General features: G+C 32.1%; 71 protein-coding genes, 15 long non-coding RNA genes, 3 other non-coding genes and 1 pseudogene across 114 annotated transcripts; 49 read left to right on the top strand and 41 right to left on the bottom strand.

Annotated features, from left to right (window-relative positions):
• Positions 1–53796: 53796 nt before the first annotated feature.
• On the bottom strand, positions 53797–65268 carry LOC107359239 (uncharacterized). The gene is made up of 4 exons (XM_015925715.2): positions 64179–65268; positions 63936–64105; positions 54885–55050; positions 53797–54643 (listed from the first exon to the last, which is right to left on the bottom strand). Exons 1-4 carry the CDS (start codon positions 65071–65073, stop codon positions 54432–54434), a joined length of 1443 nt encoding a protein of 480 aa, XP_015781201.1. The 5' UTR covers positions 65074–65268; the 3' UTR covers positions 53797–54431.
• Positions 65269–66500: 1232 nt separating this feature from the next.
• On the bottom strand, positions 66501–66789 carry LOC149094711 (uncharacterized). Its single transcript, XR_016199369.1, has 2 exons — positions 66746–66789; positions 66501–66684 (listed from the first exon to the last, which is right to left on the bottom strand). It is a non-coding gene; the product is annotated as an uncharacterized LOC149094711 (long non-coding RNA).
• A 6148-nt stretch (positions 66790–72937) lies between these two features.
• Positions 72938–74859, bottom strand: LOC107371993 (uncharacterized). The gene is made up of 2 exons (XM_015940139.3): positions 73729–74859; positions 72938–73654 (listed from the first exon to the last, which is right to left on the bottom strand). Exons 1-2 carry the CDS (start codon positions 74721–74723, stop codon positions 73135–73137), a joined length of 1515 nt encoding a protein of 504 aa, XP_015795625.2. The 5' UTR covers positions 74724–74859; the 3' UTR covers positions 72938–73134.
• Positions 74860–78899: 4040 nt separating this feature from the next.
• LOC107371997 (uncharacterized) lies at positions 78900–80658 on the bottom strand. The gene is made up of 2 exons (XM_015940143.3): positions 79634–80658; positions 78900–79552 (listed from the first exon to the last, which is right to left on the bottom strand). Exons 1-2 carry the CDS (start codon positions 80605–80607, stop codon positions 79033–79035), a joined length of 1494 nt encoding a protein of 497 aa, XP_015795629.2. The 5' UTR covers positions 80608–80658; the 3' UTR covers positions 78900–79032.
• Positions 80659–85445: 4787 nt separating this feature from the next.
• On the bottom strand, positions 85446–87075 carry LOC107359350 (uncharacterized). Its single transcript, XR_016199366.1, has 3 exons — positions 86999–87075; positions 86143–86951; positions 85446–86066 (listed from the first exon to the last, which is right to left on the bottom strand). It is a non-coding gene; the product is annotated as an uncharacterized LOC107359350 (transcript).
• A 10782-nt stretch (positions 87076–97857) lies between these two features.
• Positions 97858–99457, bottom strand: LOC107359294 (histone-arginine methyltransferase METTL23). 2 transcript variants are annotated; one of them, XM_015925780.3, is made up of 4 exons: positions 99368–99457; positions 99129–99277; positions 98911–99015; positions 97858–98746 (listed from the first exon to the last, which is right to left on the bottom strand). In XM_015925780.3, exons 2-4 carry the CDS (start codon positions 99261–99263, stop codon positions 98219–98221), a joined length of 768 nt encoding a protein of 255 aa, XP_015781266.1. In that variant the 5' UTR covers positions 99264–99277; positions 99368–99457; the 3' UTR covers positions 97858–98218. The 2 variants fall into 2 exon arrangements, with proteins under 2 accessions (XP_015781266.1, XP_089124633.1); XM_089268507.1 differs by lacking the exon at positions 99368–99457 and having other exon boundaries at positions 99129–99348.
• A 1052-nt stretch (positions 99458–100509) lies between these two features.
• Positions 100510–107281, bottom strand: LOC107359306 (tetratricopeptide repeat protein 21B-like). The gene is made up of 22 exons (XM_015925791.3): positions 107104–107281; positions 106823–106952; positions 106422–106532; positions 106076–106334; positions 105622–105991; positions 105180–105467; positions 104574–104681; positions 104122–104502; positions 103849–104046; positions 103465–103779; positions 103291–103401; positions 103075–103228; positions 102865–102991; positions 102730–102795; positions 102562–102667; positions 102383–102493; positions 102240–102321; positions 102014–102164; positions 101714–101936; positions 101517–101651; positions 101335–101448; positions 100510–101266 (listed from the first exon to the last, which is right to left on the bottom strand). The coding sequence occupies exons 1-22, from the start codon at positions 107131–107133 to the stop codon at positions 100889–100891; spliced, it is 3948 nt and encodes a 1315-aa protein (XP_015781277.2). The 5' UTR covers positions 107134–107281; the 3' UTR covers positions 100510–100888.
• Positions 107282–107807: 526 nt separating this feature from the next.
• On the bottom strand, positions 107808–109242 carry LOC107359266 (ADP-ribosylation factor 1). Its single transcript, XM_015925749.3, has 3 exons — positions 108922–109242; positions 108438–108673; positions 107808–108220 (listed from the first exon to the last, which is right to left on the bottom strand). Exons 1-3 carry the CDS (start codon positions 109067–109069, stop codon positions 108059–108061), a joined length of 546 nt encoding a protein of 181 aa, XP_015781235.1. The 5' UTR covers positions 109070–109242; the 3' UTR covers positions 107808–108058.
• A 379-nt stretch (positions 109243–109621) lies between these two features.
• LOC107359160 (uncharacterized) lies at positions 109622–111567 on the top strand. The gene is made up of 3 exons (XR_001568028.3): positions 109622–109787; positions 109854–110092; positions 110736–111567. It is a non-coding gene; the product is annotated as an uncharacterized LOC107359160 (long non-coding RNA).
• LOC107359159 (uncharacterized) lies at positions 110086–156849 on the bottom strand. Of its 2 annotated transcripts, XM_015925623.3 has the most exons (3): positions 155363–156849; positions 154130–154955; positions 110086–114278 (listed from the first exon to the last, which is right to left on the bottom strand). In XM_015925623.3, the coding sequence occupies exons 2-3, from the start codon at positions 154920–154922 to the stop codon at positions 111970–111972; spliced, it is 3102 nt and encodes a 1033-aa protein (XP_015781109.2). In that variant the 5' UTR covers positions 154923–154955; positions 155363–156849; the 3' UTR covers positions 110086–111969. The 2 variants fall into 2 exon arrangements, with proteins under 2 accessions (XP_015781109.2, XP_089124585.1); XM_089268459.1 differs by having other exon boundaries at positions 154130–155912.
• Positions 156850–158145: 1296 nt separating this feature from the next.
• On the bottom strand, positions 158146–160432 carry LOC149094710 (uncharacterized). Its single transcript, XR_016199367.1, has 4 exons — positions 160116–160432; positions 159789–160051; positions 159154–159518; positions 158146–159076 (listed from the first exon to the last, which is right to left on the bottom strand). It is a non-coding gene; the product is annotated as an uncharacterized LOC149094710 (long non-coding RNA).
• Positions 160433–160541: 109 nt separating this feature from the next.
• LOC107372290 (neuropeptide Y receptor type 2-like) lies at positions 160542–162847 on the top strand. The gene has a single exon (XM_089268487.1). The coding sequence runs from the start codon at positions 161201–161203 to the stop codon at positions 162554–162556; it is 1356 nt and encodes a 451-aa protein (XP_089124613.1). The 5' UTR covers positions 160542–161200; the 3' UTR covers positions 162557–162847.
• A 2975-nt stretch (positions 162848–165822) lies between these two features.
• Positions 165823–166680, bottom strand: LOC107372292 (eukaryotic translation initiation factor 4E). The gene is made up of 2 exons (XM_015940500.3): positions 166307–166680; positions 165823–166223 (listed from the first exon to the last, which is right to left on the bottom strand). Exons 1-2 carry the CDS (start codon positions 166613–166615, stop codon positions 165972–165974), a joined length of 561 nt encoding a protein of 186 aa, XP_015795986.2. The 5' UTR covers positions 166616–166680; the 3' UTR covers positions 165823–165971.
• A 996-nt stretch (positions 166681–167676) lies between these two features.
• On the top strand, positions 167677–175115 carry LOC107372289 (uncharacterized). The gene is made up of 6 exons (XM_015940497.3): positions 167677–167834; positions 167968–168047; positions 168582–168927; positions 172363–173181; positions 173413–174494; positions 174554–175115. The coding sequence occupies exons 1-6, from the start codon at positions 167810–167812 to the stop codon at positions 174896–174898; spliced, it is 2697 nt and encodes an 898-aa protein (XP_015795983.2). The 5' UTR covers positions 167677–167809; the 3' UTR covers positions 174899–175115.
• Positions 175116–175535: 420 nt separating this feature from the next.
• On the top strand, positions 175536–178721 carry Prp40 (pre-mRNA processing factor 40). 2 transcript variants are annotated; one of them, XM_015925572.3, is made up of 3 exons: positions 175536–175653; positions 175759–177419; positions 178173–178721. In XM_015925572.3, coding segments are annotated over exons 1-3 (1791 nt in total). In that variant the 5' UTR covers positions 175536–175652; the 3' UTR covers positions 178302–178721. The 2 variants fall into 2 exon arrangements, with proteins under 2 accessions (XP_015781058.2, XP_015781057.2); XM_015925571.3 differs by having other exon boundaries at positions 175759–177605.
• A 642-nt stretch (positions 178722–179363) lies between these two features.
• LOC107359120 (uncharacterized) lies at positions 179364–184940 on the top strand. Its single transcript, XM_015925570.2, has 4 exons — positions 179364–179481; positions 182727–183520; positions 183639–184428; positions 184505–184940. The coding sequence occupies exons 1-4, from the start codon at positions 179436–179438 to the stop codon at positions 184855–184857; spliced, it is 1983 nt and encodes a 660-aa protein (XP_015781056.2). The 5' UTR covers positions 179364–179435; the 3' UTR covers positions 184858–184940.
• On the bottom strand, positions 180328–181592 carry LOC149094709 (uncharacterized). Its single transcript, XR_016199368.1, has 2 exons — positions 181318–181592; positions 180328–181092 (listed from the first exon to the last, which is right to left on the bottom strand). It is a non-coding gene; the product is annotated as an uncharacterized LOC149094709 (long non-coding RNA).
• A 509-nt stretch (positions 184941–185449) lies between the features above and the next one.
• On the top strand, positions 185450–188499 carry LOC107359196 (proteoglycan Cow). The gene is made up of 4 exons (XM_015925670.3): positions 185450–185765; positions 186082–187096; positions 187199–187375; positions 187446–188499. Exons 1-4 carry the CDS (start codon positions 185577–185579, stop codon positions 187589–187591), a joined length of 1527 nt encoding a protein of 508 aa, XP_015781156.2. The 5' UTR covers positions 185450–185576; the 3' UTR covers positions 187592–188499.
• A 697-nt stretch (positions 188500–189196) lies between these two features.
• LOC107359197 (TATA box-binding protein-like 1) lies at positions 189197–190471 on the bottom strand. Its single transcript, XM_015925671.3, has 3 exons — positions 189944–190471; positions 189553–189803; positions 189197–189398 (listed from the first exon to the last, which is right to left on the bottom strand). The coding sequence occupies exons 1-3, from the start codon at positions 190112–190114 to the stop codon at positions 189221–189223; spliced, it is 600 nt and encodes a 199-aa protein (XP_015781157.1). The 5' UTR covers positions 190115–190471; the 3' UTR covers positions 189197–189220.
• Positions 190472–192295: 1824 nt separating this feature from the next.
• Positions 192296–195350, top strand: Vha55 (V-type proton ATPase subunit Vha55). Of its 2 annotated transcripts, none has more exons than XM_015925616.3 (5): positions 192296–192345; positions 192548–192900; positions 193415–193989; positions 194076–194543; positions 194610–195350. In XM_015925616.3, exons 2-5 carry the CDS (start codon positions 192600–192602, stop codon positions 194760–194762), a joined length of 1497 nt encoding a protein of 498 aa, XP_015781102.1. In that variant the 5' UTR covers positions 192296–192345; positions 192548–192599; the 3' UTR covers positions 194763–195350. The 2 variants fall into 2 exon arrangements, with proteins under 2 accessions (XP_015781102.1, XP_089124607.1); XM_089268481.1 differs by having other exon boundaries at positions 192326–192482.
• A 993-nt stretch (positions 195351–196343) lies between these two features.
• Bcat (Branched chain amino acid transaminase) lies at positions 196344–201991 on the top strand. Its single transcript, XM_089270446.1, has 7 exons — positions 196344–197344; positions 198132–198382; positions 198479–198872; positions 198934–199300; positions 200440–200649; positions 200711–201334; positions 201687–201991. Exons 1-7 carry the CDS (start codon positions 196488–196490, stop codon positions 201942–201944), a joined length of 2961 nt encoding a protein of 986 aa, XP_089126572.1. The 5' UTR covers positions 196344–196487; the 3' UTR covers positions 201945–201991.
• Positions 201945–203410, top strand: LOC107359234 (vacuolar protein sorting-associated protein 4B-like; annotated as a pseudogene). The gene is made up of 3 exons (XR_016199350.1): positions 201945–202611; positions 202705–202936; positions 203086–203410. The product of XR_016199350.1 is annotated as a vacuolar protein sorting-associated protein 4B-like (transcript).
• Positions 203411–204106: 696 nt separating this feature from the next.
• Positions 204107–206482, top strand: LOC107372082 (glycerol-3-phosphate dehydrogenase [NAD(+)], cytoplasmic). Its single transcript, XM_015940230.3, has 2 exons — positions 204107–204320; positions 204696–206482. Exons 1-2 carry the CDS (start codon positions 204216–204218, stop codon positions 205929–205931), a joined length of 1341 nt encoding a protein of 446 aa, XP_015795716.2. The 5' UTR covers positions 204107–204215; the 3' UTR covers positions 205932–206482.
• An 878-nt stretch (positions 206483–207360) lies between these two features.
• LOC149094708 (uncharacterized) lies at positions 207361–209338 on the top strand. The gene has a single exon (XM_089268503.1). The coding sequence runs from the start codon at positions 207830–207832 to the stop codon at positions 209051–209053; it is 1224 nt and encodes a 407-aa protein (XP_089124629.1). The 5' UTR covers positions 207361–207829; the 3' UTR covers positions 209054–209338.
• A 268-nt stretch (positions 209339–209606) lies between these two features.
• Vps4 (vacuolar protein sorting 4) lies at positions 209607–211782 on the bottom strand. Its single transcript, XM_015940231.3, has 5 exons — positions 211664–211782; positions 211415–211526; positions 210588–211226; positions 210190–210491; positions 209607–210040 (listed from the first exon to the last, which is right to left on the bottom strand). Exons 1-5 carry the CDS (start codon positions 211676–211678, stop codon positions 209798–209800), a joined length of 1311 nt encoding a protein of 436 aa, XP_015795717.1. The 5' UTR covers positions 211679–211782; the 3' UTR covers positions 209607–209797.
• A 214-nt stretch (positions 211783–211996) lies between these two features.
• On the bottom strand, positions 211997–213627 carry Poc1 (Proteome of centrioles 1). The gene has a single exon (XM_015940233.3). The coding sequence runs from the start codon at positions 213524–213526 to the stop codon at positions 212270–212272; it is 1257 nt and encodes a 418-aa protein (XP_015795719.1). The 5' UTR covers positions 213527–213627; the 3' UTR covers positions 211997–212269.
• A 751-nt stretch (positions 213628–214378) lies between these two features.
• Positions 214379–222381, bottom strand: Moca-cyp (nuclear cyclophilin protein Moca-cyp). The gene is made up of 15 exons (XM_089270445.1): positions 222149–222381; positions 221955–222029; positions 221783–221890; positions 221670–221714; positions 221519–221606; positions 221097–221126; positions 220857–221002; positions 220671–220794; positions 220355–220604; positions 220178–220293; positions 220033–220113; positions 217723–219971; positions 215140–216170; positions 215000–215076; positions 214379–214897 (listed from the first exon to the last, which is right to left on the bottom strand). Exons 1-15 carry the CDS (start codon positions 222210–222212, stop codon positions 214588–214590), a joined length of 4794 nt encoding a protein of 1597 aa, XP_089126571.1. The 5' UTR covers positions 222213–222381; the 3' UTR covers positions 214379–214587.
• Positions 222382–225021: 2640 nt separating this feature from the next.
• LOC107372079 (nose resistant to fluoxetine protein 6) lies at positions 225022–230607 on the top strand. Its single transcript, XM_015940228.3, has 12 exons — positions 225022–225432; positions 226253–226555; positions 226629–226731; positions 227270–227532; positions 227601–227694; positions 227794–227880; positions 227951–228116; positions 228958–229160; positions 229496–229613; positions 229691–229886; positions 229974–230176; positions 230255–230607. Exons 1-12 carry the CDS (start codon positions 225129–225131, stop codon positions 230372–230374), a joined length of 2160 nt encoding a protein of 719 aa, XP_015795714.2. The 5' UTR covers positions 225022–225128; the 3' UTR covers positions 230375–230607.
• LOC107372085 (uncharacterized) lies at positions 227227–228996 on the bottom strand. Its single transcript, XR_016198174.1, has 3 exons — positions 228856–228996; positions 228474–228709; positions 227227–228293 (listed from the first exon to the last, which is right to left on the bottom strand). It is a non-coding gene; the product is annotated as an uncharacterized LOC107372085 (long non-coding RNA).
• Positions 230608–239202: 8595 nt separating the features above from the next.
• Positions 239203–239916, bottom strand: LOC149094707 (ATP synthase mitochondrial F1 complex assembly factor 1-like). The gene is made up of 2 exons (XM_089270437.1): positions 239866–239916; positions 239203–239775 (listed from the first exon to the last, which is right to left on the bottom strand). Exons 1-2 carry the CDS (start codon positions 239914–239916, stop codon positions 239257–239259), a joined length of 570 nt encoding a protein of 189 aa, XP_089126563.1. The 3' UTR covers positions 239203–239256.
• Positions 239203–242871, bottom strand: LOC107372078 (junctophilin-4). The gene is made up of 2 exons (XM_015940227.3): positions 242432–242871; positions 239203–242344 (listed from the first exon to the last, which is right to left on the bottom strand). Exons 1-2 carry the CDS (start codon positions 242637–242639, stop codon positions 239925–239927), a joined length of 2628 nt encoding a protein of 875 aa, XP_015795713.2. The 5' UTR covers positions 242640–242871; the 3' UTR covers positions 239203–239924.
• Positions 242622–244304, top strand: LOC149094706 (uncharacterized). Its single transcript, XR_016197868.1, has 2 exons — positions 242622–242763; positions 243567–244304. It is a non-coding gene; the product is annotated as an uncharacterized LOC149094706 (long non-coding RNA).
• A 436-nt stretch (positions 244305–244740) lies between these two features.
• Positions 244741–246255, bottom strand: LOC107372086 (ATP synthase mitochondrial F1 complex assembly factor 1). Its single transcript, XM_015940234.3, has 3 exons — positions 246145–246255; positions 245583–245880; positions 244741–245484 (listed from the first exon to the last, which is right to left on the bottom strand). The coding sequence occupies exons 2-3, from the start codon at positions 245851–245853 to the stop codon at positions 244796–244798; spliced, it is 960 nt and encodes a 319-aa protein (XP_015795720.3). The 5' UTR covers positions 245854–245880; positions 246145–246255; the 3' UTR covers positions 244741–244795.
• A 386-nt stretch (positions 246256–246641) lies between these two features.
• LOC107372089 (prostatic acid phosphatase) lies at positions 246642–248461 on the bottom strand. Its single transcript, XM_015940239.3, has 2 exons — positions 247898–248461; positions 246642–247759 (listed from the first exon to the last, which is right to left on the bottom strand). Exons 1-2 carry the CDS (start codon positions 248345–248347, stop codon positions 246941–246943), a joined length of 1269 nt encoding a protein of 422 aa, XP_015795725.1. The 5' UTR covers positions 248348–248461; the 3' UTR covers positions 246642–246940.
• Positions 248462–248826: 365 nt separating this feature from the next.
• On the top strand, positions 248827–254080 carry LOC107372088 (uncharacterized). 2 transcript variants are annotated; one of them, XM_089266103.1, is made up of 2 exons: positions 248827–249288; positions 252489–254080. In XM_089266103.1, the coding sequence occupies exon 2, from the start codon at positions 252500–252502 to the stop codon at positions 253970–253972; it is 1473 nt and encodes a 490-aa protein (XP_089122229.1). In that variant the 5' UTR covers positions 248827–249288; positions 252489–252499; the 3' UTR covers positions 253973–254080. The 2 variants fall into 2 exon arrangements, with proteins under 2 accessions (XP_089122229.1, XP_015795723.1); XM_015940237.3 differs by lacking the exon at positions 248827–249288 and adding an exon at positions 251674–252085.
• Positions 250184–260801, bottom strand: LOC107372087 (uncharacterized). Of its 2 annotated transcripts, XM_015940236.3 has the most exons (10): positions 259632–260801; positions 257435–259244; positions 256567–256730; positions 255248–255421; positions 251307–251398; positions 251176–251238; positions 250963–251104; positions 250665–250853; positions 250460–250600; positions 250184–250383 (listed from the first exon to the last, which is right to left on the bottom strand). In XM_015940236.3, exons 1-10 carry the CDS (start codon positions 260799–260801, stop codon positions 250237–250239), a joined length of 4092 nt encoding a protein of 1363 aa, XP_015795722.2. In that variant the 3' UTR covers positions 250184–250236. The 2 variants fall into 2 exon arrangements, with proteins under 2 accessions (XP_015795722.2, XP_015795721.2); XM_015940235.3 differs by having other exon boundaries at positions 257435–260801.
• Positions 260802–262198: 1397 nt separating this feature from the next.
• Positions 262199–265409, top strand: Rpn1 (regulatory particle non-ATPase 1). Its single transcript, XM_015925523.3, has 2 exons — positions 262199–262684; positions 262755–265409. Exons 1-2 carry the CDS (start codon positions 262302–262304, stop codon positions 265102–265104), a joined length of 2733 nt encoding a protein of 910 aa, XP_015781009.1. The 5' UTR covers positions 262199–262301; the 3' UTR covers positions 265105–265409.
• A 256-nt stretch (positions 265410–265665) lies between these two features.
• Positions 265666–266428, top strand: vnc (GNAT family N-acetyltransferase vnc). The gene has a single exon (XM_015925758.3). It carries the CDS (start codon positions 265845–265847, stop codon positions 266334–266336), a length of 492 nt encoding a protein of 163 aa, XP_015781244.1. The 5' UTR covers positions 265666–265844; the 3' UTR covers positions 266337–266428.
• Positions 266429–270818: 4390 nt separating this feature from the next.
• LOC107359093 (equilibrative nucleobase transporter 1) lies at positions 270819–277916 on the top strand. 3 transcript variants are annotated; one of them, XM_025162904.2, is made up of 7 exons: positions 270819–271172; positions 271879–272192; positions 273745–273965; positions 274443–274489; positions 275238–276378; positions 277113–277233; positions 277308–277916. In XM_025162904.2, the coding sequence occupies exons 2-7, from the start codon at positions 271884–271886 to the stop codon at positions 277431–277433; spliced, it is 1965 nt and encodes a 654-aa protein (XP_025018672.2). In that variant the 5' UTR covers positions 270819–271172; positions 271879–271883; the 3' UTR covers positions 277434–277916. The 3 variants fall into 3 exon arrangements, with proteins under 3 accessions (XP_025018672.2, XP_015781028.2, XP_015781027.2); XM_015925542.3 differs by lacking the exon at positions 270819–271172 and having other exon boundaries at positions 271307–272192; positions 277308–277465; positions 277534–277916; XM_015925541.3 differs by lacking the exon at positions 270819–271172 and having other exon boundaries at positions 271307–272192.
• Positions 277917–277962: 46 nt separating this feature from the next.
• On the bottom strand, positions 277963–283163 carry LOC107359094 (chitin deacetylase 8). 2 transcript variants are annotated; one of them, XM_015925543.3, is made up of 6 exons: positions 282967–283163; positions 280103–280564; positions 279867–279996; positions 279618–279737; positions 279386–279558; positions 277963–279315 (listed from the first exon to the last, which is right to left on the bottom strand). In XM_015925543.3, the coding sequence occupies exons 1-6, from the start codon at positions 283007–283009 to the stop codon at positions 278339–278341; spliced, it is 1905 nt and encodes a 634-aa protein (XP_015781029.1). In that variant the 5' UTR covers positions 283010–283163; the 3' UTR covers positions 277963–278338. The 2 variants fall into 2 exon arrangements, with proteins under 2 accessions (XP_015781029.1, XP_089123243.1); XM_089267117.1 differs by lacking the exon at positions 282967–283163 and adding an exon at positions 282688–282874.
• LOC107359097 (uncharacterized) lies at positions 283041–284223 on the top strand. Its single transcript, XR_001568014.2, has 3 exons — positions 283041–283183; positions 283302–283611; positions 283709–284223. It is a non-coding gene; the product is annotated as an uncharacterized LOC107359097 (long non-coding RNA).
• A 768-nt stretch (positions 284224–284991) lies between these two features.
• frc (UDP-sugar transporter UST74c fringe connection) lies at positions 284992–287136 on the top strand. The gene is made up of 4 exons (XM_015925544.3): positions 284992–285142; positions 285269–286306; positions 286401–286611; positions 286716–287136. Exons 2-4 carry the CDS (start codon positions 285416–285418, stop codon positions 286736–286738), a joined length of 1125 nt encoding a protein of 374 aa, XP_015781030.1. The 5' UTR covers positions 284992–285142; positions 285269–285415; the 3' UTR covers positions 286739–287136.
• Positions 287137–287999: 863 nt separating this feature from the next.
• On the top strand, positions 288000–291513 carry LOC107359175 (uncharacterized). The gene is made up of 5 exons (XM_015925647.3): positions 288000–288110; positions 288543–290197; positions 290313–290397; positions 290487–290642; positions 290724–291513. Exons 2-5 carry the CDS (start codon positions 288776–288778, stop codon positions 290897–290899), a joined length of 1839 nt encoding a protein of 612 aa, XP_015781133.2. The 5' UTR covers positions 288000–288110; positions 288543–288775; the 3' UTR covers positions 290900–291513.
• Positions 291514–292198: 685 nt separating this feature from the next.
• TRNAH-GUG (transfer RNA histidin (anticodon GUG)) lies at positions 292199–292270 on the bottom strand. The gene has a single exon. It is a non-coding gene; the product is annotated as a tRNA-His (tRNA).
• A 1909-nt stretch (positions 292271–294179) lies between these two features.
• On the top strand, positions 294180–296572 carry LOC149094705 (E3 SUMO-protein ligase ZBED1-like). Of its 2 annotated transcripts, none has more exons than XM_089266675.1 (2): positions 294180–294518; positions 294577–296572. In XM_089266675.1, the coding sequence occupies exons 1-2, from the start codon at positions 294296–294298 to the stop codon at positions 296070–296072; spliced, it is 1719 nt and encodes a 572-aa protein (XP_089122801.1). In that variant the 5' UTR covers positions 294180–294295; the 3' UTR covers positions 296073–296572. The 2 variants fall into 2 exon arrangements, with proteins under 2 accessions (XP_089122801.1, XP_089122800.1); XM_089266674.1 differs by having other exon boundaries at positions 294574–296572.
• Positions 296573–296727: 155 nt separating this feature from the next.
• On the top strand, positions 296728–299467 carry LOC107359224 (uncharacterized). The gene is made up of 4 exons (XM_015925700.3): positions 296728–296846; positions 296963–297006; positions 297083–298964; positions 299083–299467. The coding sequence occupies exons 2-3, from the start codon at positions 296970–296972 to the stop codon at positions 298456–298458; spliced, it is 1413 nt and encodes a 470-aa protein (XP_015781186.1). The 5' UTR covers positions 296728–296846; positions 296963–296969; the 3' UTR covers positions 298459–298964; positions 299083–299467.
• Positions 299468–304302: 4835 nt separating this feature from the next.
• LOC107372058 (uncharacterized) lies at positions 304303–305163 on the top strand. The gene is made up of 2 exons (XM_015940197.3): positions 304303–304909; positions 304980–305163. Exons 1-2 carry the CDS (start codon positions 304439–304441, stop codon positions 305067–305069), a joined length of 561 nt encoding a protein of 186 aa, XP_015795683.2. The 5' UTR covers positions 304303–304438; the 3' UTR covers positions 305070–305163.
• Positions 305164–305958: 795 nt separating this feature from the next.
• Positions 305959–307725, top strand: LOC107371991 (uncharacterized). Its single transcript, XR_016200894.1, has 3 exons — positions 305959–306269; positions 306333–306991; positions 307104–307725. It is a non-coding gene; the product is annotated as an uncharacterized LOC107371991 (long non-coding RNA).
• Positions 307726–309594: 1869 nt separating this feature from the next.
• On the bottom strand, positions 309595–333502 carry LOC107359125 (cuticlin-1). Of its 2 annotated transcripts, none has more exons than XM_015925576.3 (7): positions 332775–333502; positions 328116–328252; positions 314098–314246; positions 313671–313752; positions 312926–313088; positions 312580–312748; positions 309595–310916 (listed from the first exon to the last, which is right to left on the bottom strand). In XM_015925576.3, exons 1-7 carry the CDS (start codon positions 333114–333116, stop codon positions 310693–310695), a joined length of 1266 nt encoding a protein of 421 aa, XP_015781062.2. In that variant the 5' UTR covers positions 333117–333502; the 3' UTR covers positions 309595–310692. The 2 variants fall into 2 exon arrangements, with proteins under 2 accessions (XP_015781062.2, XP_089123233.1); XM_089267107.1 differs by lacking the exon at positions 309595–310916 and adding an exon at positions 312251–312492 and having other exon boundaries at positions 332775–333266.
• On the top strand, positions 319495–321566 carry LOC107359126 (uncharacterized). The gene is made up of 4 exons (XR_001568016.3): positions 319495–319754; positions 319843–320131; positions 320219–320502; positions 320600–321566. It is a non-coding gene; the product is annotated as an uncharacterized LOC107359126 (long non-coding RNA).
• A 1352-nt stretch (positions 333503–334854) lies between the features above and the next one.
• On the bottom strand, positions 334855–337398 carry ND-39 (NADH:ubiquinone oxidoreductase subunit 39). Its single transcript, XM_015940148.3, has 6 exons — positions 337235–337398; positions 336857–337158; positions 336688–336779; positions 336208–336627; positions 335954–336131; positions 334855–335879 (listed from the first exon to the last, which is right to left on the bottom strand). The coding sequence occupies exons 1-6, from the start codon at positions 337272–337274 to the stop codon at positions 335694–335696; spliced, it is 1218 nt and encodes a 405-aa protein (XP_015795634.2). The 5' UTR covers positions 337275–337398; the 3' UTR covers positions 334855–335693.
• A 61-nt stretch (positions 337399–337459) lies between these two features.
• LOC149094704 (uncharacterized) lies at positions 337460–338166 on the top strand. The gene is made up of 2 exons (XR_016198439.1): positions 337460–337675; positions 337751–338166. It is a non-coding gene; the product is annotated as an uncharacterized LOC149094704 (long non-coding RNA).
• A 700-nt stretch (positions 338167–338866) lies between these two features.
• Positions 338867–339472, top strand: LOC107372007 (BET1 homolog). The gene is made up of 3 exons (XM_015940151.3): positions 338867–339034; positions 339105–339166; positions 339230–339472. The coding sequence occupies exons 1-3, from the start codon at positions 339004–339006 to the stop codon at positions 339434–339436; spliced, it is 300 nt and encodes a 99-aa protein (XP_015795637.1). The 5' UTR covers positions 338867–339003; the 3' UTR covers positions 339437–339472.
• A 37-nt stretch (positions 339473–339509) lies between these two features.
• On the bottom strand, positions 339510–341520 carry ArgRS (arginine--tRNA ligase-like protein). The gene is made up of 2 exons (XM_015940150.3): positions 340299–341520; positions 339510–340232 (listed from the first exon to the last, which is right to left on the bottom strand). The coding sequence occupies exons 1-2, from the start codon at positions 341413–341415 to the stop codon at positions 339589–339591; spliced, it is 1761 nt and encodes a 586-aa protein (XP_015795636.2). The 5' UTR covers positions 341416–341520; the 3' UTR covers positions 339510–339588.
• A 510-nt stretch (positions 341521–342030) lies between these two features.
• On the bottom strand, positions 342031–343176 carry LOC149094703 (uncharacterized). The gene is made up of 2 exons (XR_016198428.1): positions 343035–343176; positions 342031–342861 (listed from the first exon to the last, which is right to left on the bottom strand). It is a non-coding gene; the product is annotated as an uncharacterized LOC149094703 (long non-coding RNA).
• Positions 343146–349110, top strand: LOC107372009 (TWiK family of potassium channels protein 18). Its single transcript, XM_015940154.3, has 4 exons — positions 343146–343409; positions 346880–347108; positions 347211–347431; positions 347505–349110. The coding sequence occupies exons 1-4, from the start codon at positions 343146–343148 to the stop codon at positions 348492–348494; spliced, it is 1704 nt and encodes a 567-aa protein (XP_015795640.1). The 3' UTR covers positions 348495–349110.
• A 162-nt stretch (positions 349111–349272) lies between these two features.
• Positions 349273–364965, bottom strand: LOC107372008 (uncharacterized). Of its 3 annotated transcripts, XM_015940153.3 has the most exons (9): positions 364556–364965; positions 364352–364454; positions 364170–364259; positions 363891–364049; positions 360967–361332; positions 355731–355808; positions 355245–355403; positions 353967–354053; positions 349273–351429 (listed from the first exon to the last, which is right to left on the bottom strand). In XM_015940153.3, exons 4-9 carry the CDS (start codon positions 363987–363989, stop codon positions 349999–350001), a joined length of 2220 nt encoding a protein of 739 aa, XP_015795639.1. In that variant the 5' UTR covers positions 363990–364049; positions 364170–364259; positions 364352–364454; positions 364556–364965; the 3' UTR covers positions 349273–349998. The 3 variants fall into 3 exon arrangements, with proteins under 3 accessions (XP_015795639.1, XP_025018678.1, XP_015795638.1); XM_025162910.2 differs by lacking the exon at positions 364556–364965 and having other exon boundaries at positions 364352–364492; XM_015940152.3 differs by lacking the exons at positions 363891–364049; positions 364170–364259; positions 364352–364454; positions 364556–364965 and having other exon boundaries at positions 360967–361542.
• LOC107372010 (uncharacterized) lies at positions 360929–362279 on the top strand. The gene is made up of 3 exons (XR_001570938.3): positions 360929–361070; positions 361260–361836; positions 362115–362279. It is a non-coding gene; the product is annotated as an uncharacterized LOC107372010 (long non-coding RNA).
• Positions 364966–391189: 26224 nt separating the features above from the next.
• Positions 391190–393801, top strand: LOC107372011 (calcineurin subunit B type 2). The gene is made up of 6 exons (XM_015940155.3): positions 391190–391570; positions 391973–392012; positions 392241–392417; positions 392634–392693; positions 392757–392941; positions 393300–393801. Exons 1-6 carry the CDS (start codon positions 391568–391570, stop codon positions 393345–393347), a joined length of 513 nt encoding a protein of 170 aa, XP_015795641.1. The 5' UTR covers positions 391190–391567; the 3' UTR covers positions 393348–393801.
• Positions 393221–394764, bottom strand: LOC107372012 (cysteine-rich PDZ-binding protein). Its single transcript, XM_015940156.3, has 3 exons — positions 394512–394764; positions 394323–394454; positions 393221–394096 (listed from the first exon to the last, which is right to left on the bottom strand). Exons 1-3 carry the CDS (start codon positions 394591–394593, stop codon positions 394014–394016), a joined length of 297 nt encoding a protein of 98 aa, XP_015795642.1. The 5' UTR covers positions 394594–394764; the 3' UTR covers positions 393221–394013.
• Positions 394765–395661: 897 nt separating this feature from the next.
• LOC107372014 (uncharacterized) lies at positions 395662–403848 on the bottom strand. Of its 3 annotated transcripts, none has more exons than XM_089267045.1 (7): positions 403517–403848; positions 401401–402850; positions 399925–400126; positions 399368–399799; positions 398989–399269; positions 398703–398847; positions 395662–397270 (listed from the first exon to the last, which is right to left on the bottom strand). In XM_089267045.1, the coding sequence occupies exons 2-6, from the start codon at positions 402675–402677 to the stop codon at positions 398721–398723; spliced, it is 2319 nt and encodes a 772-aa protein (XP_089123171.1). In that variant the 5' UTR covers positions 402678–402850; positions 403517–403848; the 3' UTR covers positions 395662–397270; positions 398703–398720. The 3 variants fall into 3 exon arrangements, with proteins under 3 accessions (XP_089123171.1, XP_015795643.1, XP_089123176.1); XM_015940157.3 differs by having other exon boundaries at positions 395662–397127; XM_089267050.1 differs by lacking the exons at positions 395662–397270; positions 403517–403848 and adding an exon at positions 403030–403275 and having other exon boundaries at positions 398314–398847.
• A 2709-nt stretch (positions 403849–406557) lies between these two features.
• On the top strand, positions 406558–407652 carry LOC107372015 (lipid transport auxiliary protein 1). The gene is made up of 3 exons (XM_015940159.3): positions 406558–406690; positions 406773–406980; positions 407080–407652. Exons 1-3 carry the CDS (start codon positions 406628–406630, stop codon positions 407520–407522), a joined length of 714 nt encoding a protein of 237 aa, XP_015795645.1. The 5' UTR covers positions 406558–406627; the 3' UTR covers positions 407523–407652.
• Positions 407653–407716: 64 nt separating this feature from the next.
• On the bottom strand, positions 407717–411739 carry LOC107372017 (dihydroxyacetone phosphate acyltransferase). Of its 2 annotated transcripts, none has more exons than XM_015940161.3 (3): positions 411594–411739; positions 410037–410222; positions 407717–409808 (listed from the first exon to the last, which is right to left on the bottom strand). In XM_015940161.3, exons 2-3 carry the CDS (start codon positions 410199–410201, stop codon positions 408030–408032), a joined length of 1944 nt encoding a protein of 647 aa, XP_015795647.1. In that variant the 5' UTR covers positions 410202–410222; positions 411594–411739; the 3' UTR covers positions 407717–408029. The 2 variants fall into 2 exon arrangements, with proteins under 2 accessions (XP_015795647.1, XP_089123182.1); XM_089267056.1 differs by lacking the exon at positions 411594–411739 and adding an exon at positions 411261–411524.
• Positions 411740–412400: 661 nt separating this feature from the next.
• Positions 412401–412881, top strand: LOC107372020 (small ribosomal subunit protein uS8A). The gene has a single exon (XM_015940166.3). It carries the CDS (start codon positions 412401–412403, stop codon positions 412791–412793), a length of 393 nt encoding a protein of 130 aa, XP_015795652.1. The 3' UTR covers positions 412794–412881.
• Positions 412872–413897, bottom strand: Arpc3A (Actin-related protein 2/3 complex, subunit 3A). The gene is made up of 2 exons (XM_015940165.3): positions 413742–413897; positions 412872–413597 (listed from the first exon to the last, which is right to left on the bottom strand). The coding sequence occupies exons 1-2, from the start codon at positions 413745–413747 to the stop codon at positions 413052–413054; spliced, it is 552 nt and encodes a 183-aa protein (XP_015795651.1). The 5' UTR covers positions 413748–413897; the 3' UTR covers positions 412872–413051.
• Positions 413898–414017: 120 nt separating this feature from the next.
• On the top strand, positions 414018–416604 carry LOC149094702 (uncharacterized). Its single transcript, XR_016198418.1, has 2 exons — positions 414018–414140; positions 414984–416604. It is a non-coding gene; the product is annotated as an uncharacterized LOC149094702 (long non-coding RNA).
• On the bottom strand, positions 414718–417835 carry LOC107372018 (uncharacterized). Of its 3 annotated transcripts, none has more exons than XM_015940162.3 (6): positions 417586–417835; positions 417058–417292; positions 416614–416676; positions 415750–415851; positions 415592–415681; positions 414718–415518 (listed from the first exon to the last, which is right to left on the bottom strand). In XM_015940162.3, exons 2-6 carry the CDS (start codon positions 417161–417163, stop codon positions 415037–415039), a joined length of 843 nt encoding a protein of 280 aa, XP_015795648.1. In that variant the 5' UTR covers positions 417164–417292; positions 417586–417835; the 3' UTR covers positions 414718–415036. The 3 variants fall into 3 exon arrangements, with proteins under 3 accessions (XP_015795648.1, XP_089123189.1, XP_089123192.1); XM_089267063.1 differs by having other exon boundaries at positions 417058–417204; positions 417586–417802; XM_089267066.1 differs by having other exon boundaries at positions 417058–417204; positions 417293–417761.
• A 2036-nt stretch (positions 417836–419871) lies between these two features.
• On the top strand, positions 419872–422626 carry Usp30 (ubiquitin specific protease 30). Its single transcript, XM_015940167.3, has 4 exons — positions 419872–420421; positions 420493–420584; positions 420763–420861; positions 421279–422626. Exons 1-4 carry the CDS (start codon positions 420199–420201, stop codon positions 422107–422109), a joined length of 1245 nt encoding a protein of 414 aa, XP_015795653.1. The 5' UTR covers positions 419872–420198; the 3' UTR covers positions 422110–422626.
• A 1559-nt stretch (positions 422627–424185) lies between these two features.
• mRpL47 (mitochondrial ribosomal protein L47) lies at positions 424186–425341 on the top strand. The gene is made up of 3 exons (XM_015940169.3): positions 424186–424530; positions 424589–424883; positions 424963–425341. The coding sequence occupies exons 1-3, from the start codon at positions 424308–424310 to the stop codon at positions 425276–425278; spliced, it is 834 nt and encodes a 277-aa protein (XP_015795655.1). The 5' UTR covers positions 424186–424307; the 3' UTR covers positions 425279–425341.
• A 416-nt stretch (positions 425342–425757) lies between these two features.
• On the top strand, positions 425758–427840 carry LOC107372022 (interleukin-1 receptor-associated kinase 4). The gene is made up of 3 exons (XM_015940168.3): positions 425758–425984; positions 426077–426606; positions 426681–427840. Exons 2-3 carry the CDS (start codon positions 426109–426111, stop codon positions 427716–427718), a joined length of 1536 nt encoding a protein of 511 aa, XP_015795654.1. The 5' UTR covers positions 425758–425984; positions 426077–426108; the 3' UTR covers positions 427719–427840.
• Positions 427841–430523: 2683 nt separating this feature from the next.
• Positions 430524–432714, top strand: LOC149094701 (uncharacterized). The gene is made up of 2 exons (XR_016198417.1): positions 430524–430774; positions 430874–432714. It is a non-coding gene; the product is annotated as an uncharacterized LOC149094701 (long non-coding RNA).
• On the bottom strand, positions 431461–433129 carry LOC107372027 (uncharacterized). 2 transcript variants are annotated; one of them, XM_015940173.3, is made up of 3 exons: positions 432896–433129; positions 432263–432831; positions 431461–432057 (listed from the first exon to the last, which is right to left on the bottom strand). In XM_015940173.3, the coding sequence occupies exons 1-3, from the start codon at positions 433059–433061 to the stop codon at positions 431896–431898; spliced, it is 897 nt and encodes a 298-aa protein (XP_015795659.1). In that variant the 5' UTR covers positions 433062–433129; the 3' UTR covers positions 431461–431895. The 2 variants fall into 2 exon arrangements, with proteins under 2 accessions (XP_015795659.1, XP_015795660.1); XM_015940174.3 differs by having other exon boundaries at positions 432263–432828.
• Positions 433130–433699: 570 nt separating this feature from the next.
• On the top strand, positions 433700–437410 carry LOC107372026 (GTP-binding protein 2). The gene is made up of 4 exons (XM_015940171.3): positions 433700–434132; positions 434287–435035; positions 435644–435841; positions 436132–437410. Exons 1-4 carry the CDS (start codon positions 433880–433882, stop codon positions 436720–436722), a joined length of 1791 nt encoding a protein of 596 aa, XP_015795657.1. The 5' UTR covers positions 433700–433879; the 3' UTR covers positions 436723–437410.
• msk (importin-7 msk) lies at positions 437348–442116 on the bottom strand. Of its 2 annotated transcripts, XM_089267042.1 has the most exons (4): positions 441883–442116; positions 438778–441766; positions 437629–437695; positions 437348–437513 (listed from the first exon to the last, which is right to left on the bottom strand). In XM_089267042.1, the coding sequence occupies exons 1-4, from the start codon at positions 441967–441969 to the stop codon at positions 437492–437494; spliced, it is 3165 nt and encodes a 1054-aa protein (XP_089123168.1). In that variant the 5' UTR covers positions 441970–442116; the 3' UTR covers positions 437348–437491. The 2 variants fall into 2 exon arrangements, with proteins under 2 accessions (XP_089123168.1, XP_015795656.1); XM_015940170.3 differs by lacking the exons at positions 437348–437513; positions 437629–437695 and adding an exon at positions 437910–438630.
• Positions 442117–442841: 725 nt separating this feature from the next.
• TRNAM-CAU (transfer RNA methionine (anticodon CAU)) lies at positions 442842–442914 on the top strand. The gene has a single exon. It is a non-coding gene; the product is annotated as a tRNA-Met (tRNA).
• A 65-nt stretch (positions 442915–442979) lies between these two features.
• On the bottom strand, positions 442980–445178 carry Nup75 (nuclear pore complex protein Nup75). Its single transcript, XM_015925755.2, has 2 exons — positions 444955–445178; positions 442980–444851 (listed from the first exon to the last, which is right to left on the bottom strand). The coding sequence occupies exons 1-2, from the start codon at positions 445039–445041 to the stop codon at positions 443058–443060; spliced, it is 1881 nt and encodes a 626-aa protein (XP_015781241.1). The 5' UTR covers positions 445042–445178; the 3' UTR covers positions 442980–443057.
• A 5421-nt stretch (positions 445179–450599) lies between these two features.
• Positions 450600–452884, top strand: LOC107359343 (uncharacterized). Of its 2 annotated transcripts, none has more exons than XM_015925825.3 (2): positions 450600–451064; positions 451163–452884. In XM_015925825.3, the coding sequence occupies exon 2, from the start codon at positions 451195–451197 to the stop codon at positions 452332–452334; it is 1140 nt and encodes a 379-aa protein (XP_015781311.1). In that variant the 5' UTR covers positions 450600–451064; positions 451163–451194; the 3' UTR covers positions 452335–452884. The 2 variants fall into 2 exon arrangements, with proteins under 2 accessions (XP_015781311.1, XP_015781312.1); XM_015925826.3 differs by having other exon boundaries at positions 450696–451064; positions 451233–452884.
• A 27844-nt stretch (positions 452885–480728) lies between these two features.
• Positions 480729–481762, top strand: LOC149094700 (uncharacterized). Of its 3 annotated transcripts, none has more exons than XM_089270403.1 (3): positions 480729–480915; positions 481064–481170; positions 481332–481762. In XM_089270403.1, exons 2-3 carry the CDS (start codon positions 481075–481077, stop codon positions 481566–481568), a joined length of 333 nt encoding a protein of 110 aa, XP_089126529.1. In that variant the 5' UTR covers positions 480729–480915; positions 481064–481074; the 3' UTR covers positions 481569–481762. The 3 variants fall into 3 exon arrangements, with proteins under 3 accessions (XP_089126529.1, XP_089126530.1, XP_089126528.1); XM_089270404.1 differs by having other exon boundaries at positions 480733–480863; XM_089270402.1 differs by lacking the exon at positions 480729–480915 and having other exon boundaries at positions 480927–481170.
• LOC149094699 (uncharacterized) lies at positions 481695–483333 on the top strand. The gene is made up of 2 exons (XM_089270401.1): positions 481695–482563; positions 482633–483333. Exons 1-2 carry the CDS (start codon positions 482047–482049, stop codon positions 483055–483057), a joined length of 942 nt encoding a protein of 313 aa, XP_089126527.1. The 5' UTR covers positions 481695–482046; the 3' UTR covers positions 483058–483333.
• On the top strand, positions 483266–484904 carry LOC149094698 (uncharacterized). Its single transcript, XM_089270400.1, has 2 exons — positions 483266–484134; positions 484204–484904. The coding sequence occupies exons 1-2, from the start codon at positions 483618–483620 to the stop codon at positions 484626–484628; spliced, it is 942 nt and encodes a 313-aa protein (XP_089126526.1). The 5' UTR covers positions 483266–483617; the 3' UTR covers positions 484629–484904.
• A 170-nt stretch (positions 484905–485074) lies between these two features.
• On the top strand, positions 485075–487337 carry LOC107359169 (uncharacterized). Its single transcript, XM_015925638.3, has 3 exons — positions 485075–485705; positions 485775–486605; positions 486724–487337. The coding sequence occupies exons 1-3, from the start codon at positions 485189–485191 to the stop codon at positions 487308–487310; spliced, it is 1935 nt and encodes a 644-aa protein (XP_015781124.1). The 5' UTR covers positions 485075–485188; the 3' UTR covers positions 487311–487337.
• Polr3H (RNA polymerase III subunit H) lies at positions 486724–488497 on the bottom strand. Of its 2 annotated transcripts, XR_001568031.3 has the most exons (5): positions 488230–488497; positions 487897–488047; positions 487460–487685; positions 487216–487399; positions 486724–487166 (listed from the first exon to the last, which is right to left on the bottom strand). XR_001568031.3 is itself a non-coding variant. In XM_015925639.3 (4 exons), exons 1-4 carry the CDS (start codon positions 488435–488437, stop codon positions 487352–487354), a joined length of 633 nt encoding a protein of 210 aa, XP_015781125.1. In that variant the 5' UTR covers positions 488438–488497; the 3' UTR covers positions 486724–487351. The 2 variants fall into 2 exon arrangements, 1 of the variants encoding a protein (XP_015781125.1); XM_015925639.3 differs by having other exon boundaries at positions 486724–487399.
• Positions 488498–492038: 3541 nt separating this feature from the next.
• Positions 492039–492941, top strand: LOC107372040 (uncharacterized). The gene is made up of 2 exons (XM_015940182.3): positions 492039–492445; positions 492517–492941. Exons 1-2 carry the CDS (start codon positions 492202–492204, stop codon positions 492798–492800), a joined length of 528 nt encoding a protein of 175 aa, XP_015795668.1. The 5' UTR covers positions 492039–492201; the 3' UTR covers positions 492801–492941.
• A 1533-nt stretch (positions 492942–494474) lies between these two features.
• On the bottom strand, positions 494475–495172 carry LOC112538510 (uncharacterized). Its single transcript, XR_003081647.2, has 2 exons — positions 494898–495172; positions 494475–494826 (listed from the first exon to the last, which is right to left on the bottom strand). It is a non-coding gene; the product is annotated as an uncharacterized LOC112538510 (long non-coding RNA).
• A 642-nt stretch (positions 495173–495814) lies between these two features.
• Mms19 (MMS19 nucleotide excision repair protein) lies at positions 495815–499323 on the bottom strand. The gene is made up of 5 exons (XM_015925689.3): positions 498629–499323; positions 497746–498545; positions 497592–497686; positions 497367–497522; positions 495815–497302 (listed from the first exon to the last, which is right to left on the bottom strand). Exons 1-5 carry the CDS (start codon positions 499238–499240, stop codon positions 496059–496061), a joined length of 2907 nt encoding a protein of 968 aa, XP_015781175.2. The 5' UTR covers positions 499241–499323; the 3' UTR covers positions 495815–496058.
• Positions 499324–499701: 378 nt separating this feature from the next.
• On the top strand, positions 499702–501704 carry RpL3 (ribosomal protein L3). The gene is made up of 6 exons (XM_015940459.2): positions 499702–499941; positions 500016–500184; positions 500359–500944; positions 501120–501215; positions 501386–501505; positions 501586–501704. Exons 1-6 carry the CDS (start codon positions 499746–499748, stop codon positions 501628–501630), a joined length of 1212 nt encoding a protein of 403 aa, XP_015795945.1. The 5' UTR covers positions 499702–499745; the 3' UTR covers positions 501631–501704.
• On the bottom strand, positions 501692–503872 carry LOC107372255 (calcium release-activated calcium channel protein 1). The gene is made up of 2 exons (XM_015940461.3): positions 502502–503872; positions 501692–502368 (listed from the first exon to the last, which is right to left on the bottom strand). The coding sequence occupies exons 1-2, from the start codon at positions 502679–502681 to the stop codon at positions 501823–501825; spliced, it is 726 nt and encodes a 241-aa protein (XP_015795947.1). The 5' UTR covers positions 502682–503872; the 3' UTR covers positions 501692–501822.
• Positions 503873–505934: 2062 nt separating this feature from the next.
• Positions 505935–510998, top strand: Pkn (serine/threonine-protein kinase N). Its single transcript, XM_015940458.3, has 4 exons — positions 505935–508090; positions 509163–509494; positions 510069–510288; positions 510367–510998. Exons 1-4 carry the CDS (start codon positions 506021–506023, stop codon positions 510754–510756), a joined length of 3012 nt encoding a protein of 1003 aa, XP_015795944.1. The 5' UTR covers positions 505935–506020; the 3' UTR covers positions 510757–510998.
• A 1093-nt stretch (positions 510999–512091) lies between these two features.
• RpL5 (ribosomal protein L5) lies at positions 512092–513453 on the top strand. Its single transcript, XM_015940460.3, has 5 exons — positions 512092–512134; positions 512232–512301; positions 512414–512664; positions 512736–513116; positions 513206–513453. Exons 1-5 carry the CDS (start codon positions 512132–512134, stop codon positions 513398–513400), a joined length of 900 nt encoding a protein of 299 aa, XP_015795946.1. The 5' UTR covers positions 512092–512131; the 3' UTR covers positions 513401–513453.
• A 1079-nt stretch (positions 513454–514532) lies between these two features.
• LOC107359342 (nose resistant to fluoxetine protein 6-like) lies at positions 514533–522127 on the top strand. Its single transcript, XM_015925824.3, has 8 exons — positions 514533–514941; positions 515212–515311; positions 517273–518025; positions 518106–518364; positions 519002–519198; positions 519294–519426; positions 521367–521696; positions 521774–522127. The coding sequence occupies exons 1-8, from the start codon at positions 514839–514841 to the stop codon at positions 521885–521887; spliced, it is 1989 nt and encodes a 662-aa protein (XP_015781310.2). The 5' UTR covers positions 514533–514838; the 3' UTR covers positions 521888–522127.
• Positions 522128–530487: the final 8360 nt, after the last annotated feature.

The following is a 530487-nucleotide window of genomic DNA, read 5'->3' as shown; positions in this document are numbered from 1 at the left end:
TCCTGGATTGATTCAATTCATTTCTTGAAGAATGTTGACGAATGATGTCAAAGCTAGCATTATGTTGAACATGTGCTTACCTAACCCAAAAAAATGAAAGGTGTAATATTGCGTTTATCAACAGTTGTTTACGAGGGAAAAATAATTTAAATTACTATCCGTAAATAGAATAATTATCACGATTTTTTGATATTAGATGATTTTATAATAATTCGAATTTTCCATAGAATTTTAAACTAACAGTGAAATAATTAGGATCAGAAAGAATAAAGAAAAAAATCTTTAGTTTATTAACCACTGTTTACTAGGACACCGATACCAAAATTATTATCCGAAAACATAATAATTAGTCCGTTATTTACTGAATTTTTGTAGATAATGAATATTACAAAGAAATGTAAAATGATAGAGAATAGAATTCAAGTTAAACTAATATTGTTTATTCAATTTAAATTCAAAATTTTCATTTCAAAATTAATTTTCCAAAACATTGTGGAATGATCAAGCAAATTTCGATCAGTTGCTTTGCCTGAATCTCCAAGAATCGAAGCTCATTACATTGGTGTTGCTGGAGTGGTAACAGTTGGAGCGCCCATTGCGGGTAATGTTACCTTGGGAAGTTGAGCCGTAACAGAACCAAAGAGAGCCATGATTGCCATTAAAAAGACAGATGATACAATTTTAGTCAATTGCATTTTCACTTTTTTTATTTTGATGAGACTGAAAGAATGTATTGAAAAATCACTGAATATCTTTTCAAACTTGAATCTTCAACTGACGACTTTTATCTAAGAACATTCGCTTTTCCTACTTATATTGATACGCAGATGTTTAAATAGTTCGATTCTGCATTTTTGAGCAAACATCAGTGTTGGATATATGATTCATTGTCTCGTGAAAAACTTTCTTTTCAACTATATATTGGCTGCATTTATTATTATTGATATTGAGTCTAAAACGAATCAACCATGAATCATTTATCAAATAATGATGCTTGTTTAATATAAATTCAAGTACTAAAAAGATCGAACTATTTAAACATCTGCGTATCAATATAAGTATAAAAAGCGAATGTTCTTAGATAAAAGTCGTCAGTTGAAGATTCAAGTTTGAAAAGATATTCAGTGATTTTTCAATACATTCTTTCAGTCTCATCAAAATAAAAAAAGTGAAAATGCAATTGACTAAAATTGTATCATCTGTCTTTTTAATGTCAATCATGGCTCTCTTTGGTTCTGTTACGGCTCAACTTCCCAAGGTAACATTACCCGCAATGGGCGCTCCAACTGTTACCACTCCAGCAACACCAATGTAATGAGCTTCGATTCTTGGAGATTCAGGCAAAGCAACTGATCGAAATTTGCTTGATCATTCCACAATGTTTTGGAAAATTAATTTTGAAATGAAAATTTTGAATTTAAATTGAATAAACAATATTAGTTTAACTTGAATTCTATTCTCTATCATTTTTATTACATACATTCCATCTTAAACGGGATTGAAGAATTAAGATTTTTTCAAAATTACACGGTCAATAAAGTGCCTTTCATTTAATAACGCATTTAATAACAAAGCATAAGAAAATTTAAATTTATTTGTCCAAGATAAATTTCTTGGAATTTAAAAATTTTAAAATTCTAAAGCAAGAAAATTTCAGGTTACACATAAATAGGACATATGTGAATAATGAAAATTGACCTGATTGATAGAAAAGTGAGAAGCCAAATATGTAATACTTCAATAAATGTTGGTTAAAGTATGTAATTGCAGTACATATTCACGCGCGAGAAATCACTTACTAGCCAATCGATCCTGGATTGATTCAATTCATTTCTTGAAGAATGTTGACGAATGATGTCAAAGCTAGCATTATGTTGAACATGTGCTTACCTAACCCAAAAAAATGAAAGGTGTAATATTGCGTTTATCAACAGTTGTTTACGAGGGAAAAATAATTTAAATTACTATCCGTAAATAGAATAATTATCACGATTTTTTGATATTAGATGATTTTATAATAATTCGAATTTTCCATAGAATTTTAAACTAACAGTGAAATAATTAGGATCAGAAAGAATAAAGAAAAAAATCTTTAGTTTATTAACCACTGTTTACTAGGACACCGATACCAAAATTATTATCCGAAAACATAATAATTAGTCCGTTATTTACTGAATTTTTGTAGATAATGAATATTACAAAGAAATGTAAAATGATAGAGAATAGAATTCAAGTTAAACTAATATTGTTTATTCAATTTAAATTCAAAATTTTCATTTCAAAATTAATTTTCCAAAACATTGTGGAATGATCAAGCAAATTTCGATCAGTTGCTTTGCCTGAATCTCCAAGAATCGAAGCTCATTACATTGGTGTTGCTGGAGTGGTAACAGTTGTTCAACATAATGATAGCTTTGACATCATTCGTCAACATTCTTCAAGAAATGAATTGAATCAATCCAGGATCGATTGGCTAGTAAGTGATTTCTCGCGCGTGAATATGTACTGCAATTACATACTTCAACCAACATTTATTGAAGTATTACATATTTGGCTTCTCACTTTTCTATCAATCAGGTCAATTTTCATTATTCACATATGTCCTAATTATGTGTAACCTGAAATTTTCTTGCTTTAGAATTTTAAAATTTTTAAATTCCAAGAAATTTATCTTGGACAAATAAATTTAAATTTTCTTATGCTTTGTTATTAAATGCGTTATTAAATGAAAGACACTTTATTGACCGTGTAATTTTGAAAAAATCTTAATTCTTCAATCCCGTTTAAGATGGAATGTATGTAATAAAAATGATAGAGAATAGAATTCAAGTTAAACTAATATTGTTTATTCAATTTAAATTCAAAATTTTCATTTCAAAATTAATTTTTCAAAATATTGTGGAATGATCAAGCAAATTTCGATCAGTTGCTTTGCCTGAATCTCCAAGAATCGAAGCTCATTACATTGGTGTTGCTGGAGTGGTAACAGTTGGAGCGCCCATTACGGGTAATGTTACCTTGGGAAGTTGAGCCGTAACAGAACCAAAGAGAGCCATGATTGCCATTAAAAAGACAGATGATACAATTTTAGTCAATTGCATTTTCACTTTTTTTATTTTGATGAGACTGAAAGAATGTATTGAAAAATCACTGAATATCTTTTCAAACTTGAATCTTCAACTGACGACTTTTATCTAAGAACATTCGCTTTTCCTACTTATATTGATACGCAGATGTTTAAATAGTTCGATTCTGCATTTTTGAGCAAACATCAGTGTTGGATATATGATTCATTGTCTCGTGAAAAACTTTCTTTTCAACTATATATTGGCTGCATTTATTATTATTGATATTGAGTCTAAAACGAATCAACCATGAATCATTTATCAAATAATGATGCTTGTTTAATATAAATTCAAGTACTAAAAAGATCGAACTATTTAAACATCTGCGTATCAATATAAGTATAAAAAGCGAATGTTCTTAGATAAAAGTCGTCAGTTGAAGATTCAAGTTTGAAAAGATATTCAGTGATTTTTCAATACATTCTTTCAGTCTCATCAAAATAAAAAAAGTGAAAATGCAATTGACTAAAATTGTATCATCTGTCTTTTTAATGGCAATCATGGCTCTCTTTGGTTCTGTTACGGCTCAACTTCCCAAGGTAACATTACCCGCAATGGGCGCTCCAACTGTTACCACTCCAGCAACACCAATGTAATGAGCTTCGATTCTTGGAGATTCAGGCAAAGCAACTGATCGAAATTTGCTTGATCATTCCACAATGTTTTGGAAAATTAATTTTGAAATGAAAATTTTGAATTTAAATTGAATAAACAATATTAGTTTAACTTGAATTCTATTCTCTATCATTTTTATTACATACATTCCATCTTAAACGGGATTGAAGAATTAAGATTTTTTCAAAATTACACGGTCAATAAAGTGCCTTTCATTTAATAACGCATTTAATAACAAAGCATAAGAAAATTTAAATTTATTTGTCCAAGATAAATTTCTTGGAATTTAAAAATTTTAAAATTCTAAAGCAAGAAAATTTCAGGTTACACATAAATAGGACATATGTGAATAATGAAAATTGACCTGATTGATAGAAAAGTGAGAAGCCAAATATGTAATACTTCAATAAATGTTGGTTAAAGTATGTAATTGCAGTACATATTCACGCGCGAGAAATCACTTACTAGCCAATCGATCCTGGATTGATTCAATTCATTTCTTGAAGAATGTTGACGAATGATGTCAAAGCTATCATTATGTTGAACATGTGCTTACCTAACCCAAAAAAATGAAAGGTGTAATATTGCGTTTATCAACAGTTGTTTACGAGGGAAAAATAATTTAAATTACTATCCGTAAATAGAATAATTATCACGATTTTTTGATATTAGATGATTTTATAATAATTCGAATTTTCCATAGAATTTTAAACTAACAGTGAAATAATTAGGATCAGAAAGAATAAAGAAAAAAATCTTTAGTTTATTAACCACTGTTTACTAGGACACCGATACCAAAATTATTATCCGAAAACATAATAATTAGTCCGTTATTTACTGAATTTTTGTAGATAATGAATATTACAAAGAAATGTAAAATGATAGAGAATAGAATTCAAGTTAAACTAATATTGTTTATTCAATTTAAATTCAAAATTTTCATTTCAAAATTAATTTTCCAAAACATTGTGACATGATCAAGCAAATTTCGATCAGTTGCTTTGCCTGAATCTCCAAGAATCGAAGCTCATTACATTGGTGTTGCTGGAGTGGTAACAGTTGTTCAACATAATGATAGCTTTGACATCATTCGTCAACATTCTTCAAGAAATGAATTGAATCAATCCAGGATCGATTGGCTAGTAAGTGATTTCTCGCGCGTGAATATGTACTGCAATTACATACTTCAACCAACATTTATTGAAGTATTACATATTTGGCTTCTCACTTTTCTATCAATCAGGTCAATTTTCATTATTCACATATGTCCTAATTATGTGTAACCTGAAATTTTCTTGCTTTAGAATTTTAAAATTTTTAAATTCCAAGAAATTTATCTTGGACAAATAAATTTAAATTTTCTTATGCTTTGTTATTAAATGCGTTATTAAATGAAAGACACTTTATTGACCGTGTAATTTTGAAAAAATCTTAATTCTTCAATCCCGTTTAAGATGGAATGTATGTAATAAAAATGATAGAGAATAGAATTCAAGTTAAACTAATATTGTTTATTCAATTTAAATTCAAAATTTTCATTTCAAAATTCATTTTTCAAAATATTGTGGAATGATCAAGCAAATTTCGATCAGTTGCTTTGCCTGAATCTCCAAGAATCGAAGCTCATTACATTGGTGTTGCTGGAGTGGTAACAGTTGGAGCGCCCATTGCGGGTAATGTTACCTTGGGAAGTTGAGCCGTAACAGAACCAAAGAGAGCCATGATTGACATTAAAAAGACAGATGATACAATTTAAGTCAATTGCATTTTCACTTTTTTTATTTTGATGAGACTGAAAGAATGTATTGAAAAATCACTGAATATCTTTTCAAACTTGAATCTTCAACTGACGACTTTTATCTAAGAACATTCGCTTTTCCTACTTATATTGATACGCAGATGTTTAAATAGTTCGATTCTGCATTTTTGAGCAAACATCAGTGTTGGATATATGATTCATTGTCTCGTGAAAAACTTTCTTTTCAACTATATATTGGCTGCATTTATTATTATTGATATTGAGTCTAAAACGAATCAACCATGAATCATTTATCAAATAATGATGCTTGTTTAATATAAATTCAAGTACTAAAAAGATCGAACTATTTAAACATCTGCGTATCAATATAAGTATAAAAAGCGAATGTTCTTAGATAAAAGTCGTCAGTTGAAGATTCAAGTTTGAAAAGATATTCAGTGATTTTTCAATACATTCTTTCAGTCTCATCAAAATAAAAAAAGTGAAAATGCAATTGACTAAAATTGTATCATCTGTCTTTTTAATGGCAATCATGGCTCTCTTTGGTTCTGTTACGGCTCAACTTCCCAAGGTAACATTACCCGCAATGGGCGCTCCAACTGTTACCACTCCAGCAACACCAATGTAATGAGCTTCGATTCTTGGAGATTCAGGCAAAGCAACTGATCGAAATTTGCTTGATCATTCCACAATGTTTTGGAAAATTAATTTTGAAATGAAAATTTTGAATTTAAATTGAATAAACAATATTAGTTTAACTTGAATTCTATTCTCTATCATTTTACATTTCTTTGTAATATTCATTATCTACAAAAATTCAGTAAATAACGGACTAATTATTATGTTTTCGGATAATAATTTTGGTATCGGTGTCCTAGTAAACAGTGGTTAATAAACTAAAGATTTTTTTCTTTATTCTTTCTGATCCTAATTATTTCACTGTTAGTTTAAAATTCTATGGAAAATTCGAATTATTATAAAATCATCTAATATCAAAAAATCGTGATAATTATTCTATTTACGGATAGTAATTTAAATTATTTTTCCCTCGTAAACAACTGTTGATAAACGCAATATTACACCTTTCATTTTTTTGGGTTAGGTAAGCACATGTTCAACATAATGATAGCTTTGACATCATTCGTCAACATTCTTCAAGAAATGAATTGAATCAATCCAGGATCGATTGGCTAGTAAGTGATTTCTCGCGCGTGAATATGTACTGCAATTACATACTTTAACCAACATTTATTGAAGTATTACATATTTGGCTTCTCACATTTCTATCAATCAGGTCAATTTTCATTATTCACATATGTCCTATTTATGTGTAACCTGAAATTTTCTTGCTTTAGAATTTTAAAATTTTTAAATTCCAAGAAATTTATCTTGGACAAATAAATTTAAATTTTCTTATGCTTTGTTATTAAATGCGTTATTAAATGAAAGGCACTTTATTGACCGTGTAATTTTGAAAAAATCTTAATTCTTCAATCCCGTTTAAGATGGAATGTATGTAATAAAAATGATAGAGAATAGAATTCAAGTTAAACTAATATTGTTTATTCAATTTAAATTCAAAATTTTCATTTCAAAATTAATTTTCCAAAACATTGTGGAATGATCAAGCAAATTTCGATCAGTTGCTTTGCCTGAATCTCCAAGAATCGAAGCTCATTACATTGGTGTTGCTGGAGTGGTAACAGTTGGAGCGCCCATTGCGGGTAATGTTACCTTGGGAAGTTGAGCCGTAACAGAACCAAAGAGAGCCATGATTGACATTAAAAAGACAGATGATACAATTTTAGTCAATTGCATTTTCACTTTTTTTATTTTGATGAGACTGAAAGAATGTATTGAAAAATCACTGAATATCTTTTCAAACTTGAATCTTCAACTGACGACTTTTATCTAAGAACATTCGCTTTTTATACTTATATTGATACGCAGATGTTTAAATAGTTCGATCTTTTTAGTACTTGAATTTATATTAGTTGGTTAATATTGGAATAACTCGAGCAGTTGAACAAGTTTAAAGATAAATTTATTGAATGTTACTTAATGAATTAGCGAATACTGAATAGTGAGATATTATATCGAGAAAATGGTTAAATATTAAATTGTCTAACGTTGAATTAACTTAACTAATTGTTGCCTCCAAAACAGTATTGTTTAGCAACAATCAAAACCAAGATAATGTGAAATGTTCATTGTTACCAATTCTTCCTCTCAGATCACATTATCATCATTTTTGCTCTGAATTTTTCGAAAATTTCTCTTGGTAGTGCTTTCGTCATGATATCAGCAATCATCTCTTGTGTTGAAATATATTCAACATTCACAATTTTCTGTTGAACCTTTTCTCTTATGAAATGATATTTTATATCAATATGCTTTGTTTTGGATTGACAGACAGGGTCTTTACTCAATGCTATAGCACATTGGTTATCTTCATAGATTTTAGTTGGTTTATCTAAATGTATATTAAGTTCAGTTATTAGAGATCGAAACCACATTATTTCTTTAACACACTGTGTTAACGCAATATATTCAGCCTCAGCAGTTGAGAGTGCAACTGTTGTCTGTTTCTTGCTTGCCCAAGAAACTAAATTTCCATAACAATAAATCGTTAAACCACTGATACTTTTGCGATCGATTGTTGATGAAGCAAAGTCAGCATCAGAGTAACCAAATAAAACATCTGTGTTGTCAAATGAATTAAATTTCAAGCAATAATCAACAGTACCCTTAAGGTAGCGGTAAATTCGTTTCACTGCTTGCCAGTGAATGTTACTTGGATTTACCATGAACTGTCCAACAACTCCAACTGCAAATGAAATGTCAGGTCTAGTGCAAGTAGACAAATAAATTAAAGCTCCTACTGCACTTGAATAAGGAATGTTATTGATTTTGTTGGTTTCATCAATTTTGTGCAGTTTCAATGATAAGTCAGACGGAGTATTCACTGGTTTACAATTGTCCAAATTGTAACGTTTAAGAATAGTTTTGATGTATTTTGATTGATTTAGCTTAAAGTTCCAATTTTATCATCAACAACAAACTCAATACCCAAGAATATCTGACATGACCAAGATCTTTCATCATGAATTGTGAACACATTTGTTCTTTCAAGAATTTTATATGTTGGATTGATTTACCAAATATCAAAAGATCATCAACATATATAAGCAAATATATCTTTTTGTTCTCTTCACCTCGAAAATATAAACAGTTATCTGATTGGACTCGTTTAAATCCAATTTTCATCATGAAGTCATTGAATAAAAGATTCCAAGCTCTACCCGATTGTTTAAGTCCATAAAGACTTCTTTTCAATTTACAAACCAGATCTTCATTTTCAATAAACCCTTCAGGTTGCTCCATGTAAATATCTTCCTCTAGTTTACCATTAAGGTAAGCAGTCTTAACATCCATTTGATTTATAATATAACCATATTTTAAGCTAAACGCAATCAAAAAACGCAAAGTTGTAAATTTTGCTACTGGAGCAAATGTTTCTGAATAATCAGTTCCTCTTTTTTGTGTAAAACCTTCTCAACTAGACGTGCTTTGAACTGTTTTTCGTCGAAATTGTTCTTGAGCTTGAAAACCCATTTATTTTTGATAATATTGACATCAGTTGGTCGCTTCACTAATACCCAAGTGCCGGCATTGATCAATGATTGGTACTCTTCTTGTATAGCTTTTGACCATTGATCACCTTCAGTTGAATTAATAGCTTCCAAATATGTTTCTGGTTCATTGTTCATGGTTAACAATAAATGATCATCATATTTGGTACTAATTTCAGCTACTTCTTCATCATTCTCAATCAAATCTGATTTATCAACTTCATCAATAAGAGTGATATCATTTGGTGCTGAATCATTTTGCTTCAGTAAAATACTTTTCTCATCAAACTTAACATCACGTGCGTAAATAACCTTGTTATCAACTGGATTGATTAAACGATAACCCTTTTTGTTGACTCCATACCCAGTGAAGATTGCTTCAATCGTTTTTGGTGAAATTTTGGATCGTTTTTCTGGTGGTAATAAAACATAAGCCTTACAACCAAATATTTTTAAATGCTTTATTATTGGCTTTCTACCTTTCCAACGTTCGAATGGTGTAATATTATTGATCGACTTCGCTGGACAACGATTCCGTATATAACCAGATGTAACAATAGCTTCAGCCCAATATCTCAATGGAAGTTCAGCCTGATGCAACATTGAGCAAGCCATTTCGCGGAGAGTTCTGTTCATTCTTTCTGCTACTCCATTTTGTTCGTGAATATATGCAATTGAAGTTTCATGTTTTATTCCTTTCTCTTTCAAATAATCTTCAAACTCAGTTGAACAATATTCACGACCATTATCTGTTCTCAATATTTTAATTGGTTTACCATGTAAGTTCATAACTTCAGCTTCGTAAATCTTGAATTGGTCAAAAATTTGACTTCTGTCTTTAATTGGAATCACCTTAACCCAATTAGACCAATCATCAATGAATGTAACAAAGTATTTCAAGCCAGTAAATGAGTGAGTTCGTATTGGACCACAAATATCAGAATGAACAAGATCTAAAACACTCTCTGTTGATACAGAATTACGTGCTGCCTTATTTGATTTAGTCATTTTGCCTTTCAAGCAACCCTTGCAAATATCAGATTTTTGTCCGTTTAGATTAACTCCAATCACTACTTCATTGCGAATCATCTTCGATAGGGCATCATAATTGAGATGTCCATATCGTAAATGCCAAAGATTAATATCATCGTACTTTTGACTATCTTTTAATGTTAACAATTTGTCTATTTCTGCAGTACAACAATTGAGATAGTAAAGTCTTCCTTTTCGTTCACCGGTTACAAGTAATTCATTGTCAAGAAATACTTTACATTTACCACTCTTGAATATGATTTCTGCACCCGAATCTTCTGATTGTCCCAATGAAATCAAATTAAGATGCAATTTTGGTACGTAATAAACATTTTTCAAAGTAAACTTCATTCCTGAATCAGAGATCAGAGCAATATTACCAATACCTTGTACTTCAATTTTAGTTCCATCTCCTTGAGTTACTAGTTTACCTTCTGTGTCAGAATAATCAATGAACCAATTTCGGTTCGAACACATGTGATTACTTGCACCAGAATCGATAATCCAAAGCTCCTCTTCTTCTTTACCATCAATCATGGTTAGAGCTCTTTCTTTTTGACCGTTGACCTGTTTGACCTTCGTTTCACCAATTTTACTCGATGATTGAGCAAAATTTTTAGTGCCATCAATGTTCAACTTTGGACAGTCACGTTTGTAGTGACCTTTTTCTTGACAGTTATAACATTTCAAGCTTTTATTTTTCTTAAATTTCCCTTTAATTTTGACTACCAAAGCAGTTTCATCTGATTGTCTATTTTCACCTTTGATGTTAACCTCTTCTTGCAATAATCTAGCCAAAAGATCTTCATACTTAATATCATTCAATATTACTCTGATGGCTGAGACAAAATGTTTGTAATCTGAAGGCAATTTACTCAAGACTTCAATTACTTTATCTTCATCTGTAATTTTATCACCACAACTTGATAAATCAGACCATAAGTTTTCCAATTCAGAGATGAAATCAATAATAGCTTGTCCACTTTTAACCTTAAGATTACTTAATTTCTGTTTCAAAATAAGCTTCTTCGATAAATCTTTTCGTTCAAAAGTTGTCTCTAAAATTGACCAAACCTCCTTAGCACTCTTGGCATTTTTAATCAATACAATATATTTTGATGAAACACAGCAACATAATAACCCAAGAGCCTTTTCATCTTGTCGTTTGAATATAGCCAATTTACCTTCACCGACAATAGATTCAGATTTTTCATTAATAGCATCCCATAGACCTTCTCTTTTCAAATAATTCATCATTTTGAATTTCCATGATGAGAAGTCAGTACCATTGAATTTATCAATAAGATTCATTGAGCTCGAACCAATTTCTGACAGCGTAGCTGAACCCATAACCAGTTGGTTAATATTGGAATAACTCGAGCAGTTGAACAAGTTTAAAGATAAATTTATTGAATGTTACTTAATGAATTAGCGAATACTGAATAGTGAGATATTATATCGAGAAAATGGTTAAATATTAAATTGTCTAACGTTGAATTAACTTAACTAATTGTTGCCTTTAAAACAGTATTGTTTAGCAACAATCAAAACCAAGATAATGTGAAATGTTCATTGTTACCAATTATATTAAACAAGCATCATTATTTGATAAATGATTCATGGTTGATTCGTTTTAGACTCAATATCAATAATAATAAATGCAGCCAATATATAGTTGAAAAGAAAGTTTTTCACGAGACAATGAATCATATATCCAACACTGATGTTTGCTCAAAAATGCAGAATCGAACTATTTAAACATCTGCGTATCAATATAAGTAGGAAAAGCGAATGTTCTTAGATAAAAGTCGTCAGTTGAAGATTCAAGTTTGAAAAGATATTCAGTGATTTTTCAATACATTCTTTCAGTCTCATCAAAATAAAAAAAGTGAAAATGCAATTGACTAAAATTGTATCATCTGTCTTTTTAATGGCAATCATGGCTCTCTTTGGTTCTGTTACGGCTCAACTTCCCAAGGTAACATTACCCGTAATGGGCGCTCCAACTGTTACCACTCCAGCAACACCAATGTAATGAGCTTCGATTCTTGGAGATTCAGGCAAAGCAACTGATCGAAATTTGCTTGATCATTCCACAATATTTTGAAAAATTAATTTTGAAATGAAAATTTTGAATTTAAATTGAATAAACAATATTAGTTTAACTTGAATTCTATTCTCTATCATTTTACATTTCTTTGTAATATTCATTATCTACAAAAATTCAGTAAATAACGGACTAATTATTATGTTTTCGGATAATAATTTTGGTATCGGTGTCCTAGTAAACAGTGGTTAATAAACTAAAGATTTTTTTCTTTATTCTTTCTGATCCTAATTATTTCACTGTTAGTTTAAAATTCTATGGAAAATTCGAATTATTATAAAATCATCTAATATCAAAAAATCGTGATAATTATTCTATTTACGGATAGTAATTTAAATTATTTTTCCCTCGTAAACAACTGTTGATAAACGCAATATTACACCTTTCATTTTTTTGGGTTAGGTAAGCACATGTTCAACATAATGATAGCTTTGACATCATTCGTCAACATTCTTCAAGAAATGAATTGAATCAATCCAGGATCGATTGGCTAGTAAGTGATTTCTCGCGCCTGAATATGTACTGCAATTACATACTTTAACCAACATTTATTGAAGTATTACATATTTGGCTTCTCACTTTTCTATCAATCAGGTCAATTTTCATTATTCACATATGTCCTATTTATGTGTAACCTGAAATTTTCTTGCTTTAGAATTTTAAAATTTTTAAATTCCAAGAAATTTATCTTGGACAAATAAATTTAAATTTTCTTATGCTTTGTTATTAAATGCGTTATTAAATGAAAGGCACTTTATTGACCGTGTAATTTTGAAAAAATCTTAATTCTTCAATCCCGTTTAAGATGGAATGTATGTAATAAAAATGATAGAGAATAGAATTCAAGTTAAACTAATATTGTTTATTCAATTTAAATTCAAAATTTTCATTTCAAAATTAATTTTCCAAAACATTGTGGAATGATCAAGCAAATTTCGATCAGTTGCTTTGCCTGAATCTCCAAGAATCGAAGCTCATTACATTGGTGTTGCTGGAGTGGTAACAGTTGGAGCGCCCATTGCGGGTAATGTTACCTTGGGAAGTTGAGCCGTAACAGAACCAAAGAGAGCCATGATTGACATTAAAAAGACAGATGATACAATTTTAGTCAATTGCATTTTCACTTTTTTTATTTTGATGAGACTGAAAGAATGTATTGAAAAATCACTGAATATCTTTTCAAACTTGAATCTTCAACTGACGACTTTTATCTAAGAAGATTTGCTTTTTATACTTATATTGATACTCAGATGTTCAAATAGTTCGATCTTTTTAGTACTTGAATTTATATTAAACAAGCATCATTATTTGATAAATGATTCATGGTTGATTCGTTTTAGACTCAATTGTTTTATTATTCATAAGTTTTTGTATTTAGAAAGAAAAAGTTTCTAAATTATTCAGCTCATTCTTTATATCTTCTATATCTTTTCGAACTTGAATCTTCAACTGACGACTTTTATCTAAGAAGATTTGCTTTTTATACTTATATTTATATTTTTTGGCTTTCAATCTTTTCCAATCTTGTTCATCTCAAGCCAATGAAAAACTTTGCGATCCATCGTCTTCAGTTGGTCAAAAGACGAATACCTGCACTGAGTTTTATCACATTTAACTTTTGCTTGAAAATGGTCACCATGGACAGACCTTGCTGTACAAGTGGTCAAACGACATTGTTTGAATATGTTCATTTATGAAATGTTAAAAGTCGAGATGCAAAGCAATTTTGTGTAGGGAAACATTATTTTACCAAAATTGGTAAAATTTACAACAAAGAGAAAGAAGAAAGAGAAAAGAATATTGAATCAAGGTAAATATGACAAGCAAGATGATAATGAAATTGATGAAACACAAGAAGGCGAACACTTGGCTACCTGTATTAACGTTTTGCCCTCAAGTACTTATCCTTCACTGTAACCCGATTTATATTATTTTAGCTTTTTCCCGTTTCTCTTCCCTCTCTTGCTGCAACTTATTGTATCTCAGCCTTGCATCACTCTCGTCGCTACCCAGCTTTATCACATTTCTCAGTGTACAGCACATTAGCTCTTCTTTAATCATGTATTACTAGAGTTTGAGAAACTTTGTCTTATCATTTTCACTCAACTCTTTGCAATATCGGATATCATTGACTTTCTCGTCCAGTTAAACTTTACTAAAATAATGAGCATCAAGAATTGCTAATCCAAAAGTTGAATCTGCTTCTTCAAACACTTCATTTCTTCCGTTACGAATCAAAAATCATTAAAATTTTGATGCTACTTTTTTCATTTTTTGTCTCAACTTCTCAATCTCAATTAGTACATCAACATCAAGGTGTAAAATAATGTTTTCATCTCTTAAGGCTTGAGTCCGAAGAAAACGGTTATTTTTTGATTTGACATTTTACCTTTTTGGCTCGTCTTTTAATTTTGTTCAAATGAAATATCTGTAAATCAAAGAAAGCAAAAGCACAGCTTTGATCGTTTATAATTGAGATGAAATGATTAACTTGCAATGTTGTGTCAGTTGCCATTTAATTAATTGCAATTTCAACAATCTTGTTGTTGTAATATATGTTAGTCAATGTTTCATTAAAGATTAAGGCTGTTAAAGATCATCATCATGTTAATTGTATATGTTGTGTCATTTAATATCAGTTGAAATGGTAAAAATTTTATCAACTGGTTAGAATGGTTAATTTGCTTGTTCAAGTTAAAGAGAAGCCAGAATGGAAAGGAAAAAAAGTGATTCTAAATTGAAATGAAGAAAAAAAGAATCAGAATTGGCCTCATCTCTATCTCATCTTTGCCTCACCCTAATCTTTTTGTCATATATCTTTCTCACTCTCTTCCTCTTCATCAGCATCATCAACAGCACCAACAGTAACTACTTTTTACTGGCCTCAAACCGAATTAAGTTGTTCTTGTTTATCTCTTTCTCTAATCCATCAGTTTGAAAGTTACATTTGATTCGATTCGAAGATTAACCAAAAGTAATGAAAGAAGAAAAAGAAAGAAAGAAAAAAGAGAAAGATGATTTAATGATGCTCATGGTAAAGTTTTGTAAACTGATTTTCTGATGATGCTGTTGATGATGGGATTGGCAGTGAAGGGCTTGGTTAAGGACACACTTTGATATAATTTTGCGTTCTTCTTTTTGTAACTTGGTTTAAGTGTTGAATGTTTCTCTTCCTTTCCCTGTTTAGTGTTTTTCCCTAATTTTACCTCATTCAGTTCAATTCTCTTAATGAGCTGATAAATACCTTCATCATTGAATTGCAAAGCTGTACGATTTTTTTGCTCTCTTGCTCATCTTGTGGTGTTGAGTTGATGATCAGCATTAATCAGAATCAGTTGAAAAGGTGAAAATTTGCTTGTCAAAGTTGCTCTTGTTGTTTCATCATTCATCGGAATCGGAGGAGCATCTTTCGGTACCGTTAACATTCAATTAAAACTCTTGATTTATCGATTCGGTATTTAGCTTGTTTGATTGAGTTAACGAAGATTCAATTTTTTCAAAACAAATCTTTTAATGAAAGACAAAGCATCAAGTTTGAAAGGAAAAATTCAGAATAAATTATCAAATTATCAAACCAATGTCAAATGACTAAACACACAACAAAACTCGAAACTTGGGGTTATTATTTTGAACTTTTGAACTAGGGAAATGTAGATTTTTAGTCAACCTGTTCAATCATTAGTCACTGTTTACCAATTCATTAATTCAACCGTTTAAAACTTCATCAGACTGTTTAATTAGGTGAATGAAATTATTTGACTTTTAAACCCAAAGATGGATCATTTGTTTTCTAATCAAACCTAAAACTCAACTGAATGAATAATTGTGAATATACCACAAGATAAATGGTTTTACCAACAAAAACACGTGCGATTATTTCTTTCCATTATACAGTGAAGGAAAGTCAAGTTTGATCTGAACAAAAATATCTTTATCTTTGTGACAAATCGATGGATTCGGCAATATACTGAAATCGTAATTTTATCGGGCTAGTTAGGGTCAATTGTTAACAGTTTATCTTATTAGTCCTAAATGTATCGATTTGTCATATCACGAAAAAATGCATGATTTCTGTTTTTGTTTCGATCGAATTCATGACTGTTTAAATAACCAAGAAATTAACTGATGAGATGCACAATTTAAAGGTTAAAGAGCTGAAATTATTTGCACATAATCGCCTTTCAATGATTAATTGTTGAACAAATAGAAATATTCATGAATAATTAATAGTTTACTTTGACTAATTATACTAGTTTTTATTTCTTTAATTGATATTAGGTCTGATGATGGCGCGAGGAGAGGAAATACGTCAAAGAGACACTCAAGCTGCTTCCCAATAAGGTATCTCGTCGTCGTAAATGATAAGGTTAAACGTTTGTTTAATAACATTCACATCCCTCTGTACTGATAAACGGATTTTAATCAAACTACGAGGTGTTAACTAATGAACTTTAGGCGTTTAAATGACTGTATTTTTGGTTTCTTTTTGTTCAAGAAGAAGAACGAGAAAAAAGATCACAGAACATAAAAGTCAAGACTTTTTTCTTGCTTTAGGAGCTCAGACGAAAGTATAAAGTTACGAATGAGAATATATTAAATTATGAACACGCCTGAGTTGCTTTTCGCATAGAAGATTCTATAACTAATCTGAAAATATTCGAATGTCTTTGTCAACATTCTTGACTACTCAGTAGTGACACGCGATAAACCCTGGATGACCAGAGACAATCTGTTTGTCCGCGTTTCTTCACGTGCTTTTCAAAAACTGTCGATTCACCGAAAACGGAGAGAGCAATCAAACAAACTATTAAACTAATAGATTGCATCAAAAAGGGTGCAAAAAATTACTGTCTTTAAAGTATATAAAAACTGTCTTTAAACGCTACCTGGGTTACTATTATGACCAGGTAAGGGCCTAAATTTAGCCAATTTACACAATCAAGAGCTTGATAACGTTTTAGCCCTGATTGAGCTTAAATATTACCACTTTTTTTTAATTTTTACCAATAATTTATTGATCAAAAACTTGAAAAAAAGGTTAATGGGATTCGAACGCTCCAAAGCGTCAGACCATCCCTTTACCCACTATGTTAAGTTTTCTTCTGTTGAAAAATCAATTTAAAGTAAATGCGCATAAAAAATGGTCATTTAGCCAAAATATTGTCAAAAAAATTCACAGAAAATTTTGGTGAACTCACAGCTATTAGATGCGACCGAGAAATCAGCACAACAAGAAATGAACGAGAGTTTGCAAACCAAGTTACACTCACACTTTGCAAAAAAAGCAGAAAACTTTTGAAAATTGTTTTAGGCCCTAGAATGCTTATGTTTGATACAGAATCCAACCGTCTTGCAATAAATCAATCTACACCTAGGAATTAAAGAGTATATGGTTAAAAAGTTCGAGTCTAGCATCAGCCAGAAAAAAGATATCAAACGGCAAAAGTCAACATTTGAACCACACAGATCTAACATAATTTGCTTATCTATTAAAAGTTTGGTTCATCAATCAATTCACATTTGCAGATTTTATCAATTTGTCGGGGCGTAAATCGACATGCGAACAAATAGATGTAAAAACAGCATATTAAATGGTAAATAAGCAAAAGAAATTTGCATTTGTCAGAAGGGTTTATCGAAGACATCAGTTTAGATTGTGAACGAATCTGTTAGAGCTTAGAATCTAGTGTAGGTGAAAAGATCTGGATTCTTGATAGCCAAATAATCAGCATTGTTACACTATTTTGACTGGGAACAATCTAATTGTGGTTATATAATAATTATTTCTCTTAAAAATACATAATCGGCTTTTCTGTTGAAAATTACTCACGATAAATGAATTACGATTTCGTCAAATAAATAAATATTAATATTATGATAAATAAGTGACTTTTAAAATTTGCTAGATCAATAAAATCAATTGAAGCAAATGATAACTGTCGATTCATAATTATTGTCATAACAATGAACTGAACAAATTCATTCAGATCATTTCATATAGAAAGTTGAAAGTCTATGTGAGATTATGCTGAAATTTGAAAGAGGAGAAAAGTCGATTTGAAACATTGAAAAAATGTTTCAGTTTCATTAATGATAAATGATGAACAGGGGAAAATTGAGTTACTTTTCATGATGAAATGATTTTCAACACATTTTGATGGATGAACTATTTCATTTTAACAAAATGATTTTTCATTATTTTGCATCGACAAAAGATAGTCAATACACTGTAAAGCATCATGGTGAAGCCGATGAAGGTGAACTGAATTTCTTTTTGATAATGAACTAAATTTGAGGCTGTAAAGATGTATACACATGTACATGGTCTTCACACCTAAAAAAGTCATTAATCAAGCAAAGTGATTTTAATCTGGTCAAAGTCATATCAGAACGAAATTGCAGACAAAATTCATTTTTCTTCTTCCTTCTAAAATGTTTGCCAAAATTGAAAACTGTGATTACTTTTTTTAGCTTTTGAAAAATTGATTAAATGACTAGAGCATTACTTTGAAAATTGAGCTCATGATAACCACCCAGATGGTAACAATTTAAAATGAGTGAAATGTATGTTTCAAGGTGACTTATGATATTCATGAGAGAAGTTTTTTATTCAAGATTTTCCATAACTGTAATTGAAAATTGCCTCTGACTTAATATACACGCTAAAATATTCGAGTCATTCCTTTCATAGAAAGTCGTGTTTTGTGTCACATATAGTTGAGTTGTGATTTGAGAGCAGTTTTATCAACGGGTAATATGGAATAGTAATATTTGAATTGACTTCAGTAAAATTTTATATATTAGGTTGGCCGAAACAAACGAGTACGTTTTATTTGTTTAATCAAATTTGATTTAATTGTCTTATGGAGATGAATATTCGTGGTTAGCATCTCACACCATTCATGCATTTTTTGCAATTAACAAAAATTGATTATCTCAATTAATTGCTGAGATATTTAAATTAAATTGGAAAATGGGAAAAATTTTTAGCTCCCATTGACTAACATTGATTCTAAAAAAATACAGTTTATGCATAGGGTCCCTTTGACCATTTTTCAAAATACAGCTCGTTTTTGATTTTTGTCTTTTTCCATTTTTTAATTAAATTTAAATATCTCAGCAATTAATTGAGATAATCAATTTTTGTTAATTGCAAAAAATGCATGAATGGTGTGAGATGCTAACCACGAATATTCATCTCCATAAGACAATTAAATCAAATTTGATTAAACAAATAAAACGTACTCGTTTGTTTCGGCCACCCTAATAAAATGAAATGCAAATAAAAAAAATTTCTATCCTTGCTTGAATGCATAGAAACTCGCAAGCTCTTTTGCTAAGGCACTGATTCAATTGTAATTCATTAATTGGAATGATTATTTCATTTAATTGAATATTGAATTAAAATTAGGCCAAAAGTTTGGACATTACGGTTATTCAGTTTTTTATCATTTTCACATTAATGCCCATGAGATTTTTTAATTTGAAACTTTGAATGTAAACAATTCATTGAAATAAACAGTAAACTAACAATATGAAGTGAAATTCAAATTGATTTTCGATACTTTAAGCTTAATACATCACCTGTTTGTACACATAAATGTAGAAAAACTGACCCAATCACACCTCACCATGCTAATTTTTCATTTTATTAAAGTTTTTGTCATTTATTTACAGCATTTTATCGATAATTAACAGAATATGACTATTCAAATAAAATCGATATGATTATTTTCATCATATCGAATGCCTCTGACTGTACAAATAACCAAGCAAGTAACTGATGCACAATTTAAAGGTTAAAGAGCAAAAATTATTTGCACATCACCATCTTTGAATGATTAATTGTTAGACAAATAGAGATATTCAGGAATAACTAATAGTTTAACTAGACTAATTATGCTATTTTTTTATTTCCTCTATTGATATTAGGTCTGATGACGGCGCGAGGAGAGGAAATACGTCAAAGAGCCATTCAAGCTATTCAAGTTTACACTTCCCAAGAAGATGTCTCATCTAGAAATAATAAGGTCAAACGTTTGTTTATTCACATTCACTTCACTATTGAAATTTACTGTTTAATGAATTCATGATAAAAATTGAATCCAATAAAGTGAAAAACGATGACGTTTGCATTGGTCTTTGTCATTTCGATCAAAACACATCGTTACATACTGAATACATGCGAGTGGAAAGACTGTCCCTTCACAATCCATCCCGCAAACTGTAATTTCAGGTGATTTGCTGCTTCTTTAATCAAAATTCCTTGAGTTAGTCACATCCATCCTGTGACAAAAACTATCTGCTAACTATTATAAACAGACAAATCTGTACAAAATTTTTCTCAATCAACAACTTTCTTCAAGCAACAGACCAAACCTGAGTTTCATCCAAGCAGTTTGACACCCGTTTTAGCAAGCAAACAAAAAGTATTGGACTGCAAAAATGAAATGAAATTAGATTATCAGATTGCGCATCAGCCCATAATAAAGTGATTATGATGATACAGCGGTCAAAGTTTTGCTAATAAAAAGCTTATCATTTCTCAATTGAAAACTGTCAATCTGTTGTCATGTAAAGGGATTAATAAGATAAGAAGCATGATTATCGTTAGCATAAACGAAAATTAAATTTCCTGAATTTTGGTCATCATTAAGTGAAAAGGATAAAATGTTTAATCAGATGACTATTAGCAAGTTAACTTTTTATTTCTGCCATTTGTGACTAATGGTAATTCAATCAGGGTAATTATGAATTATCATTATTAACATTATCATCATCATTTAAAAACATCAACTTAATCGTGAATATCATTAAAATGATGATATGCAAATGAAATGAAATTGATGAAATATTGATAAATGCAAGAAAAGAGCAACAACAAGAAAAAAAAAGTTAAATGATGTTGAGTAAAAATAAAGAGACGTTCTGATGATGATGATAATTGTAAATTATAGCTTTTATTGCATTACGAGAATAACGAGAAGTATTAAAAAAAATGGTAAAGAAAAGGGTTAACCAGGTGAGCATAAAAATTTTAATGAGATTACAATTTAATGATATTCATAATGGTAATCGCCTTATTTCACCAGTTAATGTGAAACATGTTCAATAAGCAACATCATTTAGTGGTGATTATGATCATAGAAACATCATCTTTTCCAAACGATTATTGAATTATAAATTTGTATTCTGCCCAAGGAATCAAGAAAGTTGATGTTAATTATGGTAATGACGATTGTCACCCAAGTCATGCAAAACATTTACTACAAGACCAATGATTAACATCCAGTCTGGTTGCATGATACTCGATGAATATTTACACCAACACTGGTTACAGTTTTTTCTTCTTCTTTTCAGGTAAATTGAAATATTCTTGGGTGGTTAACAGGTTTAATTTTGTGCTATACATTAACAGGTTAATCACTTTTATTTCAATTACATTTAATCAATTAGCAATGAACACAATTAAAATGTTATCTTTCTCTCTCTCTCTTTAGTGTTGGGCTTCATGTTGATCTTCATGTTAACCTTCATGTTATTTATAATGCTTCAATTGAGGTTGATTCATTTCATATACAGTTTACTATTGTAATGTTTCTTTATTCATTAACTCTTATCTGAACCAATCTAAATGAACTTTTCAAACATTTTTCTTTTCTTATTATTCTTTCTTTAATGATTGTTTGTCAACTTTTTCAACCATTCCAATTGTGTTAAATTGTTGATAATGAAAACAATTAAATGTCAATTGTACATGCATGTTGTGTCAGTCAAACATTTGACATTACCTTAATTATCAAAAAATTAACAATTTTCCTTCTTCTTTCCTTTAATTGTAATGTAGGACACTTCAGCTAATGCTGAGCTTCCAGAGGTTTGCTGAATACTGCTTTTGGATCATCATTGTAACAAGATGTAACAGAAACTTTGTATGATCAGTAGTTGACTGGCCTTTAAGATAGTTTACTTTTTGAGACATTGATCACTGCTACACAATTTTTCCATACAGTGACAATTTTGACCATTTCCGTCATGTAATCTGATTCCTTGAAGTTTGAAAGCCTTCGACTGTTGTTTTATCCTAAAAAGTCGGCACAAAACAAGTGGCTAAGTGCACAACTCTAAAAATAAGATCAGATTACTAAGTGCTTGATGCGACAAATAATTCTGATGTTTTATTCAGGATTACTCCGGTCTACTCTATCTAAAGATTTTCAGTTCTACCTTCGTCAAATTTCTTCGTTAGTTACTTAAAATAAACATGAATTAAAAAGCAACAAGTCAACTGATAAATATCGGTGAATCAACAATGCCGAGTTTCGTGTCCAACATCAAAATGACGAGCAGCAATAGGATTTACAAATCCTATGATTTACAAAAACACAGGATTTGCCACTTGTCAGAGATGTAGAGAGATGATCCAAGAACAGAAGAAGCTAGCACCATATTTTTCGGTGTCCCTGTGCTAATACAAGATTTTTATCAAATATGTAAACCAAAAGGTTCAAAATTTTAGGTTTCGAGTTGTTTTATCTTTTAATATTGAGCCATTTTGTAACAGATACTTTGATGGATAGATTTGCTTCTGAGGGGCTTGTAGGTTTAAGGTTTTAAACCTTTGATTTTTCATCAGGAGATTTGCCTTTATTATTGTGACAAGAAATTGAAAATTCTTGAACTATATTGAGGTTGAACAAGATATTGGTTGATCAGATAATGAAGGAAACAATTGTTTTCATTTTTCTCATTCTTTCCTTGACACTCGCATTTGTCTCAATCGTTCACTAGATGGCGATCCTTAGACATTGAAAAAAGTCATTCATTCATTTACTTGTTCAACTAATTGTTTTCCTAATCACAACAATCAACTAAACCAGCAAAAAAAGCAATTATCTTTTAATAAGTAATATGCTTTACGGAAGCAAAGGGCTGCAAGATTAATGTTGCTTGATTCACCAAGAAAAACAATCATTAACCAAAAAAGTAAAGGCGCTTTCTTTACTCAACTTGATTAACATTATCACCTTAGCACTTATTATTATCATTATTTGTATTTAAGGGCATAGGTCACCATTAATTGTATACAATCAACTTGTTATTCAATTAAATCTAATCATGTTTAATGGTTACATAATTGCAAATAATGATGATAAAATGATAATTCAAGAAAGGATAAAAATCATTAGCAAAAGTGGAAGCAAAAATAGTTGAACAAAGATTACTCGGCTCACGTTATTCAGGATAAAAGAGACGCAATTTTGGGTTGAATACAATTTTGACAAAGCAATGGGCAAGAAATGAGTCAAAAAAACCAACTCTAATTATTATTGATGCCCAAAAATGTACAGCAAAAGAAACTTCAAAGTCAAGACTAAAACTAGAAAAAAAGTTGAATAATTACATTAATCAGAATGGAATCCATCTCAACACCATAAAAAGCGGTTAAAATGATGTTGAACCATTTTGAGATGAAATTATTGAGCAGAAAAAGTTTCAAGGTTTCAAGGTGCCGAAGCTAGAGAAAAGGTAAGAAAGCAAAATGTTGCCTTATAATTAGTCTGCTAATGATTCAGTTGAAAATTGATTCAAATGAAGTTGAACTGTTTTTTCAATAAATTAATAAATCCCGACAACAGTTCATCACTCAACCAGATTAGCTCGTTTAATAATGAATTTTTACTTGAAACATGAGCAAATAATGATAGCCCAAGAGATATAAAATGATAAGTAAACAGGCAAAGTAGCGCAATAAGACAGAAATGGATGGTCAGAAAAGCTGATCAATTGAAGTGGAACACAAAATGAGCCTAGTTTTTGGGCATTTTTCATTTCAATATTTTTCTTTATTCATTAAAAGAAATTTATCATTTTTCTCAATTCTTTTCAGACAAAAAATGAACCTTCTTGTTTGGGTGCTTCCAACATTACCTCAAACCTTTTTTGTTTATCAAGAGGCCGCAGTGTGCTGATTTGATTATAATTATACTGACCAAAAATGTATAATAATTGTTAATGGAAAAGGTTTACACAGGTAAAGTTGTTGGAAAAGCAACGAGAAAAGGTTCATCACTTGATGGCGTTTCACTGATTACCATTGACTTTATTTTCACGCAAAAATGAAATTCATCTGAAGAAGAATAATTTGTCTTTTTTTTCAAAGAAAAACTTTTTTGCTCTCTTTTCCATTTGAAAATAGTTTTTGCTTTTGCAACATTTGGTTACTTTGACTTTTCAATTGGCTCGTCTTTTCACCTCTTTTGGTCACTTTCCCATATTATAATATTATTATTTGTTCAATGGTTGATTCATGATTGGATGTTTACCTCTTTACAAACTCCACCTCAAGAAGGAGTAAAATAACATTTGAAAAGGTAATGTTCATACTGCTCATGTAGGTGCGCTGTTATTGTGCAAAAGCAACATGAAAAGTAATCAATTCTTGTATTCAAGTTTCCCTTATAGGTGGAATAGGTTTGTTTACAGGAAAAACTTTTTTTTCTTCATGTAAACAATTTTTTCGTTTATTTACATTTCAAGGTAAACTCATTACTATCCAGTTTGAGTATTTCAAGTATAATGAGGAAGTTCAAGTGTTTTTATACTTGTAGTGCTTTTCATTGTTTACCTGAGTAGTTGAAGTTTCCAAATGTGTGTGACATTGATTTTTCAATTCAACTTTTTTTCGCCTTTTTCGTTGCATTCATTTTTGTACAAACTTGTTGGTTTATCCAATGATTGACCAATTCAATGACTTACCTTGGTAAACCTGATTGAAGTCTGACAATAATGTTTAGTTTTGATCATTGGTTATGCTTGATATGCTTTGATGTTTTCAATTAATAAATCACTTTTCGGTTAACAATATGTTGAGACGGCAAATATTGGTGGATTTGATAATTAGACGGGGTTTGTGTTTGAACGGTAAAATGCTATCTCTTGGTGGTAAAACCTGAGGCTAATTTGTTAATTAGATGAAAAATTGAATTTGCACAGTTTCTTGTTCATATGCGCATAAATTGGTGAAACTAATAAATTGTAATCAGCTCTTTTGGGTGAAGTTTAGGGTGAATATCAAGATTGGAAAATTGATTCTTTTCAACTTTTGAATTTATTTGAATTTACTTTGAATCCATCCTCAAATTAGTGGGATTATCACAATTTTCGTGATTTCATTATTGAAAGGTAATTAAAATTGTTACATTTAAAGCAAAAAACAGCAAACAATATTTCCCTTTACAATCGTCTTTGGCCTTAAAACAGAGCTTAACAGAGTCGTTAACATTAGTTGAAGTCTTGCAAAACTTGCCTAATGAAGCCAACTGTTAGAACCTTTAAAATTGTCCATGTTGTCATGAATTTGCTGAATTTCCATTTTTCCTGTCAAAAAATTGATTTTTCTTGGAAAATAAATGAACAGTTTGATCCAAAAACGAGCATCAGAGCAAGTTGTAAAATCCAAAGAGAAGGACTTTTTTCTCTAAAGCTTTGGCTAAATTTCTCGCGGAAAATGCCTATGGACTTTAGAACTTTCAAGGTAAATTCGGACTGTTCAGAAGCCGATTATTTCAAGGGTTTTTAGCACAAATTTTCGCTGTAAAAAGTATTTGACGCTAAATCGAGTCTTCAAGATTCATTAAATTGTATTAAAAAGCTAGTTTTGTTTCAACTTTTGTCTGTGCCTGGGAAGTAATGGAAGCTCGTGAGAACAAAAATTAATTGTTTCAACCATTTGAAAACTAAGGTTCACCATGGATTTAATTTCTTGCTCATCACAGTTTCCATTACATCTCCTTTCAATTATCAGTCTTTTGTTTTATTGTGCATTGTTATACAAATATTTTCACTTTGCTAATAATATTTCATGAAACTTTAACAAAGACTGAAATAAAAGTTGATGCTGATGAAGTAACAAAACAATTATAAACTCATAACTGTCCAAGTAATATTGCAATATTCATTTCGTTCTCTCATTCATTAGATAACTTTACCTAATTGATCAAGTTTAATAGAAGCCCAAAAGTTTTGGTTCATTTTCAACGACAACGATCAACTTTACATTTGATAAAATCGTATATCAATTTACTTTTATCAATCTATTGTGATCTTCATCGAGTTACACTTGAACGTTATCCAGTTATTGGATTCACATTCTGAAACAATTAAATGAACAAAAATTTCTCATGATGAATGACTTTAATGGTGACAATGAAAAAGCAAAACAAAAAGGTAACTCAATCAATCAAATGTTATACACATTTGAGTCAATTGAATGTAACCGTAAATCAGAATGGAAATAAAACTTTTATTGACTGAGTTTGATTCAATTTGATGAGTTTATTAGAATCAATGAACATCATTTTATTGATTGCTTTTTAATTTTTTTTCTTGCTCTTCTCTTCTGTCCATTTCATCGTTTCATGTCTTTAAGGATGAGTTTTGGTACTTCTGTGGTTACGATTGTAATTAAGTTTTTTGTTGTTTTTCTTTTTCTGATCGACAAAACTAATTAAGCTGAAACACACACGCACAGTTTTAATGTTGTAACTCAACTAAGGTAAAGATTTCAAGGTGTGTACACTTTTGCCAAAATAACAACACATTTCCTTGGAGCACAATTTTCACTTTACATTCAGATTTCATTTAATGTTCTCCTTTTTGATTGAAACATAGTTAAGGATAATCTGATTGAATCACTTCACTTTATTGATATATTTCAATGTAAGGCTATTATAGAAAGAGTTTATTGTTCAAATTGAAATTAATGAGTTCATTTAAAATGAAAAGTCAAGTGATTAAATGATTTTTGGGTGTGAGCCATTTGACCAACAGAAGACAGTAAACAGTCAAGTATCAAGTTACCGAGAAAACAACGTTTCAAATGATTTTCTAATATCATTATGTGAAACATGATAACGAACGAACGAAAATCTCAAGCATGATATAGTTACTACAGTTTCAGACAAGAACGGTGCATTCAAGGTAGGAAATTAGTGAAATCATGAAATAATTCAATACTAATGAATCGATCAAACTTGCAAGACTAAAATTTTCACTAAAATTTTCAATTTTGCAGCGTTTTTCAAGAAGACTTTTCATTACAAAAATGAGCGAGAATTCCAAAGAGCTAAAAATTTTATGGAAAATCTTGAAGTCTTTGAAACCAAAATGGATCGATGTTGGAACTAGAATAAAGTGTTGCTGGATTATCCAACTGCTAATACTTCAACGAAAGACAAACTTATTTTGTCGCCAATTTTAGATATTTTAATGTAAATCTTTTCTTTCTAATTTTGGACTTCAATAAAAGACTGAATCTCAGATAAATTTGAAGAGATTTCACAATATTTTGTTCTAAATTAGAATAAATTTTGATTTTATTTGAATTTTATCAAGCTCAATCTTGAAAGCATTGAATTTGAATAAATAATTTTTGCAATAAAATGTCATTTCTGGCTGTAAAACGGGCAGAAAAATTGAGCATTCAAGATTTTCCAGTTTAAGTTGTCATAAATTTCTGAAGTGCTATTATGTTGAATACTTAAAAACGGCAAAACTTTGAAAATTGTCAACAATTTGATTATTCGAACATGAAAACAACTTTTTCAACTTGTTTACCCATTGAAGTCAAAAGTCGCTGAAAAAAGTTTGAAACTCATTTGCAGCTGTTGAAGAGCCACTAAGAGCATAATTATTAATTAGTTTTAAGGAGTGAAAGATGAAAATTCATTGGTAATTATGATGATATATTGATTCAACCTTGATTTTGCTGTTCGGCAATGTTGAGTTATTAAAGGTGATAAAATTGAGATTTGATGATGATTAAGATGAAGATGATGAACAAGCAAAAAGAAGAAAAAAGGTGTTTACATGATTTTTCACTGTAAAGTAATGAACAAACATTTTATATTGAGACATTTATTATCTTTCCATTCTTACGATCATCTTAAGAGCACAATTAAAAGACAATTAGTTCCGTTATCTGGTTAGAATACTTTATCACAATAAATTATTCTTATTGGCTTATCATGATAACATTATCGTTATTATTAATGTTCAGGGAGTGTTTATTGAGAACTTTATGGAGATAAACAACTACAGAGAACATGAAAGAAGAAGGAAGAAAATTCCATAATTTCAACTAATTACCTTTATCATTATTCAGAATTTTCACAATCTTTAAACTTCATTTGCATTCAATAGTCTTATTTATTGATTTCAGGTTTACTTCAATCAATGTACGCCCAGTAGTTTACATAAATTCAGTGTTCAATGTTTGACAATTTTTTCTCATATTTTGATATGAAATGTTTTTTGGAAAGGTTTACATTTTTTTTCCTAATCAATTTTTTGATTTAAGAGTGGATATAAGAGTTTGATAAGTTTGATAGAAGTTGAAATTTTATCGTTTGTAATTAAGTGGGCAGAGGTACACACACCCGATTTGATTACTATTTCAATGAGTTCTAATCATGTTGATAGTTTGGTAATAAGAAAGCTTGAACGGTGTCATGATCTGAAACTGATGCAGTATAAAAAGATTAAATATGAAATTGAAAAAAAAGTTTTGTTAGAGAAAGATGAGGAACTACTTGAGGTCAAGATTTTTTTCTCATATTCACTAGTCAACCAATTTCTAGACATTTTCACCTTTATCTTATTAATATCAGGGAAATGTCATCATTAAGTTTTTCCCAATTATTTTTGATTTGATCGCTAATAATGATGTAATTATTGGACTGATTATTAATATTTCCTATCTTGCAATGTAATTGAAATGTTGTTATCGATAGGAAATCAGATCAAGTCATTAGAGTCATCTTTGTAAGTCGATAAGGTTAAAGTTTTCAATCATTTTCATGTCTCAATAATACAAAGTAACCCGATGAAAATTATTGGACTCTTGAGTCAGTAGCTTTTGGCTAAGTTAGTTTAGGTTAGGTTGGGTTAGGTTAGATTGACATTGTGAGTCAAAGAGGTTGACTTTGAAAATGAAAATCTTAAAGTAGACTTGAGTCATCGCATTGACCGATGATTCAAGCTTTATCACTTCACAATGTGAAATTTTTTAACTTCAACTCAACTTGTAGTCTTTACAAATAGGTTACATTTTGTACATTAACTTGCTATCACCTTATTAAATGCAATGATGGTGATGAACTTTTAATATTAATGGCTTGAAGAATGACGGGATTTTGATTTCTTGTTACTGATTTGTCCTGTCTGTATCTTTTTCCTTTGATAATTGGCTGATTAGTGTGAGAATCATTGAAAATGGACAATCATTTAGATTGGAGAGCATGTGAAAACATGAGAACGCATTAATTAAAGGCTAAAAAACTAAAAATCAATCAGTTTTTACTCCTCTTCTTTTTTTGCTCATCAGATGTTTTTCCTTGGTTTAAAGGTTGATACTTTTTCAATAATGATGGGAATGATTAAATGTCTTTGTGATCAATGATGCTTTACAAGCCATTTAAATGGTTAAATAGTTTGATTGATAATTATCAAGAAGCATGTTTGTGAACACACAAAAAAGCGTAAAAAAGAAGCAACAATATAAAAAAAATGTTCGAGATGACATTTCATCTGTTCTTTTTTTGACTTTGTTTCCGTGTTAACCTTATTAAGAACACGAATTTAAATTGAATGATGATAATAAAAGAAGAGAGCAGAATAATAACAATAATGATGTTAATGATGAAGATGATAATGTAATTTCCATTATTTTTTACTGCCAACTGCTCAATACAGAAGCTGTACTTAATCAGATGAGGAGAGAGAGAGAGAAAAGCAAACTGTTTATAATTTACCTTAAAGGTAAATAAGGTTCGACAAGAAAGCCTGAAACAAAAAAAGTAACAGAAAGAAAAAGACAGAACAAAATGAAAATAAAAACCACATAAGAATTGTGCTGATGAGCTATGGTAAAACGTGACTAATTAACGGCCCGTAACTGGCTTACTATTCAGGTAACCATTGATATGGTCAAGCTGAGCTTGAGGTGATGTTTGTTGTGGAGGCTTGAAAATGATAAAAGATGAAAGAAAAAGAAGAAAAAAGATTTTGACTTTTGCATTTTACTTCTGCTGGTCAAAAGCTACTGGTATTCCAGGTAACATTTAGAGATGCAATTAACGCGATTAACGCGTGACAATGGCGCAGTGACAAATGTATTTGTCCAAAATGAAAATGCATACAAATGTATGGAGCAGTAGCAAGGCGAGTAGTAAAGGTTAACCCAAAGATGCTACCAAATAGGATCAGAAAACAGTGTCACGTTTGCGTCTAGTATTGGTCAATGTTTTTACCTTTATCTGCTTTTGTCCATTTTACTATTACTTTTAATGCTCAGTCTTAATTAACAGACGGATCATTATCATGCTATTATATGATGTTGGTGATGATTAAATAGTAAATTGCAATTGTTTAAAACAAAGGTGAAGATAGAAAAAAAGAATTGAGGTGAAATTAAGAAACGGAAATGGAATCAACTTTTGACCTGAGATAAAAGTTTAAACTATGAGGATTACATGAATGAAGAATGGCCAAAGATGAGACAAGGTAATTGGCTAGGTAAAGATGTTTAAGTGAGTGTACAGAGAGGCTGAGATTAGGATGATGATTATCAAGGGTTCATCGTTAATTGTCAATCAGATAAAGAAAAATGAATGAAAATGGATGAAGAAATGAAGAAAAAAAGGTAAAATTGGATTTTCCAGGCAAATGAATCAATAAGATAATTGTGATGAAAAGGAAAGAAGAGATGAAATTCATCTCTCATCCAATGATGATGATGATAATGATGATTAAATTTAAGATAATTTGCTTAATCTTTTGCATTGGTTTAGGTAATGACGAGCAAAGGAAAAGAGGCAAAGCAAGAAGTAGAGATTGACCGAGGAAGGTTAACCTTGTCGGTTGAGTGTGAGACTCAAGTTGGACCTCATTGAACCCAATCGGCCAAGGTTATTAAATTGATTAAAAGTGTATTAACGATGATGATTATTACGATCATCATTTCCATATCAATCAAAGTCTAGCATTTGGCTTCTTATTTATGCCAATTAGGGTAAAATAAAATTATGATTAAACAGATTATCATGTGATAGTTGACAGTTGATAGATAATTGAACAGATTGAACATGATAAAATTCATCTTGATTTACCTTTCAATATTCTTATTCAAGTGATAATTTGAATAGATTTAAAAGCTACTTTAAAAAGGTAAAAACTCATCACCAAAGACTATTAGTTAAATAACCCAAAAAAATGAGATAATCAATTGTAAATTAACCTTTTCTCCTTGTTCAATCATGTAATGACTTTAATCTGAAATGCTTTTCACTTTATTTACCATTCGACTACTCATCAACTATTAAGCAGATTGTTATCATATTTTCCCTTGAACAATTCTTCATAATCAGCGATTAAACATGATTGAAATTAAGGAAATTAACTTAATAACTGTTATCAAATTGATTGAAGCTTTTTGTGTCCACTTTTTGTTCATTATTTATTCATTAATCATGAACGATTTTAGCCAAAATCTATTTTTAGGGTAAAAAAGAAAATTGAATTTCAATGAATTTGTAGGTTGAAAAGTCAATAATTGATTGGAAACAATTCATTTTGCTGAATGAAAAAAGTTTTCCAATGAAACTGAAAAGGAGAAGAAAAATGAAGATTAAAAAAAGTTTGTGTGACTCTGTTCATTGAGATCAATTGAGCAAAGCAGAGATTAAACAGATTAATTAAATTGTTGGCAATTTAAAGCAATTGATTAAACCTATTTAAGAATCATCATTTATCTCTGAGTTTTCATTTGCTTCTCATTTCTCAAGCGCAAAGTAAATGATTTCAATTTTGTTCAATCAAATTGACATTCAAATTGATCAAGTTGAAGTTTGGATAAAAAGGTCAATCTGAAACAACTCAGAAGATGAAAGATTGATTAGACGATTAGACTAGGACCAAGATCAATGGATCATTCAATGATGAGAAAGTAAAATGTTGTTTAACCTTGTCACAAGTTTCAATTGATTAGTGTTAAGTTAAGTGTAAATCTCAAGGTACAACAATTTAATCCGTAGCTACAATTAAGAAGAAGAAGAAGAAAAAGTTAATCTTGCAAAAGTGAAACAAGTTAATTCCTTTGGCTATTTACTTCTCATTTCATCTTAATCAAACTCATCAAACGTTCCAAATGAATTTCCAATAAGTTTCCATTGCAAGAAAGAATCCAAACTTGATTCAATTTCAAAGTGTTCATTAATTGTTCATATCAGATTGAAAATTGTTGAACAGCACTTAAAGTTTGCTGAAAATGGCGAAAAGAAGAAGCAAAAAAGCTGAAAGTCAATTTGTCATCGAAAGAATCAATTAATCATTTCAACTGTTTATAATTAAAGAGTAAATCAAGTTTAAATTTGGTTGCTTATTGGGTCATGAATTTACAAATTGCTCATGTTTTCATGTTTCAAACTAATAATGCAAAAATGTGCCAATATTTTGACATTTTTTTTTTCGTTGCAAAGCATTTCTCTTATGAAACATTTCGCCATGCAACTTCACTTTTTTTCCAACTCTAAGTAGGTTCACTTTGATTGATTGATTAATTGTCAAATTGTTGGTTGTTAATCACACCAATACCTTTGAGCAGCACCTTTACATCACTTGCTTGAGATATTGTCAAGATTAAACTGCTTCTCTTTATTGCTTATCGATCAATTGAATCATTTGAATCACCAGATTATTGCATTTTCAATTACTTCAACTTTTTTTACTTGTTTTTCGCTTCTTCTCATGTTTATCGAGAAACGATTGCACGAACAGTTTATTATGATAAATATAAATTCCTTAATCAGATAAGAAGATCAACTGGATGAAGGAGTGACATTTACAAAAGCATTTGATAACTTGTTTACTTGTTGGTATAGCCGCAGCAAACAAGTGATCAAATCACGATTTACAATGACATTAATCATAACATTAGCAAATTAATCTTCACAATTGCAAAGTTAGCTAAACATTTTAGTCTCACATTAGCGTTTAAATGTGCTATCCAGTGCAATTACAACTCTCGTGATGTGCGTTTTGTCGTTAGTTGAACACACAACTTTGAGGTTGTATTTTTAGTCATCATAGCGGCAATTATGTTTCTTGTCTCAATGATAATGCAAGAATGGCCCAATGATGTTGGTTCAATTGAACTTTGAATTAATCAGATTAACTCGTTTGGAAACAATTTTTTCGTTGAGTTACTTGAATTTGTATGCGATCATGTAATGCAATTATTGGAACAAGTTTTTCCAACCAAATTCAGTTATCGTCATCAATCCATTCATTTGATTCAGGTAAGTTACTATTGCATTTGATTGTTCAATTGTCACGAATCAATTCAATTTCCCTTATCGATTTCACTTAATAAACCATTAAAATGCTATCAATATGAAAATCAAATTGTTTACTACAAAATGGAATAAAGAAGGACGATTAATAGTCGATTAGTTGACGAAATTGCTGCTAATCGAGTTTCCCGTTCATGACAATTTGTGGTAAACTTGAGTCCAAGAAAGAAGAGGAAAAGTTCATTTTTTGTATTTTCTGAACAATAAATGATTAACCAGTCAATTATTGGATGTTTTGCATCATTACTGGCTTTGGAATAGCTGTAATGTTTCGAATCCAAAATGACTGAATCTGTTTGATTCTCACAAGGTTTCTTTTTCAATCTTATTCGATTGTCATGAATGGAATGAATCTGATAAACAAGTGTTTTTTGCCGTTTTTCACTTTACCACATTACAAATGAAAGCATCGTTTCTGTCGGCTCATTTCATGATAATGATTGGAAGGTGGAAAAAAGAGAAAAGTTAAAGATGATTATCTCAATGACAATTTGGTTGACATTGTGATAGACAAGTAATAAGAGCAATGAAGAAAAAAAGTGGATAAATAAAGACGATAACCACAATGACCACAGTATTATTATCAACGGTTTACGGATCCTTGGCCTTAAAATGTCAGAAGACAAGTGTTTGTAAAAAAAAGGTAACAATGAAGCTGATTGTTTTTGCATCAACACTGAATGTGATTCAAAGCAAGACCACAAATCCTAGATAACCATCACACACACAAACAATAAATGAGTCTGTATAATGTAAGTAAATAACAATAACAATGATAATGATAAGCTCACAATCAACCGTATTAATACATAATACTATAAAATGGTGAAGAGAAGGAAAAAAAATTGAAAAAAAGAAGCAAAAAAATGGTCAACAAAAATTTTTCCCACAATGATAACAGGTTAAAATAGCGATCAACAGCAACTGATGAGCTGAACAGAGAGTAAAGTAGCCAAAAAAACTTTGAATCTGCGGTTATTTGGGCCTTTTCTGAGCATAAAAAGTGCACAGTGCCAAAGTAGAGAGAAAAGGTGAAATCAAACATTTCACCAAAAACCATCAAAAGAAGAGTCAGAAAAAAAACTGAGCAACATTGACAAGTGAGTTGAAAAAATGGTGGGAGGTGATAAGAATGGTAATGGTAATGATGATGATGATGGTGATTATGGTGATGGTGATGATAAATAGGCATAAGAATGGTAATCAAATGACAACAGTTTAAGACTTCGCTTGGTTACCTAACCATAAACCACGAAAACAACGAGCTTTAAGGGGATGACAAGAGAGTAGTTTTGTGTGTGTCTAGTGAAAGAAACCACTTGTTAAGAGGCTTTACTTTGTGGGTTGATGTTGACTGACAGTGTGTAGACAGTGGCACTTGGCTTTACTCAACATTGAAACACTGAATGTGGCTTGTTATTGCAAACCTCTACTTTAGTCGTTGATCTTTTTTTTGTCTTTGCCCGGGACATGAAATCAGAGTCCATAAGAAAGTTGATTGTAACTCGCTTGGTTGAACTCGTCAAGAAAGAGTCAAACAAACGGGACAAATGTCAATGTTGATCGTAACAAGACACAATGATGATGAGCCTTGTTAGACAATGTGATGTCCACTTGTCACCACAACATTGATCATAAACAATAGACACTCGTAAAAACACGCTTACAACTCTAATTGGTCTGTTTTTTATCATTAAAACCAATTTCATGTTCATGGTTTTTCTTTCTTTCACATTTTTTCGCTCAAAGTAGCATGAAAAAGTTCTGTCGTTTTACGTTTAAAATTTTGGTTAAATATTGTAGCCAACAAATTAAGTTTAATCAAAAAATGAAGTAACACTACTGTGACTGAATATTTGGTTTCAATGATTTCAGTCACAAGTCCAAGTCAGCTTTTGGTTCAAACAAACAGAAGACCAAAATAAATATTTTTTTTAGTCGAAGGTTAAATAAAAAGCTTTAAATTGTTCGAGATCGTTCGAAAATTCATAATTTTGGAAATTCGTAAGCACTTCGATTTTGAGCAAAATATAAATTCTTTTATTTGATTGATAGACTAGAACTACTCGAAAGAATGTCTTTTTGGATTTCATTGCAAATCGCATTTGGTGATGTTTTATTAATGATCATGAAATTATCCTCTATGAATAGATCGATTGTCTTTTATCAATTTTTGTCTCAATAATAATGCAAAATAATTCAATGATAACTTTTGAATGAGCAAGGTTAAGCATGTTTACTGACTAAACCTTTTGTTTAGTTTAGATACAGAATCAGAATGAAAAAAACTTCATCAAAGCAACCGGCATTGTCTTGATTTGTTCCAAGTCTTATCAATGTTTCCATCACAATAATCATGCAAAATAACGATTAAATAGGCTTTCACATTGAATTAAAGGTTGAGAATGTAAAGAAATTTCAATTTAATCTGATGATGAAATTTATCCTAATTTTTGTCTTTTATTTTCCTTTGAATGAAAAATGCAATTTTCTTGTTCCAATCAATCAATCAAAAGTAAAAGCCAACAGCCAAAAACAGCCTCAACAAGCAAATAAAACTGTAGGTTGACTCATATTATTTATAATCATAATTATCATAATAATCATAATATTGCTTATCATCATCATCAGATTATCTACTGATATCAACGCCTACATTCAAAGTGTCACTAATGTGCGTTAACAAGTTTTCATTCAAGTTTCCAATTTAAGGTTAGTCAATGATCAATAAAGTTACTAGAAGCGAAATGAAAAATTGATTAAACGCAATTTGAGAGGGAAAATGTGCAAAGTCAAGGATTGTATAATACGGCAAAAGATTTGCAAGAAACTGAAAAGTTGTGCAAAAAAGCAAATTCAATAATTCGATAATTTAAGCAAATTCATGGTCACTTTGATATTGTCCATTTATAAATGTAATTACATGTGATTAAAAGTGACCAAGGGAAAGGTAAGTAAAAATAAGAAGCGAGAAAATACAAGAGTAAAGAATGAAACTCATGAGACTTTTACCTGCGGGAAAAAGGCGGGTTACCGTTCAAAGTAAAGATAAATGTTGAGTTGATGGTTAATTTGTTAATTATTTACTACTCATTATGGGATTAAAACAGAGAGAAAAGGACAAAACAAGAAAAGTCCAAAAAACGAAAGGTACAAGCTACTAATTCGCCCTAATTATTACAGAATCTGCGTGAGTGAACAAATCGCACCGGATGCTGGTTATCAGTTAATCATTATTAAAACTAATAATGAATTGCCTTTGAATTCACAGAGAGAAATGAAGGTTAAATTATTATAATAAAGTGAGAAAAGTTTGAAAATAATTGAATAGCAAAGGCAAGAAAAGGTAGAAAAATCAATGAACCATACAAAACGTTGCAACGAAAGCAACGAAATTTTGTTTATCTTTAAATTAGTAAAGACAAAGATTTATATAATAGAGATGAAATTGCCTTTGGTTTTGGTTACCTTTTTTTAACGATAAAATGAGCAAACTGAATGATGATGCCCTCAAGGTACAAGTTCATTTCCTGATTAACCGGAAATGAGGTTTAATTTTGTTGTGTTAAGATGGCTAATAGCATGGTTTGCTCATAAATTTGAATCTCTTTATTCGTCCAAAGACAGTTTTGCTAACTTTGTTTTTTTGTGTGTCTCTTCTTCTTCTTTTTCATCCCATAGATGAACCTTTCTCACTTGATGAGAGCAATGATAATGATAAAGGTGAAATTAAGCACGAAAATGGATCAATGAAGGATACCCAGCACTGACCAGATAAGATGCAAGTCAAGAATTTGGCATTTTTATTTTTTCTCTTTTCTTGACTCTTCTTCGCCTTGCATTTCGTTGCTATTAGTTTTTTGTGCAAACTTAATATTATCATTATTATTATACAAACATGGGCAATGTTAAGTTTAGATAAAGTGAAATATAAAAAAAAAGTTGACGATACGCTTCGTCGATTTTAATGCCTAAGGTCATAAATGATTTTGTTTTCCCATGAATACGAGTCTTCTCAACTTCTTTATTTCACCTTCTTTTTTCTTCTGAATTTATTTTCTTCTTCTTATTTTACAAGATTGGATGATGATGATGATGTTAGTTAAGACTCTTTTTTTATCGTTATTTAAGCCAATCTTTCACACACAGGATGAGGAGTGACTGATGAAGGAACACACGATTCAGAGTTAAGTGAATATCAAGTTGACTTGATGAACGATGATGATAATGATAATGACGCGAATCAAGAAAATAACTGGCAAGAGAAAGTGTCTCTCTTTCGGTAGTTTAAGATGATGATGAGGATGAAAAAAAAGATTAAGATTCACTTGCTTTTACTTACCTTTTTTTCAAGGTAAAAATTGTTCAAAGAAAGTTAAGTGTATGTGACTAAATGTAGTAATAATAATGTTAATGATATTTTAATAATTATTTTAAAAGATAATAGTTAACTCAAGTTACCTGTTTTGTTCATTTTAATATTTTCTCTTGTTTGTGTTCCAAGCTGAATACATGTTAATCTGTATCAAGATGAAGATGATGGTTAAGAGGATTATCATCATCTTTTTTGTTGAACGAAAATTAAAAGTTTTTTTGCTTTCTCGAAACGAAAGTTTTCTTCTTTAAACATCTTTTTGCTTTATTAATGTAATTTAATATCAGATTAACTGTGATTTGATACAATTGATTATTGTTTTGTTGTTTATTATCTTTCAATGATGATCATATTATTATTCAACACTGTAATTCAATAGTTATTGTTGTTCAATAAAATAGAAGATAATACTTTGGTGAAAGGAAAAGAAAATGAGTTTATTCAGTTTTTTTATTCTCATGAATCTTTTTTTTCAATTCTTTCTTTTTCTCTCTCGTACCTTTCCAGGTATCATTATTATTAGCTCATGGTGAGTGTTAAATGGATATTCATGTGATATAATGTATCATGTCTGTATTATAGCATCAATCAATCAAGGTAAATGGATAAACTTGGGACAATTCAGTTAATCTCAGTTTTCACCTTTCCATTGTCACCGAATTGCTCTCTTGTTGGCTTCTCAATTTCACTCTTAGCACAGTTTATCATAGTAATGACTAGAGTATTTATCAGTCAATTTCAATTTAAATCAACCGTTTCAAATGTTTTGTTCAATTTACAGGTAAAGATTAAAAGAAGCAAATTGGCTTTATTTATGAATAGAGAAGTGCTAAAATTCAGGTGAAATGAATAATTGGAATTTACTCAATATCATATTTTATCCTTGATATGTTCAAATTAAGAACGAAACTTCTATACTTCAACTTGGTACAAGAAAGGTGATCAGCTTCAATCAAACTTGTTATGTAAGTTTGAAGATTTGATAAAGTTTGTCCAAAAGTTTTCATCGTTAACGATAGCAAAGGATGATCGTGAAAATCGTCCTTAAATTCAGTAAAAATAGCGAAGACTCAATATGATTTGTATTTGTAGAATCCAAATCTTTCTTGCTGAAATGGATTACAATTTAGTCCAGTAAAGTGATCTTCAGAGTGAACGTCAATAGCAATAGCTTTTGCATATTCGATGGGAATTTTACTGCAACTTCAATCGTCAACTGGCATAAAGCTCGTATCATGACATTCAACTCAACCCAAAATCTCATTGCAAAGTGTACTTGATCAATGGGGAAAAAGTCATTATTGCGCTTCGTTCAAATTCAGTTACTTGACACATTCCCAGCTACCAAAATTGGTATCAATTTTAAAAGAAAAAATGCAAATTCGAAAGTTGAATTGTTCGAGATTTGAAATCAATCATCAAGTGATTTGATTGTGGTATAATTGGAATTGATATTCAATTGCTTTAGATTCTTATTTGAACTTGCTTTTGAAAATTGTGACATAAACTGTTTGGTTTCCTTTACTTTTTTCAATAAAACGATTGAAATGATTCATTTGCGTAATAAGTTTCAATTTTGATTTCTTTATTATTGAATTATCCTTTAAATGAATCTGATACATTCCAATAGCGGGTGTAACTGACTCTTATCTTTTAGTTATCAGTTTGCCTTTTTGATGAAAGAGTAGAGGTCATCGAGATGATTATCAACTTTTGTTTCATTAAATGTACAATTCTGGCTCGTGGATGGGCTTTACATGTAAAATAATCAGGACAAAGCTACATAATCATCATTATCATGAAAAGTTTATTATTTTACCTTTCGGCTGATTAATATAAATATAAACCTTTTCTTATATAAATATATTTTTCAATATTTTTATTGATATTTGATGGCAAGAATAATTTTCCATTTGAACAAATTGGTCTGAAAACATTTTTAATTCAATAATGAGTTTCAATTTCATTGAATCACATGAGTTTGCAACTGTTGATTCATTTAGTTTAACATTTTCCATTCATTTTCCTATTCATTTTGCTACTATTGAACTAGATTGAATTAACGGCAAAAGCAGATTAATGTAATCAAAAATGTAATGAGATTTATTACATTTAATCGGTAAATAATTATTAGGCAAGTTGTTTGCACTCATGAACCTCTAAGTTTTTGCTTCAATAAATTTGATTGATTACATTTTAGAAAGAAAATTTATATTCTTTTTTTGTTAATGAAAAGTTCAGTTGATCAATTGATCAATTCGATAAATGTTGAATCAACTTTCAAATTTCCTTTTTCTTCAACATCCAAATTCGATTAAGGAAATATGGCATTAATTTGAGGATTGGTTCATTTGGAAAATGCATTAATGAAAAGCATTGATTTAAGTTTCAAAATTAATTCAAGTAAAATTTAAATATAATAAATCACTAAACCGATCTTGAAAATCACACTCAATGATATTTGCATGAAAGTGAAACTAAATAACTCTTAATATCAAATCAACTGAGACGAGCCTTGAGCAGAGTCGAGATATTCTGGTTTAAGGTCGAGCAACTTCTTGTCCCAATAATAATGCAAAATAACTCGATGAGTTTAGAGTTTGATTCAAAAAGGTAAATTTCGAGTTTCATAATGCTATTAATAATAACTTTGCAAACCAAATGATCGCCCAACTTGAAGTGTAAGGACTTCAGCTAAATGAATTAAAGAAAAGACTGACGAAAAAGGAAACTAGATGTTGTCCATTCAGGACCAAAACTTCTTTAAGCAGAGTTAAAATAACTTGGTTTAAGGTCGAGCAACTTCTTGTCCCAACAGAATAACTCGATGAATCTAGAGCTTGATTCAAAAAGATAGTTTCGCTTTGAATATTGCTATTAATAATAACTTTGCAAACCAAATGATGACCCAACAGTGTTATGGTAAACGAACTTGAGCTAAACTTTATGCAAACTGGTTAGAAATCAATTCTTAATGAATTACGGAAAAGACTCTTTTACTGGCGAAAAGCAGATTTGTCCAGAGTTGAAACTCTTGACCATTCAAGACCATAACTTAACATTTTATCAAGATTGTTTCATTTCCACCTCATATTCTTGGTAATTTCATCTTTTTTGCAGAGGCTAAATAGTGTCTGTGAGCCTAGGCTATCGATATCAGTTCAATGTTGAATAGCTAGCTCAAAACATCAGTAATGATACCTTACTAGACAAAAATCAGAGCAGAGCTCAGTTTGCTCTTGTTTTTATGAAGATTTGGACGTAATGGAGGCTACGAGAACTGCATCTCAAGCACCAAAACTCATTTGTTTTCATAATTGTAATGTTCCAATTCTTGCAATTGCTAATTTAGTTCATGTTTCGTCGAAACTCTTTAGTTTGTAACAGTGCCTTTAGATTGTTGAATAAAACAAACATTTATTTCATTTTTTGAGCCTTTATGCACAACTTTGATTGTTAAACAAAAGAGATGCTCTTTTGGCGCCCTTTTATGGCGCCTCGACAAATGTTGAACACGTTTCTGTTTGCCCATTTAATTGAGATTATCATTTTGTTATTCTACCGCTTCTTCACTTTTGATCATTTCCTCTTTTCCTCCCATTCCCAATGCAACTCCTCCCTCACCTTGCTTAAAGGCAAACTACAAGTATCTTTTTGTACTATTATGTACAATCGTTTTGCGTCTGCCCTTTAATCACACCTACAAGTAAGGGTACAATTCACGTTATGCACTCGTGCATGTTAACACCAGTCAAACAGTATCCATCAAAAGAATGTCATTTACTTACGATTCATCGGTTCCATTATAACAATGCCAAATGATAGTAATTATGAAGATGCAAACAACAAGGTAATAACATTTTTCATCTGCGACCCCAAAACACGGAGAGAAAACACACAAAAATAAAGAGCGAAGCAAAAGTTTGATTAAAAGTCCCAATAAAGCAACACAACAAACATTATTCATGCACAAAAACAAATCTGATAAACTTGCAATGATTTTTAATTTAGATTCTGAATAAAATTACATTACAAGACAATTGAACAATCCAATTTCAAACCCCAAGCCTTTGCTCATTAAAAGCACATAAACATCTTCTTTACCCAAAAGTCGTTCAAGACGCTCCTCTCAGTGTGTCCAGTTGAGAGACATTTTAAAAGGTAATGAGTCTGAATGAAGATGAGAGCAAAGATGAAGATAAAGAAGAGAATGATCTTTGAGTATAAAAATTTGGGCAGATGGAAGCTGTGGTTTGCTTCTTCTCCGATGAAACGAAATGATAATAAAAAAAGAAGACTCTTGACTCTTGACATTACTGCTACCTTAAAAGGTCTGGACAACTTTTATTATTGTCTCTGTTCATCGGTAAATTCATCATGTCCCATCATTTGGACAGTTTTACTCTCTCCGCTCCCAACGGTACTCAGCATCTTCATGAGGCACACCTTTTATCCTTCATAATTAACCCAACAAGAGACATAAATTTCATTCAAGACGTGCACATGCAAAATCAGTGAGGGTTGAAAAGATGATGATGATGATGTTAATATAATTCAAAGTACAAAAGTCATTGCATCTGTTTCATGTTGCTGCTCTTTTTGTCCTTTTTTATGTGAAAACAAAGAAATGGTGAAAAATGAATTAGACTGAGAGAGTCGGGAAAAAGAGCAGCTTTTATAGTTTTCGAAATGCTTCAGCTTCTCTTGAATACTTGGTGAATACTCAGATTTATGGTTGTACTTGTTTTAACTTTATAATCACTTTTAAGGTAAGAATTGTTAATTAACTTGGAAAGTACGCAAAAAGCTAGTTTGCAAAAGAAGATGGAAGTTGCAGATTTCAAATGATGACAGCGATAATTGTTTGTAGGAGCGTAAAAAAGGTTTGCACAAAGAGTTTCAACATTGTATTTAGATCGAAAAGGTTTGAATAAAAATGATCAATTATCCTGTAAATCGGATAAGAGTCAGAGATCATTAGATTTGTGCATAAATAAAGCAATAAAGTTGGCGAAATTAGAAACAAAAGTTGAATTTGCAATGCAAAAGTTTCGTTGATATACTTTTAGATCTAAATAATAGTTTAGAATCGGTAATTGGGTTCAATTCAAAAAGATTGATTTCTTTTCCAGATTATTCTCATTAGGCGATTGTATCATTTAGAATGCATTTTAAAGCAAGTTTCCCGAAATGAAGTAAAGTACTTGAATCTGGTTAATTGTCTGTATGATTTGATGAGCAATTTGGTAATTAAACAATCATTATGAAACTCTCATCAATTCCATCAGTAGCGATAATATCTTTGTTCAGTGGGCAACTTACAAGTTAATAGTCCTGAAGTTTAGTGGCTTGACCATTGTCCTAAAGAAAAGTCTGAAGTAAAAGATGTCGTTACACATTCATCAATTTAGTTATTGGGTTTAAAAATATTTATGGTATGTTGCATTTCGCATAGATTATTATTCACAGAAATGAACCGAATCAGATTTACTGCTGATCAATAGTCAATTATGGTTTTGTATTAATTTCATAGAGAAAATCTAATTGATCGACTTCTAAAATCGAGAGCTTTTTGATTGAGTTTATTGATTGATGATGAAAATGCAACAAGTTTGTCTAGCACAAGAAAATTACTCAAACTCAATATGACAAGTTTTGCCACCTTTAAAGTTAGAACCTCGATTGGCGTGAATAATTTCAACAGCGCCCAGCATTGGTAAGTTAAGCGTGACAAAATACATAAACATTGCCGACTATTGTATTTGCATCTTGAATCCAAGTTGAAAGGAATCAAAACTTGGACAAGTTTGGAGCTTAAAAACTTGATCATTAACCTGACTATTTTACTTGTATTTACGTGCATTTACTTGACAATACAACGAAAAGAAGATCAATTTTCGATTTTCTATCGCAACCATTGCAAGAGTGGTTTTTTAATAAACTTTTGCATACTGAAAATGGAAAGTTATTTGAATCGAAAAGCGTAAACTGACCAAAAGATGGCAGGCCAAAGTGGATATAAAGTTTTCTTTATTGTGTTTCGTTTGCTTGTTTTCATCAAGTTATCATGTTAATATTATTTATAATAAGGTATGTAATGAAAATTTACACATCACGAAGTGTTAATGCGCTAAAACAGTATAAACAGATAGAAATACAAATAAATGTTAGATTTAACTGAACGATTATCTCTTAATAATAAGGTTGATTATCACATTGAAAAGGCCTTTTTCATCTTCAATAACAATCTTAATAATAACAAGGTTCTCTCATCATTGCCAGGCTATTTAACAAATTATATTAAATTAGTGAACCCATAAAGGATGCAAGTGCATAAATGAAGTTGAGTTGATTAGTGAAGAGATCGTGTTCAAGTAGCTCAGCACTTTAAGAAAAAACAAAAGCAACCCAAATCGTGATTAAACAATTGTATGTAGAGCAAATGATATAATAAAAAACTGCCGAGAGATTCAATTATATTTTGTTTTTGCTTTTCAATTGAATTAATATTCATTCTGTGTAGCATTCAATTGGATTCAAGTTCAACTTAAACTACCGAATAATTGCTCAGATAAAATCTAAGCCCAAACATTGCGTCAAGTGCATTCTTTTGGTTAGCATATTTGACTAACAGCAAACTAATTAAAAAATAAACGATCGCCAGTTTTAAACTTCATGTCATTCGTTATTAAAGCATAGTTTAACCAAAAGAAGGTAAACTTCAACCTTCACTTTACAACTTTGAAAACTTGAAAACTCATCTTCATTCATCTGCAAATTTTATACAAAATTGTGTCGTAAAACAAGCTTTGGTTACCTTTTGGGAAAAGTATCGCTTTCAAATGGATCTCACAAACTCTCTGCAAAGGTAAACTAAAGTTTGGATAGTTTTCAATCTTTGCTAGACTTGTTTTTGTGAAGATTCTGGCTATGAATCCAAGCAAAGTCATTGTTTGATTGATTCTTAGACTGTTGGCTTTAGTTTTTGGTTGTAATTTGATGTTTCAAAGTAAAAAAAGATAGAAACCCAGGACAAAAATGGGATCATTTAGTTCTCTCTGATCAACTTTCTGTCACTCTGCTAGTCTATGCAATGTTTTTTGTTCCTCAATCGCTTTATTAGTTTGATTCTCATCTTTTTTGATATTGAGTAGAAAAGAGCCGAATGATTGTTACCCAAGTTTCTAGGAGCCACTAACGGAATGTGCATTTTAATACATCAACACTTACTGTTCAGGAAATGTTTTAAGGTTGGTTATTCAGGAAAATAGAGTGTTGATCATCATTCAAATATCATGCTGGTTCCTGAACATTATAACCAATTATACCATCAGACAGCCACAAAAAATGAACCAAATCAGAAGATGAGAGGTAAGAAAAACAAAAACATTGAAACTTTTTCCTTCTAACCATCGTGGTACTAATTATGGATAGCCAAGTATTGAAGGTAACAATTCAAAAGTAAACCAGAATAGATACAAAACCAAAGTTTCAACCTTAAAAGCCGTGATTAACAATGCTCAAGCAAGACTGGCAAGAATTGTGAATGAAAATTGTAAACTGAGAAAGTGATGATAATCAGCATGCTGTGTTGATTTAGCATCAATTTATGGTTGAGCTACGAGAGCGCAAAGAGCAAAAGATGAGGCTAATAAGGAGATGATGGGAGTGATATGATTAGTTATTGCCTTTCAGTGGGAGGTTGAAATTGATCAATGCGCTTCTTGACTTCAAGTGTTTATTACTTGTTCCCAATGTTGCCCAGCATTACAACAACAAAAAAACATGGAAACTTGAAAAAGAAGAAGAAACACATATTCCATTTTCCTCATTTCACTCATCTCTTAATTGCACATAAAAATATCATCATTACAATAATATGATTGTAAATCTCCAGGAAACTTTTCAAGTAAAAGTGGAAACAAAAAGAGAAAAGGTATTAATCTGATTAGAATGAAATGAAAACTCTTAAAATAATCGTGAAAAAAGTGATTATCGATAAATTTGAATTTCTTTTTGGCCTTTTCTTCATCCTCATCTTTTCCAACTTTTCAAAACTTTTTTTTTATTCCATTTTTTTCCACTATTCTGCTTCTTCATTTTGGATATTTATTTCAATAATGAAATCGATTGATCATAATGGTAACCAATTAATAGGAAATTAAATATCGATTAGATGTGCACTTTGAATGCGAAAAAGGAAAATTCAAATTATCTTTAATATACTTTTGATGAACGGCGAAACGAAGCAAAACCAAGTGATCAAGTAAATAATAGATGAGCTCTTTTCAGCTTAAACTTGATTCTCTCAGGCAATCAGGAGAAATGTGTTTTATCATTATTACGTTTAATATCATTTCGTTTTTTTCTTGCTTCAATATTATTAAATATTATTGATCCTATTATTTAAGGTAAAATATTATTCAATAGCTATTAATATTTAGCCTTAAACAAGAAGCATCAACAGCCTCATGTTTTCAGTGCAAACCTTTTTTTTTGACTTGACTTAACTTTTTCTTTACGCAAATTTTGGTTCACTCAAAGTCTTTTCGTCTAATCTTGTTGCTCAACTTTCTTCAGCTGATTAACCATTTCATGAAGCAAATCAACCTTTTTTCAATTGAATTTAAAATTAATTTCTTGTTTACTCCATTCATTATAATGAAATTTGATTGAGCTTTACTCGATGAAAACTTTGCCTTTAAGCTCATTTTCATGGTGAAACAAAATGCTGGCCTGATGAGCTTTCATTATTTACTCGTCAAAATTTTGTAAATGCTATTGAATTTGCAGATTAAATTTGATTGAGATGAAAATGATTGAGTATCGATAGACTTTAGTTGATTTAATGAGTTCTCAATTAGATGCTAACCTTGGAAAGAAACATTTATGCAATGTTTTGTCGTTGAACAGTATTCAATGACAAGTTCAAGCTCGAACTTGATTCGTTGGAAGATGAATTCTTAAAGTCCTTTCAGTTAGTTTCGTCTTCAAACGTCATATCCAAGAATGTCTTTGAGAAGCTTGCAATTATTCTAGTCTTTAAAGGAAAGAAAAGTATTCGATTTGCCAGGAAAAGACGGTAATCAATGCTTTTTAGGTTATGATTGCTGAACTTTGATGATAAATCAATGATTGTAAAGGTTATCAAGTTAATTTGCTCAGGAAAAGCGAAACAATGCTGAAGATTTGTTACCGAAAAATTGAAAGGAAACAATCAAAATCTACTTTTAATGTTAATAACAATTTAAATTGAATAACAGTGAATGAAATATTGGATTGAAATAATTAATTTGTGTAAATCAAAGAGCAACTTGTGTCGGTTGAAGTAAAAGTCAATTAACAATTTAGGGAAGGAAAGAGTTTAAAGGTAAAGAAAAGTATCTCAAAGTAAAGCAACAGGTGAGCTTTGAGGTGTTAAACCTTGTAAGTGAATAAAGCTGAATGATTGTAAGAAGAGGAAGAAGAAGAAGAAAAGCTGACCAAAGAGAGAACCAGCGTTATTATGAAGTTGATCTGAAAGTTAATGGAAATTGAATGAAGTCCATTGGAAGACAAATAGAGACAGTGAATGGGTCAATAAATCAAGCAACATTGAGCCAAGTGTTTGACAAGGTACAAGCTTAGCAAGAAGCAGAAGCAAAAGAAGAAGAAGAAGTGATCTTTAAATAGCATTAAGATGATGATAAAAGAAACCTTTGGTGGGCCAACGAACATTGCTCATCATTCTGATAAATGATTCTTCAATACTCTCACTAATAACCTGAAAATTTCATCTCATTTTTTACCTTCTTTTCGTTCATCATTTGTTAATCTCAAAGTCGCTTTTGACCTTTTTTTCGCCACTCTTTTGTACTTTACCTGTGAAAAGATTAGCCCACAACAAAAGAACCAACTATTGACCTTTATTGTCTTCGGCCCGTTTCTTTCGTCCCTAACCTTGTCTTTGATCTCCAACAGATCAACTTGTAAAACCTCAAACATCGAACCTAATAGACTCTTAATTTCTTGCCTTCCTAAACCCTCATCACTGTGAAAGAAGATGAATGTTTGTTCCAATCTTTTTCAGGATTCTTTGATAAATTGCAATTTAAATGATATTCTTATTCATTTTCATTCTTCCTTCCATGGCATATCATCATCATTATTTCATCTTCCAGTTATCTCATTGTACAATCTTATTGTTTGCTGCGATTTAGTTGTTACTTTATTGTTGTTGCAAATTGTTATTTAATTGCGATTCTCAATTTACCTTCATCAATGAACTTATCAGGGTAACCTGAATGAATTATCAGAGAAGTAGAAGAAAAAAGGTTCAATTCTTTCCTAACCTTTTCTTTTCTCATTCAATAACTTTGATTAAATCAGCTAATTGCCAATGCTCTATTGTAGTCAATTAAGAGGGAATCAACATGAAAAGTTTTTTACTTTACTTGAGCAACAATTTTAACCCTTTTCTGTATTTATAATTTAGTAATCAATTAAATTTCAATTGAAAATGCTGTTTCATCATTTATCAAAATTAAAGTCATTTTCCTTCGCTTTTGATCAATCATTTCCATTCATTGAATCTCAAGATATCTTACTTTGATTGTAAATTACAATTTAACCTTTTTTCCATCTTTGCCTTTGCCTGAATCAAATTAACGAGTTAATTGTGCAAATATTCAATCATGAATCAATTATATTAACAGAAAATTGTTTCCAAATGTTTACCGTTAAAGTTCATTAATCAAATAAGAGTCGATAAGAAAATGATAGTTTATTGTTTCTTGAAAGAAATGCTATAAATATATTTGTAAATGTTGAACCCTTCAATTTACTCGATAATGTCCATTGTAAACTTTAACCAAATTGTATTCAAATTATGGCTTTTCTCGAGGTTTTACCTGCCAATACTTGGACCTTTACACTGGTTACTAATGGTTAATTAACCAGTTTTGTTGCTCTTTTGCCGATAAAAAGCAAAGTTTTATTTTCTTCTTTTTTTCTGTGGTTCACCTTTTCTTAGAGGTCTTTTTGTGTGTGTTTGAGGTGCTCATCTTGCTGATTATCATCATTAGCATCATCATACTAACTATCAATGTAGATCGATCATTAAGCAACCAGGTGAAACAGTCAAAGGGAAAGTTTATTACAAAATAGTTACAGAAGGCAAGAAACGAGAACATCAATAACCACTTTACAGTCAATGCTTTTTTCGTGTGCCTTTCCACTTACGACGGGATGACTTGGGATGATGAGAGGTAAGAGGACTTGGAGAGTCTCTCATTGCGTCTACGAATGTCATTAGAGGTAAAAAAACATACAGCAAGAGTCAAGTTGCTGTCGTATCGATTGGATTCAGCTGCTGTCCAATTTTCATTGATTGCTTATTTTCCTTTTCATACTCATTAAATGATGAGTGTTAAAAGTGAGGCGACATGGGCACATGAGGCAAGACGAGGAGTGAGGACAAGCCGAGCATAATGTTTATTTCAACCTACAAGGTACATCGATTGGAGCATTGACCATTTCTCAGTCTCTTGTCTCTTGCGTTTTGCTGCCTCATATTAAAGTGTCGACTAAAAGCAAAGGACAGCAGTAACACAGAAACCAGTTGAACCTCACATTTAATCATGTCAATTGTGGCATCACTTGGCCTTTGCTGTTGTTGCCTTACATTGCATAGTACATCATTATCAATGAGTTACAGACGCCTGTGCAATGTCCATCGGGCTTGTTCAAGAAGTAGCAGAGAGAGAGAGAAAGAGACGCACGCTGAAGAAGTAAAAAAATTAATTGACTTTTTCTCTGCATCATCCTTTCCAAGTAAAATAAATGAGTCAAAAAAGGTAATCATTATCTTCTTACTTTCACCTCTTTACCATTTTCCCTCCTCTTTTGCTTCTTCACAAAAATGATTCAATTACAAAGCACGACTTTAAATTTATCAAACACAAAATTGATTCCAATCCAACATTTGCCAAACTTTTTGAGTTTACAAGAAAAATCGAAGAAAACTTTTCCAAAATCCTTTAAAAAGTTATTCAAAGTGTGAACGATCAAAGTTTGAACGTCTCATCATAAGCCAAGTCTCACCAACTTGAAGTTAAACTCCATAATTTACCGAGCATTTGAACATTTACCAAAATTCTGCAAAAGATTATTCAAAGTTTAGAAATTCAAATTTCTCAAAAATGAATACTTACCGATAATGACAACCAGCATTATTAGCAAAGCCAAATTATAGCCAAGAATGCATTTCGCTCTAAACTCAATATTTAGGGTTAAATTGGTTCAAAATCCTTGAGGAGTTTTTGCTCTTTTCTTGGTTTATCATCTAATCTTTACAATAAAGCGAATGCACTAAAAGTTGTGGCGAAAGGGTTCTAAAAGACGACCAAATGACGGACATGATTTGACTAAACAACAGGTTGAGCTTTCTTGGAATTCAGATTCCTGAGAGATTCCCGAAAATAGAGTCAAGAGTATCACTCATGATCGGGAGTCCACTTGTTTGATTAAATTGATTGAATTAATTCGCAAAATTATTGATGATAATGATAATGGTTAAGCAAAGTTGATTCTGTTGATGATGAAGATGGTGATGAGCAAAAATGTTTGAAAGTAAATATTAACACTTAATTTGTTTTTAATTAATCTTTTGGCTTTCCTTACACGCAACTTTACTTGTCAAAATCAAAGTAACCAGGATGTTTAAGCATCAATTAAATGAACCTTTTGCGTCTTCAACCATCTTGTGTGTGAACACTGAAACTTTTGTGTTATATCAATGTGTTTATCATGATGAAGATCAATTTACTCATAACAACGATAAGAATACAAATTAGCTCGTCTTTACAATTTGACAATCAAATGGCAACTTTCATCTTCATCTTCATCATCATCTTGCATATTCACATTGAAACCTCATCATCATCATCATCATCATCAGATAATTTAAAATCTAATATAGTTTTTAAACTACCGTAATAGCATCAAGATTTTTATCAAACAATTAAGTTTGAGTAAAAAATTGAAGAAAAAAACTGCCATTATAATGGTAATGATGGTGAATCTGGAAAAGCCATGAAAAGGGTTAACTTGTCAGAAGTGAATTGAAAATTGAATTAAACTACAATCAACCAGTTCGACTAACCCTTTTTACCTCATCTTTCACTTCAACTGATTATGATAATTTGAAATGAGAAAAGGCCTCAACATCATTTATCTAAATCAAAGTCATTCACAGTTTTTTTTCACTGCTTTTCTGTGTGTTGTCTTACAAGTTTCATTATAATCACAACCCAATCAATTTGAACAACTCAAGCAACTCTAACATTTTTGCGTTAATTTTGTGGTGTTATCATGAATTATCATGAAACCATCTTCATCTTTGAGGCTTGCAAATTTGAAATCAATTAACCTTTGAAAAAGTTGAACAAGAAGTAAAAAAAGAGTTGAAATTGCTCAAAAATTGGGATAACATTTTGGTGATTGAAACTGAAATTTCCAATGATTATTAATCAATGCAATCATTTTCCTTGAAACGGGTTAAATGTAAATATAAAGGAATGTTAAATTGGTGTTAACAATGAACTGAATCAGGTCAAAGTAAATGAAGTGAATAAAGTAGAGTTTGAATGCAAAAGTTTCTCATTATTTGGATAATTATTTTACTATTATCAGTTGTATCGATAACAATGCAAGGCAAAACAAAAGCAGCTAATATCAAATGTAAACAATTGTAATGAATGTATACGTTTCAGTTGAACAGCAAATTACATGAAATTATGATATTTGATAGTTCATTTGCCAGCCAATTTGCTCATCAAAAATTTTCTCCGATCAAAAGCGTTTAGTGTCAAAAGTCAATTGATATTATACTTTGATCAATAAGGTTAACTTACAAAAAATGATAACTTAAAGCTTCAGATTGCTTCTTTTGCTTGGCATCAGTAAATCAGTTGAAACAGATGATAACAGCAAATTACAGCAACCAAAAGATGATATACAATTGGACAGAACAAGGTAGCAGCTGAATTGGTTTCTGTGTATAATAATTGGGTAAAATCAACGGATAAAAGGAAAGTCTTTTTCCTCTTCTTCCTTTACCTGTGAAATGTTGGATTTTGAACAAATCTTTAATCAATAAATAATGTTGCCTCAACTTGCTCAGTAACTTCCCTGTAATTTACAAAGTATCATCATTCTGATCATCTGTCTTTAACAATAAAGTTTTCAATCCACTTTTTAAACTTGGTTAAACTGTGTGTGTTGGCCAAAATTTACCTCTTTTTTTGGATGCTACTAAAGTGAGTAGCAAAATGCAGTTGTTTGCAAGATGATGATGATGATGATGATGATGATGAAAGGGAAAAGAGAGAAAAAAACATTTTTACCTGTAATCACACCTTAGCTTGACAGATAACATCCAGGGTAACAACATTAATAACGGCAAGAGTAGCAGCAGTCAGGACTGAGCAGTGGTCTTACACATTGCTTTATCAATGAACCTTGGTTTTGGCCTTTGCTTTAGTGGAACGTAAAAAAGGCACAAAATGATCATTTCTCATTACAGGCTTCAACTGCTATTACCTTTTCCAGTAACAATGTAACTTGTACTTTTCAATTTCTTTGGACTTACCTTTAATAACTGGTAAGCTTCATCTTCCTTTACTTCTCACGAACCCTCAAAATTATGGCATATCATCATCATCATCATCATTTTCGTCAACTTCAAGAGTTATATAACATTTCTTTTCATCTCTTGCAATTGCAATTTACACAATTCTTATCATTATCCTCATCGTCAAACATCATCATCTTCATATTCAACTTTTTTCTTTCTTCAACTTGCACTTTTCTCTTTTGTTGATCTTGAAATTAGTTTAAATGACACTCACATTTCCTTTCAACTTTTTCACCATAATTTCATAACAATAATCATAATCAGAGGTTTGATTGTAGCCTCATCCTTGACTCATTTCACACCCAATGAAACAAGACTGAAAATGAGGCAAAAACTGTGCGAATTGGAAAATTGAGTAAAAACAAAAAGAAATGATTCATTACCTTGAAAAAAACCAAGCGTTTGGACAACACTTGTTCTGGTCAGCGTAAGAACAATTGTCCAAACAAGGAAAAGCGAGAAAAAAGTTTTCACTTGTTTAAAGTAAAAATAAAGTTAATCAAGCAATTTACCATTATAATTATAGTGACAATCAAAGTGAAAGTCCAGCTAATTGTGAATATGATGATAAAGAGCAAACAATCAGATAGCAAATGTACATTTGTTTACCTTTTTTTACCTTCTCATTAACATTGTCCAAATTAAAACAAAAGACTGACACATAAAACAATGTCCATCTGCTGCTTGTACAGTAAAATAATTGTAACCATTAAAAGGTAAATAAAAATGAATCCTTAATGATAACCTTTTCTGATTAATGTTTTCCATTGCTTACAATTGAATAGTAAAAGGACAAATTACAGTCCGAGTGTCAATTTAAATGAGCCAAAAGTGATTAACTGAGCAAACAAACAATCTGCTAATTTCATTGTTGAGACTCTTTATATTTGGTCAACTCCAAGAGTCACTTTACTGGACTTCACTTGAAACTTGTTTCAAGTTTAATTATACATTATATAATTGCTGAAAGCAGAGTAAACCTTTTTCAATGGGAAACTAATTATCAGTTTCAACCTTGTTTTCATCAAGACTTTATTGATTAAAATGAATAGTCGATTGACTGAAACTTTGTTTTTACCTTTTCTTTTTATTGTTTTTAAAAAAAGTTCATTTTTTTGCAACTTTTACATTAATTTTTGTTCATCATTTTTCACATACAATATTAAGGGACAAAAAAAGTTGAGTGCTGATTACAGGTGACAAAAGTGAATAAGGTGAGACATTCGAGTGTTAAAATTGAAATGATGAAGTGCTCAGGTAATGAAAGAGTATAAAAAAAGAGGTTAAAATGAGTGTGTTTTTTGTTCCAAAAAAAGCGTCTTTTTTGGTTTCTGTAAAAATATATTTTTTGTTTAATAAAAAATAATATCATTATTCTGATGACTCTTTGATAACTTTTCAGGTAATTTATCTCTTGATGTCCATCTCAAGATGACATTGACTTTGCCTTTAAGCTAATGGACAAGATGAAAACATTTGCTTCCCATTGATTCAACACAAGAGTTTCATTTTCACTCTTTAACCATTTGTTATCCTTGTCTTCTTCTTTGGTCATCATCTTGTGTCCATTTTGTTTTAATCAGTCAACAGGTAAAATCTGCTTGCTTTTTTTAACTTTAAATATGAGGTGATGATTAGAGCAGATTTGGTTTTTACTTGTTGAGTTTGAGAATAGTTTTGTTTAACCTTTTTTTATGTGATATTATTTTTGACTTAGTAAAGGTATTCCGTGGTTGCTTTGGTAACAATCCTGGCAAAAGCCTAATACAAGTAGACCTGAGTTGAGGGTAAATTCACGGTCACATTTGGCGCACTTTTCAGTCATGGATTCCTCATGGGTTTTCATGTGAGCTCGCAGGTTACAGGGAAGAGCAAACTTTTTCCGACAAATTTCACATTCATAAGGACGATTGCCTAAAAGGAAGATAAAAGTAAAGTTGAAAAAAATGGAAACATTGAAAGTGTTCAACTTTGCACCCAAGTTTGTCTCAAAAGTTTCAACTTGACAAAAATAGTTTAAAACGATTTTTGAAATTGAACTTTTCTTTGGCTGTTAATCAACTTTTGTCAATAAACTGACGACTCTTGGTGCTAATAATTTATCAATAAAAGTTGAACTTTTGTCGGATCTAGAAGATTGAGTTTGAATGCTTACCTGTATGAAGATACATGTGATTACGCATATTTGTCTGTTTACTGAAACCTCGACCACAAGTGTCACACTTGTAGGGCCAAGATCCGTTATGGACGTACATGTGACTCTTGAGATCACCTGGAGTTGGAAATGATTTTGAACACAAAGTACATTTGTGAGGTTTTTCCTGTTTCAATGAAAAGAAGAAAATTAAAAATTTGAGCAAAAAAGTTAATGATCGACCATCAATTATCATATTGTATTTAGCAGATAAAAAAGGCAAATTTTTCATTCCAAGTGAAGATCAAGTTTACAGATTTGATTATGCAAAGGGACAAGTAAAGTACAAGTTGTTTTCAGGTAAAAAAAAGAAATGCAAGTTTCACTTGTTTCATCGTTTATCAAAATGATCATGAATCAAAAAAGAAGAAGAAAAGTTGAGAAAATGAACGTCAGGATTAAGGTGACCAAGGTGAATAATGAATGCAAGAAAACATGAAAAAGGTAATGTTTGTAAAATGTATTTATCAGCTAATATATTATAACATTTGGTGGTTGCAAGTTTCACTTGAAACATTTGTGTATTTTGTGGCTCACATTATTGATGATTTGTTTATTTGATTAATGAACTATGAACAAATTTGGTGATTTTTCAAAAGATTAACAGTGTATAATAACCCTGATTTAGTCTAAAGATGAAAAATTACTTTAAAATTGAAAGAAGAGAGAGAGAGAAGAGAAGAAGATAAAAAAATGAAATGTGACATGAAGCTGACATGAAAGAAGAGAGAAAAGATGAGAGATAAAAATGATGCTTTTAATATCATCAGGAGGTAGAAAGAGGCTCATGTCTTAACAGGGTGAAATGAATTCAGTAGCATATGAACAGGCAACACATTAGCCAAAAAGGTAAACGCAAAAAGAGCATTTCAATATTTTCTGTTTCAATTTGTTTCTTCATCTTCTTTTACCATTTCATTTTTTACTTTAGTTTCTAAGTTTGACTCAAGGCTCAAAGGCTATGCGAAACGGATGCAACAAAAGGGCAACAACGCTCAGATAGTCTTGGGTATTGACACTTTTGAATGCACTAGAAGCCAGTGTGATGCTCTGGTTGCGTGTTAAGTTTGGGTGAAATTATGAACGGTCAAAGGAACCAAGAAAAAAGAGGAGAAAAGAGCCTTTGGTGAGAGACATGAAGATGAGAGAGAAAGAGAGAAGTAAAATCGGTAAGTGATAACCTTCAGAGTTGAGATCATCAATTTTCATCTTTACCTGGTATTAGTGGTGAAAAAATCATTACAGTAGTCACCTTTCTTTTTCTTATCGTTTCTCATCATGCAGCTTATTCTGTGCCAATTTTCATTTTTATCTTTGCTTTTCTGGCTTACCTTTTGTTAGATTATTTTGGCTAAACCATTAAGACGTAATTTAACTTGAAGCCAGTTCTAGCACCTAAAGTGACCCCAAGATGAAAGTATCTAGTTATGGTTCTTGTTGATCAACAAATAGCCCCACACATGCAATCCATATGAATGCATCTTCTTTTGTGAATGCACTTTGTAATTACACTTTATTTTGACTTCTTTTTTTCGCCAGCAAACAATCATGAGAGAGAGAAATGTTGATTCAAACCTTTTCTTTACCTTTCTCAGTTACCTTGAGGGAGGAAAAACTATGAGATCGATTGCTCTTGAAAACTCATTTTTACTCTGTGATTCATTTCTTCTTCAATGTATGTTTGATGGTGTTGATGACGGATTCATTTTTTTGTTTAAATCTCACCTCAACTTGAATGGTTATTGTTAGTAAAAGAAGAAACTGGGAAAATGAAAAAAAAGTCATAAAACTACTGAAAAAAAAAGTAAAATGGATGAGATTGAAAGATGAATAACAAAAAATTGCTTTGAAAATATCACTTGTTCAATTGGTTGATATACGAATCCAGTTTTTTTTGATTATATGATCAATAACAAAGTATTTTGAGGAACATTTACTGGTCAGAGAAATGGTTATCGTTTTAAAATTACTAATTATGGTTGATTTAATAACATCTATCTTCTTCTTCTTCTTCCTCAATAGTGAGTGAAGAGAAAATCTTCCAAGGTAATCTTGTTTCTTCCTTTTCTTTATAAACACCTCTCAACATATTACCTTTACCTTTACTTTTTACCTTTAATTCTGCTATTGACTAGTTTTTCCTTTCCTTCAACTGATACACTTCAATTTGCCTACTTTTTTGCTCCTGTGATCTGCTGTGATCTGTTTCAATAATTGCAACTCGAGCAAACATTTGTCAGTTATCAATCAGTTGAAAGGTTAGAGGTTGTTGGAGTAAAAATTTGATAAAACTTTGTTTTGAGTAATTATTTGAGTGGTGAATGATGAAAAAAGTAAAAAAATGTGTGACAACTTGCAAGTAAGAATAGCGAATGAAAAATGATGCAAAATAAGAGAGTTTCATTATCGTCATCCATCAATATAATTAAAGGTAAATTAGGTGCTCTCTACCTTGAAATGATGGACAAGGTATGGAAGAGAGAGAGAGAGAAGAGAGAGAAAGAGGAAGAAGAAAAAGAAGCCAAATAAAGAATCAGGCCAGAAGCAATGAAGCAGTGAATATTATGCGTGAGAGTAACGAGAAAAAAGATGAAGTTGAACGTTAGGTTTTCATGATAGTTGCATGTGATTAGCTGTTTCTCAGTTCAACATTCATCAATATATATCGATTGATTCAAGGACTATTCAAGTTTTCAGTTTTTTCTACTTTTATTGAGGTGTGATTGTTGTTGTTTTCATGTTTTTTTGCTTTGTTTTTTTTTCTAAACTTTAAACATTTAAGATTTAAATGTTATCAAGGAAATGAAGCAAATTCTGATTGATTGTTCAATGAATTTTTATAATATACATCTCATGATTACCAAAAAAAAGTTACTTTTCAAGTGAAAAATTAAATGTTTATTGGAATCAAATCAACTTAGCAATTACTGTTATCTCGCTATTCAATCAAAAAATTGTTGCTTTCATAGTTTGTTGATATTTGGTTATTAGGTTGAAAAAGTTTCAGCTCTGAGTTTTATGGTCAAGTCAACCAAGAGTCGTTATCAGTTGTGATTGTTGGGTCAACTTTTGTTACACAAATAATGCAAAATAGCGTTAACTGGACGATAAACTTGAGTCTTGTTTATCTGGTTAGATGTTAACCTTGTGAGTATGGAAACATTGAACCATGCAAAGTTAACCAATAATTAAACTAATTGTTTTGAAATTGGTTAATAGTCAACTCAGTTAACTCAAGACAATGTTAAACATTGTGATAGGATGTGACAAAAAATTCAATAGGAAAAGGATATTGAAAGCAATGAGAAAATTTTGTTTTGTATAAGTGTTGAGTTGAATTGAACTTGCACCAGCCTTGATTAGTTGGTGATGTTAACCTACGAGCAAACATTAACTTTATTCATTTGCAATGAATTTCAATATTGAAATAACATTTCATGAAAGCTTTTCTCAATCTAATGAGCTTATAATTTCCATCCCGCACCCATCAGATTACATTTTACGTCTCTGAATGAATGAGAACCAATCAAGGATGACCAATCTTTTGAACAACATTATCATCTTATCTTCTTCTTGTCATTTCTCTCGTTTAATCAACATTTTCATCATTTTGTTCATCTCTTCTTGTTGCCACAAAAATCAACTAACCATTCAGTTCCCAAACCATTATCACTTCACTATTCAGATAATTAGTTTTCTTTACTATCTTTTCAACCGATTCTCTCTCAGTGCAAAATGATAACTTTGACCATTGAATAATAATTTTTCTCAGTTATAGATATGTTTAAAGGAAAGCAAAAGGAAAATTACATTTTTTATCAATTTTCTTCATCTTTTTTTCCTCTCGCTACTCTGAGAAGTAAAATTGACTCAAACGGTGGCTTTTTACCTTCTCACTTGCTACCTGTTATCATATGCTCAATATTATGATTAAATGTTGAGAAAGAAAAAGAAGAAGAAAAATGCTGCCCTTTCATCAAAACTGATCAATTAACTCTTAATTGGACTGGCAACTCAACATTCAATTGGAATCGATTCCCTCAACATGACTCAATGTAGGCGACCATCAACAACACTCTGGAACCTTGGAACAGATTCAATTTTGTTCACTTCTAACTTTCCAATGAACATATCAATAAAGCGGATTGGCGATTAAACAAAAATCAACAGTTGAATCCTTCAGCAGGCAGTGAAGGCGAAGAAATGTTGTACAACTTCTCATGGCGAGTATTATTGATCAAAAGTAGCTACTCTTGATGTAGCAATTTACCAATAATAATGAACTAATCTATCAATATTAATCTTCTTCTTTCTCCTTCTTTCTGAATATTCAATGAAAACCTGGAAAAGCTTAAATAGACATGTAAAATGAACGCCCAAACTCACCCTTTTTGTTGACTACATATCAAGTTAAACATGAAACTTATGAAAGGGAAAAGAGCTGAAGGCAAAAATTAATAAAAAAATGTAACAATTAATGGCTAGAAAGGTCAAAGTGAAACAAGGTTAATCACTAATCAGTTACTTTGGTTGATTAGTGTTTTACTCGTTTTCCTAATGTTCATGATGGCTGAAAATGGTAAAGCCTTTTCAACGAATTATCACAAAATAATTAGAAAAAGAAGTGAGATTAAATTTATTCATTGAGATTATTCAAAATGTTATCGAAACTTTGATCTAATAATAGCTATAAAAGCTGGTGTGGCCAAACGTTGAAGGTTCAGTTTAAATTATAATAATGGCTACTTAAAGCATAATATTTGATAAAATTGAGATCAATTAGGCAAAGAGAAAGATTTGATTGTCTCAATGGTAATTTACTTGGTTGATCAGATGGGCAAGCATTTAGCTGGACTAGGAAGGCATTTGGATCTAAATTATTAATCATTTCAATAAAGTTAATAGTTGCTTTGGTTTTCATGAGGAATCACGTTTAAAACAGTGAGCACAATTGGATAAACATGAACAAGTTGAAACTCAATTGTTGAAAAACCTTGATTCTTACTATTAACCTTGGCATTTAGTTTTTTTTTAATTTTCCATTAAAATATCATTCAATTTACGTATTGACCATTCAATAATCGCTTACGAATGATACTTTGATTGCAACAGATTTACACTCATTATTTACATTTCCTCAGATTACTTGGACAGCGTCGAGTGTTTTTTCCCTTACTTTTCTCGCTGATTGTCATTACGAATCAAGATGCCTTTTGGATTGGCAAAGCTGGAAACAAAAGGAAAAAGCCTCGGGATTATCATGATACAAGGGGAACGGCTTTTTTCCACCACTTTATCCACAGCATTGTTCATCACTTTTTGGACATGATGAATGTGTTGGATCCGGGTGGAGGACAATCTTATGAAAAAATTGTTTGAAAATGTGGTGGACAATATGATGGAAAAAAGTCGATCCCGATACAAGTGGTTGTAGTGCACGTTGGTGAAGAGCAACCTTTCTACATATTCGTGGGGAAAGTTTTTTAGCGTTTTTCTCGTAATTCCTTGCAGCTAGAAGTTCAGATTTTCTTCTACATTGATTTTAAACTTGAAACAGTGAAATATGAAAATTTCAGAAAAGCTAATCAGAGCGGTTATTGAAAAAAACATCGCATTCAATTTTTCTAGATCCTAAAAATAAATCGAGATCTTGAATTAAATTATATCAGCACGTAACTTCAACCTTCCTTAATCTATTTAGGAAGAAAAAGTGAAAAATCTTTGAATAAATAATAATTTCCAAACTTTTTTCCCACAGGTTAGCAAATCCATTGAGTACTTAATGTTGAATTTAGTGAGAGAAGGAAAAATTAAAAAAAGATGAAAAAAGCGATTTTGATCGATTGGAAAATGGTGAAAATATGAAAGCAAAAAATTGCTCAAATGGGAGTGGGTATTGCTAATTATTATTACTATTATCATTATGAATTATAATTCATCAATATTGACCTTGAAATGCAAGTAGAGAAGGCAAAGAAAAGTAAAAAAAGATCGAGTTTAAGTCAAGGTAAGAAACAGGTAAACGAGATTGATATTTTTTGCATCAATGAAAGGAAAATAAAATGTTTGAAAAGTGAAAAGTTTTGATTTTCATGTTTGAACATGATGATGATTAGGAGTGGTATATGAATGGTAACTATATGGGTTTCTCAGGCAACATCATGAAGGTGATCGCTTTGCAAATGAAAGCAACAGAAAAACTTGTTCACGAAGGTCAATTAACATTTGTCTACTGCGAATTTTTCATCCCTCTTTTTTCTTCTACTTTTTTTTATGATTTACCAATTCTGATTCAACAATAATTATAATAGCAATGAAACTCGGACGATGCTATCTCGCCAAACCTTAGACTATCCCTTTAATTTAGTAGGAAAACTATCCAGTCCAGGAACTCCTCTTATTGTTATCGTTTCTTTCTCTCTCTTCACCATCATCATCATTTTCACCAAAATTTTCAAGCTTCTTATTTTTACCTTTTCTTGCCATCATTTTGCCAATAACTTTCAAGGTAAATAAAAATTTCTAGTTTTGCTTTCAAATGAAAATATCAATTGCAAGTATAAATAACTCTTATTACGATCTGATTTATCTTTATTTCTTGTTCGCCTTTTTGCTTACCTTTTTTTTAATTTGCTTTTAAGGTGTTTATCATAGATCATTGGACTGACGATGGGCAGTTGCTGATGACTGGTTAGCAAGTAGTGTGAAGTTGAATTTGATTATAAATTAAACTGGTCAATATTGCAAAATCTAGTTGAACCCATTCACACTTAAAAAGAGTAAACTTTTTCGATTTTTTTCTCGGCTTGATTATACAGTCCATTTGTGGGTTATCTTTGGTTTCCGGTCATTGCTAATACAAACAGAAGGCTTTCAATAGTGGACACGATACTCTTATCACTTTTTTATCCTTCATTCGGTTTCGTAGACTTTTTTGTTTCTCATCTTCATCATAATTATCTTCTTATTTTTTCGAGACTCTCTTGTCACAGTTGTCCCTTTTTTTGCAAGCTGCAGTTTCTGGACTAATTTTACATTATTATTACAAGAAGAAGATGAAAAAGGCAAGACAAAAAAGTACCAATAATAAACAGATATTATCAATTTGCTTGAGGTTGATGCAGCAAAGTAGGCAAAAGGCACAGTAAAAAAAAGAGACAAGTAATAATTATATGAATGAGCGCAAGTGATAAACAGTGCAAGGAGAAGGGCAAAGGAAGCAAACGCTTTTCAAGCCCATAACTTGCAATTTTTGCTCGTACACATTGACTGGAAATTAAACAGCAAAAATGAAGGAATGAGCAAAAGTTCCCGTTTCTGGTGTGTATTATTTGTACCACTCCTGTAGAGAGTTGAAGTGAAAACAGTAATAATAAACTTGACCCTTATGTTTATGTAAAAAAGGGAACAAAAAGCATTTGCAAAAATGTTTATGATTATGATGATTAGGATGATGGTGATCACCATAGCCTTGAGTCGGTATTCAAAGAGACAGACAGAGAGGATAAGAAATGAAAAGATACATTGAATTTCGAGGGTAAACATGGTGCACAAATGAAGAGACAGAAACAGAAACACAGACCACTCTAAGTGCAATCCTGTTATATAACAATTGATATGCTTTGTTGGTGAAACAGTGATTTTTGGCGTGAAAAGCCGCAGTGATAATAAATTGTGAGCGGTTAAACAAGATGCAAAAAGGTGTAACCATAATAATGATTTGTTGATGCAACTGTTGATGTTGATGTTTGCACAGTCAACATGAAAACTATATGAGAAGCTGAAAGACTCATAAAGCCTATAGGAGTTGGTATTATAGAGAGGAAGAGGAGTCAAGATTAAGCAGCGCATGTAACCACAACACACAACAAAAGAAGTAATTTATCGCTTCGTTGATGAACTTCACTTATACTGTTACTTGTTGAATTAACGAATCATAAAATTATAATTAGCAGCAAAATAGGAAAATAAAACAAAATGGATTCAGTGATTTGCTTTAGTTTTGGACACTTTTTTTGACGCTACTTCAACTCGTGTCAATTGAATACAATTGGTTGAGCCATGTCAACACCTTTTTATGTTTGCATTTGTGGCTTCAATTACAAAGGATTTAGTCTTTTTGTGTTCATCAAACCGTCAATCGATTAACTCATCCATGTAATTGATAGACTTTCGTGTTTCATTATTCATGTTAAATACAGAGTAAATGGATCTTTTGTCAGTAATAAAAAACATTGTACTGTCATTTCACTTGTTTTTTTCACACTTTGGTCAGTGCTTTTCAAAATGAAAATCAAAGTTCGCCATATTTTGGGTCAATTAGTGACACATCAAGTTTATAGCTTTAAACAATTTAAATTGTGATAATTGAATGAAATGATAAACAATGAACTATCGAAACCCGATCATTAGTTCAACTTTACTTCAATTTGCACATCATTAGTTGTTATCTCGACTGTTATCAACTCTACCAGTTTTAATAAGTTCATTTGTGCTAATGTTAAATAGAGTCGGGCAAAACTTGTTCAACTCAAAGTCATGGGTTGAAAAAGATTATGTTCAATGTTTCATCATCTTTTACTTGACTTTTTAACCGATGATCAAATTTTTACAATTTTCTCATCCTATTGAACATTTTCGCTGGTGATAACGGTCCACTAATGGATAACTTTGCAATTTTCATTGGTAAAGCCCAGAATTGACAATTAACAAAAGTCAAAGTGAAAAAAACAAATGAATTTACTTGCTTTCGTCGAATTGGAAAGAACTTGTTCGGTTCAAAGATGATGCACCGTTCAGAATAGTGTAGGTGGAAATGTGAAAGAAGATGAACATTTGCATGATTTAAAAATGTTGGATAAGATTTCCCTGATAATAAAAATTTGATCTTAGAGTCCCTAAATTTGATGTTATTTTCGCAAGTAAATCAATTTTCACATTTTCACAAGCTTTTTGAGACAATATGATAATTGATTGTAAATTGAAATGTTGCCAGTTAATAGATGGTCTTACCTTGTTGTGAGTCATTCGATGGTAATAAAGGTTTGAGCTTGCAGTAAAACGTTTACCGCAAACGTTACATTGATGAGGTTTTTCACCTGAATGGATTCGCCGATGAGTATTTAAAGATGATGAAGTGCTGAAACCTTTTCCACACACATCACAAACATGAGGTTTTTCACCTGTAAAATGAGAGAGAAAAAGCAATAATGAAAACATTGATTGAAACCAAATGATGGATCATTTTCAATTTACCTGTATGAGTACGAAGATGACGACGAAGTAAAGAGGGACGATCAAATGCTTTACCACAATATTCACAGGGTAACATTGTTCGTTCACGAGGTTTTTTGATTAAATTGTTTGCTACCGGAGCATTAATGTTAATCATTTTCTTGTCATTATTTGTATCAACAGTTAATTTGGTGTTTCCATTTGGTAAGTTTAATATTGTTAACGGTGTCGTCGTTTTCGTCAGAGTTGGTGTTGTTGATGGACTTGAACTTGACGTAAGTTTAACCTGAGGTTGAGTTGAAGGTGATGAGGTTGGTGTTGGTGTTTTGGTCAATGGTGAAGCATACAATTTATCATCATTGGTGTTGTTGCCCTTTGATGAATCCTTTTTAACTGACAATCCGTTTAATGGTTTACTTGAACATTGTTTAACATTTTTCAAATTGACTTGATGATGGTCATTGAAGTGGTTTACTTTCAATGGTTGAATCGGTGATGATGGAGATCGCAGTGAGCCTATTGAAGATGAACGTGAAAGCAGGGAAGATGAAGGTGAAGTTGATATTGTTTTGGATGATAAATCCAACGATAATAAATTCCAATCTTGATTGGCTGCTTTAGAGGCTAACGATGAGGCTAGAGTTGTTGACAAGAATTCAGCTTCTTTCAAACCCAATTGAAAGGATAACGGTATCGTTGGTAATAGAGTTGATGATGATGATAAATTAGATGACAATGAACTAGATGAGGATGAGGATGAGGAAGAAGATGATGTAGAAGAGGAAGAAGAAGAAGTTTTATCTGTTTTAATCAGAGGCGATGATAAGTCCAGTGGAGCTTCAAAATCGTTCAACAAAGAAGCCAAAGGTAACCTTGTTGAGGGAATTATAAACGGATAAGGATAAAGTTGAAACATTATTGGTCAATTGTTTGCTCTGTTTTGTTAATCACTTAATTGTTGGGTTAAATTGTGGTTAAAATTCATTCGCAACGAAACAACAACAAAAAACAAAAAAACAAAAGTTGAATAAATAAACAGTAAGGTAAGCGAGTCCAGTAAGAAACACAAATGCACAAAAAAACACGTTAACTTTAATGATTAGAAGTCAACTTGAAAACTAAAGCTAAAAGTTGTTGTTGATGAGAAACGTTGAGCTCAAAACGTTATCTAGTTTTAGGGTTGGACTTAACCTGCCTTTAGCTCCTTGAGTAGCTCCTTTAGTCCATCATCATTATCATCTTTACTCTCTTTCTCTCTCTTCTCTTCTTATCTCTTGCTTACTCTCCTTCGCCCTCCCACTCTCTTTCCCTCTCTTTTTCTTCTCTTTCTTTCTCTCTTATCTTCTTCTTCTTGAAATGGACCCGCTAAAAACTCGACATAAAATGTTTATAATAAAAACTCAGGCCATTGAATGGTGAAGAGTTAATGGTAAAATTGAAACAAAAGGTCCTCTAAATGTGTGCAGCTGATAAAGTTGTTGACGGTAAAAGTCCAAGTGTTTACCGTAAACTTTGGGAAAAGTCGCTATTTTTGGATTGAAAAAGGTTTTGAATGTTCATTTGAAAAATTGGTTAGTTTGTTGGCGATTAAGATGAGGTTAAAGGTAAAACAATTATCATTTTAGGTTAGATCCAATGGACTTGGATCAGATCCACTCAAAAATCAATCAGCCCATGAGAAGGCCATTTTAGTCAACATAAGCGGTCTTTCATCTTGATGATGTTGATTCATTTCATTGATCCCAATTTTGTTGTTGAACTGGTGATTCTTTCAAGTAAGCCCACGAGATGTTCGCCATGAAACTTGCATCTTGACCATGGAAGAAACATTTCCATTCTCTTGACCAAATCAATTCCACTTGATTCCACATCAACTATCACCAATCTTGATTTTAGTCCAAAGACAGGTTGCTGGGAAAAAAAGAAGCGAAATCAGAGAAATCTCCATTCTTTGATTCTTTCTCTTTGTAAATTGTGCTTGGTTTTGATCCTGTGAATGAATCAATTACAAACTGGACTTTTTCAATGAATTCAACCTCGCATGTAATTCAGATTTAAATCTGAGACAACATAGAGAAAAAATTGCATCATTTGACCGCATATTTGAGATGAAGACAGAGCTAAACACAATACCAATTTGTGGTGAACTCTGGCCTCCTCATGGTCGCTCTTTTTATACATTGGCTCTTATCTTGATCCAATGGGCTTGTCCCTTGTTAACCATGATCCTTTGCCATTACAAGGTTGACTCCTTTCTTCGTCATCATATGGAGACCCGGGTCCGTCTCATGTGTTTTAATGATATGGATTCAAAACAAAAGGGTAACCTTTTTTACTCCAAACTGGTTTCAACTATTTTGACCAAACGCGATATCAGGGATAAATTGAAACGAAACACAAAGGTGACTCGAGCCTTGTTCAAAAATACAGTCATCTTTGGTTTAATCTGGTTACCACTTAATCTGACAAATTTATATTTTGATTTCCTTCCCGATGACAATAGTTACCATTTGTCAACCACAACAATCTATTTAATACAAGCAATTAGTCAAACGATTGCTGTTCTCTCGCCAATAAGCAATGCTTACCTTTACTTTTGGTCCAATACCAATATAAGGAAGCAAGTTAAAAATATTGTTTATTTGATCGTTTTAACGGAATCAAGGCGTGATTATCCTTTTCAGCTGAATGACAATCAAAGACTTTTTAGAATCAAAATCCGAATCGAAAAAATGTTAAAACTTTACTAAAAGTTTCTCATTAGATTAAGCTCGAACGTTGCTCAAAAGTTTTTTCAGATTTTTCTTCGTCAATGTTACATTTATCCAAAACTTATTGTTTGCCAAAATTAGAATAGATATTAAACGCACATCATTCTCAATAATTGACAAGAAGATTCCAGCATCCCAGTCACTGAGAGCAACTGTGTCAGAGAAAAAAACAGTTAAAGTGAGTTTGACCAAAGCGAAACATGTAATGATCTCTTGAAAATGGCGAGTAAAAGTATTACATGAAAATTGAGACGAGTTTCAAATTTCATCATTGATGCAATATTACAGACTCTTTTCATGATCCAGACAAAATCAATCAATTAAATGATCGATAGAAAATTTTTGGTCATGTTTTAACCATAATATTGTTCCATTTACCTGTAACAACAACATAACGTTTAGATTTTTGTAGAGAAACAAAAAATATGCGAAAAAACGGTAAAAAATGTTGCTCTAATGATAATTGTTGGGTTGATGATGAAACGATTTATTACAACAAAATTCATGTTCAACACATATAGACACAAGAAAGACACGAGAAATCAATCATTCCATACCAATCAGACTATACCAGTTGAAATGAAGATAATGATGAATAGAGCGAATAAAAGTAAAGCAGCAAAAAAAAGAAACCAAAATATGTGGATTCACATGTGTGAGTGTATAAAGGTAAATGCTATAAATATTACATTATACTCTTAACGTTATCGTTGATAGCCTCAGGTAAATTCGTGTGTCTCGAGTTTCTCATTGCAAGTCCTGCATTTGATTTAATTGTTATGCTACCGACACGACTTTTTCAACGCTTATCCTCATTTAAATCCCAAGACTACTTTAATTTTATTATGATTACTACTATCATCACCATCACCACTACCATCATCAACATCAACAACATCAACATAATCATAATAATATAATCATTATCAATCTCATCATCAGAATCAGAAGATGAATAAAATAAAAGGTGAGCGTTATCCTTTTTCGTTATCTATCAATTCATCTCTACCAAATTACATATTGGCGTTATTTTCAGCTTCACCAGCCATCATTAACATTGAGAAACAGTGAAACAAAAAGCTCAACATTCATTTATTGAATTACGATACTTTTCAGTGTTTATCATTTTTCTTTCCTATTCTGTTCATCTCTTTTTTTTGCTCATAATTATTTTCCATCTTAATTCAATTCTGACCAAAACTAGTTATTATCACCAATTATCTCTAATTTGTTTCAAAACTCAACAAATTATCACTCATAATCGATTGTTTTTCGTGATTTACAAGCAGAAGTTTACTTTTCTTTTGGCTCATCTTTACATGAAACTTTTTTTATAACTTAACAGATTATCAATCAACAAGATTCGCATTTCATATTCATGTGAACAGCAACAAGGTTCAACATAAAACAACTGAATTTTCTTATGTGCTACTTGTTTATACATTTATACCTGTCATCATTATCATTAAAAATAGCATAATGAATTAGCTTCATGCTTCAACAATTCAAATGTTCACTTGAAACGGTAAAGGTGAACCAAAGTTTAGCTTTTGATTAACTGATAAAATTAGCTAATTCGTCATTTTCCATTGGAAACTCATGAATTGGAATGCAGAATAAAATGCAAATTCAGATCTAATGAGCGATATATTGTTTGAGTTGAGTAAAAATCTGATTTGTTATTTGCTCATTGAGATTTTTGGTACTTCATGCTTTGCTCGAGACTACTTCGGGTGCAATTTTGAGCTTCTCACGACATTCTTAATTCAACAGTTTTGCAGCAATTAACTAGATAACTTTAGACTTAAGAATCTTGTGGTTGAATTCAATTGAGCTGAGTGAATGATAAATCAATATTTTTCACCATCATTTGGTTCAATTTGTATCTCACTGATTTCTTGACACATGAAGACTAATGATATCATAAAAATGCAAAATAATTCAATGGCGCTTATTGGACTAATTGAACTTTTCATTATTATTCTGGAAGAGCAAATTGTATCATGTACTTACCCTAATGAATGACAAGTGCAATATCTGTAAGCATTTGTCAAGTTCATTAATTTCATTAGCCTTTGCATGGCTGATGTAAAAAGTGATCGTCAAGACTTTAACAAGTTTTATTGCTTATTAAACTGACATTTATTTGACCAAAGATTTAAAAGTTATTATGTAATTGAAATTAATCGGGACGATTTCAACCTTTTTTTAACTTTTCCTTTCCATTTTATCCAAATTCAAGTCTTTTTCATAATTCATTTGAATTTTTTATTGCTTTCATCATTTAGTAATATAATTATATTCAACAATTTTAAAAATCTCCATTCATTGGAACATCTTTCTTATGTTCCGATCATTACTTTTCACGGCTTTTTTTAATTGAATGTTGACTATTTTATTGCACTGACATTTTTCATTTAATCAAGTTTAAATTTATACCATTTAATCGCATTTTTTATTACTTTGAATCAGAATATATTTGACTCTTCAGATCAAGGTGCGCCTAAATTGATTAATCTAATGAAAGGATTAAAGTCTTTTTCCAATTAATCATATCGAACAGTATATTCAATTCGTGCACCATTAATAACGTATTATCATTACAATTGACAAAAAATAAGGTTCAATATCTAATGCCATCAATGGCTCATGTGGGATTACCAGAACAAGCGTATCAATTCAATGTATCTTGAGTTCCTTGGTTATTCATTATTCAAATTTTGATGCAATTGCAAGATTAATTACTAAAGTTTTCAATTCATTAACAAATTGGAAGTTTTAAACTCATTCAGTGAGTGAAATGACGTTGGTTGCACCATCTAACGATTAAACTGAATACTAATCAAGGGTCACGAAGTTACTATTGCAGTAACTTGCGCCATCTTTTGGTTCATTTTGTTACTGATAGAAAGGGTCTCTGGTTTAGCTGAAGTTTTTCAAAGTGCGATTGAATACGAGTGGAGCTACAGTATTAGTATCAGTGTTTTTGTTGCACAAATGATTTGTAAAACCAAAATTTACTTCATTGAACTGCTTAATTTTACTCTTTTACCTCTTTGAACCTTAAAATCAAATTAAGCGGAAGAAACCAACGTAATGTGATGATTTTTATAGCTATTGCATGAATCGACAAATTGCTAAAAGTTTGCTGGATGTCAACCAGTTGAAATTTAGAACAGATCTTGACTCTTAATTATTCAGATAATTCAGCGTGAAAATATCATTCAAATTATCTTATTCAATAAATGTTAAAATTTTAATTCTTTTTTTCTGTTCATTTACTTAATTAGTCATAATTAATAGCTGTGTTTACAGAGAATAATTATTTAAAGTCCGAGGGTTTGATCAATATTCAGATCCTTTCAACTGAAGGGCAAATTAGCTTTACAAATCAACTTCTTTGAATGCGACTCAAAAAGTGATGTATTAGATTAAATCGAGAGAAACATTGTGAATTTCGTCTTTAAAATGTGAATTCTTTAAAGATTTTGGAGTCAAATCATCTTATTACTGGATAGTTATTAAATAGACTACATAGAAAATGTAATAAAAAATTGGTAATGAAATCGGTCAATAAGGCACTGAATCCTACCCTATCCCGCATCGTTCTGATGCAACGGGTAGGTTTGACAGCCGTCCAACAGTTAATGGCCTAAGACTTTAACGTTAGCCAAAAGACTCAAAGTCTTTTTTTGCTAACAGCCCTAGGACCCTGTTAGACCTTTTTGACAGCACACTACCTCAGTTAATATTAAGTTTCAACTTGACTATCAATAATGATATAATAAGGTACTGATATTATTTCAGTTTTTTCCGTTATATTCATTATTACAGATAATTCAATTTAACAGGATCATTCCAATCGTATAATTCAATAAATGACAAAATTTAAATTATTTTTTCCTGTTTATTTACTTAATTCGATCATTATTAATAACTGTGTTTCCAAGTCGTAATTATTTAATGTCCATAGATGCAACAAATATACAGATTCTTTCAACTGAGGAACAAATTAGCTTTACAAATCAACTCCATTTTGCCTGATGATTGACTCAATTGACTTTGCTATGAGATTGACATGGCTTGAAGAAAGTTCCACAGATTCATGATTGACCTTTTTTGTTTATTAATTCGAGCCTTAACTCTCTAATTTTTCAACTACAAATCTCCACGCCCTATAACTAATTTAATATTGTCTATGACTCTGTTGGCGTACTTTCTTTTTCGTTTGAATAGGATCATTTGTATTGGAGATTTTAAAGCACTCCCATTAAGAATTATCTTCGAACAAACTAAACAATATATACTGTAATTAATACGATTCTTAGGTTTCGCTTAAAATCCTTCATAATAACTTCAAATTATTCTGTACATTATGGATTCTATTTTTAATATGCTTCCAATTTTTGTCAAAGTATTCATGAACAAATGAATTAGTGATCAAGCAGAGATTCTCATTAAATGTAAAACTTCTTCATGAATTCCGTGTGGTCGATTCAGTCTTTCAGCATTAGATATGGAGAAAAGTATCCAAAAATTCGAAAGTGGATTCGCTTAACATCCTCTGACCATATGAACATTCAGAGGCATGATAAACCTTTTTTGTTTAGTTTGTTGAGGTGCACTATTTTTGATAACGAAACATGATTATTATGATTCTTAACAAATTTACATTCCCTTTATTACCTTATTACATATCAGTAGACTCATTAAAAAACCGTTTTCCTGGTCTCTAGGTTTGCAACTACTATTATCGGATTGGGTTGATGGTGGTGTGATTCAGATGTCACGCTTTATGCTGATCGAGAGGGAGTACGAATTGATTGGACTCATCACAAGTTTCACTGATTAAACATGATTGAATAATCTTCAGACTATCATGGATGGATATATCCAGTGATCATTTCTCATGTGGAAATTTCTGTGTGTCAAATAATTCAGTGGTTGAAACTCCTAGAATCCAATAGATGGAATAAAGGTCGATGTCAGTATCAATGTCAAACTCTAGCGAATTTGTCAACTAAGCTTTGGTTTTATTCGGCACTGAAGTAATCTGTTAAACGCGAAAAGGAAATAATTTTGCATTTTAACTTTATGACTCTCTCTAGTTTGGATACGCCACAAGACTTTGGCTGACTGGGCAACTTTCGAACTAAAGAAATATCAAGCGATTAAAAAATGTGAAAAGTAAACTCAATTCTCTGCTAAAGGCTATTGAATATATTGATAATAACTTCACTTCATTAATCTACAGTTGTATCCCAATACAGAAAAATGTAATAAATTAATTCAATAAAAAATTGAGAGGTAATGAAATTGGTCAATAAGGTGCGAATTCCAGCTCAATTCCACCGTCTGGTAAAACAGGCTGGTTCGACAACAGTCCAACAGTTAATGGCCTAAGACTTTTCCGTTAGTAGATAGAGCTGCTCCTTCTTGTCTAACAGCCTTAAGACCCTGTCAAGACGCTGTCAGACCTTTTTGACTCCACACTACCTCACTTAATGAATAAGGTTTCAATTGGACTATTAATAATGATATAATAAGGATCTAATATTATATCAGTTTTTTCGTTTTTTCCGTTAATACAGATCATTCCATTCAACAAGATCATTCCAATCATATTATTCAATAAATGTCAAAATTTAAATTCTTTTTTTCTGTTCATTTGCTTAATTTAATCACAATGAATAACTGTGTTTTCAATGTCGTAATTATTTAATATCCGAAGATTCAACCAATATTCAGATCTTTTCACTGAAAAACAAATCAACTCCACTTTGCATGTGACACAAAAAATAGAAAATACAAGATTAGATCAAGATTCTTGAAATTATTTTGAAATTCATCTCCATGGTGTGGATGGTTCCATAAATTTTGAAATTCAATAGCCTTGACATGACATTGATATCAAAGGGATTTCAATTCTAAACTGAGGTTACAATTAAATAAAATGTCAGAAAATTAGCGAGATTCTTGATTCAAGGCAACGGGTTGTCAATTAACAGATATTCTGAAATTTAGTCGAAATTTATTCACATTTTCAAGAAAAAATCATATTAAAACAATTTAAAAAATAATTTCAGTTAAATATCGATTATCTCAAAGTTTTCAATACATTATTGTATTTTGAAACGGTATACAGTTTGATACAGAATAATGATTTAATGGTGCTAATAATACAACATGTAATGATAGATTCAATTTTACTTTACTCTGTTTTTTGAATACAACTTTTTAATCAACTGAAATGAAATATCAGTTGAAGTTATTGCAATCATTCTATTGCCAGAATATATCTGACCCATTAAGCTCCATGTCTTTTTGTAAGTGTCGAAAATCAGTATCTTTTGTTGCGATCTTATCAACAGTAACACATTTGACTTATGTTGATCCATTTGCAAGTCTTCAAATGTTAAGTTCATGCCTTCAAAGGGCTTAGTTTTCTCTACAGTTTTCTTGACCATGTCGAAAACGCGGAAAGTCAAAGACTTAGTAATGATGTAACATACATCTTTTAAAATGCATGCATGGATTCGATGTCCATCAAATGGGTTATTATACCAATGGACATGTTCAACGGGAAGGAAACAGAATAATTTTTGATCCTTTTGAGGGTAACAGATGATATTCATTTTTCCGTTGTATTCAATAAGTGTGTTTTTTTCCAGATCACACCATTTGTCAATTTTTTCAACTCCATCTTGAATGTAGGCTCTGTAGGAACTGGAACGGAAAAGAAAATAATACATAAATTAGAAATTAGATTGACAATAAAAGTTGAAATTGATAAAACTCACCTCTCTCTGTCAAATTTTGGTCTAAAACAATCGTAGAGTTGATTGTAATAAGCACTCGGAGATCCAGACATTTCTAGCCAACGATATTGCTTTTTAACAAAATCAAATCGCAGCCCAGCTCGTCCAGAATCAAAGATGACATCCACCACATGCTCCTTGTCGATAATCCCAGTAGGAATTTTAAAGTTGGCTTCGAATGAACCACAAGGTTCCCAACTATTGTCACTATTGAGATAACTCATCCCGATGCAATCAGTTTTCAAGAAATAAAGAGAAATTAAATGTTTCTCTTTAATTCGATTATTGAAACATAAATTACGACATACGTCAGGTTGACAAGTAAGTTCATCAAGTGACGGAAGATTTTGGACGACGAATTCGTCTTCTTTTATATTCAAATAGTCTCCAAATGTGTAGCACCATCTGATACATTTCATCAGATCTGGTAGGTGGACAACACGCGATTGGTTATGTTTAATCCATTTCTTGATGGCTTCCAACACTTGATGTTCATTTTCAATGGATAAATCCAACGATAGGATGTATTTAACTACTTCAAACGGAAATTCCAAGAAATATTCACCATTCATGATCCTCAGAAAATTTTTACTCAAAAAAGAATTCAACATTTTAAAGTTAAGCAATGAAGAATCATCTTTCACATGCTTAATTAAAATAGGGATCTGTTTGGCAGTAAAATTTTCGGCTAAAAATGATTGACACGCAGTTTTGATCGATTCAATCCTCAGATTGTCAGAAACATCATACATATGTAAAACGTTTTCCATATTGACTACAATCCAATCGGAATACACCCAATTAATTACTGATTCGAAACAAGATTCGCTTAGATCAAAATGAAATTTTGTCACAACTTGAGAAGAACACAATTCATGAAAAAATGGAATTTTTGAACAAATCAATGATTTAGAAACTGAATATCTTGATGATCGATTCATCAACTCGATTTCATCTTCACTTTTAATCTGCAACATAATGCAAACAACAACAGATTGAAAAGGTATAGATCAAGAAAAAGGATTTAAAACAACTTATAGTAAAGTTGAACTTGATTTGAATAGAAACAAAATTTAAAGACACAGTTAAGACAAACTTTGACTGACAAAGTCACAGTTAAAAATGGTGAATTTGAAAAGCCAACACTTTTTCAGACGATCACAAATGCATCACACATGCGTGTTCCACCCAATAAATTTTTGTTTTTGTTTATTTTGTTGATTAATCACCGCCAAAGATTCAAATTTTTAACCGTTTATTGTGCAAACGGTTTTTAGTTGAATATCTTTTGGATCAAGATAACAAAGTGTGAAATATCAACAATAAATACTGTTGAATATTTTGGTGCTTCCAATTTCATTACTTTAGTTGACTTTAAAGTGTTTAGACTGTTAATTGGATAAGATTTCATGCCATTACATGAAATGCGAGTGTCCAACACAATAATGATTTTTCTTTGTCTCGAGTTACAAATGACCATTTGTATTCATAATAATTTGTATTGTAATATCAATTGTAATAATTCAATTGATTCTATGAAAAAAGACAATTGTCGCGACCAGCTTTTTTCCACCACATCCACCACATTTTTCCACCACTTTTTTTTTACCGTTTTTTCACCCTATTGTCCACCATATTGTCCACCACCCAATCAACCAAATCAAACATTATCACTTTTTAAAGAGACTTTTCTCAATAAAATTGCCCACCTAACTGTCCACCACTTTCATCCACCACATTTGCAAACAATTTTTTATAAGATTATCCACCACCAAATCATACCGAGTTTTGCCGACTTTTACACCATCTAACACTTACACTATTAATCGCCATCATATCCCAAAAGTTCGGTATGATTTGGTTGATTGGGTGGTGGACAATATGGTGGACAATAGGGTGAAAAAACGGTAAAAAAAGTGGTGGATAAAGTGTTGGATGTGGTGGAAAAAAGCTGGTCCCCAATTGTCTTACCCTTTTTCGTCTCAAAGTTGGTGTAATTAGCTCAAGAATAGGCTTTCAACTTGAACCTTAAACATTTTTTGTTTTGCAGATTAGGAGCAAACCGTTCAACAGAATCATCAATCAAATTTTCAACTAAACCCTGATTTACCAAATGATGATTGACTCAATTGAGATGTACATGGCTTGGAGACAGTTTCTCAGATTCGTGATTAACCCTTTTTGTTTTGTTTATTAATTCTCTATAGCTCTATGTTCATAATTTTCCCCACTGCAAACTTTCTCCACACCCTGTAACGAATTTAATATTGTCAATGACTCTGTTGGTGTACTTTCTTTTTCGTTATTATTTAATCGTTTCGCATTGGGGTTTAATTGCTAAAATCGTTTTGTGCAGTGATACAATTGATACAATACATTGAGATACAAATACTTGAAACTGAATAATTATTACTTGGAACACATGGCGCATTAAGATTTATCTCCGCCCAAACTATAAAATTCTGTAACGACACTTATGTTTCGCTTAAAATCCTTCATAATAACTTCAAATTATTCTGTACATTATGGATTCTATTTTTATATGCTTTCAATTTTTGTCAAAGTATTCATGAACAAATGAATTGGCGACCAAGCAAAGATTCTCATTCAATATAAAACCTCTTCGTGGATTCCACGTGGTCCATGCAGTCTACTAGTTGAAGAGACTATCTCTGATTATATCATTTGTGATGGCGTGTATTGGCATTTGATATGGAGAAAAGTATCCAACAATAAAGTGGAAAGTGCATTCAATTTAAACCCAACATTTCTGCAAAATCCTCTGACCATATGAACATTCAGAGGCATGATAAGCCTTTTTTGTTTAGTTTGATGAAGTGCATTATTTTTGATAATGAAACATAATTATTATGAATCAAAACAATTTACATTCACTTGATTACCTTATTACATATCAGTAGACTCATTAAAAAACCGTTTTCCTGGTCTCTAGGTTTGCAACTACTAATATCGGATTGGGTTGATGGTGGTGTGATTCAGATGTCACGCTTTATGCTGATCGAGAGGGAGTACGAATTGATTGGACTCATCACAAGTTTCGCTGATTAAACATGATTGAATAATCTTCAGACTATCATGGATGGATATATCCAGTGATCATTTCTCATGTGGAAATTTCTGTGTGTCAAATAATTCAGTGGTTGAAACTCCTAGAATCCAATAGATGGAATAAAGGTCGCTGTCAATATCAATGTCAAGGTCTAGCGGAATTTGTCAACTAAGCTTTGGTTTTATTCGGTAATCTGTTTGTTCAAACCAATAGATTGAAACAGTATGATTATATGACACGGGATAAAATAATTGTCCAAACAAGTAACATGGAAGGGTATTCCGGGATTTTTTTGGTGCTGATTATCCAAAAATGAATAGGCTTAAACTCTTTGTTTTAGGGAAAGGTTTATTAGCTTTGGATCTTCTGCTCACCAGTTTTTTTCGGTAACTTTTTTGCAATTTATCTGCAGGATTTTTGTTTCTCGCCAATTTGAAAATTTGTTGTTCAAGAATGACTAACGTTGACCGACGTTGAACATTGAAAAAATAATCATTAAATATTAAAATTTTGGTCACTAAAAGTACTTTTCTAGAAGCCAATGATCCGCATTCTAGGCAACAATTTGTATCAGCTTATTTTAACTTCAACTGAATTTCGCTTGGATTTGTTCAAGTAACACATATTACATGCTTTATGTGTTTTTTGCAGGGTCAACACATTGGTAAAAATGTCACTACAACAATTATGCTTTAAATTTTGGTCAAAAATGGCTAGAATATGAAATAGGTCATGAAGCGTCCAGCAATCAAACCAGATGCTCGTTTATTACCATTCTGATGATCCTGTCCGATCTTTTCACTACTCACTACTTCACTTGGTCAACTACATACAACAAACAATTAATAATACTGAAACAATAAGACACTTAAATTATATCAGCTAATTTAATTTTATCTTTGAATCTGTTTTTCTGTTTATTTATTCAATAATCATCTTACATGTTAGATAGCTATCTTTACGAGGTTTTAATATTTCAATGTCTTAATGTGAGATTACTATTCAGGTTCTTTAAGCTGAAGAAGAACAAGTTGGCTTATAAAGAAACCTCAATTCGATGTAAAAGGAATTCTTCTAAAGAATCTCGAAAAACATTGTGCCTTTCATCTCAATTGTGTGTCAATGGTTTCATAGATTTTGAAATGAATTTATCTAATTACTGCATTGTTATGGAGCGGACTACAACTTCCAAACTAAAGAAATATCAAGCGAAGTAAAAATGAGAAAATTAGCTCAATTCTCGACTAAAGGCAAACTTATTATTGATATTAATAACTTTATTTTACTAATTTACAGTTGTATTCTCAATACATCAAAATGTTAGGAGTTGATTGGATAAAAAATTGAGAGGTAGTGAAATTGGCCAATGAGGCGTCGATGCCACGGGTAGGTTAAACAGCCGTCCAACAGTCAATGATCTAGGAGTTTAACGTTAGTGGAAAGAAACCTCTTCCTCAACTAACACCTAGACCCTGTCAGACCTTTTTGACTTCACACTACCTCACTTAATGGTCAAGGTCTCAACATACCTAATAATAATGATATAATAAGGTACTGAGATTATATCAGTTTTTTTCATTTTATTCATTACTACAAATAATTCAGCATGAAAAGACCATTCAAATTATCTTATTCAACAATTGTCAAAATTTAAATTCTTTTTTTCTGTTCATTTGCTTAATTAGTCATAATTAATAACTGTGGCTACAGAGTTGTGATTATTTAATGTCCGAAGATTCAACCAATAAGCAGATCTTTTCAACTGAAAAACAAATTAGCTTTAAAATCAAGTCCACTTTGTACATGACTAAAAGGAGAGTCTAGCAAATTAGATCATGAAAAACACAGTGAAATTCATCTTCATGGTGTGAATGATTCCTTAGATTTTGAAAGTCAATAGTTTCAACATCACTTTGATATTAAAGAGATTTCAATTCTAAACTGAAGAAGTTACAATTTATAATAATAAAAGAGCAGAAAAATAGCAAGATTCTTGATTCAAGGCAACGGGTTTAATTTTCCCGAGATATTCTGCAATTTAATCTAATTTTACATGACATTTTTCGCAATAATCACATTGAAATCCATTTAAAAATTTTATTAAGTTTATGAATTACAAATATCTCAAAATTTCAATATACCATGTTGAAATGGTATTGAGTTGAATACAAAAATCTCATTCATTGGTGGTGATAACATAATTGTAAAATATAATCTTACTTTACGCTCTTTTTTGAATACAACTTTTTTATAAACCGAACTGGAATATAAGTTGTTGTCAAAGTTATCATTTCACAACCAGAATATATTTGACCCATTAATGTCCACACCTTCTCGCGAGTATCGAACATCATTATTTTCTTTTGAGATTTTATAAAAAGTATCACATTCGACTTGTGCGAATCAAGCTGCAAATCTTCAAAAGTTAAATTCATTCCTTCAAACGGTTTACTCTTCTCGATAGTTTTCTTGACCATATCGAAGACGCGGAAAGTTAATGACTTGGTAATGATGTAACATACACCATTTAAGATGTATGCATGGATTCGATGTTCAGCAAATGGTTTGATAAACCAATCTATGTTTTCATCAGGCAAGAAACAGAATAATTTTTGATCCTTTTGTGTATAACAAATGATATTCATCTCACCGTTATACACAATCAATGTGTTCTTTTCAATATCAACCCAATCATCAATTTCCTCAACTTCATCTTGAATGTAGGCGCCGTAGGAACTGGAAAGGGAAAGAACGTGATGAAATAATTCAAAATTAGGTTCACAATACATGGTTCACATGTAATAATCGTAATAATACCTTTCTCTACCAAAATTTGGCTTGAAAAAATCGTAACATCTGTTGTAATGATCTAACCCAGACATCTTTAGCCAACGATATTTTTTTTCAACAAGATCAAATCTTAACCCAGTTCGGCCAGAATCAAAGATAACGTCAACAACATGTTCTTCGCTGATGACTCCAATAGGAATTTCATCATCTCTCTCGAATGAACCACAAGGTTCCCAATAATTTTCACCGGTGGAATAACTCATACCAATGATATTATCTTCCAAGAAATAAAGAGAAATTAAATGTTTCTCTTTGATTCGGCTATTCAAACATAAATTACGACATTCACCGGGTTCGCATGCTAACATATCAAGTTGTGGTAGATTTTGGACGATAAATTCATCTTCTTTTATATGCAAATAGCAGTCTTTAAAGGTATAACACCATCTGATACATTTCATCAGCTCCTGTAGATGAACACCACGCGATTGATCGTGTTTGATCCATTTCATGATTGCTTGAAATACTTGATATTCAGTTTCGATTGATAAATCCAACGATAGGACGGATTTAACTACCTCCAACGGAAATTCCAAAAAATATTCACCGTTTATGAGTCTCAGATAAGATTTCACGAAATTGTGCGAAATTGATGAGTCACTCAACATAATTTTAATAAAAGCAGCGATTTGTTTGGCTGAATAATTAGCTTTGATAAATGAACTACAGTAACTTGTAATAGGCTTAATGGCCAAATGATCAGAAACTATGAACATCAATAAATAGTTGCTATTATCGATAACAATCCAATCAGAATACACCCAATTAATTAATGTTTCGAAACAAGATTCGTTTAGATTAAACTGAATTTGCCTTTCAACTTGAGACGACCACAATTCATTAAAAAATGGAATTTTTGCACAAAACAAAGATTTAGAAACTGTATAACTTGATGAGCGATTAATCAACTCAATTTCATCTGCACTGTTGATCTGCATCATAATTTAAACAATAAATTGAAAAGTTAAAGATTAAGAAAGATGATGAAAACGACTTACAGGGTGGGGAGAAAGTTTCTAGGCATTTAAGCTCCCCCTTCTAAAACATTTTAATCCATTATTGTTACGTCACTGCCTAGAAACTTTCTCCCCACCCTGTACTTATCCAAGTTGAAGTTGGTTCGAACAGCAAAAAATTTTAAGTAACAGTTGAGACAAATTCGCAGTGCGAAATGGTGAATTTGAAAACTTAACAGTTTTATAAATCTTGAAATGTGGTTGTAATGTGCGCAATTGCGCATAGTTTATAATCACTGCTAATTGTTAAATTTTCAAATTTTTAGCCGTTAACTGTGAAAACGGTTTTTTGTGGGATATCTTTTGGATCAAGATAACAATATTTGAAATAGTAGTTGAACCTTTTGCTGTTTCCAATTTCATTTCTTTAGTTGACTTACAAATATTTTGAACCGTTGATTGGATAAGATTTCATGCCATTACATGAGATGTGAGTGTCCAACACAATGATAATGATTTTTCTTTAGTCTCGAGTTACAAATGACCATTAAATATGTCTCTTTTTCGTCATTTGATTAAATTAGTTGTTAACTGGCTTATGAACTGAATGATCAAATTTTCAACTAAACACTGATTTACCAAATGGTGATTGACTCAATTGACTTTGATGCAAGACAAACATGACTTACAAGATGTTAAAGAATGATTCTCACTTCTTGTCAGATTCATTATTCACTCTTTCCACTCTATTGGCGCGGAATAATTCGAGCCTTAGCTTTCTTTTGATCTCATTTTCCCTCACTAGAAACTTTCTCCACACCCGGTAACGAAGTTATTTTATATTTGTATTTATGTCTCAATAATTATGACTTGGAACACATGGCTCAGCAAGATTTAACTTCGCTCAAACTATATAATATCGCAACCTTTATTAATGTAAAGCTGTATTCGCAATACAGAAAGATGTAATAATTTAATTCAATGAAAAATTGAGAGGCAAAGAAATTAGCCAATGAGGTTTCGATTCCTTGCCTTTTCCACACCGTCTTGTAGCAACGGGAAGGTTAAACAACCATCCAAGAGCTAATGCCATCGGACCTTTAAGCTCTCAAAGCGTTACTTGCTTTCGAACTGACTCCTTTCTCACCTGTTTAATCAAAGCAGGGAATTTTTTTTCAGAAAATTTCGCCAAAAAATGATTGACACGAACTTTTGATTGATTCAATTTCCAAATGATCAGAAACTGCATGCATAGGTATAAAATTGTTCATATTGATTACAATCCAAACGGAATAAACCCAATTTATTATCGATTCGAAACAAGATGCGTTCAGATCAAATTGAATTTTCTCTCAGCTCGAGAAGAACACAATTCATTAAAAAATGGAATTTTTGCACAAATTAAATATTTTGTCACTGTATAACTTGACTATATTAAAACTTCATAAAACACCGTTTTTCAGGTCTTTAGGTTTCAATCACTATTACAAAGAAAATGCAAGAATCTGCCACATTGAAAATTATATTTAATGATAAAAACGTAAGAATTATTTCAATTCCTCCTTGTATTACAATTTAAATGTTACAATAGCTTCCAATTATTCTGCCGGTTAAGGATTCTAATTTCATAAAGTATTCTTCAACAAATGAATGAACAATTTACAAAACGATTAAATGTTTTACTAATTTAAGTGAATAAAATTTGACTTATATCATTGTGGTAGCTTCTTAATACAAGAAATGAAACCAAATGCCGATGATGGCGATTCCCTAACTATAATTAATCGTTCAGTAATTTATTGCGTCTCGAAGAAGCTGTTTTGTTCATCTATTCAGTATTTTGAGAAAATGTTTTGCTGTGATTTATTGGAATCAAGGGAAAACAAAGTAACTCTCGATTTAGATGAACACAGCTTTGAATTGATTGTAAACTGGGCTTACTCTGGTTGTGTTGAAATTAACATGAAAAATGTGATTCCTTTATATACCTGTGCTGACTATTTAATGATTGACACTTTAACAACTGAATGTAATATTTTTTTCTTTGCCAAATTCACTCTCATTGACCTTCCAATAATTTTAGATGCAGCCACCGAAGTGACTAAATTAGTGAATCGCAACATGATCGACTGCTTCATCAGCCGTCATTTCCTTAAGATCGTCAAATCAAAGCCATTCTTAACATTTCCATTCGAAGCAGTGAGACGAATACTGAAATTGAATTTATGGATAGATTCAGAGTTCCAAATATGTGAAGCCATCGTTAAGTGGATCGATTATAACCCCGATGAAAGGAAACACCATTTTATTGATTTAATTAAATTGATTCGATGGTGTTATGTTGACTTTGATATTGCTTATCAAATCAAAGGATATCGTAGATTCAACGAGTTGACACAATTTACTTCAATTATGTGTAAAATGGCAAATTGTTCAAATGGATGTTCATCAAATCGATCAATGCAAAGTAGTTTGATAAGCATTTTTGAGATCAACAAAGAAACGATTGAAATTCTCATTCATTGTAAAACTTGTTCATGGATTCCTTGTGGTCTATTCAGTCTAAATGAGACCATCTCTGATTATATCATTTGTGATGAACACTTTTCAGATGTTGTGTTTGATGCTGGTCGGAAAGGAGTACGAATTGATTGGGTTCATCGCAAGTTTCGCTGGTTAAACATGATTGGATCAGTTTCAGCCTATTATGGACAGATTTATTCAGTGATCATGTCACATGTGGAAATTCCTGAGTAAGTCAAATGATTTATAGAGTAGGTTTGCCATGTTGCAATCATCTTGATTTTTTTTGGAACCAAACTTAAAATTTACTTTGTATCCAAACCTGTATTGGCAAAGATTTATCAAAAGTAATTGAGTAAAATGTTAGTTCAATAATGAATATTATATTTTATTCTATCCTAAGAGCTAAAGTATTTTACTTGGATAATATTAACCAGGATTATTCATCTACAGATGAGGTATTTGGAGACTCATTTTTTGAATATGCTGGTTCATTTGTTACTGTTGGTTTTTCAAAGCTCAAGAAGCTTTTCTGTATTTTCCCGATTGACCGTAAAAGCTGGTATTTCGGTGATTTCACTGAGAAAACTGCCATCACTGGAACAATAATCAAGAGAACAATTTACATCATTAGTGAAGATTTGTCATTTAGAATAATCGATCCAGTTAGTCGAAGCTGTACTAAAACTGAACCATTCAAAGAATATCAGTTTTCTTTTGAAAATTTGCAATTAGCAAATCATGGATCTAATTTGCTTCTTATTGATAAAGCATCCAAAGATCTACTTACTTATGATATTGGGCATAAAAAATGGACTTATTCAGGTAAAATGATAAATCCTAACCTCTTGATAGCAATCAGTTCAGTTAATCTGCCAACGAAACACATAAAGAAACTTTACATGAAAAAAGATTTAACACTAAAGGATTATCAATATTATTCAAATGACTCAGTGGCTGGAACTTCAAGAAAATCCAATAAATGGGATCAATGTCGAGCGCAATGACAGCTCTAGCAACATTTATCAACTAAGCTTCGGTTCTATGCGACACTGAAGTAATCTGTTGGATGAATATTTGTTTGCATCAACAATTTGAAATAATATGATGATATGACACGAGATGAAAAAATTGTCCAAACAAGTAAGGTTGACTGGTGCTAAGCGGAAAGGAATGAGTGAATTTTGAATTGGGAAAGGACAATCTCGAACAACTTTCTACGGTGAACAACAACTTCCATCATAAATAACAGAAATGTACACGTTTTCCAATTCTAACAGATCACTTCACATGTTTGATTTGTTTACTAACAGTAAATCACATTGTATTTTATATGTTTGAGTAGTGAATATTCAAATTTTGAAATGAGATCATCTTATTACTGCATTGTTAGCAAATGGACTACAACTTTCCAACTAAAGAAATGTCAAGCGAGTTTGAAAATAAGAAAAGTAGCTCAATTTTCGGCTAAAGGCCAATATATTGAATATATTGCTAATACACTGTAACTTCACTTCATTAACCTACAGTTGTATCCCAATACAGAAAAATGTAATAAATTAACTCAATAAAAAATTGAAGGTAATGGAATTTGTCAATTTGGTGTCGATTCCTCCCCATTTCCACAACCAGTGACCTCAGATTGGTGTGGAAAGTGGCATAGGGAAGGTTGAACAACCGTCAAGGAGTCAGTCACAGGGGACCTTGAAGCCCGTTAGAGATAACGAAACCCTCATAGATCTTATTTGACTGCTCACTACCTTCAAAAGAGTTAGACTTCAACTTGACTGATAATAATGATATAATAAGGTACTAATATTATATCAGTTTTTTCATTTTATTCATCATTACAGATAATTCAACATGAAAAGATCATTCAAATTATCTTATTCAATAAATGTAAAAATTTAAATTATTTTTTTCTGTTCATTTACTTAATTAGTCATAATTAATAGCTGTGTTTACAAAGAGTAATTATTTAAAATCCAAGGGTTGATCAATATTCAGATCCTTTTTACTGAAGGGCAAATTAGCTTTACAAATCAAATTCACTTTGCATGTGACACAAAAGGAGAATCTAGCAAATTAGATCATGAAAAACATTGTGAAATTCCTCTCCATGGTTTGAATGGTACCATAGATTTTGAAATTCAATCATCGCACCATAAAATTTGATATTGAAGGGGTTTCAATCTTTAAGCGGAAGAAATCGTACTTGTATGCATCACAATATGAGAAAAATAGCGAAATTCTTGATGCAAGGCAACGAGTTCTCATTTTTTCAAACAATATGCAATTTAGTCAAAATTTATTTATATTTTCAAGCAAAAAATCATATTAAAACATTTATTAAATACATTAAAACTTAGAATTAGAATGATAATGACATAATGACAAAATTAAATCTTACTTAACTCTTTGCATACAGCTTTTTTATAAACTGAACTGGAATATAAGTTGAAGTCAATGCTATCATTTTATTTTCAAAATGAATTTGTCCCATTAATGTCCACACCTTCTTGCGAGTATCGAACATCATTATTTTCTTTAGTGACTTTATCAAGAGTATTATATTCGACTTATGTTGATCCATCTGCAAGTCATCAAAAGATAGATGCATATCTTCGAACGGTTTAGACTTCTCGATAGTTTTCTTTAACATATCGAAGACGCGAAAACTCAATGACTTCGTAATGATGTAACATACATTGTTTACGATGCATGCATGGATTCGATGTTCGGCAAATGGGCTATTGTACCAATGAACATGTTCCACAGGTAAAAAGACATATAATTTTTGCTCCTTTTGAGTGTAGCAAATTATATGCATCTCTCCTTTGTATTCAATTAGAGTGTTCTTTTGAAGATCCACCCAATGTGTAATTTTCTTGACGCCATCCTGAATGTAGGCTCTGTAAGAACTGGAAAGAGAAAGAACATAATATTACATTAATTTAAAAAATGTTCAGAATAATAATTGCAATTAAAAAAACTCACCTTTCTCTATCAAATTTTGGCTTAAAACAATCATGAAGTTGATTATAATAAGCGCTTGGAGATCCAGACATCTCTAAAAACCGATATTTTTTTCTAACAAGATCAAATCTAATCCCAGTTCGGCCAGAATCAAAGATAACGTCGACCACATGTTCATCGGTTGCGACTTCAAAAGTAATTTGTGCATCTTCGTCGAATGAAGCACAATATGACCAAAAATTGTCACCTCTGTAACAACTCATACCAATTTTGTTCTCGGCCAAAAAATAAAGAGAAATTAAATGTTTCTCTTTGATTCGGCAATTAAAACATGAATTGCGGCATTCATTTGGTTCACATGATAATGCATCAAGTTCATCTGGAAGATTTTTAATGATAAATTCATTTTCTTTTATATGCAAATAACAGGTTTTGAATGTATAGCACCAACGTATACATTTCAGGAGCTCCTGAAGATGAACGATACGACATTGATTATGCTGAATCCAATTCAAGATGGCTCGAAAAATGCTGAATTCAGTTTCAATACATAAATCCAACGACAGAATGTATTTGACAGCTTCCAACGGGAATTCCAAAAAATATTCACCATTAATGAGTCTTAAAAAATTTTTACTCAAAAAAGAATTGAGCATGTTATAGTTGAATGAAGTTTCATTTTTCAAATGGTTAATTAGCGCCGGAATATGTTGAACTGTAAAATTTTTCCCGAAAAATGATTCCGAACTTTCTAAAGATGGTATCCTCTGATGATTCGAAACTTCAATCGGTATTTGAACGTTGCCCATTTTGATTTAAATTCAATAAGACTGACAACAGATTAAAAGGTAACAGAGAACAAGATAAAACAACTTACTTTTTAAGTTGAACTTGATTCGAAAAAAAAGAAAACTATAATATAAGAAACAAAAGACACACTTTGTGTCTGACAAAGTCACAGGTTGAAATGATAATTTTGAAAAGCTAACAGCTCCACAGACAAAGATTAAAGGTTACTTTACTCCAAAGAGTAATTTACTCTTTGCTTTACTCTTTGTCCACAGACGATCACAAGTAGACCTGCGCATTCCATGCTTAATTTTTTTTGTTTATCTTGTTGATCAATCACCGCTAATTGTTAAATCTTCAAATTTTAACCGTTTATTGTGCAAACGGTTTTTGGTTGAATATCTTTTGGATCAAGATAACAATGTTTCAAATGTCAACAATAAATATAAGTTGAACCTTTTACTGTTTCCAATTTCATTTCTTTAGTTAATTGGATAAGATTTGATGCCATTACATGAAACCCGAGTATTTAACACAATGATGTTGATTTTTCTTTAGTCTCGAGTAACAAATGAACATTAAATATGTTTCTTTTTGGCCATTGGATTCAAATTAAATTAAGTGTTCAACAGAATCAACAATTTCATTTTCAACTAAACAGTGTTTAGTAAACACTGATTTATCAAATGGTGATTGACTCAATTGACTTTGCTATGAGATGTACATGGCTTGGAGACAGTTTCCCGTAATGAAGTTATCTAAAAATATTGTCAATGCATAATCAACAACCAGCAAAGTGGAAATAAATATAATTTTAATGAACTGTTAATTCAGCCATCAAAGATTAAAGCAATATCTCATCCGTCTGAGCAACTTGGCTATAAACATCTTGTTTTTTGATGCTGATTATCCAAAGATGAATAGGCTTTAACTCTTTGTTTTAGGAGAAGGTTTATTTGCTTTGGATCTTTTGCTCATCAATTATGGTCGGTAACTTTTTCGAAAATTATCTACAGTATCCACGTTTTTCGTCAATTTGAAAATTTGTTGTTCAAGAATAACTAACGCTGTCTCAATGAGATGCCTGATTTTGAAGATTCTTGACTTACAAATGTAAATGCAAAAAAACGCTAACAATGTAAGAGGAATTAATTCTGCGTGTTAACTTTATGCACTGGCCACACGCTTTCTCTAGTTTGTATGCACCACAAGACTTTGGTTTATTGGGCCACTTTCCAACTAAAGAAATGTCAAGCGAATTAAAAAATAACAAAAGCAACTCAATTTCGGCTAAAGGTCAATATATTAAACTATTGAATGATAACTTCACTTAATCAATTTACAGTTGTATCTCCAATACAGGAAAATGTAATAAAAAATTGGTAATGAAATTCGTCAATGAATCCTACCCTATCCCGCATCGTTCGGATGCAACGGGTAGGTTTGACAACCGCCCAACAGTTAATGGCCTAAGACTTTGACGTTAAACGAAAAGTCGACGACTTTTATTTCTAACAGCCCTAGACCCTGTCAGACGCTGCCAAACCTACTTGACAACACACTACCTCTATTATTGAAAAGGTTTCAACACGACTATTAATATTGATATAATAAAGTACTAATAATATATCAGTTTTTTCCGTTTTATTCATTATTACAGATAATTCAGTTCGGTAAGATCATTCCAAGCACATCATTCAATAAATATCAAAATTTAAATTATTTTTTCCTGTCTATTTACTTAATTCGATCATTATTAATAACTGTGTTTCCATATTCGTAATTATTTAATGTCCATAGATGCAACCAATATACAGATTCTTTCAACTGAGGAACAAATTAGCTTTACAAATCAACTCCACTTTGCACATGAATAGGAGAAGGAAGCTAAAAGAAGAAACTAGCAAATTTTGGCCTAAAAAATCGTAAAGTAGATTTTAATAAGTGTGCCGAGGTCCAGACATTTCTAAGGCTTAGAATCTAACAACAGATTGTAAGCAACGATGGATAGAACTCTTAGAATTCAATGGAATAAAGGTCGATGTCAGTAACAATGTCAAGCTCTAGCGACATTTGTCAATTACATTTGTAAGCTTTGCTTTCATGCGACATTGAAGTGATCTGTTTGATGAATATTTGTTCAGATCAATAAATTGAGATAATATGGTGATATGACGTATTTATACTTACAGTAAATTCACTGCATGCTGCACGTGGAGCCTCAGATCATGACTGATCGCAAATTTATTTTCACTGTGTACGATGAAGTCAATCCACATTCAAAGATTCAAATTCTGAATTAAAAATTTTATCTGATGGACAATCGTTGATGAAATTGACTTCAAATTTGTCATTTGGTCTCTTCTAATACAGTTGAGGCATCAGATTATTAACCAAATTCTTATCTCGAAAGACAATTTTGCATATATTCCTAGTCCAACAATAAACCATCAAACTAAATAACAAAAGGTTTTTCCGCAAACACAATTCTACAAAATACGGATTCTGCTTTTTTCCCCTACCCTGTTCAAACGGATATTTCTCAGACACCTGAATTCTGATTAACCTCTGACTATTTTTCGGACATGTAGTGTAATCGAGACTTTTTTCGTTTTATTCCTTGTTACAGATAATTCAGCATGAAAAGACCATTCAAATTATCTTATTCAATAAAGTCGAAATTTAAATTCTTTTTTTCTGTTCATTTACTTAATTTAATCATAATTAATAACTGTGGCTACAGAGTTGTGATTATTTAATGTCCGAAGATTCAACCAATATTCAGATCCTTTCAACTGAAAAACAAATTAGCTTTACCAAACAGCTCCACTGTGTACGCACATGGGAATGTAGCAAATTAGATCATGAATCACATTGTGAAATTCATCTTCATGGTGTAAATGATTCCTTAGATTTTGAAAGTCAATCGTTTCAACATCACTTTGATCTTAAAGAGATTTCAATTCTAAACTGAATAAGTTACAATTTAATAAAAGAGCAAAAAATAGCAAAATACTTAATCCAAGGCAACGAGTTCAATTTTCCCGAGATATTCTGCAATTTAATCTAATTTTACATGACATTTTGTAAAAAATCACATTAAAATTCATTTAAAAGTTTTATTAAGTTGATGAATTACAAATATCTCAAAGTTTTCGATACAACATTTTGAACTGGTATGAAGTTGAATACAAAAATCTGATGGTGATAATATTAACATACAACATGTAATGTTAAATTGGATCTTACTTTACGCTCTTTTTTGAATACAACTTTTTTATAAACTGAACTGGAATATAAGTTGAAGTCAAAGCTATCATTTTATATTCAGAATATATTTGCCCCATCAATGTCCACTCCTTGTTGTGAGTATCGAAAAGCATTATTTTCTTTTGTGATTTTATTAAAAGTATCACATTCGACTTGTGCGAATCAAGCTGCAAATCTCCAAACGTCAAATTCATTCCGTCAAACGGTTTACTCTTCTCGATAGTTTTCTTGGTCATATCGAAGACGCGGAAAGTCAATGATTTACTAATGATGTAACACACACCATTTAAGATGTATGCATGGACTCGATGTTTGGCAAATGGCTTATTAAACCAATCTTTGTGTTCAACAGGCAATATATAGAATAAATTTTGATCCTTTCGTGTATAACAGATGATATTAATTTCTCTGTTATACTCAATCAATGTGTTCTTTTCAAGATCAACCCAGTGATCAATTTTCTTAAGTTCATCTTGAATGTAAGCTCTAAAGGAACTTGAAAGGGAAAGAACAATATACATTAATTCAAAATTGTGGTCAACATAATAATCGTAATAATACCTCTCTTTATCAAATTTTGGCTTGAAAAAGTAAATCAAATCGTAAAGTCTATTATAATAATTGCGCGAAGATCCAGACATCTTTAACCAACGATATTTTTTTTCAACAAGATCAAATCTTAGCCCAGTTCGTCCAGAATCAAAGATAACATCAACCACATGCTCCTGACTCCAATTCAGACCAATCTGAATTTCACGGCTTGCTTCGAATGAACCACAAGGTTGCCAACTATTGTCACCAGTGTAATAACTCATACCAATGATATTATCTTCCATGTAATACAGAGAAATTAAATGTTTCTCTTTGATTCGGTCATTCAGACATGAATTTCGACATTCACCGGATTCACATGCTAATTCATCAAGTTGAGGAAGGTTCTTGACGATGAAATCATTTTCTTTCATCCGCAAATAGCAGTCTTCAGAGGTATAACACCATCTGATACATTTCATCAGCTCCTGTAGATGAACACCACGTGATTGATCATGTTTGATCCATTTCATGATTGCTTGAAACACTTGATATTCAGTTTCGATTGATAAATCCGACGATAAAATGTATTTAACTACATCCAACGGAAATTCCAAAAAATATTCACCATTTATGAGTCTCAAAAAAATTATGCTCAAGAAATAATTGAACTTGTTACTGTTTTGCAATAGTGAATCACTTATCATCTTCTTAATAGGAGCAGTGATTAGTTTGGCTGAATAATTAGCTTTTAAAAATGAGCTACAGTAACTTGTAATAGATTCAATGCCCAAATGATCAGAAACTTCGAACATCTCTAAAAAGTTGTCCATGTTGATTTCAATCCAATCGGAATGCACCCAATTAATTACTGCTTCGAAACAAGATTCTTCAAGATTAAACTGGAATTTTTTTCCACCTTGAGACGAACACAATTCATTCAATAATGGAATTTTTGCACAAATCAAAGATTTAGAAACTGTATAACTTGATGAGCGATTAATCAACTCGATTTCATCTTCACTTTCGATCTGAATCATATTTTAAACAATAAAGTAAAAAATGGAGATTGAGAAAGATGATGAAAATAACTCACTTATTCAAGTTGAGCTTGTTTCGAATAGCAAAAGTTTTAAGAAACAGTTGAGACAAAATCACAGTTTAAAATGGTGAATTTGAAAACTTCAGTTTTAAAAATCTTAATTGAAATGTGGTTGTAATGGGTGCAAGTGCGCATAGTTTATAATCACTGCTAATTGTTAAATCTTCACCAAAGAGTAAAACAACAAAGGTTATATTACTCTTTGATCTTCCCCGTTTATTGTGCAAACTGTTTTTGGTTGAATATCTTTTGGATCAAGATAACAATGTTTGAAATATCAACAATAAATATTAATTGAACCTTTTACTGTTTCCAATTTCATTTCTTTAGTTGACTTTCAAGTGTTTTAGACTGTTAATTGGATAAGATTTCATGGCATTACATGAAACCCGAGTATTTAACACAATGATAATTATTTTTCCTTGGTCTCGAGTTACAAATGACCATTGAATGTGTCTCTTTTTCGCCATTTGATTGCAATTAAATTTATAATAGTTGCTAACTGGCTTATGAACTGAATAATCAAATTTTCAACTAAACACTGATTTACCAAATGGTGATTGACTCAATTGAGTTTGTTATGAGATATACATGAATTACAAGATGTTAAAGAATGATTCTCAGATTCATTAATAATTCGTTTTACTCTTTTTATTAATTCGAGTCTTAGCTCTCTTTTGATCTTATTTTTCCTCACTAGAACTTTCTGCCCACCCGGTAACGAAATTATCTAAATTTTATATTGTCTATTTATGTCTCAATAATTATGATTTAGAACACATGGCTCAGCAAGATTTAGCTTCGCTCAAACTATACAACTCTGTAATCTTTATTTATGTAAAATTGTATTCGCAATACAGAAAGATGTAATAAATAAATTCAATGAAAAATTGATAGGCAATGAAATTGGTCAATGAGGTGTCGGTTCCTCCCCTTTTCAACACCGTCTTGGTGCAATGGCCAAAAAATGATTGACACGAACTTTTGATTGATTCAATTTACAGATGATCAGAAACTGCATGCATCGGTGTATCGTTGTCCATATTGACCTTAATCTAATTGGAATAAACCCAATTAATTATCGATTCGAAACAAGATTCGTTCAGATCAAACTGAATTTTCTTTCAGCTCGAGAAGAACACAATTCATTAAAAAATGCAATTTTTGCACAAATAAAATATTTTGAAATTGTATTACTTGACTTTATAAAAACTTTTTAAAACACCGTTTTTCTGGTCTCTAGGTTTTAATCACTATTACACAAAGACTCTGCCACATTGAGAAATATATTTAATGATGAAAATGTTGGAATATTTCATTCTTTATTGTATTGCAATTTAAATGTTTTAATAGCTTCCAATTATTCTGCTGGTTAAGGATTCTAATTTCACAAAGTATTCTTCAACAAATGGATGAACAATTTACAAATCGATTAAGAGTTTACTAAATGTGAAGAAAAGGACAGTGACAGATTCTGCCTGTTTTTGAGCCAGAGATTACAATTTGTATATCATTGTAGTAGCTTCTTAATACAAGCAATGAAACCAAATGCCGATGATGGCGATTCCCTGACCATATTTAACCGTTCAGTAGTTTATTGCGTCTCAAAGAGGCTGTTTTGTTCATGTATTCAATATTTTGAGAAAATGTTTTGCTGTGATTTATTGGAATCAAGGGAAAACAAAGTAACTCTCGATTTAGATGAACACAGCTTTGAATTGATTGTAAACTGGGTTTACTCTGGTTGTGTTGAAATTAACATGAAAAATGTGATTCCTTTATATACCTGTGCTGACTATTTAATGATTGACACTTTAACAACTGAATGTAATATTTTTTTCTTTGCCAAATTCACTCTCATTGACCTTCCAATAATTTTAAATGTTGCCACTGAAGTGACTAAACTAGTGAATCGCAACATGATCGACTCCTTCGTCAGTCGTCATTTCCTAAAGATCGTCAAATCAAAGCCATTCTTAACATTTGCATTCGATGCAGTGAGACGAATACTTAAATTGAATTTATGGATAGATTCAGAGTTCCAAATATGTGAAGCCATCGTTAAGTGGATCGATTATAATCCCGATCGATTAAAAATTGGAAGGTAATGAAATTGGTCAATTCGTTATTTGACTCTGCACCGCTGTATCGAGCGGGTTAAACAACTGTTCTACAGTCTAAGACATTAACGCTAGAAAAAGAGACGCATCTTTTTCTAGCTGCCGTAGAGCTTTTTAGACCTTTTTGACTCCACACTCTCTAACTTAATGCTAAGGTTTAAACTCGAGTTAAAATAATGATGTTGATAATGATGAGTTGAAACAATGAATTATGAATTTAATAACAATATAATGCTGTTGGGAATTGATTTCTATAGTTAATTCCCTTAGTTAGCCATCAAAAAGTAAGGAGGTCTACATTACTCTTTGAGTTTTACAGACGATCACAAGTAAAGACATGCGTGCTCTTTGCTTAATTTTTTGTTTTTGTTTATCTTTTTGATCAATCACCGCTAACTGTTAAATCTTCAAATTTTAACCGTTTATTGTGCAAACGGTTTTTGGTTGAATATCTTTTGGATCAAGATAACAATGTTTGAAATATCAACAATAAATATTAATTGAACCTTTTACTGTTTCCAATTTCATTTCTTTAGTTGACTTTGAAGTGTTTTACAGTGTAGACTGTTAATTGGGTAAGATTTCATGCCATTATATGAAATGCGAGTGTCCAACACAATAATGATTTTTCTCAAGCTATAAATGACCATTAAATATATTTCTTTTTCACCATTACATTCAAATTAAATTAAGCTGTCAACAGAATCAACAATTTCATTTTCAACTAAAAACTGATTTACCAAATGACGATTGACTCAATTAACTTTTCTATGAGACTTAAATGAAGAAAGTGTCTCAGAGAGGAATGCCTCTCTGATTCATCATTAACTCTTTTTATTTTGTTTGTTGACTCTAGCCTTTGCTCTCTGTCCTCAGCCTTCCCCACTAAAAACTTTCTCAACATCCTGTAATGATGTGATCTAAAAGTATTGTATTGTAAATATTGCATAATCAACAAAGTGTAAATAAATTAACTTTCAATGAATTGATCAGTTGTTATTTCAGCTACCAAAGATCAACTCAATATTTCATCTATCTGATCAACTTGGCCATTAACATCTTGTTATTATCATTGAACAAGTACCCAATTAAGCCAAATAAAGACGCTGTCAACACGAGCGTAAAACTTTATTCCCAGATTTGACGCCAGATTTGCGTTTGAAGAAATTTATGCGCGCTTCACGTATGTTTCAATTTCTAGTAACAAAAAGATTCCCCAAACTTAACTCGATCCTATCACCCTCTTAACTGTCAATTATATAGACCAACTCTTTAACCAACAAGCTATTGATTGATTTTAAAAAGTAAAATATAATTTATCAATTGTACAAACAGACATTGATACTGAGAATTATTGCGTTAAACGCAAAAACGCAAAGAGGCAATTCTGCGTGTTAACTTTATGCGCTGGCCTTGCGCTCTCTCTAGTTTGCTTTCGGCACAAGACTTGGATCAATTGGGTAGTCTCTGATTGACCATTGTCACTCTGTTGTATCTTTATTCGTCTAATAATTCATCGATTCCATTTAGTAGCCAGAGAGCAATTGATTGCATTCATCACACTTTTCGCTGGTTAGACATGATTGGATCATCTTCAGACTGTCATTGTTAGATATATCCAGTGATCATGGCATAGTGCCATTTGTCAACCAAGCTTTGGTTTTATTCTAGACTGAAGTAATCTGTTGGATGAATATTTGTTTGGATCAGTAAATTGAAATAATATGATGATATGACATGAGATGAAATACTGATTTAATTGTCTCAACAAGTAAAAGGAAAGATATTCCAGGATTTTTTGGTGTTGATTATCCTAAGATGAATAAACTTTAACTCTTTGTTTTAGGAACAGACATATTTGCTTTGGATCTTTTGCACAATTATAGTCGAGTAACTTTTTCGCAAATTATCTACAGTATTTACGTTTCTCGCCAATTTGAAAATCTGTTGTTCAAGAATGACTAACGGTGACTCAATGAGATGCCTGACTTTGAGGATTCTTGACTTAAGGCCAATATATTCAACATATTAATACGTATAATAACTTCACTTTTTTAATTTAAAGTTGTATTATCAATACATCAAAATGTAAGAGATTAAGTTAATAAATTTTGGTGAAAAATTGAGAGGTAATGAAATTGGTCAATGAGGCGTCGATACCTTCGTCTTTTTCACACAGCTCGGCTGCAAAGGGCAGGTTAAACAACCGTCCAACCGTTAATGGCCTAAGACATTAACTAATAGAGCAGAGAAATCTCCGCTACTCAAGTCAGACCTTTTTGACTCCACACTACCTCACCTAATGGGTTAAGTTTCAACTTGAGTAATAATAATGATATAACTTAGGTACTGACATTATATCAGTTTTTTTCATTTTATTCATTATTATGGATCGCACGATACAACAAGATCATTCCAGTAATATTATTCAATGAATGTCAAAATTTAAATTCTTATTCTCTGTTTTTTACTTAATCTGATCATAATTAATAGTCATAATTATTCAAAGTCTGGAGATTTAATAAATGTTCAGATCTTTTCAACTGAATAACAAATTAGTCAAACCTCGAGTTTTTTGTTTTTTTGGAGTGCTGACATCTATGTAAACTACAGGGGAAATAATTAAATTTTAAATTTTAAACAATTAATACATTCTAATGAATCCCCTTTACTAAAGGGCCTTTAGCCTCTCTACCCTTCGCTCTTCTGGGGGGAGTCATTAGAGTGGACTAATTGTTTAAACCACAAAATTTAATTTTCCCAAAATTTTAAGGGACAGTTGAGATAAAATCACAGTTTAAAATATTGAGTTTGAAAAATCCAGTTTTACAGACGATAAAAATAGCTTTTTTGCGCGGTTTTTGGTTGAATATCTTTTGGTTCAAGATAACAATGTTAGAAATGTCACCAATATTAATTGAACCTTTTACTGTTTCCAGTTACATTTCTTTAGTTGACTTTCAAATGTTTTAAACTGTTTTTTAGATAAGATTTCATTTTCATTTTTTTTCATTCCATTACATGAAATGCGAGTGTCAAACACAATGATAATGATTTTTCTTTAGTCTCGAGTTACAAATGACCATTAAATATGTTTCCTTTTCACCCTTAGATTCAAATTAAATTAAGTGTTCAACAGAATCAACAATTCTATTTTCAACCTAACACTGATTTACCAAATGATGATTGACTCAATTGACTTTGCTATGAGATTTATTACATGGCTTGGAGACAGTTTCTCAGATTCGTGATTAACCCTTTTTGTTTTGTTCATTAATTCGAGCCTTAGCTCTCTGTTCATAATTCGCCCCACTAAAAATTTTACAAGTCGTTATGTGCAGCGATACAATTGATACACTACATTGAAGTACAAATATTGTAAACCAAGAAGTTATGACTTGAACACATGGCGCATTAAGATTTAGCTACGCTGAAACCAATTAATACAACTCACAAGTTCCGCGCAAAACGTTCCATTCAAAATAGTTTTCGATTATTCTGCACATTATGGACTCTATTTGTAATAAGCTTTTAATTTCGCTTAAGTATTCTCAAATGAATGTGCGATTGAACAAAAATACAATCGAGATTCTTGGCTGATTTCGCTTGAGGAGTACGAATTGACTGCACTCATCGCAAAGTGGGCAGATATATTAACAGATCCTGTCACATGTGTAAGTTTCTAAGTCAGATAATTCAGTGGCTGAAACTCCTAGAAAATCCAATAAATGGAGCCAAGGTCGATTTCAATTTCAATGTCAAGCTCTAGCGACATTTATCAACTAAGCTTTGGTTTTATTCGACTCTGAAGTAATCTGAATGATGACCTGGACTGAAGTGTTGGATGAATATTTGTTTGGATCAACAAATTGAAATAATATGATGTTAAGGAACGAGATGAAAAAATTGACCATTCAAGTAAGGTTGACTGGTGATAAATAAGATTTGTATAAATGATTGAATAATAAATGTACACATTTCAACAAATATTGATATAGCGTTTAGATGTCACCTGTACAGCGAGGTATTTATGAGAATAATGAGAATAAAAATTAAGAAAATAGATAAGAAGTGTATAACTGGTAAATAGATTTGATAAAAATCACATTTCAACATGGAAGGATATTCCGGGATTTTTTGGTGCTGATTATCCAAGGATGAATAGGCTTTAACTCTTTGTTTTAGGAAAAGGTATATTTGCTTTGGATCTTTTGCTCATCATTTTTGATTTGATTATCTTTTAGTTAACTTGATCCAACTCGGCGCATATAACTCGAGCAACAATTTAATCAGTTCTCTGTTCCCTGGTAATTTTATAAATAATTATTGTACTTCTTGACCGATGTCCTTGAGAAGCGTCACATTCAGGTTCATCATCTTCATAATCTACATGTAAACATTCACAAATGAGATTCCACCTTTTGAGAGCACATTCAATATTCCAACTAGAATTGCGAACATGGTAAGTTGTATAAAATACGGTTTCTGGGTTGCGAGTCATAAAATAGGCTAAAGTCATCAGAATGTCTTCAAAGTCTTCTGGGTCGTAAAAACAATCGGAGGCTATGATAACATCAACAGTTGGGATCATGAAGAAGACGCCAGTGAACCGTCCCCATGTTAGAGGGCAAATGTGGAGAGACTTGGGGTCAGGATCCTCGATGGTGTCATCGAGAGCAATAATTATACCATTTAAACGAACATTTAAATCAAGTAGATCTGATTTTGCACGTACAGAGTGAGAATCGGTTAAAATCACTTTGGCTCCTATAAGAGCGGCGACAATACCACATAGGCCAGTTCCACTTCCCAGCTATAAAGAATGAAAATAGATCAGTTGAATGAAAAATTGTATAATAATGCAATTACTTGCTCAACACACGTCAAAACCAAGGTAAATCAGGTACCATGCTGAACTCATTGGCTGAGTAGAAGCGTGATTCACGCATGGTTAAAAGCAAAAGAAAGCATGTTTACCTCTAATACTCTTTTTCCAGTGAACAGGGGTTTGTTGTTAACAATAAACTGAGACAATACTGGTGCTGCAGGCCAAGTAATCATTGCATAGTCAGCATCACATTTCTGTTGAAATAAAAAGAAAAATTAGAAACTCTGAATACAGATGGAACGATTTATGTTTGGAAGTGTTTGTTTATGTTTTTGTTTCCCTTTCCTCACTCACTTCTTCAACCAACCTCTTTAATTTTGACCTCCAATACTGTTGATTCCCCTCTGACAGCAAAAGTAAACCTTCTATCTGTAATTAACGTATTATCAGACACATTGGAATGGCGATGAATTAATGGCAACACATGATTATTGGATGACATGATGGATAAATCAACTAAATTCAATAGCACCAAGAAAAACAAGAGTAAAAATCAAAATCAAACAAGAAAACAGAGTAGACCAACAAAGGGTCAATAAGGGTTACCTGGGTGATATTAAATCGGACGATGTACAATTAAATGATGTTAAATCCATAGAAACCTTTTTTAAATCTCAGGATCTTTTCCAATCGTTAGTGTTGAACTGTTTAAAAGTGAATAAATACCGCTTACTTGTACTCAAAGAGTAAGCAAAAGAAAGAGAAAGCATTTAACAGAAACTGACGTTAACAGCTTTGGACAACTGAATTGAGGGTCGCCACTGCACTTTTCAAAAAAATGTTAATAAAATGTCAAAGCAATCTTTAAAACTTCAAATTTTATTTTTTGATTTCATCTTAACTTGAGGTGAGCTTCAATAAAACCGTAAAAATATCTTTAAGCCAGTTTTTTCTTACTTTAATTAAGGGTTCAGATCAAGAAAACTAACTTGAATCATTTATTATTACATTTTTGCGTGGATTGTGCTTCTTAAAGTCTCGAGTTGGGCCAACAAACTATAAAAGTAAACATAATCAAATACAACAAAAGCATCATCTTTTGTAGAATCGATAGAAATTCATTTGAATTCTTTTGAATTCTATCTAAACCCATTTAGGTATATCTCTAGTGTTTAAACTGTCACAGAATTAATTTAAATTATTGAATGGACCGAATATATTTTGTAAAATTTGATCAAGTTTCTTACATTCAATTTCTTCAATTTATCAATCGTTTACCCATTGACTTCGTAAATATTTTTACATTTTTCAAGTGATTCTGAATCATTTTAAAAAACAAAGTTGTTTTGAATTGGTTTTGCAGAAAACATTGAGTCAACATGGGCCAGACAAAGTCTGTCCAAACTTTCCAAACTTAAGGAACCCGTTTGTGAATTTAGTTTATGTTAGATCAACATAGTGAATCATGCAAAGATTATCTTATCTGAGCAAAGGATCAAGTTACCTGATTAAATTCTGGGAAGGGAGTCAACGAAACCTCTGTTGTGATAACTGATGGCATTATGGTAACTGTTTACAGTGAAAAGTGACTGAATTTTTTGACGTTCACCTGTTTATTGAGAAGTGAAGGTAAAGAATCAAAAGCTGCGACTTTTTATTAAAAGATTTTACTCGCAATACTCAAAAATTAGCCGATCCATCTGTTTTGAATTGAAAGCTGCTAAGTGTAATAAAATACATTTACATCATTTAAAGGCGTCCTTTATGTCACATTTGAATTTAATATTAAGGATCTCAATTATTTTTCCAATTCATTTATTATAGATGTCCAATGAGTCGCTTAAGTTATTTAACTTTAAGTCTATGCTAAGGCTAAAACAAAGGCAGCATCTTTGACCAAGCTTATCACAAGGTTCTTGAACCGAATCTGAATCAACCTTAAAAGATAAACACTGAAATTAGTAAATTCTAGATTTACTTTGCATTTTAAATACAAATGATTAGTTCCAGTCATTTTTGCTGAATTATATCTGTTAAAGTTGTGAGGAAAAAATATTTGTTGAGATTCGTGAATTATATAAACTTTAATTTAGAGTTGCTGTTATTTTCGTGTCCTTTTGTGATGGTTCAATTCTTGAGATGAACTCTGGCCTTTTCAATAATATCTTTCCTTATTCTGGGATAATCTGGATAAACTTCAAGTATAGACTGCGCCACGTCAATAGCATCAGCATACCTTTTAACTTTCATATAATCATGAGCTAATTTAAAGCCAACTGAAGCATAATTGGCTCCGAAAATTTTCCAAGCCATTTCATAATTGTAAATTGCTTCTTTAAAGCTTTGACTTTTATCCATAATGAAACCATAGTATTCATAGGCTTTAACACATGATCGATTATATTGTAAGACACGTTTCAGTAATTCTTGAGCTGGTTCAAATTTTCCTGATTGAATATAAATATCAGCTAACAAAAGCCAACATCTTTCCAGATACTCTGCTTCCTAGAAAAATAAAGAAAAACATCGAAGAATTAATAAGCCGATTCAAATAGTAATCAGTATTAACTAACCGAATAGGACCAATCAATTTTGGTAACCTTTTTAAGATGAGTTCGAGCTTTTTGAGTTTGCTTCATTATTATATAGCTGCTAGCCACGCCAAGCAATGCTCCTGGATGATCTTTCTGTAAACAATGTCAACATTTAATTGTCAAAACCTTTAAAAATGATTAAACATAGAAATAAAACTAACATATCTTGGATCATTAAGAATCCGAGCAAATTCTGATAAGGCGATTTCTGCGTCCGTTTTTTGTTTACGAGCAAGTAACACGAAATTACACATCAATAAGTAATCAACATCATCTGAGGCAACATCACGAATCTCCTGTTTAATGAAGAAATTGGAAATAAGTTAATAGCTTTTCAGTTGGTTACTGAGTTACTCACTCCTAATAGCTTTGAGGCCGTTTTAATGGCAGCGTCTTGAGCATTCATTGTTTCTAAACTTGTTAAACTTGAGTTGACGGATTCAAATGTTTCACCACCAATTGTGCCTCGCTCTGGATTGATAAATATCTCAATCATATGAAAAGAAGCCATTAATCCAAATTCTGGATCTGATCGTGAACGATTAAAACATTTAATAGCTTGATTGATATCGCCAGAATACCTGTTAATGAGATGGAAATGAAGGGTTTAGCTTATTTTGAAATAAGAACACCGGTTCAAGTTTCACTATTAACCTACCAACTGGCAAGACCTTTACAATAATTGAATCCACTTTCTGATGAAGCTCTTGGAGTCGATTCAGCCACCTTATTAATATAATTGTGAGCAATGTCCAGTTTACCAACTCTACGAGCAGCTTCAATAAGTCGAGCTAAAGCTGGATAATAATCTGATGAAAGGTAAAATGAATTGATTATTAAGTGATATCAAATTGATAAGCAGCTTTGACTTCGTGAACAATTACTTTTCAAGTTATCCATCAATTGTTGAAAATGTGACAAGGCTCCTTCAAAATCATTGCGTCTGAACATTAAATCAGCCGTCATCTTGAAATACAAAAAATTATTGTTAACAAGATGCTAAACCACTAACATGAGATAGATTTACCAATAAGGAATCTTTATCATTTGGTGCGTTTTTCAAGATTAAAGTTGAATATTTTCGAGCCTCCTCAAGATTATCATCAGCAACATATAGCCTTTCCAAAGCAGTCAAGATCTATGAAGAATGAAATTAATGAAACAAATATATCGGTCAATCACGAAATAAACTTATGTGTTACTAACCGTGACATTATCTGAATGATAGCCGAGAGCTTCTTTGTAAATTTGTACAGCCCTTTTTGAGTCTCGAAGATGAGTCATTATTAAACCAGCCAATTGTAAACTAATCCTAATACCGAAAAAGATCATAACTTTAACAACTGGTGAAGGAATATTTGATGAAATATATACTCAATGGACGCTTTCTTGATTTCGATCTCTGAATCCGGCCTTTCAGCTGATATGCGCCTTAAAACTCTGTAATAGGAATGAGAAAGAAACACAAATTTAACAAATAAAATAATTTATAATCGAGCAAAAACTCACTTTAAATACATGTTGTGAGATTTTTGTAAAGTTTCAATTCCAACATCTTTTTTTGACGTTTGCAGTTGAATCTGAGCCAAGAGATTCAACATTTTAGCTTCCCATTCGAGATTCGTCAAATCTTGATCTATAGATCAACCAGCAAAAATTTAATTAAAACAATAAAATCAAAATTGTTGATTCAGGTGTTCGCAAATTTTGAGCATTTACTTGAACCAGATTCATTGTTTGATGCCTCCAGTGCAGACATAATCAAGTCTAATGCTTCAGGATAACGTTTCATTTTGTACAATAATGTGGCCAAATCAAATCTAAGATCATTTTCAGGACTCGATTTCAAAGCTGCTTTATAATATGTGATTGCCTTGTGGATAGATAAAGAGGAAAAAAATTAATATGCATTCAATCAAATTTCTCTAATCGTACCTTTTCAAATAAATGTGTTTTGATCAAAGCCTGGCCAACTCGTCTCGTAAGCAATCCATTTTTGGGATTCTTTTTTAACGCTTGTTCATAAATTTCCACAGCTTTCTCTGGCTACAGTAAAATAAACGATAACATTGTTAACAACCTATTAAATCAATGCTTTTCTTTACTCACCTCAAGAATGTTCATGTAAGCGTCTCCTAACATTAAATATGATTGTGGGTCGTTATACTTGTCGAGAATGTCTTTGTAACAGCTTATGTATAAACGACGATCACGACGATGTTTGAGATAAAGTGAAGCCATTATTTCTCGAGACCTAATGAAATCTCGTCCATAAATTGGAGAAACTTCTCTTAAAATGGATAAAGCTTCCTCAACATTGCCTCGACTTTGTGCTAAAGATGCTTTGATTATTAGTATTTTACTTTCTTCTGGAGTTCCGATGCAATTTTTTGATAATTTGTCCAACAAGTCCGATGCGATTCCCTACATATGAGATACAATTCATTAATATCTATTCATTTTGTGACAATCAAACATGCATTTTCTACGTACATTTTCGCCTTGCAGAATATAAATATTGACCATTTCCAATTCAATCGTGACTTTTGAATTCCAATCAAGACTCAATTTTGATGTTTTAGCAAGACTGCTGTCGATCAAGTTATGCAAAATTTTCAAGCATTCATCATATTCCTTTTGATGCTTCAAAATGCTTATTTTAACCATTATATAATCCAGTTTATCTCGAATCTAAGAGATCAATAAAATGAAAATTATCAAAGTTCTTATTTTGACGGAAATTTTTGTTCGAGTGTTTTGATCAACCTCAAAATTGTGACCCATTGCAATGTCCAATGTTTGACTAGCTTTTTGGTAATTTCCTTGGTAAGCCAATATTTTAGCTTTAAGCAAATGGCCATCAATGAATGTAGGCTCATGATCAACTGCTTTATCCAGATAACATAGAGCAGCTCTTAAATCACCAGTAAAATAATTAACACGAGCCATATTATACAAGGATCCAGTTAAACCTGGACAATTAGAGATTAACACACCAAGTAAATCCTTGGCTTTGGACAAATTTGCTGGTAAAGATTGACCCTTGACTCCTGGTTCGAATGGCAAGTCACCAAAACAAAGTTGGACAACATTCAAGCAAAACTGTGGATCCAATCGGAGGTAATATTTCAATCCTAATGAAAAAGACTAAAAGCAAAATATGTAATTAGATTCAAGAAAATCTTTTTAAGCAATAAACTCATGGATAATCAACTCACTTTAAGACTATACAACCGATCGTCAATAATTTGGATTAAATATTGGTTGGTTTGATCATGATTTCGTCCCATCTTTCGATTCCAAAGGCAACACAAATACATTAAATCCTAGCAAAAAAAGACTTCAATAATTAAATTATGTTAATTCGATTGATACCTAATTCAATCAGAATTGAACTGACAACTTGTGAGAGTTACCAAACTTATCATGTAACAAATTATTGACTAACAATATTACAATGTGTATGTTGTATAATATTTTTTTTGTATTGTTTTGTAAGTGTAACGAATTAAATGCTAGAGCTGAAGCAAATCACACAAATATTTCAACAGGTTTTTATTTCCTTTATTGTGTTCAGCATATTGATAACTAGTGATGGAAACAGCAAAAAATAAAACCAAGAAAAATTATTTTCCTAGAAATTCAGACTTATCAGTTGGTATCATGTAATGCAATAGCAATGAATCAACAGTCAGTGAACAAAAATACTGAAAATCAACCAAGGCTACTGAATTTTTAAATTTCTATCAAGAGCTAAGATTTATTGATAAATTGATTGTTTCGACGACTTTGAGGTCTACAAAAGGTGACTTCAAACAACTTACATGATTCATTCCAGTCGACTTATGAAGTTCTTCCATCGCCTCAACCTGATCAGCAGCTTTAACTGGATCCTCAATAATAGCACAATGAAGTACTCCTAGTGCTGCAGCTAAATTTGCCTCGTCAGCTCTAGTAACAGTCGTAAAATGTCGCTTAGCATCAACCAATCTATTTATGATTAGACATTGATGACCCAACTCTAGAACATATTCAATACGATTTGGTTCCAAAAAAGTAGCCTTTTCAACCATTGAATAAGTTTGCTCAATAATCCGTTTTTTGTTGAAAGCCTAGGAAAATCAAAGAATCAGTTGTCGGAAAATAGCGTGATTATGTTTGAATGTGATCGCTAAAAATGGCGCTAAAAAAACTCTATTATCCACAGAATTGAAATTTGTGCCATTTTTGTCGATGCCAACTCATTTATCACCGAGGAAATATTACCAATCTTGAAATTAATTTTCCAGTCTCATAGAGCAATGTACCATTTTTGGGTTCTCTTATTTCTAATGATGATATTAAATCATCAAACCTTGATGAAGCTGAAGCTTCATTGCCTTCCCAAACTAAATCATAAATGATTAGATACCGATGTGCTTCAATACAATGTCTATCAAGGGTCAATATTCGTCCTGCCGTATCAATAGCTTGTTCCCAATCTTTAAGAGCAACTTGTAATTTCATCTTTTCAATAAAAGCTGGGATAAAGGATGGCTGTAAAACAATCATTTGGTTTAGTTGTTCAATTGCTCTCCAATAGGAACCACTTCGTTCAAGACATTTAGATTTACCAAGAATAGCTTCTGGATCATTACTGGAAAGCCAAAAAAAAGCAATTAAAATGACGGTCAATAGACATTCAATAATAAGATTGGAGTCTCACAATACAAAAACATACAGTTTAACTCCTTTATCGAAAAACTGAGCTGCCTGAGAAGTTGATTTATCACCACCTGAAAGTAGTTCAAGCCAACCAAGAACATTTGAAGCTTCTCGTAAATTGTTATTCAATTTCAACATTCGATCCAAATATTCACGAGATTTATCAAATCTACCGACAAAAAGAAGGTAAAGTCCAGCAAAGTAAAGCGCCACTTCTTTTGCTTGTTTGCGTTGATCGCGCAATTTCCCTTCAAGTTTACTGATTTCCTCTCGATCTAAAGAACCCAAGAGAATCAATTTATTAACACAATTTGTCAATATTAGATTGGCTAATGGCTTTTGTTGGCAAACAAAACAATTACCCAGTGATTTACAAGCTTTATGTGCATGGATAAGAGCTAGTAAAGATGCCAACACCAAATTTTGATCTTCTTGAATATTATCGAGCTCTCTGATTGCTTCCTGGTAACGAGCTGTAATCAAGATAAGAGATAGCAATAATTAAAATGACTAGAAATTAATTGGAATTGTAATTTGCGAACAAAAAATCAATTTCTAGCGAAATAGTTGAGCAATTTAAAACAACCAGCCTTCAAATAAAATTGAAAATCAATCATAGAAACATTGAGAATGGCGCATAAACCAGCAAATGTAATAAAGCAAATACGGGTATTCAGAGTATTATGGATATTCAAACCATTTTGGTTCAATTGCTTTTTCTGATTAAAATACAAGTTCAATCAATGAATAGAAACTAATTCACCTTCCAAAAGCAATGAGATTCCATAATAAAGTCTAAATTTATGGTCAGACGGAAATACTCGAATCCCTTCTAAAGCAGTGTTGGCCATCATTCGGTTAAATCCATGAAGACAATAATAATGAATGGTACTCTATAATCATATGATATAAGAAGGCGAAGAAAAAATTAATGGTGAAAACAGATGAACAGGATAATTTACGGAAACAAAAATACCGAGAAAAATGATAAAATGGTCATCAAATTTAAAGTTAATAAAAGTGTCTATTTTATGGATTACTCACCCGAATCAGCACTTCTTTATCGGATAACATTGTAATGACAATTAGAATCAATTTTAATCATAAATAACGAACCATAAATTCCAAGTTATTTGTTTTGTTGACATCAACTTTTGGCAAAACCATGGTTACCGTTTGTCAGATTGTAAATGTTTTAACAATTTATATTCAGTCAGCTGTTGCTCAATTTTGAATTTTGCTCAAACCAATTTGATTGAGTCTGTGAATTGACTTTAAATGACCTTTTATGCTAAAGTTGGCAGTTGCTTTTCAAGGTTTATATGAGTGCATTTTAATCAATTTTATGCGGCAAATTTTCATTGCTTCAATTTAACAAGGAAATAGCCACAGAACGGAAAGATTATTAAATTGGTCATTATTGGTAATGAAATTAAAATTAAATATCAACTGTTTTGTACCATTTCTGATTGTATATCTTGATTGTTACAGTGATTAACCATAATTGGTGATAATTGGAAACGATTAAGGTTAGATAATTGATTAGGGAAAATCAATTCAGTGATAATTAATATGTAGATGCATTAACACGGTTATTAGAAAGATAATAATTTCAACGTATTTGACTAAAACAAGTTTTTTTTCAACCGATTCAAAAGATTTACAATTAATCTTTGAAGCAAATAGAACGAAATTATGATTAAACGAAAAAGCATTTGATTAAATTATTTAAAAGTTGAGCCAGTTAGTTTCTTTTTATAATCAAAATTGCTGACATTTAATCATGATAGATAATTGATACAAGTTACTTCTTTCCAGAAACAGTTTCGTGATGTGTAGATGTACATTAAATTAAAAACTCATAGAAAAGGTCTACACATGGAAAGAGATTAAGATGATTTAGTTAACTTGATAATTTGTTTAAGAAAACAAAGACTTTTATTAATCATAATTGTTCTTAATTTTGTAATTAACCATAATTGTTACCTGAACCTGATGTTCACTTTTGACTCTTCAATTGATTTGAAAGCCAATCGAGGCCTTCGTAAAGACCGTCACCGCTTGTCGCACAAGTTGCTTGAATGTACCAGTTACGACTACGAAGGGAATGTAGGCCAAGTTTATCGGTGATCTCAGCAGCATTCATTGCATTCGGAAGGTCCTAAGGTATCAAAGGGATGGATGGATGACAGAGAGAAAGAGAGGGAGAAAAGAGAGGCATAGATGAGAAATTAGTTAGCGATAAAAGAGGTAAAGATAAGAAATGACAAAAAGAATGTTGTGCCAAAGTCAAGGTACAACTAACTACCGGAGCAGCCTCTTTTTAACCGAGAACAATGCCTACCGGTAATCAATCATTTCTCTCAACCGTTACATACCTGTTTGTTGGCGAATATAAGGAGTACAGCATCCCTGAGCTCATCTTCAGCCAGCATACGGTTCAATTCTTCCCGAGCTTCGCCAATTCTTTCTCTGTCATTGGAGTCAACCACGAATATAAGGCCTTGTGTGTTTTGGAAATAATGCCTCCAAAGTGGTCTAATCTTGTCTTGTCCACCTACATCCCAAACAGTGAAGCTTATGTTTTTATATTCAACCGTCTCAACGTTGAATCCTGTAGAGTAAAAAGAGAAGAGAAAGAGAAAAAAGAGAGTGTGAATTGTAAAGAAGAATAGAGAAAAGAGAGAAGAGATAGAAAGAGAGAGAAAGAGAGAGGTGTCATGAAGAAAGGTGTCATGGGTGTGTTAACTCTCAAGCGAACAAATGGAAAAATTTCGTACAATATGCTCAAAAATTTAAAGAATAATCTTGAAAAGGGTTAAGGAATGTAAAAATTTTGTCACCATCAAAAAAGAGACTTACCTATGGTAGGAATGGTAGTGACGATTTCACCAAGTTTAAGCTTGTAAAGGATGGTAGTTTTACCAGCGGCATCTAAACCAACCATCAATATTCTCATCTCTTTTTTACCGAAGAGTCCTTTAAATAGATTGGCAAACACATTACCCATCTTGGTTAGTTGATATTCTATTCAATTTGAAGGTAAAGATAAACAAGAATCAATCTGACAATTAAATAAAAATTCAAGCTAAGATAAAAAAAATTGATGATGAGGAAAAAAGATGGATAGAGAAAGAAAGAGAAGGGAGCAAGAGAAGGTTAGGTTATATCAAGACGACTATAAAGCTTTAGTGAATTGAACAGCTCATCAACTCAACAACTAGAGGTGCGTTGGTTATGCTTAGTTTTGGTAAGAATAACCAGTATTCGCGGTTACTTTGAATTTAGGAAACAAGGATTCAAACACTTTAATGTCAAACATTTAAACCTTTATTTATAAATGCAACCATCGTTAAAACTATCAAAAGACTTGACCAATTCTAATAGCTCACTATGTGTCAATCGGAAGAAATTGAGAGAAAAATCAATCAAATTTAAGCAATTAATAATCGGTCAATTTAAACAATTATCAAATGGTTCTTGTTACAGCCAAGATGTGACGCTAGCAGTTCATAGTCTTCATAGTTACTGTAACCAGTAACCAAGGTTACCTTCCCCCGGTTAATTGCTGGTTTCATTTTCAAACAGTTTTCATTTTGATTAATTAATTCTTAACCAAATTTATTAAATTACATTTTCTTATCACTCTGAATTTTGTGCAAACTAAACTGTCTCAGATTCATCTTGATAACAATCATTAAATGACCAAATTAAAGGTAAACTTCAAGGTATGTTGTAACTTATTTCAAACTTGGATGTTAACTTGTCAAAAGGTCTAATTGATTCACCCATAGATGGAGATATAACTTCTGTTAAACGTTGGTTATTAAGGATTGATAAATCACTTTTAAATTATCATGCTCAATCCTCAGCTTTAATCTACCAATTTGCTGCATTTCTGTCTCCCAACTCAGCATTTATCCATCTTCACATGCTCGAACCTGTTAAACTTGAACCAGATTGGATGAATGAAAATCAAACGATGATATTGATGGTTAAATTACCAGTGAAAAATTTCACACAACGTTTCAGTGTTTGTCATTTTACTTTTTATTATTATCATTATTGTTATTAATTAATCTCAATGAGAAACTGGATTTTAAAATCAAGCTCTGGGTAACAAGTGAAAATGAAAGGAAATGAAACAAGTTCAAGAGGAATTTATATTATATATATATAAATGAACAGTTGGTATAAAAATTTCCTCTTATATATTGCAATTATATATTGTCAGTACAATTGAAATAACAAAAAAACGTGTATAGCTGCGGAAACTAGAAATCCATTCAAGTTTTCTTGCAAACAAATGAGTCGTCTGTCATATTGGTGTCCAATGTTTCCAGTTTTTATATTGCTTGATTGATCAAATTGCCACCATCCAATTGATAATCATGATCACTTGCAAGAACAATGTTTTTCATATAAGAATATAATTGTTATGAATAACATTAAAACAAAGAAGAGTGAAAGAGTCTTGCAAATGAGCTCCGATTAAAAAGTATAATTGCGCTTAAGGTAAAATCCTCGCCATTCTTATCCAAGAGTCCAATTTTTACAATTACAATTATCAAGGATAATGGGATTTGAAATAATAATATTATTAATAATAATAATGATAATAATAATATTTATACATTTTATAAATCTTTATAAATCGGTTTCCCTTTCGTTCACAGAAATAATCTCAAAGCAAAAATGTTGATTTTCCGGAGACATACAATTAGCCTCTACAAAGTGTCATGGTGAGGTATATATTCATTGGATTTTGGGATAATTTGCTTCCATTGGATTCAACATTGTGAATTTACGATGATGATGACGACAAAAAAACATGGTTAAAAGGATAAGGAAAGGATAACAATTAATATTGATGATTTGGTTGGGAAAATTGGGAATCGTAGGAGAGAAGAAAAAAAATGTCAAGAAATAAAATTGAAATGTTTGTCATGATTGCTGGTAATGTTTGTTGGATTGATTGAAATGGGATTATGTTTTGTTTTAATTAATTAATGGTTGTTCATGATGAGCAAGATGAGAAGCCATGTTTAGATGAATCAAAGTCTCCATTTCATTCCTTGGCTAATCAATTTACTTTGCCAATCCAGTCCATTGGTCACAATGATTTGATGATACAAAAGGCAATTTCGATGATCATTTAGTTGCTCATTTTTTTCTCAATGATGTCGATGGTTTGCTGGTGAATTTGGTTGATGAAAGTGTTTTTAATATGCTTTGTTTGGTCAATTAATTTGCAAAAATAATGAACAGGAATGTTTAAAGTTGCAAATCAATCAACTTTGGACAACAACTGGCACAGTCAATGGTGAGGAACTCGTCATCCAAATACGACAAATTAATATATATTTAATATAAAACTTTATAATATATTTGTATTTATATATTTATATATTTATATCTATTAGTTGATAAACTTTAAAAATGTGGTTCCAAAATCACCTTGATTGTCATGTTTTTTACTTGTAGCAATGCGTTCTATTTGTTTTAATATAAATGAAATTGAAATGAAAAACTGGTGAAAGATGAAAATGATGAATGTAAATCAAAATTTGTCTTTGATTTGAAATAAAAATTGACCCAAATTAAAGAAGAAGAAAAAAATGTTGAGCTTGGACATTGTTTTGTGCTCGGAATATTTGTATTTAAATTTGGTTTTTGGCACTAACTGTCCATAGCCATTACTTTCAACAGGCCCAGCATTTTGGTTCAATTTATGGTCAACATGGATAAATTTAACTCGTCTGGACATGTTTATGGCAAAAAAAGGTTGTAATCGCAATTGAACCCTCTCAAGGAACCAATTTGTCCATTACATTGTTTAAGTTTTATTTAGATATTTTTTGCTCCCTTTTATATCATTTAATATTTTTTTCTGGTTAAAGTGTTTAGGTTTTAAGAAATAATTTGTCGAGTTTCAGCCAAAGCGGCAATCAATTCTGATCCATTATCACATAAAGATGAGCTGCCGGTGATTGGACGGTTAAAATCAGTTAACTTTTGAATCAACTGTGAACTAAAATTGTGATCAGCCGATGACCCGCTTGGATTGACCTCTGAACCATGTTGTTGTTGCTGGTGTTGCTGTTGATGGGGATGCATGTGAGGTGGGTGTATATTGTGATGATGGTTAATTGCCTTAATGATGGTTTGGTGTTGCTGTTGGTGATGTGAGGTTGGAATTATTATTTGACGTTGATTATAATCATCTTGATGTCTATTGACTCCACCATTGTTACCCTGTCCACCATTAACATTAGAAGTCAAACATGAGCCTGAACCATTTTCAAATTCAGCCTCTCCATTGACCCTTAAATAATTTTCATTATAGCCAGTTGACTCGCTAGGATCACGATATATTGAATCAATGGATGGTTTAAGCTCGGATTTATAAGTGTAAATACAATTTTGCTGTTGCTGTTGGTGGTGTTGTTGGTGATCGTGGTGGTGGTGATGCTCATAGGACCACTGATTATCTCCTTGAATCATATCCATCTGATAATCATACCTTGCATCCTTTTGGGTTGATCCGGTTGAATAAATTGAATCAAAATGTTGCTCATCACCGCCAGTGGATGAAGAATTGATTACAGATGAATCGCCATGGTTGACAATCACTCGATTCTTGTAGGGTGGGCAAACGGGATTAACGTTTCTTAAAAACGATGAATCATCACTGAAACGTGACATCAATTGACTAACAGGATTCTCATTTGATTGATTAGTGTAACCATCATTTGTTGTTGTTGGTGTTGAAGATGTTGTTGTGACCAAACCGGGTGAATTTAAACCGGGTTCCTGTTTAATTTGAGTTATTGGCTGAGGTGAGTGTTGATTATTATTGGACTGTTCATTATTGCTTGATGATGAACCTGAGTTTGACGATGAGTGCTGTTGCTGTTGTTGTTGTTGTTGTTGTTGCTGTTGATCTTGAAGTGAATTGGACATTTGGTAAACTGATTGATCAACAGGTAATTTCAGTCCATTCTGGATTAAACGATAGAGATGACCAGTTGCGGGTTGCTGATGCGAACTACGATTCCTTGTTACTTGACCCTGGATTACACTCTGTTGATAGTAGGCTGGATTCATGGATGAATGATTACCACTGATAACATCCATATTATCATTATTTTCAACTGGTGACATTTCCGGTGTTGGCAATGAACCGACTGGATCATTAACGCCGCCACCTCCATTGCTGCTTCCCGAGTTTTCTAGATCAGACAGAGGACTTTCTTTTGAGAGCGATGAACCGTCAACGGAAAGATAGGTTTGGCCTGGTTGACCAAGGTTTGTTTGTTGGGATGAATGACTATGTTGACCTGGGCCGTGATTAATTAACAAAGGTCCACCATTACTGTTAAGGGTTACAACACTGTTGCCCAGTGAGTTTCCAGTCGTGGTTATTGTATTGATACCATCACCCAGACCTGACCCATTGCCACAGGTTGAACTGACAACCACCATGTTCACCATGTTACCAGAACGATATTGGTCCATCAAAGAGCTGCCCGATCGTATCATTGATTCACTTAGTGGGCCTGAACTAAAGGGGCTTCCATGAGGCGATGAATCTGGTGTTTGAACTCCACAATAGTCTAAGGGTGGTGACAGTGAGGAATGGTCCATTGTGTCGAGGGTCGATTGGTGTGGACGATGAGTGAGATGGGAAAGGTGGTGATGGTGTTGCTGGGGTTGATGATGGTGATGGGAGTGTGGGTTTTGCTGGTGGTGATGGTGAACTTGTCCGTGGTGGTGAGAGGAACCAGGTTGATGGTGATGGGATGAGGAGAGGTGAGAAAGGTGTCCATGGGTAGTGACATGATGGTCACCAGTTAGACCAGCAAGTGAACCAGAAGGACTGTACAACCTCATCACTCCACCCGGAGTGTTGTCATTGGACATTGGCATACAGTTTCCTGTTGAAGACGGAGATCGACCTCCGCTTACCAAAGGATTACTACTACTATTGCTACTGTGAGGACTGTTATTACCTCCAGTGACACTGTTATTTCCGCCACCATTTCCAGTGCCATTAAGGCCACCTGAGGAGCCACCTCGGGCATTACGTTTACCGTTCTTCCTGCGTCGCGGTCTGTACTTATAATTAGGATAATCTTGCATATGTTGAACCCTTAATCTTTCAGCTTCCTCAACAAATGGACGTCTCTCCTGTAATGTCAACGCTCTCCATCTTTTACCTATGAATATGAGGAAGATGAAGATAATGTTGATGATGGTCAAGAGTAATTTGGCAACAGCAGGGAATGGGAAAAAAGTGGAAGAAGAAGAGAAAGAGAGAAGAAAAAAAGAATCATTATTAGTTGAAGGAAAATTCAAGTAAATTGAGGCCGAGAATAAAAGCCTGAACGGATTAAACCCGCAGATAAACCTGTCTAAAATTGTGTTCATCATTGAATGCAAACAAGTTGAAAGATAAATCTTTTTTTTAACCAAAAAAAGGGCAACACAACGAGTAAAGACTCTACTCTAAACTCCTCCATTTTTGGACTTTTCATGAACTTTTCTTTTCTTTTCCTTTTTTTATTATTTATTAGATTCATTTGTATGAGATGGATGAATGGCTACTGATTTAAAAATTATTGGACTGTTAATGTTTATATGTAAACGGCTATTTACAGGCCATGTTGGTGGTCATATCAAATGAGTCTTGTTTGGCAGCCAGGAGTGAGTTAAAGAGTTGCTTTTGTTATTTAAAGCAAAAGATAAATGATCAACATTCAATTGGTACCGTTAAGTATTACTTGTTAAACTGGTCTCTTAACCTCTTCGCATTACATTTCAATTGGTTTATTCAAATTCAAAGTGCTTTGTAATATCATTTTAAATTCATTTTAATCAACATTGGCAATCAAAGTGCAAGTTAAAACAGAAAAATAAGTTAATCACTGAAATGGCCAACACAATTAGTAACCAATTTTGTTATGTAAATCGCATAAACACATAAAGTTGAAAGGGAAAAATAAACATTAAAAATTGGTGAAAAAACCCAATTTCCATATTTTTCTTCATTCATTTACTCTTTTCTGGTTACAACCAAAACCAGGTTTACCAGCAATTAAAAGTGATTAAATTGAAATGAAAAGCAAAAAATAATTTCAATTTCCAATCAAAAGCAAATAAACCTTGATTTGTTCAATAAACAGGTAAACATTGACGATGTCCCTTCCAATTTAACTCATTAATTTTTACCTTTACCTGTACAATTGGAGTGATAAAAAGAAGTAAAATTTTCAATTGTTTTCAATCGAAATTTTCATCAACGGAAATTAACAATTTCTACCTTTTCCCATGTTTTCATGATGTGAAGAACAAGAAAAAAGCAAAACAAAATAACAGCAAAAAGTATTATCAATGAATTTTAATAAACCAACGAAGGTCAAGTTGAGGTAAAGAAATAAAAAAAACTTATTAATCTTATCAAAAAAAGGTAAACTTTTTTTTCTCTTCATCATTCTGATTTCTGATTCAATAACGATATTCATGAATTAAGCATCGACACAAACATGAGATTTTGCTGAATAATCACAGAAAGAGATTGAGATTGAAGGGACTAAAGAAGTAAAGTAAAAGACGAATGGTTCAAAGTGATTAGAGTCTAGTTCGAGGGTGTCAAGAGTTGATCACTGGTGAACCATTGAAGGTAAGCAAGGTAAAGATAAAATTTCATGTAAATCGTTGAGCATCACCGTGAGTCTACTTCATGCTGACGCACAAATCAAGGTTATTATCGTATTGTCATGATAAACATTTTTTCACCAATTCAGCCCATTCTCACTCCCTTCTTGACTCACCCTCTATCAACCATCTGATTCCCGTCTGATGACATTGGCATAAACTTTTTTCTCTCTCTTCTCTCTTTCCTCTTGCAGTACATCACACATCATAATCAGATGAAATGCCAAGGTGAAATGTGGCAAAATATACCTTTGAATGAAACATTATTTTACTTTTGTTTATCTCATCATTTCTATTTTTTATCCTTCTTCTTCTGCATCTTCTTCTTAGTGGTTCACCTTTTATTTATTTATTTATTTCACCATTTCGTTGATTTCACCTATTTGTCCATTAATCCATTGGATCACTTCACTTGAATGATAAACAAACTGAGAGACAAACAAAAACTTATCATTTATCTGATATTCATTTCAATTCCTTTTGATTCACCTTTTCTCCTTTTCTCTCTTCTCGAACAACAATAAAATCCTTTTTTTTTCTCACTCGCATGTATTTATTGTTCCCGTTTCATAGCCTTTAAGCATTAGACCATTCCAAGAGGTTCAGTTAGGATAACATGGTAAAGTAACTATCTCATCTCAAGGATATTTCATTTTATCCCTTGTAAAGCACAGTAACACAACAGAGAAATTTGAAGAAAAGAAATTCTCTTTTTGTCATTCTTCAAGATGAATCAATTGAAAATGCACATTCACAGTTGTAAATATTGCATTTGCTTCACTGATAACCTCAGCTTTATTCAGCATCGGCAAACCTTCAAAAAATTACCATTTCCTTTGCTGAATAATCAAATGAAAAACGAGAAAAAAACGAAAATGAAAAATACATTGAAAAATAGTTACAAAGTTGTAAATCAACAGCAAAATAATGTTAATATCACTGACAAAGTGACAGTAAATATCAATAAAAAAGCAGTAAATGAAGTTAATCAAATGACGATCAGAGTAAAAGTGATTAACATGGATTCCAGCATGAGAATCAATACGGAAATCAAATTAATCTGTAAATGGAAACTAAATTCAAGGCTAATCTTTTTGCTCATTTTGTTTGGTCAGACAAAAAAAAAGAGCTCATGAAATGCAAGAAGAGTAAGAAATGTTGAAAGTTAATACATTGGGAAGGAAAACTGCATCATCATCAAGTTAAATGTTATGAGGCTGAAATCGATTCCTGAATTACTAGGCAAACGATGAATGAGAAATGAAACAAAATGTGTAAAAATGAAAACAAGAAGAAAAAGGCAAAAAATTTGAAAATCCAAATTGATTTAGAAAAGAAGAGAAAAAAAAGATTGAAAATTGATTCAGAAAAAGAAAGCCTGATGAACCGATTGACCAGCCCAGAAATACCTTTACACCATTCATTGAATCAGGCCTTTTGATGGTAGATCATTTTTATACCTTTTGACAGATTGACTTGTAATTTTCAAGTAACCTCTTCCTCTTCATCTTCATCTTTTTCATCTTTTCTCGTCTTTACTAAAATTACTAATTCACTATAATCTTTTACACACACTATAAGTGCCAACATCATCATCGGCATCTTAAAGGGTCTTCTTCATCTTCTCATCTCTTCTCATCTCATCTTCTTACCTTGAACCTGAGTGAGAAAAAAACACTTTATTAAATTAGTAGCAATTAAATTTGATGGAGAAGCGTATGACAAGATCATTTAATGGACTTGGATAAGCAACCAAATTAATTTGATATACCTGTAAGAGTTTAAATCTTTCAGATTCTTCTTCTTCTTCTTTTGAGAAATTTTTCATGTCTTGACCAAGGAATGAATAAACTTCCATAGAATGTTGAATTTTAAACTGAAGCCACCCGTTCATCACAATAATGATAGTTGGAGTAATAATGACCATGATAATGGTCATCTTGTAACCTTTAAACTTAATTGTAACCTCATAATCACAACTTTTTCTGCTCTTTCCTGGTCATGCCAAAAGATATTAGTTACACTCTTCATGTTTTTCACTAGCAACAATCATTATCATCTAACTGCCCTTTCAAATTATTCCCAGTTCAATGAAAGATTTGATATTATTTTTGATTATCAGGTGAAAGAAAGATGTTTACAAATGCAAAGTTGAACAAAATTCATTTTGCTTAACTTTTTTCATTCGAGAAGAGCTAAAATTATCATCTTTTCATCAGTTACAGTTATCATTAGCAATGTTTACCTTGAACAAAAATGTAAATATTTTTCATTCTTTCATCAGTTCTTCCATTGAATATGAATAATAACTCAATTTCAATTGCATTCCTATTTTGTATATGATTAACTTTATCAACTTTCAACTCTATTTCACATTTGCTTAACATTGCATTACCTTTGACAATATTTTTTCACTTTTCATTCCAATCTTATTTCCTACTCTTTACCGACACATTCAACAGAGAAAATTGGGAATCATGAAGATGATGAAAAAATGTCTCCAAATGATGGCTTCTTCTTCAATCTTGTTAGTTCTAATGGATTGTTGATTCACTTTTTGCCTGGAAACATTTCAACATATTCTTGACATGAAATCTGAAAATGAAATTTTCTCAACTTTGAGTTGAATATTTAAATAATTGATAATGATAGTCAGTAAATAAGGTAATAATCAAAGAGACATTTTACATTCTCGAGTCAACTTGATGATAGTTTTTAATGAAAATGCCATTCATTCATCCATTAATCGTGTTGATTAGTAAATAGGAAAATGTGCAAATAATGATTTGGAAAATTGATAGAACTGAACAATTTCTGCTTTTATTTTGTTCTTTTCTCGCCAACACTTTTAGTCCAAATTGAAGTTTCAAGTTTTGTCTCTTGTTTTTGTTTCTGTAAATACTTTTGCAAAAATTGCGTTTCAAGTCTAATGAGCTTCTGATCAAATGAATGGTGAAAAAAAATGATCAGTAATTAGCTTTTTACTCTACTAATTGCAAGGAAACTATAACTGAATGATCATGAAGATGAGCAGAGATGAAACAGAAACATTGACCATTAATGACAATCAGAGTATTGGCAGGAAAACAACGCCTTTAAGCTTTGTTTTTAGTCTCAACTTTTCACCATTTTCATGCTTTTTTCATCTTCTTGTCTTGATTATCCAACTTTTTTCCGTCTCATTTGGTATATTTACCTTTGAACGGATCCTTGATTAATGAAGAGAGAAGAAGAAGAGAAAGAAGGAAAAACTTGAGAAGACAAAAAAAGATGAAAAGACAGAGGAAGACAGGTCATCAAGATGTGATGATAAGAACGAGAAAAAGATTTGATGAAAAGGTAACATTTCTGTGTTCATTTTTTCTTCTCTTTCTTTTCTGTCTGCAGACATTTCGTTTCGTGTTACGCTTAAAGCGTAAAATGAAGGTAAAAAGTGGAAGAAGACGATGAAGATGATGAAGATTGTGAAGAGATGAGGATATCATCTATTATTTCAAGATGCTTTTTTCTTCTGTCTTCTTCTTCTTCTACCTTTTCTACCTTCTCTTGACTCGATAAAAATATCATTTAATCAACTGTCACATTGACTCTGGGTTCATCAAGTATCTTTAATGATGCTCATGATGATCATCGGGATCATCATCATTATAGCCATCATTATCAGCATCCTTAAAAAAGTATATTATTTAACCTGAAATGTCAAAATATGTAATCAACTTGATTTGTTGTTGCAACTGGAAACAGTTGATAACAGGTAAAAATGCAGTAAAAAGTTGAATAAAATGTCGTAACAATAACAACCAACAAAAAATGTATATAAATATATTGATTTAGGCAGTTAATTAATGACACTTTGCTGTCAACAGGCAATCAATTGCATTAACTTGCAATTAAAAGCATTTCAACAATTTATCTAAATTTTTATTCATTTCATATTTACATTGGCATTTGATTGTTCAACTCAAGTTTCAATATGGTTCAAGAGTCTTTTGCTCGAATTGCAAAACGTTTGGTGACACAATTAGTGGATATTCATGATTTGCTATTGAGTGAAGTAAAAGTGAGAAGGAACCTTAAAGGTGTAACACTTGATAAAAGGTGAAAAGGTAGGAGGGAATGAAAAGAGGTAAAAAAGTGTTGCTTTTTGATTGTCTTTTCGGTGCTTTAGATGACACCTTTTCAAGTGTTACAACCTTAAAGGCAACATTTTTCTGCTTGTTCCCTGTTCATGTTGGAAAAAGATTCATGAGTAAATCACGATTTTTGATCAAGAATAAAAAGATTGAGGCAACAAGAAATTGGAGTGATGTTGAATGATATAAATATATGTGTATTGAATGATGAGGATGATGAGAGAGAGAGCAAGAACGACGGGAAATCGGGAAAAGATGAACGCTATGATAAACTTGATGGTGGTTAAAGGATGATCAAGATGAAGATAACAAATGAAGATTGGTGGGTGCTTAGGCTATTCATATTACTGCGTGTGTGTTTGTCGGACTCACGATCTGTCAAAGTTAATAGACATTGATGAAGATCAACGTAAATAGACGGTGCCTTATAGGTTTACCTTTATGGTGGAAGGATGGAAAAGTTGGAAACATCGTTTCCTGAGACTTTTTATATTGAAGCAACAAAAATGGAAACCAAAAATGTGATTCAAGAAAACAAAACAAAAAACAAATTCATCAACGGAACTCAACATTTAATTGATACACAGTATCCAATAACTCGAGTTGACCTTATTATTTCTGAGCCATTTTTTGCTTCTTTTTGTTGTTGATGTTTTTTGTTTTGCTTTCAACTGTAAATATTTGATATTGCTATTTCAGTGATTGCAGGGGAAAAAATGGTCTTTTATTGGGTTGAATAGCAACGGTAAAGTAGATGTAAAAAGGACAAGGTTAGTTAAGGTTCAACGAGATATTAAGGTAAAGAGGGAGCAACATTAAGGTAAAACGACAATGAAATGTCTCAACAACTAATTCTGTTTGTGAAATGTTTCAATTTAAAAGAAAATATCATGAAACATCTTTTTTGGTGTAAAAACAGAACGAATAAGAAACTTCTCCAGATTTTCAGTCAACTTGATATCCATGATTTCCATGTTGACTTACTTTTTCTAGTTTTGAGTTTACTTTACAAATTCAAATTGAGAATGAAAAGTAAAAGATTTTGAAGTTGGATTTGAATCGTCAGAATGGCGCTTTTGTTCATTTGTAAAGATTATTTTTCTCGATAAATGAGCAACTTTTTGCGGCAATTCAGTGGAAACTTCAGGGTTATGCTCAAGGACTTTAGGTTTTGGAAAATGTTGCCGAACTAATCTTTCGATCGAATTGTTGCTCGAAGTTTTATTTGGCTTTAAATCAATAAAAGAAATAAATTCCCTTTGAATGTCGTCTTCGGGTTTTTTTGGATTAAATGGTTAAATTTTTCAAACTCAATTTCTGAGTGAAATCTGACAACTTTTAATCTTGAAATGTTTTGAAAGTCTTCATCTGTTGAGAAACAAATGATGAAACTGTGAAAAACTGATTAAAAAATCGTAATCATTTGGAAACTATTTTTTAGACAAAAATCATGGTCTTTATGCGCTTTTGTACATGAGACAACATGACTTGAGCATTAAGAATAAATGTTTCTCTTTATTTGAATACATCATTTGTAAAGATGAAACTGATGATGTAAACTGAAAACTAAACACTAATGCAGGTAGCTGCAAGTTGAATCTTGTTTTTGTTGTTGTTCATCTTTTTGAAAGCTCAAGAGTATCAAGATGCTTTTCAAAGCCAATTAAATGATCAAAGTTGAAAAGGAAAATGAAAAAAAGGAAAAAAATTGAATATGCAAATGAAAGCGGCTTACTTTCAACCGGAAACGAACCTGAAATTTGAGATTGATGGATTGAATAAGAAAGGGCAAATTGATGGATGTTCATTTGAATATGAAATTAAATATATTTGTCAGAACATCATCATTGATAACAACGATTATCATCAAGTTTAACCATTTCCAGAAAAAATCAAATCTTTACTGAAACAGTCACACAGAATTGTTCATTGAGCATTTCGTTGCGAACAAACTTGTTTAACAAAATTCAAGTTTCTCTCTGTTGGTTGATTTATGAGTTGAAACTTTGCATCGACTAATCGAGTAATCGAGTTGAAAATGCGTAAAAAATGACCAATATCATTGAACTTTTGACTCTAAAATTACCCAATTCGTGCCCATCAAGACACACAATTTAAATTAACCGGTTTAATAGCCATTGAATCACTTGATTGTTATCAAACCCTTTAACCAAAATGGTAAGTTTGTGTTAATTAAACCTTTTTTGTTAATCTGTGAGTTTCAAATTTCCAAATTATTCAAGTGAATAAGGCCAATTGACGAGAAACTTGATTAACATAATTTTCAACTTTTTTTGCTTCTCTTTACTCAAACTTGATCAACTTTCAATGGAAACGTTTAGTCAAGAGTTTCGAGTTTAATTTTTTCGCGATTATTCAAGATTCACTGAAAAATAGGAAAACATTACTTTTTTGCGTCCAAATTCAATTCTATAATATTAATTGTTTGGAAACAGTTAATTGGATCAAGTCTTGAATTGGTTCACTTGGATAATGGCTAGAGTTTATCATAATTAATGTGAAACCTCCACTTGAATCAAGATTAATCTTGTCTAAAATAATTATCATTCAACGGAAAAAATTTGAATTAAACAGTTTTAAATTGTACTTCATCTTGTTTTTTTAATGCATATTAACCTTCGTTGACACGTAGTAAAGTACGTGGTTAGCTTATCGTCGGGATTCACGTTTAAATCTAGTTTAATCAAGACTAGCTTTTTTTGTGAATCATTTTTTTGAGTTTCAACTCTTTTACCTTGCTTTAGCTCATTTCCTTCAAATGATAATGATAATGTACCTAATGATGATAATAATTATAGTGATGATGATAATAATCATAATGATGATGATCTTATTAAATTATCAGATTAAGGTGACCCGATCAAAAATGTAATCATAAATGTATTAAAAAAGGTTTAATTTCAATGTTTAACCTCAACTTGGAGTCACTGATTTTGCTTGCACAAAAGTATTAGCTTTATCAACCTGATGGTTAAGTTGCTTTGCAGTAAAATAATCATTGATTTGTCGCTTTCAAATGGTAATGAAAATAATTGCTAAGCTCATTTGGATTAGTGGAAAGCTTCTTGTCGCAGCAAAAAAAGAGGTTGAATTAACAAACTGATAATGATCATTGTGATTACACAGATTTGCAAGTATTAATTGTCAATGACATTAAACCTTGTTGCTAATTGGTTGAAAAACTAAAGTTAATCATCAGATTTTTGCATTATTATTGGGAAGTTTGACTCAAAGAGGTTCAGATGAGCTGAGTTTGGCTTTTAAGCTTATTTCAACTTTTGTCAAGAGTCAGTTGATATAAAAATTTCGAGCTTTTGATTCTAAACTCGACAACCTGTTGCTTCTGTCAAATTGCAAACTGGACTTAATTTAAGATGGACAATTCGATTGAGTTTTAGGTGCTTGTTAGGTGAAAATCGATGGAATGGAATTAAAAAGATTCGTTTATCATGAGATGAAAATTGAAGCAAAACAGTAAACATCAATAAACTAGAATCAAACCTGTTTTGTTCTTACAATGTTGTTAGTTTCTCAATTCATTTCTTATCTAATTGATTAGCAATCGTTTTAATCGTTGTTGAGCAACAATGTAATACTTTCCTTGGTTGCGTGCAGGGAAAAGAGCAAAACTTGAATTACTATTGAACTTTATTGATGACTAAAATTGATCCTAATAAACATTTACCAGTAACTTTAACAAAAATATTCAAAATGGGCAAATGTGAAATGAAGCAAAATGTTGCCCAATGGCACTTTTTGCTCATCTCTAATCTAAAAAGCAAGGCTGAATCAATGGAATTTTTCACCATCCAATTCAGAGTCTTTACACATTGAACCCTAATTAATCGACTGATTGGCATGTGTTGATATCGAAAGGTGTTTTACAAGTGTGCATTATGTATACATTTATTGTTACTCGTCGAGCAGTGAGACATACAACAGAGCAGCAATGAAAGGATGATATAGAAACTATTTCCGTAACCTTACTCATTCCAAAAGTTATTGATAAAAACCTGACGGAAGCTCATTGCGCCGCACCCTGTACTTTCCCACGCAGCTTCTTTTTTGCTTTCCTTGTTGATGAAACAAAAACAAGAAAAATGATTTTCTATAAGGATGATAAAGAATCTTCATTTGATGCTCTTCTCTCTCTCCTCTACTTTCTTCCTCTCTATCACTTGCTCTTCAGTGTGATGTACACGATCAGTATAAAGATTAAACACTGTATGAGATTCCAATGGGAGGTTGTTTATCTGTCTATCTGTTTGTGCTGGTTCAATTGGCCACGGATGCTGCGGATGAAAATGGATGCGGGTAACAAGAAAGGGTGGAGTTGAGCTTGATAAGAGTGAGTAACTAAAGAGAGAGAGAGAAAGAGCGAGTTCTAGTTGACCAGGTTCAACCTATTCATCTTTTTATATCCATTTAGACCGCTAAATGATCACAGGGGAGTTTTGAAAATTGCAAAAAAAAGCTGAATCCTTTTCAAGTTATTTGACCAACCGTGAAACTTATCGTGACCTACTGAGAATACATTACATCACACGTCACATGAGAATAAAAGACGAAGATTGTAATTGATAATAATTAAACTTGTTTCTTTTGTTTCTTTCGTTCACTCTTCTCTCTTTCGCTCAACACTGTCGTCTCTCTTCATGTTTCGTTACCTTTTTGCTCTTGCTTTCACAATTGCGAGACTTTTATTTTCAAGTCAATTATCAAGTCGCTTGTTATTGACAAAAAGTTAACCTAATGCGATCGACTCACTGCACTGTCTAACCACGTCTTGAGACAATCTTTACGTTCAACTTTGACTCGCAATGAAAATGTCAAAAAGTTAAAAACAGAAACTCGAAAAGCTCAGACAAAGAGTTAAAACAATTTTTCATTGAATCAAACCTAAAATCATTTTTTCACAAAGTTTTGATTAAACTAGACAATTATGCAAACAAGGACTTGGTCCAAGTTGATGTCCTTTTCAGCCAAGGTAAAGGTGAAAAGGTAAAAATTAGTTTAGAGAAACATTTTGTTAACTAAACTGGAAAAAAGTGAATCATTTTGAGTAATTTTATGAAAAGAAAAAATAAGAGCAAAATTGATCAAAATCATCTCTAATAGCGGTTAAATTATTTCAAGTAATCATCATTATTAGGAATCAAACTTTAACTGTTAAGCTTCAATTGTTTTGTTTTTTTTCATCATCCTTCTGCTTCTTCACTTTTCTTACCTTTTCTCTTGTTCAAGGTAAATTTTATATTCTTAAGGTCTACCGATTAGCCAATTTACGACAGGTTAAAGGAAGAAGAAGAAGAAGATGAAGAAGATGATGTTAAATGGTGGAGGATGAGGCCAGTTTACTTTGGTCAAATGTTGTGAGCTTTTAATGAGTGAAATGGCTTGTTCGGTATTAGTGTGAGTGGCCTGTTAAGACCATAAAATAAACAACAAGAAAACAAGAGCAACCTCATAATCATCCTCATCATGTTGATCATCTACTGAATCTGCTATCTTGTTTCTCTCATCATCCATCAATGGGAAAAGAGTGAGCAACAATAAGGAGTCGAAAACGATCATCATCAACGAAAAGATGATAATGATGATCAACAGAAGAGATGAGATTATAACAGGGATTTTTTGGTGTGATAAAGCTTAACCTAAAAGATAAGTTCCACCCAAACCTCCTACGTTACATTTTTCATCTTCATCTTCATCGTTGCATTGATCACGATAATCGATTTAAATACCTTTTTTGTTTTAAACAGAATCACGTTTACTGACCAATTTTTCAGGTTAACTTTGATATACTACAGCAACTTGTTTCATTTTTTTCTCATTCATTTGTTCTTTGCGCTTTTACTTTTTTTTTCATTTACTTTTTCTTCATCTTCATCGTCGTCATCGTCATCCTCTAACTTTATTTTTCCTTTGATCATTGAGATTAATGCATAATCATTAGCTTGTTGATTTACTTTTATTTTATGATAAATCGTTAATCTCATCACGCAATATGATCATTCACCAACAGCCTATTTTCAATTATCATCCATTTAACCGGAATTTCCCCCCTCAATTCATCATCATTCTCATCCTAATTATCGTTATTAAAAATTTTCTACCAAAGATGTTACCTATTAATGACAATCACCATCATGTAAGCTCCAGTGTTACCTTGTTTGAATAGTCTAATCAGCCTTTCATTATCAGGTTAACTGGCAACTGCAAGATTCTGTTTTTTAGTTGCAATTAAATTGTGACTTTTCCTTGTGATTTTATATCGTTATCAGTTGATGAAAAGGTTTATTCTTTTCACTTGAAATTCAGTCAATTAAGGCTGTTGTTTACAATTTTCAGTTGAAATGTAAAGTTAATTATTCAAGAGTAAATTGAAATCTAGATTCTTCTACATAAAGTTATTTTCAGGTAAAACTGAACAAAAGATAAAACAAAAAAACATAAAATTTACTCTCAATTAAGTTAAGCAAATTCAAAATTCAATATTCAGAAAATGTTCAAGAAACAACGAGTCAGAACAAGTCAGAGTCTGAAAGTTTCTTGGGTTCATTTCATTTTAATTTCAACTATAAAGTTATTTTGCATTATTATTGTAACAAGAAAAAGATGAAACATAAAAGACTAGATTTTCAGATGAATTGATTTCGCCGTCATAACAACGATTAGGAAGTTTACGATTTTCAGGTTTGATTCAAGGTTCAGTTAGATTAGACTATTGCACATATTTGATCACTAAGTTGATTATTTGATGACTGAAAATGCTTTTATCCTTAAAAGCCTGATAATCTTTTGGACATTTGGTCAAAAACTCAGAGTCTGAAGAGTCATCGACTTATTTTTCCATTATTGTAACAATTCTTGAAGAACTAAGACAATTGAAATAATGATAAACTTAACGGTTGTTTTACCAGAGACTTTTGTACTGAATTTTGACGATAATATTAGATTGCAATAGATATCTTGTTCAATAAAAGTGATAAAATGTTCAATTGATGAACGTTACCTGTTGAGGGATTAAAAGAAGAACAAGATTTTTCTCATAGAGATTAATATTGAATAGAAACTAAAATTCATCTAATCCAACTTGAACACTGAAGATGAAGAAAAAGCAGCAAAAAGTTTGGTAAAGAGAAAATTTGAAAATGAAAATTTGATTAAATTGACGTCAATGTTTTCATATGAGATTACGATGCATCAATTGGGTTTGGATGAGTGAAGACAAAAACAACAACAGAATTGGTTGAGAACGAGAAACAAATTGACTTCAACTTTGCTCTTTAAATGCAGAGCAAAACTAGGAAAATGATAAACTTGAACTAATTCATTGAGAATGAAGTTTCATTGATGAAAGGCTACAAAACTTTCAATTACAAATTAAACACAAAAAATTAGACAAACGAGAAAAAAGAAGAAAAAAGTTTTCCATTCAAATCAATAGTCATAACCAAAGTGACAGTTTACCAAAAAGGTTTACACAAAATTTCGCCCTTTTCTTTCTGGATATTGAAAGATGAAAAGAGAAGGCAAAAAACACCAAAAAACACAAAAAGACTAACCTTACAAAAAATATGATGTTGATGGGGCGATGCAGTTTCAATGCTATACTTTACTTTATCACTCTTCCATATCTTGCCATCTTCATCATTGTGATATAATCATAATAATCAACAGCAGTAACAAAATATCCTTAATCTAAGACTTAATTCACCCAAATTCACGTTTTTTTTCTTCTTCTTCTGTTCATTCTAATATTCCATGATATAAAGATTTCAGGTGATGTCTTACTTTACTGAATCTTTTTGCATTATTATTACATCTTTTCTTTCTTATCATTTCCATCACATGGTAAAACATCATCAAATGTTGATCTCATCTATGTGGGATGAAGAAGAAAAAGTCTAAATAAAAGTTGAATTCAATCAGATATTCAATTGAAAGTTGAAAGATTGGAAAAACTTTTTTGTTTTGTAAATATTGTTTCTATTGATTTGATAAAATGATACAAAAAAACTGAGACAATAAAGTCTTGGACTTTATGGTCTAATCAACAGTCAATTAGTTAACATTTTACTGTCAGGTGAAGCTGCATTTATCTTGTCGGTTCATCACAGTTTGGTTAATTACCTTTGCTTGTGCATAATAATTAAAATACACGATAATGTTGAACGTTTTTTACACAAAAAAAACATGTTTATTTATTAGCATAACAATAGTTTATTAAAACAATCAAACATTGTCTAATGAATTCAGGCTACAAAATGTTATCGTTAATCAATGTGATAATGAATGTACAACATCCATAAACCATACACAACCAGTGATTGTAATCACTGGAAATTCATCATTAGATCCAACCAACAGTGATATCGATCAAGGAAGGGTAAATTTAATATCGGAATCACCTTTGAAAGAGTTGACACCATTTAAATGAGATTCAAAGCAACATTAATAGTCTAACCTGGTTCTTTTGACAACAAAATTTATTAACATTTAATGATAGACAAGATTGCAGTTTAAAACATTATGTCATAACTAATTACTGGGAGTTTGTGTTCAATGAATTGCTCTTTTCCAGGATTCTTTTGGTTAAAAGGTGAGAATGATTTCAAAGACAACTTTCACAGAATGAACAAAATTAAACTTTGATGAAGCATGAAACCAGACATTTTGATAATCAGATTAGTTTGAGTCTAACATTGAAATTGATTAACATTTTTGTAACTGAATTTCCCGATATTAATTAATGTTTCAATTTTTTGTTTACTTTTCAACTTTACACTGACTTTGTGAGTTTTATTCAATTTTACATGCTTTTAATGCATTCGTTTTCGATTTTTTTCTTCGTTCTGAAACTTTAATGAACTTTTCCTGTTTCATCATTTTTAACATTCATTTCCTTTAATCTTGATTATAATTATTGTCAAACAATAATCCAATTGATTGACACTTTTCTCAAAATTTGCGAGTTTTCATGAAAAGTTGAAATTTATTTTTTTATCCATTCACTGGCACAACATGGGCTTGCAAATGACACCAATTTCAACCTGTTGAGCTTTACATTTCAAAATGGATTCTTTGTTTTCCTCATGAAATTCAAGTTATTTATAAATCTTTGACAGTCATTAAGAAGCTAAACTGAACAGCAAAAAGAGTTGATCAGAAGCTGGATAAAGCCAATACTCAACTGATATCAGAGTGAATGTCTTATTATGAAAAGAAAAGATTTGGAGAAGAAAAAGAATAAAATGGAAAAATTATTTGGTAAAATTTGGATACTTATTGTTGGTGTTATTTGATAATGTTGCATGAAAATGATGAGGACAACGAGAAGAGAAGAAGAAGAAGAAAAGAAGAAGCAAATTGATCAGGTATGTTGATATCATGGTAAGAAGAAGAGGGAAAAAGGTACAAGAATAAGGGTTCATTTTCAAAGCAATTGACTTCAATTATTCGGCAATTTTGGCTCAACTATTGAAACTAATTTTACTTTTGGGAAACATCAAATAGATTTAAAAGACCGGTAAATCAGTTGATTGTTGTTCACTTTGAGATTGTTATTTTATTCAATTCATGTTGTTTTACAAGAGAAGTGAGTGAGAGAGAAAAATCAATGTACCCAATCAATGATCAGGATGAGGATAAATTCAGGTTTACCTTTTTTCTCCTCTTCTTTTTTTCCATCCTTTACTTTATAATCACTCAATTTTCAACATAAAATCTGAAAATGTTGAATATTTACCTTTACTATTTATCCTTCATCTTCTTGGCTTCAGCTCTAATTTCAACTTTTCATTCAATGTAATCATTTCGTAATGACAAAGGTTACACAAATATTGAATTCTTGGTGTTGGATTCAGTTAAGGAAAACTTTTCAAGGGTTAATTAGTCGGTAATGAAACAAATTTCAATTGTTTTAATGTTTCATCAGAAGAGTCTAGTTTGATGGGAAAGAGTTTGTATTATACAATCTATTTATTGACAAGTGGATGAACAGGTAAATTAATTAGTCATTAAACTGCTATCCACTTAATGAATTATGTAAACAGCTTGACCTTTTGGAGTCTCTGGTGTTCAGTACAGTTGACCGCAACTTTTCACTTGCCCTTACATTCGATTAAATATTTGCGATTGCGAACTTTACTCTTGACTCTTTGGTGAATATGATAATGATGTTTCGTGCAAAAATCATGGTAATCTATCGTAACTAAATTAAAGAAGTTCGAGTTTTATCAGTTCATGTTTATCCACAGTTCATTCAATATGAATGTGATTTTATATTGAATGGCAATTTTGCAGTGAAAGAAACGTAAATTTTTGGCTCAAGAACTTTCACAGCAATTAAAGTTAGAATTGTGTTTGCAGAAGTTTTGATTGAAATGCAGTTTTCTTTGTACATTTGACATGTAAGACTTGGATTTATTAAGGAGGCGGACGGAATTCGCCTATGAAATAGATTTTTTTCAAACTAAATTTTTTAAATGTAAAATGGCATGAAAAATATCACAATGTTAACCATTTTTTTATATTCGAAGCCGTTTTCGAGATAATGGCCTTAAAAAATTTTTTCCTTAAAACAAATCATTTTTGATAGAGCTTGACATGCTTATCATGAATATAAAATCGGTTTTTTGATCCGACGTGCAGTTGCTGAATAAATTTGAAAAAAGTGACAAAAAGTAGCGAGAAAAGCTATTTTATTTCAAAGTACACTCGATATTCGTGAACCACGATCAAAACCCATTTTTCCTATGTAGTTTTTAATTCTGTATCTGATAGTGTTGATATGATTCCATTTCCATCCTGCTAAATACATTCAAAATGCATTCCAATGTTGTTCTATGGTGAAGTATTGCTGATGGTTTATGGAACACTCGATATTCGTGAACCACGATCAAAACCCTTTTTTCCTATGTAGTTTTTAATTCTGTATCTGATAGTGTTGATATGATTCCATTTCCATCCTGCTAAATACATTCAAAATGCATTCCAATGTTGTTCTATGGTGAAGTATTGCTGATGGTTTATGGAACACTCGATATTCGTGAACCACGATCAAAACCCATTTTTCCTATGAAGTTTTTAATTCTGTATCTGATAGTGTTGATATGATTCCATTTCCATCCTGCTAAATACATTCAAAATGCATTACAATGTTGTTCTATGGTGAAGTATTGCTGATGGTTTATGGAACACTCGATATTCGTGAACCACGATCAAAACCCATTTTTCCTCTGAATTGTTCAATTCTGTAACTGATGATGTTGATATGATTCCATTTTCATCCTGCTAAATACATTCAAAATGCATTTTTCCTGATAAGTTCATTTAAAGGGATTCAAATGATCTTCATGGGTAGACAAATTACGAATAGATCCACGATCTACCCGGTATTCTTCTAACATGATTAAAGATGCCTTAGATTTGTACAAGTTGGGCTAAATATTTCTCTATATCTCCATATCTCTAATATCTTTATAGCCAATTTTTGTTTTGTTGAATTAATTTATCTTTCAAACTCATTTAAACCTAGACGCCCATCTGATATCTAGATTGTTACGAACAACTGATTGCAGATGAAAAAGTACATGATACGAAGCACTTATGTGCGAAGGACAAGAATAATGAGTGTCTTGCTAATTGAGGGTTCCATAAACCATCAGCAATACTTCACCATAGAACAACATTGGAATGCATTTTGAATGTATTTAGCAGGATGGAAATGGAATCATATCAACACTATCAGATACAGAATTAAAAACTTCATAGGAAAAATGGGTTTTGATCGTGGTTCACGAATATCGAGTGTTCCATAAACCATCAGCAATACTTCACCATAGAACAACATTGGAATGCATTTTGAATGTATTTAGCAGGATGGAAATGGAATCATATCAACACTATCAGATACAGAATAAAAAACTACATAGGAAAAATGGGTTTTGATCGTGGTTCACGAATATCGAGTGTACTTTGAAATAAAATAGCTTTTCTCGCTACTTTTTGTCACTTTTTTCAAATTTATTCAGCAACTGCACGTCCGATCAAAAAACCGATTTTATATTCATGATAAGCATGTCAAGCTCTATCAAAAATGATTTGTTTTAAGGAAAAAATTTTTTAAGGCCATTATCTCGAAAACGGCTTCGAATATAAAAAAATGGTTAACACTGTGATATTTTTCATGCCATTTTACATTTAAAAAATTCAGTTTGAAAAAAATCTATTTCCAGGCATTTTCCCCTATTCTTTCTGTCCTCCTCCTTATGATTTTAATTTAAAGCAAATAAGTGCACAAATAATTTCGTTGGCAGTTTAGTTGGCTCTAAGCAAACAAACTGAGCTAAAGATAAACTTTGAGAATTGTTTGCAAATTTCATTTCCTTATAACGGGTTTTACCTTGCGACTTATTTTCTCATGGTTTTCATGAGTCTGTCTTTTATTATTAAATGCTAATTTTTCCAGAATTCATTTAATTCCCATCACATATTTGGTTCTCTCAAGATTCCCAGTTTTAAACGCATCTAATCCCACTAATAACAAATGAGCAAAAATCATGAAATTGATATCAACAATGAAAATAAATTCTGATGTTTTTCAAAGGAATTTTCTAGTAAAATTTTCCAGCATTTTCCCTCCAAGAACAGTTTAATGGTCTAGGATATTTCATGACTTGGTGATTTAATTGAATGATATATTTTATTCACAATGTTTACAACCTAAACCAATGTTTAATGATCATTTTCTATTCATAAAACCAGCATGAAAGAATTGAGAAAATAATGAGAAAAGCGAAAGGATAAATATTAATAACAGCATTGATCCATAAAAGTTGAACAAAATGAAAACAAAGCAAGTTGCAACAGGTTAGTTATAACCAGCTGGTCAGGTAACCTCACGTCAATTGCCGTTGTTGGCGGAAGATAAAGGCCTTTATCCAGCACTCTTGACTTGTCCGATTTCATGAGATAAATGAAGGTGGAAATGAAAAGTAAACTCGAAGCGAGTTCAAGTGCAAAAACAAGACTAGATCAAGAGCTGTATCACGGTTGATCTAAACTCGCAAACAATGTCTAAATGGCATTCACTTTTCACAGCAACTAATTAAACTTTCAACTTGAAATCAAAATTTCTCATTAAACTATGAGAAATTATTCAACAGTTAACTCAACAATTGAATCTCTTTTCAACTCAACTTTCAATGAATCGCTTTCAATTGCAATTTACAAATGTTCTGATCAAAAATTATTACCGTTCAATATGATGATAAAATGACTTTTAAATTGTACTCTGCAATTATTGGCAAAAATGCGTTTCTACACAAAATTGGCTGATCTTGAAAAATTTGTCCTTGAATTGATTTTTTTATTCACTTGATGTTATTAATTATTATTTAACCAACCATTGAAAATGTTGCCGCTTCAATCACCATCACCTTAACAGGTAAATTATACTAAAAAGAAAGGGAGAGTTGAAACGAAAGTCTCAAATGCTGGAAATCACAATATGTTTGTAATCAAATTAACAATCCCATTTAATAATTTAATCATCAAAATCAAACAAATGGAAACTTTCATTTCTTTTCCTTCCATGATAATAAAATACATTAACGATGTAGACTCTGAACAAGAGCCGTAAACGTTTCTAGGTTAACCTCAATATACTTTATTAAATATCGAACAACCAAAAATTGATATAAACTAATTGTGATTTACTTGCAAATGAACAAACTTTTAGTTGAATCAATAAAAGTTTTTTCATCAATTATTAAAGGAATACTGAACTTCACCATGTTACAACTTGTAAACTTTTCAAATTTCCTGTGAAACCTTGAAATATTGAAATTTCAATTTTTGCTTCTCATCAAATTGAATCTCGTCAAATCTCATCAGCAGCTTTTCAAGCAAAGGTTAAGCTTTAAGGGTGATTAAGTGAATTAAGATTAATGATCAACAATTGGTTTTGCGTGTTCCAAATCAATTGGAATCACAAAAGTAATAACAGAAGCAGTAACAAGAACAACAATAAAGGTAAAGGCAGGTAGAGAAGAAGAAAAAAATAATATGAACTTGGATAATAAAAAGTTATCAAAAGTTAAAGCCTAATATTGGCACAGCTCAGGTAAGTTGAAGGTAAAAACAGCAGCAAATGGCGGAATGTTGCGTGGGTTTGAGTTACAATGGTTGAAATTAGTGAGAAAAATGGTATAAATCAAGCAACTCATCATGTATTTATCATCATCATCACCATGTTTACCATACTCTCTCTCTCCTCATCAATTCCTGTGACTCTTCAATTGGTGAAAATTTGAATGATCAAGAAAAACACTTAACAGTGTGTATTATATCAATCAATAATGATTATAATAATTCAAAAAGTTGAAGGTAACCAAATTTACGCTGCTGTGTTACTATGAAAGCTTTCATTATGATGATTATGTTGAGGTTTGATCAAGTTTAAAGTCCGATTACCTGTTCACCTGAGTTTCTCTTTGCTTCACCTTTAATCAACCTTTTTTCAAGATGATCATTTGTTTTTATGAATGAACCGAAACAGATTACCTTTTGCTATTCCGAACAGACAAGCTTCTCAATTTTTTCTCAAACATTTCAACCTTTTCATCTTCTTCTTCTTCTTCATTTCTCATCTCTTCATGTTCACCTGGATCAAATGGCAATAATACTTTTACTGGTATTAAAACAAATAAAGTGAATCAAAATGATTGCTGAATATTTGCTGTTGCTTCATAAGGAACGGTAAGGAAAGCCTGAATGGTGAAATTGCCTTTAGGCTAATATAACATTAAATGAAAATAAAGGTAAATAAATATACAGATAAATCATTGAATAACTCAACAAGGTAATCAGCAAGTTTAATTGTAAGATTAATTGTTTTTCTTTCGTTTCTTTTTTCTCTCTCATTTTTTCATTCACTAATTCAATGATATTTAATATATTTGGATATAATTGCTATTTTACTTGGTATACTTTGTTGCTATTATTGCATTATTTGAAAAGTTTGACCTTAAATGTAATTTCCCTTTTGCATGTCTTTGCATTGGCTATCATTTAATTGATATATTTTATTTAATTTGATTTACATCTTTGCATAAACATCATGAAAAACCTTTTGATTCTTTGCTTCGATAATCTGTTCAAGGAAATTTCATCGATTAATAACGTTAATCTGTTCTAATTTACACCAGATGTTTAGTCAATTACAATGGTTAATTAGAATCATTTAGCATTTTTGGTATAACAGGGAGTTGCTCGAATGAACGAAACTGACGAAATGAAATCGTTGTTGAATAACGTTATGAAGTTTTTCACTTTCAACACTTGAATAAAAACCTTGTGTGGTTATAAAAGTTTTAAAAGCTTCATCGAGTTATTTTGCATTGAAATACTGATTTGTTCAAAATTAGTTTCTCACATATACATGAAACTTAATGAAACATTGATCTTTGGTTCTGATTGAGTTGAGCTCAAATTGTCTTTTGACATTTATTTGAGTTTCAGCCTTTTCAGACTCAAAGAGTTGACACAAAACATCGATTTATTTTGCATTGTAATAAGAAACTGATGCGAAATATTAGATCAGATTAAAAGTTAATGTCTAAAGTTGATTCCTTAGTAATGGATAACACTAACAAGAAACATTGACTTGGAGTTGAAGCAATTGCTATTAAAGTTTGTTACAAAACTATTAACAAAAGCATTTAATGACTAATGTTACTATTTTTAAACCTTTCCAATTTGACAATTTGAATCAAATTGGCATGACCTACAAATTTATCGAGTTATTTTGCATTGATGAAACCTCAAACAACGATATTAACTGAAAGGGCGATAAATTTAACGGTACAATTTCAATGTAATCAAACCTGAATCCAGAAAAGTAGTCAATTTTGCGATTTCCGTATTTTTCCTATTGCAAACACTTAACTAAACGTTGCTTTAATCCTAATAAATGGCATTTTATCGGCATCATTTTGACCAAACTGCAAATAACCGCAACAATAAGTTTAATTTGATTTTGAGAAACTTTTTTATTCTCTCCATTTGAATAGCACATAAAAAAAGACGGACATTATTAATGGTTCATCTGATAGAAAAATGTTGCCAATTGAAACACTTTTATAGCAATAATAGGAAAATTGATCAATTGAATGGCAATGGATTTAAACACAAATTACTCTACCTTTTCAGGTAGCATAAAAGAGTAATGATCAGGTTTGATTTCCTTCAATTGATATCAAACTGAATAACAGAGATTATTCTGAATGGAATAATAAAGTCATCCAAATGGTGAGAAAACAAAGTTATCAAAGTTAATTTGTTAACCCTTTTCATGTAAAATCAATCGTCTAGACTTGTCATAATAATGTTAATAAAAATTTGAGGTAAAAATAGCCGATCAAGAGGCAAGTCTTAATGCGCCAGAATCTTCATCTTTTTCATCATTGAACTCAAAATAGATCATGTTATATAATAATGATTTGGTTACCAGAAGATGTAAGAGCAATAACAACGTTAAATAATACATAATAAGGTAAAACTTTTCTAGAACTTTCACAGATTAATTCATGGAATGATTAAACATAATTAGATTTAATTAGAGTATCAAGAGGCTTTTATTTTGTCAGATGAAGCGAAGAAAAAAGGAAGAAAAAAAGTTTCGTAAATCGTAAGTTGATACGTCAAAGGAACACAAACTTTCATGATATAAGTTGGGTTCATCAAAGGATGATCAACATTATATTATCAATGACTCAACATGTTATCTAATTAGGTGGTTTTAGTGAAACAGAATTAAAGGATTTGAAATGTTGTTCAAAGAATTCAAGTTTTCTAGATTATTCTGTTAGATTTCAATTCTGATGGATTTCTTGGAAATCACATGGAATTGAAATATAAGTATCCATTTATGGATTTAATGGCAAAATTTTGTTTCAAATATACATTTAACTTGAACATATAAATGTTACATTAAAAGTGAAGCTTTCCACAACTTTTATGAATCATCAAAGATTCCATGAGATTTTCATAAATGAATTATTTATATAAAGAAGTTCTTGCTCAAAGTGATCTTTAAAGTATTTATCTCGAACCAGAATTTCCTTGAATTATCTAATGAGTGAAAGGAATTGAAACATTGTGAGATTCAGAGAGATTTTGTGTTTGAGTCGAAAGTCAATTTTGGGTAAATTGTGAATCAATTGGTATCCTTGAGGCTTTACCTGAGTATGGATGAAATGATAAATCATACAAGGTTGTCTTGGAAGCATTTACAGGTAAAACAAGACTAATTATAAATACATGTGAAATCAATATTTGGTGTTGGGTGGAGAAAGGGAAAGTTGGAAAGTTAAAACTGTTTCCAACTGATGATGATGCTGAGGATGTGATGATGAATGTGTATCAAAACAGGGAAACAATGCAAGTCATTGGATGATGGAAACGTCAAGGTCTAGGTCATGGTAAGATTATATTGCAAATCTATGGATTGGCTTGAAAGCAGTTAACCAGTTATTTACCAGATTATTAATTCATCACCATTGGCATTACTGTTTGTTTTTATTTTGTTTTTACAGGTAAAACATTGAAGATAAAATGAACTTTTATTGCATTCATTATGATAACATTGAACAGGTTGAGAGGAAAATTGTTTTTCGTTAGCAAATAAAGCAACAAATTCATTCAATTATTGCAACCTTTCAATTGACAAGTTGACATTTAAGTGTCGGAAATCAGTGGAAAATTGCATTCCAATGAAAAGTAAATTAAATGCTAAATCTGGCAAAAATTCAAACAAAGTTCCGAGATTTCTTGATTGAATCACAGACTAAACAGAAAATATGAAAATTGAAATCAGATTGAATTCGCCATCATTCATGTTTCATCAAAACTCAAAGTTATCAAAATGGAAAATGTTTTTTTTGGAAAATTTCTTTTTTGACAAATCTTTGACTGAAAACTTCTGACCAGTTGATTAACGTGAAATTATCATGTGAAAATGATTTGAAAGTTTAAATGAACAACATTATAAATGCACTTTACTATTGAAATTTACATTTGATGTAAAAGTGTTTATTGTGGCAAAATGTGGTTGTCACAAAATTTGATGTTTTTTTCATCTTTACCTTCAACGGTGAACAAGCAATTGAATACGTCAATGTAATATCACATAATATGTTTGCTGATGTAAATGTTAACGGAATGAAGAAGAAGAGAAAAGTTGAACAGATATTTTATTCCTTATTCAGGGTAGCAATCATTTGATACAACTGATTATTCTGGATTGGTGATAATATTACATTGATTAGAGTAAATAATTCTACTCTTTTCAAGTGAGGATAATTTTTCATCTGTAAATAACTATTTCAATTCAAGACAAGACTTTTCACTGTTGCAATTATTCTGAAATGAACTGAAAATACTTTTCAATATTCATCTAAATTCACCTTGAACAAGTTGATGATGAAAAAGTATCTAAAAAAAGTTTTAATGGAAAAATGGATTAAATGAATTAAATGGATCAAGATGAGTTCATGGATTTACCAAGCAGATTAAAGGTGAAGAAATTTGACAAAAAAAGTTGATCTCAAGTTGACAAGAGTTTTGTTTATTAATGTTATTCAAAGGTGTTCAGGGAAACTTGAATCGATTGAAAAGGGTTAATCAATTTGATCAACAAAGTTGAATTGATATCAGGGTTTAATGTTGAAATAATTGCAACTTCTGATCAAAGTGTTGACAAAATTCTGGTTCAATGGGTTAACAAGGATTGATTTATCGATGCTGTTTGCGAGGTAAACAATGTTTGAATCGACTTTGAATTAACCAGGGAAAGAAAATAAGAAATGATGATTATTCCAAAATTCATTGGAAACATTTTGTTCTGTCTCTTGACATCTTTCTACTTCATCATCATCAACAGGAAAACATATTCATCTTCATCATATTCAACTTCATCATAATCATCATAATCATCATCACACTTTGAGTGAAAGAAAAGATTACAGAAAAGGGAAAAAAAGTAAAAGTAAAAAGTTGAATGTTGGTGAATAAGTTTCTTCTTTATACCCTGAAGGCATCGTTACTATCAGAAAATCAGATTCTGTCAAAATGAGAAGTGATAAAATGAATGATTTGGTGAGTGAGGTTACAACGATAAAAATGATTTCCCGTTGATCAGGTTAAACACATGAATCACAAGATACTAATAGGTTTGAGTAGCAAAAATGAGCGCAAAAAGTGTTTCCCTTTTTTTGCTATTCAATAACATGAGTGACCAACGAAACGAGAAACATTTAAAAGTTAATTTCTCATGATTAATTGGTTTTAATGAACAGCAAAGTATCAGTTTACTTACACCTCAAAGTGTCATAATTAGATAAATATAAATCTAAATTAATCAATTCAATTGGATTGTTAAAATGATTATGAACATGAGATACAATTACAGATTCAGAAGTTTCCAAATGATTCCATCTTCAAACAAAGAAGCAAAAAGTTCAGATTTTTTCTCGCTCATTCCAGGATAGACAAGTTGAAATTCTTAAAATTTCATCAAATTATTCATCAAATATTCTGTCTTCAAAAGAACCTTTCAACAAGTTATTTTGCGATTCAACAATTATCTTTTTCATGTTCTCTTCTTCGTTCTTCGTCAGAATTTTAATTTACTCAGAATCAGAGATCCCTTTACAATGCATAATCTGGTTAGTTGGAGGCGCGTGGAGAAGTTCAAGAGAAAATGGAATTGATTGAGTTTCGATTTTCTTGACAAAATTCATTACTTATACAGAACTCTTTAGTCTAACTTTGGTTATCTGAACAAAATATTCACGGAATTTTCAAGTTTTGTGCTTTTTCATCAAATGATATTAATGTTTCTCCAGTTTCATATTCAGATTAGTTTTTTTGATGCAGTTTCTCATGTTAGTCACAATCATGAAGGCAAAAGGCTTTCTAGTGGAAAGCAAAGAATCACTTTTGATATATTCAATTTGTCAGTTGAAATGTTTCAGGACAATTCACAATCTTTTCAATCTTAATTGTCTCTCACTTGAAACTTGAATCAAAAACCGGATTTAAATTGTTGTTACTGATAATGAGGATGATAAAGGTCTCTGTTCATATAAATATATATTTATATTTTCAGGTCAAATATCAACAGGTTTCTTCGGATTCGCATTTTCATGTTGCGCACCTTTTACTAATTGTTTGACAATCAATTGAATTGACATGAAATAGCCTTGGAATGACCAGTTTTTTGTTATCTCAACACACCAGAAGCGGCCTGAAAAGTTCAAAATTTTATCTACTTTACTGTCAAGAGAAAAATTCATTTTCAATTCATTTTATCCACAGAACCAATCAGAATAATCAAACTTGGAAATCAGTAAAACTCGAAATTTTCAAACTTTTCCCTTTTCTGAGCAAAAAAAAGTATCATTTGAATTTTTCAACTTTAATTTCCTTCATACAAAATTGGACACTTTGATCAAGGTTAAGTAAATTAACCAACTCTAATTAATTGCAATTAAAACAATTTCAATCAATAAAAATTGCAACAATAAAGTGCTCAAGTTAAACCTTTAAACTGATCAACCTAACCATTTTTTTCAAAGTCAATTGTGACCTGAACCTGATTTAATTGAAAAAAAAAATTATTGTTAGACTAAGGTTAATTGTAGGTTTCAATGAGTCTAATAGGGAAATAAAAAAACGAGATTCAAGTTGAGCTTTCATTATTGATATCTTATTGTATTCAACTCCACTTAAACCTAATCAAAACTTATCGGCTCATTGATTAATTCAATTTCAACCTAATAATAATAAAAAGAAGCTCAAAGCTTTCCAAATGAAATAAAATGTTCTTATATTGACCAGTAAAATATATATATTTATACATGAAAAATATAAATATACATGAAAAGGTCGATAGAGGAAAAAACAAGTGTAACAATAAAAACCTGTAAAGATTCAAGATTTGTTGATTAACCTTATTTGATCAAGTGTTTGCCTGTTTAAACATATTATAATGACAACAATTAAATAGTAAAGTATCATGTTGAATTGCAATCAGTTTCAACCAAAGGGAAACGCGAACTTAATCAACTTCACTGTTTTGTCTCAACAGATCGCAATCTTATTTCATGATAACCTTGTTATTGCTAGTTTTTCCCTGTTCAAGTGTCTGTCTGAGGACAGATGGAAAAGTGAATCAAGAATTTTCACAATTTTTCAGTTTAATTAAATGCTTACTCAGTGTGATTTGAGCACATTCATATGGTCAAACAGGTAGAAAATTATTTTCAATGTAAATCTTTTTTTTTAGCTTTTTGTTTACGCTCATTGGTTGCTGACTTACCAACTTGAGTAAATATTTGTGCGTTACTTTAGTACCCATCCTTGGATTTTGGCTATTTAAGCTTCCACTTGTTTTAAATTGACTTTACTCGATGATGATTATCATCATCTTGACCTCGGATTTTGTTTGGATTTCAAGTTCAAACAATTGTTGGTAAACGCATCGGTTCAATATTTGAGATGGAAAATGTTATTGATAGAAATGGTAAAAGGTGCGTTTCGAGTTTCCTCGTAACTTCATAATTATTCATAATATTGATTATAAATAGGGAAAAGCCAATTCTCGGGTAAAAATATTGATCACTTGATCAATAGTGAAGACGAAAAATGCGTTTTGATTAAATGGTGAAATTACCGAAAGTAAAAGAAGAATGAGAAATGTTCATTTTGAATAACCTTTTTGAATGTTGATCATGAATTTGTTGGAAATGATTTTCAAAGATTATCAGCTTTCCGTTCATCAACTGACCAGTCAATCTGAGAAAATGAAACAACAAGATGACCATCATTTCCATCATCATCATCATCCTGTATCAACTTACTGTTTCTGCTCATTTCAAATTTCATCTTTTATCTTCTCTTTTTACTTTTTTTCCATCTTCTCTTTCTTTTCTTAAGATTCTCACGATTGCCGCCGATGACCTCGTCTATACCAAGTGTACTTATTTTACCTGTCGCTCTTGTTAACATAATCAACAGAAAAAATCATGTTACCATGATTATGCTGTTTCCCTTTTGTCTCTACCATTTAATATGTTTCGCGTTAATTGTAGGTAACAACGTGAACAAGGTAAATGATGATCATTCCTGTCATTTTACATGAAACATAATTTTACATCAAATTTTCACTTTTCCCTGGCAAAAGGTTTACAAGTTCAATCTCGATTAAAATGAACAAAAATGTAATCAAAGATTAAAATGTTGTACAATACTGATTATGGGTCAAACACACACATTGATTCATTGTATTTTTATCGACAAAATTCAACATTTCAACATTATTTTAACATTTATTTGCTCCTCAACAATCTGTAAACTTTAAGCAAGTTAATAAGAGCAACATTGATGCTAACAATTGGAAAACATAAAAAGCCAAATAAATCAGCGACTTGACCCAATTAACCAGCTCACCAGAAATGCTCAGAAAAACTGGCAAATCTTAATCTTTACCTAATTAGATTTAAAAGATAAAATAAATCAACTCATCTGGTTAAAGGTATTTTAATATCAAAGGTTAAGTCAATGAACAGGTAAAAGAAAGGTTGAAAATAATAAACTGGATTAGTGTACAGAAAATAACATTTTGCCTTCATAGAGATTTGTAGAGATGACTTGTTTATCTTGATCATCTTTTAAAGGTGATAATAATAACAGTGCTAATAATCATTTCCATCTTCATCATTTTGACCATCATTATCTTGAACATCATCATAATCATGAATTTTGAAACGCTTGAAACGCTTGAAACTAGCAACAGCAACGAAAAATAGTCAGGCCAAAGGGCGGGATAAGAATCAAATTTATTGACAACCACAGGTAGATAGTAAAAAAAGGAGAGAGAGAGAGAAGTTAAAGGTAGAGAGTAGAAAAAAAAGGAAAACTAATATTACAACAAATAATCCAAGAAAGGTAACTTGCTGTGTATTTATCACGCCCTTTACTTGAACATTGATGCATCCTTAAGATATGTGAGCGAATGTTCAATAATATTTCTTAAGGCCCACTACTGTTACTTATTAGGGCTATTATTTAAGTCTTTGAGCCTTAGGATTGAAGGAGATTGATTAGAAACAGTGAAAACTGAATACAAGAAAAAAATCTCTTCTGTTTCTGACTTACACGGTAACACATGTGAAATGGTTAAATTGGTGAGTTTCATGTTCTCTATTCCACTTACTGAGTAAAATTTTGTCTGAATAACCAGATAGGTTATTGGCTTGAGAGCGCTTCAAAGCCTATAGGAACCGATTATTAGAGTCAATCAGTATTGATATAAAAAAGGTTAACCAGTGAAACATGAAACGTTTTTGCTTGTTTTTGCGCTTCAAAAGTCTTAATACAATATTGCCTTTTGCTGAGGGAATCGCTTTAATCTGTTTCAATGTTCATTGGATATTGAAATTGCATTGGTTGGAATGATTGTTCAACTTTTACTTTTCATTTGATTCAGTTGCAACTTGTTATACTTTTTGTTGGACATTTTTGCGCATTTCAAGTTATCCATTGTTATCCATGGATTTAAGGTGAATATGTAGACTTGGGTTGAAGGAATGCGGAAAAATTTGGGAATTTCATCAATTCTCATGTCAACATTCAAAGGTTACCTTGAGGTTTAATAGACTGGAAACTGAAACGATAAATTCCGATGAATTTATCACAAAAGATTTAAACATTCTAAGTAAATTTATTGGTCAAAATGTTACAATTCGACTATTATCGATAGTCTATTGAAACAGAGGATCATGAAAGAGACAATCATCAGAACTCATCATTTCACTTGAACATTCCATTGCCACACTTAGGTTGTTAATCGAATTTCAATCATTCGATTGTTTTCAGACTCTTTTTTTCATAGCAACCATTTTAAAAGTAAATAAAGAAATTATGAAATACTGTTCAAGCTGAGATTTATCATGAAAGACAACAAACAAAACTCAACTTTTTTCTTCGTTTCAACAAACTTCATTTTTTCATCATCAACACTTTGCTTCTCTAAATTGTCGTTCATTTTGCACTTCAAAATTGAATAAAAGCTTATGAATTATACAATTTCCATGTTCTTTAATTCATCAAATTTCATTTCAATTTCATCTTGAATATGCTAGAATTGTCTCTCTACAGTTTAACCATTAAACTTGATCGTTACTGTAAAATGTCAATGAAAGTTGCCTTTTAGTGAATCTAAAATTATTGAACCAACAAACTGAACAATAATAAAACAAAACTTGATTTTGATCATTATTTTGTTGTTTTATTCAAGTCTTCAAGACTTGAGCCAATTGGATTATTTAGAGTCTCGTTTTTTTTTGGGTAAACTTAATATCATTAGTAATTTAAGTAATTGTTGGCTTATAGACATTTTCATGGGAATCAACTCACATGTTATTCCTTCACATGAATTCATTTAAGTTTGAGTAAAGAAAATGCGACAATTAATTACATGTTAAATTGTTGATTAATTATTTTCTGACTTTAAATGAAAAGAGAGTGCAAAGCGACAGTTAATCAATTAAAATTGTTCATTATTTTTCAAGCTTTCATCAATAATCAATTGTTATGAGAAACGAGTAAAAATCAGGCAAAAAATATTGAACTTGTTGGGTGAAATTTTGAAAAACGTAAGCAAAAATTGATTGGGTTTTCCAATAACTATGATTATTATTCAACAGTTAAATGCTATTAGATATTAAAATGAAGAAAATGTATAAAAAAGTAAAGAGAAAAGGGTTGAAAAATCCTGTGAACATTTCAAGTTGAACTGATAATGCTAAAGTAATGCTAAAAAGATGATGAAGTTTTTGGAAAGATTGCGATTAAAATGGTGAAAAGTGTAAAAAGTTGTTCTTCATGTGAGACTGTGATGGTGATTGTGGTAGGATGAAAAATGATTGAATTGATTTTCATGGCAAGTTTTCACACTATTTAAGAAGATGGAAAAGTCCTTCAGAAAAAAAATGCTCAGCTTATTGATATTCAAATGACCGTTGAAAGGCATGCTGATCCATTTTGGATGCAACTCAGAATTGAAAAGAAGAGAAGGAAAAAAAGTTTTGGTGTTGCCGATGTTCAAAGTGAATAAAGATGAAGAGAAAAAGGTAAGATGAAGAAAAGGTAAGTTGAAGTAAATAAGGCAAACTGGACAAGGTCATTTTACTCAATTTTCATGGTGCATTATGAGAGAGGATCTATGCTCTTGTGGGTTTCCATCGTTTTTACATCAACATTCAGATCAACAACTGAATCAAAAGGGAATCTTGAACATTTTTGCCCTCAAAATGAATCAACATCGAAATGCAATTTTCATCAAAAGTCAATTTCAATTGATTGACAATCTTGTTGTTCATGTTCAACTTTGCCATTTGAAAAATTTGAGAAAACCTTTTTTAATTGATTTTTTCGTAAACCTTTTTTTTTCGTCAAAAATTTGGATAATTTTCGATTCTTTTTTTCTTCTAATCTTGTTTTTGTTCATCTTCTTGGTTCATCATCTTTTAATAGTAGGCTGAGAGTGATGACTGAGTTGAAAGGCGTTAAGACAATCTGACCGAGTTGACCTGATAATGAATTGTATCATTTATCATTGAGTTGAAAAAAAAGTTCATTGTTAATCAGTCAGCTATGAAATTACCTTTGCTTGAAGAGAAAAAAAAGTAAACCATCGTTGGTTGAAACTTTTTTTTTCGCTTTACTCTCATATCCTTTACTTATTATCCTCATCACTATATTTTTACTTTAATCACCCAACATCATCTTTTACCTTCGTTTCAATTGGAAATTCAATTAATGTAATTGAAAGAAATCAATGAGCCTTTTGGAAGGAGAGAAAAAACAATTCTGTCACCATGCTCTAACACCATGATCATCGCATCATCTGTTAATCTGATCCTTTCATCTTGTAAAGGTAAGGATTAAAAGAAAAGGTTGAAAGGGTTTCAATTTGTACGGATAACATGTCAAGTGAATCAGAATTAGGAAATTGTAGAGAAGAAGAAAAGGCGATAACAATTTGGTCAATTTTTTGATCAACCAACAGTCTATTATCAAGGTTTGCTCAATTGAATGTGGTTAGTTAATGATAATGTTTAACTAGCTGTGAAAATACAAAATAAAAGGTGGCAAAGTTGGACAGCAAAGGAAAGAAGAAAAGAAAAAAAAAGTTGAAATTTTGTCTCAAAAAATTTCTCAAGAACTCAGACTTGAGACATTCCATGAAAGTTGAGTAAAAATTACTGTAAACAAGGAAAGAGGTTACAGAGAGACTCGAGGTTTGATTAGGTGTAATCTAGTTAATGACAGATTAACAGATGATGTAAAAATGATGATTAAGTCCAAATTAAGTTGCGGACAACATTAGAGGTAAGCATTAAGAGAGGCAATTATGAAGGGAGAGATTGGGTCAAATGAGGCCAAAAGGAGATGAAGGGCTAACCTTGGACGGATAAGGGTAACCTTTTTCCGGTCAGAATGATAATGATGATGATTCTGGCAAAAATGGTTAAATCTTTTTCCGATGAGAGTAAACTTGAAAAAGGTTAATCATAATGTGGCAAAGGGATGCAAAGATGAGGGTAAAGAGGAAGAAGAAGGTAAAAGGATGGTTAAGAGGGTGGAGGTGATGTTGAGCCCTTAAGGATGCTCAACTGCAAGTTCATGGGAAAAGGAAAAAGCGACTGTCCAGTTAACGAACTATTGAGGTAAAAGTAAATCGCACATCTAATAAACACATAAAAAAAGGCTTTAGATAAATATAAGTTTATATAAATAAATATAAGGTCAGAACGTAATTTCATCTCAATTATCTTGCAACGAAAAAAAGGGGATGAAAATGTCTCAACGAAACGCGTGTTTCGCTGATTATTTCATTTTTTTGTTGCTCTTCTTCATCTTCTTCTTGTCTTCTTGGTTGATAATCTTAAACTTTTTTCTTCTTCTTCTTCAACTTTTTCCTCTCACAATTTTCGTTAACCTCTATTATTACTGGCACTTGCTACTGCTATCATAATCATTATGATTATCATGTGAAACAGTTTGTCTGTAAAACGTTTTAAATGATCCTTTGCTTACTATTTACTCTGAGCTACGGCTTTTCGTCGTCTCATCGTAAACCGCAAACATTTGCCTGAGGTCATTTTATTTGCAAACACACGCGTCAACAAGCAAAAGCAAAGTTTAACTTGAGTTTTGTGTGTAATGCAGAAGTCACAATTAATTGCTGCAATTACAATTAATGATGTTTACATAAAACACCGACCAACGATTTCAAGATATGAATTAGCGAACAAAAATTTAACGTTTAAATTATCATTTAATTATCAACTTGGCCAAACCCAATCATCATCAACTGTAATTGTTTGATTTGTGTCTTGTATTCACTGTTAAATCAACACATTAATTGGCGCTACTTTTCATTTTCCTACTTTTTTTTCGGGATAATTAAATTTGTATTTAAATTTTAATTTGATTCATAATTTTGGTTGACGATGAAATCAACAAAAAAGTGAAATTGGTCAATGATTTAAAGGAAACGGCAAAATTGGATTATCAAGTGAAAAGGTTGAAAATTTGATCATCTTTGCGCTTGTAAGATTCAATTTTTGCATGTTTACTGGCAATTAATTTTAAGTAGTTTACATTAAAGTAATTAATTTGTTGCTTTGAGACGGGATAAAATGAAATTATCATGACAAATTTATTTGTCGGTATTTCATGGTAATCAAGGAAAGTCCACAAAGAGATAAATTTAGAAGTGCGTTGCGACAACTGACACCATTTCAAGTTTCCCGAGATGCTGAGCTTGTCCAGAACGGTTCATGATTTGTCAAAACTCAAGCCTCTGTTAAAGCTAAGAATCACTCAAACTTGTTTTCATCATTTTAATCGTTGAAACAAAAAACTCAGCCAACTTGAGTTGCAACGATTTTCAGGATGAATTTGATCAGAAAAATCTTTTGTCTGAATTGTCATCAAGTTTCATTTGTAAAATCCCTCAGAGAACATGATTGTCGGAATTATCACAAACTGTGTTGAAGTTTAATGAGCCAATGCATTGATAATTAGCATAAATTAACAATTCATTTTAAAAGTCTTTCCAAAAGTTAATGTTAAAGTTAAGAATGATTAGAATCAGATTAAAACAAATGAATCATTAAAACTAAATTTCATCAAATGTGAAATTACAATTAAAACTTGGATATTGCACATCAACTTTAGTCATCAGAATCAACTTTTAGTTTCAATCAATTATGCAAAATAGCCCGATGATATCGACTCACCATGAGTCAAACTGATTATCAAAATCATTTCAAATTAGTCATTATCATTATCGTATTACAGTTGTTTGGAATCGCTTTTAGATAAAAAATGATATTCTCTGAGTCAGTTTAATGCTTGACATAAGACAGAAAAATCACTGAAAACTAATGATTAAAAACTGAACTTATCAAAATGAAATGCTCGATTGTGAATTGAAAGAATCAGCTTCTTCAATTTCACCGATAATTGACTCAATCCGAGCCTTTTATCTTTACAGACAAAATGAATTTTGTTTTGTAAAAATTGAGTTGAAATGAAGAAGGTAGAAAATCTAATCAAAAAATGAATTTGCATTTCATGATAAACTTTTGCCAAATAAAAAGGCCAAGAAAAGTGAACCCAAAATAAACATTGAACCAAATGAAATTAGCAATGATTCAGTTATCATGTTTGATGAATCGAAAAGCATTGAAACAAAGGTTTTTTTACAATAAAAATTGAAAATCCTTTCTGCTTTTCATAAGTTTATTATTCTGTAAAGTACCATGAATAAATCAGATTTTTGGTGTTTTTGTCCTGCATTTCTCTTCAATGTTCAACTTGTTATTGAAGTATTGAAATTTCTTGTTCAACATTTACCTGTTGTGTGTGTGGTGTGTGTTGATATCAAGGTTGAATAAAAGGAAATGTTATTTTCCATTTTCTAGGATGAAAAATTTTCGTGCTTTTCATTTTCAAGTTAAACATCACGCTTTCTTCTGATTCACATCTGCTTCTCTCTTCATTATCATCTTTCATCTTTATCCTTCTACATGTACATGGTGAGTGAGTGAGAGAAAAGTTTACATTTTTTGTTCATTTTGTCTACAATCATCTGTTTATCCTGTTCAGGTTATCAGTGATTAATGATGACCTTGCCATAATTTTCAAGCCAAAACCAAAGAGCGCCGGATTAAAGGTGAAAATGAGAAAGCAAGAGTAAAATTTGCGATTTCATTGAGAAGGATTCGTTGACGAAAATCATTGAGTTTCTCTTGAAAGATGATTCTCATTTAGCAATTGAATGTTTCATTAAACACAAAACAAGTTAATTTGTTTTCATTAAATCTTACAAAAGCCAATGTCGCTATGGTTGGTATTTTTTTTGGTTAAAACGCAACTTTAACGTGCTCAAGGTAACGAAAGTTTTTCGCCAGGCATTTGTCTATCACCAACGAACCTTGCTATTAATGATATTATCTGTTTGCAATAATGAACACACAATGGTGACAAAACCACATGAAAACATGATCAAGTGTTGAACATCAACCAGTCACGTTAAACTGAAGATGATTATCATCATCATCATGTTGAAGTTGAAGGTAAAAATGTCATTTCCGGCGTAAAACTTGTTCAATGAAACGGCAGAATGGAATAGAAGAAAAAAAAGAGTAAAAAATTCTGGAAATGTTTAACTTGGCCAAGTAAAGTTAACTGAAGCCAGGCCAGATTATAAATTGTTTTGACCTAACCTGAAGGTAAATGTGCAAAGAGAGCGGATTGTTCAGGTTAAACCATGAACCAAGAGAATTGGGATTTAGAAAAAAAAGAGAAAATAAATTTCAAGTGAAAACTCAATTCATTGGCAAAGAATCAGAATTGAAAGACTAAATGATTCAATGATATTTCTTCGTTGAAATGGACAATCATTGACAGATCAATGAAGAGTTTAATGAGAGTCTTTCAAAGGATTTCACCGTAAAGTTCATTAAACATCGATAAATCTTACAACTCGATGTAAAAGTACGAGTGAGTGAAACAAGGCAAATCAAGGTAACTAAGGTAATGAGATACAGGTAAATGTTGTTTTTTTACCTTCTTTGCTGTTGTGGTGATAAAAATGCTCAACAAGAATGTTGAAGAAAAACGTGAACACGAAAATGAGATACTAATTGTTCGCTGAAAACTAAATCAACGGAAAAAAAGAGACGCTAATTGTAATTTAAATTGTAACTTGAAGAGAAAGTTAAATGAGATGATGATGTATGATTAATAGAGGTCAAGTTGTTGGTTTCTTCATCATCATCAACCTTATCATTTTCATCTTCTGTTGGTTTTTTTTTGTGCTTCTTCTTGATCAAAATTCTGAATCTGACTTGAAGTTACAGTTAAACCATCAAATGGTCATTTAGACTTTTGTTGCATTTTAACTGTTTAATGGTCAATAATAATGACTGGAGATCATTAAAAATTATTGCAAACCAAATATACTTGACGATACCTTTTCTTGGCTTCTCAAGTTTCCCCAGAAAATCAAGAATAAAGTTTGGAGACTAAACATGAAATTTTCATTTTCAGTTCTTGTTTTTTGATGTGAAATGAGATGAAAAGATGAGGAAATGTGTACACAAAGAAAGTCTCTTAACAAGAGCTACAAATATGGAACCATAAATATGGTTATTATCAGCAAACAAACATGAATTGTTATCACGTAAATATAGTAACACTTGATCTTATTTTTTACCCTCAGGCTGATGAAAATGATGATGATTATGATGATGAAAAAGGTGATCATTTGAAAAGGAAACAGAAGCAACCACAAAGAAGAAAAAGAAGAAGAAAGATGCAAAATTCAAGTTTTCCGATTAACTATTAAAAGTAAATTGAATTTTTATACATTGATTTGAGTGTGGTCTCAGTAAATTAAGGTATCATCATTACCAACATCATCATCGTCATTAACATAAATGTTGAGATGATTTTTACCTTTTATTAGTTATTACTTTCTCTCTTCATTTAAACCAATCAAAAGTTAAAGAGCTATTGCCACTTGAGCATCATGTTCCTCTCATCATGTTCATCTTTTTTCTCATCTTTTCTTTTCTTTGTTCTCTTCTTCAATTTGCATGAGCTTCAAATCATCGCCATTTCTTTCGCATTTGTTTTCTTTCATCAATAATCTCATTGATAAATATTGCATTTAATGGATGGAAAACATTTCAATTTCAATTTTTGCAAACTTTTTCTCATTCCAAATGGTTTCCAATTTACAATCACTCCATGAGTTTCCGGTCTTTATCGACATGATATTCCGGTCAAGATATAAGCTGATATTGATGATAAGGGGTTGGGGGTCATCATTATAAAGTGATATGAGACAAGATGGTAAAAAGATTATGGAATGAAATGAAATGAGATTATTAAAGTAAATGATATTCTTGGCTTTTTATCATTACTTTTTCACTTTATTCACATTCATCATTATCATTATGTTGAACAGGGTTGAATAAACCTCGGTCAAAATGCATTTTTTCAATTTCCATCAAAAAGTTCATTTTAACCTCAACACACACAGACATTGACAAGTATATGATTAAATGGTCAGAATTAACAGATACATTATTCTCGATAATCAAGTAAATCAAGAAACTTTCCTTTCAGTTCTAACCTTCAAATGGACATATTAAGGTCACAATTAAGTTGCTACTTTGCTATAAATATTGTTAACCAATACAATGCCATTGAAGGGTGATGAGAAAGATGATCACAAATGATGATGATGATGATGAAAGCAAATGTTTCTTTAATCGATTTTGTTAGGTGTTTGATTGAAGATGATTGTAATTGAATATAAAAAAAATGAAGTTTAAAAGCTGGGATGGGAAAGTGACCAACAAGATAAATTGAGAAAAGATGATAAACCATCAACTAAGAAAAGGGATTTTTTCTTCTCGCTCGATGACAACGAAACATGATAGAGATGAAGGAAAAGGTAACAGGTAAGGTACATATTGTCTGTCAGTGTAAAGAAAATTCATTGTAATTGCTGTAACCTTAATTTTGTTCCGGTAATACAATGATGATTGGTTCAATGCAAGGTAATGAAAGTATAAGATATAAAAAAAAGTCAAATCCATAAAATGAAAATGGGAAAATGATTTAACAGCAAGTTGATAGAGAGAGAAGAAATGGAAATAAAAAAATCTGATAATTTAATAATAGATGTGATTGAAGGTGCACTTGGACTTTTTAGGGAAAATCAATTATCGATAGTTTCAAATGGCCATTTCATGTTGACTTTGATTTTTCATTTCAACATTTTATTGCTCACTTTGATATTGTTTTCATAAATCAAGCAAATTTTAAATTGAAAACTTTTACTTTTACCGAAACTCGTGATTCTGGGAAAGCTTTAAAACCAAGAATCAGTTTTAATCAAAATGTTTGATTAAAATTAAATGCAAAAATCTCGAGATTATCTCGAATAGATTATTGAAATTCTGAGAAAAAAGTGAATTCAATAATTTATTCGATTGATAGCATTAATAGACGGACTTGACTTTGATACAGTTTGATGTTTCGTCTACGAATGGGAAAAGGTTTTATTCAAATTAACTTCAGATTTTAGGTTATATTTGATGTTTAATTGATTGGAATGAAAAATTTGGGTTTAATTAAAGCTTTTTGATTCTTACAAAGGTTTGTGAAGGTGAAAAATGTTGAAACTGTTGATCAAATCAAATAGACTGATGATCAACAGATGATAATTTTGTTCTTGCTTTTCATCCATTATAAGCTCATTTTTGCATCACCTTTGATTGTCATCATCATCTTTTTGTTTTCTTGCTGTTAATTGTTGATAGCCACTTGATAATAATTAAACTTGTGAAGTTGTTTACTCTCAGTTAGCATGTTAACCATAATAATAATAATAGTAATAATTATTATTATTATCATCATCATCATTTACTATTAATATTAAAATGAACAAGTACAATTGACTTTCAATATTTACATTGCAATTTGTTTCTTTTTAACTGCTCTTAACTGAGGAGAAGAAGATGAAGAGAAAAAAAAGAATCATTTGATGAAGAAAAAATGGAAAAATCTGAGAATGAGAAAGTTCTGAAAAGAAGAGGACGAAATTTTCCCAGGCAAAAAGTGAACGTTAGAAGGAGAAAGTTTTACTAACGAAATTGAACTACTCACGGTTAGATGAGCTTTAGATTCACGCAATCAACAAGAATTGAACAACAACAACAACAGGGAAGAGAAGGAAAGAAAGAGAATAAAGAAAGAGAAGGAAGATGATGATGATGAGATGATGAGAGATTATGAAAGAGGAGAAGAAAGTAAACTGAGAATTTACCTAAAAGATAAACATCGTTTTAACATAGTCGACGTCGTTTTTTTTGTCTTTTGAAAGCAACAAGTAAAAAATGAAACATGAAACAGAAAGGCAAGGTGATTCTGAGATTCACCTGTTTTCTCCTTCATCATCATCATCATCATGTTCCAGGTTCTGTTGAGTTCTGAGAAGTCGTCTTCTCTTTTTGCTGCTTTTCTGTTCAGGGGAGTTTTGGGAAGCTTCAACATATGTTGAAGGGAATTTCCCTTTCATTACAAGCTTCTCTTCATATTTTTTTTCATGTCTATCTTCATTTTTTTCTGCTATTCCATATTCTATTTCAAGTGGATTGTTCAGAGGTAATAATCACATGATTAGTTTTTCACAGTAGTTAATAGTGTTTAATGAATCTTTATAAATATATGAAACTTTTTTTTTCTCTTTCTCTCTTTCTCTCTGTTATGGTGTTAGTCTTTTGTTCAAATCACTATAAATGAATTGAAGAGATATGATTAGAAGAAATTGATAAATTGATTTGGCGATTTTCAGTTCATGATAACAAGAAAACATTGAGAATCGAGTGATAATGTTTTATCCAGTTTGGTGTGTTAAGTGTGTGTCTAAGTGTCGTTGTTGTTTTGTTTAAATGTTTTGTAATAAACTGTTTTTGCTCTCAATGATGGACACAATTTTTGGGTTTAATGAGAGATGAATGGGAAAATGTTTGACTTACCCAGCATTTTGCTTAGATCGGCATTGTGAAGGTCAGGGTTTTCATCGGCCAACCTTTTGCGCTCTGCTTTTGCCCAAACCATGAATGCATTCATTGGACGTCTTATCCTTTGCTCTATCATGCTGTTTCCAGAGTTTCCTCCAAGGGAACCTGAAATGCTGGAGGAAACTGAAGATCGTCCGAGTCGACTTGGTTGAGTTGTTGATGAACTTTGAATTACACCGATTCCAGTTTCGTTCATTTTACGAATCTCTTCATTGGTTACTTCCATGATGTGGTGATGGTGGTGATGTTGATCGGTTGGTTCACTTGAATGGTTGCTGGTTGGGTTACCATTTGAGGCTGGAGGGGTTGTTGGACTGTTTGACCCTTGACCTGATGATGAGGATCCGTATATTGTTGTTGTTACATGGTGAGAGGAGGTGTGATGATAGGTTAAGGTTTCATCTGAATTGGGATCACCTGAGGAGCCATTGTTGTAACTCCAATGGTCAATCATTTCACTTGGACTGGCTTCATCTACTTCAGTGTAAAGGTAGGCATTAGTTTCTGATCCAGAGTCGTTTACATGTTGATGGTGAGAATGATTGGAATGGTGTTCATTTGATTGTTGTTGGTTTTGCTGTTGTTGTTGCTGTTGCTGCTGCTGTTGTTGTTGATCAATGATTACACTAGTCTCACAGGGTACACTTGTCTGGTAAACCACAGTTTCACCCAAAGTTAAATTGTTTCTTGGGTCACTTTGATTAGAATCAATTGGTGAATGGTAAACACTGTTACTTGAATCCATCATTTATTCAATTGTTGAACAATTTCGCCGATTAATCTGCAAATGCACCGAAAAAAATACAGATTCAATTAACACCAAGTAAAGGTTGACGCAATTTTACACATTTCATGGTTCATAACTGGACTTGTTGCCTGTTCTGGTCTTGAGTTGGAAAATGAAGTTAAACAAAACAAAAAACGGTTTATTTTGTTGTATCCAAAGGGAAGCAAAATAATAAACAAATTTATAACTCAACAGTTACCATATTATTCAACAATTAACAATATAATTGCAGATATAATTGATGTAATATACTTGTAAATCCATAAAATTTCTGATCAACAAGAACGAGTAAATTATCCGATAATCCGAAAACAAACAACAATAAGATGAGGTTAACAAATATTGTAGAGGTTAGAAGAGAAAACAAAATTCAACAAAAATAAGCGTAAAAAAAAGAGTACCTCGAGTATCGCAACTGGATTCCGACAAGTTTCAATTGAGCTGAATTGATTTGAAATCGGTGAAGTTAATAATCCAAAATTGAAATGTAAATTCACAAAGCACCAGTTGGTCAAATGGTAAGGCAGGTTAAATTGGGTTAATTTTGAACCATTCAAAGATCATATTGAAACTTGGATTGGCAAGAAAAGTGTATCAAAGGTTAACAAGGTTTGTTTAATTATTTTTACAAAGGTCACTTTAAAAGGTTGATTTGAGTTGATTTAGGTTGACTTCGGGTTCACTTGGGTTAAGAATCAAGCAAAAGGCAAACAAAAATAAAGAGCAATGTCGATGAATTATGGTGAACAATTGATTTGAGAATAAAAATTAAAGGTGAAAATGTTAATTGGACAGAATTGACAATTAGTTAATTCACTAGAAATACCATAATTAAAAGGTTGTTAATCAACAATTTAAAAATTGGGTAACAAAAATGTAACTTGAAGTACGAAAAAGTGTTTTCTGTCTTAACTCTATTGTTGCCTTTAAAGTGTTTAGGCCGGCGATGTATTGAATTATGCTTACTCTGCCTGGTTCCATTTTCGCTCTCTTTTTTTCTCTCTTCATTAGTCTCTCTTTCTCTCTCTCTCTCTTTCTCACTAATTTCTCTTTCTTTTCCTCTTTCTCTACCTTTAGGTATTGTTTCGCTTTTGTCTCTTTCTCGCCTTTTGTTGGAAGGAAAAGAGCGAGGAAAGAGGAAAAGAAAGGCTTCCATTAGGTAACTTTAATACAACTTTTCTACTCTTTCTTTTTCCTTCTTTCTCCGCCCTTGTCTCTCTCTTTTTGGGACGATCATTTTTCTCTCTTTCTCTTCTCTTCTCTTACTTTTCCAGCCTTGAGCCTCCTTCGTCTTTCTTATTCCTCTTTCTTTCCCTCTTTCTAACCACTAAAACCATGTTAACGATGTTCATTTCAAGTGTTAACAGAGTCGCCATTTCATCAAAACTGTAACCCTCGATCGCCATTTTTGTCGTCACCTTTGGGTCAACTATGGATCTGTTTTACCTTTTGATTACTCTGGACATTACCTTCTTTAGTCCCACTAGCCGTTTCATTTGATTTGATTCAATCGTCGGATTCGTTTGAATCTTGGTCAACCTGTTACCGGTTTATTTGGCGGTTTGTGTTTCCCTTTGACTAATCCTTTGGTTTCCTCTGGTTTACCGTTTTTGCTATTGCCATTGCGCTTGTATTAGCAGTGGGAAAATGTTGATTAGCTTGATGATCAATTGACAATTAATCTTGATAATTTGGTTAAAGAACAAGTTTAATGGTGATTAAAAAGTAATTTGCTGATAATTGATAATAATTGTGATGATGATGATAGAAATGGTAAAATCTGTTGAATCAGGTCATTTTCATGATGGTTAACAATGTTATTTATTTACAAGACGAAACTCATCTCTCTTCATTGTCACATACACTCAACAGATTACCAAACAAAAGCAATGAAAGGGGTAAAAAAATAACATTTAAACCTTTTGTGTAATATCAAGATAAATTGTAACAACAGGTTAACCTTTTAACTGTAACAAAAACATTCAACAACTGAAAGTTTACCCCAACAGTTGAAGAAGCGCAATGTTTCAATTTTATGGTAACAATCAATATTATTAATTTAATTATAACAATAGCAATACAAAATACTGTCGAAACCAATATGGTTAATCTGAACCCAAATTTGGTCAAAGTTGAAACCAGAAAATGTAAATCAAAATCAAAGCGAAATTTTTTCAACTTTCAGCTTAAATTGTGACAAATTAGTCAAACATCAACAATTTAATCATCTTGTTTTAATTGCTCTCATTGCTTCCAATTTACAGGAAAAAATAAACCTAAAAGTGGCATCAAATTAAGTCAAGAGTGGATTGAAAAAGACAATAAATACAAAGCTATAGAGAGTTATTAACACACAGTTTTGTAGTAATCATCAATTGATAACAACAATAAAGAAATATGATTAATGATAATGAACGGGATAAACTACTATTTACTAGTGAGTGAGTTAATCATGATAATCATCTTCAATAGATACTTGATTTACTTGCAAACAACAAAATCTTGACTAAATGTCTCGAGTGAACAAATGTTTTGACTCTCTCATCATCATCATCATCATCGTCCTCTTCTTCACCAGAATTCATCTGTGTATGTGAACAAGTAATTGAAACAGTTTCAATCCTAATCACCACTTGAACAGCGTTTTAATTAGAAATCATATTTTTTAATATTTGTCTCTTAATTAAGTCAGAGGTTAATTGTGATCATTGTTATCATCTTATACGGAAAGTTGATGAAGATGATGTGATGATGAGAAAGATGGTAAATGATAGATACGATTATGTCTATTCAAGTGCAGTTTTTGTTCTCATTCAATAAGACACCTCTTGTTACCTCTTCATATTTATCTGCATCCTTATAATTAACTCTATCATCTTTCTATTTTCTCTCTCATTTCATTATCATCCTCTTACTTTCATCATCATCTCCAGTCACTATCACCTTCATTCTCGTCTCATTCTTATCTTCTTCTTTTCTTCATCTTCTTTTTACCTTTTCATTTTTTTTGTCCTCTTCTTGTTGTCTTGCTATTGTTTTCCAATTGTGATAAGCTTCCTTTCATCGTTTTATTTCACTATTATCATCATATTATTGATGATTACCTGTGAGTATCAGTTGAATAAATATCAATGTTTCACTTCACTCATCTTGAAATAGGAAAAAAAAGTAAATCACATTCATCTAGCTTGATTATTATAATAATTATTGATTAATTATAGAATTGTTGAAATCCAAACATCAAGAAACATGATGATCACCAACTTTAAAGATTACACCAATCAATTGTAACACACACTTTCATCATTAATAATAGAACTAATTGTCTCAAGTATTTTTTTTTCTTGTTATTGTTGATGATGATGACGATAACAATTAAGATGATATTGTGATGCACCAATCATAATTGACTGATTTCCCATCTCACCCAAATTGTGAGACACTTTGATTGAGAAAATTAAATGTCGCTTTAAGGTGTTTAATTGAAAAAAAAGTGTATGGAAAATGTTGAATCTGAATGGCTTGCCAATGATCAAGTTGAATTTGAAAGTTCAACACAATTTGGTTAATTACTGTTTGGTTAGTTAGTAATTTGTTGGCGATTAAGATCAGATTGAAGGTAAAACAATTATCATTTTAGGTTGAGCTCCTCTTGTTTCATCCCAATGGACTTAGATCAGATCCACTCAAAAATCAATCCAGATAACGACTTAAATCATCTCAAGGAGGAGGTTAAGTGAACAGAAAAATCGCCCATCAAAATTTAAGTGAAATCTTATTGTCAACTTTGTCTTCAGTCAGAGTTAGAGTTGAAACTTTTCTAGGAAATAATCCAGAAATGCATCACATAAATATCCTGTTTCAACGTCAATCAGTCCATGAGAAGGTCATTTCAGTCAACATAAGCGATCTTTCATCTTAATGATGTTGATTCATTTCATTGATCCCAATTTTGTTGTTGAACTGGTGATTCTTTCAAGTAAACCCATGAGATGTTCGCCATGAAACTTGCATCTTGACCATGGAAGAAACATTTTCATTCTCTTGACCAAATCAATTCCACTTGATTCCATATCAACTATCACCAATATTGATTTTAGTCCAAAGACAGGTTGCTGTGAAAAAAAGAGAAAAAATAAAAATACATTTTTCAACAGGTTTTAAAAATAGGTGGCAATATTTTCATATTTACCTCTAAATTAATGAAAAATTTCAATCTTCAATTACCACCTCATTTGAATTGCAAAGACAACAATCAATAATCAGGAAAAAATGTTTTCATTTCTCATGGCCAATGGTTATTTATTTAAAGGATTAAATCCCTTTTTAATTTACATCATCTCAGTGGACTGTAGGTTAAATCAATCTCCTCATTGACCATCATAGCCATCGTCACTGTCCTCAACAAATAAATTGTTAAATTGTTGTTTATTTAGTACTTTGGCCATTTTTTAAATTGTCCTGGTTGGATTGCATTAGATTTGGCTTTAACTTGAAATCATTCTTGTTTGGTATTTAGCTCCTTTTTTAATCGACAATTCAATCCATGAGATTTTCCTGTGATTAAAATTGTATATAAAAAAAGTGTTGATTAATGCTGTTTTATAAAAAAGAGATTTTATATTAATCATATGATTAACAGGAAAATAATTAATATAACATTAAGTTATGGAAGCAACTGTTATCAATGAGAAAAACAAAAGGTTCTCTATTGTTTCTCTTCTTGCTTCTCAATCAGATAATTTAATCGCATTTACACATTTAAATATGAAAGGTTAACATTGATCAGATAAATTTGATTTCATCTCAATTATCATTCACACTTACCCATAATTTTAACCAGCAACTTAGAATCAACTTATCATCTTTAAATTGGTTTCATCTGGTTATAACGCTCGACTTCTTGATATTTCATTGCAAAAATCAATGAAAGAACCACAATCTTTCATCTAAACATATTGTCAACCATGTGATAACTGAATTTTTTTCAAAAAAAAATTCAAATTCAACTGTAAACATTCATTAACTCCTAACAGCTCACTTCCAACAGTCAATCTCTAACACCAAGTAGCACTTTGTTCAACAGTAAACTGGTGAAATGATATTGATTAAAATTAATAATTACAGTGAGCTTAAACTATAATCTTTACTCACAATCAAATACAGTTTACAGCTCAATATCCCTTGATAATTAGCAAGGTAATGAGTTTTATATGTTGGGCTAATTGAAACCTATCATTCCTCAAAAAGCTTTAAAATGTCCTGCTTTTTCACCAAACGAACACTATTTACAAACCAATTGACCAAGATAAAGATGAAGGGTTTACATTGTATTAGATGAAAACTTAATTGAATCCAATCACGAAACACATTTAAAACAACTAGAATAATTAAAATTAACAAATTTAGCAAAATTAAAGCTCTTAAAGTCCGACATCGTTTGTAACCTTTAAAAAGACGGTTACTTTGAAACTTGAAAATTGGAATAAAAGAAAATTCTAGCTAGTTCCCTCTATTGATTATTTAATCAACTAACATCAAAAACAATAAAAAACATCAAAACATCAAAAGCAATTACTGTGGATATATTTTACTGGTTAAAAGGTAACAAATAAGCTTTCATTTTAATGGGTAAACAATGACAATTTAAATTATACAATCTTATTAATCAATGGCAAGCTTTTACCTAGCATGAGCAAGAATCTATACTGCTGTTAATTGTAATTATCTTGTTGGATTTTGGGTTGAAATTATCTTGATGAGAGCGCAAATTAGCTTTCAAATATAATGCTGTTTAACAATGCATGTTTAAATGAGACAGGGACAGGGAATGAAGAAATAAGATTAAATATAAACAAGTAAAAGAAATCAAGTTAAACCTTTAATAAATCAAATGAACTAAATAAACAAGAAGAAATCTATTGATGGTAAACTTAATCTGGTAATGATAATCTTTTCAACATTTTTTCTTCTCTCTTCATAACTTTTCCTACTCCAAGTCATTTCATGTCTCTATCTTCATCGACATTATTCTCATAATAATCATTCTGAAATAATCACAATGCGACGTCTCAATGCTCGTGGAAAATATAATATATTTTTACGAGACTTTATCTCGACTCCTCAGAGTCAGTCCACAAAACCTTACGAAAGTGTCAATCCATTGTTGAGATTTACATTTGAATCACCATTCTTTGGATCTTTCTCTTTGTAAATTGTGCTTCATTTTGATTCATTGAATGGATAGAATTACAAACTGGACTTTTTCAACTTATCTAACACCAAATGAAACCAACAATTCAAATTTCCACCTTGATTTGAGAGAAAACATTGCATCGTTTGATCGCATCTTTGAAATAAAGACAGAGTTAGCTCTGTTAATCGCTTATTTAACATTATTAATTTTCGGTTTCGTCTCTAATGCCATCATTATCCTATTGTTTTGTGCAACCAACTTTAATCAAAGGGAATCCAGAAGTTTATTGTTTACCAATTTAGCGCTTTCCGATGCCATTTACTGTCTCTTCTTTTGTCCTTTCACTTTGCATAATATTTTAAGAAAAAGTTGGCCTTTTCCGGAACTTCTGTGTAAAATTGTGCCCACCTTTCAGAGTATCTTGGTTTTTGTATCAAGTGGAACCATAACTTCAATAAGTATTCAGCGAGCCTTTATCATCACTGGTTTCCAGTCCAATCCTCCAGCATCAACTCATTGTTGCTCTACTCATCACCAGTCACAATTTCAATCATATAAACATTATTCCTTTTCACCTTCAGCCTCGTCGCCTTCGTCAACGCCCTCATCGTGTTATAAAAGTAAAATTTCATCGCCTCTTAATGCATCTTCATTGTTTTCAACTTCACCGTCTACTTCTTCATCCTCATCTTCGTCATCTTTAACGGCTTCACCATTAGTCAACTGGATTCGTTCAGATATTATTTTGTTGACCTTAATCTGGATTACGGCCATCACATTATCCTCGCCAATCTTTATTTATCAAACAGTCCGACATATCAATCTGATTGATACTCACACAATACCCATTTGTGGTGAACTCTGGCCTCCTCATGGTCGCTCTTTTTATACACTGGCTCTTATCTTGATCCAATGGGCTTGTCCCTTGTTAACCATGATCCTTTGCCATTACAAGGTTGACTCCTTTCTTCGTCATCATATGGAGACCCGGGTCCGTCTCATGTGTTTCAATGATATGGATTCAAAACAAAAGGGTAACCTTTTTTACTCCAAACTGGTTTCAACTATTTTGACCAAACGCGATATCAGGGATAAATTGAAACGAAATACAAAGGTGACTCGAGCCTTGTTCAAAAATACAGTCATCTTTGGGTTAATCTGGTTACCACTTAATCTGACAAATTTATATTTTGATTTCCTTCCCGATGACAATAGTTACCATTTGTCAACCACAACAATCTATTTAATACAAGCAATTAGTCAAACGATTGCTGTTCTCTCGCCAATAAGCAATGCTTACCTTTACTTTTGGTCCAATACCAATATAAGGAAGCAAGTTAAAAAATATTATTTATTTAATCGTTTTACAGGAATCAAGACCAAACCATTGATCAAATAATCCATGGTATACTCCAGAAGCCAAACACAGAAACAATTTCAACGAGCTAAAGCATAGTTAAAAAAATAATCTGACAATGAAGTGAAACAACGTGAAAAAAGCGGTTAAAAAGACCAATTAAAATTTTAATTAAAAAAATGGGGTAGAGAGGGCAACACTTTTAACAGCCTTTATTTTAAACAATTATCTTTCAATTTTGAACCATTGTTTGCTTGTTTAAAAATCATCGAAAGATGAAACTGAACCAACTTTATTCTATTAATGAAATTAAAATTGTTACTCGAATGGAAATGAATTAAAATATTTTACTGATTAAAACGAAGTGTCATCTTTAATACATTTTGACATTTAACCCAAATCTAGAAGCCTTTATGAGGATTGTGCCTTTCAACAAATGGATTGGAATGAAGTGAATACCAGTAATTAAACAACTATCAATAGATTACTATTAAACCGTCCAAGATTAGTGAGAAATAATAATCAAATATAAAGATCATCATGTCTCAACAGTAGACCCAAATCCTCTATCCAACTGTAGAGTTGAAATTAACAACTGGAAGACAAAATTGTGTCTTCTTTCCTACTAATACTACATACTGTATAGCTTGTCATTCCAACATTGTGCTCCAGACTCCTGATATTAAGCTTTCAATTAACTCTGTCATTTTTTTACGCAGCGATGATTAGTCTTGATTCTTGAACTAAAAGAGATTAATGATTGAATAAAGTATGTTTTAATGGTAAAAAAAATAACTGACAATTACGTATGTTTGTAAATATCAGTAAGGCGTTCAACATCTTTGGGTTGATTCAATTTTCCTGGCATTATGAGCAATCATTAAATTAATTATTAAAGCCTGCAACCTGAATCTAATATACAAGGTAAAGTTTACTAATAAACACAAAACAAATCATTAAAATCACAAAATAATTGTATTTGTTAACCATTTTTATCAAAAAGGTATCTCAATTGGGAAATGAAAAATATAAAAATGCACTGGGATTTGTTTAACCAAATGAAGCCAATTTATCAATCCATTATTCAACAATTGAATAATTTATTTGTATCATCGTTATAAAATGTGAACATAAAACATTTGATAATGAATTGAATTGAATATCAAAAGTATTAATAGTCAATGTAAGGTTAGTCGAGTTGAAACCTTTAAATAACTTTGAAGGTAAATCCAGCGCTGGTTATCAGTGATAATTAGCAAGTAAATTGCTTTAAATTTTTGCTGCCTATTAGTTACGAGGTGAGTTGATCAACAATTTTTTATGACATTTTTTGTTTCTTTTTGCTTCATCAATATTAAAAAGCATCATAATACAATCATTAAAATTATCTTGTCTGAGCAAGAATGATAATTTTGACCATTACGACCATCAGAAAGATGATAAAGTAGAGGAAAGAGGTTATTTGATGATATTTTACCTGTAAATTGCATCTTAGATTCAATTTATTCAGTCTGAATGTGAGTCGATTTCAATTTTTCATCACTTTTCCACTTCCCAAGTGTCATTTCAATCGTCAAATCGGATATTATTGACATTATCATAACCATTTTTAAACATTAATATCAATCTATATCAATGAAGAGCTTGAAAATTGGGTAAAAATGTTTACTAAATATTTTGAAAAAATATCAACATTCGATTGGCCAATTTCATTGAATCATTTTTCCCGGTCAATGCAATAATTTGCTGGTTAATCTTGCCCAATATTGACCTTTCAAAATGAAGCAACTAAAATTAGCTATTGATTGAACATTGACAATGAAGTAAAATAAAGGTAAACCTTATATTCAAAGCAAATGTTGGACCGGACAAAATGTGAAAAGATGTTTACTGTAGCTTTCAATGGTTTCATTAAGGTCAGTATAATAGATTACATTATCAACAATCGCAAGTCACAAAATACTGTCCAACATGAAATTCATGGTCAATGGAAAAAGAAATGAAGAAATGAGGCGAATAGCATTTTCAATTGAATAGCCATTAATATTAATATTATAATATCACTCTGTATCTAATCATTGAGAGTAAAGAGTTTGCTTTCAAATGAAACTTGAAATGTTAATCTAATCTAATGAAATTGAAATACATATTTATAAATTGTTGGGATAAAGAGTAAATATTTACAATTAAAAATATGCCATTGATAATGGTTATCATTTTGATTGTTAAAGACAGAAATCTTTGATTGTGTTTATTATGTTGTTTTTCATTATGTAAACTGGCTAATGGATCACGTTGACTGTTTTATCATTAATCAAAGAATTGATATGATGTACCTTTAATTAGATATCTGATTATTGTAACTACCTTTTGCAGATAAATGTGAGTTGAAAGGTTACTTAATGGGATAATTTAATTTACAGTCAACTCGGTTGGATATTTCAAAATGTAACATGTTTTGAGCGTCAAAACTCCCAGTTGAATCATCATTTAATTTGGTTCTGTTGTTTCTGATTGCTGACATTGTAAAGGTTGAAAAATTAAACACTGACAACAATTTGGCTAAATTATTTGAACCTTTGAATTTGTTTCCATCCTTTTGCTCGAGTTGTTGCTCTGTTTTACATGGAAATGATTCAACTGGATTTTGATTAAATTTGCTGGTCCATTGTCATTTTGCTTGTTTGTTTGTGTAGCTTTTTATTTACAGAGTTAATCATTGTCGTTATTGCTGGAGACAATGACATTTAATTGATTGAATAAGCAATAATTTGGTAAATATACAAAGCAATTGAAAGATTAAACAATATACTGGAATAGACTGAATAAAAAGCCAATAACAACGAACACGGAAAGTATTAATGGTTCAAGAATGGCTGATTATAATCAATAATATAAATAGAAACCATATATCACAATCATAATAATCATCTGAAAATATATAAATTAAATGTAATATAATTTGTCTTCAATTGTAGTAAACAGAAACATTAAAAGAGATGTATAATTAGTTTTCAAGAGTTGGTCTATTCATCAAGTTGTGATATTTTGTAAGGCTCAAGAGTGTTTAACAAATTAACGTTACAATGGAACAAGTTGATATTGAATTGATTAATTAGCTTGTACATTTTTTCACTTTTTTCTGCTCAGAATAGATTCCATTGAAAGAGTCATTATCATTCTTGTTTTTAAGAGTGTTGATTATGGTTAATCTGGACTTTATCTAAACTGATTTTAAAATTGGAAAAATTTAAACAGTGTTTATCTTGGACCAATAAGATGAAATTATTTAGAAATACGATGAAGTATGATGAAGGAAAAATGATCAAATTTATTGAGAATAAACCCACATTTAAAGGTAACCAAATTTAAGCATCAATAATGAGTTTATAATGTAGGCTTTTTTCAGGTTAAGTCTTTTGTTAACCATTTACACATATTTAACAATGGAAATCCACTATTCCAATTCATCCCATGGAGGTATACCTTTAGACCCTCGTTCAGCTGTGTCTCGGTGCCTTTCGAAGAACATTTTGTCAGGGTAGCCTGTTCTCATTTTGATTATTTTTCCTATTTTTCTATTGGCTGCTTTATCTTCACAAGTTGAGGTCCAAATTGATATTTTTGTCATACGGCTTCTAACGTTCACCACTGCTCCACAAACTTGTTCACTTTCATCATCAAAAGCTTCTCCTATGAGACACAAAAGCTGTAAAGAAAAAGAATAGAACAAATTTAGATTTATTTAACCATAAAAAAATAAAACACATTTTCTTATAAAAAATGACTTACCACTTCAAGCCAGGAGTCATCTAATTTTCCTCTAGCTTGTTTATCAAATGTCATTAGCCATCGGCCACCATTATAATTTCCTTTGTCCTCCCACATAGGCTTTATTTCCTCTCTGAAAAGACTGTAATCTGAACCTACTGCCAGATTACTTGGAAGTTCAATGTGATTAACTAGGGCCCAGAAGTCTTCAACAGTTCCAACTGTGGTTACCGGCACCAGGTTAGCTCCCCAATCACCACCTTTACTTGGCTTTAAATACCACAATTTCCATTTACGGTTTAACGGATTTTTGAAGTCGGTATCAGTCATATTAAGTGGAAAAATGTAACACAAATACTGAAAAAATGGGTAGAAAAATTACTAAATTACAATCAAAAAAGAACAAAATAATCAAAAATGTAACGGGTTTTATAAGCAGAATCTTTAAGGAAGGAAATCTTGACTAATGCCTTCTACTACAGGCTCCATCTGTTTTGAAGCTGAAGATAAGAGAAGATAGATGGAGCTACACGCATTGCAATTAGTAAATTGTTAAAATTAACTTTACAATAAAAAAAATTTGCGCTTATATTGCTGTTGAATTGTTTATTTAGCTGTTGTCTATTTCATAAGTAAACTTTGTATTAGAGTCTATTAATCTTTAACATTTTAGGAGAGTTGATTGTCTTGAAAATAAAATTTTGAAATCTACTAACCTTCAAGAAATAAAAACCATGTACTGGTATTGATAAAAGCGATTTCAATTGAATTTTACAATTTAGATGGCCCTTCATCTTTAAGAAATAATTAATTGCTGTATTGGAAATAATATTAAAGCACAAATTTGATAATTAAATTGTCTTAATGGACATTTGACTCTTTGATTTGCACTAGTCTCCATCTATTGTCTTTGTAACGTAATATCATTTTCCGAATTTCTTTTGATCAGATTTACTTAAAGTTGACAAAGGTTTAAAATTTCCAGTTTTTTTAATTATTAAGTGGATTAACCCAAGTGGGTTTACAGTAGAAAGTAAAATGGTCTTCGTATATTCAGCGTTTAATCGATGCTTTCAGGGACCAGTTTTTCAGGGTTTTCATCATCATCATCGTCGTTCTCTCCTTTACTCTCTTGTTTACGTTCGTTTTCTTGTTACTCTCACTTTCACTCTGAAAGATTGCCTGTATTTTTTAATTTATTATTATTTCATTTTTCTCGAGCAAATCATCATAAACTTAATTTTCCATCCTCTTCGAATCAATTCCTTCCTTTCAGTTCAACGTTAACCAATGTAAGCTTAATCCCTCCCCTGTTTTGGGAAATCTTGAAGACTCTCTGTTCTTGGAATCATGTTTTAAATTTTTTGTTTCAAACCACTTCATCTTTGGTTTCGGACATCGGCAAGACCATCGACTATATCAACTATACCAACATCTACATCACATTGACATCATCTTTTTACCAGTATCAGACGAAATTTACTCTTAAAGTCAATTTCCAAATTCAAATTTTTTACTCCAAAAATGAGCCGTTTACAGGCTCTTACTGGTAAGTTCATTTATCTAACCTGTTGTCCAGCTACTTTATATAAAATGTGATCTTATTTTTGTTTTTTGTTTTTTTTGCTGTTTCTTTCCATACCATTCCAATAATTGAACTTTCAATCAATGTGGTTAACCAGTTTTCTTGGTGATATACATCAGTCAGACGGCTTCAGTTGAATCGCAAATAACCCAACAATGTCTCGATTGTATCTGTCAGGTTAGTAATGTATACTTTTTTCTCGTCCAATTGATTCTAATTTGGTTTCATGTCGTTATTGTTGTTACTCTTGTTGTTACTAATTCATTTCGATTAACACTTGTGATACAAAATACTTCTTAGCCTTAAACCATTCGTCACTTCTTATCTAAACTGTTCCTCAATATATTTTCTCAAACTTATCAATCCACCTTTCCTTTTATCTTCCCTCCATTTTTCGCACTCTCATTATTTATTTTACTTCTCTAAATCCCTTTTATCAATGGTTTCAGGCCATATTTTAGTTTCGTATTACATTTGAGTCCTATCTGTCATTCAATGCAAGTGTTAGCCGAATTGCCTTATAAAAAGTAACAATTACACTGACAATCTATATCAATCATTAAGGATTGATGTGATTGGAAAAAAAGATCAAAAATAAATCCATGTCAACTCAATGTCCTGATAATTTTTGACTACAATATCATTGTTTTGTCTTGTTTAACTGTGTTTTCATTATTTACTTTTTTTGTTCCCTTTTTTGTGAATCTCTAGGCTAGCACAGGATGTGATCTATCTAAAAAGTGTCAAAACTCAGGGCCATCATCATACTTTTGTGGACCTTATCAAATATCATGGTCTTATTGGTCTGATGGAGGAAGACCTGGTGATCAAGGAGGTCCACATGATTTTGAAACTTGCCTTAATGATAAATCGTGTGCCGAGCAAGCTATCTATGGTTATATGAACAAATGGGCCCGAGATTGTAATGGTGATGGAGTCATTGATTGTACCGACTATGCTGCTATCCATAAAGCAGGTCCACACTCGTGCAATGCTCAATGGTTACTCGATTCAGAATACTGGAGAGTATTTCAGTCATCATCCTGTGCCTCTGGAAGTGAGTAAACTTCAAATCAGTATTAGATAGTAGATGTAGATATTGTCGTACCGATAGGTTAAAGTAGCAAAAGTAATAGTAACAGGTTGGGCGCGTTTATTTTTCTGAATTAAAACCATCATAAATTGATAATTTTTCACTATAAATCTATTTTGATTGCTGAATGTAGTCCTTTTAGTTCTTGTGTACTATTGACAGTTGCTTGCGCCATTAAAAACGCCTTCTTTTAACATATTAACTGAAATTTTGCACCATATCCGATCAGTAACGCTACTTACAAGAAGAGGGACAGAGTCATTTTTTGCCTTAAAAATACTGATTAGTATGATCAAGCAAATAAATTAAGTGATGAAGCATTCAGGGGTCCAATATCAGCTTTCCACATGAACATATAATTTCATACTTTGAGCTTGGACCTGAATTATAAAAAAAAAATTTCGACGAGATAAGCGCATTTAAGCTGATGTAGCCTATTGCTGAGAAAAGCCTTTCTGGAAAAGCAAATTTTGGTAGCTTTTTTAATCAAAATGCTCAAATCTTTGCTTATTGGTTATATTAAGTCTATTTAACAATACTAAATGTTCAAAATGAGGGTTTGAATTACAACTGGCAAAATAAACGTACCCAACCTGGTAGATTGTTGCTCCGCTTTAGCGTTTCGAGATAGCTTGCTGTTTGTAGAAACATCCTCAAAGAAGGAAACTCTTTAGTCAACCATCTATTAACTCAGACATTTTGAAACATTTAAATATCAGCTATGTCTTGATTCTCGATTTGGTTGAATAATTGTAAATGATACAAATTGTTGAAATCGGTTATTTATCATCGCAATCTCTTCATCCTTTACTTCATGAATGCTTCTCTCTAAAGTTAATTTAGGATTGAGTTTTATATTTTTAAACACTTACCATTCATAAGCTGACCAATCTCATGAAGCTAACAATTATCCGAGACAGATCCAGTAGCATCAATCATCACAATTCTGTGATAGCACAAAATTCAAGCTGATCATTGCAACTCTACAGTCAACAAGCAATATTAATCAAATTTTTTATAACCAATTTCAAAACTTTCTGTCAAAAAGCAATTTCAAAGATTCAATAAGATGACTTGATATTTTTTTTCTCGCTGACATGTAGCATTTCAACATTCAGTTTGAAGGTTCAATTTTCATCCTTGGTCATCTTTATAGTTTATCTGTTTTCATCTATTTGATCACCACTGAATATTTCTCTGAATAGTTGCAATTTTGTTACTTTTTTTCACCAAATTATGCTATTTTTTTTATTTCATTGAAAAAGGTGACCTCTAATGTTGGCAAGTTTGTTGATTAAAGGCCAATAAAATGATATCATGTTGACGTTGATCAACTTACAGAAAGGATCAGTTGAAGGTAATTGTTGATGGATCATTTGGCTACCATATTTTTTACCTTGAATTTTGTTCCTCCATTTGAAATGAGCTTTTATTTTCTCATCAATTATTACAATGTTTTTAATTGCAAGTTAAAAACACGAATTAAAATAATCTCATTTCTAGGTCACTTTGCAATAATGGAAACTACGAATCGCACTGAGTACCGTCAAACAATATATCATTTTGTTTTAATAAACACTTTGATGGCAAACTGTTTTAATTGCAAAAGCAAAAGAAAATTAATAGTTGATCATTATTGATTGGTAAACAGTTAAATCGCTGCTTTAATCACTTTTATAAACCATAAGAACGAACTTATGGGAAATACTTACCTGATTAACTATTAAAACCAGTTTTTCCGTTTTTACTATCAATATTGAAATGCAACCAAACATTTTGACCATCTTTTAGCAACCTTTTCAATCTCAAATAATTTCAATTAATATCATCAATTTTAGTCGTTTTCAACCTCACCAATTAATCAGCCTTTAGGTTACATTTTATCAACACTTTGTCCTCACTTATTAACAATATTAATTGTTAAAGTTAACTTTGAAATTTTTCAATTTACAAGGCTTTACTAAATGATATTTTATGACAAAAGTCATCTTCACAGTCTTAGTAGACTCATTAATGAGTCCAGGTAGTAATTTCAATCTCATCATGAACATTGAAGGACATTTTAAGTTGTGAAAAGACTACTTTTCAACAATTAGCCAGAAATTGAATCATCAGAACATTTTCCCATTAATTCCTTATTTGAAACAAAGAAACTAAATTTACGCATTCGTCAATCGTCATTACATAATTACAATTGAATATTCTTATTGTTTTAATAACTGTTACAAACCTTCGGCTTGTCTAATTTATTTCAAGCCATTTTGAAACATTCAAATTATTTAAATTGCTGACCATAATTTTGATTCAACAACAAATTTATTATTTTATTTGGACTTGGGTTAAGCTTGTTCAATGTTTAATCTCAACCAATTTTACGATCAGCTGAATTTGTTCACTTGTACTCGTGTGATTAGTCCAGAGATTTGAGGCTTCAGGATTAGTTGGTTGTTTTGATTGTTTGATCTTTTAATTGTGTTTGCTTCGTTTTAATCAAATTACATTTTAGCCTGCAACAAGTTTTAAAATTAGCAAAGGCGTTCTACAATTTGCCTTAGGACATTAAAGGTTGCTATTGACTGTGGTGAGTTACTGATGATGCAGAGACCTTTCCAAGGTTTGATTGCTTTACCTTGATAAATGGTGAATCTGACAAATTGTTGAACAATTATTTATTCCACTTATCAAACAATTCATATTCACATGAAACCCACAATCTTCCTGTTGTTTTTGACTAACTACAATCAAGGTTAATTTTGTGACAATGGTTTTTACCAAAGGTAACTTTCCACTTCTTTTTTTGCTACTCATTTTCAATTCAATGTCAAAATTTTTCTCAGAATTTCTTTAATAGTTTAACTTAATTTCTTAACCTCTCTTGATGTTTGCTTTTAATTAATTTTCTTAATCATCTGTAATCTAATCAGGTTCATTCTTTGGCGTCTTTTCAGTGTAACTTTGTAAATATTTATCCTTGTTACTAATCAAATTGTTTCACGAGAAACAACGATCATCAACCTTTTTTCACTGTTTTGTCGACCTTCGACAGTCTCATTCAATGTAAACTTTAATTATTTTGCACAATTTAGTCTTTCTTATAACACTTCAAGATTGACTTTTTCTGTCATGGCTTTCAATGAGTAATCGTAAAATTTCATGATAAGTAAATGAAAACATTGGTATTGATCTGTCAACTTCATTGACATTTCTGTTTATTCTTTTCATTGTATAATTCCGAGTCTCATATTTAACTCTTTATTTACCTTTGTCTATCTTATTCACCATGAACCTTCAAAGTTATTAACATATTGAGACAATAGTAATGACTTCTTAAATTTCTTTCACCAATCTTTACACAGTTAATTAATGAATTAATTAATCTCCTTTTTTCTAATTATTCAGCTTCCAACTATAATGGCAATTATAATCCACCTCGCGACTCTTCGTTTGGTGAAAGTGTAAATGTTGAACCTCAACCTCAGCCTCAACCTCAACCACATACCACTCATTGGACTTTCCCAAGCTCACGTAATAACAGTTATCAACCAGTTGCTGCCACTCAACCAGGTTATAGATCATATGGCGGTCAACCGGAACGAGGAAGATATAATAATTACAATGTACCATCAAACAACAATAACCCACTGCGACATGAAGTATTTGGTCCATCATCAGTGGGTCAACCACCAGCCTCCCCAGTTGTACCTGTTGCTAACAATGATGAAGGTGTCCTTCGTCCTTATCCTTCAAACCAACCTTCACCATCTTCAAACAATGGACCAGAATCTGGATCGTTTTCATCAGGATCGTCAGGACAACCTTCTACCGTTTACAATGAAGGATCCAATTTCGCCACAAATGGACCTGTTGATTCTAATTGTTTAGAGTGTCTTTGTCAGGCTAGCACGGGTTGTGATGCTAATAAGCAATGTTTTGGTAACGTTTGTGGTCCTTACCTTATATCATGGCCTTTCTGGGCTGATGCTGGTAAACCAGGAACTGACTATGTTTCATGTGCATTGCGTAAAAATTGTGCTGAAGCTGCAGTCCAAGGATATATGTCAAGATTTGCTCGTGATTGTAACAATGATGGTGTAATTAATTGTGATGATTACATCATGATTCATCAATATGGACCCAACTGTGGACCAGGAGTCTTTGGTACTGGCAAATTTTGGCAAGAATACAAAAATTGTCATCAACCACCAATTGATGCGCGAAGTGGGTTCCGTTAAATCTCTCATTCTTTACTTTATCCCGTTACTTAGCACTATTTTTGTAGTACATTTGTATTACTCTGTTCTCTTTAAGATTTCTTGTTTTCTTTTGTTTCTTCTAACAACTATGTTAATTGCTTTGCTAATGACTGTTTATTTTTCTTTTGATTATCTTTGCATAAGTAATGTGAATAATTTTTAAATAAAAAATATCATTACTCTACTTCATTATCAGGCAATCGTGTTCGAGAATCTAATGTAGAACGTTTCAGGCCAATTGAACGACCAGGTCAACCAGCTAACCTTAGACGAGATGAAACATCTAATTGGAATGGTGCTAACAATCGATTCAATGAGAATGAGATACCGGGCATTAGATCAGTTGATCGTAATATTAATCAACCAGAGGGACCAGATAATTTTCACCCTATTGATGACCATTTGAACTTTCACCCATTTCCTTTCACTCCTCCACCTTCATTAAATAACCTTAACTTGAATCCTAATCCAACCCGTCCAAATAGTACAGGCAATGTTTACTTCAACGATTTAAACTTTCCCAATCAACCATTTAATCCTCCCAATCCATCAGGAATTCCTGGTCAACCGCCAATCAATAATAATAATAATATCAATCCACCAAGAAATAATGGCGACAGATTCCAACCTGGACAACCAAGATTCAACCCTTTAGAGCAACCACCAGTCAATCGATTTAGGCCAGAACCCTCTATTAATAGCAACAATGATTTCAGACCAGTGCCACCAATAGATAGTAATGCACCTTCTGGTGATAGATCACCTCCAAGACCAATTGAAAATACAAGAACAAATCTTGATAATAATGGAAATGGGTTCCAACCTGGTGTACTGAGAACTGATGGTTTCCGTCCCATCTTGAATCCAAATCCAAACAATATCCCACCAAATAATTATCCAACCCAACCAAACAATCCACCAAGAGATTCAAATTTTGACGCCAATCCAACACCGCGAATTCCTAATGACAGATTTACACCTCGATATGATCGTCCAAATGGTTTCAACTTTCCATCTCAACCAACTAACAGGCCATTCTCTGCAAACAATGATTACTTTTCTCGAAGCCCAGTCACCATTGCACCACCAACGAGCCCACCTTTAACCCCATCTTCAGATTCGTTTTCACCAGTTTCACCACCAACCACAATCAGTCCAATCTCAGTAAATGACGATGATGAAAGCTCACTTTTACCGGGACCGCGTGATTCTCGTTTTCTTGCACCATCTAAGGGAAATGTTTCAATGACGGCAGAATGCTTGGAATGTATTTGCGAGGTATGTTTTTGAATCACAACATTTTTTCTGAAAATTAACGGGGTTTGTATTTTATTTAGGCTTCGAGCAAATGTGATTCCAATTTTCCTTGCAAGAATTACGGAGGATCTCAAGCATGTGGTCCTTATCAAATTAGTATTGCTTATTGGTTGGAATCTGGAAAACCTGGTTACAAAGGAGGCTCGAGTGATTTTATCAATTGTGTTACCAACATGGACTGTGCTCAAGAAACACTGAAAGGCTACGTTAAAAATTTGAAACGAGACTGCAATAATGACGGAGCCATTGATTGTCTTGATTATGCTCTTATTCATAAGCTTGGACCAAATGCTTGTCAAGATCAAAGTTTTCTTGACTCACCTTATTGGAATGATTTCCAGGCTTGTTATGGCTTTGAGAGATAATTATTGTCTTTTTTTCGGGCATCTAGGATGTCGAATGCCAGCCATTTTGAATTTAATTTCAGTGTTTTTAATGCCAATTTTTTAATCCAATGTGCCTATCTTATTAATTGAAAGATGATTTTTTCAATTAAAGCCATTTCTCAACATTTTATCAATGAAGATCATTTTTATTTTTCATTTGATTTGTTTCAAAATTAAAGAAAACAAGTTCAATAAATTATGCGTTTTTATGTTCATTTTCTGAATTATAATATTAAATATATTTGAATTTGTTTATCCTGATTTGCAGCAGACTTCAAGTTTTAAATAATTAAGTTACACTTAAACAATATTCCGATGCTTTGATTTGAAAATAATTTTTTGTTACAATTTTTAACTGTCAGTTTATCAAAAGTATTAATTAGGTGTTAAAGTCGCGCTACACTATCTCAAGTCAATCAAGAGAGCAATCATTTTTTTACACTAGTTAAATAATTAATATGAATGATGAATAGTATATTAAAAATTCGTTATTAATTATCGAGTTATTTGAAAAGTTTGATTCTCGTAATAAAATTCATAATTCCCACTTTATAGTAATGGGCGGTTCTTCAAGCCGGCTGCTTGCTGGCTTGGCTACAAAACTGTAGCTTGTTTCTAGTTTTATTATCAACATGATTTAACCTATCATTTCTTAATAATTGACTTTCTTAATGATTTAAATTTATTCTTAGATTATCTCTTCATAAAATTTGGTTTTTTCAAGACTAGCATCAGTAAGTAATATTTTTTTCTAATCTGAGCTCAAAGAGACTCAAATGTAAACATAAAATTGTTATTTTTCTATTTTTATTGGTGATTAATTTGTTTTCTTGTTTTAGTGAGTATTTCGATTCCAGATGAACATTCTGTGGCTGAACCTAAAGATATTGCCACTTTATTTCGTGAACTAATGAAAGAGAAAAATGTTGGATCTAATGCTTCGTGGGAATATGCTCTTAAACTCATTGGAAATGATGTTAGATTTGAAATTTTTAGACATCATCCTGAACGAAAACAAATGTTCAATGCGTACAAAGTTCAAAAGGCCAGGGAGGAAAAAGAAGAGCAACGTATGAAGGCTAAAAAAGCAAAAGAGAATTTAGAAAAATTCTTACAAACAAGTGACAAAATGAATTCCAATGTTAGGTATAAACAGGCTTGTGAATTTTTCCGTGACAATGAATTCTGGAAAGCTGTTCCTGAGATTGATCGACGAGAAATATTCATGGATGTTATTCGATATTTGACTGAAACTGAAAAGGAAGAGACGTTGAAACTCCAGAAAAGAAATACCAGAGTTTTAGCCGATATCCTCGACTCGATGACTAGTATTACTTATAAAACAACATGGCAAGAAGCTCAACAACAACTTCTTGACAATCCTGTATTTGCCAATGATGCTGACCTTTTAGGAATGGATAAAGAGGATGCTCTTATTGTTTTTGAAGATCATATTAGACAGTTGGAGCAAGAGGAAGAAGAAGAACGAAAAAGAGAGCATAAAAGAATGGTTCGTCAGGCTCGTAAGAGTCGAGAATATTTTATACAATTTTTAGATGAACTTCACGCTCAAGGCAAATTAACTTCTATGTCAAAATGGTGTAATTTATATCCAGAGATAAGTGCTGACCCACGATTTACTGCCATGTTATCTCAACCTTTTTCTGGATCAACTCCGTTAGATTTATTCAAATTTTATGTTGAGGATTTGAAAGCTCGCTATGAAGATGAAAAACAAATTATTCGTGACATTCTAAAAGTGAGCGGATTTATCGTTGAAGTCAATACAACTTATGAAGATTTTGCCACTGTGCTAAGTGAAGATGATAGAAGTGCCACTCTTGATGCCGGAAATGTTAAAATGGTCTTCGAAAGGCTTATGGAAAAGGCTTTGGAGAAAGAGAAAGAAAGGGTCAAAGAAGAAACTAAACAAAGACGCAAATTCGAAGTAGCCTTTATGAGTCTTTTAAATAAAATTGACCCACCAGTCGAGGATGAATCAGATTGGGAAAGGGTCAGGAAAATAATTTGCGAAGACGAAGTGTTTAGTCGAATTCCTACTGAACCGGAAAGAGTTCAGCTTTTCAAAACTTACATCCAGACCTTAGAGGAATCATGTAGTCATCACCATAGTAAATCGAAGAAGTCGAAAAAGGATAAAGATAAAGACAAGAAGAAGAAGGAAAGACGACGATCACGTTCATCTTCTCAATCCGATCATTCAAGATCTCATTCTCACTCTAGACATCATTCGCATTCACGGTCTCGACCCAGAAGTCCAGTGCGTAGTCGATCCATCTCGAAGTCAAAATCAAGGACACCATCACCATCTGTATCAAGATCAAGATCAAGGAGTCCGTCTCATCATCGACGTTCACCTGTAAGAAGTACTTCAAGATCACCATCACATTCAAGATCGAGATCAAGATCAAACTCAGGATCCCATCATTCAACTGACCAAGAATCAAGATCTAGATCTCATTCTAGAGTAAGATCACAAGTAGGTTCTAGATCACCATCTCGAAGTCCTGTCCATTCTCGATCACCATCACCTTCCCGGTCTCGATCATCATCACATTCTCGAAGTCCATCTCATGAAAGAAGTTATTCTCGTGAACGAGGATCATATTCTGGTTCTAAAAGAGTTTCTTCTCATGGAGATGGTAAACGAAAAAAACAACCATCAGTGAGTTAAACTCAACCCTAGTCCTCGCTTAAGTGTACCTGGGCTAATTCATGTAAATTCATCAATCAATCATTCATATATATACCATCTCAGGCGATGAGGGCAAAACGGAGAAAATAAACTTCGACCTTTTCTCATGGTAAACAATAATTGATTGTTGAACTCTCATAAATTCTGGTTTAGTTTGGTATCGAGATGTTTTCTCGATTTTCTTATGCATTTCTCTGTTACAGAGTAACCATTTAACATTTAATCATTAATGAACTCTCTTTTCGCATTGATTTGTGAATGTAACTTATTATATTCTATAAAAATAAGTCTATTTAATGGGTTAATTAATTTTTCTCAATTCTCTCATTTCTCATCATGCAACTGCTGAATAATTCCCTTTCGTGTGACATTTTAAACTTGTCTTTTTTTTCTTGTCAACAAAACACACCAGAATCAAAGTGGATTCAAGTTCAATTTAATCCCATCCTTCATCACTAATATTCCCATCATGATTTTTATTTCTCTTCTTCCTATTCCTTAAACTTTTCTTTTTGTTTCACTTTTGGTTTTTTTCAGGTCCCAATCCCTTCAGCATCAAAATCATTACCCAGCGACAGTTTAATTAATTCTGATGAATTGGAAGAGTTGGAAGCTCAACGACAAAAAATACTTAAACAATTGGAAGCTCAGACAATTGTTGATTAACTAAAAAATTGTTTCCCAATTATGGTATAAGTTTATTCAATTTGATAAATATCACTTGAAAAAAGACTCAACATTTACTCTGTTATTTTTTATTGAAATAATTCATTTTTAAAAACACATTTCTACTTTTTCTTCATATTCCTGAATCAATTCAATCAATGAACATCATTCAGATGACTGAATCAAATTTAGATTTTGGTTTATCTAATTTTAAATTGGCCAATAATTGGCAATTATAATGAAACAATTTAAAGGTTGTAGTTGATGAAACCAAACAATATACAGTGATTAATAGGAAAACAAACGGTCAAGAATGCAATTATAAATAACTGATTTAGATTTACATTTTAAAAACAATCTCAACCAATTGACCAAACCTTTAACATGTTTAATATGAATAAATATGCGTTGGCCGATGATACTAATATTAACAATTGATTTAAAGAAGGATAAGTTTGTTATGAATATGATTAGGATGATGATCAGAGATGAAGATAATCTTCAAAGGTAGGAGACAATTTAAAAGTACCAAAAAATAGTGAATGTATGAATGGTTGGAGCCCAAATAATGAACAATTTAATGGTGAAAACAGTTGAAGAAAAAGTGAAAGATAATGAAGAGAAGCAAATTAAGATGATGATGAAGAGGCAACAAGAAAAAGGTTCAACTTCATTTAAAGGCAATCAACGTGAACCATATTTATATGAATAATGTGCTCTTGGGCAAAGTAAGTTAAAAAGATGAAATTGAACCGTTCAACTGAAAATAACAACATGAATCAGGCCATTTTTATCAATCTATTTGACCAACATAATACAGTTTTAGAGTAACAAGATCGGTCGTCGATGTACCGGTCAAACCTCTCTCTCTTGATCCCACGATTTGTCTCTATCAACCTATCAACATCAACATCTTCAACTCCTCCTTTATCATCATTCTAGCTTTTCTTTCCTCTCTCTCCCTCTCTTACATCTTTCTCTCCTTCTTGCTTTTATCTTCTTCTCCCTCTATGTCAATCAATATTATGCCAAAAGTGGTTAAATTATAATTCAATGATCATCTTTCAATCAGGACGACAAAATACATCTTCAATTGGTTGTCTTCGTCTTTGCTTAACCAGTGCATAAACAACAATGTTACTTTACATTGTTTTCATAATTTCTTCATCTCTTTTATTTGGTAAGTTAATCATTTCATTTCAATTTACCCTTTCAATCTCATTTATTAATTATCCCTTAACCAAGTGATGCTAAATCACTATGTCAAAGTGATACAATCAACAAATTGTCATCAGTGTTCACCTTTTGAAAAAATCCAACCACAGCTTTTGCTTGACTTTCAGCTTTATTTTGACCGTTAACTTGCATGGTTGTATATTTAAATTTTGACCTTACAACTATCAACTGTAACCTGTTTAATTGTGTCCTTTTATTTGGTTTTATGTGTTGATAAATTACCGACTTTTGGATAAAGCAATTAACTGAGCAACAGTTTAAAGTTTTGCAACGATTTACTGTCAGTTGTTAATATTGCCATTACAGTTTCATTATGATGAACTAAGCAGCCGTTTAAGATGAATCCTTCAACTTTGATTCTCGTGATTACGTTAGTTGCCATCAATCCTTTAACAAATTGCTGATTATTGTGATTTGTTAGTTAATTGCTTTTCTTACCTTTTAGCTACAATTTTGTCCAGCAATACCTTTCAACAAAACAATTACAATTGACCTTGTCAACAGACTCGATTCCTGTTTAAATAATGTTTTATCCTTTCATTTGTTTCAATTTAAATGAAATTTAAGACCAACCGAATGACTGATATTGTTGAAGAATAGCCTTTAATAAAGCAATTCAAGTGTGCTTAGTCTGCATTTTTAGCATCATTGATCACTTAATAACCCCTTCATTTACAGATTAGTTAGCTTCTTGACAACAATTTAGCCCTTGATAACATGCTGTTAAAATGTGCCATCATTTGGATTCAAAAAATCTTGAGCATTGATTTTGATAATCTCACAAATCAACTTGTCTAAGGGAAATAATTTATTGCGTTTTGGTTTCTTCCAATGTTTACAGTCCGTGTAGATAGAGATCAGTTGAAATTTTATGGAATACATTTTTTGTTTTGTTTATGTTTCTGTAGCAGAACAGGTTGAAAATGGACAATAATGAGGATCATGAAGATGACCTGAAGCCATGTTAAATCAGTTCAGAGACAGTTGATTGTCTCAATCAGCACAATTTGTCAGTATCCAAGTTCACAAGCTGAAAGACTTGAAAGAATGAAAAAATCTCTTCAGTGAGTAAATCTTTACAGAAAATCTTCGATGATTTGAGGTTTTTAGAAATGCTCATTTCAAATATAGCCAGGCTTAATTGTGATAATTTAGGAATATTTTAGAAACATTTGTTTGAGATTTTGATTGTAATAAATCAAGATTGATCCGTTTTGGGTTGCTTCCAAACGATTTATGGTAATCGATGGACAAAAATATCTTTCTGATTGTTAGGTATTGCGTGTTTGGCAAACTTTTGATTTCTTGTTGATAAAGATTGCAGCTAATATTGCTGGTAATGATGATGAATGAAAAGATTTTTTAATCGAAACATGGCGAAATTGACCTTTATCTAATCTTGATTGTTCTCCGTCTTTTTTTCAGTTAACCTAAAACCATTTTTGTCTTTCATTTCTTCCGTTCATGATTGAAGTCCCTTTTCTTTTATATACGCCAATTATTTGCAATCTAATCAATGGTTGAATCATTTTTCATCCTTTTCCATCTTTGATTACTGTTAAAAAAAAGTAGAATCATTATCAACCAGAACTGATAACAAAGCAACAGATTCAAATCTAATTGAGATGTTACAAGAAAATGAAAGTAAAAGAGGCCTGAATGTGGCTCATTTTGTTAGTAAAATAAAGGTGGGAAAATGGCCTCACACCCAATTACGAGTATAAAACCTCGATTTACTTCCATATATTTATAATTTCTCTCATTGAATCATTTTACTTACTTTAAACTTTCTCCGGAAGAATCACCAATAATATACAGCTTCAGTTAGTTTCTGGTTTTCCTTCAATAGACCAGTCACGTTGAACCGTTTATCGGAGTTTTTAAATGTCCACCTTATTTCATCTTCCTTATTCCTTATTTTTGATTGTCGCCGAAATTCACACAAAAATTATACTTCAATCGATTTAAATATTTAAAGATGGCAGAGTTTAACATTTACACTAATTAATTTAGCCGAAGTTTATGGCTTTAGTTGCAATCAATGAAATAAAATCATAACATAATATTAGTTGCTTCTAGATACACCAGAGCTCGCCCAATCGTTTCAATTTTTAATTTTATATTTTTGCGCTTTCTGTCATTTCGGTAATAAGCTATCAAAAAGACTATCGTTTTGTGTAAATTAAAGTAATTTTGCTCAACAATTAATGTCTAGATCAACTGAATTTTGATACATTTACTAGGTTAGGATAACGTTTTCAGTTTTGCTTGAAAGTTATCTAATTGATTGAAAAATGTCAAAATTAATGTAACTGACAACTGACTAGTTTTGTCAAATAAGTTTCAAATCAAGTCTCTAATAAAAGCAGTGGTAGCAAGCAATCAAAATATATAATACTTGATTAAATAACAATTTGAAGGATAAATCTGGTTTAAATTGAATTTGAAGGTTAGGCTGCTAATAAATGATAATTCAAGTACTACTGGGATCATTATCAGTTTAAATCGCATTTCACCCAATAGATTATCCGAATCGGATAATCCGATATTTCGAGTGCATCTATTTTTCTATGCTGATCTATCCTGCCATGCTGTGATTTACTGATATTGTTTTGATTTAATTTTTGTGACCATTAGTTTAATGAGCTGTCAACAAATTTTTGAAAATGTTAAAAATTTATTAATAAAAAGTTCGAGTCTATTTTGGTAAGCAAAATAAACAGATAATTACAGTTATTTAGAAGTATTGCTTCAAACGGAATGAACGAATAAATTTATTTAACATTTCATGGTTATAGATTTATCGATATCAGTTCCTCTGATTGAATAAAATTTTAATCGTGAGTCATCTAAAACCTTATCTCAATCATTTTCATCTCACATCATCACAACTTATCTGAAAAATCCCTTACTAACATCATTCGTTGATCTATTCTCATTTTTAAAACACATTACAAAGTAATCAGATGAGTGCACAATTACAGTGTAATAAGTTTCCGTGAAAGATGAAAATGCTATTGTTTTGTGATAATAATAATACCCTAGTCTCTTGAACTTAACTTGTGTTGTTTGTCATATTTTAGATTTAATTATTTAGTATCTATTTAGTTTCGATTGAACTGGATTCTCAACTGATTATTAGCTCATTTTATTTCTATGAAAATTTAATTTTGGTTTTTATCATTACAGATTTTGGGCTAACTCAAACAAATTTCGGAAATGGAGCTTATCCATCTAGAGCTCCACCTCGGCCATCTCAGCCACTACCGCCACACCAGCCAGGCGATACATTCGTTCTAAATGAGCCTTATGTACCATTAAACACTAAACCTCGATATAATGAGGTTCGAACTCCAACTTTAAATCCATATCCACAGCCAGATAACGTAACAAATACTTTAGTTGCTCAAATCCAAGGCTTTGGTGTACTTGGTTATGCATCTTTCCGTGAAATCGCTGAAAATCAGTTAGAAGCTACGATTAGCATTACTGGTGGACCTGCAAATGAATCTTACATTGCTCGTGTTTTTGAACTTCCAATACAGAATGGTGCCTCCTGTACTCCAATTAATGTCGGTAAATTGATAGCCGAATTTAAAGATAGACAAATTGAGCCAAATCGAAAATTAGTCTTCCCCTTAACATTTAAGCCCAGCTCTATCCTAGGAAGAACCTTAATGTTACAAGCTAAATTCAGTGGGGTTTCTATTTGTTCCGTAATTATGCCGGGTAATGATAAGAAATTAATTCTTATTGGTAAATTCCATTCTCCTATTTCTGGTATGGCTTATTATATTCAAGGTGAGGATAGACAAGCAGCAGTTGGAACCGAATGGATGATGTTCTCTGATGGTAAAAGACGGGATGATAGATTCGTATGGACATTACTGAGAACTGATTCCGATACTGTTGATAGTAAAGTAATTAATGAGAAAAATCGTTGCCAGGATCTTATTGGTGATGTAATTCATTCTTCTAAACAGGTAAGCATAGTTTTAAAAAGACAATTCAATCAAAATGGTTTCTAAACTATTTCAAGATTATTTTAAAGAACCCAAAGATTGTCAATTTTCAATATTAACATATTTTGTTGTCTTTTAGTACCTTTTACCTGTTAGCACCGAAGCACCTATTTGGAGAGGTCGAATGCACTTAGGATTGTCTACTCGCATAGCTCCAACTGATTCAATCTACCTCATTCTCGAAACACCAAATGGAGCTCGTGTTGCTTGCACTTCCCTGAATCGAGTCGAACCAAAAGTTGGTGTAGCATCGTTTATGAGCCCTGATACACGAGGAGAAATAAAGTTCACACAGGACTCGCCTTTTGAACCTACACGAGTCGTTATTAATCTTGACCTTTTCACGCCAGCATTCAGTTATGGAATCGATGTATTACCAAGTCTCAGAAGAAAAAAGGAGGAATTCAAGAAATGTCCAAATGTGAAGGAAACAATTTATAATCCATTCCATGTTGATCCAGATAAGGTACCAGCTCAAGGTATGGGTACAACCGAGATGTACGCTGTTGGAGATTTATCTGGTAAATATGGAACATTGGAGTCTCGTCAGTCTATTAGATTGACAACATGGGATGTCAATTTACCATTATTTGGATATTATTCAGTTATCGGTCGTGCTATTGTTATTTATGGACCAAACGGACCTGCAGTAGCTTGTACAAACATTGAACTCGATGGTAAACCATTGCATGTTGTTTATGCTACATTTGATTACCCGATTCAGGGTCAATTTATTTTTAGACAACCCGAAGGTGAATGTTTTTCAGATACTTACCTTTATATCGAGGTATCAAAACACCCAAGTTTAGACACAGACAAGACGTTTAATCATCCTTGGCATGTTCACGAAAACAAACTTAACATCAAAGGTAATTCAGGCAAAAACTTTAAAATAATTTCTATTCCTATTTGCTAATTTCAATTTTATTTTATTTCATTTTTCAGACACTCAATTAAGTACAACCGATTGTGGTCCAGCTGGAGGTCACCATAACCCTTACAATGTTTCAGTTGCTTCTCAAAACCCAATTTATGTGCGCGATTGTAATATCTTTACTCCAACAAGGTGTGAAGTCGGAGATTTGGCTCATAAACTTGGTCACATTGATATACCAAAGTACCTGGGAGTCAACGGACAAGAGCCAGAAGTGGCTAAATATTATTTTATTGACAGTGATTCACCTTTATGTGGACCAGCAAAGATTGCTGACAAATCATTGGTCATTCATGAAGCTGATTTCCAAATGAAAAGATTAAGTTGTGCCAATTTGTTCGTTTATTCACCCAAAACTAAGTAAATGCAATGTAACAAATTTTATATTGATCATGAAATTTGGTTCATACTTTTATTAAAGTCAGCTCAAACTGATTTTTCCCAAAATTGAATTATTTCGCATTATTTTTACTAATCAAAATACAATGTATGGCCAGTATGTTTGATTGCAAAGAATCAATTAAGAGTATTTCAAATCGATACTTTAAAATGTTTCTTACAAAAGTCATCTTGGAGAGTAATTTTTTTATTGGTTCAGAATCGAAAATTGATTTTATTTTTCAATGATTAGTTAAAATTGACAAGTACCATTAACAGTTTAGGAAACAATCGAAAAGTTAATGTTTTTTAGAACAATTTTCCTTTTTAGTTAAATATCAACATGACAATCGGCGATAAAATTGGTCAAGCTTGCTTGTTCTGATCAAGTTATTCTCAAAGGTAATTTTCAAATGATTAACTTTGATCGATTTTGGCAAAACAAACAAAAATAGTATTTGACAGTTCGATCTCTGGCTATCCTAAAAGGAAAGTCAATCAAACGAAGTTCAAGATCGATAAATATGTAACTTTCAGTGGATAAAAATCATGCGCTTTCATCCTCATCTTTATCCTCATCATTTTCTCATCTTTACCTTTTCTTCGACTCTTCAAGTTCAAGAAAGCTCTACTCAAATATCAAGTAAAGTGAAAGTCAGAGATGTGTTTTTAAAAAAAGTGTAACTAAGGATTAATTTTAGCATCATGCGACAATTTACTATCTCACTGATTTTATTGTTAATTGCTACAACAGTCCAATTTGCAAATAGTGAGAATGAACCTAATTCAGAAGAGTTGAATACAGATGACTATGATGATGATTCAGATGATCTTGAAGATTCTCCTGATGATCAAGACTTCCACTTTGAAGACAAGAAACCCTTTTATAAACAGGTAAATATATTTTCTGTTTACATTTTGCTAATCTTGAATCACAAGTGAATTATAATGATTAATTTATAATTAGTTATTGATTAATCAACCAATTGATTTGTGTGTTTTTGTGACCAATAAAGCCCAAGTAAACATTGCCTAAATGACATGTTTGCCTATCAATCATATGACTCATTATTGTTATCTGGTGAAGCTTTTTTCAACTTAAACTGACCATTATTTTTCTCTTTTATCTTCTCGCTTTATTTTTAATTTTTCAATATAAAACTATCCATTGACCCAACAATTGAAAAATCCATGGAACCAAAAATTTCAGAAAAATCATGTCAAAGATAGAGTAAAGGAGATTTACTTGTCTTGGGATCTTGATCTATGCAAAGATGTACAATGTAAACCTAACCAGGTCTGTTTGATACAAAAGTCTCGTAAATCTGCAATTTGTGTCCTGAGAAAGTCAATTAACAGGAAAAAAGCTCAATCCAAGAAAGACGCTAAATGGTCCAATAATAGCAAAAGGTTGACACACAAAGTATCCGCCTCAATAAACAAGTCCAATAATCAGGTGAAATCCTGGGATTCGTCATACTTGCCATCTTCATTCCCATCAACACTTTCATCGTCATCTGTTACACCATTTGATAAAACAAAACCATGGAAAGATTGTAGGCCCTGCCCTGTAACCAAACCAGCATTTTATTGCGGAACGGACAATTCAACTTATTCATCCATGTGTCGCCTCCAATTTCACAATTGTGTCCACGAGACTGACGTTGAGGTTGCCTGTAAAGGTTTTTGTCCCTGTGGAAGTCCAGTGAATGTTCATACTCGGACCAAAGAGGTGAGGAACCATGAACGCTGGAATAAGTACATGGATACACTGAGTAAACTGAGAAGGAGCCATAAAGTCGAGAAATTTGTCAAAAATCGTGCCAAAGTTGCGCTAGAGTACACTGGCTTATACCATGATGGAGTTGATGGGAAAAAGTCTTTGAAAAAACAGATCGCTATTTGCACCAAAGAAGAGCTGAAAACAATGGGTGATAGACTATCTGATTGGTTTGCCGTTGTTTTACGCGATCAAAAGCGAAGTCAACTCAACAAGAAAGAAACCTTTTTGGATTACATAACCAGTCCAGATTGTCCAAAAGATATCGCGAATATGTTTCACCGTCTTGATACTGATGAAGATTTGAGGCTATCTCTCAAAGAACTTTATGATTTAGAACACGATAAACGAGAAAAATGCCTTAAACAGTATCTGGATGGTTGTGATGAAGACAGAGACACTTTTTTAAATCCTTATGAATGGTGTTCTTGTTTTGATCGCAAAAGTAAGCTTGTTTTTCCGACCTTTACAGAATTGTTGTATCCAAGTTTAATCCATCCAATTTATTCCTATTCATTCAATTGGCTCTTTTTTCATCCGATTGCAGGTAAACCATGTTTGATTGAAAAATCGCAGCGAAAAAAAGTGTATGATGAATTTGTTCCAAAATGTGACAAAGACGGTTTCTACCAGCCAATTCAGTGTCACTTGCATAAATGTTGGTGTGTTGATCGATATGGAATAGAAATTGAAAATACAAGGCAAACAGAAATTCCTGATTGTGGTAAGTATTCAGAAATTAATTTCATTTCAAATTAAACTATTAATTGTTTACTTTTTCTCATCCAATTTAGACCATAAGAGTATTGCTAAAAGAAAGGAGGAAAAGAGGAATATCTACTCTCCGGATAATGCTCGAATAACTGATGACGATCTTGATGATTCTGACGACTCTGACGATTCAGATGATTCTTTCGACGGTTCAGGAGATGATCCTTAGAATATTTTACTGATACAAAGAAAACTTTCATTCAATAATTAGCATACTAAATTATAATTACTACTTCTTCAAGGGCAGTTGATAAGTTACTTTATGTTTCCAAGCTCAATATTGCCGGCAAAAGAAGGATAAACTCGCACATTCACAAACAATTGCAATCCAAAGTCGAAGTCGTCGCTAGTCAATAATAACGTTTAAATTCATCATATATTGAAATTCATTTTCAAAATAAACCATTTTTAATGCTCATTCCAGTAAATTTTGAGACAGGCTCGTAGGATCCAAGGAGCACAAGCAAAGACAAATGTTTTTATACATTATCGATTCCTTAACCGGTTATCCTGAAATTATAAGCAACCAATTATTTCCTGATCATTTCTTAAAATTGGAAATGTTATTTCAATATCAACTCAATTTTTGTGGATTGTTAAAAGATTCACAGTCAATTAGCCATTTTATTTAAATTTGGAAGAAAAAAATCCAACCATTGTTATACATTTAACATTCGAAGATGCAAATTTTATTGCAACCGTGTTTTATTTAAACAAAAATCTTGTTCCTCGTAAATTAAGTTATGTTAATAACCTGTCCATAATCAGAAACTATTATCATTTAATTGTAAATTAATTTAGATCTTTTCCTTGACCATGATAAATTGAACAATAACAATTTGTCATAAAAATCTGTCGAAAAATTTTTAATGCCAAAAATTATTGTTAATTCTTTTCAAACTTACCAATTGACATGTAAATCAAATGTAATTCAATTGTAAAACCGTATTGATTGTAGACAGATCAACAGTTAGCTAATGTAATAACATCTCTTTGGTCTAAGTAATCCATCAATACAATCAAACAAGTTTCAAACTGTTTCTAAAACAAAACAAGAATCTCGTCTGAATTTGATAACCTGAGAAATCTCTCTTTTTTTTCTCTTTCTAAATCCTTTCACTGAACTCTTTGTTTTTCATTCAGGAATGGGGATCAGTTAAAGATTAAATTGAACTGGAGGAAGAAGGAAACAAAAAAAACTGAATTCATAAAACATTTAATCGAATAATCGTCTAAAAAGAAAAGGACGGAAAAGTGAGCCCGAAGCATGACATTTTTGTCTTAGGATTACCTGAATACTGATCTTCCAGCTTTTTAACTTAGGAACTTTAACCAAAAAAGTAATTGTAAAGAGAATAAGAAAAATAGAAGTAATTGTTCAACAATTAACACTTTTAAGGCTATTTACAGAATAAAAGAAAAGTCGATAAATACTTCACTTCTTATTTTCATGAGGCAAACTGATTGCAGTAATCAACCTTCATTATTTCTTGTTACTTTTTTTCTTTTGTTATTATAATATATCTTTGTTACTTTTCAACTTGCATCTTATTCATTTAGTTTTGAATTTCAATCAACCACCAGACTGATGAATCAGACCATCAGTAAATTGTTACTTTATAATTCTATATCTTGCATTTTCATCTATCGAGAATTTAAATCATTCAGTTAACTTTAACTCAGTTTACCCAATTTACAATGGAATCAGAAAATCTGACAGAAAATTTTTGTCTTACCTTTCATTTATTTTCCTGCTTCATTCATTTCATTTAGGTTTATATGATACAAAAAATTTCTTTTAATATTCATTGTCTTTCTTAAATTCGTACACTAAGGGGTATATATGCTCAACGGCGTGTTGAACAGACAAAATGCTGGGTGCGGTGATAGTTATTGCTCCTGTTTGAAATATTTTAAGGGTCGCCTTAGCTTCCTTAAATTTATAAGTAGCTCCTGGATGTAATTCTGGTTCATAACTGTGTAGGAAGAGGGTTAACAATAAAAAGGAACAAAAGTCATCAATAAGCTAACATATAAAATACAGAGACACTAAGTATTGCACACTAAGATTAGGTAAAATTGCCACTAATCTAATACAATAAGTTACAGAAGAGAAAACAATATATTTACCTGCAATGGGTTCTGTGATGCTCAGTAAATTGAGTTATTTTGATTCCAAAAGGAAGAATGACAGTACCAAGCACATTAACTACACGGTATGCAGAGAATTTAACTTTGAATCCTAAATTTTGTAAAACACGAGCGACTCTCCTGGCCCCCTTCTTTGCTTCTTCGTCGGAGGTTGCTCCTGTGACAGTTATTTTTCCTGATGACCATATACTGGCAGTTACTACTGGATCTCTCAATTTCATAGAGACCATCTAGAGTAGGAGTGAACAACAGAAAAATATATGCATTAGTTTCAAGTCATTATCATAGTGAATATTGGGAAATTTTTCAGGATATTGGGACTAAGAGGGACAGGTGGACAATAGACATTCTCAAGAAATTTCACACTTACCCCTTGTTCTCTTTTATAGACAACATTTGAACCTTTTGTGGCTATTTGCCTGAGATTAAGATGACAACGAGTACTAAAATTACATACAACATTACTAATATGAATATCTACTTCAGGTGTTTCTTCTTCCTCTTGACCATTATTCTTTTGAGCTTCTTCATCTTGTCCCATTGTTGTTATGATCCGTGAGTGACAAAGAAGATAAATAGAGAGAAAAAAAGGGAGAATTTGATGCACAAAATTTAAGACTAAGAAAGTAAAGAAAGACTGAGGAAAATTGAGAAAGAAAGAGTAAGGGAGAGAGAGAGGAAGAGAGATACAGAAATAAATAGAAAATAGTTAAACAAAATCACAATAATAAAATCACAATTGATTAAACGTCAAGATCAAAATTAAATTGTAAACTTAAAGACACATTAAGTCAAATAAATCAAAGGCTTATGAATCATCATAGAACAAGTGATTAAAATATGAGAAATCATGAGCTTTTTTTGAGTTTTCCATCATATTTGTAGTGTTTCTCAACCAAATTGTGTATAAAAAAATAGAGAAGGTTCTTCTTTTAAAAAGATCATCATTTGGATCCATGCAGTTAGCATGCCCACCGTTGGGGGGACTCCAATGGTCTGCGCAGAAACAGGTTCATTCCCAAAGAGCATAAAAACCAGACAGGTTAGAAGAGGGAATTACAAATAAACATAAATAAGTATATTTTTGATTAATTGTGAAGAGTAACTATATTGTTTGGATGATTTAAGTTTTTGATGGATATTAAAATGAGAAAAAATTCCTTGACAATTGTCCGAGACAAAAAGAAACCATTGAATCTATTGCCTGATATAACGGAAATTTCGATTCGAAATGCTTTGCTAACAGATGTACATAGGTTATTGGATTTCCAATGAGATTGTTTATAACATTACTTGAGTTTAGCATTGAATTTCTACCTCCTCATTTTTATGAAAATTGCATGGGATTCAATTGACAATCTATAAGAAAAAACAAATTAGAGCAATTCCTATTGTCATCTCATGAAATCACAATTGTAAGTTCATGTCATCATAAGTCTAAAGTCTAGTGAACCTGACTATTTTTTTAATCATTAGATATTATGCTCTATAAAATACTTAATAAATCGTCGATAATTGCCTTGATATATTAATTTTTTAAGCTCGTGTATAGAATGATATAGATTCACTAATTCAGAGAATTTATTTGGAGTTAAGACTATTAACTTAATAGCATTAATAGGTTTGAAATTTAAATCACTAAAGCTCTTCTTCAGTTAAAATTTTACTGACTGAGCGGCTTGACCGGCTAGCTTAAAAGCGGCAGATTTGACAATATTCAAAGATAATAACTTATAAATTGAATTTACTATTGTTTAATTTACTTTTAGCACATATTAGCATAATTCAATTTTTTCCTAGAACTATACATTGTATTCGAAAATATCTTTAGTTCATAAGTTCCTTTATTTTAGTTGCTTCAGTTTGCAAGTCTAAACGATTGACATTTAACATTTGGGTTAAGTCGCGAACCAGAAAATTTTCTGTGGAAAGAGTTGAAGGTTCACTTGAAAAGATAAATTTTTTAGTCGTAATTGCAAGAAAAATTTTCTTATTTTTAACTATTAGTATCATATCGATCAAATTTCAAATACATTTACTTATTAAAACAAGAAATAGACAAATCAGCCTTGAAATTTAAGTCTGGCTGTAAATTAATAAGAATCTATCGAATGATTTCGCAAAAAACTCGCATTCTTCAAAATTTGAGAAGATCAAAAAATGCCACAATTTGATTTGAATTCAATTTTAAGCGAGATGAGAGAATATGAAAAATTCTTGAATTGATTAATCAGAAGACTTTGTCAATTTCAAAGATTTTGAATGTGATCAAGTACATGTCTGTGAATCTTAAAAACTTACTTTGAAGGATTGGTGAATTTGAATGTCATCATGAAACAGTAAACAATAATTCATCCATCAGTCCATTACACCAGATTAAAACCTTCGAATCAAAACAAAAGTTGAACGGTTAGGTATTGAGTCTGTTAATTCACTGCCACTGATCAAAACTTGTATAGTTGTTTAACTAAATTTATAAATTACGATATTGCACAATTGTACAAAATTACAACTAAAAAATTAATGAGTTTACAAACTTGTCAGCTATTGATTGGAAATTTTCATTAACTTGTAATACAAAGTTGGAATCAGCCGTTGTTTCATTAATCTGAAACCCAAATTGATTCTGTTATTGGCTGACTGGCTTCAGCAATCTGTAGCTGTAATTCTGGTTTCGATAGTATCGATTGTCTTTTACTATCGATGCTTCATTAAAAAACTGTGACCTTCCAGATTTTTATTAACTCCCCACTTTACCCGAGTCTAATCAAGGTAATTATTATTGTTCTTCTTTTCTTTAATTAAATAATCTTTTAAATTATTGTTTTCATTCATTTATGCGACTATAAATTTACTGTCCAATTTGCTGTTGAAACGATCTCTACTTTTTTTATATCAAGTGCTAAATTGTAATCTAATTTTTATTTTGTTTCTCTCCTTCTCTTGTTATCATTTTCTATTTTTTTCATTTCAGATATCTTGAGTTAAGTTTAGAGGACAAACAAGTCACATAATTTTGCATCAAAATGACGGTTAATGAATGGGTTCCTCAAAATGTTGGTCTTACTCAACATAAATTAGCTGTGACTCGGGACTATATCAATCAACCTAGATTATCTTACAAGACTGTATGTGGTGTGAACGGTCCATTGGTTATTCTTGACGATGTCAAATTTCCTATGTATGCCGAGATCGTCAGATTGACCTTACCTGATGGAACAGTTCGTTCCGGTAAAGTTCTTGATGTTCGAGGATCAAAGGCTGTCGTCCAAGTCTTTGAGGGTACCTCTGGAATTGATGCCAAGTTCACAAATTGTGAATTTACTGGTATGAGCCTATTTATTTTATCCTCACCTAATATTTTCACCTCATTCGACTTCCTCAATTTTCTCAATCCTTCTACTTTACACAAGATGAAAACATGCATTTAGCTACCCTTTAATGCGTATTATATGCTTCAAAATACTCAAAATCTATTCTTGCTGTAATGTTCGTAGGGTTAGGTTTAGAACTGTAAAGGTTATCATGATATTTTATTCCTTTTCCTCATAGTTTCAAGTTAGATCCATAACATTAAGCTTTCATTGCTTCCAATTTTCTTATCATATCTTCTATTTGTTTGATGAGAATGCTTTATCTTGATTGTTTGCATTCTATGACGTTTTGAAGGTGGAAAGAGAAAATGAGAGATGAACAATAACGGTAGATTGAGAGGGATGAAAGAGAAGAAAGAGACGAAAGTAACTGAGATACTCAGCTACTATGAAACTGAGCATGATCATGAAACCACCATAATGAAATTTATTCTAATTGAATTCTAATTCTTTCTTTTAATTACCAGGCGATATTCTTCGACAACCCGTGTCTGAAGACATGTTAGGTCGTGTTTTCAATGGATCCGGTAAACCCATTGATAGAGGTCCACCAGTATTAGCTGAAGATTATCTTGACATCGAAGGACAAGCCATAAACCCAGAATCTAGAACTTACCCCGAAGAGATGATCCAAACTGGCATATCAGCCATAGATGTAATGAACTCAATTGCCCGAGGTCAAAAAATTCCAATTTTCTCAGCATCAGGTTTACCGCACAATGATATTGCTGCACAAATTTGTCGACAAGCAGGTCTTGTTAAATCACCCGACAAAGATGTACCTGATGATAATTTTGCCATTGTTTTCGCTGCAATGGGTGTAAATATGGAAACAGCTAGATTTTTCAAACAAGATTTCGAAGAAAATGGTTCTATGGAAAATGTCTGCTTGTTCCTTAACTTAGCTAACGATCCAACTATTGAACGTATCATTACTCCCCGTTTAGCTTTAACTACTGCCGAGTTTCTTGCTTACCAATGTGGTCGTCACGTTCTTGTCATTCTTACCGATATGTCATCTTATGCTGAAGCTTTGAGAGAAGTATGTTCATTTTTCGTTCATACATAGAATCTTTCACAAAAATTACCGCTAGATATTAATATTGTGTAAAAATTTTGAATCTTTAGGTATCTGCTGCACGTGAAGAAGTTCCCGGTCGTCGTGGTTTCCCCGGTTACATGTACACTGATTTGGCTCAAATTTATGAAAGAGCTGGTCGAGTAGAAGGTCGAACTGGTTCAATTACGCAGATTCCTATTCTTACCATGCCAAACGACGATATTACCCATCCAATTCCCGATCTCACAGGTTATATTACAGAGGGTCAAATTTACGTTGACCGTCAATTAAACAACAGACAAATTTATCCTCCAATCAACGTACTTCCTTCTTTAAGTCGTCTTATGAAATCTGCTATTGGTGAAAACATGACTCGAAAAGATCATGCTGATGTTTCCAACCAATTGTATGCTTGTTACGCTATTGGTAAGGACGTACAATCTATGAAAGCTGTCATTGGTGGTGAAGATTTGACCCCTGAAGATTTATTATATCTTGAATTCTTGAACAAATTCGAGAAAAACTTTATTTCTCAGGTAAATTTTGAAGTTAATTTTATCTATCAAAACATACAATTATATATTTACATCTTCTATTTTCAGGGTAATTACGAAAACCGAACAATTTTCGAGTCATTAGATATTGGTTGGCAATTGCTGAGAATATTCCCCCGTGACATGTTGAAACGAATTCCTCACAGTACCCTCAATGAGTTCTACCCACGTCAGTCAACTGGACCAGCCCAAGCAAAATGATTCCTCCATTGTTTCATTCCTTTATTTTTATCTTTTGCTTCGAATTCAATGCTGTTATGAATATTCCAGAATGGGACTAATAGTCTCCAGACTAAACTATAACTAAAAATTTACACAAGCAATCGATTTTATTGGTTATGCTTTAATGAAATTGAACTGTTTTTCACAGTAGAATGCAATCTTCAAGTTTGTTTCTTTTGGTTCAAAATCATGTTATCATATTTAAAGATTGAGTTTGGTTTTGCCATCACTGGAAGATAAACCAAAAAGTTTTTATCATCGGATCCCAAAAAGCAACAACCCCTACTCACACAATCGCTTGTTTCTTCGTCTCTCCAGAAACTTTAATTATTTTTTTTCACTCTCCTTTGTTTTCTAATAACTTAATATTTTTTTGTTGTCTGTTCTAGACTCAAATCATTTGTCAATATAATCAAGAATCAGCCAAAATGAAGAGTAAAGTTTGTTCAATCTGTTTAAGGTAAAGATGGGAAAAACTAAAGTTGTTGGCTCTGTGTGTAAACCATTTTAAACGGTGTGTATCCAATTGATCAGATATCATCAAACAAAAATGATACAAAAAAACAAGATTATTGATGCACTTCTTTTTTCACTCTTTAAATCGGTTTTATTCCTTTTATCTTATTCGGTCAACATAGTCAAGTTTATCAATATTTCGCTTTTCATTCTATTCTCTGAAAAGATTCCATTGCGATCCAACCTAACTTCTAACTTGGATTTCTTGCCATTGAAATCCTACAATTCAAGAGAATCACAATTCCCAATAGTTCAGACATTCTTGTGAATCATAATCTTATAAAAAGCTATGAAAAATGAGTCATTTTGCAATCTATCTTGACTATAGAAAAATAAATTCATCAATTCAACTTGACATCAACATCAATTAACTTTTCAAGCCAGTTGCGTTGCTTTTTCAATCGTTTTTCACACTTTCAGTCATCCATGACACCCTTACTGATTATCTTACTGTTAGAGTCAGGTTCATCTGCTTGATGCTTGTAATAACACCTGAACTAGTGGAAACCTTTCACCTATGTTTTTACATCTGAAAACTCAATGTAACCTTTTCACTAAATTAATTATCATCAAGAACTCCCCTTGAAACTAGAAAAATTTTATGTTGTTTTAAGAGCGCAATTTTTAATTCTTTATTTAAAATCAGCTTGAATTTTTTTCAGATTCAATCATGCACATTAGATCAGATCAAATCAGATCAACCAATTCTATGCACTTTCTTTTACAATCTGATAAGATAACATTATTGTTATTTCTGATTAGATGGTCAATTTATTAATAAAAGCTCAATTTATCTATTTCAACAAGTTATAGGTAATTGGCGAAATTGATTTAAGTTCAGCGTTTTCTCATAAAGACCAGTTCAATCTGAATTTTCTTTTTGGTCATTTGTCATATTTGAATAGACAATTTTCTATTTATTTATCAACCCTTGATTAATCAATTTCACGTGACCATTTGCTGCATTTCAATTTGAAATTTTCAAGTCAGGCGCTTTAAGAGCCCTCTTCTAAAGCCAGCCCAATCTTATGGGTTTTTTGTTTTGCTTCAATTTTGAATATTTTTTAGATGGATAGAAATGAAGATTATTTCTAACAATTCATATTGAGTGTTGTCCTATTTGGTTTGTGCTGCCATTTTTGTTTTTTCCTTCTTCACACAGTTTCTATTCCTTAATTAAGTGTAATCATGGAATCAAAAGAAGAAACTCTTTATCCAAATAATCAAATTGCTCGTAAACTAGATCCAGCTGATGTCTGCATCAACGAGGTTTTGTTTGAAAATATTCGATTCGCTCATCTGAACTTAGACCAAAGACTTCTCAAGGGTCTAGCCAGATCTGGATTCAAAAAATTATCGACTATTCAAAAAGAATCTGTTCCGCTTGGAAGAATCGGTGTTGACATGGTTCTTCACGCTCGCTCAGGTACCGGTAAAACTTGTGCATATACTTTGATCGCTTTGGACTCACTTCTGTCCAGTGATAACACTCAAGTTTTAATTGTTACCCCCACCCGAGAGATTGCCTTGCAAGTGTCAGAGGTAGTTAAAACTATTGGTACATACATAGAAAATTTAAAAATAGCTTTGGTAACCGGTGGATTTAAAGTTCAACGAGATAAGGACAACCTGCAAAATGCTCAAATTGTTATTGGCACACTTGGGAGATTGATTCAACTAATAGAGTTCAAATATCTTCCAACTAGTTCGATTCGTTTATTAATTCTCGACGAAGCTGATAAATTGTTCGAAGACCAGTTGCGAGAACAGCTTAGTGCGCTTCTTGCTCATATGCCAGAAGCAAGACAAACGATCGCTGTCAGTGCCACTTTTCCGCCAAATATGAAAGTATTCATAGAAAAATTCTTGAAAGATCCTCAAATTATAAAAACAAATGAAAACGTGCAATTTCCTGCCAAAAATGCGCAATTCTATGCCGTGGTTCCTGATCGAATGCATATTTCTCATAAGATAAAATTGATCAAAAAGTGGATTGACAACCTGACTTTTGATCAACTTATTATTTTTGTAAACACCAAAGAAAGGTATAATTTTCTTAACTTCTTAGCTTAAAAAAAAGTACAAAAGTGTATCATAAGTAGTGTAAAGGAGTGCTGATAAAAAAATTCAACATTTAAGCTAAGAGTTGAGATTTGGTGAATTTGTAGGAGCATAAAAACTGACATGCAACCACGAAACTCACTTTCCTGATTAAATCAAGAATCAAATCTGACAACATAAGCAATACAGTGATATCGTTTTTTGTATGATCTAATATTTCAACATGGTATGTTCCATAATGAAATTTAATATTGAGTCTCAAAACTTTAAGGTCAGAATCAAGAGAATTGTTGATAAATTGAAGAGTGTCAGATCAACCATGTTCACAAATATAATAAGTTTTATCGGCAAAAAAGTTTCAGCTCATTCTCTGTTATCCTCGTTGTTCTCGCTAAAAGCGAATAACTTGGGAGAATTGTTGTACAGAAACGAGATTTCGCCAAAATGAGTGCATTTTCTGGTTGACCATCAAAAGTTACATAGACTCAGTTTCTATGTTCCTACAAACCCACCAAGTCTCAGCTCTTAACTCAAATGCTCGCTTTCTACCAGTACTCCTTTCACTGAAAACTTTTAATAGCTAATTATTTCTGATTGCTTATTATTGGTTCACAATTAACAAATTTAAGATGCTACAAATAGCTAGTTATATTTAAATGGATAAGTCCATTTCTTTTCAGAGCAGTTTAAAGTTATGTGATCATTTTTTTCGGAACTAATTCAAAAATTATTTGATTAATATTTATTTTTCTTCCATTTATTTGCGAACAGCGGACAAAAAATTGCTGATGATTTTCGTGAAAAGAAAAAATATCGTTGTATGTATCTATTTGGTGACCTACCGCAAACAGAAAGATTTGATATCTTCAAAAAGTTTCATGGTTCAAAGTACAATATACTTGTAACTACTGACCTTTTTAGTCGAGGAATTGATTGCCATAATGTCAACATGGTTATCAATGTTGATTTACCCATTGACGAAGAGACTTTTTTACACAGAATTGGAAGAGCTGGACGTTTTGGTTAGTAAATATTTCCATTTTTATTATAATATTAATTTTCCAACCATCCAGGTCGTCCAATTTTCAATATTTCAATAATCTTTTCTACTTTTTTAGGTATGAGTTGTTTAACTCTCACTTTAGTGAAAAGTGGTCCCGAAGAATTGATTTACGATGAATTATCAAAATCTCTGAATTTTGAAAAACACAAAATGCCTGAGGATTTGAAAACCAATAATCCATGGGGAGTTTTAGATGAACGCTATCGAACTGTTGAGCTAACAGATTGGCAAAAGCTTGATAGAATGATAAACTCTCATAGATTCCGTCCGCCGTGTCGAAGAAGGCGAGCCTGTCCATCATTTCACGAAAAGGATATACATGCCCCTCTCCCTGAATGTCTAATTGTAGAGAAGACACCTGAAGAGATTGATAAAGCATTTGAAGAAGAAGAGATAAAGAAGATAGAATTCATTCGTAAACACGGTCGTCTACCTCGCGCTAATTTCATGTAAGTAATTGTTAATTTTAAATATGGTGCTTAAGTTAACGTCTTTTATTTTCATCTACAGGAAAAGACACGGCATACACTATAGGAAATACCCTGGTCTTATTATTACCGTTGAGAATATGAACAGACCCGAAGAATTCGAAGAAATAATAGAAAAGGCTAAGGGTAAACCTGTAGAGTTTTGGTCATCAACAGACGATTCTGATGAGGAAGAAGTGGAACAAATGCCTGCTGGAGGATGGCCAGGGTGCTGTGGAGGACATATAATGCCTGGAACACCGCGATGGTTCTCATTGGATGAGCATGGCCAGCCAATAAAACATCAAGTTAGGACACAGAAGCTGATTAATATTGAAGATAAAGAAGTGAAACTTAATGAAGTCGAAACTATTCTCGCTAGTTTCAATAAAAGTTCCCAAAGTCGAAAGTAACACAAATATTTCTACTTATAAGCATCTTCCTTTTTGTTAAATTAAGAGACTATTTATGAGAGATAATACAAATCTACTTTGCCATTTTAGAATACAATTTTAATGTCAATTGTGGATGCATCTTTGTGCAATTTGATCTTCTGTATGATCATTTATTACTCTATTATACATGTATATAGCATTGAAACTCAAATCTTACAATGCCGGGAAATAACTTATATTTTATGGTAAAATCACCCATAAAATTTCCAGACGAGGTAGGATTAGTTAAATTTTGATTAAGATGAGCTTTTGTGATAAATTTCATGATTAAAAGTCTATTTTTCTAAGAAAAATTGTACCTTATAAATATTTGAATTAAGTAATAAAAGACGAAGCTATGAATAATATATTTAACTTTCGTAAAGTGCTTCGATTTGAAAATTGCCTTTAAATGTTGACGCAATCAACTCATCCGACGTTTCATAAGGATGATGTTGATGGATGAGTTGTCGTTGTCTGATGTGAGTCTTACGCAGTCTCTTTACTAGTCTCTAGGAAAATGGAAATGTTTTCAATGGAAAAAACAAACTTGGTTTGGTTTGAAAAAAGTGTTAACTTGGTTAGTAAGTGTTTAATTTTCCTCTTGAAATGGTTTAAGTTTTATTTTTTTCTTATTTAATTCATTGTTTTTTTGTTATCAACCTTTGTTAATTGTTGCTTGGAAATACTATTCGCTTAAAAAGCGCTTTCGTCAGTGTTGAACCTACATTGAGCTTGGATTTTCTTTTCTTTCAATATAAACGGAACACTAAATTATGGTATCAAGTTTTATGAGAGTTTCTCGTCGACTTCTATCGACTGTCAACACAAGCACCTTCAAGGTAACTATTGTTTTAAATTTTTGAGTCCTACCTTTTTTGTGTTTATCCATTGATGATGGCTGTTACTGTGTATTTGTAAATTTTATTATCACCAGCTACTAAGAAATAGTGATTCCAATTTTACTTACCTTTAGAAAGAGGTTGAAAAGTCTTCATCATTTTCGATCCAACACAGAACTTGATTATTGTCAGCTGCTTTGTAATGATGTTTCGTTATACAAAATTTTATTTTATTTTAACTTACCAATTTTTTCTCTTTCCCTCCAAAAAAAGGCTGAAAATCTTCGTGTAACTTTGTGTCCACCTGATCAACGTAAACCTAAACCAACAGATCCGAACTCATTACAATTTGGAAAATTGTTTAGTGACCATTTACTTTCAATAAAGTGGACCCAGAAAAATGGTTGGAACGACCCTGAGATAATACCTTTTCAAAATTTCACCATACACCCTGCCTCTAAAGCAATTCATTATGCTCAAAGTGTGAGTTATTTTAATGCATTAGATTATTGATAATTTATTATATTTTCTTCACATTAATTAGATATTTGAAGGAATGAAAGCATTTCGTGGAATCGATGGCAAAATTAGATTGTTCAGACCAGAAGCAAATATGGCAAGGTTTCTTAGAAGCGCAGAAAGAGCCAGCCTAGCTTCATTTGATCCAGATGAGCTTCTTAAATGCTTGAAGAAATTAATTACTATTGAAGCTGATTGGGTCCCGAATTGGGAATTCACGTCACTATATATCAGACCTACTTTTATGGGGACAGAGCCCGCTCTTGGGGTCAACCCTTCGATTGAGTCCCACTTGTACGTGATTGTTAGTCCAGTAGGATGTTATTTCGGTACCAAAATTGAACCAGTTTCCCTTTACGCAGACCCACGTTGGGTTCGTGCTTGGCCAGGCGGAGCAGGATCTTCTAAGTTATCAGCCAATTATGCTCCTACTCTGTCCATTCAGAAGAAAGCCGAAGAGAAAGGCTGTCAACAAGTTTTGTGGTTGTATGGAGAAGATCATCAAATCACCGAAGTTGGTGCTATGAATGTTTTCGTTTACCTAATTAACGAACAAGGAGAAAAGGAATTGGTTACGCCTCCATTGAATCAAGGTGTTATTTTACCAGGAGTTACCAGAGACTCTGTCTTAGCCGTTACTAGAGAGTGGGTTAGTTAAGCAAGTTATATTTTTACAATCCATATGTTCCCCTTTGTTTGCGTCTTGTTTTTTCCAAATAACCATGAACAAATCCTGACGTAATGCTAAGGGGAATTTGTCCTTGATAAGCAATCATTTTAATGGATACTAGCCTCTTTAATATCTCTTTCTTCATGAATCATGATATTAACATCTTGTTAATCTTTCTTTATCGATCTAGATCTGTAAGATTGATTAGATCATTTCAATTATGGAGATAATTTTTCAGTCGTGTTTATCTCATATATGAGGATAAGATCATTGATACATTATAGCAAAAACTAATAGTTTGCCACTCATTAACTTACTTTTTTTCTTGCAGAATCAATTCAAAGTTAACGAAAGGATCATTACTATGAAGGAAGTGTGCAAGGCTCACGAGGAAAAACGTCTATTGGAAATGTTCGGAGCAGGAACTGCTGCAGTTGTTTGCCCAATAGGCCGAATCAATTTTAACAATAAAGATTATTTTATACCTTCCGAAAGTAAAGAAAATATAAGCAATCGTTTGCTAACAACCCTGACCGACATTCAATATGGTAAAACGGAGTACAAAAATTGGACACAAATAGTCTGTTGACGATAAATAGTTGTAACGCTTGCAAATAAAATTCCAGCATTCCAGAATTATTGTTTACATTTTCAATTAATGATTTGTGGTACATGTTGTTTTTTATCATTGAAACACAATATTTTTCTAATATTTCGATTTATTTGTTTACATTTCTGTTCACCCAAGATGAGGTCCAATCTGATAAAGCTAAAGAAACTATTAGACAAAATAGCACTGGTTATTTGGAGAGGGCAGAAAAATTGAATATATATTTAATCAATAGAAAAGAAGAAACCTGTTGAAGCAGGAGCCTCGAATGTTGGTAATTCCAAGGACAATAAAAGTGACGATAGCGACGAAGAAGATAAAGACATTTATTCACTTGTAAACGTCAACCATGGAGGGTATCTTATTGATCGGTCCACCTGGAACTGGTAAATCTTACAAATTGTTAGCTAAAGCTGTAGCCACAGAGGCCAATAATTCCACTTTCTTCTCGGTATCTTCATCCAATCTGGTTTCAAAATGGCTTGGTGAAAGTGAAAAACTGGTTAAAAGTCTCTTTACAATGGCTCGTAAAAAGAACCAAGCATAATCTTCATCGATGAAATCGATTCTTTATGTAGTTCTCGATCAGATAATGAATCGGAATCGGCTCGACGTATCAAGACTGAATTTCTAGTTCAAATGCAAGGTATTTAATGTTATTCTTTTTATGATGGTAGTAACATATGTAAGACTTAAAACATTAAATGTTTTCTTTATTTCCTTCTTCTGTTTCAATTAGGTCTTGGAAACGACAATGATGGTATTCTAGTGTAACGAGCTACAAATACCTTGGGTTTTAGACTGATATATTCCCTTTCCTGAAGAAAATGCCTCACAGCCTGACTGAAAATGATTTGAAGGAGCTTGCTCATAAAACAGAAGGTTTCTCTGGTGCTGATATTAGTGTTTTGGTTCGTGACGCACTCATGCAGCCTGTTAGGAAAGTCCAAACTGCTACTCACTTTAAAAAGGTAAACTATAATCATAAACAATTTATTTCTCTAGAAACTAGTTGACTATATTTTAATCAATTCCTAGTATTTTGTAGAAGTAAAATTCGCTAGAATACGATTGATTTTTTGATTATGTGATTAATTTTAATAATCTTTTATTCAATTAGGTACGAGGTCCTTCCCGATCAAATCCAAACGAAATTATCAATGATCTGCTAACTCCATGCTCTCCTGGTGATCGTGGGGCCATCGAAATGTCATGGGACGATGTTCCAGGCGATAAATTACTAGAACCAATAATTACAATGAGCGATATGTTGTTGTCATTAGCAAATGCTAAGCCCACTGTTAATGATGCTGATTTGGTTAAATTGAAAGAATTCATGGAAAGTTTCGGACAAGAAGGTTAATCATACAAATTTGTTAAATGTATAATATTTTAATCATAAATTTCTTTTTTGAAATAAACTACAAAATGATACAAAATTTCAATTTCACCCTGTCACCCAGAGAAAAATCTGATTTGCATCTTGCATCATGCATCCAGTTATTCAAATTAAATCAACAATATTTTTGGGATTCAAAACACTATAATCGCTGATTTCAGCTCAATACAAATCGATTGAACATAAATTTTCAACTGTTAGAATAATAGTGTAAAATTATCAATGGCAATTATCTGACACAAAGAGTAAGGTAACAAGAGAGAGCATGAAGATGTTAAATCTTTCAAGTACTTTACCAAAGAGTAAGGTTATCCTACTCTTTGTACTTTACTCTTTGATCTGACACAATTGTTTGCTTTAATTTGATTCGATGGCTGGTGTATTCAATTGTGGCGCTACTTACAAATGTTGTTTGGTTTTTTTTGGATAAATCATTCATGTATTCTGAGTATTAAGAGTTATTGAATAAAACTAGACAAATCTAGATGGCTGGACAAAAATCAATTCGCATTTAATAATTTATTTTAGTCCTAAAAATCATTCAAATCTAAGTAGCACATGTTAATCGATGTTATACTTGGAAGAGATAGTCTCACATGTGTAAGGTTGACTTAATTTTCATGCTGCTCTTGTGTTGAAACATTGGGAGAGGTTTGTTCAATCAATAGTTTTCCTCTGCCACTTCCTCAAATTAAATCTATTTATATTGTAATTTGATGAGCACTGTGCCTTAGTATGTAACATCGCCTTGAAAGCCAAACAATCGGCAATACACTTCAACTAATAACTTCTCATCTATTGCATCTTTATTTTAAATTTTACATTCTACATCAAATTTACTATTCAACACAATGTCTCGAAAGCTTCTCTCAAATCAGCAAGCTATCCGTTTCTATTCTTCAACTTATAATTCAATCTATGAATCAATAAAAACTAAACTGCAAAATCATTTGAAGGTGAGTTAATTACCGTTGTATTTCCATTCTGGTTGATTTATAAGCCTGTATGATTTACTGATGCCTGAGCTGCATTGACATCTTGTGGTGATTTTTTGTTCATCTGTTGATCAATCTATTCTTACCTTCGTTCTCTTTAGTCTGCTCTTCTCAAATTTATCAATTTAATGTGATCAAGTTGTGGTTAGCTAACCTTTTTCTGCTCAACTAAATTGACCTTCAAAAATCCTGTTACTTTTTGCAACAATTGTCTCGCACTCTATTGTTTATTATTTCTCGTTTTATACTAATTCACCTAATCTTTCCTTTTTCTCTGGATTATCAATGAATTCTAATCACTTGGACTACATACACCTGAACCACATCATCTAATAGAACCATGAATTCCAATTTAAAGCACATCATCATACTTATAGTGATATTAGCATTAGAAATCAACATAAAATCTCAGGTGATGGTCTTTGGTCACCAACATTACACTTCGAGAAAAACCAGCTTTCACCTTCATCATCCTCTTTATACTCATCATTATCATCAACCTCAGAACTAGATCAAACTAATTGTAATAACGATAAACCCCGTCGAGTGACCGTTATTGGTGGAGGAAGCTGGGGATCAGCTATATCAAAAGTCATTGCTGGAAATGTAACTAAATATCCTGATCTGTTTGATCCAGAAATTGTATTATACCTTCGTGATGAAAACTTAAGGCTGGTCATCGAGAAGACTCGTGTCAACATTAGATATTTACAGATTAAGCTTCCAACAAATATTAAACCAGTCTCGGATTTGAAAGAAGCAATAAGTCGAAGTGATGTTCTAATTTTCGCTATCCCGCATGAATACATTAAAGACGTCTGTTTCAAGATTCCCAAGAGAAGTATTCTAACGCCAAGGCCTGTTGGTGTTTCATTAATTAAAGGTCTTCACATTGATGGTAATGGAAATTTAGAACGCACCACTCAAATCATCAGTCGAATGCTAGACATACCCGTGGGGGCTCTCTCAGGTGCCAATGTTGCTCTCTCTGTAGCTAAGGAAGAGTTCAGTGAAGCAACCCTTTCTCCGCCATTGCCATCATCACCAAAAGTTGACGAGATGCTCAATAAATTGTTTGCAACTTCTTACTTCAAAATATCTACCTGTTATGATACCCCAACTGTCGAGATATGTGGTGCCCTGAAAAACGTTATTTCCTGTGGTGCAGGAATAATTGATGGTATTGGATATGGTGTAAATACCAAAGCAGCCGCAATTCGAGCTGGTATTAGAGAATCAATCCGTTTCGTATCAATTTTCCACCCTGAATATAAACTGAGCACTTTCTTTGAAAACTGTGGAATCGCTGATGCGATAGGAAGTAGCTTTGGTGGTCGAAATCGTAAAGTTATTGAACAATTCGTTAAAAGTACAAAATCATTGGCTGTTTTAGAACGTGAAATTTTAGGAGGACAAAAGCTTCAAGGTCCAAGCACTGGAGAAGTTGTTAACCGTTTGCTGGACAATAGAAATTTATGTGATCAATTTCCTTTTTTTACAACCATCCATCGCATTTGTAATCGCGAAGAAGAGCCCAGAGCAATTTTGAAAGCCTTGGAATTAAGCTGCTAACAGATTTCTAATTAGCATATGCATTTAGCAATTATGAAGTCTTGAATTGGTTGTTTGATTGTCACTTATGCTCTATTTTCACCAAAACTAGACTTCAAATTAGGCTATTCAACTTCTATCAAACATATCGATTATATCAAATCAGGATGGATTAGCTTGGTGAAAATCGATTCCCAATCAACCAATTTAATCTGCCAGCTATCAATTAGTTGAAATAATGTGATTTGCAATAGTATTATATTCCATATGTTTTACATAAAATCTTTAAGTCATTGGTGTCCTGATGATTCAAGCTAAATGAATTGGATCCAGGCTTAATAACTAATATTTGCTCAGTTATATCAGCTTTTTATAAACGATTAACCATCAGTTGTTTTTGATTAACTCTAGTCTTTGTTGCCATCTACCTACCAGAATCTAATTCCAAAACTCAATTTTACTGAATCTCAATTTATCTCTGTTGTATCTCAACCTTATCTTTCACAAATCTATTCTCTGTTAATAAAAATAATTATTTTACGAATGCTGACAATTGCAGCATCCTGGTGTGATATTGTAATGACTATTTTGAATTTAGCTATTTCACATCTTTTAATGTTAGCTAATGTTTATTAAAAATGTAGTTAAAATTCAACCTTTGAAATATCAATCAAATGTCTGCAGACAGATATAATGTACATTAAATTGTTATGATTTTGAGACGCGCCCATAATCAGAACTCTCGGTTAACATGTCTGATTAATTTTCATTTTACGTGACCAAATTGTAGCTATTATTACATGGTAATATGACTTTTCTGTTTCCTGTTAATTTATTTTCTGGTGCAATTGGAATTTGTCTCCCAATGATATCGATTGATGAACATTGTTTTAGTTATTGAGTGAATATTAGAGTTTTCATGTGGATTCTGACATAGTTTCCAGATTAATGCAGCTATTACTTTAATATATTACTTGCTGAATATTTTAATTGAATATTTCTATAATCCATAATCATTTTCTCCTTTGATTAATCTCTTATAGCCAATCCATTGCTTGGTTGTCAATGAAAGTAATCAACATAATGTGCCCCGAGGATCGGAGACTCATTTTAGAGTTTTAATTGTATCAAATAAATTTGATTCGACCAGTTTAATTGAAGTATGTAGATTTGTTTTTGTAGATCTTAATCAAGCAAATTTTATCTTCCTCTTATCTGCTCTTCTTCTGTTTTCAGAGGCATCGACATATTAATGAAATACTTAATGATGAATTGAAATCTGGTGTTCATGCCTTGGCAATTGAAGCTTTTACTCCAGTTGAGTGGGAAAAATCAAATCAACAAATCAATCAATCTCCCAAATGCCGCGGTGGATCAAATAGATAGCAATCAAATAATAAGATCAATTATCATGGGATATTTCTATGACTATATTGTATTGCCTTATTGTTAGTTCGTATTTCCTTAAAATCATGTCAATTTTATTTCCAAGGAGCTGCCACACTTGCCACTAAATTGTCATCATATGAGTTAGGAGTTAATATTGAGCAATGTTTCAGCTATAACAATAAATAAACTAGGTTTATAAGCATTTATTATCAAACATACTCGCTGGTGACATTTCTAATGAGAAAACATCTTCATTGTTTTTCCCTTTCTTGTGTTTACTTTGTCAGTATTTTATGTTAGTGCTATCTTGTAAAACGCTGTTGATTCCTGTTTAAACTTGTTTCAATCGGCTTCGTGATTAAATACGGTGTTACTTTAAATCGCTTACTAATTTACATAGCTACCAATGTCGCGCATTTCGAGATACCAATTACCAGTTATTGTGAATATCTTTAAATTACCATTTTATCTCTAGTTATTACTTTACACTTTTGCTATTGCATTATTTGAACGGTTGACTCATTGACATTATGTTTCTTTTTATCATTTTAATGTTCAAGTTAATTGTAACCTCTATCATCATAATCAATAATTTATTGCCTCCTGTGTCTCCCACCTGTCGTTATCCATTTGAGGGATTCGGCGTCCATTTGGGAAAGTTGGAATCCTTCAATGAGACATCAGCTGATGTGAGAGCATCAATTATTAACCTTGTTTACAATGATTTGCTGATACGAAATTTCAGAACTGAATATTTGCCGCAATTTTCAACGAAAGAGAATACTTATTCTATCAACTGTTCAGATGTGAAATCATGTACTTGGATCACCATGCATTCGCTCCTTTCAAAATTACCAGATAAATCGGTCATTGTCTCAATCTGGTCACCACCTTATTATATGAAAACTTTTTTCCGTCATCTAGCCACAGAATATGAAGAAGCATACTATTATTACATCACTAATGTTACTCAACTGATTAAAGACCAATTTAATTTGACAATTGATCGAATTTCAATGGCTAATGAACCTGAAAATCTGATTGCTTCTTGGGATGAGTGTACCATGCCTGCTAATCAATTGTGTCGGTTAGCACAAACTTATGACGATCCAATTATTTCTCTCTGTCCCGAAAATGCTTGGTTTTCAGTATCAAAAATTTATCTTAACTACTCCTATCATGGTATTAACTGTCGACGTGCTTGCCGTACTGTTGTTTCTCATGGCTATACATTAAGCTTGAATCCATTATTTTGGGGCTCAGTTTACTATGACACCAAAGAGTATCCAGAAGACGTCGAATCACCAACTTGGATCACCGAGATTTCAAGTACACGTATTTTAGCTCAATATAGCCAAATGACTGAAGCAATTGATTTTTCTACAAGCATAATAAACTTTGTTGGTATCACTTGTGTTCAAAGATTTTATTATTGGTTGGCCTTCACTACTTTTCCATCAGGAGAATCGCTTATTTGGTATGATGTGACCAGAAATAAAATTGTTTTACCCAAAAAGTATTATGCCTTGAGACATTTCACCATGGCAAGTTTTGATAACTCTGGACATCGATTCATTTGTTCAACTAATTCCTACTCATGTTTGCAATTTACCTCCAAAACAGTTTATGTGAATAAAGGCTACGACAAGGAGCAAATTAACAATCTTTGTGATCTCTGTTGTACAACTGATGATCATGATTACCGTTGTACAGCCTCTAATGTGTTACCCCCTCGATCAATCTGTAGCTGTTGACGCTTTCCTTACATCCGGTTTATTACTTGACAATAAATGTAAATAACCAACACAACATTCCCTACGAGTGTCAGTTTTGTATATAATGTTTGTTCCCACTTTATATTCAGTTTGCTTACATGATTCAATTCAAGTATTAATGCTTGTGGATTTATCTTTGGCAACATTAAGTCTCTTTTTACTCATCTCTTCACTTTTTTATCGTAAGGTCAATGAAATGTTACTCAATGATGGAAATGTACTCATATTTTGACAGCGAGAATAAAAAATTATTAAAATCCATTATTGATGCAAATCAAACATGTTACTACAATTAACTAATAACTTTTTAGGAATAAGTAACCGTTAGAAATTGTTACTGTGACTCGATGCAAGTTTATTTATCGAAAATCAGTTAAGATTGTGTAAACTGATTATTTAATATTCGGTCGTAACCATAATTAGATAATTTGTTTTTCCAGTTCCTTTTCAATGCTACAAGCAATTGTCATTTAAAGAGTGTCAAGGAGATTTCGAGTCAGAAAATTTGATCGAAATCAAATAAACGACGATATAAAAATAAAGATATTTTTAATGAGAAAACATATTGTTGATTTAATTCGAATAACTGGATGCATGATGCAAGATGCAAATCAGATTTTTCTCTGGGTGACAGGGTGAAATTGAAATTTTGTATCATTTTGTAGTTTATTTCAAAAAAGAAATTTATGATTAAAATATTATACATTTAACAAATTTGTATGATTAACCTTCTTGTCCGAAACTTTCCATGAATTCTTTCAGTTTAACCAAATCGGCGTCATTAACAGTGGGCTTAGCATTTGCTAATGACAACAACATATCGCTCATTGTAATTATTGGTTCTAGTAATTTATCGCCTGGAACATCGTCCCATGACATTTCGATGGCCCCTCGATCACCAGGAGAGCATGGAGTTAGCAGATCATTGATAATTTCGTTCGGATTTGATCGGGAAGGACCTCGTACCTAATTGAATAAAAGATTATTAAAATTAATCACATAATCAAAAAATCAATCGTATTCTAGCGAATTTTACTTCTACAAAATACTAGGAATTGATTAAAATATAGTCAACTAGTTTCTAGAGAAATAAATTGTTTATGATTATAGTTTACCTTTTTAAAGTGAGTAGCAGTTTGGACTTTCCTAACAGGCTGCATGAGTGCATCACGAACCAAAACACTAATGTCAGCACCAGAGAAACCTTCTGTTTTATGAGCTAGCTCCTTCAAATCATTTTCAGTCAGGCTGTGAGGTGTGTTACCAATGTGAATTTTGAAGATGGTAAGACGGGCATGTTCTTCAGGCAAGGGAATATAGATACGTTTTTCAAAACGTCGACGTATAGCAGAGTCTAATACCCAAGGTATATTTGTAGCTCCCAGCACTAGAATACCATCATTATCGTTTCCAAGACCTAATTGAAGCATAGAAGAAGAAATGAAGGATACATTTAATGTTTTTAAGCATAACATATGTTACTACCGTCATAAAAAAGAATAACAATAAATACCTTGCATTTGAACTAGAAATTCAGTCTTGATACGTCGAGCCGATTCCGATTCATTATCTGATCGAGAACTACACAAAGAATCAATTTCATCGATGAAGATTATGCTTGGTTTTTGTTTACGAGCCATTGTAAAAAGACTTTTAACCAGTTTTTCACTTTCACCAAGCCATTTTGAAACCAGATTGGATGAAGATACCGAGAAGAAAGTGGAATTATTGGCCTCCGTGGCTACAGCTTTAGCTAAGTAAGATTTACCAGTTCCAGGTGGACCAAACAATAAGATACCCCTCCATGGTTGACGTTTACCAGTGAATAAATGTGGAAATTTAATAGGTAAAATCACAGCTTCCTTCAGAGCCTCCTTTGCTCCTTCCAGGCCAGCAACATCCGACCATTTAATATTGGGCTTTTCAATCACAATAGCATCTTCCAATTGACTCATCATTTTTTTCTTGTCTTTATCTTCTTCATCGCTATCGTCACTTTTATTGTCCTTGGAGTTACCAACATTCGAGTCTCCTGCTTTAACAGGCTTCTTCTTTTTCTTGCTTAAATATTCCTTTAATTTTTCTGCCCTCTCCAAATAACCAGTGCAATTTTGTCTGATAGTTTCTTTAGCTTTATCAGATTGGACCTCATCTTGGGTGAACAAAATGTAAACAAATGTATCAATACAACAATGTAAATATTAGAAAAATATTGTAATTGAATGATAAAAAACAAGGTGTAGCACAAATCATTGATTGAAAATGTAAACAAAATCTCAGATCTAACGCAAAGAGATGGATATAGTTTCATTCATTCATGGTCATTTAATGAAAACTTACATTTTATAGCATGAAGAAAATATTCCACAGCACTTCCATACAATCGCTCGGCTTCTTCATAATTTTGGTTCTTATCCTCTTCTGTAGCCTTTTTAACCAAATCAATGGCTTTCTAGATTGCACAGGGGAGGATAGAAAAATAGAGAAAAATGCATAAAAATGAATATGAGAAAATGAAAGAAAAACAATTGAGCGATCATCGAAGGTAAGTGGGATGAAATAACTCAATTTTATAAAATGATCTTTTACCTGTAACGTAGACATGTTGATAACAGCGATTAAGATTGTTTTAATAAAAAAAATAGAAACTTAATTTGAGGTCAATCGTCTGAATTTAAAATGAAAATACCAAATTTCAACTAATCATTAAAATACAGTAGTTACCAGGCGACGAGCAACTCTTGACTCTTGATCAAGCGTAGTTCAGCTACTTAGTGCTAGATGCCGCTTAATGTTTCAGATTTCAAGTCTTGCCAATTTGGGCTAAAATCATTCAACAAAACTTATTGAACTTAATGGATTAATATTGCCGTTTCAAGAAAATTAGACGAAATTTGACTGAATTGAATTGACAGTTTAAAATAAGAAATGTAGAATTAAATATTTTAATTTGTTTTAAATCTAAGAAATAGATCGATCGGATCTAATAAACAAAACATGCTGAAGAATAATTACAACATTTGATACGGAATAGAAAAGTACAAAAATGAATCAAATCAAAATGTGCAATAATGCACGAAATCACCAAAACATTGTTTACTCACAGTTCAGAAGTAAAAATGACTGAGAAATTCAGAAAAAATACAGATGAAAATTGCAAAAAAATAGATAACTTAAATGACCAAAAAATGCTAATTAAAAATCTCCAAATTTTCTCTCAATTCGAGCAACCCGTTTCTCCAAGGAAGTAACGCTTTGAGCAAGTAAATCTAAGTGATTGAGAATTTGAATCAAAATTGATGGGTCTTTTGATGTCCTGCTGTCTACAGATAAAGAGTCAAGCTGATCAACATTTGACAATTTATCTGACTTTTTATCGGCAGTTGGTGAAAATTTGGCGTCGAAAGATGAATCCTTAATGGAACTGCTCGACAATCTCCTGGTGAGTCGCTCTACATCGATTGAACCTTGTTCATTTTCTAGCATGCTATCATCATTCTGTGCTAATAGATTGCTATTCCAAAGACTGACAATTGCATCTTTACCAACTGTAGCGAAAATTTTGCCATCTTTATTGAAAGATGAGCAAAAAACAGCACCTTGGTGCTCCTGTAGAGTGAAAAGAACTCGACCCTCGAGCACATCAAAAATCTTGGATGTTCCATCATCAGATGAGCTAATGAGATAATTTCCGGATGGGTGAAATTCGATATGATTAACTGGTCCAGAATGTGCATTGTAATATTGCAATGCCTTATCTGATCGCAAGTCAAATATTCTTATGCATGCATCATGGGATGAAATTGCGACCAAATTTTTATTATTGGGATACCAATCAATGCAGGTGAATTTGAGTCCTCTTTTGGTCACTTTCTTAGTTGGCTGGCTATCATATACTCTCAGATCATGAACAAATAAACAAGAATCATCACCACATGAAGCAACAAGCTGTTCATCATTTGGGCAATATTTACTGCAGCGAACCCAATTCATATGTCCTTTCAGGAGATTGATTTGCTTATTCTTGCTTACAGCAGACCAGATTTTAACACTTTTATCATCTGAAGCTGTACAAAAGAAGTCACCTTTAGGAGAAACATCAACATATCGGATTGTACTGCAATGACAGTTATAAATTAAAGGGTCTAGATTAGGTCGGCCATCCTGTCCTAGTCTCCAAAGACACGCAGTTTTATCCCTTGACACAGAGACAAAATAATCAGATCTAGAAGAGTAATCGACACAATGAACAATATCCTTATGGCCAGACAATCTATAACTTCGTCTGATCTCGAGATTATCCTTGAATTCCCAAAATATAACTTGTTGATCATTCGAGCAAGTAATCATATGACTGGAATCTGGGCTGAACTTGACATGATTAACTTCATTTTTATGAGCTCGATACGAGCAGCTCAGGTATGGCTCAACAATACAATCAGATGTATCCATTTTGGTTTATAATGAGTAGGAATTTAGATACAGAGATACATAAAAATACGAACAATAAACGATGAACTAAATTTAACTATGTGTCATAATCTAACCACATTTTAAAATTTCGAAAGACCGCTAAACTCTTTTTTTTGTTTTCACTTCTGATAAGGGGCCATCAACTAATAACGCTTTATTGACATTGTTCAACAGTTGGACTTCAACTTGAATCAAACGTAATTTAATCATGCTATTGTTTACTTTTCGTAGTCAGGAAAATTATGAAAAATATTTATCACATAAATTAATCATGATCCTAACCTTCATTTTCTGAAATTTCCAGATTACAAAAATATTTTTTATTCATTCAAACAATAAATATGTACTGTATGTACTAATAAACGAATAACATTGCCAAATTAAAGATGAATATTAATACAAATTACAAATAATTTAAATGATCTGAATTTTGTATCAATCTAGATAATTTCCTGGATTCAATAGGTCAATCAAAACTGATTTGAATAGCGCGCAATTAAATTGACGTTTTTAATGAAATGGGGAATATTCGTGAAACAGACATTGTTGCATCTGTTGCAGTTAATACAGAGATTTATAGATTTTAATGTTTATTGCAAAATAAATTGCAATGATCTTGATCTAGATCATTAAATATATCATCATGGTACTTTCATACGATAAGCTTTTATAGATGAAACTGAGCTACAAGTTTATAAGAATCAAAAGTTCATATAAATGTTGTTTGCTATTTTGTAGTTTTGTTTTACATTCGGAAGCTCCATATTTAAATATCGATCAAGTTTTATTGTCATGATGTGATTTAAATTAGCAAGGACAAAGATGTTTAAAAATGTACTTATCAGTTTATTTCATAAGTTAATAAATTACTAGTTAAAATCAAGAAATAAATAAATAGATAAATAAATAGAGTAGCAAATCTCAATGCTCATTTGAGCTCAATATGTAGCTTTCAATACTTTTGAGCTCAATTGCTTTGTATTCAGTCTACAAAATCTTCTCGGATCAAATTAAGCATCATTTTGAAATTCAAAATTTGATCACTGAAGTTGAGGAGCTGAACTTGATGCTGTTGGTGAAAATGTCAACCTCAATCGACTTATTAAAGTTCGAATTTCATCAGTAATGCGGTAAATTCGATCCCTAATTGCTTCCAAGTAACCATTAGTTATATTAGAAACAGAAGTTCCAGATGATGATGAGGAGGAGGTAGAAGAAGAAGATACGCTTGCTGAGTCACTGAGAGCACTTCCGACGGCAGCGGTTTCAGCGGAAAGGTTAGTTGCTGAAGATCCAACTCCGATTGTTTGCATACGATTTTGTAATCGCTCCAAGCTGATGCGAACTCGTCTAGTAATTGAAAGTAAAGAATTGATAATAGATTAAAAAGATGATCAGAAATAAGATGAAACCTCAATGCACTAATTATGCAATTCTAATAAAATTTCTCACCTCAAATAATTGAGTAAAGAACGGAAAACAGCAGCGGTAACATAACGACGACTTGAAACCAGTTCAGAAATGACACTCTGAAATGAAAAGTTATAGTTAGATCTTAAATCACAATTAACATTTATTTAATTAAAACTTACCTCTACATTTAGAGCAACTCGGTTTACTTCATCAATCATGGATTGAATTTGAGTGGCTCCTTGTTTGTTAACATTTTCATCTTCAGCAGGAGGTAAAGACTCGCCAACAAGATCACTAGAGATATCTTTAACACTGGGATTAGACAATGCAATTCCAGATGAACCAGCACCATAGACTAATGGGACGGAAGTTGATGATGAACCTGAGCTAGACTCATCCTCAGTATTAAGGTAAATTTTTACTTGCTCTTCAAGATCAATCAATAATTTGGTTGCTTGATCAACAGAATCTGCAATTAACTCCGATCCTTCTTGAGGCTTAACACCATTTCCATATTGAGCTGGGACAGATGTACTAGTCACAACAGTTACACCATTGGTGATGGAAGTAGAAGATACTACCGATTGACTTGGAGCAGCTACTTTCTGGACAATTGGACTGGCTTGTTCGGGTACTACTGGAGCTTTTTCTTTGACTAAATTTTTGACAACAACATTACTCTCGGGTGACTTTGAAATTGCGGTTACTTCTTGGGGTAATTCTGTATTGGTTGCTTGAGAAGCACCACTGGAGCTTGATGCATAGTGTAAAGGCTGGAGATTATTCTTTTCATCTTCACTTGAGACTTTGTCTTTGATTTCACCATCAGAATCAGTACGGATTTCCGATTTCTTTTCTTCAGCTGAGTTTACTCCGACTGATTGATCATCTGCTTCTTCTCTTGACTTTGCCTCTTCAGGTTGACTAGTAACTGATTCTTGAACAGAGGCTATTGGTACTGAAGCAACCTTATCCTTCTTTGGTTCATCGACAACAGGTGATGAGGGTACTTTTTCAGCACTAAGGTGTCCAATCGAATCAATCAAATCAACTGAGCTAGGAAGATGAATGCCTTCCAAGGGTACTTCTTCACTGAGTTTAAGGATAAAACTTGCTTCATCAGATTCACCATAACCGGGAGGTTTTTCTGTGCCATCAGGTTGAGCATTGATATTTGAATCACTCTTAACAGCAACTGGAGATGTTGAACCTATCAAGAATTAAAAATATGATATTGATATTGATACAAAAGTGTTAAATTGAAAAAGCATAAGAAGATAGAAAGAAACACTTTGTTGATTACACGTTTTGGTTCTAGTAAACATTGACATTTATAGATGTAAACTATCCAAGACTTCGAACTGACTTCTTATGTAATCAGCGAAAAGTAGAGTTTGAAAAAGTCTTTCTTGTTTAAATTGTACTGCAATCACAAAAATCGCAAAATTTCTTGACAATCTAAATTGAATGATGAAAATGAACAACTTACCTAAAGAGACCAATGCAAGTAACAAGGTGAATGGGATTAACAGGTCCATAGATGGATAATTGTTGTCAACTTTCCTAGTAAAGGCTTAGAAAGAGTAGAGGATGATGATTGCGGCTGAAACTAAGGAATCAAAATGAACGACTAAATGAGTTAACGGATAAATTCTGTCCTCTTTGGTTAAACCAGATTAATGAATAAAGTTTGGAATTTTGAAATGAAATGAAGCAGTACAACTTAATTGATTAAGAAAAAAGGAGCTGCCAATTTGATGATGAAGGTTAGATAGTGATCCATCTTTAAGTTGCGGTCAAAAATAACAGGAAAAACATGTATTTCCAATGACTTCTCAGGGCAGGATTAGATTAAAGCCGCTGATTATTTATGAAAAATAAGAGAAGAGGAAGAGAAGGATAAAGATGGTTAAAGATACTGAAAGATGACGGTTTTGATGGAAAGGCGACGAGAATGAAAAAACAAGAAGTCAAGGAAGAGGCCGTTGCCTGAAATATACTTGAGTCGTTGATTCCATCTTCTCAGGCTTTATTAATTTCAGTTAAGTGAACCGGACTTTGGTGGTTAACAAAATGATCTAGATTATGACCCTCATGTCATTCAGGGTGACTACTTCCGACATCCCGATAATCTGACAAGTTAGGTTGCAAGTAAAGATTGCAGCTGTTTGACTATAATATAATAATTAACCATTTCCTAATGATTAGCTGTATTTCTAGTCAGAAATTTGACTTTAATCAAAATTTAAGTTGGTAGCTAAATTAATAGCTAATACTTAATAAGTAACCATTAGAAGCTAAAATAACAGAATTGTTTCCAATTGAGAAACGAAAAAAGTTTACCATTCAATGATATTGACAGAATTACTACGAATTCTCATTTTATTTAGACGTTGAATATTTTACAGAATCAATCATCAATCCTCATGTTTTATCCAATACTACAATGTAGAAAAACAGTCAAGAAAAAAAGGAATAAAAGATTGATTGATGTTATAATTGATCATTGTAAAAGACTTATCAAAGATACATTTAAATTTACCAACTTTAATCTTATTCGAAGTCGATTGAATTAAAGATGGATCCGTTTTGATATATTTAACACAAAATGTTCAGATGCTCTTACCGATTCCTTGATTTTTATCGATGTAATCAAAGATGGAGTTGTGCGATGTTTACATGCTTCATGTTTGAACAAATCTAATCTCACATGGCTTCTCAAAATCAATACCAAACATCGACTTGAGGTTAATCGTTTATTTATTCAGATGAAGATGAACTTGAGTATGATGATTTGGAGCTGGAGCCGGAAGATGATGAACTAGAGTCAGATGAGGTTGATGAAGAGGAAGATGACGACGAAGATGGCGATGAGGATACTGAAGATGAAGAAGATGACGATGAAGCTGATCGTTGACGTCTCTTCTTATCACTCTCATCACGACTTTTATTACGAGCAGGTCGAGAATCACTGTGCTTAGTTGCACGCTCAACAGAACGTCTCTTTTCTCTTCTGTCAGAAACTTTAACTTTATCTCCATTGTCACTTCTTTCGGTCCTTCGTCGATTTGTGTCTATGTCTTCGTTACTTTTTACATTAACATTCTTTTCAAAAGATGCGTCTGAAACGGTACTAATTTCGTTTTCTTCTTTATTTTTTCTTCTACTATCAGATATTTTATCTAAATTGTCTCGTTCTCTACGCTTTTCTTCTCTGTGATCAAGATCACGCTTCTTTTCATTTTCATCTCTTTCTTTTCTTCTACGATCAGAATTTTTATCAATACTGTCTTTTTCTTTCTCACTTCTTCTCTCTTCTCGACTAGTGTTTTCATTGGCAGATTTTTCTCTTCGATCAGAAACTACAGCTTTATCTCTGTCATCTTTTCTTTCAGTTGTTTTACGATTTGAATCTATATCAAGAGTATCTCTATCTTTTCGTCTCTCTTCTCGACCGATTCTTTCATTAACAATTCTGTCTCTTCTATCTCCATCATCATTTCTATCAGTTCTACGTCGATATGAGTCGTCACTTTTTACATTAGTAAGCCTATCAGTTGTTTGTTCTGGGACGTTAGTAGTTCTGTTTTCTTCCTTTTGTTTTTTATTTCGATCATAACTCTTGTCTTCATCTTTTTCTTTACGCCTTTCCTCTCTATGACTAAGATCACGGTCAACCTTTTCCTTTTCATCTCTTTCATTTCGATTACGATCAGAAATTTTGTCCATACTGTCCTTTTCTTTCTCTTTGTCTTTTTCACTTCGTCTCTCTTCTCGGCTAGTATTTTCATTTCCAGATTTCTCTCTGTGTGCAGAAACTACAGTTCGATCTCCATCGTCATTTTTTTCGGCTGTTTTACGGCCAGAATCTACATCAGAACTTTCTTTGTCTTTTCGTCTTTCGTCTCGGGAGATATTCTCACGACCAGTTCTTTCTCGTCGATCTCTATCATCATATCTGTCAGTTCTTCGTCGATATGAATCCTTTTCACCATCTCCATCATCATTTCGTTCGGATTTTTTACGACTTGAGTCCATATCAATACTGTCTTTGTCCTTTCTTCTCTCTTCTCTACCAGTATTTTCGTATGTAGATTTTTCTCTTCGATCAGAAACTAAAACTTTATCTTCATCGTCTTTTCTTTCGCTTGTTTTACGACTTGAATCTATATCAAGAGTATCTCTATCTTTTCGTCTTTCTTCTCGACCAATTTTCTCATTAGCAGTTCTTTCTCTTCGATCTCCATCATCATTTCTGTCAGTTCTTCGTCGATATGAGTCTTCAGTATTTTTTATATTAATAAGGCTCTCCGGTGTTTGTTCTGGGACGATAGGAACTTTGTTGCCATCCTTCTGTTTTCTATAACGATCATGACTTTTATCTTCGTCTTTTTCTCTGCGTCTTTCCTCTCTATGACCAGAGTCTTCTGCATCTACATCAGCATTTTTATCGGTTCTTCTTCGATGTGATTCTTTGACTTCATCACTTTTTGAATTAACAAACCTCTCTGATGCTTTTTCTGAGACTATTGTACTATTGTCTTCTTTTAGTTCTTTTTTGCGATCGGGATTTTCATCTGGATCATCCATTTCTTTAGACTTTTCTTCGCTGTTGTCAAGATTGAGCTCAACCTTTTTTTCATCGCTTCTGTTTTTTCTTTTACGGTCAGAATTCCTATCAGTATTGTCTCTGTTTTTCTCACTGCGTCTTTCTTCACGACTAGAATTTTCATATACATTTTTGGCTCTTCTTCTATGACCAGATTCTTTGTCGCTATCTTCTTTGCCTTCTGATTTCTCCTCCTTGTGACCAGAATCTTTTTCATTGGTAGTTTTCGCTTTTTTCCTTCGGTCAAGATCTTTATCATCTTCATCTCTATCTAGTCTACGACGTTCTCGATGATCATCTCTATCATTTCTTGATCTTGAACCAAATTCGTCATATCGGCCACGGTTGTAATCATTTTCTCGTCTGAATCTGTCTCTACCTTGATAACTGTATCTATCGGATCTGTCGAAATTGTATATTTAGTTAGTTTTCCAGAGCATGATAATAAGCAAATTCATCTTACCTTCGATCAAATTTATCCCCATTTCTCTCATTACGATCACTTCTATTGTTGTTCCTATCATCCAAATTAGCATCATTATCTCTGTGAATAATAAGGAGCATTAAAATATTTAGTTTCATAACATAGTAAATTATAACTAACAAACCTTTTGTCTGATTTCAAAACTTCATCGAGACGCATAACTCGAGATTGTGCAAATTTCCAGTGAGGTGGTGTTTCACTTCCATTACGCATTGCTCCAGGAGATGGAGTGCGATAACGCTATTATTGAAAAAATTAAACAAATTATTTCTTGAAACATAGTTGTTGCAGTCATACTTACTCTAAACCCTCTTCCTTTAATTTTACGTCCAGATCTAGTGACTTGGACTCGAGGTTTGCTTAGACGATCTTTTACTGATGATTCATCTTGATTCTCGTTCTTTTTATCGTCATCTTTTTTAACTACAGTTCTCATTAGGAATTTGTTTTCAGGTATTTCAGGAATCTCATCGGGCTTTACACTACACTCATATTCATTATCGTCTACGGGTTTGACTGGTTCTACATTATTAGCAGTCTCAGCCTCATCACTGGAACGAAGATATTATCAACATTAGTTCAAATTTTACAATATAATTATGAAATCCATTCATTACTTTTTTGTTTCCTTTTCATCATTGGAGTTTTTACTATGTTTTTTGCTCTTTTTGCTTTTCTTCTTCTTTTTGCTTTTACTTTTTTCGCCATCCTCGGATTCGGAATGTCTTCTCTTTTTCTTTTCTGTTGAAATAAAATAATGTGGTAAGTAAAAACAGGGAATATATTCAAATTAAAAACTAAACCTTTCGATTTGATTTGAGGAACCAGTTCTCCACAGTTGCATATCATCACATTCGTCAGAGGCTTGGATGCCTTGTCAGTTGGCTGATTTTCAATTTCATCTACGATCTCATGTCCAGAAAAAACATGGCCAAACACAACATGAACTCTGTGAGGATAAAAAAATTTATTAGTTTATGAAAAATCACAAAAGAATGGGAAATGGTAAAGATTTCCACTAAAATATTGAGAAAGACACTTACCCATCTAGATGAGGAGCCGGCTTAGTAGTGCTGTACAGGAATCAGAAAAAACGTTATCCAGTAAGGTATAGTTGAACAGTTGAAGCGAATAAACATTCATTGGTAATTCCAATCATCCAATAGGACAATGGTTAACTTTGTGTTTGGTAAATTTGAAGGGGATCTTGTAAAGTTGTCAACTCTTTATCCAAACATTGAAAAGTTTGATCACCATTACGTTTAATTTCAAGTGCAGACTAGTGTTTCACTAGATCCAAAGTTTCCCTCTAAATGGAACCTATTGAATACCTCAATATTAGACTCACTTTCCACCAAACTAGTGATCCTGATCCCCATACAATAATTGTGATCAGCCAAGTTAACCGTCAGATTTAAAAAGACAACAGTAAAGAAAATAGAGAAAAAGTCATTCTCAAACTTACATGAAAAACTGCGATCCGTTAGTGTTTGGTCCTCGATTCGCCATAGAAAGTAGATAAGGTTTGTCATGCTTCATTTCAAAATTTTCGTCTAAACAAAATGAGTTGAAATTAGTACACAAACAAATAGTAGTGTATGGCATAAACTACAAACCTTTGAAAGTTCCTCCATAAATTGATTCTCCTCCTCTTCCATTTCCTAAAGTATAAAAAAAGTCTAAGAAACCATCTATGCAAAGACAATGTTGTTAAAAGAAAATGTGTTACCATTAGAGAAGTCTCCTCCTTGGATCATGAAGTTTTTAACAACACGGTGAAAAACAACATCTTTGTAGTGTAGAGGCTTATCTGTAGTTTTTCCGAGACCCATTTCCCCTGAAAATAACATGAAAATGATTAGAATATAAGAAATAAACAAAATCTAAGATCATACTCTTACCTGTACAGAGAGCCCGGAAATTTTCACAAGTTTTGGGACAAATATCATTGAACAACTCAAAGACAACCCGTCCAGCTAAGAAAATAAAGAAAATTTAAAATTGAGATGACATACTTTAAATAATTGCTGCATAACTGGGAAAATGGAATGTTTATAGCATGATTTTTAATAAATTAAAGCAGCAGAAATCTCACCTTGTCGGTCTCCTATCTTGATGTCAAAAAAACACCTTGTCCGGACCTTTTTGCTTGATGTCATAATTAGTTATTATACAATGGAAATCTCAACGCAATACAAGGACCCGTGGAAATTAGCAGACAAGAAAATCACAAAATATACCAAAAAGATTAAAAATCGAACAAAATAAATGAAACAATTTTCAAAATATGATTTAAACCAAGTTGTCCATTTGAAATACAAACAGCCGATGAAAAGACTCCTTTCAAAAGATTTTCAAACCTAACATAGGTTTAAGCGGTTTATGGAGGGATTTTCAAAATGGACTCTTTCCACATAAAATTAATTCGGGTTTCATCTTAACTAAACTTTACAATTTCTTTATAAAGAAGGTTAAGTAATTTTTACTTATATTTAATTGTGTGATTACAATTAAGATATTTTCTTGCAAGATATTATTTATAAATTGAAATCTTTTTTATACGAAAATTCCAGATAATGAGAATATCTTGAAATAGCTTATTTGCACTATTCGGGCAGCTTATTTTCAGGATTATCAATCTTCTTGAATGAATCAAATTCAAATTTAATTGTTTTTAAACTGATTTATTAAGTTTATTTATTGTTATTTTGAGAAAGAAAATAAGATCTATTTAATTGAAATCAAAGAAATTTAAATGCAATGCAAGTTTGATAGCTATTCCTTAGTTAAGGCCGTTGAAAAAATGCTTCTCATTTTCTGGTAGCTTACGGTACATTTTGACAATTTGGTCACTTATGTTGAGCGTTACCTAACCTGTACGACTGTTTACAGTCATGACTCATGAATGACTGATGCTACAAATTCGAACCATGCGTTTTCTTAGATTGAAGAACCATAAGTTTGAACGCTCAAGGTCTTACTGTTATTTGACCTCTAAATGATATTTGCAGATGATTTTTTAAGGTTGAAAATTTTTCAGATGGGCTGATGTTTGGCACAATTTGAAATCTTGCACCGTTGGCAAGATCTCTGAAAACCAATTATCCAAGTGTATGCAAACACTCATATCCTTTGACAAATATGATTCTATCTTAACTTCATCATCTTTGTAATGAATATTATTCAAATTCAACCATTCAAGAGCTGCATTAATAGAGTTAATTCTAACGAAATATTTTTTGTCAATTCTATCTTATTTAAAGAATCTTTCTCAATGAGAAAAGTTGCTTCAATAGGATGAGGCAATGAGTTCCTGATTTGATAGATATTTTGTGGAACAAGCATGAAATTAACTCTCCAATGTGTCTGATGCAGATGTGGTTTTCCTGAACCTACCTGACAAAAGGGGCTAACGCGTTTTATAGTTTGAAGCTCAAAATAAGTCAGATTGGACATGGTTAAAGGACATATTATATATTAACTGTGTAAAGCCTATTGAAAATTGCGCTTTAAGGCATTTGATTAATATGAAGTAACTAACACTAAACCATATGAAATAGTTTGTCTCTAAGAAAATGACCGGCAAATGTCATTTAGAGGTAAAATAATGGAGTGAATTACCTTGAAATTTCCACCTTGTGGTTTTTAAATCACCGCAAGCTCTTGGTTCAAGTCTAGAGTCTGAAGCACCAATCGTTCGTGAGTTGTGACTGCAAACAGGGTAAAAACATAATATTTTAAGTATAAGTATAAGTATATAACCTGTGTGGATAAATTATGGGACTTTAACCCATACAAGTACATTATAAAAAGTCCCATAATTAATCCACACAGGTTACATAATATTTTCGCGAGTTGATAACTTTCTTCCTGTTTTAAGCCAAATTTCAGGTTAATATCATTTTATGTCAAAGGTTGACCTCCCAAAAATGACCTTGGATGGTTTGAAATTTTGATTTGTTTCACCATTCCGTGGAATCAGATGAGAAACTTTCAATCATATTGATATAATCAAACTGGTTCTCTTGGGTTCAAGTAAATTTGATTATTTTTTGGTTGCCCAATGTTAATAAACCAGTTGCTTGTTTTCACCAAATGAAAAGGATTTATCAGTTTAATGAATCTCAATGATCATTTACCTGATCAATCACGATACTAGTGAAGGACAGAAAGAGTCGAACTGCCAATCAAGAGTTTTCCAATCATTCTTTATCAAATATACAATCGAAATGATAAAGTCTGGTAAACTAAACGATTTCTGAAGGAGAAAGCAATCGATGCATATGAAAATATTGAACCATAAAAACGGTTCAAGTTTGATCAGATATTAAAATCGCTAGATATCAAGAAAAACACAAGAAGGACAAAATTTGAGTCCAAAAATGAAAACAATTATTTACATCTCATAAAGCACACTGTAATTCCCCTTTAATGCAAATTACGATTAGATTAATCATTAGAAATGATCAACAAAAACGACTATTTGCTCATTTGGCCAGGACAACAACATTTGTAAAACTCAAAAAACTGGTTATTATGTTTTCATATTTATGTTATTTGTGTTGTCGATGAGACTTGCATCTCATTTTGAGTGAAATGACAATGTGATTAAATAATCATTTGGATCATTTTTGGGTAATTTTCTGGTTAACCCTAGAAGAGGTAAAGTGAAGGGTTAATTTTACTCCAAATTTCATCAACAGTCTGGGATTTCCTTTGCTTTAAACTTTCTCTTTTGCATTATTGATGGAAACGATTTTTCCTATCAAGATTGAGCAAGATCAGCAATACACATTTAGTACTTGCCCGAAGCGTTTCTCAAATCATGATGAAGATGAAAGCAATTAGATTGAACAACGTCAGACTGGCTTGTGTTATGAAACTTGTAAAGTGAGAAGCAAGGTATCAAGTGATGAAGGAGAAGATAAGATGAAAAGGTTCAATTTATAAATAAGATTCAGTTTGATCTTGTGAGTTAAACCATCCATTCAATTTCAATGTTTACAGTTAATCCAACTTTTCTATGTAATTATTTTCATTGCAATTGTTCAACTATTTAAGCCTTTTGCTTCAAAATGTTTCAAAATATTTATAGTTTTCTGCTTTTCTCAGTGATTTTTGTCAATTTTTGTGTTGCGCCTTTAATTAGTTTACAATTTAATAATACAAGTGAAGTGATTAACTCGTTGGACATTCATAAAGTGAGTGGATCAACATTAGATTTTGTGAATCTATTGAAGGATAAATCATTCTTTTGGTCAGCTTTGTTAAAATTGGATTCAATTGACAATGTTAACACGACAATCTCACCTTTATGTTACCAAAGTATTCAATTGATTATCAACAAATTTCAACAAGCAGATCCAATTGGTTTGAAAAGTAAGCTTTAAAATTGCTATAATATTATTTGTTTGCCATATTGCTTTGTAATTAGCTTTGATGATCACTTTGAATAAATTTTTCGGTTCACCTTTCATTTTCAATTTCATATATGTTAATGACCTGGAATTTAAAGGACCAAATTAGGAAGAAGGAAATGATTTCAGCAATTTACCGCCTTTTATACAAATGAGCTTTGACCAAGGCTAAATGAATCAAAAATTCAATTTTCGGTTCCTCATATTTAGTTATCAATTCAATCAGTTAGCCGATCAAACCTTATAATCTCAATGTCAAACCATTTTATTTCTTGTTACAGTTTCATCTCACGATTGATATTTGACCATCACTAACCACCCTGACTTGATTTCAATATCTAAAAACTTAACAAGTTGAAATAGCAAAGAAATGGGTTAACGATGTTAAAATTACAGTCCCAATGAGAAAGAGTCATCATTAAATATTTGAAAGTCTTTTACCGATAGCAATGGTTTTTTTGCTAAATATGACATAAAGTTCCGCATAAATGAGTTGCATAAAATGAATAGTTAACTAAATTGTCAAGTTGGACAAAAACAAATCCTAACTGCAAGCTGAAAATGATACGCAGAACTATTTTTTGTCTTCATTCTATTTTTAGATCAGAATTTGATTTTGATTTGATGCACTTAGACTGGATATTGATTGTGATTCTTGCCAAAAACATTTTGGTTCATCGGTTGTCTTTGTTATGAGTTATGTCATTTTGATGTCACTTTCTTTAAGTTAAACCAATTGTCATACAATAATTGCTAATTGCTTCCCTTCCTTTGATTAATAGTGATTGATTCATCAGCCAGTTTTCCAAATGGATTTCTTGATGGAACTTTAGTTGATTTCGGGGATTTCGATGAATGTCTTTCTCTTAAATTCCCTTTGCCCCTTCGAGTACCGGGCAATTCAACACATGAACATCAAATGACGGGTAAACATTGTATGGTTAAAGTCCACCCTATTCTCGATGTTAAACAGTACAAGGCATTGGAAAACTCGTGGATGGTTAAGAATGATTTTCCCTTGAACATCGGTATTTGCATTCCAAGCTCTTGTTCGACAAATGAAATTCAATTACTTCTCTCGAAAGGTATAAACTCGTCGTAATCGACTGTACTAATCACCATTTCCAATCGTCACTAATCACTTTCAATTCCTTGCAGCTTTGTATTCATCTTATCGTATAATTGAAAAGCCATACTGTGATGAACCATTTGAGAGCTCTAAATTTTTAAATAGCTTAACAACTGGACAATTGATATCCATGTAAGTTTACCACAAGCTGAGAATTTCCAAAATTAAAGTGAATGCTCGTATCTTGTTGACATTAATAGAATCGATTCATTATGGTGAGTTCATTGTACGCCAATGTATCAGTTAGATGTGTAGCACGATAATGAGTGAAGCAAAGTTTGAATAATGATGCTTCATGAAAATGAAAGTTTCTTTTCATGGCCTGAGGGAATTAATTAGGAGCAGGAAAACTGAGCCCATTTCAAGTTCTTGGTGCCATAACCCTTTCATGAGTCTGATAGTTTCTTAATCTCTGTAATTGACCATTCGGTCAACTTGAGTTCAGGCAAAGATTTACATGACAATGACCTTGAACGATAAACATTTCTTTGTAACTCGGTATCAGTGATTCTGTTGTCTTGTTGCTCTGTAAACGTGCATTCTGGAGTGTTCATTAGCATGAGGGTTCATTAGTTGTGAGGTAATAACTTATTGCCATAATAGATCGGGTCTTATGACGATTAACCATTCTGAATGGTGATTAAAGCCAATTTTTATTTATACTCAACAGATCTTATATTTTAGCAATGGTGATCATGGTTTTGGTTGCTTCACTCTATGATTTTTATTTGCGATTTTCAAAGCGAAAAGTGAATAAAATAGCTTCCAGTTTATCAGCAATTTCAGCGTTGTTGGATTTACTATCAGCTGACAATGAAAGGTTTAAAACTCGAAAAAAAAGTATTGATTTGATGAGATTTGTTTGGGTTGTAATCATTATAACAGCTCATGCAGCTTTCTGTGGAATCGAACCTCGAGTCATTTATAAAGTCGGTAAGTTTTCCAAGAGTTGATTAGAAAATAGAACGTCATCATAATAATGAGTTTTTTTTGTACAACAGCTAGATTAGATGTCGATTTACCACTTTTCTTCGAACGCTTCCATAACCAGCCTTTATTTAATGCTGCTGTTATTGAGGGCTTCTTTTACATCGGGTAAGATATTCAAGATTATTGTTAACATATATGTTGAAGTTGCACCAATGTTTTTTCAACTCTTTTACTTTCATCTTATCTCTTTCCTGGTGTTTCCAGAGGGTTCGTTACATATGTTTCATTGCATACGATGTTATTCAAGGGAACAGCTTCATTGGGCAGCTTCGCAATAAACCGATGGATGAGGTAAGCAGCAATTGTGTTATAATTTTGAGATTTGATTGAAAAATAATCTCTCACATCTTATTTACGTTAGATATATGCCTGGAATGATCAGTATAATGGCGGTGGAACAAGTTTGGCCTTTACTAACTAACGGACCAATGGCAGCTGAAGTCAGAGACAATATTTATAAAAACTGTGCCAAAAATTGGTGGAAAAATATTTTCTTCATCAACAACTTTGATGGTTTGGTAAACATGGTAAGTTTCTGTTTATATCCATTTAGCACACTTCAATGACCATGAACTTGCAGCTTTGCTGAATCAGAAGTTAATCCATTAAAGTATTATATTTCAGCATGGCTTATGAATAATCGTCGTACATAAGGCTTGCTCCTTTGATAGTCTTCTGAGTGATTATCCTTTGGTTACTTTCGCCTGAAAAATTCAGTTATAAGAAAACAATTTAGATTAGTAAATGTTGTTGAATCATACAAAGACAAGCTCTCGCCATTAAGCATAAATTTAAGTGCGTAAAAAAAGTTAATATCATGCTGCAGGGCATCCAATATTCATTGATAGTCATTAAAAAAAGTTGAAATTGAATTTGATCCATACATTGATAAATTTTCGCTAAGCTTTCTGGTCATGTTGCTAACTTTAGTCCCAACTCTATGATTGATTCACTACACTGGTACCAGAGTTGTTTCTTACGAAATGATCTGCATATTGAATCCAAGGTTGAGCGTAGAGTCATTGTCAATCCTGATTAATCCCGCAGGGTCATTAAATAAGATATTAGCAGTGATTTGTCTTTCAAATAAAAACACCGATAATCATTTTCTTTAAATAATCTAGAGACACAACAGAAAAATTTATTAGTATTCAATGAAGATTAACAGATTTACTTTAGCCTTGGCAACGTTGGGCGAATCTCACATAACTTGAATAGAACAGTAAAACAGGAATGAAATAAAAATTAACTAACGTTGAAACTTACCTTTAATCTATAATTTTCTTATTCAATTACGATGACATTAGATAAATATAAAACAATCCCAATGTCGATAATGACTGAGTTTCTTATCTATTTATTCAACAGTGCTTAACCCACACATGGTATGTTAGCGCAGACATTCAACTCTTCCTGATTGGATTAGCTGTTATGGCCATTTTAAGGTTCAACAGAACCATAGGTGTTTCACTGATGTATTTCTTGGTTATCCTAGGAATGATGTTAACAGGTTTAACAGCATATTTTGAGAATCATATCCCAGCAATCATCTTGGCCAACAAAGATTGGTGGTAAGTATGAGCACAACCTGAGCAGGAAATACAAATAAAGAAAACATGATTTATGTTTCGTCCACTAAATTGTAAACAAAGTCGTTAAAAATAGCTTTACGCACTTTAGGGATAAGTTGTTCTATTGAAATGAACATTGAAATTCAAGCAATTATTCAAACAGATTTTCAATTTACATTCAATATGAAGCAGAGTATTATAATTTTGAATAAACCGCTTAAAGAGCATGCTTGTACAACAAAGACTTTGTTTACATTTGATTCACATGGTTACATGTCGATAATGTTGTCGATTCAAAAGTTTCGATCATTTATTCATTTTTTTCTTAATTACAGGGGTTTTCTTGATTTTATTGACTATTCGTATCTCCCAACAACACCTCATCTTACTCCATATTTCATGGGAGTTCTGGTTGGTTATTACTTTAAAAATGATTCAAAGCTGCTCAATAAGGTAAGTTGTTTTGGCCCTAAATTTTCAATAACGGTTCAATAATGCTTTTCTAATCTTGTTGTTTCTTTATCATTTAGACAATTGAAAAGATACTTTGGCTTTTCTGTCCTATCATCTTTATCGTTATAACATTCATGCCAGCCTTATGGAACACATTCAAATGGGAACCTCAAAAGTATTACTCTGCAGCAATTTATTTGACTTTTTATCGCTTTTTGTGGACATTTGCTTTTGCATGGGGAATCTCCATTCTCACTAAATATGTAATTAAAGGTAAGAAAATTGTTTGATGTTTTTTCTCTGGTTGTTGTTTAATAGCATAATTCAGTAAATTAATTCCAATTTTCATCATTTTCACAGTTGTTAAATTTATGAAAGAAGCTTCCGGAATGTCTAAGTATCCGACTGGAAATCCTACTTCATCTCCAAGTTCATTCCATGTAACTTCATTAATTTTGGGAGTCGCTCGAATGTATTTCTCTATTTATTTGGTACATTCAATTTATGTTCGTTGGTATTGGACATCTTCAAGACAATTATTTGTTTATGATGCATTTAATATCGTTAGTATATCGATTAATCATCTTATCGAGAAAGTACATGTTCAATGTTATTTAACTTTCCTTTTTTTTATTTTACAGGGAGAAAGAACTGTTCTCATGGTTGGAATGTCGATTATAACAGCATTTTTCTTCTATGTATTGTTTGAATGTCCATTTGAGAATCTAAGGACCAGTATATTCAAGAAAACGATTGAATAATTATTTATAATTATTATTAGTAGTAACAAACTAGTAAATTTGTGATTATGCAAAGCTAATATGTGATAAACTATTACTAAAGAAGAGCGCAATTTTCTGAAAACTTACCACCAACCTCGCAATTATCACCATCTTTTCGAAATTTGATATAAATTTTTATTTATTTAATTTATGTAATTAGTAAATGTACCTTAATTAATTATGGAAGATCATTAAACAAGATTTAATCTTTATTGAATCAGCATTCTTTCTTTTATTATTTGCTTGTAAAATTTAGTCGGCTCACATTTTAACACATTTTACGTTTTTTCAACTGAAACAGCATATAATTTCGGTTGTTTTTACTAAAAAGACACAATTAACGCAATCGTCTTATTTATACACAACTTGATGTAATTTTGGACAAAAATGGGCAAAAATAGATAAAAATGAATCTCTTCCAAATTTAGATTCTGTCAGTTTGTAGGGAAATGTAACCTTCGTCGATTTGTGTGATTTAAAAGTTTCACTGTTCTTTAGTTTTCGAGAAAATCGACTTCGCAAAATAAAACTTCTTTTGCTTTTTGTATGATTATGGAAGAAGAATTTTTCATTAAACTCATTTTCCCGATGTAACTTTTTATGCCGAACAAGAAAATGCATTTTATTGCATGAAATAAAAGTTTAGTTTCTGTAAAACAGTTTAGTTCGATTTGCAATTAAATCGAAAGATGTCTATGATCGAAAGAGTTAGAGAGCTGAAACGCATTATTTTCACATAAATATTGTTTGTACACATCGTACATAGAAAACTTTTTTCAATTTATGGATTGATCGCTTGATTTCGGTAATTAACCTAAAAACATTCAGCCTCGATATTTCGAGAATAACATCGCCTAAAATCTTGATTCTTTGACCAATAATTAGATTTAATATAGGCTATGGTATATTGAAGTTTTTAGACAAGTCAAGAAACTACAAAAAAAGTTATAGCCTTGTATAACTTAGGTTACCAGATTTGATACCAGATTAATAAAGGTAAATGGTTAATTGTGAGATGTTAGATGATTACTCTTCATTTAATGTGTTAACTCTGATTTCTTCGACATTCAATCTTATTATGATATAGACCGTAGCTCAATCTTATGATTAGTCCAAGAATGATGATTTTATGGCATGTTAATCCTCGAAATATTCAGGTTCGTAGTTTTTAGGTAAATGGCTAAAATCAAGAGAACTATTGATGAATTGCAGAAATTGACTGACTCATGAGGTGTAAAAATAATTTTTATCTGTGGATAATAAGTTTCAGCTCTCTAAATTATTCGGTTACAGAGATCTTTCGATTTAATTGCAAATCGAACTTAACTGATTTACAGAAGAACAAAGTTTTATTTTATTCTATAAAGTACATTATCTTATTGCCCATTAAAATTCATACCTGAAAAATGAGTTTCATGAAAAAATCTGCTTCCAAAGTCGTACAAAACGGTATCGAAGTTGCAACTTTGACTTCGATTTTATCGAAAACTAAAGATTAGAGAAACTCCCCAATCGAGTCAGGATTTATTGTCCTACAGCGCAATATAATCTAAATGCGAAAGAGATTTATTTTTACCCGTTTTTACCCATTCTAGTTCCACTACCTTTCCAACTGAAATCAAAGGTTGTCAGCAAAAACACAACTATTAACACAATTGTTGCATTTATAAACAGCTTACAACTTTATGACACAAATACTGAAACAAAAATGGGCAAAAACGGGTAAAAAAGAAACTCTTTCGCATTTGGATTATATTGTGCTTTAGGGCGATAAATCCTGAGTGGATTTGTGTGATTGGGAAGTTTCTCTGATGTTTAGTTTTCGATAAAATCGAAGTCAAAGTTGCAACTTCGATATCGTTTTGTGCAATACTCGTACAAGATACGTTGCATACGATTCATTTTTTCGATGTAACTTTACATGACAAACCAGAAAATGTACTTTATTAAATGAAATAAAACTTTGTATTTCTGCAAAACAGTTAAGTTCGATTTGCAATTAAATCGGCAGCTCTCTGTGACCTAATACTTTAGAGAGCTGAAACTTATTATTAGCACATGAAAATCATCATTACATCGGAAAGTCAAACAGATTTTTTCAATTTATCAATAGTTCTCTTGATTTTTGCCCTTTACCCAAAAAACTTCGAACCCCAATATTTCGAGAATGGACATACATACAATCATCAATCTTGGTCTAATCATTAGACTTTTAATTGGTTATAATATATTGAGGTTTTTAGGAAATTCAAGATACTACAAAAAAGCTATAGCATTTTATTACTTATGTTACCAGATTTAAGAATTGGGTAACATAGGTAAATGTTTACTCATGAGGTGTTAGATGATTACACTTTATCAAATGAATTAAAACAGATTTATTCGTTATTCAATCCTATCATGTAATAGACCATAGTGAAATCTATTGATTAGTCAAAGAAGGATTAATGTAGGTACTTCTATTCTCGAAATACTGAAGTTCGAAGTTTTCCGGTAAATGACCAAAATCAAGAGAAATATCGATAAATTGAAAAAATTGATTGACTCATGCTACGAAGTGACGATTTTTGTGGGCTAATAATAAGTTTCAGCTCTTTAAATCATTCAGTCACAGAAATCTGTCGATTTAATTGCAAATCGAACTTTACTGTTTTACAGAAGAACAAAGTTTTATTTCATTTAATAAAGTACATTATCTTATTGCCCATTAAAATTCATACCTGAAAAATGAGTTGCATGAAAAAATCTGCTTCCAAAGTCGTACAAAACGGTATCGAAGTTGCAACTTTGACTTCGATTTTATCGAAAACTAAAGATTAGAGAAACTCCCCAAGCACACAAATCGAGTCAGGATTTATTGTCCTACAGCCCAATATAATCTAAATGCGAAAGAGATTTATTTTTACCCGTTTTTGCCCGTTTTTATTTCAGCATTTGTGTTATAAAGTTGTAAGTTGTTAAAAATGTAACAATTGTGTTATTAGTTGTTAATAGTTGTGTCTTTTTACTTACAACTGTTGATCTACTGAAGATGAATGTAAATTTTTTGGTTAATAATGTTTGAAACAATTGATTAAGGAATGAAAATGGCTTCATTAAATGTACATTAATCTAACGATTCAAATCTTGTGGTTAAATGATTTAGGTTAACAGATCTAACTGATCTGTTGTACAGAAACAAAACATTTTTATTTCGCAAAATAAGTGCGTTTTATTGTTAGACATTAGAAAACGATTTTGATGAACAAAACTATTATGTAGCATATTATGATATTAATACTTCATTCCTCTGATCACCTGCACGGTAATCATTGGAACTATCTTCTAACCCATTATAAGGCTCAGCATTTGAAGTTTCTTGACCATCAAAATGATCTGAGGAATGAGCTGATGTTTGAATCCATTTTGTTTCACCAGAAGACGAGCCGTTTCTAGAATCATTATCATTTACAGGTTCAGAATGACGTTGAGAACGATCATGATAATTGTGAAGATTTTCGTCATCTCCCCTTGGTGATCCTGAATCTCCAGAAGAACCAGTAGCAATTTTTATAGCTGGAGCATTGTCTATTGTTAAACTAGCTAAACTTTTTGATATTGATCCAAGTTCTGTCCTTATTGAGTGGGAAAAGGCTCGCTCGATCGAATGATCTTTTCTCTTGGACAATCCACCTGGTGATGAGTCCCTTTCAGTTTCATCTTCTCTCTCAATTTCATCCCAGTCACTCCCACGATTAACTCCATTAATAGCACCTAGAACTGACTGACTATTTCTATTAATTTCATCCTTACTTCGATATTCAATGCGTCTAGGTGTAGCTCCATAACTAACTGGGTATGAAACATAATGAGAGTTGGTTCGTTGTGGAGGATGACGAGCACGATGAAGACTTTTAGGATGAGAGTGATGACCGTGCAATGGTGTTAATGGTCTCATTGTTGGTATATAAATTGGCTCCTCTTCCGGACCAGTAAACATATGCGAATAGTCGCCGAACGCTGTTCCACTTTTTGTTGAATGATTTCGCTTTAATCGTGTTCTAACTGAATATGCAGCTGGTCCAAGAGGAGGGACACTTGTTCCTGGAAAAGGTCCATAAATGGTATTTCGAAGGTAATGCTGTTGGTGTGATGGTGGAGGTAGAGATTGATGCATAGAATAAAGACGACTAGAGTTGTGAGGTGACATTTGCGACATGTGAAAATAATTAACTGGGACTGGGAAAGGAAATGGACCAGACCGAACAAGTAAACTTGAATCCATTTTTGATTTCGACTTCTTTTTCTGCTTCTTCAAAGAATGTTTCAGAGTTTTATCGGCATTACGATCATTAGTAGTAATTGGTACACTGAGTGTCATTGGATGATTACCGAGCACTACTGGGTAAACAAGTGATCCACCTCCTCTTCCGCCTGGAGTTGGCGATTGAACCATATGAATTGAAGGTTGCCTCCGACTAGGTCTCATGGTATTGCTAGGACCTTCTCTCTCGTGTCGCCTTGATAAGGATGCATCATGAAGTGGCATCTTGTACATCTTGTAGTTACCTAAATCTGGTGTTTGACTGATCGTAAAACCGTCATCACTTTCAGAGGATATTTGATTAATATGGTCATTCGTCTTTAAAGCGTGGTGAGAGGGTGAAGGAAGAGGATCCGAAAGATGATGGGATAAAACCACTTGTTTGGAGTCATTCCAATTGTCATCCAATTTCTCAACTGAAACAGATCTTTTAGAGGCCAAAGAACTTCTATCTCCAACACAGCTTGCACCAGATCCAATGTGACAGTAAGGATTCTCCTCGATTTGCTTAGCGTACATTGCATCGGCATAAGCATGGAAACAACAGCGAACTAAAGCATTAGCTGCTGATTCGTGTCTACAAATAAATGCGTGACATTCAAGAACTTTAATGCCAGTTGTACGACTTAAAATTGCTGCAAATAAAGGTAGATGGCTATTATCGGCATATCGAAAAAATGGACTATCAAGAGGAAGAAACTTGACCACTTTATCATAATTTTTAGCATCATGACCATTATCCATGGTTGATAAGTTGACATTGATTTTATTCGGTGGCGTTATTGACCCGGTTGAATTATCTGAAGATGATGTGGTAATTGATTGTTGAGATGATGGTGAGTTAACTTTTGCTAATGTCCCTGATACTTTGGTGAGCGTCATTTCATTAGTATTATGGTCTGAAACTGAAGACATAACAACATATCGGACAGCGGAGCAGAAATTTAAACATTCAATTGGGAAAAACTTTTCAACTTCACATCTCGAAGCTTCAACACTTTCAATTAGAATCCCATTAGACCAAACACTTAACCATGAATCGATTCCTGCCGACGCATAGTCCACTCGACCACTTTCAGGATATAAATCACGTAGAGGCTCTTGGATACCTTGAAGGCCATCTTTGGTTCCGCGGGGAACAGATGAACCTAAATACATAACACGACATCGACAAATTGGAGTAGTAGCACCATTTAAGCTCGATTCTTTGCCCATATTTAACGTTTTTTCTCCTTGATGAATTTAATACGATAAATACTTTTAGATACCACGGAGACTCCAATTAACTTTGGACGAAAAGATCTGAAAAGATCAACAAAAAGGAGCATTAAAATAAATGTATATTAACCTACTAGTAGCTTGTTAGCAAAAAGACACAATAAACACATTTTTCACATTTATAAACATTTTGACACAAATGCTGAAACAAAAATGGTCAAAAACGGGTAAAAATGAGTCTCATTCGTGTTTAGATCATTTCAGTGTGTAGATACATAAAACCTGAATTCATTCGTTCGATTCGGGAGTCTCTCTGATAGTTGGTTTTCGATAAAATCGAAGTCAAAGTTGCAACTTCGATACCGTTTTGTCCGACTATGGACGCAGATTATTTCATGAAACTCATTTGTCAGGTATGAATTTTAATGGGCAATAAGATAATGTAGTTTATTAAATGAAATAAAACTTTGTTCTTCTGTAAAACAGTTAAGTTCGATTTGTAATTAAATCGAAAGATCTCTGTGACTGAATGATTTAGAGAGCTGAAACTTATTATTAGTCCACAAAAATCGTCACTACGTAGCATGAGTCAGTCAATTTTTTCAATTTATCGATAGTTCTCTTGATTTTGGTCATTTACCGGAAAACTTCGAACTTCAGTATTTCGAGAATAGAAGTACCTACATTAATCCTTCTTTGACTAACCAATAGATTTCACTATGGTCTATTACATGATAGGATTGAATAACGAATAAATCTGTTTTAATTCATTTGATAAAGGGTAATCATCTAACACCTCATGAGTAACCATTTACCTTTGTTACCCAATTCTTAAATCTGGTAACATAAGTAATAAAATGCTGTAGATTTTTTTGTATTATCTTGAATTTTCTAAAAACTTCAATATATTATAACCAATTAAAAGTCTAATGATTAGCCCACGAATGATTACTGTAGGTAAGTCCATTCTCGAAATATTGAGGTTCGAAGTTTTTTGGGTAAAGGGCTAAAATCAAGAGAACTATTGATAAATTGGAAAAATTGTTTGACTCGTGATACGTAATGAAGATTTTTATGCGCTAGTCATAAGTTTCAGCTCTCTAAAGTATTCGGTCAAAGAAATCTTTCGATTTTATTGCGAGTCGAACTTAACTGTTTTACCGAAACAAAAAGTTTTATTTCATTTAATAAAGTACACTCTCTGGTTCGCCAGTAAAAGTTACATCAGAGAAATGAGTTTCATGAAATAATCTTGTACCATAATTGTCCAAAACGCTATCGAAGTTTTAACTTTGGCCTCGATTTTCTCGAAAACTAAAGATCAGAGAAACTTGAAAAGAACACGAATGAATTCAGGCTCTAAATCTTCATAACCCGACATAATCTAAATTTGAAAGAGATTCATTTTTACCCGTTTTTGCCCATTTTTGTTTTAGTATTTGTGTCAAGTTGTTCATAAATGTTACAATTGTGTTTATTGTGGCTTTTTAGTAACAAATGTTGATGCACAGTAGATGAACGTAGATCTTTAATGTGGTTGGTAAATAATGCATTTTAACTACTTGAACCAAATGATTAAGGAATTAAAACTTCATGATCAACGAACATAACTATAACTCCAACAAATTAAATCGTTCGGTTAAATGATTTGAAGTGAAAACTAGCAATTTGGTTGTTTCACATGGAAAAACTTTGATTTAAGTAATAAAATAGAGTAATCAGTAACAATTCTGATGGTATCAATTAATTATACTAAAGTTACACTACATCACCATGATTATAAAGAGTAGAAGATCGTTTTAGTGCAGCCATATCAATCGATGAAACGAAATTCTAGAAAATTACTTCTCGCTACTTACATAATGATTGAACATAAGCATCAGAAAAAGCGGTTAACTTGCGAATCAGTCAATTTCCTTGATAATGTTGACCAGAATAATAAAAAAGTATCGTCATTTTTGCAAGGTACAGGAGATCAGTCAGTAAACACAATTGAGGGAAAACAGTGAAGAAACAAGTTAAAAATAAATTCAATATTCAATAACTGAACAAAAATAAGTTTTCTGGTAAAATGAGGCGAAGGTGGAAACCAAAGTGACAATTTGGACAACCAAAGAACTAATTGATACAAGTGTAAAACTGTAGTTAATTTGAAACTAATGTTATTAGATTCAATAACTTTTGTCAAGTCGGTTACTTTTCCTGTAAAATTCAGCAATCTTTCCTTTTCTCTCTCTTCTCTTCATCAGATTAAAATCCCTCCCTTCCATTTCTTCCTGCCTTAGTCCAGATTCCTTTTTCTTTACCATTCTCTTGTTATTCGGTTTCTTTTGCTTGTTTTACCTCTTCTAACCTTTCCAATTCCTTAAAAAAAGCAACAAGTTTCTGTCTCTTTCGCTCAGTCTAAATATCTTCCTTTAACTGTCTACTTTACTCTTTATTATTCACTCTAAAAGGTGGGAAATGGATGGCCTGAAGGCGGAGGAAGTCAAATTCTTGCGGATAGACACAAACTCATCTTCATGTACTTCCATCTTCATCTCAATCTCAATCTCCATCTTCATATTCCTTATTTTTTTCTCTCTCCTCTTCTTCACCCGACTTACCAATAACAACTCTTTCATCATCATCTATCGTATCTTCTTCCATTCAAATATATGATACACTCTTGCGGCCATTTAGAACCCGTTTGAACCCTTCGTTTGCATTCAAATCAATCGATGATTGCCTCCGGTTTATAACCTCCTGTTGTACTGATTCCTCCTCATTTTTCCTACTCAAACCGATTGACTCTTCATATCTGATATATTTTTTTTCAACTCAATCAATCGCAATTCATTACAACATTTATTCACTCACCTGATTCAATGAGAAGATATAAATTTTCTCAATGAAAATTGAAATAATTTGATCTAATTTTAACATAACTTTTTGTTTTACTCAATTCCAACTCATACTATTGACTGATTTTTCCCAACACAAATTGATTGTTCTGAGTTTATCGTTAATATTGAAAGAAAGTAAACCAAACGAGCAAATTGATTAATTAAGTGATCACAAATTAAAGAAACCCAAACTATAATAAAACCCCAATTTAAAGTCATAAAAATGCTTAAAATAAAATTCTGTATCCAATTGATAATCATTTCGCGTTCCAATATTTTTTTTGACTGAATCAGACTTTTTGAAACATCAATCGTAAAATTTATATTTTTTAAATCATACATGGAATAAATAACAACAATTAATAAGATTGAAATTATGAATAATACTTGATAAAAAGATATTTTCTTTCAAGATATTTAATTGAAATACTTTTTTATGTACAATGCAAAAAAGGTTACAATAAACCTTTTTCAAATTGATCAATAACTTCATTATAATCAAATGATTTTGGATCTTTGTTGAATTTATGAAGAAGTAAATTTTTCGTTAAATCATTGGCACCATAAAATATTTGCACTTGATTAGCTAAACATTGAGCCTCCATGGAATTAAGAATCTTATCATCATAATAACCTTCCATCAGAACAATTCCTTTCTCTTCACTTATCTCGGGATAATGTCGTAAGGTCATAGCAGCTGGAGCATTTTCTTGATGTGCATGGTACGATATTAAAGGAGTAAAATGAATTTGATGATAATTAAAGCTTCCTAAATATATTTGATAACCACTTTGATCATTATTTTTATCATCACCAGTACTGGATTCAGTTTTAGGAACGGGAAATATAAACAATGGATATTTTTTTCCAGTTTCGTAAATTGTTTTATATTTTTCACCAGGTATTACTGCATAAATACATTTTGACTTTAAACGATGATATTCACTCCAAACTTCACTTATACTATCAGCAATCTATTTATTACAATATTGTAATGAAAAGAGACTTGGTTGACATTGGATGTTGATGAATAGGTTAATGGATGGCAAAAAACAATAGACGACCAGAAAGATGAAGATATGAAAAAAACAAGGTTTCCTTTGCTTTCCTTTCATAGTGTAAATCAACCTAAAAGTTTAAAAAATATAATAGCTAAAGTGATATTGATGAAAAGTACGGTAATAATTATTTGTTGTCGACTTAGCCAATCCTTAAAACGAGGATTAACCAAATAAAGTAATGGATTTCGAGCAAGCCTTTCAGCCATTTCCGCTTCTTCACGGCGTTGTAAGCGAGTTGCATGAGATAAAACGGAAACTTCTTCTCGACTCATCACAGGTTCTTTAATTGATTTACTTGGAGGTTGAAGTGAGGGTTTTCTTTTAAGACCACTCACACCTAAACCTCCACCGGTTGCTCCACCGCCTTTTCCTCCACCACTTGATGTGTTCGGATTTCGATAGAGAGATGACGTTCGTTTTGGGGTTCGTGTTGCATCAGAATCGCTAGACATGTCGATAACTTGAGGAAGTTGAAGTCCAGCGTCACTTTTATTAGAACTTTCATGATCAGAATCAGCCGATGAACTTGCCCCATAGACTTTATCTAAGGAAGCCGCTACTTGGGATTCTGTTCGATTCGAGGGTAAAAAATTAGGTGAACGAAGACGATCAAAGGTTTTATCTGGTAGAGGAGGTTTGCCTTTTCTTGCATAGGTTCGAACTAATTTTTGATAATGATCAAGGTGGTCGTTCAACGGGTCGGGATCGTTTATTTGTTGTTGTTGTCTTAGTTGGTGATGTTGCTGGTATTGGTGTTGTTGGTGTTGTTGGTTTTGTTGGTTTTGTTGTGGTTGATGTTGTTGTTGTTGATGATGATGAGGATGGCTGTGAGGATGTTGCAGAGAATGTTGTTCGTGTTGTACTGAAGGATGAAATGATGAAGATGTTAGGTTAGATCCACTTGGCATTAAACGATTACTAGCTTCACTTTGATTAGGTCCGGTGGTAAACTGAATTGAATTTGAATGGTGGTGGTGTTGCTGTTGTTGTTGATTTGATGGATGATTATAATTATGTGAAGTGGAACCTTGTTCATGAGTGTTCATTGTTGAACCATGGCCAGTTCTAAATGAACCTCTACGTCCACTAAATGGTTCATTAGGATCGAGATACTGACGAGACCCACTTAAACCTCCCATAATACCTCCACCACTAATTGCACCCATACTTTGAGCAATAGTTCCTCGACGGACATGTGAAAATTCGGATAATCTTCGTCTTAATGGAGCTTCTGGTTGTAAATTTGTTACATCTGATCCTCCATATTGTTTAGCTATTTTATAAGCAATTCCTGAATCAATTCTCGATTGAGCAGCAACAGCATCTGATTGTTCAGATTTACCACGAGCAGTGGCTGTTCGACTTATGGCAATATCAGCTTTCTGTAAAGCTATCTGCTGAGCTTGTCGAGCTGCAGCAACTGCTGATTCAATGCGCTCTCTCAATTTACCTGATCTTAAAACAAATAAATGCTTCTTCTTTGCATTTGTAACCAAACAGTTGTTCTTGTATTTGCCCTCTTCTCGAGTACCATCTCGAAAAAAGGTTACACCGTAACCATATTTCTTGTTGTTGTACCATTCACCTTCATATCGTAGACCATCTGACCTTTCACATATACCGAAGCCACTTCTTTTATCGTTTTTCCATTCACCAATGTAAGTTTCGGTTGTCGATGGATCTGAAATGTCTCCATCTTGAGATAAGAAAGACGCATTAGAAACAGCATCAGCTTCAATATCACCTTTTCTTTTGATTCCTGGAGTTGATGGGGATGATTCAGTTGAACTAACAACAGATGATGATGAACGATTTGACCTAACATCAATATCACCAGTAGATTTTTGCTTCTTCAATACTAATCCTTTAAAAAATCCAGTCTTTAAACTGGATGCTTTATCTAATGAATTTTGCCGTTTTCTCGATCCTGGTGGAGCTGATCCTGGTCTTGATGTAACTGATGAATTATTTTTCACAACCAAAACAAAACCTCCTCGCATTGCAGAGTCTCGTTTGCCGGACACATGAGTATCAAATAAACTTGATTCACCTTCAGTATCAAGCGATTGCATCGATACATTTGTTGAGTTCTTGATAAGTGCTGCCTTTGTAACATTAGAATGACCATAAGGTGCTGATTGACGGACACCGTAACCATGGCGCATCCCACGAAGCCATTGCCCTTGATAGGTTCCACCATCAGCATATGTTTCAGATCCATAACCATCTTGTAATCCATTGGCCCAGGTTCCTTCATATTTGGCAGAAGATAAAAGTGAAGCTCGTACACCGTATCGACCTTTATAACCCTGTGTCCATTCCCCTTTATAAACCCATTTACCGCGAAACTCGACACCTAATCCATGCCTTTTACCATTTAACCATTGTCCTTCATAAATAGCTCCACTTGGCCACTTATAAACACCACAAACTTCAAAACCAAAATTAAAAGATCCACTGTATTCACCTTGTCCTTTGGGTCCTGATTTGATGGAACATGATAATTGATATATCAATTCAAAATTATTAAACTGTTTTTATTTCTTCTTAATCATTACCATGAAATTACCTGTACATATTCCGTGACCATGAGCTTTTCCTTCTTGCCAACCACCAACATAAACTCCTCCATCATCAAAATCAAACCTTCCTCCTCCAGTTGTCGATGGTACTGATGAAAGTGACAAACCAGCATTATCCACATTTAATTCACTATTTGGTTGTTGTGGTTGAAACTGTTGCTGCTGTTGGGGATAATTGATCGATTCTTTCTTCATTCTTCATTGTTTCACCTCATCCTCTACTAATTCATCTATAACATATAAAAAGGACAAGACTATGAAAAAGATTAATCTAAACTAGAGAAACTGACTCAACTTTTCAATCTAAGCTTTAAAATCTGTAAGTAAAACCTAAATTTAGAAAGAAAAGGCAACGAGAGAAAAGTAAGAGGTTGGAATAAGAAAGGCAAATGAAAGAGAGAAAGAGAAAGATAGGGAGAGGAAAGCAAAATCATGGTGGTTAGGTTAAATTTGGTTATGTTAACTAAAGTGAATTATATCTTTGTTGGCCCGATTTCTGCTCAAAATAATTCTCTTCTCAGTTCAACTATCAAACTATCTCTTCTTTATTTTTCTTTTCTTTACCTTCTCATGTTCTTTCCCAATCTTTTCTTGCTTACTCAGTCTCTCTGTCTCTCTCTGTGTCTCTTCTCATCATCATCCCTTTATCATCTCGAAACTCGCTTCTTATTAACGACTCTAAATACATTGGGCACACTACCGCCTATTCCGACGTGAGAGACGGAGAAAGATGATGGTGAAGATGATGATGAGGATGATGACGTGACGATAGGAAGAGAAGATGAAGAAGAAAAGAAAGATAAGCTCGAATTCAATTCAAACCGAGAATCCAATTGGAAACTAAATTTAGTTTCATGTTTTTCAGAGGAAAGATCAAGTACAATTATCACTTAACCTGCTCTTTCTTCATCTTTCATTAAGAGACAGAACACTGAGAAAGATGAAGATGCAGATGAGAAAAGGGATGATGATGATGATGAGGGGGCTTAAAGGTTGACTTGAAACTTAATCATCAAACAACAAACTAAATTTAGTTTCTAATATACACAAAGAAAAGACAATTACAAGAGTCTTTGCTTCACAGTGAACATTTTACCTGTTTAATTTTATCCACTAAAATAGAGGTCAATGTTGGATTTCATCTACGCACTGGACTCAGATTGGGCAAAAAAACTCTGGACAATTATTTTCCCAATCAACTACGATATCCAAACCACCGGCTGATTTAAGCGATAAAATATCAAGATGAATTTTTCACTGAAGGTTTATCCATTTCTCAATTACAAGTATTTTCAATCGCATGATTTGAATCAATTGTTAGACTCGATCCAGAATCCCAGCATGTTATTCAGTCAAAGTGGGATTAACAAATAGTGATGTCATGAACAGAAAATGCTAAATCTAATGAAAGTAAATAACAATCATACAAATGGATGAAACTAATCTGTTCAAGTCGACGCATAAACTTATCAATGCCAATGACAATTGAAGTAATCCTGAAATAATATTGAAGACCAGTTAATATTGAAAATGATGACCATTTTGACTAAACAACGATCCGTTTACTTGTCATTGCTTCAATCTTGATCATTCATTGTTTCTGGCAAAGTATCACTTTTGTTTTCAGCAAGGACTGAACATTTCACTCGGTTAATTAACTTGCAGTATCCATTATCATCTTATTCATCGCCAAGGATTTCACTTTAATTAAAATTCTCTTTTTAGCAAACTAATGATCCATTCATGTTTGTCCGCCAATCACCGATGGGAAAAGTCAACAACGGATCATTTAAAAATTTACAAATAAACACCAAACGGTCTAATAAGAATGCAATAAAGATAGAAATTAATTTCCACAAATCATTAGGTTTTGACAACCTAAAGAAAAAAAGATCGCTGTTAGTCGAGCATTTATTTTCAGTTTTAAGCTTTATCGTCAGATTTACGAGCCTTGATGGCGATAAATAATCAGTTGATTGAAATTGAAATGTTGATTAACAGCGCAAGAAAAACAAGACTCAATAGTACCTGTGTTTAGATATAATTTACACATTTTCAGATGAATCACTTTACAATTACAAAAATATTTATCACCAATCAACTGATAGCTCTGGGTGAAAATATATTTTTGAAATCCTTGCTTCAGTAGAGACTGTAGGATTGAATAATGTCCAGGACCAAATAATCTTGAAGGGGAAAATCGTCTGAGCATAATCTCATTATATTCGATTCGCATGTTGAAGCAAAATAAAACCATTATTATATCAAATCATGAATAATACTTGATAAAAAGATATTTTCTTGCAAGATATTTAATTGAAATACTTTTTTTATGTACAATACAAAAAAGGTTACAATAAACCTTTTTCAAATTGATCAATAACTTCATTATAATCAAATGATTTTGGATCTTTGTTGAATTTATGAAGAAGTAAATTTTTCGTTAAATCATTGGCACCATAAAATATTTGCACTTGATTAGCTAAACATTGAGCCTCCATGGAATTAAGAATCTTATCATCATAATAACCTTCCATCAGAACAATTCCTTTCTCTTCACTTATCTCGGGATAATGTCGTAAGGTCATAGCAGCTGGAGCATTTTCTTGATGTGCATGGTACGAAATTAGAGGAGTAAAATGAATTTGATGATAATTAAAGCTTCCTAAATATATTTGATAACCACTTTGATCATTATTTTTATCATCACCAGCACTGGATTCAGTTTTAGGAACGGGAAATATAAACAATGGATATTTTTTACCAGTCTCGTAAATTGTTTTATATTTTTCACCAGGTATTACTGCGTAAATACATTTTGACTTTAAACGATGATATTCACTCCAAACTTCACTTATACTATCAGCATCTAATTTCAATAACATCTCCAAATTAACTATGTCTTTAAGTGTCCGATTTCCAGGAAATCCTCCAATTTTAGGTCCAACTTCTTTTGGATCTTTACTTTTCTTTGTTTTCGTTGCTACTCTCTGAGACTCTGGTATCTTGTTTAGTGTTGCGATCTCTTCAAGATTTTTTTCTGCAAATAAAATTATAGCGCCAGTTATTACATAGATTCAAAAAATTAAGAATGAAGGAAATTTGAAAACACAAGATAATCAAATGTAGGTTATTTACCTATTTTTTCAGCTATTTTGATGCCTTCATTGTTAACTACTTTTTTAATTTTATCCGCATATTTGTTATAGAATGGGTTTGTTTCAATTCCTTCAGAATCCTTCAATATATTTGTGGATGAACTTGCTGTAGGTAAAGAAGATTTGGTAGTAGAAGCATCGTCTTTCAAACTTCGGCACAGATGATCCTGTAAACTCCATGAGTAAGGTAAAGAAAAGGTGTTTTTCCGTATCTCCTTCTTTATTAAATTAGGCAGCATCATTCTGAACATAATTTCAACAGCTGAAAATGGTTAGATCTAAAATGAAAATACAATATTTTTCATTAAACACTTCAAAGATTATTTAAAATAATTTGAATTTATTACTACTTCTAATCTTTTTTCAAACATATCGGTCTTTAATTTTTCGTTGTTGGTTAAGATATGGTAAATAATAAACTAATTAAAGCTCAAAAACAGATTCTTATTGAAATCAGCGAGTGTTTCAGAGTGATAAAAAGGATAAACATATGACCGATCTAAAATGTAACAACTATTTTACTGTGAAATGAGGATACAAACCTTTAATATTGTTTAATTTAAATGAAATGATGCATTACAAGCACAAAATTCTTCTCAAAAATAAATCACAATCAAATAGATTAATCTGAAAACAATTTAAATTCACTAATAAAAAATTTATTAAACTGAGCTGTTTATGATCGTTACCTAGGTAACAGTAATAACCTTCATAATCAGCTGGTTCTGGTTTACGAATTTCAAACTTTGCTAATCGCTTAAGCAAACTTATGATTAGTGAATAGGCTTGGATAGTATTGAAACTCAATGAAGGTTATTTAATCGCCTAAACAGAAGAGTTTATGTAACAAATGAAGTTTTGAGCTTTTGATCTGAGCTTTCAGTGTTTTAACAAATCCTAACTAATCTAACTCATCTTATACAGTTTGAGTTTTATTTAACACAGTGAATCAAGTCGTTATTAATGAGTTGAAAAAATGCTGGTCTTAAGCATTTTCTTGTGCAATATTTGTAATCAAGAATAAAATAACTTTAAGCAATTAGTTATGAATATTGATTTGTTTTAATCAGATGAATGTTAAATTTTGTAATATTTACAATAAAAAACAATAATTTTATGGATAACAGATATGAAAAAATCAAATAATTAGTGTTATTTTTGATCATTTCTGCTTATAAAGCAGTAAAATCATTAATTTCTTTAACATATGACATGACGACTTCATTTATGAATATATCATGCAACTTCTCAAAAAGAAAAGTTACTAAGGCACTGGAGCTTCATGGTTTTAATAGAGACATCAGATTTGACCAACTGATGTTGAATTTGAATGCAAAATTAAGACCTAATGACTTCATATTGGCGCCTTACTCCATACCATTGGATGGCCATGAACCACACTAAACCAATTACAATTATTAAAGCAAGGATAGCGACCAAGGCAACGAAAATGCCACTTGACCATAAACTTGGCTCGTGTTTAAGACCACATGCAGCCTGCCAGTCATCCACAATGTAAGTAGAAATGTATCTAGAAAAACGATCATATGAACAGATCATTTGATTATTACAGAAAGACAATGACATTAAATCAGCTTCTTTTTCAGTGTCTTTCCAGTAATAAATCTGCACGAAATGGCCTTTTGAAGGAACGTGAATCAATTCAAAAACTAATGTTGCTCCATATGGAGGAACTTTGTGGTCGAAAATATCCAGAGCAATTAAAATTGAAGCCAACAGATTATCATGAGTTGAGTATGAAAGAAATTTGAGCCCACCAAGCTTTGAATCACCACTTATTTTAGCATGCATACGATGTCTGAGGTCAGCGAAGAAATTTGATGTACGTAAGCGAAGTATCTCGAATGAACTCGAAGATATGTATAAGCCATTATCGCTCATAATACGCAACTCTTCTTTAACTTTGTCAGTGTACCAATCTGGCCTTTTGAAATCTTTTATATTCTCCTCCTCGATTGTAAGTGTAGTGTAAAAATCAGAAATATCATTCAGATTGCTCAAATCATTGCCAGTCTTTTCTCGGATTAAATTCAGCGTATCAGAATATTGATGGGTAACTTGCTTGGCTGTCTTACTGTTGAGTAACCGCAATTTTTCTTGAGAAGATTCTGGACAGTCACAATCAATTGTCAACATCTGAAATAGAAAAAATTTGATTAGTTTGAAAATAGTCAACAGCTTGAACCTTGGGGCCGAACAAGCAATCCCAATCGGCGTTGTCACAAATTACTTGACTTGAGATGTCTTGTTTGTTCACCTAAGTAAATCCCTTACCCCATCAAGAGCAGTTGGAACAGTGTGAATTGGAATGGGCAAATAGTCAGTGTCATTACTGTAAAACCAATGACCTTTAGACTTGAAGATGCCATGTAGAACCAATTCACTGCTTTCGATGCACCGGTCAGCATCAGAGCTTCGAGCATAAACTTGTCTGGGATTATCTTCCAAGAAATTACTGTAGTTTTCCCGGATAGACTTTCCTAATTGATACATGCGTTGACGACCAGGTTTAATTAACTGTATTTCACCGTCAGGCCAGTATTTAGGGTCACTATAAGGATCATTTTTGAAAAATTTATACGGAGTCCTCTCACCGTGTCGATGAACGATGGTAAGTAATTCCAATCTTTTAACTGCACTGTCCTTTTCAGCAGCTATACTGTCCTCAACAATGTGAGAAAATATTAGGTAATGGATAATCGTTGAATAAACCCAAGAAATCATAGCAAATGGTTTAGCTAACACAACCAGAAGATGATTATAGAGACTTTTATAAAATCAGAGAAATGAAATGACCGTAAGAAACTATAATCACTATTATGTACACTTTCCTTAAAAGTAAATCAGTTCAATGGTTACAGTTGAATTATAGATATTTATAAAACACATAAATTATCTCATCTTCCAATTGTTTCGCTGAAATAATAGGCAGATAAACGAAAACAGATAAGGAAAGCAAATTTTCAACAAAATGATGTTTATACAAAACCGTTGATAGTCATTTTGAAGTTTGACACATAGTTGATAAAGATGAAGTGACCAATCAGATAAAATAATAAAGGGCCAAAATGATACCAACTTATCAAAGTAATTACCATTGGTCACTGGAAAAAAGCATCAACACAAAAAAGCTTCGGTTTCATTGACACTGTTTTAAACTGTGTACTGTATTTCCATAGAAATGCACAGTAAATGGTTACATCAGTTATGAAGGAAAATTACGTTGATTTAAACGTAGCTTATCAGTTAATAAAGATTAATTGAATAAAACATCCGAAAACGCCAGGAATTTAACGTCAAATTATAGTTCAACAGATAAACAAATGAATACGAAAAAAAAGATGAAACTATTTTCAAATGAGAACTTACAATGAGCTACTCATTGCTTCACATTTCACACATGTTTGATTCTTATCTTTCTTTCTCCCTCTTTCTGATCAGGGATCACTTCTTTAGCCGTTAACATTAAAACCCGTTTTCTCTTCAATGTTTATGTTTTTCAAGTTCAAGTGAACTTGATTAGTGGCTACAATTACTATCATGCAAAAACACATTTCGAGTATTTTCATCTAGTCTATTCAACCAGAAAGCTGAAAAATGGTACAACAAACCCTCTAAGATTACGAGACAACCCGGTTCCGTCAATTACTCAATATTTTTAAGGGGCAAGTATTAAACACTTCAAGAAAGAAGAACTTTTAATTTTAAGTCCAGAGTTTACAGCAAGGTTAGATATCAAACCTAACCTAACCGAACCTAACCTAACCTGACCGACCAACCAACAGCCCCTTGATCTAACTTACCTAACCAAAAAATCATATGTTTTAGTGTTCACGCCTTTGTCCGTAAAAGTAAAGCCTTACCGATATTTCAATGGTACTCTCGATAAAAATGCAGATTTAACTATGAAAATATTTTACACTGCATTATTAAACATTCTGAGGAAACATTTAAAAATAATTGTTTTTTTTCTTAAATCATTACAATTCTATTCTAGAACCCTGATTACTTAGCCGGACAGATCGCTTCCCCATCTTGTCCACTACTTAAATCGTGACTTTTAATAATTGATATTATATTATATTAATAGTTCATATTGACCATATTGGTGGACAATTTGTTGTGAAAAATTGGCTGTAATGTGATGGGAAGTCGATCCTACATAGTCGCTTTTGATTTTGATTTGATACCTTCATTCCGGACTTGTTCATCTAATTTCATCACGTTCTGTCCAGTTATTAATATATCCATGCTCATGTAACATAATCTTTTCACATTCAATCAAAATCTCGGTCAGTTAATGTATATGGAAGAGGCTGTAAGTTCCACTACTGTTCTCTTTTTCATATTACTCTTATCCCCTTACAGCAGAAGTTATTAAGGTTTATTCATTGATAACCATCCATGAACGATCCATTAACCTTTTATTTAGTATTTTCATCGTTTATAGATGCTATTCATTTGTCAAGTATCCTTTCATAGTGTCTTTATGAACCATTAACAATTCCTTCAAAAACTCTATTGATTTTAGATTAAAGTAATAGCAATTTTCTAGCATACTTTAACGGTTTGGTTCAAAATTTTATTGACGAATTTAATGAATCAACAATATATTAATCAGTCATATTAGGATTGGTATAATCAAATCCAAAAAACAACTCATGGTCCACATTTTCAACAGTATAATCATCGATTGGTGTTAGAACAGGTCTCATCTCGGTGAATTCACGGTCAAAATAACAAGTATCAAATTGATTTTTCTGAAATCAAATGGAAAATTCAATGTTAGTGAGTAAACATGGTAAATTGTAGTTAAAATATAAGTGATTAACTTACAAGATTAGGTACAAAAGGAGGTTTAACTTTAGCTGCATTAATTGCATCCCAATTAATGGATTCAAAAAACTTGTGACTTCTTATATCACCTTTGGAACTGGTTGGCATTCCCAATCTCTCAGCAGGATCGTATTCTAATAGCTAAAGAAATAAAATTAACCAAATTAGTTATCCTCACTAGCATGAAAGTGTATTAAATACTTACACTTAAGATAATACTTTGAGCATTTTTGCTCACAAAATAAGGAATACGGACTTTCTCGTAGCAAACATTCCATAAAAGTTCGTCTTCATCAGTTGCTTTAAATGGTGAATCACCAACAATCATCTCATAGAGAAGGACACCAAATGACCACCAATCAACTGCCTGGTTATATTGGACACCTTTAATTATCTACAAATGATAAAACAAATAATAGATAAAAATCGGAAAAAAGTGAATCAAAGTTACATTGAAAAGAAACATCCTTCTATTCAATGAGTAGATTGATGGCTTGACTAACCTCAGGAGCCATATATTCTGGTGTACCACAGAAGTTTGAGGGAAGACATTCTTCTTTCCAAATGTGACACTGACACATTCCGAAATCAACAAGTCGAACATGTCCTTCAGCATCCAATAAAATATTGTCCAATTTGAGGTCTCTAAGGAAAGGATAAAGTAACAAAATCAGAGATTAATAACCAAATATCCAAAAATAATACAAAAAACTCACCTGTAAATAATGTATCGACTGTGCAAGAAGTTTAAGGCAGAAACAATTTCAGCCGCATAAAACCTAAAATAGACGATAAGGAATAGTTGATTCAGTATTTGATCAAATTATTAACCAAGCTATGATTTTACCTTGATCGGTCCTCAGTAAACCTTCCAGAGCTTTGCACATGAAACATTAAATCACCACCGGCAAGAAACTCCATAACAAAGCAAACCATGCCCTAAATAAATAAAATAATTTAACAATATTAACATCATTTCTTCATAATGATTAAGTTAGAGGCAACGAAGGCCGTTATTATTATCAAGAATTGGCTTTCAAAATTCAATTCCTAAGTGAACATCATGACAGACATTGTGAAAAATTTAATCTCAAATTTTTAAACACCAGTAAATATTTCAAGTTTGTCTTTTCTGAGTAAATGCAAAAGTATCTTGTTTATTTTATATTTTATGTAAATAAACGCTTAGAATAATTATCATACTTTAAAATGTCCGGTAAAGTCTTATACGAGAAATCAGCTGAAGTTGAGCGGTTTATTTTGCTCCCGGTTTTAGTTCTCACTGACAGCAAGTTCTCACTCATATTTGTTTTATTTTTCAAATGTGATTGCGATAAGAATGCCCAAGTTTTAAATCCTAGTATCTTAGGAACCACTAGGCTCGCAGATGAAAGCCATTAGGGTTTTTCACAACTCATCCTCTACCGAATGACAACTCTCTCATTCAAATCTGACTCAGGCTTTACTTCTCTTGTGACTTTTTGTTTTTGTTCAGTTCTCGAGGCTGTTAATTATTGTTCTCTATTTTTTAATCTAAATAATTTAAGTTATATTCCAATTTCACCATCTAATACAACTTAATAAAATTTAACCAATCGGCCATATACTTTAAGGAGGCAATCTTGGGTAAGTTTTGCGTCTTATTTTTTATACTTACAATATAACCGTTTGGCTTAGCAAAAAAAGCTACCAATTTCAATTTTGGTCACCATATATTTAATTTATTTAAATTTATGGTGTTACTTGGTTTTTAAGCTTTGTCAGTCATTTCAAATTCATATCAAGACTGTTCAAACGTAATTTTCGCTTAGATTATTGTATTTGTCTATTATTCTCACTGGTGGTTGGGTGTGAATGACTAGTATGTTTGCTTGAATGAATTACATTCATTACACTGTAGTTTTCCAGTCATAGGTATTACAAATAAAGACGTTATCATAATGTGACTAACAAAATTTTAGCATAACGACTTTGTTAAATTCACTTTATTCTCCCTACTAATCTATTTACGATACTTTTATATCAATAGACCTGACCAAAATGGAGCAATTGGAAGTGGATACAATCCTGGAAGTGATGAAGACCATGCGTTCATCAGGCTCTGGAGGTGAGTCCAGAGAAGTTAGCGTTAAAGAAAGGAAATTTGCTGAACATATTGTCGGTGTCATAAAAAGGATTGCTGCATCCTCAAAACATGAATGGATAGAAGAAGAAGAGTTGTACTCTGTCGAGCCGCCGGAAAATATTGATTTGAATGTCATCTATGATGCGCTGGAATCTTTCGACTATGACTACATCAGAAATGTAATTGATTGGAAAGAAAGAAACCCAAAAATAAATTTCAAAACTTTACAAAAACAGTTTCCCCGGGTTACAAATTCGAGCTACATTGCAAAGTTCCGAGCCTATCTTGAAAGAATGGCATTAAACCGAGAAAAATATACCGCAATTTCCGAATTTGTTTGGTCAAGATATCGAGAAGCTCAAGACTCCAAGTACCCTGTTCATGATGAGGATTTAAAAAGATGGGCCTTTGAGAAAGCAAGGGAAGTAGAATTGGATGGCTTCAAAGCTTGTGACGTTTGGGTGGAAAATTTCAAAAAGCGAAACTTTATAGGTGTTCGGAAAACGACAGAAGTAATAACTTACAACAATGAACATGATACAGCCGAGACTGAAGTTCTTGCAGCAGAATTTCTCATGAATTTCAAGTTAAATTCTCGGTTTGAGCCTTCAGAGATATTTAATGCTGCACAAACAAGCTGCGCTTATGAGATAACAATAGAAGACGAAACATCTGATGATCCAATTGGAAGCCAAAAAACTGAATTACGGACTTATAGCATTCAACTCATCATTAACATGGATGGTGAACTATGTAACAATTTTATGATTGTGTTTCAACAATGTTCAGACGAGCAAGAGGATTTAATTATACCTCCAAATATTTACATTACTTCATCGGACAATGGTAAAGTTGACAAAGATGCTCTCAAAAACTGGGCTACAATTTGTTTATCACCTAATCTTGAAAGAGAAGCTTGCCTATTAATAAGTCCTGTTGGAACCCAACGAGTTCAAAATTCTATCTTTTCTTTACCTGACAAAAAATTGACCATCAAACTATTACCAACTGGTTCTGCTGCGATTCTCCAACCACTCAGTGTCCTGATTTTCAAACAATGGAAATTATTTATTAAAAAGTTCATGCAACGCGTCTCGCTGGACCAAATTCCTCTAAAACTGAATGATAAAAATTCTATCATCAAGCTTAACTTTTTAATTCACAACCAATTAAGAGCACCTCTTTTCAAGCCACTCATACGGAATGCTTGGGCAAAGGCTGGCTTTGAAGTTGAGAAAGAACCTGATATTTCCATTGATAGTATACTCGATAAACCTGATTGTGGATGTCAAATGGGCGATTGTCATTCGGCTTCATTCATAAATTGTGCCCATTGTCGACATCATATTTGTGCTTTTCACTTCTTTTCAACTTTTCATCATCATTAATCTGGTTAATCAACAAAAACTCATTTCGATGCCAAATCATAAAAATCAAGCTTTTCAATTAAGTTCTGAGATATAAAAATTGATACAATAAATTTAAATTTTCAACAAGACAGTGTTTAACTTGTCAGTATCAAAAACAGTCATGAGATTTTTTCCGGGTTCAGAAGTCTCAATTTTATAACTGCACAGAAAAGTCAAAACAAAAGATGATTAGAGATCTGGTTAAATTGGTTTGAATTGCGATAATAATCAATTAGAAACACAGTTTATGATTTGAAATTTGCTTCTCTTTAAATTTGATTTTTTGCCAATTACAATGGATATTGAGTTGATAATATTTTGGCGTTCACTTTGTTTCATCCTGGATAGATTTTAATCAAAACTCCTTAACATAGATAAATAGACTTATATTATAGTGAACAGAATCGCTAATTATAAACATTGCGGTCGTTGATTTGTCTTTAATAAACCAGGAAACAAATCGATGATCAACTTGTTCAATGAAACTAACAGTTGGAAATGAAAGAAACGAACAATTCATTCTCACAATTTTCCATAATAATTCATCAACTTAAATACCTTACATACGCTTCTAAATTCATTGAATGTGAAAATGATTAATCAAGAGCCTCGATTAAAACATTAATCAATTTACTTGTTAACTGTTAGTTGATGAGAAATTTATTTTAAACCTGATTCTATTAAAGTCAAGGGTTTGTTTAATAACCCGTTGATTTCAGAAGGTCTATCCATTTGCAAGTATGACGAAAGATGAATTTTAATCTGTGAATGTTGAAATATCGTTTCAAGTGAAAGATTATCCAGGTTATATGCTGAATAACATGAAAATATGAAGAAAAAAATGTCCAAGTTGAATTAATCCAAGTAATCAGAATATTTGTCATAACTATTTTCACTTGTGTTGCCATAATTTCATTTAACCAGAAACGAAAATTTGGTAATTTCAACTTAAATTTTCCTTTTCTTGAAACTATTGGCAACCTATTCTCAATGATAATCATCATGGCAATAATTCAAATGATACACATTTACATATCAAATATAGTCGCAGTTAAATCAACAAAATTTCAAGGTGCATTTAAATTAAAAATATTTGAAGTTAAAAACTGTGAACACTGTTCTGTCGACTAAACGGGTTATAATTAACATTGACCAAAGTTGATCCAAGACAAACAAAAGCTAAATCCAGTGAGATAATTTGAACCATGAGCTAAACCATTTCCTGAAATGAATTTTGATATTACTCTAACTTACCCTTGTTTGGAAGGTGCAAAATAATTTACAGATGAATGGATGTCTAACACCTAAAGCCAGAACTTTCCTTTCAACCATAATGCTTTCCAAGTCATCATCTTCAATGACTACATGTTTCTTCAAAAATTTGATGGCAAAAAATACATCATGGCCTTTTAATTGTGCAAGGTAAACCTGAAATGAGAAAGAGCAATAATTATTGTATCAATATTGAGAGTTGCAAATTTTTAGTTCAATAAACTTGAATGTGACAAAATATTGTTACAAACTCTGGAGAAATATCAGAGTGAAGATGACGATGATGATCATATGATGATGATTGGCTTGAGACAAGAAACGAAAACAATGGAAGTAAAACAAATTGTTCAATTTCATCATCATTAAGATGAGGATGTATGAAGGGGATTGAGAAAGATCTGAGTCAACATGACGTACTAACAAGAAATAGAATTAGATGAACATTTGAATCAGGTAGATACAGAATCTAATGTGATGAAGGAGATGCAAATTAAGATAATGGTGATGATGATGAATGGAACCTTTGCCAAAAGATTCAAAAATTACTTGGTTTAGATGTGAAAGTAAACAAACTATGAAAATTAAGGGTTAGAGCTAATCACATATCTTTTTAACTAATGATTGATCAGGAAACAATGGATAGGAGTGAATGATTTGGAGGCATCAATGTTGATCTAACTTGAAAATATTATGGCACAGCTAGCAATTAAAAAACAAATATAAATACTAAAGACAATTTTTCAAACCATTTTGTTTTGCTTTGAACAACAAACAGGAGCAACGATTCCATTTAAAAAGGTTGATTGATCGATTGGTTGATAGCTAATTTTGTCAATCACAATTGCCTCAGTCATTTATCTTATTCAAAAGCAAAAACAAAATTTGCTCGAGAAGCCAATATTGATACTCTCAACAGGGAAAGCTCTATCTACACCAAATTTGAAAATATTTGAAACTCGAGTGAAGTTCAAAATAATTCATCAAGTTAAAGTTTAAGTTCATGAAAAAATCAACAAACTATGAGCAATACTTCAAACCATTACATCGTAACTTCAACCTCAATCCGAGTTTACGGGTAGAAAAGCAGTGCATGATTATTCATTGCTATTAGATTAACGATAATCCTAAAGCAGCTGGCTTACAAGACTGAAGCTTCTAGAAATTGGAATTGTGTTCCAAGATATTAAATCTGGTAATTTGGCTGATTATGATCATGAGATGATTAAAAGTACAGATTTCTGTCTACTAAGCAAATTGGGTAAATGTATTGGACAAGCCATTTTAATCTTAAATGTACTTACTTTACCAAAACTACCTCGACCAAGAACCTTTCTCAACTCAAAATCGTCCATTGTATAAGGCCTGAATCGGATCCTCTTCCGTTCCTTCTTGTTCTCGATGATACTTGGTTCCTCCAGATTACCATTAACCAAGAATTTGTTCAATCCATTGATTCTATCACCATCTAATTTATGTGCAAAAACAGAGAAGTTAGAGTTTCGTTAATACATTTTGAGATTTGAACGCATTGTTGAAGCGTTTCACATAAATCTTGAATAATCATTAAATCACTTTTTTGATTGTCATTTTACTGACGATGAGAAGTTCAAACCTTGACATTAAGTTGAAACAGTTAACCCTGCAGATATAAGCATTTTAAATACTTGCAACCTTTTGGCAGTTTTTACTTTGACTAAACATTTTCAACAAAGATATAGTTGAAACAGTGTGACTTAATAGTGTCAGTTGATTGCTTTTGCTTTGGTCTGCAAAAAACAAGAAAATGTCTTTCAACACTGTTTTCGAGATGATCAGATGAATCAGATTCAAGGAAATTTTAAAAGAGATAAGCAATAATTCGCCTTAAAAAAGCCAGTGAACTTTGTATTTCTTTTCCTTTGTTTATGTCTCCATTATGACTAAACGTCGACAATGCTATGCTGATTCAAAGGTTAAAGATATGAAGGGTAAAAAGGAATGGAAATGTAAAATACAGGAAAAAGTATGAAGTGACAAAATTAAACATTGAGATGAACTTGAGTTGATTAAAATAAACTAAGGACTTTTGATCAAAAAATAGTAACAAGCTAAAATTTCCTTCTTGCTCAACATTATTCTTACTCCTTTAATTAAATAAACGTTTTATTGTTTATAAAAATTCAAACTTACCTTTTGTATTATTTTGGTGTTTATTTGTCTGAGTTACCCCTTTTTCATCAGCTGCATTGATTTTCTCACTGGACTCTTTTCTTGTTACATTTTCATCAACCATCAGTGTTTCCGACTTTCCATCTTTGTGGTCTTTCTTGGTGTCCTCCTTTTCCACCTTAATTTCTTTCTCTGTGTTGACCTTATCCTCACCTTTTTTATTTATACCTTCTTTCGATTCCAGTTTATCTGTCTTAAGTTTTGATGACATTCTTTCTGTTTTGACTTGACTCGATTGAATTTGAGGGATTTCTGCGGTTTTCAAATCATTTGCGCCTTGGACCGTTTGCTTTGTAGATGAAGTTGGAGATGATTTCACGGATGGAGTCTTTGCAGATGAATTTCGCTTCGCATCGTTTTCATTCTTTTCTTTGACTGATGCCTGCTTATTAGCAGTGTTAAACTTACCATCCAATGGTTCAAAGGAATCTTTACCTTTGATGGTTTCAGAGTTTTGTTTATCGCTTGATGCTGACATTGCTTGGTTAATCGGCTCAACCACACTTGGTTGTTTAACCTCTTCCGATTCAACTGATTTTTCAGGCTTACCTTTTTTATCAGATGAACTGGACAATTTGGTTGATTGCTGTTTTTGCTGCTTTAGTGATTCACTAGACTTTGTCTTTGATTTTTTATTCAACTCTAACAAGATGGGACTCGTCGCAGGATTAGCACCTTGTAATACCTGGGGAGATGATGGTGTTGATGATGATTCTGGTGAACTTTTTGCTGGAGCTTTACTTTTACCCGAATTTTTGGAAATCAACTTTTCTTGCAATTGTTTTTCACTGGATTTTGCAGTCGATGAATTTTTTGTTTTAACCACGTATGATGGATAATTTTCAGTTGGTGTTGGTGGACAAGAGTTGGATTTAGATGTTAGTGTATTTTTGGTAACTTTATTTGAATTCGAATTGGCCGAAGGCTTTGGTGAGACACTTGAGCTTTTAGGAGCAGCAGGTAGATTAAGGGTTCCTTTAACTTTATCTACAGATGACTTTGGCATTGGAGAATGATTAGTTGGTACTGGTGGTGATGGATTTATTTTATCTGAAGAGTAAACCCTAGAAGACTCAGATCTCTCTGAATTAACCTGATTCGAGTTTGGTGGTGTCAATGGAGATGAGTTCGAAGTTAATGGTAAACTAGGGCTTGACGATCTATTGTTAGGTCGACTGGGTGTCAACGATCTTTTTTTAGTTTCCTCCATTTCCTTACTTAATTTGAGGCCTTTGCACTTGGCTTCAGTTACTGAGGGAGATGGAGATGATGAAGAGGAAGATAATGATGTTGTTTTTGTTGTTGTTCCTGGTACTCTAGATGATACTGATGATGGCGGTGATGAATGTGTAGATGACAAGTTTTCTGAAAATTTTATTCCAGATGAACTAGAATCATTCACAATTGACAATTTCAACTCTTGTCTTGGGTTGACAACACTTCGAGATGATACCGAAGATGATGGAGATGTTGACGCGCTATTGTTGCCTTTAATCGCTCCAGTTTCATTTGAATTTGCAGATAAAAGTTTATTTGAACTCATGGGAACCGGACTTGTTGAGCCTGATTTTGACAAAATTTTACGACTTTTCTCCTCAATGGACAAAATGAGGGAGGGTGAAGGTGAAGGTAGTCTAGATGATGTTGGCGATTCACCAGGAGTAGGTGAGATGCAGGATGGATCAGGTGATGATGGTTTTCGATGGTGGTAAATAGGTTTACCTGATGGACGATCCTTGTCACTTGAAGGTTTGGTTCGACCTTTGGGAAGCTTAAGAGCAGAGGAGGATAAGGCAGATGAGGTTGTTGATTCATTTCTAGGTGAGATTGACACACAAGGAGTAGGAGGTGAAGGAGGAGGAAGCAATCGAGATGTAGAGCTAGGGGTTGGTGGTGTTTGTGGTTTAGAAGTTATTTTAGGAATTGATCCTTCAGATTTATTGACAATAATCTCTTGTTGTTGTTTTGTTACATTTGATTTATTAGGATCATCTATTTGGGATTTTAGCATGGAAGGATCAGGAGACTTGGATTTAGCTTTTAAAGGAAGAACGACATTGACTTCAAATGAATTATTTTCTTGGTTAGTTTGATCAGGGATAGGAATGAACTCGAGTCGTGATATTGAAACCTCAAAATGAACTCTAAGTGGACTTACTGGTTTGGGTAATTCAATCACATCAGGGCTTGTTTGGTTCATCACAGAAACAGGAGTTATTTCTAACTTAGGAACCTTAATTTTTGGAGTTTGGTGACTGGATTTCTGACTGGATCTAGAACGGGATACAGAATTTTGTCGATGAATCGAGGATTGAGGAAAAGATGTTGATGTAAGTTCATTTTTCTCATTCTTTGCATCATTTGTATCTGGTTTTATCATTGTCTGCATTTTAGTTTCTTTTTCAGCAGATGATTGTCTCGAGGTAGATGAATGTGAACCTACAGAAGAATCATTCTGACTAGATTTTGAATTGTAACTTGAAGACGAGCTTATTGGTTCCAATGGAAGATCCCAGGAAATTGAAGCTTTACGCTTATTTATTGGCTCATCAATGTGAAACTCTCGAAATTTTATGACATGACGATAACGTGAAAGTCGTAAAGATGCATCACTCGAGACTGGTGCGGCCTTTGAATAACGAGATGACGAATCTGATGGTTTTATTCTAGATTTTATTGAACTCTTTATTGACGCAAGCGATGGTCTATCTCTAATTCGAGGCCTAAAAACGTCTAAACCAGCCGAGGGCCATGGCCGAGTAGCAGATGAATTGGTTAAATTGGTTAAATTATTTCGTGAAGCAGCAAAATTGCTCCTCGGGTGAAGGTTGTGATGAGGATGGTGACTGATTAAAGATGTCGGAGCCAATCCACTTGGAGGCAGGCTTCTATTAAAGTTGGAGATGATCATATTACGTCTTTCCATTATGGACGAGGTTTGTAAACTGTTTCCTGGCGATGCACTCAAATCAATTGAAGACAGTTCATCGCGAGAGATTGATCGATAACTTGGATGGTGATCTGTTCGTCGAAAGCGATCAACGGATGGATGACGAGGTCTTCTCATTGGAGATGAGCTTCGTAAATCCCAACTTGATCCACCACGGAAAGCAGGTGGTGGACTTTCTGATCGATTCAACCTTTCAACAGATGAAGAGGCCAAAAGACGACCCTTAGAGTATAAACTTGATGATGTTGATGGCCTTTGACCAACTCCAGTAAAGTAAAGTCTATTTGAAAAAGGTGAAGATGTTGAAGAGGACAAATAGTCATTGCTAAATTTATTGTCACTCAAAGGTGTCACAACTCTTGACTTGAGACTAATCATATTTTCAATTGTTGGTCAACACTTTGATGTCAATTTATTCAATTAATATATCTTCTTTGATCACTTGATTCTACCGCAGACACTAAGTATAAAATATCGATACTAATTTGTATTATCAAATGCTGGTGAACATGGAAACAAGCAAAGGAAAAACGGTTAACATGAAGTTGCTTCAATATCTTTAACTATGTTTACACACATATACATATGACTATTGCGAAGTTAATGCCAATGTTTGGCTTTTGTTGACTGTTGGAAGCAAAAAAACATGTTGATTATTGAAAGACAGAGAAGAAAGAGAATGATGATAAAGATGGTGAAAGAGGAAGACACAGGATAATCGTAAAGTCTCTTAATAAAAATAGTTGCTTTACCATGGCAAAAGCGCCATTCTTGGCTCATGTTAAATTTGTGGTTACAGTTATAAGTTGAGGAAAAAGAGATTCTGTCAAATTGAATCTGCCTTGATATTAATAACTCTTCTTACTCTTTCTTTTCATCATTCTCGCTCTTTTTTTATTTCATTTCTTCTTTCTAACAATCCTTTGATTCAATTTAATCATAAATTTCATTACCTTCATCTTATTTTATTCATCTGGAACCTTTCTTGCAATTTTATCACACTTGTCATAATTCATTACAATAAATCACCTCAACTCATCCCAATCTGATATCTGTAAGAAATATTATTTTCAGCTGATAATGCTAACTTTGGAGGTTATTCATATTGCTGCACGAGTTTTACAAATTGTTAAACTTATCTGTATTGTTAACGAATCAATGGCGTTTTTCATTATTTAAATGATGAGTTTTCCATTTCAAGGTTCCAATGGTAGAAACCGAAATTGTCTTTGTGATTTATTCACTCATTTTTACTATAATAAATCAATTTATGGGCAAAATTTAATTTTTAGCTTCCAAAATCAATATAAATAAACAATAAATCAAGTTCATGTTATCTAAACATTTTTGATGTAAATCATTTCAATATTTTGAGTCAAAAATTGATTGGTATTTGAATAGGAGAATAATTAGAATCAGGAACAATCCAATAAATTAATTTTTCCGTTAATATCGATCAATTATAACAATAACTTTACACTTGGTTAAATTAACACTAAATTCACTTATTGAAATACTCGATGGTTGATCATGAACCTTGCAGTTAAATGCTATTTAATTTAATAAAAAGCATTCCATATTAATATTATTTAAGGTTATTTAAACTTTTAGTTTTGTGATTAATAAATTATTTAATATTTAATATTAATATTGCCATCAAAATTTCAACTTTGTTTTGGTTATTATATGTTACTTTTTTTAGGATAGATGGCGTTACTTATCGAATTGAAACCGAATTACAAGATTTGTCAGCAGTTTTAAAAGCATTTTATTGTTATACTAAAACTGTTTAATCGATTGCAATTTAACGATTGTCAAAGTGTTTATTTTTGGCCTATTGTTTTACTTCCAATTTATTAATTAATCATTCACCCGAAAATGAAGGACACTCAACGTGACTTGCCGCCCAAAGATGCCAAAAAGGAGAAAGAAAAGGAAAAGGATGACAAGGAAAATGAAATGAGTGAAGAGGACAAGCAATTGCAAGAGGATTTAGAGATGTTGGTAAGCCGGCTAAAAGAAAGTGATACTAGTCTTTACTTGCCAGCTTTGGAACAATTAAGGTCGCAAATCAGAAGTGCAACAACCTCAATGACCTCAGTACCTAAGCCTCTGAAGTTTTTACGGGTTCATTACGATACTCTTAAGAATATTTATGAGTCCATGCCTAATGAGGAGACTCAACGATTTGTCGCTGATATCATTTCAATTTTGGCAATGACCATGCCATTAGATAAATACGATGTCGGAGAAGCTTTAAGGTAGTTTGTTTTTCTTTTAATAACAAAAAAAATGTTTGAATTTCTCTCATTGTTATTTATCCTTCAACAGGTATCGACTGAAAGGAAGTCGAGAAGAAATCGGTTCATGGGGTCATGAATATGTTCGTCACATTGCTGGTGAGATTTCAAGTGATTGGCAAAATGAATCTACTCCCGAACACAAGACCAAGCTTATTGAACTGGTTCATGATATTGTACCTTATCATATGAAGCATAACGCTGAAGCGGAGGCAGCTGATCTTCTCATGGAAATTGAGAAACTCGATTTGTTGGACAGTTACATTGACGATGAGGATGTTTGTCAAAGAGTCTGTCTTTACTTAACAAGTTGTGTTCCTTATGTGCCTGACCCAGAAAACAGTAATATTCTTAGAACGGCTCTTAGAATATTCTGCAAATTCAACAAATTACCTGAAGCCTTGCGTTGCGCAATGCAGCTAAATGATTTGGATCAAATTAAAGCCATTCTTAAGGCCTGTAAGGATCCTGTTTTGCAAAAACAATTAGCCTTCATGATAGGAAGACAACAGATTTTCCTCATGGATGACATTTCGGATAGCGAACTTACTGAAATTATGTCAAACGCTCATCTCAACAGTCATTTTCTTGCTTTAGCTCGTGAATTGGATATTCTTGAACCTAAAACTCCCGAAGACATTTACAAAAGTCATCTTGAAACCTCTACTCGTTCTTCTCATGGCGCAAGCAATGTTGATTCAGCTCGAGCCAATCTAGCTTCATCTTTCGTAAATGGTTTTGTCAATTGTGGGTTCGGAAAAGATAAACTACTTTTGATTGAAGATGGAAATAAATGGTTGTACAAGAACAAAGATCATGGTATGCTTAGTGCCACAGCTTCCCTTGGTTTAATTTTATTGTGGGATGTAGACAGTGGACTTACCCAGATAGATAAATTTTTGTACTCAGCCGAAGATAATATCAAAGCCGGTGCTCTTCTTGCCTGTGGTATCGTTAACTGTGGAGTAAGAAATGATTGTGATCCCGCTTTGGCTTTGCTTGGTGATTATGCTACTCACAGCTCACCTCAAATGCGAATCGGTGCTATCATTGGTTTAGGATTGGCTTATGCTGGATCTAATCGTGAGGATGTTATTAGTACTCTTCTTCCCGTTCTTTCAGACTCCAAACAAAGTATGGAAGTATTGGGTATCACCGCTGTTTCATGTGGTCTCATTGCTGTTGGCTCGGGAAACTCTGATGTGACAGCAAATTGTCTTCAAATTTTAATCGATAGAGACTCCCAAGCAAAATTCGATTTAAAGAATGAGCCTTTCGCTAAGTTTTTATCTTTAGCTATTGGTTTATGTTATTTGGGACGCCAAGAAGAAGCTGAAACAATTCAAGCAACTTTAGATGTTCTCACTAACGAACCTTTCAAAGCAATGTCCAAAACTTTACTGGACATTTGTGCATACGCAGCAACTGGAAATGTTTTAAAAATCCAACAATTACTTCATATTTGCTCCGAAAAGAGAGATTCTAAAGAAGAGGGTGGTGATTCTTCTTCAACTTCCTCCTCTTCATCATCATCCTCATCCTCATCTAAAAAGAAAGATTCTTCTAGCAGTAGCTCATCAACCTCCGATCTTTCAGCCCAACAAGCAATAGCTACTTTGGGGATAGCTCTAATAACAATGTCGGAAGAAATAGGTTCTGAAATGGCTTTTCGATCATTCGGCCATCTGTTACGTTATGGAGATGCAGCCATTAAAAGAACCGTTCCCTTGGCCTTGGCTCTCATTTCGGTTTCCAATCCTAAACTTAATATTTTGGAAACACTTAGCAAATTCAGTCACGATACTGATATGGAAGTTGCCTGTAATGCAATCTTCGCCATGGGAATCATTGGTGCAGGCACCAACAATGCAAGATTAGCTACAATGTTGCGCCAACTTGTACAATATCATGCTAAAGAACCCAATGGACTCTTCATGACCCGAATCGCCCAAGGTTTAACACATTTGGGTAAAGGTACACTCACATTATCACCTTTCCACTCGGATCGGCAACTTTCAGTTCCGACTGCATTAGCTGGTATATTAATCGTTTTGGTCAGTTTATTAGATGTTAAATCAACTATTCTCGGTAAATCCCACTATCTTCTATACTACCTGACTGCAGCCATTCAACCTCGAATGCTGGTTACTTTCAATGAAGATCTCTTGCCCTTACCAGTACCAGTTCGTGTTGGTCAAGCAGTTGATGTTGTAGGTCAAGCAGGTAAACCCAAAACAATCACTGGTTTCCAAACACACACTACTCCAGTTTTATTAGCTCTCGGGGAAAGAGCAGAGCTTGCAACAGAAGAGTACCAACCTTTAACACCTATTTTGGAAGGTTTCGTGATATTAAAGAAAAATCCAAACTATAGTGGATAGAACAAAATATTTATCTAATTTTGTCATTTAGCTACCATAAAAAAAACAAAGAAAAACGCAAAACCAATTAATAAATTAACCAAATTTGTATACTGGAGTGGGATTGAAGAATCCGATTGAAAAGGATACAAAAATTGCTAACTTGTTCATTGATATTTTTTTTCTCCTACAACTCTTTATTTCTATTCTGTCCTCTTTTTCTCCGATCTATCTTTTTTTGTAAGATGACCATCTACTTCTAATATTCTTAAATGGTTTAGCAATGTTTTGATGATTGATAATAAAGTTCACATTGGATTATAAAATTTCAAGTTTGATAAAGTATAAGAATAATTAATCAACTTATCGTATTTTTAATAAAAGTTTCAAAAATCACGCAGTTTATACAATAAATGACTTGTATGAAAAAATTTCTTAATGAAACTAAATCATTCTTTTATACCAGAATTAAAGAATAACATGAACAACACTGTTCATCTCGATAATGTGAATGCAATGAATGATTTGAATAATATGATAAATATGAAGTTCATAGATCATGTCACATGAGAAATTATAAAGATATGATTCGCTAGATGGCATTGTCTAATTTTGAGATTTTCACTGCTTTTACATTGTGTTTAAATTTAAGCAACTATTTTGACTCATCTTCAAGTCTTTTTTTAATTATCTTTAATTATAATATTCTAATTCCCAACTTACTCCCTTGAGCTTGTGCTTTGTAGTTAACTATAGTCAAAATGAATATCCGTTGTGCTAAGCCGGAAGATTTAATAAACATGCAGCATTGTAACCTGCTATGTTTACCTGAAAATTACCAGATGAAATATTATTTCTACCATGGTTTATCTTGGCCTCAACTATCATATGTAGCTGAAGATGAAAGTGGTAAAATTGTCGGATATGTCCTGGCGAAAATGGAAGAGGATTCAGAGGATGATCCTCATGGTCACATTACCTCATTGGCTGTCAAGAGATCTCATCGTCGTCTAGGATTAGCTCAGAAATTAATGAATCAATCATCTCGAGCTATGGTTGAATGTTTCAACGCCAAATATGTTTCACTTCATGTGCGAAAAAGCAATCGAGCTGCTTTACATTTATACGCCAATACATTAGGATTTGTAATTCACGAGACTGAACCCAAATACTATGCGGATGGTGAGGATGCCTATGCCATGAGAAGAGACCTTGCTTCTTTTGCTAAATCTGATACTAATAAATCCAGTTGAAACAAGTACATGTGTATTTTGTTTATCTTTATTAAATTCTCAGCTTCATCAGACATACATTTTTGTTACCACTACAGCTGATTTGGAATTAAGATGTGTTTCTTACTTTTTCTACTAATTTCCAAGAAATTTAAAATTTAGTCAACAGATCAATGTTATGTTTGGTTAACACTCTTAACAAAAGCAAATATTTGAAGACCACAATTTGAAGGATAAAGATTAATCGAGACGAAATGAACCTAGAGTAATAAATACGGGAAATAAGGTTTTTGGTACAATTTAAAGTTGGAAGTAAAAAATCAAGACCAAAGTGTTAACGATTAGAAAAGGCAGCAAAAGTGATTAAAAATGGATGGATTAAGTGAAGCATAATTTCTAAACTAGCTCGTTTAAACCTTAATTTATAAGCAACCTTCATTATATTAACCATTATTGAAATAGATTGACAACAATCAAAGGTTCAATGAACACTCACCTATGGGGGGCTTAAAATCGCTTCGATTGTCAAGGTTAATTATTCAACTTAAGGTTCAAAAGAGTAAACAACAATAGCTGTTGTGACTAAATTTGGTTATCAAAATTTAACGAAAGGTTAATTTTATCAAATGAAAAAAAATGAAACCAAAAATCTGTAATCTAATGCTGAAATCTAGTGAAAAGGATATTGAACGTCAATTTGGCCTCTCATAACTGATCAAAGCAAGTATTGTTAATCAAACTTCCTGCTAAAGTTACCTCGAGAAATTAACTTCTAATAACTTATTTGTTCAATCTCAAACTTAAATATTTAGTTAGTTTTACTTTTTAGTGAATACTGATTGCGGAAACTATATTTAGCATTAATTCAAGGTATATCCATCAATCTCACCTAAATTTGAAACAATTTTCTAAATCATTACACAAAAAAACTCACGATCAATGTTAAACAGTTATGCATTTATGATAAAATATTAAAAACATGATTTAAATACAAATGAGATTATTTCATTGTATTATGGCATGTAAAACCATGCATTTGGTTAATTATTCAACTGACAATTTTAAGGTTTAATAATGGTAAGAATTACGAATCAAATGATTAATATCTATTGTCAGATCATGAATAATAAGATTGAAGATGTATTACAATCAGATGCAGCTATAATTAAAGGGAGTAAAGATGGCAACAATTGAAATTGAATGTCAATTTGATTATAAGTTTCATAATGTGATGGCTAAATTGTTCATATGTCACATCTCATCCTGACCAGCAAACAATTAATGTGTCCAACTATATGATGATAGCACAAATTTGAAGGTGAACAATTAAATAGAGAAGTATTTAAGGTAATGTTTAATTTTATAACCTAAATTGACGGACAGAGTTACATCAGCAAAAGAACGACAATTTACTCGAAGATTTGACTTGCTTTTAATTGTATACTGATTTAATAATTTGCCATTATAATAAGGTAAAGGATATATCTTTAGATTATGTATTTGCTTTTGAAATTGATTAAATAATCAAAACAATGAATTGTTATATTAATCTACTGTGAATGTAACAGTTAATAGCGTAAATAAGAAACAGATGAAAGCTTATTTAATACTCCAAAACGAACTGCTACTGATACATTGTATAAGTTGTAAATTAAATTAAAAATTATTATCAATAACTGTTATCAAATAAAATGGACCACTTAATTTTCAGGTAAATTACAGGATAAATTAACAGAAAGTTGGATTAATCTGATTAAGTTGCACAGCAAAGAAAAGGTTAACTGACCATTGAAATAAAACAAGGATAAAAAGGTTAAAACATTCATTAAGAAAGATCAACAGATGATTAGTTGATACCTAAAATCTGACGATGAAATTTGAATTTGATGACGAGTATAGTTAATCCTGTTAATAAGTTCATTGTTTGACCATATTGGTTTGATAGTAATGACTTGTAAAAAATTGATGCAAACAAAAAAGCTGATGAGGGTTTACATCAACAGCTTGTCTATTCAAGTTTGACTTGCAAAAGTACTGGCGAAAAACTCGTCAATTTCAATCATTTAATTAAACAAAATTGATGTAAATGATTAAATAGATCGATTAACCTTGATTAAAACCCGTATTGTCAATAATAAAGATGATTCAATTTACACTCATTTTCATAGATGAAAACATCACCAGCAACCTGTAAACCTCCATGTCCGACAAATCACTTTCATTAAAGAAACTGTTAAATAATTCCGATGAAAGTCTTAAACTTATTTAGATAACAGTTCAACAATCAAATAACAATGTCATAATTAGCAAAATATTTAATAAAAATAAAACTGTAAAATTGATTTGAAATGAAGGATCAATTCGTAATTAACAAAATTTGTTTCGCTTCAGCCTTTACCCAAAGAGCTGAATAATGGGTCGATCTATCGATTCCCCAATCAATATATTGATAATGTGAAAGCCCAAGTGATTAAATTGTTTAATAGTTAACTCGAGTGAAAGTAATTATGGTCAACTGATTATCAAGCCCTATTACAATGGTCACACAATGATCAATTGGACAAGGTTTAAATCGCCATTTAATTTCAAGGTTTCAATCAAATACAATCGGAATGAACATTGAATGAGCAAAAAATTTATTTCATTAATAATTGGCCTAAATGACCTTCTAGGATGATGATTAAATTTTTATCTTTGATTATATAAGGTTCCCTTTTGTTGGTCAATTCAATTGTAATATTGTTACATCGGATTGGCCAGCAACAAAATGTTTTCAAATAATACCCAAGAAAAAAATATCAAATAATGAAACTACATACATAATAGTTGGTAATTCAATAACAAATGAAATGAAAAAAGGTAATAAGGATAATGATGATTAAGGACGATTTACTAATGTCAATTTTGATTGTTAACATAAATCGTAAGAATCCTTGTTAGTCCTTGAAGGAAACACTCAAACAAATCTCAATGTTTTCACATTTGTACAGTTAAAATCAATTGATTACAATTTGGTAAAATGTTGAATTGTAAAACTGAATTGAGCCGGAAGGCATTGCTCCTATGGTCAGCCTTGATATTTAACATTGACCATTAACAGACTGTGTTAATGAAAAAAATATGTAATAACATTACCAATCCTCACCTTTGTGGAGTTTGTATTACACAGAATACAATGATTTGAATAACCATTTGGTAATCATTTTATTTGATGATTTATTCAACACTCAACAATCAATCAAGTATAACAAAAAGCTAAGATTATTTATTTAATTCAATGTTTACAGTAATCAGTTGCAATATTAAATTGGCAGTTATTGGGTTAGATTGAAATATTGTAGGCTTTTTCATATTGATTTCAATGGGGTTTTAGTTTATTAACAATGTTTCTTGTCGAGCTTTTGTTTTTATTGTTAAATGTGGTTTTTGTATGACAGCTTAATTATATCAGTTCAACTGTTTGAGTTGATAATGATTTATTTGCGTATTTCAACTCTAATCGCAGCAATTATCCATTGCGTGTCACTTTAAATTGTCAATCGGCGTTTTTTGCTTCAAATTTGGTGAAATAAATTTGAAATGGCAATTTATTTGGGTGTTGGTTAAATTTCTTGTGTAATTTAAATGATATAACCAGGGAATGTAAACAAGGAAATGATAATAAACATTGGCAATGTCCAAGATTTGTACCCAAAAGGCTAGTCTTGAAGGACAAGGAGTTTGAAGACATTTTTTTGCTATGGTTAGAGTGGATTGGGTTCAACATGGGTTTATCATTGTTATTATCATTTCAACGCTAATTTACTGACAATAATGGCTCTAAATAATGATTATGGAGTTTCAATTCAATTATGGGAATCTCTTATCCAATGGCAATTACCTTTTCGTGTAAACCTTCAAGAAATCGTCATTCATACTACAATCAACTTTCCGATTTTTTCATCTCTATTGTCAATCATTAAAAAGCAGTATTTCCCTCTCCGCAAGGAAACCTTCATCTTCATCTTCTTCATGAACAACTGATTTCGGAGATTACCTTTATTACCTTCAATCCAGATAATCAAAGCAAACTGTTGACCACCAAATCCAGTCATTTCATTAAAGTCATTATCAAAACAATTACAATGACAACCAAAGATCTCTGACTGAAAATGGGTTTCTCTGGTTTAACTTTCCCATCAACATATCTTGAATCTAATTTTTACTTTTGTCACAGAAAACAATTACAATATAATTTGCATACCTACTAATTAAATCAAAATAAATGTTCACTGATTAATAATAAAGCTAGTTGGCTAAAAACCTATTGAACTACGGGAAAAATAAATTTGGATAACCAAGTAATTCAAGGTTTGATCAGTGAAAAAAAAGATGCAGTGAAATGGTTAATTAATTTACCAATAATAGCTTGCAAATGATTATGACAAGAGGCCGATGATTATACTGATGACAATAAGTTTCACACGATTTTAATGATTACTCGCTAATTATTAATCAAATCACAATGAGCGCGTCAACATAGAGTTTAAATTCAACTTGTTATTCCCAGTAAATCTGTTGATTAAGCTAGCAAAGAAACACGGGTAAACAACAATTGGTTTTTGTCAATTTGTATTGTTTTTTTTGTGATTAACTAACTTGTCTTGAATTGTTTGACTGTCACAGACACTGTTAACTGTATGTACATACACAAATCAAGTCCTTCATTAGGCTAGTTAATCATTATTACAATTTAAACTCAACAATTGACAGTCTCTCCATCCAGTCTTGCTTTGCCTACAAGGACAATCTCCACCTTAGCCACGATTAAACCTTGCCACCCACTTTCTTAATTGTGATACATTTAATTGTTATAATGTAAGTATATCCAAGTATCTTAGTCATTTCCCTCCTCTTGTCATCATCTCTCCTCCTTTTTTCCTCACTCTCTCTCTCTCTCTCTTTTCATCAACCTCTTCATTACCATAACATATCCACTTTTTTTCAAATGCAATACAGTTGACACTGTAATACACCTCGTGTATTCCCCGTCCTCATCTTCTCTCTCTTTCTCTCTCATCTTCCAAGATTAAGTTTCCTCTGATAGACATGGTTACCTGTGATTTCAATCCTCAACCTGTGGGCTTCAATTCCCTCCCTCTTCTCAAAAAACCACCTTCCTCTATTCAGCTGGTTAAAGCCTAGGTCAATGGGAAACCATTGAGTTGTGATACATAAAGTAATAACAAAAAAAAAATGATTGAAAAAAGTGAAATCACCAATTGTTATATTTTGTTATCAACTCCTTCTTTAATAAATAGCGATATTAATCATCCACCATATGATTTTGTAGTTGATAAAAAGGGTTTTGTGTGAACACAAAACTCATATTAATTTCAGTTTATCTTGTCATTTAGCTAATCACCAACCAACCATCAACTAACGATCAATTTAACATCAACCCAAACTCATCCAACTATTGACCAGTGCAAAGTGTCTTTACTATCAATTGTGATCTAATCAACCTCATCTTGTTTTTGTTTTTGTTTTGTTTTCACTAATCAATTGTTTTGGGTTCATCAAGTTATCATGAAGACTCCGAGTTGGAAAAAATGGTTAATACTAATTGTTGGATTAATGGAGAATCTAATTTTCACTGGAAGCATTCTCGGTTGGTCTGCATTGAATTACATGCTTAAAGAAGAAGGTGTTTTTGAAAACCTTTGTGATTTACCCGTAAATTCAGACATTCATATTCCAATGATTCCAAGCATTTTGCAAAACTATTCAACAATTGAATATCTTCCCTTTGAAACACACAACAATTTAATGCCACCATCAACCCAATCATCATTAATAACATCATCAAATGTTTCAAGCGTCTTTTACACCAACCAAGTATGTAAATTGATCAACTTTCACTTATTTTCACTCAATTTCCCAAAAATTCATTCTCACTCATTTCCACAAAATTCAATGAGACACTTTAATTTCACTATTTCCGGAATTCACACTAATTGTTATTCCAATCTCATTCTAAATTGTCCTCAAGTTGAACCTAACTGACGTTGGAAAACAGAATTCTATCAAATCAGATTCCATTGATCAAACCAGAGCAACTGTGTATTCATCAGTAATTAAGTATTCAAATCAAGTTGAACCAAACCTTGAAAATACCCAAAACTATGGAAGTAAACAATTCAAACAAATTGATAAAATTAGTCGACATTTGCAATCATTTGTAAAATCAACAAGATTTTGTCAATTTCATGATATAAATTGTAACGGAAAAAAGTGTAAATTTTGCATAATTAAGGAAGCAATTAACTTTTTTGTGTAACAACTTGTAAAATTGAAAATCCAATGAAGGCCTGACGATAATGAGACGAGTAAAGGAAATGACCTTTTCAATGTTTAACTATTTAAATCAACAGAATCAGATAAATGACCGATACCTGGAAGTGTTCACAATTCATCTAATTGTGAAGGTGATAATGATTGCAATATCAGTTGAAGTCAAGTCTTGCAAAAAAACACATTTCTCCGAAGATTTGAGTTTGTTTTTTTATTGTTCAAAATTGAACATTTTAAACCATTTGAAGGCAAACCCGGAACCTTTAAATATTAATTTGAAGGTTAATTGTCAAATTAACTAAATTTCATTCTCTCCTAAAACGGTTCAGCATTTATTAATAAATCACTGATTTCTGTACTCGGTTGATCACCTCAGCAGGTCCAACAGTTACAAGGACTAAACAGTCAACATTTGATTCAATTGTTCAATTAATAGTTGATGAGAGACAAAAGCTCATTTTGCTTGATTCATTGTCAACAATCAAATATCTCGATTTCTAATCAATTTACTGATTTAAAATAAACACTAATTGTTGACTTAGTTTTCAGGTTTTCTCAGTTTATCCTAAAGATTTTGCTGTTTTTCATTTTCCGATGATTTACTGATTGTTGGACGGAGATTGTTGATTTAGATTCACTGTTTCAGGTTTATTTGTTTGGTGAAAGTAAAAATGTTTGTTTTTCTGTTCTATTTTCATGGTCAATGTCGATTTAATCATTCAGAATCAGTACGAATCTTTTGTAACCTTAATTACTGTTAATGTTGTTTCCTGACAATTTTTGCAACAATTTGGTTACATTTAACTTGATCGACAATCAATTCTGGTTACCAATTGTTGCTAATATTAACATTGAATCGAGAAAATTAGTTGATTATTTACATGGAAAAGCAAATTTCTAGAACAATTTACATTCATATTTTGATCAGAATTGCTTGCAAATTACAATATAATTAGTGTGAATGGCTAATGGAGTGAAATTTTCTGCCAATGTTTTCATGGAAGCTTTACGTTTCTTGTTGATACATTTTATGGATTCATTTGTTGTTTTTCAGGCTCATTATTTATCAACAATTTATTGATTCTCATTTATTTAGGATCTGACTGATAATTCAACACGCTTATCATCAATAATATCTTCTCTGTCATCAACACCAACGCCATCAACATTAACAATTACAAGCAAAACCTGTGCAACTCAGGATCGTGTTTTAAATTTAGCTTTCACTGTTGGAACCTTTTTCAATGGCTTTACTGCCTTTGTTTGGGGCTTTTTGCTTGACAAATGGGGCTTGAGAAGGGTTCGTCTCTTGATCAAGTGAGTAATCAATTTAACTAATCACAATCTATTTTAAAATGATCATTTTAAGGTGATTTTAGACTTCCATCTTTACAATTAATGCATAGAGTTATTGGGTTTGTTTCATTGATGCTTACATTTTTAGGTGAAAATTTGGTTGAGTTGGTATCATAATGTTAAATTTACCCATTTCTTGATTGTTTGGGAATTCAAGGAATTCATTTTATTAAGTAAATAAATTGAATTTGATTTGCTAGGAAAGTGCAAAACTGTAAATTGCATTTATACCTTTAAACGGCTTCGTTTGGTTTGCTTATTGATAGTCAATGAAACAATTTTACTGCCAATTTAGTGATTTATTTGTTTTTAAAGTAACAATTTAGATTATACCTTTTATGTATTTCAGCTTATTTATGTAAATGGTTCGTGATAAATCATTATAATTGATTGTGGTTAATAATGTTAATAATAAAATTGTACTCTTCTCATTGACAGTGCGTTTTTAACACTTGGTAGTATTTTACTTTGTTTCACCTCAAGAGGTAAGTTGCTTTTCAATTTGTTTTCTTGATGATGTTTTTCGTCTTTGACTGTTGAAAGTCAACAATCACAATATTGTTAGTTTGATTGTTTGACTATAAAAATGACAGAATAAGAAAAAAATTGACAACATAAAGGCCGTTTTCTTGGCTTGTTGGTTACTCTTTTAGACAAAATATTGTCTTGATTAAAGGCTCAACATTTTTGGGTGTTGAAAGTATTGTCAAAGATTGTTGATCCAGATTGATGCACATGAAATGATAAATCCAGTCTTGTCTTAGATTATTCAAGATTTAATAATCTCGTACAAAGAAGCACGTTCATTATGTAACCAGATTTTATTTATAATCTTAGGCCTACAGCAACCACAATTTGAATAAGATGTTTTAGTAACAATATTTCAAACAATTAGATCATCAATATCTGGTTTCAGCTGAAAACCCGCTGTGTTTTAATAGCAACTAACTCCTTCCAGCCGATATTGTAACAATGTTACTCTGTGACAATGGCTTGTTGGTGAACCCTTTGTCTATAGTGATTATTATTAATTTATGCTTTATTTTTGTTTAATTATTAGTTAATTAATTGTGCTTTTTTGAGTTGAATAATTTATAACTTAAATTACCAAACAAACGTTACTTCTAAACAATTTCAATCAATCTGTTTAACCTTAATGCAATATTTCACTGTTGAGTGTTTCATCTTTTATCAACCTCATATGATATTAATCCTTTGTTGGCCTCTTCTTAGCTCGATCATACTTGATATTTCCATCAGTTATACTTCTATGCCTCGGTGGCGTTCCTCTTCGAATTGCCAATATGCAAATAGCCAATCTATTTCCAAAACAGCGATCATCTGTAATTACCTTCTATAGTGGAGCTTTCAGTGCGTCAGCGTTCACTTTTGTCATTCTTAAATTTATGTTTGACGCTGGATTATCTTTCTATTGGACCAGCTTTACCCTTGTACTATTAAGTCTTGCCATGTTACCAGCAACCTTTTTCTTATTACCTTCAACTGTTATCAAAGAGGATGATCTATCTGGTTCTAAGCTTGCCTTAACCTTTACCGGAAATCGTAAATATTATGAGAAAAATATTACCGGTCCAGTTACATTAGAAAAATTTCGTTCCCTGAAAAGTCCTTCAACGGGACGCAAAGTATTTTCATCATTTTCATCAACCACATCATCTCTATCTCCATCCATAGAGATTCCAAATAAACTTTCTTCAGGTCTACCCATTCCTCAAAGGACTACCTATGAAGCAGATAATTTAGCTTATGTTTCTCATGGATCTGACGATGATAGTTTAGGTAACCTTTCACACATTTCAACGACATCGACTGTTACAACAGGAGCAACGACGCCAACCTCATCAGTTGATGGTTCACCTTCATCATTATCTCCGTCAACAGTTACACCAAACCCTGGTGTTTCACCACCACCAGTTCCATTGAAAGTTTCACTCTTCTCTTTAGCCTTCCTTCTTCATCAATGGTGGTTCTCTTGGCTTATAACATACATGATTATGTATGTTGGATCCATGAATCTTTGGTTAAATCGTGTTACCCATGATGCAGTGGTTGCAGGCAACTTTACTAAAATTTATGGTCTCATTCAAATACTGTCTCTTGCCATAGCTCCTTTAGCTGGATTTTGGATGGACTATCAAGTTAACCAAGCAGATTTAGTCGCAGATCCACTAGAAAGGAAATTAAAACGTATTAATTCAGGCTTCTGGCCCATGATGTTCACGACAGCAACTTTAGCAGGAATTTTGGCTTGTCGATTCTTTAATACTCCACTTGCCATTTATATATCGATACTTTTCATAACCTTTCTACGTTCTTTCCTCGTCGCTGTTGCCTCAGCTTTCTTAAGAATAAGGTAACTACACAATTTTACTTATTTTAACGAAACAAACTTAATTTCATCAGAATAAGTCTACCAAATTCAATCTTTTGACAATGGTGCATTTGTTTCAATAGACCTATTCTTTAAATTATATTCTGTTTTGTTATTATTGTGTTCATTTCAAATACCTAATCCCATGTAAATTGAGCTCATATATATTTTTTCTGGCCAACCCTTAAAATTGTTTTAATGCTGAATGAAATTTCAGAAATCACATGGACATTACTCAATCATAAGGTCAATGTTTAATCAAAATTTTGATAGTCATTTAAATAAGGAAAAACTATGACCTTTTCTTTTCTATCATTTTCAACATTTTCCCTGTTGTCTGTAAAATTTATATTATACAAACACTATTAAACAGAATAATCAGAGCGTTAACAGGAGAATAGTAAAGATCAACAGTAAATGACTGCTTTTTGCGGCATTGAAATTAATTTTCTTATAGTCTTTAGTCTTGAATCTTGATTATCGTATTGCAATTCAGTTTTCCCAATTTCCAAAGCTTTTAGAAACATTTATATCTTAATTAACACATAGAACACATTGATTACTCGTATATTTGGTGTAACACAACATCAGTTCATAATTTTTTAATTTCAACCATTTACTAGAAATTTGAAAACAATTGAATGAATAAAAATCAAAAATGAATATGTAGTTGGTTTGTATGCTTGCTAACCGATTCCTCTAATGTCCATTAACAGGTTTCCTGGTGACCATTTCGCTCGATTACTTGGTATTATGAGCACCTTTGGAGCAATTATCTCATTATTACAGTTTCCTCTTTTCATTTGGGAGGCGAGTTCACCTGAATGTGCTTTATGGGTAAGTCAAATCTAATCGATAAAAAAAGTTAAAATTATTCGAAGTCTAATTTCGTTTATCAATCTTATTTTCAGGTCAACCTATTCAATTGTGTTTGCACTGTTTTGGCGTTTTTAAATCCCCTTCATCTTGCATCAAGAAGACTACAGAAACGGTTGCTGGAAAAGGAAGAAAGACAGTTGATTCTCGCTCAAAGTTAATTTTGAACGCTTATTAATCACTGGTGATCAGGGTAAAATAGCAAAATCAATTTTAGTGCTTTCAAGTCTCTAACCTTTCTCTCTTGCTATTCACCAATAGGTCCTAAACCATCAACTTTCAATAATCATTTGAATTTTCATTATTTCATCTTGTAATTTAACTAAAGCCAAAACAATTGTTGACCTCAACCTTTGTTGCTCCTTGTTAATATTTAACCCATTTTGTTTTTCACTAATCAAATGGCTAATAGTAATTAAACTTGACAATCTTAAAGGTTTTCAAGGGTTGCTACTTATTGCATTGTACTTCCAGTGGCGTGTACAAAGTACGATGTGTTTGTTTTTTATAAATATTTTGAAATTTTAACATTTATCTATTTATTAATTTCCAAATTTGATATAAATATTAATTGTTATTTGTATTGTGCTAATTAAAAACTTATTGCCAAAAAATTAAAATAAATCTTAAGGCTGAAATGTAAACTTGTTACGACTCTCTCATTATAATCAATAAACAATGAAACGTGTCTTCAGTTATAACTAATTATTGTTTTTATTTGTAATTAAATAGAAGGTGAATGAAAACTATAAAAAATAGTTTTTATAAAAAAAACAATGATCAATGAAGTGATCATGAAGTGTGTATAAGAATGAAAAATTACAAGAAAATATTGAGTTTGTTTTTTAAAATTCGTACCCAAAATGGTGATCCAATAACATTGATTGTTTATGATCAGCATCAGGTAATTATTTGAGAAAGTCAAGCATCTAATGCACTGAGTTTCAAGTATCGACGGAAAATTTAACAGTTTATAGCGAAGAACTTTTTTTACTAGTCAATCATCTTCATACATCAATTGTAATCGTGTGCTGTAGTTTTGTCTAAACAAAAAAATCAAATTTAATTAAGCTGATTGTGTTGAGTTATTATTTGAGCTATTGTTATTATTATCGTTTCCATCAGCTCCAAGTGCTTCATCGACTAAAGCCATAATTGTTTTGAAATTACGAGTAGAGCCAGCATGGTTACCATACCATGGATATTGAGATGGGCACGAGGTTGGATGGCAAATTGGCATATATCGAGTGTCTGATCGAACAGCTTCATCAGCTGTAGCTGCTTCACCATTCTTATCGAGATAGTGTTTAACGACACAAGTATGGGGACGATTACAGGCTCCAGACTTGGGCTCTTCACATTTAGGACTCCAAGTGCCCAAAGGTTGAGGATCTTTCATCCAGGAAATCAATTGTTGGAAGGTGACAAAGTAAACATCCTTGTGGTCCTTTAATGTTTGCTCGATAAATTTGTTCAAGGCTCGAACCTTGGTTTTAGAGGTGAACCAGGTAACATGGAAATTCAATTGGAATGGTGCACGATTAGTTGAATAATGGCGATTAAAGTTGTCTGTTAGGAAGTCGACTATGTCTGATCCATCATCTGTTTCATCAGCCGATGGGAAAACACATTGATCCAAGTGATGACATGTATTAAATTCATTGAAATATGGGTTGATTGGAATTTCCCAGAGTCCTGGATAAGCTTTGGTTGGACATTTAAGAGGCCGACCAAGATAAGGTGAGGAACGTTTGGATCTATCCAAAAGATGAGTTGATCGTTTCTGCCTTTGAGGAGTTCCTGGTGGTGGTCCTCGTCCATTTCGTCCATCAGAATTAAGAATGTCTGCTCTTCCTTCAGAAGATGAACTTCCAGATTGACCATTGCCTCCATTATTATTGTTGGCAGCATTGTTTGAACAGTCAAATGGTTGACGATGATCAAATGTGAAGGGCCAAATGGGTACAGGACTTCGAGGAGCAACAATCGTAGAGTCGTACATTAAACCAAAATCATGTAACATTTCAAACATTGCATCGCCACCTGATAAGAATAGAAATTAAATTTTAACCATTTTGCTTCACTAGTTTTTTTCAAGTTACTAGGTTATTACCAGGTTTAAAGTAAGGTCCACGATGGCCGACAATATTGTCCCTTGTAAGGACTCCGTTTGTGGTAACTCCTCCATTGGCAAATTTAAGAAGTATTTCTCTCATTCCAATAACTTCTTCAGCCCATTGAGAATAGTTGGCACGATCAGTCCACCATGTTTCGGGTGTTCTATGACTACAAAGAGATACAAATTTATTCAATACAAATTTGATCAATTACCTTTTATGGCTTACGTGATTGTATGAAGTCCAATTTCGTGTCCCTGTGCAGCGAGCCATTGAATTTCTGCATAATTGGCATATTCATGATTGATGAAAAAGGTTGATTTGATTCCACATCCATTTGGATTATTCCTAAAAGATAAATCATGTTTAATATTTTTGAACACACATAATTATTGCAATAAACGGAACAACAAAAGGATAACAGAACCATTGAGACTCTCAATTCAAGCTTTGAGTATGATTTTAAAATAAATTCACCTTGATTGGGCGGTTGAATATTTGCCACTGTAACCAAGAATCTTCTTGTAAGGATCAAAGACAAGTTCATTAACAGCTCCACTGAAACTGAGCAGAATAAATTGAGGAACTTGTGATACTGGCAATGATCCTAAAAGAAAAGAAAATGTATATTAGAAAATATTTGTCGCTCTAATCTGAAAGATCATTTCATAAAATACAATTAAAATGACAGCCGATGATAAAATGGTAAATACCTGGAATGGTTGTTCCTTCATCAGAGCAAAAACAATTTGGAAGCTGACAAGTTTGCTTATTACAAATGGTCAATTTTTCTTGATTTGTTGAAAATTTTTCTTCTGGATCTTCTTCAACTGGACCACAAATCAAGGAAGCAGTTTTAAAAGTACAAAATTTAAGCTTGTCATCAAAATAAAGTGAAGGTGGACAGGCTTGTGAGTATGCATGGTAAGCACCGCAAAGGTAAAATCTTTTACAATTACTGGGATCAGCGTAAAGTCCATCTGATCTTGGACAAGCAAATGGAGCTTGATCATCGCCATCTTCACTTTCCTCTGGTTCCTCGGGTTTATTACGTGAAACTCCTCGTGATGGAGGCGGTGCAGGGGTCGATGAAGGTGGTGATGGAACTTGAGATCGACGACTATTTGGTTGACTACCAGATTGTGGTGCTCGTCGACCTTGTCCCCATGTTTGACCTGTCGATAGAAATAAATAGAATACGGAAATTTAATACAATCATATGTAACAAAATGATCGGCATTTACGGAAGTTAATAGCGTTTACTGAACATTGTATTGTCGGGTGTATAATAATATAACAATGAAATTCAATTGATTGAAGGATTCTGCTAAATATAATAGCAATTTAGAAGCTAAAGATTCATTATTATCAAAAGGATCAAATGATAATAATCAAACTATTTGAAAACAAAAAACGTAAACAGGTTTAAATGAGAGAACAGAGAAAATTGAATTCACAATTTTCAATTTGATCATTTGATTATTATTATTATTATGACAAAAGAGGAAATTAATGACTTGACCAGGTAATTTTAATTATGGCAAATCAATAGCAAAGTTACAGCATTTTTGCGGAAGTTTGGATTAATCATTGAATATAACCTTAATTAAATCATTAGAATTAAAATTTTTGAGCTAATTTCTTAAAGATTTTAATTCAATTGATTAATGAAAAAATGGGTTTACTTGATGAAATTTTGCGACTTTTTCATTCTAAATAATTGATTTAAATTTATTCATGAACTAATATCAAGTGAGACTTTTGCAATTGAAAATCAAAATGAAAAGCTTCATCGATTTTACTAATTGTTGATATATCGCAATATTGTAAACAATTAAAGAATAGTTTAAACACAATTCGGGTTTAAATTGTCGAAGCAAATCCTTATAAAGATGATCAACTTGAAAATCATCGAACTTGATCTTTCAGAAAATTTCATCTCAACAAACTTGATCGTTTACTTGAATATTTAAGGATCAAATAAATTGTGTCATATTAAGAGTAATGTATATTTATGATATTAAAGTCATTAAAGGTTGAAAATTCATTGATGTTGAATGTTAAATTGTATGAAAATGTGTGTTGATTGGTACAATTAAGATGACCTTATAATTGTGGGTTTACTTGACTTGTTGGGAACAAGCAAAGTTTTCATCAAGAATAAAACAGTTGATTGTTTCTAATAGTTGAGCTGGCAATCTAAAAATAGTTAAGTTAAACAACTGAATTACCTGAAAAGAGATTGAAATTTCAATCAGTAGCAAAAATCAGTCTAATGATCAAGAGTTAAGAATGGAAAGAATGAGAAGAAAAAAGATGTTCCAAACCAAATTATTGTTTAATTTGTTTTCCGTGTAAAACAAAATTGTTAACACTAATTAACACATTTTAAACGGAAATTTGATCACATATAACGTAATTAAGACGATCAGATGAGGTAATACAGTTAAGTGGCCGGTATTACGCATCTGATGGACATCAGGGATAAGATTTGGCTATTAGTATCAAACGTTGCTTCCGTGTCATGCCAATTTGATTATTACAATTTTTGCTCAATTGATATTGTAAACAAGTTAATAAGGATAATGATATTGATACGTATCATGAAAAGTCAAAGTAGAGTGAGTTTGACCAAATATTGAACCAAGAAAAGTATGGAACGATTGTTGAATCTGATTTACTTTAAAGTTCATCATTGGTTAGATGCACAAATTTTAAGCTCATTAAAGCGTAATCTGCTCCACCAAATTATACAAGTAAATAACATGTTAAAATAAGCTTCTTGATTTATAAGCTTGACATGTGAACTTAATCGACAAATAAAAGGGTTTAACGGGTTTGTTACTTCTAATGCAATAATAGCGGTTTCATGTTGTACTAAAGCTGCTTGCTATTGGGACACGGGCACTTTACTTTTGAAATAAACCTGTCGCATTGGTTTGTCTATTTTTTATCAACAAAAACACTATTCAAAGAACGGGATAGATGATAAAAAAGGCTTGAAATTAAATCAGTGTCGTTTAACAGGAGATTTTTTGAAGCCAACATCAGAATTTTAGGTTTTTCCTCTTCTCATCTTCCTACTCAAATAAAATCACACATGATTGAGTTATCTGGTTCTTCCAACAAACGGTCTTTAGTCTTCACTGTTATCTACACTACTATTCCAAATAAATACATGATACAGATGACGAGAAGCACAAAATTTTAAGTTAATTAATCGGGCGTAATTAAATGATGTTAAGTGAAGAAATTGCACCAAAATTAATCAATTAGAAAAGAGTAAATTAACGTTCACCCAAACAAGATTTTTTGCCAAACCAAAAATTGAAAGCCGACGCAGGTAAAAACGTCTCAAACTGGTGGATCCATAAAAACATCAAATCAAATTTACACTATTAATTGATTTTATTGTTGGTACACATATAATAACAACACATTTAATTAACTGTTATTTGGTAGTCCGATAATTTAAAATGAGTGGTTAAAAAGGAGATCAATTGAAATCACAGTATAAACAATAGACGCCATTGTAAAAGTAAACAAATTGGGTAATGGAAAAAATGAGTCAACTTACCGATGAGTAATGTGACAAGAATAAGAAATATGGCAGTTTTCATTTCTTGGCAGTTGTTCACAGTCGAATGAAAAGATTGGATTTAGTTTAACTTAAATTATTGTCGTTTTTAAAATCAACTTTTAATTACAAATTAAATCCTTGTTTATCGTACAGCCATGGGACTGTGGTTGCTGCTGGCAAATTAGCTTGGAATAACTAGTTTTTTGTCCAAAAGGTATGTATAATTGTTTGTGTCTTTGTTTTACCACAAAAATAAAAAGGTTACATTCACAGCTTTTGTGAATATTTTGGTGATGGTTTTGATGATACAATGTTAACTTTATTCCCTCAAGTTTTTTGTTTAATATTGGGACAAAGAAAGCTGGCGATGATTATGATGGCGGTGATGATACAGGAAGAAACTGACAAGCAAATAAATTTGGAAAACCACTAAATTGAAATGAATTTAATGTTATTCCGTACTGGGCAGCAACTGGAAAGGACTAATAACATTTTGCTTGGGACATTATCGTTGTTGTTCCCAAGAAGAAGGAAAGGTAAGGAGACATCATGTTAAAGAAAGAAATTAAGGCGGTGAAGAGAGAAGAAAGATGTTATAAGATGCAGTAAGAAAGCTTCGAACGTGGCCTGTTACAGATACAGGTAAAGTTAATCTAGGTCATCAGATCACTAGTTAATGACGCCTTCTTTTTTCTCATTATTTATCTTCATCTTTGTCTTTATTCTTCTTTCATTTCAGCTTACTCCTCTTAAAGTTTTTTTCTTCATCTTCACTCCAAACAGATATATATCCACACCATATCAGGAGCAAACCCATCTTCACTGCCTTGATTGTTGATCCACAACTGCAATATCATCAATTTTATCACAATTTCTAAAGACGGGTTTAGTTGACGTTTTTCAAGCCAATCTCAGCCAACCCAAGTCAAGCCAAGCCAAGCTCACACTTTCCATTATTATTCAATTCATACCAACAACTGCGAAAGCTTCACATCATCAAAGCTTATTCCCATTCAAAGCTTTGGGATTTACTTTCGGACAAGAATGATGCTCCTATTGAATAACCTCATTCGTTGATGTAAATAGTTAAATTGGCCGATACCATCAATTCATCACTCAAGTTTCTCCAAATTCAGATATTACTTGGCCAAGGAATGTTTTCTCGACTGAAAAGCAATATGAAAATTCAATTGTAACTAATGAATCCCTCTTTTTGTCGTATTTATTGCTAAAATATAATGATATTTTCCTTGATTACCTTTTGTAATCTTTTTGGAATTGGAAATTAGTTCGCTTTTTGATTGGAATCGTAGCAATCGTAAATTTAATGTCATTATGGTGCTTAATTATTGATAAAAAGATAAAAATAAGGCTTTATTCAAGGTGAACAGGAATGTCACATAAAATGATGTATTACAACTCATGTCAAGACTTTATTTTACTTTCATATAAATTAATCTTTCTTCATGCACATGGCAAAGTGATGATAATCAAACAATTATCATTGAGCTACCAATAGCTTAATTACTCCTAATATCCACTAATGTCTTCACCGTTTCAAATTTTGATTTAGTACGTAACCAAATATTTCCTTGCTTAAGCAAACAATTGGTTTATTTAGATACACTGTGTTTAACAACATAGTTTAATGATAAATCGATCAATCAATTTAACAGTATCTAATAGATATCTACAAATAAAACAGATGCGATTGTCAATGACAATTAACTGATGAAGTAATGACAAGTATATTGATTATAATATTCTGATCTAATTAATCTTTTCTGGAACGAAAATTCATCACTTTAATTTCTTTTAGCTAAATTAAAATGATTATGATTTAATTTGAGGGTCAAATTGTTGCTATTTGATATGAAATCGGTAAGTTTATAAAGATTTAGTTTAGCAAGATTTAATAATTTGATGAAAAATTACTTGAACTCGCTGTTTGAATATAGCGCTTCACCTGTTAGTAGGTGGAGTCTATAAAGCAGCAGCTAGCAAAGTGTTGACATTTTGATGAGTTGAGTTGAAAACAAGACTCAAGTTTAAACTTAAAGTTAGTAAATGTCGCTTTGATGTCTTTTGTATTTTTGTTTGATTATTACATTTAATTATTGATAACACAATGCTAAGATTGTCTCCAGGAGAATTTATTTTCATCATTTCAAAGGTATATATTGAATTTAAGTTATTGACTTTTGAGTTTCTATTCCATCATTTTCAACACTTTCACTATTTGTTTCTTTATTAATTTTCACTTTTTTTCTTTTTATCACTATATTTTATATTAATTTAGATTATCAGGTCCAAAAATCAAATGACTTATTCTTATTCTTTGTGATATTTTGATGATTCCGAAATCCTGTCCCCTTTAATCCAAATTATTGATCTGTGTTATTAATTTTCATCTTGGTCACTCCGTGTCAACTTTTCAAAATCAAATATGTCATCGAAAAGTGATACTCTGTGTGATTTTAGTTACAATCAATTGACCACAACCACTCAATCTGTTGGTTTTTTTCATAAAATCAAATCTTATTTTGTTGATTCATCTTCAAACAAATCAAATGCCGTTTACATGAAAATACTCTCTGCTGTTTTTTATGGTTGCTCATCGTTCCTGATTATTGCTGTTAATAAAGTTGTTTTAACTTCTTATCGATTTCCATCAGCCAAATTTTTAGGTCTTGGACAAATGTTAGCTACGTTATTTATTCTTACCATTGGAAAATCAATGTCTATTATCAATTTTCCAGATTGCAGTTTGGAAATTCCTAGGAAAATATTTCCATTGCCTTTATTTTACATGGGAAACTTAATATGTGGTCTTGGAGGTACGCAAAGGCTAAGTTTACCTATGTTTACTGTTCTACGTCGATTTGCTATTTTAATGACTTTGATCGGTGAATATTTCGTGTTAAATGTGAAATCCACGCCTCCAATAATAATGACAGTTGTAGCAATGGTTGGAGGGGCAATTATTGCTGCAAGCAACGATCTCTCCTTTGATGCCCAGGGTTATATTCTGGTTCTGAGTAATGACCTCTTCACAGCTCTTAATGGTGTTTACATGAAAGAAAAATTGGATGCCAAAGACCTGGGAAAATATGGACTCCTATTTTATAATAGTCTTTTCATGTTGCCTCCAATGATCCTTTTTTCCTGGTCAACTGGTGAACTAGCCTTATCCCTCCAATTCGAGTATTGGTTAAATTTTGGTTTTTTAATCTCATTCTTATCATCTTGTATCATGGGCTTTCTCCTCATGTATTCAACTATTTTATGTACTTCATATAATTCAGCTTTAACTACAACAATCGTAGGGTGCCTTAAGGTAATATTAATGATCTCATTAGGAAATTAATTTGTAGTTTAATCGATTTTACGGACTATTTTTCTCATAACTTTTCTTTTCATCAAAATTGCAGAATATTCTCGTCACATACATTGGCATGTACATTGGTGGCGATTACATCTTTTCATACGTCAATTTTATTGGATTAAACATTAGTATGATTGGTAGCATTGTTTATTCATATTTTATTTTTATAAAATCCGAATCGAAACTACCAATCGCCAGTGGATACAAGCCTGTACCTGCAGAAGACAAAAATGAAGGAAATAACATTGAAACAAAAGGCTAGTCCCGCGTTTGATTATTTTATCTACAATTTACTTAATTATGAAATTATTTAGTGCCTTAATGACTCTGGGATTTATGGAGTTTCTATTCCGACTTTTAGGCTTGGAGCTTTCCAGCAAATGAATCATCTAAAACTTTAACTATTGCCGAATTTTTATCCAATCAACTTTCTGGATGGAAGAAGCCAACATTATTTTAATTAAATTACTGATTAATCAAATTCATCGCACTTCATCGGGTGTTTTTACATACTTGTTTTGTTATGTTTTTAAACCATTGGATAGTGGTTTACTTTTGCCATCATGGAAAGCTCAATATTATCTATTCTGTGGTTTTGTTGAATCCATATTGGATTTTTTTACCATTGAACAAAAGATTATTTCTAGATCCTGTTTTAATTTATTTATAAATTGATTTATACCTTATTCATCTTCATTCTACTAATATTTTAAATCTTTAGATTTATGATCTAAAGATTGTGTTTTATAAAAATTACGCACAGTAAACTTTCTTTTTGGAAATTGTTCATTCTCTATTCATTTCTGACTATTTTATGGTAAAATTTTACGGTTCAGATTGTCTTGAGGTTAGCTAACAAGATAATAGCTAACTGTAATAACTAGATGATGCTAGAGATACCAATAAAATCAATGCTCTTCTTTACAGCGTTTTTATCTTTATCTTTTGCTTTGTTATTTGATTTGATACATTTGATAAATGCGAATCACCTCATTCGGATCGTGTATGTTTGACGACAAATTCACTTTTTATGACCAGAATCAAGAATCACTTGCCCATTTCAAGCATGTGAAAGTTATTGTAAAAGTTCATGGTTCCAGCACCGATTTCATGAATCCCTTGAACTAACAAAATCTGTAAAAGCAATTAGCAGCCTTGGTTTAACAGTTTGAAAAAGCTGTGACAATGGTTTTCTTGAGAAGAAATTTTGTTTGTCATGATTTTTATTGTGGCTCATTTATTCTGAAAGCAAACTAATAAGCACAAATGAAACAAAGTTTTTAACAGATTAAATTAATTTTGACAATTCAAAGTGAAAAAGTCCAAATCTTTTATTAATTAACAAAAAAATCCCATTTTCATTTCAACAGATACTTACACCATCTAGTGAGCTCAACACACTTCATTTTTGTAATTATTAATATAATTTAACTAATATCTCCAACTAATTGATTGAAACATTTATTAGCTCTTAATCAGCAACAAATAAAAAAATTCAATGATTTTAATTCGTGATCTCAACAAATGTATTTTCAGCAATTATTCTCGATTTGTCAATTGCTAGTTCAAGTCAAACTCGGACTACAAACCAACACCATCTCCTATTGAAATAAACAACTAGAGATACTTGGCTTTCACTTTTCACTTTTACAAGCTCCTTTGTTTAACAATATATGATCGCAATATTACAAGGTATACTAAAATTTGATGATATTTTTGGCTTTAATTTAGAAATTTTTCATTGACACTTCGTTGGGTGAGTAAAAATTTTTAAACTTTCCGAACTGCTTCGATTTCTATCGGCTCCATCTCTTATAATAAATTCCCCATAAATAATAATAGATTCCCCATTTTTCAGTAGTCTTTTTTACATTGATTTTTAACTTCTATTAGCTCCTCCTTGGTTTATCGGAGATTCCTCTTCATTACAGTGACTTTATCTTTCTTTTTCCTGTGACTGGCTTCCCTTTACCTTTCATCCACCATCATTATTATTTTTTATCACAAAGCAGCTCGTTTAATTGTTATTTCATTACTTCGCTATCTCTCTTTCACTTTCTCTGTCTTATTGTCTCTATTACCTATTTTGCCCTCTTCTCCTTGTTTTTCATTCATACTTTCTCTTTTTCTCATTTTCTCTGACTCTTTCTCAATCTCTTTCTTTCTTTTTGTTTGTATCTCATTTTAGGGTTATGTGCCAGTGAAACAGGATTCTGGATCAATTTTTAATTATCCTTGATTAACTGAAACGCTGTGTTACCCATCTCGAGAATCAGTATAATAAACACCGATTAACTTTGACGAGACGTTGTACTGTATTGAACATTGAACTAAAGATTACTTGCCATGTTTACATGGCATTGCTGAAGTCGATATTTACACAAAACCGATTCAATTCCCGATAGTTTATGATAATGAATAATGTTTCATCCTAGTAAGCTTAACGAAGAGCATCCTGATTGTATGATGGCTCCACCGCCTGTGTCTCAACAATTTTGTTTGAAATGGAATGATCATTCATCCAATCTAGTGAAATCTTTTTCCTTAATGGCTTTTGATCAAAATTTTGTGGATGTCACTCTTGCATGTGAAGGTTCATTTATAAAAGCTCATCGAGTCGTCCTTTCTGCTTGTTCTAACTATTTTAAGGAACTATTCCTTTCCAATCCATTCAAACATCCAATAGTAATCCTCAAAGACATGAAAATGGATGATTTGAAGGCGATTGTCGATTTTATGTACAAAGGAGAAGTAAATGTTTATCAACACCAATTGGGAGCTCTCCTTAAAACTGCAGAGGTACTTAAAGTTAAAGGATTGACAGATGCAAAAGACGACGATGATGAAAATAAATTAAATCAGGATATGCGAGAAATGGATAAGGAAAACGAACCGGTTAACAATGAACTGCCTCGAACTGGTGTTGACCACTCATCTATTTTAAATGAAAATGACTGCCAAATTAATGGTGTTTCCTCACAACAACATTATCAGCAACATCAAATCCAACCTCCATTACCTTTATCAGCACACTTAGCACCTCAGCAACATCCAATCCAATTAACTCAACAACAGTCTCCTTTGCCTCAACAAATTACCGCTCAAACTGTAGCGCAAATACAAACTCAAATTTCAAATACTGTTCAACCTCACACGAGTTTGAGTCAACAACATCAACAACATCAACAACAACAGCAACCTCTAGCTCTATCGTTGTCATTACCACCAGCACAAACTCAACAGCCGCCTCCACAGCAGCTACACCAGTCACCTCAAACCCATCTTAAACATGATACTGAAATAGCTCAACAAATTCAAGCAGAACAGATCATTCAACAGCAGCAACAGCATCAGCAGCAGCAACATCAGCAGCATCAACAGCAGCAACAACAGCAACATCAACATCAGCAGCAACAGCAACATCAGCAGCAACAACATCAGCAGCATCAACAACATCAGCAACAACAGTCACATTTGCAGCAACCGTCACCACAACAACAAAAGCAGTCGATTCAACACCATAAAAGGCGTCGAAGAAGATCTAAAAGATCTGTTGATAGTTCCTCTGTAGACGAAGGCTCAGCAAGTGATGATGCTTCTGTATCTGCATCTGGTGATGATGACTCTGCTTCTGGTGATAATTCGATGTCCAAAAGATTGAAAGCCCCGATCCCCTTGTCTCAAGGCAATAGCTCCAGCTTAGATAACTCAAATCATTCCTTGACATCTCGTAGGCGACAACCATTAGCACTACCACCCCCACCACCTCCTCCCATTATGTCACAAGCTATTCAGTCTCACAGAGAAATAGGTAATAACAGTGATTATGGGCACTTGGATGATGTGAGTATTGTATTTAATTATAATAAACTCAAAACATATGTGCAAATGTACAGATAACAAGTATTGCAGCTGTATCAATAGTATTATTAATATTCACTTTTTGTTTTAATTTCAGAGCTCTGAAACATGGCAAGACAATGAGCAAATATCGATGAACAATCCAATTGGAGATGCTTCAGAAGAATCCAATGGAATGATTGGTAATCAAATCGACTAATTGAATTTTTATTCGTTCAAAATTATAGCACACATTTTTGTTAATATATTGGCTGATCTTTTCTTTTCATAGATATAAAACCTATCGTATCATTTGATGAAGGCTCTGTCGGTGCATCTATGAATAATATGTCTGTTTCATCAGAAAACATGATAGTGTCACATATGGACTATTCATCTTTATCGCCTGGGTCAACGGGATCAATGCCGTCTAATGCATCTAACACAGGTGAGATTTAAAATAGGAATTAGTAAATTATAATAATCTCTTTATGTAATACTAATTTTAATTTCTATTTCTTATCTTTAGGCAAAGTTTGTAGATGCCAACATTGTGGGTTAACTTTTACTGCATATAGTAGTCTTAGAAGACATATGCAGCGTCATTTTGCTGATCGAGAAAGATATGTTTGTGACATTTGTCTTAAATCTTATTCTCGTAAAGATTATCTGAAAGAGCATAAAAAGTTGAAACACCCTACTTGATGAATGGACTGCCTACGGATCCAATTCATTTTCAATAAGTTTCTGAAATCTGTCAGAATGCATATAACAGAAATTGGAACTACGAAGAAAGCATATTTTCTTTAACACTATTTACAACATATGGAGAGAAGAACATGCTTTCATTTTTAAATTAATTTGAAACATTTGCAACCTGGTTTTCATTTATCTTGTGTTCTTTTACTTTGTTTGCTTCATTGTTAAATCAACTTTTTTGAACAATGTTGAGCGAATTCAACAAAATTTTTACCTGTGAACTCATCAATCGTTATCATTTCATCCACATTTTGATCTGGTTTTTTTCTGTCCACATCAATGCTTCTTCATCTAAAAAGAAAAGTGCGATAATTGGAAGACAACGAATAAGTGAACAGCAAAATTTTCGGAAATAACATTATAACTATCATCTGGCCGATTAACATTGCACCATATAAACACCTACACACTCATCTCACATTAAATATTATACATATTCACATACAACATATATTTCCAAAAGGATCCACCAACTTTATTGCTTTAAATCTAGAAAATGATTTGTTTTTCGTAATGAACTGTAACAAAATTTAATATAAAGACTCAGCTTTAATTGATCATTTCTAAATCATTTCATTGAAAATTTTATTGAGATCACAATTTGAATGAATTATAATGAAATCGCAAACATTTTCGTAAATATTCTAACTCGTTCTCAGGATATTGATTTTGATGAAAACACGTATTTTGTTGCATTTGGCAAAATTTGCAAAGGGTTTTTAGATTTTTGCAAAATGAAAAAAGATTTCTAAGATTCATATTTAGTTTTTATTGGTATAAATAGCATTTTAAGATCTAAGAAGAAACAAGAGCTATAAACTTTTCTATTAGTCTCATGAAAAATGGAAAGAATGATATTAATATGAATATGAGTAAATTGCGCTAAGTTGAAAAATTGACAAAACATTGGAAAGATTCGCATACAAATTTCTTAAGCTAAAAAAGTGATAAAACCAAAAGTTCGGGTATAATTAGGAATTAGGAAAAATATCAAACGGTAACATTGACCATTTATCTTATGGAACTTCATGTTTATCACCCTGAAATGTAACCTGTAGTAAATCGAGTAGACGATTGTTTCTTATAACATTTCACTTTTCTCATCGCTTTAATAGACGATTCTAGATGTTACTTTTTAAATGATAAAAAGTTGATGGTGAAAAATCATACATTGCGTACATTGCGTTTCTGTATTCATTCTCAGTTCGATTTGAAATTAATGCCGAAGTTGAGGCCAAAAGTAATTGCTGTCACCAGGATTCGAGCCTGGGTTGTCGCGGCCACAACGCGAAGTACTAACCACTATACTATGACAGCTTGTATGAAGGGTCTGAAGGAATTGAATAGTATCATTCATGAACAAAGATAAGGGATGAAACTGGTAAACTATTTTCACGCATAACTTGCTTGAATAAGCGCCATCTCTCTTTATACTATGCAATGCTTCATTTGTTTTCAGTCTTTTCAAGTTTATCATTATAAAGTATTTGGACTGGCCGCAGTCTTTTTAGCTTAAGCGATGGTTGATGGTACTGTCCTCAAGAATAGTTTGTTACTTTTTTTTAATCATCATGTTGGAATTTATACTTTTCTTCAACTTCTCTTCTGAAGTATTAAAAAGTTTTCTGTATAAAACAGATCAGTTTGATTTTTAGTTAAACCTTCCGCATTCTGTGACCATAAGAGTTGTCGATAAACTTATTATTCTTACGATTAGACAGAAATTGTTGGTACGCATCAACAATTGAACTCCTTTTTCAATTTATCAACAGTATTCTTGATTTTGATGATTGGTGTTAAAACTTTGAAATCAATATTTCGAAAATGGTAATCCAAAATCATCATTCTTCGACCAATCATTGATTTCATCATGGGCCATGTATAGTGAGATATAAATCTCCAAATATAAAATATGAATTTATAAAAGTAAATGCTTCTTATTAACACAAATCTTATGATGCGTTGGAAGAGTATTGATAATTAATTGAATTAAATCAATTTTTCTTCAGGATTCAGTCATATTATGTAACAGCCAAAATGAAATCTAATGATTGGTCGAAGAATGATGATTTTGGTTTTACCATTCTCGAAATATTGATGTTCAAAGTTTTACGCCAAAATCAAGACTGTTGATAAATCGACAAATGTGTTCGATTGTTGATGTATACCAACAACTTTTATCAACGCTTAATGAGTTCCAACTCAACAGGTCACAGAAAAGAAAGGGGTTAACTTATCAATTGTACAGAAATGTGCTTTTCTGGTTTAACATCAAAAGTTACACTTGGTCGGTTACACTGGCCGAAATCGAAGCGTTGGTGAATTATTTCGAAGCTGTATATTGATTAATGCGTGTATTGTAAAGATTTGATTGGTACACTCGTAGCCAGGGTTAAGTTAACAACAACCGAGATTTTTTCATAATCGCCAACAAGAATACTTTTACGATAATTTCGAATAATTTCTTTCACTGATAATCGAGAAGTTTTTCCTTGTTAAGTGTCTATGAAAATAAAATGGTGGCTTAAGATGGTGACACCTAAAAATTAACTTAAGTCGGTAATATTAGCCATCTATCAGTTATTGCATTTATAGATCCATTAACCAGTTTTAATAAACAAACTTGAGAGACGATTTAAGGTTGATTCAAGATTTTCAATCATTTTTTGTAAAGCTCCTAAAAGTTCTAAGCAGTACTGGTAAAAAATCGAATATTGAGTTAAAAGTTGAGACTTGTTGGATTTGTGTGAGCATAAAAACTCAGTCCATTAGTGATTCTTCTCCGATTGTCTGTTTTCGAGAAAATCGAAGGCAAAGTTGAAACTTCAAAACTTTTTCAATTATGAAAGCAGATTTGTTCATGAAACTCATTTATTTATTATCGTCGCGTAGTAAAACGAAAGTGAAGATTTTAGCTCAGATATGTCTATTCGAAAATCCACTTTTTGTTTCGTGTTTATCGAAAAAAAAGGTTTACAAAACTCCTGAAAATAATAGACAATTTATCAATTTAATACAATGAGATGATCGCTCAAAAAGAGATTGCGTATTGAAAATTACCTATTGCATTAGCAATGGAAAGACGACAAACTCAAGAATTGTTACCCTATGGTAGAGTTGGGCGATATTATCGAAATCGATGATATATATCGATATTTTAGTTGAAAATATCATCGATAAATTGAAAAAAATATCGATATTTCTCATACTTTCTTGGCATACTGGAGTAACTTATGGCATACCGAAATACCTTTTGCCATACTGGAGTATCTTTTGCTTATGTTTTTTTTGGTGTTTTTTTGAGTTTTTTTTGAGTTTTTTTTCACACATTCAACAACAACTATGCCACCTGCTATAGTATGGGACTATTTTAATAAAATTGATACTTCCTCGGCGAGATGTAAACAGTGTAATACCATTGTAAAAACCTCTGGAAATACTTCCAACTTGAGAGCTCATATAAACAACAAACATCCAGCTCTTGCGGAAATCTTATTCGGTGCAGGTATAAAGCCAAACCAACCTCAAATTGATAAACAATTATCAGAAATTACATCTGTACAAGGTAAGTAGTGTTAGTGAAAAAAAATAATATTTCCTAATATGATTTTTTTATACAGCAGGCCCTAGGAAGGAGATGTTTCAACAGTCTTTGGTATGGTTTTTGGCTAAAAATTTTCACCCATTCAACATGATAGAATCTCCACAATTTATCTCAATGGCCAAAACATTGAATCCTCATGCAAGTGTACCATCCAGAAAAACTTTAATGAAGTATGCCAGTGAAATGTTTGCAAACAAAAAGGATTTATTGAAGGTACATTTTAGAAGTGTTAAATGGTTTTCATTCACATGTGATGTTTGGACAGATACTTCCAATGCAAGATCTTATTTAGGATTAACATGCCATTTCATCGATGATTACACACCACAAAGTGTATGTTTAAGTGTCAAGCATATAACTGAGGCACATACAGCAGACAACTTGGCCAGGTCAATACGTGAAATCATGGAAGATTATGAACTTTCAAGTGAAAATTTGATGTCAATAGTAACCGATGGAGCTGCTAATATTACCAGTGCAGCTAGACAGATTACTGATAAAACTTTATGGTGTGTAGCCCATAGATTGAACCTTGTAGTGTGTGATGCAATAAAAGCATATTCTGAAATCGAAGAATTGATTTGCAAGGTTCGATCTATAGTTACATTATCGAAACAAAGTAACAATTTTTCTGACATGATTGCAAGAGCACAGATAGATGAAGGCGCACCTGTTCTGAAACTACTACAGGATGTTTCAACTCGTTGGAATAGCACTTTTATCATGTTGGAACGCTTCATCAAAATGCGTGATTATGTTAAAATGGCTCTGATAAAAGCAAAAAAGGAATCTATGGAAATTTCCTTTGATAAATTAACAATACTCAAAGATATTCAAAAATTACTCCAACCCTTTTATGAAGTAACCAAAGATATTTCAGGGGAAAAATATGTCACTATCTCTCGTGTCATTCCAATAATTAATAACCTTAATCACCTTCTAACAACAACAGAGGTACAATCAACACTAGGTGAATTATTCAAGAGAGCTTTAACCAAGGAAATGAAATCTCGATTTGAAAAGGTGGAAACCACAAAAATATTCGCTTACTCAACCATTGTGGATCCACGATTCAAAAAAATAGACTTTGTCTCAACAAGTGCCTGCTCCAAAGCCATTTGTGATTTAAATAACATGATCCACACTGTGCCTTTGACCCAAACAAATGATATGCCAGTATCATATGAAGGTTTATGGTCTTTTCACGAAAAAAGAGCGCAAATTTTGGTTGATGAAACTGGCGCATTGGATCAAGGATTTAAGCACTATTTAGCTAGTCAAACACTTCCTCTGAATGCAGATCCACTTCAGTATTGGAAAAAGAATAAGGAATGTTACCATTCATTGCATAATGTTGCACTTCAATATCTATGTTCTCCTGCTACCTCCGTTCCTTGTGAACGACTTTTTTCTAAGTCTGGCAATATTATTAGCGAGAAAAGAACTCGTCTAAAGCCTAAAAATGTTGAAATGCTATGCTTTTTAGCTTCATTACCTGATTGTTTTATTTATTAATTGTAATTTGTTTTCATTTCAAATAAATATCGATAATATCGATATTATCGATATCGTAAATTTTCATATCGATATTTTCGATGATATTTTATTTTAATATCGCCCATCTCTACCCTATGGGGCTCAGCCGCGACACTAGATGGCTCTTAGCAAAAATTAAGTTTAGTACCTTCGTCTTACTATTAATAATGTAATAGACGGCGCTGTTTCTTTTGTCAAAATAAGTGTTGGAAGAATGTCGACCTGTTTTTAAGATCGATTCAAGGATCGGGTCGTCAAACAAAACTTTGATCATGGGATCGATCTTTATTCGATTAAAAACGATTTTTTTTCAATTTTTTGGATCCTTGCAATCTCATCAAAACTTTTACATTAAAGAGTTTTAAATGAGCTTGTTACTACTTCTATGATATTATTTCACTTTTTAAAAATTAAGGGTCAGAGACGACCTTTTTTTGTTTATTTCTGTGTCCAAGCTGAGTATTTAGATACTTGTCAGGTAGTTGTTCATTTTAAGTAGGAAAAATGATGCTAAAAATGACATAAGAAAAGGATCGATCCGGGCATTGATTAATCGAGATGCGATCGGTAGAATCGATCATGGCCGATCTTTAATTGGATCTCTCTCAGGTCTATATTATGGTTATTGTTAAAGAGTAGAGGTCAAACCTCGCCATCCTCGCCAACCTCGCTTGCCATTGTTTCCTATGGAGAGTTATCTCTTCATTATTACTCTTTGGTTATTTTGGTTTTTGTGGTGTTTTATTACTACCCGTAGGTTTGACATCCTTTCATTTGACAACTCATTTCCAATCTGAACACCAGTTCATTGAAAACTATTTCTTTGTTCACACTGAGTTTAATAATTTTCCCATTTCTTTTCTATTCAGATCTCAAATGAGTTTAGAGGAAATGCACTATGGTTTGAAAAAAGGTAAGTTTTTCGTTTTTTCTTCATCTGGAAATTTAAATTATTTATTATAATTTGTATTTCTTTTTTATTCTTTCAGTGATTACATCAGTCATGACCAATAGAGACTCATGGCCTTTCAGGGAACCTATTAAAGAAGCCATCGCGCCAATGTACTATGAAATCATTCAAAATCCAATAGATCTTTCTGCTATTGAGAAGAAAATTGATGATCAAGTTTACAGTGATTTTCGTGAAGTGGAGGAAGATTTCAAATTATTGGTCAATAATTGTGAAACTTACAATGGCCCAAAGAATGGTTACACTCTACTATCCTATGCTGTTTGGCGTGTTTTTAAACGAGCAACTAAACGATTTCTCGACCTCGATCTCAGTTTTGATGAACAAGTTGCTTTTATTTACCCTCCAAAGCCAAGAAATTTAGCCACACAGGCAGCTATTAAGGCTCGTCGTAAGCGCCGTAAACATCGTAAACTTCGAGCTCTCGATATTCTTGCCAAAGCAGCAGAAGAAGCTGTCAAGTGTACAACACTGAGAGGTACAAGATCTGATGGATCGGGTGATAGTTCATCTTCATCATCATCATCATCATCACCATATCAAGGTTCAAGAAGTGAAGGAGAGGGAAAATTTGACGGTAAAAAAATCTGCATTTCCGTTGAAGCTCTTTCAGATTGTGATTCTAATTCAAATTTTCCATGCCATCTGACTCTTAATTTAAACATTGGGATTGATGAGGGAAATTTAACTTTCAAGTCTCTCTCTGAATGGAGTGATTACATTAGATTACGCGGTGATCCCGTCAAGTTACCTCAAGAATCAGTTATCTTACCTCAAACACCTTTATCCAGGACAAGTGGTCATCTCCATTCTAATGAAATTAGACTTTTTAGATCCCTTTGTTTATCGGAGTTGAAGGAAAAAGAAACTCAATCATCATCAATAAATCTCGACGATCGTTTAAGCTGGCCATTTAACTCTGAAAGTTCATCCTCTAGTTCCAATTGTTCTCCGCCTCAGAATCAAGTGCACAAACCAATTGTAATTAAATTAAGCCGATGTAATAGTGATAATGGAACAATATGGAAACCCGTCCAAGTCGATAATAATCATCTAAATTCACCCGGTACCGATAGTAATATGAAAAATGTGAACGAACAATCACCCTGTTCATTGCCAATGAAAAAGATTCACCCAAGAAACTCAATTGGTGAAGAAGGGTTAAACTGTTTACCCAAAAAACGTTTAGCCTTGGATAATGATGTATTTTGTCACAATTACTTAAATGGTTATAATACTCAGACATCATCCTCTGATGAGTCCAACTCATTACATACAGACAAATTGCTCAACTTTACATCAACTCAATTTAGCCAGTCCAATAAAATTAATCACAATCATCGTCATCATCCCTGCCTATCCGAAGATTCCTCAATGGATTCATCATCAGATTAATTTTTTATACTGAATGTAAATATGGTCCTGACAAATAGCACAGCCAATTTAATTAACTCAATTGTGATCAAGTCCTTTATTTGCTCACCATTATTATCCTGACTCAAAAGATGCCACTTTTTCCCTTCAACTTGCTCTGGAAGTGGTCAACTCATTTAATGACCTCACTTAACTTACTGATCTTAAGTCACCCAAGTCTGTGATGTATCTCGATCATTAAGTGTGTTTAATTTTACAACCAGATTTGAATTCAGGAACAAAAGTAGATATACTTTTATATTTATTGATAGTGAATCTTTCCTAAACTCTAATTTTGTATTTAAAGCATGCTTAGCATGCATCTCAAAGTATCAACCAATATCTTTAACAATCAAATATGAAACCCAAATCAATATATTTTAGCAGCTATCTATTTAAGATTTTTCATTATTCCGTCGAAACAATTCATGACTCACACTCTTTGATGGATAATAATCAGCTCTCACCAGCATCAACAACAATAACAGGTAAGAACAAAGTTACCGAACTCATTTGCAACACTTGTATTTCAATACAATTGAATAATATCCTCCTGATTCTTTATAAATTATCTGATTCTAATCTTTTAATTTTCTTTTTCCACAGTTTTCAACCAATTGCTGAATCTGAGTCATTGATCTGACAAGAAATTGAAATGAGAGACAAATATTGTTTTGGTTAAGGTTTCTTATATTTACAAATCATGGAAAGCTATCATGGACAAGAATCAAGATTGATATTGAATCAAGCTCAGCCAACCTTTTGTTTTGTTTATCAACGACTGCCTGGAATATAGTAAAACATAATCAACTTTATCAATCCAGTTTATTACATCAAGTTTTTTAATTTTATTTTGTAAAACCTGTTACAAAACGAACCAGCTCACCCCCTGCCATTTAATGTAATCAAATTTATTTTATACACTATTTTTGTATGATCCATTACATGTAATTTTAGTATTGATTTATATAAAATATCATTGAAAATGTGAGACATAATGTTTGCTTTCAATTTAATAAGACTGCTATTTACTAATATCAGTAAAGTTTGTCAGTAAATAGCGACCAGGAAACGATTCCGCAAAAAATTAACCTTTTGATGATAATAATTTTTTCAAGAATCGTTAAGATTCTTAATTATTATCTCGCTCTTGAGATCACATTATTGTTTGATTGTTAATCAAGAAATCAATTGACAAGCTCTCTGATTCATTTGGCCTATTTTGATACAATATGTGATACAATACTTTACTCAATTATGTAATGTCAAGACTCTGTTAAGTTTCATTATTACTCATGAACAATTTACGCGTAGGAATGATTAAATACTCGATTGTTTGTTAAACTAACAGATTAGTAGATGATGGTAATAATTACTCATAATGAGTTGATTGAAATCAATTGGAATCAATTGTAGCAGTGAAATACTTGAAAGAAACAGTCAGATGACACTTAATCTGAATGTCTTGAATTGTATTGATTGTAACCAATTGCTTGGTTCTTCAATTTCTGAAATATATTAATATTAATACAACAATTTCCTGAGATATTGCTTATAAATTAATATTGTTTCCTCTTCATAATTATTTGAATATTTTCAAGAACATAATGAAATACAAAAACCTGAATTTCAATTTCAAGTTAAATGGTGTTACATGAAACAAAAAATGATCAACAATTTAATTCAACCAAGCTCTTTTGACTGAAACACTTATGGTGATAGCCGAAATGAAATATTGCTCTCACAAATGCCATAAAACTTTAATTACGAGCCGAATGAAGGAACCAATTTAGTCACTTTGAGTAAAATAAGATACTCGTTTCTTGATTCCGATGGTTCAAAGCAATCAGGTGGTCCATCATAAAATACATCACATCTTTAAACGAAGCATATTCAACAATTAAGTTGGCTGTCAATTTTATAAAATTGAAACATGAAATAATACATAAAAAACTTACGGACTTTTCAAGCTTTCAGTAAATCATTAGCCATAGAGCCTTCACTGAAGCATAAGTTGTCATAGGATTTAGATTTAATCCTTCTTTAAGTGTACACTTTAACCAATAAATGATTAGGCCTCGATTAAAGAGTTGTTCATTGTATTGTTTCTGCGATTTCTGCAGTAGTTTAACTTTACCATTTGATATGATATGACAAGTTGATCAAACATGTTGAACACTGCTAAAAATCATGGGTCACTGGGTGCTCGAATCATCAAAAATATTGGTTTCTCTAAATACAATTATTAATGTTTAGTCAAAAAGATAAATTTTCAAATTTCCAGCACTTCTATGATACTGGTTTGTTGCTAAGATATTAATTAACAACTCGAATAGCAAAAATTTAAAATCTATTAACTGTTGTCTAAAATGTCAGCAATAGTTGAAAATTAATTGCAGTCACAATTTACAGAATTAGTGAAATTTGAACCTTTTCTTTCCTTTGTTTTTCGATTTACAAATGTATTGGATTGGACTTTTGATAAGTCTCAGAATCGAACCTAAATCTGATAAAATTTTATTTATCATTTGAGCTGATATTTGTGTGAGTTTATTGTTTGGTGATTTGGCACGATAAGACGTTAAAAGTCTATTGATATTTCAGGAGGAAATTCACGATTAACAGAATCTACTTCTAAATCTTTTTCTCACCCATATCCTTGATCAAATCTCTATCCAACTCTGGCCATTCACTGATTATCAATGATTAATATTTACCTCAATATACTCCATGTTATCAAATACACACACGCTGTCGAATCCAATACACCCTCAGTAAAGTTGTATCTCATATTAGTACCTTTGACTTTCGTGTTGGTCTTAATAGGGAGTGACAACCTTCATCGCCATCTCAACCTTAATCGTTACAATATTAATAGCAATATCATGAATCATGATAATCAACAATCCTAAAAACTTAATATTCTAGTCAATAGATGGCGCTATTAAACTCAAAATTTCTACTTTTGACTTTCAGTTTGATTTGACTAAACAATTTAAAATTGCTTGCCCTTAAATCATGCCAAGCTTTAAGATGTAAAATCCTTTTACGATAAACTAATTAGACGGAGATTTTCACTCGTGTTTGCCTTCTCGACCACAGCTGAAGTACCCATTGGATCCTTTTAATGATTTGTCTTGATGATTTGATTCCAGCATTGTCCTGAAATGATTTCAATATCAATAAGTCAACTCCAGCCCATTTGAAAGTAAAAATAGGAAGCAATTTTAACCATAAAGAAAAGTCTAAATTGAGAGTTACAATCATCTAACAACAATAAAAAGCTTAATTACTGTTGCTTCCTAGCAATTTTAGAAGATCAAGAGTTGAACAGACAAAAATTGACAAAAAGATCTACTGAATAGACATTAATTAACCTTGAATTTTAATTACAAATTATCCTTGAAGAAGAGCCTTTTATCAATAGAAAAGGTTTACCCCAAAGACAAAATAACTCACCCAAGAATGGAAAGAAAAGGATAAAAATAAAAGAAATAATTTACTGATTATTATTATCTAAATTCACTGTACCATGGTCAATCAATTTATTGCCACAATCAACCTTTCCATTTTACAATCACCTGTCTATGAAGAGAAGCTGGTTAAAAGGTAAAACCAGAAAACAAAACAATCGCCAAATAATAATCTTAATCAACTTTCACGAGTTTCCTTTTATTGTACATAAAATGGTAATAATAAAAGGTAAAAAAATTTAAATCCTTGAGCTTTCCATCTTAATTATTGAATGGTCAACACAAGCTAATCAATTTACAATACAAATTGGCCAACAATCAAGGCAATTTACTGCCTTAATCATTCTACTAATTGTCACCAGATTCCAAGTTAAGAACCCAAACAATTTAAACCGATGTTGATTGAATAGTGTCAATGGCTAATGAAAAAGGCCTGAAAATAGATTCACTTGATCATGATTTATTGATTAAAATAACTCGACCAACAGTTTTCAAATCAAATATTTGTCTAATTCAACGTAATGATCGACTAATTTCACCGTCTAATTGAATGATGATTATGATGTTAACTATTTAAATGTTATGATACAAGTTGACTTTTGTTAACCTTTCAAACTCATCTTAAATTTTTGTTTTGCTCATTGAGTTACATTTAATCAGGTTGCTAATGATTGTGATGAACATGAGAAACAAAAAAACTGGTTCAACCGCTTTCAATTTCAATCTAATTACACTGATTATAACAATCATTTTCTCATTATTATTCAATTTTGTCTGGACAATCATCATTCAAATCAACTGTAAAAGCTCATCAATTTCAAAATTAATAACCTTTATATTCATATAACAATAAGCCAACAATAAAACATTCAATCCTTTGATTAAAGCCAATAAAGATGGTTATTACCGATTTAAGAGTTAACCCAAACTTGAAGGAAATTTTGTAAATAATAAGAAAACAAATCTTCCAATAATCAAGAGCAAATTGTAATAACGATTAACATTGAGATCAAATTACAATCTCAATTTGTTAATCAAACAAACTGTAAATTTTAAACACGATTAAAGTCAATAGAGATTGAAAGTCGCTTGATTTTTCAAGTTTAATTTCAGGTTTTGTTTCAAGTTTTGGGTTTTTAGTTTCATTTTAAGGAAAAGCTTAATTTGCTTATAAATTGTTGTCGATTGACCGTAAATTGTAAATTAGTTTTATCGATAAATAATTTCTTCCAAATTAACCCAATTTTTCTGACCGCTCATTCCATAGACTCAGCAATTTAATAACTTGAAATCACTTGACTTTCATGTGAGATTATTTTCACTTAATCAACAATCAAAGCTGTTTGATAATAATGTTAATAATGGCTTTGAGCGGTTCAATTGTGAATTAAATTATCGCCAATTTTGGGAGGAACTTTTCATTTTTAGTTTGATAATAATAGTTTTGGTTAAACTAGATGATTAACTATTAATATTTCTGTGTAATTATCTTGAATTATTTTTTGATTGTTTCACTTTTCAGCTCTGTTATTAAATTGTGGCTTCAAAGACTAATTTCAAATAATTACCAAACTTGATCATTTGGTTTGTTGAACTGAATAATCTGTAACCGATTAAACTCTTTGATCAATCCTTTTCACCAAATCCTTTGACAATATAATTATCATTTTAATAGCTTTAGGTAATCAGAAATGTTTCACTACACAATTTAGTTCAAATATTAACTCAACTCATCATCTGACTTGGTTAATTGTTGTAAAACCTTTCCGAGGCTTTTGGTTAAACAAAATTCAATTTAAGGATGTAGCTTCAATGAAAGACAATTTGATCAACTCAAAGTGTAAATGATTAATAATTCATTGTTTTACGTTTACCAATGATTATCATTTTAATTGGAAAATCGTGAAAATAAATTGCCAAATTATAAGTCAATTACCCTTTTATCCAAGCAAAAACTGGATTCTAGTTTAGCCTAAAACATCTAACCAAATGTTTACCAAAATTACTTAAATATGAGATATCGAAATGTTGTTAAATTTATTGATGAACAAAATTGTTTTACCATTTCCAGGGCCTTTCATTTCCGAAATCAGTTGCAGGGTAGAGTTTGATATGCAATTGCATTCTGTAACCAGATGAGGTTCAGTCCATATTGTTTAATATCATGAAAATACAAAAATGCACCTAAATTCAAGGTTTTTGCCTTCGCTTTAATTTTGTCGATTGCACTGATTTACTTTCATCAAAACCTTACCTGCATTGATATTGGATGATTGAAGGGGCGATGGAAACCAACTGATGAATTACTCATATCTATCATAGATCACATAGAGTTTAATTAGTATTTAAAGAGCGTCTTTAATGAACAAAGTCACATTCATCATTCAGTGTTTCAATTTTTGAATTATAACACTAAAATTATTCCCGTGTTTACACTTGAATCAGAACCGATTTCATCAAATTTTCAAACCGCTCATTGAAGCTTCATCATGATTCTTAATTTAATTGTTTACTGTTTATTTCCAGCATTCATCTCTTGTACTGTCAACTGGGAAGATTGCGGTCAAGCTGATAGGTCGCTAGTCTTTCACAAGATAAACTTTAAAAGTGACAAAATCATCATCGATGGTGATGAGCCGATCCAAGCTGAAGTTGATTTTTCTGTGCTTGACCCGTTCGACTATGAGGTTACAATGAGCGCTGAACTGAGACGTTACTTTAAGCTTCTGTTTATCGAAAAAAGCTTCAAGGTACCTTGTATCAATGACGCTGGAAGTTGTTCTGGTTCATTTTGCTATTTCGTACAATCCTATGCAAACCTAGCTCGTTCCTTTGCTGATCAACTTCATGCACCATTCAACTGTGCGATGGAGAAAGGCCGTTATGCAGGCAACATCACTTACCCAATACCGACTAACGTATTCAACAAAATTCCGTCGGTGATTACAAAAAATCTCTCAGTAAGTCTTTCATTAGCATTTATCAACCATTTCATCTGATCGTATTAAATTCTTGTTCTTTATTCTATAGGGTAAATACGAACTCGTAATTCGCTGGTACTTTGGCGATCAAGAAGCAGGTTGTCTCGCAATTGGATCAGCATTACAAATTAATCCTTAGATTCTTCTTTTGCCTAGGCTTTACTTTAGTTGAATTCATCACAAAATATACTTTAATTTGCAATAAAATGTAAAAGTAATTTTTATCAGCAAAACTTTGATTCTAAGTTTATTTGCATCATTACGGGTTTCTTCGAATTGATTCTTATTAAGTGTCCAATATTTTTAAATTTACCATCAAATAATAAGATCATTCAAAGAATAACATTGATCGGCATGAAGCAATGAGATGAAGAATTCTGGTCTGATAGTGCATAAAGCTAATAAGAGTTACTATTGAACTCTCATCCAAGCCCAATTCATTATATAGCTAAATCAACTTTGCAATAAATTGGCAATTAAACTCGTGAAAATTTCTAGCTAAAAATATTTTCAAGATTAAATTTTAAATACATAGTTCTGTTGGATCGGCAGTCTAACAGATGTAGGATCATGTCAATTTGAAACTTCATTGCATTTGGATAGACAGTGACTCATTGCCTTATCATGACATCGAGCTGGAAATTTTATTTGTCAGAATAAAAGTTTTGTACCAAACATGATATAAATATTTTCCTAGAACTCAATCTATACATCATTTCAATTTTCGCAGCAACCATTGAGAACTAATAACTAAACAATTCAAATTGAACATTGGTGTCATGCAAATTACAACATACATGTTATCATTATATTTATCAATTGCTTTCAAATCTGAGAAACTGAAACAGGCGATTATTCAATGATTGATTGAAACGCATCAATTGTGATTTTTCTGTTAAATATGATAAAAAATCCAGTGAATGTTATTTAAAACAAATAAGAGTTGCTATTTAACCTTCATTTGAGTTAGTGCACTGAAATATTAAAATTCAATTGAATTTTGTAGGGAGAAAATTCTATATAATGCTTCAGTTAGTCATCTACTGATTTCTCAATTAATCATCATGCACGGTCAACCGCCGTGGAAACGCCGATAGATATTTAACTTTCCGAAAGTTGAACTTCAAAGATCAGTCTTTACTCATCGACAACATCAACCCAATCCAAGTTGAAATTCATTTTACTCGATCGAATCAAGTTGATCCTGTTGACAATGTGGTCACATTGAGTGCTGAACTCAGAAGATACTTTACGAACCCGCACATCCCTGTATCAAATTTTGTTATATAGTTAAATCCTACGAAACCTTGGCTCGCTCTTTAGTTACAGAGCTGCTTGGGTAAGATTTACTTTTTCAATCATTTTCCCTCTTACCAATTTTCAATTGATCTGTTTCTTTCAGCTGATTACGATAAATTAAATTCCCAATTAAAAGCCTCAAATTTTGGTGAAAAAACTTTTGTTTGAAAAAAAACCAAAATTGTAATCTTCAGATTCTTAACATTGGTAATATTCATTTTGTGGTGAAAAAAGCCTTTCTTCGAGCATAGGTAAGCATTTAGTTGAGCGTTGAACTCATGAATTTAATAAAAATATCTTACCATAAATCAGTGAAAATTATAAAATATGGTAAATTAAATTAAATTTGAAAAAACCGGTTCATAAAAGTGAAACGGTTTTGCCATATGTTTGACCGGTAACCGGATTCAAGTGGAAAACCGGTTAACGTCGTTGACTAATATTGATATTGATTTAATACTTTTTATTGATAAAATATAAAATCCAAATGATTTGAGGATTCACTTAATGATTAATATTACCTTCAAGGTAAATGTCAGCTCAAGGGTCAGCTCAGGTCATTCCTGGTTTTTTCATATCGACTTGATATTGAAGCTTATGTGAATATTTTAACTCATAACATCACTTTTTTCATCTTATTATCATCTTTAACTTCCTCATCTTTGGATCAAACATCATCACCATCACCATAATCATCGTTGTCATCAAGTAACTGAACCGTGTTCATTAAATTGACCCTCAACAAGTGCTTCCGTCTTGAAGGTATTTTTATTTAAAACCAGAAAAACCTAAGTCTTCCTTAACCTCTCTCCTCATTACCATTTGTTAACTTTTTGCCTCTTTTTGATCCAATTTTTTTTCTCTTCACTTACAGTTTTCATATTATTGCTTTGACGGTTGGGTCAAAATTCAATACATTTACCTTATTGTTCAATTGATGAGAAAAACGGCGTTAAACGTTGACCCTCATGTTAATCACGGTGAATTTAACCGATTTGGTGAATCAAAAAGCGCTTCAACATTTCTTTTCGCATCATCCTTTTCACTTTTCACTTATTATCGACTTGATGGTGATGACCATCATTACAGTGTTTTCAGATTGATTTTTACGTTGAACCAGAAACAAAACCCAAATCCACAAAATGAAAACCCTATCCGATTTACCCTCACTTGAGTTAATCTTCGCTCCACAAAAACAAAACACGATTCCATAGAAAGAGAAAACGCTTTTAGCAAATGAAAATACAAAATCTTTGAAAACCTTAAATAGTCCATATTGAGCTTTGCTCAAACAAAAAGGTCACAAAGACGAGAATAACAAGTTTAAAAGTGACCAAGTGTTAAGGTATCTTCATTTACTAAAAGCGTTTTCTCTTTCTATGGAATCGTGTTTTGTTTTTGTGGAGCGAAGATTAACTCAAGTGAGGGTAAATCGGATCGGGTTTTCATTTTCAAGATTCGGGTTCTGTTTCTGGTTTAACGTAAAAATCAATTTGAAAACACTGTATCATCTTTTTTTCTCTCCCTTTCAATTTCTTTTCACTCTTTGTTTCATAAATTACATTTGATTCATTTGAAGCTCGACCTGCTAAAAATGCATTTGAATCAACATAACATTTCTCCATCATGATTCAGGTCAATCAAAAGGAAACTACAATGAACAAAATTGTATTCTCATTAATTTTATGCTTCTCTTTACCAAACATGACTCTCAATCTTTGATTACTTCAACACACATTTACTTTTACCCTCTTCATTGTTGTACATTTCATTGCAAAACTGTTGCGATTGTTTGATTAAGAAGGTAAAATATTGATCTATCACCGGTTTAGTGACCGTTAATCGGTATTATCAAGACACCATTTAGTTGTTAAACATTAAACATATTGAACTATTTTACAATCAACTCACAATTAAAAGTATTAATATTTGCTTTTGATTAGCAGGCAACATTAAACAACCAGCAAAAATCATAAATAACGTCCATTGAATATAACCTTTGAAGGTGAACCTGAATATACGTAAATATTACCTACTTTTACCTACAACTATCAAAGCAAACAAGTCATGATTAACCCAACAATAAGAAAATTGAAAGCGGTGATATTTTTTGTTCAATCTCAAGCCATTGTTTCCATCTTTTACCTTTTAATTAGCATATTGTATTTCAAGCTTCTTGATTACAATTACGATCATCACTTTCACTTAAACCAATCTTAATAGCTGCTGTTAAATGCTACCTTTTTTCCTGTTAACCATCCTCAACTGTCAACTTAAATAAAATTTAAGGTGTAGCTTGATTACATTCAACTAACTCTTACATTGTGTTAATAATTGTCACAACAATTATGCTTTTTCCTTGTGGCTAACTGCAAATGCTTGATTAACAGGGTCAAAGCAAATTGTTGAATAAAAATGGTTGATGATCAAGATGATGAAGATCGTCAGCTGAGAAACATTTTAAAAGTGAAACTTAATTGCTCAAACGGGAAACATTTAACCAAATAATTAAATGTATAAATGTTCATTTTCCTCTTAAATTAAGTATTGGACAACTCAACAATTAACATTTATCACGTAAAATAACTAAATTTATCTTGTGGTTTATTTAAAAGTACAAAGGAGGATCTCAGCTGTTGTCCATTTAGTGATTTGGAGGATTCAGAGTTTTCAAGAAAACCTTCAATGATTCAATTGTCTGACCATTTGTTATAACAAATCAATTTAGCTATTGACTGGAATAATATTAATCATTGATTTGACTTGTTGAACAATCAAGGCACAAATTACTAAATTAAGAATGGAAAGTGAATTTTGATGAACCTAATTTGGTCAATTTGTTGTTGTTAACTATCTTTTTCACTTTCAATTGATTGGAAATAAATTGGATTGGTCAAAGATTTTGCTTATTAATACAATGTTTCAATTGTGATAAATGTCTGGCCTGATTTAGTAACGAAACAAATTGAAGATGAAATTGAATTTCAAACAATACAATTGTTACCTTGATTGTTGCTGATCACCAGCTTATATTTTTTTCATATCAAACTTGTAACTTTCCTGTAAATTGTAAGAAGATTAAGAAAGATGGAGATGAAGAGGGAAAGAAAAGCAAAACGATAAATCTTAAGAGGTTTGTTGACCCTGCAAGTGACCGCTAATTGTAAATGTAGATGAATAAATGAAAGGAATGAGAAAGACTTTAAATGATGATGATGATGATGATGAAGGAATAAAAAGAAAGCAAAAAAAGTGAAAATCTTAAAGGATGTTCTGATGTAAACAAGGAAGACATTATTTTATGGTTTTGTGAATGCAACAGATTAATATGCATTATGATGATGAATGAAGAGGACCATTTTAAATTTTGTTTTTCTTTGATTTTAATTGTTTTGGTAATAATAAATAATTGTGAATTTGTTAATGAGAAAGGCACTAGAAAAGCGGTCAATCTAGACTTGCACAGCAAGAATAGACCACCTTTTTCAATGACCCGGCCATGGTTTTGGTAAAAAAAATGTATGTATAAAATTAGATTTTGTTTTCACATAGTCAATGACAATAATCATTACATATGAAGGGTTCATTTTTTGTGTTATCAGTTCATGATTTCACGTTCATTGTTTGATAGGTTAAAAAAGGATAGAGAAGGGTTAGTGAGAGGAAGATTAGAAAAGATAGAAAAAGGGTTTTCGTTGGATTAAAATCACTCAACGTGATCATACTGGTTACCTTAAAAACAATCTGTTTCTTTCTTTCAATCTTTCAATTGTAATTGAATTAATATTGACTCATTCAATAGGAGAAACTAATAATCATCAACAAATAACGATGAGAGTCGTGAGGATGGAGATAAAACAGAAAGAGGAAAGGAAAGGAAATATGGTGAGTTAAAGGTGAGGAAAACAGGAAGGGAGGATGAAGTTAAAGATGGTGATGATAATGATGAATGCAGGTTTTGATGAATGAGAGTCAATATTGGCGGCAAGAGAAAGAAGGAAAGAAAGGAAAAAGGTAAAGGTAGATCAGATGACCGGGATGAGCGATGTACGTGTATTAAGATTCAGTGGTTGAGGTTCAGTTTCATTTACAAGGCAAGAGTATTTCAATAGAAGAGGAAAAAGAAAGAAAACAATTTCCTGATTGATTCCTCCAATATTGAATATACTATTATATTGATAATATATATAATATTGGGATGAGTTAATAGCAGTAATAATAATTTACATTGGTAGATAATTGTTGTTGGATGTGGTTGGATCGTAAAAAGATGGAAGGAGAAAAAAAAATGTAAGTGAACTTGAAAGATTGCAAGTAAAGTGAATGTGACGATGTGAACGGAAACGAGAACCTCAAAGCCACGTAAACAATACACGCCCGAACGAATACAGCAATTAGGTGGGAGAATAAGAAGAGAAGTGGAAAGGTTAGGAGAGAAGGGAAAAGTGAAGAGAAAAACGGAGTTAATCTCGACCGTAGGCACGATTAGAGTATGGCCCAGAGTAGATTGAGCTTGCACTGGTTGATGCATCCTTTCGACGGCGTCTTCGTTGAAGTATACAGGCGACTAAAAGGATAACTGCTAACATTAGAAGTAAACTGGCAATGGCGACACCAACTGCAAATTTTCTCATTGATATACAAAATTCTTGTTCGGTGGCAACTCGACGTGGTGAGATGATATCCACTGTTTTATAGATCAATCCAGGTTCGGAACATAAGAGGAAAAAAAGAGAGAAAGAAAAGAGTCGGTTAGTCTTATTTTTTTTATCTATGCATTGTTCAGGTAAAAGTAGTGATAATGATGATAAATCAAAACGAAAGGGAAGAAGAAAAGAATCAAAGAAGTGAAGCAAAAAAAGAGTCATGAGAAAAGAAATGAATGAAAGGAAAAGCTTAAAAGTAATCAGACAAGGTTTCAGAATCAAGTGAATGCTTCTTCACTGGATGATAAAAACTTAACTTTGATCCATTCATTATTTTCATCCTTTTTTTTTCATCTCTCTCTAGCTACTGTTGATTGTGACAAAATATTATTAGTTTTATTTGATGGGAAAAAATGTATTGAAAGTAAAGGTGAGAGAGATTGGATAAGATTTGACCCTTTATCATAAAAGTATTCAAAAATTTCCATTTTTGAAAGCAAAAGCTAAACAAATGTTCATTGAAGAAAAATGTTTTTTTTTCTTAAATTTTTTCTCTCACATTTTCAGTCAGAATAAATTATCAATAAACTGGACAAGTAACTCTAATATTTTGATGGGTTCATTGTCTGGGTAAATTAAATTAACGGTAAGCATGAGAAAGTAGAAAGTGATGAGAAATCATTGAATAAGCAAATTTAGGCAAATAATTTGACTATCCTTAAAAATACACAACTTCACGTTAATCGTAATAATACAACTTTACGTTTCTTTTAAATTCAATTGAGACTTGGTTAGATTCATGCGACTATTCAAGTGTCATTCACATTGGTCTAATCTTTTTTTATACGCTTTCTGTTTAAAGATATGTAATTTTTTTTCCTGAGATTTAACATCAATTATGTTTGTCCGGTTAACCAAACCCATTCAATTTGGACTAACCTTTTCCTATTATTGTATTATACCATCTTATTTGATGTTTCAACAGTATATTACTAAAAAGATTTACATGGTTTTCTGTGGGAATGGAATGTTTAAACCTGATCATTTTTAAATTGTAATGAAATAAAATAAAATTCAATAAAGACTGTTTATCAATAGGTAACCCTTATTGTAAAGGTTTCACGTTGTCGTGACAACTACCTGTGGAATGAAAGAGCTAGGTAAAAGTACATCCTTTTAATAGTAGATGGATTTGGTCACTTTAAACAGCCCATTCAGCTCAAATTGAGTCTAGGTCTGTCTCTGTTTTTTGTCTACTATTAATGGTGCTTTTGGCTTCTTTTAATAATTGTATTTCAAATGGATTATCCTAGTAGCTGGATTTTTAAAAGCTATTGTCATAAAATATGAGAAGGAATCTATTGGAGTCAAAAAGTGAAACCAACTGCAGGACTTTCATTGATGATCAATAAAACAGCCAAGACCATTTTATAGTAATCAAAGGTTGTCCATTGTCCACCTAAATAACAGTCTCATTTTTTCTTTTCCAAGTTTTTTTGGCCTTTTCTTCTCAAGATCTTTTTCTTTGTTGCTTTCTTCTTCTTCTTCTTTTTCTTCTTCATCTCCTTTCTTTTTTGCTTGTTTTCTTATCCTGTATGTTTTGGGTTGTATGTTTGTCTGAATGAGTGTCCAACAAAAAACAACCAGAGAGGAGCAGCAAATTTAAACTCTTAAAATAAGGTAAACTTGAAGACGCTTTTTTACCTTCTTCTTCTTCCTCGGCTTCATTTACATATAAACCAGAGTACACCTCTACACTTAAATCTCTTATGTCATCTTGGCGAACCAGAGCAATATTAGCATCACCCTCAACATCAGTATCACGTCGCCTTCTTCGTCTGTAGTTAAGGCCATTTCGGTCACAATCTGGAGGCTAGAGAGTGAAAGGAAAACAAAAAGAAAAGTTGTATTAAAGTTATTATCATTCATCATAATTATAACCATCATTATGATTATTATCATCATTATTGTCATTCCTCAAACTATTCAACTAAATTCAAAAGTAATTTGATAATTGGGGGATTCAAAGATAGTATAATGGCCAACTTACAATATCATCACATCCGCCCGACTCTTTAAGACACAGCCGTACATTACATTGATAATAGACAGATGCAGTGTAAGGAAATTTGTGAGCTTGAAATGAGACTACAGCACGAGTTAAATTATTGGTATATTCAAATGGACCCATGATTTCATCATCAACTGGACATCTACAAAATTAGAAAGAGAAAAGGTGAGTAAATAAAATAGAAATACAGAAACAATTTAATGTCAAGATTGGATCAATCCAAAACAGTATGTGTGCTACAAGAATAGAAGGTGTAGTGAAAAAAAACAGTCAATTGCATGGCTTAACGATCAACAGTGGATGAGAACTGTGTAAACCCAGGTCAAGAATCGTTAATCTTTAAGAAAGGTAGGTGGGAGGAAAGATCGGGTGGATCACAGAGCCTATTTCACCAAAACCCAGATCAACAAAAATAGATTGATAAAATGAAAGCGAGAAAAAAAACAGTTGGCCCATGAACATGATGCCCTTGAGGGTTTTCGCTCAAGCGTTTCATTGACACAATGAGAGACGAAGAGCAAGGAAGATAGTGAGAAAGAAAGTGAAGAGGGAAAGAGAGGAAAACGTAAAAAACATTACATTGGAAGAGGAAAAAGGTTGAAGCTAAACATGTCCAGAGTTACAAATGGTAAGAAAAAGGACGATCTCGAGGTTTTGTTGGTATTTATATGAGCACACATGTTATTGGTATATAATATAAATGTTAATTAGTTAATTAACTTACCCTTCATCGTTAAGTAATGGCTGTTCTCCCCAATTGAGGCCGTCCCGAACCAAACAATTAGTTACTTTCATGCCATAAACGGCTACATATGATAGGAGAATAAGCAGAAAAGAGATTTATACAATGTTGACAATATTCATTGTAATATTTTTTTCTAATCAAAGTAAATCACAATTAGCCTAGCTATTAGTCTAGATAAATTAGACTAGATATATGGATAAATAAGCAACAATTAGTTAATAATTAACCAGAAAAAACTATGGTCTATGGTAAAAATTGGAGGCAAAATTAAGTGAAAAAAGCGGTTGAATAATGTTGTTCAATATTTTAAGGGTGCGTCTCCATAGTTCATTCTTGCTTCGCAATATTTGTCATTAATTTTTTAGAGGCTATAATCCAAGTTAATTTAGTAATTGCTATTACTCACGTTGATTGTCAATGGCAATAGTTAACGTTAAACGATCACCAATTTTAACATTTTCCGCAACAATTTCATTAGAAGTATCGGCCATAAAGATTTTCATTGAACAGCTTGGCATTGGAGCTGTAGCCATGACTGGAGTAGTTCCCAAAGTACTGTAAGAATGAAGTGAAAATAAATATATTAAACAACAATTTAACCAACAAATTGTTAATCTGATTAACTTTTCAGCTAAATTTTCAACTCTTCTTAATGTTTCTTGATCATGAATTAAACATGTATGAATCAAGTTAAATCCATTGCTACAAATAATCCACTTTTACTTTTTGAACAAGGCTCAAAGCAATACAGAACAACAATTTTAATGATAATCTTTTGATTCAATTTCTTTTGTTAGGCCAATACTGAATATCATATACCATACAATTATTGCTAGTTTATCCTTTTCAGTATTTAAAGTCATTACGAGTTATCATCAGTTTACAATCAGTTATATAATTCAAGATTCAAGGTTCACAGTTGATTTCAAGTTTGGGTAAGTCATTGCCATACAACTCACCTTATTATGCATTATCATTTGACTTTCTCGTTCAGTAAACTGTACTTCTTATCATCATGTAACTCAACCTTTCTGTTTTTTAAATAACAATCATAATGATAACTTTTTTGTCTCTCTTCATTGTTCATTCCTTTTATAACACTTAGACAAAAAACACCAAAAATTCAAGGCTGCTCAAGTTTATCCTCAGTTTATGGATTGGAAGGATTCAAGTGGAAGGGATAAACACAAATCCCCACGCTTTATTATTGAGCTGTATTCCAACCTACACTTTTCAACCTACCAGCGATATTGAAAAAATAGCGCAAAAACAAGATCGACTCTCCATTTCCTTGGGCAGTCAATGAGTAAACAGTTTTACGGGATGGATCAAGTGTTTTGTAAAGCTTTAACCATTCAAATTAAGTGTGTGTGTGATGTTAATGATTGAGTGGCATACAGAGTACAAATCATGATATTAATGCTGTTAATCAGTTAATAACAAGCATTTTGTCCCAAAAAGGCTGAAAGGTTAACCATAAAAATTAGTCAATCAACCTTCAGTCCAATTCATCAACTTCAACAAGTTGTCTTCATTTTCAATTTGTCATCAATTCATCGTGACGATAAATTATCAACAAAAGACAAAATGATTTAAATTCCAGTTCAAATCACTTGAAATCAGAGTTTGAATTTGATTGAAAGGCTGCACAAAATGTACAAAATCAAGTCACTTTTGATTTACTTTCACTTCGAGAGAATCATCAAGTTAGACATTTTCAGCTCAAACTCAATGAGCAAGCTTTACTAAATTTTCATAATCATCGGCTTGTTGCTGATGACCTTTAATTTAATTAAATACAGATAGAGTGAAAGTTATCATAAGATTCATTAACTTGCATGTTGATAAATATTAAATATTATGGGAAACTATTATCATCATTATTAATATTATAATATAATTATTTTGTTTTCTCAGTTTTGACAGAGGGATGGATAATTAATGACCAAATAAGCGAGTATTTTGTTAATCAGGTTCACAACAACAGATCAACAATTAATCAAACTCATGGTAATACTATGATTCTGATCCAAGAAAAATGTGAAACTTTAATCAATTAACCTCAAGGCAGTGAATTTCATAAGCAAGATCAACTATTATAATTGCAATTAACATTTTACCTTTCTTTACGTTCATTTTTCACCATCTCGATGAAAGTATTAAATCTAAATTGACTGACAATCTATTCGCAGCTTTAATCAATCAGCATCCAATTAATCAAACGATGGTGACAATAACAAAATTTTGTCAACCTTTCATAATTAGCCCTCGTCTATGAATTTACAGGTCTTTTCAATTGAATGTGAGTCTACACCATTTCAAAACACAATCAATTAGGATTAAGGTTGGGTTGTATTGAAAATTGATGGAAAAGGAAAGGTTAAATGTGATAGTTGATCATTTAAGTTAATCATGTTTAACTTTCAATGCCATTTTCAAGTTTAACATTTCATTTTTCATTTACAACAATTTTTCTTATTATCATTATTATATTAGCATTTCACTGGCTTTCTTATACAATTTATTAATCACGTTTACTAATTATTTCAAGTTGCTTGAAACGTTTCTCTCCCTGATTTTGCTATTCATAACTTATTTCCCATTTATCATCTCAATTCACGTTCACCATTATCTGAATACACTTGGAAATCCATTTACAGATACTGTGAAATTATCACCATTATTTCGGAACGCTAATCACCATTGAAGATGAAAATCAAGGATAATCCAATGGATACACTTTGTTTCCCGATAGCGGCTTTCCATTGGTCATTAGAGAAGTCAGCATTCAATCATTATCAGTTATCCTTGTAAAATATCGTGATATTGATAATTAACTATGGAAATTCCGTTAATATTACTGTTGATTGTCAATTGTTGACCAACATATGCTTTTTTACATCAAACTTGGCAGCTTCCAGGTTGAATCCTTCAAGATTCCCAATCTTTTTTTCTTGTCCGCCATTGATTGTAAATGCATTAACTTTAAAATGTTTTATCCGACATGAAGAGGTAAAATGTTCCATTGTGTTGAATTCAATTTATCTGATTGTAACTAGAAATAATGTGTGAAGGAAATAATCGGATAACTATTGAACAGAAGCACAATATTGTGGATAAAGTTGATTTTTCCAGGAAGTGAACAGGTATTTTAAGTGAACAAGTAAAACCAAATGATTGTGATTTTAGATTGTAGACTTTTTAGTAAACAATAAATATATGTTTACATAATTGACAGCGGAAGCTTGTAACGGTCATTACTTCAATTAAAGATGATACAATAATTAACCTTTTCACCTTCCAACAGGGTAGATATAACAATTACTTTTTTTCATTCTCAGGAGAAAAAATGAATCGCTTGATTGAATGTTTCAAATCAATAGGAATCAATATTTAAGAATAGCTTTGGTGGCATAAAAATATCTGAATGATTGGTTGGATGAAATTTCAATGGCAAGAATCCCAGTAATTATCAAGGAAAAAAACTCCTGGCCCATTCGTGGATGAACTTTATCAATGGATCAAAGCAAAATATTAAGCTTTCGATGAAATGTTGACTAAATTATCGGGTTTTTGTGTTTTCCAATTTCTGACCATTGTCATGGTGAAGTATTATCAAGTTGAATCAACTACTTTTTTTAACATACGGTTTTTTTTTGTATTTTGATTTAGGTGGCTCTTGTGATACGATAAATAGATGCAGATTCAGGGTGGCCAGAACTGATTGTGATTTGTAAGCCAGCATTTCTTAAACCATTTCTCTTTCAACAATTTACCAACAGATTAAAAGAAGAGATAAATTCAAAGGATGTCAATCAAAAATTGCCTTAATAATTGTATGGTTTGTAGGATAATTTTTTGCCTTCCATGGAATTTGATTTGAAAGCTATTTATCAAGGTTGCAAATCAGGTAAAAGTATAATACTTTAAATATGTTTCAATGTCAGTTTACAATTTTCTACTTTTTATAACTTTCCATTGTAATTTGTATGCTTATTATTTACCAATTATTGCATATTTCTTGAACAAATTACACGAGATACTTTGAATTTCACCATTTACACAATAGAGTTTCTCGAGTTGAATCAAAATAGCGCTGATTTATATAAAAAAAAAGTTGATCTCCGTAATAATACATGAAATTCAGAAGTCACCATGAGATCCGGATTCGATCATTAAGAGAGTGTTAAAAGATGGCAACAAAATTGCTGGTACCTCATTAATCCAAGTGAGAAAGAACTCAAAGAACCGTGCAGTCAATGTAATTGTAAAGGTAGAGAGACATTTCTGGAAGAGAGACAGATTTGGCTAATTGAATTGAATAGTTGAGAGTCCTCTAAAGTTCACCAGTGTAAGTTCACCTCTTCATTTCAAAGTTGAACAGGAATTAATTTCAGTGATGGTTGTCTGTTTAAAAGTTAGATGAAATGGTTTGCCCAGCTTCTCCATGTTAACAGAATGATGTAATGTAAACTCTTCCTTTAATGGCTTCTCTCTTTCTCGCTCTTTCCATATAATACTCCTTTTGAAAGTGATGCTTACCATGATAGGCCAATAAGCAGGTTCCATTGACAAGGTAATTAACGTGATATACCTTTCACTTGGATTCGTTAGATTTACGTTGAAAAAACAATAAATCAAAGACACACTTATAAACAAGAATAATCAGACACACACACAGGTCTAACATGTTACAAAGAACCATCATTTTGGAGCCTCTCAACAGCATAATTTTGTGTTCCCCTTGTTAAATCAATCTCACAAAATGCTGTTGCTGGTGAACTGGTAAAGTGAATAACTTTAAGTAATCGTCTGAGTTCCCGCTTAGCCATTACTCCTTTTTATTTTCTTAATCTTTTTGCTTTTTTCTCTCCTCTTGCCCGGAGTTCCATGTCAGAATCAGTATTAACCCTTTAACTCCATTCATTTTCCAACAAGATGAGAATGATCATTTTCCTATGTAATTGAAATATTATGTGATTATCAGATTCTATAGATGCTGATGTGGAAAAGAGATCATGACTTTTGGCTCATGCTGGTTAAATATCACTATGTTTTCATATGAATGCGTGATTCATGGATAAACAGGTCTCGTGTTTTTCCAGTCAGTCTTCATAATCAATTGTCGTTGTTGAATAATAATTTTAGTTTGAAGCTTCTTATTTGTTGAATTACACTTTTTGTCTCTCCACGACTGTTTGTAAGCAATCCAACCAACCAAAAAAAAGAGTTTAATCGAGTATTTATCCAGTCGATGACCACTGACTGTCTTAATTGAGCTTCCACTTGTTATTGTAGCACCTCTTCCTTCCTTCAGATGGTTGAAAAAATCATGATGGCAATAAAGTTGATGATAGAAACAGACAAACCGTTTACTACGCAGTTTGACAACACATTGACCTTTCCAAGAAAGCAGCAAGATGAAAAGGTCATATCATTCAAGAGAGTTGTTAAATTTAACTGCTTCGGTTCATGTTAATATACTGAAAAAAGCATCGTTCAACGGCTTAAACAGTTAAATTTATTCACATAATAACAGTTAAATATTTGGGAAAATGAGAAAACGTTATCCTTGGTTGAGTAAAAAAACATTGTCAACTTTCGTGTCATCTTACAAAAGCTAAACCCTTTCTTCAAGCAACTTGCTTATCTTTAATCACATGACGAATCCATTTTTCACTCTCAACTCCATTAAATTTTTTGGCGCTCTTTTCAACAACATTAATAATTAAATGAAACATTTTTTTTATAACCAGAAATTTAAATTATATCAAATTTTTCAGTGTTAATAGTTTATTTCATTTCCTACGATGTCATTCGCCTACTTGTAATAATATCATTATTGATGGTTACGCTACTTTGATCGCTTTACAACTCTTTCGTTTTTCCCTCCTTAAGTCTTTTCAAATTTCTCTTTCCTCTACTTCTTTGTCAATCAACTCTCATATCAGATTTTTTTTCTTCTCATCTTAAATTCATTGAAATTTTCCGTTTTAAATATTTCAATTAGTTTTTGACCAGCTTTATCTAACATTCTGGATTTCACTTTCACAAGATTCACAGGTAAGTTGAGTTTAGATTGATTGTTTACTTGAACCGGATTTATGTCAACTTGTCAACCATTTTGATCCAGTCAATCTTTCCCTTACAGCCAATTTCATCGAGTTTTATAATGAAAGCTTTCAACCGTAAGCCGATTAAATAGTGAAAATTATGGATAAAGTTGATCGCTTTGGATAACCTGTGGTGACTAAAATTATGAATTATTGTAATGGTTTTTCATGATTGAATCTATAAACATCAGCTGGACACAAAGTGTGATATAAAAGAGCAAAAATAACAAAGAAAAGGATAATTTCCAACTGAAGTATTCTGGCCATTCAAGCCATTGGATAAACATTACAATCAACCCAGGGCAGTGTGTAAACCTGTCAAGAAATGTAAGTTGACTTTTGAATCAATTAAATTTTAAAATTGATAAAAAATATTTCTAATTATTTCAACCTTTCAACTTTGTATCTATTCAGGTTATGACATGAAATAAACCTCCTGCCGGAAGATATATTACCCTTGAGATGATTTTGGTACATAATCCAGGATGGGAGAGACAAAAAACTATGATGATGATAATAATCTTGTACAAGATGAAGTTGATCAGAATAGGCTGATGTGTTCAGTGAGGCAAAGCAATGAGTGCAAGGGAAAAAAAGATCCACTTTAAAAGATACATCAAGACTGTGAAAATAATGAAGCTACCAGGAATAAGGTTATCATCCATCAAGATTATTTCAAATTTGAGTAAGAAAATCAGGTAAACTATCAACAGGTAACACTGAGAGCATAAATATCTTTCTTGATTCCTCTGTAAATGATTAAATTTTTTTTCTTCTTTTCTTTTTCTTTTCCAGATTTCTTCTTGGTGAAAAAGCTCAAAAAGAGATAAATAAAGCCATCAACAGGAGCGAGAAAAAGGGTTATTCATTCCTTTATTACAAGTGGGCCTAACAATGTTAACAATTGCACCATTGACATACACACATCCTTTTTTGATGAATACACAAACACACTCATTTTTAAAATACAAACAAACCACAAATGCAAAGAGTTTCAAGTTTCAACTTTACTTAAAAGTGTTCATAGAGTTAACTGTTTTAATGTTACACACACTCACGAATCGCCCGAGGTGATACATGAAAACCCTTTGAGAACCACTCAATCTTTACTACAATATTTTCTACATTCAAATTCATTGGACTATTATCTTCATCAACAAGATCTTAATCGTTCATTCAAACAGTTTGACTGTTATATAAACTGTAATTCAACAAAATATGATGGATCCAAAGCGATTGCTAATAATTTGACTATCAAAAGTGATTTGATATGATCAAAGTGATATTACTAACGCTTTGTTATACATTATTTTAATGTAAACGATAGATTTTGATTGAATATCTCAGTATAATCAGTAAATTGCGTTTGAATAAAAACGAGGCGAAACGCTGATTATGATAATCGTGGTAAATGGCGCAGATTGGTGTAATTGATGAGGATGATCAAAGGATAACAATTAATTTGGAGGAGAGATGAATAAAGAAAAAAATAAATCCAATTTTTGGGGAAAAATTCAACAATTTTGATCGGTGATAAATTTCAATAGTTTAATAACCTTTTCCGATCAACAATAACTTAACTCAACCTCTTTCATAAATCAAATCACGTTGATATAAATCATGTTAATAGCAATGATAGTTGCGATAAAATTAACATGTTATTAAAAATGACGCTGATGAATATAAAGGTTATTAAACAAAAAATCAAGAAAAATTCAAATTAATAACAATAAATTACATTGTTTGCCTGAAAATTCCCAAATATGAATGTTTCCACGGTTGTTACATTAACGTTGAATCACTGATCAACATAATTATTAATTAAGGCTATTCACTTGTTTAGGTCACAAATTTGCCTTTATTCAGGCTTGAGTTCAGGAATGAAATGATAACATTTCAATAAATTTATGGTTTTAGATGAAAGTTGAAGATGAAAATTACGAAGAAATGCTGAAGATAACATTGAACTTTAAAGCAACCTTTACATTTCCACCTAAAAGTTAGATGATATAAAAATGATTTAATCTTGAATAATGTTGAATTGGAGGAAAATAAGTCAAGATTAAATAAAGTCTAACTACTTGGAAGGGAAAAGATTTAAGGTGAAACAAAATGATTAGATTAAGCTAATTACATGAAACTAAAACATTGAATAACATCTTTATGCATCCATTTAACATGACAAAACATGTTAATTTATTTCCACTTTTATCCATGAAATGAACATAATTAAATTTACACTTTGATTCAATACAATATGGCTTCTATTGACAATCTATGATGATGATCATTGAATACATTTCATGGTTATAAATGGTTTGCAGAGTTTTCTTTATCAATCATCTTAATTATCAAGTTGAACCCTTTAAAATTATTTACAATCAATTAATCATTGCTTGTCAGGTTAATCAAAATGTTTCACCTTTATCTTACAAATCAAATTTTCTGTGAACCACTTTTCAGGGTAAAAATATTTCTGGTTAAAAAAGCATTAACATTTGAGTGTAAACGTCATCACTGGCTCATAACTTGATCAATGATAACGATAATCAAGGAAAGCACGAGTAAACTGTTGATAGCAATTTACAAATCAACATCAAAATACATTTACAAATTGTCAACACGAAGAAACCATTTCAACAAACATTTCATTTGTCAATTTGGTGTGAAAAAGTGTTTCAATAAACTGCTCAAAATTTCATCTTTTCACCAGGAAGAACATTTAATTGTCCAACAAAAATGTGATTCAATTCTAGTCATTATCATGTGCATCTTGAATGTTATTTTTAACATGAAATTACATGTAATCATTAAACCTGGTTAAGGGATGGTTGAATAGTTGAAACGCTGAGTGAAACAATCAAAATGTAAAGTAAAAAAAGATTGATATCAATATTAAAATACAAATTGTTTTATTGTTTCCATAAAAAACTGGTCAAAATGAGAAACAGTTATGAAGATGAAACAATTTGATTGTTGAATAATGTTAACTCAACAAAATCAACTAGCATTGATCAACCAATTTTGGTAAACAATTAGAAAATGTTTATCGATTGAAACAATTGAAGCCTGGAAATGGCCAAAAAAGGTTAACCTGACAGGTTGTCAGTGAATTTGACAATTTAAGGATCCAACTTTAATCTCTGGTTTGGATCAAATTGTAGATTAAAAGTTTTAAATTGTAATTTCTTGTAAGTTAACTGCTTATCCTTGAATGGAGTTGGTGCAAAAAAAAGTTGTCCCAACTCAGGTGTAACCAAAGATGATGGAAAGGTAAGTTTTGATCATTTTGACAACATGCAATATCGAGACAAAATGGACTTGGGAAAATGAAGGGCAACAGTTGAATCAAGTCTATTTTCAAGAATACAAATGAAACCAACTGATTAATGATCAACCAATTCAGTTGCTATTTTGTAAGTGATTTATTGAGATAAGTTGAAGGGAAAGTAATGGACTAAAAATAAGACAAGTTTAATAGGCAATGTTTTTCAAATGACGATTGGTAATGATGAAGATAACTTTTAATATTACTTCTGAATTTATTAGCAATTTCACCATTTTCAAGATTAATCATGATACAAGGAAATAGTTGCGTGTTTGCCAGTTTTAACTTGAAAATGTTGACATTGACAAGATTTTTTGGCTTATTATTGTGTTTATATTTTTGCTGCTTTTCAAATTATCATTATTATTATGATAAATTGTCATTCTATTAGCTTTAAGCTGAAAATTTGAAGATAGTTTCAGGTAAAAGCAACAAGAACATGAAAAATGGTTACCAATGAAAAGGCAAGAGAAAAGGTGAAATTTTAAACATTGACAAAGTGTTAGTGTTTCAATCCAATTGAATCATTTTAATTATTTAATCTCATTTCTTTTATTTGGGCAATCATGAACATAATTTCATTGTATTGTATCACAATGAAGTCAGGTTGACAATAAATGTAAAGATTAGCTTAAAGTATCAACAGAAGCATAGAGTTGAAGGTAACAATGAAGCTTGTTTATTATGCCTACAATAACAATATAAGTGTAAGGATAATGTTTAAAATGATTTTAATGATAATAATAATTGTAATAGTCAACTGGGAAAGTGTCAATTTAATTATATAAACTAAACCAGAATAAATTGACAGGTAAAATGTACATAGAAACACCTTTGGATGTTTTTTGCCTCTTTTGGGTTCAAAGAAGCGTAAGATTTATTGTCTGTTTCAGAGGCTTCAAAATTACACCTTGATAGGTCAGAGCAACTATTTTAATGATGATAATGATGGTGATGATGATGAGGCTGACCTTGAACCTTTAACTATCCTACAGATGATAAAGGTAAAGGTAAAGATGAACAAAAAACAAGGGAAATCAAAGTGGCCTCAACTTGAAAGGTGAATCTTTATCAAAAAAAGATTTAAGGTAAAATTGAAAGGTAAAAGGGCAAAATGATTTGGTACAATACATTTGAGAAAAAAGAGGAAAAATAATAACAGGTAAACTCTTGATGATGATGGAGATGATAATGATTAAACAAAGTTTAATAAAGGCTTCAACATTTCCAGCATTTTTCATCTTGCAAGCCTGGTTAGACTTGAATAGCCAACCCAGCAAAGTGACTCTTGTCCCATCAAAATGAAGCTTAAAGGCTCTCTTTGTCAGTTTCACTTTCATTCATCTTCGTCTTCATTTTCATTTTACCATTTCAATAGATTCTTATTAATCTTATGAAATTTACATGCAATTGAAATGGAAGGAAAAATGTTATTTTCAAAAGTAATTTTGTTATCATTACTTCTAGACTTGTTATTACCTTTATTATTACCATTATTGATATTATTATTATCATTATTTCAATTTATCTTTCTTACCTTGTTAATCTCCATCATCATCATTTTCATACATCTTCTTGTACATCTCTAATTACATTTTTTTTGTAAAGGTAAGAAACTGTCTCGTCTTCATCAATCCATGATAATATTTATCACTATAACACTAAATTAACCTAAGGTCAAACTAAGGCCTCATCTCACCTCTAAACTTACAAGTTGCCAAAAAGTTATTACTTTTTACTTTCACTTTTTTTCCAAGTCTAATCAGTATTTTTATGTAAATTTGTTGCACTCAAACTGTAATGATAATATGAATTTTGCTTTCTTTAGTCTACTTTGAAAGTGTAATTTTATTTGAATCACGTAAAAATAGTTACCTGAGACTGACGCTCAAGGAAACACCAGGATAATGGTTAATTATAATCATGAAAATCAAATAAAAAAAAGTAAATCCTTTCTTCTTGGGAACAACAATCATCTTTTGTAAACGTTAATGATATCAAGTCAATAGTTTAAAACTTGGGTGTTCAAATGAAGTAAACATTAAAAAGTATATTTTGTCCATTTTTCTGGACATTCGCATCTTCAAGAATTAAAAATTAAAGCAGATCTTTGGAATCGTCCAATTGCTTCAGATATTGATCAAGTAGTACTTTGAGATTTGATTTTACACTTGAAAGTCTCTGAAAATTGCAGCCAATGACCAAAAAATTTGATTAAAATCACGAAAAAATGTGACCTTTTGATCAACAACAATTGGGAAGGTTTCAACAAAAAAAGACCATTATTTTAATATGAAAAAAGAGCAACGAGAGCCACCTCAGAACCATATAATTTACAATACAAACCTCCATGTAGGCCTTAAGGTACAATGAAAAAAAGAGGTTGAATTAGGTGTTGTTAATGTAATAACTTCTGAAGATTGTTAAAGATATATTGTCTGAGATTCTCATCATTATCATGATAAAAGTTTTTATCTGTTTCTTTTTTTCCTCTTTTCTTTTATTTGCCAACTTGGAGGAAGGTATAAAACATTTCAACTAATTCATTGATATTTAATGTTAATAAGGGTAGATGAAACAAGGCTGATCAAATTATCATGAAACATGGGTAATAATCAGCTATTATTCAATGATAATTGACATTCCAAGTTAACCTGTAGTTACACCATAGAGATTGCATGAGAGAAGGAAAAAGATTGAAATTTGACAAAATTGGATAATCATTAAAATTTCATGAAAAAGGTTCAACTTGAGTGAAATTATTACCAAATGTTAAGTGCAATTTCAGGTAACAAAGAGTTGAATTGGTCAATAAAAAAAGCAATAGATTGGGTTAAACAAAAAGCTCGGAGTAAAACAAAAAAAAGGAAAAAATAAAATCACAAGAAATTTCATTTTTCACAAAATGCCCTTTTCATGAGGTTCAGGTGTTTAATAGGTTTTAAAATTTGAAAATCATTAAATGATTCACTTTTCAACATTAATTTCAGTCAATAACTTTTCCATGTAAGTCACAGTCCAACAAAAATGTCCAATAAATAGATGAAACAATCTTGGGAAAAGCAACATTTCTGGTTAAAATCTTTCACTATTAGGTTTTTGGTAAAAAATTGGGTTTCAAAGGTTTCTGATCTGGTAATTGAATCAGTCTTAAAAATGAAAAGTCCAGCTTTGATCTAATCCTTGCTCGATCACCAGCAAATTTACTTCCAAGACTGAACAACAATCTAAATGAACAATTAATCAATATTTGAAATTGATAGGTGGTTCCACATTTGAGCTTTGGCAAGTTGAAAGTCAAGTATGAAAAAAAATCATCTTCTTGTGATGCATTAAATTGACTTACCTGGAGATGTTTGCATAGAAAGGAAAGGAAAAAAAAGGAAAAACTAACATTTTTCTTCTTCTCTTTGCCTTTCATCATTTTCATGTTGTTGACTTTTTTGGCTGATAAATAAACATCATGATAACATCCTCTTTTCAATGTTCATTTCTAGATATTTTGACAGTTTCACACCAAGATACCTTTAGACCGTAACATTGGTATAGCTTTGAAAGATGTTATTATCATCATCATCATTATTATTGGTATTATTAATATTAGTTATAAAGCTTTACACGGTTGTCTTGATGAACCAGAAATTGGGTTTACCTGGTCTATTCTGGTTGCTAGTCTTTTTTGTGTCTAATAACAATCAAACCTGACTTTCTTAAGATTTGGTAAGAAGAAGAAGAGGAAAAAAACTCAAATTGAATAATAGATCAAAACTAATATTAGATTAGCTGGCAATCAAAAAATTTCAATCCACAGGAATCTGTAATCATTTGATTGTTTACCATGTAATGGCAATTGAAAGTTTTACCAAAATCAGAATTCACTTTGTTGGTTCAACTTTCACTTGCTGGTTTAACTGTACGATTAGGTGTGTCCAATGGATTTAAATTGTTCATCTTGATCATTGAAAATTCAATTTCAATAAACATCAACAATCAATCAACATCTCAGTGTGAATCGATGTTTAACCAAACAATCATCTCTCCATTCATAAGCTGGTTAAACTAAACTAATCAAAGGTTTAATTTTTCATTGCCAGTGCTCAAGTCGCAAAGTTGATCAATAAATCGACTCTAATTAACCTTGATTTAACTTGGTGTTAGCCTTCAATTATCAATGAGATTACAATTGATTGTCATCAGTTAATTTTTCATATAAAATGGTTTAAAACAATTGTCTTAACGTTGAAAACAATTTAACAATTGAATGTTTAATGTTTTCCTTTGCAACTGTTGACTCTAAATTGTGATTAAAAAGTGAAACAAAACCAATTCAATTGTAATGAAATCTTTCATTTTAATCACTTTTCTAATACAAACATTGTGCTAATTATCATTTAATAATTACTCATTGATCCTTGATTGTGTGTTCATCATAAAGGCATACAATTAACAGATAATAACTAACATTAAAGATCAACCTTTTTTCCAGAAACTTTTGTTTCTTCAAATGCCACTAAAAGATGAAGAAGGAAATTTGCAAAACAGTTTTAATTGTTATTAAACTCGTTATGCTAATCAACAATTCCGTAATAACTGGTTCGTAATAATTGTTAATCAAAAGGAATCAAGTGAACACCCAAAAAGAAACTAATTGTTGACCAAATTGCATTCAAATTTGATGATCTTTGTTGAAGGAATACATTTACACTTGAAATTTTGACACAACTTAAAAGCAAAATTGATTGTAAAAGTGTATCAAGTGAATCAAGATTAGTAAATATTTTTAGCTTCAATTGAAAGTGGAATCGCGTGTTTTATGACGATAAAAACAAACCATTTTCATGACAGTGAAACCATTACTCAGATAATCATTGCGTGATTTTTGATTTCAATCAAAGTAAATATGAAGATGCTTTGAGTATTCAATGAAAAAGTGGTTTAGATGAGCAATTTAACTACAATTTAACAATGAAAAGTTGAACTTACCTAACATTGAAGGAGTTTGCGATTGTTTTTTCCTTCGTTTGATAGCGACAACGAATGTGATAACCTTTACCTTGATTGGTGACCAGTTTACGGTGAGGTTGAACTACAACTGTATTGAAATATTCAACTCCATCATCCTGTAAAGAAATAAATTAATCAGAGAAATGAAAATATTCATGTTTTTTCTTACAGACTTTAGTATTAGGAAAAGAAGGTAAATGTGTTTAGTGTTCATTAAAAACCACGAACATCGTGATTCAGTTGATGGACCGTTTTGTTGGTGTTGATTGTTATTGCCGTTGTTATTCCTGTTGACAACCTTTCTCAATGTCAATCATCAACCTTGCAATCAATATTAATGTTAGATTCACATAATCATAATTATGTATTGAGCGAGACATAAAAAGTAATATTTTCTTTCTTCTCTTCCTCCAAGAAGACAATTGTGATTCTCAGATTTGCAAAGCTTCCGGTTGATACAATTATGATGATGATGATGATGATGTTGATGAAGATTCTGTTAACTTTCTTTCCTCATCTTGCGAAGAGTAAAAAAGTGCGGAAGTAATTGCCGCTCATCAAGCTGAAACTTTCATCAAAACCGGTTAACAGAATCATCTTTTTGATTTGACTCTTTTTTTTACACAACTTCTTGGCCATCATCATGAGAGATTAATTCAACTTAGATTACATTACAATCTGTTTTTACCGTTACCAGAATAACACAGAAAAAAAATGAAACGATAAACTCATGGCACTGAGTAACCATTTTTTCATCAACTCATTAAGACAGACCAATCCATTATGTTGACCAGTACACACTAATACAGAGATGAACTTGAAAAAAAATCACAAAAAATAGTCATTACATTTGACCGACACTAAAATTAGAAATAGATTAGAAGTGACCAATGATTCAGTGGAAAGGCAATTTTCCAAACTGACCTTTCATTGAAACAAGATAGAGATATAAGATAGAGACATTGAAGTGTCAATTGTTAGAAATGGCATTCAATTAAATTTTTGGGTTTTCTGGATAATTGAGCTAAAGCAAACTCTATGATAAACATGTTCATTCACACCATGCAGATGAAGTTGAACATTGACTACATATTGTTACCTTTAGTCAACCCGCTGCTTATTCACAGTCAATGAGCTCTGTTGAAACATTTACCCAAAAATGTCAATGAGTAAACCCGTTAGCATCACAGGTTGTGTTACCAGAAGATTGGGTAAATTGAGTCTAAAATATGATGAATTATCATGAAGATGTTTGGCTGAAGCAATTAAACAATTAGCTATCTGTGATACTGATTGTGTCTTTCGGTTTCAGTGAGACGTGATTTAAGAGTAACAAACTGAAGATTCATCTTGGTTTGCACAACTTGGCTTCACTTGGACGATTGTGATTCCCCTTTTCAGGTTCACTGAGATAAAATCGGGCAAAATCTTTGTCACAAAAAAAGGAAAGTCTCAGTTTGATTGTCATTTGCTAGTAATTGCTTTCAAATATTATTCAACTACTAATTTCTGTTTCAAAGACTGTCTCAAAATTTAATCAAAACAAATTAAATAGTTTCAATCTGGTCAGGTAATTATGATGAAAATCTGGTTAAATTATGTGCACTTCAATCAACTCTCAATACCAACCATCTATTCAAATTTAGATTCAAGAATAAAAATTAATACAAAAAGCTTTACCTTCCCCAATCAATATAATAACTTAATTTTTATGTTACATTTAAAGTTAAAATTGTTACTAGAATCAATTTTTCAAGTTCAACCTTTCCTGTTGCTAGTAAATGAAGATTAATTCTGGTTTCAATTCATGATAATTGACTTTATTTAAACAGTATGAGTTGATGTTAATTTTGATCTGTTCACGATTTTAACCTGAACCTGATGTTGGTCAGCCTTGCTTTTTGTTTAACAGTATTTATAATAACCTCAATTGACTCACCTTTGTTTGGGTATCAAATAACAAACCTAACCTTGTAACCCTATCAATTGGCCTTTCCTCTTCCCACTGTTTAACCATCAAAATCACCAATACAATCAATTGAATCAATTAAATGAGTTGAAACAATTGAAACAATTAAAAAGGCAAAACATGAACAACTTGAAAGTGTCTCTAACATAAAACAGTAAACAAAACAACCGGTAAAACCTAATAATCAGATTAAACTGTTAATAAACTGAAACATGAAACATGACCTTTTATTGAAATTCAAGTTGATTGTATTTCATGTGAAACAGTTTAATAAAAAGTCAAATTTTTAGACAAAAAATGATGAATCAATGAAAATGATATGAAAACCTTATAAAGTGGCAAACTTGTTAATCAACAAAAGAGCCTTTTTCTTGTTCAACTTTTCTCTTCCTTCATGATAAAACATTCTTGAAACTCTAACCAAAATATCAATACTTCCGTCTAGCCCTTCATCTTGAATCATCCATTTCATCATGAAATTTGACCTTCTAACCAAACGTTATACATTAATATAAGTTATTATTTCATGTGGATCAAAATATTTTTTTGTTTTCATTTGGAAACAAACAAAACCTGAAAAAATGTAATATTTTTGTGGTTCAATTCTGCTTCCGACTGCGCTTCATTGCGGCCTTCAGGTCACTTGATTGTATTACTTTGATCAGTGCAAATCATCGCAATCTAAACCTTCCGTGATGCATTTAATAGCCTTGATTTGAGAGAAGAGAAAAAAATCAATTCTTTTCTTGTTTTTTCTCTCTTTTTATTCAACAATCTCAACAATTGACATTCAAACTGACATTGTAATTGACAGTAAAATTGCTAGTAAATTGTTTAACAAATTACTTTTAAATTTTCAGGGAAAAATTCTGTTCTCCTGCAATTCATTTGTTTCTATGTGAGTTTAACTGTTTTCAGGTTTGCCGTTTAGTTTTTGATTGTTGCTTGGGAATTTCATTCAATCATTTTTAATGCTTCTAATGTCTATAATTAACTGGATATTGTCACTGGGAATTGTTGGTCTAATTGTTATTAAGAGCTATTAGGAGGTTTTAAGGTTGCTTTTAATTAATACTTGGACTAATATGCATTAACTGAATCATCTTTTTTTTGTATGAATCTTCATTTTCTGGTTTATGTTTTCATCTGGTAAAGGCAAAGGTAAAGATTGGTTGTAATTAAATTGCTGTTTAAATGGTAAGGTGGGAAATGGCTACTCGATTTGCTATAAGGTTGAAGATTGAAGTTGAACTCAGATTATTGTTATTATGGTGATGATGGTTAAATTGTTTGGTGTGAAAATTGAATCTGTGAATGTGACAAAAAGTAATGAGAAAAAAAACTTGAAAGCTTCATGTCAATGTAAATTGCCGTAATATTGTTTTCAACTGAATGCGGAAATCAAGTGGCTGAATAAATGACCTTAAATATAGCACAATGTAAATATGATGAAGGTCATTTAAGATATTTAATTTAATATACAACACAGATAAATAAGATAACGGACATTGTAGGTAAGACAGGTAAGATGTAAGATGATAAGGGAAAGAAAAATGAATGAATAATGAGATGTTGCCTTCATCATTATCATCTGTTGCTGGTGTTCAGCTTGGAGATTCATTGTTGGTAAAAGGTAATCTCACAGCTGAGTAAACTCATTTTCATGGTGTAAAAGAGAGAGAGACAGGGAAAGAGAAAAGGATGAGTTAAGAATAAGTTGAGAATACAATGAAGACAAGAGAGAGAGAGAAGAGAAAGATGATTGGAAAGGAAAAGAAAGAGAGAGTAAGAGATGAAAAGTGGTCTAAACTTAGGTCATTCTGGTAGCTCATTTGATAAACCAGAATTGGACATGAGATTAGAAGGTAAGAAGGGAAAAGGAAGATGTCAGAAGATGAAGAAAGAGAAAGAAAGAGATGAGGATAGGAAGAGATGAGAGGGTCCATGAGAGGGCCGGAAATGCGGAAGAAGTTGAAGGAAGATGGAAAAGGCTGAAAAGATGAAAGGAATGATCACAATAGATGATCAGGAGAGACATGAATTGAGACATTGAAAGAGATTGTAATCAAAATTTAAGGTGATATTGATATTGGAAATTACGATATCGATGTTTGTCAAGGGCTTGTCAACCTTATTTTCAATGAATATGGTTATGGTCAAACTTATGAAGCTGTTTGTACGAAATTGTCACATATTTCTGATTTAAGAATAATTTTAAATGATTTCTGCATCAATTTTTTAGTCCTAAGCGATACGAACTCAAAGACTGGGTTCGATACTTCAATGACTGGTTAGAAACCAACGGAAAATTAAAATATGTTTGCGATTTGAAATACAGTCCACTGATGCGAGTTACAATCCATTTCCAAAGCTTAAGAACTGTTTGTTAATTTTTTAACTTGAAAGTTAAAGACTGGCTTTTTTAAAACAGGAATAACAATGGTAAGTCCAACCAACATTGGCTATCAAACACCTGGTTTGGTAAAATTTTGTGACATTTACCTTGTTGAACATTTACAATTTTTTTCTGGTTAAACTGTGATATTAATTGACTATTAGTTGGCTTGTACGCGCCAATTTATCGGCTAATTTTGTCTGTTAGTTTGGTTGTAAAGTTAACCGGTAAAGTCTGTAATTTTATGTTTTACTGAAAATGAAGTGATACTTACCACATCGGTTGACATTGTATTACATGATCGTAAGGGTAAAACGTATGTAACATTGTCTTGACTGTTGAACTCAACCATACACGATGAGTTTGTTGAAAGTCCTTTTGGGTAAATCATTCCGTTAAATGTTGAAGCCGTGTTAATTGTAACCTGTATATTATTACTGTTACACTCAATGTGAACATCTGATCCTGGTCCAGTCTCCATAGAGACAGTGGACATCACATGGGAACACAATAATAACAGTAGAGTTGAACAAAAGAAATTTAATAAACTAACATAATTATAATTCAATTGGTGATTATAATGGTGATGATCCATTTTGGTTAATTTTCTGGTCATTTTCCGATGTCAAGGCAAACCAAACCCAAAAGTAAGTTTTACCTCTAGAACCTCTCTTCCTTGTCTTCTTCCTCTCTCTCTCTCCCTCTCTCTCTCACACACACAGCCACTCTCTCTCTCACTCTGTCTCTTCAACGATTTTAAGGCCAAAATATTGATCGATAATTTTGGCCAGACTGGAGAGATCGATGATGGTGATGGTGAAGAGAGTGGGCTTTGCTAGATGTTGAATGTTGGTTAACTTGGTTTGGTTGGTGACTTTTCTTGGTCTTGTTGATTTGGTTGACAATCACAATTAACTTTACAATATAAAGGTAACATAAAACAATGTTGAAAAGTGTATAAAAATGAAAAGGTAAAGTTTATATGAGCTGTTACAGAGCAGAGAAACAAATGATACTCTATTAGGAAAATAAATTTACTGCTCACTCAATAGTCTTACCTGAAAAAAAACTCCTCAAAACCTGTTCTGTATTTGGACTCACTCAACGTTACTCCAAACACTTGCACATCAGAGCAGGAATCTTGGCTTTTTTTTTCCGTATAAGTTGAGGGTGAGATGATGAAGGATAAAGCTTCACATAAGGATGATATTATCATTATTATTATTATTTTTATTGCTATTATGATCAACATCTAGACAAGGTACTATTTTTCATTTTTAACTTGATTATCGCTATCAGTTTAGCTGAAAATGAGCTTCTGTTTTTGGCTTTGCTTGAAGATTGACTTTCATGTAGGTTGATCGTTTATTTAGTCCTTATTTGGTTTTGACAATTGCCTTGGAATTAGCTCTTTTAATTTTCATTATTTAATCATTTACAGCTATTAAGTTATTTTACAAGTTCATTTTCAAGGTATTATTTAGTCGCGAGGTGAACCCAAACCACAGTTAATTGAAATTATGATGGATAAATTTGTGACAGACTGTGGGATAAATTCAACTTTAATTATTAGCAAATTTCTGGATCATCAATTTTCCCTTATACACTTTGACAACTTATTGAAAGCAAGTTATAATGTTTAACTGTTTGTTTGAATCTTTATTTAAGAGCTAAAATCAGAAATCATTGTTTCCTTACAATCGTGGAATTTCATGCAACAAACACCTGAATTAAGATTGATTTATAAGGCCAATCCGAAGAAATTTCAGATTTAGATTTGTGTTGAACAGGGTTATGAGTCAATGAGACCTTCTGTCCGAGGCACATGGAAATTGGGTTTCAATGGTGTATCTTCAGTGTCCAGCAAGAACGACAAAATGATTCTCGAAGAGGATAAAATTGTTCAAGAGAGCAGCTCAATTCCAAGAACTGATATTAACCTGATCTACCATTAAAGCCGAGGATCTGGTTATCTTTCAACAAATGATTTAACTTACCCAATAATCGACCCTTCGTCTATTCCATTTTAAAATATCACTAGAAGGAAACCTTTTCGAGCAAATCTTTGAAGCTGTTCCTCACATTTACACTTACTTATGGAATCGTCGAATTTTTCATCAACAAAGATATACAAAGATGTATCTGATATCGTTTAGATTATTTAGTTGTAGTTGAAGTTGTCGATTAGAGTGTAATATAGATTTGTAATAATCTTTCTTTTTCATTTTTATGATGATTGATGAAAATGATGTCGATGGTGTTACTGGTGTTGCTGGTGAAAGTGCGATGACAATGAGAGAAGCAGGATGATGATGATACAATGATTGGCTAAATACACAAAACATTAATACGAATCAAAATAACCCAAGTTTCATTACTTTATTTTAAAGATGAAAAGGATAGGTAAAGAGATAGGACAAAACGAGGTTTTTTAATGTGATAAAGCGAGAATGTGATTCGACTGGATTAAAGATGAAAAATCATAATTGGAACAAATTGATTTCATTGATGCAGTACTTGTTGTTGAACTGTATCCTTCTTCTTTTTTCCCTTCTTTTTAGGTTCCAGGCCATCATCACCCTTGTACTTTTTCTTGTGGTGTTTGTATTTGTTTCTCTTGCGACAATAATCCTCATAAATATATCTTTCTTCGGGAGTCAAGGTCTAAAGTTGATAGGTAAGAGAAAAGTGTCGAATACAAAATAGAAACATCAAAGCAGTTAACCTGATGGGCATATCGTATGCGATATTTTTAAACTGTTGATAAATTGAGAAAAGTGTTCGACCATTTCCGACGAATAATAAGCTTTAGCTTTCTAACTCTGACGGTCGGTTTTATTGAAATTGAACTGATCTGTTGAACAGAAATAGAGAATTTTATTTCTCAAAATAAGTGGATTTTCTGGTTTGCCATCGTAGTTACATCGGAAAATAAATTTCATGAAAAAGGCATAATTGAAATTATGCGATCGAATTTTCCTCTTCACCCTCGCTTTTCTCGAAAACTGTCAATCGGAGAAATTATTTAATAGCTATGGACTATGTATGGCAAAACAGCTATTTGACTTTATATTACAATAATATTGTCAATAAATCGATTTGATACTAAAATTTATAATTTCAAAGTTACTTTATCGAAGCTTTTATAATTTGAATTACATTAAACTTTCCACAGAATATCTCGAAAGATAATTTAACTATAAGTTGGTTGATAACGAGGTGGTGTAGGTTCAATAACATCTTCTACTGGAGCATCGACCCAGGCTGATATTCTGTTTGGATAGAGAACATATTTAGCCTTCGATTCTAAGGTTGTTAAATCAACTCCTAGGTCAACCAATGTCCGTGCGCCAGGAGTTAGTTTGTCAGTAGTGTGTTCCTAGTCGGAGAAAAATAGATAATTTGTTAATAAATAATAAAATACAATAATAAAACGGCCAATCTTTTACTTACAAGTTCAATCAAACCCCAACAAACAGTTGGCTTCTTCAGCGTTAAGCTTTGGAAATGGATTGTAGCTTGCATCAGTGGACTGTATTTCAAATCGCAAACATATTTATAATGTTTTTCGTTGGTTTCTAACCAGTCATTGAAGTATCGAACCAAATCCTTGAGCTCGTATCGCCTAGGACTAGAAGATTTATGCATAAAAAATTAGATAAAATGTTTATAATTATTCTGAAATTAGAAATGTGATAATTTCCTACCCAACAGCCTCATAAGTTTGACCATAACCATATTCATTGAAAATAACGTTGACAAGCCCTTGACAGACATCGATGAAATATACAGGTTCTTTGAAAATACCATCGCCCATATTCCAGACAGCAATATTTTTCCAAAATGTTCGTCTACCAGGCGCTGTATAATAGTTTAAAAGACGGTCAGAAGCGCCAAACATCCAACTTGGTCTGAAAATGATTGCATCGGGGAATTCGTTTCGCACTGCAATTTCTCCTTCATATTTTGTTTTGAAAAATTGAACTCCTATTTTAGAAGTAACTGGGACCGGGTCGGGCCTAGCATTAAGAGCTGACATATGAATAAGCTTCTTCACACCCGCAAGACGACTGACTTTAGCAATTTTTGCCGCACCATCAACATGAGTTTCTTTAAGGGTAAAACTCCTAAAATAAAAATTCGAGTTAACAATTTGATTTTTGGGCAACTTTAAATTCAAAACTTACGCAGTATCGCTGTAGGCCCCAATTAAATTTACAACCACATTAGAATATTTAACAGCTCGAAACAACGACTCTTCATCTCTTAAATAATATGGCTAGAGTAATAGGTTAGATTTCATGTTGAGGATAAGAGTTAATAAAAAAACATGACAAATACTTATGTTGATCTTACCACAAACATAACTTGGCCTAAATCTCCAGAAACTTTCAAGTCTCTTACATCCATAGGATCTCCACGATAAGGGACGATAACTTGAGTTCCTCTTCTGGTTAAATTGCTGACCAAAACTCGGCCTAATGGACATCTTGCTCCGAAAACAGTAACAACATTACCATTAAACGATGATCTTCCTCCAGTACCACGTTTAAGAGCTGAACTCAAAGGATTGGGAGTGGAAAATTGAACTTCGATATCATTGCTATAGCTTCGTCTAGAAGTAGTTGCAACAGGCAATGAATTGACCCACACGTTCCCTGAATTAATCAACAATAAAATTAAACGTTAGAATTGTGTTTACAATGTTTACTATGAACGAATGAAAACAGTTACCTTTGAGAGCTATCGATGAAAATCTTGCAATTGGATTCATAGCTGACCTTAGACCGGAACACAGGGGATAATATGAGAATCAATCGCAAAATCCGGTAATTAATATCTAATAAACCAGCTGAAAATTAAATAAAAATGAAAACAAATCCGATTTTGTTGACATTGAAGCACTTTGTCTGCAAACTCCTCCTGCAATCACAAGCCCGGGCAGTTTGAAACTTGAGCTACATCTGTTCACCATTCAATTTTCATTCTTGTGGATTTCATACAATTTGTTAAATTAATTTTAATTACTGTGCTTTCCAGTGAGACTTTATTTTTTAGTACCAATCACATATTTTTGTTGTTATTATCAAGAATTGTTCCAAGAGTAGATTATTGACTTCAATTGACGTTTAATTTAAAATCATCAATTTATGAAAATTATAGCGTTTTCATTACGTTAGTATACTGTTTTGGTCCATCTGTGATTAATTTTATTGTTTTCATTAATATTAATCTCTTTTTATTTTTTAGATTGTGTTCGTAAATTAACCTTGAAATTTAATGGAGCCATCAGCATCAACGGAGGTTCAAGAAAAGATGCCACTAATTGTGGAAGAAGCTTATAAAGTTAATTCTAAGCCGGTCAATTTCTTATTAATCAAACCTTACGGGTCGTCATTTCTCCTTTGGATAGGTGATTCCAACATGCCGAAATTCAGTGATTTAAGCCTGTCTGTGGCAAAAAACTCAACATCAATCATTGGCGATGATACTCATCTACTATCAAACAAATTATCCCTCAAATTAAGCAACAGGTTCAATGAAAACAAGCCTGTTTATGTTTCATTTAATTTGCCTTTATCGATTCAAACCGGTGATTTCTTGAAACAGTTGGATGATAAGATTATTTTCTTTTTGAATAAACACCTCAAAAAATGAACATTTAATCTGTTGAAAGTCTTGTTTAATTAATCGTGAACGGTTTTGAAGGGTTTAGGGAACCAGCTTTTTTCCACCACATCCACCACTTTTCAAAGGAGTTTTTCAATCACATTTTCAATATCTTTTTCAATTCATTTTTCAAGATATTGTCCACAATGGTCCATTACTGACGGAAAAAAGCTGGCCCCGGATTCAGTGTGAAATTATTAATTTTTCTAGTTTTGGGTTAAGGACAGCATTCAAACAATTTCTTACTCAATTTCAAATGCTTTTCAATTTTTCTAGCTCAAGTATTTTCAGTTGTTGAATAAGTTTCCATTGGGATAATTGGCATGATCTTAGATAATTTTTGATACATTTGTACATTCAATCAATTCAAATGATATTTACACGGTTGTATTGGACTTTTTTCAATACTTTCTTACATTAGACAAGTTATTCAGATTTATTAAAATTGGTGGGATTTATTCATGGTCAGAATTTTAGGCCGTTATAAACCAAAATTTCCAGAGTACATTTAAGTCATTTACTTACTAACCGAAACAATTGTTAAATTGATTTAAATACCGTTTTTATAAAATATTTTACTCATAAAAATCCTCACGAAATACACTCTGTTGTTGATACGACCTCTATCGATATATTATTAAACTAAAATGAGTTTTACAAAAAGTGAAGGTTTAAAAAATATGTCATCATTATGTACATGTCAACAAATTGTTTAACGGACTGTTTCATCTAACTGTTTTATAATTAAACCTTAATTAAGATCTAGAGTAACTTTTAGTTTTGTTTTTGTATACATAGTCTTTAATTTTACTGTTTACTGTGATTTTAACTCAATGGCTAGGAGACCAAATGCACATTCCTTCGGTAAGTAATAAAACTGAATTGTAATTGTGGCAATGTAGGCTTATCTTTCTTTGAACAATTTGTTTTTTAGGTGAAACTGAAAACGACCAACTCATATATGGACTCAAAAGTAAAGTAACGACATTAAAATCGGTAAGATTTGAATGATCCAGCTCATCCTCAGTCGATATAACCTTTCTTATTATCTTTATTTAGCTTACTTTGGATATGGGTGACGAAATTAAATATCAAAATGCATTTCTCAATGATCTAGACAAAGATACCGACTCTACATTTGGAATGTTATCATCCAACATAAATCGTATTAAAAGGCTTTCCCGATCTGGCGGCTGTAAATTTTATTTCATGTTGATAGCCTTCTCTTTCTTTGTTTTCTTCTTCATTTGGATGATGTTTTATTAATAAAATGACAAGCTAAATATTTTACACTACAAATAATGGATGTTTTAGTCAATGAACAAACAACGCAAAGATATTATAAATGAAGGTAGTTTATTAATAAGTTCATTATATCGTTATTAAATTAGTTTTATCATCGAAACAAAATAAGCAAATCAGAGCTTCTCAACCAATTTGATTCCAAGAAGCTTGAGTCCAAGACTGAGAATGTATGCTGTTGCCTCGCAAAGCAAGACTCTTTCCATGTTGATTTTGACTTGATCACTTTCTCCAATTTTCTCGATAACATAACATTGTTCATAAAATTCAGAGAAAATAACTGACAACTCGAAAAGGAACGAGCATAATCCATGAGGTGCTAGTGACTCACTTATCTGTAAAATCACATCTGGAAATTTAAGAAGGAACTTAGCTAATCTAAGTTCTCTTGGATGATTGAGAACCAACTCCTTGGTTTCGGAGGCTATTTCCTTGATTGGCTTAGTTATACCAGTTTTACGAATTATAGACCTAATTCGGGCCAGTGAATATAGAAGGTATACAGCCGTGTTGCCACGATCATCTAACATTCTATCAAAACTGAACTGATAGTCCTTGATTCTATCTTGAGCTAAATCAGAGTATTTGATACATCCATAAGCAACAGCTTTTTTAGCAACTTCCAGTTCTTCTGGAGATAAAACTTTATCGCGTTCCTTTTCCTTCAATTTTTGCTCAGCTCTTTGGATACCTTCTTCTAGTAGTTCTCTCAATTTTACGGATTCGCCAGATCGAGTTTTGAATTTTTTGCCTTTATCATCTGTCAGAGAAAAAAGTGGATAAAAATTATTAATATGCAAAAGAAAGAGGTGAATGGATCATTTACCTAGAACAACACCGAACCCAACGAATTCAGTTTTAACTTTGTCTGGATCATAGTAACCGGCCATTTTAGCAGCTGCGAAGATGGTTCGGAGATGAGTTTCCTGGCCAGCATCAACCACATAAATAACACGATCAGCCTTTTGTACATTCACTCTGTATCTGATACAAGCCATATCTGATGTATCATAAGTGAATCCACCATCTGATTTAACAATTGTTAAAGGAACTTCTTTTGGTTTGCCAGTGAAAAACATCCATCGTCCTTCCTCTTCTACCAATAGATTCCGAGACTTCAAATCCTCTACAACTTCTATCATCATATCTTGGTAGAAAGATTCACCATACTCCACAAGTCCATGAATATCAAGAGCTTCGTAAATTTTTGAAAATTCTTCTCGAGAAATATCACAGATTAGCTTCCATGCTTTGATTAATGATGGTTCTTTGGATTGAAGTTTTACTACACTATCTTTGGCTCTTTTCTGAAACTCTTTGTCCTCATCAAAGCGTTTCTTGGATTCTTGGTAAAATTTTTGTAAATCACCAATCGCCGGTGGATTTTCTAGATAGTCTGGAAACTTTTCTGTCAAATGGGCTAGCAGCATTCCAAATTGAGTTCCCCAGTCACCAAGATGGTTGACTCTTGCTACATCGTGTCCTAAAAACTCCAAGATATTAGCAAGACAATCTCCGATGATTGTGGATCGAAGATGACCAACATGCATCTCTTTTGCTATATTAGGTGAACTATAGTCAATAACAACCTTTTCTTTTTTATCTAACTTCATAGAAACTCCGTCCTTCAAGATGGACAATACTTTTTGTCCAACATATTCATTATTAATGTGTATATTAATAAATCCTTTGTCAACGCTATTGGAGCCAATCAGATTGTTTTCTGGTAAATTGGAAACGAGCTTTTCTGCCAGCATCTTTGGGTCAACTTTACCTTCTATACCAAGTTCCTTTGCTTTTTTCATTAATCCCATCGCAGAATTACATTGATAATCAGCATGAACACTTGGTCTTATTGTTGCGTGAGTATCCTTCAAATTAGGAAAACTTATGTTGATAGCTTCATCAAAAAGCGTTTGAAGCTGCTTGGTGATAGCCTCCATGATGTGTTGAACTGACACACAATTATAAAATGACAAAAGGGAATTAAATTAAATAAATAAAAGATCTTTAACAATATGGAGTTGATATCTTTGGAATCTTAAACACGTGTAAGTTAAAGAGAGTCTCTTTAAGGGACGGTCACTCAATAAAAAAGAGCACAAATCTCACTCGTTGTCAAAATATGGTAACCAAAGAGTAGAGGAGTCTTCCTTTACTCTTTGGTGGTAACAATCCAATCTACTAATGATAAAACAAAACGAGGAAGATGAATTATAATTTAAATATACAGGGTGTTAACTAAGACAGGCATTATTTTCTCGGAACACTTTTCAATACTATTCACACTCTTTTCGTATTCACTCTAAACGCTGTCTATATCATTCATTCCCATAATCTATCATAATTGTTTTAAAGGATTAACTTCATCGGTATTTCAACTTTCATGTTCACTTGCTCATTCAATTGTAATTAATCTTAAACAAGTTTCTTGTACATTTAAGAATTCAACGAATTTTGAAATTACAAAAAATTGTTGACTGCCCATGTTCATGGATAAGTTATTTGCTGTGAAACTAAATGTCACAAAATTGATACAGAATCAACAAGTAAACAAATTTCGTATTGAACATGACAACAGAAAACATGAAAATTTATTAATCATAAATCTTGAGAGATCAGAAGAAAAAGGAAGAAATGGAATAATTTACATTCTATCAACCAATTCCGAAAGTAACCAGCACTCAAGTTACATATCGAGAGTCTATTAACCCAAATCTTTGTAACGTACAAAGTTTTTTATCCAATATATTAGTACTTCATGTAATATTACTTTCGGTTAATCATGGTGATTATTGTTATTATTCAATAAATATAGAATTACAATTTCTATTTTAATTCTTGATTAAGGCTTTAAGCAAACCAAAACCTATTGAAGTTCAAATGATGCCTCAATCTTCCGCTTTTACACTTTCTTATTTCACTGCTTTTCACTTTCACTCAGTTCACATCTTATTTAAAATAAACGTGAACAAGATTCGAGGTAAACCCCTCTAATAATTTTGGCCCTCATCCGAAATATATTAGGAACACTTTTACTTAGGAGGAGTAAAAGGCTTTAGGATCCATCCTTTAGCCATCATAGAGCAAGAAAGGAAGATAAAGATGAAAATGAAGATGAGTACAAAATTTTTGCAAACTACAGTTAACAAACAAACATATTTTTTTTGTGGGTCTGGCAGAGCTAAATGAAGAGTCTGGTCGGGAATTTAGCATATATCAGTTGCTAGTAAGTTAAATAGGAAGACGAAGAGACAGAGTGAGTCGAAGAGAAAAATATAAGACAAAATCAAGTTATCATCATCAACAAGAAGCGGTAACATCGCCTTCTCCTTTGCCTTTTTATCATCTCTATCATCATCTACATCATTCCTTTGAATGTTTCAAGCCTAAAAAATCAAAACAAAAACAAAGAAAAATTAGTTTCCGAAATTATTAATAAAAAAGTGTTTGTTTCTCTAGTTATAAACGAGCAATCATAAAAAATGAGAGAACAAAGTTGATCAAAGAGATGACCAATTGATCTTTTGATCAACTAATTTATTTAGTTGCTACAATTTACCTCATCATCAAAATATTTCCATTGCCAAAGTTTACTTGTTCCATATATTGCTGTTGTCCAACATTTTCAGTCCATCTTTACTTTGTGACTTGTGATTATTGTGCCTAAACCATGGCGGCTACAGAACCCCAGGGTGATCCATATGATATTTGGAGAGCCCTTCAACCTCAAGTTGTTATTGTTAATAATCCAATGTATTTTGTTAAATTAAAACGTGACACCAAATCCAAATTAGTAAAATTCTTTGAAATCTTCAAGACATTCACAGAGCGCTGGTTTTCCCATATTTTACTTCTTTTTGTCCTTTTTTTGTATGGCTGTCTTGGAGCTTGGATATTTATGATGATTGAGGGTAAAGCAGAGATTAAATACAAAGTAAGTAGTTCTTAAATTAATTAAAACACCATATAAATAAACTAAATCAAAACAAAATGTTAACAAACGACAATTAACACAAAGTCAAACACAAAATGCTTAAACAAAGGAATCACCTCTTAATCATTCAATGGAAGCAACCAATTTTAATCAATCCTATCGATATCACAGATATCCGATCTAAGAATGGATTTTGATACATCTATTGAAAAAATGGGTTATAATTAAGCAAATTTCTCGTTGTAAATGTGATTAATTAACATAGACCTTGACCTGGAAAACAAGTGTATGTCAAAAAACAGAACCATGAGGCTACCTTTTAATATATGTAACAATTCAAAGCATATAATTTGAAAATATTTCCTGCGAATCAGATTCCAGAAAAAAACAAGGATGTTTGAGGTTACTTTTATTCATTAATCACTTGTAGTTATTCACTCAGCAAATGGATAAACAAATGTCTATTTTCACACTGAAAGAGCAAGTTGTCAACAGTTGAGTTGTAATCAACCCACCAAAACTAAATCACAACCCAATGATTTGTACCAATGAATTTAAGAATGAATGACTAACCATTGCTCTTGATACCAATTTGATAGCATTCAAAATTACATCTAAGCTTGAAACAAGATTGTATTAATTGTAGGTAATAAGGCTTGCTAAATATATTTCAAATAATAATTTAATTTGAAGACAATTTTGATTCCTTGCCAAGTCATAACAGTAACATATAACCTCAAAAACAAACCATTTTTAATAACCAATTTTACCTTAATCACATCAGATATTAATGAAGTGTTTCACTAATAACTCATTCCAGGGATTCTCATTTTCACAGTAAATTCAGTTTCATTGTTTCAATTTTTTACAAAAGGCAAAAATTCAATTCTTTTCCTGATCATTATATTAATAGATTGTCTCGATATTGATTAATGCAACAATTGTCATCACAAGTCTGGCAATTTGTTTAATCATGCAAAATTTTTCACACTTCAATTGTTCGCATATTTTGTTGATTCTGCAAATTCATTTTAGCTTTTCATTTGAATCGATATCAATGCAAAATGATTGCTAATTGTAACTCTTTTCTGGTTAAATCATACTTAACTGTAATTCAATCCAATTTTAACCTACAATCAGTTTAATAACCGATTAACCTTTAAACACCAACACCAACAATAAAACCTTAAGACGAGTGCACAAATTAATGAAGCTCAATACATAAATAGACATCTTTTAAGTATTACAATTGGCAATCTTGTTAATTCTTGTTAACCATTAAAATAAAACAATTTAATAATCAAATGTTGAGATCACGAAATAAAAACAATGAACCAATTTAGATGTAAACTGACTTTAAAAATTTCATTTCTTCTCATCCTTGAATCTCTTGAATCTCATGGAAAGGCATTCAAATTGAAATTAAGAAAGCTAAATAAATTTTTGTAATCAAAGTATTTCGCTTGATTAATATTCAGTGATTTATTGATGTTAATTAAGCTGAACCATTCAAGTTTACAAATAATTGTTAATCTACTAAATGTAAACAATTGAATGTAAACTTGCCTTCATTGATGGATCGAGTTATTTATCAAATTTTAAGTCGATGACAGTTAGATGTAACCAGAAAGCAAAGCCTAAACATTTACTAGGTAAAGTCAATCAATTAATCACAATTAATAACAAAATGATTGACTGTTTAAACACATAATTTAAAAAACAAACAAAAGTCTAGTTCAATATTAAATTTTCAGCCAAATTGGATACTTTTAGGTTGCCTTTAAAATTTTGCAAATTCAATGTAAATTTGGGTTCTAACCCATAATAACTCTAGATTAACTGATAATCAAACATCTCTGGTTATAATTGTTAAGGTTTTCCCTGTAAAAGGCTGGTTAAAATTTAATTGAGCTTTAATTTCACAAATCTATGTACTTAATTGACATTAGAATTATTATCATCTTGTTGGCAATTTATCAACTATGTTTACCCTGACATCCAAATACACTTTTGACTTTACCTTAACCATAAAACAGCCTTTGACTTGAAAAAGCCTTTACTTTCAGTTATCAATGATTCCTAAAATATTTTTCATTCAGCTATACAATCAACTTGTTGATCAATCAGTCACTGAAATTAGATTCAATTTACTCCATTATATCTGATTTGTCTATGAATTACATCTATGAATTGGGTTCCATTTGATTATGTTATACCAATAGTTCAAACTGGATTTAAATTTTCAAAATTGGCAATTGATTTACTCTTAGGATTAGCTATTTTCAGTGTATCAACAGACCAAAAACCAATCTTGATTGGTTGATTGATTTTTTTCAATCATCAATTTTACTGCTGCCAAAATTGCGACCAATTCATCAACTATCTTTTAATTAATCAACAGAGTATTGCATCTCTGATAAAACAATAATTGGTATTGAAATTGAATCAATTTATCCAATCATTTCACATTTTCATGATCATAGGCCTGCAAAAACAACACTTCTGATTTAATCACAGCTACCAACTGCATTGGTTTTATAAGATCTCTTATTGATATGGAAATGGTTGAAATTTGTTACAACCTAATTACAAATTCACTCGTTGATTGCTTTAACTGTCAAGACAGCATAAATAATCAACATTTGTACTGATTTGGGGTACAACATGGGATAAACACAAAGAAATCAGAACGATGTTCCCAATATTAACAGTAAAAAGTAAACAAGATTTGACTCGAAATTTGTAGCTTCTAGTTTTACCATCGAGAATTTGTTAGTTACTGTATTTAATTTATTTATTATTGTGTTCACTGAGAGATTTGAAAGATTCTTACAATTAGCGGTTTACAATATCAACTGTTGCACTGTATGATGAACTGTTCAACAGCCTAGTTTATCATCTTGATCAGTCGGAAACATTTTTCAACTTACCATTACTTGATCCGTAAATCATTTGGGAAAAAAAGTGAACATCGATTGAAGCTGTTGTTCATCTTGCAGAGTAAATGAACCTCGTTTTTCTAGTTTTGCGTACTTCTAAATCACAATTTAACTTGATTATCTTGGTACAGTTCATTTGTAACATTTATCCTCTTTTTTGTGTTGCTTGTTTATTTTGGCTCCAAAAAATTGGTATATTTGTATCTTTCAATCTTAATAACTAAGCTTTCCCTCTATGCCTCAGTTTTACTCAAATGGTAAAGGGTGAAAACTCTTTGGCCTAAATTATGTTTAATATTTATTTATTTAATTATTTGATTATTTTTTTTTAATTCTGTTATTACAATTCAGCTGAAATCAAGTTCTATACATTTTAATCATAACGTTATGTTTAAGTTTAATATATTAGCTACTACAGCTTTCCATTGTCATAAGGCTTGTGTTTATTACGCAGTTTGTGTTACCCAAATGTTACCCTTTGTGTAATAGTTTAACCTATTGTGTCATGACTTTCTTTTGTTTCTTTCTTAGGAACCAGTTTCTTATATGGTTCAAGATTTCAAACGTGAATTCTGGTATCAAGCGAGAGTCATTAAACGAGATGAAAAGGCCATTTATCGATTAATTGAATTAAGAATGAATGAATTCGAACGGCAGCTATTGGAAAATTTTAAAGCTGGAATTGAGGTTGAAGTGGAAGAGGTTGCTTGGACCTTTTGGGATGCTTTGTTTTTCTGTGTAACTATTTTCACTACAATCGGTAAGTGTGAAACTTTTACCATTTTAATATGTTACCTTTATCGAGCAACTATGACACCAATCTGTGCTAAATGTACATTTTATTTTACCTTTCATCTTACAGGCTATGGGCATGTAACATTGAAAACTGATCTTGGTCGTGGGTTCACAATGATTTACGCTTTTATTGGTATTCCATTGGTTTTAATGGTTTTAACTGATCTTGGTAAACTGTTTACTCGAGGTATTAAAGTGAGCTTCCTTAAAATCCGTCGTTTCTGCTATGCACATGGATTCCGTCGGGTTAGACAAGCTAGTCGGACTGTATCTGCCTACCAAACACAGGTGAAAAATTACATTCTCTCTGTAAACATTTTATTCCAATAATTGAAATTTTTGTTTTATATTTTCTTAACAGTACGTTTCAGGCGCTTATAATGCAATTAGGAAGTTATCTTCAGTTTCAAGTAAAACTAAAAGGGAAAGCTCAAAGGAACCAAGTGTTGTTAAAGAAAAATTTGACACTAGTTTAAAAGTTCCTGGTGACGACCTAGAATCAGGTAATCCTGTGGATTCAACGCGTGTATTCAAAACCCCGATCATTTATCCTGGAGACATGCCAAGTTTATTAAGTCCATCAGGAGGTGGTATCTCATCTTTACAGCCTCTTCCGTCAGTAATAATATCACCTAATCCAACTCCACCAGTGATGATATCATCAAATCCGACACCACCGATGACAGCTTATGTTGAATCACGTCCAGGTAGTCCAATTTCTCCTGAAACACCGGCTCCATTTCAGGTTGACGATGAATTTAATCTACCTGTTAGTTTAGCATTGTTTATTCTGGTACTTTATATCCTTCTGGGATCATTTATATTTACTTACACCGATGAATGGCGTCTCTTTGAATCATTCTACTTTGTTTACATCTCAATGAGTACCATTGGATTTGGAGATTATGTTCCAGAAGATTCAATATCAATGATAGCTTCGTCTATTTACATGCTTTTTGGGTTAGCATTAACATCAATGTGCATCAATGTGATTCAAGAGAGGCTAGCTGAATCATTTGAGAGTGCCAAAGTCAGAATTGGTGCTCAATTGGGTCTTGATGTCAATACTATTACTGGAAGTGGAGTTGGTGGAGCAGGTGGAGGTGATTTCCACAATGGCAAGGAATCGAAAAAAGAATCTGGCAAAGAAGTTGGATTTGAATTGAAAACAGCCGACATTGGTAGATCATTGAGAGAAAGACGTGAACGGCGACGATCATCTGAACGGTCAACTTCCGACAAATCTTCAGATATAACATCAATTAAAACACCAAATGATCAATTGGATAAAACTAGTTCAGATGATGAAGCTTCAAAGTCAGATTTTTCTGTGAGAACTTCTGATCTGTGAACAGCTAAAATGAGGTGAAAAAAGTTTAAGAAATAACAATTACCACGAAAAATGTACTTTAAATCAATCAAATTGCTCAAAATAATCATTCAGAGGATAAATCTCATGAAACAATCACCAATCATCCTATCATTTATAACGTCAACGAGAGCCAACAGCCTTTCTGAAAGTTGTTATTTTGTGATGATCGCTGGAAGAATTTTTTCCCTGAGAAATCCAATTGATTGATTAAGTGGATCTGGTATTTCATCTTATCCACGGAACCAAGCTGATCTTGTTTATGATGATGATAAAATCATAAATGCAACACGCAATTGTATTTCTTTAGTTGCTGAAAATCAACAGCTATAAAGCTTTTTTATTTTACTCAATTGGTGATACTATCGTCACATATGATTTGAAAGTTAAATCACCATTGTAAGCATAAATATCAACATTATACAATGTTTTAGTGATTGCTTGGAAGTAAAGCTCATTCATTTTTTTGCTACGAATTACCTGACTTTGTTTGTGACACAACATTGTATCTTCATTATTTTCATTCAAATCGCCTTAAATCATTTTCTGTGATATCAAAAATAAACATTAGTAATTATGATTACTATTATCATCGTTACTTGAAAATTTATCGTCGTACAATATTAATCCTACCGGATCTATCGTACAACATCTTTCCCCTATTCGTTCAATTATACACATGTAATAAACAGTGAAAATCATATTTTACGAATTTCTGAGGTCGGTTCAGTTTTAAATTTTTAGACATCTAAATCAAGAATTTTAATCGCAGAATATTTTTAATAGAGCTTTAATATTTACAAAAGATTAGCATAATTATGTTAAAAAGAGTTCAGTTAAAGAATAAACGTGTTAAAATTGACTGAATTTCTATTAGGTATAATTACAAAGAAAAGAGAATTAGCACAAAACAAAACAATTATTTCAGTCTACATGAGATTTCGTTTCTTACTGGGAAAAAGGATAAGTAAATTGATAGTAATTAGTATAAACTTATAATTATTTACATTTTTTTTATAAAGAAGTAAATAGGTCTTTGAATGATTTAATCTGAAGAGCAGATTAATAATTGTCAAGCATAGGAGATATATTAAGGCCATTTTCGCTTGGATTTACAATTTTTTGTTAACATGATCAGAGCTCAACATTGTCGAACAACTTTTTACTTAAACCATAAAAAGTGAAAATATTGGCTCGAGATTTTCTTAATCGCTGATTGACCCATTGATTTGACTTTTTCAATGGAACAAACTGTCTCGTAAATCAGCTTTCGATGGTTAAGAAAGACAGAACTAAACTCAGGTTTTTTTGAAGTCAAGTTTTTAGATCTAAACCCATCATTTTAAAGTTGACTTGTATTCCAAAAATCAACATAAATTGAATTGAATCTCGTGAATAAAAAGAGAAAAGGCTCTCGACGTTGAAAAAAGTCTGCCGTTTTTTAAGTCAATTGTATTAACTTAAAGAAATAACATTTAAAATTAGATTAATTGGACTGGTTGACTTGATTTTGTGTTGATATTGATGTTAGCATTGCTGTCGACAGTAAAGGCGGTGAAGAAGGTGATGATGATAAAGGTGATGGCGGCGATAAATTGGAAGACGATGATGAAGATGCTGGTGATACTAAAGGTGATGAAGATGCAGATAATGAAGGAGAAATTGATGAGTATGAGGGAGAAGATGAAAGTAATAAATCGATCTTTTTCGGTTTAACTGATTCGCATAACGGTAAAGGAGGTCGAGAAGTTGTTGATGATGATGATGTTTGAGGGATTGATGGACGGCGATTATTGAATCGAGACGAGTTCAACATTTGAACATGAAAAGAAGAGCCAGGGTCCGGCGGTAAACTATCTTCAGGCACAAATATCTCACAATCATCGGGACCGTCATTAAAAGATAACTGTAAGCAAGGTTGATGAGTTTGCTGGCTAAATGATTGGATTCTTGATTGGTTTCCTTGTGAAGGTTGATACTGTTGATGCTGTTGATGATAGATTGCTTGTTTAAAGTTATGGCGGTTGGATGATCCATTTGAATCGTATGATCTATCGTCAAAAGTGTTCAGTGATGAAAAAACCATTGGACCCATGGCAGCCAATTCATTTTTCTTTTCCCTCAATTTAGTTTTCAGTTCATCCAACAATTTGCTCGGTGAATCCTCTGATTTAGCAATTAAGGCCATCATGAAGTCAACTTTAAGCTTAAGCTCACATTCTCTTAATGATCTGATGGTATCATTACATTGGTCAATCTGCTGGTTTGCTTTAACCAAGCTAATCTGCAAACAATCAACCTGATTTACCAGATTTTCAACTTGCCGTTGAAGTCGCTGACTAACCAATCGAGCATCATTCTCAGCCTCTTCCAATTCTAACACTTGTTCCTGGAGGGCATCTCTTTCCTCCACCAGCAGAGCAAACTTTGCTTCCAAATTACTTGATTCTTTACAATATTGACACGGCACGCTGGTGGTTATTAAATCAACTTGTGATGCTTGAATTCCAATCTCAGAGTATTTAGCCTTTGGTCCAGAATTTGCGGAACTTTCTTCATCTGACAGTTGTAAATCTGAAAGGCTTGAAGGACCAGAAAATTGATCACGACGCCCATCATCACCTAAACCTTCATCTTCACTGGTCAGTGAAAGCGTCAATGCATACGATTCCAAACTGGAGCAGCTTTTGTTTGATTTTGTGGGCAGACCATCTAAACTAGCATTTGATCGTTTACCAGTTAAATCATAATGAAATAGTTCGTTTGAATTTCCATTAGATGATAAAGGTTCGCTTTTTATCTTTACAAGATTATCATTATTATTCGTTGTAATGATATTATTTCCTTGGTCACATTTCAGAGGCTCCAATTGAATAGCTTTATCACATTTAACCAGATTTGATTCACCAAGTGTTGCCTGTAGCAGAGAAATGAAAGAAAAACAAAAAACCAACCATTAATTAACACGAATCGAACAAGCTGTTGCTTTTGATATAAAAGAAATTAACATAATTAATAAACACGATTAAGAAAAACAAAAAATATTTCTCAACTAAAACAAAACCAGCTGACGTCGCTCCCTCACACAATAACAAAATGACCGGGAAAAATAATGAACGCGCTGAATCCAAAACAAATCATTCAGCCTCATAATTAAGAGAAAGAAAACAAAAATGCTATTAACCAACAATTAACCATTAAACCATAGATTTTTTTTGCTATATTAAGACAAATGATCATCATCTAATACTGCGTATTTAAAAAAACAGAAAAAAAAGTGAAACAATCAGTAAAACAAGTCTTTTACACTGGGCCAATTGAAATAAATACAGTACAATAGGATCCAAGAGGTTAAAGGCTATCAAAAGAAAGTGATTGATCAAAGTGGAGGTCAAATCGTGCTGACCTTTAACAAGTTACTCTTTTTGAGACAAAGTGCTATCCTAGCCACTCCTTAAGTGAAGACGAAGACAGAATGAGATGATTATAATGATGATTTTATTCACCCTGAGGTCAAGTAAATGGTCTACGATTACCCTGGTTTATCTGATATATTTGGTTTAAACAGATGAAATTGACTAAATGAGAAAAGTCAGTAAAGTTAAGATCAAGACCCCTGAGGGTAACCCTGATGTCTTTTCCTGTAAAATTTTGGTCAAAAATGTAGAATCCCATACAAACTTCAATATCTTTCAATATTATTAGTTTCCCAGAAATGAGGTAAACAGGTAAATAACAAATGATCTCCAAGTGTTTTAAATGTCTATACAATTGCCTGTAATTGGACAGTGAAAAAAAACTGGATTCAACCATTGAAACTATCAATTTTGTAATCTTTCATTGTTACCTGTTGATGAGGGATAAAAAAAAGGAAGGAAGGAAACAAAGATATTTGAAAAGGTATTTTCCTAAACATATTATTACCAGTTTTACAGATTTTCATTTACCATCAAATATCAAGTATTTCCGATGTTAATCTTGATCTTATCCTAGCCCACAAAATTTTGATCAAACCCATGAAATACACAGAGATGAATAATGAAAAGGCTGAGATTCATTTCAAACACTGCTTTCCAATCAATCCTCTATAATGTAGCCTGAAACTAAAACCTTTTTGTGTTAAACATTCAACTCATCAAGATTAAAGATACTAATTATTAAGACAGTTTAACGCAACTTGGTACTGGACTTGAACGTGATTTGAATGATTATGATGAGCTGCTAAAAAACGATTGAGTATAATCACTTTTAATTGTATAATAGCGTTGATTGTTGTCAACTTGTATAACAAGGCAAAAAAAATGATTGAAGATTTGTTTCGATTGATCAACTTTAAAGTCGTTTTTTTCAATTTTGTACTTCCATTCAACCAATTAATAGATCAACTGACAGTTTAAACAGTTAACGATATGTAACACTCCTATTATTATCACCATAAAAAACTGATCAAATTAAATTGTTTCAAGAGTTACTCTGAAATTTTAATGCACCTTACATCTTAATAATAATCTAAAGGTAATAACAATTTGACCAAATTTGTAAGTTTTGCGTTTCAATCAATCAACATAATCATACTATCAAATATTACATTTGATTGGCATGTAAATGTGTGTTGTTAAATTGTTAACTTGTTAACAAATGTTTCTCGTTAAACATTCAATTGGTCAACGTTTGCCTTTAATCATATTTCTGGTAATAATGTTATTCAAATGTTATACAAATCAATTCAATAATTAATGCAAATATTACAAAGGTAATGAAGGAGTTAAGGAGTGGTTTTATCTTAAACAATGAATACTCATTTGATCATCAATAGCAATCAAAACATGAATCAAAACATAAATCATAATATGAATCAAAATATGATACAATAGATAACCCAGATTGAACAATTAAGTAACCACAAAATTGGATTAATGTTAAGATTACTGGTTTTCTGGTTCTGAAAGATACCCGAAGTTGGTTAACCTAAAGTGAATGAAACTGAATGTTTTCAATATTTTGTAAAATTGTTTCAAAAGGTGACTTGAAATACATGATAATAACAATCTAATAATAATCTATTGATTGTATCGATGGTAAATCGGATTGAAATCATCTTCACTATTGGATTGAAAAAAAGGTAACAATCATTTAAACTGATTTGAAAAGGCATTTAAAAATGCACTTTTATTGAAAATAAGATGTAAAGAAACAGTTGATTTTAATGTTAATACTAAACAAATGAGTTGTAATTTTAAACCTCAATTTCATTACGATTGCTATCAAACATGTTCAAAGTAAATTAATATTTAATGGTAAAAAATAAAGGGTTTCAAGTCTTGCGGTTCAAAGATGATTAATATCATTTGAAAATGTAAATTTAGTTATGAACATGAAATATCATTGAAAATTGCAATGAACTTTAATTTACTTTTTTTAAGGTTTGGATTATTATTATTATTGATAACTTACTTTAGATTGTTCTGATTCAAGAATTCGGAATTCCATTAATTCATTTTGATCACGAGCTTCCTGCAATTCCATTGCCAATAAATCAACCTGTAAAATGGTTTAAATATTGAAAAATTAGTTTAATTGAAACAGTTATTGGAAATGAGAAGAAAGCTGATGAAGGAAAAAGTGATTTTTTACACCCAAAGTGAACCTTCCTTGACCTGGAATGGTCAAGGATCGTCCAGTTTGTTCAATTGAAATACGAAAAGGGTGTAAAAAGGAGAACAGAAATTAAAGATTGAATAATTTTTCCTCTGTTTGTATTCAATAAATCACAACAAATGAGCATCGGATGAACCTCGCTATTGTTAATCAATCATTTGGATTTCACTTTTAACCGTCTAAACATTCATTAATTAGACTAAATGGACGCAAAATTAATTAACTTTTAACTTCTTCTCACAATTTATGTAAAAACGCCAGCCTAACCCTTATAAAGGGAAGTTGGTTTTTCGCTGCGTTTTTGCTTGCTTTAGTCAAATGGTGCATTTGAAACCGGAATGTAACCATAGAGATTACAAGGTGTGTGTGTGTTTAGTTAATCTAATGAGGATAGAAATTGATTAAAGTGAAATTAATTGTGTTTATTCAAGATTAACTTTTCCCTCTTTAGATTGTTCCAAATGTAAAAAGGTATGAAAAGGATCAAATGTGAATCATTGAAATTACTGTAACTCGACGTTCACTTGATCAACCAGTAAACTTATGCTGAGAAATTGGATTTTCATAAGATTTATAATTTCTTTTTCAGATTTCCTGATAATGGATTGAATTTCCTCAACAGATTACAGTTGATTTATAATATTAAAATAAAGCCAATCTTTGATTCAAGGTTTTACTTTAAGTTGAGCAAAAGTGAAAAAATGTCAACAATTTTGGTCTTTTCTGGTTGTTGACTTTAACGTTGATATTTTGAGATAAACTGTTTGAAATGACAAAGTTAATAGGAATCGAATGAAGTCATGTTGAAGAAAAGTTCAGAGTGTTACTGAAAATAGCGATTCTTTCATCCAAAGACGAAGAACATGAAACTTAAAATAAATCTTTCACCCAATGAATATTGGAAAATAAATTATCTTCAAATAACTGGTTTAAATAATTGTATCAATTATGTGGATGTCTGGTGAAGAGTAAAATGTTGAAAAATTAACCAGAAATTGGAATGCAATTAAGTGTCCAAAAATGTTACCTTTTAAGGTTACATTGATGGTGAAAAATAGTCAATGTGAATCTTACCTTTCCCATAAGATTGTGAATCTCATCTTTAAGCGATTGTTTCTCCTTTGATTCGGTAACTGACCTTTCCCTTTCCTCTTCCAATCGTTGGCACAGAACTTTGAATGAATTTTGAAGCTGAAGATTTTCTTTAACCAGTTTCTTGTAAATTTCTTGACTCTACAAGTTCAATAAAGAAGAAGAAGAAGAAGAGAAGAAAAAAAGATGAGAAGTTGAAAGAGGATGAAAAGATGGTGAGAACAATGGACAATTGTGGTCAAAGGTTCATTAGGATTGACCATTTCTTATAAATAATATAAGATATAAAAAAAGCTTCACTTGATCATCATCATTGCAATCACTTTCAATGGACTTTATTATGTTTCTTTTTTTTACTGTTGGCCTTTTGCTGGTTCAATGATTGAAAATGATTTAGAAATGGCAGAATCAAAGAAATCAAAGGAATCAATTTAATCCAATGTTAAAATGGTAATCATGATTACTTACGGGTAAATAGCGTTCCACTTGAATCGAGTCTTCATCATCTTTCAATGAATTCAGATTCTTCCGGGAATCATCCAATTTCTTGAATAACAATTAAAAGAGAAGAAGAAAAAAAATGTCAAAATTTAAATTTACTTTCATCTACACATTACACTTTCAACTAATGATTAGTTGATTGTTTTTTCAAAAAATAAAAAATTTGCTTCAAAAAAAGGATTTTAAAACAATCTCAATATTGCCTATTGATTGAACTGGAAAAATGTTGAATCCAAAGAGTAAATTAGTTTGAATCAGTGACAGTTATATAACTGTGAGTCTGAACTATCAACAATTTAATGTTAATGATGCTAATTTTACTTAATATATCATAATGATGTTGCCATGATTGGGTTAAATTGGCAGTTTCATTGATAAAACAGTCTCAATTAGATTGCATGTTGACTTTAGATGACCAAAGATCATGAAAAGTCATTTGGCTTTTTTTTATTTTTACTGGTTTCTATTTGGGTTTGTAAAGTTTATTCAAACCAATTGGTAGGAAAAGATTAACTTTAATTTCATCGTTTTTAATGATAATTTGATTGAAGCAATTTTCAATTCAAATGAGATGCTCATCATCATCAAGATAATTTGTTTCCGTGTCGAGGTCAACTTTTAGGTAACAAATCTGGTTACATGAAGATAACAAAACTCACCTTAGTCTAATGTCGATGGTTAATTAATTAGTCAATGGTTGGTATTATCACCCATTTTACTGGTAATCATCATTTGGGTTCACAATTTTACATCTTTTTACCAACATTTACCTTTCAGTGTTAATCATGATCAACTTGCCCAATTAGAAACACTTCATTCATCAACCAATACATAATCATCTTCATCAACAACATAATCATCGCTATAATCATCATAATCAGCAACAAACTCGTTCAACTTGAATTATAAACTAAATTAAAATCAATTATCACTCAATTAAGATGTTTTTTTGTTAACATCTTTAAAGCGATCCAATTTTTTGTCAAAAGCCTTTTCTGCTTTTCCAGTTATCATTGTGATCAAGCATCAATTGGAAGCTTTTCCTATCCTTTCAAGCTCAGCAAAATCACCTTAAATAACATGGGAATCAACTAGAATTAAGGTGAGAACAAAATGTTAATCATTATTTAAAGTTTCTTTTGTAAATGGCGTTCAATTTGATTGCTCAAAGGTTCGGTAACCTGGAAATTTGATTGTCATTCAGCAAACAAAGAAATTGAGAAACCATAAATTGGCAGCAACCAAAAATATACTTCACAACAAAGATTTTTGTTGGTTCCTAAATTTGCTTTTTTTGGTCTCAAAAAAACCAAAAGGAGTAACTTTTTTTCTTGTAATATTTCTTTGCCTTTTTTTTATGCTTCAAGATTTGGTTAAAAGTGAAAGTTGGAAAGATAAAAGATCTAAATGATCAACAAGAATCTCGTGTGATTCAGACAAGTTAATGATGGTGTTTTACGCTGATTTTCATGATAACCATTAATTTAAATAGCAAGGTTAAATATGGTTGAAAGATGTAACAAAGAGTTGTAATGATCAGTTGAAAATCATGATCAATGTTAACTTGTTAACAATCAAAAGTCAAAAATGCTTTACAAGTCACAAGAATCACAAAAAACTAGAAAATCATTTTTAAGATTTTCACAAATCTAATCTTGAAGCTTAAGGTAAGACTTGTCATTGGATTTCATTTTTCATCAAATTCAGTTCATGTTACAGTTAGTTACCTGAATCTGAGATAAACTACGATCATTATCAGGCAATTGTGACAATAGCTGATCACAATTAGACTCTAAGGTTTAAAATGATTAAAAGAATCACAATTTGTTTCTTTGTTTAGATTCATGAATTGAACGGTTATTTCAATCGATATTTTTGACTGGAAACTGGTTAAGTAAATGATCGATCAGTCGATTTGCTGAGCTTCTCATTGACTGATTTAAATGGTAAAATTAGTGGAAACCCAATTAAATTGTAATTCATAGAAGAAATAATTTTAATATCAATTATTGAATTAAATTAAATGATGAGTTTAAAGAGGATGTAAAAAGGTTGTCAATGAAAAAACTGGTAAAACTGTAATTCAAATTGAAGTTTGTGTAAATTGTAAGTGTTATGATATCAATACAAATAACTAAATATAATGAAGCTAAATGAAGGTAAAATTTGATCATTTAGTTAATCAAAGGGATGATATTTTGATTGATGTTAAGGAAAACCTTTTATCCGGATGAAAAGGTAAAGATGGATGAAGATTAATCAAAAGTAAGTAGGATGTTGATTGAGATATTATAATTATTGTTTCAACCTAATCAAAGTTATTTGAATGGGTGAAGATGATGAAAGTGATCATTGCGTGTTTATCAATGAAACAAACACAACAGCGTTAGACTATTATTGGAGTTAATATTTTGCTTAATCTCAATCCTTTCCAACCCTTAATTTAGTGTTAAAAAAGTCAAAAAATATTAACTTTTCTCCATCAAAAATAACCGTTTTTAAATGTTACCTTTTTAATGGGAAAAAATGAATATTATTTCAAATACTAAATGATATTAAAAGATACAAAAAGGTTCAAGCTTTTCTGGTTCTAGATTTCTTGTTCTTCTTCCAATCTTATGAAAATTGTTTAAATTGTTAAATATTGGATTGTCATTGATTAAAGATGAAAAACGATTAAGGTGATTAAGGGATAGATTAATGGTTACTTTAAAGGGTTCAATTTATGTTAACTGTTGTTGCTGTTGTTTTTCAAATCAATTTCAATCAGTCAATCAATGATCACAATTTTTGATAATCTGTTTAGGGTTAAACGTTGAAATGGCTAATAATGATAATCAAAAGAATAATCAAAATGAGATTGAACTAATCAATTTTTATTCCAATCGCAATAATCATTTTAATCTGAAAAATGTTTTTTTTCATTTCTTCTCGTTGTTTTTTCCCATCAATAATGGACATTGTTTAAATCAGTTTAAATTGTGTTCAACAATCGATAATCTTTTTCATTGATTCATTCAACTTATAATTAAAGGATTCAATTGCTATTAAGATTGAATCTTCCCACGAAAAAATAAGCTTCATTATTGGGATAATTTACTCTCTGTATTTTAATCAACCATTAATCTGCTTTTAATCGTCATTATCAATTTGTCTTCACAAAGTGGATCTAATCAATTCTAATCAACTTTCTGGTTAAATAGTAAACATTTGTTCACCTTTTAGTGTTTCGTGATTAATGCATCAATGGATTGTAACATGATGACCAGGTCAGCTTCAGGTCAACTATCAATATTCACAATTAAAGGTGTTGGTTGTGATTGTGAGTAAAAACAAATAATTTTAATTAGTTCAATATTATCTGATTTTTTACAATTGAATTATTTGCTTCAGCTAAAGGGTGTTCAATGTAGAAACTTCCAAACTGGTGGAGCTTAAATTATGATAATCACAATCAAAAACATGATAAGAAAGATAACATTGGATGACCATATGGAAGAAATGGATAACATTGGAAGAAAGATAACACCATCCTTTACCTTTGTTATTGTGATGTTTCTAATGTTATCTTTCTTATCATGTTTTTGATTGTGATTATCATAACTTAAGCTCCACCAGTTTGGAAGTTTCTACATTGAACACCCTTTATTTGTTTTCACTTTCATCTTGTTCAACCTTTTATCATAAAGGGTGTTACGGATAAAAAATTACTTTTATCTCAAAAATGATATCTATGAAGATGAAGATGACAAAGATAAGAATGCGAAGAAAGAGAAAAGAAACGACGAAAAGTCTTTGACTATGGTCAAACCACATTTTTATCTTTGTCATCTTCATCTTCATAGATATCATTTTTGAGATAAAAGTAATTTTTTATCCGTAACACCCTTTATTTTGGACAAATCTTGAAATTGGATTAGATCATCAATTGACTGCATTTAAACTCAATCTTAATTTGCAATGTTAATCTGAGAAACTGTTAACTCATAATATAATCAGACAACAATCAAGAGACTGTTTAATATGCAAGTAGAGTTAAAATTAATTACAATTGTTATATTAAAACAAAGGTTTTTGTTGTTATGAAAAAAGGTTAATCAGGTTTTGATTTAAACATGAATTGGAATGACGATTAATTTTGTAAACGGATGAAGCAAAAATAATTAACTTTTCTAATGAAATTAGGAGAGAAGTTGCTGTTTTTATTTTACTGTAAGTTGATGATGATGATGAACAAAAGGCTGAAATGAAACTTCATTGAACTTGGTAATAGTTATGATAATAATGATATTTGTGTGTATTAAATATATAAGCAGAGTTAATAATGAATGAAATAAGGTAAACAAGACAACATGTTCATGATATTAGACTTTATTCTGGTGAGCAGAAATTCTGGTTTCTAATTCTGCTATTCATCTTTTTTACTCAACTTATTATCCCTTTAAGATGTGTTTTTCTTGCTGATGAATGAAAAAGATGCTGATCAAGGTAAAGGAGCAGAAAGAAAAGGGGGCAAACTAAGGTGATACGGAAGTAGCCCTGTTCTTGATTCTGGTCTCACCATGAATCGGCTTGAAATTTATTGGAAACCTTGGTTATTTAACTAATATTAAGCAAACAGTTAAGCTTCTTGAAATGATGGACAAACTTGCACAGTAAGATGAGAAGAATGAGAAGGATGAAGATTCAGATGGATTCAAGAATCGCCCAGTCGCTGGATGTTACCTGACTAATGGCCTTAAGTACCGAAGTGTTTTTTCAAGTTATTAACCGTCAAAATACAGTATTTATGTTACCTTAATGTACAGCCGGTTAAGCCGGTTGAGGGATGAATGGTAATAGTATAACTATTATACTATTATCATTTATTAACATCAATATTTTTTTTGTTCATCAATATTATTCATTAAGGATTTTATCGATAGTTTTCATCATTAGTATCATTTTAGATTCGCATTAGTTGATGTTAATTTTTTGGGTTGCAATATTTACATTTTAATAATTAGATTTTAACATAGATGGCACAAGAAACAATCCTTTATTTTCCCGGCTTCTAATTGTGTGGTAAAGATAAAATCATGTGGTCAAATATGGAAGATAATTAACATTGAGATTGGTTTTGAATCTTTTTTTTGTTTGTTTGTGTTTCTTAATTTAGGTTAAATTACTGTGTTAACAATAGAGTCAAGTCTTAATCTTTTACCTGATTGTTACATCTATTGGTACGATGGAGTCGTAAGTTACTTGTTGAATTGTTTCTGGTTAATTTGGTCCTTGGTGTACAACAAAGGCAACATGGTTCCAAGGGTAATCCTCGTTTGTTTGTTACTTCACTATTGTTATTGTTTACATTATTGTGCACTGTCAGTGTTAGGGTTGACGCTGATGTTGCCTGATTTAACGTGTTTAAATTGTTGACAGATAAACTGTTGTGTCGATTAATTTCATTTAGATTATCGCATGATAATAAACGCTTTCGATTTATCCCTTTTCCAGTGGTGGAAGACGCTAGACGACCAATCGAGGAACTATTACTGTTGTTATTGGTGGCATTCACTTTTCTTTTGGCCTGTGATGTCGATAAAGTGGAATGAGATGAGTGTTGGTGCTGTTTGTTAATTGATTGTATTGATCCATGGGTATGGGAATGATAATTGTTGTTAACTAGGGATGACAGTGAAGGTGAAGAGGGAGAAGAAACTTGCTGGTGGTGTTGATGGTTGGATTGGCTTCTTAAATCACACAATGAACGATATCTATTCAACGGATTATTTAACATGGCCAATCAAACAAATTTTCAATGGGTTGTTGTATTAACATGAACGATGGACACAAGCAACATGCAAGCTGAACAAACGTAGGATAAAAAAACGCTGAAGTTGAACTAGTCGTTGATCGTTTTGTATTACATTCAATCAAATTATAATCAAACTGACAGATGGTGGCACCAATTGGTTCAACAACACAATGTTGATGTAAACACATACACTCTCGTGGACTGGCGTAGATAACAATAAAAGCTAACCAATCTCCTGCATTTCTTGAAATAATGTTATACCAACAACTAACCCAGGTAAACTGAAAAGCAACCTACTTGTCGACTTTTCATTCTCCCTCGACTCACTTCAACTCACCTTTATTTTCCATCTTTCAACTCCCTTTCCATCATCTTCTTTCTTCCTTCATCTGCTTTTTATTTTCATCATTTTACCTTCTTTCATCTCTCGTTTCCTTCAACTTTTATCTTCCTTTTTTCATATCTATTACCGTCAATCTGTTTCTCTCTTCCTTCCATAGACCCGAAACTCATTGTAATTTCTTAATTCCTTCCGATTTTCAACCTTTATTCAGGTAAATCTCCAATTGATGGCAATATTTCCATTCCAATATGCACCCGCCAGTTGACAATCAAGGTTTCACCGTCACTTTAAAGACAATCAACTTGCCGTGATTTTTTTCATCAATCGTAATTTAATTTAACTCGCTGCTATTAATAAATATATATACTGTCTTTTATTGTTTTTATTGATTCAATAAGCAAGTAAAACTCAAACCAACAGGTAGTTTACTAGCTTTTAATTAATCGATGAAAGCATAATTGATCAACGAAAATAGAGATTAACTTGAGCAATAATTCGGTTAAAAAGTGAAATGCTATTTCGGTAATAATTTGATAATAACCTTAGCTCAATTTTATATTCATAAACTTGTCGATAGTTCATGTAACGTCTGAAGCTGTGTATCACTTGATCTGTCCTGATGATTATTTTAATTATACCTATGATTATCGTCTTCTTCCTACCATTTTAGTTTTCCTGTTGAATACATTTTCAAGGTTCCTTAAAGCTTTTCAAGCGACTTGTCACCTTTTCACCAGAATTACTATTATATTTTCATTAACCTAACAACAATTGTTAACATTTTAAGGTGAACAAAGAATTGAATTGATTCAGTAAACTGATCTTCCAGCTAATCGCTCATAATAGCTATAATTTATTTGGAAATGAATCTCTACTCTAATTTGAATTCAAAAATGTAAATAATTCTTGTTGAACTTTACTTTACTAATTGTCAGTCAACCATTTCAGACACAATTGGTTGATGCTAGTCATAATCATCGTAAAAGTTAAATTGCTAAAGCACATTATACCTGTATAATAATAACAAAGAAAGTAACCTTAAATTTTACAAGAAACATTGAACTGACAAGAAAAAAATGAAATTTTGTTGAATCTGTTTAGTCTTTCTTATGCTAATATCAAGCAACAATTCAATGAGTCGAATAAAAATTTGGTAACAATCAGAATTGTCATTTCTGGCTTAACCGGACAACCTTTCTCAATCAATTTGTAGTATTTTGAAATAACAATAACCTAAAAGATTTAATTGTTGAGCTATTTTTATAATGAAGCAAAACAAAACAAAGTAAAAAAAACAATTGAACGCCTTAATAAACAAATATTAACAATATTTAAAATTAGAATGTGGGACAATTTGATGATTGAATCAAAAAAGCAGTGTCATCCATTGATAACTGTTAACAAGGTTAACAAAACAATTAGCGACAAACAGAGGCAATTTGTCAATATCAACAGTTTATGCATTCATCTATTACCTAGATTTTTACTGCAAATAATAAAGCAATAATAGACGTAAAATTGTCCTCAAATGTTTTATGAGTGCGTGAATCAGGCACAGATTGAACAAACTGATAATTCATTGATTGATTGACTGATATGTCAGCTTTTTAACCAGTAAATTGAAATGAGTTGGCTTGGCCAGCGGTTTTACAAATCTAAGTCAAACCACTGTAGAGTCAGTGTCTTTGGTCAGGTGTAGAGTTGGCGTATCTTGAGATTTACTGACAAACTCTGGACTGATTGTGGTACATTGAGTCGAGAGTGTCCAGTTTGCAGTGCAGGGTTGAAAGTTTAGTTGGGATCAATTCAGTCACCATGCACAATGTATTAGTAAACGCTTTTCATGCATCATGTCCAGCAAATTCAATGATATTGGCCTATTATATTTTGTTAGAAGGAGAAAATGATTAGAAGCCTGTTGTTCAATTGTTGGTGAAAATTATCAATCAAAGTGAAAACAGCAAACAAAGGATAAACACAATATTACCTGATTTTTTAAACCAACTCGCTCATCATTCGGATAGGGATCAAATCGAAATGCATTGTAACCTTTTTTTCGTTGATTTTTAACTTTTTGATGATTCATCGTGATCCGTTACGACTAGATGGCCAATTTTACCAATTAACTGACCATTCATCAAATAATCTAAACATTAGAAAGACAGAAAAAGTGTAAACAGATTAAAGAAATCAACAACCCAAGGGTCAACAATAAGGACAAGTAAGATAAGGATAGAGAGAGAGGAAAGAAAACAAAGCCTTTTACCTTTACCCGTTTTGGGTTAACAATTGTTGCTGCAGTTTTAACTCTTTAACCCAATCTATTTAACTTCTTCCTCTTCCGTTAATCATCATCCTGTCAGGTTAAAATCAAGATAACAGCAATTAACAAAACACAATCCGTGATTATTCAAAATAAAACGAATAACAATTAAAAAAAATACTTACGATTTTATACGACAAAGGGTAAATAGAGAGGCAAATCGTCTGGCTTGGTATAGGAAAAATATTTTAATGGCAGATCTGTTGGTTGATTAGCTGATTAATTATACTGAGTTAATCAAAGATTAAAGACAAATAATAAACAATTAATTGATGAATAAGAAGAAGAAGACACCATGAATTAAATACTATAATCAAATTCAATCATACTTGTTCATCTTATGTGTTATTGCGTTGTTTCTTTTGCTGTTGCTCTTGTTGAGGGGTTATTGTTAAACAACGAACTGTTTTGCTTAATTGCTTAATAATAATAAGGGAATTGTGTTTAACAGTGGAAACGTGATAAATGTCTGTATAATCAAGCTCAACAAAAATATAAATTGTAATCAAATAATTTGACTGGTTGTTGTTTAACTATTGCTTTTGTTGATGTTTCTCTTGTTGATTCACAGTTATTTCATGTTAGATCGTGAAGAGTGTAAACAAAAAGAAATTGAATTCACAATTGAATTTGTTTTTTTCGTTGATAAATAGATAGGGATTTCTCGTTGATTGTCGCACTCGTTAAATTTTTACCACACAATCAAGTGGTTCGTAAGTTTGTTCATTGTTCAATGTCTCGGTAATTTGTAAACTAACAAGCTTTTACTTTTCCTCATCCCTAAACATCCTCATCATAGTCTCTCATCATCCTTTTCAGACATAACCGAGTTAAGTACATGTTAATGTTAACCTAAAAATGTTGATCTGAGCCAAGTAATTAAAATAATTTTGTGATTTATTTTTAGATTTAGGCGAAGTTAACTTTCCTGGTTAAAGTCAATACTCAAGTCCTTCATTAGCATCTTTAAAAGCGATATTAAATGACATCAAAGAAGGTTTGATTGTCAATTGATTTTCATAATCATTTGGGTTCAACAGTTGGGTTGAGTCGGAAAAATCCTTGAATATTAACAACCAGAATGTCTGCTTTTCATGATCATTTCCTTTCTTAACTATGCATACACTTTGCATGGTAAACGATTAAAATTGTTCCAGTTATTAGCATTGAAATGAACTTGAGACAAATAGATGATTGATTTAGATAGCAATTTAGAAACAATCCGATTGATGAGAGATGAAAAACAAATCCAAAGCTAAATAGACAAAAGAATGGGATTTTTGAAAACAATCAAACTAATGATCTAAAAATTGTATTTCATTTCTTGCAATTAAAAGTGCATTTTAATTTCCTTTTCATATATAATTGTTGATATCATTAAATCATAAAATCAGAGCAAATGTTTGATTTCTTACATAATTGTGACATTTGTTGTAATCCAGTAAAAATAAAATTAAGCCTAAAAGACCAAAAATCGTTCAACTTATTCCATATCTAATAATAATCTGATTTAAGCTGATTATCCAAGTTGATCAGTTGATTGTTATAACATGAAATACAAAGCGATTTAATAATACATGATACTAAATTAAGAAAATAGGAATATTTTGAAACATTTTACATTCTATTATTAATTTTCATTCTCAAACTTTTACTCCAATTGAACAAAACTGAGTCAAAAGTGATCTTTCAAAGTTTACGATTAAGTTAATCAACAAGATTGATCTACATTTCATCAAAGTCCAAAGTTACTTTGAAAATTGAAAAAACAAATGAAAAAGTTAATTTCTCAATTATGAACGTTCATTAGAGTCAACCAAGCCTGTTTAATTAATGGTTAATAGTTTTATTGATAGAAACGAGATTAAATCTGATTCTAGCTTTAAATTTAAACCTAAATGCACAATATTTAATGACAATTAACCAGTTATTTGAGTTATTTAAACTCATCAAATGATTCTATTCATAAAACTGATTACATCATTAGGACTGAAGTCATAAACCTTTGTTTTTCAACTGATCGCTTATCATTAAACTTTTGGCAAAGCATTGCGACTTTCAAAGTCTCATGAATGACATGGACAATGAGAAATGCTCATTCAACTTTCTTTAAAGTTGCTTTAGAAGCTTTAATTGCTCAAATTTAACTCACATTTTGCTTCAATCTGGGTTTTTCAATGTTAACCCATTAGATAATCACAATTAATTGCCCATTCCAGTTGGGTTGTGCATAAAAAGCTGTACAGAAACCTTTCGAATGAGCATTGAAACTTGCTGGGAATGAAAATGCAAACTTTTTTCGCGAAGAGCTTTGGACAAAAACTTTTATTTTCGTGTTAAGAATTGAAGCTTGATTTAGGTGCAGGAGCATAAAAACTGTGCATCAGTGCTATTGAAATATTTCTTTGAAGGACAGTTTTAGAGAAAATGGATGTCAAAATTGAAACTTCGATGGCTTTTTGTTCAACTATGGAAGTGGATATTTACATAAAACACGTTTTCATGATGTAAATTTTGATAACAAACCAGAAAATGCCCTTTATTGCATTAAATAAAATTTTGTGTTACTCTACACATCATGGGTAGAGTACTTTTACTGTTAATAGACAGTTCTCTTGATTTTGGCCATTGGATTATGATCATCCTTGTTGGGTATAATTCTGGTCCCTTTGAAACTGTTCCCTCAACTGTCTCTATTTAATTATTTCATTCAATTTTAACTTCATTTAAACTTTTAAACTTTTCAATTTTAACTTTTCTCAATTTCAAACTTTGTTAAGATTATCTTTCAACTGTCCAATTGAATCTAAATAAGCTTTGCCTTCTCAATTGTGCTTAGCCTAAAATTCTGACCACAATTCCTAAGGTAATCTCGTCTTAAAATTAAGATGCTAAAATTTGGTGCCATTTAGAAAGAGAAGTAAAATTGTCTTTCTTTTTAATAACCATTCACAGGTTAAAACTAACCTCATAGTTAATCCTTTTACAAGAGAAAAGGCTACCCTTATCTTGATGACAAGATAAGACAAGGTTAAAACAATGATTCAACTTTTACTGGTACTGTCACCAGATCGACAAAAGTAGACAGAGAAAGATTTTCACTTTCATTTATTTCCCTCCAAAATTTTGTTCTTTGTTTTAGAGCCACATAAAAGCTCATCTTCTGCCTTCTTCTCTTCACTCTCAGATTTGTCTTCTCAAATTCAATTTCATCCAAATTCCTTGTACTCATAACGTACAGTAAATTCAATTAAACCTTAAATAAAGTTATTCTTAAATCTACAATTCTGTGCTGTCTTTAAGTCACAATGCTTTCTATTTTGAAACAAGTATTCCTAGTCTCTTCGAGATCTTTTTACCATTGTGCTTTTATTACTAAATCCTAAATTCATCTCTATCGAGATCCTCTACTGTGAAGTGCTGAACTTAGAAAGTTATTGGTTGAATGTTCTGGTGATCCTTGAAACGAATCTAAACTTGTTGTGAAAGCGAGTGTTGCAGTCTTCTCAAGCCTACCATCATCATAACCTTTCACATGGCGACCACGGCAGGATTGCCATCAATTCCCTGTGCTTTCTAACGTTCTGTGCTTTATCAGTCCTAAGTCAATTTGAAACTCTGTTTCCGTGTCCTTGCATGCCAAGTTCATTCTTCAAATTTGACCTTCAAAATTCGAAGTATTCCTTCACCAAAAACTCTTACCATTTCACTTCAAAATTCAACTCCATTTCAAAATTCAATTATTCATACTGCTGTTCTTAAAAGACATTCAAAATTCAATTCCAAAAGATATTCCGTCAATTTAACTTCATTCAAAACATTCGCCACATCATGTCTCGTCCTAATCTAAGATCTGGTTCACGTCTAATCAATGCTCGTACTGATGAAGACCCTAATGCTCCTGTTACTACTGTTAACGACATTAACCAGGCTCAAGCTATTGATCTATTAGCCTCATGGGCTGTTCCAATTCCAATTCGTTCAATGGCCATTAGAAGAGTCTATGATTGCATTCGAACTCATATTATGCTTACTGGTGATGCTCTTACCGATGAAGATATTTCAGACCTTCCTCAATCTGACGTTCGTGAAGTCGAGATTCCAGAGTGGGTTAAAAAATGTAGACAAAAGGGTATGTCAGAAAATGAAATCCAAATCATTATCAGTCAAATTGGTCGAGAACCTGAAACTCTATTCAAAGTCACTGCTGCTGAACTTCAAAGCCTAAGCTTACCACTTGGTATTGTTAAAAAATTTATCACAGTTTTGAACTCTTTAGGTGCTCGAATCGCTCCACTTCAAACTACTCCTACTGTCTCTCAACCCGTTCCTATCAATATCAATCCTAACCCCACTGATACTGCTGCTTTAACTGCTGCATTTTCTTCCCTAAGACCTGACCCTAATGTCCCTGAATTTGTCAAAGGTGAAGATATGCCCGACTGGATTGCTAAAACCAAATCCAGGTTAGCTCAAGAAAAATGTGACGATGAAACTCGTTATCGTTGCTTCCGAAAAGCTTTAGCTCATGAAATCTTAGCCGTAGCAGAAACGTTAGATCCAGTTCCTACAACTTACCATGAATATCTTCAAGCTTTACAAGACAAAATTCAAAGTCCCGCAACTCAGTATGCTGCCTCATTTCAATTGAGATCCATAAAATACCAATTATCCGAACATCCTTCAACCTTCTTGCTTAAACTCAGAACCTCACTTAAAAAAGCAGTTGGTCCCTTTTCCGAACAATTATTCCTACATGAACTTACTCATCACCTTCCTTATTATATTGTTAACGAAATTAATACATTAGGAATTAATGCTAGTCTTTCTGATATTACCAATTTACTAGTCCGAAAACATTTCGATTATGAACAGAATAAAAATCAACCAAAACCTTCCACTTCAAATCAGTCAAGAGTTTCAACAGTTCAACAATTACTTAAAAAGCCTGAATTCAAACCAAATTTCAAAAGAAAAAGTAACCCTCCGATTCATTCCAATAATCCCAATATCTCTTGTGCTTATTGTAAAAAGCCAGGACATAATATTAAAGATTGTCGAAAGCGACTTTATAATCAAAATTCCCCTCAACCATCAGCTACTCAACCTTCTTCAACTACTCCAAATCCTTCCACTTCCAATTCTGCTAATTTAGCAACCTTACCTCCAGAACCTCGAACATCTGCAATAAGAGATTCAAATGTTATGTGGACTTTATCCTCACAAGTCCCTTTACTAACTAATCTTGGAGATTCAGACCTGATTCATATGCCTCATGCTGTATTCAAACTATTCAAGCCAAATCGAGAATATGTTAGAGAAGGACGTGTTCTTCTCGACACTGGTTCTACAATTTCAGCGTTAGATGCTGCTGTCGCTGATGAATTAGGCGTACATATCGTACCCTACACTCGTTCCTTGAAAGGAATCGCAGCTCAACATTCTGTCCCTTCGCATGGTTTCGCCTACGCTGTGGTCAAACATCAAGGCATGACTAAGTCTAGAGTCTTCCGACTTCAAATTGTCAAAAATTTCGAGCCTATCTGTCTAATTGGAAATGCTTTTATTCACCTGTTTTACATGCAAATGAAATCTGATGGTCTTGAGTACGTAACTACTTGCTCAGAAACTGCTACTTCAAAGCCGCTTGATCCTACCTTCTTTTTCCGCTTCTGTTCAAAAGAAGAAACACAACAAATCTTTCAAGCAACAATCCTTCCTACTGGTAAACCTGATGATTATTATATTCTTGATCAAAGTTCAAAACAAAATCCAGCTCAAGTTCAACTTGGTAATTCTAGCGCACTCATAGCAAAGTGTGACTTCCACACTGAACGAGATGTTCAAGAAATCAAAATCGCTCCATTCCGAGAGAAAGTTGCATCCCGAGTCAACCCTGATCTTCCTCAACCCTTGCAAGAGCAACTCATTCGTCTCATTGACAAGTTTCAAAGTACCCTTTCACAATCTAAAAATGATTTAGGTTTTGTTTCATCTTCGGTCTGTCCAATTTCGATAGATCTTGATAGCAAAGAGATTCCTTATGCTAACCCTTATGCTTGCCCGATAAATCGTCGAAATGAGTTTAAGAAAATTATTTCTGAACTATTAGAAAACGATATAATTGAAAGAAGTAATTCACCTGGTGGTGCTCCAGCTATTCTTGTACCTAAACCTGATGGTTCTTACAGAATGGTGATAGATTACCGTAAACTTAATCGTATCACTAAGGTACCAAGACATCCTATGCCTCGCATAGACGATTGCCTTGAAGTTGTTCGTGGTGGACAATTCTTCAACATCTTTGACCTTGCACAAGGTTATCACCAAATCGAGCTCCCTCTTAGCGAACGCGAAAAAACTGCATTTGTTACGCCCGACGCTAAGTATCACTACAAACGTCTACCTATGGGTCTTGCCGCTGCTCCTTTCATATTTCAAAAGCTAATGAATAAAGTTCTTGATGGACTTATTTACCAAAAGTGTATTGGATATTTTGATGATGTCCCTGTTATCGGAAAAGATTTCCCTGATCTCTTAGCTAATACTGAATTAGTTTTAAATCGCCTAAGTCAATTCAACTTAAAAGTCAAATTGGAAAAATGCCATTTCGGTTATAAAGAAATTCTCCTTTTAGGACACTTGGTTTCCGGCCAAGGAATTCGCCCTGATCCGAAAAAGGTCGAAGCATTAAAACAGCTTCCCTATCCTCGCAATGTTCGAGAGCTACAATCAATATTAGGCTGTTATAACTATTTCTCCCGGTACATCAAAAACTTCTCAACTCTTGCTGCTCCGCTCTACAGACTCGTATCAAAAGAAAAGCGATTCAGAATTTTACCAGAAGACAAAAAAGCCCTCGATACTTTAAAAGAATCTTTAATTGCCACTACATTACTTGTCCATTATGACCCAAAATTAAGAAGAAAAATCTCAGCAGACGCATCTGATCATGCAGTAGGTGGAATACTGCTTCAAGAAGATTCAACTTCTTCCTCCTTCGATCCTCAAACTCCAATAGAAGATGTTAAAGATTGGTTACCTTTAAGCTTCTACTCTCAAAAGCTCCAGAAACATCAAAAACATTATTCAATTTCTGAAAAAGAGCTTCTTGCCATATTTGTAGGCATTTCAAAATTTAATCATTTCTTAGAAGGAGAAGAGTTTCTCATAGAAACTGATCATCACGCGCTGTGCCAGCTTACTAAAGTTAATTTTAAAAATTCACGACTCCAGAGATGGTCGATTATGCTGTCAACTTACAATTTTAAAGTCATTTATCGGAAAGGTTCAACTCACCCTCCAGATTGCTTCTCAAGGTATCAAAACTCATGGACTCATAGAAAAACAATAGATCCTGAAGAAGAGTTCCTTGACAAAATTTATCTCATTGATTACACTACTGATCCCTCCGATGATTATTACTATGACTTAGGTCTAAATTCATTACTTTTAACTCATCCTTACAACTTCAACCATTCCAACTTTTACCCAGCAATCTGCTATTCCACTATTACCGAAATTAATCACATCAAACCTTCATCTAAACCTTCATCCGCTGAATTCAATGTCTGGAAAGAAAAAGTCCGCCTCACCCAAGCTGAAAATCCTAATATTCAACAACTCATTACTTTATATAAGAATAATGATCCAATTGTCCTGAAAAGATATGTTCTTAAAGATGGTCTAATTTACCGAAAAGATTTAACAACTCCATTTGGTTCACGTTTAGTCATTGACTTCAAACTCCTCAAAGATATATTCTCGTATGAACACGAGTCACCTTTAGGAGGTCACTTTGGACCTGAAAAGACATATTTACAAATTTCCCGTAGATTCTGGTGCTCGTATCTTTATGATTATGTCAAAAAGTTGTGCGATAGTTGTGTCGTATGCCAGATTGCAAAGCCCTCAAACATAATTTATGTTGACCCTTCTTTTAAACCTATCCCAAAGGAAATCTTTGAAAGGTTTGAACTTGACGTTCAGGGTCCAATTACCATCAATCAGGTAAAGAAGTATATTATTGTCTTAGTAGATATATTATCACGCTATGTTATTGCTCAGCTCACTACTAACCAAACTGCTCAAACAGTTATTAGCATGCTTAAATCTTGTTTTCAAACTTACGGTTTCCCTAAAGTCATTCAGACTGATAGGGGAACTAATTTTACCTCCGAAGCAGTGCATCAATTTCTCAAAGAAAATGGTGTAAAACATGAGCTTTCCAATCCTTATCATCCTCAATCTCAAGGCGTTGTGGAACGAGCAAATCGTACCATAGCTGAAAGATTGCGATCATATGTTATAGCTAATGATACTAAGAACTTAAAAAATACTCTTGAATCCTCTTTATTTGCAATCAATTCCTCAATTCATAAAATTACCAGATTCTCACCATATTTTCTTGTGTATGGTCGACATCCAAGAAAACCTTTGGACAATCTATTAGATTTTCCTGATTCTTACTCATTCAATGTCAATCAAGCGAGAAAACTTGCTTTTGCTAGATTACATGCACAACAGCTCTATCAGATCAATCGAACCAAATCACTTCATCCAACTTCTCCTTACAGAGAAGGAGATTTCGTTTACATCAAAAATGAATCAATTGATTCTTCAACTTCAAAGAAACTTCGTGAAAAGTATCATGGACCTTACTTGGTCTGTGGACTTCAAAAAGGTTCTTTACTTCTCTTAGAACTAGATGACCTAGGACTATTCAGCTGTAATGTCTCTAACACAAAATTATATCGAGGTGAGATAACTAAAGAAATGCAAATTTTACGAGATAATTACTTTAATCCAGAAACTTATTTAGAAACAGAAAACTTTTCAATTCCTGATCCAAACAATTCAATTCCAAATCAAACTATTCTTTCAGATTTAGACTTAACTAATTCAGACTTAAATAACAATTCTTCATCGTCAATTCCTTCCATTTCAAATGAATCTTCCATTACTGATTCCCCTGAAAAAACCCCCTTAATAATAACAAAAAAGCCAAATAATCTCAATGATTATTTATCCTCAGAAAATTCAACTAACAATTCCGTAAACCAAAATATTCACGCTTCTAATGATGATATATCTAATGATGATAATAATGACTTAAATCAAAATCAAAATTCAATTCAAAAAGAAGCCTCAAATTCAGTTCCTAAAAATAAGCCAAATCTAAATGAAAACCTGAACAATGAAAATTCAATGCCTGTAAAGATTCCCTTTGAAAATGCTCATTACATTGAAAAAGCCTTACCAAATTTAAATCAAAAAGCCGTTAAAATTAAACCTAAAAGAAAGTATGTAAGTGCTGACAAATCAATTGTCAATCAAAGCCCAGATTTGATTAATCATAATTTAACCAGACCCTTGACTAGAGCTCAAGCTAAAATTCAAAACCAAAATTTTACTTATGTTTTATATTTGCTTTATGCTTCAAACTCTGACGAGATGTTAACCTTTGATAAGGTAATAGATTACCGCTCTTTCTCACAGTCTAACAGTATTAACTTTGTTAATTTTTCGTCCAATCAAAATCAATGCTTCCCCCGAGTGAGACGAAAAATTAACCCCTTTGTGATCGAGCGAAAACCTAAGACAAAGAAAGTGTCTTTAAACTTAACACTTTACCTTTCACTCTCGTCTAAGTCGTTTCAAAGCTTAAGCTTTAATCTCAAACTTTCCTTATTTCAACTTTCAACTTTCTCAAATTCAAATCTTCCTCTGGTTAAACTTTCAAAATTTCTAAGTTTTCTTAATTCAATTCAACTTCAAACTTCTATTCAATTTCATTTGAATTCAAACATTTCAGTTTCTTATTTGCCAATTATTCAAACATTCATATTTTATTCAAATCTTTCATTTCAAAGTTCCCTTTCAAATTCCGATTTTAAACAGTTTCTTAATTTCATTTCAAACCTTATTCCTTTGAAATTTCCTTACATTCATTCCTTTAAAATCATTATGTCTTCGACACCAACTTCTGCTAATTTAAACACTTCTCAACGAGTTATGACTCCATTGAAATCAACATTAATTGAACGAATTACACCCAGTGGTGAAGCTGTTGTTGTGCCAACTCCTCCGCCGAGATCAACAAGTATTAGATCTCCGTCTCCTAACAATAATCAACCGATTGTAAGTGATGAACACTCTATTCCGGTGATTCCTGAACATGATTTGTTGAATCCAAATCAAGTGCCTTCAACTGATACCCAAGATGTTCAATCTTCTGTTGCTCAAGCCTCGCCTGTTAACACTAAATACAATGCTGATAACTTCAACTTTCAATCTTTAATCGAAGATGATTCAAGTGACGAGATAAAAGCTGTTCGTATTCCTCGTCCTAACTCTGGTCCTGGAAATCATTCTAAAGATGATAAACAAGGCGATGGTCCCTCTGTTTTCAAGGTCCCCTTTCCTAGCGCTAAACGATCTACCAATTCCAGTCATCCTAACAAGAGATCAAACAATGAAACGGTTCCAACCGCAGATGAACAAAATAAATCAGAGATAAGTAATTCCATTCCTATTTCAAGCCATTCTCAGAATCAATCTCCTAATTCCTCTCCTTCCTCTAATGCTTCAGTTGTTACCGTCCAACAAGTTTATCCTGAAAGGTACCTAAAACCTTCTCAGTATAACTTTGAACCTGGTACTTACCCTGCTCCTCTCCCAACCGCTCCTCTACCTGATTATCTTACTGACGAACGATTCAAAGAAATCAAAAAGTTGGTAATTCAAGAAGCCAAGGTATTTAATGATCTTCGAGAGAAGTTTAATATTATGATTAGAGAGAAGCTCTACATGAATCTTTATCATGATGAGAGTATTAAAACAATTGAGTTAGAATTCATTCCTCATGGCTTGACAAAAGCTCAAATCATTAATCCTGAGATTGATCGAATTGAAAAAACAATTCGCTGTCAACTATGTGAACAAATATCTGTTGATCCAAGGGAATGCAGATCATGTAGAAACTGGTACTGTCTCCTTTGTGTCAGATGGCTTCGAGAACTTGTCCCTACTTTAGGCTTATCTCCTCTCTTCCATAATCAACAATTTATTTGTATCATTCCTCAATGTGTACAATATTTTGCTTTTAAGGATGGTTATCCCTTTTACCAAGAAGTTTCTAACACTGAAAACCTTGAAATTTATAATAAATCTATGTTTAAATGCCGCAGAACCCTTTGTCCCGAATTTATTGAACATTTCTTATTCATTGAACATGAAGCTAAGTGCAGACTAGGTCTAGTATTAGAAGAGTTTGATTTTTATGTCAAATTACCTTTTCAATCTAACCATTTCCGAAGAGAGCTCAATGAATCTCCTAAACGATTAGCTAACTTTCTCCCAGACCATTTAAAAACAGGAAGTCTAGCCATTCCACCAAATCACAATACTCATGAGAACCGATGGTATGAAATCATGAAATTGTGGGCATGTTTATCTTATCTTAAAGATGTACATCCGGAAGATCCTCTCCTAAGACCTTGCGCTATCCGCTCAATTGCAAATGTAAACCTCCACTTTTGGGAAAATCTCAAAAGATCAAAAGATCCTACTTATCCCATTTACGAAGGTGAAGAGTTCCTTCAAAAAGTAGTTGGTTTTGAACCAACTGTTGGTGAACGACCTGATCCCTCAGTCATTCCTCGACCTCATACAATTCAATGGTCATCCGTTCCCTTTTACCTCATTCATGATTCTGAAGAGTGGCTTAACGTAGCAATTGGAATTCCTCCAAGATTTACTCAGAGATTCAAAAAGCCTGTTTCAGCTGATTCTCCTTGGGATTCCCCTCATCCTTATATCCGAATTAATCCTATCAGACGACTTCCTCAAGAAGAAAGAGAAAGATTTATTCAATCTCTTCAAAGTCGATTCCCTTCACTCAAACGCCTCCCTAATGCTGACCCCTTACCTTCTCCATCTATCAAAGCTCCATATCGTCAAAACAAAATAACATATCCAGCTAGTGAATTCAATAGATTAACTATCATTAACATGCCTCCTCTTCGAGCGAGAACTGAAAATCTAATTAGAGAAGCTATGGAAATGTTTCCTACGCCTCATCTTACCTTCGCTATTCATATGGCTTACTGCCGTATCGAAGGATTGTCTCATGATAAATCTAAAATAGGGCCAATACCTCGTCCAATATGGATAGTAATAGTAGATGGATATCGTTCTGTTGTTTTTGAAAGTTTTATTGGTTATGACAATATAACTTATATGGATTCTCATTTTCATGGTATTACCAGAAAAGATTTAAAGAATGCAAGATCCTTCATAAATGTTCGTGATCAAGTTATCACATATCTAGCTACTGCTCACGTTATTATTGGATCTGGCCTGATAAATGCTATGCGCTCCTTAGATCTTACTGATTTCGAGATTGATCAGTTGAAACCAAAGTTTAGAGATGTCACACAATTCTTCTCGCCCTATCGAGAACATCCTGCTTCCTTAGCGCTCATTTCATTTTTGCTGTTCCCTGGATTCACAATTCAAGAAGAACCTCATTCTCCTGCTATTGAGGCTTTTACTTCAATGAACTTGTACCTAGCTTTTTGGCAACAAATAGAAGCTAAAGCTAAAGAGCACAACGGAATCCATCATTCCAATATGTCAAGAACATGTGGAAATGCTAATGTTTCTAAATTACTTCAACTTTACACTAAACGAGTTGAACGAAATGAAGCTCGTTGGCCGAGTGAATGGTCTTACAATTTAAGACATCATGCTCCTGGTTTTGACAAACGTTGTGTTACTCCAGCCTCACAACCAACTTCTTCACAATATGAGAATGCAGCTCCCGAAGATAATCATTCAGTACATTCAGTTGACACTGAAACTTCAACTATCCTCGCTAATGACGATTATTCTTTATCAATTCCTGTCATTGATTTAGAGAAAGAAGAAGCAGATCAAATTGAAAGACCTGAAAGACCTGAACCTGGACAAAAGACTCCAGAATTAACCACAAATGAGTCTTCTCAAGTCATTGGAAATGACAATCAAACTGAACAACCCTCAACAATATCACAACCTCCTTCTCCTCCTTCAATTATTAATCAACCTGAAATTCCTACCGTTCCTACAGTTTCTCAAACAATCAACCCTAACCCTCCTGAAGTTCCTCCTCATCAGTCAGAAAATTCAGAAAATAGAAGTCCTTCTACCACATTTCAGCCGAGAGTCTTAACTATTAAAAATCCTGCTCATAAACCTGTAGCTAGAGAGCCTTTAACTGAAAAGAATCCATCTCAGGAAGAGATAGCTGCATTGATTGAATCATTAAACCGAGGAGATATTCCCTTAGTTGCTCATGTATTAGAAACTCCTGAAAAACCTATCAATAAGACTCCTCCACCTGAAACTTCACAGCCTCAGCCTATCTCCATTCAAACTCAAACTTCTCCTGAAAAGCCTCCTGAACCTGAACCTCTTACAGCTCAACCGACCTCACAAGCCAATCAAACAGATCCTTGCTTTCCTCCACCAGCAATAGATTTACCCAGAGTTTCCGATTCAATTTATTCTGACATTTCATCAACCACCTTAACCGCCTATGAAACCCTTCCAAGAACTTCCTCTTCTTCATCATCTTCATATTTCACAGACAATGCCTCAGTATTCCTAGGAGCTACTCCTTCAAACTCACGATCATCTTCAGTTTCATCTATTGCTTCTAACAGATCAGAAAAGGTTAGAGCCGCTGCCCGTATTACCCATTTTTATCGCCGAATTGCTGAACCAATTCAAATACGTAGTGGATCTGATACTTCATTCCTGACTCAAGCTACATCTCCTGGATATACTTCAACTGGATCGTCAGCTTCATCAAGTCAAGAAAGAAACATTCCTCCATCACAAATAAGAACCGACGTCTTCTATCCACTAAAGCCTTACTCTCCTCCAACACCCTCACATCTCCGGAGAAATCGCCACAGTCGATGAACCCAGTCTCAAAGAGACATCATGGTCTTCATTCCAGGGAAGTGTTGGGTATAATTCTGGTCCCTTTGAAACTGTTCCCTCAACTGTCTCTATTTAATTATTTCATTCAATTTTAACTTCATTTAAACTTTTAAACTTTTCAATTTTAACTTTTCTCAATTTCAAACTTTGTTAAGATTATCTTTCAACTGTCCAATTGAATCTAAATAAGCTTTGCCTTCTCAATTGTGCTTAGCCTAAAATTCTGACCACAATTCCTAAGGTAATCTCGTCTTAAAATTAAGATGCTAAAATTTGGTGCCATTTAGAAAGAGAAGTAAAATTGTCTTTCTTTTTAATAACCATTCACAGGTTAAAACTAACCTCATAGTTAATCCTTTTACAAGAGAAAAGGCTACCCTTATCTTGATGACAAGATAAGACAAGGTTAAAACAATGATTCAACTTTTACTGGTACTGTCACCAGATCGACAAAAGTAGACAGAGAAAGATTTTCACTTTCATTTATTTCCCTCCAAAATTTTGTTCTTTGTTTTAGAGCCACATAAAAGCTCATCTTCTGCCTTCTTCTCTTCACTCTCAGATTTGTCTTCTCAAATTCAATTTCATCCAAATTCCTTGTACTCATAACGTACAGTAAATTCAATTAAACCTTAAATAAAGTTATTCTTAAATCTACAATTCTGTGCTGTCTTTAAGTCACAATGCTTTCTATTTTGAAACAAGTATTCCTAGTCTCTTCGAGATCTTTTTACCATTGTGCTTTTATTACTAAATCCTAAATTCATCTCTATCGAGATCCTCTACTGTGAAGTGCTGAACTTAGAAAGTTATTGGTTGAATGTTCTGGTGATCCTTGAAACGAATCTAAACTTGTTGTGAAAGCGAGTGTTGCAGTCTTCTCAAGCCTACCATCATCATAACCTTTCATCCTAAAACTTTGCGGCATTCGTTTTGAAAAAAGCTTTGAACTAGAACTATAATAACTTGCTTGTTTTAATCCCTCAAAAGCGAGTAAATAAACAATTCTGAGTTTCGGTTAAGAGTTGATTTGATGAGTTATTCGTGAAAATGGAAGCCATTCATAAAATCAAGTAACGGTCAACTGATGGTCAACAGTTTCTAATGTTATCCTTAATAGCTTTGGTTAACAGTTATGGTTCAGGTTTATAAACAAAAGATTTTCTCAATGTTACTTTCACTAGTTCATCAGGCAATTTCAACTTTTAATGATTAACAGTTAGAAATTAATTTCCTTGGAATTCAAAAACTATTGGTTTGTAGGGAAATAAAACTTCAGTTGAATTGTGCGATTTAAAATTTTCTCTGCTCGCTAGTTTGGGAGAAAATGCGATTTCGAAGTTGTGACTTCGATCGCTTTTGTTCAACTATATGGAAGCTAATTTCTTAATGAAAACCATTTACTGATTTAAATTTCGATTGCCAACCAGAAAATGCCATTGTTTTGACAAGAAAAAGTTTGGGTTTCTGTAAGACAGATCAAGTTCGATTTTGAGTTAAACGGACAGATCTCGGTGACCGTGAGAGTTAGAGATTTTAAACTTACTATTGATCGAAAGAAAATGTAAGCAAACTTCAGGGATCAAAAACTCTTCTAAAAACATCGATTTTTCACTTTATTTTGGCCTTTTAACCAAAAAACTTTGAATCCCAATATTTCGAAAATAGAAGTACCTGAATTCCTCATTCTTTGACCAGTCATTAGATCTCATTTTAGGCTATGATAATGTGAGATATAAACTGAATCAATAGCCCACAAAGAAAGTTATAGCATTTTATTACTCATGTTACCAGGTTTTAGACTTGGTTTATAAAGTTAAATGCTTTTCAAACAAACATCTTGTGATGTGTTAGAAGAATATTCATAATTAAAGTAATTGACTCAGTTGCGCTTAGGTACTGGATCAGATCATGTTTTAGTCTAATCTTATGTTATGTAATCTATTGATTCACCAAAGAATGATGATTCTAGGCACAGTCTTTTTCGAAATATTGAGGCTTAAAGTTTTTGGGTTAATGGCCAAAATTGAGAAAACTGTTCACTTATAGAGAAAAATAGTTGATCCATGAGATTTGCAAACAGTTTTTATCTATCAATAGTAAGTTTCAAATCTCTAACTCTTTTGGTACCCGAGATCGGTCCTTGTAAGGGAAAGTCGAACTTGATCGGTTCTACAGAAATCAAAACTTTTTCTTGTCAGAATAAGTGGTTGTTTTGGTGTTCTATAGTTCGTTACATCAGCAAAATGAGTTTCATGACGAGGTCTGCTTCCAAAGGGGAGTAATAGGCGCTCGAAGTTTCAACTTTAATCAATTGCAAATAGAAATAACGTTAATTGAACTCATTAGAGTCATTTTCAACAAATGGAAATTGATCTGAAATATTCTTTTTTTCGCTATAACAATTAAACGATGTAAATTGAGTTTGTATTAGGCAAAGATTGGGTTTCTTGGTTAGAGTAAATGCTATATGAGATCAATCCTTTTCTTCATTTCATCTCAACAAGCTTTTTATGTATCAAAATAAGTTAAACAGTGATTTGATGCCTGATACTGAAACCTGGAAAACCGAGAAAATGTACCAAGGACCGATTCGGACGACCGTTTTAGAGAAAATCCAGTTTAAAGTTTAAACTTCGATCGCCTATTCTTGAACTATGGAAGCTGATCGCTTCATGGAACTCATTTTGCTGATGTAACGGGCTATGGAGAACCAGAACATCCACTTATTTGAACAAGAAAAAGTTTGGGTTTCTGTAAAACCAATCAAGTTGAGTTTTCCGTTAAACGGCCCGATCTAGGTGACTGTGAAAGTCATAGATTCGAAACTTAATATTGATCGACAAAAACTGTTTGCAAATCTCATGGAGCAACTATTTTTCTCCATAAGTGTATAGTTTTCTCAATTTTGGCCATTAACCCAAAAACTTTAAACATAAATATTTCGTAAAGGATAGTATTTAGATTCACCATTCTTCGGTCAATCACTAGATTACATAACATAAGATTGGACTAAAACATGATCTGATCCAATACCTAAGCGCAACTGAGTCAATTACTTTAATTATGAATATTCTTCTAACACATCACAAGATGTTTGTTTGAAAAGCATTCAACTTCATAAACCAAGTCTAAAATCGGGTAAGTATATGTTAGATCACTACATTGAAAGATATTCATGCATAAGACGCGAGGCCCCTTGGGGCCGAGAGTCTTATCAATGAATATCTTTCAATGTAGTTATCTAACAAACTTATACCAGTTTTGTTGTATTAATGTGCTGCACTGTTATTAGTGCAATATACTTTTTACAAAACAATGGCTTTCCTAAAAAAAAGTGGTATAACATAAGTAATAAAATGCTATAAGTTTTTTCTTGGTCTATCGATTGCGTTGATATTTCATTATATCATAGCCTAAAATGAGATCTAATGACTGGTCAAAGAATGAGGAATTCAGGTGCTACCATTCTCGAAATATGGCTACTCAAAGTTTCTAGGTTAAAGGGCCAAAAGCAAGAGAATTATCGATGTTTTTAGAAAAGTTTTTGATCCCTGCGATTTGCTTACAACTCTTATCGATCAATAGTAAGTTTAAAATCTCTAACTCCTACGGTCACCGAGATCTGTCGGTTTAACTTAAAATCGAACTTGATCTGTTTTACAAGAACCTAAACTTTTTCTTGTCAAAATAAGTGCATTCATTGGTTGGCAATCAAAATTTACATGAGTTAAAATAATTTTTATTAAGAAACTTGCTTCCACAATTGCACAAAAGCCGATCAAAGTTTCAACTTTGAACTCGATTTCCTCGAAAACAGTCGGTCAGAGAAATCTTACAAAAGTACTTAGGAACTTTGATTTTATGTCCCTATAGGCCAAAAGAATCCATATGCTAGAGAAGTGATTTTTACCTGTTTTTACCCATTTGTTTACTCAATTATAAATATTCTTAAACACATCACAAGATGTTTGCTTGAAAAGCATTCAACTTCATAAACCAAGTCTAAAATCGGGTAACATAAGTAATAAAATGCTATAACTTTCTTTGTGGACTATTGATTAAGTTAATATTTCATTATATCATAGCCTAGAATAAAATCTAATGATTAGCTAGAAAATGATGAATCTAGGTACTATACTTTTCGAAATATTTAGGCTTAAAGTTTACGGAAAAATGGTCAAAAATCAACCGATCTATCGAGGCTTTCAAAAAAGTCTTTGATTCCTTGAGTTTGCCAACAATTTTATCTATCATTAGCAAGTTTCGAATCCATAACTTTTACAGTCACTGAGATCGGTCCGTTTAACGGAAAATCGAACTTGATCTGTTTTACAGAAACCCAAGCTTTTTTTGCCAAAGTGAGTGCGTGTTCTGGTTCTCCATAGCCCGTTACATCAGCAAGACGAGTTTGATGCAGAGATCAGCTTCCATAGTTGAACAAAAAGCGATCGAAATTTCAACTTTGAACTCGATTTTCTCGAAAACGGTCGGTCAGAGAAATATATCAAAAGCATTAATGGACAGTTTTTCTCCTTCTAAAACCAATTTGGTGTCAGTAACAGGCATCAAATCACTGTTTAACTTATTTTGATACATAAAGAGCATGTTGACATGTAAATGAAGAAAAGTATTGAACTATACATTTACTCTAACCAAGTAACCAAATCTTTCGGCTAATACAAACTCAATTTACATCCTTTCATAGTTATATCGAAGGAAAATGAGAATATTTAATCAATTTCGGTTAATTTTTTGTTAAAAATGACTCTAATGAGTTCAATTAACATTAATTTCTACTTTGTAATTGATTAGTTTAGACTGAAGTAAAAGTTATTAAAGGCATTATAATCACAGTTAATATTCACTTCTTGTGTGGTTCCATTAATAAACCATGAAGCTATCACATTCAAAGCAGCCTTGAAGTATTAACAGTTTAGTGTTTAAATGATTTACAATTATGAAAATTAACCCATTAAAGCAAAAGTCAAGTCCAAAGAAATTAATTTCAATGTAAAAAGGAACCAGAAAAAGTTACCAACAAATTGTTAGACAAACAAACTAAATCAAAATGAATGATCAAAGTGATTAGGAAAATGTCTTCGAAATCAAATCAATGCTAATTGAACAATTAGGTTTACTCTTTTCACATCAAACTAATCATCATTCAATTGTGATTATTTTTACTCTGAGAATCAATTTTCCAGGTCATTTACAAGTTTCTCATCTCAATCATTTTCATTAAAACCATTAAAACAATTAACCATTTCAAGTGAAAAGCAAAGACAAAAATATTGATCAAAGTCTCTCATTAAATATCATCATTTATAATTCAATTATTGTTTCAGTAAACCTTTCAATTGCCACTAATCATGAAGATAGAATTAATTTGATTAAAATGTTCGCACAATTGTAATTTCAGTTTCTTCTAATTAGCTTAATCAATTGATCACAACTCAATTAGCTAAAAGGTTTGATCAAAAATTGAAACAATTCTCACAATTAAACATTTCCCAATGACCATCACTTGAATCAATGTTGAACCAAAATCTTTATTTAGATTGATTTCAATCAACTCACGACCAATTTGGACATGATTACCTTTAGTATTACCTTTCATATCTAACCTGAGGTTAAACAAGTGAAACAATTGGACAATTGAGAGTCAAATTTCGCATTCACATCACTATTTATAACAAAATTACAATATTTAAAGTCCGATCAAATAATATTGGGATAAATAAACGTTTTGAATTGAAACCTTGATTACCATAATCAACATGAAAATGGCATAAATAATACATTATTGAATTACATTGTTGGTAAATCAATAGTACAATGGAGTTTAATGCTGGCTATAATTAAAGTTAAATCATTATTACGAATCAAGGATATCAATAATAATACAGTTTGGACAACACTAACCTTGGTTTAAATTGTATCATTGTGCCAATTCAACTAATTATCATAACTTTCAATGGCTAACCATTTGCAATCAATAATTTGGAGTTTTAGACGAATATAAGTTTCAATTTTAATGCGATGTTTAGTGTTATTTGCAGTGAAATTTTAACAAAACTGATTATTTGATAAATATGATGAATGAGAAACTTTTAGGGAAAATTTAATTTCCTAATTTACACCTTTTTAATGGGTTTATAACGTTTTTGGGTAATTTTGATGCGTTTTTTGATGTTTGTGCTTTATAAATAGTTTGAGGTTTTTAGCTTGCTAATCGAAATTTCTGGTTTGAAATAAAGTTCATTTTCGGTGATTTTGCTTTTATTTATTCGCTTCATTGAAGATTTGAAAGTTTATTAAATCAGTTTCAATAAAAGTAATTATAATTTGAAGAGACAATTTATGAAATCTTTTGAAAAAGAATGTATTTCGTGTATTTTTAGGCGAAGAATATGAAAACATGATATTCATATCAATGGTCAATGCGGTCAAAGATCGAATTGCGTTTTGTTCTTTGATCTTTGTCTAAGCTCCTTTCTCTTGAACAAATGGAGCAACTTATGCTTGTATTTTACACAATTGTCACATTTATGCACAAATTGAAGCAATAAGGTAAAAACGGGTAAAAATAAATTCTCAAGCACTTTTGGACTCTCTTGGCTTATAGAGACATGAAATCTGAGTTCATTAGTACTTTTGTAAGATTTCTCTGACCGACCGTTTTTGCGAAAATCGTCTTCAAAGTTGAAACTTTGATCGACTTTTGTGCAACGGTGGAAGCGAGTTTCTTAATGAAATTTACCTTAACTAATGTAAATTTTGATTGCCAACCAGAGAATGCACTTATTTTGGCAAGAAAAAGCTTGGGTTTCGGTAAAACAGATCAAGTTCGATTTTCCGTTAAACGGACCGATCTCAGTGACTGTAAAAGTTATGGATTCGAAACTTGCTATTGATAGATAAAATTGTTGGCAAACTCCAGGGATCAAAGACTTTTTTGAAAGCCTCGATAGATCGGTTGATTTTTGACCATTTATCCGAAAACTTCAAGCCTAAATATTTCGAAACGTATAGTACCTAGATTCATCATTCTTCAGCCAATCATTAGATTTTATCCTAGTCTATGATACAATAAAACATGAACAGGATCAATAGCCCACGAAAAAAGTTTAAAGCATTTTATTACTTATGTTACCAGATTTTAGACTTGGTTTATTAAGTTGAATGCTTTTCAAACTCACATCTTGTGATGTGTTAGAAGAATATCCATAATTAAAGGAATTTACTCAGTTTTGCTTAGGTATTGGATCAGATTATGTTATGTAATCTAGTGATTGACTGAAGAATGATGAGTCTAGGTACTGTCCTTTTCGAAATATTTATGCTTAAAGTTTTTGGGTTAATGGTCAAAATTGAGAAAACTATCCACTTATGGAGAAAAATAGTTGATCCATGAGGTTTGCAAACAGTTTTTATCGATTAATAATGAGTTTGAGATCTCTAACTCTTACGGCCATAGAGATCGGTGCGTTTAACTTAACCTGAACTTGATCTGTTTTACAGAAGCCCAAACTTTTTCTTGCCAAAATAAGTGCAGGTTCTGGTTCTCCATCGCCAGTTACATCATTAAAATGAGTTTGATGAAGAGATCTGCTTCCATAGTCGAACAAAAGGTAATCGAAATTTCAACTTTAAACTCGATTTTCTCGAAAACTGTCTGTCTTAAGAATATTTCAAAAGCATTAATGGACAGTATTTACGCTCCTAATCATGAATAGGTTCCAAAATTAAGCATGAAATCACTATTTAACTCATTTTTATACATAAAAAGCTTGTTGACATGTAAATGACGAAAAGATTGAGCTTAGCGTTTACTCTAACCAAGAAACCCAATCTTTTGACTAATAATTGATCTTGCGATCGTAGGCATTTAACCAAGAAACCCATTCTAATTGGATTGATCATAAAAAACAGCACTGAAACTTTTTGAACATGGAAATGCTGGCTTTTAGCGACAGACAAAAAACTTTCGTGTTAAGGATTGATTGTGGTATATTTTTTATAAAATCGCGCTCAAAGTTATTAGATCGCTGTTTGTTCAGCTATGAAAAGGATAATACCTGAGGATAATATTTGAGTGTGATAGCTTTGTGGTTTATTAATGGAACCACGCAAGAAGTGAATATTAACTTTGATTATAATACCTTCAATAACTTTTACTTCAGTCTAAACTAATCATTTGAAGCCATTTTTAGCTAAATATTAAACGAAATTGATTAAACGTTCTCATTGGCCAGAAATTCCTCTGAAATATGGCGGTGAAGCGATGAAAATTGAGGTTGTAAGGGATTAGGTTTGTTGGTTAGAATAAATGCTGAAATCAATCCTTTCTTCATTTACGTGTTAACAAGCTTTTTATGCATCGTAATGAAGGTAAACAGTGATTTCATGCTTGATACTGACACCAAATTGGTTTAAGAAGAAAAAACACTTTCCATTAGTGCTTTTGAAATATTTCTCTGACCAACCGTTTTCGAGAAAATCGAGTTTAAAAGTTTAAAATTCGATGGCCTATTGTTCAACTATGGAAGCGGATATCTTCATCAAACTCATTTAGCTGATGTAACTGGCAATGGAGAACCAGAACCTGCAATCATTTTGACAAGAAAAGGTTTGGGTTTCTGCAAAACAGATCAAGTTCGATTTCAGGTTATACACACCGATCTCTGTGGCCGTAAGAGTTAGAGATCTCAAACTCATTATTAATCGATAAAAACTGTTTTCGAACCTCATGGATTAAGTATTTTTCTCAATTAGCGCATAGTTTTCTTAATTTTGACCATTAACCCAAAAACTTTAAGCCTCAATATTTCGAAAAGGACTGTACCTAGACTCATCATTCATTAGTCAATCACTAGATTACATAACATAATATTGGACTATAACATAATCTGATCCAATACCAAAGCACAACTGAGTAAATTCCTTTAATTATGGATATTCTTCTAACACATCACAAGATGTGAGTTTGAAAAGCATTCAACTTGTAAACCAAGTCTAAAATCTGGTAAAATAAGTAATAGAATGTTATATCTTTTTTTGTGGGCTATTGATTCAGTTTATATTTCATTTTATCATAGCGCGAAATAAAATCTAATGATCGGCTGAAGAATGAAGAATTCACTTGCTACCATTCTCGAAATATGGCTGCTCAAAGTTTTTAGGTTAAAGGGCCAAAAGCAAGAGAACTATCAATGTTTTACAAAAGTTTTTGATCCTTGAAATTCGCTTACATCTTCTTTCGATCAATAGTAAGTTTGAAATCTCTAACTCTTACGGTCACCGAGATCTGTCCGTTTAACTCAAAATCGAAGTTGATCTGTTTTACAAGAACCTAAACTTTTTCTTGTCAAAATTAGTGCATTTTTAGTTGTTGATCAAAATTTACATTAGTTAAAATAAATTTCATTAAGAAACTTGCTTCCACAATTGCACAAAAGTCGATCAAAGGTTCAACTTTGAAGACGATTTTCGCAAAAACAGTCGGTCGGGGAAATCTTAAAAAATCACTAATGAACTCTGATTTTATGTCCCTATTAGCCAAAACAGTCCAAAAGTGCTAGAAAGCTTATTTTCTCCCTTTAATTCTTAGAAGTGGACATTCTCTGATGAACTAGCGAAAGTAACATTGAGAAAATCGTTTTGCTAATAAACCTGAAACTATGACTGAACAAAAAGCTATTAAGGATTACATGAGAAACCTTTGACCATCAGATGTTTCTCGATTGCATAAACGGCTTCCATTTTCATGAAAAACTCATCAAATCAACTCTTACCGAAACTCAGAGTTATTTATTTACTTATTTTTTGAAGGATCAAAACAAAAGCAAGTTAGTCCTAGTTTAAAGCCTTTCACAATTTAGGCCGCAAATGTTTCTAACAACTAACGTTAATGAGTGTGAATTTGATTTTAATTTTCTGTCTCATTGTAAATCAGCTTGGAAATGCAATATACTCATTTAAATATTTTCAAAGCCGATATATTTGTTCATCATGTAATGACTATTGATGCCATAAAATTATGATGAAAAGCTTTGATTTACTGTTTGTATATTTTAATGAACTCATCTGAACTCAAAAATGCTGGAAATTTGATTAAAAAATAGTTCTATTTTAATTTATATGCAGATTTAAGCGTGATGTTCAAATGTTACCATTTTTTGAAATATTCAGTTCCAAGCTCTTCCCTTTCATTTGTCAAATGAACAGAAATCTGAATTAGACTAACATCGACTAACAAGAATGGACTAAATTTCATTATTAATCAAATGAAGCAAAAAACGAAACAATTTTCTCCAAAATCCAAGTTACTTTATTTTCTGTACATTCAATGATAGCCATTTGAATATTTAAATTTTTCATGTTCAATTGTTTGTAACATTAATTTTTGTTTCTCATGTTATTACGGTTTAAGGAACGATCAATGTAATAAAGTCTGTAATCAATTTGATTTGGTAAATGAATGATTCGTGATTGATCAACACACCTTATTGTTTTTAATTTCATTTTGGCTCAATAAAGTTTGTCTTTACAGCTTAACTGATTAAACAATTATAAGATTATTCAAGGGTGGCAATAACACGATTAGTTAATTGACCAAAAACAAAGTTACCCATTAATAAACAATCTTAGTTTCTTTGGGTTATTAAATTAGCAAAAGACAATCCCAGATAAATTTACCGTTTAACTTGATTTATTGATTGAAAGGAATCAATTTTTATATCAATATTTTCAATACAAGTTTATTTTATCATTTTTACTAGGACTTGATATATTTTCAACTAATCACGTTTTATATTGTATCTTATAATATCTATTATTTGATTATTTAAGGAGTCAAATTGAGTGATGATTCTTAATCAATGTATAAATAGTTGGGTTTATTTGGGAAACCAGGTTGATCCATCACGATCAGATGAACAATACATTTAATTTAATAGCTCATCATTTATAGTGATATAATAATCATTGGATTATTGGATTATTACTTCCAGGCCATTTGGTCATTTTCAGGCTTTAAATCGACTCAACAATAAAAACAATAATCAAGGTAATTTTAATTAAACCTTGAAGGTTGATTAGTTTTTGCGTTTTTGGTAACAATAAACCTTTTTTCGTGGTTTTATGTAATCAATGTTTTATAATGGATCCATTAGTTATGCATAGGATTACCATTTGTTGATTTTTTCAGTGTTTTCAAAATTTTCTTCTTCGCCTTGCTTTTTATTCATTTGATTCAGGGATTTTTCAAGTTTATTTACATTATTTGATGAATTTATTATTATTAATATTAATAATTTAATATAATTTTTTATATTTGGGTACATCGTCAGGCGCCATCTGTTAATGTAATTAGAAACTTTTTGGGTTGCTTATTTTTTGATAAGTGAAGCAACTATGATTGCTATTGTTACTCCTTCTATTGAATGTTTTTAATTATTATGTGAGTACTTTACTGAGTGATGTGATGTAAAGCAACGCAATTGATGTGATTTAGTATAAAATATATCAATAAATTAATTATTCAGAGTTTTTGATGACAACATTTCACTTTAATTAAATTTCAAGTACAACTATTAGAGGCTCAAAATTTGGGACTACGTTCATCATCACACCGAACAATTGTTACAAGTGAACAATCGACTTCTTTTCAACAAACATTTCTCGAATTTAAAGACAACTTTTTTGACAAATTGGTGTGATTATCCATTGTTTATTAACGTCTGATTTGCCTCTTTGAGCTGAAATTTTATTGCTGGATGAAACTTTGGTTGAACTCTCTTCTCAATGCGTGATTTTATAGCATAAACGCAACGTATCCATCTCAATTTAATTTTGTGCTCTGATGCTAAGTTACTATTCTTTCCTGATTGAATGTTGATTACTGACTGAACAGGATGATAAAGCTGGGAACCCCTGCTGGAGTTACTCATCGGACTTGTACCGGTATCAATTTCTGTGAAACTTTGCAGCTAAAGCCAGAAGATGGAATCAGATTATCGGAATGGGCTCCAACATTAAAGACTATTTCAAGAAATGTTGAGCATTTTCCAAAATTGACTATCGTCATGATGATATCGTTTTGATACAATGGAAAATAAAAAGGTCCCAAGTGAAAGTAAATGATGAGTAACAAAAAGTGGAGTTGAGGAAAGGAGTTACAGATGAACTTTCAAGAGATACGCTGCCTACCAGGGAAAAAGATATCCAATTTGAGCATGAATTTAAATTGCAAGCCATTTTCAATTGCACCATCTACATTTGTTATCAAGTAACAGCAAGTTGGAGAGTATACCTAATCAGAAGTTGAAAGGCTATGCCAGGAGAAGATAAAGTGAATAACTTGAACTGGGGAGACACCAGGCATTACCATGAAGTTTCCTTGCTGATCAACAGGAAAAATGAAGCTTTCCAAATGGTTTTCACTAGCTATTGTTGGGAAATCTCTGTCGAATCTCAAATGAAAAGAATAATTTAAATTGTGGTACGAAGCATGAGTAAAAAGAACTGAACTAAACTAAACAAGAGAAAAGACAGGGAAAAATACAAGGGATCCGGAGAGTGTGTAAGTGAGAAAGAAAAGAGTGAGGGGAAAAAAGAAGAGATAGATAGAGTAACTCAAGGTTCTCAGCCTGAAGGATTTAGCGAAGTAAAACTGGTAAATGGTTAATCAGCTGAATTCAATACATTTTTAACCTTACCGTCAAAATTTTTTAAAATTAATATCATCACAAGATTAAATATCTACCGAGTTTTAGCCTATTTCTTTTAAGCCTAATACAATATTAGTTATACAACCTTTTTATCAACCAGTATTTTGTATTTTTATTTTCACTCTGTTCCCTACTATTGCTTGTCTTTTTCTCTCTCTCTCTCTTTCTCTCTTTTTCTCGTTCTCTATCTGTCTTCTTCTTTCTACACCATAGTGTAGTGTGATTGTTCCTCCAATCATCCCTTTTGAATCTCTGGTATTCACCTTTAATCATCTGCGATCTTCATTTTCATCTTCAGTTTGTCTTTTTTCTGTTTGTTAATTGATTTTTGCTTCATCCAGCGAATAAACCAGCTTTACTCACTTTCTCTGAGTGTGTTCATCTTCTCCACACATTGTACACTCTTTCATTTGTATTTCACTCTCTTCTTCTTCTCATTCTTCCTTATCATCATCATCATCAACAACAACAGCTACAAAAAAATCAACATCAACATTAATATCTATCAGTATATCTTCCACTCTTGATATATAATTCACATTTAACTCTCTGTCTCTTTATACTCATCGTTTATTTTTTGCTCGGTTTGTGTACTTTTAATCAAAAACAGCAATCAAAATGGTTCGTATATCCTGTTTTATTGTAATATTTACTCCATCCAATTGTTTACCTGATTATTCCTTTTCCAACCAAAGAACTTAACGTTTTCTTTCTCAACATTCTTGATAATTCTAATCAATAATCAATTGATAATATGCGGTATCTTTAACTAACTCTTTTATGTACCCTTTTTGAATTGTATTTCTTTCTATGTGATTATCTCCACCTTTTTTGGAACATCAAATACTGTTCTTTGCTCCTTTTGGACCCACTACTCCAACTAATTCCTTTTGGACCCGATCCAATGATGTTTCTGCTGTATTAAACCATACCATTGTGTGTACTCGCTCCTATCCGCGTGTGGTTTTATCAATCTTATGTGATTATCGACGGTCACCTCAACATGGACAATAATTTATACAGGGAAATGAAGCGTCTTTACCAATGGAAATGTGCTCTACATGTAAGTTGACTGTATAACCTTGATAAATGTACATTTTATATGTAGTTACCTGTTTTAATCGATTGGTTTTATGATGAAGCTCACTTGGTTTTATATTGCTTTTCTGCTTAGCCAGGCTTCATTTCGCCTCATTTTATTATATCCTTACCCTTCGCTCATATTTTTTTCCAATCAAAGTCGTTAATTCTTGTAATTGATATCATGCTAATAATTTTAATTTCATTACAGTTGACGCCGATGAAATCAAGAGGCTCGGTAAACGATTTAAAAAACTCGATTTGGATAATTCTGGATCTCTTAGTGTAGAGGAGTTTATGATCCTGCCTGAATTACAACAAAATCCGTTGGTTCAGCGGGTTATTGATATATTTGATACAGACGGGAATGGAGAAGTAGACTTCAAAGGTGACTATTGCGATATTTGTTGCTTTTAAATCACATTGCAATAGCTTGAATAATAACCTGGGAACTTACCTTTCAACCTTACTATAACTCATCCATAAAACGCTAGTTACTGGAAAGATAGCATTTCTCAAGCTATGCAATATTGTCAGGCGAATCTGAATTTCTTTTATTGTTACACTGATTTAACATTAATCTTCAAATCTAATTACCTTACAGAATTCATTCAAGGAGTCTCACAATTTAGCGTTAAAGGTGATAAAGAATCGAAATTAAGATGTAAGTATAAAATTATAAAAATATTAGCCTTTTCTGATGGACTTTTATTTTTCCCTTTCTTAGTTGCATTCCGAATTTATGATATGGATAATGATGGTTTCATTTCTAACGGTGAATTATTTCAAGTACTTAAAATGATGGTTGGAAATAATCTGAAGGATACCCAATTACAACAAATTGTGGACAAGACAATTGTTTTTGCGGATAAAGATGAAGATGGAAAAATTTCATTCGAAGAGTTCTGTGCGGTAAGTATTATGTGATTGTTTCCGGTGTAAATACCATAATTCTGTAACATCTTGAGAATTCTGTAACGATTTAGAAGACTTTTCTCTCATTTCTTTCCGGTGTGAAGCAACACGAATTATTTCATGTAATTTAATCTCGAATTACAGCTCCGTCTCAAATTTCTAGTTGATGTTAATGTTTATGGTATTGTCACTTAACTTTAAAGCTTGAGAAACATATTGAATAATTAAAAGAAAGATGTTAAAGATGTCAAACATCGCGTTTTCAAACAAACACAGTTTTGGGTGAAACAACAGAATTTTTATTTACTCTGAATTCTAATGATACAAACGTTTTTCATCTATTTTTGCTCTTCAGGTTGTAGGAAACACCGATATCCACAAAAAGATGATCGTGGAAGTTTGATTTTCATACTAAACAAGAAGCGGTACGGAATCATGCTCATGCTTATTTTGGACCTTGGTTTTATTTCAACTCTCAATTACAACCAACCAAAAACACAAACAAACATTTAATGATCTGGATGATGTTACTTGCTCCTCTTGTTTTCTTTTCATCCTTAAATTCTCTTTCTTCGTTCTGTTTTTTCTGTTCTTCTCCGTCAAAGATTGGAAAAGCTAAAACAAACACAAAATCCAAATAAACATAAGCTATGTATTATTTCGTGAGATCGACAGTATTCTTGCTTTGCTGCATCTTTTATGCCTCTCTGATGCAACTGCCGATAATGAAGCCTTCGTTGGTTCCTATGGACATTTAAATGTATATATTTATCAGCGAAGAAAAAAATAAAAGAGTATCATTTTCTTGTGGCCTTTGTGGCTTTCATCTCAAATTGATGCTGATGTTCATCGTATTATTTAATCTTGTTTCGATCTCTTTGTTCAATTGTCTTTAAAATTTTGTTGTTCTTTTCATTTGATAGATAGAAAACTGGAAACTCTTGCTATTTTCCATCCTTTTTATATGAATATGTTGAATAACCTCAAGTGTGTATTTGTTTGTGTTTTGTTCTACCAATTCCAGTTACCGCTTCCATTGGCATCAACATGAGGTGATACGAATATTCAATCAAACTGCAGATTGGACATAATTTTTGGTATCCAACATCTTTTTACCGCATCCCGAACATATACCTTTCTTGTAAGCACAAGCTGCAAAGAAAACAAACAAGATAAAACATTATTAATCATTATCAAATATATATATAAATGAAAATTTGTTGACATAAACTGCTTTCATTCGTCATTAAAAATATTGTCAATCAAATAAAGCATTGACTTGATGTTTGTATTGATATATTTACAGACACATTTCTTTCCATCTAAACGTGTAGCAGAAAGAGGTTAATTAAAGGTAATAAAATATTAAGAGTCTTACATTGGCAATAGACTGATCCCGCAACATGTATCCGTTGTCTACAAATTTGACATTTGGAAAACTGAGCCACTGGGTTATATCGTCCTCTAGATGTTAAAGCTTTATTCTCGTTGATTTTACGGCCACCACTTTCTGAAAAGGTAAGAAACTCGCTTAGAATGATTCATTAGCATGTTTAGGTAAACTTACCATTCGTATTACGGGCACCGGCCTTCCATTTATCAGGGACAATAACTTTGCTTGATTTCTTTTCGCAATTTTCACAGACCATGATGAAAACGTACGTAGATAAGATCAATATTATTTAAATTAACACAGCTTAGCTCGAACCGCTCAAAAGGAAGTATAATTCACTAGAAAAACAGATTGATGGTGCCAGGAGTTAATCAGATTAATTTATAAAGAGATTCAATTGATTTTTGATGGAAGGCTCAAGACTATTATTTTAGGTTAAAAGGTTTTGTTTTTGTTTTGAATCTTTGGAAAGCTAAAAAAGGCGCCTTATTCAAAGATCCGATTTCACAAAATGTTTCTGAAATAACCGAATAAAACTCATCCAATCAAGAATTTTTAACAGAATTGTTTTTTATTTATTTATTTCTACAGGTAAACAGTTTAAACGCGTTTCTAGATTTATTCTGCTAATGAAATAAAGGAATCGCGATAAATTACTATATTTTGGCTTTCATTACTTAATCCAGTCAATTCGGGCAGAATCGCCAGAAACATGAGCGCGGTAGGAAAGCTTAGATTTCGCGATCAATAAATTTTATGCTCACACACGCAGACAGCTTATCCAAAACGCTCATTTGAGAAAAATTTAGCGAGCAAAAACGCTAATCTACATTTCAAGTACATAGACCTAATCCTTTATTGATGATTACCATTTTAAGACTGTCGTGTTTTGTATAGCTTAGTAAATTTTTTATTTCAACTATAATATAAATTCACTCAGTCTTCATAATTTATCAAAGAATAAAATACTATTGAATTAATTCTCTCGATTGTTATCAGCCACTGATCAATTTCATACAGAAACAGGTATTCCTAACCTTATTTAAGTAATAAAACATAAAATGATGAAATTTTAAACTATTATATATGAATACTAATATAGATTACTAATAATATATGAAACTATTGAGTTTTAAATGTTGTTAATAAAGAAAAATTCAGCAAAATGTATCTAAATTTGAGCACTAAACAGAATAGCCTTTAGCTGTAATGATATTTTTTTGAAGCAGTTATTCAGACTCGAGTCTCAATCAGAGTAAAAAAACTGAAACAAATTCAGACCAAATATCAAAAAACGCGCGATATGTAAAATAATGGACAGAAATTTGAGTTTGGCAAAGTTAAGCAACTTTAATTTCATTTAAGGTTTGCTTTTTGTTTATTATCTTGATTGAAGTTATGCTTGCCTTTGCTTAGTAATTAAAGGGATTGAAATTTTTTCATTTTTTATATTAACCATAAGTTTGATGATTAAAATTACCCAAAGTACAATTTAAATCGAGAGGGCAACCATGTCTAACATTTAAAAAAAATATGTGAACAATTAAAAACATTTAAAGCAGTGGTTCATATTTTCATCTGTTTTCAATTAGTTTTCCTTGTAATTAATTTGCTTTTTGTAGTTAAAAAATTGTGAGTTATATCTTGTATTTTTTTGTGTTTTCAATAAAACATTTGTTGTTTCCTTAATTGTTAGATTAGGTGAGTTTTTTTTGATGAAATCGTAGCTGTTAGCGTTTTTGTGTGTGTTTCAGTTTGTTAGTTCATATTGTTTTTCAAATAGCTATCAAAAATTGACGGAACAACCAGAATGAAAACCAAATGAAGTTGAATTTCGTGATTCCGTTTGAGCCTAAAGGATGAAATCATTTCTTTTATGGTTGACGTGAAGATTGGTTGAAGCCCTATTTTTATCCACTCTATTCCTCTGTAATCGTTTTAAGTATATTTAACTCCAAATAAATGAATAATCTGCTAGTTGTCTCAATTACGAATGATAATCATGACTAAAAAACAGGCAGAAGAAGAAATTGTTGTCCAAAAATTGAATAAACCAAAACAACGGTAATCTTTTTAGCTCATCTTTTGGCAGAATCAAAAATCAAAGATAACCAATAAGCAAGATTTCAGGCCAAAATATCTAACAGGGAATTGAGTTCAGAAAATGTTCAACAGCTTCTATCATTTGCCTGCTTCCCATGGTAATGGTACAAAAAAAGTGACGTTTTCATGATGAGTGTGGTAATGGTGGCGTAGACAACGACAATTGAATTCCCATTGAAATTTTGCAATTATTATCAAATATTGTAATGAACAGGGGAAAATTAACAACAGCATCACAATTTCTCGATGAAAATTGTTTCCCTAAGAATATAAACATGATAATGATAATCCAATTGTGTGTTTCTTTATCCTTTCCTATTTGTAACTCTTGCAGATAAATGATGATTAAAGTGCAATTCTGGTTTAATTAGTAACCGATTTATTTCCAATCTTTATTGTATTCTTCCTGGCTTTAATTAATAATGAATCACCAACCAAATTGTTACGTTAAAAGACAGAAGTGTTGAGATAGTCCAAAAGTCAAAGCAGGTTCAAAAATGGTCCCACAAAGCAATGAAATACACACTATTTCGGTTTTGCTGAACAGAAGAAAAAATGTTTGTAATCTTTTTGATGATGGCTTGATTAACGTGCGTGATTAAATCCCAATTAGCTATTGTTGTATGTTAATTGACGATCGTTTCCTTGGTTTCTTTTTCTGCGTATTTTACATCATAACTTGTTTGTCTGTAATCAATGGGTTCAACATTGGGAAAAATAATTGTGTAATTCATCTTTCACATGTTTCTTTGATTGTTTACAGTTTAAAGTGTTTAAGCTAATTATAAATAAATAATTTTGGGTTTGCTTTTGGTTCAATCAAAGGTAATCTTTCAATGTGAGTACAAAAGAAAACAGAAAAATGGTTTTACTGAAAGGTTACCTTTGCTGTTAAAAAATGGATAAGGTTCAGGTTAAAAGGTATAAAGGTTTGACAGAGAAAGAGTTAAGAGGATAAGTGAGAAAAAGGTTAACAATTAATGGTAAAGGATGGAAGAAATTAGAGTTTGTAAATTATACACAATTAGTTTTGTATATTCAACTAATTTAACTATGATACAATGAATACTTGTTATATAATACAATTTAAACTTTCACAATGTGCTTTTTTTGCTAATTGTTTGTTTCTTTTTCCTGATAATCATGTTTTACATCATCATGTTGATTCAATGTGCTGTTTTGCAGCAAAAAAAGACGTTTACGACCGATAATCAATCAATTTTCACAAAAAAATCACTAGATTATGGTTGTTATTATTACTATTATAATTACATGATAAAATTACAGTAAAACGATGATTATTGAGAAAAAGAAACGTTGAAGAGACAAAAAAGTGAAATCAATTTGCTTATAAAAAGATGTTACTCCTCAGTCTTTTTGTTGTTTGTTGGACAGAAAGAGGTAGATGGAAAGCTGCTAACAATCAGCTAATTTTGTTTCATTTTGAGATGTTTTTTGAGGAGTTGCTGAATGACACTCAAAAAAGGGACAAGAAATATAAGCTTTTGTTTCAATTGAGATTGGACATGTAATATATAATCAATATAATATTTATAATCATTGTATCAACAGTTAGTTACATTTTACATCAAATTTTTCTTTTTTCTTGTTTCATTAGGTGATTGTAATCTAAAATATTCATTAATTATTTTTGTTTTCTCATTGGTTTTTCATTTAGGAATTGAATCTCTTTTTCTTTCTCCATTTTTCCATCACTGTCAATCTAAACTAACACTTCTTGTTTTACAATTAAAATTGACTCGCACAGAGTCTTGAACAATACATTCATTCACTCCTAAAGACAAGGCTAAAATGGTAGTTGATCAAGCAAAAAAAAATGTTTTTTGTTTCATAAGGTGAAAGCAAAAATTGGTTTTCAAATCAAAATTATTTTAATGTTTCTAGTTTGAAAAATTATGCTGATTTTTCAGGTAGGAAAAGAGGTATCTTTTTGAGCTTTAAAAAACTGCTCTCTCACATAAAACACAACACAAGAAAAAAGAAAGATTTTTTTTCATGATAAAAGGATTTTGGATTATAATTATTATTTTAGCAATATATATATATGGAAGTGGGACAATTTTGGTTTAAAATTCGAAGGGATGGATAGAGAAAGAGTGTGTGAAAGAAAGATAAAAGAGACGGAAGTTAGTCTTGGTGGATGAGGATTTTGAGCACACATTAGAAGAGTTTATGATTAGTGGTTCCCCATCAATGAAGGTATATATATTTATATATTTATAATATATAATAGACATTTACAGTATACAACTCCTGAGGTCATGAGGCCAAGCCAAAGTCTTTAAGATGCTCTTCGATATCAACACGACATATTGGACACCGTTTATTGGTTGCTAGCCATTGGTCAACACATTCAACATGGAATAAGTGCATGCATGGTAAACGCCTGTAGAAAAAAAACAAGATAATTTAATATTAAAATCAATAATAAATTTATGAACATGAAGTACTAGAAAAACAAGGAAAGTAATGAAAGTTGTTGTAGAAAGTTAATGATATAATAAATAAACAATAAAACGATATTTACCTGACATCTTCGGTGTCTTCAAACTCACATAAACATATAGTACATTTTTCGATGGTATCCTCGATTTCGGCGCTTCTTTGAATTTTCTTGTACTTGTGAGGGAAGGTATTACGTTCGATAACAGCTTGTGAAGCTCCTCTATTAACAGTTGCGGTGTGACGATGTTGCTGTATACTTCTCATGTACCCAGTAATGTATGGAGATTGATATGGATGGTGGAAAGGAGGGGAAAAGCTGGGTGCGATTTCAGAAAAGATCACATCCTGTCTCGGAGCAACAATCTATTGAAAACAAAAAGAGAGAAAAGGCATTAGTATTGAATGTTATTGAATTATTAATATACGTATTTCCGTTGTTCAGTGAGGGTATTGGTACTTACCATTTGTGGGGAAATAGTGATTTGGAGATGAGGATTTCCGAAATGTACTCTATTTGTTGGGTGAGAGTGGTGATAATGGTGTTGATGCACATGATGGTGAATGTGAGAATGCGGGGCATCTGTTGGTGTGTTGACAATATCGTTTTGAACATTTTCGTTAAGTTCACCCATCTCGTTAGGGTTGTTTGGAACTTGTGGCGAGTTTGAGTTTGGCCGAGCAGCTGGGTTAAGATTAGGAACGCGGGTAGATGGTAACGTTAAAGATGAAATATCAAATCTATTGCAGGAATCACCAGTACTAGAAACAAGTGTTCCATCACTATTAGAGGCTAAAATTGGATTCATTGGCACCGGTAAAGAAATGGAAGGAATTGTAGGAGGTCCAGGTAATGTGTGTAAAGCGATACTAGTCATAGCAGCACTAGCTTGATTCTGTTGAGAAGTAAAAGAGAAAAAAATGAAACATTGTTAGTTAAATTGTAAATAAAGTAGAAACATATTTTACTTGTATGAGGAAAATCAAATGCAAATAATTACTAGAAAGTAAATTAACATACCTGATCTATAAATTGCGGTGTAACTCCTAAATTCCAACTAAAAGAATTATCATTGTTTGGACAATCGTAAAGGTTCACATGAGAGTTTGTGTTTGTGGCAAGAGCTCCATGCATATTATGAGCTCCGTGATTTGCTGCATTAATATTACTAGCGTTTTCTACAAAACGTTGATACACTTGATTCCGTGATTCCAGCAATCGCCTGAAAAGATAATCAAAAAAAGAGTATTAGTCAAATTCTTGTTGTGTTGTTTAAATGATAAAATTTTGAGATAAAATGTCAGAAGACAGAATTGTAATAAAATCTGAGTGCACGAGTAATGTTAATCAAAACAAAGCAACTTTGAACGAAAGCAAAAGAGGGAGCTTGAAAATAGCTTACATTGCTTAAGTGAAAATAAAGAATGGAATCATATGAGGCAAGATATGTCATTCAACCGAAGATCGTTCTTGAGCATGAAGTGTATATTTATATCAATTCATTATAATTATTGTGATGTTGAATGACAACGATAATCAAGATGAGGGAGGGAGAAGGTCAGTATCATTAGTTTTCTATCTGAACTATCTGTTGCTAATTTATCATCTCATTGAACTGGTTTTAGTCTACATTTGCTTACTAACAATATCGATAAAATGAATTCAATAATCTAGCATAAATTATAATGGAAACTTGAAAGTAAAAATTTTAACTTGTAATACAAATAAGCTCTAAATTGGAAATTTCAATTTTAAATTACTATATTAGACATATCTGATGGGAGGTAGCATAATTGAAGCAGATATTTGAGAAATGACAATTAGATTAACATCAACAGGCACTAAACTCAGCTAACTATAGATAATTAACAGAAATAATTAAGTCAAACACTGTGGATTATTGAGAATCATAATTAAAATTGAAATATAATAAAGTCAATTCCGATTATACAGAAAATTGCCTCGTTTTTCCGGCTACCTAGTAAAACTAGTTTGTTTATCATTGGCTAATGACAAGCATAAACTCTGTTCATTAAGTTTCATAATAGTTCAGGAGAAGTGAAATATGGATAAAGTTAACATTGAAATCCAAGGTTCTGGTTTTGTTGCATGTGAAAAGTCACCAATAAATGAAAGCAAGAACGAGTGATCAAAATTAACATTTTATCTAATGGGAGCAAAAAACAACCTTCAAGTAAACAAAATATTAACCAAGAGCGTTAGACTGGAGAAAACAAAATACTCTTGAAAATTGTTTTCAAGTAAGAGTCGTCAGATAAAACATCTGAAGCCAAAAACAAAGGCTTGGCTCTGATTTGACTGCTATACTCATCAGCTTTTCAATCTACATTTATCATCAATTTAGTCTTGTTATTCTCTTGCAACATCACATACATGGTAACAACCTCAATATGAACTCTTATTGCTTAGCTATTGGTATAGTCATGATTCAATTGAACAAAGTTAGAAATAGAAAAATAGAAATTATAAACATACCTTTGCATGACCGCATGTCTGAGATAGCTTCTTCGGTGATTTTCACCGATTCTTTGGTGAGAAAGAAGGATCCTCTGATGATTTGGATGCATCCCAGGAGGCAGTTGATATGTTGCATAGTTGTGGCTGTGATGAGGAGGTGGTTGGCCTGAGTAATATGGATAATATATTGAGGGATCCTGTCTAGGCCTAGGCGAAGGAAGAGGTGCAGCTAAATTTGGACCGAATAGACGACTTAGGTCAGATGGTTGCCCTTGATAAGTAGGCATTGTGTGTGGACTGCCGACGGGACAATAACCATGATTATGTGGACAAGGTCCTGTAACTGGAGCAGGATTAACACCATTAGATGAGCTTGCAACGAAACAATTGCTGTATGATGAACAGGCCTCTCCATTATTGCTCAGTTCTGGGCATATATTTCGATTCGTATTCGCGGGATCACTTGGGTGAAGGTAGCCATATCTACAGTTGGGGTTATAGTAAGGATTTGTTGATGTCATAACTTGAGGTTGATCGATATTAAGCGGTACTGGTAATGGTGAACCAACGGAACTATGACCGGGCATGCTTTGGGAACAGTTGTTGTCGTGATTACTGCTGGTACTACTGCTGCTGCTACTACTACTTCCACTGTTACCACTGTTTAGACTTTGGTTATGGTTTGGATAATGATTCACATGATTAGAACTTAAGGTACCATTTATCTGGCTATTGGTGCTGTTGTTATTACTATTAGTATCACCAGGCGAATGCACACAGTTAGTGTTTATCTTGTCCCGTCTTGTACACTTCTTACTTCTCTCCACGACTTCACGTCCAGGATTATGATGCAGGTGATGATGAAAATGGTGCGAGTGAGGTTGATGATGATTGTAGAGTTGTAAAGGATGTTGAGAGTGTTGAGGAAGATATAAAGCTCCGTGTTGCTGTTGTTGTTGATGCTGATGTTGCACAGGCTGTTGAAGATGATGATGATTCATCGATTGAACAGGATCACTGGTACTCATGTTACTTCTGCTATTATTATTCACAGTACAATTGCTATTTGTATTTGTTACTGGTGCTGAACCACCAACAGCTATGCTGCCACCACCCCCTGTACGTTGATTATCCTCTTCATCTGAGTTGGTTAAATCGATAACGAGTAAATTAGAGTGATTTTTCGTTTGAGGAATTGCTGCAGAACTCGGTGGATTTGATGAACAAGATGATGCAGCAACAGCAGCGGACGCATTACCAGCGGTGGCTGTCGCAGTGTTCCCTCTATCTGACATATTGAGAGATCCTCCGTTTACATAGGAGGAAACAAACCAGGGCAAGATGGTAACTTCTCCTCCCCTATTCAATGAGCCATTAGGTGAGAGGTAGAAGGATAAACACACACAGGCTGTTGAGTTAAACACGGTTGCTGATTTGAAGAGCCTTCCAACACAGAAAAATATTTAAACTAAAAAGAGAAATTAGAAAAATAGATGTCAAATGTACACAAAATGCAGATAAAATAGTACAAGAAAGGGAATGTTGTGATACGTTTAGAGTAGAGTTGCAGTATGAGTGATAATATTGAAAAGAGAGTGAGAAAAAAGGGGAGGGAGCTAAAAAGAAAGAGATTTAAGTGAAAATTACATTATAGCAAGCAATTGGAAGAATTAAGAAGCTTAATGAATAAAAAAGACGAGGATTAATTAAAAGAGACAAAAACTCTTAGACAAAACCAGATTATAAAAGAAAGCTGATTGAAATTGCTGGTGATGAAAAATGCGAAAAGCAGAGACCTAAAGGAAGATAGAAAGAGAAAGAGAAAGAAGAAAGGGAATCAAAGAAAGGAAAATGAGAAAGACTGGCTGACTGGTTTTTTAAGAAAATATTTTAGATGGTAATAACAACTGGATATACAGCTCAACAATAAATTGGCTTAAGCCTAAGAAACGATTCTATCGAAATTTCGTCTTTTTAAACAATTCAATTCCTAAATATGACATTTGACAAGTAAGATTAGTAAACAAGGGGGAAAAAGAAAGGCAGAGAAAGACAGAGAAAGAATTATGAAAGAGAAAAAAAATAAATTGAGAAAAATGTAAAGATGTTTAAATAAAAAAAACCTTATACGTACATGAAATAAGAATATTTCAAGCTCTTGAAAATGCAGAGTAAATTCACAGAATTAAAATCATAATTAAACTGATAGGGCTACTAAATTATTTCACAGAAATATTTAAATAATGTTGTTAATGTTGATGGTTGTTGCTGTTGTTGATATAGTGGTTGATGATGAGAATGAAGATGATAATGATGAAGATGACGATGAAGATGCAGATGACGATGATGGTGATGGTGATGGTGCGTATTTACGTTTGCCAGCTTCGATGAAGTAAACCATCAAAGAAGAAAAAAATAAATCGAGTGTTTGATACAAAATAATACACACACACACACACCTTCAGTAAGAGCAAAAATGGTCGTTTCAGTGTCTCACAGCTTTACAGGTGAACACGTGATGGAACGCCATTGACAGACATGCACTAAACAAAAGTGAGAGAAAAGAAAGAAAGAATGGAATAAACAAGATTTCAGTTCAACAATTAACTCTAGGCTTTATTTGACAATTAAATGTTAATGTTCATTTTGATTTGATTTGTTGACTGAACAAATAAACAAACAGAAAATTGAATTTACATTTCAACTGATTAAATGCATTCTATTTGTTTCTCATCTAATAAAGTGTCTGCATCTATTGTCGATTTTTTAATCTATTTTTTATGCAATCTATCAACCTGATAACATCAGCAGTTGTTTTCATTTCTTTCTCATGTTTAACAATCACCAAATTCACCATCCAATTGCTGCTGAATCTTGAATTTTATGTAAATCTTTCAAAAGTTACACTTTGGTCTCATTGTGTGAAATAAATACAATATAAGGAATGGTAATTCTGATATAATTTCAAATCATTAACTGTAGCCAAATATTATAATTGCTATACTTATGTTGGAAAGTTTACTTGACAAAATACATTTGCTTTTGGCATGAATTGAACAAATTGTAAGTTCAAAATGACCAAATGATTAAAGGAGACGGAAAATGAACTAAAATCAGGGTTACCAAATTGTTAGCCAGTTGATTGTGATCAGTTTGTATGGTAATGGTGTTGTCAATGTTGGTCGATTGATTGACTTGTCAGTTGAAATATTAAAAAGGACAAAAGTTGATTCTTGGATGGACACACTTTTTTTTGATAATTACAGGTTATAACAATTTGTTTTTTTGGGTAATACTGTAAATAATCAACTAAACATTCTCATCTTTGATCTAGTAATCTAAATGAGTACCAACAACCATGAGAATCATGCAAATCTAACGAAAATTGTAATGAATAAACACTTCAACCTCGGGCAATGTTTAAACATGTGTCGATACATTTTGTTCAATGTAACTGTATTAACTGGAGATAATGGTTGATTTGTTTGAATTTTGTAATGGTTAGAAGTAAAGAATCAACCGATTACCATGATTACCACCACTAACATGATCATCATGTTTATTGTGATTATTTTCATCATAATAATCAACATTTCTTCCAATTTCTTTTACCTTCACCAGCTTTAACCAACAACAGTATCTAAATTGATTTTTGTGATAATTCAAAGTGAACAAGTTCATTGTATGACATGATTAGCTATCAGTTCAATTAAACTCTTCACAATGTTTACTCTTCTGATGATGATGATTGTAAGAAGACAGCAAAAGTAAAAAAAATATATAATCAAACCAATAATAATAATAAAATAGTTGAATCATAATTACTTCTAACCCAAGCCCATTAAATCCAATCAACCCAAACTCTTGTTATTGTGTTAATATTTATTGTAATTTTCATTGACTCATGATAAAGAGACAATTGATTTATATCTAAATGTGCAATAATGATTGATAATCATTTCAATAATATTGAACACATACACATTGAAATAAGAATCAAAAATTAATTTCTATGTTCAATGTTTACCATGAAAATGGTACATTTTGTGACTGTTAATGCAGCTTTTACATTCATTGTTAACGTTTTCCTGATGATTCCTCTAAAAATTGTCATTTTTTGTAACCAATTTATCCTGTTGATGTAACAGTTCAATGTTTAATTTTGATTGTTAATTTACTTTTCCTTTTTTCCCCTTTGAATCAGTTTAATCAAAAATGTGCGTAAATAGTCAAAAAAGTGTTTAAATTACTCAAGTGATGATCGAAACTATTGCTTTACAATTTACTATTAATAACCTGGTAATGCAGCTTCATCTCTCAAGATTGAATAAATGATAGTTGACATTAAATATAACAATCAGCCAAATATAAAGTTTAAATCATTAAAGAAGGTAAATCATCATTAAAGTAATTGATTGTAGATGATATTTTTTGTATCCATTTTATTCTGATACGTAAGGAGAGTTTGAATTTGAATCGATTGACGATTGTAATAACCAATATTTACAATTAGAATGATTTAATCTAATCCAAATTACTAGACAAGCAAAAACTAGGATTTATTTTAATAGGTTCACTTGACCAGAGTTGTTTAAACTCGGTTTTAAGCGTATGTTTGTCATAAGTCACTCCGATTAAAGCTTGAGGCATTTTCCCCCCAAACTTGGTCAGTTATTCGTCATCACCAGCTCAGACTTGTAATCTTTTTAAATCTACTTTCAGATAATTAGATTAATTTTACTGGTTTAAATCGTAGAGGTTAGGAATTTACATTTCTTAGTCAGACCGGATAATTTCAAAATAAGCTTGAAAGGTTTTTGCATCCAGATTTTATGGGCTTTTCAAAATGCTGGCCAATCCATTTAGGCTCAACCAGGTCTTAACTCAAAGACAATGATTCCAGCAAGACAGAACTCTTTGAAAACGTTTTGGTGATTGTGATAGTTTCCAAAAAGTAAATGTGTTCTCATCAATTATCATTTCTCTCCTGTTGGAATTTGTTTTTTCTATTCAGTGCTCTTTGATATTACACTATTAAATCAAAGGAGTGAAAACTGGTTGAACCTAAATGGATTTACTGTAAAAGCAAAATTTGGTTTAAATGTACCGGTTTCTGGTTTGCTGGTTACTTTGGTTACCACATGATACAAAATTTGGTACATGTAAACACATAAGAATTGTCAAATGTTTCCGATTTAATTGGTTATTTTGATTAGATCACTTTATTTATTCATTAGTTTCAAGTATGGCTGATAGCAATGAGCTTTCAGGATTTACCATTATCATGGTTGTCGCTGTTGGTATTATGGTAAGTATAAATAATTGTGAATAGCTTGTTATTGTTTATCTTTAATGTGGTTTCATTATTTATTTTTGCACCTCTTATTCAGGCTTTCATACTTCTCTTCTTATTTGCTAAAAGGCAAATCATGAGATTTACTTTGAAAAATCGCCGAGGACCTCATTGTCCGATTGGACTGGATGCTCATAGGAATCTTAAAAAAGAGATTGATAGAAGATTAGAAGCTGTTAAACATATCAAATTTGAACCCAAACTGATAAATCCATCACCTAATCAAGTCAATGTTTCTAATGAAGGTTGTAAATTAATTTCACATCTTTGATTTACTATTTGCATGCATCTTGAATATTATCACACTAGTCTATAATAAAATCTATTGCCTCTCTTTTGTACAGATAGTTCAAAATACGATCATTTTTGGCGAATGAAAGCTCTGGATTCTCTAACGATTCTTGAAGAATGTATTATTCAAACCTGTAATGATACAAGCAAGAGACGTCCACCAGGACAAGATTTAAGATATTATTTAATAAAAATGTCCAAGGATGGTCCACTGCTAAATTGTGAATCTAGATTGATTCACCAATTCGTGGATGCTTATATTCACGCAAGACATGAACCTGTGCCACCATTTACCAAAGAAGATTTCGATAACTACATGGTATTATTAAATCAACTTAAGAATTATATTATTGACGAACATAAAAAGAGCTTGGGCGATTCGTCCAAAATTCACTCAGCCAAAGATACTCAAGTTGCCATTAATGGTAAAACCAGGATAAGATTGATTAAACAGGACCAAGATGGTAATGAAATTGAGAGTGAAACTTCTGTTTGATCGTTGATTTTTCTTTCATTGTATTTTTTCATAATTTATGTTAACATATCTATTTTACTGTAAATTGTTTTTAACTACTGACAAATTTTACGTATTGTTTTTAACGTAAAATAAAGGCGCTAAAAAGTTATCTCATTTTAACTTTGTTCAATTAGACACATCAAATCAAGTGAATGCAAAATTGCCAAGAATGATTATGAATGCACAATTGTGATTAGGTTTATTGAGAAATAGTCCACCAAAATTCAATTATATTATGTTAAGTAATCAAGTTGCATGACCATAAACAAAATTTAAGTTAACTATGAAAGAATGAAAAAGATTCGATTAAGATCATTTTAGCAAAAAAGCTAATTTCAGGCTCTTTTATAAATTACAATTTTTAAATTATTGACAAGTGTAATTTCATATTGAGTGAAATAGGCAAAAGTATACAATGATAAAAATCAGTTGGAAGATTATTGGGTGACCTAAAACAGATAATCTACCCGAAAGATGAATTTTGCTTTACAATTTAGGTTTGATTGGAGATTCAATTGGATGAAAATCCGTACTATGTGAAGTTGATACAATTAGATCAAGTAAACCTCTAATTGAGCTACGATTAATAACAAGCTGATTTTCAGAATAGACCAATGAACCATATTTCAACGAGAATTGGACGAAATTCTGAACCATATCCATTGGGACTTTAATTTCAATTTGAACTTTACGAATAAAAGATTTTGTTTCCAGAGGTTCAAATGGATCAACTGATAATAGCCATTGACATATTCTGTGATAGTTAATTAGGAAGTAATTGATGTGGGTTGTGAGTAAATCTATTACTCTTGGAGATAATTTATCAAGAGAGATCTTTTCAGCATCAAAATCGCTAGATGATTTAGGTGATAGAACAAATTCTTGCGAAAGAAGCCTCTCTAGGTTGGTATAAACTTTATAAGATGGTGAATAGACGACCATGGCAATTCCAATGACCAGTTGAAGAAATTGGTTTGAATAATTACGAAATCGAGCAAGAGTTAAATGATTTTCAAACGATATTCGTATACTTTCATGTAAATCGGTTGATTCTAAATTGACTAGATTAGAATGAATAGGTAAGGAGGATAAAAATTCATCCTTTAAACTACGAGAGAGCAATTTGTGAGATAAATTGTTATCCGAAACTAAATCACAGAGCTGTTCCATTGTTTCTAAGATCAGGTCAACTGAATAGTCAATATAAGAAAAGTTATCATCTTCAAGAATGATGGGTTCGTATTCCAAGTAATTGCATTTGGAGATTAGATCAGAAAAGATGGTACAAGAGAAGAGTGAAAAGGGTGAAATAATGGAAGCCCGATGATGCTCTTGAATTACTGATCTGCACAACTGGGACGCAAATGATAACTCTTCAGCACATTGTGGACCATCAGCTGATTTACAAGTTGTCTGATACTGAAGGCGAATCTCATGATTTCCTGGGAACTCTCGTAAACTTATAGGAGAGCCAAATCTAATATAAACAGAACCAAAATCTTGAGCAAGGATTGCTCTAGCACCATTGAGGAGATGTTGAGGCGTTTCTTTGGGTTTAGAACCGCTTGAAGTGTCAATTTGCGGAGGACTTAACTCTTTGGCATACAAATCTTCTTCCAATATACGATCATAGCAGATGGAAACCGGGATCAGAATTAGATCCGGAATCTGAGCAGTCCAGAAAAGTTGCAGAGCGGTTCCGATCAGACCAAGACGGGGTTGTAAAGATTTTCCTGTTCTAGATCGAGTCCCTTCGATGAAGCACTCCATAGGCATCTCTCCTCCCTTTACCAAGTCTTGGACATAACTACGGAACACAGATCGGTAAAGGGAATTTTCAGAGCCTTTGAAAGACCGACGGATGAAAAAGGCACCACAAGATCGGAGAAGAGATGCAATTTGTTTAAGTGATAAAAAGTCGATACCAGCTGCTATGGCAGGAAGAGGTAGTTTCATTTGGAAGCAAATGTAGGAAAAGAGTAAAAAATCGGCATAACTTCGATGGGTCGGCAGGTAAATGACCGGAGCTTCATTGACGAGACGGTTGATAGTTGATGGAATAGATTGATCAACTGGATCGTAATAAAATGATGACGGACTTATGGTGATTTTATTTTCAATCCAGGCATGGCGGTAGATCGATTTCATGATTTTGACAACGAAATAACCAATAAATCGGATGGATCGCAAAGTAAATGTATGTGACATTTCATCCATAATTTTATCAATCTTTTCTTTAGTTCCGGGATCATTTTCAATGAGTTCCTATAAATATTAATAAGAAAAATTAATAATTAAAATAAAATAAAATTCAATTGATTCAGATTGTGAATACACATTTTAATATCGTTTATTTTGTAATATCAATCAAAGACTATCAGGCGGCACAAAATTATGATGAACGTTTTCAATTTTGAATAGATTAAAAATGTTAACCATAATTTTGTACCAACTGGTAGACTGGAATTTGTGGAAATTAAAATTATTAACAACCTGAATGTGAGGTTCGTTGAAAACATTTGCTCTTATCTGTCCCGGACTACGTTTCAATGATCTCTTGAATTGATTGCACTTGTAGTCATGAAAAGTTAACCAAATGAAATCATATTGGTTTCGTAAAAATTCCAAAAGATCAACCAAAGTATTCTCTGTGGGCATTTTCAAAAGTCACAACTGGACCTGAAATAAAAAGACGAAACACCGGTTAATAATGATGATGTATTGGTTTGAGCAAATTAGAGTAGCAACTTGAGAATAATCGATAAAAATTTCTATGATTTGCTCTACTGATGTTAAAATGGTAGGAATTGTTTAAGTAAGAAATAACATGATGAGGAAAATAAAAGCACGACTAAGCAATTGTCATTATTTTGTGCTCGTTCATTGTCTCCTAAAAACACTCAAACCTCGTTCAATGAATATTGAATAAGTTGATTTACCTTGACTTTATCACAAAAATATGATCTATAGATTTGTAGACAAGAAAAGAAGGAAATAAATCTAATTTGCTTCAAAAGATTTCCTTATTTCACAAATTTAAATTTTAATGAAAGTTAATAAGAGTTATTGAATAGGACAAACACCAATAATTGATGTAACATAGTAACACAGTGAAATTGCTTACAATAGATTACTGGAAAGAAAAAAGTATTTCAGGGAAATATTGGAAATGAAAGGATAAATTTAAGTTTGTCATTATTCAGATAAAACTTTTATAATCAAAACTTAACGGCAAATAATGGTTAGTTATTGCATGCAAAGTGGTTCGATGAGCAGAATTAGTGTCAAAAGTAGAAGGAGATGAAGAATGATTAAGAATCGGAACAAGGTTAGATGGTCCAATAAAACCTGCAACTAATGAGTTGATTTTACGATAGAGAATGTAAACTAAATTAAATGAAGCCAGGTTTAAAGTGGAGCCTCATTTGAGCTAAACCAGTGAAGCTACATTCCAACATGGCAATGACAACTAAGATGCTGAATCAACTCCAGAAAAATTTGACTGAATTTAAGAAATCTATGATAACAAAAGGAATGGCTGCAACTAATAAATTCAGAAGAACTCGCCCAAATGAAATCTTTCAAGCTTATGTTTACTCGAACCTTGAAGCCTTTTAACATAACAGTGTTGGATTGTAAACATAACAAAAGCAAATGAAAAATTAGGTGATAAAAAAATGGGAAAATATCATAAATGGTGTGATTTGAAATGATTACCATATAAGTTTTAGTGGGAAAACTGTCACTGATTTATCAAGTGTGCCACATTGATTTGATCAACTCATAGACTGAAAATATCCATAGAAGTAGAAAATTTTACAATCATGGAATCACAACTACAAATAATAATTCAACGGTTAACAGTTTATTCATTGAACATGGGCTCAATATCATTTTAGGAACAAGATAATTAGGTATACTAGTGGTTGTGCCACAATTAAAAGCATTGGCATCAATGGAGAAAGCATGATTCAAGTGACGAGAACCAATCAATAAAATATTGTTGGTGACAAGCAAAAAGAGCAAAATGATCATTCGTTATTAACTTACCTTCACGATGGTTGTGGAAGACTGGGATGCCTGATAAAAAGATCCAGGATTGCTTAAATAATAAATAATAAATTGAATAAAAAATGAAATTAATTAAATTTATACAATTAAACAAATCATAACCAATGAAATGATATTGAAGACCTTAAGAGATTTGAAAACGCTCCCTCATTACACATTTTGCTAATTTAAAGGTCCCCTTCGAAATCATCGCCAATTTTAATTAAAAAAATTATTAATTAATGCAGCTTTAAATCCAATCAATTGCAAGATATTACGCAAATATATAATTAGCAAAGATATTTACTTGATAAACATTTAAGATTTCTTAAAACATCAAAAATGGCTGCTGATTTCAAATCTTAAACTCGATCAGCTCGCTAACTTAAGTTCAATTTAATTACGACAAACTGGATCTAATTGTGAGGCTTGGATTTTTTTAAATTATTTGAATTTTAAAAGTTATAATTTACTGAAAACCATTCTAAATATGAATCATTAGTAAAGATAAAATCCATAATTAATTTCATCTTGAGGAATCATTTTCAAAGTGAGCGGCATTTTTGTTTATGGTTTCTCCACGTTACCTTGACAACACCCGGAAACGGAAAAAACCATCAAGTCGGCACAGCAGCTAAGAAAATGAATTGTGTGAGATTTTATGCCCAATAGGCAAGCAAAGCTGTAATAGAAACACATGAACAGTTAAAAGTTAATTTACTTCGTGTAATTTAGAATTTAATTTAATTAAATCATTTTCTACTTGTGTATTTTGTGTACGACCACCATTAACTCTTACAATTCAACATGGTTCGAATGAATGTTTTAGCTGATGCACTCAAGTCCATCAACAATGCTGAGAAACGAGGTAAACGCCAAGTCTTGATCAGACCCTCTTCTAAGGTAATAATCAAATTCCTTAAAGTAATGATGAAACATGGCTACATTGGAGAATTCGAGATTGTCGACGACCACAGAGCTGGTAAAATAGTTGTTAACCTTACTGGAAGGTTAAATAAATGTGGTGTTATAGCTCCAAGATTTGATGTCGAATTAAGGAATATAGAAACTTACATGAGGAACCTTTTACCTTCTCGTCAGTTTGGTTATTTCGTACTAACAACATCAGGAGGAATCATGGATCACGAAGAAGCCCGTCGTAAACATCTTGGAGGCAAGATATTAGGATTCTTCTTCTAAAATTAACTAATATAAACACTGAAAACACCTTTGCTACCACTAATAAGGTCCATGTGGATAAAATAAATATCTGTTACATAAAGTTAAATGGTTTTTTATTGGTTTATTTCATCGGATTTTTCGTGTTATATCATCATTTTAATATTTAAGATAAATTTGAAAATTGGTTTTTCTTATTGCGAAAAACATTTTGAGCGGTTTTAGAAAAAAACAACCGAAACAACGGTAAACAGACTAAGATGATTCGATATAAAAAAATTATTGGCCTCTTCCCGAAAGGCTGATGTCCATGAACTTTCTTTTCGCAAAACAGATCCACCATTTGGAAGGTTTATTAGTTTCTTTATCGAAAACTCTTTCTACCAGCCTTTGACCAGTTTCCTGTCTTATTTGATTTAGATAACCTCTCATTGTATTAGCTTCTTCAAGTGTTGATGGTCTTGAATAAACAGAATTCAATGGAAAAGCGGCATCGCCAGGAATGTCAAACTTAGAAACAGCTAAGGAATAAACTTCTTGTAAAGCTTGATCTTTGCTAGTACACTTTTGCAATTTTTTCAAACACTCTGTTATGAAGAGAGTTAAGTATATAAGAACTCGATCGGAATCACTTTGAATTTCAAATTGCTTGAAGAAAACGTTTGCCTTGAAATAGAGCAAAGCTTCATCAATAATGTCCATCTCATTATCAACCAAATCTTCCGGATTCAATGTGGTAATAGGTCCACGAACTTTGGTCTTAAAGGTGAGAAAGGCAATATTACCAATCTTCCGAGCTGGACTAACTAACTTAGAATGATAACCCTGTTGAAAAAGAAAGACAAATAAGGTAATAAATACTGTATTAAAACTAAATGGGTGTGAAAGGATGTAATGAACATTTCAAAACAAAAGATAGATCATAGGTTTTCTTAAATAAAGAGCACAAGAGAGAATAGATATACTTACAGGCATTATGACAATGTCCAAATTTTATGTTAGATAAACAACAAAACAAGTAAAGGTGTGAATGAACGGACACTAAAATTGAACTTATCATAAAATAATGATTAAAAACTGTACAAACGAGGGACAAATTGAATTGAATTCCAGATGAACTGTCAGCTTCAGCAACACTAGCATATGAGATAGCATTTCCAAAGGCTGATCAGCCACCAGGTGACACCACATTCTCTTATCTCTCATTCACACATTTTCTTGTAAAATCAAATTTTAAAATTGTTAATTCATTTTCATCTTCAATTCAAGAAAACTGGACTCTAAAATGGCTTCAAACGTGATTTGTTTTCGTTAGATTTCATTTTACATCTTATGTAAGGATTGCCACTGAATAACATTTCACTTTTCGTAAGTAATTATCATGATATTACCTTTTTAAGATAAAATATCGATAAAATCTGAAATTTATTAATCATCATATCAAAGGTCTAATTTCAAAAGTAGCAAAAAATTGAAATCGAAATAAGAGTCGTGTTTACAGTTGTGATCTGTATCTTTATTGTTAACATTTGCTGTTCGAATAATTTTTTTATAACAATTCAAATGGTAATAATTTAGTTTAGTTTAATTGTTTCAAAAAAACTGAAGTTTCATCCTTCATAATCAATATATATTTTTAGGGTTATATCTTTTATGCTGAATCTTATATTTTTGATGAGCTTTTTTTCGTTATTTTGCCACATTTTAAGTGTTTATATTTTCAGTTTTCAGTTTTAATTTTAGATTTTGTTATATTTTCTTCCGATTTATAACCATTAAGTTTGATTTTTAAATTTAGGATTACATGAAAAGCAAATTTTGATAACCGATAGACTCGTGAATTGGTTTCCAAAAAAAAATACAAAAATCAACTAACTCATGCACTGACTTTTTCCTCCTGAATCAAAACGTTATTAGTGAACCCTTTAAAATAATGAAATCAAAATTTTCATGATAAGAATCATAGGATATTTAGTTTTCTTGTTTGAATCCATTAACATGGCATTACCATGAAGCTTAAACAAATCTTGTGATTAATGGAACTTTAGTAGTGTGAATCAATAAATGGACAAAATGAAAGAAAATAAAATTAAATAAGATCTTGATAAAAAATAATCGGACCAACAGCAGGTGAGTTAAGTCATAGCTTTGTTCCAGGTATAACCAGATCTCTTGAACCAGATTAAAGTTGACCTGTTTTTATTTCAATAGGTATCTGTGACGTCGATTTGACGATGATTGGTACCAGCAAAAGCCTGAAATAATCAACCTTTAACGGACTGTGTAGAAGGTGTTAAACTATTTGGACGTGAAGTGGGCTTAGCATTATTGTTATTTTCGTCTGCTTTAACGCTACCAGATTTTGAATCAAGGCTTGAGTCCGTAGCTTTGGTTTCCTTGGAATTGTCGTTGCTGTTACTCTTAATATCGATTTTGGCATTTGTTGGTTTTTCACTTGATCCACTTTGTTTGTTTTCTTTGCCATCTTTCGAGGATGACGATGGTAAAGGAGATCTGCCACCAGTTGGAGTGTTACAAGTTGATTTAATTGAATTAGCTGTTGAGCTTGGACTTATAGAGCGACCATCACTTGGCGATCGACCTCCAGTTGAAGACCTAGCATATTTTTCATCAAATATGTTAACCTGACCACCTCCTGGCTTATGCTTGACATTGTCTAAGGAGCCAATTTTAGACTTTGCTTTCCATTCCAATTTTTTATTCTCTATCTTCACCTCACCACCAGCTAAAAAAGATACCACAACATCATTTATAGCAATACCAATAGAAGAGGTTACAATTTAATTCTGTATTCTTACCTGGTTTATGCTTGACGTAATCGAGTGATCCAATTCTAGGTTTGGCCTGCCATTCCAATTTCTGTGTGATTACCTTTTTCTCACCTTGAGCTAATCAAAACAAAAGACATCAACGTCAGTTAATGAGTCCTTAATGACAACATAAGCTAAAATCTTACATGGTCTGTGTTTAACATTTTGTAGGGATCCAATTTTTGATCGCACATTTTTCAGATCAGGTCCCTTTGCTAGGCCAACAGGAGCTTTGATTGGAGGCAATTCTGTAAATACACAATTATAAAGAGTTAAACTAATATGTAATATTTTCAATGCAGATCGATAGTCTTAACATTGAAAGTTACCATTATGTCACTAGAGAGCAAGTCAACTGTTTTTTTGTTTAGGTAGCAACAATTGAGAATCAAATATTTTTTCGTCGATAATGATAGGTCTATTAAATGGGTTTAGGTATGTTATTGGATATTGAATTTATACATATGTATGGTTAAAGTTGACCTGTTGAATGATTATTTATTCAATATACACGAAATCAAACAGAACAGTAATATTGATGATTGGGTTCAATGTTTACTTTAAGGGGTCGTATTTAATTGACATTGAACAAGTTGAAGCTCAATATGCTTATTAATAACCGACATCTAATTAATCGGTTTTTTAAAACATCTGTTAAAAATTAAACAAACTCCACTAGAATCAAAAAATGGATCAAAATGTAAATAAAAACTAGGTTGATGAACTAGAGTTTTGGCAATGTTTCTAGTCCAATAACATGTTCAGTTAATGACTTGCTAATGAATCTAAGCACCAGAACCTTAAAAATTTGATATCGCAGTCAATTCAATAGTAACAGCAAAAGTAACTAAGATAACGAATATATTTCAATAACCAATTCAAGAAGCATTGGACAAATCAATTCAATTTTGAGGCTTAAAAGTTACAATTATAAGATAAAACTGTATCATTCATCCGAGTACTCACATTATTTAAAAATAAATCACATTCATGATGAATAATTTACTTACTTCTTGACAAATCTTTTGTAGGTGAAGTACAAGTTGATGGATCTCGACTTTTGGCCGTTGAATCTGTTGGACAAAAGAGGACACAAATGAATAAACAGTCATCATTATTATACACAATTTTATATGATAATTGAAGATTCATAAAGAATCTTTTCATCCTCAAATGATGAAAGGAAAAGAAATGAAAAAGGGTAAAAAAATAGACTCGATTTGGGTGTCAAAGGGTAATTACGGTGACTAATAATAGCACTCAGATTGTAAATGAAATAATAACAAAAGGAAAGTGAATTAACCTGAAAGAATGATTGTTGATTTCAAAAGTTAATGATGAAGGTGAAAAGCAGATTGAAATAATTGCTATTATAATATGTATCACTGAATGTATGGGATTGTAAAAAATGATGTAAATAGTGCTGTAAACATTGAAAAGATTGAAATACTAACCTCGACTTATTGAACGTTGAACACCTCTAGATGATCTTTCAATGGAGGAACCATTTTTAGGTTTATCCGTTGGTTGTTTTACTGGTTCCTTTGGTTTATCTGACATTAGATATGATTGTTAAATATGTTATTTAACAATTAAGATGACTAGAATGACAAAAGGAGAGAGAGAGAAGAAAATTTTTTACCAAACAATCAAAAATGAGATCAGTTTCAGCTTTAGCACTTGCCAAACCTAAATTTTATTGATCCAGAATTAAGTCCATGCGTTGTATCAAAAACCACAGAAAGAGAGATTCGAGATGATGATGAAGATGAGAAGTGATGATGATGGGGAAAAATGAGAGAAAAAAGAGAGAAAAGAAAGGGAAGAGAAAGAATGAAGATGAGTATAAGAAATAAGGACAGAGATTTGAGAATGAGTTTGCAGCAAAATTGAAGCAACAATCAATTTTAGATGATTTAGCAAATTGTTGAAGCTTTTTTTATGTCGTCTCAGTTCAGGTCAAAACGGAAGTATCTGATTACCTAAAAACACTGAAGAGATCACTGAATAATCAAGATGATTGAGGGAAAACTCAGAGACACTGATTCAAGTTGGATGCAGGTTAACCCAAAACACTTGAGTAAGAGACTCAACAACAAAACAAAACCCAATTTAACCAGAAATTGATTGAACAAATTAACCAACAATTCTGAGCAATGATTTGACTACAAATACTGATCAAGATACAATTATGAACATTGTGATGTTTATTTTGTTCAACGTTAAACTCACCTTTTTGTTGTTTCATTGAACACTTTTCAAACTCTCTGACCAATGGACAGGTGAATCTTTATCATTGATATTAACTTTACTTTTACTCGTAACAATGAACATTGATCACGTTTATCATGATGTCCATGGAAACAAAATGTATTTAACTTTATTAATGTTAATTATTTCTACCTCTTTTCATCTTACCTTTACATTTATTTCAAGGAATTTTTACTTCTACCTTTTTTGTCTCTTAATCTAACAATACAATTATTGTGAAGCTTTAATTAAATCATCCACTATTATTATTATTCTAATTGTTCACTAATCTTACCATGATCATCATCATCACCAATACTCATTGATAATTCTGGTTAAACTATTCAATCTTGATGATGATCATCAGTAAGGTGTGTTTATAAATACAATTTAATGTAATTGTTAATTGATTGAAAGGAAACAGGTGAATCTTAATCCTATGTTAATAAGCTAACCTTCATTGAATTTTAACCATTGATTAAATTAATGATTCAATTGATTTTCAATATTTATATTTCCAATCAAGAATTTTGAGAATCCAATTTGTCTCAACATTTAGATATTCTTGACGGTTTATTTTGATCCAGTTATGAATTTAAAGCTTAATCTATTTCTTGTCACTTAATTTTCTGGTTGTTAACCTAATTGTGAACTAATATTGCTTCTTCTCGGACTTTTTATACACTTATTTTTTGCTGGTTTTTTACCTTTATAACTCATAACATAACTGATAATCTTTGAGCTTTAATCTGGTTTTTTAGGTTATCTGAATGAATTATGAAATGTTCAGTTGAAACTTGTTGTTGAAATGTCGTTGAATTGTTCATTGATATGTGATTGACAATTGAAAGGTTGAAATTGCTTCAATTTTTGTTGACCGATTAAAATGGCTTAAAAAATTGTTAGCTTTTTGCGTCCAAATTTTTCTTCAACTGATTGCTTGGAAACAATTGATCAGCTTTAATTTTGTGATTTACCTTGAAAATGTTAATCTGTTTTTGATAACAATTTGCCGTTTCAAAAGCTAAGCTAAATATAAAACCTTAATTACTATGAAACTGAGTAACTAAAATTTGTAAATTTCAGGTGTTTTTCAATAGTATTTACGGGAAAATCTTGTTCAATTTGATTCAACGTTTTTCTTCATCCAATAATTTACCAGTTATCAACTCAAATGCTTTGTTTTCATTAAATCATCGTCTAAATTATGTTAATCAAAGATTGGTTCATTAATCAACTTTACTTGAGTCTACATTTGAACAAACAATTTAATGATAGCTTATAATTTTAGACAGTAATTGTAATTTCTTTTGATTGTCAATTTTCAACATTAATATTCGTGTTATTTAAATTATAGCCTTTTTAATGGTCAAATTGGATTGTTCAATTGGTTGCTTTAAATTGAATTTTAACGTTCAAGTTTAGTGATTATTAATAAAGGGTAATTGTGATGATGGCTATGATGATGGAAGTATTAACAATAAAGCATTTGAGATCAGTCAACTGAACAGTTAAGGACAGTTAACTAATTCACTGAATGAAGAGCTTTTTTTGTTCACTGTTTAATTTGGGTTAACATTTGACTTTAAAATATTTTTTAATAATTTCTTGTAGGTAATTGAATAGAGACAAAGATATTCAACTTCCGTAAGTTTATTCTTATAATACATTGTAATGAATCGTTGAACTCCCAATTGTATGAGTTAATAAAATAATCTGATTGTAATACTTTTATCAAACAATTATCCAATATCTGTCTTGTCATGGAGTTTAGCTAATACCTTAGATTTTCATTAAATTGTGAGTAAGATGAAGCAATCTTAAGATTGTGATTACCATATGATGTTTATGTTTTGAAAGAGAAATGAAAATAGCATGAGAATGATGAGATAAACATGTTGACTCGCATGATGTTTATAGTGATGATGTGAGACTGCCTTGGATACAGCATTTCCCTTCATCTTGATTGACTGCAATTTTCATCACCAGTTTCAACAACAACACTTTACTCTTTAAGCTTCCAGACAACCAGAAAGCAGGCTTACTCTTGTTTAGTGAACATTACTTTTAACTTTTTGTTGTGAATTTATGGATTTAATTACAATATTGTTCTACTCAATTCCACATTTATATTATTCAATTGAATGTGAATTTAATCCATTTGTTTAAGGAGATAACTGGAGACTCTTTCTGACTGTTTTAGTGTAAACCAAAGCCTTTGGTGACCCCTGAGACTCTCACTCTCTGTTTCTTCCTTTTTCTAGGTTCATCTGGGTTTCTCCATTTGTTTGAGTGTCACCTTCCTTTGTTTTTATATTCAACTGTGTTCAATTTGCTTTTTTTAAATGATGCTTGATCAAGGTATCACTGGATTAATCAACTTCGGAAGCCAATGTTTTGTTAATGCTGTGTTACAATCACTCGCTGGTTGCAAATCAATTGTAAACTGGCTTCAATACTCATCAAAATTGAATGATCAATGGTTGACTCGGTTACACGCTATTCATAGTACAAATGGTTACACCAAAGAAAACAAATTAACTTCATCATTACTCTCAACCATCCAAAGTAAGATTACTTCCTTTATTGACGAATATTCGGTGCCATAAATCTTTTTACTCATTGTCTTCTGTTTACAGGTATTAATCAACAAAATAGTCAAAACGCTTCACCTATTGATGTTTTAAATGCGTTGAGGTATCACCGATGGAGAATACCTAATGAAGAACAGGTAAATTGCCAGTAATTTTAACATTTTAACCTCAATTGTTTTGATCACATGATCAACCATTCTAGAGCTCTCAGCTTGAGTTATCACGAAAAACCTGTACTCATGGTATTGAGAAGCTTTGTAAACGTTTTTTATCTATTGATTTCTAACCATAATTATGCTTTTATTTATTGTTTAGGATGCTCATGAATTGTTCAACGCTCTTACTACTACTTTGGAAAGTGAGCTTTACTCATCCATGCCTGTTTACTCTTTAAGAGACGCAATTATAGTTGAGGTAGGTTACAACTATTGTCTGTTTACCATGAGTGTGTTCATTTTCTTTGCTTAAAGCAATATCCGGTAAGGTTGTACCAGAGTCCTAAACAATTACTATGAGAAGCCAAACACTTGAATCCGTAATGCACAATTTGACATAAGTAAAGATAAAAAATAATAGGTTTGTTCATTTGCCAATGTTTATAATGCCAAGATTTAGTTCACAAAACAAGTAATAGATCGGATGATGTTGACTCGAAGTCTTACCATGAGGTGATTCTCGGATAATGTGATACTAAACTATGAGCAGTCGTCGTTGTGTAAATAATAGTTTTGAGATGAATTTATTTAAATAATTTATAATTTGAATATACCATTGTTTATTGTTATTGTCACCTTGTTAATAGATTATTTTCCTTCACGCTTCACTTTATAGGAACTGGTCACTAATGGCTTTACAAACAAATCAACGCCTCGGATAACTACTCGTGGATCTCAAGATGCATTTACATTGAATAATAGATTTATTCCTCGTCCTCTACCTACTAAAGGATTGCTTGCTAGTCAGTTACAATGTACTCAATGTGGCTACAAGTATCCAGTTCACTTGGAAGGTTTCTATTCAGTTTCTTTGGCAATGCCAAACTCTTTAATGACAGGCATATCAAGTCTCAAGGAGTGCCTCAACAAATTTGTCAGCAATGAGATCATTCAAAATGTCAGATGTGAAGAGTGTAGTAAAATTGGTGAAAATCCTAATTTCGTGAAACGATTAACCTTTGCCAAACTGCCACAGATACTATGTATCCATTTTCATCGATTAATGTGGCATCCCAATGGCATAACAATCAAAAAATCAGACCATGTGACATTTCCTGAATATCTTACAATGGATGACTACGTTTACCAAAGACGAACACTAAAAAGTCCTAAAAAGAATAATCTCGACCACATTGGAGGTGCATTTTTAGGTTCTTACGTGACTCCTTATCCACAAACATCGTCACCACTTTGTCAAAATATTTTACTGGGACAAAATGCCAAAAGGCCACTCGGATCGAATCATTCTAAATACCGTTATCGTTTAGTTGCTACCATTGTCCATATTGGCGATTCTCAATCAGGCCATTTTGTTACGTATAGACGCAGTACAGGAAGAGAAGGGCAATGGTATCTCACATCAGACACTGTTGTTCGACCTGCACACTTGACGGAGGTTCTTTCCAAACCAGCTTACATGCTTTTTTATGAAAGATTAAAGGAATGATTATTCATTCAAAACAATCAGTTTAGTCAAAAAAATCCTGACTCTAGAGTTCAATTGAAAAAAGGATTACAGAAGTAGAAGACGAGAGTTTAGTTCACAATTAGATCTCAAAAATTTTTCATCATTGTAATGGGTCATACGTTTTTGCACCATTTATATCAACTTTTCACATTTTTGCTATCGTGGATTGTTACAATGATTTTTCATCGTTTTTCTAGTCTCTTTAATTCCCTTCTACTCTTCATATCATCAACCTGCTTTTCTTAAAGAAGCTTCAGCTGAATTTTCCATCTTTTATTTAATATTATCTGTGATAAGTTTGTCACAGACTTTGTATTACCAAATACGTTCCTCTGTAACTTTCTGTAATCTGTTCTTCATCTGTGTACAATCACAATGATCATCTTTCCGGGTGATTTTACTGCAATTAAAATCTGTTATGGATGGTTTATCATCAAAGAAAGTTACAATTCAAGTTGTATTCTTCTTTTTACCCCATAAACAAACTTTCATCATACTTATAATTCAATTTCTGATCATTTCGTACGGCCAATGATCCTAACCCACTAAACCTAATGATAATTTAATTTGTTTTTATGCTCTCCCAATTTTTTATTGATGTAAATGTAAATTTAACCTTTTATTATATTGTCTTTGATTTCATATTTTATAGCTATCAACATTTTTAAACAATTCCCTAATCTTATATTAATTCAATTTGAAGCTATTGCTAAAAATTGCTATAAATTGTTTTTAAATCGTTTAGCGATTGTTGTTGGAAATTGCCAATATTGATTAAAGTTTATCCATACTCGCAGTTTGTACCTCAATCACTAAACTCATTCACCAGCTAAATAAATTGATACCCAAGGTCTAAAAATTACGCATTAAAAAACAAAAACATTTGCAGCCAACTTATATTGCGATGCGTTGATTCTTTATATAAAATATACACAAAATACTCAATGCTCTTACAAGTTAATTAATAAACAATCCGTTTGTTCGTAGTTTAATGGAGTTATCCTAAAATATTGAATATATATTGAACACGAGGAACGCGAAAAATTGGTCGAAAGCAAATAAATTGATAAACACAAGAATGAAAAGGAATGATCAATTCATACAATAAATTTATTAGTTTTGCGTAATCAAAAGAAACGATTGATCCGACATAAGTGGGATTGCTCCATCATCTGAAAACGTTAGTTTTATGGTAAACCAACGACTTGCTTAACTAGTAATTGATCATAATATTAATTAACTATGGTATATTAAAATAAGAATTGGTCCCTTATTATCTTTTTTATCAGCTCCAAAATTATTTTGATAGAAACGTTTGCATCATATTAAACATATAAAATGTGACAACACTTTCCATCCCGTATATACCCACAGCTTAACTTTTGACCCATCTGTTTTGGTATTGAATCCAATCGTCATATGTTTGATTTCGGTAAAGTCGAAGATGGTAAAGAACCCAAGCAGGTACAGAGGTGACAGAGATAAAAAGTAAAGAAAACCAAGCACATCTTTCTGCCACAGATATTGGTGTCCTCGGTGGAGTTACCAAAAATTTGTTTTCATAAGGGTAGGAATAAGCTCTTTTTTGAATCACTTGGAGGCCTTTGACAGTCCTTGGATTAATGAATTGTCTCACTATTGAATTCATGATTAACTGTTGTAAATATACAATAATCAAACAATTTAGATGAATAAATCTGGTTAAAGTTAATCGGTTGGTAAATATGTCTCTTTTAAAAACACAAATAGAGGTCGTTTTAATGCGCCATCTATGAAACTATAATCAAACATTCTGGTTAAAATCTAGAGTTCGCGCAGTTTTTAAATCTTAGCTACATGAACTTTTGGGTAAGAGTAAGGTTTTACGGACTAAAGTGGGACTTAACATTGGACGTTTAGATTTACATCCAATCAGTTTAATCTATTAAAATTGAATCTAAAGCTTAAAATGATGATTATATGACGGCCGGTTTTAATCGTTCTCCAAATCTGCTTGGATCAAATCCAATGGATTTGTGTCTTGTATCGAGTATTTTCTGTTTAGATATTGGTATCTTGAAACATCATGGAGTGAAATGAATTAAAGTAAACAATTTACTATCATTCTCATGCTGTTTTAATCATATCACATCATATGCTGCCAAATTTGATTAATTGTTCGTAAACTTCTGCCAGTTATGAATTCGTTAGTTCGCCAATTCCTAAATTTAAGGACCATCAATTGTCTGCAAGTGGTTCATAAAAGAGCTTACTCTGTTACTCACGAGGAAAAACCTCTAGCAACAACATCAACAACTCCAGTCTCTGAACCAGCAACTCGCACGTCTGAACCAGATACAACTGGACTATATGAATTTTTTGATTCACCTGACAACTGGGGGGAACAAATTGTAAGAGTTGGTAAGTCTTATTTGTCTGATTTGGAAACTTTATAGTAATATCTATTTACTCTATTCAGGTCGGGCATGGCGTGTTGAAGAGTTACGAGTAAAAAGTAATAGTGATCTACATAAACTTTGGTTCGTTTTGTACAAGGAGAAAAACATGCTTTTGACTATGCAAGAAGCCCACAAATCTGAATGTCGTGCTTTTCCGAATGAAGAGAGAATAGATAAAGTAGAAGAGTCAATGGAAAACTTGGAGAAAATAGTTCGCGAAAGAAATGCAGCTTATTTTAAATTAGAGGTTTCAGAGGATGCAACAGCTGAGCGATCTATGGCCTTTAGAATGGATCAATTCGGTCGATGGCGATGGTATGCTTATTTTTTAAACACAATGTTCAATTTGCCATTCACAACTAAATTACGTTTATCATTTATCTTTTTTTCACAGGCAACCAATTTATGAACATTTCTTGCCATACAAAGTTAGCAAAAACTGGAGGACTGTTTTTGGACCTGGACATGGAAAAGATGTTAATGAATTTATACGTGCTTGGAAAGAAAGAAGAAGAAATGCAGAATATTCTAAACTAAAAAGACAACATTATACTGTGAGAAATCTCCTGAGAAGGTTTCCGAGTATCGATCTTGATTATCTTCAGAGAAAATATCCTCAAGTTCCAGTTCAACATTATAAAGATAACCTCAACTTTGAGCCTGAATATAAAAATCTAGTTAGTAGAGGAGCTTATGAAGAGCTACATTAAACGGCAAAAAAAATTTGTAATTAGTGATTTTCGTGAAATTAAATAAATTTAATCCCAGTCAAAGTTCTGCTCTTCATCCGAGACGTTTATTGTTAATACATTGTAACTTATTTGTCTTTCAATCTGAATTTAAATTCACATTGACTCTTTTTTAATCCACGATCTTTGCTAATCCACCACAAATCCTGTAAAATTATTTTCTTAAAACCTGTGTATTGGTTTTGGATTGAAATTTCTGACATCATCTCGCTTAGTTTTCTCAGTGTTGGATGAAAATTTAATAATGATCTGATATTCCTAATCATCTGACTTGACCGATCCAAGTATTCAATTTCAAACACAGATTATTCTTTACCTTTAATGTGCATCTCTTCCAAAATTTGTTGATTCGAGAAGACTTTCCTCTCTTTTAATTGCATTAATCTAAACTTAACTGCTGAGTTCTAAGAACAAATTAACCGCGTTTCATATTGATTGGCTGTTGATAAATAATAAACCAGTTTATTTTGTTTTGTTTTTGTTTTCCTCATTTTTCAGGAATTTTTTTATTTGTTTTTATTTTAGTGAATTCAGATGTGAATTAGTGTTGTCAAATTTAACTCAGTTTATTGAAATTCAAGAAAGTTTGTATTGTGATGTTTAAATCATGGAAATGATTATTTTACGAATTGATTTTTAACACAACGTTTTACTTTGATTATCTTCCGTAAGTATGACAATAACTCATTTCCTAACCGTAATATTGTCAAAAAATTACTTCTGAATTGATTAATCTTGTTTCTCTTTGCTTATTTTTAGCTCACCGTTTATATTGCAAATTAAGATTTATAATGATGAACGTAAATACAGAAATCAGGCATCTTCGACCTTGTGATCGTCGATGTTTAATTGAAATGTTGGACTCCGGTGATCATTGGAGACAATTGGCATCTATTTTACCGAAACCTGATCTAGAAGATGGTTACTTGCTGACAAGTAAAATGATACAGTTATTGGAGAATCATAAGAATCAAATTAATGGATCACCTACTCGGGCTCTTCTTGATTACTGGGGAACGTATGGCAGGAAAAGACCGACAATCAAGGATTTATTGAAATATTTGATTGCCTGTAAATTATACCAAGCAGCAGACTTTGTGTCAGTACGGTTATTAAATGGTGGACCTGTTATCAGAGAAGATACATGCGACATGGACGCAATTTTCAGTTCAAAATCAAATGTCAACTGTGACGAGTTGAATGAGAGAGTGACAACATTAAACCTAGAAGCCGAAACAAACAACCTAAAAATAAATAATCACAATGATTACCAGAGTACACCAGAAAAGGTTATTAATACTTGAAAAATTATTAGTTGTTTATTATGTAAATTGTATTTCAATGATTTTCTTTTTATTTACAGGAATCGGCTGATTTACAGGCAGACAGAAAGGAAATAAATCATGTACCGAATGCTCCGGATGTTACCTCTCTCAGTTTGGATGACAATTCGCTAAATACACAAGTAAAATTAATGTTAGAACGTGATTTGGGAATCAAACGATATTCATTTAACCAATTAGCCTCAAGTACCAATAACTTTTCATCCAAACCATTGAACGAAGGTGGATTTAAATTAGGTGAAGGTGGCTATGGAGTTGTTTATCTCGCTCGAGACACTAATGGTAAACAAATTGCTGTCAAATATGTTAAAGATGAATATGGCAAACAATTTATTAGTGAACTTGACGTATTAACCCGATTTAACCATAAAAATCTATTATGTCTTCTTGGAATTGCTTGCGAAGGTATTAATTTATGTCTTGTTTATGAATTTATGGCAAATGGTTCACTGGCTGATAGGATAATTTGTTTACAAGGTAGTCAACCGATCCCTTGGTATGTGCGTAAACAAATAGCAATCGGTTCAGCTCGTGGTTTAAGTCATCTTCATGCTAATTCCTGTATTCATAGAGACATAAAAAGTGCAAACATCTTGTTAGATTATGATTGGACTCCTAAAATAGGAGATTTCGGCCTCACAAGAATCAACTATTCAAATAAGACATCTTCATCACCAACATCTGTTAATTTTACATCAACAATCATTGGAACTTCAATTTACATGGCACCAGAATCATTTAGAGGACAACTAACACCGAAAATGGATATTTATTCATTTGGTATTGTTTTATTGGAATTATTGACTGGACTATCTCCATTTGACGAGAATCGTGAAGGTGGTGATATACTTTCATGGAGTCAATCAGTAATGGATATTGATTCTAATGATGATATTACGGAAGAAATGATAAAATCATTTGTTGATCCAAAAGCTGGCAATTGGGATTTGAAATTTGCTGTGGAAATGATGAAATTGTCTCGACAATCAACTGAATATGATAAAAAGGATAGACCAAATATTGATGATATTGTAAAATGTCTAGAGAAATTTTTATAAGACTTTCAGTTATAATTTATTTTTATACTTACATGTATGAATCTCATCTTACAAAACAGTCCTAATAGTTGTTATCATGTACGAATCAAGTTTCATCTCATCATAAATCTTATTTTCTTTACAGCATTGATTTTGATACTCAACTAATCCATCAGTTCTTATAATATTGATACAATACCTGATAGCTTTTAATTTGGCACATTCAAATGGTGATGTCCAATTCAATGTTACAGAATCTCTCACGAGAGGACATTCCTCCATTTTGTTTCATGATATGAGGAAGTTCAATATTTCAATTAAAACTCACATATTCATCACTGTTATGTTATAAATTATGAAATGACTTGAGACAACCTTTTACCGTATAAAAGATCGCTGAGCTTTTACCTTAGATATTACCAGTAAATGCTGATCAACTGTAGAATTAGATTTTTCAATGAATCTCTATTTAACCACCTGCATTGGCATCAATATTTTTAAAATCCTATTAGCAGGTCTTAATAATACATCACTAAAGAAGCTTATCGTTTGAGATTAAATGAATAGTCAGACTCAAAGTTAGACGTTTCTAGGCAATAGTCCAGCTTGTCCAGTATCGAAGCTATGCATTAGGTAAACCAGAAAATTTTGGCCTCTGACCGTAATTATATTTGTAATGATAAATTAAAATGGTAAAATTTATTTTATGTTAATAATTAATCAATATTTGCTCTTTTTGCACCTAATCAAAAAGCATAATTATTGAACCGCTTTTTTAGCCAATCGATAAAATCAGTGTTAGTCATTTCAAACTGCATATCCGACTAATTATCAATGATTGTTTGTATACCAAATCATACGACGATTAGCTGATAATTAACGATTCAGTAACAGTTGGCAAAGATTATAAATGCAAAATTGAGTGATTGAGTGAAACAAGTCAAAGTAAAATGATACGTTTTGTGGTTTTATCAACCATTCAATGTTGAATCCATCATTTGAATCATTTGAAACATGTTTAATATTCTCCTTTTTCCTGTTAATTGTAATCATCATTATTATTAGAATCATATTTTAGTAGTGTAACAATCGCATGGCCTTCACTGATATCATGATTAGATGAGAGCAAGTAACCATTGAATACCAGACAGTCTTGAAAATGTTTACAAATTGAAATAGAGTATCAGATTGAGGCCTGAGATTGTTCCACATTTATTTCATTCATTTATTAATCTCAATAGAGATCTTAAAATGTTTCCTATTCAGGTGATTCATTGAATATTTTCATTACAGCTGACCATTTTATCAATATTAATATTAAATCGGGTATTGGATGAAACAGCATTGCATAAGGTAAACAAGATATCAACAACCTCATGTAATAGCTGAAGGCTTAATAGGTTTTAGATTGATTGTAATGATTGAATTATCAATAACCAGGGATTCAAGATCGCATTGAGATCGTCTCATAGTCTAGTAGCACTGTTTTACCCAACATAAGTCTGAGCCCATTTCATTAGCTATCTGTCTGGTTCACTTAAGCTTTCCTTTGGCTTGGCCTGTTTTGCTTTTTTTCTGGTTCTTTGTGTTGCTGCTGCTTCTCTTTTTGGTTTCTCTCTACTTTCTCTAGTTCAATCCATGGTTTAATAGTATAGTGATTTAACAATTAACTGCATTAATTACTGTCATAGTGAATTGAATTAATAGTAATTTAAAATTATCCAATTACCAGCAGGATCAACACTCTAACACAGTAACTCATGTTACAAACCATTTTTCCTGCTGTATATTGGAATAACAGTGAGACTGTTGAGAGCCTAAAATACATAAAATACTTTACAATCTAAATAAATAATGATTGTCACCAATCCATTTAATGTTGTTCAATCATTCACCAATCATTACCATTATGAAAAGATGATAATTACAATGATGTAAATCATGGTAATCTAATTAAAAAGAGAGAGACTTGAAACCAGAAACATAAGGTAAACCAGGAAAGCATACGGATCAATGGTGATTTTTGGTTTACAAATGTAAAACAAAATGATCAAATTGAAATAAAATTGGGGATCAAGTAAATCCAATTGTTTTAATGATCCAGACTTTACTTGAAATATTATTCTGATGGATTGTTTTATTGATTGTCAATTATAAATGCTGTTTATGTGTGTTAACAATTCACCATCCAGTATTGTTATTCATTTAATGGTCTCATAGATACATTGTTATGAAGGTCAACAGGATTGTCAATTGGACCCAAAGGCTGACAAAATATTAACTTCATTACGTTTACTCTACTAATAGGCTTTTGTCATTTTTAATCATCATTTTATACTGTTAAATAAATGTATTATTGGTAAGGATTTAAGTTGAGCATTATGGATTTTGTTGAACTGGTGATTAACAGAGTTGTCAATCGTATCAATGGATTATTGTTTGTAAGACTCTTGAAATCAAATTGAGAAGCAAAATTGATTATCAAGACTGGTTATTTTCATTTTTAATGGTATGGACAGTAACTGGTTTTTACCTTCATTAGACATAAACTTGTTCAATACTAAACATTTTCAGTAAAAGCACAAAAAATAATGACAAAAAAAAACGGAATTTGATTCAAATTTTTATTCGTCAAAATGTTATAAAAGAAAGAGCAAATCAAAAGAGAAACCCATTTCCTTTCTCTCAACAATTTTCTAGCAAAAATGATTCACTCTTGTAGCTCTTCCCCATTATAGTTGACTAATATCCCCCTTGTTCTTTCCCCTCCGTTCCCCTCTTTTTTCTTCCCTTTCTTCCTCTGCTTCTTTTGAGTCTTATTTTTGTTTTTTTCTTGATCAGAATTTCAGTTTTTTCTTTTCCTTCCTTTCTTATTTCATTGAATCTTTTTTTCAGGGAATCTTTCTAATGTCTTCTTCCTTCACTCTTCTTCTTGCTCGCTAGAGGGATTTAATGACGGACGGAATGAATTGAATGAATGCATCTATGAGTTATCTATGTGTTTACAGAAAGACATTGAATAAATGCAAAAATGAAAATTATGTAATTTTTTTTCTCATAAATTAAAGTCTTTAAAGGTGAGTTTGCTTCAAATTGTTGATTTATTAATGACTAATGTCATTGTCTATTACCATTCATTTGATTTTGCTTGTTAAAATTTTTGTTTCTCCCATTAGAGGGATTTTTATTTAATCTATACAAAGTGCGAACGTTTCTTGGATCTTGATTGATCTTTCGTTAACTCTTTTCTTCATCACCACTATCATCTCTGCTGTGGATTCGTTTACCTAACTGTGGATCGATATTTCAACTGAGCAAAGCAAACTCACATCAGAATCAAAATTTGGCCGTCATCATCATTCACTTCAAATATAGCTTTTTCCCCCTTTTCCCTTTTCCCCTTCTCTCCTCTCTCCTCTCTCCTCTCTCCTCTATCATCTCTCTCTCTCTCTCTCTCTCTCTCTCTCTTTCTCATCATCCTTCCATTTTTTCCATTTTTCCTCTCTTCTCTTTCTCTACTTACTTACTTTACTTACGCTTCGTCTACTGACTTGTTTCTTGTTTGTCTTCTTTCCTTGGGAAATGAAAGAAGAAAAGGAAAGAAGAGGGAAAGAAAGATGGGAAAAACAGCAAACCTTGTTCTATTCTTTCTTTTGCTGCTCTTCTCCATTTCTCTGCTTTCCAAATTATCTTTCTTTTTTCTCTCTTTTTTCAACGTTCATCTTTCTGTTTTCAGCCAAAGAATTTTCATGACAAAAATTGATTCGACAAAATCAGAGAAATCATTGTTTAGTTAAAATTATTTTTTAGATTCACAAAAGAAAAAGAAAGGTCAATATTGTTTTTTTTTGTTGTTGGTTGTGTAGTTGAAGTTGTCGATTAGAGTGTAATATAGATTTGTAATAATCTTTCTTTTTCATTTTTATGATGATTGATGAAAATGATGTCGATGGTGTTACTGGTGTTGCTGGTGAAAGTGCGATGACAATGAGAGAAGCAGGATGATGATGATACAATGATTGGCTAAATACACAAAACATTAATACGAATCAAAATAACCCAAGTTTCATTACTTTATTTTAAAGATGAAAAGGATAGGTAAAGAGATAGGACAAAACGAGGTTTTTTTAATGTGATAAAGCGAGAATGTGATTCGACTGGATTAAAGATGAAAAATCATAATTGGAACAAATTGATTTCATTGGTGCAGTACTTGTTGTTGAACTGTATCCTTCTTCTTTTTTCCCTTCTTTTTAGGTTCCAGGCCATCATCACCCTTGTACTTTTTCTTGTGGTGTTTGTATTTGTTTCTCTTGCGACAATAATCCTCATAAATATATCTTTCTTCGGGAGTCAAGGTCTAAAGTTGATAGGTAAGAGAAAAGTGTGGAATACAAAATAAAAACAAAAAAAGCAGTTAACCTGATGGCCTAACATGAAAATAGGGTAAGCAAGCAATTGTCTTCAAATCAAAACAACCTTCACTTGAATTGGATGAAATCAGAAGGGAATGAAAAAAAATTGAGATAACAATATGTTATCATTCAATTTTAAGGATTACTTACATCAATGAAATTTCCCAATTGTCTCTGATATTGTGCTAAAAGAACTTTGTTCCTGGCGTCATATTGTTCTTTTTCTTCTTGAGAGATGTTCTCCCTCCAAATCCGAGCGACTTCAGCCAGACGTTTTTGGGGTTCAACGTTTACGTATTTGGCTAGTTGTTCTGACGTGAATAATGAATAACCATTTTTGGGAGGTTTTTTGGGTTCTCTTTTCAACATCTCTTCTAAACACATAGGACCAGCACCATAAGGTGGTGGAGGCCCTGAGTTGACATATGATGACATTGACAACAGATTTCCTTGTCCATGGGTCCCAGGAGGTGCTCTACATACGCTTGTAAGGCCCATACGTTCGGCTATCCTGAGATATTTCGCTTTTTGACTGGTCGTTAGTTTGCTATGCCATTCATGAATTGCCATCGTGACCAACTCTTGTTGACTTTTATTTGGATTTTGGGTTTCCAAAATAACCATTCGGTCAGCTTGATAGAAACATAAGGCCGCTGAAGAGAAAGCAGGATCAGCAGCTAGTTCCTCAATCGTATAGGGGCTTTCCTGTAGCTCTGCTACTAAAGTAATTGCAATAAAATTAAATAAAAATTCAAAATTATAACTAATTACCTTGGACATTACCTTCTAACTGAGGAATTGCAGTTTGATTAGGTGCAGCCTGGGGCGGTGGGTTAACCATGACCATCCCTTGAGGTGCATTGTTTGGCTGCAAAGGTTTTTGTTGAGCTACCACAGAAGTAAAATTGTCATCAATAACTTGAAAACTCGTTGATGGCAGAAAGTACATAACGAAAGGGAGAGAGAAAGATAATTTTTCTATCTCTTTCCAAAATAAAGAAACTGGGCAAGAGATAGGGTAACTGAAGTGACTGAAAAAGAAACCAAACCAAGTTTCTCTCTTTTTTCTCTCTCCCAGCATCTTCTCTCTCTCACCAACATTTCATGTTTTGCTTATAGATGGCAATACTTACCGTTCTACCGCAGTTTTCAATTTTTCAATCAACAGTTGAAATAAATTGATGATTAGTTAACCATTTATGTAATGGAGTTAATTTTTGTCAAATCTAATTAAAGTTTAAACATTATGATGGTAAGAGGAGGATTTGATAAAGATGATGAAATTATTTTTTCCATGTCATCATTGAAAATAGTCATAAATATGAATTTAGTTTGTTTCTTTGTTAATGGTTGGAAAGAAAGGAATGAAAAGTACTGCAAATAAACCTGTCCAGTTTAGTTATCGAACGAAGATACTTATCATGCCATCATGTTGCTATCAACCTTTATTTCAAGAGATTTCATTCAATTGAACAATCAAATTGCATTAATCAATTGATTACTGAGTTACCTGACCTCTATAGGGATTATTATGAACTGCTGATATCAGAGATAATATCAAGTTATACAGCTGAAGTCAGCTTTGTAAACAAGCAACAAGAAAAGGTTGTTGGTGACAGTTGTTGAGATAATTTTTCCTTCATTCTTTAGTTGTTTGTGTTGACTTTTTCCTAATTCTGACTTGTGTTACCATTTCAAGTTTCTATGTAATTAGTGGGGATAAAAGATTTTTGTCTTTCCATTTTAAATAAACATTGGAAATCGAAAATGGATCCGTTGATCGGCTTATTTGGCCATAAAAGTTCTAACTGTTCTAGTGGACACTTGGAGGGTAACTGTGAATTTGACGATGATACAGGAGGATTAATGGTTGACAACAGCAGCGATTCTTCTAATAGCATTAACTATCTACCTCCTGAATGTGCAGAAGGTAATATTGAGTACAAATTAAAATTAATTAATCCGTCGCAAAGTAGATTTGAACATTTGGTCACACAGATGAAATGGAGACTCAGAGAAGGTTAGTAAAAGATTTTTCATTTTAAGACTTAAAAATATCATTTGTTAATTTCTGTTACAAGTGCTTCTCGCTCTTCGAAATTAGTTAATATCTTAATTAACGATTTAATAATATTACATAATTTCCTGTACTAACTATATAATTAAATTCCTAGGTCATGGAGAAGCTATCTATGAAATTGGTGTTGAAGATAAAGGTTTATTGGTTGGTTTAACTGAGGAAGAAGCAGATTCTTCCCTCCGAACCTTATATTTGATGGCTGAGAAACTTGGAGCAACTGTTACAATCTTAAGGGAAAAGATTGTCAGCCCAGCAACGAGTTCAACCAAGAGAAAAGTGATGGAAGTTTTAATCAGACGAGTTCCTGATGATCAAGGATCGATTGAACTTCGAGTTGCTGTTTTAGGAAACGTCGAAGCTGGAAAAAGTACCTTACTTGGTGTACTGACTCAAGGTGAGCTTGATAATGGTCGTGGAAGTGCTCGACTTAATCTTTTCCGACATCGCCATGAAATTCAAAGTGGCCATACATCATCCATTAGTCGAGAAATTTTGGGTTTCGATAGTCGAGGATGCCCTGTAACGTATAATGTTTGCCGAACCCCTGAAGAAATTTATGAATCATCTTCTAAGTTAATAACATTTATAGACCTTGCTGGTCACCAGAAATATCTAAGAACTACTATATTTGGATTGATGGGACATTCTCCCCATATTGCAATGCTAGTAGTTAGCGCAGTTGCCGGTCTTGCCGGGACAACACTAGAACACCTTGGGTTAGCGTTGGCCTTGGATGTGCCAATAGTCATTGTTGTTAATAAAGTTGATCTCTCTACCAGTGAAACTACCAAGGACACTCTCAACAAACTTGAATCTTTACTTAAATCACCGGCCTGTAAAAAGGTAAATCTAAATTTTCATACTTCTATACACTTATTCGCATTTCAGAGAAAGCAGAAAAAAATCATTAACAAACCAGAAAAACAAAAAAGTAGAAAGTTTAAACGATCTGACAAGTAAAGCAAAAATCAGCCTTGCATTGGCATCATTTTTTTTCGCTGAAATCTTGAAACCATTAAATAGTCAAGTTGACAGATACATACTCAATACTAAGCCTGAGGCTAGAGGAAACAGTAATTTTAAGTTTGACTGGAAACTGTCGACGTGTTTAAAACGCTTCATTTGTTTTTACCTAACTAAACATCAGATAATAAACCTGCTAATAGTTAAACACATTGTTAAACATCATTAGATGTTACAAAAAAGTTACATCATTCCAATCATGATCAAATCATAATTGGAAAGAACAGGCTCATAAAAAATGAGGGAAAGTAAAAAACAGAGAAACTGAATAGTATTTAATGGTGCAAAATATTTTTTATGCTGGTTTTGCTTGTTATACTCACCCATTTGAACAAACTTTAGTTGCTCAGTGATCTAATCACACGCACACACTTACCTGTATACACACAAACCAATTATCTAACCATTTCCTTTCATTCATTCAACAGCTTCCAATCATAATTAACTGTAAAGATGATGCAATTACTGCTGCCAGTTCGATGGCATCCAATATCACACCGATATTTAAAGTGTCTTGTTTAAATGGCACTGGACTTGACCTCTTATATACTTTTCTCAATGTGTTCTCTCCATGCCTAAGCAATAAGGATGTAGATAAACTGATTCAAAAGGATGCGGAATTTCAGGTGAATTTTTAGTTGAAATTTAATGCAACCATTTTCAACAAGCGAGAACGGGATAAGAGTCATTTTTTGCCCGCGTAAAACGAGTTCCCGCTTAAAAAGAATTATCAATACCAGTTTCTTCGGTTTATTTTTTATCTTATCTCAACTTTCCATCTTGCTGCCAAATCTTTCTTTCCGGACTCTCTCGTATCTCTTACTTCAACCAATTTACTTCGTCAATAAGATAATCCATTTTAATCTGATTTCTTTTTCTCTTCTATTATTTTTTGCATATTTATTTATTTCCACAGGTTGATGAAACGTTTCATGTAACTGAGGTTGGAACTGTTGTTGGTGGATTGTTAACTTCAGGTATTCTAAAGGAAGGCAATTGGATTCAAATTGGACCTAATATCGAAGGAAATTTTGTTAAAGCTCAAATACAATCAATCCATCGGTATAAAGTTCCATGTCGAGTTGTCCGAGCCGGAGAAAGTGCTACATTAGCTTTAGCTAATAAAGAACCTGAATCTTTAGAGCAATTGAGAAAGGGAATGGTGATTGTATCGTTGACTCGCGAACCTCATCTAGAAAACTCAATTTGTCTATATTTTCAAGCTCGTATGCATGTACTTTATCATGCAACTATGATCTCATCAGGTTACCAAGCAACTGTTCATATTGGTAATATTTGTCAAACAGCAGTTGTTATTGCAATTATGGGGAAAAGAGGAATCACAACAAATGAAACAGCATCAATAATGCTCAAATTCCTTCGACAACCAGAATATGTCCATCCAGGATGCCGAGTACTCTTCCGTGAAGGACAATCTAAATGCATTGGACAAGTTATCCAGATATTTCCTATCTCTGAACCTCAGAATTGGCTTGAGGCAATGTGAAAGACATATTTTTTGTATCGCAATTATTTTCTGTTTTTCTGTTTTGTTTTTAGGGAAAAGAAAATGAAAATGATTAAGCGATAGAAGAACGAGATTAGTTCACTCGTTGTTCATCTGATATCCTCGTCTTATGGTTATCAAAAAAGGCAAAGACTTGACTATGCGATGTCGTTCAAATCTTAAATTATATGAGAAACAAAATGACCAAATTGAATCATAATTAGATCGATCAATATCGCTCTAAATGATATCATTTAGCTTCGTTTGACTACTGACAGGTTGAATAATGGCTAAAACTGTCTATTTCAATATTTAACGGAACAATCTTTGTTTCATTCGATAACTATTTCTTTAACCACCTCAATATTTATTGAGCATAATAATTATGAAAACTTGACCTCACTCATTAAGATCTATTCCCATACCTCTGACCATATATTTAACTCTGTGTTTTAAAATTAAGACAACCATTTCTAAATAATTCTCGTTATAACTTTAAAATGACAGATTACTAAATCCATATTTTTTCTCTTGATTGTTTTGAATTCTCAGCAAAGTACTAATGTTTATTAATCATAAATGTAAAAATGAAATTAATTACTGAATCGGTTAAATGTATCTTCCATTTGTTTTGAAAATTATGTTTATTTGTCGCGAATAAATATTTACTTGTTTCAATTTTTCAGAATTTCATATTTCATGCTTGACTTTCTTTGCATCAGGATTAATACAGCTAAGATCATTTTACAGATCATGTTACATCTATAAATTAGTTACGACCGAAACAGGAGCTAACAAGAAACCAATCATTAAAGCTCTTACAATTAAATTGGCTTTACAAAAAATTGAGTCTTGAATAAAAGTGGGAAAGCAACGTTAAGCTTAATTGTAGTAATTTACACTCACCTTTTCATATTATACGGCGAAATGTATTCATCCCTATTAAAATTGGAAATTGTTGAATTGAGCAGAACTGCAGGAAAAATAAAAATAAAAAATACTCCAATTAAGATTTAGTTCGCAAAAACATGTCAATTAAAGAGCATAACTGATGAAATTATTATTGGAGATAAAACTATTTATGCGATTAAACTATCAGCTTTAATCATAAAGATTATGCTGTGTAAACATGATTTTTATGGAGAAATCGCAATATTGATATTGAATTTCGTCTATGGAAATAACCATTGATTAAAAATTTCAGACTTTATTACCAAACTGAAAGACCTTTTATAAAGTAATATTTAAGTTAATTTAGCAATCAAAATGAATTTTGACTCACATCTTGAATGAACGGTTGATACATAAATATTGAAGTTGAGTTTTTTGCCCTTTTAGCTTTTACAAGTTCTTGTTCTAATGATTAAAGTAGATGTAAAGACTCGGAAATTTTATAGTATCTCTATCAACTATCAAATTTTAATGGCAAATAATTTTAAGGAAAGTCTCAAACGTTTAACAAACCAAGTGGCAACGAAGAAAAATCTTCAACTGTGCCTTGTATTGATTTAATTAAAGATTGTGAATATTATTTTGCAAGCAAATTAAGCCTTTCAATTAAAATGTAAACTCGTCTTTGAATGGCTGTAAGAACCAAAATTAAAGTTAGCCAACACATACTTAAATTATCTCCATAAAGTGATGATGAGAGAAAAAGAGAGATAGGGTGTGGAAAAAGGAACGTGGTAACAAGATGACAAAAAAGGAAATTAGTATGAAAGAAAAAAGGAGAATGATTTTTTTCAGAAAAGGCCAGAATGGCTGATTATTGAGGCGAGGAAGATTTTCAAAGAAATTGTCAATGGATACATTAAAGCTATACAATAGGTGTTCCTCCGAAATTGAAAGAGCTAGGCACGGTTTGAGTGTGGAACATGTAACCTCCGAGTTTCTCGATCTTACGTGATTCTGTAGGATGAGAAAAAGGTTTACAATTAATACCATGATAGGAAATTGAGTAAAGATGAACACTATTGGATAATTGGAAAGCAAAACTGATAAAAAAATAAGACGAAACAACTGAATGTAATAATTGAACAACCAACTAAAACAAACCTGCTGCGGCTTTTCGTTGACTGGCCAAAATGAAAACGGATTGTAAAGCCTCTTGTTGTTCTTGTTTTAAAGGTGACATCAAAACATTGTACCAATTGGGATCTTTCTTTTGTAACATTTCGAGAACTTCTCTAAAAATAACATATTCATCTACGTCTGTATCATCAGCATCCAATGGTGTGGTATAGCTTTCCAAGGCAGTTTGAACGAAATCAGCCTCTTCATCATCACTATATTCATCCTCATCGTCTTCACTGATATCCTCATCATCTCGTAAGTAAGATGATGTAACTGGGAAAGGACAGGCGGGGGAATTTATTTTTCCTAATATTCTACTATGGTAATCGGCAGCAGCAACATGGTCTTCTTCATCCTCCAAAGCTTCCACGTCACTGTCTTCATCCAGTTCTTCTTCAGAATCTTCCTCATCAGCATTTTCCGCATTCGCTTTTGATTGATAGGCTAACTTCAAACCGTCAAACAGTTTTAAGATCGAGGGCATTAATTGAGGTGACGCTTCATTGATAATGGCAACTCTTTTCTCCGGTGGTAAACTGATTAAAGTTATCAGACCTAAAACACAGATTTTCCTATCATGTAATCCTTTGAAACATTCTATATCACTTAACCAGCGGTTGATAAAATGTGTAAACAGCGATTGATTTGAATCGATTGGCTGCATATCGTTCAAAATATTCAATAAAAGGATAGGGTTATAGTAGAAAGCGGCAATAATGACCTGTAGACAAATTTGTTGTAGACTGGTATTTTTGACTTCACGAGTAAGTCGAGTCAGAACAAGTTCTACAAATGGTCTGATACATTCATCAATTTGACCTTTAAACTGAAGAATCATACATTCCAATAGTTTAGCTGCATAACTTTCAGCTTCTTCTTCGGCATCATTGTTTAAAACTGTCTTGCACATATCATACATAGCAAGAACATGATTACGATTGTTGACGAAAGTTTGAGGATCCACGGTAATGAAATTGTGCAAAGCTGGCATCATATCCCCAAAATATTCGAAAGCATCTTTTTTGAAAACCTGGTACATAAGTTCGTAAATTTTCCAAAGATCAGGTGATATACTGTTGGTGGTGGCAGTACATACAAGAGTTAGAGCTTCCTCATACAGCTCCATTAACTCTTCTTGATAAATTTTAACGACCAATCGAACAACAACTGGTTGTAATTGTGCCATTATCTCTTTCTGATCTTCCATAACTGTACAGATGGTGTCAATAGTTGTTAGCAATCCCATTGCGGTCATTGCTTTGTCTTCATTATCTTCGTCAGCACTCGAATCCAAAATTTGATAGAAAGTTTGTTCTAAATGTTGTGTAATTTCAAAAGCTATGGGCATCATTTGTTCTGGATACAAGCAAACCAATTTCTGCATAGCTGAAGTTAAATCTTCGTTTCCAGTTTCTCGAAGGAGGTTTAGTATCTCAAATGAAATAGGAGTTATATTGGGCTCCATTAGTTTCTGAGCTTTGTCTTGGGATGTCAAGATACCTTGGATACATATTGCCGCTTGGACTTTAACAGGTAATTCTTTATCGTGCATTAGACACATTTCAACACTACGGACAACGCTTGCTAAATTAGAATCTCTTTGGAATCTAGTTCCTGAGAAATAATTTAGGACCCAGCAAGCTCGAGCTCGGAGATAACCGTGTTGATTTGAAAAATAGGGAAATACGTAAGTGACCAAAAGCTCTTCAATTTGATCTTTGTACATCTCTTTTTTTAATAAAATATCCGCTACCGACCCAACTATGTGAAGAGCTCCGTCAATCATGCGAGCATCTGAATTCGAGTCGTTTAAAATTTGGAAAACAAAGGCCAAAATTTTTTGTAGCATTTCTTTTCTTTTAAGAGAGAACATGTGAAGCAAATTTTGTGCTGCAGTAACAGGTGAAACGTAATCTTCGAAAACATCAAATTTCATTCTGATGTATTCATGAGGATCAGTTGTCCATAATTCATCATCTTCGTCGGTGTAACACATCAACGGGAACAAAATATTCTGAACTATAAGCATGGTATGCGGTTTAATCAGTTTCCATGTGACGGCGTGGTTAACAGCTGTACTTAGGTAAACCAAGGTCAACTGAAGAACTCTAGAGTCAACGTAATGCTTGTTACCCTGCTGTTCTAATATTTTCAACAGAAGCCCGATAACACACCCGGAAAATGTTTTGATATAAAAATTAGCAAATCCATTGTATTCTTTCGACACTGCTCCAGGTGAACCATATCTTTCGAAAACTCTTGACAGTATATGTAGTACCCATTTTTTACACTTCCACCAGTTTGATTCTTCTCTTTCTTGTTCGAAATTACGAAACTTGGGTCTCTCGAGAATAACTCGAAATAACTCCATCCATTGGGCAAATATTTCATTACTAATCAATTTTAAAGGGAATGAATACTGAGTAAAGGCGTGAAATATTTTCAACACCTGTTTCTGAAGGCAAATAGATAGGTCCGAATGATCACCTAAAAGTTGTCCGCAACGTTGATAAATTAGAGGCAAAAGGAGGTTCATTGCTTCATCTAATGGTGCTCGATCATCGCCAGTTTTGTATTCATAAATTTTAACCAATTGATATAAAGCTAACAATGCACCCATCCAGCACTTGGTGTCTGGATGCCGAAGGTAGATACAAATCTTGTCAACAAGCCCGAGCCATCTTCCAGGGAAATCTGCTTTGATAATGTGGCTAACACAAACAGCGAGATGAACACTGATAAGTTCAGGAGCCATAACAATAGCGTCAATTATTGAGTCACGGATGATTTGTCTGTCAGCTTCGTGGATATTAAAATCATTGTCCAGACCAGGTCCATTAGATTTGTCACTCCAATAAGCAATAACATTATTTTTCAAATAGATAACGGCAGCTTGCCGAATAGACATTTCAACTCCATCAGCCATCACCAGACGCAAGATCGAAGGTGTAAAGCCAATTATTTTGTAAATCTAAACCATTTATGAATAATGAAAAGAAAAAGATGGACAAGGTCACAATCATGTTTTTTTAAATAAAGAGAGGATAAAAGCGAAAATATTATGGAAAAAAATTCAAAGTATTTTACCATTTCCAATTGCTTTTCTGCACTTTCCCTTTCATTGGGATCAATAGTCCCCCTGAAAATGTCGGCAAGTTTATTTAAATCTGACATTGTTAATAATCAATTTACCAACTTAAGGATGCCAATCACTGTAAAAAAATACAAAAAAAGAGAGAAATGGGATATGGAAAATCGAAGGAAAATACACAAAAACACGAAATAAATTAGCCAAAAAAACGAGTTACCAATGTTGCCAATAAAACGTTACACACACACTTTTCTTCTGTGTGAAAAAACCAATGTAAGCGGTGTCTCCATCTTGCTATCTAGCAACTAAATGACTAGACATGGAGGGAAAGTTGTTTTATTTATCTTCATGCAATTGGATTATTATTTGGTTATTTGGTTATTTGGTTTTGATTGTGTTTATAACCTTTAATTTATAAGCTTATAAGCTAATAGCCAAGCTACTTATATTATCCTTGGTTTAAGCCTGTATTTCAACAAAGCTCAGATTGATTTTAAAATGTCCTTAACAATAGATTTCACGACTGATTCGTCTGATAGTGTAAAAATGTGATGGCAATTTTTTCAATATCAATCCAAATGCATCTGCATATTTACAAACTGATAATCTTCAATTGATTGAGTTTTCTATCATTTATCAGAAAATCATTTATCTTTTATTCCAACAAGAGTTAAGAAACTAGAAACAAATCTTCAACTTGAGATTTCCAGAAATTGGTTTGCTTGTATCAGAACAACTAATGCCCATGGCTTTTGAATGGCATAACATTTAGAACAATTTTTTTATAGGATTTCCATCTAACTTTGTATTCGAGAGCTGACGAAGACAATGAAGAAAAAGCAATAATTTCAAAGCATCGTTAGCTGATAATAATGGTCTCTGATAACAGCAACAAGTGCAAAATTTACGAATTATTTTTTGTTAAGAAATACCTAGTATCCACATCTAACAGCTCGCCTGGATAGCGCAGTCGGTAGCGCGTCAGTCTCATAATCTGAAGGTCGTGAGTTCGAGCCTCACTTCGGGCATACTTTTTGACTAATTTTATAAAATTGTTTAATTTCATGGGAAATAATTTTAATGAATAACTGGATAACATGAAACAGCGATGATTGTTTTATTAAATGAAAATAATGAGGCTTTCTGTTAAGATGAGTTTGTACAGTCTTTATTAGGCAAAGATCATAGCTCGAGCCATATTTCGGGCAATAGCGAGACGAAGGTAGTTTTCTTTATTTTTAACATCTTCGTCTTTTGTTTGCTCATTCATCATGTTTGCGAAATTTTCTAAGGCCACCAGAACTTGGTATGTTTGCTCAAAATTAAGAATAAGCATTTCAGCTTCTAGCAGTGAAACAGCATCCATTAATAAAGTGAAGATGAAAAAATTTGGAGCAATTTTGGATGAAATTAAATTTTCCAATTGAACACCGGCTTCGAGAAGAGATCCACGTTTCTTGCATTCAAGAAATTCATTATATTTCGCAAGAAAAGTTAGTTTATCACATGTTAACATGAGTGGTCCAAGAGAATCGAGAGCTTTTTGATCGGGGAACTTCTTTTTTTCGACAAAATGTTTTAAATAAATGTCAGCTATGTGAGAAGCAAGCACTGGACTTTTACTTCGAGCAGCCATGAGTAAGGCTTGGCCTAAATTATTTTCGGTGAGAGCTTTTCTTGCTATAACTATATAAACGACACGAATGACATCATCAAGGTTATGTTTTTCACAAATTTGAATAATTTTTGATCTGGTTTCTTCTGTATCTAAAGGTTTACTTTCTAAATGCAGCCTTAGTGATTCCAACCCGAATTCAGAGCATGAAGCATAATAATTAACTGCATCTGACCAAAGTTTATCATCGCCCATCAATACATCAGCATAGTCAAGAATAAAAAACTCTCTTAATTTTCTTGGCTCTTCTATTCCTTCTAAAATTCCTCCGTGGTAAAGAAGATCAATGAAATGTGTACAAAACCACCAACCATCTTTAAACGCTGAGCAAGATTCTTGCACAACAGCCATCAGATCGTAAGCAAATGCTTTGAGAATTGCCCGATCATATGGTTTCGCTTGTTCCTCTGATCGGATGTCCAAATATGTTGTTAAACTTTGGAATGCTAGAGATGGAATATCTATTTCTGCCACTAATGGATCGGCAAAGTGCAGAAAAGCTACCATGAGATGATACCATGACTCAAAAAGATGTTTATTTGATGAAAAAGTTCCAAAATCTCCACACAGCAAACCTAATATAGTTCTTTCTTCTGGTGATGTAAAAACACTCTTTCTAAAATGAGTTTTAACCTGCATATTCCAAGCTTGCCATTTAGCAAAAAACTCGTATTTCATACAGTTTCGAGTGAATTGTGGCATCTTTTCCATGAGGATATGGATAAAACTCAAATTTTCATTAGTTTCACAGTCTGGATGAAGTTTAAGTAATTTTGAAGCCATTTTTATTTCTCCTCTGACAACAAACTTGAGTATAATAGTCCAATAGCTGGGATGCTCGTGCACTTCGTTGTTTTTTAACATGGCATCAGCTTCTAAGTTTGTATTAGGATAATGATACCTGATCCAAATTAACAGCTGTTCAACGAGGTTACCGGCAGGTAAAACATCAATATAAAGGATCTCGACTAGGTTCCACAAAATATTGATTTGATGAAGCATATTCTTGGTTTCCATACAGTCGGTTGTGTTCATGTTAGATTCAATAACCGCTCGATAGCAGCGGCTATTTTTTAAAACAATATCTCTAGTTAAAGGTTCATTTCCAGCCATACAGCATTCATCCAGTATCAAACTTTGGATGTTTGCAAAAAGGCTGCTGGCTTCTTTCACCAAATTTCTTAAATTTTTTTTCAAACTTATAACGGCAGCTTGCCGAATAGGCATAACACAGCCGTCAGCCATAACCAATGGCAAGATTGAAGGAGTGTAGTCATTTCCGTTGTAAATCTAAAGATGGACAGCAATTTATAGAAATAGATGGGCAAGATTTTAATCATATTATATAAAAAGAGGATAAAACAACAATAATACAACCAATATAACTACTTACCATTTCCATTTGCTTTTCTACATCTTCTCTTCCATTGGGATCAATGCTTCTTCTGGAAATGTCAGCAAACTTGTTTGAATCTGACATTGTTAATAATCAATTTATCAACTTGAGAATGACAATAACCGTTAAAAAACAAAAAAAATAGAGAAATAGGAAATGAAAAATCGAAGGAAAATAAGCAAAAATACACAAAAATACACCAAATAAATTAGCCAAAACAACGAGTTACCAATGTGAGCGGTGTCTCCATCTTGCTATCTAGCAACAAAATGACTAGATATGGAGGGAAAGTTGTTTTATTTATTATATTTTCATGCAATTGGATTATTATTTGGTTATTTGGTTTTGATTGTGTTTATAATATAATCAAAACTGGCCATAATTGTCTCTGGTAACAGCAACAAAAAGCGCAAAATTTGTTCGAATTTTTGTTCACAAAAACTCAACCAAGTTAGTACCAATGAACATTAGGGACTTTGAGGGTCTGTAGGGGTACAAAAAACTGAGTCCAATAGTGCTAATAAAAATTTCTCTGATCGACAGTTTTCGACAAAAACGAGGCCAGAGTTGAAACTTCGATAACCTTTTTTACAGTTGTCTGACTAGATTTTTTATCAAAATAGTTTTCTTAATTTAACTTTTGATAGTGAAACAGAAAATGTACTTATTTCGTGAAATAAAATTTTTGTTTTCTGTACAACTTCAATTTTAGTTAAATCAGGCGCATTCTGTGACCTTAAAGGCTAGAGATCTGAAACTTATTTTTCGTCGATAAAAATTTTTGGTGCATATAATTGATCGAACACTTTTTTCAATTTATCGACCTTTCTCTTGCTTTTGACCATTGGCCTGAAAATTTTAATCTCAATTTTTCTAGAGTAATAGCGCTTACGACCATCATTCTTTGTCCAGTGAATTTTTCTTCTCGTGACTAAGTGCAACAAGCAGAGTTACATGAAACATAAAATGCCTCGGATGCAAAAAATAACGCACCATCTCGCGTCTGATGAAAATACTTAATTTCTGGACGAATTTGTATTACGTGCTTCTTGACCAATAGCAATGTTTTCGCTTACAGTCAAACCATTGCTAGCTATCCTCATGTTATCTATATCAATGACTCTTTATTCACGAAAGTTAATTACAGTATTACAATCGTAATATCACGAATTTTTGCGTTTAATTATCATTCTTGATAACTTGATGATTTTTTAGTCATCTTTTTCCAACATACATGTAAACATATCATTGTGTCATCTATTTTAATAAATGATGATTTACCTAGCCAATGGTTAACCTTTTTCTTTTTTCTTACACTTAGAATCTTGCATCGATCATAAAGAGGACATGTTTTTCATGCGAATTGGAATAGATTTCATTTTGTTGATAGTTGTTCGGTTTGACAAACACTACTTTGTAATAAAACATTATCTCAATAGTCCTTCAAATACTGACGATTGTTGATATTTCACAGCATGTTCGCAAGATGAGCTGTAATTTGCTAGTTTAACTGGTTTTAGTTCAACTGGGTTAAAAGTATTTTGTGAGCTGAAATTGCAAACAATTTAGTTTGTAAGATGAATGCAGGCTGAACCAAAAGTGATAGTCTTTATAAGCTTTAGTTTTGTCTAAAATATGGTTTCGTTCACAGTCAAAAGCGCGTTTCACCAATGATGGAAATCGATTGATTGATTGAATCAAAGTGAAAATTTAATTTTACTATAGTTTTTCAATGAATCCGAATGAATTTAAAATTTTTTGCCCCTACTTTTAGGGCACCCTTTACAACACACTGTGTTAAGCTAAACAAAAGTTTACTGTCATCTAAATCGTAAAAGGCAAATTTATATCGACAAGACTAGATCAAACAACAATAAAATATCATGTTTTCATCATTACGCACCAAATAAGATAAGTTTTTGATTCAATCTAATATACAAATCATTTTATCTCAGACCAATTGAGCTTAAAAAACCATGAAAACATTTTTTGAATAGAGTCATTACTAAATTATTACAGATTCTGTATTACCTTTTGAAAAAAGTTCATGAGCATAAATTTTGAAAGACTACAAAAAACATGAAAGAAAAAGTTCATCTTGTCCCCCAGGTTATATGAAAAGACTGAATGAAAACACTTATTTTCAGCTTTTGAATGATGTTTAAAATGTTTAGTAATTGCTATCGCTCAACAGTCGAATTTCATCTGAAAAGCTTTCATCTAAATCGTAAAAGGCAAATTTATATCGACAAGACTAGATCAAACAACAATAAAATATCATGTTTTCATCATTACGCACCAAATAAGATAAGTTTTTGATTCAATCTAATATACAAATCATTTTATCTCAGACCAATTGAGCTTAAAAAACCATGAAAACATTTTTTGAATAGAGTCATTACTAAATTATTACAGATTCTGTATTACCTTTTGAAAAAAGTTCATGAGCATAAATTTTGAAAGACTACAAAAAACATGAAAGAAAAAGTTCATCTTGTCCCCCAGGTTATATGAAAAGACTGAATGAAAACACTTATTTTCAGCTTTTGAATGATGTTTAAAATGTTTAGTAATTGCTATCGCTCAACAGTCGAATTTCATCTGAAAAGCTTTCATCTAAATCGTAAAAGGCAAATTTATATCGACAAGACTAGATCAAACAACAATAAAATATCATGTTTTCATCATTACGCACCAAATAAGATAAGTTTTTGATTCAATCTAATATACAAATCATTTTATCTCAGACCAATTGAGCTTAAAAAACCATGAAAACATTTTTTGAATAGAGTCATTACTAAATTATTACAGATTCTGTATTACCTTTTGAAAAAAGTTCATGAGCATAAATTTTGAAAGACTACGAAAAACATGAAAGAAAAAGTTCATCTTGTCCCCCAGGTTATATGAAAAGACTGAATGAAAACACTTATTTTCAGCTTTTGAATGATGTTTAAAATGTTTAGTAATTGCTATCGCTCAACAGTCGAATTTCATCTGAAAAGCTTTCATCTAAATCGTAAAAGGCAAATTTATATCGACAAGACTAGATCAAACAACATTATGAAACCATTTTAACGTTAATTCATAGGTTGAGTAAAGTGTGAATTAAATTGGTCCAATTAATCGTTGAAATGATGAATTTTATCCAAATCGAGCATAAAATAATGAGAGTCATAACGGCCATTTAAACTATTATTGTTATAAGCTTAGCTTAGCTTAGCTAAAATAATTGTTTATTTGAAATTCATCTCGAGTGATTCAAGAAGTGATAAATATCTCTTGGTAATTCCTACGGCTAAGATGAATGTGGTTTCATCGGTTTTGCATTTTTTGTTAAAACAAAAGTGATTCTTTCAACTGATCCAATTATAAAAACGTGAAAGACAAATCCTCCAACAATCGCTAAAATAATGCAAGAAAATAAACGTTCACAATTAGTTGACGAAGAATAACAATGTACTATCATTTGCAAATTGATAAAGTCAACTGTCCGAGTAAAATCAAATTTCAGTACTATTTTTGGACCAAAATTGGTTTTCAGGACAATTGGATAGTAAAATTCAAGAAAAAATTCGATCCTCTTCAGTTAGCTTTCGTTAAGTGATTTAAAAAGCTGTAATGTAGGCAAGCGATGAAGTTGGCGATCATTGATTAATCAATTGTTCACTAATTTACCAACATTAATCATTGAAATTTTTAAATTTTTCAGTAGCCTTTAGAAGTATTACGATAAAAAATTTTGATTTACAGCCTGGAAGTGCACTTGAATCCGGTTTGATTGCTTGATTGTTTGATTGTTGGCTTTAAGCTTTTCAGTATGACTTTATAATGAGAAACTCCAAGACATTCAAGAAAAAATTCTATCGATTTCATCTTTGCAGTTTGTATTTGCAGTTGGTTCAAATAGGCTAGGGATACCGACTACCAGTTTATCGATCTACCCTTAGATCCAGTTCTGAACAAATCGTTTTTAAATTTAAAATTGCCCTCATTTTGCGTCAATCGCTGCTTCAAAGTCAAAAGTTGAGCGCTTTTAAAAATGAAAGGACCGGAAGGAAAGAATGACGAGAATGGCCGGCATTGTGATTCATCCCAAAAGTGTATGCCTCAAACTCCCAATAGCTCCAGAAAAGCCACATCCAAAGACCAAAAGCCAAGTCAAGAATTGAATCTTATTATAATATTCAATCTTTTCAATCAATGAATAGTCTGAAATACTTTTGCATAATTTGCTTATTTCACTGTCAACCTTTCTCTGAACATTAATAAAGAATTGATTTTTTCAATTATAAAGATTCAGTTTTACTCCTAACCAACCTATTTATAAGTCAATTAGTATGAGCTGATAATAATACCAGATATCATTATAATTATTGTGTTTACATGCTCCAAGCAAAATGTTTTATTAAAAAATTCAATTTGATTTATCAACATAATAATAAAAATATTTACTAAACTTATTATGTCTTTGAAAAGATGATGATTTCAGCGTGAAATGTTTAAAACAGAAGTAAATATTAATATCTAAATTTGAATAAATCTCATGATATTCATAACAACAAATTAGCAAATAAAATTCTGAAGAAATGAATGAAGGTAAATATTGAAACAGAGTAATAACAAAAGTCCGACTCAATGATTATTGAGTCGGACTTTATAACTCCCAAGCTAAAACAAAAACAAAATGTCTCAAAATTTCCATTCAATATTACAATTTTTGATGAAACACAATTTCACTTCCGAGAATTTTATTCATTTTTCTATTTAATCAGAATATCGACCATTAGACTTGATGTGAGTTTCAAGTCGAGAGGTGAACTGCTGGATACTTCAAGAATGACTTTTAAGTCCTACAGAAAATAGCAAATTGACTAATCAACTTTCATAATCTTGAAACTTGTTCTTTAATCATGATGAATCTGAAATATGGATGAATTAACATTGAAAAAAATGAGTTATCTCGAAGGATCTACAAAAAATAACATGAACGATATCCAACGAATGTTACAAAATTTGAAGCTTAAATTGTTATTGAAAGTGTCAACAGGAATCAGTGCAAATGAACAATTGAAACATTTGATTTGACAATTGAAAACATAAATCTGATTATTTCTGAACAAAACCTTTAATCTCAAGAAAATAAACTCAATTTTAAATGTTACTAAACCATAAAAAAAGTAACTTACAACATGACAACTGTAATGATGAAATGTTGTGATAAAATAGACGAGAAAAAGTTATGAAATTATTTATATAATGATTAAAGTTTTACAATAATAATCTGAGTAAATCTCAAAATAGTCTCGAGTAAAATTAAAATATTGATAAATGATTAAGTGAAAAAATAGGTTAAAATGAAGAAAACAATAAACTCGGGGAAAAGCGAGCAACTTGAAACAACGAAATTAATTGAAATTCAATGTTTTTCTTTCTTCCCATTTCAATCCTTTTGTTGACTAATGATAAAATTTTACCTGACAATGAATCAATTTAATCATGATTGCAAGTGAAAAACATGTTTACATGCTCATGAGCAACCATTGGACAAACAAAACTGAGCTTCAATTTTGTATATTTTGTTTTGTTTTTTACATCTTTCGTTACAGAGCTTCAGAGTCGATTCTCAATTGTGCATTTCACCTGAATTGAGTTTACTAAATCAGATTCAGAAGTGAGTAAGTGAGAGATAAAAACCTATAAAAAGGTAAAGAATCCTGTAACTTGGAATGAAATGGAACTTTGAAGGCAGTTAATAAGAGTTAAGAGTAGAGTGTTGATCAGAGTAAATTAACAGATTGTTCATTTTTTCGTCACCTTGAAATTTCCAACATTCATCTTGTCCAAAATGATTACAATTTGAGTGAAATATTTGAAATTTGCTTCTCTTCTTTCAACAAGTTTTTTCGCCTTTTTTTACACCTTCTTTCAACGGATTTATTCAGCGACAAGGATTTATCAATCTTTTGTATTTGACTGAACAATGGCTGAATATAGACAGTTATACAGAATGAAATCAGTCAAATGTTGATGATTAAAGTGAAAATCAAAAGTTTACTTTGATTAATCAATTGTGAAACTGTCAACATTGACATTGTTGAAACAAGGTGAGTATTCACTTACGATTCAAGTCAACCTGAAGTGATTATATTGAAATTGAAATGAAGATTCAATTGAACAATTTTTTTTTCATCTCTTTTTACAGTTGAAAGTGAGAATAACAAATTAAGCAAAAAAATGTCTTTTCTCAATTCAATCAATTTAAACTTTTCCAGTGTCCATAAAGTGTTGATCATCATGTTGGTGCAACTATTTTTATTATCATCTTTACTATTATTCATGTGCGACTCTCATGCACCACTTCACCGCATCTACTATGGACCTCATCGGTATCATCCTTCCCTGTCCACTTTACCCTCATCACCTTCCAACATGGACATTTCCCTGTTTGGTAATCGCTACAGAAACTCTGAGGTAAACTCGGAGAAGCATCGTAATGGGTTAAACTCAATGCCAACCTGTAGTCAATTAAAGTACCTTTGGAGTGAAGCTAATCGTTTGGCTGTTAACATTTACGGTCCTGAAATGGCCTTTACTCACCCTAAATTACATGCAAATCCTTTTTATCTTTCAAGTTTACTTCTGAGGAAGCAACACTTGTTTGGTTCAAGTGTGGCCAGTGGAAGCGGTGAAAGTGACACTGGCAGTGACAGTGGCAGTGATAGTACCAGTGATAAGGGATTGTTTGTTCAACCTGAAACAGTCGCTCGTTTACCGTCAACAATAGTTAATCCAAGCTTGGCAGATGACTCTGTTAATAAGGTTAATAATGATGTTTACTCTGACTTCAATGGATTTGGTGAGATTCAGGATCGACTAGCAACTCTTGGTGAGCTTCCTTTAACCAGATTAGATCAACAACCCTCTGTTCCTGGTTCATTTTCAGATTATTCAATTCCCAAGACTGATCTTGGACCCATTTATGGTACATTAGTTTACGATCCAGATCAATCAAACCATCATGATCCATCATCACCTTCATCACCATTAACCTCTTTTTCATCTCATTTACAATCTTCATCTCAACCTTCATCTACTTCATCAACCTCTTCCTCATCAGTGTCACCTTCATCATCTTTACAGACTCCATCGTCCCCATCGACCTCTTCAACCTCACCTTTTAGCTCTTCGCTGCGTAAAGATGCTAAACATTCATCGCCTAAACTGGGATTTGGTGCAATAATATCAAACAACAAAGATTCATTTGGCTCAGGTCATGAGGAAGCTTCCCATCGAACCTCTGAATCTTCCAAAAAAGTGGACAATCTTTTTGCTGGTCATTGGCACGATCGTCCAATTGACTTTTCCTTTGAATAAAAACATTAGTTTAGCTTCTAATTGAGAGACAAATCAGAACAAAGAACAAGAACAAACGTAAAAAAGTCAAAAGTCATTCATCATGATTTATAAATGAGGAATTTTTTTCTCTTTTTTTTCTTTTCTTCTTTTCCTCTTCAAAAGACAGAGAATCGCTTCAAAGCATTTCAAGAGTTTTACCTGCAAGCTATTCTCGTAAAATCACTCCCAAGATACGCTTTAATCGTTATGCTAAATGCACTTACCTTAATATTATCTCAATCAAATAGACTCTTGAATAGTACTGAAAAAAACAACAAAAATAATCAACTTCATCAAGTAAATCAAAAAAAGACAAATCATCTTTTATCCTTTCCATTTCATCAACTCCCAGTTGATTTATCACTCTCATAATCATCTCATCACATTTATGATAACATTGCCTGTCTTTCAGAATCGTTTTCACGCTTAATCATCAGTATTGTTCAATCCTGTTTAAGGTAAAATCTACAATGTAATGACAATCAACAATCAAAACAAACATAAATAAACATCAATAAACAATCAACAATCAATAAAACATCAATACTTTACTCAAGTTATAACCAAAAATAAAATTCGCGATTGCTTTTCACTTCCTAAAGTTTAACACTCTTTAATCAATTGCAGATCAATAAATAACGTTTCAATTAATATTAAGAGAGCAACATTTTCTTGCTTAAAAAAAGTACAATTCCAAGTGTAGGAATCATTTAATGCGAAGGAAGTAAATGCAAAAACTGATTTTCGAGTTGAGAACAAGATTTAGATGAGATTATAAGGGATTTACATTTAAGCAATCAGTTTCTGATGAAATCGCGTTCAATGTTCGAACTCTAATCGCTCTTTGAACAGCTAAAGCTAACGAATTTGAACAAACTGATTCACTGATTTTCAATCGACTTCCTTTGATATTCGTTAACTTGATGTGAACTGTATGAACATAACATACTGATTAACAGATCTTCTACAGTCCTTTCTATCACTAGACTATAATTAGTTAAAGATTAGCGATTGCAAGTGATGATAGTCCTCGAAATACGAGGTGAAAAGTTTTTAGACTATTCGTGATAATCAGGAGAACAGTCGGTAAATCGAAAAAAGTGTATACAGATCATTTCTGCGAAAAATAACTTTCCTCTCTTTAGCTATTAACATCAATCAAACCATAACCGAAAACGGTTGTCCAACAGCAGAAAACTCAAGTAAGTAAATTTTCTGGAGAATCGCCGAAAGTAACGCCAATAAAAACGATCTGAAGAAACCTGTAACAATAACTAAAAGCGATTCGAGTTTCAGCTTTTGACAGAAACTGGATAATTTATAATCATGAGTTATGTGTAAATGCTGGTATAAACTCACCAAGTCTTGGAAGTTAAAGCTTTTGACCAAAGAGTCTATTGTTTATCCATCGAATGCTGTTGACCAAAGACTGGACATGAAATGATTGAATTGCTGGACATTGACTAACTGACTTGAAGAGTTTCTCCTTTATTTTTATGTCTCATTATTAGCACCTGCAATTGAATGCCAAGCATTGTAACGATATAATAATCTAGTTAAGTTATAAAATTGAATTCTAAAATAAGCACAAAACTAATTGTTATAAAATGGTTAAAGGGATTGAATCACTGAATAAATAAAATGCATTGTTCACTATTAAAAGAATTGCTATTATTAATAAATTTTAATTTTCTTGTTTTTCTTTTAAACGCAACATAATTGATTAAATTGACAATGGAAATTGAAATCGCTAAGTGAATGCAAACACAATTAACAAGTTTAACAAATGGTTCATCACGCTAACCTGTAATAATTTAAATGAACTTTCATTTGATTGATCATTGAATAATAATGATGAATAATAGTAATCATCAACTAAAACCATTAAGTCTCTCAATAGATTCATTCATTTTCTTGTTAATAACAAACTCATCATGCATCAATTAAGGCAAACACTCAATATTATTGAATCGATTGATCAATAATCAATACGAGAATCAATCTTGACTTCCAAAGTCGATCACATTTAATAAGAAATAATTTCAATACAAAAAGTAAATTATTATGCTTTTCACTCAATAACTGACCTTTTGGCCAACAAACAACTATAAGTTATACAGTATTAAGTCCTAAAAGTCAAAAGTCTACTGAAAGGTGAATGATTGAACGATGAACGATTTTCTGAAACGAATTGAACATTTTATGCAAATATAATGATAAATTGATCAATTATTGGAAAGAAAATGTTTGCCATTGCATGAAATAACTTTTGGAAACTAAGTTTGTAGGAAAAATTTTACTTACAAATGTTCAATCAGAATATTGAATTTCAATCCATAAATAAGGTGTAATATCTTAGAAGCTATATTCAAAGTTAACCCAGCATTAGAATGAAGGGTAGAAATTTGGTCTTCTTCAAACTGTTCCATGTATTGGTTTCAATTCAAAGATTTAGCTTTTAGAAGCTCTCAATTATTACATTTCATTCAGTTTTAACTTAGCTTTCAAATGCTTTCTAAATTTCATTTCATTGTTTTACCTTAATTATGTTTAACCATTGCTTTAGCAATATACTGTTTCTAATTGTTTTTGACTTTCTTCATTTGTTTACTTAGAGACACACTTCATGTGCTGAAAAGGTGTTAGCTTTCATAAGCTCTGTAAAACCTGAAAATCTGACCACAATATGGTAATAATCCTGGTCAAGAAAGAGTAAAACTTAAAGCTCAAAATTAGTGCACCAAAAGAAAGAGTAACCAAATTCCCTTTCTTTTTCAATCTTATCTTTAACTGGTGACTGCTAATCCCTTTGCCTTAGCAAAGGCTGCCATTACCAATAAGGGTAAAAAAGTTGTCTCGAGACAATACTAAAAAAGGTATCATTGTCACCCCTAAGTTGGCGTCATAGCCTTTCTAACACTAATTGTTATCTTAACTGAAATAGACAAATGAAGACAGGCAATTTAATTTACTTTCTTTAATTTCCCTCCTTTTTGATTTCTTTGTTTAATTTTCCCATAAATAAGATATCTTAAGATATTTTCATTAACTGTTTAATCTTGCTTAAAGCAGACCAGTTCAAACTGAGTTAAAACCTTAACCATTGTCCAAGCTCTTTGAAGCTCTCTTTTTAACTCTTAATAAAGTTTCAGTTCACATTCATAGATAAGTTTAACCTTCAATTCCTTACTTAAAACAAGTTCAATTCAGCTCTCAAGAAGAGTCCAAGTTTTCCTTATTCTGTGAATCTCTTACAAGATCTTAAACCTTCGCGGTACAAGGGTGAAGCCCCGAATAATCTTGCATTCATAGCTGAAGCTATCCCCATCATCTCTCTGAGATCTCTAACTTCAGTAGTGCAATTGTTAAGCAATTGGTTCATAGTGATTCGGTGTGAGTCCATGATGCGAGCCAAAAATTTGTAGTGAAAGCAAGTTGTGTAATCTTCTGGAAGTTTAGAACCTTTCCCGAGCATAACCCTCACACTTGGCGACTCTGGCAGGATTCCCATCGTGTCGCTTTTCCTGTTGTTTCTCATTTGCATGATCCTTCTATACCTTATGGTATCTCCAGTGCTTGAACACTCTTCCATTACGATAAGTAAAAACCATACAACTCCACTTCATCCTCTTTTAATCTTCAAATTACCTTTAAAGTTATATGCTTTAAAAAGCTAACTCAAAGTTGAACTCATTTCCTTTTATCACTCTGTGATCTCGACCATTGGTATTCTCGACTATAAGTCAACTCCGTTCAACTCGATACTTCGTATCATCTTTATTCAACTTTATTCAAGTTATTTCAAGCCGTTGAGCTTATTTCCCGTTGAACTCTTAATTCATTATCACTTAGGTGATATAACCGTTTACCATTGTGCCTCTCCGACTAAAATTAAAGTCAATTCGTTCAACTCCTTTTCATATTTCAATTCCATTTCAAATTCAATTTCAATTTCAATTTAAACCTTAATTCAATTCAAATTCAATTCTCCATCACTTATGTGATCTTTTCCAAATTCAATTCAACATTAAAATTCAACTTAATTACAATTCCATATTCAACTTTAAAACAATTCAAAAACAATTCAACTTATCACTTTGTGATTTTAATTCAACTTAATTCAATTCAACTTAATTCATTTTAATTCAACTTTAACTCCATCACTTTGTGATCTTCAAAGCATTTTACTCTCGAACTAGAAACTCTTCATCTCTAAATGACAATGCGTCTTCGCTCTGGTTTACACTTCAATGCACCTGAAGGTGTTGTTACAATTCGTATGTTGACCCCTAATCAAGCTGTTGAACACCTCGCTGTTTGGCAAGTTGGTATTCCCTCAGCTCCTTTTGCGCTCAAGCGACTTTATGAATGTCTCCGTACTCATCTGATGATCTATGGTGATACTCTCGAAGACAACGAGATTGGTGAGTTACCCGTCGATGCTGTTCTAAATCTCGAAATTCCTGAATGGATTATCGAATGCAGACAACAAGGCTTAACTGAACCCGAAATTCAGACCATAATTAACACTCTAGGTAGGGATACTGAAACAATTTTCAGATCTGCCCCTAATGAAATCTATGCGTTACCCATTGCGCTTGGTTCGATTCGAAGGTTCATTGCTGTACTTAATCAGCATGGAATTCAAATTCCTGTAGCTCCCCCTCCTCCTCCTTCCATCGCTTCATCTCCTCCTGTCCCTCCTGTCAACATTCACACTCAAGGTATTGATACGCAATCTCTTGCTGCATCCTTATCTGTCCTTAAACCAGATCCTCAAGTTATTGAATTTGTAAAAGGCGAAGATATGATTGAGTTTATCAACAAAACTAAAAGTAGATTAGCTCAAGAAAATGTCGATGATGCTACTCGTTATCGATGTTTCCGTAAGTCTCTAGCTCACGAAGTTCTTGCAATCGCAGAATCAGAAATCGGTGAAACAATTACTGATTATCATGAATACGTAAATGCTCTAATTAATGCTATCAAAACTCCAGTTCATCAATATTCAGCTTCATTCCAATTAAAACAATTAAGATACAATCTATCTGAACACCCTTCTACATTCATTCAAAAACTTAAAAAAGCCTTCACAAAAGCTGTTGGTACTCATACTCCTGAAATATTCCTCCATGAGCTAATGTCTCATATTCCTCAATTTCTTACTTCAGAAATCTTTACTCTTGGCTATAATGGCAACCTCGAACAAATTACTACCTACCTTATCCGAAAACATTTTGAATATACCCAACAACAAGCAAATAAATCCCGTTCAGATAAAACTCATTCCCAACCAAAAGTTTCCACAGTTTCCTCATTGTTAAAGAAACCAGATCCCCGATATAATTCAAAACCTTATCAAACAAAACCCCATATGAATACTTCCCAGCAAAGCTCCACTATTACTTGCAACTACTGCAAAAAACCAGGACACACAATTAACCAATGTAGAACCAGACCACAAAACAATCGTCCTTATAACCGAAATGCTTCCACTTCCAATTCCAATTCCGCTTCTAATTCAAATGCAAATCAAAATCAAGCATCCTCTTCCTCACAACCCCTTGCTATTACCAATACTCCTGCAAATTCATCCAATTTAACCATTGGATCAAATCCAAACCAATTACCTCCTGAACCAACTCAAGATGGTATTAGAGATTCTCGATTCTCGTATACTTTACACACTGCTCAAAGTCCTCCGATTCCCATGTTAACTCATCTTGGTGAATCTCAACTGTCACATATGCCTACTGCTGTTTTTAAACTCTGCCGACCTAATAAAGAAATTGTTAGAGAAGGAAAAGTTTTACTGGATACTGGATCCGCTATTTCAGCTCTTGATTCCTCTATCGCTGAAGAGTTAGGTGCTCATATAGTTCCATATTCCCGCTCACTTAAAGGTATTGCTGCTCAAACTGTAGTTCCATCTCATGGTTTTGCATATGCAGTGGTCAAACATCCAAAGATGGCAGAGTCCCGAGTTTTCAGACTCCAAATTGTTAAAGACTTTGAACCAGTTTGTTTAATTGGTAATGCATTCTTGCATTTATATTATATGCAGTTAAAGTCTGATGGTAATGACTACATAACAACTTGTTCCGAGTATCTCGATTCAACTCCGCTTGATCCCAACTTCTACTTTCGATTTTGTACTTCCGAGGAAACTCAACAAATCTTTGCAACTACTTCATGTCCTACTGGCAACGAATCTGATTCTTATATTCTTGATAACCGTACTAAACGCTCAGCAAATCCTGTTTCCCTTCAAGTTGGTAACACTCCCGCTGTTATCGCTAAATGTGATCTCCATTCCCCTCAAGAACTCATCGAAATTCAAAGAAACGAACGCCCTTTCAAAACCAAGATTTATGATAAAATAGATGAAAATCTTCCTGATCACCTTAAACACCAATTAGCAGATTTAATTGATTCCTTCCAAGATACTTTTGCCAAATCAAAGAATGATTTAGGTCTTGTTCCTTCTTCTGTTTGCCCTATCTCAATTGATCTTGATGGTCAAGTCCCTGAAACTCTTCCTTATAATTGTCCAATTCATCGTCGCAATGAATTCAAGAAAATCATTGATGAAATGATCGCCAATGATATTATTGAAGAAAGCAATGCTCCTGGTGGTTCTCCAGCCATACTTGTTCCTAAACCTGATAAAAGTTATCGAATGGTCATTGACTACCGTAAACTTAATCGATTGACCCGAGTTCCAAGACATCCAATGCCTCGCATTGATGATTGCCTCGAAGTCGTTCGAAATGGCAAATATTTTAATATCTTTGATCTCGCTCAAGGATATCATCAAATTGAACTTCCTCCCGAGGAACGAATCAAAACTGTTTTTGTCACTCCTGATGGCAAATATCATTACAAAAGATTGCCTATGGGTTTAGCCTCAGCTCCGTTCATTTTCCAAAAACTAATGAACAAAGTCCTCGAAGGACTCATCTACCAGAAATGCATAGGATATTTTGACGACGTCCCGATTGTTGGTAAAGATTTTCCTGATCTGTTATCCAACACTGAAATGGTCTTGCAACGCCTACGACAATACAACTTAAAAGTAAAACTTGAGAAGTGTCAACTAGGATACACTGAAATTTTACTTCTTGGTCATCTTGTTTCAGGACAAGGAATCCGTCCAGACCCCAAAAAGGTCGAAGCTCTTAAAAACCTTCCTTACCCTCGCAATGTACGCGAACTTCAATCCATACTTGGTTGTTATAATTACTTTAGCCGATATATTCCCAATTACTCTACACTTGCTGCTCCTTTATACCGTTTGATTTCAAAAGAAAAAAGATTTCGCATTATGCCAGAAGATAAAAAAGCTCTTGATACCCTGAAAAATTCCCTCATCTCTACAACCCTATTAGTTCATTATGATCCTAAACTCCGTCACAAAATTGCTGCTGATGCTTCCGATCACGCAGTTGGTGGTATACTTCAACAAGAAGATGCTAATTCCTCATCATTTAATCCCAATACACCAATCGAAGAAGTTAAAGATTGGCTCCCACTTTCATTTTATTCACAAAAATTACAAAAACACCAAAAACATTATTCCGTCTCCGAAAAAGAATTATTAGCCATATTTGTTGGTATCAATAAGTTTAATCACTTCCTAGAAGGTGAACAATTCCTGATAGAAACCGATCATCATGCCTTATGTCAACTTACCAAAGTTAACTTCAAAAATTCACGCCTTCAAAGATGGTCAATTATGCTTTCAACTTATGATTTCAAAGTCGTCTACAAACAAGGTTCAACTCATCCTCCTGATTGTTTTTCCCGATATCAATCTGCATGGTCCCATAGAAAAATCATAGACCCCGAAGAAGAATTCCTAGATAGACTTTATCTCATTGATTATGTATTTGATCCATTTGAAAATCGTTTATACGATATTGGTTTCAATCAACTCTGTGCATCTGAGTCTGATCATTTAGATGATTTTACTCTTCCTCCAACTTTGTGCTATTCAACTTCAACTGAAGTTGATCAAATCAAAAACTCTGTTAAACCTTCAAAATCTGAATTTTCCCTCTGGAAAGAAAAAGTTAGAGAAATTCAAACTAACAATCCCAACATTCAAAACATCATCAAACTTTATAAGAACAATGATTATGTAACGCTTAAACGTTATGTGATAAAAGATGGTTTACTCTATCGAAAGGATGTCAACACTCCTTTTGGTTCCAGATTGGTGATTGACTCTAAACTCCTAAAAGATCTCTTTTCCTACGAGCATGAATCTCCTCTTGGTGGACATTTTGGTCCCGAAAAAACTTACTTTCAAATCGCTCGACGATTCTGGTGTCAATACTTGTATGATCTCGTTAAACAGTTATGTGATAGCTGCACTATCTGTCAAATTTCCAAACCCACTAATGTCATTTATGTCGATCCTTCAACAAAACCTATCCCTAATGAAATCTTTGAAAGATTAGAATTAGATGTTCAAGGTCCGATAGTTATAAATCAGGTAAAAAAGTACATCATTGTTTTAGTAGATATATTGTCCCGCTATGTCTTTGCAAAATTAACTACTAACCAAACCGCTAGCACTGTCATTTCCCTATTAACCTCGTTATTCCAAACTTTTGGATTCCCGAAAGTTATTCAGACTGACCAAGGTACAAACTTCACTTCTGAAGCTGTACATCAGTTTTTAAAGGAAAATGGCATAAAGCATGAAAAATCCAATCCATACCATCCTCAGTCCCAAGGTATTGTGGAACGGTGTAACCGAACCATCGCTGAAAGACTTAGATCGTATGTTTTACAACATGGTACTAAGAATCTGAAAAATGCATTAGAAGCCTCTGTTTTTGCGATAAATACTTCCATACTTAAGATTACTCGATTTACACCATACTTTTTAGTATTTGGTAGACACCCAAGAAAGCCTATTGATAATTTGCTCGAATTCCCTGATTCATTTTCATTTGACGTTAACCAGGCTAGAAAACTTGCTTACGCTCGTTTACACTCTCAACAAATTTACCAAATTAATAGGACTAAAGCCCTCCATCAATCTTCTCCTTATCGAGAAGGTGATTTTGTATTCGTTAAAAACGAATCGATAGATCCTAAAATTAGTAAAAAGCTCCGCGAAAAATATCATGGCCCATACTTGGTTTGTGGTATACAAAAAGGTTCATTACTTTTATTAGAGTTAGAAGACTTAGGTCTTTTTAGTTGTAATGTTAGTAACACGAAACTCTATCGTGGAGAGTTAACTGAGAAAATGAAAAAGTTAAAAGATCAATTTTTCAACCCAGATACATTCTTAGAAAATGAAGATTTCAATATTCCAGATACCCCTTCCTTTATTGATTCATTTAATGAAAATTCAGATGATCACTCAAGTGATATTCAAGATTTACCCTCAATCAGCACAGAAACTGATCAAAATGATCAACTTGATTCAAGTCAAAATCAAACTTTAAATGCAAAAAATTCAAATTCAAATGGATCCATTCTTCCTCCGCTTCTTTCTGATTCCTTAAAACCTAATTCAACTACCAATTCATCCCCTAATCCGCCATTAATTATTACCAAAAACCCTTACAATTTAAACCAATTCCTTAATTTTAATTTTGAAAAACCCATTACTAATCATTCCTTTAAGAATATCATTAACAATGAAAACAATGATGGCTTTAACCATATACAAAAAGAGTCACAAATTGAAAATGAAAATTCAAGCCAAACTGAATCAACTAATTCAGTTCCAGATTCAATTCAAACTAATTCTATTCCTTATGGAATCTCGAATCAAACCTTAAACAATCTTAATTCAAATGCTTCTTTGATTCCTAATAGCTTAGACTATATTAACAAACAATTCAATGATAAAAATAATAAGAAACCTCGAAAGAAGTATATTACTGCTGATAGAGCTATTTCAAGCCAAAATCCTAATTCAATTTCAGAAAAAAGGTTAACTCGAAACCAAGCTAAATTAACTAAAAACTTAACAACTAACACTTATGTGCTCTTCTTATGTTACTTTAGTAAGGATTTTAAAACAGAGATAAGAGATCTTGAAATTAACAAAAGTTCAACACTTGTCAAAGCTTATGCTTTCTCGACCAATAGTGTTAATCCTTTTCAACAAGGGGAAAGAAAAGTTAAGAGTGAAAGGTATAGTGAGCTTAACCCCTATTCTCCCTCATTAGAGACAAAGGAAAAATTTTCCCTCCAAAACCGTTTCTTAACAGTTAACCACAGAGCGCTAATTGCTCCCTCACTTGACTTACTTTTCACGCCACTTAATTTTTCTCACTTTACATTGTCCACCCTTTGTGAACAGTTTCTCTTTGAATTAATTTCAAATCTTTTCAACTCTCAAGAGTTCTCCTTAAATTATTCCATTTCAATTTATCATTTTTCTGATTTTCATCTAAAGTTTAATTATTCATTACTCAATTGTTTCAATTCCAAATTCTTTAAATTCAGTTTTATCCAATTTCATTTCACCAAAAATTTCCACTTCAACTCTTTAGAGTTATCTCCGTCAATTTCATTCTCAAATTACTTTCAAATTGTGATTTCAAACCGTTTCTTTTTAAGCTTTTATAAGCTATTTCATATTCAGAATTCAATTTCCCTCAGTTTATCTTTGTCTAAGTTTACTTCAATTTCATTATCACTTCCACTTTCATCCGAAATGCACCCTAATAAGCAAATCGTCAAGAGTCGAATTCTTAAATCTACTCTAATTGAGCGAATTTTACCAACTGGTGAAACTGAAAAAGTTCCTACTCCACCTCTTCCAATTCGTTCTCCATCACCATCATATACATCATCACCCAGTGATACTCATCTTGTTCCTTCATTGGAAACAGACGATCCAACCGTCGTTATAATGGTCCCTCGACCAAGTGAACCTCAAAATGAAACACAACGTGAAGTTGTTCAACCTCGAAATGAAGCTACTGAACTCAAACTGTCTGGTAAAGGTGCTATTCGTACTGTTCGTGAAAGTTTCGGTGTTCCTCATCCAACTCCATCTTCATCATCTTTTGCTGCTCACATGCTTCCTCCTCCACCACCGAAGAACAAGAAGTTCAATAAAGATAACTTTAAATTCGATGCTCTCGTTGAGTCTGACTCCGAGACTGATGATGAACTCAAAGCAATTAGAGTTGCTCAACGAATTTCCACTAATGTTAAAAGTGATGCTGAATCTTCGAACTCTGGTATTTCCAACAATCAAGTTGCTCTTCGCAATCAACCTCAACAATCTCAACAAGCTGGTAAACGCCCATCCAACAATTCCTATCCAGATTACAAGCGAATGTATTTGGCCCCTCCGATGCAAGCTAGGAATACTCAACGTCAATATGTCATGGCAATGTTACCAGAACTGATAAGTAAAATTAGAGTACCCGTCCGACCTAAATACAGTATTCCTCCAATTCCCTCAAACCTCTCTGAAAATAATAACTCTAAACCTTCTGTTAAATGGGGAAACCCAATCCAAGAAATAAAGCAATACACTTTCTCTGAATCCTCGAATTCAGAAACTTCCAATTCAAATATTCCCAATCAGAAACCTCAACAAAATTCTCATATCAATCTCCATCCTAAACTTTTTATAAGTCCAAACAAAAAGTTTCCTGAAAAATACCTAAAACCAAGTGAATACAATTTCAAACCTCGAGAATATCCAGCTCCTCTCCCCACTGCTCCACTTCCTCATTATTTATCTAATGAAAGATTTTTCGAAGTAAAAGAAATCGTTCAAGCTAAAGCTAAAACTTTTTCTGATTTGAAAATTAAGTTTGAATCTATGATTCGTGAAAAAATCTTCCTAAATCTTTTTGATGATGAGAAAATAAAAACTATGCCTCTCAACCCAATCCCTCATGGCATTACAAAAGCCCAAGTTAAAAGTTCAGAATTAGATTCAATTGAGAAAAGCATTCGATGCTATCTCTGCGAACAGATTTCAATAGAACCAAAAGAATGCCGTTCATGTAAGAAATGGTATTGTTCATTATGCATTGATTGGCTTAGAGACTTAGTTTCTGCACTCAACCTTTTCCCTCTCTTCCATCCTCATCAATTCCTTTGCCTTCTTCCTGAATGCGTTCAACATTTTGCATTTAAGGATGATTATCCCTTCATTCAACCTATTTCCTCTAATGAATTAAAAGAAAAATATAATAAACTTCAATTTCTCTGTCGCCGCAATTGTTGCGATAAAACCTTCCCTCCACATCAGATCCTCGAACACGAAAAGAAATGTCGATTAGGTTTATTCCTTGAGGAATTTGACTTCAATATTGAGTTACCATTTGTTTCAACTCAAGCTCGAGAAGAATTAGTCAACGCTCCTAAGCGTTTAGCAAACTTTTTGCCCACACATCTCAAAACTGGTCAGGCTAATCCTCCACCAAATCAAAATAATCATGAAAACAAATGGTACGACAAGTTCAATCTTTGGGCTTGTTTATCAAACTTGAAAGATTCAAATCCCTCTGATCCTCTCCTCCAACCCAGTGCTATTCGTTCCATAGCCAATTTCAGTCTTAATTTCTGGAACAATTACAAAAGAATCAAAGACCCTTCTGAACCTTTAGATGAAGACGAAGACTTCATTCAGAATGTCGTTGGTTTTGAACCCACAATAGGAAATAGAATCCCTTCCTCAGTCCCTCAACGTCCTCATACTGTCTTTTGGTCTCGTGTACCTTTTTACTTAATCAATGATTCTGAGGAATGGTTGAAAATTGCAGTTGGTCTTGCACCAAAATATGTCCCTCGCTACAATAAAGACTTTGCACCTGAGACTTCTCATCAACCACTTGGTCCCTTTGTTAGAATTGATCCTCTTGAAAGAATCCCTCAAGAAAGACGAGAAGAAATCATTAATTCTGCAAAATATTTGTTTCCAACATCCTTTAAAGGATTTACTGCATTGAAAGAATCAAATAAAGCCACCACTAACATCCAACATTTGCAGAACAGGCATAATAAAGCCCAAGTTCAATTTCATGAATTCAATCGCTTAACCGTAATCAATATGCCAAGGCTTAGGCCTTCTACTGAAAACTTAATCCAGGAAGCAATTAATTTGCATCCATCTCCTGCAACTACCTACAGCATTCATATGGCATATTGCCGAATTCAAGAAATGGCAGAACCTCTTCAAGTTTTGATGCGACCTCGTCCAGTTTGGGTAGTCATAGTTGATGGTTATCGAAACATCGTCTTTGAAAGCTTCGTTTCATATCCATATCACATCCATCACATGGACACTCATTTCCATGGTCTCACTCAGCGAGATATTAAAAATGCAAAGAACTTTGAATCCGTTAGGAATCAAATACTTGAATTTTTCCTAACAGCTACTTCAATCATTGGCTCTGGACTCATCAATCTTCTCAGATCTCTCGATCTTACTTACACTGAGATTGAAAACTTAAAACCAAAACTTCGAGAGATGACCCAATACTTCTCTCCATACCGAGAAGTTCCAGCTTCCCTTTCTCTCACTTCATTCCTCTTATTCCCTAAATTTGTTATTCGCCCTGATCCTCATTCTCCTGCTTTAGAAGCCATTACGGCTATGAACATGTATCTAGCCTTTTGGGAACCAATCGAGGAAATGGCAAGAATTCATAATGGCATACATTTTGGAAACATTCCTCAAACTTGTGGAAATGCACACATGGCCCGATTGTTTCAAATTTATGACGAACGAGTTAGAAATAGACTAGCTGAATGGCCCACTGACTGGACCTATCACATTCGTAAAGGTGAACCTCGTTACAATCAAAGAGTTGTTAGTCCAGCTCAACAACCCAGTCCAAACTATTATGATAGTGATGGACAATCACCAAGTCAATCAACAAGCTCTCAAGCTTCTTCACCAACTCCAGAATCATGGAATGCTCAACCCGGCAGACATTGTGAACAACAACATTCACAACAATTAGCAATCCAAGCTGCTCCTGAAATTCCCTTGATTGATTTAGAACCCGAGGAGCCTAATCAAATGCCTCCTCCACTCGTTCCTAGCCCTCCGAATTCAACTTCACCGCATTACACTCCACCTACACCATTATCCCGATCAAATTCTGCTGCCTCTGTCAATTCTAATCGCTCAAATCATTCAAATAACTCAAACAATTCAAACCGCTCTCAACATTCAAATAATTCTCAACGCTCCAATAATTCAAATCATTCTAATCGATCTGCTCATTCAACTCATTCACAACATTCAAACCGATCCCTTCCAGCACAACTTCAACCTTCCTACTTTAATCAACAAGCTCGACCTCGAGCTAATTCAGCTTCATCACAACCAGTTAATTTCCCTCCGCCTCGAATTGATTTTCCTGAATCGGATTCATCTTCAACTATCTATTCATTCCTTAAGGAATCTGATAGATCAGTTGATTCAGGAAGTTTATCATCAAGTACTTCATCACTCTCACAGCACTCTCATTCTCATTCATCTGCATCTTCAACTTCATCTAATGCATCTGCTAATCGACAACGAGAATTACAAATTCAACGAATTCGACAAATGATTGCAGAATTGCCTCCACCATTCGCTGATCCTCAAGACCCTGAACAGAATGTTCCTTCACCTCCAGGAAGCGAAAGATACTCAACCTCCTCATCCAATTCCTATCATCTCTATTCCGATTATCAAGATTAGCCAGGACCCAGGAATTTCAACCAAGCCATAAACCCAGTTTAAAAAAGACTTCATGGTCTTACTTCTTGGGTAGTGAAGGGTAGAAATTTGGTCTTCTTCAAACTGTTCCATGTATTGGTTTCAATTCAAAGATTTAGCTTTTAGAAGCTCTCAATTATTACATTTCATTCAGTTTTAACTTAGCTTTCAAATGCTTTCTAAATTTCATTTCATTGTTTTACCTTAATTATGTTTAACCATTGCTTTAGCAATATACTGTTTCTAATTGTTTTTGACTTTCTTCATTTGTTTACTTAGAGACACACTTCATGTGCTGAAAAGGTGTTAGCTTTCATAAGCTCTGTAAAACCTGAAAATCTGACCACAATATGGTAATAATCCTGGTCAAGAAAGAGTAAAACTTAAAGCTCAAAATTAGTGCACCAAAAGAAAGAGTAACCAAATTCCCTTTCTTTTTCAATCTTATCTTTAACTGGTGACTGCTAATCCCTTTGCCTTAGCAAAGGCTGCCATTACCAATAAGGGTAAAAAAGTTGTCTCGAGACAATACTAAAAAAGGTATCATTGTCACCCCTAAGTTGGCGTCATAGCCTTTCTAACACTAATTGTTATCTTAACTGAAATAGACAAATGAAGACAGGCAATTTAATTTACTTTCTTTAATTTCCCTCCTTTTTGATTTCTTTGTTTAATTTTCCCATAAATAAGATATCTTAAGATATTTTCATTAACTGTTTAATCTTGCTTAAAGCAGACCAGTTCAAACTGAGTTAAAACCTTAACCATTGTCCAAGCTCTTTGAAGCTCTCTTTTTAACTCTTAATAAAGTTTCAGTTCACATTCATAGATAAGTTTAACCTTCAATTCCTTACTTAAAACAAGTTCAATTCAGCTCTCAAGAAGAGTCCAAGTTTTCCTTATTCTGTGAATCTCTTACAAGATCTTAAACCTTCGCGGTACAAGGGTGAAGCCCCGAATAATCTTGCATTCATAGCTGAAGCTATCCCCATCATCTCTCTGAGATCTCTAACTTCAGTAGTGCAATTGTTAAGCAATTGGTTCATAGTGATTCGGTGTGAGTCCATGATGCGAGCCAAAAATTTGTAGTGAAAGCAAGTTGTGTAATCTTCTGGAAGTTTAGAACCTTTCCCGAGCATAACCCTCACAAGAAGTAACGTGCAACTCATTCAGATTAGGTTAAATCAGTGAAAATGCTCGAGGGTTTCCTCCGAATCTCCAAAATTAACTGAAAACGAGTTAACTCAACAGTTTGAAGTGAAATCAAATCCAAGCAAAAAGTTTATACAAAAATCTTATTTTATTAAAAAACATGAGTTTGAAGTTTAGTAGCTTTTGGTGAGATTTGATTTTGTACCCAGAACTGTTGAGTTATAATGCCTCAAGATTCATGTTAATTCTGAGGTTTTAAATTCATGAGAATGGCCCTGTTTCTGCCCACTCTAAATGAAGTTTAAGTTTACTTCTGTTGAATCCACATTCTCTTAGCTATTATATCGATCAAACATTTTCACTTGTAAGCTTTAAACTATTTTTCAATATTCAGTTCAACTCATTAATAATGTAAAATGTAAGCCTTTTCCCGATTCCGTTATAAATTGAGATTATTTTGAAATTTATTTCTTCAAAAGTTTCTTTTAGCCAATTCTGCAAATTAAAAGGTTTACCTCAGCTAATTTTAGAAAGGATTGATGATCAATTCAAACTACCAAAACAATATATCAAGATGCATCATTATGATATCATCGACACTTGACTAAATTAAATCAATAAAACGTTGAGTCAAAAAAGTAAAAGCAAAAACTCGCATTAACTGGATAAATATTGAATTTTATATCATGTCAACTCATTTAAGTGACGAAGATTTACATTTGAGCTAAAAGTTTTTCCAAGTTTTGTCACCTTTTATTTTCCTCCAACAAATCGATTTACTAAAAGCATAGTTTAACAGGTTAATGAATGATTGATATTTCCTTAAGTCTTTAAGTTTTGTTTCCATTGAAAGAAACAGAAATGTTATAAATAATATGTTTTACCAAAGAGTTTTGTCTCAATGTTTGACATAACATTGCATTATTTAACCAAGAAATGACATTGATTCAGTTTGGATTACCGAATTGACTTGCAAGATTACCTAAAAATTTTAGCTCATTTTTGAGACTTATGAAAGTTAATAATAGACTAAATTTTCATGAATGGCAAAACAAAAAAACTAAAGTCTATTATTAACTCATCCAAATACATTAATCATTATACAATTATTGATGATCAAGTCTATTATTAAACTGACAGAGTGATTTTTGAAACCCGAAACTTGAAATATAATAACGTTGCACAAGTTGCTTCTGTTTTGACAGGTTACAAATGTTACAACAGCAATTTTGATGGTTCATCAGAAGCACAAAGAGCTGTTCATTTCTCAAGCCAGCGATCATATTTTCATCATTCCTTGCATTACATGGAGTGCAAAAAATGATGAAAGAAATGATGGGAAGAAGAAGAAGAAAAATGAAGCCAAAATAGACACAGGCAAAGATTGATAATATTATTATCCGGATCAATGGAACCGGAAACATGCTCAGGTAGCTGCATGATAATCATTTTTGCTTCAGATTCAGATTTTCCTTTCATTCATCATTTAGTTTCCATGTTTAATCTCACAGAACAATGAACCAGTTTCTCTGTTTATTTCACATTTTCACAGTTTTCATTATTAATTACAAGTTAATTAATTTAAAAATAGAAGAAGAAAAATTTGAACATTTTCTTGTTTCAAAATGTTTTTAAACTCAATGATTAATTTGGCGAAGAAGAACGAAAAAATGGATTTAAATTTTGACAATTTTACAGAAACATTTCATTTCCATTGAAAGCTTCCAAAAATAACTTTTATAAACTTTATTAACAGTCAAATGAGTTGATTAATAACACAACATTAGTCTTGATCATAAAAGTTAAGAAAAACCGGAAACAACTAAATTCTGAAAGTCATTAATCGTCTGAAGAACAAATCTTGAAACTTTTGAATTCTAATAATTTTCACTCCCAGTCGTGATAACTTTCTTTTGCTCTTAAACCGGTTCTTTGTAAGTTCATGGAATTGATTAAAAAGAGTAAAAAATAAACAAATAATTTCATGAGAAAGGTTGAAGTGAGTGAAGATCATGATACGAAGTTGATGATAAAGTGTTTACATGTGTTTATTAAAATGATAACCTTTATGATGCTCTTCGAGAGGATTCAAGATTTTGTTGGTTCCTTTCAATTGAAATGCAAAAATAAACAGAAGAAGTTGTGATGATGATAACGTCCTTTAATAACCTTTCATGGAGTAAAACTTGGCACTTGACAGTGATCCGAGTTTGGGTCTTTTGTACTTTAAAGGTTGAAGTGAATGTAAAAATAGTGTCGATAATTAATCAAACTGATTCTCTTCTTTCATTGACACTCTTCAATCAACCTTTCAAGTTATTCTGATTAAAACAAAAGGTTAATCATTAATGGTTACGGACATCATGTAATAATCATTTCTTTTTATTCCGTCTTGTTGATTGTGTGACTGGACAGGAAAGGATGAGTTAACAATGCAATGATATCATGTCCAAATGATGTATTAATGAACCATCTAATGATGATGGTGATTATGATTTATCATTTTTTACTTGACATTTAGTCCAGTTCATGATGAAATTCATTAACCATAACAATTGAATTAATTTGGGTTTGCTAGACGAGAATAACTTGTGTCTCTTTCAATACTTTGTTTCATGTAAACTGGATTTGGTTAATCTTTTTCGCTAAATTGTAATCGATTTGTAATCCGTAAAATATTCATGTCGACAAGAAAAGAGTTATTTCTCGTCTGGAATATATTGGGTTCTTGTAATCCTTCACCATGATTAACTGCAACTGAATAGGTGTGCAATGCTTTGCAATTTAATTTGATTTCAGATGATAAGTTATGATCTGCAGGATGATAAGCACCTTTTGAGTTCAATAATCTGCTTATTACGAATGAGAAATTTAAGTTTTTTAGAAAATTTTCTTTTATTCTCAACAAATCCAGGTACATCTTGAAGTAAACTTGATGTTGATACCTGAATTGCTTACGTTTGTGCGTATTTAGATGATATTTGGTGAAAAAACCTTTTCCATTTTTCATTGCATGGCAAATAAAGAAGATTACAAGTGGTTCGAATACTAAGCCGACCGTTTGGATCAGAAATCTTTTATCTGAAAGAGAGTTCTGTAAAAAAGTTGTAAAACTGGAAAGTATCCTCAGATGCTTCTCTTTAAATGATATTTGTATTTAGAAGATAATAATATGATATAATGTGAACAGAACGAATCAGGAACTTCTTCCAGAGCTTGGCATTTGGTTAACAGCAGACAGTTCCAATTGTTTTTCATAACCAATAGTCTAATAGTTAAGAACCAAAAGAGCTTCTTTAATTAAAACAAACTTCATATTGTAGCTATTCTTTGAGCTGCTAACAGTTGCTTTTCTATTCAATAAATGCTGTTTACAGCAAATGCAAATACATCCTATTCGATCCGCCTTGCAGAAATTTTAGTTTAGATCTTGTGTTCTAGTTTATTGGTTTCTTCTCGATCCAGAAGGTTTTTCTAGTTTTCTAACGAATCAAAATGCAAAGTTTTAGGTATCCAAAGTGCTTTTATTTCCGCAAACAACTTTAAAATTTGTTATTTGAAGGCTAAAAGAGCCGCTAATTCATATTGATCATTACTTGGTTCCTTTTATTGCATTTATCGCTGCAAAATCAAGATATGTATTATTCAATCCATCCATCTCCGTTGATCCCAAGCAGCTTTTTTCTAACTGCAATTCAAGGAAGATTAATTCCTAAGATCATTGCTCTTATAACAGAAACTGGACTAATGTTGCAAATTGTATCGATTTTAACTTCATTCGCAGTCAGTTCAACTCTTGCGTATTATTTATCCGTTACAACGAATTGAAAATGCTAGACTATCCAAAGTTTAACTTAGAAACTGAAGTCAATTTAGACTTGGCGTGCTTATTCTAACTTTTAATACTATAATGCTAGCTATTTCAATTCAAGTCAATATTTTAAAAGACTTCTTGGTCATAATGCATTGTAAAGCGTTGATGTTTTAAACAATTACAAGCAACTCATAAATGGCAAAGATTTTTGACTTGTTGAACCAAGAATTGAGACTTAATGTTATTAGAAGAACAAAATTCTATCAAACTCAGTGAATTTGTACAATTTAAAAGTCTTTTGATTGACAGTCATTCTATTGTACTCCGAGTTTTATCCAGTTTTGGTTGTTATTATTTCTTTAGACTGATTCTACTTTCGATTGCTCAGTTGAATTATTTGCTCGATTGAAATTGATTTAGTACAATAGCGCTTAGAAGCCTTTCACTTATAATGAATGAAAAGCGCTTCAACTTTTGTGAATGAAGTGTTTGATAAACACCTTTTCGGTTTATTAATAGTTGTATTACAATATTTTAATGTTTTATAATAAGATTATATGAAAACACAAGATGACTCAAGAGTTTACAAGAAAGGTTATTGCTATAACATAATAACGTTATTACATTACATATGCTGTCAGGTAATGCTTTATATATTAAAGTAAATGGTTATATTATATTAAATTATAGCACAAAATATTACAATCGGAGGTTGAATGTTGTTGTAAATGTTTTCATTCAACAAATATTAAGTATTAAAGACTTTCATTCATAACTAAAAATGCATAACAATACAAAAAACTATGCAGTTTTAAACGCTATTGCATGGAAAGTTGGATTACCGAACAAATGAACTTTAATAAACAAATATTTACTAAATACTTTTCTCAACTTGTTGATAGTTCTCTTAATTTTGACAATTAACCCAAAAACTTTAAGCCTCAATATTTCGAAAAGAATTGTATTTAGACTCATCATTCTTCGATCAATCACTAGATTACATAACATAATATCGGACTATAATATAATCTGATCAAATACAAAAAATCTGAGTTAATTCCTTTAATTAAAGATATCTTCTAACACATCACAAGTTATGTGTTGTAAAAGCATTTAACTTTATAAACCAAGTCTAAAACCTGGTAACATAAGTAATACATAAGTGTAAAATGCTAACACTTTTTTCTTGGTCTATTGATTAAGTTAATATTTCATTATACATAGTATTATAGCCTAGAAGGAAATCTAATGATTAGTCAAAGAATGATGAATGCAGGTGCTACCATTCCCGAAATAATGTGACTCAAAGTTTTTGAGCTAAAAGCCCAAAATCAAGAGACCTATCGATGCTTCAAAAAAGTGTTTGATCCGTTAGGTTTGCCAACAAATTTCTATCGATTGTGATTAAGTTTCAAATCTCTAACTTTTACGATCACAGAGAAAGGTCAGTTTAGCTAAAATCCAATTTGATCTGTTTCAAAGAAATCCAAACTTTTTCTTGTCAAAATAAGTGAATTTTCTGGTTTGCCATTGCAAGTTACATCGGCAAAATGAGTTTGATGAAGAAATTCGCGATCATAATTGAACAAAAGGTCAGCGAAGTTAAGACTTCGAACTCGAATTTCTCAAAAACGATCGGTACGAGAAATATTATAATAGCACTTATGGACAGGATTTATGCTCCATACATCAAGTTGACTTCAACAGAAAGCATAAAATCACTTTTTAACTCATTTTGATACAATAAAAGCTTGTTGACATGTAAATGAAGAAAAGACAGTTCTTAGCATTAACTCTAACCAAGAAACCCAATCTTTTGACTAATAATTGAGCTTAGCATTTACCAAGAAACTTATTCTAGTTGGATTGACCATAAAAAGCTGTACAAAAGCCTGCGAATGAGCATTGAAACTTGTTAAACACGGAAATGATAGCTTTTCTCGCGCGAAGAGCCACAGACAAAAACTTTGTTAAGAGCTTCGGTTTGGGTTAATTTTTGAGAAAATCGAGTTACAAGTTTGCATTTCAATCGCCGTTTGTTCAATAATGAAAGGCTAATACTTTGAATGGGATAACTTCATGGTTTATCAAGAAGTGAATATTAAATGGATTATAATGCCTTTAATAACTTTTACTTCAGTCTAAACTAATCAATTATTACAAAGTAGAAATGCTTTGATGAACCCTTTTCTACATTTACATGTCAACAAGCTTTTATTGTATCAAAATGAGTTGAACAGTGATCTGATGGTGGATGCTGTTGATGTGAAGAGACTAAATACTGTCCATTAGTGCTATTATAATATATCTCCGACCGATCGTTTTCGAGAAAATCGAGTACAAAGTTAAAACTTCAATCTCCCTTTGTACAATTATGGAAGCAGATCTCGTCATCAAACTCATTTTCCTGATGTAATCATTGATGGTCAATCATAAGATATGCTTATTTTGAGAAATAAAACTTTCCTTTTTCTGCAAAACAGATCAAGTTCGATTTTAGTTAAATGGTCCGTTTTCTGTCACCGTAAGAATTAGAGTGCTTAAACTTGTTATTCGTCCATAAAAGTTATTGGTACACATCAAGTATTGAACATTTTTCTCAATGAATCAATAGTTCTCTTGATTTTGGCCATTGACCTAAAAACTTTGAACCTCAATAATTCGAGAAAAGCAGCACCTACAATCATCATTGTTTGACCATTTACCAGATTTTGTAATGGGCTATAACATGATGTGACTGAATATCGAAGAAAATCTGAGCGTATCCATTTAACAATTAAAATCCTTGTAACGCATCTTAAGATTCTTGTTTGATTAAACATTTATTTATAAATCAAGTAGCATTTGGCAACATAAGAAATACAGAAATATTATAAGTACATTTTTTGTAGGATTCTGCATGACCTAATATTCAATATTAGCCCTTAATAAATCTAATGATTCTGTTTTTGATTACAGTATTTGCAGAGCAATTTGACGGTCCAAATTCAATTCAGCTTAAGCTGAAAATTTTACTGGTAAATCTTGTGGTTTACGATTGCGAATTTACTAAGAAATGAAAATGTTAAAAGTTTCGATAAAGTATCTCAGATCAGAACATTTGAGTTCTGACAGGTTTGATTTCAACTCCTACTGAATATAAAGCAACAATTAGAGTAAATATTGACAAAACTTCTCATTTTACAAGCTTTATGCATCAATAATATTGAACATTTTGAAACTTAAAGCACAACTTTGCAATGTTGAGAGGATCAAATTGACAATGATTTTGCTGTTTTAAAATTTCAGTTCATCATGAGCTATCAGAAGCATATGAGGCAGAAAATATAATAATTTGTTTTTTCAATTACGTTCAATACTATTTAATGATTTCATCATTAAATGTCTTACAGTAAAACTAATTAGAATTTATAAAGGCTAAATGGTGAAAACAATCAAAATATTATTCTGGTTGTTGCTGAATGAGCAAGATTAATGAATCTTAAAAATGAGCGCAATTAACTATTCATTTTGACTTTTTATTCATCAAAACATGAAAACAACATTCGTCTTTAGTCACTTGATCTGCTTAAATTGCATCTGCATATTAACTGATTATTAATAGATTTTCCATAATATTTAATCATTATCGTTGATTAAGTAGCTAGAAAAGATGTACAACATCATTTAATTACGAATCTTAAAGGTTATTTCATTTAAAAGACAATCAATCAACTAACAAATTATCATAATATTAAAAACAGCAATTAATTACCAGAAAATACGTCAACCCAAACCAGAAACAACTCCTTACCAAACACAGTAAACCAGAGTTGCAACCAGAAAATGTTTAAATAACAAAACATAATTGTCAACAGAATCTTTTGAACACCTTCAAGATCACCTCTTTGACGTTAAAGGTCAAGTATTCGATGGATTTGACTTGACATTTCCTTAATAAGGTAAGTCAAGGAACTTACAGAATCGACATTCATTGTCATTGAGAAGAGCATTATGGCCAAAGAGTAAAGAAGCTTCTTTACTCTGGCTTATGGTTCATTTACAAGAGAGTTTGATCTGGATTCAGGAAGATTCATCCAAGTTTCATCAGTTAAACGATTACGATCTATTTAATGATTTGGATTACAAGCCATCATCAACATTGGGTTACAGTCGATTTCATTCAGAATCTCAGTCAATAGAAATACTTCTCATCCATTCAGTTTCAGTACTGAATGAGTGAAAACTTCTGAGTAACAAGTTTAACCTTTCTAAAAGCTTATTCCTTCAATATCAAGTTATTAAGTTATTAAAATGAAAGATGAACAGAATGCTATTTGCTTTCCTAATTAATACTATCTTTACTTTTATATTAATGATGAAAAATATAAGAATTACAGAGTTTCTCCAATTAGTTTAGCATCGAGATATTAATCTGGGAGGGAAATCAATAGTTTGGAGTTTTGATTAAAAATTAAAAAGTGAAAAATATCTGAGCGCATTTACGCTCTTTAGCTAATACACTTGAGTTACAAAAAGATCTGAAAAGCTTTCTTGTGTAAAGGTTGAAAAATAATGAGTTTTCGTAATTGTACAACGAAATTAGAAGAAGACTATTCCGAATTAAGTCTGAAAGTTTATCGGAAATAATTAATCTCTAAATACACGGATTCTCATTAAATACATGATACACTCAGGCAATGGAAATAGTCTGAAAGTTTATCTCGTTAATTCGCCTTCTTTTTCCTGTAGCATTTTCAGAGAAACAAATCAGATGAACCAGATTGATTAGAATTGAAATCTTTGCCGAATCAGGTTTACATGGATTCCTAAATCAAATAAACATGCTGTTTAAAGGGCATTAACAAGTCAATAATTCAAGTTAACTTCCGGATTCTCTGGTTAAATTGAACCTTTCAGTCCACCTTTTTGTGGTCAATTCAATTGCCAGCAAAGTATAACTGTAAAACAGTCTCAATATAACTGAATGTTTTTGTATCATTCATTTGATTCGGAAAATAATCTCGTCTCTCTTCTTGACACATTTTTCATTATAACTTGTCATTTCAGATTCATTTCCTATCATCTAATTGAATTCCTGTGAATTTATTCATTGAAAGGTAAGAAGAAGAAAAAAAGTGTTCAAAGAAGGGAACAAAGAAAAGATTGAAACAAATGAAGTTCTTATTCAGTTTCACCTTTGAAGATTGAAGGATTCACAATTGTTAAGAGTTAATTTCCCTTTTCAACTATTAACGGTCCATTAAGACCATTAACATTGAAAGATATTGCAATTATATTGATAACAGCCTTATCAACCAGTGTAACCTTTGATATCTTCAGTCTTCCCTGTTATTCACTCCCAGAGATTGAGATTTGCCTTTTTGTTGTGAGAAGGTGAAAAGGCTGGAAACTCATTGATAATCTTTCTCCAGTTTTCTTGTTATTCAACCCACTTCCGTTTACTTTTAATGTAATAGTGTTTCAAAGGGAAATTCTGTTGATACAGCATTTTGTCAGGTCAAACATGTTAACATGTTGAGCTGACTGAGCAAACAGTTTCAAAATGATTACATTTCCAAATGTTAATTTATATTCTTAATATTGGAGCAACTTCTTCACTCCCAGTCTTCAGCAAATAAACCACTTTCATTCTCAATCAGGTTGAATCTTTCAACTGTGAAGATAACCCTGAATTAACATGGAAACAATAATCACAATAAAAGAGTGAAAACGTTTCTTTCATTAATATTACAACTTGTTCAAACCTTCACTTCAATTGCAGTAAACATTGTATTCAGAAGTTGAACATTTCACTGACAGAATGGCGAACAATCACTGGATTTTTAAAAGAAAATGTAATTAGTTGATGTTAATTATCGAATTTAGTTTTCGTTTGTGTTTTTTTATGTTCATTTTTCGATTCAATTTTGTTTCTTAACCTTTTCTGGTCATTTTTAGGCTTCCGACAACTTGTTAACCTGCTTTTTGGGTTATCAATTTTCAGATGAATAGAAGGTTTCAATGAGAACCTCATGAGAGTTCTAATCTCCATTCAATCTTAATCAGTTAAATTGCTCTCTTATTCTGATGGTTATATGGCAACTCTCTTGTTGTTGATGATGTTGATGAAGATGAAGATTAAAGAGTTTACTCAATTTCACTCTTGCTCACATCTAATGACACATTAAACACACAGTTATTAGCCACAAAAAGAGTATCTGATTCTTGTTCATTTATCATTGACTATTCATCATTGACCACTTAACTCTAATTGTATCCAACATGGCAAATTAACACGAAACATCAAGCCCACAAGTCTTATTATTAATACTTTATAATGAAAATAATCTTAAACTCGTGGATTCAATGGAAACATAAAAAAGGCCAAAAAGAGTCAAAAAAATGAACTCTTTTCTCTACATGAAAAACATTAGGATAACTTTCAGATAATGTAATATGAAGATTACCTAAAAACTAATCAAGTTAATTAAGAATGTAAGCAATTTTATTGTAAATCATCTTGAAAAGGACCGAAAATAATACAAAAAGAGGAAGTATTTGAAACCCAAAAATAGAAGTGAAAAGACAATCCCAGAAACTTTTGGGTTGAATTGGGTCATTTTATTAGTTTATTATTTTATTTTCAGGGAAATTTTCAAAATCTTTTTTCATGTAAAATCGGTTTTAATTTCCATTCCACCATTTTGATAAAAATAAGTTGAACTTTTGTCAAATTTGCTTTTTCTCGACTTCAAAGGTCAATCTAAATTATCGTTATTTTCAAGTAAAACTCATCATTTTACATTAATTTGTAATTACAAAAAATGATATCCTATACTGATGACTTTACCATCTCTTTGGAAGACATTGTTACTCATTAAGTTAAGATCCACTCTCTGGGTTTGGGTTAATCTAATGCCTTCACCATGCAAGTGAGGATGGATTCATTCTGGGAATTTCAAGTCATTTTTCGAAAATTACTTCCTATTTCATGTGAATTAACCTTCAAGAACAACAAGATCTTGAGCTTTAAGGCTTAATCTTTTCACAATTGAAAGTTATGGGTTAGAAGTTCAAGATTTAAGGCTGAAAAATATTATGATAATATTTTAGGTTGAAGTTGTTTTGGGAAAATGTTTTTTCAAAATGATATTTAAATGTGTTAAATATTTTATTTACACTTTATTGAATTTAATTATGAATCAAATAATCTAACTTGTAAGTCAATCAAGGATAATTGTTGAGGATAAATATAAGTAACTTGACTAATTGTAACTGTAAAACAATGGTGTTAATTGTTATCAGTTGACTTGAACAAAATGAAATTATGGAGTTTAATTTATGCCAGAAAAGTGTAACTGTTTCTTGTTGAATTATTTCATGAAATGCTTATGAATTTTAACCATTTTTGTTCAAGTTTCACAGTCAAATGGATAGCAATTTGTTGCAGGCAAAAACAAATCTTTTACAAGTTTCATTGATTGAAGAGTGAATTTGCTTGTAACCTTTTCATTGATGTGGCGTTGATGAGCTTTTATTTTTATCCTTTCATCATCATCATCTTCTTGTAATAAGATATTGTTCCTATTCCACCTACCTGTACTCATGAATATCATGATAAAATGAAATAAAATGAAATACAAGAAGATGAACAAGAAGGAAAAAGAATCAATCTGTTGTGCTCTGTTAAGTTTGAAATGCTATTAAAAATTGAGATGAACATCTAATAAACCATTTAATATAACAAATGTTTTTTTACATTGGTTGACAGCCATAGATATTATATAATAGATATAAAATATCTGTGAAATGATGTTTTACTTTGTTTGATTTTCAATCCAGGAATTGGAATGAGATTCTGTTAAATTACAGGGAACAATAATGTTATTAATCTTTATGGGTTGGTCGTAAAAAATTTAATCTTCAATGGTTTGATTAATGTAATTGTCGTAAAAGCTTTTTAAAGGTGAACTAAATCAATGAAAGCTTTCATCTAAATATTCAAGTGATGAGTGAAAATTACTTGGAAACATAATGCTCATTAAAAGCTGCAACAGAGATGTAACAATTAACTTACTTAGGTTAAGTATAATCTAATTTTTCCACACTGTTAACCATTACCATGTCCACTGATGCTAATGTTACCTTTAGAGATTCAATTTACTGTTGTAATCACATTGGAAATCATTGATTGTGAAAATTTGAAAAATATTATAATTTGTATAATAGGCTTTGCTTTGGGCTAAATTGTTGTAATAAGCAAATGAATTGAGTGAAAAAAGGTTTCAACAATTTGAAGGTAAAAAAAGAGTAAAAAATTGATATTTCACTTTCACTGAACAAACTAATTTGATTGTTCAATTAAACTGACTTTTTTCAATGGGAATCGGTATTTTTTATTTCTACTCAATTCGCTTGTTTTTAAACATTAATTATGTTTTCTCAATGAATCGTATGATATATTTAAGGCCAAAACAATTGTATTTAAAGGTGTTTACGGTTTTAACTGGTAATCTAAGGCTTAATCGAAGGTAACAGGTTAAAAGGTTAATATTGTTAATGTTTTAAGACAACTAGCCATCACTTTTTTGGGTTACTTTTTTATCTTTAAATGACATTCAATTGGCCTGATCATTGGTGTATATTTAAGGGGTTTTTTGCTCATTAAAAAATGATTTCAGGTCAGCTATTGGCAATGTTGAAATACTGGTTACTTTGAGTTACTCATACATTGCATTTCGTTGTTTACTAAATGTGTTTTTGTTTTTGTTGGTGAAAAAATTACTTTTTTTCCTCATCTTAAATAGCCACTGTTTACTTGGACTTTTAAGGTGTTGACAATCAATTTAGGTTATTATCAATTATCGTTTTAATTTTTCATATAAAAGTGAAAGCACTGGAGGTAAGAGTAAAATACATTGCGAGCTATTGTCAGGTTTCATTTGTCCAGTTTTATCCATTGTTTTCATTCGTTTCTTCTGCTCTTTTCAATTTAACTCAATTGTCAACTTGAATCATGAAGCTTCTTCTTATTTTATTAATTGTTTTAGTTGCTGTTACTATGATAGAGAGTCATAGGCGTCATCATAAATGCTGCCATCATCATAAACATCACCGTAAACATCATTGTGCAAAGGCTGTTCATCATCATCATTTGGTAAGTTAGATAACATTTTCAATCATTTAATATAAATAAATATCTTTCTGCCATTCTTGGTTGATTTTTATAATATTTAATATTAGTTGATACAGAATCTAATTTGAAGATGAGTTTCAGTTTAACCGATTGTTTTATGATATTATTTCCCACTTATATAGCATGACGGTAAATCTCATTGGCATGACCATGGACATCATCACGGTCATCGTCATGGTCATCATCATCATGGCCATCACCATCACGGTCATCACTATCATGGCCATCACGAACAAAAACATAATCAACACGGTTGGGGACATGTTATGGGTATTGAAATGGGCAAACAAGCCAAAGGTTCGGCAAGTTTTAGGACAACAAGATTTGAACCGATTCCTTGGTATGTAACCTCCTCATGATCAGAATGACTGTTGATTTCAAACCAGAAATTAATTTGTTATCAAATACCAAACCATAATGGCCCCGAGTAAAGACTGTTAATTTAAACTGTAAATACAATATTATAACGACGAAGAAAATTTATTTTTACATATTCTATTTATTTACTTGTATATTGTAAATATTTAATAAATTTTTATCTTTAATTGCGCAATTAGAATTTTGTTTTCGTAATTTTTGTATGTTACTTTTCATGTTTTTATACTTTAATTGAATAATTTCAATTTACAGTTGAGCTGGCTGTCTTACGTGATTTCCAGACGATCCCTTAAAGTTGGGAACGCGCCTTACAGCTGATTATCCACATGTCTTGACACAACTTTTAGTGATGGATTTAAATTAACTTTACCAAAGCTTTATTTAATCAAAATACAACCAATTATCCATTCTTCTTTATAAATGTAGTTATTTTTTCCTGTTATTTCAATTTTCAGTGTCATGTGGCTGCAATCACTAATTTTTAATCGAAGTATATCAGAGTTTGGGCCATCGGCCTTCAGATTACTTTCGACACCATTGTTCATCAATGTCAAATTTTTTCAGAGATGCTCACAATCTTCCAAATCGGCTAATTATGTTTGGACACATATAAGACCACCAACAGAGAACCAGAAATTATTCGAGATTTTAGTTGGCAGTGAATATTCAACCAAGCCTGTTAATCCACATGTTTCTGATAATAGTGAACTTCAAATAATAAACCCATTTTTAGCTGACTCTAACTGCAGGGATCTTCTCAATAATTCTAATAGAACTGAGAATACACGTGAAGTTTATGCCAAATTCTTTGAAACAATTAAGAAAAAAGAACCTGATTGTCTCAGTAAAGTCTCAATTTTATTAAGAAAACATTTCTGTGATTTGATTCCTACCAAAGCTCCTTTTGATTCTTACTGGGATTTCGTCAAAAAGCTTGACTTGTGTCTAGTCAAATACTGTACAGGACTCAAAAAAGGTAACAAAAATTTTAGTCATGCCTGTCAACGTTTCTTATTAACATGATACTCTTATTTTCTCATTCCAGATGTTTGGTTGAAACCTAATTTCATAGACGAATGTTTACAATTAACTATCGAATTGTACAAAATTTCTCCACCTACCTCAATGGTTTACTCTGATTGTCTGGTTAAACATATTCTTGGAAAAGCACCCAATCTTACACTGGAGCAGTTCTTGAGATTAATGTTTTGTTCAATAATATCTCGTAGAAAAATGGAAACTTCTCAAGTTGACTGGTGTCAAAAATTTATCAATCAACGTTTAGACTCTTTAAGCCTGGCTCAACTTTCTTTGATATTGGTTGCCTTTCATAAAACTAAAACTCACCTGACTGATGACCGCCTACTTAAGAGAATTTTAGAAAAGGCTGGAACAGAAGCGGAATCTGAACCTGATGCAACTATTCGATCAAGTCTACTTAAAGACATGGGGACATGTTATGGGTCTTGAAATGGGCAAACAAGCCAAAGGTTCGGCAAGTTTTAGGACAACAAGATTTGAACCGATTCCTTGGTATGTAACCTCCTCATGATCAGAATGACTGTTGATTTCAAACCAGAAATTAATTTGTTATCAAATACCAAACCATAATGGCCCCGAGTAAAGACTGTTAATTTAAACTGTAAATACAATATTATAACGACGAAGAAAATTTATTTTTACATATTCTATTTATTTACTTGTATATTGTAAATATTTAATAAATTTTTATCTTTAATTGCGCAATTAGAATTTTGTTTTCGTAATTTTTGTATGTTACTTTTCATGTTTTTATACTTTAATTGAATAATTTCAATTTACAGTTGAGCTGGCTGTCTTACGTGATTTCCAGACGATCCCTTAAAGTTGGGAACGCGCCTTACAGCTGATTATCCACATGTCTTGACACAACTTTTAGTGATGGATTTAAATTAACTTTACCAAAGCTTTATTTAATCAAAATACAACCAATTATCCATTCTTCTTTATAAATGTAGTTATTTTTTCCTGTTATTTCAATTTTCAGTGTCATGTGGCTGCAATCACTAATTTTTAATCGAAGTATATCAGAGTTTGGGCCATCGGCCTTCAGATTACTTTCGACACCATTGTTCATCAATGTCAAATTTTTTCAGAGATGCTCACAATCTTCCAAATCGGCTAATTATGTTTGGACACATATAAGACCACCAACAGAGAACCAGAAATTATTCGAGATTTTAGTTGGCAGTGAATATTCAACCAAGCCTGTTAATCCACATGTTTCTGATAATAGTGAACTTCAAATAATAAACCCATTTTTAGCTGACTCTAACTGCAGGGATCTTCTCAATAATTCTAATAGAACTGAGAATACACGTGAAGTTTATGCCAAATTCTTTGAAACAATTAAGAAAAAAGAACCTGATTGTCTCAGTAAAGTCTCAATTTTATTAAGAAAACATTTCTGTGATTTGATTCCTACCAAAGCTCCTTTTGATTCTTACTGGGATTTCGTCAAAAAGCTTGACTTGTGTCTAGTCAAATACTGTACAGGACTCAAAAAAGGTAACAAAAATTTTAGTCATGCCTGTCAACGTTTCTTATTAACATGATACTCTTATTTTCTCATTCCAGATGTTTGGTTGAAACCTAATTTCATAGACGAATGTTTACAATTAACTATCGAATTGTACAAAATTTCTCCACCTACCTCAATGGTTTACTCTGATTGTCTGGTTAAACATATTCTTGGAAAAGCACCCAATCTTACACTGGAGCAGTTCTTGAGATTAATGTTTTGTTCAATAATATCTCGTAGAAAAATGGAAACTTCTCAAGTTGACTGGTGTCAAAAATTTATCAATCAACGTTTAGACTCTTTAAGCCTGGCTCAACTTTCTTTGATATTGGTTGCCTTTCATAAAACTAAAACTCACCTGACTGATGACCGCCTACTTAAGAGAATTTTAGAAAAGGCTGGAACAGAAGCGGAATCTGAACCTGATGCAACTATTCGATCAAGTCTACTTAAAGACATGGGGACATGTTATGGGTCTTGAAATGGGCAAACAAGCCAAAGGTTCGGCAAGTTTTAGGACAACAAGATTTGAACCGATTCCTTGGTATGTAACCTCCTCATGATCAGAATGACTGTTGATTTCAAACCAGAAATTAATTTGTTATCAAATACCAAACCATAATGGCCCCGAGTAAAGACTGTTAATTTAAACTGTAAATACAATATTATAACGACGAAGAAAATTTATTTTTACATATTCTATTTATTTACTTGTATATTGTAAATATTTAATAAATTTTTATCTTTAATTGCGCAATTAGAATTTTGTTTTCGTAATTTTTGTATGTTACTTTTCATGTTTTTATACTTTAATTGAATAATTTCAATTTACAGTTGAGCTGGCTGTCTTACGTGATTTCCAGACGATCCCTTAAAGTTGGGAACGCGCCTTACAGCTGATTATCCACATGTCTTGACACAACTTTTAGTGATGGATTTAAATTAACTTTACCAAAGCTTTATTTAATCAAAATACAACCAATTATCCATTCTTCTTTATAAATGTAGTTATTTTTTCCTGTTATTTCAATTTTCAGTGTCATGTGGCTGCAATCACTAATTTTTAATCGAAGTATATCAGAGTTTGGGCCATCGGCCTTCAGATTACTTTCGACACCATTGTTCATCAATGTCAAATTTTTTCAGAGATGCTCACAATCTTCCAAATCGGCTAATTATGTTTGGACACATATAAGACCACCAACAGAGAACCAGAAATTATTCGAGATTTTAGTTGGCAGTGAATATTCAACCAAGCCTGTTAATCCACATGTTTCTGATAATAGTGAACTTCAAATAATAAACCCATTTTTAGCTGACTCTAACTGCAGGGATCTTCTCAATAATTCTAATAGAACTGAGAATACACGTGAAGTTTATGCCAAATTCTTTGAAACAATTAAGAAAAAAGAACCTGATTGTCTCAGTAAAGTCTCAATTTTATTAAGAAAACATTTCTGTGATTTGATTCCTACCAAAGCTCCTTTTGATTCTTACTGGGATTTCGTCAAAAAGCTTGACTTGTGTCTAGTCAAATACTGTACAGGACTCAAAAAAGGTAACAAAAATTTTAGTCATGCCTGTCAACGTTTCTTATTAACATGATACTCTTATTTTCTCATTCCAGATGTTTGGTTGAAACCTAATTTCATAGACGAATGTTTACAATTAACTATCGAATTGTACAAAATTTCTCCACCTACCTCAATGGTTTACTCTGATTGTCTGGTTAAACATATTCTTGGAAAAGCACCCAATCTTACACTGGAGCAGTTCTTGAGATTAATGTTTTGTTCAATAATATCTCGTAGAAAAATGGAAACTTCTCAAGTTGACTGGTGTCAAAAATTTATCAATCAACGTTTAGACTCTTTAAGCCTGGCTCAACTTTCTTTGATATTGGTTGCCTTTCATAAAACTAAAACTCACCTGACTGATGACCGCCTACTTAAGAGAATTTTAGAAAAGGCTGGAACAGAAGCGGAATCTGAACCTGATGCAACTATTCGATCAAGTCTACTTAAAGGAATTAATTATTCTCTGGTCATGCCCGATAACAATTTATCCAGTCGATTTGTCAATTCATTTCTTCGTTTACGCAATCTTACTGTGTATAATTATATGCATTTGTGTGAGTTCTGTGTAAACAAAAAGTTTTACTGTCCTGAACTGATTGACTCATCCTTAACTGTTATGGGAAAAGCGATAGAACATTTGAGAGAAAAGGACGTAGAAAGGATTTTAAAATGTGCCACCGCATTCGATCATCTCCAGCCTCCTTGTCCTGATCTTGACAAATTGATTCATCAAGTAGACTCATCGTGTATTCATTCTGACCCAGCTGAGCTGGAAAAAACTATCCCTTCATTATTGCGCAGCACTTTCCTTCTTGATATCTACCCACCAAATATGATTGATTTTATTTTATCGACAAATTGGAGTGCGAAATTGAATTTTTGTAAGATTCGTTTAATTTTTATTGCTTCATATTTAAATATTCTAGCATCCAGATTCCTAATAATGACTGGCTTAACTTTGTCTAAAATGATTTTTTTACATTTCTCTCAAATTGTTAGATGGACATGATATTCATTTGTTTTATTGGTTATTGATGACAATCAGGGACTGCCTTATGATCGACAAATATCCAGAGTATGTTGGAAGATTAAACAACTTGGATACAGTCTACTTAAAAGGGAGTAGAAACCCTCATTTAAGAACATCAGCCAACCAAATAATTAACCAAAATTCAGGAAAAAGCAGCATGAATAATAGGAACTTCGGTCTTTTGTACAGAGCAGCGATGGACGCTTTTCCTAATCAAATCGTTCGTCTAGGTTATTTATTGTCAACATCTTTAATACCTGATTTAATAGTAACACCAGTCCAGAAGCATTTACGTCTATTAGAAGGTCCAATCAGAACTCCGAACTGCTTTATCAAAGCACATGTTCTGGTTTATCAAACCAAACAGATGTATATTGATCGAAATTATACTCAAATTTCCGGACATTACAGGCTAAGAGAAAGATTGTTACAAAAATTAGGAGTATCTGTGATAAATATACCTTTTTATGAAATGTATCACAAAACTGATGACGATGGTGGTAATAGTGATCTGGTAGATTACATTAGAAGACGTATACAAGAAGTTGAATCATAAATTAAATATGACTCTTATGGAATTTAATTCATTTTTGTTCGTTATTTCCACCAAGATACAAGTCCTAAACCTGATTCTTCAAATGAACCCTGTAAAAGAGATGGTATAATTAGAAGCCAGCTAATTTAATTTAAATATTTTTAGATTACTTTAATTAAATAGGGTATCCGACGCTGTCGCTCCGTTGCAGGTTTATCTACTGATCCTGAAGGTTGGTAGATATCTTGGTTAGTGGATGTTGGACCTGGTGGTGATGTGTCGGTGAAAACTTCTTCTTTCACTTTGAACCGTACAGTTTCCCCAATGTCCATAAATAAATTGCTCTTTTCTCCGCAATTATCATATTCCCAGATCCAAACTTGTTCTTTCTCATCGCTATAAAAATGGCAAAAAGAGAGGAAGAGATGGGAAAATCAATCTAATGACGAAAAAGTCGAATAAATTAAAGCTTGTGAAGAGAAAGATTGATAAAATCAATTTCACGCAACACATCTCACATTCTCGAAGTGATTAATTGAACAATTAAAAAACAGGTGTATGCAATGAAAGGAAACTCATTTATATTGGATAAATCGAAGTTACTTACAATCGAGAGGGTTCAGGTAAACAATATGGAGGAATAATTATATCGTCAAAAAAACCTAATGAAACATGAACACCTTCACGTGAACAACTTCTCAATTTTCCAACAAGAACTTCACCAATAAACGGACGGAACACAAGAAACCTGAAATGAACTAAAACAATACAATGAAAGAGATATTAAAAATATTAAATATCTCAGAGTAATCATAAAATATTAAAACTTAATCATCAAGAAAGTTTTGCAGGAAATTGCAGCACATGTATAATTATGGACTCTTGTCAGAAACAGAGAAATTAATCACAATTAACTGAAAGAGTGAGTTAAATTACAAACCTTTCGTGTGTGTTCCAGAATCTCCTTGGTAGATGAATGATTCATTAACACTCAAAATATCAAATAATGTGATACCCAGGCCGACATCAATAATTACTCGATTGGCCATTTTTCTATTGAGTTGATCAGCAATTGCTTGATCCAATGGAATGTTGAAGAAACTTGCAGGTACTCTGATAGTGTCTTTTAACTCAATTAATTGAAACATTTTACTCTAATAAACTGAACCGAAAATTCTTTAAACCGTGTGGTACTAAACACTTACATGTGGTAATTTGGCCAATGTTTGTAAACACAACTTTTAAACCATGATTATTACTGAGAGCATCAAAGCGCCATCTTGCGTTGCCGCCATATTTGATTCATAGATTGCAATATTCAACATTTGATCAATAAAACCATAAGAATATTTTAAATATTTTAATGTAAATATCAATTATATCTGTGATTGTGTTTGACTTTTTTTATTTAATAATGGTTCATAGTGGTCGCCCAATCTACAGATGAATATTTGCATACATTTTTGTGCAGCAAAGAGGTATGTCTCGTCAAAATTGATTCAAATCACTTGAACCAAATGTTATTTTTTTGAAAGAGCACAATAGGTGCAACTTAAAAATGGGCTCTGAAAACGTTTACTTTTGAACACAATCTTGCTCGAAAGTAGAACTTCTTTCGTCAAAGTATTTTTGTTATGAATAGTTAGCAACTCACTCTATTTGAAAACGCTACTAACGCAATGAAATCTATTTCAATGACTCTCCTTTTGATAACTTTCATTTTCGTAAGTATCAGTATGATGAATAAAAAGTCTATTTGAAATTATTTTAAAGATACTAAATAACTTTATGCATCCATTTAACCATGGCATTATACAAGCTTGAGAACAACCATTTTATCAAAACAATCAAGTCTTTCACGTTACACCAAAGCCAGACCCAAAATTACTAGACAACCAAGAAAGTAATTTGAGTAATAAAAGCATTGAAATATACGATATAATTATTGTACCAAAAACTTTATTCACTCATCGAAGCCACATTACAATTAATAAACATTGATCAACTGTTCATCGACTCTGGTTACCATCCGAAATCGAATTGGTCAGCCGTATCCTCGGTTATCTTCAATGGAAATATCACCACTTTTGAATCTTGAAAAACAATTGATCACTGCTTTTAGTGTTAACACTTCATGTCCAAAGACGCTGGTCACTTTTTCAAAAGTTTCGAGTGGACTTGTCTCTAATTGAAATTCATAAATCAAAACACTTCTGACAACTCTTGAATCGATTGACATTTTAAACACAATGAGAAGAGGTTAAGCAAGAAGCTTAACGAGACTGTATTGATCAGAAAAAAAAAGATTTCATACTCATCAGTGAAGTTGAGTCAGTTCATGATAATTAATCGACTCCCACCAAAGAGTAATAAACTTGTTTATTCTTTCAATCCCACGCTTATCCCATTTCTAATTGCTTTCATTTAATTGTTATCTAATCGTATGCTAACTCCTCAAATTACTTCCTTTCGTTACCTAGTACTGATTGTAAGCAATACTCTTTGATTGCAAGTGTAATCAATTTGATGGATTTGTTTAAACATTTACTAGAAATAATTTGGTTGAACTGTTGTGCTTTTGTTTGGTTCAACATTTATTTGATAGTCCAAATGATACTAAAAACAACTTTATTACTTTCAGTTTAGCATGGAATTAACAGTTTCCAGTTATCAATATTGAAATTCAAACATTGAAAACGGCTATAAATATGGATTTGATTACAAAGATGATTATATTCAGAATCATGTTTCCTCACCATAACAATCAGTATACAAGAACTCTTTACTCTATTGAATCAAACTAATTGGGATTCAAAAACGCTCATTTAACAAGATTCGTCGCCGTCAAGGTGCGCTTCAGCCACTGTCTTCTCCTCTTCAATTGCCGTTGACCTTTTATCCAAATCTCACAAAAAAAACTTGCGTCGAAAATCTTTTTTTTACATTAGACCTGTATTTTCCGTTCTGGTTAACATGATTTTGGACAAGAGCAGCTTTATAATTTATACAGTAATTCAATAGCTAAGGACACTGAATTTCAATGAAAGCCAAAAAGTTAGCGATCATCAAATGGAATCAAGTTGAATGTACTCTTGAATACAATAACACAACATTTAACCAAGATCATGGTTGAATCTTTTGTTATGTTTTCAGTTCGAGACAATTCAAGTTGAGCTACTTGGTTACAAGGAAAATTGAAATCTATTAAAGTCTAATCGATGGTTGCATCTTTAGCATCATGTAACAAAACATCTTGACCTTATTGTCTTGGAGCAAAAACCATTGGTCAAATGTTCTAAAATGCCACAGAAATTAATTTTTTGTTGTTGAATTTATTCAGATTTAACTGACTGCTCAAAATCTAAATTCAACATTAATAGCATTTAAATTTAAACTTGCAAATTTTTGATCTTATATTGTTATGTATTGACATCAGCAATGTAATACAAAAATGCATCCTGACGACCCTAGTATTTAAAGAGAGCTAAAAAAGTCCGAGCCATCATTTAGTGTCTTTAGAGAGAGCATATAAAGAGCTTTCAATTTGAGCATTTTCGTCTTAATAACTTCACTCATTGTCGAAATAAAACTTGACAAAAGTTTACTTTCATCACTCTTGTTGTAGCTAGAGTGTCCTCTATCGAGGCTTACTCTGCTCCTGCGACTAAATGCTATGGAACAATTGTTTTGTTTTGTTCATCCAATACAAATTGTTCCTTAATTAAGCTAAAAAAGTTTGTTCCTTGTTCTTGTGACATGAACAAGTACAATTAATTTCACCTTCGAACGGAACAATACAAAGCTGATAAAGTATGCGACAACTTCCCATTCATTCATTAACTTGGAAACCTTCATACCATCGAGTCCATTCACATACACCTTTTTACAGTTTTTGTTGGCTTTTAGTTTTTTTTCATTCGTCATTCCACCTCGAATTGAACAAAGCTTAAACATTAGAAGCGAACCTTAAACCTGCAATCATATCAATTTATCAATTTAATAGCCTTTATAATTTGTCACTCAACTTTTTTCGCATCTGTTCGCAACTGGACTGGTCAACTTTTTCAAAGTCAAGTACAGATTGAAATTCAAAATTATTATGAACCTTGGTACTTAATCGCCAAATATAAGTGATTTTAAGATTTCCACATGTGGAGTGTTACAGTTAAAATTTTCAAGCTATCAATTAAACCAATATTTAATAGGTAAAATGATGGATATTTTTGGGTAGGAATTATCTTTAATCAAATCTGATATAAAAAAATTATGTGTTAAAAAAGATGTTGTTCATTCTGATTGTGTTTTGTTTTTACATTGAATTTCCTTCCCATTGCTAAATATTAAGTCAATCTTCAATTAGGTTGAATGTACAATGAGAAGCATTTTTAATTACAATGAAAAACAAGTAAAAAATTGACTTCTTAATTATAGTCCAAGCTGATCTATTTAATCATTAAAGGAAAATTTTTTCAAATTAATCAGTTTTTTCGTGGATTTGTAAAATTGTATGTTTATTGTTGCTTGCTTAGCAGTTCACAATTAAATTGGTTTTGCCTGATTTTTTTCTGGTGCTCTTAAAATCAATTCATGGAAATGGTTAACCATTTCTTGTAGCTGATTGAGTCTGTAATGTCTGGATATTAATTAGATAGTTGAGATTTAAAGTGATTCAATAGGCGGTGTTTTTTAATCAAATATCCACCTTCTACTTGTAATACTAACAATCAAATTGAAATCAATTTTAGTGGCAAAACATTGAATTGTTTATAAGTTGTGATTGATCGTCCATTTGCTTCAGTGTAACTGATTAAGTGTAAAGTGTAAACATAAACAATTGAACCCAAGCCATAAGCCATTGGATTACTTAAGTTGCTATTTGATTTGTGGTGAATAAACCAAAATCCGTGACAAAATGAAAATTGCCATTCCATTGGTGCTGATAGTGCTTCAATATTGTCATTTAAGTTTAACAACTGGTGTGTCAAACAAAGATGATAAAAATACCTTAACTGCCTCCGAATCTCATAAAGATGAATCTTATGTTGAATTAATGAAGATGGATATCATTCCTCAGTTTGTGCATGGATGGGGACATCATGGTTGGGGTCATGAAAAGAAATGCAAAGAAGATCATGGATGGGGTCATGGAGGACACGGTAAGTTTAAATAAATAAATAACCTTTCGATATTAAGCTATCATAAACTAACGGTTTGTTGTTATTCACAGGTCATGGATGGGGTGGCCACGGAGGCCACGGGCATGGTCATGATTGGGGCTGGGGTGGCTGGGGTCACGGTGGAGGCCATGGAGGTGGACATGGTAAAAAGTGTGGACATGATCACGGTTGGGGCTGGGGTGGTCATGGAAGTGGTCACGGAGGTGATCATGGCTGGGGTTGGGGTGGACATGGACATGGACATGATAAGAAATGCGGACACGATCATGGTTGGGGATGGGGTCATGGAGGAGGTCACGGCGGTGGTCATGGCTGGGGCTGGGGCTGGGCTTGATCCAAGTCGATGTGATTCCTTGTACTCTATGTAAAAAACCTTGTATGTGAAAATTGTAAAAAGTATTCATTCCATATTTATTGAAGTTAATAATGAAATCAATAAAATTGACTCTCTAACACAGAGACTAAAATATTGAAATTGACAAACTTTTCTAACTTATCAACTTTTATTGTGTTCATGAAATGACGTTGACACTGTTATTTTTAGACCTTTTCACTGAAATTTCAGTAAATATTCAGTATCATTTCTCAACATTTACTAATGTCACAATCCATTTTCAGCTACTTCTTTGTGAAATCATAGCTATAAAAATGTTAATCATATTAGAAGTAATTTCAACAGTTTTCAGTTCTACTTTTGTAAATCTTAATTTATCATATTTTGAGCTATTTATTTTCAAATGAAGCCTCATAAATTACATAATTTTATTCTAGCCTTGTATTAAATCAATCGCAACTCAAACTTCTCTGATACACTTTTGTTAAAACTTTGAAAATTGTTTATTTATGATTTTCAGCTACTAAACCTAAAAATAATGTATATAATGAGCAATAAATTATTACTAATAATTTAGGAGAACAGTTAAAGTTGCTTCACATTTGAAGGATTATCATTTGAAAGGATAAATGTATTGACAGTTAAACGTAACACTGATTAAATGTGATTTTCTATTGCCTTTCATCTGCTTTTTAAATTATAATTCTGTAAAAATTTTAATTTCGGAGAAATTAGATTTGAGTAGAAATCGCAAATTGGACTACTCAATAGGCTATATACCTAGTTTTGATATACTGTGTTTTCACACTTATTTTTCATATTTGTGTATCGGCTAGCAAAAGGTTTTCTTTACTGTCTATCCCTTGCTACCTAAGTGTTTTACCTGTCCTGGCAAGCCTATCAAGGAATCCAACGGGGAAGGAAGGATGAAATAGTCCAGAGCTCTGGGTAAGTGAAACTGTGTTCACCCAAAAATCAGGACTTGTCTAGACACTGAAGTTAGTGGATGAAATTTCGACTAAGTCGACTCAATAAAACAGTGTCAAAAAACAACTCATTTTGTCTCTGACAAGGATGTGAGAGGCTGAGCAAAATCATAAATTCGTTGAATTTTTGTATTTTTTAAAAGAAAGACTGAAAACAGTGAAAGTTAGTTTACGCAGTCGACTTATAGTCAGTCAGTCGATGCAAGTATCGGCTAACTTCGGTGTCTAGACTTGTCAAATTGAAACGCTAACCCCAAGATACAGAATACGGCATATGAAGATTAGCAGTATTATCGTAAGTGCTAAGCATCAGGATACACTTATTTTGACAAAAAATCAGATTTATTTATTGATATCAAAGTTATAGCCCGAGCATAATTTAAATAATACTACTGTCGAGTACCCGGTTAAAGCAATCTTTTTTTCTCAGTCTCCATCTAGTGATAATGCCTTTCAGAAAGTGGCAGCGCTTAAGATTTAGGTAATGAAAGGATTCTATAAATTATAAAAGCAATGTAAATTTTCAAAAAATCCTAGATGGCGACTGTGAAAATTGCTTTAAATGGGTCTCAAAAAAATTGCTTTAACCGGGTACTCGACAGTATTTGCAATGTAATAACGTTTTTTTGTCAAAACAAGTGTGAAAATTTGCTGTAGCAAAGAGTAACTTGATATGAAAGGTACAGACATTTCACTATTAAGTTATGTACAAATAATTTAATGAACTGATCTTTATAATTGAATTACAGAAAAATAATCATTTATCTACAATATTAGTCTAATAAATAGCAAATAGAATCAGCTTAACCAGCAATAAATACATTAGGTTGTAGGAAGTTGTCGATAGATGAGAGGAATTGAATCAACGCCAGCCACCTTCATGATGATGATCGTGTCCGTGGTGATGATCGTGCCCATGATCATGGCCGTGATTATGACCGTGATCATGTTTATGATGGTGGTCCTTGTATTTGTGGTGATGGTAATGATGTTCCTCTTCACATTTGCAATGATGATGATGAAGTGGTTTTATCTCAAAGCTAAATTGGGAAGAAAATAATCAAATGGATTAAGACAATTGCATTGTTAAATTTGTGGTGATTAATCTTACTTGAATGGTAAAGGCTTGGATGAACTGAGCATTGAGTCAAGAGCCGAAGAAAAGAGGAAGGAAGATTGGAAGGTAAAGAAGCAAACAAGAAATAGAAAAGTTAATTTCATGTTGAAGTTTATCTCGGATTACAGTTCCAAATGCTGTTGATGTTTGATATTACTAGTTTGAATGTTATCTGACTTCTGATCTTTTAATCGCGAGTTCAACTGCTTTTATATAGATGAAGATTGAATAAGATTACTTGATTAGAGAATAAAGATCAAATTATTGGCCTTCAATGAATAAAAAAAGAGACTGAATAAATAATCCAAAAATCAAGATCAAATTGTCGATGAATTTAGTTTACACAAAAGGCAGAGTTTAATTATGACACATTAAATGGTGAGCCCTAAGTTCAATACTTGATAGATAACAATTAAGATCGACAAATTGTTTAAGTTTAACCATTTAAGGAATCAAAGAATTATCAAAGAGGATCAAAGTGTTTAGGCAAGTTTAAACAATTGGCTAAAGTGACAAGGTTGAAAAAGCCTGACTAAATTGTTGTACCGTTAAATTGGAGTGAAAAAGAGGATTAAATAAGTGATAGGTTAGGTGAATGAAAGTAAATAATTACTGTAAATTACAGTTGTTCACAAATTTCATCTGCTTAACAACTATTTACGAGAAAAAAAGAAAATCATGGACATATACTTGAAAGAATTTGAAAGAAAAACTCTTTTTTCTATCGACTTTCTTCTCACTTCTGATTTTTTCATTCCCTTCGACTCTTACATTACAAGCCTGAATTTTGTTTTTTAAAGCTTCCCTGACATTCATTTTTTACCTGTTAGTAGCATTGGAATGAGTTTTTTGAAAATTCAAGTTGAATTTTGAAATGGTGAGAGGTCAGGTTATCAAAGTATGAAACGATATTTACAAAAACTCTTTTTTTATTTCAAATATAAGCGAAAAAAGTAAATTTATCACTTTTATCCAGACAAATTAAAAATTGAAGACTAGTCTATTAATGATTAATAATTAATAATAACAAACCAAAATTAGAGCTTTAATAGTTGTAATTCAATTCTTGAGGATTAAAGAATTTATTAGGTGTTTAGAAGTTAGCAGTTAATTTTGGGATTCCGCTGATGATTTAAGGCTTGAGGTTCGAATTGATTAGACTGGTTGTCCAATCAAAGTCCAATGATGTTTAGCCACAGTACAAGCATATCGAACAATCCTTTTGCGATCATCTAGGACGCTCTTAAGGGAATGTAGAACCAAAGGTCGATAAGGAAGCAGTGTAATTTCATTAATTGTTTTGGCAATAGTGGTAAGACAATCAAGGGATTTACGTCTTATCTCAAGGTAGGGTGAAGCTTTTGAAAGCTCTAGAAGACGATTTATGATTCCAGAAATATTTCGAATCAGTGTTACTGAATGAGCTTCTACCATATGATTCAGGCAATCTAAGGCAGTCATCTGATTCGCTGGAGCATTGCTTTCTTCCAGATTGAAGATGGTCAATGATTGAAATTTGTTGATTTCATCTCGGATAACTGTTTTGGGTAGATTTTTCAGATGATTGAGAAGACAAAGAGCATAAGATCGTTTTCTCCACTCTGTTGATTCGTTGTAACCTTTCAACAAGGGCTGACAAGTTTCGTAGAAATATTTTTGCGTATAGAAAGGTGATATATTGAAGCCATTTTTATGGTTGTAATAATTAAAATCTTGGTGAAAAGGCACGAAGTTTTTAGCAATAGTTGAAACTATCAATTCATCATTTTGATTTTGCATTAGGTTTAAAAGTTGGTTGGTGAAAAAATTTGAAAATTCACCTCCTCTGATGACTAGACCACGGTTGCATGAAATTATAATTCGGATGGATGGAGTAAGCGTTGCAGTGTCTTGAAGAAATTGATTCAATTGAGTGTCTAGAAAATCAGTCAGATTAACCAATCCTTGGTCAGTTGATTTATTGAGGATCACTTCGATAATAACAGCTAGAGAGTCTATAAGTTGATTTGCGTCAGGTGAGAGGATATGCCTCAGTATACTTTGTATGAGATCAATCCAGGAAAATGAAAAATCTATCGATGAATTACAGATTATACATTCAATTACTTTAGACAGATTAGTTGGTGGAGTTGATGATGCAAATGAAGATGGCGATGAATCTTGACTCGGTTGCATAGTCCTCAATGAGTTGAGAAAATTTTCAAAGATACAGATTTTACAAGATGACGATGTTAATTGAAGAATTTTGCTGACTATTTCATTAAGATTTTCATCAAGCAATTCATGATCCAATTTTAGGATTGGACTCAAAATAGATTTGGAAAAAATCTCAAGGTTTGATGAGTTAATTATTTGACAGATGCATTCCGCGAAAGATTTCTTAACCTTTTTTACCAAAGCTGCAAGAAAAAATAAATAAATTTAAGTATATTATTGTTTACTTTTCAAAAATATTCAAAATACCTGTATCAGCCTGCGATTGATAAAACAATTGAACGGCAAGATTAGCTATCTTTTTAGAGCTATCTTCCGCAAGTTGGTTTCCTTGTAAGCAGCATTTCAATGCTTCAGATAATCTTAAAAGCCTTTCCAGATCATCATTTGTCAAATCACATGAGTCTAAATAAATAAAAATAAATAAATAGAATGAAAACATGATATAAATTAAATAAAAGTAAAAAACTTTACCAGGTAATTTTCCAAGCAAATTTTGAGTTATTTCCTTCTGGCATGAATCCGGATATTTAACACTAAATTCTGATAGTAAATCTCTAATTTTATTCCTGAAAAGAACAAATTGATTAGAAATTAAGCTGATAGATGAATACTTTATCAAACAAACCTTAATCTATCATCCGAAGAGGAAGGCTCACTGAGTGTTAAAAATAAAAGACCATGAGCTAGGGCTTGCTTTTCATGTGATTCCCATTTGAAAGGACACTGAACGAAATTGTAGAGACATTCAACCGCAATAAGTCGTATGTGATTTTCATGGGAGTCAAAAAGTGAAAGTAGGTGGGTAAGAAGTATCTCTTGATCTGGAATCCGTGGAAAAAGGTCATTGGACTGAACAGTTTTCCATGAACGAAAAAGATGGTTGAATCCTTCCAAAAATTCTTTGGGTTCACTAGAATGATCAAATATGACATTTTTCATCAAAATCGGCAAAACATGTGAACCAATTTTTTTCATATAATAATCACAACAGGCACTAATGGTTGCAAGAAACTGGATAGCTGTTCCAAAAAGTTTGAGAGAAAGCTTATTTAGTGCCCCATCCAGGTCACCTAGCACCTCTTTGAGAAATTTATCTGATAACTCAGGTGAATTTTTGATTGAAAGAAGAACGGTAATCATAGCTTGGGTAGCCTTTTCAGAAATTTTGTTTACATTTATTCTCAAAATGTCGAAACGTATGGCTGACCAAATTGAGCCAAGAAACGATGAAACTGCTTTTCCATAAACAGGAGTACAACTAATGATCATGTCATATGCATCGAGTTTAGCACTTTCCACATCTGATTCGAGTTTTTCAACAAAAAGTAGATATGCAAACGGAGCAAAAGATGAACTGGCCATAAAGCACTTTTTCAAAGCCTCGTGAAGATCATCTCTGGTGATTTGAATCCCTTTTTCTTTAGTCTGCAAAGAAGAAAATATTCTGAGATAAGATTGTATCAAGAGTAAGAGTTCGAAACATATAATAAACTAAAATAAAACCTTACAGGATTGTAAACAATCGGAAAATAACAGCTGACGATAGCAAATATCTCTTCTTCTAAATGTCCTAGAGATAAGTTACTGACTACTTTGTTGAATAAATCAAAACACAAAAGAAGACATCGAGGGTCGCGTTCTCCTTCCATAATTTGAATGAAACCATATAAAAAATCATTGTTGATAGACTTAAATGCTTCCACATGTGATGAGAATAGACTACCGATTAATTGGTAAATTATAAATCTCTCTTGAATAGGTAACTGTTGATTGGCAACTTCTCTATGGATTGCTGTAAAAATGCTTATCGCTTGCTTATTCGAGATCGGAAAGAATCTCGAAAGATGAAGCAATGATTTAGCAATGATCGGAATAAACGAATGGTGATCACTTAACCGAGAGATCAAATATTCAGTTAGATATTCGGTTTCTATTTCTCCCAAACTTCCAGGACTGAGCAATTCAATGTAACCTGCAAGAGTTTCGATTCCTTTGGTTCTTTCATCTAGATTGGGTGATGTTAAAGCTGTTCCATGGCTAAGAATAAAATTTTCCAAGCTTGATTCATTTAAAAGACTCTCATTAAGTGCCCTTACTAACTCTGAACGAGTATCCGTCATCCTAACAGAATTAAATCAAATTCAACTGGTTTAAAGAAAGTGCACACAAAAACAACAAAACATAACATTTGTTCAAAACATTTGAAAACATCTGAAAAAATAGTGAGCCTAGCAATCTGTTTCCGGAAAAATGCCAAGGAGACACTCCTTCCATCTTAAGAATTACCGCGTATTTCAAAGAAACAGTTTTTACTATCTCTTAATTAGTTTCATAATTATATTCAATCAAAACAACTGTAATTATTGCATGAGCTGTTGAGCAAGACTACAATTAACAATCAATGATTGCTAAAATATCTTGATAAAAATAAAATATCTTTTTTGAAATATGCGGTACTCTCTAAATTAGAGGGCGCTTTTAAATCTCCTTGGTTTTTGCTGGGGAAACGGAAATGAGAAAAAACTAACTTTAGTGTTGAGCATTTTCTTATAAACGTGCACTCTTTAACATCCTTTTGGATAGTTAGTTACTTTAAGTAATTTAATTTAATTTAATTTTGTTAGGATGAGTCATCGTAAGTTTTCGGCTCCCCGTCATGGGCACATGGGATTCGCTCCTAAAAAGCGAAGTCGAAGACACCGAGGTCGAATTGGTGCTTTTCCTAAAGATGACCCATCTAAACCTATTCATCTTACGGCCTTTATTGGTTATAAAGCCGGTATGACCCACATTGTTCGTGAAGTCGACAAACCTGGTTCAAGTAAGTACTTACAGTTTTATCTATTTTTGTTCCGATTACTCAAATACCATTTTTACTCGTTTGCTGATCAACAGAGGTTAACAAGAAAGAGGTAGTCGAAGCAGTTACCATCTTGGAGGCCCCACCAATGGTTATTGTTGGTTTGGTGGGTTACATTGATACTCCACGTGGCCTGAGAACTTTCAAGACTATCTTCTCTGAACATTTAAGTGAAGATTGTAGGCGAAGATTCTACAAGAATTGGTTGGTATTGGTGAATAATTTCAAGAGATGGGGGCATTACTTGTTCGCTTAAAGACTCCGCTTGGTATTAGTTTATCTGATTACCAATGAGTCCATTTGACATGAGTTATGTCTCCTCTCTTGAGCTTTATAGCTTCAAGATGAGACATACTAATGATGATTTTTACTCTACAGGCACAAGTGTAAGAAAAAGGCTTTCACTAAATATGCCAAAAAATGGCAAGACGAAGACGGTAAAAAAGCTCTTGATAAAGACTTTGCTCGAATCAAGAAATACTGTACCGTTATTAGAGTAATCGCTCACACTCAGATGAAGCTCATGAAGAAACGACAGAAGAAAGCTCACATCATGGAGATTCAAATCAATGGTGGAACTGTACCTGAGAAAGTTGAATGGGCTAGACAACACTTTGAAAAACCAATTCCCATTAGTCAAGTTTTCGCTCAAAGTGAAATGATTGATGTTATTGGTGTTACCAAGGGTAAGGGTACTGCAGGTGTCACCAGTCGATGGCATACCAAGAAACTTCCAAGGAAAACACACAAAGGTCTTAGGAAGGTTGCCTGTATCGGTGCTTGGCATCCAAGTCGTGTCCAATACACGGTTGCTCGTGCTGGACAGAAAGGTTATCATCATAGAACTGAAATCAATAAGAAGATCTATCGAATGGGTAAAGGTGTTCATGTTAAAGATGGTGAAACAATCAAAAACAATGCCGCAACTGAATACGACACTACCAACAAGACCATCACTCCAATGGTATGTATTATTCATTATATGAACTTTTCATTCTTATTCTATGATGATTCTATATGTGTATAATTTTGTACATCTGATTAATGACGATATCATTAGGGCGGTCTGAAAGATTTTTGTTCTTAAAATTTTATTTTTCTTTGAAAATATACTAATCGGCCATTTCTTATTTCTTTAGGGCGGTTTCCCCCATTATGGTGAAGTAAACTGTGACTACATCATGATTAAGGGTTGTGTAATGGGTCCTAAAAAGCGAGTTATTACACTTAGAAAGGTAAGCCATGCTGGTTTTTTATTTTTCTTTATTTTTCCCAATGATGATAAACTTAGAGCCAATCCAATGAATGTGATCATGATATTTCAATGATAGGACTGATCATGGCCTATTCTAAACATTGGTCATTTTTATTTTCATCTATTAATCATAATTCTTTTCTATTTTAGTCTCTCCTGGTACACACCAAGCGAGCTGCTCTTGAGGAAATCAAACTCAAGTTTATCGATACATCATCTAAATTCGGTCATGGTAGATTCCAAACTCATGCTGAGAAGAAGGCTTTCATGGTTAGTTTCATTTACATTTTTTTCTCTAAAGCTTATCAACTGAATTCTTTATTAATCTCAACCTTTTATTTACTCTTTAGGGTCCATTGAAAAAAGATCGACTCCGGGAAGTTGAAGGAAAGTAAAAACCACGATGTATCTTTGATTAGAATTTTGCATTCTAAAATAAATGAATTAAAACACAAATTTTATTTTCTTACATCCTTTCATTTTTAATTAATTAAAATTCAATCAATTTTATTACTTCAACTCAATCCTTAAATTGGTTTATTGTAAAACCAAATTGTGAGTAAGTTGACAATGAGATTTCTTAGAGATCAGACCTGAAAATTGGCTTGTTCGTTATAACTGTCCATTGGTAATACAGGATCATTTTTTAATTGAGAAGCCATAGATTCAATCTCTTGCAGGTTTTTAGCTGATGTTTCAAATTTATGACTTATCAATCGGCGATAGAAATGCACAGCGAAACCAATGAAGATAATAAAAATTGGTATCAAAAGAAGAGTCGCGGCAAGAGCTGCTTTGTGTCCAGTGTTTCCCTGGTTTACACCGAAGTCCCAGAACTTAACCCAACACAAGATAGCTATTTCAATAAGAAACAAAAAGATCCCAAGAACTGTTGAACATGTCCACGCAATTTCAATATAATGATTGAGCTTTTCATGTGGAGATTCACTAACTTTGCCAATTCCATTTATCGTACAGACCACTTCTAGGTGAGGTAAAATGCAAGTCGATATCATTAACGCAAGCATATGCATAGAAACAAGTAAGACAGTACAAATAGCAAATGATATAAGTAGTCCAAAAGGAATTGGATTCTTTGAATCAGGATTCAATTGCACTTCCACCATAGCTATCTGAAGATTTCGAAGATATTTCATGAGAGAGAAGAGAGGAAGAATGAGAATATTTTGTATTATTTTTTTGATTGTACTTCCTCATAAAGAATTCAAGGTTTCATATGAAAAAACAGATTTCTAGAAAAATTACCATAGCAAATCCAGATAATAATGCCGATGTCCTTTGAGAAGCCTTTAATTTAGCTCGACTGAGATGTAATCGTCGCCATGAAAGGGAATTCACATGGTCTTGTCGTGACATTTCCTTAGCGTTATATTTGGTACAGAGATCACTGAGAAAGTTGGCTGTTAGAGAGTCCAAATTTTCCATTACTATTTGAGCTACTTTGATCACTTTTTAGCTCTTCGTTAGATCCAAATTTTGTTCAGTCACCGAGCAGAACAGGTTCCCAGCACGTTCAATATTGTTGATTGTACACATTAAAAACAAATTAACTTAATAAAATCACAGTTTATTAATCTAAATGAAATAAATTGTGATAAATGAATTTTTAAAGATGTTGAAGAAATAAATTAGAACAAGTAGAACACAATTTGTTACAGTGAAATGAATAAACGGTTGCACAAAAATGCTCAAGATGAGATTTACATTATGAGATAACAATAAAAATAAGAATTGATAAAATTGACTAAATGGTATAATTGGTCAAACAATTTCCATTGGAGATTCAAATCTTCAAAGAGTAAGGTTGATGGTGGGAACTTTTGTGAAGAAAATGATTAACTAGACAATGAATTAAAAACAAAAGATTTCCGTAAAAATGCAGCAAAAAAATTGTACACCAAGATGAAAACTTGAGCTCAACATTTGTAGACAATCAGATGTTTCAATAAATAGTATAAAATCAGCATGTAAAAGTTCTTAAAATCTTAAGACACAATGATTTATAAATATAAATAAGTAGGAAAATAAATTGATTAGATAATGTATCACTGGTCAAAAAAGATGAATGCTGAAAATTGGTTGAGCAAAGCCTTACAGAATTGCCTTCTGAATTAAATGATTAGACGGCCCCTTAACCAGATGTAATATTTGCTGTGATGTATTTCATGAAAATTATTGAATAATCAATTTATTGACTATAAAAATGGAATAATGTTCCAATAAAATATTTTAATCGACACTTTGTGCTTAATCAGTGTACTTAAGCATAATATGATATCAAATAAGTCATCATTTTCACTTGACATTGTTGGTTTATTGGGTTAACCATACGTTTATTTCACCTCAAACCAATTGGTTCAGTTAATCTTTGATAAAAAATGGAGCTCAGTTTCATCTATTAATATTATCTATTATTTGCATTAATTTATTAATTTTTATACTTTGTTTGCTTGTTAATGATATTTCTTTTCTATCATAAAAAACTTGTGCCACTACAAAACTTATCAAATTTACAAACATCAGTGTGTATTTATGTGAATTACCTGTCAATTTTTATCATAATTTGTCCCTTCTTATATCAAACTGTTGATTTTCATTTCTATTATTTGCGTAGATTTATCTGAAGAGACCATCTACTGAGCTGATGAACATTGATTCCCCTCAATCAGGCAATGATGTTGAGCCTGTCAAGCTTGTCAGCGCAATGACGATTAAATTTAGTGAAGTCAAATTCAATCTATCAAATCCATTCATCACCATAATGATTCTTCCCGAGAGATCTAGTAATCATCAAAATAATTAAAAATGACCAAAATCCTGTGTTGATGTTGGATATTGCAACAGAACTTTACCTCTATTCTTCTATCGATTCTTAATCGTTACCAGCAACAAGTTAAACATTATACTCAAGCTAAAGAACTCTTTAATTTGTCAATTATACCATAAACTTCCGCTATCTAGATTTAAAGGATATATTTCTGAATTTATCTGTAATGATTTACAAGTCATGCCATGAACTGGAATTTAATTACATCAAATCTGGCAAAGAGACGTCTCTATAAGTTCTTGGAATATCACTATTCTGTAGACAGATTAGATGCTGATTGATTGGATTTCAATCTAAATACTGTGACTCGCCAAAATGGATGAATGGTTAAGGAGGTAGAGATTTTTCGCAGCGAAAAACAACGGTGCTCAAGACTCTAACAATCATTTGTCAGCTAGGAAAGTGTTTAAGATGGCTTTCGAGTCCAGGCTCTTCAAACAGATTCTTACATTGGTAGACTCACTGCTAAAGATGTCTATCTGATGGTCTCCGATGGGTCAAAATTCATAATATCTTACACTGTGTCACAGATTTAAGTATGAGAACTTGATATACGATTTATGGACTGAAAAAAATTTTTTTTATATGTTGTATCATTTTAATTGCGAAAAATCGATTTTAAGGAAATTTTAGTTCAAAGTGATACTCCATAATGGTTTATAACAATGATCATGTACAGTTAATCAATTCGCTGACTTTTGCTTGAAGGATAAGGAATTGAATCATTGATTAAGGAAACAGTTGATTAGTCTAGAGAATTTCTCGTGATTTAGTAACTATTAACACTATGATAATGATTATGCAAAGAACAATTGGTTGCTATAGAGAAGAGGAAAATGTTTCAAGGAGAGTGAATAATACGTGGGAAAATGAGGTTTATTTAACACCATAAATTTATATCTGATGAGTTATTAAATATTGATTAAACACAAGACTTAATAAACACATTGCTATGATATAACCTGTTTTTACTTGCGCTTGTCCCAAATAATAATGATTAGAGTGTTTGAATTTACCGGTTAATTCAAGAGCCGGTTACAAGGCGGGTCAGTCGATAACAAAATAAAAATTACATCATATAATTGTCCTCATAAACTGGAAGCAATGAGGTGAATCATTGAAACTATTTATAACACTTTAATGGTACTACAATAAAGCACCAAAACAAAAATATCAATAGAGAGAAACACTTGTAACCAGAGAATATTCGTAACACATGAAAAAGATAGTTCAGAGGCAGAGAGAAAACAAAATTACATTGCTCCAAGTTTTCCATGATTCTGGTGGAATTGGAGAAATTTAAAAGCTGAAAGTCAGCTCGGTTCAATAGTAAATCATGAGTGATCTTATTAAATTCAATCATTTGTTGACATCTTAATAGAAAAGTGAAATGCAAGTGATGAGAGGATAAACTGTTGTTTCCTATTGACAATGCTCATTGCAATTGGCAGTGTGTTATGGCAACATATTGGAAAAAAGACTTAGATTTATTAAAGTGAAGGAGATGATAATAAAAATCTAATTTAACTGTTGAACGCGAATTTAATCATTTTAAATTGGTCAAATTAATGTTACTTTAGATAGAATAGGAAAAAAAATTCTATCATTAAGACTGACTGTTACATGTCAGCGGCCCCCAAGCAAAAAGGAAGGGGAGTGGTAAATGTTTTTGGGCAACCCACAAGTTGAGATGAAATTTTTTGTAGCTGTATTCATTTTTTCATGAATACCAAAATTTGATAACACAATTTTGTTTGTTTCTAATCATCCAGTTTCTTCTATTTATTCTGTTTTTTTCTTTTCCTTTTCTTTTTTCTTTTTTCTTTTTCTTCTTTTTCTTAGTCTTCTTTCTGCTCTTCAGTTCTTTCTCTTCACATCTAACAGCAACATACTTTTGATAATTTTGATCCTATTCTATAAGGTGGTGGTGGACAACGATGGCTTCCTCAATTTGCATCAATAGTGATAATAATGGTGGTCCTTTACCTGGTGATGTTGATATGGGATCCAGTGAAACACCTATTGGACAGAGGTTAGCCATATTGGAGAAACAGTTGGTGATTGAGCTTAAGGTTAAAGAGGGTGCAGAAAAGTTATTGCAAATGTACACCAGTGGATCTTCGAAAGATAAAAAATTACTAGCTGAAGCTCAGTTAATGTTAAGTGATGCCAAAGAGAAAATTGAATATATCAAAATGATGGTGAATCGAGTAAAACATAAACAAGACTTGGAAAATATTGCTAAAGGTGAAAATAATGGCTCTTCTGGGGTTGTTGGATCCAAAAACTATGGAAGTTCACGAAGTGGAAGTTTAAGTCTACTCGACTCTCTGTCACCTTTAGAAATACGCATTGAAGAATTAAGGCACCGACTGAAGGTTGAATGTGCCATCGTTGACGGAGCTCGAAATGTGATCAAATTATATCAAAGCTCCAAATTAACAGACCGTAAAGCTTTACAAGAAGCTCAATCTAACCTACTGGAATCAAGTCAAAAAATTGATCTTCTACGGAAAGCCTTAGAAGTATGTCGATCACAATTACCTCCTGGGTCACCTAAATCAGCTTTACTCAAAGCTGACTTAGAGAATAGTCAATCTGTTACACCATCAGTATATTCTCCAACCATCCAAACCTTTAAATGTACAGATGATCTCGTTAATTCAACATCACCAGCCATCATATCTAAGCCTGCTGCTGTTACCGGTACCTTAGAAGTCCGGTTAATTGGGTGCCAAGGCCTTTTGGAAGATATACCAGGTCGATCACCCAAGAATAACTCCACTCCCGGTGATTTGAGAAGTTTAGTTCGTGCAACAAGTAAAGGCCTTAGCTTAAGTTCATCAAGATCCTATAGTGTTAAAGATGAAACCTGCAACGAAGTCATGGCTATACTTAAATTAGATAATGTCACCGTGGGTCAGACAAGTTGGAAAGCTTGCAGCCAGATGGCTTGGGACATGAGATTCTCTTTTAATTTGGATCGATCTCGAGAGTTAGAAATACAAATTTATTGGCGCGATTGGCGCTCTTTGTGTGCTGTTAAATTTGTTCGTTTGGAAGACTTTGTAGAAGAAGTTCGCCATGGAATGGCCTTACCCTTGGAACCTCAAGGAATCCTTTTTGTTGAAATTAAATTTATTGATCCTATGATTTCACGAAAACCTAAATTACAACGTCAAAAATTGTTCCGTCACAAAGATAAGAACATACTCCGTCCAAATCAAATGAATATCAATGTGGCCACATGGGGTCGATTGATTAAACGAGCTTTACCACAAGCATCATCTGAAACTAACTTAGCATCGAGTTCATTTTCATCTTCATCTAGAGTAACAGCATCAACCGCAGCTATTGATAAAGCAGCTAACTTACCTAGCTCACAAGGAATAATCTCTCCTACAAATGAAACTTCAGCATCAATATCGTCATTCAATGTACCATCAATATTACCAACACAGGCAACTATTATATCATCATCTTCATCATCAGCATCATCCTCATCTACTACTACACCAATTACACCTTCCGCTACATCTCACGCTACAACAATTATGACACCACCCCCCATTCAACCCATTAATGAGTCTCGTTATAAACAAGAATCAGCTGACCATAATAAGGCCCGTAGTCAGATTAAACCAAGCCTATCCAATGATTCACAAATTAACTCAACCCTGGAAAGTTTTGACTTCCTCAATGAGTGTAATGTCAATGATACCCTTCGACAATCCAAGCAAATAGTCACTACACCAGGATCAAATGAGGCTACACCGTCACCTCCTGCTTTCAGTGATTTACAACGAGCCAGCATTCATAGTATAGATGAGAATGAAATTGCTCGACTTAAATTAAGATACTCTCCTGGACCTGAGCCTATTATTGATTTAGCTGGAGAAGAAAGTCCTCCAAAAACAGTTACATCTGAATCTTATAAAACAGGAAAGCGGATGACAATAAATGACTTTGAATTCATTAGTGTTTTAGGAAGAGGTCATTTTGGAAAGGTAAGGATGTACACTTGCTGTTTCAATATCAGAATATTTACTTTTTAATCAATGGCTATGCTGCAGAAATGATTTAATTATTTTTCACGTTAATTTTGTTGTTTCATAAAAGTTGTTGAATTATTGAAATTTGAAGACAGACAAATGATTTCGACCATTGTTTTCAATAAATTTCAATCCCTTCTATCAAAATATTGCAAACTCAAAGATAAATCACAATTAGTTGAAGAAACCTTGAAGACTATCAAATGCCAATGTCTGATCGACCTGCTTAAAAATAAGTTAGTTAGGCTTCCATCATTATCTTTTCCCTTATTCTAGTCTTGTTCATGTCTTTCAAACTTTTTCATTCTCTTGTTATTCATTTTGTTTCACCCTATTATTATTATTCTTTTATCCTTTAAAATTATGTGATTACGTTTGATTATTTAATACATTAAATGGATTAAGGAAATCTATTCCAATGCTTTACAATCGATTAGATTTATTAAAAGCTACTAGTCACATATGAGAAATATTGCAAACTCAGCCTAAAAATTTTAAAGTAAAAACGCAATCCTTGAAATTATCTTTATTGACATTATATTTTGATAATTTACTATTAAAAAACGGAACAAGAAGATGAAGTTATTATAATAGAATAGCAATAATAACGGAAACATTTACAATCTTAAATTAAGGATTTTTCAACCTTTTTGTTACTCAAGTTTTCTCATTTTGATCTTATGAACTTTACCATGCTGATGTTGTGACTTTGCTCATAAAACATATCTGAATCCATCTAAATGTTAAAAGCGTGAGACTTGAAAAAATTGCTAGATATCAAGGTTATACTGATTTATCTTTCTCTTCCTGCATCTTCTTTGCATACTAACCGGCAAAGAAATGCAAAATTGACCGAAGGTTACTCAGGTTCTTACCTTTTTAAGAGTAACCATGCAATCTAAATTATTGCAATTATTATACAGACTATGATCTGATTTTGTGTTTTACCTTTCTTTCACCTGCGTCTCTCAACATTACCTCTTATCATGTTTTTAATATATTTTTGTTTTCTTTTTCTCCTTTTCAGGTTATTTTAAGCAGGTACAAACCTACTAGAGAATATTATGCCTTAAAAGCCCTTAAAAAGGGTGATGTGATAGCTCGAGATGAAATTGAAAGTCTTATGGCCGAGAAAAGGATACTCGAAGTAGCCACAAAAACTCGCCATCCCTTTCTTATTAATCTATTTGCATGTTTCCAGACCAGTCTTCATGTTTGTTTTGTTATGGAATACGCTTGTGGAGGCGATCTCATGCTTCATATTCATCAAGACATTTTTTCGGAGCCTCGGGCAACATTTTATGCTGCTTGTATTGTACTTGGCCTTCAATTTTTACACGAAAACAAGATTATCTACAGGTTAGAAGGAATATTATTAGTTATCTTTTAATAACAATAATAATGAACGTAAAAAATATACAAAATGAAACTAGTTAAAAGTTAAAATTACTGGTAACACTTTATTTTCATTATTATTATTACTGTTATTATTAAGGTAAAAAGCAACTGTCTAAGTTGGTTGCAGTAATTATGTGCAAAGCAAAGTTTGTTGACCGGGTTTCCATTCCCCTTCATTCAAACTATTTCCTTTCTTATATTTTTATAGTCACAAAGCAATCCGTTACAAACTAAATGTTTACAACTGTATGCAATGAGCAAATGTTTCAACGACAATTTTTAGAGTGCAACCTTGTTAGTTCATCAGCTGATGTATTTATACAAATAGACATACAAATTGAATTTAGGATAACTAACAGTCAAATGATGCAGATGATAAAAATGCTAATTGAAAGCATGACAAAGTCTAATTATATACAATGACAGATTAGTGATAATTATTAGCTTTGCGACTCAACAAACTTTGCTTTCTTCGATTGATTATGTTTCCTAATTGATTTTTTTAACATTTTTCTTTTTATTTCATCCCTTACAGAGATCTCAAATTGGATAATCTTTTACTCGATGCACAAGGTTATGTTAAAATTGCTGATTTTGGCCTTTGTAAGGAAGGAATCGGCTTTGGAGACAGAACCGGGACATTCTGTGGTACACCCGAATTTCTCGCTCCTGAAGTTTTGACTGATAATTCCTACACTAGAGCAGTAGATTGGTGGGGATTAGGAGTTCTTATATTTGAAATGTTGATCGGAGAGGTAAATTTGCCAATCTAAAGGTTTAATATCAATCTTTTGAATTTCTTTATTTAATTTCCATTTTTTATCTTTTTTCAGTCTCCGTTTCCAGGCGATGATGAGGAGGAAGTTTTCGATAGCATAGTCAATGAAGAAGTTCGATATCCACGATGTTTATCAACTGAATCAGTAGCCATTATGAAAAGACTTTTAAGAAAAAATCCAGACAGAAGACTTGGATCGAGTGAACGAGACGCTGAAGATGTTAAAAAACAATCTTTCTTCCGGCATATCAACTGGGAGGACCTTCTCGCTCGTAAAGTTAAACCTCCATTTGTGCCCACTATCAAATCACTAGATGACGTTAGCAATTTTGACAACGAATTTACTTCTGAAAAACCCGTCTTAAGTCCACCAAAAGATCTTCGATTCATACCAAGGCTTGATGACCAATTATTCAAAGATTTTGATTACAGTACGATAAGTTAGGCTGTACAATTTTTGTTAAAAAAAAGTTTTTTACTGCATCTAAAAGCTTTTTATTACATTTCACTTTAAATTCAAAAATGCACAATGTATAAAAAATTTTCGTTCCAAACCCTTGCAAACTAATTGTCGTTAATCAAAAAAAACCAAGCTCTATATCTTTCAACGTTTTAAATTACGAAGAGTAAATACGAAAACAATTTAAAGATGAATTCGGCTATAAATTAACACTCCTTTTCATATTACATTATAAGCGACTTAATTTTTTTTACCTTAATGCTTATTTTGATTTTGTGATCTGATTTTGATGGACTACTTAAAAAATTTGTAGTCAAGCTAAATGATGTAAAGGTTTTCGAGATTAGCAATTATTTCTCACAATTTCCTAGTTAATAGTCATTTTCATATTAAATTTTGATCAATATTTGTTAACGAAAATTAATCATTCGATTCATCAACCAATTTTTGAAACAATCATGATCAATCCTTTGAATGAATGTGATTTATTCCAAGAGAATGATCAAGCTAACGAGGGAACCGTCAGAAGTGTCCGATCGATATTGAAGTTTTTTTGATCGCTATCGGTACATTAGACCGTGCTGAAAACTTATATAAAGAATTAGCTGCCACCTTTTCGATTTCGGTATTTTATCGTCATTTTTCTAATAAAATTTGTATGCTTTTCTATGGGGATATGTATTTGTTTTATAAAAACCATCTTAAAAATGTTTGGTTGTGCAATAAAAAGTACATGTTTTTGTTTCAATATTTCAAAAATTAAAAAATGAAGTTTATCAATCCCCATAGAAAAGCATACAAATTTTATTAGAAAAATGACGATAAAATACCGAAATCGAAAAGGTGGCAGCTAATTCTTTATATTAGTTTTCAGCACGGTCTAATGTACCGATAGCGATCAAAAAAACTTCAATATCGATCGGACACTTCTGACGGTTCCCTTGTAAGATGAAGAAACCTTTATCAATAAATGCTTTTTGCCTGTTATGCCTTAAATTATTCAGATATCTATCAACATTGACACTTAAACGTAAAGTTCTCGTTCTTAAGTGTTTTTAAACATAAGTTCGTTCATTATGCAAGTAATATGCTGCATTATTTTGTCAATAAACATAAAAAAATTAAAATAATTTTAATTAAAAAAAATGTGTTTCTTATTTCATAAATGGCTCAATAGTTTGCACAACGTTTCACTAGTAAATTCAAAAAAAGCGCTTTTAGTTTGTAAAGGCTCTTAGGCTCCACCTACTCAGTTCATATGCTTTCAGTTTAGTTTCCGTTTCCTTACATACTTGTTTAGTGTAATTCTATTTTTCTTGAGGTTTTGATTTTTAATTTAATTTAATTATCTACGTTTAAAATGGTACGTAACTGTTATTTAATTGTGTCTTCATCTAATTACCTACTCGATTGCCATGTCTTAATCTTTCTTTTATCTAATCATTCATTCTTTCTTCCAGGGTTTTGTTAAAATTGTTAAAAACAAGGCTTACTTCAAGAGGTACCAAGTCAAATTCCGAAGGAGACGAGGTTAGTTGATTTCTCAGTGAATTTCATTCATTCTGTTCAATTTGTCCCTATTCATACCTTAGAAATCCTTTCTCCACATTGCTTTAACCAATCATTTGCCTTTTAATTTCAGAGGGTAAAACCGACTACTATGCACGAAAACGGTTGATTTGGCAAGACAAAAATAAATACAACACTCCTAAATATCGAATGATTGTTAGAATAACCAACAAAGATATTATTTGTCAAATAGCTTATTCTAAAATTGAAGGAGATTATGTTGTATGTTCAGCTTATTCTCATGAATTACCCAAATTTGGAGTTAAAGTTGGTTTGACCAATTATGCTGCTGCATACTGTACCGGTCTCCTTCTCGCTCGTAGGGTAAGTTGTAAATTTATTTCCACTTTTCACAGCTCCTTCCTTACAATAATCTGACTTCCTTTCTTTTTCAGATGCTTAAAAAGTTCAGACTGGACTCAATTTATGCCGGTAGCGAAGAAGTAACTGGAGAAATGTTCAATGTTGAAGACATTGATGGCAAACCTGGAGCCTTCAGAGCATTCTTAGATGTAGGACTTGCTCGAACATCTACTGGGTCAAGAATCTTTGGTGCTATGAAAGGAGCAGTTGATGGTGGAATTGATATCCCACACAGTGAGAAACGATTCCCAGGTTACAATGCTGAATCAAAAGAGTTAGACGCTGAGGTTCACCGTAAACACATTATGGGTACACACGTTGCTGATTATATGCGTAGTCTTATGGAAGAAGATGAAGAAGCATTCAAGAAACAATTTTCTCGATATTCTAAGCTCGGAATCACTGCTGATGAGGTGAATGTCCTTTTATATCTTCATTTTCCCTTTGTTTATAGCTTTTATTTCATTCTAAACTTGTTTCTTCTTTTTTTACTCAATTCTAGATCGAAGAAATGTACACTAAAGCACATGCATCTATCCGTGCTAACCCAGACCCTGAACCACCTAAAGCTAAGACTACAGAAGGTAAAAAGAAGAGATGGAACAAGCCCAAGCAAACTCTTGCTGCTCGCAGAAATAAGATTGCCCAAAAGAAGAAAGCTGTTGTTGCAAAATTGGAGGCTGAAGCAGCCGCTTGATTTAATTAGTTTCCAATTTATAACCTGGTTTAAATAAAGATATGTCTAAACAATCAGATTGGTCCAATTATTATTTCACTAAATATCGCTTTCAAATCAACACTTTTTAAGAGTCGCGCAACAAATTAATAACCTTCATTAATGTTGTAACTCAATTTATTGTAGTTTCATTGTATTAGGATTTTGATACTTTACCAATATCCAATCAACCAAATTTAAATATTTGAAAACTCAATCTAATTGTATTTCCTGTGTAAATGAGGCTAAAAAATTGATTGATTCAATTGATCTATTTCTGTTGGTGAAACAAATTGGTATAAAGCTCTTTGTTTGAATGGTAATCTCAAAGTTAAAGATGGGTGAAAAAGGAATTACGAATGATGATTAAAAGCCAATTTTATCGACATTATCAAGATAAATTAACGAAATGTTAATGATAAGGAAGAAAGATGAAGTGATGATAAAAAATTGGAAGACCATTTTGTATGTTATATTTACTTTATGAAGTAATTTTTGTAGAACGATTTGTAAATAAAATGATATAAATTATAATACAGATATTGTGGTGAAATGAGAGAGAAAACGCGTTTCAGATTGACAATTGCTAATCAAAAAGTAGGTAAGTAAATAATAAAATTAATTAGTTATAGAGGGAGGGAATAGTGAGAGAGAAAGAGAGAGAGAGAGAGAAGAGAAGAGACTGAAAAAGAATGAGAGAGAAAAAAGGAGGAGAAGAAGAAGAAGCAGAAGAAGATAAAGAAGAAAAAAAAACTGAAAATCCCTATTATAATAAGTTGATAGAATTTATATTTTATCAGTGAAAATTGCGATAAAATAAATAATTTGAATCATTTTCATTGAATCAGGTAGGGCACTAGGTTAAGGATCAATGAACTTTGCGATTTTAACAAACATGGTGAAGTTTATTAATTTAATTTGATCTCTTGATTGTAAATCCATCTGAACCTAACCTGTTTTAAAAGTAAGTCTTTTTCAAGCCACTCTAACTAACCTGTTCTTACCTGTCCCGAATCTTTTTTTTTCTTCTCCTTCTTTTCTCTCTCTCTCTTCCTTCACTACCGATCTCTCTCTCTCTCTCTCTCTTTCTCTCTCTCATCATCATTCTCATCTTGGTCATCCTCATCATCTTCTTTTTCTTTTTCTTCTTCTTTTTTTCTTTCTTCTTTCTTCTTCTTCTTAAACTTTCTTCCAAACGATTTGGTTTACTTTCCCTCTCAACATTCATCATCACCATCAACATCACTTTCACCATTCTTATAATACTTTTTCACTTAGTCATTTTCATTTCCCAATTGAAAGTTAATTATGTTCAGTTGATCAACAATAAAAATCCTTGTTCTCATCATCATCGTCTTTTCCATCAAAGTGTTTAATCCCTTTTCTTTGGTTACAAACGACTGAAAATCCCTTGAAAACCATGGATATATCCATGTTAATATCATTTTCCGATCAACAAATCTCCGACATCTCAACTTCGTGTAATCATCTAATGATTGATCTTAATTATATAACTGATTATGGTAAGTTTAATGAAAGCCAAAGTTAACCATTTAACCAACCTGTAATCGTCCCTGTAATCACACTTTCCACCAATACGCGTTGATCCTTCATCATCATCTCCATCCTTCATCTCCTCTCATCATTCATCATCTTTCTCTATCCATTTCTTTCTTCTTACCTTTTTCACCTTTTCCCACTTTTTACCTTTAAATTGTCAGTCAATAATGAAAGGCAACTCTTTGATTCCATTTAATGCGCAATTAATTTATTCGCCTTTTCGTTTCTTCCAGTTATTTCCAAATTTTTGCAAAACTCATCGATCTCTTTCTCATCTTGCAATCAAACTGTCTCATCTGAAGATGGAATTGATCTCAAAGCCTACATTTACCTGTAAGTTACCCTCAAAATTTCCAATCATTTCAATAAAGAATCAGACAGTTGAACGACTTTTCAATTTTCCATCCAAATACAAGAAAATATTGTCAAACATTGACCGATAAATTTAAAATCTTGATCATTCTCATGATTAGAATTGGGGAAAAAGCATTTGAGTGAAACTGAAAAGTCGTGAAATTACTGATGAACAAATTATGAACAAATGATGAAACAAAATGCATAGATTGAAACAAAGCACAAGTAAAGAACTCAAGTTTGAAATGTTTGACCTCTCCTTACCTTTTCTTGCCCTTACACGTTGACCCTTTATTTTGGCGCAAAATTTTACGCTAATTTCATCATGACCATAACCCTATACCTGTACCTATATGGTCAGTAAAAACGTCTCTCAGTGTTTAGCCTTTTATTGACCTTTGTTGCCATCTTGCTCGTCATCTCTTAACTCTTTTCAAATCAGCTTCTACTGGTCACTTGACAGGTCAAACAACTTGTAAAGCTCTAGAATATGTTGCATATTTTGTGTTTTGTTTTCACAAAAGTATTCAACTCTCAACCTAATAATTAAGAATGCCGAGTAAAAATAGAAAAAAAAACAATTTTTGATGAGAAACAAATACAGGTAGAAACTGGAGGTAAACAAAATTTGAAAGAAAAGGCTTTTGACTGAGCTTCAAATTTGATGCAAAATGTAGACTAAAAGAGGAGCCGAAATTTACCTTAAAACTTAGAGAAACAACAATTTCTTCTGTTGTTGGTCCATCGGAAGTCGCCAGTTTGCTTTCTTCATTCATACAAAACTGACCCATAGGCCATACTCAAGTTAGGGTCAATGACATATCACAATGACCCATCAACCGAGAGCAATACATTTGGTCATTAACTCTCTCCTTCTCTTCTTTGACCTTCTTAAACCTTTTCATCTCGACTATTCCAGTTAACAAAAATATATTGACCTTTACCTTAGCCCTTACCTTGCTCCTGGTCAAGACTGACCATCCTTTTGGAATGTCCTTTCCACAGTTATTATCGATAAGAATATTTCTTTTGTTACATTTTTTCTTCTTCTCTTCATCATTCATCTTTACCTTTTTACCTAAACACAGTAGTTGGTCTCATTATCATCACTTTACCTTTCAAGGTCATTTCCGTTAACCTTTACTAGTGACCAATCCCATGTTAGAGAAGGTGGAGTTATAAAGGGTCAAAGTTTTGATATAGGTAACACAGGGTAAAGGTCAGCATGAATGGTTTGTGTGGATAGGAAAAAAGGATAACAATTGAAATGGAGAAAAAAGTAAAGAATGAAAAGAAGAAAAAATCAATTTCGAAATGTTAGAGGCCAACAAAAAGAACGCAAGGTTAATGACTGACCAAAAGAAGCGACCAATAGTCAAAGAGATAAGGGTCAAGTGTACACTGAATGAAAGCGAAGCTCAAAATGTAACATTAAGATGAATGTTGAATGAAGCCAATGTTTCACAATAAACAGTTTGATCAATTTTTTGTTACAACTTTACCTTTCAACTTCAAAGCTGATCAAACAAACTCTGAGTAACAAACGAACCAAAAAATGAACGAAATGTTTATTATTAGAACCAAATGAGACTCGATTCACAAAAAACACAAAGAAAGCAAACAATTGCGTCTTTTCATTTTCTGGTGACATTGTTGAGAGTCGCCACATTTTTCAAACTGAGTCAAACCAAGTTGATCACTTGGCACTTGTTTGGACTTGAATGGACACTCTAAGTACACCGATCAATATTAAGTCAACTTGTTTGCTCAATCAATCAGGTAAAACAATGGCCTTTTGAACCTTCGTCTCTTGTGCTTCGTCCAACTGGTAACATCACTTTTAGCTTTGACTTCATTTTTGTGCTTATTTTTGTTTTTTCAGTTTTCCTTTTCATTTCTTTATTTTCATTTTTTTTCTTTATTTTTTCTCTCATTTACAGATCTTTTATTTTATTAATTTTATGCCTTGTTTTTGGGGCAACAATTTATGATTACAACAGTAGTGAGTCTGAAACAAATGAAGACAATTGTAACACCAATTTAAATCTAATGAAAGGCCAATGTTCATCCATTGTCAGCCTGGACTCGGTTCCATCGGTTGACAACAATGTTGACTCGGATGAACCTTTGGTTAGACGAGTTAACCTTTTTAAGTCAATTGTATTAGCTTTTTCAGCCAAACAAAATATTAATTTAATCCTCGATACAAACAATAATCACAGTAGCAACCCTAGTAATCATAATAATCATCAAATTAGGAACCATTTTAATAACAATAACAATGGTAAAAGTGACAATTATCACATTGAAAGTTCAAATAGAAACAGAAGTGATGATAATGCAAATAATAATACAATAAACAGCAACATTATTGGTGATGAGAATGGCATCAATAATGGTAACAATAATAATAATGTTAACGGCAACATCAATGATAATGTTAATGTTAATAGCGATGATAATACAAATAGTGATATGAATAATGGTAATCGTTATTCAGAGAAGCAAATTTCATCAATTCATGGTCTCAAAGTTATCTCAATGTTTTGGATTATTGGTGGTCATTCATATTCATTTGCCATGCAATGGCTTTTCTTTCAAAACTCACAAGACATTGAATACGATTCCAAAATGATAATCAGCCAAATATATGCCAATACCAATTTTTCAGTCGATTGTTTCTTCTTTACAAGGTAAATTCATTTTCCATTTTTTTGCTTTTCGTTTCTTCCAATTGTCCAAAACTAACAATTCTTTATTCGTTGCCTTTAAGTGGTCTTCTAGTTGGCTATGCTGTGTTCAAAGAGCTTCGTCGTTTCGGTCGATTAAATTATTTTCAATTCTATCTTCATCGATACATTCGAATGACGCCTTTAATGATGATCATCATCGGCTTTTGTGTTACTCTCCTCAAGTACATGGGCTCAGGACCAACCTGGGTCGAATCAACGACCATGTTTGATAAATGGTGCCAAAACAATTGGTGGATCAATTCACTTTATCTTCACAACTTCATCAACCGGGAAAACATGGTAAGTCCTTTGCATCGAGTTTCTATTGTCTTTTCATCGAGTCTGAAAATACAACCATTATGCTTAAAAGCGAAATTCAATCAAATTTATGAATGAAAGAAATTTTGATGATTTCATGATGAGAAAAGAAAATTTTTAAACACAAAAAAATTTCCACATTACTAGGGTGAAATAACGTAATTACCAGTTGCAAGAGTTCAGTATTTTGTTTAGATATTAGAAGTTCATATTTCCATATTTCCGATGAAAGGAGACAAAAAAGTCTTTTCAAAAAAATGATATAATTTTACATCGCCAGAATTCAGTTTTGTGTGTGTGTTCATACAACATTGCTTCATGAAACAAGAAAAGCAAATTGGTTTAGCAAATTCCAAGGAATGAGATATTAGCTCTTAAGTTTAGGATGATATTTTCTGAATTGATTGAACCGCTTTTGATGATGGAAATTATATAAACTGATTTTGATAATGAAATTGACCAAATTTTGATTGAGTTTCGTTTGCCATCATTTTTAATGCAAAAGCTGAGATGATTATTCATCAATAAAAGTCTAGTTTTTTTTCATTTAATTTGTTTTCCATTAATTAATGTTAATTTTTTTCTTTCATTTGATCCTTTAATTGGTTAATTTAAATAGTGTTTAAGTCACTCATGGTACTCAGCTGTTGACATGCAACTTTACTTTATATCTCCATTAATCTTGATACCTCTTTTCTGGTTTCCCTTTTGGGGAATCCTTTTAATTGTGTTGCTTCTCACTGGATCAATGATTATCACCGCAACCTTAACAATAGTTAACCATTATCCACCGGTTCCTTACTTAACCAACATAACGTAAGTACCAGAAACGAGAGCAAAAAAGCGAAATGAAATTTTCCTTTTAACCAAATTAATCTCATTTCAACCTTTTACCCTTTATAAAACAACAGCTCAAGAGAGGCTCTCGACGGTTACTATGGATGGATCTACATCAAACCATGGTGTCGAATCGGTCCTTACCTGATTGGAATCTCAATTGCTTACCTAATTTATCTGCACAACAACAAACCAAAGATAAAAAAGGTAAGAGAAGAAAAATGAACATTGAAACAAGAATATATATTTGTATAAAAAACTGTGAACGACATTGAACTTACATCGAAACAACAAACTCAGGTTAAAAGTTTCTTCAACTTTCAAGATTAATATCTCAATTCGTTGACATTTAATTTTCTCATGGCAATAGATAAATGATTCCAGACAAATTTCCGACATTTTCATCGTTGACTAGTCCACTCTTGATTAATGAGATAACATGAAAATGATTTGGAAAATTGAAATAACCTAGAAATAGTTTGATATCTAAAAGGAAAATCATTGAGTAAAGAAGAAGAAATAAAATGAATTTAAAAAATGAATTTAAAACCAACAAATTTGAAGATAAGGAAAAGTAATTGAAATTGAAAGTAACACAAAACAAAATTGGTCAATAAATTAGGAAAGCAAAATAATGAATATTGAAAAGTCAAACCGTTAAACAGTATTAATTGTTCAATATTTAAACTTATTCAAGGTATCCACGGGTCAGGGTCAGTGTTATGAATCAATGAACAAAAATGTTATTAAACATGAAAAGTAGATTGCCGAGTTTTGCCCAAACAAACAAACAAACAACATTTTAATTTCAAGGAGACCGATTAAATTTATCTTGTCCATCACCTGTTAGTAAACAACATTTCAAGTTGAGGTGAAACCAGACAAGGCCCATCCACTGATGGTCCACTTATCCCTCCCTTGAATGTCTCTCAACTAAACTTTTAAACTTGAAATTGGCCCGAAAATGGCCTTACAAGTTGATTGGTCAGCCAATATTTCCATAATCATTTCATTGGATTCGATTTTTTATCCAATTTTTTGCTTCTTCTCTCATCACTTTCTTTCTAGTTCAAGTTCAACCTTTTCAGTTAAATTGTAAACAAGTTGTTTATTGTTGCCATTTCATTCAACTTCAAACCATGGTCATGAACAATCGGTAAACAAGTTTGACTGATGACTTTGTTTACCAGAAAATGAACGACTCAAGTTTAGGGTTCCTAAAGCACACTTACACAGAATCCAAAATCGTTTGCATGAAATTAAAAAAAGAAAAGTTGTGAACAGAAAATCAACAAAAACTGGTTTCAATTTTTCTTTTTCATTCTTTCATGAACTGATGATCAACATGATTTTCAATCAACTTTATTCCATGGAATGAATTTTTAAATTTTAATCTGAAAAGTAAAAAGAAACTCTCAATGAAAGTTTCGAGTTTATCATTCAATTCGTAAAGTTTATTTATTCCAAATTTTCGCCTTTCAACATTTTGACTAATTTGCTTCGAACCTTTTAACTTGAAATTTTTACCAAAAACCCTGAATAAATAATGAAAGCAAACAAAGTAACAAAAACTCGAAGAGTCATTGGCACCAATATTGTACAAGGTTAACATCTCACTCTCAATCAATAATACAACAGGATTCTCATGTCAAGAACATGTTCCTTCGAACACAATTAATGTGAACCAATCTTAAGCTGCATCACTTAATAAAAGCATCAATACGATTCCATTTCAATTTGCATCGCCTCAAGGCTCAGAGTTTCACATCAAATATAATGGTTAATCTCTTTCGTTGTAAACACTTCAAGTCATACGATTCATCTTAATCTTGTTCAGTCTCTCCACCTTCTTCCTTCTGCCTCCCTCTGATCTGGTTTGAGCAAAAGTAAAGTGAAAAAAATAACACAATTCACAGGTTAATTCACGATTCAATTAATTTTGTTTAATCACTCAACATCAGCTCATTAGTAGCCGACCTTGATTGCCGATTAATTAATCTTTACATAAGAATACATTGTTACAAAATTTATCCAAAATAAGAGGAAAGCAAATTAAGCTTCAAGAGTTTATTACCATTTCAATGAAACAATTTTGGGTCATTTTTCCTTTAAAATGTTAACATTTTTCTTCCTTTTCTTTAACTCAGAGATTCGTAGTTATGGGCTGGTTTTTGGCACTTTTACTCAATGCTGGCATCTTGTTGGCCATGTTTCCAGCCATCAATGGTTACCCTCTAAGTGACGCTGTTGCAGGCCTTTACAGTGCCACTTCTCGGACTCTTTGGTCGATCGGTTTAGCTTGGATTGTCTATGCTTGTGTCACTGGACATGGAGGAATAATCAATTCACTTTTATCATGGAAACCGTTTATTCCTTTGAGCAGATTGAGCTACTCGGCTTACCTCATTCATCCTGTAATCATTGCATGCTTTTATGGAAGTCGAGAGACTACTTTTCACTTTTCACACTATTTAATGGTTAGTATTGACTGAGCTCATTTCAAATGAACAAAATTTATTGAAAATATTTTCCTTTTTTCCCATTCTTTTTAAAGGTTTATTTCATTCTTGGCAACATTGTGATAACTTATGTCATCTCATTTGGTTTAGCCGTGTTTTTTGAAGCGCCAATCGCGGCTCTCGAGAAACTGTTTCGCCAACCAAAGTAAAGACATTTAGTTCAACTGTATCAACACTGCGATACTCAAGACACTTGAAACACTCATCAACGTAATCATCATCATAATCATAACCCAATTTAACACGTACAAAGAATTGAAGTAAATATCATTGATCAAGGTAATCTGATCAAATTTACTTTCAATCAATCGACAAACTTTTTTATTTCATTTCAATCTACAATGAAAAAAAAGTAACAAAAAACAACAAAAATAATTAGGTTTTTTCAATTCTCTGAACTTTTCTTTTCCAATTTTCCATTTTTCTTCTTTTCTTTCTTCAACAAAATGAACCAAGAAACACTATTTTTCACAATTATCTTTTTGATTAGGAAAACTACAGGGTCCGCCACAATACATGTCAGCCTGTATTTTTTGAATAACTTTTTTATTTTTTCGTCAATCAAGCTCATTCTCACAGAAAATAATCTTGAATAAGGGGGAAACAAAGATATGGACCGGTCAAATTTTTCGGGTATCGCAGGTCAATATTGCGCCTGCGCGAAATACAGGTACAATTTTCGGGCGTCGTACGGGTTTTTGTTCTATCTTTTTCGACTGTACAGATATTTTTAAGTTTTTTGCACTGTTTTACAAACTTTGTTAGTCACTCGCCAATGTTCTGAAATAATTTTGTCATTGCGTTCTGATAAAAGCAATTTATAGCCGATTGAATAGGACACTTCATCATGCGAAAATTCGAGCAAATTGACAAATAAAGCATTGATGTGATGGAGCAGTATTATTTTGCTACTCAATAGGTGCCAGGGGCAAGAAAAGCCCTATGGAGTTATTCTGGACTGAAAAATGTGCATAGTATCTCAGAAATCTGTCTATGAAAGCCTCATTGAATAACATTGGGTCTGAAAATGACTTTTTTTTGCGCAGGCGCCATTTTGACCTGCGATACCCGAAAAATTTGACCGGTCCATATCTTTGTTTCCCCTTTATTCAAGATTATTTTCTGTGAGAATGAGCTTGATTGACGAAAAAATAAAAAAGTTATTCAAAAAATACAGGCTGACATGTTTTGTGGCGGACCCTGTATTTTAATTTTGATACAAATTTACAAATTTTTGTGCCAAATAATTAAGCCTTAATAAGCAAGCGCACCAAGAGATGAAACCCAAAAATGTTGGCTCAACAAAACGCGATTTTCCAACCCAATTGATTAACTTATTTAACTTGTACTCAAAAGCCATCAAAACTGTTCTATTAACCAAAGGAACATCAACTTTGATATTCAGCAAGCACCAACTGAATTGAATGGCGATATTTCAACAAAGTTCATCAAAGTAAACATCATGACTACATTTTGTACCTTGTTTTTTGTATTCCGTTTTGAAAATCCTTTTCTTTTTTGATAATCTCAATGTAATACGAATTTTGATATTTTCTTCATCATTCATGATAATTTTCTCAATATTACGATAATAAAAATGATTTTTTCAATAAAATTTGAATCTCTTTCTGAATTGCTGTATTGGCCAGAAAAAGGGTGAAACCTGAAGTTGAATAATGAAGGGATGGAAAACTGTTTGCTGCAACTGTAATGCTGGTTCAAATTTCGAAATTCATTATGTTTCATGATATCTTTTCATTATATAAATTGAGAAAATTTTTACTCAAACGGCTTAATAATTTATTGTTGAACCATTTGGTTGAACCTTATTTGAGTCAAGTGCAAGTGATTGCTGCTCATTTGCACAAGACAGACTAATAAAGTTTTACTCATAAATTAACTCTATCATCCTGAAAACTTGCTGAAATCGCCTTAAACAATCAAATGATTAGTATTTTAGCAATATGATGATTAATTGGATGAAAAAAAGCTTTTACTTTTAACTTGATTATTCAAACCCGGAGCCATTTTTTGGGTAAACCTAACTCTAAGTCCAACCTAAGAGTTGAACATAGCTCCATCTATCAACAGTGGAGGTCAACCAATTTCAACAAACACTTGGAAACAGTTGTTTAAACTTTAAACCCTCATTAACTTTTGCCTATTTGATTTCACCAGCAAATAATTAAATTTAATGTTCAATATAATCGAAAAAGGAACATGTTATGTCGCAACTATTTCAGAAAAGGATTTCAACGGATTTTCTTAGTGCAATAACTTTTGGCCGATGGGTCGAAGGAAATAAAATACCCAAAAAACTACCAATAAAATAGGTAGTTACAGAGATATCCAAGATAAAGATTAGTAAGAATCCCACTCAATGAGATAAAACTATCAACGATTGCTAATTAATAAGGAGTTAATTCAACTCTATGGAACCCGAGTCTCTCTGTGGCTCTTATGGTTGTCCTCTCTTCGCTTAATTAACTATTTTAAAAAAGTTTAACTTTTACTATGGAAATGTAATCAAAAGACTCATCCGTAGTTTGCGAATAGTGTCACACCTGTGGTTCACTCCAAATTTGAGCTTAGGCAAATTTCATTTTGAATTATTTGGTTATAAACTAACTTCATGCAATTTATTTCCGTAAAATACTAATCAGAAATCATGCAATCATCATTCAAAATCACAATCATTTCAAACTTTTTGAAGTCTTGTGAATTCGAAATACATTTGACAACTTCAAACAAAAAAAACTTTTAAGTGAGAATATCACAGAAACGTCTTTTCAAGAATAAATGTTCATTGTAATTATAGAATGGATCAACTGAATGTCAATTGTCTGATGGATGTACGATTTCAATGTTATTCTTAGTAAATAAAGAGAAAATTATTTCTAAAACTTGATCAAATCCTCAGAGGATTGCTGCTTATTATTTTGAGTTCTTACAAGAGCACATTAAGTGTATTTTTCATCAGTTATCCTATCAATATACACGATTATCCCGCTTGACCAAACAATTTTCTGTCTTTGGATCTGTAACCTCGCTTTCGTTATCTCCTCTACAGTATTTATACTTTGTACTATAACGTTGTTATCTAACCTCTCAAAAAATATTGAAAGCGAATAGATGTTTCACGAGATTAACAATAAATATGTAAGGGATCGACACTACTTTTTGCCTCTCTTAATTTACAGTTTGTAATTCAATGTCAACCCCCATTAGTTTAATATCACATGTTTAGCTTTTCTTCCTTTTCCTCTTTACTTAATATAAATACTGGTCAATTTGACCAACAGATTAGATTATGTTTCTCTCTCTCTCTCTCTCTTTAAAACTGTGATCAACAAATTGTTAATTGATTGAAGAGGGTATTCTCTCAATACTGTGCTCATCATAATCAACTTAATTTACTTAAAAATAAGTCTAATTACTTATTACCTGTGCTCTTGTGTTAACGTTTGATTTACTGGTGACTTAGACACCTCAACTGAAATAAAATAATTTAACCTCAAATTGATTAACAACGTTGATTATACTTAAAGTTATTGAGAAACTGATCTCAGTTGTAAGTCTCTATTCCTCATCCCTGAAGAGACCTTACAAATGGCGAGGATGCTACTCTGAAATCGAACCAGTTAATTGTGTACCATTATCGTGTTTTACTGAAATTGAAGAGAGTTTCTCTCAAAACCTAGTGAAGATTAATCAACAAAATTACTAAACAAAAGCTGAATCTTCACCGTTAAACCTTGAGGAGAGTATTCTCTCATAAATAAAGATTTGTCATTAACACAATCAACTCGTTCGTCAGAATCTTACGATTAAACCTAACCAACATCAGACCTCGATAACTAGTTCCTGCTTTTTCAAATTTAGTATCAATATTGTTCTTCAAATCGTCATTTCGTTGAATTGAAGAGCGTATGCTCTCAAATGTGATAAAGCTGATCAACTATAAATCTGGTTCTGTTGTAAATTGGGTTCAACATTAAGTTCTGTTATAACCTTTATTTAACCTTGGTACAACATTGAAAACTAAGCAACTATATTCATTCCTGCTTACATCTTGAAACAATCGAGGCTTTCATCATTGATCAAACTAATTTAGATTCGCTTTGGTCATTTTCTCAGTTTCCTACTCTTGAAGATAGCGTTGAAGATACATCAATAGTATCAATCAAACCAAATATGGCAACTGTAAAAGATTACTTATCATCAGAAACTGTTAAAAGAGAAACAGCACAAGTTCTCGGTCTCAACATGCCACCATCAATGAAGATAAACTATGTAACTGGTCAAGTCAAACAAGCATTGAGAACAAATGCCATTTATCATAAATCAATTAATACAGTTGGTGAATGGAACCTAGAACTTGTATTTGATAAAAAATGGCTAGAAACACCTGAAAGTATAAAACGTTTACGAAACTATAAAATTACTGAAGATAATATAGTAAATCTAGTTTTGTCTGAAATTGATGATGATATTGATTTAGATGAAGAAACATTGTTTGAAATGGGTTTTACAGCAGCTCAAGTATCTCGATTCAGACAAATGGCTCAAAAAGAAGCAAACAAAGACGAAGAAACATTTGGACCTCAGTCATTATGCTTTAATCGCTTACCAGATAAAAACCAAGATAAAAGCAAAGTAACCTTTGAGCCTAATAAACCTTCGACAAGTTATGAATACGAGAAACCACCGCAAGAAGCTATTTCAGCGCAAGATAAATTTATTGAAATGAATAAAGACAGAATAATCCAACCATTTGATGAAAGATGTGAGACGATTCTAGCATATTTAGATCGTTTCGTTAATTTGATGTTTGATGTTTATGAATTATCAGAAGACATTGCAATTAAACTACTAAAAACCAGAGTCTCTGCGGACGTTTACCAGCTAATCAAGAATATTGAATCAAGATGTCACAATTTAACCTTGAAACAACTGATTACAGAAATAAGAAAAAGTTATATTGGGCAACCAGAACTCATTGCCGCTAAAAATCGTTTGTTTTATCAAAAATTTCAAATCGGAATGGACCCTCAATCATACGTTAAAGCAATTACAGACGCTTACAAAACAGTTATCCCATTTTCAAAAGACATTCATATTGCTTATTGGTTATTAACTTTGTTACCTGAGAGACTCGTATTTAACGCTATTCACGAGCAAACAATTGATTCAACTGAAAAGGTTTTAACGTTACTAATTACTTATGTTAATAGGATATTGACTGACAATATAAGAAGGAATGAAAGAAGATCAGAGCCTAGAATTGCTCAGTCTAATCAAAATTATTACAGTCAACCAAATAATTATCAACAAACAAACAACAATCAACAGCAATATCCTCAACAACAAAACAACTATCAAAATAGTAATCAAACAAGTAACAATAATCAATCTCCTAGATACACTAGAGGAGGTTACAACAACAGAAGAGCGAACAATCGTGGATACAGAAACAATTATAACCGTCGAGATAGACCTCCACGTTATGAAGATGCAATTCAATCATCATCTAATGCTAATCAAAACCAAAATACAAGTTCAAACGTAACTAATACGAACCAAAATTCATCAAATGCAGCAACTCCTTGTTTGATTTGTTACGCCCCTGGTCATGTTGCTGCAAATTGTCCTCAAAACAATAATACAAATAACAATACGGTTAATCAAGCAAATTATTTACATGTTTTAGCTACGGCTTCAAGTGAAAAGAAGAATAATGTCCCTGAAATCAAAATTTTAGTAGAAGAAACTGATTTATCAATTAACGGTTTATTTGATACGGGTGCAAATGCTACAGTTATTAAGACTGAAGTTGCAGAAAAACTTGGTTTAAGAATCTACAAATTCAGAGAAAGCTTCATGGGATTTGCAGTAACAACAACGAAAGCTGCTGGTGTAACTCAAGTAATTTTCAAAACGGTTGAACCGTTCTATCAAAATGCACTGAGAGTTTATGTATTTGACAATTTACCTTATGATATCATTTTGGGATCTAACTTCTCATATTGGTGTGATGCGGGTGCAACAATTGTTAATCATGAACGCTGGTCAATTTTTCAACATGAAGGAACATTTTTTCCTCTCAAATTATCAATCAAGATTCCATCAAAAGTCAGTTTTGATTATGTTTTCACTGAGTATTTTCCAAAAATATTTGGTCCTGAAGTTCCAAGTGAACCAGAAAAAACACCAGAACAACCAATTAAGAAAAGAAATCGAAGGAAAAATAAAAAAGTGGATGATAATTCAGCAACTAATCCAGATTTCGCAGTAAATTCTTATAACATACTCAACATTGAAAAAACTGAAAATGAAAAGTATGAAAAAACTTTCATGAAGATGAAAATCGATAAAAGAAAAGAAGAGTTTCCTTCGCAAATTGACAACGTAATGCAAACGTTGAATTGTGGGGTCGATCCAAGACTTAATTATGAACAAAAAATAAGATTGAATAATTTTTTCAAAGTCTATTCGGACGTGTTTTCGAAGTCAAAATACGATATTGGAAAAATTCCTGCTGAAAAAGTTGGAATTAAAATTGATTTGGGAATGAATCCAATACCTCAATGCAAACCATATCGACTGGGACCTGAAAAAAGGGAAATTTTAGACAATATGATAAAAGAGTTGATTGAAAATGATATTGTTGAACCATCAACATCACGAGGTGGTTCACCTGCCTTTTTAGTTCCAAAACCTACTCCAGGTACTTACAGATTTGTCACATCATTTCAAGAACTAAATGCTTTAATGCGAACCAGAAATTATCCAATGCCAAACATTGAAGATTTTATACAAGCACTTGCTGGTTACAATTACTTTATCACTATTGACTTTGCTCAAGGATTCCATCAAATTGAATTAGCTCCTGAAGAGCGAGAAAAGGTTGCCTTTGTCACTGAAACAGGCAAATACCAATACATAAGGCTACCAATGGGCTTAGCAGACAGTCCAGCATATTTTCAACAATTTGTCAACAAAATCTTCGGTAAACTATTATATAAATGTTGTCTAGCATACATTGACGACGTAATCATTTTTGGAAAGACATTTGATGAACTTTTGATGAATGCGACTCAAACCTTTAACAAAGTTAGAGAAGTCGGACTTAAAATTCAGCCTGATAAATGCAAGTGGGGGCATGAAGAAGTAAAATTCCTAGGACATATTATATCTGGTAAATCTATTAAACCAGATCCATCGAAAATTGAAAGATTGAAACAATTTAGTCCACCTAAAGATTTAAAATCACTGCAAAGTCAACTCGGATTATTCAATTATTTGTCGAAATTTATACCAAATTATTCAACTTTAGCTTCAAACTTATTCGAATTATGTAGTCGCAAGAAAAAATTTAAATGGACGTCAATACATCAACAAAACTGGGAATTAATTAAATCAATACTTATCAGAGATTGCGAACTCTGTCAATTTGACCCACTCAAAGAGCATCAACTTGAAGTTGACGCATCATCGATTGCTGTGGGAGGAATGTTAACACAAAAAGAAGAAGATAACTGGCGCCCAGTTGCTTATTTCGGTCAAAAATTAGCTAAACATCAGTTAGCATATACAATCACAGAAAAAGAATGCCTTGCTGTTATTGTAGGAGTACTGAAATATGGTCATTACTTACTTGGTAGACCTTTCACAATTATATCCGATCATTGTGCACTTTGTTCACTGAAGAAAATCAACTTTAAATGCGCTCGATTACACAGATGGGCAACAATTTTATCACAATACAATTACAAAATCATTTATAAAAAAGGCAGTGAACATCCAGCGGACTGTTTTTCTCGTAGTAACGAGTGGAAACACAAAAGAACGGGTGAAATTGATGAGGAGGATTTTTACCGTTACATTCACTATTTAAATGCTCCGAGTTTAAATTTAATTTTAGAAAATGATGATTCGTCACAAACAAATGAACCTTTAGTAATTGAAAATGAAGATAGATGTGATTTGATTTCTTTACATGAAACTGAAAATGAAAATGAATCTGTTCAAATCGAAACGATAAAAGAAATTATAACAGATATTAATGAAAAAACTGGTCAACCTGAAATCATGGACAACCATACCATGAAAAAATTTATCTTCAGCATCACTTACCCAGAAATTGAAAAGAATCATTCAATTTTTCACCAAGAACAAGAAAAAGATTCATTCATTAAGAGAATCAAAGAAGAAATACTGAACGAGAAGATTCAACATAAAAACTACATCATTAAAAATGATCTTGTTTGTCGTAAAATGAAAAATGGTAAAATTGCTGTTTACGTACCTGCTTCCTTAATTGAGAAAGTCTACACTGAATATCATGAGAAAACATTAGGAGGACACTTTGGCTATAAACCAACAGCTAAACGTATAAGAGAAAATTTCTGGTTCCCACTCATGAATAAGATTATTCGTGATAAAATCAGACTTTGTGATATCTGTGGTAGATACAAGCATAAAACAACAAACGATCATATCCCTAGATCAATGCCGGTTCCAAAGTTACCACTTGAAAGAATCCAGATTGATGTTGTTGGTGCTTATAAAAGTTCAAACCTGCGAAACAAATATCTTTTCGTTGCAGTTGACATGTTAACACACTTTGTATTTGCTCAGGCATACAGGAATCAAACATCAAAAGAAGCAAAAGAGTTTATTGAGTACATCATTCGATTTGTTGGACCATTAAACGAAATCCAAACTGATAACGGTCCATGTTTTAGGT

Source organism: Tetranychus urticae, chromosome 1, assembly GCF_039701765.1.
Source record: "Tetranychus urticae isolate SD_2017Ah chromosome 1, NJAU_TeUrti_SD_1.0, whole genome shotgun sequence".
In the NCBI taxonomy this organism is placed as follows: domain Eukaryota; kingdom Metazoa; phylum Arthropoda; class Arachnida; order Trombidiformes; family Tetranychidae; genus Tetranychus; species Tetranychus urticae.
Note: the sequence above shows the minus strand (reverse complement) of the source record. Positions and strands in the feature narration are given on the sequence as shown.

Excerpts from the sequence above, each read along its gene's own strand:
- LOC107359239 (XM_015925715.2), bottom strand. The coding sequence starts at position 65,073 with ATGTTTCAACTTTATCCTTATCCGTTTATAATTCCCTCAACAAGGTTA. Across the intron at positions 55,051-63,935 it reads ATCGAATGACTCACAACAAG|GAAAAACCTCACAAATGTAC; the intron begins GTAAGACCATCT and ends TCATTGAAACAG. Across the intron at positions 54,644-54,884 it reads TCACATGTATCTTCATACAG|GCAATCGTCCTTATGAATGT; the intron begins GTAAGCATTCAA and ends TCTTCCTTTTAG.
- LOC107371993 (XM_015940139.3), bottom strand. The coding sequence starts at position 74,723 with ATGTTGCAGATTAAAAGTGAAGATGAAATCGAGTTGATGAATCGATCA. Across the intron at positions 73,655-73,728 it reads CCAAAATTTGACAGAGAGAG|TTCCTACAGAGCCTACATTC; the intron begins GTGAGTTTTATC and ends TTTCCGTTCCAG.
- LOC107371997 (XM_015940143.3), bottom strand. The coding sequence starts at position 80,607 with ATGATGCAGATCAACAGTGCAGATGAAATTGAGTTGATTAATCGCTCA. Across the intron at positions 79,553-79,633 it reads CCAAATTTTGGTAGAGAAAG|TTCCTACGGCGCCTACATTC; the intron begins GTATTATTACGA and ends TTCCCTTTCCAG.
- LOC107359294 (XM_015925780.3), bottom strand. The coding sequence starts at position 99,263 with ATGTCATCCAATAATCATGTGTTGCCATTAATTCATCGCCATTCCAAT. Across the intron at positions 99,016-99,128 it reads TGGAGGTCAAAATTAAAGAG|AAATGTGATGCTGACTATGC; the intron begins GTTGGTTGAAGA and ends TTATTTCAACAG. Across the intron at positions 98,747-98,910 it reads CTGGAAAAAGAGTATTAGAG|CTGGGAAGTGGAACTGGCCT; the intron begins GTAAACATGCTT and ends CATTCTTTATAG.
- LOC107359306 (XM_015925791.3), bottom strand. The coding sequence starts at position 107,133 with ATGTTATCCGATAAAGAAGTGCTGATTCGG. Across the intron at positions 102,796-102,864 it reads TCTCACAACATGTATTTAAA|AGTTTTAAGGCGCATATCAG; the intron begins GTGAGTTTTTGC and ends TTCCTATTACAG. Across the intron at positions 101,267-101,334 it reads AAATTGATTGGTCCTATTCG|GAAGCAGAGTATCTGGAAAG; the intron begins GTTAGTTAATAC and ends TTATTTTTCTAG.
- LOC107359266 (XM_015925749.3), bottom strand. The coding sequence starts at position 109,069 with ATGGGTAATGTGTTTGCCAATCTATTTAAAGGACTCTTCGGTAAAAAA. Across the intron at positions 108,674-108,921 it reads CACTACCATTCCTACCATAG|GATTCAACGTTGAGACGGTT; the intron begins GTAAGTCTCTTT and ends TTTACTCTACAG. Across the intron at positions 108,221-108,437 it reads TTATATTCGCCAACAAACAG|GACCTTCCGAATGCAATGAA; the intron begins GTATGTAACGGT and ends TTGATACCTTAG.
- LOC107359159 (XM_015925623.3), bottom strand. The coding sequence starts at position 154,922 with ATGATGGATTCAAGTAACAGTGTTTACCATTCACCAATTGATTCTAAT. Across the intron at positions 114,279-154,129 it reads CGATCTAAGCAAAATGCTGG|GTAAAAGATGGAGAGCGTTG; the intron begins GTAAGTCAAACA and ends TCATATTCATAG.
- LOC107372290 (XM_089268487.1), top strand. The coding sequence starts at position 161,201 with ATGGATAGAATTACAAACTGGACTTTTTCAACTTATCTAACACCAAAT.
- LOC107372292 (XM_015940500.3), bottom strand. The coding sequence starts at position 166,615 with ATGACTGATACCGACTTCAAAAATCCGTTAAACCGTAAATGGAAATTG. Across the intron at positions 166,224-166,306 it reads ATGACTCCTGGCTTGAAGTG|CTTTTGTGTCTCATAGGAGA; the intron begins GTAAGTCATTTT and ends TTTTCTTTACAG.
- LOC107372289 (XM_015940497.3), top strand. The coding sequence starts at position 167,810 with ATGAGCCGTTTACAGGCTCTTACTG. Across the intron at positions 168,928-172,362 it reads ATCATCCTGTGCCTCTGGAA|CTTCCAACTATAATGGCAAT; the intron begins GTGAGTAAACTT and ends CTAATTATTCAG. Across the intron at positions 173,182-173,412 it reads ACCACCAATTGATGCGCGAA|GCAATCGTGTTCGAGAATCT; the intron begins GTGGGTTCCGTT and ends CTTCATTATCAG.
- Prp40 (XM_015925571.3), top strand. Across the intron at positions 177,606-178,172 it reads AACGAAAAAAACAACCATCA|GTCCCAATCCCTTCAGCATC; the intron begins GTGAGTTAAACT and ends GGTTTTTTTCAG.
- LOC107359120 (XM_015925570.2), top strand. The coding sequence starts at position 179,436 with ATGTTACTTTACATTGTTTTCATAATTTCTTCATCTCTTTTATTTG. Across the intron at positions 179,482-182,726 it reads TTCTTCATCTCTTTTATTTG|ATTTTGGGCTAACTCAAACA; the intron begins GTAAGTTAATCA and ends TTATCATTACAG. Across the intron at positions 184,429-184,504 it reads AAACAAACTTAACATCAAAG|ACACTCAATTAAGTACAACC; the intron begins GTAATTCAGGCA and ends TTCATTTTTCAG.
- LOC107359196 (XM_015925670.3), top strand. The coding sequence starts at position 185,577 with ATGCGACAATTTACTATCTCACTGATTTTATTGTTAATTGCTACAACA. Across the intron at positions 185,766-186,081 it reads AGAAACCCTTTTATAAACAG|AAAAATCATGTCAAAGATAG; the intron begins GTAAATATATTT and ends CAAAAATTTCAG. Across the intron at positions 187,097-187,198 it reads TTCTTGTTTTGATCGCAAAA|GTAAACCATGTTTGATTGAA; the intron begins GTAAGCTTGTTT and ends ATCCGATTGCAG.
- LOC107359197 (XM_015925671.3), bottom strand. The coding sequence starts at position 190,114 with ATGGGACAAGATGAAGAAGCTCAAAAGAATAATGGTCAAGAGGAAGAA. Across the intron at positions 189,804-189,943 it reads TCTATAAAAGAGAACAAGGG|ATGGTCTCTATGAAATTGAG; the intron begins GTAAGTGTGAAA and ends CTCCTACTCTAG. Across the intron at positions 189,399-189,552 it reads CATCACAGAACCCATTGCAG|TTATGAACCAGAATTACATC; the intron begins GTAAATATATTG and ends CTTCCTACACAG.
- Vha55 (XM_015925616.3), top strand. The coding sequence starts at position 192,600 with ATGACGGTTAATGAATGGGTTCCTCAAAATGTTGGTCTTACTCAACAT. Across the intron at positions 192,901-193,414 it reads CACAAATTGTGAATTTACTG|GCGATATTCTTCGACAACCC; the intron begins GTATGAGCCTAT and ends TTTAATTACCAG. Across the intron at positions 193,990-194,075 it reads ATGCTGAAGCTTTGAGAGAA|GTATCTGCTGCACGTGAAGA; the intron begins GTATGTTCATTT and ends TTGAATCTTTAG.
- Bcat (XM_089270446.1), top strand. The coding sequence starts at position 196,488 with ATGGAATCAAAAGAAGAAACTCTTTATCCAAATAATCAAATTGCTCGT. Across the intron at positions 200,650-200,710 it reads CAATTCATTATGCTCAAAGT|ATATTTGAAGGAATGAAAGC; the intron begins GTGAGTTATTTT and ends CACATTAATTAG. Across the intron at positions 201,335-201,686 it reads TAGCCGTTACTAGAGAGTGG|AATCAATTCAAAGTTAACGA; the intron begins GTTAGTTAAGCA and ends TTTTTCTTGCAG.
- LOC107372082 (XM_015940230.3), top strand. The coding sequence starts at position 204,216 with ATGTCTCGAAAGCTTCTCTCAAATCAGCAAGCTATCCGTTTCTATTCT. Across the intron at positions 204,321-204,695 it reads AACTGCAAAATCATTTGAAG|AACCATGAATTCCAATTTAA; the intron begins GTGAGTTAATTA and ends ATCATCTAATAG.
- LOC149094708 (XM_089268503.1), top strand. The coding sequence starts at position 207,830 with ATGTTTCTTTTTATCATTTTAATGTTCAAGTTAATTGTAACCTCTATC.
- Vps4 (XM_015940231.3), bottom strand. Across the intron at positions 211,227-211,414 it reads TTTTCTTCATGCTATAAAAT|ATGAGGTCCAATCTGATAAA; the intron begins GTAAGTTTTCAT and ends TGTTCACCCAAG. Across the intron at positions 210,041-210,189 it reads CTGCTACTCACTTTAAAAAG|GTACGAGGTCCTTCCCGATC; the intron begins GTAAACTATAAT and ends TTATTCAATTAG.
- Poc1 (XM_015940233.3), bottom strand. The coding sequence starts at position 213,526 with ATGGATACATCTGATTGTATTGTTGAGCCATACCTGAGCTGCTCGTAT.
- Moca-cyp (XM_089270445.1), bottom strand. The coding sequence starts at position 222,212 with ATGACATCAAGCAAAAAGGTCCGGACAAGGTGTTTTTTTGACATCAAG. Across the intron at positions 221,003-221,096 it reads CCGGCTCCTCATCTAGATGG|AGTTCATGTTGTGTTTGGCC; the intron begins GTAAGTGTCTTT and ends TTATCCTCACAG. Across the intron at positions 215,077-215,139 it reads GAGTTGCTCTAAATGTAGAG|AGTGTCATTTCTGAACTGGT; the intron begins GTAAGTTTTAAT and ends TTTTCATTTCAG.
- LOC107372079 (XM_015940228.3), top strand. The coding sequence starts at position 225,129 with ATGTTTCAAAATATTTATAGTTTTCTGCTTTTCTCAGTGATTTTTGTC. Across the intron at positions 229,161-229,495 it reads TTGGCCAACAAAGATTGGTG|GGGTTTTCTTGATTTTATTG; the intron begins GTAAGTATGAGC and ends TCTTAATTACAG. Across the intron at positions 230,177-230,254 it reads TTTATGATGCATTTAATATC|GGAGAAAGAACTGTTCTCAT; the intron begins GTTAGTATATCG and ends TTTATTTTACAG.
- LOC149094707 (XM_089270437.1), bottom strand. The coding sequence starts at position 239,916 with ATGAAAGGAAAGCAAAGGAAACCTTGTTTTTTTCATATCTTCATCTTT. Across the intron at positions 239,776-239,865 it reads TTCATATCTTCATCTTTCTG|ATTGCTGATAGTATAAGTGA; the intron begins GTCGTCTATTGT and ends TGTAATAAATAG.
- LOC107372078 (XM_015940227.3), bottom strand. The coding sequence starts at position 242,639 with ATGAAGAAAGAATCGATCAATTATCCCCAACAGCAGCAACAGTTTCAA. Across the intron at positions 242,345-242,431 it reads TGGTCACGGAATATGTACAG|GACCCAAAGGACAAGGTGAA; the intron begins GTAATTTCATGG and ends CCATCAAATCAG.
- LOC107372086 (XM_015940234.3), bottom strand. The coding sequence starts at position 245,853 with ATGTTCAGAATGATGCTGCCTAATTTAATAAAGAAGGAGATACGGAAA. Across the intron at positions 245,485-245,582 it reads CAAAATAGCTGAAAAAATAG|AAAAAAATCTTGAAGAGATC; the intron begins GTAAATAACCTA and ends TTTTATTTGCAG.
- LOC107372089 (XM_015940239.3), bottom strand. The coding sequence starts at position 248,347 with ATGATTTCTTGGGTTTATTCAACGATTATCCATTACCTAATATTTTCT. Across the intron at positions 247,760-247,897 it reads TTCCAACTGCTCTTGATGGG|ATGTTGACAATTGATTGTGA; the intron begins GTAAGGGATTTA and ends TTTCTATTTCAG.
- LOC107372088 (XM_089266103.1), top strand. The coding sequence starts at position 252,500 with ATGGAGCAATTGGAAGTGGATACAATCCTGGAAGTGATGAAGACCATG.
- LOC107372087 (XM_015940235.3), bottom strand. The coding sequence starts at position 260,801 with ATGATTAGTCTCAAGTCAAGAGTTGTGACACCTTTGAGTGACAATAAA. Across the intron at positions 255,422-256,566 it reads GTCGAGGTAGTTTTGGTAAA|GTTTACCTTGCACAATTAAA; the intron begins GTAAGTACATTT and ends TTCTCATTTCAG. Across the intron at positions 251,105-251,175 it reads AGTCGATACATTATTTACAG|AGACCTCAAATTGGACAATA; the intron begins GTGAGTTTTTTG and ends TCCTTTCCTTAG.
- Rpn1 (XM_015925523.3), top strand. The coding sequence starts at position 262,302 with ATGAAGGACACTCAACGTGACTTGCCGCCCAAAGATGCCAAAAAGGAG. Across the intron at positions 262,685-262,754 it reads GATGTCGGAGAAGCTTTAAG|GTATCGACTGAAAGGAAGTC; the intron begins GTAGTTTGTTTT and ends ATCCTTCAACAG.
- vnc (XM_015925758.3), top strand. The coding sequence starts at position 265,845 with ATGAATATCCGTTGTGCTAAGCCGGAAGATTTAATAAACATGCAGCAT.
- LOC107359093 (XM_025162904.2), top strand. The coding sequence starts at position 271,884 with ATGAAGACTCCGAGTTGGAAAAAATGGTTAATACTAATTGTTGGATTA. Across the intron at positions 273,966-274,442 it reads AGGGTTCGTCTCTTGATCAA|TGCGTTTTTAACACTTGGTA; the intron begins GTGAGTAATCAA and ends TCTCATTGACAG. Across the intron at positions 277,234-277,307 it reads CACCTGAATGTGCTTTATGG|GTCAACCTATTCAATTGTGT; the intron begins GTAAGTCAAATC and ends TCTTATTTTCAG.
- LOC107359094 (XM_089267117.1), bottom strand. The coding sequence starts at position 282,769 with ATGTTTTTATGGATCCACCAGTTTGAGACGTTTTTACCTGCGTCGGCT. Across the intron at positions 280,565-282,687 it reads TGGCAAAAAATCTTGTTTGG|GTCAAACATGGGGACAAGGT; the intron begins GTGAACGTTAAT and ends TTCTATCGACAG. Across the intron at positions 279,997-280,102 it reads TGAAGGAACAACCATTCCAG|GATCATTGCCAGTATCACAA; the intron begins GTATTTACCATT and ends CTTTTCTTTTAG.
- frc (XM_015925544.3), top strand. The coding sequence starts at position 285,416 with ATGTCATCGAAAAGTGATACTCTGTGTGATTTTAGTTACAATCAATTG. Across the intron at positions 286,307-286,400 it reads CAATCGTAGGGTGCCTTAAG|AATATTCTCGTCACATACAT; the intron begins GTAATATTAATG and ends TCAAAATTGCAG. Across the intron at positions 286,612-286,715 it reads AAATAACATTGAAACAAAAG|GCTTGGAGCTTTCCAGCAAA; the intron begins GCTAGTCCCGCG and ends TCCGACTTTTAG.
- LOC107359175 (XM_015925647.3), top strand. The coding sequence starts at position 288,776 with ATGTTTCATCCTAGTAAGCTTAACGAAGAGCATCCTGATTGTATGATG. Across the intron at positions 290,198-290,312 it reads ATTATGGGCACTTGGATGAT|AGCTCTGAAACATGGCAAGA; the intron begins GTGAGTATTGTA and ends TTTTAATTTCAG. Across the intron at positions 290,398-290,486 it reads AGAATCCAATGGAATGATTG|ATATAAAACCTATCGTATCA; the intron begins GTAATCAAATCG and ends TTCTTTTCATAG.
- LOC149094705 (XM_089266674.1), top strand. The coding sequence starts at position 294,296 with ATGCCACCTGCTATAGTATGGGACTATTTTAATAAAATTGATACTTCC. Across the intron at positions 294,519-294,573 it reads AGAAATTACATCTGTACAAG|CAGGCCCTAGGAAGGAGATG; the intron begins GTAAGTAGTGTT and ends TTTTTTATACAG.
- LOC107359224 (XM_015925700.3), top strand. The coding sequence starts at position 296,970 with ATGAGTTTAGAGGAAATGCACTATGGTTTGAAAAAAG. Across the intron at positions 297,007-297,082 it reads GCACTATGGTTTGAAAAAAG|TGATTACATCAGTCATGACC; the intron begins GTAAGTTTTTCG and ends TTATTCTTTCAG.
- LOC107372058 (XM_015940197.3), top strand. The coding sequence starts at position 304,439 with ATGATTCTTAATTTAATTGTTTACTGTTTATTTCCAGCATTCATCTCT. Across the intron at positions 304,910-304,979 it reads TGATTACAAAAAATCTCTCA|GGTAAATACGAACTCGTAAT; the intron begins GTAAGTCTTTCA and ends TTTATTCTATAG.
- LOC107359125 (XM_015925576.3), bottom strand. The coding sequence starts at position 333,116 with ATGACCAGAAAATTAACCAAAATGGATCATCACCATTATAATCACCAA. Across the intron at positions 328,253-332,774 it reads ATACAATGTCAACCGATGTG|GATGATGGAGTTGAATATTT; the intron begins GTAAGTATCACT and ends ATTTCTTTACAG. Across the intron at positions 310,917-312,579 it reads AGCCGAGGAAGAAGAAGAAG|TGGATATCATCTCACCACGT; the intron begins GTAAAAAAGCGT and ends TCTATAAAACAG.
- ND-39 (XM_015940148.3), bottom strand. The coding sequence starts at position 337,274 with ATGAATCCAATTGCAAGATTTTCATCGATAGCTCTCAAAG. Across the intron at positions 337,159-337,234 it reads TTCATCGATAGCTCTCAAAG|GGAACGTGTGGGTCAATTCA; the intron begins GTAACTGTTTTC and ends TGATTAATTCAG. Across the intron at positions 335,880-335,953 it reads GTTGGGGTTTGATTGAACTT|GAACACACTACTGACAAACT; the intron begins GTAAGTAAAAGA and ends TTCTCCGACTAG.
- LOC107372007 (XM_015940151.3), top strand. The coding sequence starts at position 339,004 with ATGGCTAGGAGACCAAATGCACATTCCTTCG. Across the intron at positions 339,035-339,104 it reads ACCAAATGCACATTCCTTCG|GTGAAACTGAAAACGACCAA; the intron begins GTAAGTAATAAA and ends TTTGTTTTTTAG. Across the intron at positions 339,167-339,229 it reads AAGTAACGACATTAAAATCG|CTTACTTTGGATATGGGTGA; the intron begins GTAAGATTTGAA and ends ATCTTTATTTAG.
- ArgRS (XM_015940150.3), bottom strand. The coding sequence starts at position 341,415 with ATGGAGGCTATCACCAAGCAGCTTCAAACGCTTTTTGATGAAGCTATC. Across the intron at positions 340,233-340,298 it reads TGGGTTCGGTGTTGTTCTAG|ATGATAAAGGCAAAAAATTC; the intron begins GTAAATGATCCA and ends TTTCTCTGACAG.
- LOC107372009 (XM_015940154.3), top strand. The coding sequence starts at position 343,146 with ATGGCGGCTACAGAACCCCAGGGTGATCCATATGATATTTGGAGAGCC. Across the intron at positions 347,109-347,210 it reads AACTATTTTCACTACAATCG|GCTATGGGCATGTAACATTG; the intron begins GTAAGTGTGAAA and ends TTCATCTTACAG. Across the intron at positions 347,432-347,504 it reads TATCTGCCTACCAAACACAG|TACGTTTCAGGCGCTTATAA; the intron begins GTGAAAAATTAC and ends TTTTCTTAACAG.
- LOC107372008 (XM_015940152.3), bottom strand. The coding sequence starts at position 361,542 with ATGTTAAATAATCCGTTGAATAGATATCGTTCATTGTGTGATTTAAGA. Across the intron at positions 354,054-355,244 it reads TTCACAATCTTATGGGAAAG|GTTGATTTATTGGCAATGGA; the intron begins GTAAGATTCACA and ends ACCATTTTACAG. Across the intron at positions 351,430-353,966 it reads TTGAATCAGAACAATCTAAA|GCAACACTTGGTGAATCAAA; the intron begins GTAAGTTATCAA and ends TCTCTGCTACAG.
- LOC107372011 (XM_015940155.3), top strand. Across the intron at positions 392,694-392,756 it reads TAAAGAATCGAAATTAAGAT|TTGCATTCCGAATTTATGAT; the intron begins GTAAGTATAAAA and ends TCCCTTTCTTAG. Across the intron at positions 392,942-393,299 it reads CATTCGAAGAGTTCTGTGCG|GTTGTAGGAAACACCGATAT; the intron begins GTAAGTATTATG and ends TTTGCTCTTCAG.
- LOC107372012 (XM_015940156.3), bottom strand. The coding sequence starts at position 394,593 with ATGGTCTGTGAAAATTGCGAAAAGAAATCAAGCAAAGTTATTGTCCCT. Across the intron at positions 394,455-394,511 it reads CGGTGCCCGTAATACGAATG|AAAGTGGTGGCCGTAAAATC; the intron begins GTAAGTTTACCT and ends TTACCTTTTCAG. Across the intron at positions 394,097-394,322 it reads GGGATCAGTCTATTGCCAAT|CTTGTGCTTACAAGAAAGGT; the intron begins GTAAGACTCTTA and ends TTTTCTTTGCAG.
- LOC107372014 (XM_089267045.1), bottom strand. The coding sequence starts at position 402,677 with ATGTCAGATAGAGGGAACACTGCGACAGCCACCGCTGGTAATGCGTCC. Across the intron at positions 400,127-401,400 it reads AGACATGCGGTCATGCAAAG|GCGATTGCTGGAATCACGGA; the intron begins GTATGTTTATAA and ends TTATCTTTTCAG. Across the intron at positions 399,270-399,367 it reads TCACTATTTCCCCACAAATG|ATTGTTGCTCCGAGACAGGA; the intron begins GTAAGTACCAAT and ends TGTTTTCAATAG.
- LOC107372015 (XM_015940159.3), top strand. The coding sequence starts at position 406,628 with ATGGCTGATAGCAATGAGCTTTCAGGATTTACCATTATCATGGTTGTC. Across the intron at positions 406,691-406,772 it reads TTGTCGCTGTTGGTATTATG|GCTTTCATACTTCTCTTCTT; the intron begins GTAAGTATAAAT and ends CCTCTTATTCAG. Across the intron at positions 406,981-407,079 it reads AGTCAATGTTTCTAATGAAG|ATAGTTCAAAATACGATCAT; the intron begins GTTGTAAATTAA and ends TCTTTTGTACAG.
- LOC107372017 (XM_015940161.3), bottom strand. The coding sequence starts at position 410,201 with ATGCCCACAGAGAATACTTTGGTTGATCTTTTGGAATTTTTACGAAAC. Across the intron at positions 409,809-410,036 it reads TCAACGAACCTCACATTCAG|GAACTCATTGAAAATGATCC; the intron begins GTTGTTAATAAT and ends TAATATTTATAG.
- LOC107372020 (XM_015940166.3), top strand. The coding sequence starts at position 412,401 with ATGGTTCGAATGAATGTTTTAGCTGATGCACTCAAGTCCATCAACAAT.
- LOC107372018 (XM_015940162.3), bottom strand. The coding sequence starts at position 417,163 with ATGTCAGATAAACCAAAGGAACCAGTAAAACAACCAACGGATAAACCT. Across the intron at positions 415,852-416,613 it reads TACAAAAGATTTGTCAAGAA|AATTGCCTCCAATCAAAGCT; the intron begins GTAAGTAAATTA and ends GTGTATTTACAG. Across the intron at positions 415,519-415,591 it reads TTACGTCAAGCATAAACCAG|CTGGTGGTGAGGTGAAGATA; the intron begins GTAAGAATACAG and ends TATCTTTTTTAG.
- Usp30 (XM_015940167.3), top strand. The coding sequence starts at position 420,199 with ATGATGCTTGATCAAGGTATCACTGGATTAATCAACTTCGGAAGCCAA. Across the intron at positions 420,422-420,492 it reads ATTACTCTCAACCATCCAAA|GTATTAATCAACAAAATAGT; the intron begins GTAAGATTACTT and ends TTCTGTTTACAG. Across the intron at positions 420,862-421,278 it reads GAGACGCAATTATAGTTGAG|GAACTGGTCACTAATGGCTT; the intron begins GTAGGTTACAAC and ends TTCACTTTATAG.
- mRpL47 (XM_015940169.3), top strand. The coding sequence starts at position 424,308 with ATGAATTCGTTAGTTCGCCAATTCCTAAATTTAAGGACCATCAATTGT. Across the intron at positions 424,531-424,588 it reads GGAACAAATTGTAAGAGTTG|GTCGGGCATGGCGTGTTGAA; the intron begins GTAAGTCTTATT and ends TACTCTATTCAG. Across the intron at positions 424,884-424,962 it reads CAATTCGGTCGATGGCGATG|GCAACCAATTTATGAACATT; the intron begins GTATGCTTATTT and ends TTTTTTTCACAG.
- LOC107372022 (XM_015940168.3), top strand. The coding sequence starts at position 426,109 with ATGATGAACGTAAATACAGAAATCAGGCATCTTCGACCTTGTGATCGT. Across the intron at positions 426,607-426,680 it reads ACCAGAGTACACCAGAAAAG|GAATCGGCTGATTTACAGGC; the intron begins GTTATTAATACT and ends TTTTATTTACAG.
- LOC107372027 (XM_015940173.3), bottom strand. The coding sequence starts at position 433,061 with ATGTACTTTCTGCCATCAACGAGTTTTCAAGTTATTGATGACAATTTT. Across the intron at positions 432,832-432,895 it reads TGCAATTCCTCAGTTAGAAG|TAGCAGAGCTACAGGAAAGC; the intron begins GTAATGTCCAAG and ends CAATTACTTTAG. Across the intron at positions 432,058-432,262 it reads AATTGGGAAATTTCATTGAT|ACCTTGACTCCCGAAGAAAG; the intron begins GTAAGTAATCCT and ends TATCAACTTTAG.
- LOC107372026 (XM_015940171.3), top strand. The coding sequence starts at position 433,880 with ATGGATCCGTTGATCGGCTTATTTGGCCATAAAAGTTCTAACTGTTCT. Across the intron at positions 434,133-434,286 it reads GAAATGGAGACTCAGAGAAG|GTCATGGAGAAGCTATCTAT; the intron begins GTTAGTAAAAGA and ends TTAAATTCCTAG. Across the intron at positions 435,036-435,643 it reads AATCACCGGCCTGTAAAAAG|CTTCCAATCATAATTAACTG; the intron begins GTAAATCTAAAT and ends TTCATTCAACAG.
- msk (XM_015940170.3), bottom strand. The coding sequence starts at position 441,969 with ATGTCAGATTTAAATAAACTTGCCGACATTTTCAGGGGGACTATTGAT. Across the intron at positions 441,767-441,882 it reads CAGAAAAGCAATTGGAAATG|ATTTACAAAATAATTGGCTT; the intron begins GTAAAATACTTT and ends TAAATGGTTTAG. Across the intron at positions 438,631-438,777 it reads TCAACGAAAAGCCGCAGCAG|AATCACGTAAGATCGAGAAA; the intron begins GTTTGTTTTAGT and ends CTCATCCTACAG.
- Nup75 (XM_015925755.2), bottom strand. The coding sequence starts at position 445,041 with ATGTCAGATTCAAACAAGTTTGCTGACATTTCCAGAAGAAGCATTGAT. Across the intron at positions 444,852-444,954 it reads TAGAAAAGCAAATGGAAATG|ATTTACAACGGAAATGACTA; the intron begins GTAAGTAGTTAT and ends GTCCATCTTTAG.
- LOC107359343 (XM_015925825.3), top strand. The coding sequence starts at position 451,195 with ATGTCTTTTCTCAATTCAATCAATTTAAACTTTTCCAGTGTCCATAAA.
- LOC149094700 (XM_089270402.1), top strand. The coding sequence starts at position 481,030 with ATGAAGCTTCTTCTTATTTTATTAATTGTTTTAGTTGCTGTTACTATG. Across the intron at positions 481,171-481,331 it reads CTGTTCATCATCATCATTTG|CATGACGGTAAATCTCATTG; the intron begins GTAAGTTAGATA and ends CCACTTATATAG.
- LOC149094699 (XM_089270401.1), top strand. The coding sequence starts at position 482,047 with ATGTGGCTGCAATCACTAATTTTTAATCGAAGTATATCAGAGTTTGGG. Across the intron at positions 482,564-482,632 it reads CTGTACAGGACTCAAAAAAG|ATGTTTGGTTGAAACCTAAT; the intron begins GTAACAAAAATT and ends TTCTCATTCCAG.
- LOC149094698 (XM_089270400.1), top strand. The coding sequence starts at position 483,618 with ATGTGGCTGCAATCACTAATTTTTAATCGAAGTATATCAGAGTTTGGG. Across the intron at positions 484,135-484,203 it reads CTGTACAGGACTCAAAAAAG|ATGTTTGGTTGAAACCTAAT; the intron begins GTAACAAAAATT and ends TTCTCATTCCAG.
- LOC107359169 (XM_015925638.3), top strand. The coding sequence starts at position 485,189 with ATGTGGCTGCAATCACTAATTTTTAATCGAAGTATATCAGAGTTTGGG. Across the intron at positions 485,706-485,774 it reads CTGTACAGGACTCAAAAAAG|ATGTTTGGTTGAAACCTAAT; the intron begins GTAACAAAAATT and ends TTCTCATTCCAG. Across the intron at positions 486,606-486,723 it reads GAGTGCGAAATTGAATTTTT|ATGGACATGATATTCATTTG; the intron begins GTAAGATTCGTT and ends TCAAATTGTTAG.
- Polr3H (XM_015925639.3), bottom strand. The coding sequence starts at position 488,437 with ATGTTTCAATTAATTGAGTTAAAAGACACTATCAGAGTACCTGCAAGT. Across the intron at positions 488,048-488,229 it reads TTCTGGAACACACACGAAAG|TTCATTTCAGGTTTCTTGTG; the intron begins GTTTGTAATTTA and ends GTATTGTTTTAG. Across the intron at positions 487,686-487,896 it reads TTACCTGAACCCTCTCGATT|CGATGAGAAAGAACAAGTTT; the intron begins GTAAGTAACTTC and ends CCATTTTTATAG.
- LOC107372040 (XM_015940182.3), top strand. The coding sequence starts at position 492,202 with ATGAAAATTGCCATTCCATTGGTGCTGATAGTGCTTCAATATTGTCAT. Across the intron at positions 492,446-492,516 it reads ATGGGGTCATGGAGGACACG|GTCATGGATGGGGTGGCCAC; the intron begins GTAAGTTTAAAT and ends TGTTATTCACAG.
- Mms19 (XM_015925689.3), bottom strand. The coding sequence starts at position 499,240 with ATGACGGATACTCGTTCAGAGTTAGTAAGGGCACTTAATGAGAGTCTT. Across the intron at positions 498,546-498,628 it reads TTCCGATTGTTTACAATCCT|ACTAAAGAAAAAGGGATTCA; the intron begins GTAAGGTTTTAT and ends TCTTCTTTGCAG. Across the intron at positions 497,523-497,591 it reads TTTGCTTGGAAAATTACCTG|ACTCATGTGATTTGACAAAT; the intron begins GTAAAGTTTTTT and ends TTATTTATTTAG.
- RpL3 (XM_015940459.2), top strand. The coding sequence starts at position 499,746 with ATGAGTCATCGTAAGTTTTCGGCTCCCCGTCATGGGCACATGGGATTC. Across the intron at positions 499,942-500,015 it reads AGTCGACAAACCTGGTTCAA|AGGTTAACAAGAAAGAGGTA; the intron begins GTAAGTACTTAC and ends GCTGATCAACAG. Across the intron at positions 501,506-501,585 it reads CTGAGAAGAAGGCTTTCATG|GGTCCATTGAAAAAAGATCG; the intron begins GTTAGTTTCATT and ends TTTACTCTTTAG.
- LOC107372255 (XM_015940461.3), bottom strand. The coding sequence starts at position 502,681 with ATGGAAAATTTGGACTCTCTAACAGCCAACTTTCTCAGTGATCTCTGT. Across the intron at positions 502,369-502,501 it reads TATTATCTGGATTTGCTATG|ATAGCTATGGTGGAAGTGCA; the intron begins GTAATTTTTCTA and ends CGAAATCTTCAG.
- Pkn (XM_015940458.3), top strand. The coding sequence starts at position 506,021 with ATGGCTTCCTCAATTTGCATCAATAGTGATAATAATGGTGGTCCTTTA. Across the intron at positions 508,091-509,162 it reads GAAGAGGTCATTTTGGAAAG|GTTATTTTAAGCAGGTACAA; the intron begins GTAAGGATGTAC and ends TCTCCTTTTCAG. Across the intron at positions 510,289-510,366 it reads TTGAAATGTTGATCGGAGAG|TCTCCGTTTCCAGGCGATGA; the intron begins GTAAATTTGCCA and ends ATCTTTTTTCAG.
- RpL5 (XM_015940460.3), top strand. Across the intron at positions 512,665-512,735 it reads GTCTCCTTCTCGCTCGTAGG|ATGCTTAAAAAGTTCAGACT; the intron begins GTAAGTTGTAAA and ends TTTCTTTTTCAG. Across the intron at positions 513,117-513,205 it reads TCGGAATCACTGCTGATGAG|ATCGAAGAAATGTACACTAA; the intron begins GTGAATGTCCTT and ends ACTCAATTCTAG.
- LOC107359342 (XM_015925824.3), top strand. The coding sequence starts at position 514,839 with ATGGATATATCCATGTTAATATCATTTTCCGATCAACAAATCTCCGAC. Across the intron at positions 514,942-515,211 it reads TAATTATATAACTGATTATG|TTATTTCCAAATTTTTGCAA; the intron begins GTAAGTTTAATG and ends CGTTTCTTCCAG. Across the intron at positions 515,312-517,272 it reads CTCAAAGCCTACATTTACCT|ATCTTTTATTTTATTAATTT; the intron begins GTAAGTTACCCT and ends TCTCATTTACAG.